Raw genomic sequence first — 576716 nt, 5'->3', positions numbered from 1 at the left:
TGCAAATATCTGGGTTAATTAATTGTGATGTGCATCCATTTAAGCCCCTAATCATAATACTGCACTCTAGCAGAGCAACAATGTGACCAGCTCATCTGAGATTAGATATGACAATATTACAATAAAATTAGCTCATCTGTGATTAGATAGTGTGATTGTGATTGTGTGCCTATGATTCATGGTGTTCCACAGGGATTGGTGCTGGAACCCTTGCTGTTTGCAATGTTTGTAAATGATTTGGATGTGAATGTAGAAGGTATGATCAGTAAGTTTGCAGATGACACAAAGATTAGTGGAATTGTTGATAGTGTGCCAGGTAGTCTTAGGCCAGAGGGTAATATTGATGTGCTGATGTAATTGGGCTGAGAAATGGCTGATGGAGTTTAATGCAGATAAGCGTGAGGTAGGAGTACTAAAGATGCTAGGACACACACCATGAATGGTAAGGTCCTTGGGAGCATTGTGTGAATGTCTACCTTGTGGTGCAAGTCTAAAGATCCTTTAAGGTGGTAACATAGGTAGATAATGGGATTTGGAAGGCATTTGGAATGCTGACTTCAACTGGATAGTGCAATGAATACAAGAACAGGGAAGTTATACTCCGACTTTAACATTGGTCGGATCTCAGCTGGAATGCTACGTGCAGTACTGGTTACCACACTATAGGGGAGTGCTGTCTGTACAGAGTTTGTACATTCTCTCTGTGACCACGTGGATTTTCTCCGGGTGCTCATTTTTCCTCCCACACTACAAAGACGTACAGGGTTGTAGGCTGACACAAAAAAGCTGGAGTAACTCAGCGGGACAGGCAGCATCACTGGAGAAAAGGTCGACAAAAAATGCTGGAGGAATTCAACAGGAATTCTGGAGGGTGAGGCTGCATCTATGGAGAGAAGAAATAGGCGACGTTTTGGGTCGAGAAGACCTTTCTTCAGTGATGATTGATACATAGGTCAATATGCACACAAGAACTCAAGTAATATCAGTCTGAAGAAGGGTCTCAACCCGAAACATCGCCTATTTCTTCTCTCCATAGATGCTGCCTCACCCGCTAAGTTCTTCCAGCATTTTTGTCTACCTTCGATTTTTCCAGCATCTGCAGTTCTTTCTTAAACATCTCTGATGAGCAGGTATGGGTGACATTTTGGGTCAAGACCCTTTTTCAGGTCTCCACCCGAAACATCACCCATTCCTTCTCTCCAGAGATGCTACCTGTCCCACTGAGTTACTCCAGCTCTTTGTGTCTACCTTCGGTTTAAACCAGCATCTGCAGTTCCTTCCTACAGGGTTGTAAGTTGATTGGCATTTGTAAATTGTAAATTGTCCCTAGCGTGTAGGATAGTGCTAGTGTACGGGACGTTTCCGCACAGTGTGCCAAAAGCCTAAAGGAGGTGCAAATGAACCTCTGCCTCACCTGGAAGGATTGCTGGGGTTCTTGGATGGAGGCGTGCAAGGACAATAGACAATAGGTGGAGGTGCCATTTGCCCCGTCGAGCCAGTGATCGTGGCTGATCATCCCCAATCAGTACCCCATTCCTGCCTTCTCCCCATATCCCCTGACTCCGCTATTTTTAAGAGCCCTATCTAGCTCTCTCTCAAAAGCATCCAGAGAACCTGCCTCCACCGCCCATCTGAGGCAGAGAATTCCACAGATTCACCACTCTCTGTGAGAAAAAGTGTTTCCTCGTCTCTGTTCTAAATGGCTTACTCCTTATTCTTAAACTGTGGCCCCTGGTTCTGGACTCCCCCAACATCGGGAACATGTTTTCTGCCTCTAGTGTGTCCAAGCCCTTAACAATCTTACATGTTTCAATGAGATCCCCTCTCATCCTTCTAAACTCTAGAGTGTACAAGCCCAGCTGCTCCATTCTCTCAGCATATGACAGTCCCGCCATCCCGGGAATTAACCTTGTAAACCTACGCTGCACTCCCTCAATAGCAAGAATGTTCTTCCTCAAATTAGGGGACCAAAACTGCACACAATACTCCAGGTGTGGTCTCACTAGGGCTCTGTACAACTACAGAAGGACGTCTTTGCTCCTATATTCGATTCCTCTTGTTATAAAGGCCAACATGCCATTCGCTTTCTTCACTGCCTGCTGTACCTGCATGTTTACTTTCATAGACTGATGTACAAGGACCCCCCAGATCCCGTTGTACTTCCCCTTTTCCCAACTTAACGCCATTTAGATAGTAATCTGCCTTCCTGTTTTCGCTACCAAAGTGGATAACCTCACATTTATCCGCAAGGTGGTATAGGGACAGGTGTTACATCTCCCATGGTTACCTGAGGAAGGGTTGGTTTGGGTGGGAAGAGGGAAGGAGCAGGGGGAGTGGTCTCGCCGGAAGGTGGAAAAGGGTAGCGGTGTGACTGATGGTGGGATCACGTTGGAGGTGACAGAAATGTCACAATGTATTGGATGCGGAAGCTGGTGGCGTGAAAGGTGAGAACTCTGTTTGTTCCATCTGTAAGGGGAACAAGACCACAACCACAGGACACAGAGGAGACATGTGTGAATGATCCATCTATGACAGAAGAGGGGAATCAACAAATACTAAAGAAAGAGGACATCTCAGATCTCAAATCAAAATATGATGCAGAACAGTTTAAAGCACAACCTCCTATGCCTCGTTCTTCCAAAGCTTTTATCACAGCAAAAAATTATAGGTAAACATATATGACCCAGAAATATTGCCATTAGAGGAAGGTGTCAGAAGAGATATGGAATAGATCTTAAACATAATGCAACCTGGCAGGTGGGAGAAAAATATAATTGAAATGAGTTCAATTATGGGTGTACAAATGAATCAACCAATGGGTAAATGGATATTGGTGCACATGTGGACTGTACACAATGTATGTACAAATAGGCAGCAGATTTTATTTACAGGTCAGGATACAGATAAAAACATCATGTAGTTGAAAACATCAATACATATTCAAATAGGTCCATGATGATTGATACACAAGTCAATATGCACACAAGAACTCATAATATCGAAATTTGAAGTAATATCGGTCTGAAGAAGGGTCTCAACCAGAAACGTCACCTATTCCTTTTCTCCAGAGATGCTGTCTGACCCACTGAGTTATCCCAGCTGTTTGGGTCTATCTTCGGTATAAACCAGCATCTGCAGTTCCTTCTGACACATCAAGTAATATCTAACTACCTGAGCTGCTTCTCCAATGCTTACATGTAGCTACAGATAGGTCAATTAATTATTCTGCATATGCTCTGCACCCCGTTCACCCCAGTCCCTCAACCCCACTCCCCATGCGTGTATTCATCTTCTGTTGTGTGGCTGTACATAGAATCATAAAGTCATACAGCACAGATACAGGCTGTTCGGTTCAAATTGCCCATGCCAACCAAGATGTCCCACCTGCACTCAACCTCAGATGGGTTCAGTCACACCAAAACAGTCTCTGCATCCTGCACCTGAAACACCACCTATCCATGTTCTCCAGAGTTGCCACATGACCCACTGAATTACCCCAGTACTTTTTTAATCTTTTTTGCTGGTTTGTTAATTAGCTGCAGTAAATGGGTCTTTTGTGGTTAATGGCAAAAATAATGGAGTTAATGCGAATCAAAGAAAAAATAAAGTTTAGAAGTATTTTTATTGATGCCAGAATGGCCTGGGCCAAAATCCCCCTTATTTCACATTCTAAAGATGTATTTATGCAAATGTTCTCCTGAATGGGCACTGAACCTTTCATACTTTGCCTATGGAATCATTGGACAAATCCCATAAATCAGTGGCTTTCAAAGGGTTTCTGTCAATATGAATTGTGGCAAATAATGGATCTCTCCACAATAACAAACTCCCATTGTGGTTTACTATGGATTATGCTTGGACTTTGTTCGAAATCCAACTCAGTCAGGTTAATTTTTCAAAGTGTTTCTTTTCAAAGTAGGTGTGAAGTGGAAAGCAGACAGACGGCTGCAAGGATTCTGTATGTCCAGGTTTAAAATGTATCTTTAATTGTATCCTCCACCATTTCTGCAGCTTGCACATTTGCCTTTTCTAATTTGGTAACATCCAGTTTGGCAGCCATTCTGTGAAAGTAACAGTTGGTTTTAGTTTCATGAAGCATAAGTTCATAAATTCTAAGAGCCGAATTAGGCCACTCGGCCCATCAGCCTACTCTGCCATTCAATAGTGGCCGATCTATCTTTCCCTCTCAACCCATTCTCCTGCCTTCTCTTGTCGTGGATCGTGGATCCATCACTGGCCCTAATTGCTGTTTGAAACTCATGCAGAGGATTGATTAAATGTGTGAGGAAGTTGACATTGTAGACTAACGTTAATGCTGAAAAAGCACTGGAAGTAAATCCTCCCAGGCATTTGCATTTGATCTGTGAATAGCCAACCCACACAACTGCTGAATCACGCAAACCTCGTTGTGATAATCTCATGCTCAGAATTGCTCTAGAAAAATAGGGGCAGTGGTAGAGTTGCTGCCATACAGTGCTCGCAGCAGACCTGGGTTTGATCCCGACTACGGGTGCTGTCTGCACGGAGTTTGTACATTCTCCTCGATCGCGTGGGTTTTCTCCAAGATATTCAGTTTCCTACCACACTCCAAAAACATACCATGGGTTAATTGGCTTGGTATAGTTATAAAATGTCCCTAGTGTGTGTAGGATAGTGTTCATGTGCAGGGATCGCTGGTCGGTGTGAACTTTGTCGGCCGAAGGGCCTGTTTGCGTGCTCTAAACTAAACTAAACTAAACAAAAGACTTCCTTACAGCTAGAAACTCTGAGGCTCCCTCAAATGTACCTGCCTCGGTTTGTGCAGATGATGGTTGGCGCTTGCCTGCTTCTCACTTAAACATTGGGCTGTTCAAGAGGCAGAAATCTGAAGAAACCAGGGAAAACATTGGAACTAAACAAAACGCTGGAGTGGATCAAGCAGCATCCCTGGAGAACAGGTTCACTCACTCCACCCAGGCCTATGAGAGCTCCTGATTCCTAACCATTTTAACTCCACTACCCATTTCAACGCTAACCTTTCTACCCTGGGCCTCCTCAATTGCCACAGTGAGGCCACAGGCAAATTGGATGAACAGCACTTTACTTCGTTGACTTGTTAAGAGATATTGGAATTGAAACAGGTCTTTCACCCCACCGAGTCTACGCCATTTAAGGAGCACCCGTTTATTAGTTCTATCCTGCAGACTAGGCGCATTTTACAGAAGCCAATTAACATACAATAGTTAATTGTAGATATACTAAGGTATATGTAATTGTAGGTATATATTTCAAGAAGGGCTACAGGGAAATTCCTGGGAACTATAGGCCGGTGAGCTTAACATCTGTAGTTGGTGAGTTACTGGAAAGTATTCTGAAAGATAGGATATACAGGCATTTAGATGGGCAAGGGCTGATTAGGGACAGTCAGCATGTTTCTTTTACGTGGGAGGTCATGTCTCACAAAACTGATTGATTTATTTGAAGACGTGCGCAAAAAGGCGTTCAACAAGGTTCTGCATGGTAGGCTGCTCTGGAAGGTTATATCTCATGGGATCCAAGGAGACATAGCCGAATGGATAGCAAATTGGCTCCATGGAAGGAAGCAGAGGGTAATGGTGGAAGGCTGCTTCTCAGAATAGAGGCCTGTGACAAGTGGTGTGCCTCAGGGTTCTGTGCTGGGCCCGTTACTGTTTGTCATCTACATCAATGATTTGGATGAGAACATGCAGGGCAAGATTAGCAAATTTGCTGATGATACAAAAGTTAGTGGTTTTGCAGATAGTGAAGATGGTTGTGAACGATTGCAGCAGGATCTGGATCGATTGGCCAGGTGGGCGGAGGAATGGTTGATGGAATTTAATACAGAGAAGTGTGAGGTGTTGCATTTTGGGACGTTGAACAAGGGCAGGACCTACACAATAAATGGTAGGCCTCTGGGTAGTGTTGTAGAGCAAAGGGATCTAGGAGTACAAGTGCATGGTTCCATGAAGATCGGGTAACAGGTAGATAAGGTGGTCAAAAAGGCTTTTGGCACTTTGGCCTTCATCAGTCAGAGTATTGAGTATAGACGTTGAGAGGTCTTGTCGCTGTTGTATAAGACATTGGTGAGACCGCATTTAGAATATTATGTTCAATTCTGGGCACCGTGTTATAGGAATGTCAAGCTTGAAAGGGTTCAGAAAAAATTTACGAGGATGTTGCCAGGACTAGAGTGTGTGAGCTATAGGGAGAGGTTTGGGAGGCTGGGTCTCTATTCCATGGAGTGCAGGAGGATGAGGGGAGATCTTATAGAGGTTTACGAAATCATGAGAGGAATAGATTGGGTAGATGCTAAGAGTCTTTTACCCAGAGTGGGGGTATTGATGACCAGAGGACATAGGTTCACGGTGAAGGGGAAAAGATATAATAGGAATCCAAGAGGTTATAAGAGGTTAAGAAACAATTGGTCAGATACATGGATAGGACATGTTTGGAGGGTTATGGACCAAGCGCAGGCAAGTGGGACTTGGGTAGCTGGGTCATTGTTGGCTGGTGTGGGCGATTTGGGCCGAAGGGCCTGTTTCCACAGTATTAATCTATGAACATATGTAAATATGCACTGTAAATGGCTCGGTTGATCATGTGTTGTATTTCTGCTGACTGGTTAGCACACAGCAAAAGCTTTTCACTGTACCTCAGTGGATGTAACAATAAACTGTGAGTGGAAATTGGAGCACCCGGAGAAAACTCACCCGATCACAGGGAGAACATACAAATTCAGTCAGTCAGCACCCGTAGTAAGGATCGAACCTGCGTCGCTATAAAACAGCAACTCTTTCGCTGCACCACTGTGCCCTGGTAGCTTATAAGCCAACAGTATGAACATTGAATTATCCAATTCCAGTTATCCTCTAACAACCACCCCTCCCCCTCCCCCATCACTGTCACACCCCTTTCTTCTTCCCCCATCCCCCCCATCCCCTCTCCCTCCCCTGTGCCCCACCTAGACTCACACCTATTTCTCCCTTCCACCTCCACCTACATTTCTTCCACTGGTTTCACAACTCTTCAATCTTTTTCCCCTTTTTTCTCACCTCTGGCCTTTGTCCAACCACCCCCCTCCCTAGTCTGTGTTTACCTTCTACTTTCCACGTTTTGTCCTGCCCCTCCTCTCTTCTAGCGTTCGACCCCCCCCCCTCTACAATCTGTCATGTTCTCAAGGGATGCTGCTCAACCCGCTGCGTTACTCCAGCACTTTGTATTCTGCTTGTAAAACAGCAACTGCAGGTCCTTGTTTGATAGAATGATTGATACTTTATTATCATATGTGACTTGTCACAGTGAAATTCTTTGTTTTGCATACCATATCCAAAGTATGGAAAGAATCACCATGTATAGAGCATTGACAAAGTTACAAAGCGTTCAATGTAGTCCCCAATGGCCCCTCTTTGTTGTCAATGGCACCCCCACTCCAGGTCCCTCTTTGTTCTCGGTGGCTCATCCTCGACCAACCTCTGGCACCCACCGCTGGCCCGTACCTTCCACATGGTGAATGTATGTTATTGTTTCATTGGATGTAAACCTTAAATTTTCTCTCCAGCTTTATACACTTTTTTGTTTTATTCCACTTTGCCTTAACCTTTGTCACTATCTCCACCCCGTCTGCCAGTCACCACCCCACACCCCTCACCTGTATCTATCTATCACGTGCCAGGCTTTACCCTACACCTTCCTCTCTTTGGCAGCTTTCTATCTCCCCCCCCCCCCCCCCCCCCCCCCCCCCCCCCCCCACCCCAGTCTGAAGAAGCGCCCTGATCCGTAGTTTTAATTAAATGTTCCTAAAGCCGAGTATCAATTTGGAGAATTGGAGGCAGATTGTGAAAATGGATCTTCATTGCTTTTGTGCATGATCTTTTTTGTGCTTCGATCCCACTCACAACCAGAATTAAGCTATGAAAAGGCAAGCACTTTACTAAATGATTTTGAAACCAAGTAGTTGGCTTCTTGAAACCATGCTAGCGACAGATTGCTGGCTTAAAACATGGAATGGGAAACCTTACTGAATTTCAAGAAAGAAGTGAACAGGTGATTAAGAAATTGGATTTGTAGCAAATAACAAGACACTGAGGAACTACTGTAGTCAGTTGGGTTTGCTAGACGGTAGAACATTATGATTATATCAGCGCTGATCTGCTGGAACATTGTGATTATATCAGCGAGGATCGCTGCTACTGATCACTAAATGTACTGGACATAATTTAAATGAAATTTTAAACAGTTCTTTTAGTCAGAAATTCCATTTTACAACAAGCACCAACAGGTTTTGTCTGGTTTTGATATTTTGATAGATTAGACAAGCCACAACAGATTGTGAAAGCAGACAGAAATAATCATGTACCTCCCCGTACAGGTTGGGTGGTTTGTAGCCTTTTACCGGGCTTGATTGCATTGTGATTATCACATTCTGGTCATATCTCACAGTTGGTTCGATTCTTCTCATCGCAAGTCAAGTTGACTTCATAGTTACATACACAAGTATGCCTAGGACCAGATACAATGAAAATCGTGTTTGCAATAGCATCACTGACACAAACACACACAAATCTAAATTATACATAAATTACACATCAAATTCAAAAGCAAAAAAAAAAAACTTTTCCTAAGTCTTGCGGTCCATTTAAATGAAATGCTTCTTTGCCCAGAATTGCTACCTGGCTCATTATCATCCCCGGCACACATGCGTTTTATTTTAATTTGTGAAAAGAGAAAGAAGAATTGCATTCCACTTGCAGCATTCAGAATCTCAAAATGTTCTAAAGTGCCTAATAGCAAATTAAGCAATGTTAGTATTGGTGTAAAGTAATGTTAGTATTGGTGGGGCTCGCTGGAGGGGAGCGCTCCGTTTCGCTGGCCCGCAGCAGCCTGCAGCCTGAAGTCGCGGTGTGCAGAGCTCCAGCTGGCGCGGCGTCTGCAGCCCGGGATCCCTCGTGGTGGACCCGGGAGAAGAAGAAGCCACCACCGCCGGCCCGCGGCCAACTTCTACCGCGGACCCGGCGTGGACTTACCATCACCCCTGGAGGTGAGCTTCGACTGCCGAGGAACTTTAAATCTTCGACCGCCGACCTGCGGCCTACACCAACCTAAAGCCGCTGTCTCCAGTGAGGAAGAGCCGGCGGATGGTTGAGGTCCAGACCACGGGGGAAATTGGAGGAGGACTGGCCAAATTTTGTACCTTCCACCACAGTGATGAATGCTATGGTGGATGTTTGTGCTAAATTTTTATTTTGTATTGTGTGTTCTTTATCATTGTACCGCTGCTGACAAATTAATTTCACTTGTGACGAATAAAACCATATTGTATTGTACTGTAAGTAGGAAGCAATGCGGATTGAGTAGACAATTTAACATATAATTCTTCTACCATTAAATTATTTCTACAGAAAGCTTGTCTAATTTATGTTGGTAGAATGGAGCAGCTGGGCTTGTTTTCTCTGGAATTTAGAAGGATGAGAGGCAATCTTCTTGAAACATATAAGATTATTAAGGGAAGAAGGGTTTCGGCCCGAAACATTGCCTATTTCCTTCGCTCCATAGATGCTGCTGCAACCGCTGAGTTTCTCCAGCTTTTTTGTGTACCTACGATTATTAAGGGTTTGGACACGCTGGAGGTAGGAAACATGTTCCCGATGTTGGGGGAGTTCAGAACAAGGGACCACAGTTTAAGAATAAGGGGTAAACTATTTAGAACGGAGATGAAGAAAATCTTTTTCACACAGAGGATTGTGAATCTGTGGAATTCTCTGCCTCTGAAGGCAGTGGAGGCCAATTCTCTGGATGCTTTCATGAAAGAGTTAATGGCCTCGTAATGAGTTAATGTTCCCACTTGGCCGTCATTCGCGCGCCCTTTACGCGACCTGCTAACGGGTGGGTAGCGTTTGGGTAGCACGGGACGGACACATGGAGTGGTGTGGAGGAGTGAGGAGTGGCGTGGAGGAGTGTGGATTTCATCCTGCACTAAATCTTCGCTCGACACTGGCCTGTCGCGTAACTGACGGCCAAAATAGGACAGGCCCAAGACCCTGGAGCTGGCAAACGTCTCACCTCTAACAGCAGCAGAAGCAGCCAAACGATCGCCGAGCTCGGCCTGGGGCTCACGGCCGTTGCGGATCCGGATCCACCCCCACTCCTACTCCCAGAGCGGTGCCAAGACGAGTGAAGATTGACACAAAAAGCAGGAGTAACTCAGCGGGACCAGCAGCATCTCTGGAGAGAAGGAATGGATGATGTTTCGGGTCGAGACTCTTCTTCAGCTGCTGGTCCCGCTGAGTTATTCCTGCATTTTGTGTCTATCTTCAAATGACGTCACGCGCTCCAGACGGCTGTGCGGATGCATGATGATGCACGTGACCGTCGCGCGTCAGTCACTACCGGCCTGTCGCGTAAATGATTGCGTAAGTGAGACAGGCCCTTTAGATAGAACTCTTAAAGATAGCGGAGTCAGGGGATATGGGGAGAAGGCAGGAACGGGGTACTGACTGTGGATGATCAGCCACGATCACAGTGAATGGCGGTGCTGGCTCGTACGGCTGAATGGCCTACTCCTGCACCTATTGTCTATTGTCTAAACGCTTGCCTCAAGCTATAATATTGTTGACATTCTTCATGATGTAGGATTTATGGTATAGGTAACTGGCGATGCAGGACTAGATCAGAACATTTTAGATCAAATATTTTCATATACATGAAACACAATCCCAGCATATGACCCAAGACACACAGTGTTGAAACAGGCAATTTGGCCCAACTTGGCCATGCCAACCAACATGCTCCATGTACACCAGTCACACCTTTCTGCATTTGGCCACCATTCCTCTAAACCTACCCTGTCTATGTACCTGTTTAAATGTTTTTTAAACAATACAACAGTCCCTGCATTTCACGATCATTCCTACTTTCCCATTGGAAGGTAATAACATAGAAACATAGAATAGTAAGATTAAACGAGTACTTACCAGTATGAAGTTTGATCTGTATTTTATGAGGAGTTACGGTGAGGGATTAAGTGAAGACCCCAGCGCAGTGCGCATGTGCGGCATACTTCGAAGCAGCGGTGTGAAATCACAGGATAGACACAATATTTGAAGTAAGATAGTAAAGATCATGAGACATCAGTTTATTAGTTTGATCTGTATATTGAGGGTGGGAGCGGCGGGCACTTAATCCCTCACCGTAACTCCTCATAAAATACAGATCAAACTTCATACTGGTAAGTACTCGTTTAATCTTACTATTTTACTTCGGAGTCACGTGAGTGATTCCGTGAAGACTTCAAAGGTCTGTGATTTCAAACCGTGTAACAGTTTTTATTTCACTCACTGCCGAAGTTTATGAGGGAGGAAGTGTTATCGTAATCAACCAGTGGATCTGCTTTCAAAAGAAACAGAAAGGTATTTGTTAACAATAACAACATAAAAGAGCTCCTCTGAGCTTGAATTAATATTGCAGTTTGTAATATTCTCCTGCAATTAAATCAGGTTTATCAACGGTTTATAATAAAAAATGTTCAGAACGTCGTTCCCTTGACCATCCTGCTGTATTGAAAATGTGGTCAACCGGGATATCCATTCGTTCAGCCGCTGATACCAATGCTGCCCTAGTGGAATGGGATTAAATGTATTATTATCTATTCCGGCAGCTTTCAGTACCTGTTTGAGCCACCTTGGAGTGGTTTGGCTCGTACCCCGTCTTGGGTTACTGTGGTTGACCCATAGGCTTTCCTCTCCCTCTAAGATTGTGTGTTGTGTCTATATATAGTAGTAGATGGGTCACCACACTCAACCTGGACTCTGGTGGGTAGGCCCGGAACCCCACCAGTGAATTGGGCGTTCCTGGTCCATATAGCCATATAACGACTACAGCACGGAAAACACAGGCGATCTCGACCCTACTAGTTCGTGCCGAACTCATAATCTCGCCTAGTCCCAAATACCTGCGAGTTAGATTTTACCAGACCTAAATATGAACGTGATGCGTCCGGGGTAATCACCATGTATCTAGTCTAGTTTATGGAGTGACCGGACTCTGTGAGCGTGTACGAGAGCCATAAGCATGAGCGTTTTTTAAAACATAAATTAAGCAAGCTGAGGGATCTGGCTGGTGCCATTCTCTGAGGTATGTCAATATCACACCAATATCCCATACATGGGTATATACCTGGGTATTTGGGCTTATATTATAGTTGCCCTTCATAAGTTTACCTTCAGTGGATGGGATCCCATGCTCCGCTGTCATGCTGTTTTAGATAAGCAGATAAGGCGCTTCATGCTGTATTTACGGCATTGTAACTCACCTTTTGGTCATGGTGTAGATGTTCCAGGAACTCCAATACGTCAGTGGTTGAATAATTCGGTATGTTGTCCCTGCATCGTGGCAGTATTTTACCTATGTTAGCTTTTAGTGACTGTTCGCAGGGATGCCGACATGGTGGTCCCTTGGATAATCCCAGTCCCTGGTAAGGTCTATTCAAACCCTGCACCCAGGAGTTTGATGTGGCATGGGTGGCTTGTGCCTGATACTGGGTTGAGTCAGCACCATGGTCCACTAGGGAAATCCATAGGTGACTCGCCCACCGTGTCGTGATGAACTGGGAACCATGGCTGTGTAGGCCGGTCGGGCACGTTCAATATCTCGGAGACTCCCATCTGTATTCCGAAGTGCCCGTCTGATGAGGCAGAAGGGAGGAAGGCAAAGCAGAAATTCCCCCTTCCAGCGTGTAGGCATCTATCGCTACTGCCTCTAATCTGGTTCCCAAGTCACATACATAGGTTACTGGTGATTCCTTCTTGTGCAACCAAATTGATATCTGGCTTTCAACTGCTTAATACCTTTAGCAGATATTTTGGGTTTAACATCTATTCAATGTAATCATAAATTTACCCCGTGACCTGGTGTCTCCCACTGTGTTCTAGCTTCCTAGGACATAGGCAGCTAATAGTTAAAATGTCTTTTGACACACCATTGCCAGATTTGTTTGACCAATTTGATGCACAACAATGATTATTATGCTCCCCATATGGTTGATATAAGCCACCACCATAGTATTATCAATCCGTAACCACATATGTACGTGCTGCATTTGAAATGCATATGTTTTTTAGCCCAATAGGCGCTCACCAATCCCAAGTAGTTGATGCCCGGTATGTGTAGTAACGATGTTTGTGAATTGTCCATCTGTTACCTGTGCTGGATATGGAGTTTAGTTGCTCCCCAGCCTAAAGTATTGGCATTGGTTTTTAATAACCAAATTGGGATTGGTGATGATAATAGGGCTGAAAACTATGCCTAATAGATGTCTACCCACCACCTTAGTTGTGATATAGCTTCAGTGGGTTCATTCATGATTTGATTATAGTGACCCAAACCTAGGCAAAGTAGCAGTCGTAGGGACGGAATTATTATTGAAGCCCAGATAATCCTTGGTAGTTAACGCTTCAATACTGGTTTATCTGGGCGTGGGATAAACCTCAGAGCTTAGGGAGCTGTTTCGTAGCTAGAACTGCTGCCACAGCTAATTCCTTTGTTTCCCCTAATATGAGGATATCATCCAATATATGCCATGATTATGCTTGTTTTCTTAATATTTTCATGGCCGTTTGATATTTATAATAGATTTAGGGCAGAAGTTAGACCATAGGGACTGCTCTATGCTCCCATGGTTGCCCTAACCGGGATATCCATTATCCAGGTAAAATTTTTAGGTATCATTGGGAGATCAGATGCCTGGCAGTGACAAAAACCCATCTCCATCTTAAAGTGTATATATACTCAACAGATTTATTTAGTGATATTAGATCAATGATGATGCTACATTCACCATCTTTTCGTTTAGTAATGAGCCTTTCTAGTTCAGCTTGACCTTCTCACTTCTCTTTTCTTAGAGGGAGAAAGTGCCCTTTGGGCGCATTGCTGAACTGGCGGTAATATGCCCAATTTGAATTCGTTTTTATCCTCTAATACTGTTGAGTATATTTTAGTTATTTGTGACAGCATCCCATGCTTTATTAACAAGTGTAAATGCCCCCCCCCCCCCCCCCCAGTTAGTTAGTAGAACACCCTTGTTTAGTGTAAACTGGGAGGAACCAGACTACCTACCTCCATGTTTGTTGTTTTTTCATGAAGGCGTAGTTTGCTGGTATGCTGGTGCTGTCGGTGGGGCGGCGCATCTTCCCACGGCTCCGCTCTGGGCCCCGTCTAAAAAGAACTTTGGGGGTAATGTGAAGCGGTCGCCAGGCTTTCACCAGTCCTTGTTTGATATCGCTGGTGGATGCCGAGGGGTGCTGCCAGCTGGGTGTTGGATGCGATGTCCTGCTCGTTCCATGGCCTGCCTTCATGAGGCGCACAGGTTTAGCTGCCTCTCTTCCCGCAGCAGCGGTTTGCATAGCCCCATATATTTGGGGTTGCGGGCAGGTCTTTTTGCACCATTGTTCAGTCGAGTATCCCAAATTTGGGAACATCTTAGGCGTCAGCACCCTGGTAGTGCAATGGGATAGTCTCATCCTGGGAGAGTATAATCCGTGGAAAAAACGAGCAAAGGCGGTAACATCTTGACCATTCTGTAGAATTCGCTGCTTGTCTGCGAGTCCGCTGACCCAGCTGCCTGCGGATTTGCCTCTGGAAAGGCCTGCTCCTGCAGGGCTTTGTTGGGAAGATGGTCGCGTGAAGGAGCCATGTAGTGGCCCACGACACCCAGTAGCTCTTCCTGATCCTGCTCCCCTGGCATACTGCTGTTCTCGTCCGCCTGCCCAGCGTTTAAGCCAGCCCAGCCCTGGCCTCCTTAGCTAGCCTCAAAAGAGGGAGCAAAAGGGTGTGCTATAAATTGGAGGAGGCATAGCTCAAACTCCGCTGTTGCATCAATCCCTCGACAAGGGAGATGGCTAGTGCAATAGCACTGGGGTAGGAGTCAGCTCCCTTGGCATTCAGCCAGTGCCCCTTTATTTCTGGAGGTGAACTCCATGACCTCCTCTGGCTTGGGGAGACAGACATACTTATTTTTGCTGTCTCCAACCTGTTCCAGTTTTGGAGGAAGTTGGCTCCTGTAGAACCTGTTGAATTTGGGAAGATTTTTCTCTTACCTGTATGTAGAGGCTGCCTGCCATTTTCCAGGCGGCATTGTGGCGGTTCCCGGGCGGCGATTCTCCTTGTCAGGAGTCTGCAGGGCTGCCGGTCGGGTTTTTAAAACTTCCCGCCGGTCCGCTGCTGTTACCAAACAGCTGTTCAGCGGACCGGCATTAGCGCAGCTCCTTGCAGCGGTCCGCAGCGTTTGCGGTCCGGGTAGCGCCTTTTCCCCGTCCACTGTCGGCTCCACGCTGGAGTCGAAACGGGGCCGCTCACCATGCCTCTCTACTTTGCTCCCCCTGGAGCAAAAACCACAAGGCCCGATTAAGGTAAGTACTTACCTCTCGTTCCTTGGATGCGGGAGCGCCCGACTCCCGCTGGCCGCGTTCTGCACAGCTGTGCGATTATGCCGCACATGCGCACTGCGCTGGGGTCTTCACGGAATCACTCACGTGACTCTGAAGTAAAATCATAGACAATAGGTGCAGGAGTAGGCCATTCGGCCCTTCGAGCCAGCACCACCATTCAATATGATCATGGCTGGTCATCCATAATCAGTACCCCGTTCCTGCTTTTCCCCCATATTTCTTGATTCCTTTAGCCCTAAGAGCTAAATCTTTTTCTTGAAAATATCCAGTGAATTGGCCTCCACTGCCTTCTGTGGCAGAGAATGCCACAGATTTACTACTCTGGTGAAAAAGTTTTTCCTCATCTCAGTTCTAAATGGCCTTACACCTTATTCTTAATCTGTAACCCCTGGTTCTGGACTCCTCCAACATCGGGAACATTTTTCCTGCATCGAGCCTGTCCAATCCTTAAGAATTATATGTTTCTATAAGATTCCCTCTCATCCTTCTTATTTTCAGTGGATACAAGCCCAGTCGACCCATTCTTTCATCATATGTCAGTCTCGCCATCCCGGGAATTAACCTTGTGAACCTATGCTGCATTCCCTCAATAGCAATAATGTCTTTCTTCAAATTATGGGACCAAAACTGCACACAATACTCCAGGTGCGGTTTCACCAGGGCCCTGTACAACTGCAGTACGACCTCCTTGCTCCTAAACTCAAATCCTTTCGCAATGAAGGCCAACATGCCATTAGCTTTCTTCACTGCCTGCTGTACCTGCATGCTTATTTTCAGTGAGTGAGGTACAAGCACACCCAGGTCTCATTGCACCTCCCCTCTTCTAATCTGACACCATTCAGATAATAATCTGCCACTGTTCCCCAAAGTGGATAACCCCACATTAAATTGCATCTGCCATGCATCTGCCCACTCACGCAACCTATCCAAGTCACCCTGCAGCCTCATAGCATCCTCCTCACAGCTCACACTGCCACCCAGCTTTGTGTCATACGCATCTTGGAGATGTTATATTTAATTCCCTCGTCTAAAATGCTAATATATATTGTAAATAACTGGGGCCCCAGCACTGAGCTTTGCGACACCCCACAAGTCACAGCCTGCCATTCTGAAAAGGACCCGTTAATTCCTACTCTTTGCTTCCTGTCTGCCAACCAGTTCACTATCCTTGTCAATACCCAACCCCCAATACCATGTGCTCTAATGTTGCACACTAAACTCTTGTGTGCTACCTTTCCAACTCTTGAGAAGGAGCCTCGTCACTATCTTCTCATGGGAATGAGGAAAATCTATGTAGTAAAAGTGCTCACACATTGCTCTGAGGTAGAGGAGGGATCTGGGATTTCTATCCCAATTTCGTCATCCTCAACTTTGTAAAGAAAAGTACAACCGTTTTAAACAGATCCGACATATAATTATTTTTGAACAAAAACGATTAAAATGATTACTTTTTCTATTGAAGTTGTTACAATTAATCACTGTGAACTCACTGACATGTTGAGCATGATTTATGCAGGCACAGCAAATCCTGGATCCCTTCACTGAACCCCAATAGAAGTAAATGCATCTCCTCCTTAGACTGTTCAACGATGGAAATTTTAGAAAGCAAATTGCTGAAATAGCCTGAATTTGCATAATGTAATTGGACATCTCACTTGTTATTTAGGAAAACAATAAACAAACCTGCTCTATATAAAGAAATAAGGAATTGCAGATGCTGGTAAACAGAAAGGGACACAAAGTAACTCAGCGGGTCAGGCAGCATCTCTGAGAACCTGAATAGGTGATGTTTAGAGTCTGAAGAAGGGTCCCTACATGAAACGTCACCTATTCATGTTCGCCAGCGATGCTAGACACAAAAAGCTGGAGTAACTCAGCAGGACAGGCAGCATTTCTGGAGAGAAAGAATGGGTGACATTTCGGGTCGAGATCCTTCTTCAGACTGGTTAGGGATAAGGGAAACGAGAGATATAGAAGGTGATGTGGAGAGATTAAGAACAATGAATGAAAGATATGCAAACAAGCAACGATGATAAAGGAAACAGGCCATTGTTAGCTGTTTGTTGGGTGAAAATGAGAAGCTGGTGCGACTTGGGTGGAGAGAGAGGGAATGAAGTGAGAGAAATCAATATTCATACCACTGGGCTGTAAGCTGCCCAAGCGAAATATGAGATGCTGTTCCTCCAATTTGCGTTTAGCCTCACTGTGACAATGGAGGACCGAAATGTCAGTGTAGGAATGGAAAGGAGAATTAAAGTGTCTGGCAACCGGGAGATCAGGTTGGTTGCGGCGGGCTGAGCAAAGGTGTTCCGCGAAACAAAGGCCCAGTCTGCGTTTGGTGTCGCCGATGTATAAGAGTCCACATCTTGAACAACGGATACAGTAGATGAGGTTGGAGGAGGTGCAAGTGAACCTCTGCCTAACCTGAAAGGACTGTCGGGGTCCCTGGACAGAGTTGAGGGAGGAGGTATAGTGACAGGTGTTGCATGTTCTGCGGTTGCAAGGGAAGGTACCTGGGGAGGGGGTGGTTTGGGTGGGAAGGCATGAGTTAACCAGGGAATTGCAGAGGGAACGCTCTCTGCGGAAGGCGGAAAGGGGGTGGAGATGGGAAAATGTGGCTAGTGGTGGAATCCCATTGGAGGCAGCTGGAATTTCGGAGGATTATGTGTTGTATGCGAGGGCTGATGGGGTGGAAGGAACTGACTAGTGGGACTCTGGCTCTGTTGTGATTAGGGGGAGGGGGAGCAAGGGCAGAGCTGCAGGGTAGCGAGGAGACACGTGTAAGGGCCTCATTTATGATGGGAGAGGGAATTAAGAAAGGGAAGTGATGTGTCGGAGATGGTCCAAGTAAATTTGAGTGCAGGATGAAAATTGATTGTGAAGTTGATGGTCCATGAGTTCTGCATGGGTGCAGGAGATAGCACCAATGTGGTCATCAATGTAACCAGATAGAGTTTGGGGATATGGCCATTCTACGCCTGGAACAGGAATTGTTCTCCAGAGATGCTGCCTGACTCGCTGAGTTACTCCAACACTTTGTGTCCTTCTGCTCTGTATGAATACAGATTGAAATCAGTCTAATATTCATTTGTCCTTTTATATAAAAACATGATGGCTGATGGCTTGAGATAAGACCTTTAGTAAACATCCCCATCTGTACTTCACTTCTTACATCAATGTAAAGTGATTTTGGATTTGTATCTGATGCACATGGGAAGGAACAAAAAAGCAGGAATTTGACCAAAGAAGATCAGCTCAGAAACACTAAACAATACAAACCGGAAACTTGGCAGAGAATGAGTGGAGAGATCAAGAAACCAAACTGCATTTTGGCAGCGATCATTGCTCATTTTTCCCCTCTTTCAGTTTCAATTAAGCCTTAACAATTGGCAAATTTGTTAACTTTCTGGAAATGATTGCACCCAAGAAAAGCAAAGTTGGTCTGTAAGTTTGGAATTATATTTTCATAAGTTGATGTTTTATTAAAACATATTGAAGGAAGACATGAAAAATAACACAAATGTGTTCGGTTCACATTCAAAGTGAAATCATTTTAAATTACTCAAGCCGGTGTTGTGATATGCTAATTCTGTCATTCAGCACATCGCAGTGGTATTTGAGCACATATATTGCTCATGGCACTGCCATTTATTGCAGACATCGGCAACAAAACCAAAAATGAACAGAAAGTTATTTGATTATCTTCAGTGTTTCTTAAAATGCTCATGTAAGCTGATGGAGATATTACTATATCCCATTCTCTGATAGTTTTTGGTTTTGAAAAATGTAAGAGGAATGCATTATCACCGCTCTTTCCATGTCTAAGAATTATGGAAGAGTACAGTGCAAAATAATGTCATTCTGAAGCTTATCTGATCTGTACCTATTTGATTGAGGAGCAATCCTGTTTTTGACTCATTTCTCATATCTGCAGTCCGTCCTGCAATTCAGTAATTTTCCCTATTTGTTCTCCTGCCCCCAACAGAAAGAAGAGCATCTATTCATCCACCTATTCATATCTGAAACATTTTTTCCACTCACTTGAAGTCCTTTTTGCGACAAGGGTACTTAAATATACAAATCCCTTTTGATCTTATGATCCCCAAGGAGACACAAAGAGATGAGTAGAAATCTATTAATTCAGAAGTTAGTGCATATTTTAATTTTTTTACCAAACAGGAAAGTGGAAGATACTGGTTTAGTTTAGTTTATAGATACGGCGTGGAAACAGGCCCTTCAGCCCACCAAGTCCGCATTGACTAACAATTAGTCGTACACTATTTCTGTGTTATCCAATTTTGCATCCTACACACTAGAGGCAATTTACAGAAGCCAATTAACCTACAAACCTTTGAAAAAATATCTTTGGATTGTGGGAATAAATCCACTGGATCACAGGGAGAATGGAGTAGGTCCATACAGACAGCAACTGTAGTCAGGATCGAACCAATGTCTCTGACACTGTGTGGCAGCAACTCTAGAGTCCATGGTATAATTTAAATTATAAGTAATTTGTGCAAAACATGGTTAATGCTGGAAAGTGACGTTAAAAAAAGAGCAATTATGCCATTGAATAGTGGAGCAAGCAAAGGATGCTGAATAGGCTGGTGCAGTTATATTTCTATTCAATGATGCTTTGACTACCTTCTGTTCCACTTAACTCCATAAATCAGGTTTAGTTTAGTTTACTTTAGTTTAGTTTAGTTTAGTTTAGCGATACAGCGTGCACCCAGGCTCTTTGGCCCACTGAGTCCGCGCCAACCAACAATCACCCCGTACACTAGTTCTATTCTACACTCTGGGGACAATTTGCAGAAGCCAATTGACCTGCACACCCACACATCTTTAGAATGTGGGAGGAAACCAGAGCACGCAGAGAAAACAAACGCGGTTTAAGGGAAAATGTGCATACTACACATAGACAGGTGTGGAAATAAATTACTGGTAGGATTATATCCAGGCCAAGCAGCAAAAATGTGAATTCAAGCAGGATCTGCATCTACACACCAACGATAGAGACACTGAAATCCAAATTCATAGCCAGACATTGACGCTCAAATGATATACATGCCCTCACCATGTTGCAAATGACCAACATACAAACAAGCCCGTGGGATGGATTTGCCAGCTGCCGTGAGGCTGCAGCCATCTCCTGCTGTATGGGACTTGGTCTGTGGCCATATCTGAATGGATGAGTTAAACGGCCTGGGTTAAATACACACCACCCTCCGTTGGCCCATATGTTTATTTAAATGAGATAGATATAAATTGCTGAAGTAACTCAGTGAGTCAGGCAGCATCTCTGGTGAAATTAAATATGACATTTCGGGTCAGAACCCTCCTTCAGCCCAACATCTGAAGTTCCGTCTTATTACATTATGTTTATTTAAGTATATTGCCGAGTGGTTGCATATCCAATTTGCAAAATGTTTGGATTAGTAACAATTCTCTGGAACATAATCCTGTCATTTCTGAGGGAGGATGTACAAAGGAATTTTACTCTAGAATATTGCTGATTAACATTCCTAAAATAATTTGCCTTGTTTTCTGGAAGGTAGGTTTAAAAAGCTCTCAGAAAATGAAAGGACTTAATTATTATTTTTTTTTCCAAACAATGTTTTACAATGGAGACTTAAATGTTAAATTGCAAACAAAATGACAAAAACAATGTAATTTAGTTTGCTATACAATGGACCTTACCAATTAACAGAAGGTATATAAAAATGCTGGATAAACTCAGCGGGTGAGGCAGCATCTATGGAGCGAAGGAAAAGATGATGATTTGGGTCAAGACACTTCTATAGGCCCAATTAATAGAAATTATTTTGGAAAGATTCTTTTGAAAGCATCAAACCTAAACCTATTTTGCACTTTTCATATGGTGTGCTGCTGGATTTTCTGGATGTGGAGATAAGCTGACTGTATGGTAGATAACATTGAAGTATTTGTTATGATGTTAGAGATTCTTGAATTGATGAAGCCAATGTTGATCATAGTGAGCTATCACATGGCCACTAAAGCATGCAAACTAAAGCATTGCCCACATTTGTAATGCATATACTTGGCGTAGTTCAGACCACCAAGTGGAGTGTTTGGGTGAGACTTCCAACTCTTGTCATTCATACTCTAAAGTACCTAGGAGCACATTTGTAGGGATGATCAACCAGGTGTCGATGAGTGTGACATATTAGTCTTGGATGCTATGTCTACAGCCTTACTCAGGATAATGGAAACAGGTAGTTCATTCACAGCTTGCCGCTTTTTGTACACATCACTTCTGAGCCTCATGCTGTGCTAACAGGCATGTCGATCAATGATTGTTGTATGATACAATAGGAGCCACTCAATTAGTTCTGTCTGTGGAATGTAGAGCTGAACTTTTGGAACCAGATTTTGCTGTTATTGCATTAGGGATACTGGGATTATTTTGACAATAATGTTACGGCACCATGCAGCCCACAGGTGCAATACGAATTAGCATCATAGGCACATACACTCGTAAACACACAAAAGCATAACATCAACATAAATGACACGGAAGATTCCTAAAACAAAAAACAGATCCAACATCATGCAGTCCATTGATCTGCAATGTTTCTCTGCCCACAATTGCTGCATGGCTAATTAGATATTCGCAGCACATATCAATTTTATTTTTTTTATGAAAAGAGAATGAGGAATTGCATTCCACTGGTAGCTTTCATACCCTCAGCAAATGCCTTGTAGCAAATGAAATACTTTTAATATTGTTGTAAAATAGGAAGCATTGCGAATTAAGTAAACAATATAGCATATCATTCCTCTGGCATTTAATAATCTCTACAGAAACTTGTCTAATTTACATTTGTTAATTTGTTTTTAGAAAATAGAATAGAATAGAATAGAATAGAATAGAATAGAATCTTTATTTGCCACGCAACCAGGGTTGGTGGTATTTGGGTTCGGTACATGATGGTACACTGCTTTAGTTACATACCACTAATAACACAGATCACCGTAATAAAGTGCATCCATACCACATCTCAAATCACAAATCTCACCAACAATACATAGTGCAAAAGAACAAACAAAGACCATAGACAAGACACTGTATACATCAAAAGTCATATTATTGTCTGATTATTGGACGGAATTGAGAGTTCTTATTGCTGAGGGGAAGAAACTGTTTTTAAAGCGGGTGGTTTTTGTAGCAAGTGACCTGAGGCGCCTCCCTGAAGGGAGAGACTGGAAAAGGTGATTTGCTGGATGGGAGCGGTCCGAGATGAATCTTTTTTGCCCGTTTTGAGGTACGTTGGAGATAAATGGAATGGATTGAGGGGAGGGGGGAGTTGATGATCCTGGAGGCCTTGGAGACAATGCTTTGTATTCTGTGTAGTGAGTGACTATCGGTGTTACCGTACCAGACTGTGATTGAGGAGGTGATGATGCTTTCAATGATTGATTGATAGAAATGGACCAGGAGGTGTTTATGGACTCTGAACTTTTTGAGCTGTCTGAGGAAATATAGGCGTTGTTGACCTTTCTTGATGACGTGGTCTGCATTGATGTGCCATTTTAGATTATTGGAGATAAATGAGTTTGTGGAGGTTATGGGGTGAGAGTTGACATGGACCGGGGGTTTGTGGTTTTGATTGCGTCTGAAATCTATGATAGTTTCTAAGGTTTTTGAAGTATTAAGCTGGAGGTTGTTGTCTGCGCACCATTTGACTGCGCTATCGACTGTTAGATGGTATTGTGATTCGTTGTTGGCTGAGATGAGGCCAATTATTGTTGTGTCGTCTGCATATTTAAAAATTTGTCTCCATCCATAATGTTGTTAACATGCTTCGTGATATAGGATTTATGCTACAGATAGCTGGCGTTGCATCGCTAGAACAATTTTAGATCAAACATTTTCACATACAGTACGTGAAGCACAAGGCCAGCATTCTCATAGAGCCATAGAATCTTACAGCGAGGAGACAGGCCCTTCAGCCCAACCTGCCCATGACAACCAACGTGCCCCATCTACACGTCCCACCTGCTGCGTTTGGTCAATATCCCTCTCAACCTATCCTATCCATGTTCCTGTCCAAAAACATTTAAAACATTTTGAGAGTACCTGCCTTTCATGGTCATTCCTACTTTCCCATGGGAAAGTAATAATGAGCCACCTTTCCAACTCGTGAGAAGGTGACATGGAATGAGAACAATCTGCGTGGTGTAGGTGCTCGCACATTGCTGTTAGGAATTTCAATCTGATCCAACCTCAAAATGATAATCCATTTTAAACAAATCCAACATGGAAATTTAAAATGATGAGAGGCAGAGATAGTGTGGGCAGTCTGAAATGTTTCCCCGAGATGGAAATATCAAATGTAGAAATATTATGAACATTGAATTCTCCAATTTTGGGTAAATCTCCCCATCCCCCCCTCCCATCCCACCTCTCTCCCTGTGCCCCATCAGGACTTGAACCTATTTCTCCCCACCTCCCCTCCTTCCAACTACATTCCTTCATCTAGCTTCACAACTTGCTGCTCTCTCAGGGAATGAAGGGATACGAGTTACGTCAGGCAGATAAGGATCAGTCTTTATGTTCAGCATTCAGAACATGGAACAAAGAATATCGAACAGTGCAGCACAGACATTGTTATCATAAGGACTTAATCTGTGCTGCACTGTTCTATATTCGTTGTTCCATGTTCTGAATAAAGGATGTAAAGCAGATGACCAAAGCAGTACAGAGGGGGAAAGAGGAAGAGGCCAGACTGCAAGCCATCAAACTCAGCTTCCTCAAATTCTTAGAAGAATCCCCAAAAATTGCACAATTTAAAAAAACATGTTATAAACGTTGCAGTTTACATCTCTGGAAATATACATTTAGTTCATTTTTTTTTACCATGGAGGACCCAGGGTGTGAAGTAGGCTCATTTAAAATGAAAACATTTAGCTTCCACTTCCCATTGTAGTTCAGCACCCTGGAAAAGACGAAAGCCAGATCAAAGGTTTGATGTTAGTTACCCTGTAGTCACTCCTTCTTATCCCAGAAGACATTTACTGTACTGCTATGTACAGTACTACAACATTTTATTTCAGTCATGCTTTTGTAACTAGCACCCAATTCAAATGCAAATAACTTCCATATTGGAAAATGTCTCTGAGTTTGAATCACTCACTTCCAATAAAGTCTTCCAGATATCTAATACCCTTAACATGAAGACTCACATAGAGTAAGAACCATAAATGACTTTTAACCAGGAAAAATAATGGTAATTGCCATAATGAATATGTGCAGTGAAGATGCATTTTCAACATACATCATTATATTACTAATAGTTCATATGTTATCAAAATGTTATTGAAATTTGGCATCTTAAATATTCTAATTAGTTGTTGTAACATTAAACAATTAAGAAAGTGTTCTGTACTTTTTTGAACAATCTACAGAATTATTGGAATGCACCATTTGACATCTGTTTCACACAGACTCTTTGCATCTTAAAAAACATTAAGTTATTACAGTTGTACCAATATGCACAAATCACAGGTAAGTATCTATTGTTCAGAAATGTGTTGTAACATTTAAGAATAAATCTATTATAATGTTCCCAATTATTATATGCGCAAACTGCTCATGAGATTATAAAGGAAACAGTATTAACAATTTTTCAGTATAATTCTCGAGGACTTTGAAAGAACTCTTGCAAATTATTGGTAGACAAAAATGCGGGAGAAACTCAGGTGGTGAGGCAGTATCTATGGAGCGAAGGAAATATTTCCTTCGCTCCATAGATGCAGCATCACCCGCTGAGTTTCTCCAGGATTTTTGTCTACCTTTGATCTGCAGTTCCTTCTTAAACATTTGTAAATTATTGTATCGGTTCAAAAATTATTTAACAGAATTAAAAGATTTGAAACAATTGACCAACCTGTATTATGAAGAATCTATTCACATGTAGAATGTGGTCAACAATGTGGACACGTATCCATTCAGCTAACGGGAAAGAGAATGAAGGAACGAGCACGTTTAAACTACCAGGGCAGGGGGATGGGACTCGATGCAAAGAGACAGAGGAACATAAAAGGAGGACAGAAGCAAAAGGTAGAAGGGAGAAAAGAAAAACTAACCTGAAAGCTTTGTGCCTTAATGTGAGGAGCATTCGGAATAAGGTGAACGAATTGAAGTTAGTAGTTAAAGAATGTGATATACCTGTAGTTGGAATTACGGAGACATGGCTCCAGGGTGATCAAGGCTGGGAGCTAAACATGCTGGGGTATTCGATATTCAGGAAAGATAGACAGAAAGGAAGAGCAGGTGGGTTGGCATTGCTGGTTAAAGAGGAGATTAATGCAATAGCAAGGAGAGACATTAGCTTGTTTGCTGTTGAATCGGTATGGGTAGAACTGCAAAATAGCCAAGGGCAGAAAACACTTGTTGGAGTTGTATACAGATCACTAAGCAGCAGTAGGGAGGTTGGGGATAGCATCAAGCAGGAAATTAGGGATGAATGTAGCAAAGGCTCAGCGGTGGTCATGGGTGGCTTTAATCTACATATAGATTGGGCCAACCAAATTGGTAGTAGTGCTGAGGAAGAGGATTTCCTGAATGTACACAGGATGGTTTTTAAGCCAATATGTAGAGGAACCAACTAGAGGGCAGACCATCCTAGACTGGGTATTGTGAAATGAGGAAGGAATAGTTAGTGATCTTGTTGGGCAAGGCCTCTTGGGCAACAGTGATCATAATATGGTGGACTTTTGCATTAGGATGGAGAGTGACACAGTTAATTCAGACACCAGGGTCCTGAACTTGAATAAAGGAGACTTTGAAGGTACGAGATGGGAATTGGCTATGATAGACTGGCAATGGAGATCCCTCACAGTCAGAGACAGGTGAATTTATAATGGGAAACAAGGAAATGGCAGAACAGTTAAACGAGAACTTTGGTTCTGTCTTCGCTAAGGAAGACACGAACAATCTCCCAGAAATACTAGGGGACCAAGGATCTAGTGGGAGGGAGGAACTGAAGGTAATCCACATTAGTCAGAAAATGGTGTTAGGTAAACTGTTGGGACTGAAGGCCGATAAATCCCCAGGGCCTGGTGGTCTGTATCCCAGAGTACTCAAGGAGATGGCCCTAGACATCATGGATGCATTGGTGATCATTTTCTATGACTCTGGATCAGTTCCTGTGGACTGGAGGGTAGCCAATGTAACTCCACAATTTAAGAAAGGAGGGAGAGAGAAAACAGGGAATTATAGACCAGTTAGCCTTACATCGGAAGTGGGGAAAATGCTGGAGTTGATTATTAAAGATTGTATAGCAGCGTATTTGGAAAGCAGTGACGGGATCGGTCAAAGTCAACATGGATTTATGAAGGGGAAATCATGCTTGACTAATCTTTTGGATTTTTTTGAGGATGTAACAAGTAGAATGGATAAGGAAGAGCCAGTGGATGCGGTGAATCTGGACTTTCAAAAAGCCTTTGACAAGGTCCCACACAAGAGATCGGTGTGCAAAATGAGAGCACATATATTGGGGGTTCAGTATTGATGTGGATAGAGAACTGGCTGGCAAACAGGAAGCAAAGAGTAGGAGTAAACGGGTTCTTTTCACAATGGCAGGCAGTGAGTAGTGGGGTACAGCAAGGCTCAGTGCTGGGACCCCAGCTATTTACAATATATATTAATGATTTGGACGAGGGAATTGAATGCGACATCTCCAAGTTTGCGGATGACACGAAGCTGGGGGGCAGTGTTAGTTGTGAGGAGGATGCTAGGAGGCTGCAAGGTGACTTGGATAGGTTGGGTGAGTGGGCAAATGCATGGCAGATGCAGTATAATGTGGATAAATGTGAGGTTATCCACTTTGGTGGCAAAAACAGGAAAGTAGACTATTATCTGAACGGTGGCCAATTAGGAAAAGGGGAGATGCAACGAGACCTGGGTGTCATGGTACACCAGTCATTGAAAGTAGGCAGGAGGTACACAAAAATGCTGGAGAAACTCAGCGGGTGCAGCAGCATCTATGGAGCGAAGGAAATAGGTGACGTTTCGGGCCGAAACCCTTCTTCAGATTGAAAGTAGGCATGCAGGTGCAGCAGGCAGTGAAGAAAGCGAATGGTATGTTAGCATTCATAGCAAAAGGATTAGGGAGGACCAAAGACTATAGCCTCAAACCTCCCTGTTCCAAGTATTGGAGCAGGGAGGTTCTACTGCAGTTGTACAGGGTCTTGGTGAGACAACACCTGGAGTATTGCGTACAGTTTTGGTCTCCTAATCTGAGAAACGACATTCTTGCCATAGAGGGAGTATACAGAAGGTTCACCAGACTGATTCCAGGGATGTCAGGACTTGCATATGAAGAAAGACTGGATAGACTCGGCTTGTACTCGCTAGAATTTAGAAGACTGAGGAGGGATCTTATAGAAACTTACAAAATTCTTAAGGGGTTGGACAGGCTAGATGCAGGAAGATTGTTCCCGATGTTGGGGAAGTCCAGAACAAGAGGTCACTGTTTAAGGATAAGGGGGAAATCATTTAGGACCGAGATGAGAAAAACATTTTTCACACAGAGAGTGGTGAATCTCTGGAATTCTCTGTCACAGAAGGTAGTTGAGGCCAGTTCAATGGCTATATTTAAGAGGGAGTTAAATGTGGCCATTGTGGCTAAAGGGATCAGGGGGTATGGAGAGAAGGCAGGTACAGGATACTGAGTTGGATGATCAGCCATGATCATATTGAATGGCAGTGCAGGCTCGAAATGCCGAATGGCCTACTCCTGCACCTAATTTCTATGTATCTATATTCTAAGAACTAATTATCCTTAACTGACTTACTTGTATTGTGTGGGATGAGGTTACACAGAGTAACATGTGCCCCATTTCTCCTCCCACCTAGAGCAAGCATGTGGAACACCAGCACTGCCGTCAGGGTGAGGCATCCAGCGTACATATCCTCGCTATTCATGGTTCATTTGAGATCGATCGAATTGGATTGAAAAACGTGAAGGCTTATGCCATACATTTAGTTCAAAAAATCATAAATTGTAAGAGCAGAATTAGCCCATCAAGTCTACTCTGCAATTCAATCGTGGCTGATCTATCTTTCCCTCAACCCCATTCTCCTGCCTTCTCCCCCCTGACACCCGTACTAATCAAGAATCTATCAATCTTACAACATCTTACAAAATTCTTAAGGGGTTGGACAGGCTAGATGCAGGAAGATTGTTCCCGATGTTGGGGAAGTCCAGGACAAGGGGTCACAGCTTAAGGATAAGGGGGAAATCCTTTAAAACCGAGATGAGGAGAACTTTTTTCACACAGAGAGTGGTGAATCTCTGGAACTCTCTGCAACAGAGGGTAGTTGAGGCCAGTTCATTGGCTATATTTAAGAGGGAGTTAGATGTGGCCCTTGTGGCCAAGGGGATCAGAGGGTATGGAGAGAAGGCCGGTACAGGATACTGAGTTGGATGATCACCCATGATCATATTGAATGGCGGTGCAGGCTCGAAGGGCCGAATGGCCTACTCCTGCACCTAATTTCTATGTTTCTATGTTTCTAATCTCCACCATAAAAATATCCATTGACTTGGCCTCCACAGCCTTTTGTGCAAATGAATGCCACAGATTCCCCACCCTCTAACTAAAGGAATTCCTCCTCATCTCCTTTCTAAACATACGTCCTTTTATTCTGAGGCTATAATCTTTGGTCCTAGACTCTCCCATTCTCCCGTTAAGTGGCTATCCATTATTTATTTCAGAAAATAGGATAATAGGAGATTTTAGCCCTCACTAATAGTTTTCTGAATGTCCAGCAGCTGACAGAGCTACCATTTTACAAAAAGGAACTTGCACGTATACGAGATGATTCATGCCAGTTTTATGTCTCATTTGCCTTTAGTTATCTTTATATGACTTTGCTTAGATCATATTTGCATACAATTCTGGTCACCTCATTCCAGGAAGGACGTGGAGGCTTTGGAGATGGTGCAGAAGAGGTTTACCAGAATACTGCCTGGATTAGATGGTATTAACTATAATGAGAGGTTGGAGAAACTTGGATTGTTTTTTTCTGAAGTGCCGGAGGCTCCAGGGAAACCTGAGAGAGCTACATTAAAATAGGAGTTTAGTTTAGAGATACAGCATGGAAACAGGTTATTTTGCTCAACAACCATTGCCGACCATTCACACGGGTTGTACATACTCTCACTCTCTCATCCACTCCCTGCACATTATTTTTTTTACGGAGGCCAATTAACCCGCATATTTTTGGGATGTGGGAGGAAATTGGAGCAATTTATGGTATTTTACAAGCTCGTCGATATTCTCAAATATTTGACAATACATTAACTAGCATACAATTGGTCAGCATGAATAATGAAACCCCATTGTTCAGAAACAGACAATCAATGGTGTCATTTCTACAGTTAGTTGCCTGGATGTAGATTAGCCTAGGTAAGTCAATTTGTTTGTTTGCCTGAGTTGATTCTCCAATTTTCTTATTAGTCAAAGATGATCATATTGATGGGCTGATATAACGTTCCATGGTGCTGGTGCACAATAATCCTGGGATTAAAGATTCAAGGAATTGTTTCCAATCTCTTTTAAACTAGGCTAAGAAGGCTGCCAATTACACAAGCAAAATAATTGTCACTGATTATAGGTAGCAATTAAGTCATTGATCATATCTAACAGGCAAGTTTCTGTTGCCACAACTATTTTCAGCAAAGCTTACCATACGATCTAGTAATGTTTTGTAACTTTGTTGGTGCCAGAAGCGTGTTGACTCTTGTGTACCGTCTAGGTGAGGTCAGCTGTATGATTTGACCAGGTTGTATGCAAAACAAAGCATTTCACTGTACCTAGTACATGTGACAATAAGTATCATTGACTCATTGAATTGGTGAACAATGTATTTAAGTAGTACAAGATTAAGATTGCTGCATCTTTATAGAAAGTTGCTGCCATTAAACATTATTGATTCTAAATATGATCCCATTGAGGCAACATACAAATAAATAATTAAGTTTCACACCTACGAATAATTTAAGAAGGAACAAATATAGAGAGTTCAGGCATTTTTGTTCTGTTCAATTGCTTCAATATGTTTTTTAGAAATACCAATGAAAAGAGAATGACTAACTTATTTATGACATCTGTAGTTATTATCTTATGTTACTCCCATCAAGATAACCAAACCTGTATTAAATAATTTAATATATCTAGATAAATTACATATCATTGTTTTTATCATAGCTACTTTAAAAAACATCCTTTTTTCAGTTCTGCAATTCAGCACAGATAGACAAGGCCTTCCAACATTTTGTGATGGTTGGCAGTGAAGTGGAAAACATCCCCAATAAGCAGGCAGCAAACTTCCCACAGTAGCTGCAGGTACTCACCAGTTGTAGGACTGAACACACTCTGCTTCTGGCTCATCTTCATTCCCAGCAGCCTCTGTTCCTTGGTGACCCTATGTGCTGACTGTACCAGCAATGACCAGTCTTCTCTAGACTGAGTGGCTGTGGACAAGTTTCCCCCAGCTGTTTGTGCGATGCTGAAAGGCTTGACACCTCGCTGGTCCTTTCCCTGCTTTCCTTTGAGTTACTGGTGGTGCTTGGATCGGCCTTTGGTCTCGGCCTTCAGGAACAATCTTTGGGCTTGTGCTCTACATGTCCCAGCCCAATCCTAAAGAAGATGATATTGAGACATTGCAAGAGACAGTCAATCTGCATTTTGTACATCCGCCACATAGGCCAGTTCCAGTCCTGGAGCTTCCTGTAACTCTCACCTCCCAACACAGAGCAGGAAGGTTTGCAAACTCATCCAAGTTAGCTGTCGAAGACAAGCTTTGAAGATTAGATCGATAAAAGTGATTGGCCTGGTGGCCAGTTTTAGTTCTGCAAACAGTAACAGTCTCTATTATAAGAAATGAAAACACTGGAAATAATGAGTAGGGCAGCATCTTTGGTGAGAGGAAGAGTTAGCATTTCAGATGCACATGCTCTCCAACTTTTCCTGTTCGATTTCTAGTTCTAGTGGTTTCAGTATTTTGTTTCTGGAACAGCCTCAGTAAAGGTGATAACTCTTGTATGAAGAAGGAAGACGGGAGTGGGGTATGTGTGCAGGAAGTGGGCGGACAGTGGGGAAGATGTACACCCATGTGTCGGAGGAAGCCTCGTAAATATTGGTTGATCATTATTATAAGGTCAGAAAATAAAAATAAACATAAAATGTTAAAATAAAATCTTCTAGGCTCTTGACTTGGAAGAATGAAACCACCCAGTTTGATCATTTATAGTCATAGAGTGATACAGAGTGGAAATAGGCCCTTCAGCCCAACTTGCCCACACTGGCCAATATGTCCCAGCTCCACTAGTCCCACCTGCCAGCATTTGGTCCACATCCCTCCAACCCTGTCCTATACATGTACCCGTATAACTGCTTCTTAACTCTCCAGGGGATGAAACAGCATTCCTTCTTCCCTTGTGGGATGTGCACTGGAGCTGGAACTGACTATCCCAGTTTTACCACTCATTGTTGGGGATGGGAGGTTGAAATAATGAGAGCTACCAAACAGAGGGAAACATATCATTCAGGTCTATATCTTATAACTTGACTTTATTCTCTCATTTACAGGAGAATCAGACCACTGTGATTCAAGTCTCCCGAAAGTGCTAAGCAGTAATGAAGATAAAAAATAACATTAAAATAAAACAGGAGCCATTTTGCTCCCAGTACTGCCTTAATAATGTACCTACCCATTCCTAGAACCATTCAAAGCATTTTCCTGAAGGGGCTAAGATACCAACATACTTCTAAACCATCATTCGATGAGTTATTATAAATGATCACAGGGTAGTTCTGTAAACATCTAATAGGCAATAAATTTAACAAGCAGTTCTAGTCAGTATAATACCAACAGCAAAGTATCAGTACATACATTTCCCATCTAGTTTCACTCCTTGCCTCACATCCAGGGACCCAGTCTGTTAGGTGAAGTAGTGGTTCACTTCCACCTCTTCTCATTAAGCATACTGTATTGGGTAGTCACTATGTGATCCCCTTTACATGGAAAAAACAAACACTTTGCAGATGCACAGTGACTGCCCTTGTTCACAAAACAATCCCGAGCTTCCAGCCATCTGTTACTTTGTTTATCAGTCCCACTCTCACCTTTGTCTTCATATTCCTCTGTTCTCTGACACTACCCGACATGAGCACAGTGAATAGCACCCTTCATCAGGGAACCTCTATGCAACTGGGAAGCAATACTGAACTCAATAATTTCAGGTAACACCTTTCCCACAGCTTTCCTTTTCTTCTCACTCTTTCCCCAATCTGGCTACATCTTTCTACTTCAATTTGCCTTATTTCTCTTTCTTGTTCTCGATGCCTTTTTTTAAAGCGATTCTTACCCTGACAACTCTGATCCCCACCCTAATGCAGACATTCCCTCTGTCCTCTCTACCCCACCCCCTTCACAGCTATTTCAATATCTATCTTCTTACTCTTCCGTTTTTGATGAATGATCCCTGATCTGAAACATCAATTCTGTTTCTCTTCCCCATTGATGCTGACTGCCCTGCAGAACACTTCCAGTGTTCTCTGTTTATTCATGACATCTCTTTATAGCCTAGTTACCCAACGTAACCTCGTGGATCCAGATTATATGTCGGCCTTAGATCAAATTAAAATTTATAATATTTTAAACATAAAATATAATAAAATTATATATGTTGTTGGGGCCTGGTTGAATTGGGCTGGCAGTGGGAAAATGTCTATAAATTCATGCGCAAAAGAAGTCTTCAGATGTTTCATTGTACTAAATCAAAGTTTGCAATTTAAATAAAGTGCGGTGGTTTGTTCACTCTTATTTTTCTGGTTCATGGTTGCTGAGGCAGTGCAGGGAGAGTTTGGCCCACGGGTACTCAGTCACCATGTAGGTGCTGTGTGGCTTTCTCTCAGGGTGAAGGATCACTGCATTTGGAGCATGTCAGGTATACACTGAGTGCCAGGGAAAGTTGTTGCTGAAATGATCAGGAAGTACATTACCAGCATGGAAGGATTCTGGGATGGAGATCTAGTGCGTCTGAGAGGAGAAGAAAAATGATGCACTCACATCTGAGGGTTTTCAATGGGGACTTGAATACAGGCATTCTATGGGATAAGTATGCCCAACTTATGAACACCCATATATATGTTCAAACTCTCACTTTGAATAATTTGGATAGGTGATACTCCATATCAGGACCCTTCTTCAGACTCAAAATCTGCAGAAGGTTCCAGAGCCGTAACGTCTCCTAACCATGTTCTCAAATATGCTGCCTGACCCGCTGAGTTACTCCAGCAGTTTGTGACCTTTTGTGTAAACCAGCATCTGCAGTTCCTTGTTTCTACACTTTCAATAACAGTTCTTTCCTATCAGTCTTTTCTACTTACGATGCCATATATTGTAAGACAGTGGAAATATGGTCACCATATTGAGTGATTTTGTGTATTGTCTGACATGGTCAAAATTTACTAATGGCCGTCTGTATCTGGGGGAAGTCTGTACACATCAGAAGCCTACACGTGGGAGTGGCAGTAAGCAGCAGTGGGACAGAGCTCCTGCTGATGGTTGGGTCAGGCCGGGTTTCAAGAACCATGTACAGTTCTCGGGTTCAGACAAGGTGTCAGGCTGACCATAGTGAAGTTGGGTATTAATATTGTCCCCTAAACAAATCTAAAAAAAAAGGAAAATTACCAGCATTCTGAGTTTCTTTTGCCCCTCCTCATCTGGTATCCCCAATAACATATTCCCAGGATTTTCTATTTTGATTTAAAAAATGCAATACATAGGCAGCTGTGACATGATGTAGGCCCTGCTGAATGGATATATTTAAATAAGCTAATTATTCTCTATGATTTTACTCCTCTCATGATCTCTGTAGTGGCAACGTGCTGCAATTTGGAATCAACAATTCAGATTATTGGCTTAATATAATAGGCATTAGTAGATGGCATCTGAACATAATTCTATTATGATGGGGTGGGAAAGGGGCAGAATGGTTTCAGAAATACTTCACAACATTAAAACCTCAGATTTTATCTCTTTCAGCCTTATCTCCAAGACTATTTTCTGTTTTAACAGTTATATTCATTCTCTATTAAATGAATGGCAAAATATTATAACATTTGAAAATATTGTCAAACGTGTTAGCTAAGTGAAAAAGTGAGTATAAATATGAGAGTAAAATTAGTTTAATGGGCAGATAGGAGCAAAATGGAAAATTAATTGAAAAAAATGGAAAGCATCAAAAACGAGTAAGCCTTCCCAGTCATAATACATTATCTGTAGCGGAGATTGGGCAGTACTGTGGAAATGTGGAGAACATATATCCAATAATATATTGAATGATATAAGAGCCCTTGCCTCGCAGCATTTGCAGTAATCGGGAAAAAATGAAAGTGTTTACATCTACATGCACATCACAAGGAGACGGTACTGTGAAAAGTGTGGGAGGATGAAGGATGAAGTGTAATGTTTTCAATGTCGATGGAGCACATAGCAGGTTGCCAGAAGAAACCATGTGGTGGAAGAATAGCAAATTCAAAGACATGAGGGTTGAAATCTAAGGAAGGTTAGATTTCCTTAGATTCTAACCTCATCTAAGGTCAGGATACAATGGTACAAGGTGACCACGTTCATTGTCAAAATCTTGATTTCTTCTTGGTTGTAGCAAGCGGTCATTTTCTGCATGAGAAACATAATTTCATTAAACACTGCCTGGGCAAAGGTCAAAGAATAAAAGGGTGATCGTGACATAAAACGTTGTTGAGGAACTGCATTCATCCTATGCTCACAGACCATTCAAAGAGTAAGAGAGCTAGAACACTGACTGGGAATTATCGCTCATGATTAATACACAGTGCATATTGTAGGAATGATAAGCAAATAAGTTCAGATAAAATAACAAAATGAAAATTTCTGATGCAGATACAAATGAGAGGTGGTGAAGAGAATACGATGCCAGCAATAAGAAAAGGTAGACACTAAATGCTGGAGTAACTCAGCAGGTCAGGCAGCATATCTGGAGAAAAGGAGTAGGTATCCTCTGGAGAAAAGGAATAGCTTTTCTACTGTAGGTCTGGAGAAAAGGAATACCTCTTCCTTTTCTACAGAGTTGCTGCCTGTGTTACTCCAGCATTTTGTGTGTATCTTCGATGTAAACCAGCATATGTAGTTCCTTCTTACATGAAAGGAGAGGTTGCTGGTTGAGAAGCCCCTGAACAGTGAGTGAGATTTTATACCATCAGGAGGGTTGATAGAACATATTGCAGTAAGTTATGGTAATTAGTTTCTAAATAATATGGATTATACAATAAAAAGTCTTACACAGAATTTTATGTTAATGTCAGGAGATTAAAGCTAGAAATTCATCACCTGCTACCAGATCCCAGATATTGGTATATTTGGTAGCCTTCACATCATATTAGCAAAGATTGAGAACAGGCCCAAACTAGTTAATGGGTGTGTAAAGTGATTAAGATGTATTCAGTAAAGGGGAAGTGTAATAAGGGAAGGTAATTTGATCATTTATCTCGTGTTGTTTAAATTGCACAAGTAATTTTCCATGCACATCCTTACCTTATGTGTTCCATCGTGTTTTACTCATTTTGACCACGTGATCGTTTTTCCTAAGCTCTTCGTTTGTAGTTGTAACCATTGACAAAAGAAGTTTAAAATGTCCATCATCAATGGGAACCGTCCACATTTCTGCTGCTTCGATACTATAAGGTCGACTAGAAAGTTGCCTTCCACCAACCAGAACCATAAGGTGCTCTTGATTTAGTTTAAATTGTAAAATAAACTGCAACTTAAGTAAGGACAAAATATTAAAAATGAAATGTAGTTAAATGGCTTTTCAAAGCCACCGTTGTATGAAGGAAATAAGTCTTACTGGCCCACATTGTGAGAATCTTGAGGGTTGTACTGGTGTTTCTGCACTGAACGTTGTGGTTCTTGAAATTGCAAATCACAAATTGAAAAACTCCTCTGCTTTGCATCTTACTAAAAACTTTAAAAAATCTATTTAAAGAAATGTTGCAGATAATATATATTGAACAAGCTTGTGAGAATTGAATATCTTGGCAGCAGAAGATCTGTGATTATGTGCATGCATGGGTGCTGGCAAAGAGGCAACATGTTTTCAATGGGAGAATCAGAAACAGAACAAAAGGACCAGTGTTTACTATGATAAGTTAGAGGCAACTTCATTTGTCCCTTTTGCTATCTCGTTTTCACACCTTACCCTTCTATATCTCTATGTCTTCCACTCCCGAGTCTCAGTCTGAAGGGTCTCGACCCGAAACGTCACCCATTCCTTTTCCCCAGAGATGCTGCCAGTCCCGCGGAGTTACTCCAGCATTTTGTGTCTATCTTCAGTGTAAACCAGCATCTTCATTTTTTTCCTACAGATTTCCTTTGCCTGCCACAGTATTACCAATTGTGAAACACAACAGTTTTGTTTTAGAGATACACGCAGAAACATGCCCTTCGGCCCACCGAGTCCACATCGACCAGCGATCCTCACACACTAACACTATCCTACGCACACTAGGGACAATTTTTACACTATACCAAGCCAATTAACCTAAAAGTCTGCACACCTTTGTAGTGTGGGAGGAAACGGAAGATCTCGGGAGAAAACCCACACGGTCATGGTTAGAATGTACAAACTCCGCACAGGCAGCACCCGTGGTTGGGATCGAACCTGGGTCCATGGTGTTGTAGGGCAGCAACTCTACCGCTGTGCCACCATGCCGCCCAGTTTCCTCAGTCACTTTTGTTCTGCTCTCTTAGAGTTCATAACGCTTTGTGGATTAACACAGATGAAATTACTTTTGTCACAACAATTTCTGGATTAGTCGATGGCTGGGGTGGGGTCCGGAGTGGACAAGGGTTGTGGTTTTGACCGGTAGATATGTAAGGACAGGGAGTCGACCACAGGGCTGGGGAACATTTGGCTTCTATTTCTGACATTGTGAGAGTTTGGGAATCCATATGTTTCAGTGGAGAAATGAAACATTCAAGGTTCCAAAAATTGTTTGGGATTAAGTCGTAAGAATTACAAAATATCTTTGGAATTACAGAAAATCTTTGGAATTCTCTACCCGGTTGTGTATGTTAAAGACAGAAATTGACAGATTTTTGGCTATTAAGGAAATCAAGACTATGGGATTTGTAGAGGACACTCAGATAAAAGATCAGTAGCAGGTCAGATGCAAGGATCTAAATGGTTTAGTCTTTTGCTGTGTTCTTCTCTTACCCATCCAAACAGTGTGCCTCTTCAAAGCTGTAGGCAGCTAACAAAAACTGTTTGAGCTTGAAAATTCAATTCATTTCATATATTCCAAATGGATGAGGTTGAAGGTAACACCTCTCGACCTATACTGGGACAATGGAGGAGGAAATTAATTCCTCTACCCTGCAAGTATTCGAGCAACAGTGTTTTAACTCACAAGCTATTCTCTGTTTTTTTGTTTCATTTTGTCCAATGATAATGACAATGATGAAAAAGAAAAAATCATGTATAATTGTGCTATATTTCTTAGCAAGCTTACAAATAATTATTTCATAAACTTCAGGCAAAGATGCATAGAAATCTTACTATTAGTTCTCGGTGTCTCTGAAATACTGACATTTGCGTCAAACGAGCCAAATGCATCACAGCAAGAGTGATGTAAGTTTGAATAAAAATAAATTCAAACCGCTTGGTTTTTTTTTCATAATTTTTATTACTGTTGCACCATTAATACAATCACGTATAATTTCAATGCATCCATTTTACAATTCTCATCATCTTCAATATGTGCTGAGGTGATGGAGGCATTAGTGACACTGAATGGAGGATAAGCTGGAATTGCAATGAACGCAGACTTGTTTGCCACTTACTGTTAAACAGAACTACAGGTGCACCCAACAACGGACATGCATTAACTGATCAAGAGAAATCTAGATAGGCTACGTACAATGGGAAGTGTATGTTAGTCGGAAATACTTCTGCATCAGGTGTGTTGTGGAAGAGGGAGAACAGTGACTTTTATCTGACGGATGTGGTACCTCATTGTGTAAAATCAGGCTGGAAAACAAACAAGATGTTATCTAAATATCAGAATGCAATGGCCCAACCCACGAACCCTCACTCGGCATAGTCACAACCTTTATCCTTTATGTTGGTTTTGATCCATAACATACTTGCGAGGTACATCGATTATAACTGTTCAGCTGTTTAATGTTCAATCCACTTAACTTTCTGACATCATGTTTAAGTCCAGGATTTTTTTCTTGGAATGTGGCTTGAAATTTCCTGACGGAATTTCACGGGATAGGGGCAGATGATGGGGAGGTGGGGTGGGGGGGGGGGGGGGGGGGGGGGTGGTTAGAATATCCTCTTGGGCGTTTTCAGGTAAAAGACAATCGGATCAAGTTTGTTAGTACATTTGAAATTAATGCAGGTCGTGAGTGGTTTTCGAATGGGGCCCATCCATTATTCTTGCACAGCTAATGTTTGATCAGTGACAGCTGAAGATCCCTCTGTGGTGTCTGCTGGGGTGGCATTGTCTGAGGCAGCAGGCCCAGCGGGGCCAGAGCTGGCAGCCTCTGCCGCTGCGGGTGCCTCCTTGGAAACGGCATCGCTGGTGCTTGTGGCAGAGTCCAAGTTCTGGGGCTGGGCATTTTTGCTTTGCTCTTGGCTGGCGGGGGCAGGCGACGCCTCAGTCTGTTTGGCTTCCCCTTCATCCTTGCCGGAGCTCTTGTCTTCCGCTTTACTTTCGGGAGCAGGAGCCACCGGGGTTTCGGACGGCTGAGTGGACGCCGCTTCGCTACTGGACTCAGCCGCTGCCGACGGCTTGTTCTCAGTGGAGCTGGCAGCAGCGGCCGCCTGGGGTGGCTCTGAAGGCTTCTCCGCAGCAGGCTCTGCAGACGGAGCCTCTGCTTTCACTTCAGTGGACGCCTGTGAATTTTCGGCTTCAGGCTTCTGGCTCTCCTCTTTGTTCACGGTTTCCTTATCTCCCTCTTTGGCTTCAGTCGTGGCCTTATCAGCTGGGCTATCCTTGTCCTGTGAGGCATTTCCTTCCGTGACCCCCTCCGTGGACTTGGCTTCTTCCTGGCTTTCCTTTTTGGCCTCTCCATCCTCCGCTGTTGTGCCTTCAGCCACTTTGTCTGCCTCTTTGTCACTGGGCAGTTTATAGTTCTTCTTCTTCTTCATCAGTGTGTTTCCCATTTTAAAGGCTCTGAAACAAATATGAAAGAAAAGAGTAAGAACAGCTTCTATAGACAACCACATTCATTAAATTTACTTCGTAATGTTTCTGATTGGACATTGCAAGATCAGCCGAGCAGCATCTATGATATAAGCAAAAGTAGGAAATAATAAATTAAATATTAAGGACCAAAAGAATATAAAATGCATTGATATAAAAGACTGCATCTGTTGTCCAATATTCCTTCATCCCTGACCTCATTCCTGTATCTTGCCTGTCTTAATATGTTTTGCAGATAATCTGGGAAATTGAGAACTATTTTGTTATTAACAATCTTGGCCAAAACTTTTCCAACATGCTCCTGGTTTACCCTTTCTTGGAGTCTATTCGAGCTAACAAAAGCAAACTTAATTTAGATCCTCCCTGTGCAGAAGTGACGAGGTTCTCTGATCTCTTTTCCCACCGTACAGGGAGAGTGCTACAAGAGGGGTGTGGTCAGGGGTAGGAACTTTTCTGAAGCCCTCCCCTTGGACCCAGCCGGTGTAAACTTGGTGGATGTTAGCTTGTCAGGAAAGATGTACTTCCCTTGTCACTGTTAGTTTTCAGGATCCGCAGGTGTTATTCTAAATTGTCCCCTACCTTCGGGTTTCAGGAGACACTGAGAACTTGTATCAGTGAAGGTCTTGTGGGAGCAAACAAAGCCAGCTTTTCAAATCTTGTTGGAACAGTGGGCCTTGGATGTTTTGCTAGTAATGTCAGAGCATTTAATCCAGATTCCCAAAGATTCTCAAGGCACAACAGTCAGGAGAATGGGTTTAAGAGGGAAAGATAGATCAGCCATGATTGAATGGCGTAGACTTTATGGTCCGAATAGGGTTGCCAACTTTCTCACTCCCAAATAAGGGACAAAAGGTCAAAATACGGGACAAATTCCCAACGGCAATTCGTTGACCGACTTGGCCGTGGGTGGGTGAATGATGAGTTAGCCTGGGTGCTGGACTGCACACAAAGCCCAGCCGGCAGACTAGCTGAGGCGTTTTGGCACGGGCGCCGGACCTTGCGCGCGACATCACACTCATGGGCTGCACTACGTCGGAACGGGTGAGGCGGGGCTGAACGAGGTGCTCTGACCCGACAGTCCCCTCGATCCGAGTAGTAGCAGTCAAATACAGGACAAGGGAGGTCCCCTATGGGACAAACTTATTTAGCCCAATATACAGGATGTCCCAGCTAATACTGCACAGTTGGCAACCCTAGGTCCGAATGGCCTAATACTGTTCCTAGAACGTATGAACATACCAAGCTGACAGTTTTCATGCATAAAGCCATGGTCACACCATTGCTTCCACTGAGTTCATCAGTTCTTTTTTCCAGCAAAACACTCAAAAACGTTCTGTAAGTTCCATGCCTAAAATGTCTTGATTTGATTAAATAAATAAATAATTGTGGCTCTGAACATTCAAAATAAAGAAATATAACAAAAGAAAGATGTTTTGCAGTAAGATTAGCAAATCAACAGAACTGTATTTGCATTTTTAAATTGCCCTATAACAATATTTTTAGAGAGCGCCAGCTTCTCCAAAATGACATAGCCTTGTGTGATACTCATATCCAAACAAATAATAATAAGCTGAAATTGGATTGTCTCAATTTTCCAGAAAACACTGTTATTTTTATCCAGCTGCCCATGTAATATTTTTTCTTTAGTTTCTTGCAGTTCCTTCTTGATTATGTTTTTGTTTTTAATTGGTTAAAGGCAATCTAGAACATGCACATATAAAGCTTTAATCAGATTAGGTTAACATGAGAAAAAACATGAAATATGTGCAATGTTTTCTGCAAAAAATCACTTCCTGCTAACATGACTGTCACATGTTTGTGTCAACTTTTATTTATTTTATATCACTATCTTGAAATTAATGAAAGAAACTGTTGAGGTATGACCATCCACCTTTAGTATGATCGGCTAAAGCCTTCTGCACCAAATTCTTGCCGGTCACTTCATTGCGGCAATGGAGGAATGCCACAGTGTCAAATGTATCAATCTAAGATCTATTTACTCTCTCACGAGGCATGAGGTATTTTAATAAAGAAAAACATTGACCATATTTAATTAAATCTGCTGAAGGAAATGCAACCAGAAGTAATATCCTTGCTGTCTCCATCTTTAAATACATTTCACATTTACACCACTCCGCTTCTATCCACAATCTATTTTACCAGGCAGTAACCAATTTCAATTATCTCCATTTCCTGGCATTAGTTATTAGCAGCATCATGAATGTGATTCCCAACAAATGAATAAGGATACTTAGAGAAGTTTCTCTGCTACTGTTAGTTTCTCTGCTACTCCTCTCCCCTGACTGCAGGACGCTCCCCGCCTGAAGCTGTCCTGTCCCCCGGCTACAGAATGCTCCCACCATTGCGTTGGGGGAAACAGGTGGGTGGTGGAATATTACATTGGGGAATGGGTTGCGTTGGGGGACCAGGCCTCCCATGTGACTGGGACACAACGGGTTCCACTTAGTCTAGTATATTAGTAAAAGTTGAAAGGTAACCTGCCATGACTCGACTTCTTCTTCTTTTGAAAGCTTATGGTGGTAACTGAGTATCCCAGACCTGAGAGGCACATCCATCATTACATAGTTACATTTGACTCCCATGGTGTAGCTGAAAGACCAATTCATTACTATTGCCTCCCAAAGTGAGAGAGAAATGTGTATTCCCAGTTTCACAAGAGAAGCAGCCTTTGCTATGTTCCTTGAAAAGTAGGAACAGCAAGAGCTTCCAGCAGGTCTTTGACCTCACCCTTCCAAATGGCTCTCTTGGCCCAACTATTTCTCCCTGAGCAAATCCCAGTCAATGATCTGCCATACATACATCTCCCCAGGTCCTAATCCCCGGCCAGTCTCACCCCTCCCAATTATATAGGAACATGGTAGCATAGGAAACAACACCAACAAATTCAGCTCCAGCATTCATCGCTGAGATTTCAGCTCGAATCCTTCCCCTTAATACCTAGTAACATACAATTTTCTGTCTTGAATGTACTTAACTATTAACCTCCAAAACTCTCTTGGGTAGGGAATTCCACAGATTCACTGTTCCTAGATAAACCAATGATTTCATAGTCATAGAGTCATACAGTATATAAGCAGGCCCTTTGGCCCAACCTGCCCACACTGACCAACATGTCCCATCTACACTAGTCCCACTGGCCTGTGTTTGGCCCATATCCCTCTAAACCTGTCCTATCCATGCACCAGTCATTTAGATTTCCTAGATTTTCAAGATTCAACTTGATCCCGAATGGCCAATCATTTATCTCAAAACTGTGATTCATCATCCTAGATATCTCAGTCAGAGGAAACATCACATCTGCTATACACTCCTTCGGAACCATGTATGTTTCAATGAAATCACCTCTCATTCTCCTAAACTATAGAGAGCATAGGCATAAGTGCTTATTCTCTCCTTAAACAACATATCTACCATCCCAGGATATCTTCACTATTGCAAGTATATCCTTCTTTCAGGAGAGAGACAAGACCGTTGCACAATGTTCCACATATGGTCTCACCAGGACTCTATGCCACGGAGCAAATCATCTTTACTCCTTCACTCTTGTAATTGCAACCTCGTTGCACTAATCATTAACATATTTTTAACTGCTGATAATGATCCACCAAAAATACAGTCTGAATTATAATCTTCTGTCCCTCCATCACCCCTCCCCCAATCATGTTATTAAGTCAGACACTTAGATACATCAGGACAGACACAGAAAACTGGTGTAACTCAATGGGTCAGGCAGCATCTCTGGAGAAAAGGAGTAGGTGTTTCGCGTCGAGACCCTTCTCCAGCTGTGTCTGTCTTCAGTTTAAACCAGCATCTGCAATTCTTCCCCACACATTAAATGTGAAGTCGGCCAACTCACAAAACTAGATGCAGTAAAAGGAGAGTGAGTGATATGGACACAGAACATTGGCATTTCTCCATACCCCTGCTGATTTGTGGCACCCCGACTGCAAAAAGACCACCAGCTTTCTCCCCTCTACTACATCAGTCTAGAGAAGGCTCTTCTTGAAATGGCCGTCACTCTCCATTTCCCTCCATGCCTGACCCGCAAGGTTCCTCCAGCAAATTGTTTTTGTTCAAGATTCCAGCTTTTGCATTCACTATGTCCACAAAAAACACAATTGGTCTGAAGAAGGATCCCGCCCCAAAACGTCACCTGTCCATGGTCTCTAAGGATGCAGCCTGACCCACTGATTTACTCCAGTGCTTTGTGTATCTTTTTTTGGGGATAAACCTGTGGTTTCTGTGAAAAGGAACTTTTTGCTTCAATGGCCACCAAGAGTCGATACACCTGTGTATGAGATGAAAATTCTCTCTCTTCCCTTCAAAAAGAGAACAGTCAACTAGAGAAGTATAAAAATCAATGAGAAATCTTGTTTAAAGTACACTTAGTGAATTTCTAAAAAAACAATATTCAGGAAATTGTAGCCTTTGCTCCAGGATAAACAAACGGGTGCATTTTTATACAGCACACAAGATGACACATGACAACTCAGGTGAAATTGCTTATCTGAATCACTCGAAATGAAAAAAACATAAAGATCAATACTTTATGTTGAAACCTTAAAGGTTAAAATTCAAAGTTCTCTGCGAAAGATTTGGACAGAAATCTCTCCTTAGTTCTGTGTTAGCTGAGTTTTGTAATAATGTTTTCTTGAGTACTCCACTTCCGAGACATGCTTCCATGAACTTCAGAGGAACCAGATTTTGGAAGTGGTCTACACCACATATTTTATTGTCCATTTTGTGCTTGTACTAATTGCAAGTTTCTCCCTGATGATTTAAATAATTAAAGCACTCATCCAGACGTCATTTATATCTGAATATTTTATCATTCCATGGGATGTGGTGAAGGATAATTGTGAAGGAGGCTCGGAGTTATTATCCAACTAATTCTCCTCCAGAAATTGGCATGGAGTTACGTTGTCCAACAGCTGCGGTGCATTCAATGAAGGTAGATGGTGGTATTAGTACTCCAGGACTTTTTGACAGGATGGGCCAGATCATTATGGGGCTATCCTGCTGCATAATATCTCCACTCAGAGCCTCCACATGTCCAGCGCCTACTTGGTCCAAGTAACAGAGGTTTATCTCACAAGCCCAAAGAACCCATTGCTCCAGAGGCATGGTCCAAGTGACTGCAGACAAACTGGCTGTGCAGTGATCTAGTCCCACCCCCAAAGCCCCCATGACAGCTCTGATCACCACCAAAGTCCCACCCATGGACTTACTGAAAGCCATGACTGAGATGGTTTAAAAATTCTCCTGAAGGTCTCTGATTTGCACTCAGTGCAAGTTTCAGACTGTAGTTACTTTGCATTGAAATGAACCGAAAGGCGTTGGCATCTTTTGTTCTGGCACAAGGAGATTTACTTGAGGCTTAAAATGAATAAATATTTCACTTCTTTAAACAGAGCTATCAGGGACATTTGTAATATTTGAAATAACATAAATAATTATTAAAATATTTTAATAATAATAAACAAAAGTTAGGTTATAACAACTTCTTACAAGATATTTATAAATAATTAAACTTTAAAGTAGAGAAACTTAGCTCAATTTAAAAAAGGGGAAACTTTTCTCCTTTGCTTCCTTATCTGTTGCCTAATATACTTTTCACTCTGACATACTGTATAGTATATATAAGCATTAAACAGCAACAGGCGCTTAGGAAAACCAAAGCTTACCTCAGGATTTCAAAGGTAGCACCTTACCCCGAATGCATTGATGTTTGGTAAACACAAAAACATAGGCAGTGTGCGGATGGGGTTCTTCCACACCCACAGTGTGGTAGAATCACGCTATTTCTCCTCAAAGGACTCCACCCATGCTGGCCCAATGCAATGGCTGCAGTCACATTGACTTTCTTTGTGTGACCAACAGCAAAAAGGAACTGTATCACCACCCACATCCTGCCACTGCTACAGATCTTTACAGAAACCAGCAGCCAAAAACGTGTTTACATACTTGAAGCTTGTCCGCATTACTGAATATTGTTGGTATCTAATCGGTTCAGTATCTAGGCTACCCAGAAATGCACAAAGAATGATTTGCAGATATGTGCGCGGTTAGAATGTTTCAAACTGTAGCTACTTTGCACTGAAATGAAGCAAAAGGCACTGGCAACATTAACTCCAGTCCAATTAGGCTTGCATGAGGCTTAAAGTGAAAAAAAGGTTCCACCACATCAAGGCTGTTTTCTTCTTAACAAAACTGACTTTGCTCTTGCTGCTTATCTTCCTCGCTCCTCAATATACACTGTGTTATTGATGGCTCCCTCTGGATGACTGAGTCCCACTTGGACACATCCATGAGCTAGGAACCCCTGCAATCCTGAAAATGTGTGGATATTGGAATCATGTCAGATTACATGCAGAACACGTAATGAGTAAAGAAAAATGGAATCAGCCAAGCTCAGGTTAGTTCAGAAAATTACACAACTTGTAAATTAACCTATTCATGTTTTGCATGGCACCAGTCTTTGATGCATCAGGACAGCCTTCAGTGATTGAACATAAGAGGATTTGAAGATCAAAATCTCAGACTTAACGCAAAGTCATGGTCTACTGGTTAGCAGCGATCCCCGCCTTATTATCTTTGATTCCAGACCTACTACCACAAATTGTATTTCTGCAAAATCTTCCATGTTCATTGCAAGAATAAGTCGTCTACCATAACAATATCCCAAACAGAGAAGCACTAGTTACTCTCAGCTGGCTAAGTTATATTGTATCATTCACACACAAATTGCTAAATATCTGAAAGAGACACTTTATTCATTTAACTGCAGTTATGGGAGAAGATTATCAGGCAGACAGAGAAAAAGATTCAAGGATGCGTTGAAAGCTTCCTTGAGGAAATTTGCCACTGGGATCTTCTGGTCAATGGCCAATCTAAATGGAAAAGGAGCTTGCAGGACAATATTAAGAACATGATGCCATGCATCAGGAGTATACAGAGGTCCTGTATAAGTAGTAGAACATAAAACAGTACAATACAGGAACAGGCCCTTCAGCCCATAATGTTAGTACAAGGGGTGCTATGCCTCACAGTACCACCCACTAACCCATCTGATCAGCCATCTCCTGTACTACCTGTGGATGGGTCTGCTGCTCCACTTTGGCCTCATGACCCACCTCTGAAAGCTGTGAATCTGGAGTAGAAGCAAGTTATCCCCAATCCCGAGTGACTGCCTAAGGATGAAAAGATGATTTCAGAGAATTGTGGACGCAGTCCAGATCGTCACACAAACCAACTTCCCTTCCATGACTCCAGTTATACCTCACGCTGCCTCGGCAAGGCCAGCAGCATAATCAAGGGCGAGTTGCACCCTGGCCACTCCCTCTTCTCCCCTCTCCCATCAGGCAAAAGGTACAGAAATGTGAAAACACACACCTCCAGATTCAGGTACAGTTTCTTCCCAGCTGTTATCAAGCAACTGAATCATCCTACCACAACCAGAGAGCGGTCCTGAACTACTCTCTACTTCATTGGAGACATTTGGACTACCTTTGATCAGAGTGTTCTGGCTTTATCTTGCACTAAACATCACTCACATTATTCTCTTTATCATGTATCTGGACACTGTGGATGGATCGATTGTAATCATGTACAGTCTTTCTGCTGCCTGGTTAGCACGCAACAACAACTTTTCACTGTAGCTCGATACATGTGACAATAAACTAAACTCAAACAAATGCATCTGAGCTGTTACACTCAGTTGAATACATTGGATGGATCTTCTCCTGAGTAGGATAGTCAAAACTTCCAGTAGCAGCCTCCTAGCACATTCTAACACATCGTCATTGGTAATAATTGTTGTGATTTTTTTACTAAAGGCTTTGCCAGTACCTTACAGTGAACTCAAAACCACAGGAGCGCAATTTTGCAAATGTAGTTTACTTGCCAGAAGCAACACATAACTGAACACTTCCTGTCAATTCTGTAAAATCCATCTACAACAGGAAGCTGAGCAAATGCGTCATATCTGTCAGTTCACAGGAATGAGATATAAGTTTTTATCAAAAAAGTGCCAATAAAAGTTGAACTGAAAAGATTGTTCAGAAAATTCAAAAGGTAAAATGAGGATGAGTTCATCTTCCCTGAATAGGGTTACGGTTAGTCAGAGTCATGGCAGTATTTCTACTGCAAAACAGCTTTCAGTCGGAACAATCTGCAAAACGAATTGTGCAACCTTTCAAGAAATAGTTTTGCAATTCATTCCCATGCACATTCAAATTATAGATATCTACAATGCCTTGTCCTGACGAAAGTTACAACTTGACTCATTTGGCAACATCGTAAGTTTCTCCATCATACAATTAAAATAGCATTCCCAATTTAATCCAATGGTTAAGTACATCATTATTGTAGAAGTTCAACAAGTAAAAATTAGCAAAAATAAGGAACTGCAGATCCTGGTTTATAACAAATTAGATACAAAGTGCTGGAGTAACTCAGCGGGTCATGCAGCATTTCTGGAGGAAAAGGATGGGTGATGTTTTGGGTCAGGACCTTTGAAGGGTCCCGACCCAAAATGTCACCTATCCTTTTTCTCCAGTGATGCTACCTAACCTGTTGAGCTACTCCAGCACTTTATGTCTATCATAAGTAAAAATTAGTCCTCTGTAGCTCCACACTGGCTGCATTACCTTATCTTAAGCTTTGTTGTTTTTAAGTGTTATTTCTCAAATTGAAACATCGTGCCAATGGCAATAAGGCAATAAGTCGTCCCTTCTCCTCCACAGATGTTGCTTAACCCGATGGGCTCTTAACAGGTCACTTTCTACACATATATTAAGCCAACAAGCTAGGGAGAAACATTTGGATTGTGGGTTGGGTAGTCAAAGTCAATAGAGCACTAGTGTTACATCATCATAATGGTAGCCAAATGCCAATCAGTTTGACATCCAGTGTACTATTTCAAAAACTTCCCATATGATTAAGACAAAAACATAGATTGATCATCAATTGAAAAGAGCAGCTCCTAGTTCACTGCTATTGTAGTACCACAAATAATTTGCCACAAACCCGTCAATCATCTGAATGAATGTGTTTTAACCGCTTGCGTACAATGAAAACACAGATTACACCATTTACTTAGCACTCATCTGTAATTTTTGGTATAATCTACTATTTGATGAAAATAATAAAATGATCTAGGGGTAGGGGTAATGAATTAGGGGTAATATGAGGGGGAACTTCTTTACGCAGAGAGTGGTGGCGGTGTGGAATGAGCTCCCAGTGGAAGTGGTGGAGGCAGGTTCATTGTATCATTTAAAAATAAATTGGATAGGCATATGGATGAGAAGGGAATGGAGGGTTATGGTACGAGTGCAGGCAGGTGGGACTAAGGGGAAAAAATTTGTTCGGCATGGACTTGTAGGGCCGAGATGGCCTGTTTCCGTGCTGTAATTGTTATATGGTTATATGGTTATCTGCCCTCATCAGAAAACACAAATAATTAAGGGGCTGTACCACTTGGGCGACCTAATTGGCGAGTTTAGAAGAGTTTTAAAAAATGACATGTTGAAGACCTTCTTCGACTATGTAGACCTCCTTCGACCTCCTTCGACTATGTTGAAGACCAGCTATGACTAACTTCGGGAAAATTGGACACCGAATAGTGAAGAGTGAAGACGACCTCCTTCGATCTCCCTTCCACTATGAAGAAGACTATCTACGACTACCTTCGACTACCCTCAATTACCTACGACCAACATGCCGACCTACTACGACCTACTACTAAACCTACGAGTAAAAAAAGTATCGTTTTTTCCCATGGCGACCTTTTTTTACTCGCGGGCATTTTTTAACATATTGAAAAAAACGCCGCAACCTAGCTGAGGCCTTGAGTACGCAGAGACTACTCTTGAGCATGAAGGAGAGTTACGAAGACCTCATGTCGACCATGCTGCGAGTATGAGTCGAGGACAAACTCGCCAGAACTCGCGGATTAGGTCGCCCAAGTGGGACAGGCCCTTTACAGTCTGCCATGCAACAGGTTCCTTGTCAAATAATCGACATGCCATTACCCCTCATTTCTTCCCACTTCTTTCGCACTGTCTGAGGACGAGCATGATTGTTCACAATCTTGGCATCCACTTAAACCTAAACCTCACCACCAAAACCAGCTGTCCTTATCTCTGTTATTGTCTGTGGCTACTACGCAACAAATAGCTTTCCATTGTACCTTAGTGCACGTGACAATAAACTAAACTGGACTGATGCTGATGAAATAGTCACACTTAGTTTTGTCATCTCTAAACTCAATCATTGTAATACACTCTAATACATTCTAATACACTCTGCCACATCCACACACCCCTCCCCCACCCTTGCTTTATGAACTGTAAACCTGAAATCATTGAACTCTTGATATGCCACATCCTTACTCTAACTATTAAAGTCCATTTATCAGAATAGTTCAGCACAGGAACCTGACTAGCACCCGGACTAAAGATTGGATGAAATGCTATACTCCGAAATGTACGAACATATCTCGAATGATGTTTTTAAACTCTAACAAATTTTTCCATTCTTCTTCAATTACCTCTTAAAGTAAAAAAAAAATTTAATAAAATAAAAAAAAATAAAATAAAAAAAAAATTCCATTTACCTATCCCTTATTGCAGTGCTGATTGGGCAGAACAATGGCCCAGCTAATAGAACCAATGCCTCACATTGCCAGAGACCCTTGTTCAATGCTGCCCTTGGGTTTGACTCAATAAAAAAAATTGAATAGCATTAACAGTGCCAGTGGGTGATTGGTGGTTGGTGTGGACATGGTGGGTTGAAGGACCTTGTTTTTGTGCTGCGTCTCTCTATAACTCTAATACCCAATAATGCAATAGACAATAGACAATAGGTGCAGGAGTAGGCCATTTGGCCCTTTGAGCCAGCACCACCATTCAATGTGATCATGGCTGATCATCCCCAATCAGTACCCCGTTCCTGCCTTCTCCCCATATCCCCTGACTCCACTATTTTTAAGAGCCCTATCTAGCTCTCTCTTGAAAGCATCCAGAGAACCGGCCTTCACCGCCCTCTGAGGCAGAGAATTCCACTCTCTGTGAGAAAAAGTGTTTCCTCATCTCCGTTCTAAATGGCTTACTCCTTATTCTTATATGCCACATCCTGTCTGCCAGTGCCTTAATGAACAAAATGTATTTCTTGTTTTCAAATCAATCCATGATTTAATAATCAGGCTCTGTGTCTCCTTCACCTCCTCCATCCAAACAATCTCCAAGAGTGTCATCATCCCACTATCATGACCATGCCTTCAGCTAGTTGGACCTCAAGCTCTGAAATCCCCCCTGAAACCCTACCCTCTCCTTTAAAATAGACCTTCTAACCAGTCTGAAGAAGGGTCCTGACCAGAAATGTTACCTATCCATGTCAGCCAAAGATGCTGTCTATGCAACCGCAAGAAATGCAACACCTGTCCCATCACCTCCCCCCTCGACTCCATTCAAGGACCCAAGCAGTCGTTCCAGGTGTGACAAAGGTTCACCTGTATCTCCTCCAACCTCATCTACTGCATCCGCTGCTCTAGATGTCAGCTCATCTACATCGGGGAGACTAAGCGGAGGTTGGGCAATCGTTTCGCCGAACACCTCCGCTCAGTCCGCAATAACCTACCTGAACTCCCGGTGGCTCAGTACTTCGACTCCCATTCCCAATCCGACCTCTCTGTCCTGGGTCTCCTCCATTGCCAGAGTGAGCAACACCGGAAATTGGAGGAACAGCATCTCATATTCCGCCTGGTTAGCTTGCGTCCTGATGGCATTAACGTTGAATTCTCCCAATTTTGCTAGCCCTTGCTGTCTCCTCCCCTTCCTTAACCCTCGAGCTGTCTCCTCCCATCCCCCCGCCCTCGGGCTCCTCCTCCTCCCTTTTTCCTTCCTTCCCCCCCCCCCCCCCCCATCAGTCTGAAGAAGGGTTTCGGCCCGAAACGTTGCCTATTTCCTTTGCTCCATACATGCTGCTGCACCCGCTGAGTTTCTCCAGCAATTTTGTGTACCTTCGATCTTCCAGCATCTGCAGTTCCTTCTTGAACAACATGCTGTCTGACCCGCTGAGTTACTCCAGCAAGTTGTGTCTTTTTTTCTTAAAAAACAGCTTTTTAAACCAAGATTGATAGTGCCTTGTGTATCCGGTGTACATTTTATTTGGATAATTGCTCCTATGAACTCACTTAAGACATTTTATTATGTTTTATATTAATGCAACTTGATATTATTATTAATTAGAGCCACGGGCCATTTCTTAGCTTTTATTAGTTGGATAATGGCCTGAATATTCTGGAGTGATGCCAGAGTTCCACTCAAGCGTAAATAATACATTTCACTACACTTGTTTTTGGAACATATTTTACCAATTGCCTAGTGGACACCTAATTCTAATTAATTGAATTTACTTTAAAACTTTGAAATAGTTTTCAAATGGGTTTAAGTATCTATTTATATGTTTTTTCCACTGTTATTGATATTTAGAATGTTTTAGTAATTCGTATTTTTCGGTAAATGTGAATGTCTGCAGCATTTTAAAACATTCATAGTCAGGAGCATGGACTTAGCTGGATGCCAACTATTTATTTATTATTTCCATGGGGAAAATTTGTCTGAACTCCACTCTGATGATTTGAATTCCAGACAACCATGGAAGGAAACACTCTCCAGGGAATCAATTGAAGGCAAGTACAGATTTAGTAGATGGTTGTGCAGAATCCAGGGCAGGCTGTCAATGGGCCAATGCAGTATTATATTACCTGCTATTATAAAACTGAATATCTGGGTGGAAGTGAAACTCCGAAGAAGATCCTGGAAATTGGATATTAAATTCAACGTAAGTTAACGAGTCAGTTAGCATCCATTGAAACACAGTCCAAACGGAATATTTCCGGTGCATCAGTGAGCGGCAGAGTAGCGCAGCAGTAGAGTTGCTACCTCACAGTGCCAGAGACCTGGGTTCAATCCTGACCACGGATACTGTCCGTATGGAGTTTGTACGTTCTCCCTGTGACCGTGTGGGTTTTCTCAGGGTGCTCCAGTTTCCTCCCACACTTCAAAGACGTACACGCCAGAGATTTGTAGGTTGATTGGCTTCGGTAAAATTGTAAATTGTCCCTACTGGAAGTATAGTGCTAGTATGTGGGGAGATCACTGGTCGGCGTGAACTCTGTGGGCCAAATGGCCTGGTTCTGCACTAAACCTCTAAACTGAACTAAACTAAATCTGATCCAGCTGGAGAGAATTACAGCCAAAGAACAATATGGTGATATAGTGCTGGTATGATGCTGGAGAGAATTAGTTGGGGTTATGGTGTTGGGGTTGATGCAGCAATGATACATTTTCTGTTAGGTTATTTGTGTATTCCATATAGGGTTGTCAACTTTCTCACTCCCAAATAAGGGACAAAAGGTCAAAATACGGGCCACCGATGGCAATTCGTTGACCAACTCGGCCATGGTTGGGTAAATGATGAGTTGGCCCGGGTGCTGGACTGCACACAAAGCCCAGCCGGTGAGCCGGCTGAGGAGTTTTGGCAAGCGCGACATCGCACGCAAAGTCTGGCACCCCATCATGAACCGATCATCGGCCAAGAGAAGGAGGGGTGGTGGTGTCGGCGGTAAGCGAAGGTCTGAAGATCAGACAGCTGGCCGGGCTGCCGACCGACGGGGCCACGGGCGAGGCGCTGCTGCTGCACTACGCCGGAACGTGTGAGGCGGGGCCAGATGCGGCGCTCCCACCCATCAGTCCCCTCGACCCCGGTAGTAGGGGACAACGGCCCTATACAGGGCAAACCAATTTAGCTAACTGGCTAATACGGGACAGTTGGCAACCCTAATTCCACATTGGCTACATGATATGCAAATACTCAATCTGCTGATGAAAATTCTGCTTTACTTGCTGTGTGTTTCCAGCATTTTCTGTTTTTATACAATCCGCTACTTGAGTTTAGACAGAAATAGAATGGAAAGAAATATGCTTCAATTGAATTCTGATAATTCAGAGTTTCTTTGTAGTAGATTACATCATCTATTTACTATTCAAAGATCTTTCTATTTCTGGAGCAATTTTGGCATTTTGTTCATGGCCTCAGCTCATCTTTATTAGGACCGACCGAGCTTCTACGCATTTATTTATTGTTTGTGATATTTAAACCAGAGGCAAACTAGAGGCGCAAGGCAACTTTTATTCACAGAGCAAAAATTGGAAGATATAAAATGAGAAGTCCCAGACAATGAAAAGCGGTATGAATATTGATTTCTCTCATTTCCAGTAACCCCTGCATTCCCTCTCTCACTGCCCCTTCCCCCACCCTAGTTATCCTGCCAGTGCATTCTACTGTTTACATCCATAACTTTGTCATCATTTCTTCCACAGCCAACAATGGACCATTGTGGGCTCCACCTCTCCTTGGTCATCGATGCTGACTCTGATTTGTTCTGAACCTTTTCATACCTCTATTTTCCCTCCCTCCTGAGTCTCAGACTGAAGAAGGGTTTCGATCCGAAACGTCACCTATTCCTTGTCTCCTCTGAATTACTCCAGCTTTTTGTGTCTATCTTTGGTGTAAACCAGCATCTGCAGTTCCTTCCGACACAAAAGATCCTGTTTGTTTCCCCCCCCTTTAATCCATTTATTAACAAATAGCAATTGTTCTTTATATTATGGTTCATCGGATCAAATTCCAATATGTATCCCACAAATTCAGCCCAGTGGAAATGATTCTGTGAACTAATCTAATAACTGCAAGAATTTGACGTTTTCTTTAATTTCTCTGCCCTTATCGTTTTCTGCAAGAAATGTGAGTGAATAGAGTTTGAAGCCTGAAGAGATTAGCTACAACAAGAATAGGGTTGCTTCTTCTAGAGCACGTAAAGATTTATTTCCCAATATTCTCAATCTGGCAGTAATTTATCAGCCTCCCTTTGAGGCTTCGGATTTAAAAGCTCCACTGTATGTGTGCCAGCAGTTCTGAATGACACCTACTGCTCTGTGGCAAAAGACAAGAAACCCAGCGTGAGATGACATTTCCAGCATTTGCAACTAATTATGATACATGTCTGGGCAAAGACATATTAAAGCCACCTGTCACTTCCAGCTGGAAGTCACCACAAACAGCCAACAGAATTTTACCCTGCCAGTTTCCCAACAATCCCTGATCCACCCAAATCCGAGCACAAAGAATTGCTTCCTTACTAATGTTTGCAAAATAAAAGATTTATATCAGTTGATCAGTCATAATCACATTGAATCGCAGTGCTGGCTCAAAGGGCCGAATGGCCTATTTCTGCACCTAATGTCTATTGTCTATATCTGCAGCATTATAATGTTTAGCAACAATTAGTACAATGAGCCAACTTTGTACATTGGGTTTGCGTGTGGTCACTGTGTTAGAAGAGGCTCTTGCAGAAGCAATCCAAAGTACAGGCAACTAAATCAAAAAACGTAAATTATTTTTCACAAAATGCGGATTGAATTGAACCTAACTAAGTTGCTTTAGAAATCAGAAGTGAAAATGCAGATAAAAATTGTCACCAAAAGGAATGGCTCCATTTTGAAAACCTACTTGATTCTGTAAACTGAGAAGACAATGTTGTCATAAAAACTAAACCTCCCAAATGAGGGAATTAAACATAGGACACAAAAATTAGGAACAATAGTGAATCGTGTGGCCTTTTGAGCCTACTATCGAGATCATGGCTGATTTTCTACCTCAGCGCCACTTTCCTGTATTATCCCCAGATCCCATGTCTTGTTCAATATCCAGAAATCCATCCATCTCTGTTTTGAAAGAAGACAAAGAGTAAGCCTCCAAAGCCCTTGGGCAGAGAATTCCAAAGATTCACCACTATCACCATAATTTCTGTGCTAAACAGCATACCTTTATTCTGAAAAAAAGTCATAAAGTGCTGGAGTAACTGCGGGTTAGGCAGCATCTCTGCAGAGCATGGAACATCCAGGGCTGCCTGACCTGCTGAGTTACTCCAACCCATTGTGTCTTTTTCTATAAACCAACATCTGCAGTTCCTTGTATACCTTTATTCTGAGACTGATCCCCAGTTCTAGGCTCCTCAGGGGAACATCTTCTCTGCACCAACCTTGATAGGAAGGGGCAGGGAAGATGTTCATTTTCATTGAAATCAAACTCAAAGTTTCCTCGTACAGAAAAATCTGCCAACCCAGTGGTCTTCGTTGCAAACCCCTGAAAAGCAAGTCTAAGTCATATGTTATTGAGGTTGGATTGAAAGGGGTAATGCTGAGAAATTAGGAGATACATAGGCAATAGGCGCAGGAGTAGGCCATTCGGCCCCCTCGAGCCAGCACCGCCATTCAATGTGATCATGGCTGATCATCCACAATCAATACCCCGTTCCTGCTTTCTTCCCGTATCCTCTGATTCCGCTATCTTTAAGAGCCCTATCTAGCTCTCTCTTCAAAGTATCCAGAGAACCTGCCTCCACCGCCCTGCTTTCTTCCCCTATCCCTTGATTCCGCTAGCCCTAAGAGCTCTATCTAACTCTCTTTTGAATGCATCCACTGAATCGGGCTTCAGTGCCTTTTGTGGCAGTGAATTCCACATATTCACAACTCATAATGTGAAAATGTTTTGCCTCATCTCAGTTCTAAATGACCCACCCCTTATTCTTAAACTGTGGCCCCTGGTTCTGGGCTCTCCCAACATAGAGAACATGTTTCCTACATTTACCCTGTCTAATCCCTTAATAATTTTATATGTTTCTATAAGATATCCTCTCATCCTTCTACATTCCAGTGAATACAAATCCAGTCGCTCCATTCTTTCATCATATGACAGTTCCGCCATCCCGGGAATTAACTTTGTGAACCTCAATAGCAAGAATGTCCTTCCTAAAATTAGGAGACCACGGGGTCTCACCAGGGCCCTGTACAACTGTAGAAGGACCTCTTTGCTCCCATACTTAATTCCTCTCGTTATGAAGGCCAACATGCCAACATGCCATTTGCTTTCTTCAGTGCTTGCTGTACCTGCATGCTTACTTTCATGTGACTGATGTACACCCAGGTCTCGTTGTACTTCCCCTTTTCCTAACCTGACACCATTCAGATAATAATCGGCGTTCCTGTCCTTGCTTGTGTGAATCTGTGTATATGTCACAGTATGTGCTCGTGAGTGTATGAACAATTTTTATTTGTCTCACTTTTTTTGCTGTTAATTTGTTGTTATTGTTTATCTACATTTGCGCTCCGCTCAGGCAGTGCGCCTGAATTTCGTTGTGTACACCACTACAATGCTACGTTTTGGGATTTTTAAGTCATACTAAACAATGACGAGAGGGGAATACAGCAAGCAAGATCCATTGAACAACAGTCGCAGATTTGGAAATACTGTAAACAACCGAACAATGTGTATGCACTGGGAGGTCAGTAAATTCACGGATGGAAAAACAACAACACGAGCAACAGACACGTGATGGTATGAGATGGAACGGAAATGTATAATGTTGCTACACTTCCTCTTCATCGTGTCAAAGGATATACCACTCAGCATTATTGCACACAGGGAGAGGGAAAACAGGGAATTATAGACCAGTTAGCCTGACATCGGTGGTGGGGAAGATGCTGGAGTCAATTGTAAAAGATGAAATAGCCGCACATTTGGATAACAGTAACAGGATCGGTCTGAGTCAGCATAGATTTACGAAGGGAAAATCATGCTCGACTAATCTTCTGTAATTTTTTGAGGATGTAACTATGAAAATGGACAAGGGAGAGCCAGTGGATGTAGTGTACCTGGACTTTCAAAAAGCATTTGATAAGGTCCCACATAGGAGATTAGTGGGCAAAATTAGGGCACATGGTATTGGGGGTAGAGTGCTGACATGGATAGAAAATTGGTTGGCAGACAGGAAACAAAGAGTAGGGATTAACGGGTCCCTTTCAGAATGGCAGGCAGTGACTAGTGGGGTACCGCAAGGCTCGGTGCTGGGGCTGCAGCTATTTACAATATACATCAATGATTTGGATGAAGGGATTCAAAGTAACATTAGCAAATGTGCAGATGACACAAAGCTGGATGGCAGTGTGAACTGTGAGGAGGATGCTATGAGAATGCAGGGTGACTTGGACAGGTTGGGGGAGTGGGCAGATGCATGGCAGATGAAGTTTAATGTGGATAAATGTGAGGTTATCCACTTTGGTATCAAAAACAGGAAGGCAGATTACTATCTAAATGGTGTCAAGTTGGGAAAAAGGGGAAGTACAAAGGGGTCTAGGGGTCCTTGAAAGTCTATGAAAGTAAGCATGCAGGTACAGCAGGCAGTGAAGAAAGCGAATGGCATGTTCGCCTTTATAACAAGGAGTCGAGTATATGAGCAAAGAGGTCCTTCTGCAGTTGTACAGGGCCCTAGTGAGACCACACCTGGAGCATTGTGTGCAGTTTTGGTCCCCTAATTTGAGGAAGGACATTTTTGCTATTGAGGGAGTGCAGCGTAGGTTTACAAGGTTAATTCCCGGGATGGCAGGACTGTCATATGCTGAGAGAATGGAGCAGCTGGGCTTGTACACTCTGGAGTTTAGAAGGATGAGAGGTGATCTTATTGAAACATATAAGATTGTTAAGGGTTTGGACATGCTAGAGGCAGAAAACATGTTCCCGATGTTGGGGGAGTCCAGAACCAGGGGCCATAGTTTAAGAATAAGGGGTAAGCCATTTAGAACGGAGATGAGGAAACACTTTTTCTCACATAGAGTTGTGAGTCTGTGGAATTCTCTGCCTCAATTCGGTTCTCTGGATACTTTGAAGAGAGAGCTAGATAGGGCTCTTAAAGATAGCGGAGTGAGGGGATATGGGGAGAAGGCAGGAAAGGGGTACTGATTGGGGATGATCAGCCACAATCACATTGAATAGCGGTGCTGGCTCGAAGGGCCGAATGGCCTACTGCACCTATTGTCTATTGTCTATTGTCAGATACTGTACATAACAGTTTTTACCACAAGAAGAATGTTTGAAGTTTACATTCGGGCAATTTCACCAATAGAAATACAATATTTGCAAATAGGTGGAGCTACATGCAAAATACAAGGCATGTTTCTCGAGATTCTTGGTTTAGTTTGGTTTAAATATACATCGTTTCAACAGGCCGTTCAACCCATCGAGTCCAATTAGTACTATCACTAGTTTTATCCTCCACGCAAGGGACAATTCATAGGGACAATTTACAGAAGCAAATTAACCTACAAACTTGCACGTCTTTGAAATGTGGGAGAAAACTGGAGCACCCGGAGAAAACCCACGCGGTCACAGGAAGAATGTACAAAGGACGTACTACACCCGTAATCAGGATCGAGCTCTGGTCTCTGGTGCTGTAAGGCAGCAACTCCACTGCTGTGCATTGTGTCATCCTGTGCTGAGATATCAAAATACTCTCAATATTTAATTGCTGGGGATATTGCAAAATCCTGGGGCTAGTTTTAAAGCCAAGTCTAAGGATCCTACAATCAGTAAGTAATCTGCTCAAGCTTTGCTTTATTTGTACAGGCATTCAATTTTTAGGACACTGTGATTTAAATGACATATCTTCAGGGACAAATTCACAACAAAGCCTTTAATCAAGTTTCTAAGAACAGATGGTGAATGAGCACCTTTTGTCTCCTGCAAGTGGCCAACGTTTCTACCAAGGCCGAGCACCCACTCAGTTCAAATACAGAGCAAGGTTAGCACAGCTACTTTGATGACACTTCCTCCCACTCTGCCTCTTGTGTGATTGCAGGGTGATTGCTTGTCAGCGCGGACTCAGTGTGCGGAAGGGCCTGTTTCCACGCTGTATCTCTAAAGTCAAATGTTTAACTCTTTGCGTGCTGGTCCAAGAAAAAGTATCTGCTATCAACCATTACAATCATTCCACTCTTTCTTGCAAGGATGCCATTCCTTAATTCCTCCATCTTTGCTGCTTTCCACTCTAGGATATCTGAGATGTCCTCTTTCTTCAGTAAACGTGGCTTGCCCTCTGCTGTTGTGGATGGAGCCCTCACACGTGAGTCCACTGTGTCCCACAGTTTTACAAACACTCACCCCTCCCCACCCCACCCCCGCCCCATGCACTCCCCATTCCTCCGTCCCAGATGGAACAACGATAGAGAAAAAATCCTGAAATGTTTGTGAGATAACAACTATATCATTCATTTTTATGCATTGGCGGAGATTGCATTGGCGGATTTTGTAAAATGCAAACTCTACAAAATTGAGGACAACAGGATCTTTCCCAACCATCTTAGAGCATGTAAAGGACGATCGATTGAATCCCGTGGCCTCATCAACAACACACCACTATTGCATCAATCTATATGTTTGTGCTTAATCCCTGAAGTGCGAGTGGAGCCTATTTGATTCCACAGAGATTAGAAACCGTTACACTGAGGCACAGCTGAAGCAGCAACGTTGTAAACAGATTGAATAACTTAGAGATAGATCATGGAGCCAATTATCCCACAAACTCGCACGTCTTTGGAATGTGGGAATAAACCAGAGCACCCGGAGAAAGCACAGATGGTCACAGGGAGCACATACAAACTCTGTACAGACAGTGTCCGAAGTCAGGATCAAACCTGGGTGTCTGGCACTGTGAAGCTTCTGCTCTACAGCTGCTCCACCATGCCACCCTTACCCGAGGAACTGCAGATGCTGGACTTTTGAATAAATAACTGAGTACTTGAGTAATTCAGCAAGTCAGGCAACATCTGTGGAGAGAATGTGTAGACGATGTTTTGGCTCGAGACCCTTCAGACATTTGTAACTACATTATAAAACCTGATCAAATAATACTTCAACTTGTTTTGAACTCATTTCTGATGTCAGTAAAATGTATATGCTCTAGAAAAAAATATTGTCTCTTCCCCCATTTGCTTTCTAGTTTGTCACTTGCTTAGTTTCAGTCTGCCTGTTTGAAACTATTTTTAGACAAGATACTTATTCCAGAGTCATTTCACTTCCCATAAATAAAACACACCTAAACAGTGGCCGAGAGAAGATCTACAGCTGATCCCAGCAGGGTAGAGCATTTGGGGAGAGAAATCGCTGATGTGGGATAAGGTAAGCCTCGATTTAGACAATAGGTGCAGGAGTAGGCCATTCGGCCCTTCGACCCAGCACCACCATTCAATGTGATCATGGCTGATCATCCCCAATCAGTACCCCGTTCCTGCCTTCTCCCCATTTCCCCTCACTTCTCTATCTTTAAGAGCCCTATCTAGCTCTCTCTTGAAAGTATCCAGAGAAACCCCTCCACCGCCCTCCAATGCATAGAATTCCACAGATTCACAACTCGCTGTGTGAAAAAGTGTTTCCTCATCTCAGTCCTAAATGGCTCACCCCTTATTCTTAAACTGTCGCCCCTGGTTCTGGACTACCCCAACATCAGGAACATGTTTCCTGCCTCTAGCGTGTCCAAACCCTTTATAATCTTATATGTTTCAATAAGATTCCCTCTCATCCTTCTAAATTCCAGAGTATACAAGCTTAGCCGCTCCATTCTCTCAGCATATGACAGTCCCGCCATCCCGGGAATTAACCTTGTAAACCTACGATGCACTCCCTCAATAGCAAGAATGTCGTTCCTCAAATTAGGCCACCAAAACGGCACACAATACTCCACGTGTCATCTCACTGTACAACTGCAGAAGGACCTCTTTGCTCCTATACTCAACTCCTCTTGTTATGAAGGCCAACATGCCATTCACTTTCTTCACTGCCTGCTGTACCTGCATGCTTACTTTCATAGACTGATGAACAAGGACCCCCAGATCCCGTTGTACTTCCCCTTTTCCCAACTTGACACCATTTAGATAATAATTTGCCTTCTTGTTTTTGCTACCAATGTGGATAACCTCACATTTATCCACATTAAACTGCATCTGCGCACTCACCCAACCTGTCCAAGTAACCCTGCATTCTCATAGTATCCTTCTCACAGTTCACACTGCCACCCAGCTTTGTGTCATCTGCAAATTTGCTACGGTTACTTTGAATCCCTTCATCTAAATCATTGATGTATGTTGTAAATAGCTGTGGTCCCAGCACCAAGCCTTGCGGTACCCCACTAGCCACTGCCTGCCATTCTGAAAGGGGCACGTTAATCTCTACTCTTTGAACGTCAATCTGAAGAAGGGCCCGTGTGAATCATCATCTCTCCATTCCCTCCCTGAATGCTGCCCGCTGAGTTCCTACAGCACATTGTTCTTTGCCCAAACTTTCAGCAACATGTGTGTCTCCACTACATCCACATCTATTCAGTTTCTATCGCATGCAAGATCCACTTCTCTGGAGTCAACCTAAGGAGAGCCGCAAGACAGCCTAAGGATTCCAGCAAATCTAGCAACTGTGTTTAACCCGTTTAAAGTCTCAACAATTACAAAGTCCAGCATAGTCATTAATCCTGTAGATCAGCCAAAGGGAAATCACCATTTTCTTCCAGAAGTCTGTCAGCTCAACAGAGCTTGTCTTTCCGCTGACTGGTTAGGACGCAACAAAAGCTTTTCACTGTACCTCGGTACACGTGACAATAAACTAAACTGAAACAGAATGTCACAGTTTACAACTGGGTACCATGTCGTCAGAACCTTTCTTTAGTCTGAAGAAAGACCCCAACCCAAAATGTCTAGGGTCCATTTCCCTCGCTGAAGCTGCCTCATGTGCTGAGTTCCTCCACCAGTGCGTTTTTTAAAGGCTGCTGTGTAACAGAAGCATTTTCTAATGCTGTGTAACAGAAGCATTTTAGTGCAAATTCTGAAGTGGGAATAAATCTCATTAGAACATTCCTGTTAATTTCCTGTTAAAATATTTTCATTTTGCAATTAAAATGAATACTGGAAAACACTTCCCATTTCAATGCTTGGTAGAATTAATGCTATAAAAATGATCTTCTTACCGCAACTACTGTACCTATTTCAATTAATCCCGATATATATCCCAAAAACGTTTTTCAAATAAGTCGACTCCATTGTTACAAGTTTTATCTGGGATTATAAGAATCATAGAATAAGTAAAAAACATTTATGTAAGTCAAAGATAAATGGAGGTTTGGCTTTGCCAAATTTCTTGTTTTATTTCTGGGCAGTCCATATTAAAAACATGAATTTCTGGCTGGAAGAAATGGATCAACAACCAGATTGGTTAAGGATGGAAAAGGAAGACTGTTTACCTTTTGAAATTGGACCGATCATATTTGCTACCACAAAACTGCACAAAAAAACCTATAGGGAAAACCCCATAATACATAGTGGAATACGAATTTGGAAACAATTAAAAAAAGTTTTTAAATTGAATAATATACCACTATGCCTTCCCATTGTAAATAATCCCTTATTCAAACCATCCTTTTTGGATAAGGGTTTCACACAATGGAAAAATTATGGAATTAAAAAGATTGGACATCTTTATGGGAAAGGTACTTTTCTTTCATTTCAGGAGTTACAACAGAATCATGGACTGCATTCAAATAATTTCTTCAGATATCTACAAATTAGAGATTATGTTAAATCTAACACACAAGTCTACAGGACTAGGGAACCAGAAATCCTTGATGATTGTTTGAACAAGCATCCTAACACCGAAAAATTAATAGCTTATATTTATAACACCCTCCTAAACAACGAGGTACTACCGACGGAACTATATAGACACACATGGGAAAATGAATTAGGTCATCCTATAACGAAAGATTTGTGGGACGAAAGTTTACAACATATACATCAATGTTCGTTAAATGCCAGACATGCTTTAATACTCTTTAAAGTCTTACATAGATTACACTACTCTAAAATAAAACTAAATAGAATCTTCCCACAAATCTCTCCTATTTAGGATAAATGTCTACATCTAGATGCTAATTTAACACATACATTTGCAAATTGTATAAAAATTAAACATTTCTGGACTGATATTTTTGAAATAATTTCAGAAGTTATTAATACAAAACTGGTTCCAAACTCAAAATTAATAATACTTGGAATATCAGAGCAAAGGTTAACACTCACAACAAGCCAAATAAATTTCCTCGACTACAGTATAATAACCAGGAAAAAATTAATATTAAAATTTTGGAAAGGCCCTACGACCCCCGCAATTAAAATGTGGATTGTGGAAATGTCGGAGACCCTATATCTAGAAAGAATTAGACTTGTCTTATATGGTTATGTGGTTATATGGTTATATGGTTATATGGTCTTAATGGACAAACAAGAACTTTTTGACAAAATATGGGCTCCATTCATTAATTATCTGACGGGATACATTGGTCCAGCACGAAAACCCAACTAAAACTTGAACTCAGGATTAGATGAAAAGTCATACTTTATAATCTACGAACCTATCTCCAATGACGTAATATAAATAATCCATTCCACCTTTTTTGTTTTTTTTTGACATTTGTAATCTTTTTTCTCTCTTTCTCTCTTTTTCTATATAAAAAAAACACTAGAAGCAGAAGTAATCGACAATTGAAACTTTTAATAATGTATGACTGATGTATATGAAAGTTTTTTTACTATAATATGTAACTATACTTTATAATATGTCTACTTCTAATAAAAATATTTAAATTAAAAAAAAAAATTTGAAATGAAATTTGTTGGAATGTGTAGGAGAGTTTTGCAGCGTCTTTTATTTTGCTTGCATGCCTTATTTCTTAGGATATAAATTGTAACATTTTATAAGTTTGAAGTCAGATTTTATAAGATTGAAGTTAGATTAAAATTAGAACTCAAATTCCTTGGAACATTCTGAAGTGAATTCTAATTCAAAATTCCATCCATTAACACAATACAATCCAGGAGAGGCTTCCTGATTGTAAAACCATTTTGTGCAATGCATCACCTGACAGGAAGGTATCATGCATCATTGCATCAATGCTCGTCATGGACAAATCACAAGATCTGAAAGATGATGAATTGAGGACCTAAAATACACAACTGAGGGTAGTGTGGAAATGCCTTTTAAGGGTCAGTCCCATTTAGGCGACTGCCCGGCGACTGTCATAGTCATAGCAGGTCACCAAAAAAACAGCGACTGGAGCCCCCTACGACAATGCCTATGACAAGCTACCACAATCTACCGCCTAGTCGACGTCAAGCTGCGGCAAGCTACCAACAACCGGCGACCCATTAGGATGTCCACCTACGACCACACCTACAAAAACCACACAGGTGACAAACTACGACAACCGAAGTTAACCTACGTCCACCCGTGACAAGCTACGACAAGTTTACAACCCCGTCGGCGACAACTGAAGTCAAGTCAGTCGCTGGTACCTGTCACCGGTTGATGTAGGTAGTCGTCAAAGGAATTCACCAAAGTCAGCACCGGCGACAACCTATGTCACCTGGCAACCAACCTACGACAGCAGCTACATCAGGAGCAGTCAAGCTACGCTCATTGGCATCAAGCCACTGTCGCTGAACATTTTTGAACATGTTGAAAATCCAGCGGTGACCAGAAAGACACTACATCTCTTTGGGCGACTGAGGAGACTTCTCACGACCATACAGGCGGCACCCCGGTGACTGTGGCAACAGCCTAGTCGCCTGTAGTCACCTAAAAAATAGCCTATGTGGGACAGGCCCTTTAAGAATTTAGTAACTGCAAAAACACACTGAATTATGATTTCCATTTGGAGTATTCGAATTTATTAGATTACATTCTGTGATATTTAATGAAAATTGATTTATGATAAATTTGTAGGTTAAGTTTTAGAGATACAGTGTGGAAATAGGCCCTTCAGCCCACCGAGTCCGCACCGACCAGCGATCCCCGCACACCAACACAAGCCTACACACATTAGGAACAATTTACACTTATGCCAAGTATACAAACGCAAGCCAATTAACCTACAAACCTTTACGACTTGAGTGTGGGAGGGATCCAAAGCTCTCGGGGAAAACCAGATGGTCACTGCGAGAACGTACAAACTCCATACAGACAGCATCCCTAGTCGCGATCGAACCGCCTCTCTGGTACTGCAAGCGCTGTAAGACAGCAATTCTACTACTGCGCTACCGTGATAATGAATAAGAATGCAACGTGCTAAAAAATATTATTGAATTGATCCAATTCTAAGATGGATTTAACTCTAAGATGGATTCACCTTTGGCATTGTTTGCTGAACAGTTTGGGAGAAATATGACCTGCAATTGGCTACAGGAAACCAGATCAAAGGGAGAGGTTAAAAATGAAAAGCTTAAGAAATGGTCTCATATTAATATACAGGTCCACCATCGATTTTGCAGGACCCAGTGGTCAAGCCCCCCTTTAATCCAGACAACGTCCTTCCTGGAAGACCCCATAAAATGTGGTGCCTAGGTCAGGTCAGGTGGCCAATCTCTACCTCATTGGGACTTCCGTGCTGATTGGCGGGTCAAATTTTCCCCCTGCGTCTAGGCCTCTGGAACTTCAGATGCGTTCCCATAGCCGAGCTCCATGGCCGCCTTTGCAGGCCAGTATCTCGACCCCCCAAGGCCATGACCTTTGTTGGTCTGGCAATACGGATAATTCAAAAAGGCTCTGGAACCAATGATGCCAGAAAATCAATGGTGGACTTGTAGATGGTGCATCTCCGCTCTGGAACAAATCGTGCCTGTTCTCTTCCTCTTCTAAGCCATATTAAAATAACTATAGTTTTTGCTGATGGTTGATTACTGAGAGGAAGGCTTCCTATACTAGTGAAGTACAGGAAGACGATAGAGAGCTTAGTAACATGGTGTTAAGACAGCAACCTCTCCCTCAATGTCAGCAAGGCAAAGGAACCAAATATTGACTGTAGGATACAATGTGGTGTACACTCCCAGTTAGCATTAATGGTGCCAAAGTGGAGATGGTCGAGTGCTTCGTTCCTATACATTAATATTAGTAATTATTTATCCTGAGACATCACATTGAAGCTATGAAGCTAATGAAGCATGAAACCTAAAATTTGCACCAAATTTGCAAGAAAAGTCACATTTCAATGTTACCATTCTAAAACAACATAGTTAAATATTTCCCCGGAGAACTAAAAATATGGGTATTGGAGGAAATTTTGGATTAAAGACAGAATGAGCCAATAAAAGAGCATTAGCTCACATAGCAAAACATTGCAATGAATTTAGACAGCTGAATAAGACACAAGTTTAGAGTTCAACTGCTGGAAGGTGATGGAGGAAACAATTGAACCGGAACCATTTTAATAGAGGATACAGCCTACAGCTCATGTGATCTCACTGTGTGAATCTATTTTGTAATAAAAGTTCCATGGTCAGAGCAAAAACAAAGTGGTGTCCAGCTTTACACTTCTTGATGTTGAAGGAGTCATTATCAATTTAGTTAAAAGTAATTATTTGCATTATTATGATAAGGTGAGTTCTCAGTGGCTAGCTGGGAGTTGATTTTGAGCCAAGTACCATACTGGCTGTTTAAGAATGAACTGCAGATGCTGGAAAATCGAAGGTACACAACAAAGCTGGAGAAACTCAGCGGGTGCAGCAGCATTTATGGAGCGAAGGAAATAGGCAATGTTTCGGGCTGAAGACCTGAAGAAGGGTTTCGGCCCGAAACGTTGCCTATTTCCTTCGCTCCATAAATGCTGCTGCACCCGTTGAGTTTCTCCAGCTTTTTTGAGTACCGTACTGGCTGTACTGACAGTGGATTGAAAATAAAGAACTGATTTTCCATGACAACCGTTTCATTGCTCAACAAGTATTGAGATCGCATTGTTAACAATTTTTCAGATAAAAATGCACTTACAATGGTTTTAGTTATCTTTAGAACTAAAGTATAATTCAGATTTAGTATTTTAAATGCGGAAAGACAAATGCTAAAAGTTAAAATCATGAATGCGTAAATTGCAGATTCAAGGTGACATTATATGACTAAGCCTGAAAAGTATATGAAGAGGAGGAAGCAAAGCTTTTCAACCATCAAAAGGTACAACCAAAGAGTGTCCTGTCTATACAGGACAAAAACAGTCGATTTGACCAGTACCCTGTCCACCATCTTAAACATTCTCCCACCATCAAAGACACTGACATCATGACATAGAGACACAGTGTGGAAACAGGCCCTTCAGCCCAACATACCCACACCGACCAACATGCCCCATCTACACTAGTCCCACCTGCCTGCGTTTGGGCCATATCCCTCTAAATCTATCCTATCCATATACCTGCCTACATGTTTCTCAAACGTTGCAATAGTACATTCCTCAACTACCTCCTCCAGCAGCTCATTCCATACACTCACCACCCTAGATCCTCTGGTTCTCAATTCCCCTACTCTGGGCAAGAGATTCTGTGCGAGACATGAGACGTGAACTCATTTAAAAGATATTTTTAAAAATAAAGAAGAAGTACTAAAGAAACTGCGTCACTCACTCAAAACTGGAAGTGTTTTTTTTATCCATGTACATGACATGTTTGTGCAAGCTCAAATGAAATAGTAATGTTTACTCTCTGATCTTTCAAATCCTTGAGCACAAAAGTTGTTCTAGAAGATCAGAGTACCATAAAGTTGAGCTTTTGGCTAAAAGATAGAGAAAGGGATAAATAAAAGATAATGGCTGACTGTCAATTTTAGACGTATACTGTAAATGATACAGAGCTGATTAAAGAGAACTAACAAGGGTGTGCAAAAGGCAAGCCCTGTCTTGAAGAATGCACTTTGATTACTAAAGGAGATAAGGATATGTTGTTACACAGGTTTATTTTTTCAAATAGCAGTGTCTGAATATTTTGCTCTTTTATAAAAATTAAGAAGGTATTAAGAAGGTGGCGGCCACATAAACAGGAAGCTGACCAAAGGACAAAATAGAGAAATCTGTAGATTATTTATCAGATAGGAACAATGCATATAACGGTTACTTCCGGGATCAGTGAGAAATTTGCTTACATTTGTAGAGATGATCTGGGCTTGGGTATAAAGGACACAATGACGACATGAAAAGAGCATGCATGAAGAGACCTGCAGATTAATTCGCGAAAACAAATTACAAAACAGAAAATGCTGGATACACTCAGAAAAGCCTGGCAAAAAAAGGCAAAATTTATGTTTCAGGTTGAAGACCCTTCATTAGAAAATTAATTATTCAACTTGAAACATTACTCGTTTCTCTTTTCACAGATGCTGTTGACCAGCTTAGTATATCCAACATTTTCTGTTTTCGATTCAGATTTCAAGCATCTGTTTTAAAAAAAAATTATTTCCTGATATGATGAGGAAGATAGATTAATTGTTGTCAATTAAACTTCTTGTTGAGAGAACAGTAAATCCTTGTTTACGAGCGGATGGTGTCTGTTTTTGCCAAATAACTGAGTAAAGGATTACCGAGTAATAGAGTATCATTGTATAAGTAGTAGAAACTGTGGATGCTGATTACAAAGTACTCAAGTAGCTCAGCAGGTTTGACAACATGTCTGAAGATCATGGATGGGTGACGTTTTGGGTTGAGAACCTTCTTCAGACTCTCTGGAACTGAGCCTGGAAACCAGGTGAGTTTGCAGCCTGGAGAGTGGCGAGGATTGGCGGAGTCGTTGGTCGTGGCCCGCGGGTGGCCGGAGTTCAGGTAGGGTCGGCAGTGGCAGCAGGCATGGCCTGGAAGTAGCTGAGAAAGCTGTGTGGGCGGTGGTGGCGGCGATAGGTCTAGCCTGGGAGCAGCCGGGGGTGGTGGTTCAAGCCAGGGGGGCATCAGGAACCTGGTCTGGATGTGGCTGGGGAGGGGTTTCAGGCCCAGGGTGGAGCTGGCCGCCCGGCCTAGTGGTGATGGTCGGTAGGTCAGTCCGTTAAAACCAAAATCTGTTATAAAGAGGTCTGTAATAGCAGACAGACCGTAGTAACACTTTGCATGACTGGCCGTTAGAAATATATATAAAACAGGATATTTCTTGCAGGAATAGGACAGCAGCTTTAGATTCACAAATCTTTAAAAGGTAGGTAGATAATGTATTAAAGCTATGAAACCATTGAGTTGGCGTACAAGAGCAGCGGGATAACTGAACAAGCCAGTGATTGAACTGAAGTTAGATTGTATTGACCAATATTTGGTTGTCCAACTTTGGGACGTGTGAAGAGAATGCAGGTCATTTCAAGTAACTATCAGAGCCTTTCGTTAGAAGCGCAAAGTTAATGGGGAACTTCCAAGCTTATAAACAGTTTTAGCTTGGAACCAGATATGCAAGCATTCCTCAAGTGCTGGAAGAAGGATTACCAGACTCTTCAGTTTATTATGACATGGCATATCCACACAGAAATAATAGTGAAAATAAATCCTGTAATGCCCCTGTCCCACTTAGGAGACCTAAACAGCAACCTCTGGTGACCTTGCCCACCACCCAAAAAAAACAAGGTCAAGGTGACCTGCAACCTTCTACCACCTCCCACGCATATGTTGAAAACCTTCCTCGACTATGTAGAAAACCGGCTTCTACTAGACCTGCGAGTAAAAAATTATCGATTTTTAAAACGGCAACCTATTTTTAGTCGAGGCCGGTTTTAATCATGATGAAAAATTAGCAGCAACCTAGATGAATCCTCGACCACGGGGAAACCACTTTCGACCATTAGGGAGATGACCAAAACCTCCGGTGACCTCATGGAAACCTTGGGTGGCAGGCAAGGCCACCAGAGGTTGCTGTTTAGGTCTCCTAAGTGGGACAGGGGCTTAATACCGTTAAATTAGAAAATGATTAATATTTAAATGGGAAAATATATAAGCATGCATGACAATTGCAGTGGAGTCCAATGGTTGGGCGCTCATTCAAAAAGAGCAGGTAGATGACTGGAAGATTTTGAAGTTCTACTCTAACTGAAACCTTTTAGCCAAATTTAATTAACAAACGGGGTCTAGTTAGGAAGGAATTCTGACACCTTTATCCAAGTGATATCAATCCACAACCCATGACTTTCTGACTCAATGCCGGGATTTCTAAACTGAACCAAGAATGACACACAATTGGCACAATAAACACACATGATATTTGCTCACTCAGCCAACTTGAAGCTGACCAAATGCAATTCATTCTGTATGCACAATCCTGTTGGGGTTTACAGAGAATAAAGTTGAGCAACAACTTGCAAACTTCCTATTTTTTCTGCTACATACTGCAGGGACTCGGGAGTTTCGAGCTAATAGTTCAAAGAAGAGATCAAACCTGCATCCTTCCATTCCATTTTAAAATCAGTACAGCAGAATTGTGCAGTGGCAAATTCTGATAAAAATGACTGTATAAGGGCTGCTATAGTTACAGAAAGCATTGGCAAACGCTTCTGATTTCACATGTTAACAATTGTTGAAGATTGTCATAAAATATGAGGAACCGCAGGCCACCTCCAGCTCGTCATTACAAAGTTGATGGGTGTGACGACAGGGTCTATTTTAGCGATTATTGCGCAGAAATTACATAGAAACATAGACAATAGGTGCAGGAGGAGGCCATTCAGCCCTTAGAGCCAGCATCACCATTCATTGTGATCATGGCTAATCATCCACAATCAGTAACCCGTGCCTGCCTTCTCCCCATATCCTTTGATTCTGCTTGCCCCTAGAGCTCTATCAAACTCTCTTTTAAATTCATCCAGTGAATAGGCCTCTACTGCCTTATGTGGTAGAGAATTCCACAAATTCACAACTCGCTGGGTGAAAAAGTTTTTTCTCATCTCAGTTTTAAATGGCCTTCCCTTTATTCTTAGACTGTAGCCCCTGTTTCTGGACTCCCCCAACATTTGGAACATTTTTCCTGCATCTAGCTTGTCCTGACCTTTTATAATTTTATATGTTTCTATAAGATTCCCCCTCATCCTTCTAAATTCCAGTGAATACAAGCCCAGACTTTCCAATCTTTCCTCATATGACAGTGCCCCTATACCAGGGATTAACCCACTGCCTCAATAGCAATGATGATCTTCCTCAAATTAAGCCCCAAATTAACTCCCATTAAAGCTGGTAGCTACATGTAACTAACTCCCATTAGAGCTGGGAGCTGCAAGCTCTAAGGACATGAGCTAAGGACAAGATCAAAGGTCATCGGCACCTCTGCCACCTTCCCTTCTGTCATTCAATCTCTCTCGCATTTTAACATAACACTGACTTTCGCTTTTTTGTTCTCTCTTCCTTCCTTACACCCATTTTAATCCCTTAATTTATCCTATTTCTAATTAAAGTTGATGGGCTGGAAAGATTAAGTGTTTTTCCTAACCCCAGGCACTGCCAGATCTGCTGAGCGTGCAGCATTTCCAGCACTTTCTACAGTTACACTAGTTTCCAGTGTCCGCATCAGTTTACTTCAACAACACTCCCGGAAAGTTAACATTTAAATCTTAACGAATGTTGACAAAAATGCTGGAGAAACTCAGCGGGTGAGGCAGCAACTATGGAGCGAAGGAAATAGGAAATGTTTTGGGCCAAAACGCATCTTCATACATTTCAGCCCGAAACGTTGCCTATTTCCTTCGCTCTATAGATGTCTCAGCCTCACCCGCTGAGTTTCTCCAGCATTTTTGTCTACCTTCGATTTTCCAGCTTCTGCAGTTCCTTCTTAAACATTTAAATCTTAACCATGAGGGAAACAGCATGGAGAATGAAGCATTGTACATGGATATGGTGAACAGGTGTACAGTGTGGATGGTTCAATTGTAATCGTGTATTGTCTTTCTGCTGACAGGTTATCACACGACAAAAGCGGTACACGTGACTATAAACTAAACTGAAACTCAAATATATTCGCAGCCCATTTCAAAGCTTTGCCTTTCCACATCTCAATGGCACACTTTAGCCCAAACATTAATCTTAAAATATCAAATGTGTGCTCACACTTTCCTAATTAATCATGATGGTTTTAATTTGCCAATTAGGTTAGTGTAAAAAATTCAATTTTAAACGTGTTCCTTTGTGTTTAGTTTCAATCTAGTTTGCATACCCGACTTAATCTATTGACAAGTAGCGTGAACTCAAATGGAACTGAAAACGAAACCAAAGGTAATTAAATGCAAAGAACAAGAATAAGAATTGATTAAAAATTAAATGAAATAATAGCTCGTTGTGGGGATATGACTAATTTGTAATTAAATATCTGACCACTAGAGACATATCCAATTGCAAATTAATACCTCATCACTACGCACAGCATAAAACTTACTCCAAACTATAAACCTACAAGCGTGGCAACCTGTATGGCAATCTGAACCAGTTTGCAAAATAACAAGGTTGACAATTAGTTGATTGCTTTCCGTTAAATTATGTAAAACAATGATTAGCTTATATTGTTACAATGCCTAATTTTATTCTTCAGAAGAAAAGGTTCCCAGAAAATGTATATAAAGCATCTCCCCACTTCAAAAGATTTGTTTAGTCATAAACTTAAAGCAGGGACAAGATGCCCAGTCTCCAAGAAGCCATATCTTTCCAATAGCAGGGGTGGGATGAGGTAGAGTGTGTGGGTGTACTTCAACAGTCCCAGTAGGGTTTCAGGGACATATTACTGGACTGTTTAGTGTAGTTTAGACACAGCATGGAAACCAGCCCTTCAGCACACCAAGTCCACACCAGCCGTTGATCACCTGCACATTAGTTCTATGTTATTCCACTTTCACATTCTATACCATAAGTGCAATTTACAGAAGCCAATTAACCTACAAACCTGTAATTCTTTGGAATGTGGGAGAAAACCGGAGCACCAGGAGAAAATCCATGCAGTCCCAGAAAAAATGTACAATAGACAGTACCTGTAGTCGGGATTGAACTCGTGTCTCCATTGCTGTGAGGCAGCAGCTCTACTGGGGCACCACTGTGCCATCCTTGCCACTCTTAAAGCACCGCAGCTCTCTGGCATGGTGGTAGCAGTCTCAGCTACTGCAGCACAACTCAGACTTGGTATTTGGTATTGGTATTGGTTTATTATGGCAACGCACCAAGATACAGTTTTGGATGCTATCTTGGCTGATTGCACAAGTCTAACAGATCGTGCAATAGATGTATATCTAGCTTGCAAAGAGTCGCCATTCTCTGGCACCACTATTGCTTGACTTCTGCTACAATGAGACCCGAGACATCAGGTGGTGGGTGGCAGCACATATCATTCATCCTATCTTGCGAGGTGAGATGTCGTTTTGGTTCCCACAGGAGACACAATGAAGCAGGGTGGAGTACAAACACCCAGTGTGTATCAATGATACTGAAGAGCAGATCACTGAGAGTTGCCAGTACCTAGGTTTAAATGTCACCAACAATTTGACCTGGTCCACATTGACATTATGGCCCAGAGAGCACATAAATGTGTCTGCTTCCTCAGAAGGTGAAAGAAGGTTGATCTGTCTCCGCTAAGTCTTATCAAATTCTATCGATGTACCATAGTCAGCATCCTATTGGGATGCTCCACACCCACACTGCCCAAGGCTGGAAGTAACTGCAGAGGGTTGCGAACATAGCCAGACCGTTCCGCCAATCAGCCTCTCCCACACTGAATCCATCCAATGGGAGAGCAGCTTATATAATCAAGGAGCACACACACACCCTTGGTCATTTTCACTTCTCCCCTCTCCTATAAGGCAGAAAATACAACAGCTTGAAAGCACATCCCTCCAGATTCAAGAACAGATTCTATCCCACAGTTATAGTCTTGAACTGACCTCAATTCCCAATGTACCAATGTATCTTGTTGCGATCTTTGAACTTGTATTTAATCAACAATTTATTTGTCGCTGTAACAACATACTGCTTTCTGTTTATTTTCTCGTTTTCACTGTTTGATGTACATATGTCCAAACTGATTTGCCTGGGTAGAATGCAAAGTTTTTCATGGTATTTCTGTACACCAGTATAATACTGTTTAAGAAGGAACTGCAGATGCTGGAAAATCAAAGGTAGACAAAAATGCTGGAGAAATTTAGCGGGTGCAGCAACATCTATGGAGCAAAGGAAATGGGCAACGTTTCGGGCCGATATCCTTCTTCAGACGGATTTGAATTATGATCAGTCTGAAGAACGGTTTTGGCCTGAAACGTTGCCTATTTCCTTTGCTCCATAGATGATGCTTTACCCGCTGAGTTTCTCCAGCATTTTTGACTACCTTTGATTTTCCAGCATCTGCAGTTCCTTCTTAAACAGTATTATACTGCAACTGGACATTTAATTTCTCTTGTGTAAAAAGGAACTGCAGGTGCTGGTAAAAACAAAAGATAGACACAAAAAGCTGGAGTAACTCAACGGGACAGGCAGCATCTCTGGAGAGAAGGAATGGGTGACGTTTCGGATCGAGCCGCTGCATAATTTCTCTTATTGTAGTCAGGAACATTCTCCTTTTGGCCATGCCTCAGGGGTGAGATGTCTACATAATTCATTGCAGATTTTTAAATACGTGCCAGCTGTCACAACATCCATTCAAAACCAAAATTAAATGACGCAAGAGTGCAATTGTGCTGTGGACAAAAGCAGAAGTACTCAAGATTGAGTACAATAGCCACTTCATTGAGTCATAGTCGTACAGCACAATGCCCCATCTACACTGCTCCCACCTACCCACATTTGGCTCATATCCTCCCAAACCTATCCTGTTCATGTACCTTGTCCAAATGTCTTTTAAATGTTGTTATAGTACCTGCCTCAACAACCTCTGCATGAAAATGTTGTCCTTCACATTCCTGTTAAATCTTTCCCCTACCACCTTAAACCTATGTCCTCTGGTTGTTGATTTCCCTGGATAAAAGACCCAGGTTGCAGGTTAGTTGGCCTCTGTACATTGCTCCTAGTGCAGGAAGTGGATAAGAAAGTGGGATAATATACAACGAGTGTGAACGGGTGATCGACAGTCAGCATGAAGGGTCTGTTTCTGTGCTGTTTCTTAAAACTATAACTCTTAAATCCATCCAGTGACTAGGCCTCCACTGCCCTCTGTGGCAGGGAATTCCATAAATTCACACTCTCTGGGTGAAAAAGTTTTTTCTCACCTCAGTCTTAAATGACCTCCCCTTTATTCTAAGACTGTGGCCCCTGGTTCTGGACTCACCCAACATTGGGAACATTTTTCCTGCATCTAGCTTGTCCAGTACTTTTATAATTTTATATGTTTCTATAAGATATCCCCTAATCCTTCAAAACTCCAGTGAATACAAGCCTAGTCTTGTCAATCTTTCCTCTTATGACAGTCCCGTCATCACAGGGATCAATCTCGTGAACCTACGCTGCACTGCCTCAATCACAAGGATGTCCTTCCTCAAATTAGGAGACCAAAACTGTACGCAATACTCCAGATGTGGTCTTACCAGAGCCCTATACAACTGCAGAAGAACCTCTCTACTCCTATACTGAAATTTCCTCTTGTTATGAAGGCCAACATTCCATTAGCTTTCTTCACTGCCTGCTGTACCTGCACGCCAACTTTCAGTGACCGGTGTACAAGGACGCCCAGGTCTCGCTGCACCTTCCCCTTACCTAACCTAACCTCATTGAGATAATAATCTGCCCCCTTGTTTTTGCCACCAAAGTGGATAACCGCACATTTATCTATATTATACTGCATCTACCACGCATCTGCCCACTCACTCAACCTGTCCAGGTCACCCTGCAACCTCCTAACATCCTCTTCACAGTTCACGCTGCCACCCAGCTTTGTGTCATCCGCAAACTTGCTAGTGTTGCTCCTAATTCCCTCTTCTAAATCATTAATATATATGGTAAACAGTTGCGGCCCCAATACCGAACCTTGCGGCAGTCCACTTGCCACTGCCTGCCATTCTGAAAAGGACCCGTTCACTCCCACTCTCTGCTCCCTGTCTGCCAACCAATTTTCTATCCACGTCAACACCCTACCCCCAATACCATGCACTCTAATTTTAGTCACCAGTCTCCCGTGCGGGATCTTATCAAAGGCTTTCTGAAAGTCTATATATACTACATCCACTGGCTCCCCTTCATCCATTTTACTTGTCACATCCTCAAAAAATTCCAGGATTAGTCAAGCATGATTTTCTTTTCATAAATCCATGCTGACTTGGACTAATCCTTTTACTGCTATCCAGATGCCCCATTATTACCTCTTTAATAATTGACCAGCATCTTTCCCACCACCGAAGTCAGGCTAACTGGTCTGTAATTCCCCGTTTTCTCTCTCACTCCTTTCTTGAAAAGTGGGATAACATTAGCTATCCTCCAATCCACAGGAACTGATCCTGAATCTATTGAACATTGGAAAATGATCACTAATGCGCCCACTATTTCTAGAGCCACCTCCCTGAGGACCCTGGGATGCAGACCATCAGGCCCAGGGGATTTATCAATCTTCAGTCCCATTAACCTACCCAATACTATTTCTCGCCTAATGAAAATTTATTTCAGTTCCTCGACCCCCTTAGATCCTCTGTCCTCCAGTACTTCTGGGAGATTGTTTGTATCTTCCTTAGTGAAGACCGATCCGAAGTACCTGTTCAACTCTTGGAGGATAAACTAGGATGACATAGAACTGTTGCAAGGTGATCGTTGGTCGGAGCGGGCTTGGTGGGCCAAAGGGCCTGTTTCAACGCTATATCTTTAGACTTTAGAGATACAGCACATACATGCCTTTCAGCCCACCGATATGCGCCAACCAACAATCACCCCATAAGCACTATCCTCCACACTAGGGACAATTTACAATTCTACCAAAGTCAGTAAACCTACAAACCTGTACGTCTCTTTAGTGTGGAAGGAAACCGGGGCATCTGGAGAAAACCAACATGGTAACAGGGAGAACCTACAAATTCTGTACAGACAGCACCCGCAGTGTGGATCGAACCCGGGTCTCTGGTGTTGTAAGGCAGCAACTCTATTACTGTGCCACTGTCCCACCCGTATCTCCAAACTCAAGTGTGAGAATCTTCCTCAGTGAGACCAGCAGAGCAACTTGGTCAGTAGAAACAAAGGACTAACTCATCACTAGCCATTCTCAGCCATATGTTACACTCCTGTGATACATCGCAAAATAATAAAAATGAACACATTATATATTCTCATGAAATATTTTCATGTCTGACTGCATAGGAAAGCTCATAGGAAAGCTGTTGTTTATAGACTACAGCTGGGCGTTTAATACCATCATCCCTTCCAAGCTGTTTACCAAGCCCACGGAACTGGGCCTCTGAGCATCCCTCTGCAATTGGATCCTCGAGTTCCTCATCCACAGACTGTTCGAATTGGAGGAACCACTTCATCCTCAGTAACAATTAGAACGGGAGCACCTGAAGGCTGCGTGCTCAGCCCCCTGCTTTACTCACTCTATACCATGACTGCGTAGCCGGTCATAGTGCGAACTCCTTCATCAAATTCGCCGATGACACCACTGTGGTTGGATGAATCACAGATGGGGACGAGTCAGAGTATAGAAGTGAGATCGACCAACTGACCAAATGGTGCCAACCTAACAACTTGGCTCTCAACATCAGTAAGACCAAGGAACTGATTGTGGACTTTAGTAGGGGAAGGATAAGGACCCACAATCCTGTTTATATCAACGGAACGATGGTGGAGAAGGTCAATAACTTCAAATTTCTGGGAGTGCATATATCAGAAGATCTTTCCTGGACCCAGCACACCGATGCAATTGTAAAGAAGGCACATCAGTGACTCAACTTCCTGAGAAGATTACGGAGATTCGGCATGTCAAAGAGGATTCTCCTAAACTTCTACAGGTGCACGGTAGAGAGCGTTCTGACTGGTTGTATCGTGACCTGGTTCGGCAACTTGAACGTCCAGGAGCGAAAAAGACAACAAAAAGTTGTGACCACTACCCAGTCCATCACCGGCTTTGACCTCCCCACCATCGAAGGGATCTATCGTAGTCGCTGCCTAAACAGGGCAGCGAAAATCATCAAAGACCCACACCATCCTGGCCACACACTTATCTCACCACTGCCATCGGGAAGAAGGTACAGGAGCCTGAAGACTGTAACGTCCAGGTCAGGAACAGCTTCTTCCCCACATCCAACAGGCCATTAAACACGACGAATAAACTATGAGCTCTGAACATCAAAAGACTATATTATTAATTGTTATTTGCACTATATTTGTTATTTATTGAGCTTTTTCTATTTTTTCCTGTTATATACAATGTTTACATATTCACATATTCTGTTGTGCTGCAGCAAGTAAAAATTTCATTGTCCCGTCCGGGACATATGACACTAAAACACTCTTGACCCTTGACTTGACTCTGGAAATACTGAGATCTGGGCATGGTTATCAGATCCTGCTCCCAATCCAGTTCTCTCCACCCAATGCAAGGGTGAAGATGTTCAAATTTGCACTTTTTTTTTCAAAATGGCAACTAGGTTCAGCGTTCAGGACGTTAATAATTCTATTAAAGCAAATGACAATTTTTGTAATTCTCTATCCCAGAGAACTGTGAACCTTGATTGCACATGTTCAAGATTTTTGTTTAGTTTAGTTTAAAGATACAGCGCGAAAACAGGCCCTTCGGCCCACCGAGTCCACACCGAACAATGATCCCCGCACATCAACACTACCCTACACACACTAGGGACAATTTTTTGCAGTTACGCCAAGTCAATTAACCTACAAACCTGTACTTCTTTGGAGTGTGGGAGGAAACCAAAGATCTCGGAGAAAACCCACGCAGGTCATGGGGGGAACATACAAACTCTGTACAGACAGCACCCGTAGGATTGAAACTGGGTCTCTGGCGCTGTAAGGCAGTAGCTCTATCACTGCACCACCATGCCACCAGTATTTTACAGAGAGATGTCAAGAGTTATAAAAAACTGGTAGAAGAGTGGAGATGAGGCCAAGATCAGATAACCTATTGGTTTATTTAATGACAGAACAGGCTCAACGTCCATGTTGCCAATTCCTGCTCGTATTTCGTATGTTATTATATTCTGTATACCCTGCATATGGACTGTATGGAGTTCTGTGAAGGTTTATAAAGAGATGTGAAAGGTTTGTCCTGTGTTTTCCACATTACTGCCACCCACCACACTGAGTAAAAATCTCATATTTTTCTTTCCAAAACATTATGCGTGGAAATCCGTACTCTGCTGTCGATTTTGGGTTCCAACGTCATTTCATCCCAGATACACCATTAGAATGTCCACATTGACATTTTTTTTTGCCTTTCATCACAGTGAGGAATGTGGAGTAGTCACTGTGGTGGATACTTATGTTAAAATGTATTTTGTGTGTTCCGTTGCTTTTTATTGTATGACTGACTTGGCAAATTAAATTCCTCGTATGTTATAATGTTATGATGTTGGATTGCAAAATCTATTGAACCATTCCATGCCGACAGTGTAGCACTAATAAAGGTGAATGGGTGTTGGGAGAGAGATACAGTTGATTTTCTTATTGGAAATCCGTTGAGAAAGAAGAATTGACCAAGTTTGCCACTGGAAGCACAAACATCATTTTTTATCGTGATTATTTTTTTCTGTTAAATAACAAGAGATTTCCCTTAAAAAAATGGTGTATTCCCCCTCATTTTGTCATCATCTACTGCTGAAATTGATGAAGCCTCGAAGTGCTTCCATAGCATTTCCTTGCCAAATAAACTCTTGTGGGTCACAGTGAAATCTCAGTGTGAGTACTTCAAATGCCTCAGAAAACAAGTGTTTTTGTTGTGTGATGCTAAAAATCATTGCAACTTCCACAAGGCGTTTCCCATTGATGTATTGCAAGTGTTTTCCCCAATTGTCACACTGCAAACAAAAGACGTGATCATTGTGCAGGAAGGAACTGCAGATGCTGGTTTAAACCGAAGATAGACACAAAAAGCTGGAGTAACCCAGGAGAGAAGGAGAGAAGGAATGGGTGACGTTTCGGGTCAAAACCCATCTTCAGACTAGTTGGGGAAAAGGGTAATGGGAGATATATATGGTGATGTAGAGAGATAAAGAACAATGAATGAAAGATATGCAAATAAGTAACGATGATAAAGGAAATAGGCCATTGTTAGCTGTTTGTTGGGTGGAAACGAGAAGCTGGTGCGACTTGGGTGGGGGAGGAATAGAGAGGAATGCCGGGGTTATTTGAAGATAGAGAAATCAATATATGAATATATCACCTGCCCAAGTGAAATATGAGATGCTGTTCCTCCAATTTGCATTTAACCTCACTCTGACAATGGAGGAGACCTAGGACAGAAAGGTAAGTGTGGGAATGGGAAGGAGAATTAAAGTGTTCAGGCAAATTGAGCGGAAGTGTTCAGCGAAAAGATCGCCCAGTCTACGTTTGGTCTCGCCAATGTATAATAGTCCGCGTCGAACAACAGGCAGCTCTTAAAAGTTCATCATAAATGGACGCAGCAAAGATGGGAAGGAGGTGTCAAGATTGAGATTACTGGTTACATATCAGCTCCTTTCAGGCACAACTAATATTTCTCATTCACAAAAGATGAACTAAAGCTATCATACACCAACGTTACCAACTAACTAAAAATGACAACTAAATCTAAAGGTTTTGTGAATATACCCATGGATGTGTGGGTAGGGTTAATTGGCCAGGGTAAAATGTCCTCAGTGTGGTGTTAATAAATAATTAAGGGGGGGGGGGGGGGATTGATGATAAGGAGGAGGGAATAAAAACGGGTTTCGTGTAAATAGTTGGTTGATGGTTGTCATGAATTCAGTTGGTCAAAGAACATGTTTCCATGCTGCATATTTCTAGTCTCCATTTATGGACTCATTATGGACATGAATGAACAAATATTGGCACTTCCAGCAAGTATGCATGTTCCTGTTAGAGTGAATAGCAAAGCAGTTGCGAATGAACCCTGGAATACAACCATGAGGAGAATAGATAGGTTCAATACTCATGGGCTTTTTCACAGGTAGGGGGATCTAGAAGTTTAAAGTGAGAGGGGAAAGATTGAATAGAAACTTGAGGGCCAATGTTTTCACACAAAGGGGGGCAGACAGATGGAATGAGCTGCCAGAAGAGGTATTTGAGGCAGATACTTAAGTCGCTTGGACAGATACATGGAAAGAAAAGGTTTAGAGGAATATTGACCAAACGCACGCGTGGGTCTAGCTAAAATGGGGTACTTTGGTCTGCATGGATGGGTTGGGCAGAATGGCCTGTTTCCATGCTGCATGATTCTATGACTTCAACTCTGTGCCTGTACTTAGCATCTTACCTGGGCTTTAGCACACAAAGGATAATATTACACAGCACAATTAACTTAACCAGTGTTCACTTAATCAGACCAACTCTTTACACTGCTAAAGATAGACACAAAATGTTGGAGTAATTCAGTGTGCCAGGCATCATCCCTGAAGAAAACGTAAAGGTGACGATTCGGGTCAGAACTAGCTAGTTTTAGTATCAAATTACTGTCAGTGCTGTGTTAAATCACTGGGATTACAAACTCCATTTATCACAAAACTGAAATAAAAAATTCCACAATTAAAATCAATAAGCGTTTGTAGGGCTGCATTATGTGGGTGAAGCTCAGATACTTTTCAGGTGCAGGATCCCACACAATGGTTCCCCAAGTATAAGATGAATAATTCTAATTATCTGTCAAAAAGTATTCAATTTTTTGGCTATGAAAAAAAATATTATGGGAACTGGAAAATATTCTCTCTCAATGTGTTGTTTCAACTCAAAATAGTAATATTGTTTATCAGAATTTTTGATAATCAACTCAGTTGAACTTATTTCACCCCTACAGACTATCTCTATTGCATTGTTTGGTTTTGACTGCATTGGCACATTTTGCTGTCAATGCATTTTCTCGAATCAATCCCGCTTATTGATTAGCTTCTGCAATAAAGAGCTGCCAATTCTCATTTTTTCTTCTTGTTTGACCTAAATTACTACTAAAGGGCCTGTCCCACTATACGAGTTTACCCAAGAGCTCGCCCGAATTTAAAAAAAAATCAAACTCGTGGTAAGTACGTAGAATGTACATAGCGGGTACGTCGGAGCTCAGGACGTCTCTTGGCGGCTCATAACGCTAACTCTCCTACTTCCTTTTGGAGATGAAAGACCCAACTTTCTTCCATTGTTTTTAACATGTTTGTAATCAGAAATCAACTCTGAGCCAAGGAGCCAAGGAGCCAAGGAGATGCCCATGGTTAAAGCGGGACAGAGATCTGGTGGTTTCATATCCTGCCTAAAATCTCTAACTCCTTGTCCAGTTTATGTCTCTGCTGATTTTAGGACTTTCACTCCAGCAGCTTCAAATTAAAAATTGAAAATTGATAAGCAGGCATCAGGAAACCACAAAATCATTACAATATAATTTAATAATTAAATTCCAGACATACAATTTACAGTTCTGAAAGGTAAAAAGTACGTTGTACCATGAGGCGCAATTGTCATCATTTGACAAATGATGAGATGATGTGATATGGTCATGGTCATCACCCCTTGACTAAGGCATCTCAGTAGTACTCTTGCTCAAATCAATTTGAAAGGTCATGAGGGTATGGTTTAAGTTCAAAATAGAGGAAATTAGTCACAAGAATGCAAATGTCAGAGGTAAATGGTTCCTGGTCAAATCCGGGTCGTCGTTGCCGTGGGGTGAGGGTCGCAGTAAGTTCCGCAGCGCAACTGGCCAGTGGGGCTGCGGGCGGCGCCGGTTGTAGACCCCGGCAACTCTACCCCTGGCTGCGAGGCGCTCCAAATCCAGCGCGGCCCGAGAATTGTTAGAAACATACTGCATCCATACCAGGTATTTACACTAACATTTTACTCTGATATGCTCCAGACTTTTCAAGCCGCCCGCGCTACTTAATCATTTTCATTTGTCACATGTACCAAGGTACAGTGAATTCATTTTTGTATACAGTTCAGTGCAAGTATCGATATACATAAGCACTTAAGACATTCTTTCAAAGGAATTCATACTAAATTGCCATTATGATAGATGAATACCTGAAGTAGAATTTTATTTTTTGTGCAGTCTATTAGAGGACATGCATTGAAAGCAATCTCTGAAAACTGGCTACTTTCAATAACAATGGAGCTGAATTTTGCTAGCAGAATGCAATACAATACAATTTGATGCAAGGCTACATTTTTCTTTTGTCTCTTCATGGCGAAAAGTTATTTATCAACATCAAAGTGAAGGAATTGTGAATATGGTCCAAAATTATCAGTTTATTCCTGGCTATATTTTCCAAATGGTTAATAATAGTTAATCACTGTTTAAAGAAATACAGAACGTTTTATGACAATCTTTCTGAAATTTTCCAACAGTAAATTTTGTTGATAAACAGAATGAAATCTTAATAGAAAATGACACACTGGGTTATCACAGCTGCTGGAACTGGGAGTACACAAGAGCATTCTTATAGTTCAAGGATATTCATTGCATGAAGTCGGGCATATTTCCAAAATGACAGCTATATCAGGTCAACTTTTGAGACATCCTGTTAATGAGTCTCCTCATTTTTTTCCTTGTGAATCAAGTAACCTTTGACATTAGAAAGCTTTCTGGTCCACTAAAATAAACTCAAAACGTTCTTCATGAACCAATCTTTTTCCATCAGCAAATTAACAGGGGCCGTGGAACTGGAATCCTCAAAACTACCAGAAGGAAGAGGAGTAATTCTCGCGGGTGCATGAGTACAACTTCAGTTGCCAATTTTCTACAGAAATGATAGAGTAGATAACATGGGCTGGAGCATGTACTGTATCCTTTTAGTCTCCAATTAGCTTTGTGATAGTTTGTGTCAATGTTTTCAGCAGTGAAGTTTCTGCAACATGGTAATTTAAGCCAAATGCATGTTGATTGCCTCAACTTTTTACATCCAATGGTTGCAGATATCAAATCACTATCTTGATAAAACATTCTGGTACCCATGAGAATTAACAAAACTATAGACTCAAGATGGGCCAAAACTAAATTGTGTCATGGATATAAACCTAATTATTTTGAGATGGCATATCAAATGCTTTGACAAAAATTGCAGGAAAATGTTTTTATTATAGGCTAAGAATTTGCAAGTGGTTTTGGCTTCTAATTGTGCATAGAGTCCTTTGGTATTTGGCGAAAGCAACTTCCTACCCAGTCAGATAGCAGTTAGATTTGAGTGGGGTAATTTGTGACTTTGAAAAGTGAAATAAGATTTTCAAATCCTTGTGATCTGTACACAAATATTTTTTTCAGGAAATTACAAGGTGGAGGCTTACTGATATCAACACAGACACAAATGTGCTGATAAGGCAGCATCTCTGGAGAACAAGAATAGGTGATGTGTCATGTCGGGACCCTTCTTCATTCTGCTATCAAACCTCCTTTGGATGATATAACATAACTTGGTTATAATTAATAGTTTGACTAGTGGGGTGCCTCGGGGATCTGTGTTGGGTCCACTGTTGTTTGTCATGTACATCAATGATCTGGATGATGGTGTGGTAAATTGGATTAGTAAGTATGCAGGTGATACTAAGATAGGTGGTGTTGTGGATAATGAAGTAGATTTCCAAAGTCTACAGAGAGATTCAGGCCATTTGGAAGAATGGGCTGAAAGATGGCAGATGGAGTTTAATGCTGATAAGTGTGAGGTGCTACATCTTGGCAGGACAAATCAAAATAGGACGTGCATTGCAAATGGTAATGAATTGAGGAATGCAGTTGAACAGAGGGATCTAGGAATAACTGTGCACAGTTCTCTGAAGGTAGAATCTCATGTAGATAGGGTGGTAAAGAAAGCTTTTGGTGTGCTGGCCTTTATAAATCAGAGCATTGAGTATAGAAGTTGGGATGTAATGTTAATATTGTACAAGGCATTGGTGAGACCAATTCTGGAGTATGGTGTACAATTTTCGTCGCCCAATTATAGGAAGGATGTCAACAAAATAGAGAGAGTACAGAGGAGATTTACTAGAATTTTGCCTGGGTTTCAGCAACTAAGTTACAGAGAAAGGTTGAACAAGTTAGGTCTTTATTCTTTGGAGCGCAGAAGGTTAAGGGGAGACATGATAGAGGTCTTTAAAATGATGAGAGGGATAGACAGAGTTGACATGGATAAGCTTTTCCCATTGAGAGTAGGGAAGATTCAAACAAGAGGACATGACCTGTGAATTAAGGGACAGAAGTTTAGGGGTAACATGAGGGGGAACTTCTTTACTCAGAGAGTGGTAGCTGTGTGGAATGAGTTTCCAGTGGAAGTGGTGGAGGCAGGTTCGATTTTATCATTTAAAAATAAATTGGATAGGTATATGGATGGGAAAGGAATGGAAGGTTATGGTCTGAGTGCAGGTATATGGGACTAGGGGAAAATAAAAATGTTCGGTACGGACTTGTAGGGCCGAGATGGGCTGTTTCCGTGCTGTAATTGTATATGGTTATATGGTTATATATTCTTAAGTGAGGCACAGCTCACAGGCATCAGATACAAATATTTATGATTACACAAATAATTGGGCTAAATACTGACCGGTTGTATCGATCGAGGAGTGAACAGCTTTATTAAGCTTGGGCAGCACAGAGGTACAGTTGCTGCTGCCTTACAGCACCAGGGACCCGGGTTTGATCCTGACTACAGATGCTTGTCAGTACGGAGTTTGTACGTTCACTCTGTGACCTGTGTGTGTTTTCTCCACGATCTCCGGTTTCCTCCCACACTCCAAACACGTACAGGTTTGTAATTTAATTGGTTTGGTATAATTGTAAATTGTGCCCAGTGTGAGTAGGATAGCAAAGGTGTGCGGGGATCACTGGTGGGTGTGGATTCGGTGGGCCGAAGGGCCTGTTTCCGCTCTGTATCTCTAAACTAAACCATTTTATTAATAGTGCATTCATATATCGTTTACTAACTTTTCTTCATCAAGAATATCTACTTCAAATTAAGTTTAATTCAGTTACATTTACTCTACTAAAATAGAATATTGTCTATGCCAGTGATAATGCTCCCTACCACCACAGTTCATTGGAGTCCAAGCTTCACTAGTTCCTTTTCTATCATCTGCTTATCCGGCTTCTCTTAAAGACATCCATCCTCTTTACCTCAATTACTCCTTGTTGTAGCAGATCCCAGGACTTGAGGGGCTGAGCTATAGGAGAGGTTGGGAAAACTAGGACTTTATTCCTTAGAGCGCAGGAAGATGAGGGGTGATCATATAGAGGTGCAGAAAATCATGCATTGAATAGATCTGGTGAAGATAATGGAATAGGCAGTCTTTTGCCCAGAGAAGGGCAATCAAAACCCACAGGTTTAAGGTGAGAGGAGCAATATTTAATAGAAACTTGAGGGATAACTTTCACTTATGGGTATATAGAACGAACTGCCAGCTGAGGTAATTGAGGCAGGTGCTAGAACAAAATTTAAAAGACACTTGGATAGGTACGTGGATAGGAAAGATTCAGAAGGATCTGGGCAAATGGAACCAGCTTAGATGGGGCATCTTGGTCAGCAAGAGCCAGTCTCCATGCTGCATGACTATGACTCTATGCCAACTTCTAGCAATTCTGACTGAAGACATACCGTCCTTTGGAATTATTGGCGGTAAATATCCACAGCCTAACCTCCATATAAACCTAATCAATCTACTACATGGTATTACCTTAAAAGATCTTAATCAATGTTTTACAGTACATTATCGCATTACAATTCTTTTCAATTCTATACACTTCAATGTTAACCCTAGATATGGGTTAGCATTTCTATGAATTTATTAACCTGTGCCACTATTTTTTTATTTTTGTGATTTGAGTACCTGTAATCTCAGATACCTTTACCCTGCTGTGACTCATATTTTCCAATCAGTGTATGGCCTCCGTTTACTAATCTAAGTGCCTCGCCTAGCACACATCCACAATGAAATTCATTGTGACCGGAGGACTGGTGACAAGATCTAGGGAGTGGGTAGGGCCAAAGATGTCCTGGTTGGGTTGCTCCTAGGCCTGGCCAAGCTGGACTCTGCGAGTCACGGCACCAGGCAGAACAGGGCTTTGCCCGAGCCAGATGTTTTCCCCTTTTCCGGGGTTATGTCTGCACCTGGGTGGTGTTAGAGAGGAACATAGTTATAATAGCAGTTAGTTAGTATATTTGTAAGGATTGTCACAGAGTTGTTTGAAAATTTAGTGTCTAGACAATTTGGTGGTTTTGTACTATGGTGATTGGTGTGTTACCACGGTTTTGTTTTGTATCATGATCGTAATTACATAAATTATATTTGATACAAAAAAAGTGAAATTCTGCATTTTAAGAGACTTGCAAAGTCATCACAATTTTCATGACAGCACAGTGCCTCAAATCAGTTTGCAAATTATTCAATGTTTTTGAATGTAGTATCTCTTACTATTTAAGAAACATAGTCGCCGATATGCATACAGCAATTCTCAGCATCAATATAATAACGGCCAAATAATCTTCATTTAGAAGTTGCTTGAATAACTGTTCTATTCTTTATTCTTTTATTCTTTATTCTAATAAGTGTTCCATCTGTCACCACTACTACAGTAATCCCTCGTTCTAACGGACCATAGGGAGGGGGAAAGGTATCCATTATTGCCGATTGTCAGCTATAGCCATGTACGGTATTGTCATTGTATGCAGTTGAAACAAGGAACTGCAGGTGATGGTCACTACACAAAAGGACACAAAGTGCTGGAGTAACTCAGCAGATCAGACAGCATCACCAGAGAACATTTGATAGATGAATTCAGGATCCTTTTTCAGACTAAAGGGCCTGTCCCACTTAATGCCTGTCTCGCTTAAAGACTATTTTTTAGGCGATTACAGGCGACTAGGTTGTCTCCACATGGCCGCCGAGGTGTCGCCTGTATAGTCGTGAGTCGCCTCCTCAGGCGCCCAAAGAATCGTAGTGTTTTTCTCGTCGCCGCTGGATTTTGAAATGTTTAAAAAAATTCGGAGACAGTTGGCGACAGTGGGTTTGACTCCAATGAACGTAGCTTGACTTCTCCTGACATAGGTGCTGTCATATCTGTCGCCAGGTTAACGTAGGTTGTCGCCAGTACTGACTTCAGTTTTTTTTTTGTTGTTAAAGTAATGATTCTATTTCAAATTTTATGTCGAAGGGGGATCCAGTCACCGGTTTTTCGGCAACCTGCTACAACTATGACAGTCGCCTAAAAATAGCCTAAGTGGGACAGACACTTAATTCAGTCTGCTGAGTTACTGTAGCACTTTGTGTCATTTCATCTTAAAAATTGATGGCCATGATGTTGGTCTGCACCAGCCAACCCTTCACCAGTGGCTGCTATTGCAGCTCACGGTGCAGCCTTTCTTCAGACCGCTGGAAGACACAAAATGCTGGAGTAACTCAGCGGGTGAGGCAGCAGCTATGGTGAGAAGGAATTGACGACGATTCGGAATTGACGACAATCACCAGCTGCCACTTCTTCCTTCGCTTTGTCCACTGCCCATTCCACTGCCGCCTCTTCCAAAGTTGAGTATGTCGGAGGAGGTGGCGGTGGAGAAGGGGGGTGGTGGAAGGCCGAGTGGACAAACGATGGATGATCGGAACAAGCAGCAGCTGGTGAGAGAGGAGGGAACCCCATGGTGACCGAGCACGTCCTGTTGGTGGCATGGGCCTGAAGAAAGCACTGTCCCCAGGGGCGACAACGTGAGCCCACACCAACGGCCCTGTCAACCAGAATGTGAGGTGGGTGAAGAAGGGCTCGCTGGTGCACCCAGTGAGTTGTGGGTGGTGTCGGAGCCCGGGCTCTAAGCGACGGGAGGCAGTGCAAGCTGGGGGTGGCATCAGCAGGTCCTTCCGCTGCATCCGAAAACCTCTATTAAGGGGTCCATTAAAATGAGGGTTTACAACTGTATTTGTACAGTTTGCAACAGTATGTCTTCATTTCCACCATATCACAGGCGTTACCTTCACCCTAACCAACCCTTCCTTAAACCATAATTAACATGTTCAATTTCTACTCTTTTCAAGTTCAGGTGAAAGGCAATTCAACGGAAACGTACTCCTCTCCACAGATGCTGCCTGACCCGCTGTCTTTTTAGCAGTCTTTTCTGTTTTGATCCCTAAGACTTACAGTACGTGCAATCTCATTACATACTCAACAAACTGTTGAAGCCAAGATGAAAACCAGATCCATGGAGGATAAAAAACAATCAGGAAAGTATGAACTGCCAAGTCCAGAGAGGCATTACCCATATATTTTAAAAGTGTAATTAGGAATGAGTAATGAAATGCGTAGGATGGAACTGCAGATGATGGCTTAAAACTAAGATAGACACAAGAAGGTGGAGTATCTCTGGAGAAAAGAAATAGGTGACATTTCGTGTTGAGACCCCTTTTGACGCAAAACGTCACCTATTCCTTTTCTGCAGAGATGCTGCCTGACCCGCTGAGTTGCTCCAGCTTCTTGTGTTATTCTTGTGAATAGTGAATGCTGGCTACATGTAGAAGCATGAGAAGCACAAATTATTTTCATTGCTTTGGATAAGGAAAGATGGAAGGAGATTCAGATGGAATACAAACTTTTAAGCAGGCATATGAACATACAGGGAATGGAGGATTACAGACTATAACACTATAGGCAGGCAGCTGTGCAGTGAAACTTGGCATCAGACTGTGTGGGTCAAAAGGCCTGTCCCTGTGCTGTACGGTTCTATGTTTTATGTGGATTTACAAGGATATTATCCATGTACAATAAAGATTTATTTATAGCTGAAAAGGACATGAAAATGTTATTCACTGCATTGAGACCAGCAATCATATTTGATCATATTTCCTTATGCTCACAATAAATCTTACAATTGCCGTTTACTTTTTTTTTGTATATACACAGACAACAAACTCTTTTCTGCCATTTAATGAAACATTTTAGATATTCATATGTTATTTTAATGCCACTTGTAGTATCATTCATCCAACCATTATTCAGTTCTCTAACATGTAGGTTAATCAACAGCAAAGAAGTATCTGTCCATTCTACAAGAGGAGCCTGAGTAATCTTGAAACTAGAAGACTTCAGAGGAAGGTACAAAAAATAAAGTTATTTTTTCCAAGTGGGACAGTTTACAGATTATATGGAGGTACTTTAAAATGAACACAACTTAATTGTTATGTTTTTATGCATTGTGATTAATTTTCCTGAAAACTAGCTCTGTTGAAAATGATTAAATATTCAGGAGCTCCAACAGGCCAAGTAATCAAGATCGGCTCTGCGGTTAATGACCAGTTCTGACAAGACGCCTCGTTAGATAAAAAAGGAAAAGCAGTGAAGTCTTGTCTTGTGTAACACCAAATACCAGTAACTAAGGTATGAGGTGAGCTGTGAATCGATCTCTGCATCTGATAAAGGGGTAATGGAATTATCATTAACAATATGCCTTAGATGACAAAGATCCCTTCTCCATTAAGTGAATGGCAATGGAAAAGAGTGCATTTTGCAGTAAAGTCAGATGTAATCCCTGTCAAACATATATGGGGTATTCAAGATAAATGTTTGGCAATGTGATCAGAACAAAACAAAGCAATTTTTTAAATTGGTTTTGAGCTCCAGTGCAGACTGCATTAAATTTGTGGTGATTTTTGTTTTCCCATCCTAGTGGATCAAGGATATTATACTGAAGTTTCACTGCATCTTAATGTCACAATAGAAGAATAAAATATAATGCTTGTTAAATATATTCATTGTTAAATATCTTAAAACTTAGAACAGAGTTGGAAGGAGCTACTACAATAACTTTTATTTATAGTGTGGCATCTCAAGATGTAAACTGAAGAAAATGTAGCATTAAAAAACCTTTTCTAATTATATTAAAAATCTTTATGGGTCAGATCATGCTTGAACCAAAGCACCATCCGCATGGGAACTCCAGACTATCCTGTGCCTGCACCTACCTGAGTGTGTCAGGAACAGCGAACAGGCATCCTGATGTTCGTTGACATTGAACATAGAACAGTACAGTACAAGATTAGGCCCTTCAGCCCACAAAGCCTATGCTAAACATGATGCCACTTGTCATTTATTTCCCGGCACAGAAACCATATATTTATTTCCCGGCACAGAAACCATATAATTCCCTGCATATCCAAAAGACTTTTAAATGTCGCTAACATATCTGCTTCAACCACACCACAAAGCAATGTGTTCATGGCTCACCACCCTCTGTGTAAACAAATTGCCCCGCACATCTCCTTTAAACTTTGCCCCTCCCACCTTTAAGCTATGCCCTCCTAGTATTTGATGTTTCCATCCTGGGAATATTGGAAAACAGTTTCAATTTATTTAAATAATTAAAAAAGAAAAACATTAATTACAAATATATTAAGATACTGTAAATGTATTACACCATATATAACGTTAAATTAAACAAAAGACTTAAACTCACCTTTTCGTGGATGTTGGCAATCCCATTTCAACGGAAGAAGCCACTGTTTGGAAATCATGGGCAACAGATGCGAACCATGCCTGGTCGCTCACTATGGAGACCAGCACAGATGGAGGTCACACATGGTGGCTTCTGACCTCAAACACATTTACTACTTCAGCGTTGAAGCACGCTGATGCGCAATGGAAGATGTGCTGAGTATTGGAGAGCCAATGGCCTGTACTTCCCTCTAGAACCAGTGCCTACATCTAAGCTTGCTCCACTTCAACAAGTTGCTGACTGTTACCTCAATCTAAGGTCCAATCAGTAGCAATCTTGAAGGCAAGAGTGTACGAAAGAACTACAGATGGTGGTTTACACCGTAGACACAAAATGCTGGAGTAACTCAGTGGATCAGTTAGCATCTCTGGAGCAAAGGAATAGGCGGTGTTTCGGGTCAAGACCTGAAACATCACCTATTCCTTTGCTCCAGAAATGCTGCCTGACCCACTGAGTTACTCCAGCTTTTTGTATCTATCTTGAAGGAAAGAAGTTGCATGAGATCATAAATTGACAAATCCAGAACTTAATAGGAAGGAACTGCAGACGATGGTTTACACCAAAGGTAGACACAAAATGCTGGAGTAACTCAATGGGACAGGCAGCATCTCTGGAGAGAAGGAATGGGTGAAGGTTTGGGTCGAGATGTTGCCAGTCCAGCTTGTGTCGAACCAGAAACTACTGTTAGCTTGCCATGTGCTTGTTGATAAACTGATATTACTGGTAAGCATGCTGTGTCTATAGTACATAATCTGTTTACCATGGTTATTTTATGCAATTTCATTCCTTTCCCCTGGACCTCCACAGACACACATCACATCCAGCCCAACATACAGGAAAGCTCCAAAGTCCCTGCCGAGCCACTATGCAAAAAGCCATTGGTAGATATTAATGAGAGCCTGCGATGATTTCCACTCCATTTATCTTTTTACTGATGACTAAGAATAGACAATGCAAAACTGATTGTAATTGGGAAAAAAGGTGAAAGATAATACAATGTGATTATAGGGGGGAAGAATGACTCAGAAAGCAGGAAGTGGTCATTGATAACACTCCTCCTGCACCTGATAGCTCCCTAATAGCTAATAGATGTAATTTTCTCACCAATTCACTCCTTTACAATAAAGGACCAAAGTTCCTCAACTTTGAGATAGGTAACTTCTGCTTTGCTCAAATTTTTTGTTTACTGTGTTCTACTCAGAACCAACCTGTTTTTACACCACAAGCCTGCAAAGCTGAGGCACGGAAGAAGTGGAAGGTTCACATCTTCCCAAAAGTGTGGAAGAAAGTCCCTGGTGAAAAACATTACTTCATATCTTCCTCCAAATCACACACGTCTTGCAAAACTTACTGTTTTGAACAACAGCCAGAATGAGATGGAGCTGGTTTGGTCCAATGACTGAGGTACCTTGTACCTTGTGGTCATCACTCCCGAAGAGTCCACCAGGGACTATACTGGAAGTTGACGAGAGTGGGTCTGGACTAGCGAGGGCTATGCAGTCTGTTGTCCTGGATGGAGATCTTGAAGGTTGCGTAGGTGGGCATGTCAACAGAGGAATGTGGGAGGGCATTCCAATTGCTTCAGGGGAAAATAACTGGATGTAGGGAGTTAAAGTGTGTGTTATTGAACTACAAATTGCTTGTTGTGGCTTCTTCTGGATCTTGTTGTTTTCTCTTTGACGTATGTCAGCACGAGGTCGATATCCTGGTTGATGATCTTGTGAAGGGTAGTTAGTCTGAGCATCTGGCGTCTGGTTACAAGGAACCATATAACCATATAACAATTACAGCACGGAAACAGGCCATCTCGGCCCACAAGTCCGTGCCGAACAATTATTTTCCCTTAGTCCCACCTGCCTGCACTCATACCATAACCCTCCATTCCCTTCTCATCCTTATGCCTATCCAATTTATTTTTAAATTATACCAATGAACCTGCCTCCACCACTTCCACTGGAAGCTCATTCCACACCGCTACCACTCTCTGTGTAAAGAAGTTCCCCCTCATTTTACCCCTAAACTTCTATCCCTTAATTCTGAAGTCATGTCCTCTCGTTTGAATCTTCCCTACTCTCAAAGGGAAAAGCTTGTCCACATCAACTCTGTCCATCCCTCTCATCATTTTAAAGACCTCTATCAAGTTCCCCCTTAACCTTCTGCGCTCCAGAGAATAAAGACCTAAGTAAAGACCCAGTTTATGTCGGGAGCATTTTGGTTAGACTGGATTGTCGTCTGAAGTCGCCGCACACAAACCGGGCTGCTCTTCGTTGAATATTTTGAAGAACATCTTTATTTTTTCTTGGTGCTGGGGTTCCAAGTGCATACTCCAAGTGCGGTTGGACTATGGTTTGGTACAAATATATTCATACAATCTGGGAGTTTGAGATTTATCGGAAATCAGGTGAAAATCTCATGAACAAATTACTGACAATTGACAAACTCTTGCTCCAATGGAGTTTAATAGCAATTTTCAAAACTATGGCTAACACCCTGATTGGGTCTGTGACACAGTAGTATCCTAATCCAGCCCGATGAATGCATAATGTAACTTCCTGAGCAACTTAACGGATACTTAAAAACCCTCTGAAATGGACTAAAGAGACAATCAAGCACAGCTAGGAATATATTAAAAAACTTAAAGCAACAACTTTGACACAAACTGAAGATCTGCAGAACAAAGCAGGTCTCTGGTGAATAAAACCACATCAGACAATCATGCTTAAAATAAAACTCATGATAAATTAAACTATGTATGAATTATCAATCATGAAGGATTGTAGTCTGCCAGATAATGGAATGATTTTCTTCTGTGCCCCTTAGCTCAATACAAACAACTAATGGGTTTGAGCTTAGATCTTCTAGTGGCACTGTTTCAATTACAGTCTCCCATCAAATACTGAACTGTGTCTACATGTTTCCCCAATGTTCTTCATCCATTTGAAGCAAATGAACAAAAATAATTTAGACTCCCATGTGCCTAATTTTCCTGCATTTTTCCTCTACATTCTCAGACAGAGCCATGACGATGAAATGGATCTTAAGCATTGGAGTGAAGTGGGGCAGAGAATTGACATCTCATTGTTCATATAGTACTTAATTGACTGACTTACTCAAATCTTTACAAGGACATGTAAAAGAGATTAGAGACCATACTCCACTATCACTTTTGCTGTATTATAGTTAGCTTGTTCATTTGTTACATATGTGGAGAAAATAAAAATGTTAGTCTTTAAAGAAATTTGCAGGATAAGATCGTTAAAGACAGTTGGCTCAAGAAACCATGAGACAGGAACTTGCAATTGTTGATTGGGAGAGGCTGTTAGCAGTTTAAAGAGATGTCTGGCAAGTGGTGGACTTTTCAAAATGAGATTGGGAAAGGTCAAGGTTAACACTCTTCCTGTCAGAGTGCTGGTGGAATTAGGGGCCGTGGCTGATGAGAGATATTGGTCAGGAAAGAGAGGCATATGTCAGATACAGCAGCTGGGATCAATCGAGTCTCTCGAGAACTATAAGGGACATAGAAGTACACTTACGAAGGAAATCAGAAGAGCTAAGAGAGGCCATGAGGCATCCTTGGCAGATAAGGTAAAGGAGAATCCCAAGAGATTCTACAAGTATATTCAAAGCAAAAGGGTGACTAGGGAAAGAACAGTTCCCATTAAGAATCAGACTGGTCTTCGATGTGTAATGTGGAGTTGTCAGTTCTTGTATGAACACTTCTCATCTGTATTCATGTACAGAAGATCACAGAAGCAGAGGAATTTAAAGAGAACAGTAAGGTCCAGAAACATCTAAGATGTATCTTAGTGTTTATGAATAGAGATACCTGCACAGAACTGTACACAAAAATGAATGTTCCTGTACTCCATACGTGATAAAGTACCGTTTAACAAAGTGCCATTGAATTGAATACAGTACATCAATATTGGACGGAGGAGGTGCTGGTGGATTTCAGACATCTTAAGGTGAATAGATTCCAAGTGCATGACCTAGTGTAAATTTGGACATCGTGGGAAGCAAGGGAAGAAATTGTTGGGTCCTGGCAGTCTTCTTTACCCACAGATGAGATACTGAAAGACTGGACGGTGGCTAATGGCATGTGTTTACTTAAGAAGAGCTGCAAGGACAAGCCAGGGAACTAAAGGTTGGTAAGTCTAAAATCAGTGGTGGGAACATTACTGGAGGTGATCCTGGAGTCCAAGGTCCATCTTCATTTAGAAAGGCAAGGACAGAGTAGGGATACTCAGCACAGGCTTTGAGCGTCTCATGAAATGGGTGATTTGAAGAGCTTTGAGAAGGACAGTGGGGAAAACTTCATCTCCATGGACTTTAGCAAGGTTTTTGACAAAGTCATGCATGATACACTGGTCGGGAAGGTAATAGTAGTGGAAGATATTAGCAGCTGATAACAGAGGGTGATAATAGCATTGTTTTTCTGTTTGGAGGCTTGCCATGAGTGGTGTGTCACAGGGATTTTGGTGCCGGGTCCCCTGTTGTCATATATATTAACTATTTTGGTTATAATGTTGGTGGGTTCATTAATACATTCTCGAATTATACCCAAATTGGTGGTGTAGTGGACTGTAAATAAGGCTGTCCATGGTTACAACAGGATATTGATCAAGAGAGAACTATGGGTACAAACATGTTCTAGTTTTATTTCAGGTTTCGAGTATCCATCTCATTTTAATTTTGGATTCAAGATTTTATGAAAATAATCTTCTGTATCTTTCAGCTTTCCCATTATAATGGATTTATTAATCAGATACTAAAGATTCCAAATAAAAGAAAAATGTGCAGGAGGAAAAGTATCAGAATTCCAGAAGTATCAAACATGAAAATTTAATCGCAAAATTATTTTTGTATTTAATAGGATTAGGAGAATATTAAATGAATCTCAGGATTACCTGGTATTTTATGCTACATGACAGTATAACACTGGACTGCAATCCAATTTATTATATGGTTATCTTTAGAGTGAACTTGGAATAAGCATTTACTTTGGAAAGCTAAGCTTGTGGCTATGATTTTCTGATACATTTATAATGTCTTGAATTTCCTAATTTCATTGACTTTCACTGTAGATATTATGGATATTTATAGCTGACAAAAAAATGTGGTGAGACCATAATTATAATGTTTGTGAAAATTAAATAAAACATTTTTTATGAACTTTGGTTCAAAAATGCTTGACCTCTTCACTGTGATGCTTTAAGTAAGCAACTTATACATTAAGTAATTTATTTTAATTAAAAAATAAGAAAGGATCTTACTGAATTAAAATTGTCCCAATTCCTTGTAGACATCTGGAAAGACTTGGAAGAATGAAACAGTTTCTAGCAGAGAAAAAGATCTGCACTAATTATTCATGGCAGGCTAATAAATGTAGTACACAATGTAATTATAATACCACAGATCATGACAAAGAATGTTTCTTTTGTGTAATCCTTGAACCTTTGGAATTTTATTTTTGCAAATCTTGCACAGCACAGAAAAGGTAATTCTTTTGAGACAGTAATTGTGATTTGGAGCAAAGCCATTTGGCCATGTTTTACATTTGTGGGTCAGAATATCTCAGAAGTTCTTATAAGTTTGTTTTGCTGGAAAGCTTTCGTCTAATTTCATCAGCATTTATTAAAATTGATACATGACAATCTGCTCGTAGAATACAACGTTACTCGCAGCTGAACTAATTTTTTTATTATCTTGTTAGCACGGAGGAATGAGTTAACTACAAAGAAAATTCCATATTAATCAAACTTAATGTGTTGATTTCAACCAATTGATGATTGTGTGATTCCTTAAATGTGAGTATTTTTGCTAATTCTTATGTGCATATTTTGCCTGTGAAATAGGTTAATTCAGAGCATAACTGGTCACTATCGAGAGAAGTTGTAATTCAAACGATCACAGTTAAAGGAGATCGGAGAAAAATAGTAACTTTCATGTTGGATTCCACACAAATCACAGGTGAGTACCTTTCTGACAAATCATCTGAAAATCATCTGAAAATGACAAGCGATCCATAGCTGCCAAATGGGCACTGTTTCTCTCTCCACCAATGCTGCATGATAGACTGATAGACTGTTCTGGCATGTTTTTTTTTTGGGGGGGGGTGGGGGGGGGGAAGAAAGGTTATTTCAGATTTCCAGCTTTTGTATCTGTTTAGTAAAGTGATTCATTTGTGAATTTTCAAAATTTACTTCCAGCTTTCTAGCATTTACATTTTTGTCTTCTATTACACCATGAAACTTGGAACTCCCTATGGAGATAAGATTTTTTTTAACCACTTGCCAAAGCTTCCCTATATTCTGAACAGAAAGAGGTCAATTAAACAAATGAGCTTATATATAACCATATAACCGTATAACAATTACAGCACGGAAACAGGCCATCTCGACCCTTCTAGTCCGTGCCGAACACGTATTCTCCCCTAGTCCCATATACCTGCGCTCAGACCATAACCCTCCATTCCTTTCCCGTCCATATAACTATCCAATTTATTTTTAAATGATAAAAACGAACCTGCCTCCACCACCTTCACTGGAAGCTGAGTAAAGAAGTTCCCCCTCATGTTACCCCTAAACTTCTGTCCCTTAATTCTCAAGTCATGTCCCCTTGTTTGAATCTTCCCTACTCTCAGTGGGAAAAGCTTATCCATGTCAACTTTGTCTATCCCCCTCATAATTTTAAAGACCTCTATCAAGTCCCCCCTTAACCTTCTGCACTCCAAAGAATAAAGCCCTAACTTGTTCAACCTTTCTCTGTAACTTAGTTGCTGAAACCCAGGCAACATTCCAGTAAATCTCCTCTGTACTCTCTCTCTATTTTGTTGACATCCTTCCTATAATTAGGCAACCAAAATTGTACACCATACTCCAGAATTGGCCTCACCAATGCCTTGTACAATTTTAACATTACATCCCAACTTCTATACTCAATGCTCTGATCTATAAAGGCCAGCACACCAAAAGCTTTCTTTACCACCCTATCTACATGAGATTCCACTTTCAGGGAATTCCTAGATCCCTCTGTTCACCTGCATTCTTCAATTCCCTACCATTTACCATGTACGTCCTATTTTGATTTGTCCTGCCAAGATGTAGCACCTCACACTTATCAGCATTAAACTCCATTTGCCATCTTTCAGCCCACTCTTCCAACTGGCATAAATCTCTCTGTAGACTTTGAAAATCTACTTCCTTATCCACAACCTCACCTATCTTAGTATCATCTGCATACTTACTAATCCAATTTACCACACCATCATCCAGATCATTGATGTACATGACAAACAACAGTGGACCCAACACAGATCCCTGTGGCACCCCACTAGTCACTGGCCTCCAACCTGACAAACAACCATCCACCATTACTATCTGGCATCTCTCATTCAGCCACTGTTGAATCCATCTTGCTACTCCACTATTAATACCCAACAATTGAACCTACTTAACCAACCTTCCGATAACCTATATTAAAAGACAGAGCTCCAGGTGAGTTCATAGTAAAGGAACTATCAAAACAGGAACAAACATTGTGTAAAGTTTGCTTCCAGTGTACATATTTGCAGGTGTTAAGGTACAGCTGCTCCCATGCCTGCCCATAATCTTCAAAAACTCATGTGACTCATTATTTTATACAGATACATGCATAGGAAATGTTTGAAGGGATATGGGCCGAACATGCAAATGGGACTAACTAGCTCTGCTACAAAACATGACCAAATTGGGCCAAGGGAAGTTTGTCCATGTTACATGACTCAATGACACCATGATTCTGCACTGCACCACAGTCTGTAGGGAGCACTAAGATCACAATAACATTTCTCCGTTGTTGTGACCAAATAAATTGATCTGAACAGACACTTTCCCAAACAGGTAAGCATAAACTCAACAGCAAGTTGCAAAGACTACCAAGGTATGAGCAGAAATTTGCGAACTGAAGGAATGCAGCCTATAATATGGCCTTCTCCGTCTGACCTGTGTGGAGCTACAGTGGATAGGCAAAGTCCTCAATTCGTATTTCTCCTCTGCTTTTACCGTGGAGAAAGACATGAAGACTGGGGAACTTGAGACAGTTAATGGAGATGTCTTGGGGACAGTCCGCATTATAATCGAGAAGGTGTTGGACGTCGTAAGATGTACGAAAGTAGGTAAATCTCCCATGCTTGATCAGATATATCCGAGGCCACGATGGGAAGCTAGATAAAAAATTGCAGGTGATCTGGCTGAGATATGCAATCATTATGAGACACAGGTGAGGTGCCAGAAGACTGCAGGGTGGCTAATGTTGTGCCTCCATTTAAGAAGGGCTGCAAGAAAAAGCCTGAGAACTATTGATCAGTGAGCCTATCATCTGTGGTAGGCAAGTTAATGGAGAGGGTTCTGAGGGATAAGATATGAGTACATTAGGATGGACAAGACTGAATAGGGATAGTCAGCATGATTTTTTATATGGAAGATTGTAAAATAACCAAAATGATGGATGAGGGCAAAGCCATAGACATTGCCTATTGGGACATCAGCAAGGCATGTGATAAGGTTCTGAAGGTAGGCTGCTCTGGAAGGTTGTTTATTGAATGGAGGCCTGTGACTAGGGGTGTGCCTCAGGGATTGGGGCAGGGCACATTGGTGTTTGTGGTTTAATTCATTGATTTAGAAGAGAATGTTGAAAGTATATTTAGCAAGTTTGCAAATAATATTAAAATTGGTAGTGACGTAGATAGCGAAGATGGTTATCAACAATTACAGCGGGATCTTGATTAGTTGGACAAGTGGGTTGAGGAATATTGAATGGATTTGCTGCACATAAATGAGAGGTGTGCATTTTGGGAAGTCAAAGCAGGGTAGGACTTTCACAGTGAATGTCAGGGCCCTGGGGGTTTTGTAGAGCCCAGGAATCTAGAAGTGCAGTTTCCTTGAAAATGGCATCATAGGTAGGTAGGGTGACCTAGAAAGCCTTTGGTATATTGGCTTAACTCAGTCAAGGTATTGAGTACAGAAGTTGGGATGTTGTGTTACAGTTGTATAAGGCATTGGTGAGGCTGCATTTGGAGTATTGTGTTCAGTTTTGGACACCCTTCTATGGGAAGGATGTTGTTAAGCTGGAACGAGTGCAGACACGGTTTACGAGGACGTTGCCAGGACTTGAGGGCCTGAGCTACTGGGAGGGATTTGGCAGGCTAGGATTTTATTCCATGCAGTGCAGGAGGCTATGGGGTGATCTTATATAGGTGTGCAGGATCATGAGGGGGAATAGATAGTCTATTACATTGTATTTTACCAAGAGAAGGTAAATCATGAACCAGGAGACACAGGCTTAAGGTGAGAGGAGAAAGATTTAATGGGAACCTGAGGGGTATTTTTTTCACAGAGGAGGTAGTTGAGGCAAGTACTGTAATAACATTTTAAAGAGATTTTGACAGGTAATGGAAAGGAAAGGTTCAGTGGGATTTGGACCAAACATGGGCAGGTGGGGCTAGTGTAGATAGGGCAAATTGGTCAGCATAGGCAAGTTGGGCTCAACGGCCTGTTTCTGTGTTGTATGACACTATGACCTTGTAACTCACTTCACAGATACAATTAATGCATATTATCAAAAATTCCTTCAAGGCTCAGCTAGTCTACAATGTTATTCCATTATACTATGGTCTATTATCATTTGCTGCCAATTTAATCTCATGTGCAGAGGTGGACATGGAAACATTTTACCATTGCAATCTGCTCCATCGTGTTCTGTGATGCTTCTACATTAGTTACTGCAAGCACAAGTGTTTGACAAAGGTCAACAAGCTTAGCACATTTTATTTTACCTAATTTATGGCAACTTCATAGCTATTGCTCAGAATACTATTCAATCAGTAGTCATACAGCTTTGTTTATTGGCAAATTAATTAATCTGCAAAGATTGCTGCTTTCTTCTTACTCACCTGTATGTCAACTTGAAAGACATGGTTATACATAACCATTGGCTCAGAACCTGGGGGTTCTATCTAACGAAGAATCCAAGGAATTTTAAATCCCATTACCATGGAATTCAATTAGTATATCTTGTTTGATGTAAAGCCATTTAAGAAGCCGAATTTGTAGCAGCCTGGGAAATGTTCTACAATGTTCTAAAGATTAAATAGCAAAGAACTAAAATCTATGCTGGCCATGTCACAATTAGCAGTGAGCTTCATTTCCGGCAATTGCCAAGAACTGTCCAATGTGAAAAATGATTGACAAACATAGCATGACATATTCTCTAAGGTGCAAAGGTGCAAATTCTTATTCTTCTTTGCATGAAATAAAAAGAAACGCTGCCCAGAATAGAGTAAAATTCTAAATGGATCATACTCGCCTTTTCTCCATATGTATTGAAATTCAACATAGAATGCAAAATAAACTCCTAAATATTGAAGTTTTCACGGGATGCGAAACCACAATGCTGAAAAGCCAGAATTGTCATGGAGGAACTGCATTGCTTCTTAAGAGAATGTAGGCAAGGAATTCAATTCCAGATATTCCTCTAATTTTGCAAGATTGTAGGTGGAAAAAAACAAAGATCGCACCAGGTGAATTACACTTGAACTTAATGAAAGTAGGACTGAATGCTTGAATTTTGGAAGAACGTTATTACAAAGATGTTTTTTCTGTTATATCAAATAATAGCAGTTTGCTTTGCAAAAAATACCATATCACCACTGAACCATAACACTGCAGATCATATTGAATATAGTCATTGTATTCACCTACTCTTTGCAAAGCACCAATGAATGCCAGTTAAACGAGAAGATTTGTTAAACAATAACGATTGTTTCCAGGGCATGAATCCGGAGGTAGAAAATTGTGTTGCCTTGCGTCTAGCCTCAAAATGATTTGAGATTAAATGATGAAATGCCTCTCCCTGACCAGCAACGGGCTAATGGCGAAGGAGAAGACGAAACACACAGAAGTGCAACTTTCCTTTTCCAGTGTTTTTTAGTCTAGCCATATAGGTGCTAAAATGTTGGGGGGGGGGGGGGGGGGGGGGGGGGGGGGGGGGGGGGGATTTTTTTGAAGCGAATAGGATTGCTTTAATATTATTTCCACATGTAGATCAAAAATAATACAGAAGCAAGTGTGCTTCAAAATGGTTTCAAACAATTGTTGCATTTGCAATATTCGTACAGCCAAACCTTTCCCTAAAGCACCCTGGAATTCATGGCTGGGACCAGATTACATATCCAGGCTTGCCTGTGTTCAACGTTTGTGGTCTAACATTGTTTTTCATTTTATTTTTGCTCATTAGAAGAAGTATAGACCACAATGAAATGTTTATAGAATATACGGGATAAAACGAAGAAACCACAAGCTTACCAAAATGTAGGTAAATTATGTATCATTTCATAGAGAGGTGGGAGTATGGTGTTCAATCAGGGAAGGATTCTCATTGTCCTGGTGACTGGACAGAATGATTTATGGAGATGTCTTCGTTCCCCACCCTATGGTGAAGCGCATGCGTCAGGGGAAACAAAGGAAGCAAATTGCCATATACGTTAAATCTACTGCAGTCCCTTCCGAGAACTGCACGCCCAAATCATGTTGAAAGCGTATTATAGTGCAATTGTACATTATGATGCAAAATCTTAACGCGGGGGCGGGGTGTGGGTGTTGATCTCTTTCCAAAAAAACCTTAACATTTGGACAATAATTCTGCATGTGCAGATTAATGGTATTACAAGATGCAGTTTCTCCAGAACAGATGATCCGTGCACTTTCTCCTGCGGGCTTCAAGCCAGTGCATCGGTACAACGATTCCAGATGTGTTCGACCTAAAAGATCCCAATCATTTACAGTAAATCCCTTCATAACAATGATAGCCAAAAGGTTTCATCAAAGCAATAAAGTAAATGCCCTCAACGGTGGTCCGTTTGCTTTGAGAGAAGATCGCCATTGCAACTACTATCTTTTATTCTGTCTGTATTCACAAATACAAAATTCCATTCACATGATTCTGAAATAAAGAGCTCTAAAATATTAATCGGTCCAGATGTCTGGAATCAACTTGGTAAATATGCCCATCAATGGTTTTCACTCCGTGAATTTACAACAAAAAAAAGATCTAATGCAGCTGCCGTCCTTTCGCCTCGAGATTGGCTTGACTAATAATAAAACATGTCCCTGATATAGGCGACAGGTTAGTCAGTGAAGACTTGTTGACTTACACCTTTGCAGATCATTTCACAAAGCGTTAGCAAAGCTTTACACAGAACAAAAAGAACATGGTCTATAAGAGGATTCTGTGGAATGAACTGACACATAATCCATTCACACATCGCAACCCGTGTTCCTATAAAACGTACCCACTTCCCTCTCAGCGCAGTGGCTTCAGTCCTTGGCTGCTACAAAGAATTCAAGCCGCCGTCTGCTTTGGATCGCCCGGTGGACCAAACCCTTTAAAATGTTTGGGACAGATGCACGCCGCGGTATATTTATGTGCAGAAAGACTGCACGTCAGTCTCTTACCGTTATTCCGATCGCCCTTTTTCCCTGCTGCCCGGTCCTAAAGTGGACTTCGCCTGCGCTGCCTGTGTCTGACTGTGAAATGGGGAGGAGTGGGGGATTTTACGCGACACTCCTCCGCTGCTGCTGCTGCTGCTGCTGCTGCATTTCGCCTGAGAGTGTAGGCAGGAGCGACTAAACCTTAGCCCATTTGTAAAATAATATCCGAGATGGCGCTGTGAGCACATTTGGGCACTGGGATAGGCATCACGTGTCCTTTATTCCAAATTTAAACTTAAAAGAAATAACCGGCTTTGAAATATTTTAATTAAAGATTGTGTACCTTTCAATAAACTCTTCATTTTTTTCATAAAGACGACAAAATTCCTGACATTTTGTACACAAAACTTCCATGTAATTAATTTTTGGAACGGAATCACATACGTGCATTATATATATATTATTATTTTTTAAATGTCTTATTTCAAGGGCATGTTTTTAAAACCATGTCTTTAACCCAATGATTGCGGATTTTATGTCGTGCGAGCATGGATGCAGAGGGATGGGGTGGAGTGGTGGTGGGGGTGGTTGGAGGCAAACCATCAATGGGTCCTCTCCCTAAACGATGCCCCCAATTCACTTGCAAAGTGTCTTTTGGGTGGGGCTATTACAACCAGGAATAATTCATGTTAAATACTGGAGACTGGTTAAGAGCGCTGCAAATATCACAGCGAGAGACAAAGCTGGCTGGCGCCCCCTGCGTGTTCTTTGCCGATGTAACACCGCGCTGTCAGTCTGCATCTCGCTGTACCCGGGGTGTAGAAGAGTCCAATCAGTTCTGACCAGTTTAAAAAGCAAGTGATCAGTCAAACCTCATTCACCTTCCACCAACATACTAGAGAAGACTTAAAATAATAACGCAACTTTCAATAAAAAGTAACGAACTTACCAGAATCCGACTGATCTCGGACAGTCAACAGCTAGTGAACTTGTTATATCAGTTTTACAATCGGATGGAAGTTTTTCCGCAGCTTTTAAGATCATATGATGTAAACGTGTCTGTTAGTTCCAGAGACTGGTTTTGCTGAATGTTCATTCTTTGCTCGCTGCTTTTCTGAGTGTCACTGAGTGCACGTCAGTGCAACACTGCCGTTTCTGCGGCTGATCGGGGATCCTGCCATGCTTCAATTGGAGAGATTGGACTGAGGAGAGAGATTGAACTGAAGCGGCTACCAAGCAACCAGTGTGTGTGAGCAGAATGTTGAGCGGCCCCCGTCTCCGGGGAAACACTACGCTTTCTCTAGTCAGCCTTACCCTGTCTGCAAAAACACGCAGTCTGCACATCCGCACTGAAAGTGTGCCCGTTAGATGCATTCGAAGGGGGAAAACAAGCTAATTCTGTAACCCACAGTTATTGAAGCATAGGATGTCACTGAGCTATGGTGAATATGTCTCTGTAGGTTTCTTTTATATATGTACTTCAAAAGATACCCGCAAGTCAAAAAGATGCCTGTCCCGCTGAGGTGCTCCAGCATTTTTGTGTCTACCCGCAAGTCAATAGACAATAGGTGCAGGAGTAGGCCATTCGGCCCTTCGAGCCAGCACCGCCATTCAATGTGATCATGGCTGATCATCCCCAATCAGTATTCAAGAAGGACCCTCAGTCTGAAGAAGGGTTTCGGCCCGAAACGTTACCTATTTCCTTCGTTCCATAGATGCTGCTGCACCCGCTGAGTTTCTCCAGCATTTTTGTGTACCATCCCCAATCAGTACCCCGTTCCTCCCCATATCCCCTGACTCCGCTATTTTTAAGAGCCCTATCTAGCTCTCTCTTGGTGGCCACTTTGTTTAACGCTGCCGCAAACAATTGAACCTTATAATAAATCATGTTAAGACAAAGCGCTGAGCAAAGATTTTAACATTTGTATTTTTTGGTTCCCTTGCAAATCTTCACATTCGTTTTTGTTTTCATAACAAGCATTGTTTTGCCAGCACATCCCAAGCTAATCTAACAGTCAAGATATCCGTTTTTTTTATAACGGGATATCAATCAGCTGCAGAAATGGGCGAAGAAATGGCAGATGGAGTTTAACCACAGCAATCGTGAGATATTGCATTGTGGGTGGTTGGAAGGAGAGAATATACAGTTAATGACAAGACTCGTAACAGCAATGATGTGCAGAGGGATCTTGGGGTCCAAGTAGTTCATAGCTCACTAAAGGTGGCACCACAAGTGGATAGGGTGGTAAAGAAGGTGTATGGTCAGTGCAAGGGGCATTGAATATAAGAGTCAGGAAATCATGATGCCACTCTATCGGACTTTGGTTAGGCTGGATTTAGAATATTGCATGCAGTTTTGGTCGCCCCATTACAGGAAAGATATAAAGGCTTTGGAGAGGGAGACTCTACAAACTCCGTACAGACAGCAACCATAGTCAGGATCAAACCTAGGTGGCTGACGCTGTAAAGGGCCTGTCCCACTTGGGCCATCACTTACGCGACAGACCGCTAGTGACAGTCGCGCGACAGTCCCGCGAGAGTCGCATGCGTCATCATGCGCCCGCACAGTCGTCTGGAGCGAGTGACGTAATTTGAAGATGGACATAAAATGCAGGAGTAACTCAGCGGGACCAGCAGCATCTCTGGAGAGAAGCAATGGATGATGTTTCGGGTCGAGACTCTTCTTCAGTCTCCAGAGATACTGCCGATCCCGCTGAGTTACTCCTGCATTTTGTGTCTATCTTTAATTTTCTTGGCCCCGCTCTGGGAGTAGGAGAGGGGGCGGATCCGGATCCGCAACGGCTGTGAGCCCCAGGCTGAGTTCGACGATCTGCTTCTGCTGCTGTTGGAGGTGAGACGTTGTGTCGTGCCAGGGTCTTGGGCCTGTCCCACTTTGGCCGTCAGTTACGCGACAGGCCGGTGGCGAGTGAAGATTTCGTGCAGGATGAAGTCCACACTCCTCCACGCCCCTCCACCCCACTCCATGCGCCCGTCCCCGCGCTACCCACACAGTAGCAGGTCGCGTAAATGTCGCACGAAAGACAGCAAAGTGGGACAGGCCCTTAAGGCAGCAACTCTGACGCTGTAAGGCAGCAACTCTACCGCTGCGCAACCTCTTTATACTATATTCAATGTACGCTCCCAGTCCTGATGCAAGTTCCCAGCCAAAAATGTTACCATCCCTTTGCCTCCACAGATACTGCCTGAACAACTGAATTCCTTCAGCAGACTGTTTATTTGTTAGAGATTCAAGAATCTGTAATATCTTGTGTCTCCTGAACATGATGGCCTGGGGTCGGCTGGTGCTTCCATTCAAAACCATATTTCAATCCCTCTTCCTTGCCATCATTTCTAGATTAATTAAAATACTTGAAGACTGGAATCAGACAGACTGACAGTGATAAAATAAAGTTTATTTTCTACCAGGTCAAGAGGCAGAGATGGGCACACATTGTATCTTTCAACTGAGTGAGTTGTTAGCAAGGAAGGTGAAGAGCAAACTAATTGTAAGCCAGTTCACATATGAATTTTCCATACAGAAATCAACAGCTACATTTCACACAATAATGATTATACTTTAGAAGTATTCCATGGCCGACAAGAGTTTTTTAATGTTCCTTGTTATCGGAGTCTCAGCACCTTAATAAAAAATACAAACATTGTGCTGGAAACATTGTTTGTCAACTAGAGTAATCGAGCAATATACGGAAACAGACCCTTTATCCAACTTGCCCATGCTGACCATGATGTACCATCTACTCTAGTCCCATCTGTCCGCATTTGACCCATATCCCTCTAAATCTTTCCTAAGGAATGAGCAAAAGAGTGGACCAAAGAACTGGCACATGCACAATGGGCCATTTTTCAATACGTCACTGGTACAATATCCTCTACTCTCTGAAAGCAGTGATGCTTTAGTGTCAGCTAGTTCCATGTACCCACTGCCCACTGTATGACAACACTGCTGTGGTATTTCCATTGAACAGAAGGAACATGTCTCTCCATATTGCATAGAGTCATAGCAGCGTGGAAACAGGCCCAACTTGCCCAAACTGACCAACATGCCCCAAGATGAGTCCCATTTTTTATTTCCTCCACATTCCAGCCAACCCCCCAGATACTCCTATTTTCCTACACACTAGGAACAAATTGCAGTGGCCATTTAACATATAACCCACTGCATTTGGGATATGGGGGGAAACCAGAGAACCAGGAGAAAACCCATTGTCACAGGGAGGACATACAAATCCCATACAGACAGGCCTGGGATAAGGATTAAATATGAGTCACAGGAACTATCAGGCAGCAGCTCCACAAGTTTTGCCACAGTGTCTCCCATCTCTTAGACGCTCTGCATATTAAAAACATCCTCATTCTTGGACGTTAAAAGGGTTAATTGAATCTTGCTTGTAGCCAGTCTAATGGAGAGGCTACTTTTCTTTTCATATTCCTCGTCATCCAAGGTGACATAATCTTAGCGTCTTTGCCCTGCACTCTAGCAGGAACATGCTGGCCCTGAACTCTCCATATCACGTTTGTGAAAGCCTTCCACTAGACAGACATCCCTTTGTATGAAATTCTGGTTCATGAAATGTGTGTCCGAGTGATTGCTTAGCTTTGTTTACATGTACTCTGCAATCTCATTAATACTTTGGACAGCAGGAATTCTTCACGCCAGCCCTCTTTAATCTGTCATAATCCTGATAGCTGTTAGATAATTTGGGCTGTGTTGATTTATCAGTAAGGAAGAATTAATGCTAACATAATCTTACTAAATTATACTTATCCTTGGTGTCACTTTTTAAACTATATGGTTAATTTCCCTTTTCTAAATATTGTTAGCAGCTCTTTGTTATCTACTCATTTTCTCTTGTGATTACTTCTGCTTCATAGTATCTTTCTATTATTGCCAAATGTCATTAATACTCAAGGGACTGGGTCCTGCCTGGGAAAAACATATAATTTATACCATCCTTGAATTCAGACCAGATCCTGGAAATGTTGAAAAAGATGAAGAAACATAGAAACATAGAAATTAGGTGCAGGAGTAAGCCATTTGGCCCTTCGAGCCTGCACCGCTCATTCATACTATGGACAGCAGGAATTCTTCCAACTCAGCCATCTTACCTGTCATAATTCCATAGCTGTTAGATCCCCTTAGGCTGTGTTGATTTATCAGTACTCCCTCTTAATGCTAACCATGAATCTGGCCTAAATTACCTTATCCTGTTCCAGAGATTCCTTCGCTAGTGTGAAAAAAAGTTTTCTCATCTCGGTTTGTCACTTTTTTCCCCCTTATGGTTAAGCTGTGACCCCTTGTCCTGGACTAAATATTGTTAACAATCTCTCCTGTTATCTACTCTGTTTCTCTTAAGAATTACTTCTGCTTCTATAAGATCTTTCTATCAATCTTCCAAATGTCATTAATACTCAAGGAACTGGGTCCTGCCTGGGAAAAACATATAATTTATATCATCCTTGAATTCAGAACAGATCCTGGAAATGTTGAAAAAGATGAAGAAGAAAGCAAAGATGGTCAGGTAAATTAAACAATGCTGATTTTTTTTTAACCATATGGTGTATGAATTCTGTTTACCTTTCATCACTTTGTAAATATCATTAACTTTTTATAATAGTACCGAGAATAAAGGACAGCTTCACCCGAATGGTCAGCCAACACCAAATGCAGTCAGATATTATCGACTGTGGAAATCGGAAATTAAAAAAAGGAAATACTCCATAGAAACATATAAAATAGGTGCAGGGGTATTAGGCCATTCGGCCCTTTGAGCGTGCACCACCATTCAATATGATCATGGCAGTTCATCCAACTCAGTATCCTGTACCTGCCTTCTCTCCACACCCCCTGATCCCTTTAGCCACAAGGGCCACATCTAACTCCCTCTTAAATATAGCCAATTAACTGGCCTCAACTACTTCCTGTGGCAGAGAATTCGACAGATTCACCACTCTCTGTGTGAAAAAAAAAATTCTCATCTCGGTCCTAAAAGACTTCCCCGTTATCCTTAAACTGTGACCCCTTGTTCTGGACTTCCCCAACATCGGGAACAATCTTCTTGAATCTAGCCTGTTCAACCCCTTAAGAATTTTGTAAGTTTTTATAAGATCCCCCCTCAATCTTCTAAATTCCAGCGAGTACAAGCCGAGTCTATCCAGTCTTTCTTCATATGAAAGTCCTGCTATCCCAGGAATCAGTCTGGTGAACCTTCTCTGTACTCCCTCTATGGCAAGAATGTATTTCCTCAGATTAAGAGATCAAAACTGTACGCAATACTCCTGGTGTGGTCTCACCAAGGCCCTGTACAATTGCAGTAGAACCTCCCTGCTCCTATACTCCAATCCTTTTGCTATGAATGCTAACATACCATCCGCTTTCTTCACTGCCTGCTGCACCTGCATGCCTACTTTCAATGACTGGTGTACCATGACACCCAGGTCTCGTTGCATCTCCCCTTTTTCTAATCGGCCACCATTCAGATAATAGTCTACTTTCCTGTTTTTGCCACCAAAGTGGATAACCTCACATTTATCCACATTATACTGCATCTGCCATGCATTTGCCCACTCACCCAGCCTATCCAAGTCACCTTGCAGCCTCCTAGCATCCTCCTCACAGCTAACACTGCCCCCCAGTTTGTTTCATCCGCAAACTTGGAGATGTTGCATTCAATTCCCTCGTCCAAATCACTAATCTATATTACTAAAAGTCTGTTCTTGACCGGTTTTGGCTTTCTGTGCTGCGATTTCCGAGAGTACGCCGCCACCTACGGCCGTCATTTTTGGCCACCTCGCTCAGAGCCCCCCTCCGCCGCATATGTGCCGAGGATTTTTCCCGTCGATGAAAATTGACAGAGATATTAATGTTTTTACAAAATTCTCCATTCTCTCTGAATGAATGAATGCGTGATTGAATGATGAATGAATGAATTACCTTTATTGTCATTCAGACCTTACGGTCTGAATGAAATTTCGTGCCTGCAGTCATACATACAATAATAAACAACAATAAACACAAATTAACATCCACCACAGTGAGTCCTCCAAGCACCTCCTCACTGTGGTGGAGGCAAAAATCTTCTTCTCCCTCTGCGCTGAGGCGATACCCCACTGGGCGATGGCACAAACACTCCCGCGGCTCACGGAACCCCGCAAACGGGCCGGCTCAAACAACGCGGCCCGGGGTGGTCGAAGCTGCCGCCCTCCAGTCCAGCGGACGCAGCCGCTGGCCCGCGGCTGAACCCCGGACTCAGGTCACCGCCGCCAGAACGCCGTCCCAGCCACCGGAGCACCGTTCCAGCCCCTAGCCGGATCGCCCTCACGTGAGTGCCGTACCTCCCTCGAGCTGGGCCGCCATTCCACCCTCGGGCTGGGCCGCCCCAACGGGAGCGCCACAGCCCCTCACGGGAGAGTCTCAGCCCCGCGCCAGGCCGACCTCACGGGAGCGTCATAGCCCCTCACGGGAGTGCCGTTCCAGCCCCGAGCCGGACCGTCCTGACTGGATATGCCTCCGGTGTCTCGAGGTCGCCAGCTCCGCCATTAGGCCTCAGCGCAGATGGAGGCAGAGAAGGCGAATACGACAAAAAAGTCGCATTCCCCCAAAGGAAGGAAGCAGACAGCAAGCCCCGTTTTCAACCCCCCCCCCCCCCCCCCCTTCCGGACATAAATAACAATTACCTAAAAAAAAATTCCCTTCCCATAACTAGACAAAATGAAAAAAAACAACCCAAAAAAAGTAAAAACGAACGGACTGCAGGCGAGCTGCAGCCGTTCACCAGTGCCGCCACTTCCGGATGCCCCTGCTGGAGGGAGGGGGAGGAACTATAAAACCAGGAAGTTTTAACAAGAACAAAACAAGAACCATAACTTTCAACACATCTTCACCCTGGTACACACTTGCACTTCGTAAACTGAAACAGACTGGTCGCCGACTTGAACGACTCACAAAGAAATCATCTCTCACAGTCCACCTTGAAGCTTACAAACTCCACCTCACTGACTACAAAGATGCCCTCATTGCTGCAAAATCTGCCTACCTCTCCTCCATATTCACTGATCCCTGCCTAAACCACAGAACCCTCTTCCCCACAGTAGGCAACCTCCTCAAGCCTCGAGCCAACACTCTCCCTACCTCTACTCCAGATCTCTGCAACTCATTCCTCCACTTTTTTGCTGATAAAATCAGCACCATCTATCAATCTTTATCCCCTGTACCCGACTCCCCAGCATCTATTCCACCACCTACCAAGGCTCCCCCCCTCCTTTCAACATCTCCACTGACCTCCTTACCCCTCCTCCACACTGCTTCCTCTCCCAGTTTGACCTGGTCACCCCTATTGAAATCTCCAAACTCATCAGCTCTTCCAAACCCACTACCTGCTCCCTCGACCCTCTCCCCACTCCCCTGCTGAAGTCCTGCCTCCCCGTTCTCTGCCCCTACCTCACTAATCTCTTCAACTCCTCATTGTCCCAAGGAATTGTCCCCTCCGCTTTCAAAACTGCTGCTGTCACACCAATCTTAAAGAAACCTGGTCTTGATCCCTCCTCTCTCATTAACTACCGCCCAATCTCAAACCTCCCCTTTCTTTCAAAAACCCAGGAGCGTATCGTTGCGTCGCAACTTCATTCCCACCTCCTTGCGTATAACCTACTTGAACCCCTCCAATCTGGCTTTCGCCCCCTCCATAGCACAGAAACTACTCTCCTCAAAGTCCTCAACGACCTCCTCACCTCTGCTGACACTGGTTCCCTCAACATCCTCATCCTCCTCGACCTGAGCGCAGCCTTCGAAACAGTGAACCACAACATCCTGCTCACCAGACTCAAAGACCTCGGCATTGAAGGCTCTGCACTCAGCTGGCTCCGTTCCTACCTTTCCAACAGATCCCACTTCGTCTCTCTCCACAACCACACCTCTGCTACAGCCACAGTCACTCAAGGAGAGTGGGAAAAGGGGATGTGAGGGGAGGGGGGGAGTGGAGAAGAGGGAGAAGAGTGGAGCGGGGAGGAGGAAGGGGAAGGGAAGAAGGGGTAGAGGGGAATGAGAAGGGTGGGGGGGTGGGGAGTGGAGATGGAGGGATGGGGCAGGAGGGGGGAAGAGGGGGGAGAGGGGAGTTCAGACTATACTCACTGAATCCATCCCTGTGAACAGTTAGAGATGGTGATTTGGATCTGGAAGCGTACCAATACAATATAAAACTGAATGATTCAGACATCTTTTCATTTGCAATTGATTTTGTTGTATTAATTTTATTACATTAATGTTTAAAATCCATGCATTGAAGGAAGACTATTTTGCAGCCCATCCGTGGTCCCTAACCCCAACCCTAACCGGGCGTCACCCACCGGACAGCATACGTCATCTGTTCTGCTACAGCCACAGTCACTCAAGGCGTTCCCCAAGGCTCCGTACTCGGCCCCCTCCTATTCATCATCTACATCTTCCCCCTTGGTCAGATACTCCGCCACTTCAACCTGGACTCCCACTGTTACGCCGATGACACCCAGATCTACCTCGGCACCTAATCCCCCCTCAACCCCCCCCTCTCCCATATCAACTCCTGTTTGTCAGCTATAAAAACCTGGATACAACATAACTTCCTCAAACTCAACAGCGATAAGACAGAATTCCTCCTCATAGACTCCAAAGCCACACTCAGTAAAAACAATAACCCCACTCTCACCATCGACGGCACCACTGTCTCCCCATCTCCGCAACCTTTGCGTGATCTTTGATTCCACCATCTCCCTTGAGCCTCACATCCGCCATGTCATTAAAACCTCCTTCTTTCATCGCAACATCGCCAAACTCAGACCCTCTCTCACACCTCCCGCTGCTGAAAGACTCATCCATGCCTTCATCTCCTCCTGACTGGACTATTGCAACTCACTTCTCCTTGGCATCAGCTCCACCTACATCAACCGACTACAACTGGTCCAGAACGCAGCAGCCGCCCGACTCATCACCCACACCAAATCCTGGCATCACATCACTGCAGTCCTCAAACAACTTCACTGGCTTCCCATCTCCCACCGGATCACCTACAAAAGTCCTGATCCTCACCTACAAAGCCCTCCACCATCTGTCCCCCCCCCCCCCCCATATCTCACTGACCTCCTCTCCCCCTACCAACCCTCACGGTCCCTCAGATCCACATCAGCCGGTCTCCTCTCCATCCACAAGTCCAACCTCCGCAGTTTTGGGGACAGAGCCTCCTCCAAGGCAGCTCCCAGGCTCTGGAACTCCCTCCCCCAACTGATCTGCAATTCCGTGTCCCTCACCATCTTCCAGTCCCGCCACAAGACCCATCTCTTCACCTCTGCCTATCCTTAGCCCCATGTCCCCCTCCCTTTTCATCTGTGCATTAATTGCCTCATATTGTGTTTTGAATTGTATTCTGTCTTTACTTTGTGTACTAGTCACGTCTCTACTATTTATTTCATTCCCCTTACATGTTTTTCCTCTGCCAGCTAAATTTTTGTAAGGTGTCCTTGAGACTCTTGAAAGGTGCCCATAAATAAAATTTATTATTATTATTATTATAGGAAGTGGTGTGCCTCAATCAGTCTCTGCAAGTGGTGTGTCTCAATCAGAGCTCTGAATGACACTGACAAATGTCTACAGCACTGCGAGTGCCCTTAATTTGGTTTGAAAATATGGTTAGAGGTAAAAAAAAAAAGCACTGCCTGCAAATGGTTGTTTGTGTTTGGGTTGAAGTAAAAAGGCACTCCCCTCCCCCCCCCCCCCCCTCTCCCTCTCCGCCTCCCCCCCTATATATATCTTCAATATTCTGTCCTCTCTCATCTCCCTCATGCTCAGTTCAAACCCCCCCCCCCCCCCCTCCCTCTCCTATCCCCCCCCTTGGGTCAGCGCGAACAAGGGATCAATTGAGGTTATTCGCACTGACATATGGAGTAAGCTCCACCGCCCGCTGTCCTATTACCCATCGTCCGCTGACCCGCTCTTGAGCTGGATGATCCCTGGCCGACCCCCTCCTTCTCAACCCTCCTGCCCTCCCCGCAACTTTACCCCTGGACAGACTATCCACATGCTCTGAAACAAACTCCCCCCCCACAGCAGCGCTGTCCTTTTACAGCTGCTTCCCACTTTAGTGCCGCAAGGTAATATCTTGCCCAAACTCAGTTGTATCTTTCTATCTCAATAAATATCACAAAATATGCCATTGTTTTAGCCACATAATGACAAAATATAGAATGTAAGTTATTTGTTATCAGTCACCCCATCCCAGACACAACAGTACTTAAAGAAGAACATTTGTTTTACTAATTTACAAGCATGTACCATACAGAGTCCGTTGATCCATATCCAGGAAAATGTTGTGACAATTGCATAAAAGGTATTATTGTCTAAGAGATTTGGTGTGGAATGATAATCCATCTCAGTACTCATTTAGGCAAGTGCCAAGTTGTAGATACTTTTCCCCCACCCCCAATCCCCCTCGCCTGATCTTCATTGAACCTACCATTTGACCAATCTTTTACTCAGCGGCTGTAACGTTTCCTTCCTATCAAAATCTCGGTGTAGATTCTCTGTCCCTATCTTCCAATTCTCACTTTGAAATAAAATACAACTTTCGACAAAAATTTCGCAGCAGGATCGCTATATAAATGCAAATATATGGTATTTAACCTACCATCCCCTTACCACCACACAAGAAGCGTAACTTGAAGCATTTGCATTTGGAGAATTTTGATACGGACCAGGAATGAAAATTAATAGCTATGAATCGATTAACAGCGAGCTACGAGGTGAGATTGAAACACCTGTCAGAGGGCAAAGAAACAATCCTGAGTTGACGGCGTATTGTTTTAAGTGAGCATTTTGCTGCGGTGCTGGGGCTTGCTGCACTGTTTGCGCGTGGACATGGTGGTCTGGCGGGGGATGTGAGACTGCCACACCCCCCCAGTGCCCGGTACTACTCCCGGGTCCAGACCAGAGTCAAAATGAGTCAAAACACGATTACAATTACTGAGGAATGTGGATCAGAGCATTGATGACCCATTGTATAACCACTTGTTAACTACTGGCTGTTAACAAGTGCTACAGTAGGAGTTTACACGTCGTTTGTGTCTGGCGAATGCTTTTTTAAAAATCTTTATTTAACAAAACGAATTTGTATTTCCATATGAAATACGGAAAATTAATGCGGGGCCCAATTTGGAAAAATCGGTCCAATCGGCCTAAGGCCGGCCCTGACTCCAATAGTTAGGCAACACATATGGAGGGAGGAATTATTTGCACAGGGAAATAAACGTAACATTTCAGGACAATTACTTTTGTCTGGAACTGCAAGAAGCAGGAGAAAACCTGACTAGTGAGCATAGGTTGAAAGAGAGGAGATGAATAAAAGAGTTACAGTCTTTGCCCTGCACTCTAACAGGAGCATGCTGGCACTGAACAACATGATAAGGTTGAATTGCAGTAGGCAAAAGATGCAACCTGCCTCTCTCTTCCTCATCATTCTCCCAAAACATTAACTGTTGGGAAATGATCCCAAGTGTCAGAAGAAAGCTTGCTCTGATCTGTGTAAAGCCATCAAGTATGCCAAGAGACAATACCAGGACAAACTTAAGCCCCAGTATAATCATTCAGACACCTGCAAACTGTGGCAAGCCCTGAATTCTATAAGTGGCTGCAAAGCAAAGTCAGGCAACATCGCTGGTGATAGTGCGGCCCTATTTGATGAACATAATGCTCACTTTGAGCAGAAGAAACACGATGACATCTGTCCCGTCAGTCTCGAGTGTGCCTTTTCCCAAGGTCACTGTTGCAGAAGTAAGATTGGCCTTTCTGAGACGGAAGGCATCACTGGCCGCGTCCTTAGGAACTGCGCAGACCAAATAGCGGGAGCGTTGACAGACATCTTTAATCTCTTCCCATTCTGTTCTAATGTACCCATCTGCTTCAAGAAGACTAATATCATCCCTAGTGCCAAAGAAAAGCATGCCTTAAAGGCAACCATCCAGTGGCTTTGTCATCCACCATCGTGAAGTGCTTTGAGAGGCTGCTAATGGAACACATTAAATCCAACCTACGAAGGAGCATGACATGGGTTTAAGGTACGAAGGGAAAGATTTAATAGAAACCTTATGGGCAACCTTCACACAGAAGGTGGTGGGCATTTGGAACAAACTGCCAAAGAAGGTAGTAGCGGCAGGTACCATGGCATTTAAAAGACATTTGGACTGGACATGAATAAGAAAGGTTTAGAGACATATGGGCGAAAGAGGGACAGGTGGGACTAGCCTAGATGGTGCATCTTGGTTGGCATGCAGAGTTTGGGCTGAAGGGCATGATTCGCTGCTCTATGACCAAGACTCTAAAATGATCTTTATTGTCAAATCTCAATAGCTCATAGGTTTCTATTTAATGTATTCAGTGCAGTGAAAAGGGCTTGAGTGAGATATTTACTTAAGAATTTGGAAAGGTTCAGAAAGCAAGGACACAAAAAGCTGGAGTTAATGCCCCTGTCCTACTTAGGAAACTTGAACGGAAACCTCTGGAGACTTTGCACCCCACCCAAGGTTTCCATGTGGTTCCCAGAGTTTTTTGTCAGTCTCCCTAATGGTCGAAAGTGGTTACTGCTTCTTCTACGATTATTTCCAAAAATTGAAAACCGGCCGTGACTAAAAATAGGTTGCCGTTTTAAAAATCGGTAATTTTTTAGTCGAACCCGGTTGCGATGCTAGTTGAAGGTGGTTGCCGGGAGGTTGCAGGTAGTGAAGGTACCTGCAACCTTCCACTACCTGCAACCCCCCCCCCCCCCCCCCCCCCCCCCCCGTCTCCCCTCCCTCTCCTCTCACCACTCTCTCTCTCCCCTTTGCCTCCCTGTCTCCTTCCCCTCTCTCTCTCCGCCTCCCTTTGAGAGTCTCTGTCCCTCTCACGGCAGCGGCACAAAACTTCCGACGTCTTTGACGGCCCGGGATTCATTAACTGCTCCATGACCGGAGCTGCAGTGTGCGACTCGCAGGCCCCACAAACACTCGCCAGCCGCGGCAAATACTCGCCAGCCCCAGCAAATACTCGCCAGCCCCGGCAAATACTCGCCAGCCCCGGCTCCCCACATCTGGCCCCGCCGCTGGTTCTGCTTCCACACATCCCTCAGCCCCGGCTCTCCAACACCCGCAGCCCATGAAGTTTATCTGAGTTCTGAAATTGTTGTTGATCACAGGAATTCTCATGACAGAGCGTGAGAGCGTATTTGTTCAAATGCGTGATTCTCATGCTCAAAGCGTGAGTGTTGCAGCCCTGTAATGGGATAGTGTAGGATTAGTGTAAATGAATGTTCATGCAGACTTAAGGGCCTGTCCCACGCATGGCGTGTGGTGAGGCGTGATGGCGTAGGCAGTGACGCACGGTCGCTCGCCGCACCCCAGGATTTTGGGATTCACAAAATCTTCACGCACCACCAGCGTGACCCGCAAATGACGCCCAAGTGGGACAGGCCCTTTACTGGACCAAAGGGCCTGTTCTGTTATGTAACTCTATGACATAACAGCAAAGAGAATGTAAAGAAAACAGAGATGACTAGCTAGGAGGGAAGCAAGAGCCCAATCTGATTTAAAAAAGCCTTTAACTTGAAATACTAATTCTGTTTTTCTTTCCGCAGATGCTGCCGGTTTCCAGCATTTTTGTTAATATTCAATATGAAGTTGTTTTGAACTCCAGTAGAGATTAAGCCTGTGGAGGGTGCTGTCCACTTGCAAGAGTCCCCGGCAAAGACTACCTCCCCTTTCCTGTCAGCTGAGGGCAACCAGAAGGGGAGAGGGAGAGGGAGAGGGAGAGGGGGAGAGGGAGAGGGGGAGGGAGAGGGAGAGGGGGGGAGAGGGAGAGAGGAGAGGGGGGAGGGGGAGAGAGAGAGAGAGAGAGAGAGAGGAGAGAGAGAGAGAGAGGGGGACACAGAAAGGGAGAGAGACACAGAGACAGAGAGAGAGAGAGAGAGATACAGAGGAGGTGGATATGGAATGAGCTGCCGAGGGGACATGCCTAAAGACACGTGGATTGGTACATGGATAGAAAAGATTTTGAGTTATTTGGGCCAAACCCAGGCTAATGGGACAACCTCGTGTGGACATTCTGGTTCGCACGGATAAGTTGGACTGTTTCTGTGCTGTAAATCTCTAATAAATAAATCTGAGATCTAGACCTTCCTGCATCTGGTGCCTACAAAGGCATGACTCTCACATGGAATGACACTGCTTCCCTTTTAGGATGTCCCGGCAATACAACCCCCCCCCCCCCCCCCCCACCCCACCCCTCTCTTCCCCCACCCAAGTCGCACCAAGTCATTTTCACCTAAACAGCTAACAATGGCCTTTACTTGATCATCGTTAATTTTTGCATATCTATCATTCATTTTTCTTTACCTCTCCACATCACCGCCTATATCTCTCATTTCCCTTAGCCCTAAACAGTCTGAAGAAGGGTCTTGACCCAAAATGTTACCCATTCCTTCTCTCCAGAGATGCTGCCTGTCCCGTTGAGTTACTCCAGCTTTTGGGACATTCAGTTGAGTAAACCTCTAGGTGCTAGGTGCTGCCCTTTTGAGACTGCACTAAAGACCACAAAATTAATGAGTAGTAAGAAGCATACCAAAGGATCAAGTGGTAGTTGGGAGGGGGCTAGGGATGGGAAATATGTCTGACATGCAAGCTTTAGACTTTCGACTTCAGAGGCACAGCATGGTAACAGGTCCTTCAGCCCAACGTGTCCGTGCCAACCAGCGATCACCCACACATTAGTTCTATGTTATTCCACTTTGGCATTCTATACTCAAGGGGCAATGTACAGAAGCCAATTAACCTACAAACCTGTATAATGTGGGAGGAAACTAGAGCACCCGGAGAAAACCTAGGCAGTCACAGGGAGAACATACAAAATCAGGCAGCACCCAGTCAGAATTGAACTCAGGTCTCTGGCGCTGCAAGGCAGCAACTCAAATGCTACGCCGCTGTGCCGACCCAGGCGCCACTGCGCTGCCGAAACATTTCACAATAGTTTGTGTTTTCATCTTGCTGATATTGATCTCCTGTAGATAGACACAGAATGCTGGCGTAACTCAGCGGATCAGGCAGTATCTCTGAAGAAAATGAATTGGTGACGTTTTGGGTCGAGACCCTTCTTCAGACTGATAGTCAGGGGAGATAAGTAAAGGTACAAAGATATGAGTAGAGATATGTAATGGTACAAAGAACAAATGAATGAAAGGTATGAAAAGAACAAATCAAAGTCAGCCAGATGCTCAAGGAAAGGTGGAGCCCACAATGGTCTATTGCTGGCTGTGGAGGTGATAACGAGCGGATGCAAACAGTGAAACTAAGTAGGACGCCAGTGACTAGGTAGGATGACTAGGGTGGGGGAGGGACGGAGAGAGAGGGAATGCAAGGGTCTCTTGATGTTAGAGAAATGAATATTCATACCGCTAGGTTGTAAAGGGCCTGTCCTACTTTCATGACCTAATTCACGACCTTGCCGAGTTTGCCCTTGACTCATACTCGCAGCATAGTCGTCACGAGGTCGTAGGAGGTCATAGGTAGGTCGTAGCAGGCCGTGATGCCAGTCGTAGGTACTCGTGACATCAAGTAGGTCGGGTAGTTTTCCTAGCATGATGAAAAATGTCCACGAGTAAAAAAGGTTGTGAATTAGGTTGTGAAAGTGGGACAGGCCCTTTACAACTGGCCAACAGCAAAATATGAAGTGCAGTTCCACCAATTTGCCTTTGGCTTCACTCTGACAACAAAGGAGGCCCAGGACAGAAAAGTCAGTAAGGGAATGGGAAGAGGTTAAAGTGTTTGGCAACCTTGTTCGGTAGAGTTACATGTTGTTCCTGTCTCTTTCAAGGTGAACAAATTGGAGATAATCAGTTATGCTTCAGATAGTCATGTTTTATCCATCTGTTGACAGGCAGAAAACAGTAGACATTTTATAGGAGAAGTTCTGCAAGGATAGTGTTGGTACTTGCACCTTAGGTTTAAGTTTATTATTGTCACATGCAATGAAAAGCTTTGTTCTACATGCTGTCGAAACAAATCAGATAATACTCTACATAAATACAATCAAGCCAAGTTTAAGAATAATCGGTAGAACAAAGGGAAAGATACAGAATGCAGAATATAGTTCTTAGCATGTGAACTCAGGTGAGAACTATCCTCTCTGCCATTGTTGAAAGTGGTCTGCGAATACCTTGTAAAATTGCATATCAGTAGCTACTGCTCCCCATCCAGGTTCAGTACCTCTGACCACCTTAAGTTCCAAAGTGTTATTTTCCCTGTCGTCTCTGTCCACTTGCACCACTCATGCCAACAACCCTGGTTACCGGGGAGGGAATACATCGAAGTCCCTCACCCTGAGCACAGGATCGCCCCAGGGTTGCGTCCTCAGCCCCCTATTGTACTCCCTGTACACACATGACTGTGGCTAGGTTCAGCTCCAACTCAATAATTAAGTTTGCTGATGACACTGTGGTGGTGAGCCTGATCTCAGACAACGACGAGAAGGCCTACCGGGAGGAGGTGGCTGGTCTAGCACTCTGGTGCCAGGATAACAGCCTCCTCTTGAACATCAAAAAAACGAAGGAGCTGATCATGGACTTTAGGGCACATCATCCGAGGACGTACACTCCATTGAGGATAAATGGGGATCCTGTGGATAGGGTGAACTGTATTAAATATCTGGGAGTCCACATCTCCGAGGATATGACATGGGCATCACACGCCTCAGCACTCGTGAGTAAGGCAAGGCAGCGCCTTTACCACCTCAGGTAATTGAGGCAATTCAGAGTGTCTCCGAGGATCCTCCAGTGCTTCTACGCAGCGGCGGTGGAAAGCATCTTGTCCGGGAACATTACCATCTGGTTTGGGAATTGCTCTGCCAAGGACAAGAAGGCTCTGCAGAGTAGTGCGTTCGGCCGAACGCACTATGGGAACTTCACTCACCCCCCTGCAGGAACTATACAACAGGAGGTGCAACTCCAGAACAAATAAAATCATGGGAGACCCCTTCCACCCCTGCAACGGACTGTTCCAGCTGCTACGGTCAAGCAAACGCCTCCGTTGCCATGCGATGAGAACGGAGAGGTTGAGAAGGAGTTTCTTCCCAGAGGCAATTCAGACTGTAAACGCCTATCTCACCAGGGACTAACTCTACTGAACATTTTTCCTTCCATTATTTATTATGTAAAAGAATATGGGTGTTATGATTGTGTTTATAATTTGTTTGGTTGTTTTGTTGTTTGTCTTTTGCACAGAAGTCCGTGAGCATTGCCACTTTCATTTCACTGCACATCTCGTATGTGTATGTGACAAATAAACTTGACTTGACTTGACTTGACTTTTCCCACTAAGCTACTTAAGAGTGTTTGTATCTGTGGTGTTTTGATCCTGGAAACAGCCCATGTCTCTCGCCAGATTTATCCTCAAGCAACATTGCTGCAGCCCTTGTTTTTCTCTGACTGTACCTTTATCTGGACCCCATCCAGAATATTATTTTGTCCTTACTTTCTTTAAACCTGCAGAACTGTGACCTCAAAACATCACACCCACTAATTCACATTGGAAACATCAACCCTGATTTGCCATTCCAATCGGCCTGCATTCCCGTACAATCAATATCTACTTATATCTTACACAACATTTCTATCTTGCTGATGGGCTTGATGAACAATTTTAAGGACAGGAACAATGCCGGCTCTGCCATAAACAGTGCATGACTGAATAACCGAGAGTAGATACGTTTCTTTCCAATCCTCGTTCAATTTGGAACCAAGCGGTGCAGTGGAGCAGCTGGTAGAGCTGCTGCCTCACAGCACCAGAGACCCAAGTTCGATCCTGCCCTTGGATGCTGGCTGTGTGAAATTTGCACGTTCTCCCTGTGACCTTGTGGATTTCCTCTGGGTACTCTGCCCAATGACATGGTCATCGGAAGGTAATTGGCTTCTGTAAACTGCCCCTAGTGTGTAGGGAGCGGGTGCGAAAGTTGGATAACTTAGAACTAGTGTGAACTGATGATCAATGGTCGGCATGGACTCTGTGGGCTGAAGGCCTGTTTCCATACTCTATCTCTAAATGTTCTGCAGATAATACAAGATTTTAATTCTCGCTTCTCTACTATTGGGATTGAAGAACTCTCCTTAAATCTGTCCCACTCACTATACATGAAGGTGAATGTATGGCAGGCACGTGCCGTCAGGCTAGGCAAGGTAGGCACTGCCTACCCTGACTAAAATTATGAAATGGCAATTATTAAATATAAAGAGTAAAGGCATGGGAGAATTATGCCTATCTAAGAGATCGATCTCGTAGGTAGGCATAATTCTGCTCTCCTCAAAGTCCTCAACGACCTCCTCACCTCTGCTGACAATGGTTCCCTCAACATCCTCATCCTCCTCGACCTGAGCGCAGCCTTCGATACAGTGAACCATAACATCCTGCTCACCAAACTCAAAGACCTCGGCATTGAAGGCTCTGCACTCAGCTGGCTCCGTTCCTACCTTTCCAACAGATCCCACTTCATCTCTCTCCACAACCACACCTCTGCTTCAGCCACAGTCACTCAAGGCGTTCCCCAAGGCTCCGTACTCGGCCCCCTCCTCTTCATCATCTACATCCTCCCCCTTGGTCAGATACTCCGCCACTTCAACCTGGACTTCCACTGTTACGCCGATGACACCCAGATCTACCTCGGCACCAAATCCCCCCACAACCCCCCCCCCTCTCCCATATCAACTCCTGTTTGTCAGCTATAAAAACCTGGATGCAACATAACTTCCTCAAAACTTAACAGCGATAAGACAGAATTCCTCCTCATAGGCTCCAAAGCCACACTCAGCAAAATTAATAACCCCACTCTCCCCATCTCCCCAGGCCCGCAACCTAGGTGTGATCTTTGATTCCACCCTCTCCTTTGAGCCTCACATCCGCCATGTCATTAAAACCTCCTTCTTTCATCTCCGCAACATCGCCAAACCCAGACCCTCTCTCACACCTCCCGCTGCTGAAAGACTCATCAATGCCTTCATCTCCTCCCGACTGGACTATTGCAACTCACTTCTCTTTGGCATCAGCTCCACCTACATCAACCGACTCCAACTGGTCCAGAACACAGCCGCCCGACTCATCGCCCACACCAAATCCTGGCATCACATCACTCCAGACCTCAAACAACTTCACTGGCTTCCCATCTCCCACTGGATCACCTACAAAATCCTGATCCTCAACTACAAAGCCCTCCACCATCTGCCCCCCCCCATATCTCACTGACCTCCTCTCCCCCTACCAACCCTCACGGTCCCTCAGATCCATATCAGCCGGTCTCCTCTCCATCCACAAGTCCAACCTCTGCAGTTTTGGGGACAGAGCCTTCTCCAGGGCAGCTCCCAGGCTCTGGAACTCCCTCCCCCAACTGATCCGCAATTCCGTGTCCCTCACCATCTTCCAGTCCTGCCTCAAGACCCATCTCTTCACCTCTGCCTATCCTTAGCCCCACGTCCCCCTCCCTTTTCATCTGTGCATTAATTGCCTCATATCGTGTTTTGAATTGTATTCTGTCTTTACTTTGTGTACTAGTTATGTCTCTACTATTTATTTCATTCCTCTTACATGTTTTTCCTCTACCTGCTAAATTTTTGTAAGGTGTCCTTGAGACTCTTGAAAGGCGCCTATAAATAAAATGTATTATTATTATTATTATAATTCCCCATGCCTTTCAACCGCAGCACTTGCAACACGTGCCGTCAGCACTGCTTCAAGCCGTCAATTTAAAGCGGGGCTGAAGCTGAAATTCTGCCTTTGCAGTACTGCACATGCGCAGCGCAAGTTTCTTGGTGGGTTTTTCAAATATGGATTGTCATTATTTTAAGAGTATCTTAGGAAACAGAGTGAAGAATGGAGTTTGTGTACCAATAACGTGGTAAGTACATTTCTTGGTGCTTTATGTTTTTAAATACTGTATTTCCCGGGGTGGAGGGGAGGCAGAACTCCTTTCACAGTGTTTGGGGAGTCTGGCCCAGGGTAAGGTTGCGGGGAGGGCAGGAGCGTTGTGAAGGAGGGGATCGGGGCCAGTAACCCACTTGCAACGCTCCAGGCACGGAGCCACTGCATTGTGGCCGGGGAGTGAATTAGCTCGGGTGGCTGCCGCAGCGCTCCGGGCACGAACAGGAGAACTGGCCGCCATTTCCGAGGAATGAAGCAGCTCGGGTGACTGCGAGCGGCCGCCGGGACCCGACAGCAGAACCGGCTGCCACTTTAGCCCCTTCTGCTGGTCCCCACTCACCTCTGGCAGTGCTCTCCATCTGACCACCTCTGTCCTGTGGCTCGCCAGCTGGCTTCCCACAAATCTTTAAATTCCAACAGCGCGCTCAAGGGACCAATTGATACTAGTCGGCTGTGGGAATTTAAGGATTAGCGGGAAGCGGCTGACATGAGTGAAGCCGGTGAGTGGCAGGTAAGAGGTGTTCAGACAGAGAGCACTGCCAGAGGTGAGTGGGCCGGTAGAAGGCGCTGAAGTGGCAGCCCGTTCTACTGTCGGGTCCTGACGGTCGCTCTCAGTCACACGACCCGCTTCCTTCCCCGGAAATGGCGGCCAGTTCTGCTGTCCATGCCTGCAGCGCTGCGGCAGCGGTGAGTGAGTCTGACATGATCTCCGACCCCCTCCTCCTCAACACTCCTGCCCTCCCCACATCTTTAACCCCTGGCACAGACTCCCCACACGCTGTGAAAGGAACCCTCCCTCCAATTGGACCCTTGAATTAGTATTGTCATTCAATAAGATGACAACTGATTCAACGTCCGGTGTGTTCCCGTTTTTCCCACCATCTCTCCACCTGCATTCATCCTCCATCCCCCACCCGTTCAGTAATTTAAAAATGAAGGAGATTTAGAAGCCTTGGGGACATTAAATTGTTCTCTCTGTAAAAAATAAAAATAAGTAACAATCTGCGCGTGTGCGGTTCAAGATTTTTAAAAAAAGCCGACTGACTGCCTACCTTGAGTAATTACTCACGGCATGTGCCTGATGTATGGATACATTCAATTGTCAGAAACACATCCTCTGCCATTTTAAGCTCCAGAATTTCAGCCAAGGCTACTGAAAGCAGCAAGTAGAAAAAACACACAGTGGAAAGGGGGATACTGAATAACGTGTTGATTAAATTTTCACCCAATATAATATTAAAATGTGAATATTCATATAAGTGACAACCTTTAAAGTTAAAGGAATATTTTAATCCAAGCTATTTGCATCGAACTGGGCAGAAGAATTGTACATAGGTTGGACTCAAAAGATTGTGAAGGAAGTTAGCATTGAAAAGGCTATTCTGCTTCTACCTATTTAAAGAATCAATGTGAAAAAATACTTAAAACAAATATTGATAATATTTAAAGATTCATTTTCTTCATAAAAGCCTTTTAGTTTAAATTTGCAAGGTACAAAAAAGACTATTTCCTATCAGTGAAGACTACAGGTTGCCAAAATCTGTCAAACATTAACTTCAAAGTAAAAAGAGAAGTTAAACAGGCTCCTCTTTGACTGTCACCAGTATTTTACTGCCATACAAAGGCAAAATGAATCGCATGGAAAGGTAAGCTTGTGGAATAGTCTACTGTTTGCAGAGTGGATGCACACAGCCATGAATCTATGAAGAAACCACGAGATACGATAAATAGGTAAAGACTAAATGACTGCAGGACTGCATAGCTCACCACAATCTATGTGGAAAAATTGCCCCTCTCATCCCGATTAAATCTTTCCCTTCTCACCTTAAAAGTATGCCCTCTAGTTTTAGACTACCCTGGGAAAGACATCATGACCATTCATTGTATGTATGTCCTTTGTGATTAAAGTCGAAGAGAGAGAGTTTGAACTGGCAAGTTTGGAAATCAAGCGGAAGAGATCATAAAATCAATGCTGTTGCCAAACTGCTTTTATGCTCTTTGATTTTCACCAAAGCTTAGTTTTACACAGCAGATGGTAAATTGTGCATCATTTGAACTCTGCCAAAGTTTAAAAAAAGTAATGACAAAATAATATTCTGGATGGGGGTTCTGATAAAGAAAAAATGAGCAATTCTCTCAAGAGCTTCTTTTTGTGAAGTGATTGGTTTTATACTCACTCTTATATTAAAAATAGATGGAAGCATGCAGTATTTTGTACTGTATGTTTTGCCAGCAGCAACAGTCAGCATCACTGGGATTAAAGAACTACAAAAAGAACCTAATTATATTAGAAATCCTTTTGATGTAGCATTGCAGAGGTCGAGCCAATCTCCGGACAGTTTCCATTGAAGGAATCGTATACTCACAACTTCCAACCAATGATTCCTGAACTCCAATGCTGCTTGTCCTCAATTTATAACCCACAACCATCTCAGTGCTTGCAAATCTTCTGTCTGTCAGTAAAAGAAAATCAATTCAAGCCACAGAGGTAGACTGAGGTTAAGACTGTTTTTGGTGTAACTTGTTGATTGCCAAACTGCAGCCCACTTTACATGTTGTCTTCTGTTCAAATCAATGTAAATAAAAGCAGTGAACAATATCAATGATCTTGCTGAATCCCCACCATTGTTCATTCTATTCAAAATCCAAAGTTCAGTCCAGCTGCACATTTGGCTGGTTTGGATTCTGCACCAGGATTTTTATCATCTAATCACTCCTGTCATCTGTTTTTTTGCAAACCTTCTCAATTGTTCTTTACATAGCTTCTGCCTTTGCCCTTTAAGTCCTGAAACTGCCGAGGGGTGTTCACAGGATTTACCAAGTGCGCTGAGGCAGGGATTGTCCCACATGGGGTCAAGGTAATATTAATTTTAAAAACATAATTTTTTTTACTTAATATGTTATTGCTTGATGTACCTTTCTGTGCATATAAGTGGCTGGTTTATTATTTTAGGTTGATTTTAATATTTCATAAGTTTATTTATTTTTAATTATACTGTCAAAAACATTCAGTTACATAACAATTTTGCAGCAAATTGAATTGTGGATGCTGGAGATGGGAGTGGGGACTGCTGTCAGAATTGGACAAGATTTTAGTTCCTGTTCGGCACCTCGATCCACGTGACAGGATCGTGGCTGAATGGGACAGCTGCTTTTCTGGGCCTCAAGCCATTCCAGATTGGTATTGGTTTAGTATTTTCATGTACACAGATACAGTGAAAACATATGCTTTGCCCGTTGTTCAGGCAAATAGAGTGATAGAATCATACTGCAAGTAAACAGGCCTTACCCCTACTCTGGGTAATAAAAACTCTGTGCATTCACCCTATACACCTCATCCAACTCATTCTCCTGTACTACAAGAAATAAACCACTAGCCTGCCCAATCTCTGCCTACAGCTCCGGCCGCTAATTCCTGGGAACATCCTCGTAAATCTCCTTTGCACTCTTTCCAGTTTAACATCTTTCTTAAAGCAGGGACCAAAACTGAACACAATACTAAAAATACAACCTCACAAACATCTTGTGCAACTGTAACATAACATCCCAACTTCTATGCTCAATACCCTGACTAATGAAGGTCAATGTACTGAAAGCCTTCTTGACCGCCCTATCTAACTTTGGCATTACTTTCAAGTAACTAAGTACCTGCCCTCTTAGATCCCTTTGCTCCACGGCTCTCCCCAGGACCCTGCCACTGAGAAGATTCTGCCCTGATTTGACTTCCTAAAAGGTGACTACTTGCACTTATGTGCATTAAACTCCATTAACCATTCCGCAGCCCACTTGGCCAACGGATCAAAATCCTGCTGTAATTTTTGGTAACCATCATCAGTAATACGATGCAACCCACTTTGGTGTCATCTGCAAACTTACTAATCATACCTCTATTCTCATCCATTTAATTGATTTTATCCACAAACAGCACCGACTCCTGTGGCACATCACTGGTCACAGGCCTCCAGTCCGGAAAACAGCCTTCCACCATCACCTCTGCTTCTCTATCCAGTCAGCTAGCTCACCCTGGAACCCATCTGATCTTACCTTCCAGAGCAGTCTACCATGCAGAACCTTATCAAATGCCGTGCTGAAGTTCATACATACACGTATGCAACTTTACCCTCATCAACCTTCCGGTTACTTCTTCAAAAAACTATCATAGACATAAGACACGATTTTCCATGTACAAAACAATGCTGACTATCCCTAATCTGCCCATCAATTAAAATGCAGGATTCTCTCCAGTAACTTGCCTACAACAGATGTTAGGCTCACTGGTGTATAGTTCCCAGGCTTTTGCTTGCAGCCCATCCCAAACAGAGGCACAATATGAGCTACCCTACAGTTTTCCAGCACCTCACCTGTGACTATTGATGTCTCAGCTATGTCTCCTGAAATATCTCAACTATGGCGCCTGAAATTTCTACTTCAGCTTCCTGCAGTGTCCTCGGTTATATCTGATCAGGCCAGGGAGATTTTCTACTTTCATATACCTTAGGACATTCAGCACCTCCTTGAACTTAATGCGGACTGTCCTCAAGATCCTCCAATAACTGTCCCAAGTTGCCCAGTTTTCATGTCTTTCTCCATGGTAAAACAGAGGAGAAATATTCATTGAGGATCTTGCTCATCTCCTACAGCTCAACAAAGAGATGGCTGCTTTGGTGCCTGAGGGGTCCTATTCTCAGTAATCCTCTTTCCCTTGATGTTCTGACAAAATCCCTTTAGGTTTCCTTAATATTATCTGCCAAGCTACACCCGGACCCTTTTTCCCCTGATTTCCTTCTTAAGATAGAAGTACCTGTATATAAAATCTCTGAGAGGCATAGATAGGGGAGACAGTCAGAGCCAACACTAGAGGGCATAACTATAAAGTGAGAGTAAAGTGAGAGGGAAAAGGTTTAATAGAGATGTGGGGTCTGTTTTTTACACAGAGAACGGTAGTGGAATTTAAGAGGCTTTTAGACAGGCATGAGGAGGTGCAAGGAATAGAGAAATATGGATAAAGTACAGGCAGACAAGATCAGTTCAGTTCAACTTGGTATCATGTTCAGCACAAACATTGTGGGGTGAAGGGCTCGTTCCTATACTGTACTATTCAATGTACTATGACAATTTACACCCTGGTCATCCCCTCCTCTCCCTTCAGGTGGAAGGCATAAAATCTTGAAAGCGTGTACCAGAATACTGAACAACAGCTTCTTTCCCACTATTATGAGATTACTGAATAGTCCTCATAAACTGAGGATGTAATCCCAATCCCCCAATCTATTTCATTGCAGCCCTTGAACATTCTTTATTTGCACTTTCTCTGTAGCTGCAATACTATAAGTTCACAATGCTGTTACACACATATTCTGCACTCTGGTAGTTTTCTCTTTGCACTATCTGTTATCGCCCCATCTAATCTAGTCCCATTTGCCCACATTTGCCCGATATCCCTCTAAACATTTCCTGCCCATGTGTTTTTTTAAATGCTGTATAGTACCTACCTCAACTACCTCCTCTGGCAGCTCATTACATATACACGTACCCACTGCCTCTGAGTGAAAATCTTGTCCCTCAGGTTCGTATTAAATCTTGCCACTCTCACTTTAAACATATGTCTTCGTGTCTTTGATTCCCCTACCCTGGGTAAAAGATTCTGTGCATTCAGCCTGTCTATTCCAGACTGCACATTCAGCCTTTCTATTTCTGAAATCATGAAAGTTCTGACAAATAAAAAGGAGAAGTTCTGTGGTTCATTTCTACTGTGTCTAAGCTGCGGTTCATTGTCTTACTCACGCATCTCTGGTCATGGGTTTATGTCATCTTCTAAAACCAGTCATTATCAACAAGAGATGAGAATGAAAACTCAACTTTTGCAGAGTTCCTTAAACCAATGCAACTGGCTGCAACAATGCATGTTCTGGTGACTGGGTGGTGCTGTGGAGCAATTACTCTCTAAATTATTTTGTAATTTAATCATCACAGGACAAAAGCAGAATGAAGCCAAAGCTGAAAATATGGAATAAAAACAAATAATTTTGCAAATATTCAGCAGAATGCGAAGAAAGAGAATCAAATTACACGTTTCAGTTTGAGAGATTTCAATGAATTGAATTGGCCAATGATTATTGTACATCAACCATTTTTTCTGTTAAAAAAATCAAGGTTTGCCCTGTTTTCCATCACCCATCATGGTAGGGACAGTAATAAATTGATAATGAGGCTGATAAATCTGGGGAAACTATGAGGAGGGTCTCGGGAAAACCCACGTGGTCACGGGGAGAACGTACAAACTCCTTACAGACAGCACCCATAATCAGAATCGAGTCCCCAGTTGTGGGGAGTTTAGTTTAGAGAAAAAGCGCGGAAACAGATCCTTCAGCTGATCGAGTCTGCGCCGACCAGCGATCCCTGCACATTAATGCTACCCTACACACACGAGGGACAATTTTTTACATTTACATTCCAAGCCTACAAACCTGTACGTCTTTGGAGTGTGGAAGGAGACCGAAGATCTCGGATCTCTGAGTTCATTGGTTTAAAATTACCAGTTTATACTTTAGACTTCTTTAGGCCTTAGAGATACAGCACAGAAACAGGCCCTTTGGCCCATCAAGTCCACGCCGACAAGCGATCGGACTTTTGATCGGATCTTTTGATCAGTCATTTGATTTTAGCCCAACAAACTATGTTTTCCTGTGAGTCTAACTCGAATACTATCTTGATTAGGAGGATCTTACAGGCAGATATGTTTTAGAGTTTCCTACTTAACACTACCAAGTGAGTACCATCACTAGAATGCACAACAGAATGCAATTGACCACCAACCTTTTGTCAATTCAAAAAAATATATATATATTTCTCAGTCTCAGACCTGAAAATTGGGATCTTGTTCTTTGGATAAGTCACTGAATAAAATGAAGCTCCATCTGCTCCAGGCATACAAACATTTTAATATATATATATATATCCAGTTAAAATATCTGTGGATTAAATATAAATTAGATTTTTCTTTATAAGACGCCCCGATTAATAGTGTTACATGTACTTAGTTGTATATATTAAGTAGATAATTTCCACACATTTGTTTCATTTGGTTAAGTCAGAATTTTTACCTTCTGATCTCCAGCAAACTATGAACATGATGTATTAACCCACTTAATTCATTGATAAAAATCAATTTCAACTGACGATTTTGTGATTTACTTTATTGATTGTTTCCATCCAAAATCAGATTTTGGAACAAAAGTGCAATATATGTTGTAATGTAAAAATACAAGTAGTTCTGCTACAACGTGTTTTTATAACATGAATTGGATATAATGTAATTGATGGATTAGGTATCTCTATTTGTAAAATGCAGGTTAAACTGGTTCAAACCCATTTTCTACCGGAAACTAGAGAACCATTCGAAGGTTACTTGGGAAATTTATGCTGAAAAAATGCTGCTTTCGAAAATACAGTCTAGGGTTCTTCCATTTAACCACCTTGCAGTGATCAGACATATTGTCTTTCAAGAACACAGTGTGTCAGTTTCACTGCGGGTGACTATTTGAAATTGACAAAAAATCGCTTTCCTTGACACTTGTGTATCATACTCCATTGTACAATGTAACATACAGCCTTTAGTATTTTTAGCTTGCAGTAACAAAAATAAACCTGCAGCTATCAAAAATACCTTTCTTTTTGAAAATCTTGTGGGAGAAATAATTTTGTTATTGTAAGTTTGAAACTCTGCAGCCCAAAACTCCTTTATAACCATATAACCATATAACTATATAACCTTTCTCCCCATTGGCACAATTGTTTTTATAACACGATTTTCTCTAACACCAGGTTTCTTAGAAATGCAACTGTCGCATTATAGCAGAACTAATTGTATCTGAATAACTGTCTATTAAAATTTGCATTATAACAAAGCTGGTATATTATAAACCCACAAACACACCCCATCTGTTTCAGGCATACAAACGTTTTCAAATATATATATATATATCCAGTTAAAATATCTGTGGATTAAATATAAATATGATTTTCCTTGTTAAGATGCCCCGATTTAGTGTTGCATGTTCTTAGTTGCATATATGAAGTAGATCATTTCCACACATTTTCTTCATTTGGTTACATTCTTCACCATCTGTTCTCCAGCATGAAAAAGATGTATTAAACACATACTCATTCCCAGCAACAAGATGTAATGCCGCCAATGTTACTTTCCTTACCAATGTCAGTTTATAACAGTATAACGAGTTATAGCTGAAATGTAGTCAAAATGGCAGCAGAACAAAAGCATCAACATAAATTGTTAGATCAACATTTGATTATAAAGGCAGTGCAACTATAATTTCTCGTATTAAGACAGGTGGCTCCCCTTTCCACTACCAAAATATTGCCTTCCTCTGATAGTCCAACTTTACATTATTTCGTATTGAAAAAGTATTTATTACTAAATATATTTTTTATTTAAAGCTTATTTGCATAGATTTCAACCCTTGGAAAATATTGCTCCATATTTGGATATACTTGAATAGTTTAAAAAGTGCAAATATTTCATGGTTCAGAAATATCGCTTCCATCATAGATAACGGGCTTTTCGACTGTTAAGCGATAAAACACCTTCTTTGATGTAAACCTAAAAGAAATAAATGACATTAGTTACTTGGATGTAATAATCCTTAATGAGATTTAATGGGAGAATACATTTGAAAAGAAATAATAATCAAAATTTACCCCAAATCTTTATTACAAAAAAGCCAACTTGGAGTTTAAATGTAATTTTTATTCAACCTTTTAAACATTGTGCAAATTTAAGGTTTCATTACTTGTCCCAACAGCACATCAAAAAAATACAAATGTGACAAGCAAAACCTGTTTTTTTTTTTTTGCAGCAACTCACATATGTTATAGGTGGACTTAGATTGATATATTTTATTTTAGTCAAGAGTCTTCATGAGGAAATAAAGCACTCATTAATGATCAGATGGCTCAGAAGCACCCTCATACTTTAGGGAGAATGGCACAGTAGATGTGTAATGGTATGTTAGCATGCATAGCAAAAGGATTTGAGTATAGGAGCGGTGAGGTTCTACTTCAGTTGTACAGGGCCTTGGTGAGACCACACCTGGAGTATTGTGTACAGTTTTGGACTCCTAATCTGAGGAAAGACATTCTTGCCATAGAGGGAGTACAGGGAAGGTTCACCAGACTGATTCCTGGGATGTTAGGACTTTCATATGAAGAAAGACTGGATAGACTCGGCTTGTACTCGCTAGAATTTAGAAGATTGAGGGGAGATCTTATAGAAACTTACAAAATTCTTAAGGGGTTGGACAGGCTAGATGCAGGAAGATTGTTCCCGATGTTGGGGAAGTCCAGAACAAGGGGTCACAGTTTAAGGATAAGGGGAAAGTCTTTTAGGACCGAGATGAGAAAAAAAACATTTTTCACTCAGATAGTGGTGAATCTGTGGAATTCTCTGCCACAGAAGGTAGTTGAGGCCAGTTCATTGGCTATATTTAAGAGGGAGTTAGATGTGCCCCTTGTGGCTAAAGGGATCAGGGGGTATGGAGAGAAGGTGGGTCTCTTGTGTGGGTTTCCTCCGGGTGCTCTGGTTTTCTCCCGCATCCCAAACTCATGCCAGTTTGTAGGTTAATTTGGCCTCTGTAAATTGCCCCTCATGTGCCAGGAGTGGATGAGAAAGTGGGATAACATAGAAATAGTATGGGCGGGCCAAGTTTCCATGCTGTAACCCTGAACTGAACAGAAATACCGTATCAAGTCATGATGCAAGAAATAAAGAATATTTGTAAAGAGAAAACTGGCAGTCAAATATAGGTAGCCAGTTGTAAAAATTATATTAATTTAGTACTTTATTGTCTGGATACAGGACCATTTACTGATGGACCTCCCACAACAATGTCCAATGTATTGTTCTGCCATTATGTCCCTTGAAGGTCAAAAGGAGGTCCTAGCACAGATCCCTGCAGAACTTCATTGGTCATAGACATCCAGCCAGAATATTGTCCTTCCACCACAACAGCAACATGCACTATGGATGCCATGGAGAACAGCAAGGTTGAGGGAAGGACAGATTTCAAGACACACATATTCACTTCTCTCATGGTGTATGCTGGCACACGTATGTTTGATTTTCCAAGGTTTATTTGTATAATATCATGGAATTTAGTAAGGCATTAGCTAAAGTCCCCCATGGTAGACTGATCCAGAAAATGAAGATGCAAGGGATTAACAGTTGCTTGATTGTATAGATTCAGAATTAGTTTACTGAGAAAGATAGAGGGTGTGGTGGAAGGACAATATTCTGGCTGAATGTCTGTGATCAATGAAGTCCCACAGGGATCTGTGCTAGAACCTCTGCCATTTGTGATATAAATGAGTTGGAATGAACGTAGACAAGTTAGTTCGTAAATTTGCAGATTCCACCAAATGGGGTCATGGGGTTGTGGACTGTGAGGGAAGGCAGTCAAAATACATATAGATCAGATACAGAAATGGGTGGAGAAGTGGCAGAAGGTGTTTAATCTGAGCAAGTGTGAGGTGTTGCACATTGGGAAGTCGAATGTAAGAGGAAAATATACAATTAGTGACGTGATCATTGTTGTACACAGGGATCTTGGAGTCCAAGTTCATAACTCCTTGAAAGTGGCAACACAGGTACAGAAGGTCTATGGATAGCTTGCCTTCATTGGGGTCTGTGCACTTAGTATAAGGAAGTCATGAAGCAGCTTTATATGACTTTCAGCCGCATTTTGTGTATTGCGTATAGTTCTGGTCACCTCATTATAGGAAGGATGTGGAAGTTTTAAAAACCAGGTAGAATACCAGAATTTTTGCTGTATTTGGGGATTTTAGCTACTGGGAGACTTTAGATACAGAATGGAAACAGACCCTTTAGCCCACTGAGTCTGTGTCGTCCAGCGATCACCCCTACACACCAGGGACAACTTGCAATTTTACTAGAGCCGATTAGCCTACAAACATGTTTAAGAAGGAACTGCAGATGCTGGAAAATCGAAGGTAGACAAAAATGCTGGAGAAACTCAGCGGGTGAGGCAGCATCTATGGAGCGAAGGAAATATTTCCTTCATTTCATAGATGATGCCTCACCTGCTGAGTTTCTCCAGCATTTTAACCTACACACGTGTACATCTTTGGAGTGCAGGAGGAAACCGGAGCACCTAGAGAAAACCCATGTGGTTACAGGGAGAATGTGCAAACATTGTAACTGGCAGCTTATTGTTCTCGGGTAGAAGTGCTACAGGAGAGATGGTGGTGGATGTAAAAGAGTATGTGGTGTTGCTTTAAGGATTAAAGAGTATGTTTTGGCTGTAGTCTGAGAGGATATTATTGATGGTTCATCCAGTGATGTTTTATGGGTGGAGCTGAGAAATAAAAAGTTGATCACCTTGTTGGGAGTGCACTGTAGGCCCCCAAATAGTAAACGGGAATTAGAAGAACAAACATACCAGGAGATTGCTGACAGCTGCAAGACTAATAAGGTTGTCATAGTAGGGGATTTTAACTTTCCCAACACAAACTGGGACTGTCACAGTTGCTAAAGGCATAGAGGTGGAATTTGTCAATTATCTTCAGGAGAGTTTTTCAGCTTGCACTTCATATTCCTTAGATTCTTCCTCTGATACAGGCTGCTAGGTTGTGCCAACTTCTGAACATAAAAATGAAGTCAAAGCAAACTGCAAGGTGCTTCTGGACACCAGAGTACCATTTTTGGAGGTCTGATGCTGTTTTACACAATAATTTGATACTGCTTTGCTCTCGTTGTAGCAGCATTTAGTGGCTGTGGTAAGACTGCAAGTTGGGGCCAGAAGCCAGGGAAGTAAAAGCCCTCCAAGCAATGCTAGCCCTGAAAATGTATTTCAGATTCCATAAGGATGAAAATATTATATGTGTTTCCCCGATGCAAACGATTTACCATCAGGAAAATATTCCAGTGATTGATAACCATTTGAACATTGCCAGAATAGGAATTTGTTTATTTGAAAGACGATCTTGCTGCATAGGAGTGCCCTCAACAACTGCCTCCATTTGTAGAAGGCAAGCAACACTTGTAAAATCCTTTGCCCAAAATGCCAATGGGTCATTATTGAAAATTGAGTATATGAACTGATCCATGAATTTAATTAGCCACTGCTCCAAAGATGCATTGTGCATTAAATCAAAAAAGTTTGCAGAGATCTGCTGTAGCCATTGAAAACATTCTGCTGGAAGAAAGTTTAAGACTGCTTAATTGTCATACAGCATCCTCCATAATGGTTGGGACAAAGACCCACCATTTATTTATTTCCCTCTGTACTCCATAATTTGAGATTTGTAATAGAAATAAATCACATGTGGTTAAAGTGCACATAGTCAGATTTTCAACATTTTGGTTTCACCATGCAGAAATTACTGCAATGTTTATACATAGTCCCCCCATTTCAGCAATGGAATGTAAATGAAAGTAGTCATGTTTAGTATTTTGCATATCCTTTGCATGCAATGACTGTTTGAAGTCTGCGATTCATGGACATCACCAGTTGCCGGGTGTCTTCTCTGGTGATGCTCTACCAGGCCTGTATTGCAGCCATCTTTAGCTTATGCTTGTTTTGGGGGCAAGTCCCTTTTAGTTTTCTCTTCAGCAAATAAAAGGCATGCTCAATTGGGTTCAGATCAGGTGATTGACTTGGCCACTCAAGAATTTACCATTTTTTAGCTTTGAAAAATCCCTATGTTGCTTTAGCAGTATGTTTGGGATCATTGGTTACACAAAAAAGCTGGAGAAACTCAGCGGGTGCAGCAGCATCTATGGAGCGAAGGAAATAGGCAACGTTTCGGGCCGAAACCCTTCTTCAGACTGATCGGGGGCGGGGGTGGGTGGGGACAAGAAAGGGAAAAGGAGGAGTAGCCAGAAGGCTGGGGGATGGGAGGAGACAGCAGGGGGGCTGAGGAAGGGGAGGAGACAGCAAGGACTAACAAAATTGGGAGAATTCGATGTTCATGCCCCCGGGGTGCAGACTCCCCAAACGGAATATGAGGTGCAGTTCCTCCAATTTCCGGTGCTGCTCGCTGTGGCCATGGAGGAGACCCAGGACAGAGAGGTCGGAGGCGGAGTGGGAGGGGGAGTTGAAGTGCTGAGCCACCGGGAGGTCAGCTTGGTTATTGCGGACCGAGCGGAGGTGTTCGGCGAAACGATCGCCCAACCTCCGCTTGGGATCATTGTCTTGCTGTAGAATGAACCACCATCCAATAAGTTTTGAGGCATTTGTTTGAACTTGAGCAGATAGGATGTGTCTATACACTTCAGAATTCATTATGCTGCTACCATCACCAGTTATATCATCAATGAAGATAAGTGAACCAGTAGCTTCAGCAGCCATACACGCCCAGGCCAAAATCACCACTGTGTTTTACAGACTTGGTGATATGCTTTGGATCTTGGGCAGTTCCATCTCTCCTCCATACTTTGCTCTTGCCATCACTCTGATACAAGTTAATCTACATCTCATCTGTCCACAAGACCTTTTTCCAGAATTGCAGTTGCTCTTTTAAGTACTTCTTGGGTAACTGTAACCTGGCCATCCTATTTTTGCAGCTAACCAGTGGTTTACATCTTGCAGTGTAGCCTCTATAGACCTGTTCATGAAGTCTTCAGCGGACAGTGGTCATTGACAAATCCACACTTGACTCCTGAAGAGTGTTTCCGCTCTGTCGGACAGGTGTTTGGGGATTTTTCTTTATTACAGAGATAATTCTTCTGTCATTAGCTGTGGAGATCTTCCTAGTCCCTTTGCGATTAGTAAGCACACCAGTGCTCTCTTTCTTCTTAATGATGTTCCAAACAGTTGATTTTGCAAGCCCAAGGTTTGGCTGATGTCTCTAACAGTTTTATTCTTGGTTCTCAGTCTCATAATGGCTTCTTTGACTTTCATTGGCACAACTTTGGTCCTCATGTTGATAAACAGCAATAAAGGTTTCCAAAGGTGATGGAAAGACTGGAGGAAAGACTAGGGGTTGAGAGCTCTCTTATACCTACATTAAGGAGGCAATTTAACACACCCGAGCAATTACAAACACCTGCAAAGCCATGTGTCCCAAACATTATGGTTCCCTGAAATGGGGGGGGGGGGGGGGGGGGGGGGACCTATGTATAAACACTGATGTAATTGCTACATGGTGAAAACAAAATGTATAAAAATGGCCTTTATTAATATCTGACAATGTGCACTTTAACCACATATGATTTTTTCTATTACAAATCTCAAATTGTGGAGTATAGAGGCAAATAAAACATTATAGAGGGCGCTGTATGTACCGTGACACGAACAATTAAATTCTAACTTGCTGCAGCTTTACTGGCACATTAAATGAACCAACCCAACAAATAAATAAACAATTAATTATCATATATTCTAGGTAAACCAGATCATGATAGTGCAAGCCAAAGTATGTAGTGCAACCTTAGTAGCGCAAAGGTTTATTGCTGAGGTAATGTCGTAGTTAGGGTTCAAGAGTCTGATGGTTGATGGGAAGAAGCTGGAGGTAATGGTTCTCGGACTCCTCCACCCTCTTCTCAATGGTAGCAGCAAGATGAGAGCTTGGCAATGTGGAAGTGTGTCTTTGATGATGTTAGCTGCCTTGCAGGTACAGCAGGCAGTGAAGAAAGAAAATGGCATGTTGGCTTTCATAGCGAGAGGATTGGAGTATAGGAACAAGGAGGCCCTACAGCAGTTGTACAGGGCCCTGGTGAGACCACACCTGGAGTATTGTGTGCAGTTTTGGTCTCCTAATTTGAGGAAGGGCATTCTTGCTATTGAGGGAATGCAGCATAGGTTTACCATGTTAATTCCCGGGATGGCGGATGATGACAGAATGGATCGACTGGCTTATATTCACTAGAATTTAGAAGAATGAGAGAGGATCTTATAGAAACATATAAAATTCTTAAGGGATTGGACAGGCTGGATGCAAGAAAAATGTTTCCGGTGTTGTGGGAGTCCATAACCAGGGGTCACAGTTTAGGAATGAGGGGTAGGCTATTTAGGACTGAGGTGAGGAAAAACTTTTTCACCCTGTGAGTTGCAAATCTGTGGAATTCTCTGCAGTGGAGGCCAATTCACTGGATGTTTTCAAGAGAGAGTTAGAAACTTTTAGGGCTAAATGAATCAAGGGATATGGGGAAAATGCAGGAATGGGGTACTGATTTTGGATGATCAGCCATGATCATATTGAATGGCGCTGCTGGCTGAAAGGGCTGAATGGCCTACTCTAGCACCTATTTTCTATGTTTCTATGTTTTCTAAGGCACACTTCTTGTGGATTCCTGCGATCGTGCGGAGGTCAATACCCATGATGGACTGGCAATAGTCACCACGTTATGCAGCCTCTTTTGTTCTTGAGCGTTTGAATGATGGATCCAGGCTGTGGTACAACCAGTCAGTATGCTCTGCACCATCGAAGTTCAAGAAGGTATTTATAGCGACATGCCAAATCTCCTCAAACTTTTGTGGAAGTAGAGGTGCTGATGAGGTTTCATTGTAATTGCATCATTGTGCTATGCTAAGGAGAAACCATCAGAGATAAGTATGCCCCAAAACTTATCTCTGACGTTCTAAGTATGCCCACGATTCTCTCTATTGCCGTCCTGCTGATGAAGGTGGGTGCATGGTCTCTCAGCTTTCCTTCCTGAAGTTGAAGTCAAAGCAACTGAATACATTGGAGAGAGCTGTCCAGTCATAAATCTACTATCTTCCATCAACATCTCACATAACCTAGGCTTATAAAAAACATGAATGTACAAATACATTATTCAGGTATTGTAGATATTGTCAGAGAGGTCCAGGTAGAAACATAGAAACATAGAAATTAGGTGCAGGAGTAGGCCACTCGGCCCTTCGAGCCTGCACCGCCATTCAATATGATCATGGCTGATCATCCAACTCAGTATCCCGTACCTGCCTTCTCTCCATACCCCCTGATCCCCTTAGCCACAAGGGCCACATCTAACTCCCTCTTAAATATAGCCAATGAACTGGCCTCAACTACCCTCTGTGGCAGAGATTCACCACTCTCTGCGTGAAAAAAGTTCTTCTCATCTCGGTTTTAAAGGATTTCCCCCTTATCCTTAAGCTGTGACCCCTTGTCCTGGACTTCCCTAACATCGGGAACAATCTTCCTGCATCTAGCCTGTCCAACCCCTTAAGAATTTTGTAAGTTTCTATAAGATCCCCTCTCAATCTTCTAAATTCTAGAGAGTATAAACCAAGTCTATCCAGTCTTTCCTCATAAGACAGTCCTGACATCCCAGGAATCAGTCTGGTGAACCGTCTCTGCAACTCCCTCTATGGCAATAATGTCCTTCCTCAGATTTGGAGACCAAAACTGTACGCAATACTCCAGGTGTGGTCTCACCAAGACCCTGTACAACTGCAGTAGAACCTCCCTGCTCCTATACTCAAATCCTTTTGCAATGAAAGCTAACATACCATTCGCTTTCTTTACTGCCTGCTGCACCTGCATGCCTACCTTCAATGACTGGTGTACCATGACACCCAGGTCTCGCTGCATCTCCCCCCTTTCCCAATCGGCCACCATTTAGATAATAGTCTGCTTTCCCGTTTTTGCCACCAAAATGGATAACCTCACATTTATCCACATTATACTGCATCTGCCAAACATTTGCCCACTCACCCAGCCTATCCAAGTCACCTTGCAGTCTCCTAGCATCCTCCTCACAGCTAACACTGCCCCCCAGCTTAGTGTCATCCGCAAACTTGGAGATATTGCCTTCAATTCCCTCATCCAGATCCTTAATATATATTGTAAATAGCTGGGGTCCCAGTACTGAGCCTTGGGGTACCCCACTAGTCACTGCCTGCCATTGTGAAAAGGACCCGTTTACTCCTACTCTTTGCTTCCTGTTTGCCAGCCACTTCTCTATCCACATCAATACTGAACCCCCAATGCCTTGTGCTTTAAGTTTGTATACTAATTTCTTATGTGGGACCTTGTCGAAAGCCTTCTGGAAGTCCAGATACACCACATCCACTGGTTCTCCCCTATCCACGCTATTAGTTACATCCTCGAAAAATTCTATAAGATTCGTCAGACATGATTTACCTTTCGTAAATCCATGCTGACTTTGTCCAATGATTTCACCACTTTCCAAATGTGCTGCTATCCCATCTTTAATAACTGACTCTAGCAGGACTCTAGGTAGCATGTGCTGTCTCTGAAAAATACATAAGAGTTGATTGTTTGCAGGTGAGTGCGCCTGTCTCCTGCCCAGACATACTTAATGTGCGAGTCATTGCCTTCCCAAAGCCTCTAATAATGTATTTCTGATAACCACAATGCCTTTCATTAGACAATAGACAATGGATGCATGAGTAGGCCATTCGGCCCTTCGAGCCAGCAACACCATTCACTGTGATCATGGCTGATCATCCACATTCAGTACCCTGTTCCTGCCTTCTCACCATATCCCCTGACTCCGCTATCTCAGCTACTAAATGATAAATTAGATATAATCTGCTGCAGCTGAAACTGTGGTTTGTGGAATGTGGGCAGTCAGTAGTAAAGTTGAGCAGCCGTGTTTCCTGATATCACTACATTATCCCTTTAAATGGGCGTTACAGCATGAGGTATTCTTAATTGTACTGTGAGAATTCTATGAAATTTGAAGGTAGCCCATGCAAGTTTCCATTTATGACAGTAGGTGGGTGGGCAACAATTTGCCAAATGGACTACAATGTCAAAGAATGAGAAATTGCTCATTTTGGTTGGCAAATATGCGAATTGAATTGATATTCAGATCAGCTGGGATCATATTGAATAGCGGAGCAGGCTGAAGGGGCTAGCGGCTATTCTTGCTTCTAATTCACATGCCTGAGCTCAGAGGAAACAGGAGATGTATTACTAATGATGCCATTAGGTGCAGAGCTTGTGTTACAAATCCATCAGAGGCGCAAAGCTAAATTGCATAAGGAAGTGCCCTGGCCGTCGTTGTCTAATCTTTGCACAAAAAGGATACTGATAAATCATGAGAAGATGGTTTCTCGTTGACAACATGCTGTTACTGAAAAGTTCAATTATCGGTGAAGGGCAAGTCCTTAAAAATAGAACATATTGAATTTAAGAATAACTGACAGAACTCACCTTGAAAATGAGTTATCAAATATCAACAAATACTGCCCTGGATTCCTGGCCTTCATTTGGCCTTGTATCGTTTCCTTATGAGAATTACAACGTGTTAAAGGAATTAAAACCTGTGTGAAAGCAAAACAATAAAACAAAAATGTCATAAAGAAAGACATTTGCCCTTTGGAAAACAATTTGACTCCTAAGAAATAGTTGTTACATCCCCAAATGTTTAAATGCTATTTATTTTTGTCATACAGAGTGCTTGTTGAGTAACAAACTGGGATAAAAATGACTTGCTTCATGGAGTGATATAACACAGAAACAAGTCCTTCAGTCCACCTTGCCCAGGCTTTCCATCACCCATAATTTTTCACTAATCCTAACCTGATGTTTTTTAATCTCCCCACATAAAGCTGAAGATACTGAAAAACTAACCACAAGCATAAGAAAGTTGCACCAAATGATTTCACAAACATGAATAAATATAATATTCTTATTTTGTCGGATATCATTCCCCCTCCATAATAATTGGTATATCTTAAATCATGTTTAACATATTGCCTGAAGTATTGTCCCGTTAGATGTATGTTTTTGGTTTTAATTTTTATTATTTTTTAGCTGTGTATATGTGGGGGGGGGTGGATGGGCAAAACCGTTTAATCTCTTCCCTGTACGGGGACCCGACTTTTTCCGTCGGGTCTCTGGTGTCGTTGGGCCTAACATCGTGGAGCCGGCGGCGACCTCCAATTGGAACCAATCTGAGGGCTCCAGTCGCGGAGCCTGCGGACTCGCCATCGCGGAGCTGGTCGACTTCGGAGCGGGGAGAGCTGTGGTGGCGCGCGGCTGCAACCCGACCGGAGCTTCAGAGGCTCCGGCCGCAGGCCCGGTGGACAGGAACATCGGGAGCTCGCAGGTCCCTGGTAGGAGACCGCTTTTCAGAGCTCCCGCAACGGCAACTTCTCCCGCCGGAATCGCAGGGTTTAAATGACTCGGAGCGGGGCCTAACATCGCCCGGCGCGGCTTAAACGGCCGCAGGACTTACCATCGCCCGCCAGGGGCTTTAACATCGTGAGCCCCAGTCGTCTCGACGCTGGACCGTGGGAGAAGAACAAAGGGAAGAGATAAGACTTTTCCCTTCCATCACAGTGAGGAGCTGTTGGAGATTCACTGTGATGGATGTTTGTGTAAATTGTGTTAAGTGTGTGTCTTGGTTTTTTTGTAATGTCATCACTGCAGGAATTAAATTTTGTTCAAACCTTGTCTGTTTGAATGACAATAAAAGGCATTCTATTCTATTCTATTCTATTCTATTCTATTCTATTCTATTCTATTCTATTGCTACAAGTATTTAAAAGGTTGCAGCTGCCATCCAAGTATATTCAAATTGCATAAAGCATCAGAGCAATCTTCAATAAAGGAGGAGTTCAGGTAACACTTTCTGGTAACACATTGAAGTTATGGCATGGTGCCGCGCCTTGTACTTAGGGGGCACTTCGTTGAATACAGTCATCCAAAGTACCATGCAGCAGATGTAAGGTGATTATAATTTGCTATGCACAGAGAGTGGCACTACGTATAGTTTAAGATGATGCTTTCTACCTATCCCTGGTAAATAATTCTCATCCCCTTTTTTTGCAAGGATCTATCTATCTCTGCCTTAAAAATTACAGACTCTGCTTACACCTCTCATTGAAGAAGAGGCACAGTGATGGAGATGCTGTGTCACAGCGCCAGGAACCAGGGTTTGATCCTGACCTCGAGTGCCGTCTGTGAGGAGTTTGCACGTTCATTAGTGAGAAATATTTAATAATCATCCAAACAAGAAAAGTAAGTTATGGTAGTCCATGGGAAACATCAACACAAGAAAAAGGTCAATGTGAGGATAAGCCATGCAGAATAATTCAGGGAAAGGGCAAATACTAAATAGAGCATAAGGATATTTTGGAGAGACCACTTTGAGAGGGGCTATCTGAGGAGGAAGTGCTGTTGATAGTTCTGATGGTGAAGACCATGAGCAGTAACAAGATAAAACAAGGTCATGTGTTTAAGGGTTACTTCTCCTTAAATCCACTGGATTTATTTTTAAAATGGAACATTAATGGCAGTCAGTGGAGTGGTATGTTCCTCCTTTCAGATGTGGGAAATCAGAGTAACAGTCAGTGTTCCTGACAACTATCTCTGCGGGAAGCATGTCCAGCTCCTCTCAGACGTCATGGATCAGTTAGAGTAGCAATAGGGCACACTGCAGAACAGACAGGAGGCAGTAAGGGTTGTAGACAGTAATTATAGAAAGGTGACCACATCATAGATTCAATCAGATAAATGGATGACTGCCAGGAGAAGCAGGCAGGTGGTGCAGGAGTTCTGTGGCTATTTCCCCCCAAACAACTATGTCGTTTTGAATACTTTGAATGAGGTGGTTATGGCCTCTCAGAGACTAATTGCAGTAGCAGACAAAATCGGCACATCACATGGACAGCAGGATAGGGTCAAGTGTAGGCAAGCAATTGTGATAGGGACTCTAGAGCTAGGGGAACAGACAGGTGTTTCTGTGGCCACATGCAAAACTCCAGGTTGGAGGGTTGCCTCCCTGATGCAGGAGTCAGGGATGTCTCTGAGTGGGCGCAGGACACTCTGAAAGGAGAGGGCGAGCAACTAGAGATTGTCCATATTGTTATAAATAGAACATAGAACAGTATAGCACAAAAACAGGCCCTTCAGCCAACAATTTCTGTGTCTATCATGATCCCAAGGCCATCCCTTATCTACTTGCACATAACCCATATCTCTTAATTCCTTGCAAATCCATTTGCCTATCCAGAAGTCCTTTCAATGACACTAACATATCTGCATCAACCACAAATCCCGGTAGTGCGTTCCAGTTTCTCACTACCATCTGTGTAAGAAAAACTTGCACAGCACATCTGCTTTAAAATTTGTCCCTCTCACATCAAGTTATGTCCTCTGGTATTTGATTTCTCCATCTTGTGAAAAGTATTCTGACTGTCAACCCTATCTATGCCGTCATAATTTTATATAGGTTGCCCCACAACTTCTGGTATTTTAGAGAAATGCTGATCATGTTGGGAGGAAGGGCAGTGAAATTCTACCAAGAGAATTTGGTGAGTTAAGTAGTGGGTTAAAAAACTAGACCTTTACAGTTGGAATCTCAAAATTACTTTGCCTTGCCATGAGCAAAAGAGACAACAAATAGAAAGATAGCGCAGTTCCATTTGTGGCTAAGGTATGGGTGCAGAAGGAAGGGCTTCAGATATTTGGATCACTGGGGTCACTTCCAGAGCAGATGCAACCTGTATAATGTTGCATCTGAACTGGAGGGAACCAATATCCACACAGGGACATTCACGAGTGCTACTCGAGAGGGTTTAAACTGGCAAGGGGATGGAAACCAGAGCAAGGAGTGCATGGAAGATTATGCAAGGGTGCAAGGAGGATTACGAGTAAGGTCGATGAATTTAAAACCTTAATCAGTGTTTAAGTGAATCAGTGAATGGAACTGCAGTGTTGTGGTTTGTACAGAGACTTGGTTGCAAGATGGATAGGCAGCTCAATGTTTCAAAGTTCCATGTTGTTGATGGAGGTAAAAGAGGTGGAGGAGTTGCATCACTAATCAGGGAGAATTTCATGGCTGAACTCAGACAGGACACACTGGTGAGGCAATATAGGTAGAGCTCAAATATAAGTAAAGTCCAATCACTCTGATGGGATTATACTATAGATATTCCAATAACCACGGGAGATAGGGGAACAAGGTATGGTAAGATGTCGAAGCAACAGGATTCTCGTACTGAATGTCTTTAACTGCCCTAATATGGCCTTGTGCTCCCGAGTGTAACAATGGATAAGAATTTGTTAGCTGTATCCAAAAGAAACAGTGAAGTGGATAGTTCAACTAGAGGAGGGATCATATTTGACCTTGTATTGGGAAACTAGTCTAGCCTCATGTTTTTGTGTGAAGCATTTGGGATCAGTGATCACAGCTCCTTAAATGTTAAGATAAATCGGGACTTTGGGAGAAAGTACTAAATTGAGGGAGGCAAATTACAATGTTATTAGGCAGGAGCTAGGGAGAGTAAATTGGGAACAGCAGCTATATCCAACATGTGGGAGACGCAAGGAACTGTAAATGCTGGTATTTTGAGCAAAACACAAGTTGCTGTAAGAACTCTGCGGGAGGCAGCTTCAATAGACAGAATGTACTAATGATGTTTCGGGCCGGGACCGTGCCTCAGGACAGTTCAGGCAGCCCAACAGTCCAGGGTTTTCAATGTTTCAGATATGATTGAGAGGGAGGTAAAAGCTGTGGAGGAGTTGTGTTACGTAAGGTGGAAGAATGGCACAACTACACTCAGAGAGGACATACTGGAGGATTTATCCACTGAGGTAATAGGGATAGAGATCAAAAATAAGAAAAATGTAATCACTCTGTTGGGATTTTACACAGCGTGAAACTTGCTCTTCGGCCCACCGCGTCCAAGCCGACCAGCAATCACCCATACACTAGTTCTATCTACAAACCCGCACATCTTTGGAATGTGGGAGGAAACCAAAGCACTCGGAGAAAACTCATGTGGTCACAGGGAGAACATACAAACTCCATACAGACAGCACCCATAGACAGGATTGAACCCGAGTTGCTGGAGCTGTAAGGCAGCAACTCTACCACTGCGCCACTGTGCCGCCCTAATTGCTAATGATGATTACAATATAAAATTAGGTCGATAAAATTATACTTGGCCAATAAACTTACTTACTACATTCTCAAGCTAAATTCAATCTTACAAACGTGCCTCAGATTTAGCAAAGTAACAATTTAAGAAACAATGCCTTGTAACAGTGCATATCCCTTACCTTGCATTGTTGGTATGACGTTTCTTCAGACTCTTGATACACAACGCTAAATGATATGCTTTTTGGATCAGAAGAAAAGACCCAGCTAATGGTCAAACCACATTCTTCAACTGTAATAGGGATAAGACTGTAGCAACTGGATTTAATAAAAAGCTCTCTAATATTATTTCCAAACTGCCGAATCGCATCCACTGTTAGGGGTATTTTGAGCCTGAAATAGAAAAGAAAACAAGTAAGGTTTGAACAACAGCTTGCATTTATGTAAACCTGCTGATGTAGTCAGGCATTGCCAGGTACTGAATTGAAGCATTAGTGCTGAGTTACGCAAGGAGATGTTAGGACAGATGTACTGAACTTTGATCAGAAGCACAGTCATACAATACGGAATCACACCTTTGGCCCAGCGTGCAGTCAGACGCCCCATGAGAAGATGTCCCATGTAAGCTACATTTGGCCCATATCCCTCGAAACCTTTCCTATCTATGAACCTGTCTGAATGTCTTTTAAATGCTATCATAGGACCTACCTCAACCACTGTACCTCCTCTGGCAGGTCGTTCCACATGCCCACCACCTTCTGCATGAAAAGGTTGCCCCTATTAAGTCTTATCCTTCTCACCTTAAACCTATGCCCTCTGGTTCTTGATTCACCCACGTTGGGTAAAAGACTGTGCATTCAACCTATCTATTCCCCTCATGATTTTATACACCTCTACAGGATCACCCTTCATCCTCCTAGTCAATAGTCAATTGATAATAGACAATAGGTGCAGAAGCAGGCCATTTGGCCCTTCGAACCAGCACCGCCATTTAATGTGATAATGGCTGATCAACCCCAATCAGTACCCCGTTCCTGCCTATCCCCTGACTCCGCTATTTTTAAGAGCCCTATCTAGCTCTCTCTTGAAAGCATCCAGAGTACCTGCCTCCACTGCCCTCTGAGGCAGAGAATTCCACAGACATAGTCCTAGCCTGCCCAACCTTTCTCTATAGCTCAGTTCCTTGTGTACTGGAAACGTCCTCGTAAATCTTCTCTGAACTCCTTCCTGCTTAATGACATCCTTCCTAGAGCTGGGTGACAAAAACTAATACTCCAAATACAACCTCACCAATGTCTTGTAGAGTTGTAATGCAATGTCCCAAATCTTATACTCGATAACCTGACTGATGAAGGCCAATGTACCACAAGCCTTCCATATCACACTACCTACATGTAAGGTACTTTTAGTACTATGTCTGCCAAAATGCGATACCTCGCACCTATCTGCATTAAACTTCATTAGACATTCCTCAGCCCATTTGCCCAGCTGAACTTTTAACTGTCTACGATACCACCTAATTTTAGTGTCATCTGCAAACTTCCTAATCATGCCATGTCCAGTTCATCCACATAAAGGTCAGAGTGCTGGTGTTACTCGGCGGGTCAGACAACATCCCTGGAGAACATGGATAGGTCACGTTTCGGGTTGACAACCTTCTTCAGGGTGATTAGTGGGGGAGGAAGCCTGACAGCTAATGCAGATAGAGTCATAGAGTGAGTGTGGAAATAGGCCCTTCGACTCAACTTGTCCACACCGGCCAACATGTCCCAGCTACACCAGTCCCACCTGCCCGCTTTTGGTCTATATCCATCCAAACCTGTCCTATCCATGTCTAACTGTTTCTTAAATGTTGGGATAGTCCCTGCCTCAATTACCTCCTGTGGCAGCGTGTTTCATACACCCACCACCCTTTGTGTGAAAAAGTAACCCCTCGGATTCCTATTAAATCTTTTCCCCTTCACCTTAAACCTATGGGATCGATTCTCCTACCCTGGAGATGGTGCATCTTCCTGATCCATTCCTCTCATGATTTTATACATCTCAATAAGATCACCCCTTATTTGTTTTGGTCTCCAAATTTGAGAAAGGACATTCTTGCTATTGACGGAGTGTAGCGTAGGTTAGCAAGGTTAATTCCCTGGATGGTGGGACTGTCATATGTTGATAGAATGGAGCGGCTGGGCTTATATACTCTGGAATTTAGAAGGATGAGAGGGCATCTTATTGAAACATATAAGATTATTAAGGGTTTGGACATGCTAGAGGCATGAAACATGTTCCTGATGTTGGGGGAGTCCAGAACCAGGGGCCACAGTTTAAGAATAAGGGGTAAGCCATTTAGAACGGAGATGAGGAAATACTTTTTCACACAGTTGTAAGTCTGTGGAATTCTCTGCCTCAGTGGGCGGTGGAGGCCGATTCTCTAGATGCTTTCAAGAGAGAGTTAGATAGAGCTATTAAAGATAGTGAAGGGATATAGGGAGAAGGCAGGATCGGGGTACTGATTGTGAATGATCAGCCATGATCACATTGAATGGCGGTGCTGGCTCGAGGGGCCGAATAGCTTACTCCTGCACCTATTGTCTAAAAGTGAAACTAAAGAGAATGTTGGTGGAAGGGGAGGGGGAGGGGAGAAAAGGTGTACGTTCAGGTGAAGCACCTATTGTCTATCCTCCTGTGCACCTATTGTCTATTGTCTATCCTCCTGTGCTCCAACGAATAGAGTCCCAGCCTACTCAACCTCTCCCTATAGTTCAGACGCTCTAGCCCTGGCAACATCTTTATAAATCTTCTCTTTATCTTCCAGCTTGACATCTTTCCGATAACAGTGCCCAGAACTGAACACAATACTCTCAATGCAGCCTCACCAATGTCTTATACAACTGCAACATGACCTCCCAATGTCTATACCCAATATTCTGACTGATGAAGGCCAATGTGCCAAAATCCTTTTTGACCATCCTATCTACCTGCGACTCCACCTTCAAGGGACCATGCACCTGCACTACTAGATCCCTCTGCGTGAGAACACTCCCCAGAGCCCTACCATTCACTGTGTAGGTCCTGCCCAGGTTAGACTTCCCAAAATGCAACACTCTCAGAGCATGGGTAGGTGAGATAGAGGTGGTGGTTGAGGGGGGAAGAGGAGGTTGCTTTATTGATTAAGGAGAACATCAAGGCAGTAGTTTGAGATGGGATTGCTGAAGGATCGTCCAGTGAAGCTATATGGGTTGAGCTGAGAAATGAAAAGGGGATGATCACCCTCATGGCATTGTACTATATATAGGCCTTCAAATAATCAACGGTAAGTAGAGGAGCAAATATATCTGGAGAATGCAGATAGCTGCAAGAACTGCAAGTGTCATGGTAGGGGATTTTAACTTGATAGAAACATAGAAAATAGGTGCAGGAGTAGGCCATTCGGCCCTTTGAGCCTGCACCGCCATTCGATATGATCATGGCTGATCATCCAGCTCAGTATCCCGTATCCCTGCCTTCTCTCCATACCCCCTGATCCCTTTAGCCACAAGGGCCACATCTAACTCCCTCTTAAATATAGCCAATGAACTGGCCTCAACTACCTTCTGTGGCAGAGAATTCCACAGATTCACCACTCTCTGGTGAGGAAAAAGATTTTCTGGGGGAAGGAAGGGGTGGGGTATCCTTAAACTGTGGGGAGGGAGTTAGGGGGAGTTCCCCAACATCGGGAATAATCTTCCTGCATCTAGCCTGTCCAACCCCTTAAGAATTTTGTAAGTTTCTATAAAATCCCCCCTCAATCTTCTAAATTCTAGCGTGTACAAGCCGAGTCTATCCAGTCTTTCTTCATATGAAAGTCCTGCCATCCCAGGAATGATATTGGTTAATTATTGTCATGTAGACCAAAATGCAGTGAAAAGCTTTTATTTGTGTGCTATCCAACCAAATCAGATACTGTACATGAATACAATAAAACCATACAGAAGTACAACAGGTAGAGAAAAATACCAGATTGCAGAATATAGTTCTTTAGCATCGTAGCGTAACAGTTCTAGATAAAAAGACTGAGGTAGGTTGGAAGATTGGGACTATATCCTATGTTGAAGGACCATTTAGAAGATAACAGTGGGGATGAAGCTGTTCTAGATCTGGTGGTACATCTTTTCAAGTTTTTGTATCTTATGCTAGATGGTAGCAGGGAGAATACAAAATATATTTCTGAATATAGAATGAGTCTGTCCTCGTACAAAGGGCTTAGATGGAGTGAAATTTATCATCCCATCTAAGAGTGTTCAGGAAAGTTTCCTCAGGCAATATGTAAGGCCCGACAAGGACACAAAGCTTGACCTACTCTTAGTGAATTGGACTGGGAAAGTGACTGAGTTTTAGTGGCTGAACCTTTGGATACGATACGATAAACATTATTCATCCCCGATACGTCACAACACACAAGGTACACAAAAACTTGAAATTAAAAGTGAAAACGAAAATAAAAAGACAAGTGACTGTTGGCTGGCTGCTGTATGCACAACACCTTCACTGGAACAAATGAACAGACAAACACAGATTTATCCCCTGGACAGGGGATTCTAAACTAGAGACCAGCGATCTGAGTTATATTAGATTTAGAATAGTTATGGATAAGGACAGGGTTGGTCTACAAGTTAAAGTTCTAATTCTGGTGTGGAATGTCATGTTACAGTTGTAAAAGACACTAGACCAAGTGCAGACCCGTTGGGTCTGTTTCCCCAATGGCGTTTGTGGGGGGTTGGGTGGGGCTGCAGCATCACACTCACATTAACCACCCCCCGAGCACACAGGTGGGGGGAGGGGGGTGAGAAGAGGGGAGGGAGGGGAGAGGAGGAGGAGGAAAACGGGACAGATTGCAGTGAATCAAAGGAAGAAAGGAGAGTGGGGTAGGGGGTGGGAGAGGGGGATGGGGTAGAGAGAAGTGTGGGGGAGGGGAGGGGGGGGTGTGGGGGAGTGAGGAAGTGAGGAGAGGAGAGGTGGGCGTGGAGAGGGGGGGGGGTGTGGCGAGAGAGGGGAAAGAGTGGGGAGGGAGATTGGAGGGAGAAGGGGAGAGGTGGAAGTGTGGGGAGGGAGGAGGAGAGGGGTAGGGGGAGTGTTGGAAGAGGGACAGAGGGGTAGGAGGAAGGGGGAAATTAAGTGCAGGAGAGAGGGATTCGGGTGGCGTAGAGAGGGAACCACCATTGGGGGATTAGAGGGATGGGTCATCCAAGGGTATCCTGGGTGCCTTCTCTCCATACAACATATCCCTTTAGAAAAAAGGGCCACATCTGGAGTAGGCCATTCGGAACTACTCAACTACCTTCTGTGGCAGAGAATTCCAGAGATTCATCACTCTCTGTGTGAAAAATGATTTTCTCATCTCTGTCCTAAAGGATTTCCCCCTTATCTTTAAACAGTTCTGGACTTCCCCAACATCTGGAACAATCTTCCTGCATCTAGCCTGTCCAACCCCTTAAGAATGTTGTACGTTTCTATAAGATCCGCCCTCAATCTTCTAAATTCTAGCGTGTACAAGCCGCGTCTATCCAGTCTTTCTTCATATGAAAGTCCTGACATCCCAGGAACCAGTCTGGTGAACCTTCTCTGTACTCCCTCTATGGCAACAATGTCTTTGAGCATTGGGCATTGTGACATCACACAATGGAACGTTCACCAGGTGCTGGGGCTCCTGCAAAGGCATATGTAAATGATCCATTCCGATTGGGCATATATAAACATTGGGCATTGTGACATCACACGATGGAAACTAATCAAAAGGAAGAAAGGCAGCCGGACGGACGGCAGGCGGCAGCCACAGATTTTTATATAATAACTAGACCAAGTGCAGACCCGTTGGGTCTGCTCCCCCAATGGTGTGATCCCCCAACCCAATATTCCACCATGCACCCGTCTCCTCCAATGGAACTGAAGCCGTTCTCAAAAGTAAGATTCCAGCACTGCCCTGCCTCTTTAAAAAAAACCCTGCCTGCTGCAGCAGTGAAAAGTTCAGGGTTCCTGTCTTGCAACATTGTTTCGAAGTGTGTTGGAAGCTGAGGAAGGAGCAGCCGTCAACGAATCGAAAGGCAGGAAGGGATCCGTATTGCAGGCGGACTGATTTGAGTTTTATAGATAGATAGATAGATACGATAGATAGATAGATAGATAGATAGATAGATAGATAGATAGATAGATAGATAGATAGATAGATAGATAGATAGATAGATAGATAGATAGATAGATAGATAGATAGATAGAGAGATAGATTGGAGTATGGCATTCAGTTTTGGTTGTCCTTCCATAGGAAGGATGTTGTTAAGGTGGAAAGAGTGTAGAGAAGATTTACAATGATGTTGCCGGGGCTTGAGGGCCTGAGCTTTAGGAAGAGGTTGGACAGGCTCTAACTACTCCTTGGTGTGCAGGAGGATGAGGAGTGATCTTAAAAAGGTGTAATAGGTAGGTTGAATGCACAGAGTCTTTTACCCAGAGTAGGGGAATTAAGAAGCATAGGTTTCAGATGAGGCATCGGTCCCAGTGCTGGATAGTTCTATGACGATGACTCTATTGACAATTGTCAAAGAGACGTCAAATATTCTTCATCTTCAGACAGAAGGGTCTCAACCCAAAACGCCACCCATTCCTTCTCTGCTGGGATGCAGCCAGTACCGCTGAGTTACTCCAGCATTTTGTGTCTATCTAATCCAACATCTGTAGTTCTTTCCTACATATCAAATATTATTTTCAGGTTATTAATAGATGTAATTTGTTAATAGGTGCAAAACATTAATTCTGCTTTGTACATTTTCAGACTGTCGTAGGATACGGAATCAAGAATTAAAGGTTATAGGTTTAAGGTGAGTTGGGAAAGATTTAATAGAAACCTGCGGGGCATTTTTTTTCACACAGGTGGGTATATGGAATGAGCTGCCAGACAAACTAATTGAGGCAGGTACTATAACAGCTCTGGACAGTTGGACAGGTACATGGGTAGGAAAAGTTTAGAGGGATGATGACTAAATGAGGGCTAATGGGGCTGGCATAGATGGGTGATCTCGGTCGGCATGGACGCATTATGCCCATTTCAGTGCCGTATGACTTCATTTATAGAATGCCAGCATCATGCACTTCCTGGGATGTTGATCTGCTATTTACAGTTAAGTGTATCTATATCCAGTTATTCACATTCGCACCAAGATTTGTGAGGGCTTAAGAAAAGATGGGCTCCTCAACCACGTATTCATCTGAACTATCTTTCTGTGTAATGAGAAACTGCAGATGTTGGTTTAGTTTAGTTTTTTTTTTAGTTTAGAGATATAGCGCGGAAACAGGCCCTTCGGCCCACCGGGTCTGCGCCGACCAGCGATCCCCGCACACTAACACTATCCTACACCCACTAGGGACAATTTTTACATTTACCAAGCCAATTGACCTATCAACCTGTACGTCTTTGGAGTGTGGGAGGAAACTGAAGATCTCACAGAAAACCCATGGGGTGAACGTACAAATTCCGTACAGACAGCACCTGTAGTCGGGATCGAACCCGGGTCTGTGGTGCTACATTCGCTGTAAAAGCCCTGCCTCACTTTTCCTGAGTTACCCTTGACTCGAACTTGGAGAATTACCGTAATAGCCGTTACACCGAAGATATACAAAAATGCTGGAGTAACTCAGCGGGTCAGGCAGCAGCTCTGGAGAAAAGGAGCAGGTGACCTTTTGGGTCAGAACCCTTTCTCAGAATAACCTTCTATTCCTTTCCTCACTAGCATGTGGCACTGGGATTAATAGTAAGAGTAAACGAGAACTTAACAGTTTGAAGTTTGATCTGTATTTTATGAGGAGTTGCGATGAGGGATTACGTGAAGAAGCCCGCCAGGACGCATGCGTGTCATTCTTCAAAGCAGCGGTGTGAAATCACAGATAACTGTAATGACTAAACATAGTAAGATTAGAGAAGAGATACCAGTTGAGTATATGATCAAGGGTGGGAGCGGAGGGCACGTAATCCCTCATCGTAACTCCTCATAAAATACAGATCAAACTTCAAACTGGTAAGTTCTCGTTTAATCTTACTATTTTACTTCGGAGTCATGTGAGTGACTACATGAAGATTTTAAAGCTCTGTGATTTCATGCCGTGGAAACGAGTCCATGCATCACGTCTGCCTTGATGACTGTAGGAGGAATTGTGTCAACATCCATTCGGTGTTTTCATTAAATTTGCGTGACCTGGTGCCTGCCACTAAATTTAGTCTTCCTGGTAGGTAAGTGGCTGATATCCAAATATCTCTCTGGATACACCATTGCCAAATTGTATTAGCCAGATTGTCACATGATGTCGATTTGTTTCCACCCATGTGGTTAATGTATGCTACCACGGTGGTATTGTCTATCTGTAGTCTAACATGCTGATGATATGACCCAGTACAATATGACTTTAGGCCATGGAATGCACCCAACATTTCCAGGAAGTTTATGCCCAGTGTGAGTAATAATGATGCCTCCTGAGCATTCCATCTACCTCCACAGCTGGTGATGGTATTGGTGGCTCCCCACCCAAGTGCACTGGCATCAGTTTGCAGTACCATGGAAGGGTTACTGACAATGATTGGATTTGAACAAGCCAGATGTTATCTATCCACCATTTTAGTTCCATTTTAGCTTTGATTGGTAGTTTCATAGGTCTGTCAATGTGATCTGCATTGATTTTGAGTGCTTGTATTTTTGCTCTCTGTAAGTTTTGGTATATGGGACTAGGGGAGATTATGTGTTCGGCATGGACTAGAAGGGTCGAGATGGCCTGTTACCGTGCTGTAATTGTTATATGGTTATATGGTTATAATGTAGAGGTCCAAATTGTGTGGCTGGAAAGGCAGCCACCATTTTGCCAATTACTTTTGCTACCAATCTGATGGATGGTTTGCCGATGTCAATGAGGTTATTGCGAGCCTCGATTAAATCTCTAGCCTTTCCCTTAGGCAGAGTCACCAACATGTGAACTGAGTCAATGGTGAACCCCAAATAGCCCATAGTAGTGGAAGGCGTTAGTTTAGATTTAACTGGATGGATAATTTTTGCCCACAACGAGTATGTCATCTAAATATGCCATGACCATATGTTTTCGTTTCCGTAGAAACGCTAGGGCTGGTTTAAAAATTTTTGTGAACAGCCTGGGGGCTGATGATAACCCATTTGGCAGTGCTTTATATTGCCATTGTTGTCCCATCCAGTTGAATTTTAAGTAACATCTATGGTCACCTCGTATAGGCACTGAATAGTAAGCATCTTTTAAATCGATGCTGGCCATGAAGTAACCTTTGGAAATTAATTGTTTAGCAGTAACAAAGGTTTCCATTTTGAAGTGAATATATTGTACAAATGTATTCAATTTTGTCAGATCTATGATGATGCGACAACCACCATCTTTTTTGTTTTTTGGTAAATATATTGGACACGAATTCTAATGGTTCGTGTTGAGTTTGCTCAATTACACCTTTTACGTAAAGCCGCTCTGGTTCAGCTTGCGCTTCTGATTTTTTTTTATCAGAAAGCACGAACATTCGGTTCAGTATATGTTGAACTGGAGGGCTGTACTTGTGTATAAACTCTATTGTATATCCCTGGATACTGCTTAAGATGTAAGTATCGGTTGTTAACATGCTCCATGCATTCAGAAAAGAGTGTAATCTCCCACCAACCTCCATGCTCCCTGTATTTTGTAGGGAACCAGACCCACCTACTTCCATAGTTACCAGTGGCAGGTTTACTTCTTTTTGTAGGTTCTTCGCTGCTGTTGTTGCGCTGGTGTCTGGATTTGTGGTTTGGTTGGCGTTGGAGGTCCGTGCATCTTCCAGGAAGGCTGGCCTGGGCCATGGCCTAAAAAAGACATGTTTTGAGTACCGGGCCTTCGAGCTTTCACCAGTCATTCTTGTTCTGCTGGTGGGTCCATAGGGGTGCTGTCTTTGGCTGTAGTGGGTTTTTGATGGAGTCCCTTTTATTAGTCCCAGGGTTTTTGCTTCCTCATCGAGCTGCTTGACTTGCTTCGATAGGTTGCCTCCAAATAATAGTATTGGTGGTTTTGTGGTCCCAGGTTTGCACAGTCCCGCGAATTTTGGGTTTAGTGTGGGTTGAATGGCACTCTTCCTGATGTTGTTTATCTCATGTTGAGTGTTGCAGAGTAGTGCCAGTGCATCTTGTTGGTCCTGGGACATGTCCTTGTCATCCACTGTGTGGGCAAATGCTGTTATCCCGGCTGTTAGGAGTTTCAATACTTTTTGTAATTTGACGTCCATACTTCTGACTCCTATTCCAATGTGTTTCCATATACAGGTGTTTACTATTGGAACATTCAGGGATATGCAGTTGCCCGGTGCCAGGTGTCTTGATGTGGTGTCCAATACAGCCTGTTCTTGTAACTGGTTTAGAGACATATAGTCTATACTGGCAGCTAGCTTTGGCTCCAGATTTTGACCGGTCTGGTCTGGCTGTATGAAATTGGACACCATGTCCAGTAGGTTCTCTCGTTCCTGCACCCCTTGCACACATGTCTTTCCTTCTGTGGACCCCTCTTCCAGGTCAGCCCAGAACTGACCCGCAGTGCTCCCCTCTGATGAGGTAGAAGCACTGTGCAGCCCTTCAAGAGGTACTGCTGTGGGTTTATCATAGGGCCCACTGTGACCCGACTCCATCTCCCGGAGTCTGTCACGTTGGAGCAAATGCTCCACACACCGCTCCATCCGGCTCCAGCGCTCACGGTCGCTGGCCGCCCGCGGTTGTTCAAAGTCGGACTCCTCTGAGTCCACGACCTTGTTTGTTTTTTGTCTAGCCTTACCGCCCGGCCGCATGGATCTGGCCAGTGCGGAGGCGACATCGGGCACAGCTGATCCCACTACGGGTGATCCAAGTGCCGCTGGCTGCTGCTGGCTGCCCGCTGCCCGCTGCTCCGCGGTCCTCCCTCACCAGCTTTGTCGCAGACCTTGTCTTCTTTGTTTTGTCCATGTTCCCACCTGTAGTTGGAAATGGAAACAAAAAAGACCGCAGAGTAAACTCTTACCTGCAAGTTGCGGCTTTTAAACTGCCACTGCGGGAGAACGTTGTTCCACTGCGTTTGACGTTTTGCAATGCGTGTAGTGATATGGCACGCATGTGTCCTGGCGAACTTCTTCACGTAGTCACTCACGTGACTCCGAAGTAAAATCCAGAGATTATCGCACATTAGGTCCTGCTTTTTAACCCTATAAAAACTCCCTATATTAATTACAAGATACAAGATACAAGATAAATTTAATTGTCACGTGTGCCAGATGGCAGTGAAATGAATTCCCATACAGCCATACAATAAAAATAAACAGGACTCCACACACTATAGAATTCAACACAAAACATCCCCACACAGCAGAATCAAAGTTTCCCACTGTGTGAGAAGGCACCAAAGTCAGTCTTCTTCCTCCACTGTTCCCCATGGTCAGGGTCTCCCCAAGCCCGCCGCAGTTGCAGCTACGGGCGGCCCGATGTCCAGGACCGCTCGCCGGGATGATACCAGTCCGACGTCGGGGCTGCGGGACGTGCTCAGCGGCGTGGACACCAGAGTCGGCCCCCTCCTACCGGAGTCGGCGGCTTCCAAAGTCCGCAGGCCGCGCCGGGTGGAGACTGCTGCTGTAGGCCCTCTGCAAGGCGCCCCAGGTCTCCTCGGTGTTGTTCAGCGCCGCCCGCGTTGGAAGCTCTCTGCACCAGAGCTCCACGATGTTGGAGCAACAGCCCAACGCTCCGGAGCTCCAAGCGGTGATCCAGGTAGGCATCGCCCGCTCCGTGTTGACTCCAGCGCTGCGCCGCCGCTGTAGCAGCCCTTGTCCGGATCCCGGTCCCCGGAAGGAAAGGCCGCTCCGATCCAGCTGGTAGGCCGCGAGGTGGGGGGCGAGGACGCGACTCGGAGAAATAGTCGCGTCCCCGCCAGTTAGAGACTTGGAGACGGTTTCCCCCTTACCCTGCCCCCCTCCCCCACATAGAAAAGTTAAAGTTTCCCCCTAAAACAGACTTTAGACTAACTAAAAATAATAAAAAAGATAGAAATGACATACAGGCTGTAGGTAGAGGCTGCTGCCAGTGCAGCGCCCCTAGTGGATGGAGTATCAATTGATCTTAATTTCAGAGGACCTTGTTCTTCTTCCTACCTATGTCATTGGTACCAATGTGCACAATTACCTCTGGCTACTCAACCTCCCCTTTGAGAATGTTCTGTAACCACTCTGAGACAGTCTAGACTCTGGCACCAGGGAGGCACACATCATCTTATGTGTGAAAATGTCATCATAGATGGCAAGAATCTGCTATTCCAGATTTACAAACTTGCAAACTTGTACCTGGTCATTTCGAAATATATAATGAAGAAAGCCAAAACTAAATGTGCACCCACAAACATTTACTGTAATATTAATGAACCTCATGAAGCCTTACGCAATATCATAGATTAAATTCTAATAGATGCTATAATTGATGGGGATAGTTTTGAAGGAAATTGATTTCAGTGAAATTCCACAAACCCAAGAAACCTTTTACAATATTAATAAGGTTTATCATATCAGAAGATCAATTGTTAAGAGAATTATCAAATAGATATTGGGCTGCGGTTATGCAGCACATCTCACCTTTCACTCTATTATTCCACTCACCATGTACTGACCCAGGAGGCTAGTCTACTTCTTATATCTGGTCCCTTATATGGCAAAGCCCCAACTATCATTAAAACAATAACTTTAGCTACATTTTTTTGATTTTATATGTCTTTAATCATTGGAGATCAAGCCTCCGCTTTGAGCCTGCTAATTTCATAGGATAGTCTTGGAATTGAGGCCTCACGATCCTTGGGAGATGCAAAAAATGGCAAGTGCAGATCTAATGCAAAGGGAAGCTTTTCAAGGCCAATTTATACATTGTACTTCAACAGTTTAGGAACTGAAAGACTTTGAGGTTGGAACAATTAGTAGGATGGGGAGATATCATTGAGAATCACATTGATAAGTCAGTAAAACAAACTGAATACCAAGGCTGGGTAGATTATGTAAAAGTATAAATGCAACAAATGGAATAAGCACTGTTGAGGATCCAGAGAGGAAGCTATAACTGAAGTACAAGGTTAATTAACGTACATTTGTGCAGTTTCTTGTGTCTTCCTACATTAAATTATGTTTGCAATTTTGTTCATTTTCCCTGCTCTCTATGTGGTCTCTTCTACATTAAGGGAACTTAGCAGAGATTGGATGAGGAGTTTGAGAAATACTTTATTTTAAACATCAAGCATTATCTCATGCTTCTTACTGTATTTTATTTCAATTCTTCACCCACCACTGCCATGTTGACCTCTCTGTCTTCAGCCCATTCCTACAAATCTCAATGTCAATTTGAAGAATAATCTAGATTTTTAGATTTTCAACAATTAATCAAATGGTTTCAGAAACATTTATCAGTACTTACACTTCATGGTTTCAGTATTCAGCTTTTTCTTTCTGGTAATTTAAGATAATCGATCTGGTTTCCCATTTATACTTCCTCCAAACTGACCTTTTCTTATTCACTGATCCCTCTACCACCTTTTCTTTTCCTTGTGGGGTCACTTAATTTGCCATTTAATCTCTCTTACCTTCAGCCGTATTGCAAAATACAATTGTGTTCTCACACTAACGCTTATAATTGATAAATCAGAATTAATTCTTTTAGCATTAAAAAAAAAATCCCAATTCTGACCTCTACTCATCATGAACCAAGGAGTGGAAAGGTTTGTTGACAGTATCAGAAGATTTATATGGAAATTAAGCTGACTAAGAGAAAAAAAAGATTTGGGTTCTACATTGCTTTTTCAGGTAGGAGCTCCAATGTGTGTGGCACTAATATTTTCCAAACTGGGACTTCAAATTTACCTAGAAAGCTTTGATATGATACTCACGTTAGTTCACCACTTTTTAACAAATTAATCTCTGCGTCTTGCATAGGTTGATTGGATTCATCTTCCGTTGGCATTCTTGGACTCTCTACTGATGGTGCATCACAAGCTGAACTTCTGAAAATGTGAATTCATATCTTTAGATGTACAATATCTTTAGTCATGTGAATATATATATGTTTCAAAATGCAATTATGTATAAACACTAACGCTAATAATTGATAAATCAGAGTTCTTTCTTTTATGCATTATGATTGTTGCCACAATTCTGACCTCTACTCATATGAAACAATTGGAAACGTTTGTTTGGTTACAAAACCTTACCATGGAAATTAAGTGCACGATGCATCAAAAAGTGTTCTACTTGCTGCAAACACTCCAATTTAGTGTGGCACTAATAGTGCCAAACTGGGGACATCAAATGGAAAAAGGCAAAAATAAACAACAGCTCAATCACCAAATTGATCAATGGTTATTATATATATTCTTGGAGCTTTATCAATAAGTCAACCAAATTTTCAGTCACAAGTTGTTCTGAGTTTGGAGTAGGTCCTTCAAGGTACATAAACAAAATCCTGGACACAGGGTTAATTATAACATGCAATTCAAGTCTCCCCATATCCCTTGATTCCGCTAGTCCTAAGAGTTCTAACTCTCATTTGAATTCATCCAGTGAATCGGCCTCCACTGCCTTCTGTGGCAGAGAATTCCACAAATTCACCACTCTCTGTGTGAAAGGCTTTTCCTCATCTCAGTTCTAAATGGCCTACCCCTTATTCTTAAACTGTGGCCCCTGGTTCTGGACTCCCCCAACATCGGGAACATGTTTCCTGCAAACATTTGACGTTCAATTTTAGGTCCATTATACTCGCTACCACAGATGTATTCCGCACCCTTAAAATAGACAGCTATATCCAAAGAAGTGGTCCTGAGAGCTGTCTCTGAGTGATAGTTTTTAATGACAAGAATAAATGTACTCATTCCTTTGTTGAAATAATTTTCTGTAAATTCAACCATGTAAATTCAGTAAATTCTGACATCAGAAGCACCACCAAAATTTTAAAAATAAATTACATATACAACTTTCACACTACTTGTGGAGATATATATTTTAACATTCCCTTTCTGAAACCCCGTCTCAGCTGTTTTCCACTCCACAGTTGCTCTGTTGCCCTGTATCTATTTTAGTCTATATTCAGTTTCTGTTTCTCTCATATTTTGTATTTTCACTCTTGCTGCTAGATACCATCAATAAGTATGTATATACCACCATATACACACACCTCTCTTCCAATTAGTTTATGTGGCACATACATTCAGGGATATCTCAATTGCTGCAAGTGTGTGCGTGTGAGTGATTTGGGGAGTATAGATGGAAATTAGCTGTTTGACTGGCTGTGGGGTATATTTCAGTTCAGAGAAAGTTGAAGAAAGCTGTATAAGATCTGAGGCCAAAGAAGATTATGTGATCTGGGCAGGATGAGGGTTTGAGATAAATAAAAATACTACTCTGGTGTGGCAGCACTCAATATTAGGGGAGGTAAAGTCTTGAGTTTGGCACAATATGTTAGGTCACTCTGTAAACTGAGGCTCACAGAGCCATAGAGAACTCAGCACCATTCTGGGAGACATTTGGCAGCAGTTGTGGGGAGCTAAAAAGTGAGCAGTGGTCTGTGGGGGGGGGGGGGGGAGAGGGGGGGGAGAGGGAGAGAGAGAGAGGGGAGGGGGAGAGAGAGAGGGGGGGAGGAGGGGAGGGGGGAGAGAGGGGGGGGGGGGGGGAGGGGGAGGGGGAGGGGGAGAGGGAGGGGAGAAAGAGGAGGGGGAGAGAGGGAGAGGGAGAGAGAGGGGGGGGAGGGGGAGGGAGGAGGAGAGGAGGGGGGGTGGCAGCTCGGGGGGGAGGGGGGCCAGGCATGAGGGGGGGGGCGGCTGCTCGCGGAGGGGGGGGGGGGGGTCGCGCCAGCTTGCAGGGGGGGAGCGGCTGCTCGCGGAGGTTCTCGGGAAACCCATTGCCCGCATTCTCGGGCAACGTGCGTCCAAAGCTCTCGGCAGCTCTCGGGAGTCTCGGGAAACCCGAGCCAAGGCGCGAGTATGTGTCGACCAAAGCTCTCGGGAGTTCGACAGGACAACTTTTGAACAACGGGGGGAGGAGGGAGGGGTGGGAGGTGACGTTAGTCGCAGCGCGAGCAGACGGCAGGCAGATCCATTGTCACATCATCAGCGAAAACTCCCCCCCAAAATAAACAGCCATTTTGAATTGAAAGTTGGATCGGATTTGTGAACATTTTTTTTGATAACTCAAGAAATAAAGCACAACATTTTTAGGGAAGCCAATTCTTGACTCCAGGGGGGTAAATCTCTACCGGAATATGTAAAAATTTCACGTTAGCGCGTCGTTTCTTCGAGTAGATGTCATCACACACAAACAAATAAATAGGCGCACACACACATCCACGTCCAAGATCAGAGTCTTATAGTTATGAGGATATTTATATATATATATACACATGCACAAAAAATAAACAATTGTAGTGTCAGAGCTTATTTGAGATTGTATTTGAGTGTGTGTCCAGGATGGTGTGGGTCTCTGATGATGCTGGCTGCCATTTTGAGGCAGCTACTCCCATAAATCCCTTTCGATGAATGGGAGGTCAGAGGCGGTGATGGACTGGACAGTGTTTACAATTTTTTGCAGTCTTTTCCCTTCTGTACGGTCAAGTTGCTGAACCAAGCCATGATGCAACCAGTCAATATGATCTCTACTGTACACCTGTAGAAGTTCAAAATCCTCTTTGGCATACCGAATCTCTGTAATCTTCTCAGAAAGTAGAGGCATTGATGTGCTTTATTTATAATTGCATCTGTGTGATAGGTCCAGGAAAGATCTTCGGAAATATGCACGCCCAGGAATTTGAAGTTTTTGACTCTCTTCACTACTGATATAAACAGGATGGTGGGTCTTCATCCTTCCTCTTCCAAAGTGCACAATCAATTCATTGGTTTTACTTACATTAGGCAGCAACTCTACGGCTGTGCCACTGTGCCAAACCCCTTATTTCCCAAAGCAGAGACCAATATATGGGCATCCTGTTGTGACAGCACAATATGTACACAGCTATTGTAAACAAAGCTAATACAATGTGGAGTAGGCAGACGTTAATGCTGATTTGACATTAAAGGTGTCATTTTTTTAGCTCAAAGCTCTGCTAATGGCCACTTTAAACTTATATAGCTGAATCTGCTCTCTATTTCAATGGTACTGAATACATCCATGGTAGACAGTATAATGGGCCTAAAATTGGATGGCAAATCTCCTTTCTTTGAGTACAAAATGATTAATTAATTCTCCTACAATATACAGAAAGTAAAAAACTTATGAGCCAAAAGTAAAACAATAGGTCATTTATATGTTAAATAATACCTGTTTGATGCCTTGAGATGTAAATTTTGTTTGCCCCTAAATGTAGTGGCACTGACCTAACTGTGATTCAGCTACTCAGAATAAAGTGTAATGCAGTCACATTTGACACGCTAAGTGCTCTAAGTATTGTTACCTGAAGGTGGAGTACTGTCCCAGGCTTCAAATTCAAATCATGCAGGCTGCTCTGGCCACATTTATTACAAATACCCACACCCAATCTCAACCAGCATCCTTTGTAATGAGAATTTTTCTAGTGCATGTACACCACTCACAACATACCTAGACCAACTCCCTCTGCCACTCCCACTACCAATTGCTGTGCCCTGTAGCCCTTCAACCAACATGGAGCTATTTCCAGACATAGAAACAAAGAACTGCAGATGCCAGTTCACAAAAAAAGGATGGAATACCTCAACAAGTCAGGCAGCATCCATGGGAAACATGGATAGGTGACATTTTGGGTAGTAACCTTGCTTCAGACTGATCTTTTTTGTCTGCCCTTTTTTTGCAACCTATTTCCCTTAATTCACTTTAAACACATATTGTTTTGTGGACTGCTCCTCCAATGCAGTGACTACTGTTCATTCATTTCTGCTATTCTCAGTTTAATACTGATGTCCTGAGGCCGACCAACAAGGTGATGCCCCCAAACACAGATGCATCTAAAGGCCCTGTCCCACTTACGTGTCCTTGGCACGCAAATTACGCGACCTCGTCGTCACATCGAGGCGCACGGGCATCGTGTGGCTGCGCGGGGCCGGTCCCACTGAGAAGCGCGGAGGGATGTGGAGTTGTGCGCGGTATCGCGCGGCGCTCCGAAATTTTGTAGCGAACGAAATCTTCGAGCGCCACCGGCCTGTCGCGTAACTGACGGCCACAGTGAGACAGGCCCAAGACCCTGGTGCAATGCAACGTCTCACCTCCAACAGCAGCAGAAACAGGCATACGATCGTCGAACTCAGCCTGGGGCTCACGGCTGTTGCGGTCCGGATCCGCCCCCACTTCTACTCCCAGAGCGGGGCCTAAAAAATTGAAGATAGACACAAAATGCTGAAGTAACTCAGCGGGACCGGCAGCATCTCTGGAAAGAAGGAATGGATGACCTTGTGGGTCAAGACCCTTCTTTCAGACTGAACAAGAGTCTCGACCCGAAACATCATCCATTGCTTCTCTCCAGAGATGCTGCCAGTCCCACTGAGTTACTCCTGCATTTTGTGTCCATCTTCAAATGACGTCTGTGCGGGCGCATGAAGTCACACGCGACCTTCGCGCCTCAAAGCGACCATGAGGTTGCGTAATTAGCATGCCAAGGACACGTAAGTGGGACTGGGGCTTAACTATGAGAAGCCTACCAAGGGTGAGCAACAAGGACTAATTCTCCTTGGTACATGTTCAATAATTAGGGGGCACAGGACCATTTTTTTTAATGGAATCAACGATGCTGGGTTGGAAACTTACTGCCTGAATGAGTGCTTCAGGCAGAAACCTTATCACACTGAAGAACCCCAATGAGCGGTCTTAAAGCTAGCAGGGTAGAGGGATTAACTTTAATCATATTTTCCCATGGGGAGAATGCCATCTTCTGTGTTATAAACTTTTATAATTAACCATTTCCACTCACAAATTAATTTTTGGGTGGCGCAGTGACGCACGCAGCAGTAACGTTGCTGCCTTACAGTGCCAGAGACCCGGGTTCGATCATGACCATGGGTGCTGTCTGTATGTTCTCCCTGTGACTGCGTGGGTTTTGTTTGGGTGCCTCCCACATTCCGAAGACATTTAGGTTTGAAGTTTAATTATCTCCTATTAATTGTCCCTAGTGTGTAGAATACGGGTGATCGTGGTCTGCGAGATCTTGGTGGGCCGGAGGGTCTGTTTACACATTGTCCCTCTAAACTAAACTCAACTAGAATCACTGTATTCTGTACTTAAATAGCAGAATAGATTTAAAAATGCACTATTTTAATGTACAAATGGACATTTTTATGAGGATGTAACATATGCAATAATTTCAGAGAAATTAACGGCATGCAATTAGGTGGAGAAAGTTTAAACAGATTAACTTTTAATCTTTTAGTTATATGTTTAAAATTTCTCCACCCAACTGAGTGACTAGAAATAAGATCTTTCAGTGCCAAGAATATTTTTCTTCGTCTCAAACTATGTTATTTACCATATGTCAGCATTTAACTGAGAACAGAGGAATATTACTTCCTTTTTCCAGATGCGACAATGATTTCTGTTTCACAACCAAGTACATGCTCAGAAAGCAGGTTGTGGTGACGGTGCAGTGAGAACATAAGTCAATTATTGCAAAAACACTCTATACCTTCAAAAAGATGACACAGGTAAAAACTCTCTTCAGTATGTAAACCATACCTTCTGTTTTTGTTGAAGTATCATGTTTGCTTTGCAAGTATTAATTGTAGCACAGCTACAATTGTAAATACCAGATGCAAGGTTTAAAATCATGTTTAATTTATTTTACTTAAAATCTACTCTTTATTAATTATCAGTTGTTTTATTTTTAGTTACCCATTATGGAGACTTCAGTCACCACCAATGATAGTTGGGATTTTGCCTTCCTGGATCCTTCACTTTTTTCAACAGCCTGTGAAACATCGGGTGTCAGAAACTTTGGTAGGCTTTTCATGCCCAGTTTATATGCAGTAATATTTGTGACAGGGCTTCTGGGCAATTTGTTGGTCATTGTGACATATGTCCTTTATGTGAAGCAGAAGACCATGACAGATGTCTACGTGATGAATCTAGCGATCGCTGATTTAATCTTCCTTTGCACCCTGCCATTCTGGGCAATCGATGCATATAATGAATGGATATTTGGAACTTCTATGTGCAAAATTATGAATGGTGTGTACACTGTCAATTTCTACAGCTGTATGTTAACTCTTGCATGTGTAAGTGTCAACAGGTACAATTTGATTGTTCAGTCAACAAAAATGCTTAAGAGTAAAATGAAAATATTTCATAGTAAGATAGTTTGTGCAGGCGTTTGGGGGCTTGCAATCATGCTGGCCCTTCCAGAATTTATATTAAGTGAAGCATTTGATATGCCTGACAAAGTTATTTGTACTATGGTATACCCTCCTAATTCAGATATCATCATGGTAGGAGTCCATGTATTGCAGATGGTTGTGGGATTTTTGATCCCCTGTGTGACAATAATTATTTGCTATTCAATCATTGCAAAAACTCTACTCAAAGCTAAGGGCTTTCAGAAGAATAAATCATTAAAGATTATAGTTGCAGTTGTCATTGTATTTATGATTTGTGAACTGCCATTTAACATTATACTCTTAATGCAAACTCTATCGATCATAAGTAATGAAAGCATGAGTTGTGAATACAAGCTAAATAGAAACTATGCAATTATCATAACAGAGAGCATTGCCTATGTACACTGCAGCCTCAATCCTATTTTATATGTATTTCTTGGAGTAAAGTTTAGAAACAACCTCTTAAAGATTTTAAAAGATGCTGGATGTATAAGTCAAAGACTATTGGTGGGGTGTCAGAAAACTGAATGCGAGACATCACAACAAAAATCAGGAATCTCTGAAACAACAAGTTTTCACCCTTTATAGAAAATACATGGTGCATCGGGATATTTACATGTACATCAAAGGAAACAGCATCAGAATTGTACGTGATTTCTTAATCTTCTGCTGTAAATTCAAATTAAATTAAAGAATAAGTGAATGTCATACAGCATCAAATTCTATTCTGTATCTACAAGCATACACATTTTCAAGTATAAAATATGTTTAAATATATGCATAAATTGTATCATTAAATATTTGACAATATTGTTCAATATTCATGTTGTCTTCTTTTTGATTAATTGGTACAAATGCAGATCTTGAAAGAAGGGAAGAATAAAAAACAATTGTGTAGGAAAGAACTGCAGATGCTGGTTTAAAACAAAGATAGACACAAAATGCTGGAGTGACTCAGCGGGACAGGCAGCATTTCTAACCAATAAAAAGCTATTGATTGAGTATGTGATTTGAGAATGTGCAAAATCGCGCAATGTGCGCAATCTATGAAGGTGCTTCTGATACAGTGAAGCTATCAATCACCTTTGAACCTAGCAACATGGTGCACTGACAACCTGGCCCTTAACTCCAAGAAGACAAAGGAGCTCATTGTAGACTTCAGGAACCCCCATCCACATTAACAGGACAGAGGTGGAACGTGTTTCCAGCTTCAGGTTCCCGGGGGTCAACATCTCCGATGACCTCTCTTGGACCCACAATATCTCAACTCTGGTCAAGAAGGCTCACCAGCATCTCTTCTTCCTGAGGAGACTGGAGAAGGTCCATCTATCTCTTCAGATTCTGGTGAACTTCTACTGCTGCACCATCGAGAGCATCCTTACCAACTGTATCACAGTATGGTATGGCAACTGCTCCGTCTACGACTGGAAAGCACTGCAGAGGGTGGTGAAAATTGCCCAACGCATCACCGGTTCCTTGCTCCCCTCCATTGAGTCTGTCCATAGCAAGCGTTGTCTGCAAAGGGCGCTCAGCATCACCAAGGACTGCTCTCACCCCAACCATAGACTGTTTACCCTCCTACCATCCGGGAGGCGCTACAGGTCTCTCCGTTGCCGAACAGCTTCTTCCCTGCGGCTGTTACACTACTCATAATGTAGCTCGGTGACTGCCAATCACCCCCCCCCCCCCCCCCCCCGGATACTCCTCCCACCAGGAAAAACACTATGACTGTATGCATGTAAATAGATTTATTTATTGCTAATATTCTATGTCGCTCTTCCGGGGAGATGCTAACTGCATTTCATTGTCTCTGTACTGTACACTGCACAATTAAAGTTGAATCTGAATCTGAATCTGAACTAACTGGTTTATTTTTTATGAACATTGATTGGTTTACTATGCTTATCTTTTTTATGCAGAAACTAATGGAACTGAAAAAATCTTAAACCACGCATGCAGATTGTTCTCCTCTCCGTAAAAATAAAAAATAAAAATAAATAACAATTCAATATGCCCAAGGCTTCCAAATCTCCTTCATTTTTTAATTACTGAATGGGTGGGGGATGGACGATGAAGGCAGGTGGAGAGATGGTGGGAAAAATGGGAACACACCGGAACAAGTTGTCATCAGTTGTCATCTTATTGAATGACAATACTAGTTCAAGGGACCAATTGGGGGGGAAGAGTTCCTTCCACACCGTGTGGAGAGTCTGGCCAGGGGTTAAAGTTGCGGGGTGGGCAGGAGTGTTGAGATGGAGGGGGTCGGGATCATGTCAGTAATTAACTCACTTACCGCTGCCGCGGCGCTCCGAGCACGAACAGCAGAACTGGCCGCCACTTCCAGGGAGGGAAGCAGATCGGGTGGCTGCAAGCAGCCGCCGGGTCCGGACAGCAGAACTGGCTGCCACTTCAGCGCCTTCTACCGGCCCGTTCACCTCTGGCAGTGCTCTCCGTCTGAACATCTCTCACCTTCGCTCATGTCAGACGCTTCCCTCAAATCCTTAAATTCCCACAGCCGAGTAACCTCAATAGGTCCCTTGAACGCGCTGTTGGAATTTAAGGATTTGCGGGAAGCGGCTGACATGAGTGAGGCTGGCGAGCGACAGGAGAGAGGTTTTCAGACGGAGAGCACTGCCAGAGGTGAGCGGGGCCTGGGAGAAGGGGCGGTCCAGTCCTGGCGGCCGCTCGCAGCCACCCGAGCTAATTCACTCCCCGGCCACAATGCGGTGGCTCCGTGCCTGGAGCATCACAAGTGGGTTACTGGCATGAGCCCCGACCCCCTCCTTCTCAACACTTCTGCCGTTCCCGCAACTTTACCCCGGGCCAGACTATGCAAACACTGTGAAAGGAGCTCTCCCTCCACCCCGGGAAATACAGTATTTAAAAACATATAGCATCAAGAAATTTACCTACCACATTATTGGTACACAAACTCCATTCTTCTCTCTTTGTTTCCTAAGATACATTTAAAATAATGACAATCCATATTTGAAAAAGCCAAGAAATTTGTGCAGTACTGCAAAGGCAGAATTTCTGCTGCCTTCAGCCCCGCTTGTCATTGACGGCTTGAAGCAGCGCCGACGGCACGTGGGCTGCACAGACCTTCGCGTGTTGCAAGTACTGCGGTGGAAAGGCATGGAGAATTATGCCTACCTAAGAGATCGATCTCTTAGATAAGCATAATTCTCCCATGCCTTTAATATTTATATTTAATAATTACCATTTCATAATTTTAGTCATCTCAGCTAGGTTTGGCATCTCAGCTAGGTCCTAGGAAGGGCCAGTAGTGTTACTGGCTTATCCAATGAATAAGATGTCATAAATAATATAAACATCAGACACTGAATATCTCCTCACCCAAGAAAAGAAAGTAATGGAATTATCCATGCCATCAATGTGCAGCTGGTCTATGACATGTTTAGGCAGTCCTTCATGTCCACAAGGCAGACTTTACTCTGAACTGCTGTAGATTTGGGAGCAACAGCAGCAGGAGATTAGCAAGAGATACTGATTGGCTCTAGCCCGAGTGGGAGGAGAGAAGTGAGTCAGAGGGGTGAAAACAGTTGAAAAGTAGAAGCCAAGCACAGGCAGACTTTACTCAGAACTGCTGTAGATTTGGGAGCAACAGCAGCAGGAGATTAGCAAGAGATACGACTGATTGGCTCCAGCCCAAGTGGGAGGAGAGAAGTGAGTCAGTGCCGGGAAAACAGTTGAAAACTGAGGAATTTGGTTTGTAAATTGGTAAATCAGGCAATTTATCAGTCAATTTAAGCAAGACGGCTCTTAGCGAGCGGCAGTGAGTGAGCGGCCTTGTGAGGGAAGTGTGAGTCTTTGGCTCGAGAGTCTTAGGAGAGGAGACTACGCTTGAGAGGTAGAGATGAAAGAAGGAGATGTCAGGCAAGCTGATTCAGTGCGATGCTTGCAGTATGTGGGGGGTCAAGGACACCGCTGGTGCCTCTGGCTGCTACAAATGCGAGAAGTGCATCCAGGTAGAGCTCCTGAAGGGCCGTGTTGGGGAACTGGAGAAGCAAGTGGATGACCTCCGGTTCGTCCGAGAAACGGAGTCGTTCCTCGACAAGTCCTACAGTACGATTGTTACACCTAAGGTACTGGAAGAGAGAAGGTGGGAGACAGTGAGAAAGGGAGGGAAGCATGGAATGCCAACGTGCCCGGGTGTTGTACCTCTTGTGAACAGGTTCACCCGCTTAGAAGCTGTTGGGACAGAAGACGTGTTTACACTGAGCGGCGGACTGGCTTGCGATGCGAATAGGGCTGTTGAGCCAAAAAGGCCTAAGGCAGGCAACGCCATTGTAGTAGGAGACTCCATTGTGAGAGGTACGGACAGGGGTTTCTGCGGCAACAGACGGGATGCGAGGATGGTGTGCTGCCTTCCCGGTGCCAGGATCCAGGATGTCACGGACAGAGTGCAGAAAATCCTCAAGGGCAAAGGTGAACATCCGGAAGTGGTAGTGCATGTCGGCACAAACGATGTCGGAAAGAAGGGGATGAATATTCTGCAGAGTGACTTTAGAGAGCTCGGAAAAATGCTGAAAAGCAGGGACCTCCAGGGTTGTTATCTCCGGTTTGCTTCCAGTTCCCCGTGCTGGCGAGAGCAGGAACAGGGAGATACGGGACCTGAACGTGTGGCTGAGGAACTGGTGCACGGGGCAGGGATTTAGATTCTTAGATCACTGGGATCTGTTTTGGGGTAAGGGGGAACTGTACAAAAGGGACGGATTGCATCTTAACAGGTGTGGGACCAGCATTCTGGCAGGCAGGTATGCCACTGCTACACGGGTGGTTTTAAACTGAATAAGGGGGGTGGGGTGTCGAATGGGATAGTGGAGGATGGAGTTAAAGGGAAAGGGTTTCTTAAATGTGTGAGCGTAGAGACAGAGGGGTGTAAAATGAGGGTAGAAGCAATAGGTAGCAAGGTGAAAAGTAAAAGTGGCAGGCAGACAAAACCAGGGCAAAAATCAAAAAGGGCCACTTTTCAACATAATTGTATAAGGGGTAAGAGTGTTGTAAAAACAAGCCTGAAGGCTTTGTGTCTCAATGCAAGGAGCATTCGTAATAAGGTGGATGAGTTGATTGTGCAGATAGCTATTAATGACTATGATATAGTTGGGATCACGGAGACATGGCTCCAGGTTGACCAAGGCTGGGAGCTGAACATCCAGGGATATTCAATATTCAGGAGGGATAGAGAGAAAGGAAAAGGAGGTGGGGTAGCGTTGCTGATTAGAGAGGAGATTAACGCAATGGAAAGGAAGGACATTAGTTTGGAGGATGTGGAATCGGTATGGGTAGAGCTGCGAAACACTAAGGGGCAGAAAACGCTAGTGGGTGTTGTGTACAGGCCACCTAACAGTAGTAGTGGAGTTGGGGATGGCATCAAACAGGAAATTAGAAATGCGTGCGACAAAGGCAAAACAGTTATAATGGGTGACTTCAATCTACATATAGATTGGGTGAATCAAATTGGCAGGGGTGCTGAGGAGGAGGATTTCTTGGAATGTATGCGGGATAGTTTTCTAAATCAACATGTAGAGGAACCAACGAGAGAGCAGGCTATTTTAGACTGGGTATTGAGTAATGAGGAAGGGTTAGTTAGCAGTCTTGTTGTACGTGCCCCCTTGGACAAGAGTGACCATAATATGGTTGAGTTCTTCATTAGGATGGAGAGTGACATTGTTAATTCAGAAACAATGGTTCTGAACTTAAAGAAAGGTAACTTTGAGGGTATGAGACGTGAATTGTAAGGTCTGAATGACAATAAAGGAATTCAATTCAATTCAATTCAATTGGCCAAGATTGACTGGCAATTCATTCTAAAAGGGTTGACCGTGGATATGCAATGGAAGACATTTAAAGACTGCATGGATGAACTACAAAAATTGTTCATCCCAGTTTGACAAAAGAATAAATCAGGGAAGGTAGTGCATCCGTGGATAACAAGGGAAATCAGGGATAGTATCAAAGCGAAGGATGATGCGTACAAATTAGCCAGAAAAAGCAGCATACTGGGAGAAATTCAGAGACCAGCAGAGGAGGACAAAGGGCTTAATTAGGAAAGGAAAAATAGATTATGAAAGAAAACTGGCAGGGTACATAAAAACTGACTGTAAAAGGTTTTATAGATATGTGAAAAGAAAGAGATTAGTTAAAACAAATGTAGGTCCCTTGCAGTCAGAAACAGGTGAGTTGATCATGGGGAACAAGGATATGGCGGACCAATTGAATAACTACTTTGGTTCCGTCTTCACTAAGGAAGACATAAATAATCTGCCGGAAATTGCAGGGGACCGCGGGTCAAAGGAGTTGGAGGAATTGAGTGAAATCCAGGTTAGTCGAGAAATGGTGTTGGGTAAATTGAATGGATTAATGGCCGATAAATCCCCAGGGCCAGATAGGCTGCATCCCAGAGTACTTAAGGAAGTAGCTCCAGAAATAGTGGATGCATTAGTAATAATCTTTCAAAATTCTTTAGATTCTGGAGTAGTTCCTGAGGATTGGAGGGTAGCAAACGTAACCCCACTTTTTAAGAAGGGAGGGAGGGAGAGAGAAAACGGGGAATTACAGACCAGTTAGTCTAACATCGGTAGTGGGGAAACTGCTAGAGTCAGTTATTAAAGATGGGATAGCAGCACATTTGGAAAGTGATGAAATCATTGGACTAAGTCAGCATGGATTTACGAAAGGTAAATCATGTCTGACGAATCTTAAAGAATTTTTCGAGGATGTAACTAGTAGCGTGGATAGGGGAGAACCAGTGGATGTGGTGTATCTGGACTTCCAGAAGGCTTTTGACAAGGTCCCACATAAGAGATTATTATACAAACTTAAAGCACACGGCATTGGGGGTTCTGTATTGATGTGGATAGAGAACTGCCTGGCAAACAGGAAGCAAAGAGTAGGAGTAAACGGGTCCTTTTCACAATGGCAGGCAGTGACTAGTGGGGTACCGGAAGGCTCAGTGCTGGGACCCCAGCTATTTAAAATATATATTAATGATCTGGATGAGGGAATTGAAGGCAATATCTCCAAGTTAGCGGATGACACTAAGCTGGGGGGCAGTGTTAGCTGTGAGGAGGATGCTAGGAGACTGCAAGGTGACTTGGATAGGCTGGGTGAGTGGGCAAATGTTTGGCAGATGCAGTATAATGTGGATAAATGTGAGGTTATCCATTTTGGTGGCAAAAAAAAACAGGAAAGCAGACTATTATCTAAATGGTGGCCGACTAGGAAAAGGGGAGATGCAGCGAGACCTGAGTGTCATGGTACACCAGTCATTGAAAGTAGGCATGCAGGTGCAGCAGGCAGTGAAGAAAGTGAATGGTATGTTAGCTTTCATAGCAAAATGATTTGAGTATAGGAGCAGGGAGGTTCTACTGCAGTTGTACAGGATCTTGGTGAGACCACGCCTGGAGTATTGCGTACAGTTTTGGTCTCCAAATCTGAGGAAGGACATTATTGCCATAGAGGGAGTGCAGAGAAGGTTCACCAGACTGATTCCTGGGATGTCAGGATTGTCTTATGAAGAAAGACTGGATAGACTTGGTTTATACTCTCTAGAATTTAAGAGATTGAGAGGGGATCTTATAGAAACTTACAAAATTCTTAAGGGGTTGGACAGGCTAGATGCAGGAAGATTGCTCCCGATGTTGGGGAAGTCCAGGACAAGGGGTCACAGCTTAAAGATAAGGAGGAAATCCTTTAAAACCGAGATGAGAAGAACTGTTTTCACACAGAGAGTTGTGAATCTCTGGAACTCTCTGCCACAGAGGGTAGTCGAGGCCAGTTCATTGGTATATTTAAGAGGGAGTTAGATGTGGCCCTTGTGGCTAAAGGGATCAGAGGGTATGGAGAGAAGGCAGGTACGGGATACTGAGTTGGATGATCAGCCATGATCATATTGAATGGCGGTGCAGGCTCGAAGGGCCGAATGGCCTACTCCTGCACCTAATTTCTATGTTTCTATGTTTTATCCTTTCATTCTGCAGCATCCAGACCTCTTTGATAGTTTCATGGATATAAACCATATAAACAGCATTTCATATTTTCATACTACAAAAAAGCCAGCCTGGAGATCAGACTAGTGGTTTAGATAAACATTAGAATTTTGACAACACACCTTTGAGAGTGAGCCAGGTAGAGAATCCAGAATCAATGGAAGATCCTCTGCTTTAAGTGGGTAAGCAGATGCTGATTCTGTTGGTTCTTGAATTTTAGGAAGCACAACAAGTCCTTGAGAAACTCAGCGGGTGAGGCAGCATCTATGGAGAGAAGGAATAGGCGACCTTTCGGTTCGAGACCCTTCTTCAGACTGATATCGGGGGAAGGGGGGAAAGAAAAGAAGATGCGGAGGCAGTAGGCTTGTGAGAGAGCTGAGAAGGGGGAGGGGAAGGAGGGAGAAAGCAAGGACTATCTGAAAATAGAGAAGTCGATGTTTATACTGCTGGGGTGTAAACTACCCAAGCGAAATATGAGGTGCTGTTCCTCCAATTTGCGCTGGGCCTCACTCTGACAATGGAGGTGGCCCAGGACAGAAAAGTCAGATTCGTAATGGGAGGGGGAGTTGATGGGCTGAGCCACTGGAAGATCAGTTTGGTTAGTGCAAACTGACTGGAGGTGTTCGGCGAAGTGATTGCCAAGCCTGCGCTTGGTCTCGCCGATGTAGAGAAGTTGACACCTGGAACAGCAGATGCAGTAGAAGAGGTTGGAGGAGGTGCAGGTGAGTGAATCTCTGCCACACCTGGAAAGACTGCTTGGATCCTTGGATGGCGTCGAGGGAGGAGGTCAAGCAACAAGTGTAGCATTTCCTGCAGCTGCAAGGGAAAGTACCCGGGGAGCGGGTGGTTTGGGTCGGAAGGGACAAATTGACCAGGGAGTTACCGGGGGAATGTTCTCTGCGGAAAGCAGAAAGGGGAGGAGATGGGAAGATGTGGCCAGTGGTGGGATCCCGTTGAAGGTGGTGAAAATGTTGGAGGTTTATATGTTGTATGCGACGGCTGATGGGGTGGAAGGTGAGGACAAGGGGGACTCTCTCTCCGTGTTATGAGTAGGGGGGGATGGGGAATTAGAGCATAGCTGCGGGATATAGAGGATTCCCCCGCCCCCCCGACATCAGTCTGAAGAAGGATCTCGACCCGAAACGTCGCCTATTCCTTCTGTCTATGGATGCTGCCTCACCAGCAGAGTTTCTCCAGCATTTTTGCCTACCTTCGATTTTTCCAGCATCTGCAGTTCTTTCTTAAACAAAACAAGTCCTTGTTCAGTACTGCAAAGACTGTTAGAGAACAGATACTTTGTCATTTTCTGTACACGGTTCATATAGGCACATCTTTTCGATTGCGTACAAAAAATGTATTCTTCAAACCAAAACCCAACAGCAAACGAGAACAACTATCCTGCAATACCATTACTAATAACCATGGCAGGGCTCGAAATTAACGGTTGTCCGTTTGCCAATGCCACCTAAAGTCCTGCCGGTCAACCTAAAAGCCGTGTCATTTTGCCCGGCTTGGCAAGCGAAGGAAAGCTTGGGTGATGTGGACAGCAGACGGCCTGATGCAAACTGTGCCGGCATTTCTCAGAGAGCTCCTGCCTTATCCTCGTTCCCTGCCTTGCCCTGTGGAATTGCTGCTTGTTTGTGAACCAGCAGCTCGGGCAGCGGATTGGCGCTCGACAGTTGCTACAAATTGTTCTGTTGTTGGTGTTCCCTTAAAGGGCCTGTCCCACTTTGCGATTTATCGGCGACTGCGGAGTGTCAGTGATGGTTTTAAAGGGCGTGAGTCACTGACTCACGCCCTTCCGCAGTCGCCGAAAAAAATCGCAAAGTGGGACAGGCCCTTTAAGGGAACAACAGCAACAGAACAATTTGCAGCGGTGTCGAACGCCTGAGCCGCTTCTTCCCTTCCCTCCTCTTCCTCCCTTCTCCCCTCTTCCTCCCCGCTCCACTCTTCTTCCACTTCTCCACTCCCCCCCCCCCACTCCCCGCACATCTCCTTCTCCCCTGCTACTTCCCGTCTCCAGCCCCCCCCTCCCTTTCCCCCGACGCCGCACCATTTGTGGACCCAGCCTGCGAACAGCAATCCCCTGCACACTATCCCACACACGCCAGGGACAATTTATACAAACCTTTGGAGTGCGGGAGGTAACCCTATCCCTAACTCTAGGTTGATAGGCTTGATATTGTCCCTAGCGTGTGTGATAGTGTGCGGGGGATCGCTGGTCGGTGCGGACTCGGTGGGCCGAAGGGCACTGTACCTCTGAACTAAATGTGACACGGGCCCCAGGGGTTGGACTCGAACCCCCAATATTCTGCACTAAACTGTTGGTCACGAGTTGTCCCAGAAGCAGATCTCTCTTCCAATGGTCTCTCCAAACCCCCAGAGGCAGCGAGCTTTTCAACTGGGTGCAGGCAATGTTGTCAATGTACCAGTGCCACCCACCTGCTCCGGCACCGAGTCTAAATACCCACGACCCAGTTTGAAGCAGGGGGGAGGAGGTGGGGAGTATTGTTGGCAAAGTCTGCATTGATCCCATAGCCAATGTTACTAAAACAGATGATGTGGAGTAGAAGATACACAAAAAAGCTGGAGAAACTCAGCGGGTGCAGCAGCATCTATGGAGCGATGGAAAAAGGCAACGTTTCGGGCCGAAACCCTTCTGCAGACGTGGAGTAGACTTTGTGCAGTACTATTAGTGGGATCTAGCTGTCACAGGCTGGGTCCTCAAATGGGGGGTGTCGGGGAAAGTGGGAGAAGGGGATGTGAGGGGAGGGGGGGAGTGGAGAAGAGGGAGAAGAGTGGAGCGGGGAGGAGGAAGGGGTAGAGGGGAATGAGAAGGGAGAAGGGTGGGGGTGGGGAGTGGAGAAGGAGGGATGGGGCAGGAAGGGGGAAGAGGAGGGAGAGGGGAGTTCAGACTATACTCACTGAATCCATCCCTGTGAACAGTTAGAGATGGTGATTTGGATCTGGAAGCGTACCAATACAATATAAAACTGAACGATTCAGACATCTTTTCATTTGCAATTGATTTTGTTGTATTAATTTTATTATATTAATGTTTAAAATCCATGCATTGAAGGAAGACTATTTTACAGCCCATCCGTGGTCCCTAACCCCAACCCTAACCGGGCGTCACCCACCGGACAGCATACGTCATCTGTTCTGCTACAGCCACAGTCACTCAAGGCGTTCCCCAAGGCTCCGTACTCGGCCCCCTCCTCTTCATCATCTACATCTTCCCCCTTGGTCAGATACTCCGCCACTTCAACCTGGACTCCCACTGTTACGCCGATGACACCCAGATCTACCTCGGCACCTAATCCCCCCTCAACCCGCCCCCTCTCCCATATCAACTCCTGTTTGTCAGCTATAAAAACCTGGATGCAACATAACTTCCTCAAACTCAACAGCGATAAAACAGAATTCCTCCTCATAGGCTCCAAATCCACACTCAGCAAAATCAATAACCCCACTCTCACCATCGATGGCACCACTGTCTCGCCATCTCCCCAGGCCCGCAACCTTGGCGTGATCTTTGATTCCACCCCCTCACTTGAGCCTCACATCCGCCATGTCATTAAAACCTCCTTCTTTCACCTCCGCAACATCGCCAAAATCAGACCCTCTCTCACACCTGCCGCTGCTGAAAGACTCATCCATACCTTCATCTCCTCCCGACTGGACTACTGCAACTCACTTCTCCTTGGCATCAGCTCCACCTACATCAACCGACTACAACTGGTCCAGAACGCAGCCGCCCGACTCATCACCCACACCAAATCCTGGCATCACATCACTCCAGTCCTCAAACAACTTCACTGGCTTCCCAACTTCACTGGCTTCCCGTCTTTAATTTGTGTACTAGTCATGTCTCTACTATTTATTTCATTCCGCTTACATGTTTTTCCTCTACTTGCTAAATGTTTGTAAGGTGTCCTTGAGACTCTTGAAAGACGCCCATAAATAAAATTTATTATTATTATTATTATTATCGTGTGACAGGGCGCACGACATGATGAGATACCCAAATGTCGCCCCTGGATTTTGAACATTCCAAAATCCTGGGGCGACAGGGAAACACCGCGCGTCACTGCATGCATCACGACCCGACCACGACGTGACAACCTCTTTTCAGGCTGTCACCGAAAATGCCGCCCGTGGAACAGTCCCTTAAATCCCACACCCCACGGGAGGGGGAGAGAAACTGCAAAGCCACCTGCTGTTTGGTCTATATCCCTCCAAATCTATCCATGTACCTGTCTTTCTATCTGTGTCTTTCTCTCTCTGTCTCTGACTCCATCTCTGTCTATCTCTGTCTCTGCTCTTTCTGTCTCTCGCTTACCAGTCCTCCCCCACTTTTTCATCAGAAACTCACCCCGAAATTTGGGCATTGCAGTTCCCCCTAATGCTCCAGTGTAGTGCCAAGTAACAGCCATGGTGCTGAAAGGGTTGTTGTGACACAGCATGGTGTTCCTGAAGTCTTACACCAGAAGAGCTACCCAACATCTGCACTCTCCTTGACCTCGTCCTTACCATACCGGCACCTTCAGCTGAGGCTGAGCGAGGCTTCAGCCGGCTGAAGCAGCTGAAGACCACCATCTGAAGTTCCCTCTAGGACGACCAGGTGACCGTCCAGCTCCTCATCATGCTGCATGCCAGTAACATCAACGACTTTGCTCCCCGGCCAGCCATCAGCTTGTGGCATGCAGGAGAGACGAGGACAAGGAGGCCTGACACGGGAGACGACCTAGCTGCAGCACCTGCCTTGGGACCTCACCAACAGTGACAAGTCTGATGAGGAGGATGCTCTGCTCGATAGCGACTCAGATGACAATTACAGTGACTTTAGATGTATTTGAACAGCTCTGTCTTTACTTTGCTTTTCAGGAGATGGTTTAAATATCAAGCAGAAAAGTTACACAAGTTCTCACAAATATAATGTTTCTGTTCATTTAAAATTGATATCCCCCCACCCCAAAAAAATAATAATAAATACCCACTTCAGCCATTTTTATTGCCCTTCTGGGCAATCACACTTGCCAAGTTCCATGACAGATTCAATATAGTCACCTACTTCCATGACTCATCTTCTTAGTGGGCACAGAGTAAAAGAGGTACTATGTACATTCAAAAGTATGGTCAGGTTTAGTTTGTGACTTTATTTGAAGCAGAAATAATATGTGAATGCTTCATTGAGCATAATTGAGCATAATATCTACTGGTAATTACGCACTTCCTCCGAGCACATTATCGACGCGTCATGCAAGCCGTCTTAAATGAGCACCTAAATTCGGCAACGTAAAAAGCTGCCTAGGTTGCCCAGCTGGCAACAGTGAAAAAAGGTTAAGGGAGAGCCCTGCATGGTCTAAATTTTTTAATGAGATCTAAATATATCCAACTTTTCAAGTATGACTAGAATGTCTTTGAGTCTAAAGTCAAAAGTAAACGGAAATAACACAGCACATACTCTTATTTAATACTTGCAAAAGTAGTCAAGTCACCTTCCTTAACACCGACGGCATAAAATCTATTTTTGTGTCATTCTTATCTCAGATTTCAGACTTTTTAAAATGTATTGGGCAGACGGAACGGTGGAAGATTCAGTCCAATGCGTCTTATGGCCTTTTTCATATCAGCTAGTGAGTGAGTGATGGATGCTCTTGGGTATCCTCATTTTATTTCACGTTTTAATGGCTTTGTGCATTGAGAAAAACCTGGCACATGTTTAATTTAGTTTAGATTATTATTGTCATGTGTACCGAGGTACAGTGAAGAACTTTATTTGTGTGTTATCCTGCCAAAGAAAATACTTTACATGATTAGAATAAAGCTGTCGACAGTGCACAGATAAAGGATAAAGACAATACAATACAATACGGTTTTATTCGTCACATTGCACATAAAGTGCAAGTGAAATTAATTAGCCAGCAGCGGTACAATGATCAAGAACACACAATACACAATGAAAATTTAACACAAACATCCATCAGAGCATTCATCACTATGGTGGAAGGCACAAAAATTGGCCAGTCCTCCTCCATTTTCCCCCAATCCGTCTCTAAATACAACATTTAGAGATTGATTGATTAAAGATAGTTCAAAAGTCTCCAATGAGGTGGATGGGAGGTCAGAAATGCACTCTAACACGTGAGAGGAGTGTTCAGTTGCCCGATAACAGCTGGGAAGAAACGGTCCCTGAATCTGGAGGTGTGCAAGTCTCCAATAACTCTCACCAACTTAGAATGCTGTAGAAAGCATTTTATCGGGATGCATCACAGCATGGTTTGGGAACAATTCTATCCAAGATCTCAAGAAATTGCAGAGAATTGTGGATGCAGCCCAGACCATCACAAAAAACAACCTCCCTTCCACTGACTCCATTTACACCTCACATTGCCTCAGCAAGGCCAGCAGCATAATCAAGGATGAGTCTCACCCTGTCTGAAAAAGGGTCTTGACCTGAAATGTCACCTATTCCTTTTCTCCAGAGATGCTGTCTGACCCGCTGAGTTACTCCAGCTTTTTGTGTTTATCTTTGGTTTAAACCAGCATCTGCAGTTCCTTCTTACACGTGAGTCTCACCCTGATCACTCCCTCTTCTCCCCTGTCCCATCTGGCAAGAGCTATTGAAGTGCAAAAACGCACACATTCAGATTCAAGAACAGTCCCTTCCCAGCTGTTATCAGGCAATTGAACATCCCATTAACAACTAGAGCACTATCTACCTCTTTGGAGACTCTTGGACTATCTTTATTTGGACTTTACTGGACTTTATCTTGCACTAAACGTTATTCCCTTCATCGTGTATTTGGAAACTGTGGATGGCACGATTGTAACCATGTATTTTCTTTCTGCAGACAGGTTAGCACGCAACAAATGCTTGTAACTGTATCTCGGTACACGTGGCAATAAACTAAATTAAACGTGCACAAATATGCATATAAACAAGATTATCTCAGAACATGAATGTCACTCCCTCTGCTGGTCACTGGCAGCCATAATCTATATTACTAAATCTCTGTTCTTGACCGCTTTTGGCCTTCTGTGCTGCGATTTCCGAGAGAACGGCGCCACCTACGGACGTCATTTTTGGCCACCTCACTCAGAGCCCCCCTCGGCCACATGTGTGCCGAGAATTTTTCCCGTTGATGAATAATGACAGAGACATTAATGTTTTTACAAAATTCCCCATTCTCTCTGCTGCCCCCACTGGCGACAGGGGGGAGGGAGGGACTATAAAACCAGGAAGTGGTGTGCCTCAATTAATCTCTGCAAGATGGAGCTCTGTGAATTAGTCTCAGTCACTCTGAGCTCTGAATGACACTGAACAAATGTCTACAGCACTGTGAGTATCCTTAATTTGGTTTGAAAATGAAAATATGGTTAGAGGTAAAAAAAAGCACTGCCTGCAAATGGTTGTTTGGGTTTGGGTTGAAATAAAAAGGCACTCTCTCTCTCTCTCTATCCCCTCCCCTCTCTCCCCACCTCTCTCTCTCTCTCTCCCTATCCCTATCCCTCTCTCTTTCTCTCTCTCTCCCCCCTCTCCTCTCCCCCCTCTCCTCCCCCCCCCCCTCCCCCCCTCTCCCCCCCTCCCCTCTCCCTCCCCTCTCCCTCCCCCTCTCCTCCTCTCCCTCTCCCCTCTCCTCCTCTCCCCTCCTCTCTCTCTCCTCCCTCTCTTCTCCCCCCCTCTCCTCTCTCCCCCCCCTCTCTCCCCCCCCCCTCCTCTCCTCTCTCCCCCCCCTCCTCCTCCCCCTCTCCCCCTCCCTCTCCTCCCCCCTCTCCTCTCCCCCCCCTCCTCTTCCTCCCCTCTCTGCCCTTCTCTCTCTGCCCTCACTCTCTACCCCCGCCCCACCCCCTCTCTAGATGTGACTGCAAGTCGGGGGCTATGCATCAGTAGAGAGAGTGGTTATGGGGTAAAAGGAGCAAATTAATAATATCAAGGGGGGTAATTAGCGTGAGTGCGGGGGGGGGAGGGGTAGTTAGTGTATGACGCTGCATGCCGCCTCCCCCCCCACAACCGCACGTCGGGGCCCAACTGCCTCAGTTTCCTTCTTTTTTATTTCTACATACATAGCCACCCCGTGCTTGTATTGCTCCCTCAATGTTATCCGAGTATCAAGAGTTCAAGAGAGTTTATTGTCATGTGTCCCTGATAGGACAATGAAATTCTTGCTTTGCTTTAGCACACCAGAACATAGTAGCCATGAATACAGAACAGATCAGCGTGTCCATATACCATTATATAAATATATACACACATGAATAAATAAACTGATGAAGTGCAAATAAACAGATAATGGGCAATTAATGTTCAGAGTTTTGCCCGAGCTGAGTTTAATAGCCTGATGGCTGTGGGGAAGTGGCTATTCCTGAACCTGGTCGTTGCAGTCTTCAGGCTCCTGTACCTTCTGCCTGAAGGTAGCGGGGAGATGAGTGCGTGGCCAGGATGATGTGGGTCCTTGATGATGCTGCCAGTCTTTTTGAGGCAGCGACTGTGATAGATCCCCTCGACGGAAGGTAAGTCAGAGCCGATGATGGACTGGGCATTGTTACTTTTTGTAGTCTTTTCTGCTCCAGGGCGCTCAAATTGCCGAACCAAGCCACGATGCCACCGGTCAGCATGCTGTCTACTGTGCACCTGTAGAAGTTAGAGAGAGTCCTCCTTGACAAACCGACTCTCCGTAATTTTCTCAGGAAGTAGAGGCGCTGGTGTGTTTTTTTATATAATTGCCTCAGTGTTCTCCGACCAGAAAAGATCTTCAGAGATGTGCACGCCCAGGAATTTGAAGCTCTTGACCCTTTCCACCATCGACCCATTGATATAAACGGGACTGTGGGTCCCCATCCTACCCCTTCCAAAGTCCACAATCAGTTCCTTGGTTTTGCTGGTGTTGAGGGTCAGGTTATTGTGCTGGCACCATTTGGTCAGTCGGTCGATCTCTCTTCTATACTCTGACTCATCCCCATCAGTGATACGTCCCACAACAGTGGTGGTGTCAGCGAACTTGATGATGCAGTTCGCACTATGACCGGCTACATGAGTACAGCAGGGGGCTGAGCACACAGTCTTGAGGTGCTCACATACTGTTTGTTATCGAGGCTGACACATTTCCACCAATTGTTATATGGTTATACGACAGTCTGTGGTCTGTGAATGAGGAAGTCGAGGATCCAATTGCAGAGGGATGCGCAGAGACCCAGTTCTGCGAGTTTGGTAACGAGCTTGGAGGGGATGATTGTATTTAATGCCGAGCTGCAATCAATGAATAACAGCCTGACATATGAATTTTTGTTGTCCAAGTGGTCCAGAGTGGAGTGGAGGGCCAGCAAGATCGCATCCACCGTTGATCTGTTGTGGCGGTACGCGAACTGCAGTGGGTTCGGTTTTTTTGTCGAGGTAGGAGTTGATTTGCGCCATGATCAACCTCTCAAAGCACTTCATCACCACAGGCGTTAATGCCACTGGTCGATAGTCACCTTGCTCTTCCTGGGCACCAGTATAATTGATGCCCTTTTAAAGCAGGTGGGAACCTCGGACCTCAGAATTGAGAGGTTGAAAATGCCCGTAAAAACTCCAGCCAGTTGGTCTGCACAGGATTTTAGAACACGACCGGGTATACCATCAGGTCCAGGCGCTTTTCAAGGGTTCACCCCTCTGAAGGATTTTCTGATGTCGGCCTCTGACTGTGACTGAAATACCATCACAGCAAATGGGGGCTCGAGAAAGCACATCAGTGTTCTCCCTATCAAAGCGTGCGTTGAAAGCATTGAGCTCGTCAGGGAGTGATGCTACGCCGACATTCGAGCTACCTCCTGATTTTGCCTTGTAGGAGGTGATTGCAGCTGCCGAACATCTGTCTCATCTTCCAGTTTGGAGCAGATCCCTTTTGGCCTTTTTGATGGGTTTACCAAGGTCATATTTGGACTTCTTGTAGACCACTGTAACATCAGACATGAATGCCCGGTGTCTGGTCTTCAGAAGAGTGCGGATCTCAAAGTTCATCCAAGGCTTCTGCTTGGGAAACACTTGGAAGGTTTTTGTTTGGATGCAGTCATCAACAATTTTCTTTATGAAGTCTGTAACGACTGTAGCATATTCGTTCAGGTCCGCTGCCGAGTCCCTCAACATTGCCCTGTATATAGACTCCCCACCCCCCGACCAGCTCTGTACAGTCCTCACCTCCGGGGGTGCGCTCTTCAGTTGCTGCCTGTAGGTATGGTCGGATTTACCAAAGTGAGGGCGAGGAATAGAGCGATAGGCATCCTTGATGGTGGTGTAGCAGTGGTCGAGGGTGTTTGGTCCTCTGGTGCAGCAGGAAATATGTTGATGGAAGTTTGGGAGCGATTTCTTGAGGTTTTCTTTATTGAAGTCCCCGGCTATGGTGGTAAATGCCTCGGTGTAAGACGTCTGGTGTTTGTTGACCACGGCGTGCAGCTCCTCCAGTGCCAGACGGACGTCTGCCTGGGGTGGGATGTAGACCGCGGTCAGGATAATGGAGGTGAATTCCCTTGGGAGATGGCACTTCACCCCCACATGTTCGAGGTGTGGAGAGCAGGACTTGGACAGGACTGCCACGTCTGAGCACCACGCAGAGTTGACCATGAGGCAGACGCCCCCTTCTCTCCCTTTCCCAGATGCCTTCGTACAGTCCATATGGTGGATGGAGAACCCCTCAGGCTGGACTGCTGAGTATGGTGTCATAATTAAGAAAGCTGACAGAATATTATGGATTTCAACTCTAAACTTTCAACAATTTATTTTCCCACAGATGATGCCCGAACAGTGAAAACTTCCAGCAGATAGTTTGTTGTTTCAGCACACTATTCTCTTGGGGAATTCAATACACAAGTAGAGAGGTTAACCTTCAATTGTATAGGTATAGATAACTCTTCCAGTCCTGAGTAGATATATCCAAGGACACTGTAAGTAGCTTGAGAGAAAATTGCAGTACCCTAGATGAAATATATCAATTTTCATTAAATGTGGATGAGGTGACGGAAGACTGGAGGGTGGCTACTGCTGTGCCTCTATTCAAGAAGGTCTGCAAGGAAAAACCTGGGATCTATAGACCAGTGAGCATAACATTTGTTTTAGGTAGGTTAAAGGGGAGGATTCTGAGGGATAAGATATTTCTGCATTTATATAGATAGGGGCTGATTAGAGAAAGTCAGCATAGTTTTGTGCATGGGAGATTTGTCGTCCGAATCTGATTTGAAGTTACCGAAAAGATCAATGAGGACAAAGCTGTAAACGTTGTCTATATGGACCAGCAAGACATTTGATAAGGCTCCGCATGGTAGGCTGCTCTGGAAGGTTAGATCTCATAGCATCCAGGGACAGCTACTGTAGGTGGCTGGATAGAGATCGGTTCATGGAAGGAAGCAGAGAGTGAAAGAACATGAACATGGAACAGTGCAGCGTAGAAATAGTCCCTTCTGTGCCAAGTTAAACTGATCTCATCTGTCTGTACATAATTTCTTTCTCTCCATTCCTTGCACTTCCATATGCCTATCTAAAAGCCTCTTAAGTGCCACTATTGTAGTGTAGTACCTCCGCTACCACCATGGCAATGCACTCCAAGTCTCCACCACTATGTAAAAAAAACTTGCCCTCCATATCTCCATTAAACTTTCCGCCTCTCACCACATGGAAGTGCAGGGAAAGGAGAGATATGGAGCATGTACAGGCAGATGAGGTCAGTTTAACTCTCTTGTAGAGTTCTCACAATATTTATGGTGGATCGTAACCAGTGTTTTAGAAAGATTTAGGATTCTTGCTTTTGTATTTTACATTCCCATTTGTTAAGCCAAGAATCCTATTTGACGTTTCAACATAAGATATGGGAGCATAGGTATACCATCACGTCCTTCTGCCTGTTTCACATTCATCAAGATTATATATACATAATTCTCTGCCTCAGAATCATTCAACAGAGCAAATGCAAACATAATTCAATCATCAGAGCAAATTGAAACAAAAAAATTATATCCTCTCACATCTTTGTATTTTTACATCCTCTTTAAAACTTTAAAAGTTAATTTATACTACATCCATAGACACAATTTATTTTGGTGACTTGTGTCTGCCCATTTCACAGGTCTGTCATATCCATCCTGTTGTTTAAAAGCTTCCAATAGACATAGACAATAAGTGCAGGAGTAGGCCATTCGGCCCTTCGAATCAGGACTGCCATTCACTGTGATCATTTCCAAATTTCACTTCATTCCCTATGTCTGCAACCCCAGAATAAAATCAAATGAATTTTCAAACTGGTTATTTTGTCACTTAACATATCAAGTATGGTCATAGATATTTTTGTTGGGGTGTTTGTGTATCCAAAGAGCTATCCTTCTTAAAATGGTGGTAATGTGGCAGGCCGAGCTACTTTGATCTCGAACCGTTGTTCGTTGAGCTCGAGCGTGGACCTGGCATGATCTGGGCCGACCAATCATCGCCGCTCTGAGTGAACAGCTGACGGGGTGCAGCAGACGACGGAGCTACTTCGCCTCACAGTCAACACATTAACACACCTGAAGATGGGTTTTGGCCCGAAATGTTGCCTATTTCCTTCGCTCCGTAGATGCTGCTGCACCCAGTATTCTCCAATATTTTTGTGTACCTTCGATTTTCCAGCATCTGCAGTTCCTTCTTAATCACACATTGCTCTTTTGTACTAATTGTAGATCTGTATTGTTTAAATATTAAACTGAGTGTTTATACAACACGTGAAACTCTTCAGTAAATTGGTTTGTTTTGGATGGGTGGACTTTGGCCTTGGAAGCTTTTCGAGTATTGACCCATAGAATCACAAGGTATAAAAACAAGCCCTTTGGCCCAACACCATCAAGAAGCCATCTCCTTCTATGCATTGACGATTCAAGTGCTTGTCTTGATATTTCTTAAATGTTGTGAGAGTACCTGACTCCACCTCACTCAGGGTTCTGAACCAATCAGTCTCTCTACATTTGCAGAGTATCAACAGGGCTATGAAAGATTGAAGCCACTTCATGCAGTCTTGCCGATTTCTGGAATAATTCTGTCTCCCTGCTAGCAGATTAAACTAAATCCATTGGCTTGTCACATTTGTAATATTTGACCCAATCTGAACTGTGGATGACATTGGTGACACTACTGAAATTTCAAAATATTATTATTCAGTTCCACCCTGACTTTCATCAACTTAGGGTCCAAGTCCATAACTCCCTAAAAATGGCAACACAAGTAAAGAAAGCATATGATATGCTTGATCTCACAGGTCAGGGCATTGAGAAGATTCAGATTCAGATTCAGATTCAATTTTAATTGTCATTGTCAGTGTATAGTACAGAGACAACGAAATGCATTTAGCATCTCCCTTGAAGAGCGACATAGCAAACGATTTGAATAAAAAAATAATAATAAGTGTCCGGTGGGGGGTGGTGATTGGCAGTCACCGAGGTATGTTGTTGAGTAGAGTGACAGCCGCCGGAAAGAAGCTGTTCCTCGACCTGCTGGTTCGGCAAAGGAGAGACCTGTAGCGCCTCCCGGATGGTAGGAGGGTAAACAGTCCATGGTTGGGGTGAGAGCAGTCCTTGGCGATGCTGAGCGCCCTCCGCAGACAGCGCTTGCTTTGGACAGACTCAATGGAGGGGAGCGTGGAACCGGTGATGCGTTGGGCAATTTTCACCACCCTCTGTAATGCCTTCCGGTCGGAGACAGAGCAGTTGCCATACCATACTGTGATGCAGTTGGTAAGGATGCTCTCGATGGTGCAGCGGTAGAAGTTCACCAGGATCTGAGAAGACAGATGGACCTTCTTCAGTCTCCTCAGGAAGAAGAGACGCTGATGAGCCTTCTTGATCAGAGTAGAGGTATTGTGGGTCCAAGAGAGGTCATCGGAGATGTTGACTCCCAGGAACCTGAAGCTAGAAACACGTTCCACCTCCGTCCCGTTAATGTGGATGGGGGTGTGCGTGCCGCCTCTGGACTTCCTGAAGTCTACAATGAGCTCCTTGGTCTTCTTGGAGTTAAGGGCCAGGTTGTTGTCAGCGCACCATGCTGCTAACTGCTGGACCTCCTCCCTGTAGGCCAGCTCATCGTTGTTGCTGATGAGGCCAATCACCATTATATCATCTGCATACTTGATGATGGTGTTAGTACCATGTATAGGTGTGCAGTCATAGGTGAAGAGGGAGTAGAGGAGGGGGCTCAGCACACAGCCCTGTGCATCACGAGAACAAGAGTCAGGAAGTCATGATGCAGCTTTATAAGACATTGGTTAGGCCGCATTTGGAGGATTGCATGCAGTTCTGATCGTCCCATTACAGGATGGATGTGAAGGCTTTCAGAAATGATACAGAGAAAACCTACCAGAACTATGTCTGGATGAGGGGGGTATTAGGTACAGGAAGAGTTTGGACTGACTTGGATTGCTTTCTCTGGGATGCCAGGGGTTGTGGAGAGACCTGATAGAAGTATATAAAATTATAAGAGGCATAGATCAGGTAGACAGTCAGAATCATTTTCCCAGGATGAAAAATCAAAGCAGTTTGTGTTTTGGGAGATTCTTCCACCAGTTACTTTCCGTGTGTTTGCTTGTGCTGTATAAAGAACTGCTACATCTACCACTCTGGAGTCCAAGTACAAGTGCCCTCCATAATGTTTGGGACAAAAACCCATCATTTATTTATTTGCCTCTGTACCCCACAATTTGAGATTTGTAATAGAAAAAAAATCACCTGGTTAAAGTGCACATTGTCAGATTTTAATAAAGGCCATTTTTATACATTTTGGCTTCACCATGTAGAAATTACAGAGTAGTGCTTATACATAGTCTCCCCCATTCCAGGGCACCATAATGTTTGGGACACAGCAATGTCATGTCAATGAAAGTAGTTATGTTTTGTATTTTGTTGCATATCCTTTGCATGCAATGCCTGCTTGAAGTCTGCGATTCATGGACATCGCCACTTTTTGTGTGTCTTCTCTGGTGATGCTCTGCCAGCCCTGTATTGCTGCCATCTTTAGCTTATGCTTGTTTTGGGGGCTAGTCCCCTTCAGTTTTCTCTTCAGCAGAAAAAAAAAGCATGCTCAATATGGGTTCAGATCAGGTGATTGACTTGGCCACACAAGAATTGACCTTTTTTAGCTTTGAAAACCTCCTTTGTAGCTTTAGCAGTATGTTTGGGATTATTGTTTTACTGTAGAATGAACTGCCGGCCAATGAGTTTTGAGGCATTTGTTTAAACGTGAGCAGAATTCATTATGCTACTACCATCAGCAGTTGCATCATCAATGATGATAATTGAGCCAGTACCTTCAGCAGCCATACATGCCAGGCCATAACACCCCCACTACTCTCTGATATGTTAATCTTCATCTCATCTGTGCACAATTCCTTTTTCCAGAACTGTGGTTGCTCTTTTAAGTACTTCTTAGCAAACTGTAACCTGGCCATCCTATTTTTACAGCTAACCAGTGGTTTGCATCTTGCAGTGTAGCCTCTGTATTACTGTTCATGAAGTCTTCTGCCGACAGTGGACATTGGCAAATCCACACCTGAAGAGTGTTTCTGATCTGTCGGACAGGTGCTTGGGGATTTTTCTTTATTATAGAGAGAATTCTTCTGTCATCAGCTGTGGAAGTCTTCCTTGACCTGTCAGTCCCTTTGGGATTAGTAAGCTCACCAATGCTCTATTTCTTCTTAATGATGTTCCAAACAGTTGATTTTGGTAAGCTTAAGGTTTGGCTGATGTCTCTAACAGTTTTATTCTTGTTTCTCAGTCTCATAATGGCTTATTTGCCTTTCATTGGTTTGGTCCTCATGTTGATAAACAACAATAAACATTTTCAAAGGTGATATAAAGACAGGAGGAAATATGAGGTGCTGAGAGCCCTCTTATACCTGCATTAAGGAGGCAATTAAACACACCTGAGCAATTACAAACACCCGTGAAGCCATGTGTCCCAAACATTATGGTGCCCTGAAATGGGGAGACTATGTATAAACATAGCTGTAATTTCTACAAGGTGAAACCAAAATACCCTTTAAAAAGATCTGACAATGTGCACTTTAACCAGGTAATTTTTTCTATTACAAATCTCAAATTGTGACGAGGCAAATAAATAATTGATGGGTCATTGCCCCGAACATTATGGAGGGCACTTTAGCTCTTCCAACCGCAATTGTACATCATAGGCAACATGCATTGTAAAATATCATCTAGCCTAAGAATCATCTGTGATATTATTAGCGCCTTATTCAATCCCAAATTGAAGCTTTGCTTTGCCGGTTTGCGCCAAGACTTAACACTACAATTTTTTTCTTACATCCTTTTTCTTCCCAAGATGCTCCTTAAAACCTGTTTCTGAGACTAAATATTCAGTAATGTGTCAAATAGTTCTATTTTTGTTTGAAATTGTTTCTTGGGTACTTTTGTTGCTTAAAGGCATTATAGAAGTGGACCAATTGCAATTGATGCTTATTTACCACATAAGCATTACATAATGATGAGCACTTCTTATCTTCATGCCCTTCATTATTTAGTTTAGAGATAAAGCGTGGAAACAGGCCCTTCGGTCCACCAAGTCCATGCAACCAATGATCACCATTACACTAGTTCTATGTTAACTCATTTTTTTCATCCTACACACTCATGGTAATTTACAGAAGCCAATTACCCAACAAATCGCACGTCTTTAGAATGTGGGAGGAAATCGGGAGCAAACCAACATGGTCAGCGGGAGAATGTATATACAGGTGCACAACCTTTTATCCGGTGTTCCAGAAACCGAAAAACTCCGAAAACCGGCCATTTCCCCCCAGGATGTCGTCTGCACACCAAAGCTCGCGTTTGGCGCCAAACTTTACCCGAAACGACCACGGTCAACCCAGGTCTGTACTACTGTCGCGGCTGCCTCCTCCCCGGAGACCGGGGAGACACTTAAACATCTGTAAATCATTGCTTAAATGTTAGTCAGTTTGGAGGGCTTTTATGTGTGAAGGGAGGGAGGGTGGGGGGGGGGGGGGGGGGGTAAAGGGGTAAACTTTAATTTTACTTCGGAGTCACGTGAGTGACTACGTGAAGAGCCCTGTCCAGTGCGCAGGTGCGCCATTATCGCCCAGCTGTGCACACGCGGCCCAGCGGGAGTCGGCGCTCCCGCAAACTAAGGAACGTTAGGTAAGTACCTACCTTAATCGGGCCTTGTGTTTTTTGCTCCAGGGGGAGCAAAGCAGCAGAGGAAGCGGCCCCCGTTCGACTCCAACGAAGGAGCCGACAGTGGAGGGGGATAGGCGCAAACGGGACCGCACACGCTGTGGACCGCTGACAGGGAGCTGCGCTGATGCCGATCCGCTGAACAGCTGTTCGGTTAACAGCAGCAGACTGGAGGGAAATTTAAAAACCCGACCGGCAGCCCTGCAGACTCCTGACAAGGAGAATCGCCGCCCGGGAACCGCTACAATGCCGCCTAAAAAACGGCAGGCAGCCTCTAACTACAGGTAAGACAAAACCTTACCAAAAATACAGGTTCTACAGGAATCAACTTCCTCCAACACTGGAACAGGTTGGAGACAGCAAAAACAAGTATGTCTGCCTCCCCAAGCCAGAGGAGGTCATGGAGTTACAAAACCTCCAGGAAAACGAGGGGTCACTGGCTGAATGGCAAGGGAGCTGACACTCCTACCCCAGTGCTATTGCACTAGCCATCTCCCTTGTCGAGGGATTGATGCGACAACGGAGTTTGAGCTATGCCTCCTCCAATTTATAGCACACCCTTTTGCTCCCTCTTTTGAGGCTAGCTAAGGAGGCCAGGGCTGGGCTGGCTTAAACGCTTGGCAGGCGGACGAGAACAGCAGTATGCCAGGGGAGCAGGATCAGGAAGAGCTGCTGGGTGTCGTGGGCCACTACATGGCTCCTCCACGCGGACATCTTCCCAACAAAGCCCTGCAGGAGAAGGCCTTTCTAGAGGTAAATCTGCAGGCAGCTGGGTCAACAGACTCGCAGTCAAGAGCTAAAAGCAGTGAATTCTGAAGCTCCTAACACCGAAAATCACCGCCTTTGCTCGTTTCCACGGATCATACTCACCTGGCAGGCGAGACGCCATGATCACCAAGGTGGTTCTCCCAGGATGAGGCTATCCCTTTGCACTTCGAGTGTGCTGACGCCTAAGATGTTCCCAAATTCGGGATACTCGACTGACATTTGTGCATATAAGACCTGCCCTCAACCCCAAATATACGGGGCTATGCAAACCGCTGCAGCGGGAAGAGAGGCAGCTAAACCTGTGCGCCTCATGAGGGCAGGCCCTGGAACGAGCAGGACATCGCATCCAACACCCAGCTGGCAGCACCCCTCGGCATCCACCAGCAAATATCGAACGAGGACTGGTGAAAGCCTGGCGACCGCTTCACATTACCCCCAAAGTTCTTTTTAGACAGGGGCCCAGAGCGGAGCCGTGGAAAAATGCGCCGCCCCACCGACAGCACCAGCATACCAGCAAACTGAGCCTTCATGAAAAAAACAATGAACATGGAGGTAGGTAGTCTGGTTCCTCCCAGTTTACACAAAATAGGGGTGCTTTACTAACTGCGGGGGGGGGGGGGGGGGGGGGGGGGGGGGGGGAGGGCTGTCATTTACACTTTCAACATTTACACTTGTTGAAAAAAGCATGGGGTGCTGTCACAAATAATTAATATATACTCAACAGTATTAGTGGATAAAAACTTGAATTCAAATTGGGCATATTACCGCCAGTTCAGCAATGCGCCCAAAGGGCATTTTTTCCCTCTAAGAAAGAGAAGCGAGAAGGTCAAGCTGAACTAGAAAGGCTCATTACAAAAGGGATCATGGGAGCAAACATGAACCATTGGAATTTGTATCGAATATATTCACCAAAACTACAAAAGATGGTGAATGTAGCATCATCATTGACCTAATATCACTAAATAAATCTGTTGAGTATATACACTTTAAGATGGAGACGTTTTGTCACTGCCAGACATCCGATCTCCAAAGGATACCTTATGGCAAGCATTGATATGGAAGATGCATACTATCCTATACCCATACACAAGGATCATAGTAGATAACTAAAAATTTATCTGGATTGGGCAACTATGGGAGTATAGAGCATGCCCAATGGTCTAACCTCAGCCCTAAACTAATTACAAAAATATTAAAAATAGCCATGAAAATATTAAGAAAATAAGCATAATCATGGCATATATTGGATGATATCCTCATATTAGGGAAAACAAAGGAATTAGCTTTGGCAGCAGTTCTAGCTACGAAACAGCTCCTTAAAGCACTGAGGTTCATCCTACACCCAGATAAACCAAAAATTGAAGCCATTAACCACCATGGATTATCTGGGCTTCAATATCAATTCTATCCATATGACTGTTACTTTGCCAAGGTGCTCGGGTCACTATAATCAAATCATGAATGTACCCACTGAAGCTATATCACAATTACAGTGGTGGGCAGAAAATGTTTGGCATAGTTTTCAGCCCTATTATTATCACCAATCCTAACTTGGTTATTAAAAACCGATGCCAGTGCTTTAGGCTGGGGAGCAACTAACTCCATATCCAGCACAGGTAACAGATGGACCAATTCAGAATCATCGTTACTACACACACCGGGCATCAACTATTTGGGATTGGTGGTCGCCTATTGGGTTAAAAGCATATGCATTTCAAATGCAGCACGTACATATACGGTTACGGATTGATAATACTATGGTGGTGGCTTATATCAACCATATGGGGAGCATAAAATCATTATCGTGCAACAAATTGGTCAAACAGATCTGGCAATGGTGTGTCAAAAGACATTTTAACTATCAGCTGCCTATCTCCTAGGAAGCTAGAACACAGTGGGAGACACCACGTCACGGGGGAAAATTTATGATAACATTGAATAGATGTCAAACCCAAAATATCTGCTAAAGGTATTAAGCAATTTGAACGCCAGATATCAATTTGGTTGCACAAGACGGAATCACCAGTAACCTATGTATGTGACTTAGGAACCAGATCAGAGGCAGCAGCGGTAGATGCCTACACGCTGGAAGGGGGAATTTCTGCTTTGCCTTCCTCCCTTCTGCCTCATCAGTCGGGCACTTCGCAATACAGATGGAATCTGTCTCCGGGATATTGAAGGTGCCCGACCGGCCTACATAGCCATGGTTCCCAGTTCATCACGACATGGTGGGCGAGTCACCTATGGATTTCCCTAGTGGACCATGGTTGCTGACTCACCCAGTATCAGGCATAAGCCACCCATGCCATAAAAACATCAAACTCCTGGGTGTAGGTTTTGAATAGACCTTACCAGGGACTGGGATTATCCAAATGAACCATTACCACCATGTCGGCATCCCTGCGAACAGTCACCAAGAGCAAACATGGGAAAAATATTGCCACGACGCAGGGACAACATACCAAACTATTCAACCACTGACGTATTGGAGTTCCTGGACCATCTACACCATGATGAAAAGGTGAGTTACAGTGCCGTAAATACAGCATGAAGCGCCTTGTCTGCTTATCTAAAAACAGCAGTACAGCAGAGCATGGGATCCCATCCACTGAAGATAAACTTATGAAGGGCAATTATAATAATAAGCCCCAAAAACCCAGGTATACACATGTATGGGATATCGGTGTGATATTGACATATCTCAGAGAATGGCACCAGCCAGATCCCTCAGTCTTGCACAATCTATGTTAAAAACGCTCATGCTTATGGCTTTCGTATACGCTCACAGAGTCCAGTCACTCCATAAAACTAGACTGGATAACATGGTGATTACCCCAGACCGCATCACGTTCATCATTCTAGGTCTGGTAAAAACCTAACTCGCAGGTATATGGGACTAGGGGAGACTATGTGTTCGGCACGGACTAGAAGGGTCGAGATGGCCTGTTTTCCGTGCTGTAATTGTTATATGGTTATATGGTTATATGGACCAGGAACGCCCAATTCACTGGTGGGATTCCGGGCCTACCCACCAGAGTCCAGGTTGAGTGTGGTGACCCATCTACAACAATATATAGACACAACCCACAATCTTAGAGGGAGAGGAAAGCCTATGGGTCAACCACAGAAACCCCAAGACGGGGTAACGAGCCAAACCACTTCAAGGTGGCTCAAACAGGTACTGAAAGCTGCCGGAATAGATAATAATACATTTAAATCCCATTCCACTAGGGCAGCATTGATATCAGCGGCTGAACGAATGGACATCCCGGTTGACCACATTCTCAATACGGCAGGATGGTCAAGGGAAACGACGTTCAGAACATTTTTTATTGTAAACCGTTGATAAGCCTGATTTAATTGCAGATAGAATATTACAAACTGCAAATATTTAATTTAAGCTCAGGGGAGCTATTTATGTTGTTATTGTTACCAAATACCTTTCTGTTTCTTGAGAAAGCAGATCCATTGGTTGATTACGATAACACTTCCTCCCTCAAGAACTTTGGCAGTGAGTGAAATAAAAACTGTTACACGGTTTGAAATCACAGACCTTTGAAATCTTCACGTAGTCACTCACGTGACTCCGAAGTAAAATAGTAAGATTAAACGAGTACTTACCAGTATGAAGTTTGATCTGTATTTTATGAGGAGTTACGATGAGGGATTACGTGCCCTCCGCTCCCCACCCTCATTATATAGATCAAACTAATAAACTGATGTCTCACTGATCTTTACTATGTTACTTCAAATATTGTGTCTATCCTGTGATTCCACACCGCTGCTTCGAAGTATGCCGCACCTGCGCACTGGACAGGGCTCTTCACGTAATCCCTCATCGTAACTCCTCATAAAATACAGATCAAACTTCATACTGGTAAGTACTCGTTTAATCTTACTATTCTTAGTCCCCTACCTGGTCGGAGAGGCGGGGAGTGGTCAATGCCTTACCGGGTCGCCGTGCAGTAAGCTCCACAGCGCTGTGGCCGCCAACTCCCAGCTGGGGCTGCGGGCGGCGCTGGTTGTAGCTCCGACCCCGGCAACTCTACCCCTGGCTGCACAGCGCTCCAAATCCACCGCCGCCCGCGGCCGGACGCCCGCAGCCCCAGCTCCGCGAATGTTGGGAGTCGGCGGCGTCGCAGCGCTGGGATACCAGCTAGGAGCGGGCAATGCCTTACCGGGTCGCCGTGCGGTAAGCTCCGGAGCGCTGTGGCTGCCGACTCCCAACATTCGCGGAGCTGGGGCTGCGGGCGTCCGGCTGCCGGCGGCGCTGAATTTGGAGCGCCTCGCAGCCAGGGGTAGAGTTGCCGGGGTCAAGCTCCAACCGGCGCCGCCCGCGGCCGGACGGAGCCCCCAGCTCCGCGATGTTGGGAGTCGCCGACCAGGTAGGGGACTAAGAATTAAAGTTTCCCCCTTCACACCCCACCACCACCGCATAAAATCCCTCCAAACTAACTGACTAACATTTATGCAATGATTTACAATGATTCCCCGGTCTCCGGGGAGGAGGCAGCCGCTCCAGACTTTTCAGGCCGCCCCCGCTACGTACCTAATCTACGGTAAAAATCTTCCTTTCGGAAATCCGAAAATGTCCGAAATCCGACGAGTGTCTGGTCCCAAGGCTTTCGGATAAAAGGTTGTGCACCTGTACTCTGTACAGACAACACCCAAATTCAGGATCAAACCAGGGTCTCTGGCGCAGCAACTCTATTGCTGCGCCACTTTGTTGTCCTCTAAAGGCATAACCTTGCTGATAATTCCACCACTCTTCAGCCAAAGACCAAAGTCAAACAACCTGTTCAGATCATCAGGATAAAAAAAAACTATCATCGACCCACCCACCCTGATCCGGCTCACAATATTTGCATGGAAGAGTGTGTGAGACAGACACAAGATTAATGTGTTCTTCCTATCTTCATGACCCAATTCCTCAAATGCAACCACTATTCATGCTGTAATTTTTTTCAAGGAAACATTTTCACTATTACAATAATCCTTGGGTGCCAGTTGCAAGTTGGTATCTCATGCCTTTGGTACACAGGGCCAAATCATTGACATAGATGACAAACAGCATTGGGTCCAGCATTGAACCCTGTGGCACACCACTAGTCATAGCCCTCCAATCTGAAAAACAACCTACCATCACCCTCTGCTTCCTTCCATGAAGCCAATTTTCTATCCAGTTGGTTATCTCTCCTTGGATCCCATGCGATCTAACCTTCAAGAACAGCTCACCACGCGGAAACTTGTCAAAGTCCTTGCTGAAATCTCTACAACGTCTACATATTTGACCTCTTCCACCTTTTTGGTGACACCTTCATAAAACAGCGACATTTTTTCAAAGTGTCAACATCACCAAACCTTTGTGGAATTTAAACGCCAGCAGAAGTCAGTCAGCACTTGATGATCTCTTTAAATCACTATCGAGGACCTACGTTTTAAAGGTTAAGAAGAGGCAACAGTTGGGAAAGATGAAAACCAAAGTGGCATTACTAGCACCAGGCCTTGACCACTTGCATAGTTCAACCGTTCTGTAATTATCCTCCTGCAATAGACCTCAAATCAGAATCAATTTGGAAAAGTTGCATCCAAAAGTAAATATGCATTGAGCCAAATTGTTGCCTCTATGGCCCCATAGCAGAAGCGTCCATGTCGCGAGGCTGGAAACTGGTAGTATCCGAGCTAATTCTGCTACCACTATCATCTATTGAGACAAGTGATGGCTTCCACTGATTGTCACCGAAAGCTTGCGTCCTTTTCAGGACAGACAATGACAGCGAGGTCAACATTTGTAACAAAATGGACACGAAAAGAAGAAGTTATCTTTATAATCATTCATTCACAGAGTTTTATCTTTTAACTTCCTCCTTTTGGGAAGGTGTATTTGAATTATTTCGTAAGCCCCCCTCAGTAATGACTGACCATGGGTGATGCATCCTAGTTGTTGGCTGCTTGCTCCAAACCTCGGCTAGAGCAGTGTCGCTTGTGGCTGAAGAGACTAATGCGGGGGTGACAGTCTCTGTCGCAAAGGTCATATTGTGTGTGGCCTCTGGTTTGTTGAAGTTGCTGCGCTCCTTTCTGCGTGCCCACGTGTCTGCCGCTGCGTGCATCAGTTTCTCTTCCCGTGTTTTGAGATATTGGTCCAGGGTACCTCTCCACCTCGTGCGGTCAGCTGCAAGGCTCTCCCAGGACTCCACATCGATGTCGAGCGCCTTCATATCTCTCTTGCAGACATCCTTGTAATGTAGCTGGGGGCAGCCGATAGTTCTCCTCCCAGATGTTTTAATAATCTCCCATTGCTTATTTACCATTTTATCGAACCATTTTTCGTTCCTAAATCTCTTTTCAACTCGTGATATTTTCATGCCTCCACTACTATAATTGTTACTTCTCTTCTTTCATCAAATGGCTCCCTTATGATCATTCAACTGCTATCATTTTGCAAAATGATTACAGTATTTTTCATTAATACAGCATACCTTCTCTGTTTATCCCCAGCTTATCTTCTAATTTCCAATTTACTCAATGTGAAGCGGCAATTCCTCAGTCATGAGTATTGTATTAAAGACATTGCGCAAAATCGAATATGCATGAAAACAGAAATATTTGACAATCATTCTTTCCTTACAGTCCAGTTGGATACACAACTACTCCACTTTAATTTCTTTGCACCAATATCCAATGAAGTGTCTGCCAAAGGAAAGCTATCAAGCCTGAGTAGGTCCAATAAATCTTCGAGTCATCACATCAGTCATACAGCACAGAAAAGACACATGACTCAACCCGTCCATTGAAGATGACAAAACCAGCATTGGGTCCAGCATTGAACCCTGTGGCACACCACTAGTCATAGGCCTCCAATCTGAAAAACAACCTACCATCACCCTCTGCTTCCTTCCATGAAGCCAATTTTCTATCCAGTTGGTTATCTCTCCTTGGATCCCATGCGATCTAACCTTCAAGAACAGCTCACCACGCGGAAACTTGTCAAAGTCCTTGCTGAAATCTCTACAACGTCTATATATTTGACCTCTTCCACCTTTTTGGTCACACCTTCATAAAACAGCGACATTTTTTCAAAGTGTCAACATCACCAAACCTTTGTGGAATTTAAACGCCAGCAGAAGTCAGTCAGCACTTGATGATCTCTTTAAATCACTATGGAGGACCTACGTTTTAAAGGTTAAGAAGAGGCAACAGTTGGGAAAGATGAAAACCAAAGTGGCATTACTAGCACCAGGCCTTGACCACTTGTATACTTCAACCGTTCTGTAATTATCCTCCTGCAATAGACCTCAAATCAGAATCAATTTGGAAAAGTTGCATCCAAAAGTAAATATGCATTGAGCCAAATTGTTGCCTCTATGGCCCCATAGCAGAAGCGTCCACGTCGCGAGGCTGGAAACTGGTAGTATCCGAGCTAATTCTGCTACCACTATCATCTATTGGGACAAGTGGTGGCTTCCACTGATTGTCGCCGACAGCTTGCGTCCTTTTCAGGACAGACAATGACAGCGAGGTCAACATTTGTAACAAAATGGACACGAAAAGAAGAAGTTGTCTTTATAATCATTCATTCACAGAGTTTTATCTTTTGACTTCCTCCTTTTGGGAAGGTGTGTTTGAATTATTTCGTAAGCCCCCCTCAGTCATGACTGACCATGGGTGATGCATGTTGGCTGCTTGCTCCAAACCTCGGCTAGAGCAGTGTCGCTTGTGGCTGAAGAGACTAATGCGGGGTGACAGTCTCTGTCGCAAAGGTCATATTGTGTGTGGCCTCTGGTCTGTTGAAGTTGCTGCGCTCCTTTCTGCGTGCCCACGTGTCTGCCGCTGCGTGCATCAGTTTCTCTTCCCGCGTTTTGAGATATTGGTCCAGGGTACCTCTCCACCTCGTGCGGTCAACTGCAAGGCTCTCCCAGGACTCCACATCGATGTCGAGCGCCTTCATATCTCTCTTGCAGACATCCTTGTAATGTAGCTGGGGGCAGCCGATAGTTCTCCTCCCAGATGTTTTAATAATCTCCCATTGCTTATTTACCATTTTATCGAACCATTTTTCGTTCCTAAATCTCTTTTCAACTCATGATATTTTCCTGCCTCCAGTATATAATTGTTACTTCTTCTTTCATCAAATGGCTCCTTATGATCATTCAACTGCTTCATCATTTTGCAAAATGATTACAGTATTTTTCATTAATACAGCATACCTTCTCTGTTTATCCCCAGCTTATCTTCTAATTTCCAATTTACTCAAAGAATGTGAAGCGACAATCCCATTCAGTCATGAGTATTGTATTAAAGACATTGCGGAAAATCGAATATGCATGAAAACAGAAATATGATCATCATTCTTTCCTTACAGTCCAGTTGGATACACAACTACTCCATTTAATTTCTTTGCACCAATATCCAATGAAGTGTCTGCCAAAGGAAAGCTATCAAGCCTGAGTAGGTCCAATAAATCTTCGAGTCATCACATCAGTCATACAGCACAGAAACAGTTCCTTCGGCCCAACCCGTCCATGCCAACTGAGATTCTAGTCAAACCAGCCACATTGGCCCTAAAATGGTGAGCAACTGGGAAATCCAGCAGGTGGACTGTGTGCAAGTGCTCAACTTGGGTAGCTTACAATGGTATGAACATTGAATTCTCCAATTCTAGGTAACTAACCTACAATCAATACACACACCCTTTTTCTTCCTCTATTTCTTGTGCCCCAGCTGGTTTTGACCCCATTTCTCCCCACCTCCCTTTATACATTGGCTTGCAAAGGTTTTCATACCCATTTAACTTTTCCACATTTTGTCACGTTACAACCACAAACGTAAATGTATTTTATTGGGATTTTATGTGATAGATCAACACAAAGTGGTGCATAATTGTGAAGTGGAAGGAAAATGATACATGGTTTTCAAATTATTTTACAAATAAAAAACTGAAAAGTGTGGCGTGCAAAAGTATTCAGCCACCCCGAGTCAATAATTTGTAGAACCACCTTTCGCTGCAATTACAGCTGCAAGTCTTTTGGGGTATGTCTCTACCAGCTTAGCACATCTAGAGACAGAAATTTTTGCCCATTCTTCTTTGCAAAATAGCTCAAGCTCAGTCAGATTGGATGGAGAGCGTCTGTGAACAGCAATTTTCAAGTCTTGCCAGAGATTCTCAATTGGATTTAGATCTGGACTTTGACTGGGCCATTCTAACACATGAATATGCTTTGATCTAAACCATTCCATTGTAGCTCTGGCTGTATGTTTAGGGTTGTTGTCCTGCTGGAAGGTGAACCTCCGCCCCAGTCTCAAGTCTTTTGCAGACTCTAACAGGTTTTCTTCCAAGATTGCCCTGTATTTGGCTCCATCCATCTTCCCATCAACTCTGACCAGCTTCCCTGTCCCTGCTGAAGAAAAGCATCCCCACCGCATGATGCTGTCACCACCATGTTTCACAGTGGGGATGGTGCGTTCAGTGTGATGTGCAGTGTTAGTTTTCCACCACACATAGCGTTTTGCATTTAGGCCAAAAACATCAATTTTGGTCTCATCTGACCAGAGCACCTTCCTCCACATGTTTGCTGTGTCCCCCACATGGCTTGTGGCAAACTGCAAACGGGACTTCTTATGGCTTTTTTTCAACAATGGCTTTCTTCTTGCCACTCTTCCATAAAGGACCGATTTGTGGAGTGCACGACTAATAGTTGTCCTGTGGACAGATTCTCCCACCTGAGCTGTGGATCTCTGCAGTTCCTCCAGAGTTGCCATCGGCCTCTTGGCTGCTTCTCTGATCAATGCTCTCCTTGCCCGGCCTGTCAGTTTAGGTGGACGGCCATGTCTTGGTAGGTTTGCAGTTGTGCCATACTCTTTCCATTTTCGGATGATGGATTGAACAGTGCTCCGTGAGATGTTCAAAGCTTGGGATATTTATTTATAACCTAACCCTGCTTTAAACTTCCCCACAACTTTATCCCTGACCTGTCTGGTGTGTTCCTTGGGCTTCATGATGCTGTTTGTTCACTAATGTTCTCTAACAAACCTCTGAGGCCTTCACAGAACAGCTGTATTAATACTGAGATTAGATTACACGCAAGTGGACTCTATTTACGAATTAGGTGACTTCTGAAGGCAATTGGTTGCACTGGATTTCATTTAGGGGTATCAGAGTAAAGGGGACTGAATACTTTTGCACGCCACACTTTTCAGTTTTTTATTTGTAAACAATTTGAAAACCATGTATCATTTTCCTTCCACTTCAGAATTATGCGCCACTTTGTGTTGGTCTATAACATAAAATCCAAATAAAATACATTTACGTTTGTGGTTGTAACGTGACAAAATGTGGAAAAGTTCAAGGGGTATGAAAACCTTTGCAAGCCACTGTAACAATATTCGTTCCTTTGGCTTCACAAAAGACTACAAAAGTTGTGAACATTACCCAGTAACAGATTATGACATCCCCACCATCGAAGGGATGTACCGGAGTCCCATACCAGGGCATCAGAGATGTCCTCATTCGTTGACAGAAATATGTCAAATGTCATTAGAAACGGGAATAGTGCCGGAGGATTGGCGAACTGCACATGTTATTCCATTGTTTAAAAAGGGTTCTAAGAGTAAACCTAGCAATTATAGACCTGTTAGTTTGACGTCAGTGGTGGGCAAATTAATGGAAAGGATACTTAGAGATAATATATATAAGCATCTGGATAAACAGGGTCTGATTAGGAACATGGATTTGCGCCTGGAAGGTCATGTTTGACTAATCTTCTTGAATTTTTTGAAGAGGTTACTCGGGAAATTGATGAGGGTAAAGCAGTGGATGTTGTATATATGGACCAGTAAGGCCTTTGACAAGGTTCCTCACGGAAGGATGGTTAAGAAGGTTCAATTGTTGGGTATTAATGGTGGAGTAGCAAGATGGATTCAACAGTGGCTGAATGGGAGATGCCAGAGAGTAATGGTGGATGGCTGTTGTCAGGTTGGAGGCTAGTGACTAGTGGGGTGCCACAGGGATCTGTGTTGGGTCCACTGTTGTTTATCATGTACATCAATGATCTGGATGATGGTGTGGTAAATTGGATTAGTAAGTATGCAGATGATACTAAGATAGGTGGGGTTGTGGATAATGAAGTAGATTTTCAAAGTCTACAGAGAGATTTATGCCAGTTGGAAGAGTGGGCTGAAAGATGGCAGATGGGAGTTTAATGCTGATAAGTGTGAGGTGCTACATCTTGGCAGGACAAATCAAAATAGAACGTACATGGTAAATGGTAGTGAATTGAGGAATGCAGTTGAACAGAGGGATCTAGGAATAACTGTGCACAGTTCCCTGAAGGTGGAATCTCATATAGATAGGGTGGTAAAGAAAGCTTTTGGTGGGCTGGCCTTTATAAATCAGAGCATTGAGTATAGAAGTTGGGATGTAATGTTAAAATTGTACAAGGCATTGGTGAGGCCAATTCTGGAGTTTGGTGTACAATTTTGGTCGCCTAATTATAGGAAGGATGTCAACAAAATAGAGAGGGTACAGAGGAGATTTACTAGAATGTTGCCTGGGTTTCAGCAACTAAGTTACAGAGAAAGGTTGAACAAGTTAGGTCTTTATTCTTTGGAGCGCAGAAGGTTAAGGGGGGACTTGATAGAGGTCTTTAAAATGATGAGAGGGATAGAAAGAGTTGACGTGGATAAGCTTTTCCCACTGAGAGTAGGGAAGATTCAAACAAGGGGACATGACTTGAGAATTAAGGGACAGAAGTTTAGGGGTAACTTGAGGGGGAACTTCTTTACTCAGAGAGTGGTGGCTGTGTGGAATGAGCTTCCAGTGGAGGCAGGTTCGTTTTTATCATTTTAAAATAAATTGGATAGTTATATGGACGGGAAAGGAATGGAGGGTTATGGTCTGAGTGCAGGTATATGGGACTAGGGGAGAATACGTGTTCGGCACGAACTAGAAGGGCCGAGATGGCCTGTTGCCGTGCTGTAATTGTTATATGGTTATACTCTCCCCTGCAACCACAGGAGTTCAAGTTCGTTCAAGTTCAAGTTCAAGTGAGTTTATTGTCATGTGTCCCTGTATAGGACAATGAAATTCTTGCTTTGCTTAAACACACAGAACATTGTAGGCATTTACTACAAAACAGATAAGTGTGTCCATATACCATAATATAAATATATACACGCATGAATAAATAAACTGATAAAGTGCAAATAACAGAAAATGGGTTACTAATAATCAGAGTTTTGTCCGAGCCAGTTTTAATAGCCTGATGGCTGTGGGGATGCAACACCTAGTAAGTAAGTAAGTAAGTAAGTAAGTAAGTAAGTTTTATTTATATAGCACGTTTTAAGTCAACTCTCATTGACACCAAAGTGCTTTACATAAAATAGCTAATAAGTTTCCATACCATAGAAAAAGGTTAACGCAAAAATATAGCAAATGGACACAACATATTATAGAGTTCAACACAAACATCCCCCCACAGCAGAATCAAAATTTTCCACTGTGGGGAAAGGCACCAGAAAGTTAAGTCCTCTTCCTCTGAAACACCCAAGGTCGGGGCACATTTGTGACCTTGCAGCCAGTCTGATGATTTTCAGGGCCCTCTTGCCGTGAAAGATGGAACTCCGGCGTCGGGTGAAACAATTCCTCAAGCGCCTGTCCCTTTACCTCCCCCCTTAACTCCATCCAAGGACCCCGACAGTCCTTTCAGGCGAGGCAGAGGTTCATTTGCACCTCCCCCGTTGTTCCAGGTGTCAACTCCTGAACATTGGCGAGACCAAGTGCAGGCTCGGCGATCGTTTCGCTGAGCACCTCCGATCAGTCCGCCTTAACCTATCTGATCTCCCAGTTGCTCAGCACTTTAACTCCCTCTCCCATTCCCAATCTGACCTTTCTGTCCTGGGCCTCCTCCATTGTCAGTGAGGCCCAGCGCAAATTGGAAGAACAGCACCTCATATTTCACATGGGTAGCTTACACCCCAGTGGTATGAACATTGGCTTCTCTAACTTCAAGTAGCCATTGCTTTTCCTCTCTCTCCATCCACTCCCCCTGTCTAATTCTCACACCAGTCTTACTGTCTCCGACTACATTCTATCTCTGCCCCGCATACTTTCCTGACATCTGTCTGAAGAAGGGTCTCGATCCAAAACATCACCCATTCCTTCTCTCCAGAGATGCTGCCTGTCCTGCTGAGTTACTCCAGCATTTTGTGTCTACCAGAGTCACTGCTTCAAAAAGGCAGCAGCATCATCAGAGATCTATACCACCCTGCCCACACAATCATTTCACCCCTACCATCGGGAAAAAGGTACAGGAGCCTGAAAACTGCAACGGCCAGGTTCAGAACAGCTTCTTCCCTACAGCCATTAGGCTATTAAACACTACAACCTGCAAATCTCTGAACTACATAGACTATTATTGCACTGTTAATGTTTGTTTGTTTTCTATGTGTGTGTGTGCGTGCGTGCATGTGTGTAAACATACACACACTGAATTTTTTGCTCTGTCTTGTTTATTATATTGTTTACGGTGTATTAAGTTGACATATTCTGTTGTGCTTGGCTGCAGGTACAAATTTAATTGCTCTACCAGACATATGACAATAATACACTCTTGACAATTAACACATCTTCTATCCATATGTCACACTATTTGTCTTTTCATCTCTGGTGTTTGTTCAACCCTCGCTCACCTGGATCGAAGAAGAAGAAAATTTTGTATGGCTATGGAGAAGATGCAGTGGAATAAACAATTGCATTGGGTCATGTTACGAAGAAAACTTTTAGATGAAAAAGTGCATTGAAAAAAACTGTGCTGCAAGTGCAACCCCCTCCGGAAACAACTTCACAGTAAAAACACAAGTATGCTTCCTCCCACAACATATTATTATCAAGCAAAATCATTGATGAATGTTGAAAATCACCTTAGCATGCAGCGTTGAGATATTTATGATTCAAAGCAAGGGGCACGCATCTACTGTTACCCAAGCTGTGCAATTTTCCATAATTGCGGTAAGTTTCAATATAAGCTGCTTTCAATGTTTATTTTTAAAAGATGCATTTAAAATATTCATTAGAATATGCATTTTAAACTGCATTAATTAAATTAAAATGAAATAATAAATTAAAATGAAATAAATGACATTAGGAATGATAAAGTACTTTGTGTTCACACAAAGTGTGAATAACATTTTACAATAAAAATGTTAGCATAAGTACTTATCATGTCACAGTACATAAAACGTCTCTGTGCTCTGTGCTTTATTTCAGGTCTATTCTGCTGATCCCGTTCTGGTGTCTAATTATGGATTATATTTATTTTGATGATTTTAATGAAACCAGCACATTTTCTGATAATGTTTTCACGTTCTGTGATAATTCTGAAGTTAAAGATTTTGAGAGAGTTTACGTTCCCAGTTTATATGCAATCATATTTCTGGCAGGGCTTCTGGGCAATTCTTTGGTCATCGTGACTAAGGTCCTTTATGAGAAGCTGAAGACCATGACAGATATCTACATGATGAATCTAGCAATTGCTGATTTGATCTTTCTTTGCACCTTGCCACTATGGGCAGTTGCTGCATATAATGAATGGACTTTTGGAACTGTTATGTGCAATGTTGTGACTGGTGTGTACACTGTCAACTTATATAGCTGTATGCTTATACTTACCTGTGTGACCGTAAACAGGTATCATGCCATTGTTCAAGCAACAAAAATGCCTAAAAATAAAAGAACGCATGGTATGTTCATTTGTGCAGCAGTTTGGGTGTTTGCAATCATCCTGGCCCTTCCAGAATTTATATTAAGTGAAACAATTTCTGATGAATCTGGAAAAACCAAGTGCACTATGAACTATCCGCCTAATTCACACAACAGCATTGAAATAGGAGTTCGTTTTACACAGATGGCAGTGGGATTTTTGATACCATTTGTGACAATGATCATTTGCTACACAATCATCACAATAACTCTGCTCAAAGCTAAGGGCTTTCAAAAACATAAATCGTTGAAGATTATTGTTGCAGTTGTAATTGTATTCACGATCTGTGAGCTCCCATACAATATTGCACTCTTGCTGATAACTTTGCAGATCACCAGTAAAGAACACACGAATTGTGAATACAATGCATATATAGGCTATGCAATTATTGTAACAGAGAGCATTGCCTATATCCACTGCTGCCTCAATCCTATTCTGTATGTATTTCTTGGAGTGAAGTTTAGAAACAATTTTTTGAAGATTTTAAAAGATGTTGGGTGTGTTAGTCAAAAACAATTGCATGGGTATCTGAAAACTGAGTGTGAAACATCACAGCAGAGAACATGTGTAAGTGAAACTACTATGTATCCTTTGTAAAGTATTCTGTATATATCAGTACAGGTGCACAACCTTTTATCCGAAAGCCTTGGGACCAGACACTTGTCGGATTTCGGACATTTTCGGATTTCCGAATGGAAGATTTTTAGCGTAGATTAAGTAGGTAGCGCGGGCGGCTTGAAAAGTCTGGAGCAGCAGCCTCCTCCCCGGAGACCGGGAGAATCATTGCATAAATGTTAGTCAGTTAGTTTGGAGGGATTTTATGTGGTGGTGGTGGAGTAGGGGTGAAGGAGAAAACTTTAATTCTTAGTCCCCTACCTGGTCAGCGACTCCCAACCTCGCGGAGCTGGGGGCTCCGTCCGGACGCGGGCGGCGCCGGTTGGAGCTCCAACCCCGGCAACTCTACCCCTGGCTGCGCGGCTCCAAATTTAGCGACGCTCCGCGAATGTTGGGAGTCGGCGGCCAAAGCGCTCCGGAGCTTGCCGCACGGCGACACGGTAAGGCATTGCCCGCTCCCCGCTGGTATCCCAGCGCTGCGACGCCGCCGACTCCCAACATTCGCCGAGCTGGGGCGTCCGGCCGCGGGCCGCGCTAGATTTGGAGCGCCTCCTGTTGCCGGGGTCATACAATAACCGGCCACAGCGAAGCTTACTGCACGGCGATTAAGGGCATTGACCGCTCCCCGCCTCTCCGACCAGGTAGGGGACTAAGAATTAAAGTTTACCCCTTCACATAAAAGCCCTCTAAACTAACTGACTAACATTTAAGCAATGATTTACAGATGTTTAAGCGTCTCCAGGGAGGAGGCAGCCGCTACAGTAGTACAGACCTGGGTTGACCGTGGGTCGTTTTGGGTCAGGTTTGGCGCCAAACGCGAGCTTTGGTGCGCAGACGACATCTGGAAAAAAATGGCCCTGTGGCCACGTGGGGTTTTCTTCCTTAAGAATGCTAGTTTCCCGGAATTTCTAATCTCATCCCCTTTTTCTCTTTCACTTAAGACATTATTTTAAGCAGGGCACATTGTTGGCTAATTGACAAGAGACTCTGTTTCAAACCTCCCTGTGGCCACTTTTCTCCAGGTGCTCCGGTAGGGTCACATACCAAAGACATGCAGGATTGTTGGCTAATTGACCTCTGTAAATTGTCCCTAGACTGTAGGGTAGAACTAATGTACGGGGTCATCGCTGGTCGGCACAGACTCAGTGGGCCAAAGGGCCTGTTTCCATGCTGTGTCTCTAAACCAGCGTTACTCATCCGGGGCTCCCTGAAACGCATGGGTTTTGTGAGAGGTCGCTAGGGGTTCCGAAAGAAATAGTGATAAATAGGTTTAAGAAAGAACTGCAGACGCTGGAAAAATCGAAGGTAGACATAAATGCTGGAGAAACTCAGCGGGTGAGGCAGCAACTATGGAGCGAAGGAATAAGTGACGTTTCGGGTCGAGATCTTTCTTCAGATAAATATGTTAATCATATGTAAATGTATTTTTGGTAGACAAAAATTCTGGAGAAACTCAGCGGGTGAGGCAGCATCGATGGAGCGAAGGAAATAGGCGACGTTTCTTCCTTCGCTCCATAGATGCTGCCTCACCCGCTGAGTTTCTCCAGTATCTTTGTCTACCTTCGATTTTCCAGCATCTGCAGTTCCTACTTAAATGTATTTTTGAGTCATTTTTGTGCTATACACATATGGCATATTCTTGGAAATTTATTGGGTATTATAATAAAGTCTTCAACCTGTTATATCATTTAAAATATAATAATCATAGGGAATATATTTAGCGACGTCTATATGGCGCCAGTGTGAAACGGCCTTGAGTGGTCAGTGGACAGGAGCTGTACGTGGCGGATTTGTGTATCATCAAGTTACTCACTCGAGTACAGACACATGCACGGTCTCCATCAATCCTGTCTGTGCTTTCCTGACATGCATGTACAGTCCCTCATTCACCCAAGTTATTTAGTAATTTTTACCCATCATTTTGGGATGTTATATACATTTTTTTAAATGTAAGCATGTTCATGTTTATTTTTGTTAGTTTATCAAAAATGTATTTCTGTATGCTTTGTTAGTTTATGAAAAGTTTGTGTGTTGATTTTCCCTCTCTCTCTCTCCTCCAAGGTTAGTTCTGTTTGCCTTTATTTGCTGAAATTTGAACAAGCAGTTTGATTTCGGAATTTGATTGCATTGTCAATAAACTTGAGAAAAATTTGTTATTTTTTGTTTAAACCTGTTATCAGAAAAATATATTATGTTTGCCTTATGAACTTTAGGTTTATGAAAGAGATAGAGATTAATAAATATATATTATGATTTTTATGTAGGGGTTCCCTGAGACATGAAAATTATTTCAAGATTCCGCAAGGGTAAAATGGTTTTGAAACGCTGCTTTAAACAGTGTAAAAAATTGCTTACCAATTGCTTATCAGTGGGAAGCACATACATGAAATGTTTCCTTGGAATATAAACAAAATTAAAAATGTTTTTCAAGAAAATGACCTACTTCTCAGAGGGAGAATATTGGACTTTATTACCTTCCGTCACATGGAATGCAGGGAGCCGCTGTTGGATGTTTATGTTAAATTTTATTTCATGTGGCTGTGTGTCTTGTTGCTTTTCACTTAGTATGGCAACTCAAATTCCACTGTGCCTTAATTGGTACATGACAATAAACTGAAACCCTGAAACCTTGAACTAAATTTTACATTGAACTCAAAATACTTCCTGAACACCTAGTGTTTTCTTCACACCATCTCTCTACAAATAAACAAGAACAAATGGCTGGTTGGTTTTGGGAGATTACAATCTAAAGAAGCAATAACAATCAGAAAAACTATTAACCAGCCTTCATCAGTAAATAATCAGATAAAACTATTAACCAGTCTTCAAGAACTGTTTCAAAATGTAATCTGCAAACAGTAATCAATTTTGAAATTTCAGCTGTCAAGAAACTAGCATCATTACTTACAGAGAGAGCAAGCTGCCAGCTCACAGCAGGAAACCACCAAAGAACACCAGTGTGGAACTTGCCATGACTATTGGACTGCGGTTTTATGTTCAGAAACGTTTAGACTCTGTGTCCCAATACAGATGTTTGAATATGAAGAGGGGCTCGTCAATCGAGATGTACTCCCATTTTATACATGTAATTACACTGGTTATCTAGAAATAAAATGTGGAATTATAACTGCTGAAAACACCTTCAATCATCTGCTGTTATGTTTGTTCTTAAAAAGTATTAAAACCCAATGCACTTTGAGTTCAGAGTAATTCTCCTGGGAGATGCTTCGGCCAAGGCTCCTCCTGAAAGTCAGCTTCTACCAAAATGATTTTTTACATGTACAGCTCCAGTCTCCATATGGCATAATGGTCCACATTATCAAGGAAAGTTCAGGGCAACTTCTGGCAAACATCAAAATATGTATGGATTGTAAGTACATTTCTGCCACTTCGAGCACCAAAAGGAGTCGTAAAGCATTCACCAGTATAGATCTGAAGGCCATTTCACAAATAAATAGATGAGAACCCCATCATGTGATTTGATAAAGCTTCCTTGAAACATGTTAAAACAAATTGAATGCGTTACCATGTGCAGTTTTGAATAAGCAGATAAGTAGGATGGAAGTGCCAATTTTAGGGATATTTAACTTAAAGAGGATTGTGATTGTCAAAGGAACCACGGATAAGATTGATTACCCATACACATGGGCCAAAAGAAGTCATGAGAAAGGGCCAGAAGGGGCCACGAAGAAGGAGGCAAAAGGGCCACAGAATAGTTTGGCGAGTCAGATTAAAGAAAATACCAAAGCTTTTTTAAACTATTTTAAAAACAAGAATATAAAAAGAGAGAAGAAAGGACCATTCAAGGATAACAAAGGGAATTTGTGCTTGGAATCTCGGAATGTAGGCAAGGTACTTTGCATCTGTTTTCACCAAGGAGAAGGACAGTGAGGTCAGTGTGGAGAATACTAATACTAATATTAATACTAATACTAATAATAATACTAATACTAATATAATATGCAAGGGTAGTTTGTAATTGAGGAGGTGGTGTCGGTGCTCTTGAAGAGAATTAAGATGGATACATCCCCAGGTTGTATTCCAGGTTATTGAGAGGGGTTCGAGAGAAGATTGGGCAAGCCTTGACGGAGATCTTTCCTTCCTCTCTAGCCACAGGAGTGGGCCCAAAATAATGGAGAGTCAGCCAATGTTACCCTTTATTTAAGAAGAGAGAGAGAATCCAGGAAATTATAGGCCAGTGAGCCTCATGTCAGTGGTAGGGAAGCTATTGGAGAGGATTCTTTGGTATAGGATTTGCTCGTGCTTGGAAGAGAATCAGTTAATTACAGTCAGCATGGCTTTGTACATGGCAGGCCGCGTCTTATTAACTTTATCAAGTGTTTTTGAGGAGATGACAAAGGTGATCAACGAGGGAGGGCGGTGGATGTTTCCTACATGGATTTTAGAAAGGAATTTGATAAAGTCTCCCATGGGCAGCAGATGCCGAAGATTAAGCTGCACAGAATTACCAGTGACTTGGGTGTGTGGATTCAGAACAGGCTTAACTAATACTCTACTTCCTTACAAGGCTTAGGAAGTTTGGCATGTCCCCCACAACTCTCGCCAACTTCTACAGATGCACCACAGAAAGCATTTTAATGCTGCATCCATCCAAGCTCCGTCCAAGACCACAGAAAATTGCAGCGAATTGTGGACGCAGCACAGACCATCACACAAACCAACCTCCCTTCTATTGACTCCATTTATACCTCACGTTGCCACGGCAAGGCCAGCAGCATAATCAAGGATGATTTTCCCCCAGGCCACTCCCTCTGCTCCCATCAGGCAAAAGGAATAAAAGTGTGAAAACGCACACCTCCAGATTCAGGGACAGTTTCTTCCCAGCTGGCAACTGAATCATCCTACAACAATACACTTCTTCCCACCCTGCTTCCTGTAAGGATTCCATCCCCTACTCCCAATTCCTCCGTCTACGCCGCATCTGCTCCCAGGATGAGGCGTTCCACACCAGGGCATCTGAAATGTCCTCGCTCTTCAGGGAACGGGGGTTCCCCTCCTCCACCATAGATGAGGCTCGCACCAGGGTCTCTTCCATACCCCGCAACACTGCTCTCTCTCTCCCCATCCCCCCCACTCGCAACAAGGGCAGAGACCCCTAGTCCTCACCTTTCACCCCACCAGCCGTCACATACAACAAATAATCTTCCGTCATTTTCGCCACCTCCAACGTGACCCCACCACTCGCCACATCTTCCCATCTCCCCCCATGTCTGCCTTCCGCAAAGACCGCTCCCTCCACAACTCCCTTGTCAATTCTTCCCTTCCCTCCCGTAACACCCCCTCCCCGGGCACTTTCCGTTGCAACCGCAAGAAATGCAACACCTGTCCCTTTACCTCCCCCCTCGACTCCATTCAAGGACCCAAGCAATCGTTCCAGGTGAGACAGAGGTTCACCTGTATCTCCTCAAACATCTACTGCATCCGCTGCTCTAGATGTCAGCTGATCTACATCGGTGAAACTATGCGGATGTTGGGCGATCGTTTCGCCGAACACATCCGCTCGCTCCGCAAGAACCTACCTGACCTTCTGGTGGCTCAGCACTTCAACTCCCCCGTCCGACCTCTCTGTCCTGGGTCTCCTCCATGGCCAGAGTGAGCAACACCGGAAATTGGAGGAACAGCACCTCATATTCCGCGTGGGGAGTCTGCATCCTGCGGGCATGATCATTGAATTCTCCCAATTTTGTTAGCCCTTGCTGTCTCCTCCCCTTCCTCAGCCCTCGGGCTGTCTCCTCCCATCCCTCAGCCCTCGGGCTCCTCCTCCTCCTTTTTCCTTCCTTCTCCCCGCCACCCCCTATCAGTCTGAAGAAGGGTTTTGGCCTGAAACGTTGCCTATTTCCTTCGCTCCATAGATGCTGCTGCACCCGCTGAGTTTTTCCAGCATTTTTGTGTACATCCTACAACAACCACAGAGTAGTGATGAACTACTAACTATCTCATTGGTGACCTTCGGACTACCATTGATCAGATTTTGCTTGCTTTACTTTGCACTTTATTCCTTTATTATGTATCTATGTAAATGGCCCAATTGTAATCATGTTTTGTCTTTCTGCTGACTGGTTAGCATGCAACAAAAGCTTTTCACTGTACCTCGGTACACGTGACAATAAACTATACTAAACTAAAACTAAACTAATAGAAGACAGATGGTTGTGGTGGAAGGACAATGGTCAGGCTGGACGGCTGCAGAGTTTCACAGGGATCCATGCTGGAACTGCTGCTGTTCGTGATATACATATAAATGACTTAAACATAAACGTATAGGAAAGAACTGCAGATGCTGGTTTAAATCGATGGTATACACAAATGCTGAAGTAACTCAGCGGACAGGCAGCATCTCTGGTGAGAAGGAATGGGTGAGGTTTCAGGTTGAGTTTGAAGAAGGGTCTTGACCTGAAACATCACCCATTCCTTCTCTCCAAAGATGTTGCCTGTCCCGCTGAGTTACTCCAGCATTTTGTGTCTACCTAAACATAAACGTAAATGGGTTGGTGAGTAAACTTGCAGGTGACACTCAGATTGTTGGGGTTATGGACTGTGAGAATGGCTGTCAAAATGTACAGCCGGAGATAGATCAGCTACAGAAATGGCAGATAGAGTGTAATCCAAGCAAGTATGAGGTGTTGCACTTTGGGAGGTCAAATGGAAGGGGAAAATATACAATGAATGGCATGATGTACAGAGGGATCTCAAGGTCCTTCCATAACTCCCTGGAAGTAGCAAAACAATTAGAGTGATAAAGAAGGCATAGGTCATAGAAGGTACACAAAAAAGCTGGAGAAACTCAGCGGGTGCAGCAGCATCTATGGAGCGAAGGAAATAGGCAACGTTTCGGGCCGAAACCCTACATCAGTCTGAAGAAGGGTTTTGGCCCAAAACGTTGCCTATTTCCTTCGCTCCATAGATGCTGCTGCACCCGCTGAGTTTCTCCAGCTTTTTTGTGTACCTTCGTTTTCCAGCATCTGCAGTTCCTTCTTAAACACATAGGTCATAGAGTCAGGCTTGTGTTCATAGGTCAGGGCAGTGGGTTTAAGAGTCAAGTCAAGTCAAGAACGTTTATTGTAAGGTGGATGGCTGTTTGTCAGGTTGGAGGCCAGTGACTAGTGGGGTGCCACAGGGATCTGTGTTGGGTCCACTGTTGTTTGTTATGTACATCAATGATCTGGATGATGGTGTGGTAAATTGGATCAGTAAGTCTGCAGATGATACTTAAATAGGTGGTGTTGTGGATAATGAAGTAGATTTTCAAAGTCTACAGAGAGATTTATGCCAGTTGGAAGAGTGGGCTGAAAGATGGCAGATGGAGTTTAATGCTGATAAGTGTGAGGTGCTACATCTTGGCAGGACAAATCAAAATAGGACGTACATGGTAAATGGTAGCGAATTGAGGAATGCAGTTGAACAGAGGGATCTAGGAATAACTATCCACAGTTCCCTGAAGGTGGAATCTGATGTAGATTGGGTGGTAAAGAAAGCTTTTGGTGTGCTGGCCTTTATAAATCAGAGCATTGAGTATAGAAGTTGGGATGTAATGTTAAAATTGTACAAGGCATTGGTGAGGCCAATTCTGTAGTATGGTGTACAATTTTGGTCGCCTAATTATAGGAAGGATGTCAACAAAATAGAGAGAGTACAGAGGAGATTTACTAGAATGTTGCCTGGGTTTCAGCAACTTAGTTGCAGAGAAACGTTGAACAAGTTAGGATCTTTATTCTTTGGAGCGCAGAAGGTTAAGGGGGGACTTGATAGAGGTCTTTAAAATGATGAGAGGGATAGACAGAGTTAACGTGGATAAGCTTTTCCCACTGAGAGTAGGGAAGATTCAAACAAGAGGACATGACTTGAGAATTAAGGGACAGAAGTTTAGGGGTAACATGAGGGGGAACATCTTTCCTCAGAGAGTGGTAGCTGTGTGGAATGAGCTTCCAGTGAAGGTGGTGGAGGCAGGTTCGATTTTATCATTTAAAAATAAATTGGATAGTTATATGGACGGGAAAGGAATGGAGGGTTATGGTCTGAGTGCAGGTAGATGGGACTAGGGGAGAATACGTGTTTGGCACGGACTAGAAGGGCCGAGATGGCCTGTTTCCGTGCTGTAATTGTTATATGGTTATATTGTCATGTGTCCCAGATAGGACAATGAAATTCGTGGTTGCTGCAGCACAACGGAATATCGTAAGCATAAATACAAAACAGTTCAGTGTGTCTATATAGCATAGACCACACATATACACATAAATAAACAGATAAAGTGCAAAAGGTTGTTACAGTTCAGATTGTTTGATGGCGAGTTTAATAGCCTGATGGCTCTGGGGAAGCAGCTGTTCCTGAACCTGGATGTAGATTTCAGGCTCCTGTACCTTCTACCCGATGGTAGCAGAGAGATGAGTGCATGGCCAGGATGGTGTGGTTCTTTGATGATGTTGGCAGCCTTTTTGAGGCAGCGACTGCGATAGATCCCTTCGATGGTGGGGAGGTCAGAGCCGATGATGGACTGGGCAGTGGTCACAACTTTCTGCATTCTTTTCCGCTCCTGGACGCTCAAGTTGCCGAACCAAACCACGATGCAACCAGTCAGCTGGCTCTCTACTGTGCACCTGTAGAAGTTCGAGAAAGTCCTCTTTGACATACCGACTCTCCGTAATCTTCTCAGGAAGTAGAGGCGTTGATGTGCTTTCTTTATAATTGTGCTGGGACCAGGAAAGATCTTCGGAAATGCGTACGCCCAGGAATTTGAAGTTCTTGACTCTTTCCACCATCATCCCGTTGATATAAACGGGATTGTGGGTCCCTATCCTACCCCTTCCAAATTCCACAATCAGTTCCTTATTTTTGCTGGTGTTGAGAGCCGGCTGGCACCATTTGGTTAATCGATCGATCTCACTTCTACACTCTGACTCGTCCCCATCAGTGATTTGTCCCACAACAGTAGTGTTGTCGGTGAACTTGATGATGGAGTTCGCACTATGTCTGGCTACACAGTCATGAGTATAGAGTGAGTACAGCAGAGGGCTGAGCACGCAGCCTTGAGGTGCTCCCATGCTGATTGTTATTGAGGATGATACATTTCCACCAATACGGACACTGTGCTCTGTGCTCTCCAATCCAATTACAGAGGGATGATTGTATTTAATGCCGAGCTGTAGTCAATGATTAACAGCCTGACATATGAGTTTTTGTTGTCCAAGTGGTCCAGAACGGAGTGGAGGGCCAGTGAGATCACATGCACCGTTGATCTGTTGTGGCACTAAGCGAACTGCAGTGGGTCGAGGTTCTTGTCGAGGTAAGAGTTGATATGCGCCCTAATCAACCTCTCAAAGCACTTCATCACCACAGTGCCACTGGTCGATGGTCATTGAGGCACGTCACTTTACTCTTCTTGGGCACCGGTATTATTGATGCCCTTTTAAAGCAAGTGGGAACCTCAGACCTCAGAAGTTAGAGGTGGAAAATGTCTGTAAAAACTCCAGCCAGTTGGTCCGCACAGGTTTTCAGAACACGACCGGGTATGCCATCAGGTCCAGGCGCTTTTCGGGGGTTCTTGAAGGATCTTCTGACGTCGGCCACTGTGACTGAAATACCATCACGGTGAATGGGGGCTCAGGAAGGCACATCAGTGTTCTCCCTATCAAAGCGTGTGTAAAACGCACTGAGCTCGTCAGCTTCGCTGACAATTGAGCTGCCTCCTGATTTCGCATTGTAGGAGGTAGGATGGCATTCAAGCCCCGCCACAGTTGCCGAACATCCGTCTCATTCTCCAGCTTGGAGCAGAAGTCTCTTTTGGCCTTTTTAATGGCCTTACCAAGGTCGTATCTGGACTTCTTGTAGACCTCTGTATCTCCCGACCTGAATGCCTGGGATCTAACTTCAAAAGAGTGCGGTTCTCATGGTTCATCCAAGGCTTCTGGTTAGGAAACATTTGCAAGGTTTTTGCTGGGATGCAGTCCTCCACACATTTCTTAATGAAGTCTGTGACGACTGGGGCGTATTCATTCAGGTCCGTTGCCGAGTCCCTGAGTATTGCGCGGTCTACAGACTCCAGTCCTGTAGTTGTTCCTCTGCCCCTCCCAACCAGCTCTGTACAGTCCTCACCTCTGGGGGGTGCGTTCTTCATTTGCTGTCTGTAGGCAGGAAGAAGCAGCACCACAGTATGGTCGGATTTACCGAAGAGAGAGCGAGGGTAGAGCGATAGGCGTCTTTGATGGTCATATAGCAGTGGTCGAGGGTGTTTGATCCTCTGGTGCTGCAGGAGACATCTTGGTAGAAGTTAGGAAGCGATTTCTTCAGGATGGCTTTGTTGAAGTCCCCAGCTAATGTGGTAAATGCCTCTGGGTAAGCTGTCTGCTGCTTGTTGACCACAGCGTGCAGCTTCCCCACTGCCAGATGGACATCAGCCTGGGGTGGGATGTAGACCACGGTCAGGATGATGGAGGTGAATTCCCTCGGTGGGTAGAATGGATGGCACTTCACCAGCAGCTGTTCCAGGTATGGAGAGCAGGAATTGAATAGGACGGCCACTTCAGAGCGACATGCAGAGTTGACCATGAGGCAGATGCCCCTCCTCTCCCTTTCAGCTCCCTTACGCTGTGTGGCCCTTGTGGCTAAAGTGATCAGGGGGTATGGAGAGAAGGCAGGTACAGGATACTGAGTTGGATGATCAGCCATGATCATATTGAATGGCGGTGCAAGCTCGAACGGCCGAATGGTCTACTCCTGCACCTATTTTCTATGTTTCTTTGTCTCCCAAATGCCACTGTACGGTCCATGCAATGGACGGAGAAACCTTCAGGCTGGACTGATGATGGAAGTCATGTTGCAACTTTATGGGACGTTAGTTCAGGGTCATTTGGAGTAACATGCGCAGTGCTGGTAGCCCAATGACAGAAAGGATGTGGTGGCTTTGGAAAGTGTACAGAACAAGTTTACCAGAATGATGCTTAGATTAGGGGAAGAGGTTGGACAGACTTGGATTGTTTTCTCTGGAAAGCCAGGGGTTGTAGGGAGACCTGATGGAATTATATAAAATTACGAGAGGCATAGATCGGGTAGACATTCAAAATACTAGAGGGCATGGCTTTAAGGTGATAGTAGCAAAATTTAAAGGAGATGTGTGAGGTAAGTATTTTTACACAGTGGGTGGTGTGTCTGGAATGCACTGTCGGGGGTGGTGATTGAAGCAAATACGCTAGTGGCATTTAAAAGACTTTTGGATAGGCATATGGATATTAGGGAATGGAGAGATGTGAGTTATATGCAGGTAGATAACAGAAAGTCTTGGAATAATGCTCGACACAGACATTGTTGGTCAAAGGGCCTGCACTTTGTCAATATTGATCATGATATATAATAATTATTATGCTAGTACAACATGTTTATATGCAAAGAAAAATCATAATCTCAATTGTAATCTCACACACTTGTTCGTTGCTCCGATTCATAGAAACATAGACATAGAAAACATAGAAAATAAGTGCAGGAGTAGGCCATTCGGCCCTTCGAGCCTGCACCGCCATTCAATATGATCATGGCTGATCATCCAACTCAGTATCCTGTTCCTGCCTTCTCTCCACACCCCCTGATCCCTTTAGCCACAAGGGCCATATCTAACTCCCTCTTAAATATAGCCAATAAACTGGCCTCAACTACCTTCTGCGGCAGAGAATTCCAGAGATTCACCACTCTCTGTGTGAAAAAAGTTTTCCTCATCTCGGTCCTAAAAGATTTCCCCTTTATCCTTAAAGTGTGACCCCTTGTTCTGGACTTCCCCAACATCGGGAACAATCTTCCTGCATCTAGCCTGTCCAACCCCTTAAGAATTATGTACGTTTCTATAAGATCCCCCCTCAACCTTCTAAATTCTAGCGAGTATAAACCGAGTCTATCTAGTCTTTCTTCATATGAAAGTCCTAACATCCCAGGAATCAATCTGGTGAACCTTCTCTGTACTCCCTCTATGACAAGAATGTCTTTCCTCAGATTAGGAGACCAAAACTGTACGCAATACTCCAGGTGTGGTCTCACCAAGACCCTGTACTACTGCAGTAGAACCTCCCTGCTCCTTCAATTTTAAATGTAACATTGTAGGTTTTACAGGTTATTTTAGATGCCTTTTTCTACTCAATTTGCTATTTACAGCAGCTATCTACACTCTTCCAACCTTTCATTTTAAAAAATGCTTCCACCACATTACTTAACAAGACAAGCATCTATTTGGTCTTCTCGTAAAGGTAGAACGATTCTAAGGTGAATAAGAGGCGACCGTGGCTGACAAGGGAAGATGTGTAACAAGGCAAAGATGAGCAGGAAGCCAGAGGATTGGGTAACATTTAAAGAACAACAGAAGGTAACTAAAAAGGCAATACGGGGAGAAGGTAAGCTAGCCAAGAATATAAAGGAGGATAGTAAAAGCTTCTTTAGGTATGCGAAATGGAAAAGATTAATTAAGACAAATGTGGGTCCTTTGAAGACAGAAACAGGTGAATTCATTATGGGGAATAAGGAAATGGCGGAGAGTTGAACAGGTACTTTGGTTCTGTCTTCACTAAGGAAGACACAAACAATCTCCCAGAAGTACTAGGGGCCAGAGGATCTAGCGTGACGGAGGAACTGAAGGAAATTCACATTAGTCAGGAAATGGTGTTGGGTAGACTGATGGGACTGAAGGCTGGTAAAACCCCAGGGCCTGATGGTCTGCATCCCAGGGCATTCAAGGAGGTGGCTCCAGAAATTGTGGACGCATTGGTGATCATTTTCCAATGTTCTATAGATTCTGGGTCAGTTCCTGTGGATTGGAGGATAGCTAATGTAACTCCACTTTTTAAGAAAGGAGAGAGAGAGACAACAGGGAATTATAGACCAGTTAGCCTCACATCGGTGGTGGGGAAGATGCTGGTCAAATATTAAAGATGGCGGCGCGCACGTTCGCAGCGGCTCACGGCTCCCGGACTCGGTGCTCTTTTTTGTTGTTTGTGTACGTTGTGTTGTCCGTGTACGTCTTTGCAGTCAGTTCTGCGAACACCCGCTACACCCGCTACTCCCGACAGAACCTCGTGGATATCGGGGATATCGGTGACCAACGTCAGTCTGCGGTTTCGGGTGTCTTCCATCGCAAGTATAACATCCCGGGCGACATAGCAAGACCACCGGGGTCCCCGTGGATTGTTGTTGGATCTAGGAGGCGGCGCAGACGGAGGAGGGAGAGGAAGCAGAAGCGAGGCCGCAGGTCCGGTGCTTTGCTAAGGCTAAGGAATCGACCACACAAGCCACCTCTACCGAGCCTGTATCTCTCCAACGCCAGATCCCTGGTTCACAAAATGGATGACCTGGAAGTACAACTCGCCGGAAATCGATATGTCCGCGACTGCTGTGTTATGATCATCACCGAAACCTGGCTTCACCCGGGGATACCTGATGCTAGCATGCAGCTAGCAGGTCGCTTTCTGCTCCGCGGGGACAGGACTATGGACTCCGGTAAGAGCAGGGGAGGGGGCCTCTGTATATACGTGCATGAGAATTGGTGCAACAACGGGACAATCATAGCCAATCATTGTTCCCCTGACCTCGAGCACATGTCTGTAAGATGCCGGCCTTTTTTTCTACCGAGAGAACTAACAGTCGTGATTGTCACAGCTGTGTATATTCCACCTGACGCCAATGTAAACAAGGCGCTCTCTCTCCTGCTGAACACCATTAACGAACAGCAGCGGGATCACCCCGAAGGTGTTCACATAATCGCAGGGGACTTTAATAAGGCCAACTTGAAGACTGTACTGCCGAAATTCTACCAACATGTCAAGTGTTCTACTAGAGGGGTGAACACGCTGGATCATGTCTACACCAATATCAAGCACGCGTATAGAGCCATCCCCCTCCCCCAACTCGGCCAGTCAGATCATCTCTCCCTCCTGCTCTCTCCAGCCTACACCCCCCTCAGACGCAGTGCCAGGCCCACCATAAGATCTGTTACAACCTGGCCTGAAAATGCACTCTCCAATCTACAGGACTGCTTTACACAGACAAACTGGGACATATTCGAACACCAGGATCTGGAAACTCTCACAGAATCGGTGCTGGACTATATCAAGTTCTGCATCGGAAATGTGACTGTAGACAAAAACATATGGGTTTTCCCAAACCAGAAACCCTGGATGTCCAGCCAGGTCCGCACACTCCTCAGATCCCGCGATGCTGCCTTCAGGTCAGGTGACAGAGCTCTGTACAGGGCTGCTCGAGCCGATCTGAAAAGTGGTATTAAAAAAGCCAAGGCGGACCATAAGAGGAGCATAGAGTCCCACTTGTCCAGCAATAATACACGGGAGGTATGGCGGGGCATACAAGACATTACCAACTACAGAGGCTGTGCCACAAAGTCAGAAGACCTGAGTGCGCCGCTGGCAGAAAAGCTAAATTGCTTCTTCTCCCGCTTTGAAACATCACAACAGCAGCACTCACCTGCTACAGCCCTGTTCCCACCCTCACCTGGCTCCTGTACTACTCCACTCACTGTCAGGGAACACGATGTCAGACGGGTGCTCCTGGCAGTGAACCCCAAGAAGGCTACCGGCCCAGATGGAGTCCCTGGTAAGGTGCTCAAAGCGTGCGCCCACCAGCTCACTGCCATCTTCACCAGAATTTTCAACCTCTCCCTGGCCCAGGCAGTTATTCCGTCCTGCCTAAAATCAGCCACAATCGTCCCTGTGCCGAAGAAGTCTACCATCACCAGCCTTAATGACTACCGTCCTGTGGCCCTCACTCCGGTAATCACGAAGTGCTTCGAGAGGTTGGTCCTCCAGCACATCAAGGACTATCTACCACCAGACCTCGACCCCCACCAATTCGTCTATCGCCAAAACAGATCCACAGAAGACGCCATCACCGTAGCTCTCCACTCTGTGCTGAGCCATCTGGAGCAGGGGCAGAGCTACGTCCGGATGCTCTTTGTGGATTTTAGTTCAGCCTTTAATACAATCATTCCGGACATTCTCATTGGTAAACTGGTCACTCTCGGCCTCCCCACTGTCACATGTGCCTGGATAAAGGATTTCCTCACCAACCGGCCCCAGACTGTGAGACTCGGCCCCCACCTCTCCTCCACTCGCAGGTTGAGTACCGGTTCCCCACAGGGCTGTGTGCTAAGCCCCCTCTTATACTGTCTCTACACCTACGACTGTAGTCCGGCCCACAACAACAACCGCATCGTCAAATTTGCTGACGACACTACTGTGGTCGGACTTATTTCGAAGGGAGACGAGGCAGCCTACAGAGAGGAAGTCCTGAAGTTGACAACCTGGTGCTCAGAAAACAATCTGGCTCTGAACACCAGGAAAACAAAAGAGCTCATTGTCGACTTCAGGAGGCACATCACCGACTTAGCCCCCCTACACATCAACGGCGAGTGTGTGGAGAGGGTCAACACCTTCCGGTTTCTCGGCGTCCATATCGCTGCTGACATCTCCTGGACGGACAACACGACAGCGGTCATCAAGAAGGCTCAGCAGCGGCTGCACTTCCTGAGGGTCCTCAGGAAGCACAACCTGGACTCTAGCCTGCTGCTGACCTTCAACCGCTCGTCCATCGAGAGCCTGCTGACATAATGCATTACAGCATGGTATGGCAGCTGCACCATGGCAGACAGGGAGAGGCTTCAGAGGGTAACCAGGACAGCGCAGAGGATCATTGGCTGCCCTCTCCCCTCCCTGATGGACATCTACACCTCCCGCTGCCTTAGCAGGGCAAAGAAGATCATCAAAGACAGCTCCCATCCTGCGTTTGGACTGTTCGACCTGCTGCCCTCTGGAAGGCGCTATAGGTGCATCAAATCCAGGACAAACAGACTCAGGAATAGTTGCTTTCCGAGAATTATATCTACTATAAATTCAAATTCACACATGCACTGACTACACCGCCCAACACGGACTTCCATCTGTATATATGTATATATGTATGTAGCGCCGCAGAATTTGTGCACCTATTCCCCCCCCCCATCTCCCTTCTGTTTTTTGTTTTTTCTGTTTCTTGTTTTTTGTGCTAAATTGTATGTATGCACTGAGTACGAGCAGCTTTCAGTTTCACTGTACATGTATAGTGACAATAAATGGCATATCTATATCATATCGATAGCGGCACATTTGGATAGCAGTAACAGGATCGGTCCAAGTCCGCATGGATTTATGAAGGGGAAATCTTGTTTGACTAATCTTTTGGAATTTTTTAAGGATGTAACAAGTAAAATGGATAAGGGAGAGCCAGTGGATGTCGTGTATCTGGACTTTCAGAAAGCCTTTGATAAGGTCCCACACAGGGCAAAATTAGAGCACATGGTATTGGGGGTAGGATATTGACATGGATAGAAAATTGGTTGGCAGACAGGAAACAAAGAGTAGGAATTAATGGGTCCCTTTCAGAATGGCAGGCTAGTGGGTTGCCGCAAGGCTGTGCTGAGACTGCAGTTATTTGCAATTTATATTAATGATTTAGATGAAGGAATTAAAAGTAACATTAGCAAATTTGCAGATGACACAAAGCTGGGTGGCTGGGTGAACTATGAAGAGAATGCTATGAGGATGCAGGATGACTTGGGTAGGTTGGGTGAGTGGGCAGATGCAGTATAATGTGGATAAATGTGAGGTTATTTACTTTGGTGGAAATAACAAGAAGGCAGATTATTATCTGAATGGTGTCAGATTAGGACAAGGGGAAGTACAACGAGACATGGGTGTCCTTGTACATTAGTCACTGAAAGGAGGCCTACATACAATGAAGAAAGCTAATGGCATGTTGGCATTCACAATGAGAGGATTTGAGCATAGGAGCAAAGACGTCCTTCTGTAGTTGTTCAGGGCCCTGGTGAGACCACGCCTGGAGTATTGTGTGCAGTTTTGGTCTCCTAATTTGAGGAAGGAGATTTTTACTGTTGAGGGAGTGCTGCATAGGTTCACGTGGTTAATTCCCAGGATAGAGGGACTGTCATATGATGAAAGAATGGAACGACTGGGCTTGTATTCACTGGAATTTAGAAGGATGAGAGGATATCTTATAGAAACATATAACATTATTTAGGGATTGGACACGCTAGATGCAGGAAACATGTACCCGGTGTTGGGAGAATCCAGAATTGATGTCCACAGTTATAGAATAAGGGGTAGGCTATTTAGAACTGAGATAAGGGAAAGAAAATTCATCCAGAGAGTTGTGAATTTGTGGAATTCTCTGCCTCAGAAGGCAGTGGAGGCCAATTCACTGGAAGCATTCAAAAGAGAGTTAGATAGAGCTCTTAGGGCTAGCGGAATCAAGGGATATGGGGAGAAGACCATTGTGGATGATCAGCCATGATCAGACTGAATGGCGGTGCTGGCTCGAAGGGCCGAATGACCTACTCCTGCACCTATTTTCGATGTTTATATTTTACCATCTTTGAAGCCTCAATATTCTATCTACATTGTGGAATCTAAAACCGCTAATATTGCATACATTATTCGCTCAAAATGTTACATCAGTAGGGGAAAAAAATAGGAGCATGTACTTTCTTTATTCTAAAAATAAATAAAAAGTGCTGGAGTAACTCAGCGGGTTCAGTCGCCACCTCTGGATCTCAAAAGAATAGGTGACATTTTAGTAAAACTTTTCACGTTGAAGGTTCCCGACCTAAAACTATCCTTTTTCTCCAGAGATGCTGCCTGATCCGCTGAGTTACCCCAGCACTTTGTGTTTATCTTTGGCATAAACCAGCATCCGCAGTTCTTTGGTTCTACTACATTCTCTATTCAGATGTATTTTATAATTCCAGCAAGTCAAAATGCAAAAACACCACTTTTGAGTTTCAAGAATATGCCATTTATAACTTTAAATTGCTCATATTTAAATGCCAAAGTATGAACTAATAATTGGAGCAACCGGAGGATAGAAGATGACTAAGAAAAAGATTCAACAACAGATAAAAGGACTTAACACCTACTAAAGTAGGACCTACGCATATCACAAAACCACAACATTTGACAGAACTACAAACCTCGTTAGAGCAGAGATGGTTAGTCCTCTTTAGAGCAGAGATGGTTAAGGGGAAATGTCAGGACCATGATAAGTATTTATGCAAAGAAGTACAAAATAGAAATTCTTCTTAGTGAGAAGAGCAACGATAGCCAGAGGACACAAGATGAATTTGCAAGGGAATTAGGGAGAAGGTGCAAAATCATTGAGCAGAGAATAGAGAGGAAATGGATGTCATCAAATTCAATTTCATGCCACATGCACATTTGCAAAGTATTTTCTAAGGAGCAAATAAGTGATTCATTTACAATATGATGATGGCACAGATATCATGAATTAGAAATGTATCCCTTTGGGTCATTTTTGTTTGCTGAGCAGTCAACCAAACAAACAGTATTCCATACCGAAATGCATTCACACTAGAAGAGCCTGACACAGTCTTACAAGAGGGAATATCACAGCAACCCAACAACAATCTAAATCAGTAATATTTGTTGCTTTTTAGAGCACCTCGCGCACATTTATACTGAATCACAAAGTGCTAAATGGCTGGATTGCCCAAGCAAGGAATCAAGGGATATGGGGAAAAAGCAGGAACAGGGTACTGATTTTTGATGATCAGCCATGATCATATTGAATGGCTGTGCTGGCTAGAAGGGCCAAATGGCCTACTTCTGCACTTATCTTTCTATGTAGCTAATAAGGGGTAGGCCATGTAGGACTGAAATGAGGAACTACTTTTTCACCCAGAGAGTTGTGAATCTGTGGAATTCTCTGCCATAGAAGGCAGTGGAGGCCAATTCACTGGATGTTTTCAAGAGAGTTAGATATAGCTCTTAGGGCAAACTGAATCAAGGGATATGAGGAGAAAGCACGAACGGGGTACTGATTTTGGATGATCAGCCATGATCATATTGGGCTTAGGTACACAAAAAAGCTGGAGAAACTCAGCGGGTGCAGCAGCATCTATGGAGCATCTATGCTGCACCCGCTGAGTTTCTCCGGCTCTTTTGTGTACCTTCGATTTTCCAGCATCTGCAGTTCCTTCTTAAACATCATATTGGGCTTAATGTTCTGCTGTACATATTTTCTATGTTTCTACTTAAAACCAAAGACCTGGCAATGAGCGACGTTCAAAGTTTTTTCATTTTCGACTGGTACTTCATTTCTAATTTGTTTTATCGCATGTAACAGCACACTGAAAAAAAATCATTATTTACTGAGACATTTTGTTGATCTTGTATGTATTGTCTGACTGCATTCCATGAACTAGATACCAGCCAGCAGTAAAAAATAAACCGCAAATCATGCCATGTTCGAAAAATATGATTATTCAGACTTTTGCCTTTATAACAGGTAACTTACGTGTAGGAAGGAACTGCAGATGCTTGTTTAAACCGAAGATAAGCACAAGAAACTGGAGTGAATCAGCATCTCTGAAGAAAAGGATTAGGTGAATCTTCAGGTCGAGACCATTCTTCAGACTTCTGTATTTCAGTATTTGTTCTGAGTGAAACCAGACACCAGGTGCTGGAGTAACTCAGTGGGCCAGGCAGCATCTCTGCAGAGCATGGAAAGGCAACATTTTGGGGTTGGGCCCCTCAGTCAGACTAATGGGAGACGGGGGGGAGTTGCTGGAGCCCCGGGCATGCGGGCTGTCGAGTCGAGGAGTGTTGGTGGAGGCACTGGTCTGGAGACAGGCAAGCTTGTGATCCTTTGTAAAATCCAGGTAGGCGAGGAAGCGTTGAGGGCGTGGATCTGGTGTCAAATTAAGTACAGTTGGGGTCCATTGCAGGTCTGGGTGAGTGAGGCCCAGAGAGTCAGAGCGAGGATCTGCTGGTGCAGGCGCATCGCAGCCAGTGTAGAACGCAGGGCACAGAAGGGGAACTGTTGTGAAAAGTGGCAGATCGACTGTCGGAACCTGTAATCTGGGTTGGGTCCAAACTGGTAGGTCTGGAACACGAGCTGGAATCCACGAGGTAGAAGATGGAAGTGCAGGCAAGCACCGAGAAAACAAACGTGGTCGTAGAGCCGGAGAGCAGGAGTAATCACAGAGGGGGACTACTCTGACTACATCTCTGTTTGCTTTGTTATTAACTTCTCCCAGCTAACAATGATCTATTCTATATTTTCCTTAATCTGCATTCTTTTTTCACACAGAGAGTGGTGAATCTCTGGAACTCTCTGCCACAGAGGGTAGTTGAGGCCAGTTCATTGGCTATATTTAAGAGGGAGTTAGATGTGGCCCTTGTGGCTAAGGGGATCAGGGGGTATGGAGAGAAGGCAGGTACGGGATACTGAGTTGGATGATCCGCCATGATCATATTGAATGGCGGTGCAGGCTCGAAGGGCCAAATGGCCTACTCCTGCACCTAATTTCTGTTTCTATGTTTGTCCTGTTTTCACACCTTATACTTCCTTATCTATGCGATCCCTCTCCCCTTACATCAACACCACCCATTCCTTGTCTCCAGAGATGCAGTCTGTCCCTTCAGGTTTAGTTTAGTTTAGAGATACAGCGTGGAAACAGGCCCTTCAGGTCCACGCCGATCAGTGATCCCCACACATTAACACCATTCGGACAATTTACATTTATACCAAGCCAATTAACCTACAAACCTGCACGTCTTTGGAATGTGGGAGGAAACCAAAGGTCTCGGAGAAAACCCACGCAAGTCACGGGAAGAACGTAAAAACTCCGTACAGACAGCACCCGTAGTCAGGATCGAACCCGGGTCTCCGGCGCTGCAAGTGCAGTAAAGTGCAGAACCATGGCTTTTGACCACCAATTGGGAATATGCAAGCATGCACAAGAATCTCAGAAATAAAAAAAGTAAAAATGCATAAAATAGGAATCAGGTTGTATATTACGTGAGCTTTTTTTATTGAACATGTGAGGCATGAATGAACACTGCAGGCAAATCAGAGCACGACCTTCAGTGAATTGAAGGGCCCGAGGCATTTAATTGGGGAACACTCGGTTGGTTTTCATGGGAACACTCTCCACCACGCATTTTCTTATGAAGTCGGTAACAACCGTAACGTATTCATTCAGGCCCATTGCCGAGTCCTTGAAGTCTACTGACTTCAAGCAGTCCCGGACAATAGTCACATTATATTCAATTTCATTTGCAGCTCCTCAACAATCCATGCATATAGTAACACCTGATAAGTGGCAAATAGCATTCACACCACAAGTGTCAGGTAATGTCCATCTCCATCAAGATAGGAACTAATCATCTACCCATTATATTAAATAGTATTTTCATCACTATGTCCCCCATCTCTAATCTAAACACCTTCAAGATTAACAGCATCTTGATGACAAATCCAGGACAATGCAGCTTGTTTGTTAAATTTAGTTCTTAGGGCTAAGGGAATCAAGGGATATGTGGAAAAAGCCAGAACGGGGTACTGATTTTGGAAGATCAGCCATGATCATATTGAATGGGTTGGCTTGAAGGACCGAATGGCCTTCCACTGCACCTATTTTCTATGTTTCTATGCTTGATCAATACCCCAAATGTTACACTAAAATATTCCCTCCACTACTGGCTCATAGCATCTGAACCATGTACAAATGCTCTAAATATTGGCAACTCTAACAGCACCTCCCAAAGCAACAACTACCACCAAGTAGGACAATTACTTTAGGCACATGTAAACATTTTAAGAAGGGCAGAGATGATAAGCCAGGGAACAACAGGTGGATGAGCCCGATGTCAGTGGTGTGAAAGTTATTGGAGGGGATTCTAAGGGACAGAATTTACCAACATTTGGATAGGTTAGACACAAAAAACTGGAGTAACTCAGCAGGACAGGCAGCATCTCTGGAGAGAAGGAATGGGTGATGTTTTGGGTCGAGACCCTTCACTGATTATGGATAATCAGCATGGGTTTGTGGGCATAGGAAATTTTAGAGAGATTTTTGAAGCAGTCACCAAGAGGATTGATGAGAGCAGGGCAGTGGATGTGGTCCATAAGGAATTTAACAAGGTTGTTGACAGCAGGCTGGTCTGGAAGTTTAGATCAAAGGAATCAAAGGTGAACTGACCTACTGGATTCGAAATTGGCTTGGAAGAAGGAGTCAAAAGGTAGTGTGGAGGGTTGTCCTGATAGGAGGCCTGTGAGGCAATCTTTCCAAACGCTTTCTTCACCACACTGTCCACCTAACTCACCACTTTCAGGGACCATGCACCTGTATCCTATGTTTTGCAACACTCCCCAGGGCCCTATGACATACTGGAAATCTTGACTTGGTTTGATATACCAAAGCACAACACTTCATACTTGGCAGAGTTAAATTGCAATTGCTATTCTTTTGCCTACCTTCCCAACTGACCTAGATCCTGATGTTAAATTAATATCCTTCCTCACTATCAATTTTGGTACCATTTGCAAATTTACAAACAATGTTAACTACTTTTGTCATCCAATTGTTAACGTGGATAACAAACAACAGTCTGCAACACACCACTGGTTACAGTAATTCTGTAAAACTTGGAATATGCAAAAGGCTGCAGATCAGAAACAGATATCTGAGTTTTTGAACATAAATCGCAATATTCTTTTGTTATGTTTATTATCCAGGCTTATTGACAATTACAAATATCTAATTTGAGTAACTGAGTAATTTCCGTTTATCTCATAAACGTTTACTTCTTGTAAAGGTGTTATATCTCCATGACCCATATTTCTATAGAAAACAGCTCCGATTATCAAAACTACACTAATAACTACTTTATATTTTGTTTTCATTATGATTGCAAAATATTTAAACTACTTTATCCCTTTCTTTAAACTTATTTTTTAGAATGTCGATTTTCTATTATTCCACAACAATAGGAGCTGCAGTTTAGTTTTTAGTTTACAGATATAGCTTGGAAACATGCCCTTCGGCCCACCTAGTCCACGCTGACTGGCGATCACCGGTACACTCGATCTATCCTACACACTAGGGACAATTTGCAGAAGCCAATTAACCTACAAACCTGCATGTCTTCGAATGGAAACCGGTGCACCCGGAGAAATCCCGCGCGGTCATAGGGAAAACATACAGATAGCACCTGTAGTCAGGATTGAACCCGGGTCTCAGGCGCTGTAAAGCAGCAACTCTACTGCTGCCCCACTGTGCTGCCCTGAATTAGTCAAACATTATATATTAGACTCAAAGGCTTTTTAAAATATTTATTTATACATATTTGTTCTAAATACCTATCGTCTTTACTTGCTCTTTGTACTATGTGCTGATTGTTTCCCTTACTGCTACCTTAAATCTATTTTGTTCATTTCATATTTCAACCAAAGGAAAACCTGACAGGACTAGTTTGGAAAGGATAAGGTGAATGCACAGTCTTTTCCCCAGATTGGGTGATCAAGAACGAAAGAGCATAGGTTTAAGGTGAGTGGGAAAAGATTTCCCCTATCGGTCAACTGTTTCAGAGGGTGGTGGGTATATGGAACAAGCTGTCAGAGGAAGTAGTTGAGCTGTGTACAACAACAACATTTAAAAGGCTTTTGGAAATAGATAAGAAAGGTTTAATGGTATGGGGAGCAAACACAGGTAAACGGGACTAGTTTAAATAATAATAATAATAATGCCATTTTATTGTCACTATACACATGTACAATGAGATTAAAAGCAGTGTTTAAGAGGGAACTGCAGATGCTGGAGAATCGAAGGTTACACAGAAAAGCTGGAGAAACTCAGCGGGTGCAGCAGCATCTATGGAGCGAAGGAAATAGGCAACGTTTCGGGCCGAAACCCTTCTTCAGACTGATCGGGGGTGGGGGTGGGTGGGGACAAGAAAGGGAAAAGGAGGAGTAGCCAGAAGGCTGGAGGGTGGGAGGAGATAGTAGGGGAGCTGAGGAAGGGGAGGAGACAGCAAGGACTAACAGAATTGGGAGAATTCGATGTTCATGCCCCGGGGGTGTAGACTCCCCAAACGGAATATGAGGTGCTGTTCCTCCAATTTCCGGTGCTGCTCGCTGTGGCCATGGAGGAGACCCAGGACAGAGAGGTCGGAGGCGGAGTGGGGGGGGGAGTTGAAGTGCTGAGCCACCGGGAGGTCAGCTTGGTTATTGCGGACCGAGCGGAGGTGTTCGGCGAAACGATCGCCCAACCTCCGCTTGGTCTCACCGATATAGATCTGCTGGCATCTAGAGCAGCGGACGCAATAGATGAGGTTGGAAGAGATGCAGGTAAACCTCTGTCGCACCTGGAACGACTGCTTGGGTCCTTGAACGGAGTCGAGGGGGGAGGCAAAGGGACAAGTGTTGCATCTCCTGCGGCCGCAAGGGAAAGTGCCCGGGGAGGGGGTGGACCGAGAGGGAAGGGAAGAATTGACAAGGGAGTTATGGAGGGAGCGGTCTTTGCGGAAGGCAGATATGGGGGGAGATGGGAAGATGTGGCGAGTAGTGGGTCACGTTGGAGGTGGCGAAACTGACGGAGGATTATTTTTTGTATGTGACGGCTGGTGGGGTGAAAGGTGAGGACTAGGGGGACTCGGCCCTTGTTGCGAGTGCGGGGATGGGGAGAGAGAGCAGTGTTGCGGGGTATGGAAGAGACCCTGGTGCGAGCCTCATTTATGGTGGAGGAGGGGAACCCCCGTTCCCTGAATAGTGAGGACATTTCCGATGTCCTGGTGTGGAACGCCTCATCCGTGGAGCAGATGCGGCGTAGACGGAGGAATTGGGAGTAGGGGATGGAGTCCTTACAGGAAGCAGGGTGGGAAGAAGTGTAGTCCAGATAGCCATGGGAGTCAGTGGGTTTATAGTGTATGTCGGTTAGAAGTCTATCACCTGCAATGGAGATAGTGAGGTCAAGGAATGGTAGGGAAGTGTCGGAAATGGTCCAGGTGTATTTCAGTGCCGGATGGAAATTAGTGGTGAAGTGGATGAAGTCAGTCAGTTGTGTGCGGGTGCAGGAGGTGGCACCAAAGCAGTCGTCGATGTAGCGGAGGTAGAGGTTGGGGATGGGGCCCTGGTATGTATTGAACAAGGATTGCTCGACGTAACCTACAAATAGGCAGGCATAGCTGGGGCCCATGCGTGTGCCCATAGCTACGCCTTGTATTTGGAGGAAGTGGGAGGAGTCGAACGCGAAGTTATTGAGGGTAAGGACCAGCTCCGCTAGGCGGAGGAGAGTGTCAGTGGCTGGGTATGGGTTGCTTCTCTGGTCGAGGAAGAACCGGAGGGCTGTGAGACCATCGTGGTGGGGGATGGAGGTGTATAGTGATTGGACGTCCATGATGAAGATGAGGGGGTGAGGGCCTAGAGAATTGAATGCGCGGAGACGACAGAGAGTGTCTGAGGTGTCTTGGACATAGGTAGGGAGGGATTTAACCAAGGGTGATAGGATGGAGTCAAGGTATTTGGAAATGAGTTCGGTGGGGCACGAACAGGCGGAGACAATGGGTCTTCCGGGATTAAAAGCAGCTCTTACTCAGTGCAGACATGTAATTAATCAAAAACAAAGACAAAAACAAAGGGGGGGGGGGAGGGATAAGGTACACAGTTCTGCGGCGCTATATACATATCTATAAAAAGACAATGAATGAATAGAGTGAATAAATAGGATTCCTATATGCAATTACAGTACAAATTACAGTAGGTGGATAGATGGAAGTTCGGGAGTTTGGCTGTGAAGTCAATACATGTATGAGTTCAGGGAGGTTATGGCTTTTGGAAAGCAACAGTTTTTGAATCTGTTTGTCCTTGTTCTGATGTAATATAACGCCTCCCTGAGGGCAGCAGGTCGAACAGGCCAAATGCAGGATGGGAGCTGTCCTTGATGATGTTCTTCGCCCTGCTGAGGCAGCCGGAGGCGTATATGTCCATCAGAGAGGGGAGAGGGCAGCCAGTGATCTTCTGTGCTGCCCTAACTACCCTCTGAAGCCTCTCCCTGTCTGCCATGGTGCAGCTACCATACCATGCTGTAATGCAGTATGTCAGCAGGCTCTCAATGGACGAGCGGTAGAAGGTCAGCAGCAGGTTGGAGTCCAGGTTGTGCTTCCTGAGGACCCTCAGGAAGTGCAGCCGCTGCTGAGTTTTCTTGATAACCGCTGTGATGTTGTCTGTCCAGGAGATGTCAGCGGAGATGAGGAAGCCAAGAAACCGGAAGGTGTAGACCCTCTCCACACACTCGCCGTTGATGTATAGGGGGGCTAAGTCGGTGCTGTGCCTCCTGAAGTCGACAATGAGCTCTTTTGTTTTCTTGGTGTTCAGAGCCAGGTTGTTTTCTGAGCACCAGGCTGTCGACCTCAGGACTTCCTCTCTGTAGGCTGCCTCGTCTCCCCTTGAGATGAGTCCGACTACTGTAGTGTCGTCAGCAAACTTGACGATGCGGTTGTTGTTGTGGACCGGACTACAGTCGTGGGTGTAGAGACAGTATAGGAGGGGGCTTAGCACACAGCCCTGTGGGGAGCCGGTACTCAACATGCGAGTGGAGGAGAGGTGGGGGCCGAGTCTCACAGTCTGGAGCCGGTTGGTGAGAAGGTCCTTTATCCAGGCACATGTGAGAGTGGGGAGGCCAAGAGTGACCAGTTTGTCGATGAGAATGTCCGGAATGATAGTATTGAAAGCCGAGCTGTAATCCACAATGAGCATCCGGACGTAGCTCTGCCCCTGCTCCAGGTGGCTCAGCACAGAGTGGAGAGCTACGGTGATGGCGTCTTCTGTGGATCTGTTTGTGCGATAGGCGAATTGGTGAGGGTCGAAGTCTGGAGCGAGATTGTCCTTGATGTGCTGGAGGACCAATCTCTCAAAGCACTTCATGATTACCGGAGTGAGGGCCACGGGACGGTAGTCATTTAGGCTGGTGATGGGAGACTTCTTCGGCACTGGGATGATTGTGGCTGATTTTAGGCAGGACGGGATAACTGCCTGGTCCAGGGGGAGGTTGAAGATCCTGGTAAAGATGACGGTGAGCTGGTGGGCACACGCTTTGAGCACCTTACCAGGTACTCCGTCTGGGCCGGAAGCCTTCTTGGGGTTCACTGCCAGGAGCACCCGTCTGACATCGTGCTTCTTGGGGCTTCTTGGTCAGCATTGACAAGATGAGGTGAAGGGTTAAATTCCGTGCTGTATGACTTTATGACTGAAGGACAAAATCAAAGATGCTGCAAAACGTTGAATGATAAAGCAAAGGTGGCAAATATAAAAGCACAAGGAGGAAATTAAAGGTCACACAGTTCTAGTGAGAACAAAAATGTACATCCTGTCTATCATGCAAACATGCTAAGTGACATTACTGATCAACATGGACATTTTTCAATTGTCAGCATTTATATATTTAATAGCAGACCATCTTTTACGGAATAAATCAAATCACGTCGAGTTTATTGTCATATACACAAGTTTAGTGACAGATCACAGATACTTAGATTCAGTCAACACAAAAGATAAATTGTACACAAATTACACACAATTTCCACAAGACAATAAGAAAAGGAAATGGTCAACATTTCGGGTTGAGACCTGAATCATGTAGAAGATAAAAGCCGCAGCCAAACCACATTTTCGAGCACAGCAGAAAGACCTTGGCACTCATCTGTTGTGTAACCAGCTAAATACTTTTGTGCTTTCCCCACCCTATTGGTCAAATGGCAGAAATAAATTTACGCGGCAATCCTTTCGCAGATTTTTCAATTTCTTATTACTCTTGATGCATGGGTGACATTGGCAAGATTACAATTATTACCCATTCCAGTTATATAATTAGCCTGGCAATAATCACAACAGGCTCTATGATGCAGATAATGTTAGATGGAAGACTCTGCAAAATCTTAATGCAGTAACAAACAAGGAAGAGCATATTGAGCGGTATGTGTTTGAAACAAAATCTGGATGTGATACTGCCTTTCAGAAGATTACAGCATCTTAAAAATTGCTGCTGCTACCCTTCTTCAGCATCATACTGTAACCAGAACTGCAGAAAAAGGGTTTACCCTCACCAATGCATAAACCCACCTGAGGTCTCAACAACAATCTGCAAACCAGTGTTGGACACATCAAAAAACTGGAGGATTTCCACATGAACCATCCCCCACTCCCCATTAGATCTCTTGGATGTTTGAGAACCACTGGTGCACATCAGAGCTTTTCTAAACAACGACCCAGAGTTCACTACAAGGATCCAAGATAACTGATATTTCATTAAGTGCAAGGCTCAAGGATAAATCTGAAGAGACCCCGGATATGGTGACACATCACCCAAAGGAATTTACAGTGCACACAGCTTTAGACTCATAGTCTTTCCACTGCTTTCCCATGGATTTTAATGTTACATGATTAACTAATAAGATGAACCAAACCTCACAATTATTTGTGTGCATTAGCAAACACTGCTTGCTTAACCACAAACCACACGTAGCATTTCTCATAGTTATAACTTATTTTTAGCTAAACATTAGATCACCTCATTGAGTCTGAACCACCTTCGTACGAACAGCAATAGATGGGCTTGTCAGCTATGAACAATACAGAGAATGCTTTTGTTAAAAAATAATCCTTTAACAAAAAAGCTGGAAATTAATTCATCCACATAGTTCAGATATAATGTTCCTATTTGAGGCAAGAAAATGAAAACTCAGCAGGTCAGGCAGCATTTGTAGAGGGGAATTAGCAGTTTACATTTTTTGTCCGGACCTTACATCTGGACTGAAAGTGTAGAAGTGTAGAAAGTGAAGGACGGCATGGTGGCACAGCAGTAGAGTTGCTGCCTTACAGCGCTTGCAGCGCCAGAGACCCGGGTTCAATCCTGACTACGGCTGCTGTCTGTATGGAGTTTGTACGTTCTCCCCGTGACCGTGGGGGTTTTCTCCGAGATCATTGGTTTCCTCCCACTCTCAGAAGACGTACAGGTTTGTAGGTTAATTGGCTTGGTACTGTATGTGTAATTGTCCCTAGTATGTGTCGGTGCAGATTCGGTGCGCCGAAAAAGGCCTGTTTCCACGCTGTATCTCTAAACTAAACTAAAAGGTGGAGATAGCTAATATAAAGAGGTGAGGGGGGAACTGGTGGGGCTAGAGCTAGCAAGTGATAGGAGGATCCAGACGAGGAAAGGTTGATTGGTAGAGGGAGTCAGGTGGCGGTGAGAAAGATGTGAATAGCGACAGTGGCTGAGGTGTGTTTGGTGAAGGCAACAAAGGCTGCGGATGATGAAATCTTATCAGAAAGGAAAGTGAAACATGGAAAGGGAGGTTGGGTAGGCAGATTGGAAAAGTGCGGGAAGGGAACCCAGTTGGATGAGGTGATGGACAACAGCAGTCGGTGGGGAGGGGTATCAAACTGAGTTGCAGGGGGCTGGGGCGATTTGAAAATAAATGTGTTGCTGAAAGGACCCGAGTAGATCAGAGGGAAAGAGAAAGGATGGAGATCAGAATATCTGAAAGACTCCAAATATCTACCCTATGTCATAAGTTTATATACTTCTATCTGGTCACACCTCATGCTCTGATGGTCCAGAGAAACAATCCAAGTTTGTTCAAACTCTCCTTTATCGCAAATACTCTCTCCTCACAGTAATGTGATGGTGTTGTTCTGGTCTATGTCTTGACAGATCAGTGTTAAGTTGTATTTGTCTGCCCACTTTAATCTATTTTTAAGCATATATATTACACCACCATACATAAAGGTTATGGTGGTGTGTTCCTGGAGACAACATTGATGGGGTTGTACAAGTCTCTCACTTTATATTACACTCCTGGCTTTATACTTGTCTGTCCCTCTACAGTGAGTTTCTAGTTGTCAAGATACAAGATATTTCTTGCATTTGCATGTTCCCATGCATTACTTTTTATGGGGAAATGCTTTAGTTTGTCCTTTCCATTTCATACTGGGTTTTTGTAATGGTCTGTGCCTTGTATACACTCCTATTTTAGTTCTGCATTAAACACCATTGTGCCAGAGCTACTACACTCCAAACTTTCCGAGTTGACTGTGCCTGAACCCCTCTGTCAGTGGATCACCAACTTTCCTGACAGACAGGAAGCAGCAATGTGAGGCTGGGAAAGCACATCTCGGAACCGCAAACGCTCAGCATTGGAGCACCGCAAGGCTGCGTACTCTCTCCTATCCTCTCTCTACACCAACGACTGCACCTCCACAGCCACCTCTGTCAAGCTTCTCAAGTTTGCGGACGACACAACCCTGATTGGACTGATCCAGGGTGGGGAGGAATCTGCCTACCGACAGGAAGTGTCGCAGCTGGCGTCCTGGTGCCATAGCAACAACCTAGAGCTCAATGTTCTGATGACAGTGGAATTGATTGTATACTTTAGGAGAGCTTCCCCTCCCCTTACCCCACTCACCATCAACAACACCACAGTCACATCTGTGGAGTCTTTTAAGTTCCTGGGAACCATCATCTCCAAGGGCCTTAAGTGGGGGCTACCATTGACTCCACAGTCAAAAAGGCACAACAGAGGATGTACTTCCAGCGGCAGCTGAGGAAGCACAATCTGCCACAGGCAATGATGGTCCAATTCTACACGGCCATCGTAGAGTCTGTTCTCACCTTCTCCATCATGGTCTGGTTTGGCTCAGCCACCAAGCACGACACCTGGAGGCTGCAGCGAATCGTCCGATCAGCAGAGAAGATTATTGGCTGCAACCTTCCCTCCATTGATGAACGGGCCAGGAAGCGAGCAGGCAAGATCATCTCTGACCCCTCTCACCCTGGACACAAACTCTTCGAATCACTTGCCTCTGGAAGGCGACTCCGAATTGTCAAAGCTGCCACAGCCAGACATAAAAACGAGTAGTTGCTCTACTCAACAGCCAAAAATCTGTAGCCTCCCTTTGATCTGGTATTTTGTTGGTTCACATGCTTGATCAATGGTGTTTTATCATTAATGTTTTATTATTATTAATGTTTAGAGTTTTCTGAGTCATTCGTAAGTCAATGTATGTCATGTTGTTACTTGTGGGCGGAGCTCCGAGGCAAATTTTTTGTATGTGAATACTTGGCCAATAAACTTACTTACTTACTTATATTTTGTACTGGTTTATATTCTTCTGCTTCAAGAAGGGGATGTTCGGGTCGGTAACATTGCTGGGACTTTGTACGTTCTCATTACATTGGGACAGATACTGCCCTTTATCCTTACAGTTTAATAAAAGGATTTATGGTCTGTAGCCTGAGTACTGGAAGTTGTACAGAAAAAGATTCTGTCAGTCACTCTGTACTGACAGTCACCTGACTCTGCGGCTTGGCACGGACACATTAATAACTGGCACTGGCCACTTTAATAACTGGCACTGGCCACTCAAATCAGCTGCCCCAGACATTTTTATGATTGGTTTTACTGTATTTTAACGTTGTTGTTTTACCTGCTTTTAACTATTTATACTGTTCCATCAGGGACTGGATTGTTTTTAGTGTTATTACTAGACTAAGTGGGACCCATTGGGTCCCAGCAACACACAGGAGGGCTGGTCATCCAACGCAATATTGCACCTCTCCACCAATTCTAATATTGGTGGCCAGTTGGGGGGGGGGGGGCTTTCCGGAGCGCTAGTATGGGTGTTGTGGGCTGAAGGGACTGGTTTCCAGAGGGCTAGTATGCAAATTGTGCGCCAAATGGATTCTTGGGCTGGCATCTCAGTCAATCAAGCCTGTTGTGCTGGCAACTCACTCATTCCCGGCTGGTGGGCTGGTAGTTGACTCACGGCTAATCCTTGAAATTCTATTTCAAGCAGGGTAGAAGGCCACCAAATTCAAGTGCAGTTTCTTATCACTTCTAATAATAATAATAATAATTCTAGCAGGGTGCAAGGCCACCAAATTCAAGTGCAGTTTCATACCATTTGAAGTAGGGTGCAAAGCCACTAAAGACAGCGAGTCGTGACCTCTCCCTCCTCCATCTTGCAGAGACTGAGCCACACCCACCTTTCCGGGATTTATAACCCCTCCCCCGGAAAAGGTGTGGCTTTCATGGAGTGATTGACAGGAGAGAGATTCTCAACAATTTAAAAAAAACTAATAACACTTTTATTTTTCATTGATGGGAAGAATTCTGTGCACCTGCTCAGCGGAGGGGGACTGAGTAAGATGGCCAAAAATCACAGCCATAAGTGGTAGCGTTTTATCTAAAATCAATATACAGTGCAAACAGGAAGTAAGTGCATTTACAGTAGTGCCTTTTAACTTCAAGCCAAAGCACCCAAGCCACCATTTGCAGTAAGTAGTGCCTTTCAGCTTCAAGCCAATGCACCCACGCCACCATTTACAGTAAGTAATGCCTTTTAACTTCAAGCCATTGCATCCAAGCCACCATTTGCAGTAAGTTGTGCCTTTCAACTTCAAACCACACCCAAGCCACCATTAGCAGTAAGAGGTGTCTTTCAACTTCAAGTCAAAGTTCCCAAGCCACCATTTGCAGTAAGTAGTGCCTTTCAACTTCAAGCCAACGCACCCAAGCCACCATTTGCAGTAAGTAGTGCCTTTCAACTTCAAACCAAAGCTCCCAAGCCACCACTTGCAGTAAGTAGTGCCTTTCAACTTCATGCCACCATTTGCAGTGCCTTTCAACTTAATGCCAAAGCACCCAAGCTACAATTTGCAGTAAGTAGTGCCTTTCAACTTCATGCCACCATTTGCAGTAAGTGGTGTCTTTCAACTTCAAGCCACACCCAAGCCACCATTTGCAGTAAGTAGTGCCTTTCAACTTCAAGCCAAAGCAACCAAGCCACCATTTGCAGTAACCAAGCCACCATTTGCAGAAATAGTGCCTTTCAACTTCAAGCCAATGCACCCACACCCATCATTTGCAGTAAGTAGTGCCTTTCAACTTCAAGCCACACCCAAGCCATAATTTGCAGGAAGTAGTGCCTTTCAACTTCAAGCCACAATTTCCAGTAAGTAGTGCCTTTCAACTTCAAGTCAAAGCTCTCTAGCCACCATTTGCAGTAATAGTGCCTTTCAACTACAAGCCAAAGCAACCAAGCCACCATTTGCAGTAATAGAAACATAGAAAATAGGTGCAGTAGGCCATTCGGCCCTTCGAGCCTGCACCGCCATTCAATATGATCATGGCTGATCATCCAACTCAGTATCCTGTTCCTGCCTTCTCTCCATACCCCCTGATCCCTTTAGCCACAAGGGCCACATCTAACTCCCTCTTAAATATAGCCAATGAACTGGCCTCAACTACCTTCTGCGGCAGAGAATTCCAGAGATTCATCACTCTCTGTGTAAAAAAAGTTTTCCTCATCTCGGTCCTAAAAGATTTCCCCTTTGTCCTTAAACTATGACCCCGTGTTCTGGACTTCCCCAACATCGGGAACAATCTTCCTGCATCTAGCCTGTCCAACCCCTTAAGAATTTTGTAAGTTTCTATAAGATCCCCCCTTAATCTTCTAAATTCTAGCGAGTACAAACCGAGTTTATCCAGTCTTTCTTCATATGAAAGTCCTGACATCCCAGGAATCAGTCTGGTGAGCCTTCTCGGTACTCCCTCTAATAGTGCCTTTCAACTTCAAGCCAAAGCAACCAAGCCACCATTTACAGTAAGTAGTGCCTTTCAACTTCATGCCGCCATTTGCAATAAGTAGTGCCTTTCAATTTCAAGGCACACCCAAGCCAACCAGGGGAGAGGAGAGGAAAGGGGAGGGGAGGCGCTTTCTGGAATGCTAGTATGAACCATTTTAGAACCAATAGACATTTTCTTTGCAAGCTTTAGAACCAATAGACATATTTTTGCAAGCTTTAGAATCAATAGACATTTTTTGCAAGCTTTAGAACCAATAGACATTGTTTTGCAAGCTTTAGAACCAATAGACATTGTTTTGCAAGCTTTAGAACCAATAGACATTTTTTGCAAGCTTTAGAACCAATAGACATTGTTTTGCAAGCTTTAGAACCAACTAGACACTTTTTGCAAGCTTTAGAACCAATAGACACCAAGCTTTAGAACCAACAGACATTTTTTTGCAAGCTTTAGAACCAATAGACATTTTTTTGCAAGCTTTAGAACCAATAGACATTTTTTTTTGCAAGCTTTAGAACCAATAGACATTTTTTGCAAGCTTTACAACCAATAGAGACACTTTTTGTAAGCTTTAGAACCAATAGACATTTTTTGCAAGCTTTAGAACCAATAGACACATTCTGCAAGCATTTTAGAACCACTAAGGGCACTTACATTTGAGTAGACATGTGTTCAGTGTTATTCACAGCTCAGAGAAAAGTGACACTCTGCCTTCCTCCAGCTTGCAGACACTGATTGAGGCACACCACTTCCTGGTTTTATAGTCCCTCCCCCTGCCGCCAGCGGGGGCAGCAGAGAGAATGGGGAATTTTGTAAAAACATTAATATCTCTGTCATTTTTAATCGACGGGAAACATCCTCGGCACACATGCGGCGGAGGGGGGCTCTGAGCAAGGTGGCCAAAAGTGACAGCCGTAGGTGGCGGCGTTCCCTCGGAAATCGCAGCACAGATGGTCAAAACCGGCCAAGAACAGACTTTTAGTAATATAGATATATAGATATATATATATAGAGAGAGAGATATATAGAGATATATATAGATATAGATATAGATATATAGAGATATATAGAGATATATATAGATAGATATAGATATAGAGATATAGATATAGAGATACAGATATAGAGATATAGATAGAGATATATATATACACACACACCAGGATAATATTAATCTTCTGAAGCAGACTGAGGCAAAAGTAAACAACTGAAATATCAGAATTATAAAATGTAATAAAAAGGAACAGCAGAAGCTGGTATGCTGTTCCTTTTTATTACATTTTATAATTCTGATATTTCAGTTGTTTACTTTTGCCTCAGTCTGCTTCGGAAGATAATATTAAAGTCCTGTGAATCTGAATTCATATGCCACATTTTTCCTAATCCACTATATAAACAATATAGCCATGAGGTGTCCTTGGGCCTTTTGAATGATATACTCCAATTTTCACAGGAAAAAAAACAAATTTCAGAATAAAACCTTGAAATGAAACCAATTTCCAACTTCCAGAGATTTCCAGTAATTCTTTGCATCGGGCTTACAAAATAACTTAAACTGGACTTTAAAAAGATCATAATCATTGCTAGAATTGTCCGTACCATATCTACTACTTACTGGTCTCTTTTATGTCTTCCATAAAATCAACACAAGAACCCTCCTCTAAATCTTCTTCCTAGTGGCTATGGAACTTATCCCAGAGTTTCAATGCAGATTCCCTCCATCAAGAGGTAGGAATGTTAATGATCTTCACTGCGTAACAAACTCAGAAAAAATATAGCAAGTAGCATCAAGCACTATTTGCTCCCATTATTCAAATAATAAAAACATTCAATCAAGATTTTAAAGAATTCTTCTCAAATATAGCTGTCCGTAGATATATTCAATGTCTGCTGCATTATGACTTTCAAGAAACAATTCCACAGACCCATCCCTAGTGCAAAATGTAGTGAAGCAAGGCTGTGTCATCACTCCAACCTAAACCCTAATCTTTCTCCCTGCAATACTCTGCACCTTATCTCCACCGTTCACATTGGAACCAAGATACAAGATGAACAGGAAACTGTTCAATTGTTATTTTGTCCATTCCACAACCAACTTCAGTCATCGATTTACTTTGTGCATAAATTGTTCGTGCATGTACTCATTCAGACACTAATCTCCAAGTCATCATTCATCCTTTCACCATGGCATATTAATACATATTCTTTCCACTCAACCTAAAGACAAGGCTCCTCTGCCAACCTGTCTAGGAAGAAACTGCAGATGCTGGTTTAAACCGAAGATATGCACAAAATGCTGGAGTAACTCAGCAGGACAGTGAGCATATCTGGAGAGAAGGAATTGGTGACGTTTCAGGTCAAGTCTGAAGAAGGGTCGCGACCCGAAAAATCACCCATTCCTTTTCTCCAGAGATGCTGCCTGTCCTGCTGAGTTACTCCAGCAATTTGTGTCGATCCTCTACCAACCTGCTCCCTTTCAATAACATTGCCCATCCACAATGTTTACATGAATATGAAAATACAACTTTCTGTGATTCATCCTACCTCCATAAGCTTTGCTATTCATAACCTCTTCAACAAAATGAAGATCATATGCATTCATGAAGACTTTATTCTTGAATGAGAATAGCCATAAAAAAACTCTCAAAATGGAATGTTTCATTTCACAAGATCTGTGGTTTTTATTGTCAAATACAGACCTGTGAAAATAAACTCTCCATCCTTAAATAATATATTTAATCATATACCATTTCTCCTATTTTGAAGGTTAATTTTTTTTAGCAATGTTTATTGGATATTTGATTTTCATGGAAGGAATCCCCACAACTGATGCTGCTAGCAACTGATGTTCCAGAAGTTCTCACCACAAAGATCACCAAATCTCCTGAAAAACTAACACTAAGGTCATGGCACGTACTATTGACTTCCCACGGATTGCAAGTTCCGGACCAATTACAACATAATATTGCCACAATATTGTTTCGCTTTACAGGAATGGTGATTTACTCACAGAGATGAAGCATCTTGAAGTTCTGACTCCGGCAGATTAGAGCTGGACTGATTTGTGGATTCCAAAGAACAATCATTGTCTTCAATTTCATTGAGCTCTTCATCCGTAATGATATCAAAGGTGGCATCATCTGGTTTGGTGAAACTATCTGCAAGAGACAAAATTGGAATTATTCTTAAATTAAATGCAGAAAAAAATTGCATGTTAAAAACTGAAAGATGTGATGAGGAACCAAAAATAGCCATTAAACCAATTTATTTCACAGGCAAACATGCACTTTGAGACATGTCTTTACTATGCTTTAGTTTAGTTTAACAGACCCTTCGCACCAACCTGTGACCTCCGCACATTAACACTATCCTACACACACTAGGGCCAATTTTATATTTATACAAAGCCAATTAACCTACATACCTGTATGTAGTGACAGATTTTTATATTGTTTCAAGGAATCTTTCCTTTAGTCACTATGAATGAAGACAGGGGATCAGGAGATAATCGAAACTAGCTCGCCACGAGACATTCAATGCTGTCGAAAGATAAATCTTTCAAACACAGTGTCTTGATTAATAGTTTCTGTATTGTAGTAGTAAAAACAGTAAGATATTCAGCCAAACTTCTTCTTGTATAAGTACACTTTGATCTTACTCGTGGTCAAACTTGTAGAAACATAGAAATTAGGTGCAGGAGTAGGCCATTCGGCCCTTCGAGCCTGCACCGCCATTCAATATGATCATGGCTGATCATCCAACTCAGTATCCCGTACCTGCCTTCTCTCCATACCCTCTGATCCCCTTGGCCACAAGGGCCACATCTAACTCCCTCTTAAATATAGCCAATGAACTGGCCTCAACTACCCTCTGTGGCAGAGAGTTCCAGAGATTCACCACACGACCATTGTGCATGGTCGAAAGCTGTCACCTCTCCCCCATGCTTCTTCAAACTAAACTAAAACTACTAGCAAGTCTGCGTGAGAATCCCAGCCGCAAACACGCCCCAGACTACGTATAAATCCCACCCACATAATTACACGCAGATAAAATTTAACGGGAACTGGTTATACAGGTGCACAACCTTTTATCCGAAAGCCTTGGGACCAGACACTTGTCGGATTTCGGACATTTTCGGATTTCAGAATGGAAGATTTTTAGCGTAGATTAGGTAGGTAGCGCGGGCGGCTTGAAAAGTCTGGAGCAGCTGCCTCCTCCCCGGAGACCGGGAGAATCATTGCATAAATGTTAGTCAGTTAGTTTGGAGGGATTTTATGTGGTGGTGGTGGTGTAGGGGTGAAGGGGGAAACTTTAATTCTTAGTCCCCTACCTACCTGGTCGGCGACTCCCAACCTCGCGGAGCTGGGGGCTCCGTCCGGCCGCGGGCGGCGCCGGTTGTAGCTCCGACCCCGGCAACTCTACCCCTGGCTGCGAGGCGCTCCAAATCCAGCGCGGCCCGCGGCCGGACGTCCCAGCTCCGAGAATGTCGGGAGTCGGCGGCATCGCAGCGCTGGGATACCAGCGGGGAGCGAGCAATGCCTTACCGGGTCGCCGTGCGGCAAGCTCCGGAGCGCTGTGGCCGCCTTCTTCCAACATTCGCGGAGCGTCGCTGGATTTGGAGCCGCGGAGCTGGGGGCTCCGTCCGGCCGCGGGCGGCGCCGGTTGGAGCTCCGACCCCGGCAACTCTACCCCTGGCTGCGCGGCTCCAAATCCAGCGACGCTCCGCGATGTTGTGTGTCGGCGGCCACAGCGCTCCGGAGCTTGCCGCACGGCGACCCGGTAAGGCATTGCCCGCACCCCGCTGGTATCCCAGCGCTGCGATGCCGCCGACTCCCGACATTCGCGGAGCTGGGGCGTCCGGCCGCGGGCCGCGCTGGATTTGGAGCGCCTCGCAGGCAGGGGTAGAGTTGCCGGGGTCGGAGCTACAACCGGCGCCGCCCGCTGCCCCACCGGCCACAGCGCTGCAGAGCTTACTGCACGGCGACCCGGTAAGGCATTGACCGCTCCCCGCCTCTCCGACCAGGTAGGGGACTAAGAATTAAAGTTTACCCCTTCACCCCCCTTCACATAAAAGCCCTCCAAACTAACTGACTAACATTTAAGCAATGATTTACAGATGTTTAAGCGTCTCCCGGTCTCCAGGGAGGAGGCAGCCGCTACAGTAGTACAGACCTGGGTTGACCGTGGGTCGTTTTGGGTCAAGTTTGGCGCCAAACGCGAGCTTTGGTGCGCAGACGACATCTGGAAAAAATGGCCGGTTTTCGGAGCTTTTCGGTTTCTGGAACTCCGGATAAAAGGTTGTGCACCTGTAGTTATAACGTACTGAGTTAAGCGTAATGTCTCCTATGGTGCAAGCCTTTGGAGTGCGGGAGGAAACCAAAGATCTCTGAGAAAATCCAGGTGGTCACAGGGAGAAAGTACAAACTCTGTACAGACAGCACCTGCAGTCGGGATCGAACCTGGGTCTCTTGCGCGTAAAGTTCAGTAAGGCAATAACTCTACTGCTGCGCCACTGCGCCGCCCTATGCTACTGGAACAAAATTGACTACTCCCTGGAATTCCAAATATTCATTACACTTAGGGTGAAGGACTTTTTTTATTATCATTCTCACTCTCTTCATTCTCATTCTTGGACCTTGATCCTTTCAGTTCAGACCTAAAGGGAAAAAAATATTCTATCACTGATGAGGTTTTGAGCTGTTGATAAGGAATTTAGAGTCCGCATTGATGAAGAAAAGATGTATATTTCCAAATCAGAATGATGTACAACTTAATGGGCAATTTGATGGCGACAAAGTTCCCATGTACTCAGTGGCGGACTGGGTCTAAAAATATTGGTTGCCAGGAGACAAAGGGGGCCCACTTCATCAGGGGCCCACTTGATATAGGGGACCCACTTGCCATCGGGCAAGCTGACACCCTGGCCAGTCCACTACTGCATGCACTGGTATCCCTGACTTCTTCGTGATAAAGGCAGCGGGTTTGGGATTTGCTGCCGGAGTAGCTGAGGTGCGTAATTGTAGCTTTCTGTAGGTTGGATGCACCGTGGCCGCGATGCTCAGCAATTACATACCCTGCTTACGCTGACAGGGAATGAATGGCAGATGATTTGAATATCAAGTTGCCTGCTTTGTCCTGAGTGACATTAAGCTTTGTGAGAGTTGATGAAACCACATCAAGCACTCCTAATGTATACGTAGTAGGTGAAAGGGTTTGGGGCAAAGATCATAGAGCGGAGCAAGATACTCCACTCCTGCGTAATCCAATGCACTGAGGTGTAGTACGTAACGTGCGTAATGGCCACCATCTTGGAATGCTCAACCCGATTTCATTAACATACTACTTGCCAATGGAAAAGTAACAACCCGGTGAAATTGACTTAAGTTGTTGCTGCTTAAAAAATGCAAGCATATAAAAAGTCATACTGTACCTCTAAAAATTATAGCAGATTAAATTTACTAATATTTTAAATTTCAAGATCTGGATGATTATTTTTGTAAGCGTTGATCCACCACGGTGCTTGGGGTAATAGGCTGGAATCTCTCTATATCTCTCTCGTTCTTTCTCGCTCTCTCTCTCTCTCTCTCTCTCTCTCTCTCTCTCTCTCTCTCTCTCTCTCTCTCTCTCTCTCTCTCTCTCTTTCTCTTTCTCTCTCTCTCTCTCTCTCTCTCTCTCTCTCTCTCTCTCTCGCTCTCTCTCTCTCTCTTTCTTTCTCTCTCTCACCCACTCCCCATCTCTTCCCTCTCTCTCTCTCCCACCCTCATCTCGCTCTCGCTTTCAATCTCTCACCCTCTCTACTCGGCATTCCCAGAATCATTTGGCGTTTTGCAAAGACAACTGCATCTGCAGTTCCTTCCTATTGAAGAAGAACCCTGGCCCGAAACAACTCCTAATCCATTCCCTTCACGGATGCCGCCTAGCCCGCTGAGTTACTCCAGCACTCTGTGTATTTTAACTCTGAAATTGAAGATAAACACAAAAAGCTGGAGTAACTCAGCAGGACAGGCAGCATCTCTGGAGAGAAGGAGTGGGTGACGTTTCGGGTAGAGACCCTTCTTCAGACAATCACAAGTACTCTCAACGACGAGAGTTCAGTTTGAAGAAGGGTCTCGACCCGAAACGTCACGCATTCCTTCTCTCCAGAGTCGCTACCTGTCCAGCTAAGTTACTCTAGCATTTTGTGTCTATTCACAAGTACTCCTTGTATCTCTGTGGAATATAGATCCCGTGGAGGCGTTGTATAGAATTATATAACATGATCACAGGGAGAACGTACAAACTCCGTACAAACAGCAAACCTAGTCAGGATAGAACCCAAGTCTTGGTGCTGTACGGCAGCAACTCTCCCGTTGCACCACCCGTGAACCCCAAACAATATGCCAAACTTTAAAGTGCTGAAATAGTTGCTGAAACAAGTTGCTATACATCTATGTGTAGGAAGGAAATGCAGATGCTGGTTTAAACTGAATATAGACACATAAATCTGGAGTAACTCAGCGGGATAGATTGCATCTCCGCAGAGAAGGCCTCGACCAGAAATGTCACCACATCCTTTTCTCCAGAGACGCTGTCTGATCCGCTGAGTTACTCCAGCCTTTTTTGTGTCTATCTTTGGTATGAATCTATTTAGTTTCCTTCGGTTTAAGCACTGTATTGGAGAATACTTTTATTTATATGTAAATCTTCCGAACCAATTTTTTCAAAGGGATATAAATGGTCAATAATCATTTATACTCTATTAATGCTTGTAATTTTCTGATCCAAAATAATCCAAAGATGTATGGCTTTGTACGGCTTGTTTAAAAAACTGCACCTGATGTGTAGGAAGTGTTTGAGAAAGTGGGAAAACTTGGAACTAGTGTGAACGGTTGTTTGATGGTTGGCATGGACTCAGTGGGCCTGGTTCCATGCTGTATCTTTAAATAAAACTATATATAACTTAATAACTCTGTATAATTTAAAATGGTCATGCAAACTTGCAATGAAGCATGACTTAAGTCTCCAGAAGATTAGAAAAAGCATCTTAAAAGACTCCCCCTTATAACCATATCAGAAATAAATAATCCTATCCATACAATGACAAAAAATGCCTAAACCAATTCAGCTCTAAACTGTGAAATTCAATAACCAATTGTGATTAGGTGAATAAAAATATTCTTTACTCAGAGAGTGGTAGCTGTGTGGAATGAGCTTCCAGTGAAGGTGGTCGAGGCAGATTCGTTTTTATCATTTAAAAATAAATTGGATAGTTATATGGATGGGAAGGGAATGGAGGGTTATGGTCTGAGCGCAGGTATATGGGACTAGGGGAGATTATGTGTTCGGCACGGACTAGAAGGGTCGAGATGGCCTGTTTCCGTGCTGTAAATTGTTATATGGTTATATGGTTATATTATTTTGAGATATCTTACAAGAACAACATGATAGTTGTGTTTCCACCTTTATTTGTTCTTAGGTTGGATTAAAAATAAATAGGACTGAGCTTATGAATTATATTTCCATTCCTATATACATTATACTATATACATTACAATTTACATTTGTGACTAGCTTCTAATTAATATTAGCAATCTATTGTAGTAGTTGTTGTAGACTCATAATTTCCCATAAAACTAAGAAATATTGTACCCGTGTAGTCTTCTCTGGATGAGTATGTACATAAATTGATGTAAAACGGCAAAATTATTTTGTTCTCCTTCGGCGTGGCGCTGCGCTCTGAGAACTCCGCTCTATGATCTTTGCTGAAAAAAGCTGGCGATGCATTGTTTCTCTTTTACAATATGTATGATGCACATATTTAAGTCCTGGTTTTCAATCATTGATGTGACATCTGGTCGGAGTTGGAAACAGTAGCTATTGAAAACACACACCCATAAACACTATGGATAATTGTAAACCACATGTGCGCCGCCGCATTTACGAAGTACAATAAAGCTGATATAGGGTACATAGGGTGGGTATCGATTAATTCTAGACAACATGTTAAAAAAATAACCTAACCTCATTAATTCACTCAGGGTGCATTATGATATGCTCTACTGTATGAAGTGTACACCAAAACTTGCATTTCCAGAGTGGTCTATCGTATAGTTTCTTTAGCGGACCACAAATTTATTTTAAGAGCAAAACATAAAGTGTTGGAGAACTCAGCAGGTCAGGCTGGATCTATGGAGGGTCCGAAGAAGGGTCTCGACCCAAAATGTTACCTATTCTTTAACTCCAGAGATTCTGCCTGACCCACTGAGCTACTCCAGCATTTTGTGTCTATCTATGGAGAGAATGGCTAGGCGTCCTTTAAGGTCGGGCCCCTTTTTCAGACATTTTTTAAGGGTTTGGGAAAGATTGAAAATGTCACTTGTATTTAAATATGTCGTTACGAATATAACTAGTAATGTGGGAGAAAATTCCATGAGTCATAATTGCCACATACATACCCAAAAGCAGAAATGTAGAAAGTTACAGTGTGTAAAAAAAAGATATTACGAGCTTTGTCGTTTCTTTGTACCAATCAAACGCCAAATTCAAAATTCTATGTTTTGAAAATGGGCGAAGCAAAAAGTAACATGTTCTCTAGAAAGGCTTATCCTAAAATAATTAATCAGAAGGGTGTGATTTTCAGTCAGGACGACTGTATTATTCAGTCAGTGAGCTGTAGATGTAGATGTGGATACCATGACGGTAATCGCGAGCATATCAAGATGGCACGAAAAATTACCCATGACGTACTACTGCTTTATCGCCGAGTGGAGTATCTTATTCCGCTCTATGATCTTTGGTTTGGAGTGTCAAGAGGCGCACAAGACTTAGATGAGGCAGTATCTGTGAGGTGTATCAAAAAGGATTTCATGAAACACTGCATGGATAGTCCAGCCCGAGAAGGGAACATACTGGACCTTGACTTGGGAAATGAACCAAGCCAGATGACTGGCATTTTAGTGGAAGAGTATTTTGGGGATAGTGAGCACAACTCCATAGGTTTTAAGATTTTTTGAATAAGGAGAAGGGTGGAAAGGTACTAAAAATGAGCAAGTGAAAAAGGGACTCAACCCGAAACGTCACCCATTCCTTGTGTCTAGAGATGCTGCCTGTTCTGCTGAGTTATTCCAGCATTTTGAGTCTCTCTTCGGTGTAAACCAGCATCTGCAGTTCCTTCCAACACATGGTGAACTACAATATTATTAGGCAAAACCTCAAGAGGGTACACTATGAACAGTTGTTGTCGGGTAAGTCCACATCTGACACATCAGATTCATTTAAAGACCAGGTGATCAAAGGCCATGATTGGCGTATTCCAGTAAGGTGGAAGGATATGAATGGCAAAGTGAGAGAATGTTGGATGGCCAAAGTGGTCGTAAATTTGGTTAAAAAAAAGGATGATTAGAAGGGCCCAATGCGGCCACAAAATGGATTTGACAAATCGGATTAAATAAACACCCAATACTTTTTAATCCTGCATTAAAAACAAGGGGGTAAACGGGAAGAATGTGGGACCACTCAAGGGTAAAGGAGGGAATTTGGAGTCAAGGAATGTAGATGAGCACTATGTATCTATTTCATCAAGGAGAAGGACGTGGAGGACAGTGAGATCAGTGTAGAGAATAGTGCTATGCAAAGGCAGTTTGAGTTTATGAAGGTGGCGTTGAGGCACTTGTAGAGCATTAAGGTGGATAATCAAATCAAATCAAATGTATTTATAAAGCACATTTAAAAACAGCCCAAGTTGACCAATGTGCTGTACAGACCAGAGCAGGTAGTTAAAATCACAAAAAGAAACAGACATACACAGGAATGCACACAGCATAGGTAATCAGCTCAAAGACACAAAACAAAGATCAGCCACATCAGGGGGATTCAAGCGCCAGTGAATAAAAATAAATTTTGAGCCTGGACTTAAAAGAGTCGATGAAGGGGGCAGATCTGATAGGGAGGGGGATGCTGTTCCGTAGTCTAGGGGCCGCAACAGTAAAGGCACGATCACCCCCAAGCTTAAGTTTAGATCGCGGGACAGCCAGGAGCCCCAAGTCAGCCGACCTGCGGGACCTGGAGGTAGAGTAAGGGGTAAGGTGGTCTGTGATATAGGGGGGAGCAAGCCCGTTTAGGGCTTTATAGACAAACAGGAGAACCTTACAATCAACTCCGAACCATACACGCAACCAGTGGAGAGAAGCCAGAATGGGGGTAATATGGTCCCGCTTCCGGGTACCTGTCAGGAGCCTGGCTGCGGCGTTCTAGACCAGTTGCAGGCAGGACAGGGATGACTGACTGATCTAACTGACTAAGGTGGTTTTTGATTCTCCTACCTTGGATAAAAGATTGTGCATTCACAATATCTATGTCCCTCATGATTTGATACACTTTTATAAGAGCACCCCACAGCTTCTTGTATGTTACAAAACCTACCTGAATTGTGTCTGAGCATCTGCCCTAACCCCGTATGCGCGATTTTGGCGCTGTTTAGAGGGGGCGGGTTTAAAACGCGATTTTTACTAGGCTGTTCCAATCGAAAATGTTCAGCCTAGTAAATCATTAACGGAAAATCGCTGAAAGACCCCGTCGCAAAAGGTATTATTAGTTTTTATGGCCTTGTATAATATTTATAGTAGTTTAAAAACCACTCTCTCACCGCAACCTCTCACAGCCCCAGGGTTTTATAAAGCAAACAATTAAAGGTATGTACCTTATTTTTACATTAAATGGGGCTTGTTATATAACCCTGTATATAAAGTTTTCTATAGCGAGTAGTTCATTTTGGGCTCTTTATATCCCGCAGTATTTTTCTGGGCACTTGAGGGCACAAATCCAGCGCAATGTGAACGTTCTAAACCAGCGCGTTCACAGGAACCCACTAGAAAGCCAATTTAAATTGACTTTAATTTACAGCAAATGAACACTAAATTCCTTCCATTTGGCCTATAAATTGATGTAAATGAGATTTAAAAATCATGTTTTATTGTGAATTATTTGTGAATATTATTTGGACACTTAGGCTATTTAAAAATGTTAATCATTTATTAAGAAATGGATAGATGTTTAGATCTAGTAAATGAAGTTTGAAATTAGCTACAATTGGGTAACTAACTAATTTTACTTCGGAGTCACGTGAGTGACTACGTGAAGAACCCACCCAGCGCGCAGGCGCGGCATTACGTCAGCAGTGCAACAGCGGCAGCAGCTGGAGCCAGGCTCTCCAGCTGCAGCATAAAGACGAGACCTCAGGTAAGTGCCTTTTTTGTTACAGAGTCGCGCTAGAGAGAATAATGGCCTCTCGCAAGCGACCAGCCAGGAGGACTGCCTGCCCTACTCCACCCGAGGACGGGTCCATAGCGGGACGGCAGCCTCTCGCAGCGGAGGAGCTTTTTCAACGCTCCCGCTCACCCGACACCGAGCCGCCCCCAGTGCTGCAGATCTCAACGCCCCGCACAGGGAGGAAGGCGACACAGAAAACCGACCGGCCGGTGTCCTCCGATGAATCGGAGGAACGGGAACACTCTCCCCCACCGAAAAGGGGAGACGCTCGGATAAGCTGCATGAGGCAGCTCCTCGAGCGCATGATTAATGAGGAGATGCGGCATCTCCCAGGAGGACGGGCTTTGGCCTCCTCCTCTCCACACCCTTCTGTACCCTCTATGTTCGAGGGCAGTAAGGGAGGCCAGGACTGGGCTGGCCTATCCCAAGGGCAGGCGGAGGATATCGTCAGCATGCCGGGCGTGCCGGAAGAAGAGCTACTGGGTGTAGTGGGCCGATATGCGGCACCACCAACAACTGGGATGGTGTTGCCACCCAGAATGGCGGCAACTATAAACAGGCTGTCCAACAACCCGCTGCAGGACAAGGCTGTCCAGCAGGCCCTTGACAACTACATCGCGCCCGAAAATTGCGAGGCGCTGAGGGTCAAGACGGTAAATGGGCAGATCTGGAACCAGCTGGGGCAGCACATAAGGGCTCAGGAGGTAAAAATGCAGCGAGTCCTGAAGCTCCACTCAGCAGCCGTCACCGCCTTTGCTCGGTCCGTTGGGGATGAAGACCTGACCATACCCCAGCAGGATGCCCTCGCACTGATGTGCAGCACCACGTATGAGCTAAACAACCTACGGCGGGACAACATCAGGCCTGCCCTCAACCCAACATATGCCGGCCTCTGTAAAGCTCCAGCGCCCGAACGACAGGCGCTGCTATTTGGTGCGGATCTGGCCAAAAGGCTCAAGGAGTTGGAAGAGGCGGCAAAACCAGTAGGCCTCATGAGGGCAGGGCCAGGACCGAGCAGGGCGAAGACACCCAGTTGGCCGCACGCCTCGGCAGCCACCAGCAGATACCGAGCTGGTGAAAGCCTGGTGACCGCCTCCCACTACCCCCAGTGCTCTTTTTTAGAGCGGGGCCCAGGGCGGAGCCGTGGGAAGATGCGCCGCCCCACCGCAGCACCAACACGGACAACCTTGGGCCAGACCCACCGGAAACGACCCCACAAGTGAACATGGAGGTAGGTGGGTCTGGTTCCTGTCAACATACACAGACAAAGGGTGTAGTATTAACAGGGGGACGTTTGAGGTTCTTCAAGCATGTTTGGTGCTCCCTTACTAACAATCAGTTTATACTCAACAGTATTAGTGGATACAAGATTGAGTTCAAACCAGGCGTAGAACCGCCAGTTCAGCACATGCCCCAAAGGGTGTTCCTTCCCTCGGCAGTTGAGAAGGTAGAAGGACAAGCTGAACTTGATCGGCTCGTGGCTAAAGGCATCATAGAAATGACCACACACGAGCCGCAAGAATTTGTATCAAATATTTTTCTCAAAACCAAAAAAGATGGTGGATGTCGCATTATTATTGATCTGACATCACTCAATCAGTCTGTTGAGTATCAACATTTCAAAATGGAGACATTTGTCACTGCCAGACAACTGATCTCCAAGGGATACTACATGGCAAGCATAGATATCAAAGATGCTTACTATTTGGTACCCATTCATAAAGATTACTTTAAATATCTGAAATTTATCTGGAGGGGCCAGCTATGGCAGTACCGAGCTTTGCCCAATGGTTTAACGACAGCTCCCAGACTATTTACGAAAATTCTTAAAGTGGCCATGAAGAAATTGAGAGAACTAAAACATTTAGTAGTGGCCTATCTGGACGATGTTCTCATATTAGGAAGAACACGGGAACAAGCTGTCGCAGGAGTGTTAGCCACTAAACAAGTCCTTGAAACTTTGGGTTTTATCCTTCACCCAGATAAATCAATATTGGAGCCTACTACTAACATGGATTACTTAGGCTTCACTATTGACACGATTCACATGACTGTCACTCTGCCCAGAAACAAAACAGTTTCACTCATTGAAGCTTGTAGCCATTTAATTGCTACACCGCAACCTAGAATACGGCATGTAGCCAGAGTTATTGGCTCTATAGTAGCAGCATTTCCGGCTGCCCAACATGGGCCCTTGCATTATCAAAATCTACAAAGAGCAAGGACTCATGCATTACGCCTTCATAGGGGGCATTATGATCGCAAAATGGATTTACCCGCTGAAGCCAAATCAGAACTTCAGTGGTGGGTTGACAATATTTGGCACAGTCACAGTCCTATCACCGTAACCAATCCTAACATAACCATTGCAACGGATGCCAGTGCTTTAGGCTGGGGAGCTACTAACTCCATAGACAGCACAGGTGGCAGATGGACTAACTCAGAGGCATCGCTACTACAATCACTGGGCATTAACTTTTTGGAAATGCTCGCCGCCTTTTATGGGCTAAAAGCATATGCATCTGGTATGCGGCACGTGCATGTTAGAATTATGATCGACAACACTACGGCAGTATCTTATATCCAGCACATGGGTGGCATTAAATCAGTATCATGCGACAAATTAACTGCTATAATCTGGCAATGGTGTGTCGAGAGACATATTTGGCTATCAGCTGCCTATTTACCAGGCAAGCTAAATTTAGTGGCGGACACCAGGTCACGAAAATTCAACGACAACATCGAATGGATGTTGGACCCAAAAACATTTGCTAAAATTATCAAGCAATATGGTACGCCAGATATAGATTTGTTTGCGTCTAGGTTAAATCACCAACTACCCATGTATGTGGCTTGGGAACCAGACCCAGAGGCAGCAGCGGTAGATGCCTTCACGCTGGACTGGGGAAATTTCTTTTTCTATGCTTTCCCTCCCTTCTGCCTCATCAGTCGGGTACTCCAGAAAATTCAGGCAGACTCAGCCTCTGGCATTCTGGTCGTGCCCGACTGGCCTACCCAACCATGGTTCCCAATGTTCCACGACATGGTGGTAGAGACACCAATGGTCCTTCAACACCACCCCCAATTATTGACTCACCCGGTAACTGGCATTAGCCATCCATGCCACCAAAAATTGAAACTCCTGGTTTCCAGATTTTGAACAGGCCTTACCGGGGATTGGGGTTATCAGACAGAACAATCACCACCATGTCGGCATCCCTGCGAGTTTCCACCAAGAAACAGTACCTGACCTTCATCAGGAAATGGGAACAGTACTGTCTGGACGCAGGGACATCCTACAAGACGACTTCGATCTCGGATGTGCTGGAGTTCCTGGCCCACCTGCACCATGATCTCAAGATGAGCTACAGTGCCATCAATACGGCTCGGAGCGCACTGTCCGCATACCTCATGCCGATAGAACAGCATAGTGTGGGATCTCACCCTCTAGTCATCAGACTCCTTAAGGGGATCTTTAATACCAAACCCCCTACACCTAGATACACTCACATGTGGGATGTGAGTGTAGTTCTCACACACCTTCGAGGTTGGCCTCCGGTGGGATCCCTGAGCCTGGAACAGGCCACTTACAAAACCCTCATGCTCATGGCGCTTGTCTCAGCTCAAAGGGTTCAGTCGCTCCATCAGCTAAATCTGAACTACATGGTGACCACCCCAGATACCATTACTTTCACCATGCCGGGGTTGGTAAAACAAAGTAGACCAGGTACATCAAACTCCCCGTTGATCTTCCGGACTTACCCTCCAGAACCTAGGCTGTGTGTGGTGACCCACCTTCACCATTATCTAGACACAACCCAAACGCTAAGAGGGAGAGAGAAAGCCTTATGGGTTAGCCACAGAAAGCCTTTTGGACGGGTAACCAGCCAAACATTATCCAGATGGTTGAAACAGGTCCTCAGCATGGCAGGGATTAACACAAATGTTTTTAAATCCCATTCAACCAGGGCAGCGTCCACCTCAGCGGCGGATAGGATGCAGGTTCCCCTCGACCACATCCTCAGAGCAGCGGGATGGTCAAGGGAATCGACATTCCAACGATTTTACAACAAACCGCTGATGGAACAGGACGTCTTTGCGGATACCGTTTTAAAAACCGCAAAGTTATGATTTAAAGCCCATGGGAGCTATTTTGTTTTTTGTTATAGTTAATAAATATTTCTTTTATAACTAAACAAACTTGTTGGTCTCTAGCTACCACTTCCTCCCTCGATGATCTTTCGGCAGTGAGTGATATAACTGTTACACGGTTTGAAATCACAGACCTTTGAAGTCTTCACGTAGTCACTCACGTGACTCCGAAGTAAAATAGTAAGATTAAACGAGTACTTACCAGTACGAAGTTTGATCTGTATTTTATGAGGAGTTACGATGAGGGATTACGTGCCCTCCGCTCCCACCCTCATTATATAGATCAAATTCGGACTAATGTCTCGTTGGTCTTCACTATCTTTACTTCAACTAGTGTCTATCTGTGATTCCACACCGCTGCTTGGAAGTATGCCGCGCCTGCGCGCTGGGTGGGTTCTTCACGTAATCCCTCATCGTAACTCCTCATAAAATACAGATCAAACTTCGTACTGGTAAGTACTCGTTTAATCTTACTATTATATGCTTTAATTTCAGGTCATCCAAGTAAGATTATTTTATATTTGTTTCAGAATGCTTCAATCTATGATAACTGAAAATTTCATTCAGTTCTCTTAATTTTTAAGAAGGTTATGGGCTTTTGACTGTCCACGATCACAGCTTTTTTGTTATGTCCATAGAAAATCAATAGGGAACAAGATGCTAATTTCCGAGTATGAAAATGGCCATAACTTTTTTATTACTTGAGATATGAAAGTGAATTAGGTGTCAAATTAAACTTATTGTTATGCTTTATCTGATTGGATAAATTGCAGACTTGATTTTTTAAATCTCAAAATTTTGTAACATTGCTACTTCTTGGGCTCTGAGGAATATAGTCCTAGCCTTCCGAACCTCTCCCTATAGCTTCACCCCTCTTCTCTTGGCAACATCCATGTAAATATTCTCTGCACTCTTTCCAGTTTAATGATGTTCTTCCTATGGCAGTATGGCCAAAACGAATCACAATGTTCCAGACGTGGTCTCACCAACATCTTGTACAAATGTAACATAATGTCCCAACTTCTATATTCAGTACTCTGACCGATAAAGGCCAATATACCAAAAGCATTCATTACCCTCCTGTCTACCTGTGATGTAACTTTCAGAGAATACAAACTACAAAACCTTGCACTTATCTGCATTAAACTCCATTAGCCAATTCCTCAGTCCTCTTGCCTAACTGATCAAGAGCCTGCTGTAATTTTTATGACCACCTTCACTGTCTATGATATCATCTACTTTAGTGACATCTTCAAACTTACTAATCTTGCCTTAATAAAAATCCATACCCAAATTGTTGATATAAACCACAAGCAACAATTATCCCTGAGGTACACCACTCGTCACATGCCTCCAGTCTGACAAATACCTTTCCACCACTGCGTCCTTCCATGAAGCCAATTCTGTATCCAATTAGCTGGCTCTCCCAAGATCCCTTCCCATCTCACCTTCCAGAGCAGCCTTATGCAGAACCTTATCAAAGGGCTTGCTCGGATTAGATCTTGTCTAACATTTCTCTGCCCATTTCTTCAATTGACCTATATCCCGCTATGTACTTTGACAGCCTCCCTTACTGTCTGCAACTCCACTAATTTTGAAGTTGTCTCCAAACTTACTAATCAAACCATCGACAGTTATGTCCAGGTTGTTCATACATATCACAAACAACAGAGGTCACCAGCGTAAATTTCTGAAGAACACCTGCTAGTCACAGACCTCCAGGCTTCTGATCACAACCCTCTCAGGGTTATGATGAAACCGTACTCTTACGAGTAAGACAGTTCTGAATTCAAATGACAAAGTCATCATGGATGCCATGCATTTTCATTTTCTGAATCAGCCTACCAAGAGAGACTATATTAAACGCCTTACTAAAATCCATGTTGGCTTTATATATTCAATTCCTTGACTGATGAAGGCCAGTGTGCCAAAACTCAATTTCATTTTTGGTGTGACTGTTACAGAAATAATTGGTAATTGTTATTTATTGGAATATGCATCAATGAAACAAACAATTATACTTGACAACATAAAATTATCAATAAATATTACCTGGGTTACTGACAATTTGTGTTTCAGAGACGGATCGTGAAGGAGATTCATCAGGGCTGTTTGTTGCATCTGATCCAGGATCATTAAACCGTTGAACAACAGCACTGTGCTCTGAATAGCAAGCTCTGCAGCAGCGCTCTCGTTTACCGCAGTGTTTTGTCATTACAAAATTATTACTGCAGTAGTAGCAGAAGATACGTCCACAAAGTCTGAAAAAGGCACAAAGCAGAATGAATGATTTGCAGATATCAACCAACTGCAATTTGAAAATCAATTTTGATCTCGTTGACAATTGTCAATAGTCAGTCACAGTTATCCAGCACAGAAATAAACCCTTTGACCCAACAAGTCCACGCCAACTAAGATGCCCCACTAAGCGGTCAATATATCCCTCTAAACCTTTCCTTTCCATGTGCCTGTCCAAATAACTTTCAAATGGCATAATTTCACCTAGCTCAACTATTTCCTTTGACATCTCGTTCCATCCACCTACCAAGTTCCTATTAATTTTTTGTACTCTCACCTTAAACCTATGCCTATAGTTCTTGATTCTCCTACCTTACGAAAAAGACTCCATGAATTCACCCTTTTTCCCTAATGATTTTATACCTTTCCAAGATCATCGCTCAGCCTCCTGCACTTCAATGAATAAAGTCCTAGCCTCTCCCTGCAGCTCAGTCATAGTCTTTTGAGTCTTGGGAACATCCTCGTAAATCTTCTCTGCACAATTTCCAGCTTAATGCCATCTTGCCTGTAGCAGGGTAACCATTGGGGAACACAATACTCCAAGTGCAGCCTCATCAACATCCCGACTTATAATACTCAATTCCCTAACTGATGGAGGCCAACATACAAAAAGCCTTCTTCACTATCCTATCTGCCCTTTTTTTTACCACTTTCAGGAAACTATGTACTTTTACTTCTTGATATCTCTGCTTCACAACACTCCCTGGGGTTATCGTTCACTGTGAAAGTACTGTCCTGGTTCGACTTCCCAAAAATGCAACATCTCATACTTATCTGAATTAAACTTAATTTGCCATTCCTCGGCCCACTTTTCCAGCTGATCAATATCCCGCTGTAATTCTCAATTACCAGCTTCACTGTCTATGATACCATCTCTTTTGGATCAGCTGCAAACTTACTAATCATTCCCATCCCATGTACATTCCCATCTAAATCATGACAAACAACAATGGAAAAAAAATCTGAAGAAGTGCCCCGACCCAAAATGTCACCCTTTCAGGTCCTCCGATGCTCCTAAACCACTGAGTTACTCCAAAACCTGCTGTTCCTTATGCCAGCAAAGAGCACGGCACTGATCCTTGAGGCAGACTAGTCACAGGCTTCCAATCGTAAAACAACCTTACACCCACCCTCTCCTTCCTACCATGAAGCCAATTCTAATCCAGTTAGCCAGCTCTCCCTGGATCCCATGCGATCTAACCTTTCAGAGCAGTCTTCCACACAGAACCTTAAGAATGGCCTTGCTGAGGTCCACATAGATTGTCTCTACGACCCTGCCCTCATCAGTGGTTGGTTCTCCCTTCTTGGTTACGTCTTCAAAAACTCAATCAAATTCAAGACAAATTTCCACACACAAAACCATGCCGACTATTCCTAATCAATCCAATCCAACCGCCCACCCCTTCCCCCATCCTTATCCCCCTCTCTTCCCTGTGTCTAACATGGATGCGCACACATTTCTCCCTTCCCTCCACCCCATCGGATGTCCCTATTCTGGCTTCATATTTTGTGCCTCTTCATATTTTGTGCCTAAACAAGAGATATAGACGATGATGTAGAGATATAGACCAAATTAAAGAAAGATATGGATAAAAGTGATTATGATAAAAGAAACAGGTCATTGCTAGCTGTAGCGAGGTAAGAATGAAAAGCTGGTGTGACTTGGGTGGGGGAGGGATGGAGAGAGAAGGAATGCAGGGGTTGCATGGTTAGAGAAATCAATATTCATACCACTGAGTTATAAGCTGTCCAAGTGAAATATTAGATGCTGTTCCTCCAATTTGCATTTAGCCTCACTCTGACAATGGAGGAGGCCTAGGACAGAAAGGTAAGTGTGGGAATGGAAAGGGGAATTAGTGTTTAGCAGCCGGGAGATCAGGTAGGTCCAGGTGGACTGAGCGAAGGTATTCAGCAAAATGATCGCCCAGTCTACGTTTGATCTCGCCGATTTTTTAGTCCACATCTTGAACAACAGATACAGTAGATGAGGTTGGAGGAGGTGCAAGTGAACCTCTGCCTAACGTGAAATGACTGTTGGGGTCCCTGGACAGATTTGAGGGAGGAGGTATAGGGACAGGTGTCGCACCTCCTGCAGGAGAAGGTACCTGGTTTCGGTGGGAAAGGATTCGTTTTTTTTTAATTAATTAATTTATTTTTTAAATTATTTTTATTAGAAGCAATTGTACAAGAATAAAACAGTTGGCATGCAAAATTATACAATTATTGTACAGCTTCAATTTTGACCTTTTAACCTGAAAATGAGGGAAAGAACAAGAGAAGGAAAAAGTGACAAGATAGGACTACCAAAAGTAGATAGGACTACCCTAGACTACCAAAGTAGTGTGGCCAAAGAGTGAATAAAGATATAAGAAAGGAAAAGGAAAAAAAAATGGAAAAAAAATGAGGAGATATACCTGCCCCTCGCCCCCAGCCCACCTCACCCAACCCATAGTTGGATTAAATCCAAATTTGTGTTGCTCCATACTATCCTTGTAACAATTCGGTAAAGGGTGTTCATGTCTTGAAAAATTGATCTGGTTTTTCTGCCAAGACAAGCCTAATATTTTCCAAATGTAGTGTCTCGGGCATATTTGTAATCCACATCTTTACAGCAGGGACTGATGTGCGTTTCCAAAATGTAAGTATTCATTTTTTCACCGTTAATCGGCCATAATTAAGGAAACGTCTTTGAAATAATGTTAGCTCAGAACAGGTTTCTGACGTACCTAGAGTAATCAATTCTGTGTCGGGATCCTATTTTATTTTAAGTATTTTAGAAAAAATTTCAAAAATTCCCCTCCAGAAATTATGTAACTTTATACAGGAGGCAAAATAATGAGTTATGGTTGCTTCCTGAGGAGATATTTATCACAAATAGGGGAAACATTTGGGAAGATCTTATTCAGTTTAGACTTTGAATAATAAAGTCTATGTAGTATTTTATTCAATTGTATTAACGAATGCCTAACGTTAAGAGAACAGTTGTGTATATATAGAAGGCTTTTCTCCCATCTATCTTTTAAAATTGGTAAGCCCAATTCATCTTCCCAAGCTCGCCTGATTATTTTCGACGATGGGATTTGTATATTTAAAAGGGTATTATAAAGGTACGATATTAACTTATTTGAATCCGAGTTTCTTTTTTTTTGTGTTTATTTTATTAGACATTAATACAGTACAAAACAGTACAGTGGAACCTGATTTTAGGTGCCAACTATGTCATACCGTAATCCATTCTATGTACAACCTCGAGTTTTATGTTTTGAGAAGGAAGTAAGCAAGACAAGAAAAAGAAAACAATAGAAAGGGGAAAACTAGGCAAAATAGATGGTAGAGAATAGAAAAACGTGAAGTGTGTATATATAAAAAAAGAAAAAGTGGAAAGTAGAAATAGGGGAGAAGGCCCCTTAAAAGAGAAATTTTCAAATCTTTATTCGGAGATGTAGATCTATCCACGGCATCAACTGAAATCAGCAATCTTTACGGTACCGCTGCATCACATGATTCCAAAAAGTCGATGAAAGGAGACCAACTCCTTAAGAATTGGTCATATTTATCTATTAGTCGGAGTCTCATTTCTTCAAGGCGTGCTATGTCCATCATATTCCTAATCCACATTTTAACAGTTGGTATGGTTGTATTTTTCCAAAATTTAAGTATCAATTTCTTTCCAATTATTAATCCATAATTAAAAGAAACGTTTAGGTCTTTATTTAAATTGATATCTTCTACTATTATTCCAAATATAATCCATTCCGGTTTAGGTTCTATTCTGGACTTGAAAAGCTTTGTAAATATATCATATAGCTCCAAAATTTATTCAACTTTGTACATCCTCCAAATGAATGTGTTATATTAGCGTTTTGAAACAAAAATTTATCGCATCTGGGAGAGACGTTTGAAAAAAATGTATTCAACCTCGTTTTTGAATAATATAGTCTATGTAATAATTTGAATTGGATTAAATTATGTCTTGCATTAATAGAACAATTATGTGTGTTCATCAGATACTTTTCCCATCTATCTTTCGAGATCTTTATCATTAGCTCATGTTCCCAATCTTCTCTTAGTGCTTCTGTTGAGGGTAATTCTCTATTTAATATATTATTATAAAAGTATGATATTAGTTTTTGTGAATCAGCCTTAATATTCATTGCTTCTTCTAAAGGGTCTAAAAATATAGTTTGAAATCTATGTATATATTTCTTCATAAAGTCACATATCTGTATATATTTAAAATATTGATTATCCTTCAGTTTAAATTTTAATTTTAAATGTTGAAATGATAACAGTTTGCCCAATTCATACATATCCCCTACTTTCCTAATCCCCAGTCTATCCCATTGTTGATATGGTTTGTCGATGAGAGATGGTTTGAATGCGGGGTTGTTCACTAGTGGGGTTAGTACTGATAGATTATTTAATTTCAAGGATACTTTTATTTGTTTCCAAATTCTTATTGTATTGTGAATAATTGGGTTCTTCTTATATATTATACTATTCAATTTTATCGGTGAGAGCAGGATCGTTACTATATTGTGCGGATAGCATTCCTCTTTCTCCATTCTTACCCACTCCAACTGCTGAGTGGAACTATCCAACCAGTACATTATGTTCTTAATATGCATTGCCCAGTAGTAATACATAAAGTTAGGTAATGATAAACACCCAACTTCTTTAGGTTTACACAAATGTTTTCGGTGAATTCTGTGTGCTCTGTAATCCCATATAAAATTAGTGATAGTAGAATCTAGTTTTTTGAAAAAGTATTTTGGAATATATATTGGGATCGCTTGAAACAAATATATTAATTGTGGTAAGAAAGTCATTTTTATAGCGTTAATTCTACCTATCAATGAGAGCGGGAGCATTTTCCAAAATTTAATCATATCATTCAGTTTATTTAATTGTGGCATAAAATTGGCACTAAATAATTATTTGTGTCTTCTCGTAATTTGAATACCCAGATACTTGAATTTTTCTGTTGCAATTTTAAAGGGGAATTTTAGTAAGTCTCGAATCCTGTGGTTTTAAAGACATAATTTCGCTTTTATTCCAATTTATTCTATATCCTGAAAAAGAGCCGAATTCCTCAATTAATGTTAATAATGTGGGTATACTCGTTTGTGTATTAGTAATATATAAAAGGATATCATCAGCGTACAATGAAATTTTATTCTTTGAGTCCTTAGTGTTATATCCGTGAATATTCGGGTGATTTCTAATCCTTTCGGCCAGCGGTTTTATCATAAGGGCAAATAGCAATGGTGATAAGGCACAACCTTGCCTATTACGCCTTGATAAGTAACATTTTGGAGATAGCATATTGTTAGTTAATATTCTTGCCGTAGGTCTATCGTAAAGTAGTTTAACCCATCTAATAAAATTCTCTCCCATATTAAATTTTTGGAGTACCTTGTATAAATACTGCCATTCTACCTGATCAAATGCCTTCTCTGCATCCAGTGTAACAACTGAAATATCTTCATTGTCCTCATTGTGAGAGTACATTATATTGAAAAGCCTTCTCAAATTATTAAATGATTGTCTTTTGGGTATAAATCCCGTTTGATCCGTGTTTATTAAATTGTTAATATAATTATTTAGTCTTCTAGCTAGAATCTTTGCTAAAATTTCTATTCTATTCTATTCATTTTATACTTCAATAAAGTTATCTTATTATGTTTATCTATGGTTGGGTCAGTTGCATTGTCCAGTTCTAGTAATTTTATTTCCTGTTCTATCCGCTGAAGTTCTCTTTTATTTTCCTTATTTTGAAAACTTTGGTAAGAGATTATGACGCCGCGAATATATGCCTTGAAGGTTTCCCATAATAGCGGTGCAGAAATACCCGGCGTGTCATTTATTTCGAAATAAAATTTTGTTTGTTCTTTTATATACTCATAGCCCTGCGGGTTATTTAATATGTGTGCGTTGAATCTCCAAAAAGGTTTTATACCCGGCATTCCCTCAATTTTAAGTATAAAAGTCAATGGTGAATGATCAGAAATAATACTATTATGATATGATGGTTTATTCGTATACGGGATTAATTTTGTGTCCAATAAGAAATAGTCAATTCGTGAATAAGTTTTATGAAGAATCCGAGTTTCTAATCATGCATTCATCTAGTATGTCTGGAACCATATATTGACAGTCTTGGGTATGTGATTTCAGATAGTCTTGTATTTGAAAATATCTAAAGTTTGGCTAGCTTTCAGATGATATTTCAACTGTAATTCTTGAAATGAGAGGAGAGTCCCCATCATAAAGATCTCCCAGTTTTTTAATTCCTAATCTTTCCCAATGTGTGAACATCTTGTCTAAAATAGTCGGCTTAGATGAGGGATTGTTGGCGATTGGTGAGAGAAGAGATACATTTCACAATTTAAGGGTTGACTTCTCTTGTTTCCAGATTCATAAGGTACTATGAATAATCGGGTTTTTCTCATATACTGAATTCTTCAGATTTATTGGAGAGAGAAGAATCGCGCCTATATTAAAAGGCGAACAATCTTCTCTCTCCATTGTTAGCCAGTTTACCTGTTGGCATTGTAGTGGTCATTTGGCCTGTTTTGCATGTCATTGATGATGGCGTGTGCCTTTAAATTTTAGACTGCCCGTTATATTGTGGGTGGGATTTATGGCATGTTTGGAGCTTAGATGCTTGCGCAGCGTTTAGTTTTTAGTTTAGTTTGGAGTGACAAGGGGGAAAGGTTAACCCTTCTACCATGCGGGCCACATGCGGGATCATGCCCGTGTTACAGGAACACGCGGAGTTTTCTAATGTCTAAAGTGATAAGCTGGAGTTCAAAGAAGATTGTAGTAACGAGTCGGAAGAAATTTGGATGTATCTCACTGTTTTCTATCAACAATAAAGCACTTATTCATCAAAAGACTGTGTTTAGAAGCCATATCTGAGGGGAAGCTCTGAAGGTCTCTGTGAGTGAGCTCGCATGCGTTTAGAAGACACCCTTCAACCATTCTCATCCAAATAGCGGCTAAGGTGCTAATTACCTGAAAGATATGAAAATCTCCCGCTACAGGCATGTGTTGTCCATCCAATAGATTAAGTTTTTAATATTCGTTGCCCAGTAATAGTACAAAAAATTAGGGAGAGCCAGTCCGGATTCTGGGTGTTTTATAATAATCCCAAATAAAGTTTGTGATCACAGAATCGAGTTTAAAAAAAGAAAATTGTAGGGAGAAAAATCGGTAATGATTGAAACAGGTATAGGATTAGTGGAAGGAAGATCATCTTTATGGAATTCATTCTACCTATGAGGAAAATTGGAAGCGTTTTCCAAAATTGAATGAGGGCATTTAGTTTGTTAATTAATGGTGGAATGTTTGCTTGAAATAAAGTGTGTTTTCTAGTTACGTAAACTCCAAAATATTTAACTTATGTTTCGGATATTGAGGTTTTATTGACATCATTTATTTTTCCAATGTATTCTATATCCTGAAAAGGGACCAAATTCGTCTATGAGATTTAGTATGTTTGGAATACTAACTTGGGAATTGGTGATATATAGTAGTACGTCATCTGCATACAACAATATTTTATTATTAGAATATTTAGTATTATAGCCATGAATATTCAGATGTACTCTTATGTTTTCTGCTAAAGGTTCAATCGCAAGGGCAAATAACAGAGGTGATAATGCACAATATTGCCTCTGGATACTGAAATTTAGGTGAGAGTATTTGATTAGTCAGTATTCTGGCAGTCGGCTTGTCATATAACAACTTTATCCATGAAATAAAGTTTTCTCCTAATTGAAATTTTTGCAATACTGTAAAAATATATTTCCATTTTACTTGGTCAAATGATTTTACTGCATCTACTGAAATAATTGATGTCTTTTATCGTTCTATATGAGTACATTATATTAAATAGGCGTCTCAAGTTGGTGAACGAGTGTCTCTTGGGTATAAACCCAGTTTGATCAGGGTGTATTAATTTACTAATGTATTTGCTTAGTCTTCTTGCCAGGGTTTTAGCAAGAAGACTAAGCATTTTCTGATCTGTATTTAGCAGAGCTATTGCTCTATATGATCCCAGCTCTTCGAGATCTTTATCTTTTTTGGGTATCATTGTAAAAGTTGATTCGGCTAGTTTGTGGTAGTGTATGTTCTATAAATGCGTGTATATAAAGCACTTGTAAACGCGGGGAGATTAAATCATAATTTTTTTAATAAAATTCTTTACGAAACCCGTCTGGGCCTGGCGTTTTACCATTATTCAGTGAATTAATACTCTTCAATTTCTTTTATTGTGATTCTTTTAAGGATGAGTTAACCAGGGAGTTGCAGAGGGAACAGTCTCTGCGGAAGGCAGAATGGGAAGATGTGACTAGTGTTGGGATCTCGTTGGAGGTGGCGAAAATGTCGGAGAATTACGTTTTGTATGCAACAGTGGATGGGGTGAAAGGTGCGGACTAGGGGGACTCTGTCCCTGTTGCAACTAGGGGGAGGGGGAGCAAGGGCAGAGCTGCGGGGTACAGACGAGACAGTTGTGAGAGCCTCATCTGTGATGCAAGAGGGGAACCCCCGTTCCCTAAAGTATGAGGACATCTCTGATGCCCTGGTATGGAACACCTCATTTTGGGCACAGATGTGGCATAGACGGAGGAATTGGGAGTAGGGGACAGAGTCTTTGCAGGAAGCAGGGTGGGAAGAAGTGTAGTCAAGATAGTTGTGGGAGTCAGTGGATTTGTTATAGTCGAGAAGTTGGCATATCTCATCTAGTCAATTTATTCTCTATCATACTAATTATCACCTACATAGTGGAAGGTTGAATAGGACCACTCAGCAATTCTGCATACATTTCTTCCTTCTCCCACCATGGAGGGCCGATTCACGAACAATAACAAGACGGAAGGAAATACAGAACTTAGTGATATGGTGCCATTTGACACACTGGGCCTGATGAGAGATGAGAGGGTTACCTCACTGAAACTTACTGAATAGTGAAAGACCTGGACAGAGTGGATGTGGAGAGGATGTTCCCACTGGGAACGTGTAGGTCCAGTGACCATAGCTTCACAATAAAAGGGCATGCCTTTGGAAAGGAGATGTAGAATTTCTTCAGTTGGAGGATGGTGAATCATGTGCCGAAGCCTTCTTGACCACCCAATTATCTGTGATGCGACTTTCAAGTAACTATGTAGCTGCAATCCAAGATCCCTCTGGTCTAAAACACTCTCTAGAGCCCTGCCATTCACTGTGAAGGCCCTGCCCTGGTTTGACTTTCAAAGCAACTCGTCTCACATCTGCATTAAACTCCATTAACCATTCCTCAGCTCAGCTGCTGAAGATCCTGCTGCAATTCTTGATAACCATCTTCGATATAAACAGTGCCACCCACTTTCGAGTCATCTGCAACCTTATCGATGCATACATTCTCATCCAAATAGTTGATATAAACCACAAACAGCAATGAACCCAGCACCATTCCCTGACACACACCATTAGTCATAGGCCACCAGTCGGAAAAACAACCTTCCACCATTACCCTTAGATTCCTTTCATGAATGCAATTCCAGCATCTGCAATTCCTTCCTACACAATTCTCCATCCAGTTGGCTAGCTCTCCCTGGATCCTAATGGAAGTACCAGTGTAAACCGTGCAGTCTCAGGGGGAACATATGAAAACTACAATGAATGCAATCAATGTCAGGAATGTCTTTCTCAGGGTTGGGGAACTAGAGGGCATAGCTTTAGGATGAGAAGGGAAAGATTTAATAAGAATTTAATGGACAACCTCTTCGTAGGGTGTAGAGAATAAAATGCCAGATGAAGTTGTTGAAACAGGTACAATAACCACATTTAAAAGACATTTGGACAGGTACATGAATAGAAAAAGTTTATAAGGATATGGCCATACACAGGCAAATGGAACTAGGTGGTTGGGGTATCTTAATTGGTATGGACGAGTTGAGCCAAAGGACCAGATTCTGTGCTGTTTGACACCATGACTAACTAATGTCAACATTTAACCTAGTGATGTCTGAAACTGGCTACAGTTGGCTGTCTTCTCACAGCTCCAGCAAGGTGCATTCTCTGTGGGTTTGTATGTTCTCCTAGGGACCGCATGGATTTCCATCTGATACTTTACTTTCCTCTTCCTACATCACAAAAATAAGTTAGAAGATGAATTAACTACTGCAAATGGCCCATTGTTATCGGTAATATGGAAACAATGAAGGAGAGTATATGCACACATACAAGAGAATTAATTGCAGGGTTGCAGGGAAATAAAGGGAATGAGACTGATAATATTGTGCTATTGAGAGCTAGCATGGACCAGAATGATTGAATGGCCTTTATGATAAACAATATATATGCTAAAGCCGGTACCGACTACATTTGCAGCCCTGCCCTCATCAGCCTTATTCATAAAACTCAATTAAAATAGTGAGACAATCTCCCACGCACATAAGAATGCTGGATTTATTTTGTATGATTTACCTTGTTGATAAATGTCTAGAATGCCTATAATATCACCATTCAGCCTCCTGCACTCCAAGTCCAGCCTGCCCAACCTCTCCCTATAGCTCAGGCCCTCCAAACTTTGCAACGTCCTCATAAATCTTCTCTGTCTCTTTCCAACTTCACTTTAGATTCCAGAGATACTCAAAGTATGACCTCATCAACATCTTGTATAACTATAATGTAACATCCCAATTTCTATACTCAATTCCCTGGCTGATCAACAGCATTCAAAAAGCCTTCTTCATCACTCTATTTAACTATGATGTCACTTTCAGGAAACTACGTACTTGTACTCCTTGATTTCTCGGTTCCACAACACTCATTCACTGTGAATGTCCTGCTCTGGTTTGACTTCCCATTTCACATTTATTTGGATTATTTCACAACCCGCCCAGCTGATCACGATCCGACTGTGATTCTTGATAACCAGCTTCATTGTGTACAATACCGCCTCTAGTGTCATCAGCATTCTTATTGATCATGCCTTGTACATTCACATTCACATCGGTGATAAAGGTGACAAAAAACAATGGGCACAACACCTCTCCTTGTAGCACACCGTAAGCCATAGGCCTCCAGTCCCAAAATCAAACATTTCACCACCATCCTGTTTCCTACCATTAAGCCAATTCTGTACCCAGTTAGCTTGCTCTCCCTCAATCCTATGCGATCTAACCTCCCAGAACAGACTACTATGTGGAATCTTAAGAAAGGACTTGCTAAATTGACTACATCTGCAGCATTGTCTTCATCAGCCTTCATGATTACTTCTTCATAGAACTCCGTTAGCCTCCTTTCTAAGCTCATCTCCCATTTCCATCCCTATTTCCCTTTTATTTCCCCCTCCTGCCCTTTCTCTGTCTCCTTATATACACCAGTCTGTATTTACACATCACACCTCGTCCCTCCTTATCTCATGTTCTGTCTTCATTTCACCTCCAACCTTTGTCACTTACTTCATCCATCTGCCAATCATAAACCCCCTCACCCGTATCCACTTATCACCTGCCAGGCTTTGTCCCATTCCCACCTTCGTTTTCTAACTTTCCCCCCCCCTTCCTTTCCCCCCCCCCCCCCATTATGATCTTTCTGAAGAGTCCCAACCCAAAATGCCATTTGTCCATTTTCTTCAACGATGTAGTCTGACGAGTTCCTCCAGCATCTTGTGTTTTGTGGAAGATACGAGTGGCTTGTTTCCATATACAACATCGTTCTGAAATCTAAACCTTCTCATAGCCTTCCTTAAAGATAGAAGCATGTCCAAACAACCCTTCCTATAGTACATGCTGTGGAGTACTGTCATTGCCTTGCAAGGCAAAGAACCTCCCCCCAATGCAAGTTTATCTATTCCAGTCAATATCTTCCAAATAATACAGGCCTGTTTCCTTTCACATTGACCAGTCAAGGTCCAAATGCCTCTGTACGTCAATAGAAATGGAATCTCTTGCAGAACCGAAATGTTGTCTGGTTTCTATGACAGTGAAAGTGCTATGGCTGCAGTAGTCACTTCTCCAGTTTCCCTTTTTATAGGTGCTCTTGCACAAGTGATACAGATGCTCTGGTGTGCAGCTCCATGATCATTGATTTTCCTCCCAGGTCAATACAGTTATATTCCATCCGTATCCCTGAGTTGTACAAACAGCTAACTACCCAAATTACTTTTCTTCATGGTCTGTATCCTCTTTATTGTCCATCAAATATTTTTCATGAATGATGTGTATATCCTCCGAGTGACCTGTTCTTCGACAATTATGGTATCTTTCCCAATAAATCCAGAGAGCGGGGGGGGGGGGGGGGGGAAGAGAGGGGGAGAGGGGGGGGGAGAGGGGGGGGGAGAGAGAGAGGGAGGGGGGGAGAGAGAGAGAGAGAGAGAGGGGGGGGGAGAGGGAGAGGGAGAGGGAGAGGGAGAGAGGAGAGCAAAGAGCAATAGGATAGACAGGAGAAAGAGGGGGGGGGAAAGGGAGCAAGGAGGAAGAGCAAGGCTCAGCCTCCCCACTTTCAAAAACGCTCCGCGGTCCCTGGTTCAGACGGAGAACAGTGCCAGATGTGAGCGGGGTACTGAGGCCAGTTGTCCGTGAAGTCTAGATCCCAATGCTCAGCGCTTTATGTTTCGGAGTTGGCTAATGTTATTGATTTGTAATTAGCCTGGTGTAATTAGTTGACAAAACCTTAATTTATTAATCCAGAATATCCAGGGGGATGGGATAAGTGTAATATTAAAATGACATGCAAGGTGCCAGGTTGTCTGTCACAACATACAGCCCTGATAACCCATTATTTCTTTCAGTTGGGAAGATAGCATTATTGTCTTTTTCCACTCAATTATTATATTTGTTTACCTCACTGACTATTTCTAAATCCCTCCCCCCCCCCCCCCCCCCCCCAATTCCTTTGACAGGTTGAATAGAAATGTCCCTAATCTCGTTGTTTTATTAATTGAACACGTAGATGAACATCCTCAGAGGAAACTGATTCAGATGCAATATTTAAGAGCTTGTTCAAAGAAAGGGCATATTTTAAAGGAGTGACAGAGATACTTGCAGGGGAATGTGTGAGGAGATTATTATTTGTCTTTAGTTTTAGATTGAACCAGGACATCTGAAGATTCAAAGTTTAATATAGTAATTGTGCTGATACTGACCCCAACCAACCACGTAATGAATATCATCCATTCCGGAGGTTTTACTTTTATGATGCCATTTAAACTTCACTTGGATTTCAATCACTTCAATGTAAAAGTAATTGGGAATGGGAAGCATTGGAACAAAAATTTGCCTTCTGTCCATATTAACTGTAATGTAATAATGTATGCATGTTGGTAGGTGCAATCAAAACAAAGGTCTTTTCATCATTCTTGAGTTATGAATACCACAAAAAATATTATGTACTCTCAAGATCACATTTAATAGAATAATATTGCTTAAATATAGTTATTGGACTTTGCATTTTGGAAAAGTCCCAGCTGAGAGGAAGACAGCAAAACACTGAAAATATTGGGGGTGAAAATGACTTCAGGACAGTTTGTTACGAAAACGAAAGAAATGGTAACAGGATACTTATACAGCTGAATGAGTATAATTTTATGGATGAGAAATTGTGTTCAACCAATTGATGACTTCTTTGACAAAGTAACTAGCATGTTAGATAACAAGGAAGCAAATGAATGTAGCAAATTTTGTTATCCATAATTTGGTCTGTGAAGTGCCCCACAAAGGATTACTGCATTAGATAAGCACCTGTGGACTTGAACGTAATAGGGGGTCAGATGTGGGCCAGATATATTGTCAGTGCAAAGGGGCTAGGAGCAAGGCCAAGTGTGCATCCAGAGTCAAGGTCTGGAATAGTACTAGGTGTGCTGTCAAAGCTGGGACCAGGGGAGTGTTCAGCACTGGGAACCTAAGCACGTAAGCAGCTATGATCAGGGTAGAATAGGGGGCCAGGGGTAAGGCTGGACTCAGGGACAAGAATGAGAGAAGGTATGCAACTGGAGTCAGGGCCAGGAGTAGTGCCAGGTGTGCAGTCAGACCCAGGTTGGTCAACATTGGCCAAGTGTTTGATTACAACCTGATTTCCATACATTAATACACTAAGATCATTCATGTGCTGCACATGTTGATCAGAGCCTGACTTTACTGTGGAATTTAATTAGGAATGTAATTTAGTCTAACCTTATTTATACTAATCTAATTTAAAGCATATATATTGCATTCAAGTGTGTTAAAAGACTCGATACGGTATGCACCATATTGCACAATTTAAAGCTGAAAAAGTTCCTTACCAATGGGAGGGTGAATACCCTCCTCCAACAACCCCCCCCTTTGGCGCAACCAGAATTTTTAAAATGTACAATATCTGTGGGATCCAAAAGAGCAAAGAATATATTTGCTCTTTTTATCTGGAATATAGTTTGCTACTAAAAATTATTTCAAACCGTTCAAAATAAGGAACCAAGTCTTCTTTTAAACCTTCAGATTGCACCAACCAAATTTTGTTACCCTAGTTTCCCCCCCATCCTTAAATTTTAATTGCCAAAACAAAATCTTGCTGATTAGTCACACACTACAAAACAACATTTAGATGCATGCCATATCCAGTTTATGTACCAAGAGAAAGCACGGTGTTTATCTGTGTGATCTTCGATTTCCTTACTGATCCCCCCTACTGGTTTACTGCCAGTACTACAGCATCCCAAGACAAACAAACCCACAAATCATACACAAGAAGCAGTACCTCTAGTGTTCAAGAAGGAACTGCAGATGCTGGAAAATCGAAGGTACACAGAAATGCTGGAGAAACTCAGCGGGTGCAGCAGCATCTATGGAGCGAAGGAAATAAGCAACGTTTCAGGCCGAAACCCTTCTTCAGACTGGGGTCTGTCAGTCTGAGGGAGGGTTTCGGCCCGAAACGTGGCTCATTTCCTTCGCTCCATAGATGCTGCTGCACCTGCTGAGTTTCTCCAGCATTTTTGTGTACCAAGCAGTACCTCTAGCCAGGCGGCCCAGTATAGTTACAAAACTGCTGGTACTCCATCCAACATGGCAGAAAAAATGACGAATTGATAGAGTAACTCAGTGGGTCAGGTAGGGTCTCTTGCCAACATTATTAGAACACCAATCCATGTTCTCCAGACATGCCACCTGACACACTGAGTTACTCCAGAACTCTGTCTTTTTCTGTAAACTAGCATCCGCAGTTCCTGGTGACATCAATGTAGAATATTGCCCAAGCATGTCATATTTACAAAAAGTAGAACACATCCAATTCAACTAATTAGCACAGCAGTAGAGTTGCTGCCTTATAACGCCAGTAGACACGGATTCGATCCTGACCACAGGTGCTGTCTGTACGGAGTTTATACGTTCTCCCCGTGACCATGTGGGTTTTCTCTGAGATCTTCAGTTTCCTCCCAAATTCTAAAGACGTACAGGTTTGTAGGTTAATTGGCTTGGTACAAGTGTAAATTGACCCTAGTGTGTGTGGGATAGTATTAATGCGCGGGGATCGCTGGTCGGTGCGGACTCGTTGGGCTGATGGGCCTGTTTCCGTGCTGTATCTCTAAACTAAACTACGATGAAGCAGCATTTACTCATCAAAATCTGGCATAGGCTCAAGTAAACTGCCCATAGTTCAAATGCTGTACAAAGTGAACTCTTGATATGCAAAAGCATTTCCATTTCTACAAGGTCCAAGTCAGTAGTGAGGGAATTCTCATCCATTTTCTGGATTTATGCTGCTCCAACAAACTGAAATGTGTAGGAAGGAACTGCAGGTGCTGGTTTAAACCGAAGATAGACACAGAAACCTGGAGTAACTCAGCGGGTCAGACACCATCTCTGGAGAAAAGGAAGAGGTGACGTTTCTGGTTAAGACTCTTCTTCAGACTCGACCCGAAACGTCACCTCTTCCTTTTCTCCAGTGATGCTGTCTGACCCGCTGAGCTACTCGGTTTTCTGTATCTAACAGCACAACCCTGGACAAAGCAGCCTGCTTGATTGGCACCCATCGAACAATCCAAATCTTCATTCTCTTCACCACCAACTCACAATGGCTGGGTAGTGCATCTTCTACAAAATACACCAGTTATTCACCCAAAGTAATCTGCTAATGCCTCTCAAATCTGCAACCTCTACGAATGCAGAGAACAAGGGCAGTCGTTGCAATGGGAATACCACCACCAGCTGCAAAATCCCCTCCAAGCAGTTTGACTTGGAAATGAGTCACTGTTCCTTCATCGTAATTACATCAAAACAATAGTCAAGAATGTTTTGTTGTCATATGCACCGGGAATGGAACAATGAAATTCTCCCTTGCTGTAGCTTTACCGGCACATTAACGCAACAAGACAGCAAATAGTATATAATAATCAACAATACACTAAATTATCAGTAATGCAAGGAAACCTGACCCAAATAGTGCAAACAAAAGAATGGTGCAACCTAAACAAAGCCTACAGTAGAATGTTGTTGACGTAGGGTTGTGGTTGGGGTTGTGCAGTGTGGTTTAAGAGCCTGATGGTTGATGAGAGGAAGCTACTCTTGAATTTGTAGGTCATGGTTCCTGAAGGTGGTAGCGAGATGAGAGCATGGCCCAGATGCTGTGGGTTTTGATGATATTAGCTGCCTAACTGAGTTGCAACAGTCCTTGCGATGTGGGTATACCCACAATGTGGTTAGGCAAAGAATTACAGCATTTTGACCCAGCAAAGGCAAATGAATAGTGACATCTTTCCAAATCAGGATGGTGTGTGACTTAGAGGGCAACTTCCAGGTGCTGATGGAAGAGGCCTAGGTAGTTTGCAATATATGCATGGACTCAAAAATACACAGTAGTTCAAGAAGGCAGCTCATCATCATCTTCTGAGGGGTAATGCGCAAAGTATAAGAAATAAAGTAGATGAGGAAGCTCAGTCAGAAATTGGCAAGTATGATGTTGTGGAAATTACAGAGACATGGCTGCAAGAGGACCAGGGCTGGGAACTGAATATTCAAGGGTATACGTCTTATCAAAAAGAGACAGGCAAAGGGGGTGGGGTAGCTCAGTTGGTGAGGAATGAAATTCACGCCCTTGCAAGGCGTGACATAAAATCAATAGATGTAGAGTCAGTATGGATAGAACTGAGTAATTGTAAAGATAAAAAGATCCTAATGGGAGTTATCTACAGCCCCCCAAACAGTAGCCTGGATACAGGGCGCACGTTGAATCAAGAGTTAAAATTGGCATGTCGCAAAGGTAATGCTACGGTTGTTATGGGAGATTTCAACATGCAGGTAGACTGGGAAAATCAGGTTGGTACTGGACCCCAAGAAAGGGAGTTTGTGGAGTGCCTCGGTCATGGATTCTTAGAGCAGCTTATACTGGAGCCTACCAGGGAGAAGGCAATTCTGGATTTAGTGTTGTGTAATGAACCTGATTTGATAAGGGAACTCGAGGTAAAGGAGCCATTAGGAGGCAGTGACCATAACATGGTCAGGTTTAATCTACAATTGGAGTGGGAGAAGGGTAGATCGGAGTTGTCAGTGTTACAATTGAACAAAGGGGACTATGGAACCACGAGGGAGGAACTGGCCAAAGTTGACTGGAAAGATACCCTAGCAGGGATGACAATGGACAACAATGGCAGGTATTTCTGGGAATAATTCAGAAGGTGCAGGCAGGATCAGTTCATTCCAAAGAGGAAGAAAGATTCCAAGTGGAGTAAGGGGCGACCGTGGCTGACAAGGGAAGTCAGGGACAGTATAAAAATAAAAGAGAAGAAGTATAACATAGCAAAGATGAGTGGGAAGCCAGAGGATTGGGAAACTTTTAAAGAGCAAAAGAAGATAACTAAATGGACAATACGGGGAGAAAAGATGAGGTACGAAGGTAAGCTAGCCAAGAATATAAAGGAGATTAGTAAAAGCTTCTTAGGTATGTGAAGAGAAAAAAATTAGTTGTCCAAAATTGGACTAGAACACAGAAGCACTGAATTTATTATGGAGAACAAGGAAATGGCAGACGAATTGAACAGGTACTTTGAATTTGTCTTCCCTAAGGAAGACACAAACAATCTCTCTGATGTACTAGTGGCCAGAGGATCTAGGGTGATGGAGGAACTGAATGAAATTCACATTAGGCAGGAAATTGTGTTGGGTTGACTGATGGTACTGAAGGCTGATAAATCTCCAGGGCCTGATGGTCTGCATCTTAGGGTACTTAAGTGGCTCTAGAAATCGTGGATACATTGGTGATCATTTTCCAACGTTCTATAGATTCAGGATCAGTTCCTGTGGATTGGAGGGAAGCTAATGTTATCCCACTTTTTAAGAATGGCAGAACAGAGAAAACAAGGATTTATGGACCAGTTAGCCTGACATCAGTGGTGGGGAAGATGCACGAGTCAATTATAAAAGATGAAATAGCAGCACATTTAGATAGCAGTGACAGGATCGGCCCGAGTCAGCATGGGTTTTCCAAGGGGAACTCATGCTTGACTAATCTTCTAGAGTTTTTAGAGGATGTAACTTGGAAAATGGATAGGAGAGAGTCAGTGGATGTGGTGTACCCTAGACTTTCAGAAAGCATTTGATAAGGTCCCACATAGGAGATTAGTGAGCCAAATTAGAGCACATGGTATTGGGGTTAGGGTATGGATAGAAAATTGGTTGGCAGACAGGAAACAAAGAGCAGGGATTAATGGGTCCCTTTCAGAATGGCAAGCAGCGACTAGTGGGGTACTGCAAGGCTCGGTGCTGGGGCCACAGCTATTTACAATATACATTATGGTTTAAATGAAGGGATTCAAAGTAACATTTGCAAATTTGCAGATGACACAAAGCTGGGTGGCAGTGTGAACTGTGAGGAGGATGCTATGAGGGTGCAGGGTGACGGACAGGTTTGGTGAGTGGGCAGATGCAAGGCAGGTGCAGTTTAATGTGGATAAATGTGAGGTTATCCACTGGTGGCAAAAACAGGAAAGCAGATTATTATCTGAATGGTGTCAAGTTGGGAAAAGGGGAAGTACAACGAGATCTGTGGGTCCTTGTTCACTAGTCACTGAAAGTAAGCATGCAGGTACAGCAGGCAATGAAGAAAGCAAATGGCATGTTGGCCTTCATAACAAGAGGAGTGGAGTATAGGAGCAAAGAGGTCCTGCAGTTGCACAGGGCCCTAGTGAGACCACACCTGGAGTATTATGTGCAGTTTTTGTTTCCAAAATTGAGGAAAGACATTCTTGCTATTGAGAGAGTGCAGCATAGGTTCACAAGGTTAATTCCTGGGATGGCGGGACTGTCATATGTTGATAAAATGGAGTGGCTGGGCTTTTATACACTGGAATTTAGAATGATGAGAGGATATCTTATTGAAACATAAGATTAAGGGATTGGACACGCTGGAGGCAGGAAACATGTTTCCGATGTTAGGGGAATCCAGAACCATGGGCCACAGTTTAAGAATAAGGGGCAGGCCATTAAGAACGGAGATGAGGAAAAACGTTTTCACCCAGAGTTGTGAATCTGTGGAACTCTCTGCCTCAGTAGGCAGTGGAGGCCAATTCTCTGGATGCTTTCAAGAGAGAGTAAGATAGAGCTCTTAAAGATAGTGGAATCAAGGGAAATGGCGAGAAGGCAGGAACGGGGTACTGATTGTGAATGATCAGCCATGATCATATTGAATAGCGGTGCTGGCTCGAAGGGCCAAATGGCCTACTCCTGCACCGATTGCAATAAATGCTGGAATTGCCAATCATGCGCAGATCCCAAGAATTGAATAAATAAAACGATGCACGCCTTGTTGCCATAGAAGGAAAGAAGGACAACAGTCAATCCTGCAACGCCTATAGTAATAAGAACGTTTCCAGATTATTATTGGTAAACTTGGTTGTTACTAAATGACAATTTGTTTGGTTGTTGTTTTTGTCTTTGACAAAAGTAGTAGCATTGCCACATTCTTTAAACAGCACATCTAACAAATAAACAACTTGACTTGACTTGAAACATAAGACCTCATCGCTGGAACATAATCATAATGCCGAGGCCTTCCAGAACATGGGCCACAGTTTAAGAATAAGGTAGGCCATGCACATTAAAAAAAAAACGTTTTCACCCAAAATCTGTGGAATTCTGCAAGCTTTGATGCTTTCAAGAAAGTAAGCATCTGGTCATATCAAGATTGCAGAAGGCAGGAAAACCCTATCATTGTATCCCCATTAAAACAAGATGGGGGCCGATGTACAATTAAGGTATGAATATTACCAGGATATCAGGGATAAAACATAGATCATTTGAAAGAGTGCCATGGTATATTTTATATCCACGTGAAACCAGGTAGATTGTATCTTTCATCTCTGATGTCATAAGGCAGGATCTAAAATGGTGCTATAAGCCTTGTATTGAGACATGACAGTTTAAACATTGTCCAAAAATAACCCTATTTGATGGAAAGGCATCTGGTCATATGATTGCACTTATTATTTAAATCGTTAAATACTTTTTTTTTTTTTTTTTTAAATACAAGTTTGTACAAATGACTTCTTTTAAAATATCCGAGAGTAGATAAAAACAGCAGTCTGTATTGCAAATGATAGATTATTTCATTTTTTTTCTCCTTCCATTTGCAAGAGAGAACTGCATAAAATACATCCGAGTCCCCAGAAGGTAACGGGAGCTAAACATTATGAATAATTTACAGACATACCTGCAGTGATGTCGACGTAACAACCATGTAAATTGACTGTGACAATCCAGACAATAATTAACCTCCCTGTCGCCAATCCATCGAGCTTCGGTGCGGAGCTTCTGTTCAAATTCCAATGCATCAGATTTCTGCCACAGAGCATCCTTATCTCTGAAATAATTAAAAACAAATAAATAGTGGAAACATTATGAAGGAAATATGGGTATTGGCAATATGGACAGAGCATTCTCTTGAAATTGTAACAATGTATAAATTGTACATTACTTATTACATGCATTACTAAGTGATGTAAAGTGTCAAATGAGAAACCATTGGGGATCATAATTTGGAAATCACAAATATAGAACAGAAGCATAGTACGCATAGTCAGGTAATTCAGTGATCTGGATGAAAGATGATGAGATGCATATTTAAATCTCACCTTCACAGCTGGGCAATTTAAATTCAGTTATTTAAATGGCTATTATAAATACTGGCCTTCACAAAATGTTTGGTTTATACAGACCACAAAATTATGAAACATTTTAAAAGATCAAATAGAGTTTGGATGAGCAAAACTAGTGATCAGCAATATCAGATAGAAACAAATAAATCCAAAAAACCAATACAGAAGAAACTTTGTTACACCAAGAGGTGAGGATTTTGACTCATCACCACGGGTGTATTTAGGAGGAAAGACACAAAATGCTGGAGAAACGGCGAGTCAGGCAGCATCTCCAGAAAACATGGGTAGGTGACATTTCGGATCAGGACTCGTCTTCAAAACGTCACCTATCCATGTTCTCCAGAGGTGCTGACTGATCTGCTGAGTTTGGAGTAATTGAGCATTGAGTTTGGAGCATTGCGTGTCTTTCTTTGGTATAAACCAGCAACTGCAGTTCCTTGTTATTGTATTTAGGGGAACGTTGGACAAGTAACGAGGGAGATGAAGCATCGGGCTATGCTGTTACATATACACAAGCAAAAAGTGGAGTAGAAGGATCAAGTGGAATAAATGGACTGGTTTTGCCAAATGACCTGTTCTGTGGTGTTTATGAAATGTAATCCAATCCAAGACCAAGAACTGAAACATTTGTAATGCTCAAAGTAGAAAGTTCAGCCAGCTAGATGGGGCGTAACCTAGGGAGGAGTGGAAATTGTCTCGGCTGTGGCCAGAATCTTCGACTACATCGTAATTCTAGAAGCAATCTCAGCAGATTGCACTAATCTTCAAAAAAGCAGGATAAACTCAACCGTTATTAGTCAGCCTTGTACCAGAAAAACTCTGAGACAACATTTACTTGACATTGGAAATTAATGTATATTAACAAATATCAAGCAGATCAAATTTGATATAATCAAAAACTGGAGTCGAAGTCGAAGGATAATGTAGAAGATAAATGCTGGCATGGACCGGTTGTGCCAAAAGGCCTGTTCTGTGCATATCTAAATTGAGGTCTTTGAAGAAGTAAGCAAGAGAGTGTTGCTGTAGGAAATACAATTTGGTAAGTATTTTCAGCAGTCCTTTCACAGAACAGAACAATACAGCACAGGAACAGGTCCTTTGGTCCACAATGTTTATGCCAAACATGATGCCAAGATCAACTCTTACCTGCACTTCACATAATCCACCACCCGACACTTACAGTTGAGTGAACTCACGTGATATATTTTACTTAGTGACATGAAAGTCCTGGACTGCATGACAACACTGTCGTTCGCCGTCAGAGTGCATGTGCGATGATGCTGGTAATCCCAGGCTTGTCTCAGCTGCTTAGTCCTGGTCTTCGAAGGAGGAGGCATGACGATCTCAGGCTTTTCCCTGCAGTTCACCCATGGCCCTAGAAAAGGTGTTGATACCCGAGGGTTTCTTCCTGGTGTCTCAGCTTTGGGCTATAAGAGACAACGCTGGTGGTCTCTGGTTTATCGCCGCGACCAGTCTTTACCTCAATGTGTGTGCGCAAGTAGTCCTTCGTTGTCTGTGGGCAGGAAGAGATTCTGGCATCTCAGGCTTGCCCCACCTGCTCATTCATAGTCTCAGGTAGAGGCATTGGCTGTTTAAGGCTTCATTCCCAGCAGTCCAGTCCAGTGACCACACAGTGGCGCAAGTGGTCTCGCGTTTGACCCAGTGGCTCAGTCTTCATCAAATCTGTGACAGGAGAACAAAGCTAGCAAGGAGGTGCCCCACTTTGTCTCCCTTTCTCACTCTCTTCTTTTTCCTCCTTCTCTCCTGCTTCTTCTCTCATCCTCTACCTTCTCCCCTCTGGCTAAAATTCCTCAGTTTTATAAGGAGAAGTTCAAGTGACAAACTAATATCAACTAATTGGACCCAGTTGTTACCAATGATGCTGAAGATTGGCCTCTCCTGGACTGTCAAACAGATAGCTTGACAGGCTGTCTGTCAGATAACATATGCCTTCATTATCATCGTCCCTCTTTGATATCATGCCAGGTGAAAAATGTTTGCAAGATCTAAGCCCTTGGAAATGGAGAACCAGGACATGCACAAATATGAAATTGGCCAGGAAAAAGCAAGAAATAACGATAAATAGCTGCATTATAATGTATCTGGAGAGAGAGAATACATTATAATCTTTCCTACCATCAGAATTAAGACCACTGCTGCTTTGTTTTTCCATATACCTGGATACAATTTCAAAATTTAAAGCTAACATTGTGCAGTGAGTAATGAAGTAAAATACATGGAACGATTAAGTAAAGAAAAAAAGCAGGCACATGGAGGACAACATTTAAAGCAGAGATGAATGGCACAGTGGCATAGCAGTAGAACTACTGCCTTACAGCGCCAGAGACCCGGGTTCAATCCTGACTATGGATGCTTGTCTGTATGGAGTTTGTACGTTCTCCTGATGACCTGCCTGGGTTTTCTCCGAGATCTTCAATTTCCTCCCACATGTCAAAGACGAACAGGTTTGTAGGTTAATTGGCTTGATGTAAATGTAAACACGGAGGTGTTAATGTGCGAGGATTGCTGGTCAGGAAGAACTCGGTAGGCCAATGGGATTGTTTCCATACTGTATTTCTAAATTAAACTAAATTATATATTTTTTTTAAGGTAGAACATGGAGTGGCAATGTAAATTAAATAGTAAAACTTCAAGGGGAATGCGGGAACAAAGAGATTTTGTAGTATATGTAAATAAACATTTCAAAGGTGCCAGACAAGTCAAGAAATAGACAATTATTATGGAGGCATAGAATATAAAGGAAATTGAACTAAAATGTTATTGAAGACAAGCTAACCCCTTGGGAAATATTAAAACAAATTCTAGACATCACATACTAAAGAACTAGATTCTTTAAATCCAGCAGGTGCAGAAGAGATCTATTAGAAAGGTATTGGAAGGAACTGCAGATCCTGGTTTAAACCAAAGACACAAAAAGCTGGAGTAAATGTGGGTCAGACACTATTAAAAGCGGGAGTTATGCCCCTGTCCCACTTAGGAAACCTGAACGGAAACCTCTGGAGACTTTGCGCCCCACCCAAGGTTTCCGTGTGGTTCCCGGAGGTTCAGGTGGTTGCCGGAGGTTGCAGGTAGTGGAAGCAGATAGGGAGACTGACAATGAAATTCTTACTTGCTGCAGCACAACAGAATATGTGAATATGTAAACATTGTATATAACAGGAAGTTCAATAAATAACAAATATTCTGCAAATAACAAAGAATAATATAGTCTTTTGCTGTTCAGAGCTCATAGTTTATGTGTTGTGTTTAATAGCCTGATGGCTGTGGGAAAGAAGCTGTTCCTGAACCTGGACGTTACAGTCTTCAGGCTCCTGTACCTTCTTCCTGATGGCAGTGGTGAGATAAGTGTGTGGCCAGGATGATTTTTGCTGCCTTTTTGAGGTACCGACTACGATAGATCCCTTCGACGGTGGGGAGGTTAAAGCCGGTGATGGACTGGGCGGTGGTCACAACTTTTTGTAGTCTTTTTCGCTCCTGGACGCTCCAGTTGTTGAACCAGGCCATGATGCAACCAATCCGAATGCTCTCTACCGTGCACCTGTAGAAGTTTAGGAGAATATCCTTCGGCATGCCGAATCTCCGTCATCTTCTCAGGAAGTAGAGTTGCTGATGTGCCTTCTTTACAATTGCATCAGTGTGCTGGGTCCAGGAAAGATCGTCTGATATATGCACGCTCAGGTATTTGAAGTTATTGACCCTTTCCACCATATAAACAGGATTGTGGGTCCTTCTCCTACTAAAGTCCACAATCAGTTCCTTGGCCTTACTGATGTTGAGAGCAAGGTTGTTGTGCTGGCACCATTTGTTCAGTTGGTCGATCTCACTTCTATTATCGTCCCCATCTGTGATTCGTCCAACAACAGTGGTGTCGTCGGCGAACTTGATGATGGAGTTTGCACTATGCCCGGCTACGCAGTCATGGGTATAGAGTGAGTAAAGCAGGGGGCTGAGCACGCAGCCTTGAGGTGCTCCCATACTAATTGGTACTGAGGATGAAGTGATTCCTCCAATTCGAACAGACTGTGGTCTGTGGATGAGGAAGTCGAGGATCCAATTGCAGAGGGATGCGCAGCGGCCCAGTTCCGTGAGCTTGGTAATCAGCTCGGAAGGGATGATGGTATTAAACGGCGAGCTGTAGTCTATAAACAACAGCCTGATGTAGGTGTTTTTGTTGTCCAAGTCGTCCAGTGCAGTGGAGAGCCAGTGAAATTGCATCTACCGTTGACCTGTCGTGGCGGTATGCGAACTGTAGTTGGTCGAGGTTCTTGTCGAGGTAGGAGTTGATGTGCACCCTAACCAACCTCTCAAAGCAGGAGGATGAGACGGATGTTTGGCAACTGTGGCAGGGCTTGAATGCCATCACCTCCTACAAGGCAAAATCAGGAGGCGGCTCAAACGACAGCGAAGCATCACTCCCTGATGACCTCAATGCGTTCTACGCACGGTTCGATAGGGTGAACACTGATGTGCCTTCCCAAGCCCCTATTCGCTCTGAAGATGTTACAGTCATAGTCACAGAGGCCGGCGTCAGAAGATCCTTCAGGGGGATGAACCATCGGAAAGCGCCTGGACGTGATGGTTTACCCTTGGAAAACAGTCCAATGATGGTCAATAAATCTGATAGTGGCAAGGGAAGTGCTGGTGGAGAATATGTAATGTAGGGGTGAGACATGGGGCATCACACCTATGTGGTCTCAGAGCGGTTTACTGGATTGGAGAGGGCACTCTTTTACATGGTCTAAAAATAGTGCGATAAAATTAATGGGAGAATGTGGTTTCTTTGCAAGACCTTGCATGTTATAACCACAAAGCACCTGCTTTTAGGTGTGAAAGTTCTACTTATATTCCTGGAGCCTACACTATAATAAAATCTTAAAAGTTGTAAAACACCAGTGGTATTTAGAGCGGCACAGTGGCACAATGGTAGAGCTTCCGCCTCACAGCGCCAGAGACCTGGGTTCGATTCTGACTACGGGTGCTGTCTGCATGGGTTTTCTCCACGTCCTCCGGTTTCCTTCCCACATTCCAAAGACTGTGCCGGTTTGTCGGTTAATTGGCTTCTGTAAATTGCCCCTTGTATGTAGGATGCGAAGAAGGGAAAACAAGGAACTAGTGTATGGGTGATCAATGGTCAGCGTGCAGCCGAAAGGCCTGTGTCCACTCTAAATTAAATTAATCATTAATTATTAAGCATCTTATTCAATAGATACTTAACTGATAACTAACTATGTCTTAATAAAAAATCTATTGAGTGTTGCATCATACTTAATAAGTTCAATTAGGCGCTCTTCCAAAAATTCCCTAGTTCGATTCAAGTCATCTACTTCAGCAAGAAGTTTCAATTCATTTCTCTTCATTTCCACTTGATTCTCCTCCTGGTGTTGCTTATACTCTTCTTGCTCCTTTTTTACAACTTCCAGCTCTTGCTGGGTACTGTTGAAAAATAAATATCAATAGTGAATTCTATGAAGTAACATACAAAATAGGTGCAGGAGGAGGCCATTCGGCCCTTCGAGCCAGCACCACCATTCATTGTGATCATGGCTGATTGTCCCCAATCAATATCCCGTGCCTGCCTTCTCCCCATATCCCTTGATTCCACTAGCTCCTAAAGCTCTATCTAACTTTCTCTTAAATCCATCCAGTGATTTGGCCTCCACTGCCCTCTGTGGCAGGGAAATCCACAAATTCACAACTCTCTGGGTGAAAAAGTTTTTTCTCACCTCAGTCTTAAATGGCCTCCCCTTTATTCTAAGACAGTGGCCCCTGGTTCTGGACTCGCCCAAAATTGGGAACATTTTTCCTGCCTCTAGCTTGTCCAGTCCGTTTATAATTGTATATGTTTCTATAAGATCCCCCATCATCCTTCTAAACTCCAGTGAATACAAGCCTAGTCTTTTCAATCTTTCCTCATATCCCACCATCCCAGGGATCAATCTCGTGAACCTAAGCTGCACTGTCTCAATCACAAGGATGTCCTTCCTCAAATTAGGAGACCAAAACTGTACACAATACTCCAGATATGGTCTCACCAGAGTCCTATACAACTGCAGAAGAAGTATTCTGTAGTCAAGGGCTTGTATTAACATGCTGTCTGTAAAGAGTTTATACATTCTCCCTGTGACCGTGTGGGCTTTTTCTGGCTGCTCTAGTTTCCTCCCACATTTCAAAGACACACAGGTTTGTAGGTTAATTAGCTTCTGTAAATTGCCCCTAACAGGAAAACTGGGATTACATAGAACTGGTCTACGGGTGAATGACACAAAATGCTGGAGTAACTCAACGGGACCGGCAGTATCTCTGGATAGAAGAAATGGGTGATGTGTCAGGTCAAGACACTTGTTCAAACTGTGAGTCAAGGGAGAGGGAGACACAGAGATATGGAGGGGTAAGGTGTGAAAAAGAAACATCAAAGGGGATAAAGCAAGGAAAATGTAGAATAGATCATTGTTAGCTTGGGAAAGGTGACAACGAAGCATACAATGATAACATTTAATGAGCAGTCAGACTGGTTGGAGAGCAATTATGGGGGAGGGATGGAGAAACAGGGAAAGCAAGGGTTCCTTGAAGTTGGAGAAGTCAATACAGCTGGGTAGTAAACTGCCCAAGCAAAATAGGAGCCAGAACTGTTTCCATGCTATATCTCTAAATTAACCTAAATTAAAACTAAACATAAATTCTGTGGAATATAGAGCAGGTCAGGAGATGGACACACATGTGTGCAGCTACAGTGCCCTCCATAATGTTTGGGACAAAGACCCATCATTATTTATTTGCCTCTGTACTCCACAATTTGAGATTTGTAATAGAAAAAAAATCAAGTGGCTGAAGTGCATATTGTCAGATTTTAATAAAGGCCATTTTTATACATTTTGGTTTCACTACGTAGAAATGACAGCAGTGTTTATACATGGTCTCACCATTTCAGGGCACCATAATGTTTGGGACACAGCCATGTCATGTAAATGAAAGTAGCCTTGTTTAGTATTTTGTTGCATATCCTTTGCATGCAATGACTGCTTGAAGTCTGCGATTCATGGACATCACCAGTTACTGGTTGTCTTCTCTGGTGATGTTCTGCCAGGCCTGTATTGTAGCCATCTTTAGCTTATGCTTGTTTTGGGGGCTAGTCCCCTTCAGTTTTCTCTTCAGCATATAAAAGGCATGCTCAATTCGGTTCTGATCAGGCAATTGACATGGCCACTCAAGAATTGACTATTTTTTAGCTTTGAAAAACTCCTTTGTTGCTTTAGCAGTATGTTTGGGATCATTGTCTTGCTGTAGAATGAACCACCAGCCAATGAGTTTTGAAGCATTTGTTTGAACTTGAGCAGATAGGATGTGTCTACACACTTCAGATGTTGGGGGAGTTCAGAACCAGGGTCCACAGTTCAAGAATAAGGGGTAAGCCATTTAAAACAGAGACAAGGAAACACGTTTTCACACACACAGTTGTGAGTCTATGGAATTCTCTGCCTCAGAGGGCAGTGGAGGCCGATTCTCTGGATACTTTCAAGAGAGAGCTAGAGCTCTTAAAGATAGCGGAGTCAGGGGATATTGGGAGAAGGCAGGAACGGGGTACTGATTGGGGATGATCAGCCATGTTCACATTGAATGGCGGTGCTGGCTCGATGGGCCAAATGGCCTACTACTGCACCTATTGTCTATTGTCTAATTCATTATGCTATTCCCATCAACAGTTTTATCATCAATGAAGATAAGTGAGCCAGTACCTTCAGTAGCCACACATGCCCAGGCCATAACACCCCCTTCACAGATGAGGTGGTATGCTTTGGATCTTGGGCAGTTCCTTCTCTCCTCCATACTTTGCTCTTGCCATCACTCTGATATCAGTTAATCTTCATCTCATATGTCCACAAGATCTTTTTCCAGAACTGTGGTTGCTCTTTTAAGTACTTCTTGGCAAACTGCAACCTGGCCATCCTATTTTTGCAACTAACCAGTGGTTTGCATCTTACAGTGTAGCCTCTGTATTTCTGTTCATGAAGTCTTCTGTGGACAGTGACCATTGACAAATCCACACCTGACTCTTCAAGAATATTTCTGATCTGTCAGACAGGGGATTTTTCTTTATTGTAGAAAGAATTCTGCTGTCATCAGCTGCAGAGGTCTGCCTTGGCCTGCCAGTCCCTTTGTAATTAGTAAGCTCACCAGTGCTGTCTTTCTTCTTAATGATGTTCCAAACAGTTGATTTTGGTAAGCCGAACGTTTGGCTGATGTCTCTATCAGTTTTATTCTTGGTTCTCAGTCTCATAATGGCTTCTTTGACTTTCATTGGCACAACTTCAGTCTTCATGTTGATAGACAGCAATAAAAATTTCCAAAGGTGATGGAAAGACTGGAGGAAAGACTAGGTGCTGAGAGTTCTCTTATACCTGCATTTAGGAGGCTATTAAACACACCTGAGCAATTAAAAACGTCTGTGAAGCCATGTGCCCCAAATATTATGGTGCCCTGAAATGGGGGGACTATGTATAAGCACAGCTGTAAGTTCTTCATGATGAAACCAAAATGTATAAAAATGGCCTTTAATAAAATCTGATAATGTGCACTTTAACCACATGTGATATTTTTTCTATTACAAATCTAAAATTGTGGAGTAGACGCAAATAAATAAATGATGGGTATTTGTCCCAAACATTATCGAGGGCACTGTAAAAGTTGAAAATTCCAAAGCCGATTCAACTCAGTCCAAAATACATCCATTTGCAACTTACAAGCAAAAAATTAGCCTTCCATTTAGCGTTAAACAGTCATACCTGATGAAGTTTTCTGAAAGGGACTTCAGTTTTTCCTGCTCTTTGTTTCTCAATAATTCCGAATCTACAATTATTTGTGCTTTCTCTTGCAACTGCCCCTTTAATTTATTGCTGAGGTCCTTATAAATAAACATATCATTAAACAATTACAAATGGTAAAGGTGATATGCAATTACATTTTTGACAATATGCTTCTGAGTAACAGTTAGTGCATAGTTGATCCAATTCTTAAAGGTTCACAGACTTACTTGAAGGTTAGCAAGTTGTTTATCCATTGAAGCTATTTGACTTTGACCCTCATTAAGATCCTTTTTCACAGCCTCCAATTCTTCACTGACAGTCTGTCAACAGAAAGCATCATCAATAAAACTTTGTATTAGCTTCATACTACCTCCAAATTAATACAATACATCTTGGTCAATATCAGCACTCAACAGTTAAAAACGCATCCTCAATAAGCAATGAAAATGATGTTAAAACAAGATGAAATTTCTCAATTTTCTAATTTAGAAATAGAATCTATTTCTGGACCAAGAAAATCTCGTGGGAGTTCGCTTCTGAGAAAAATATTCCCCAATGTTAGGCTTGATAAATCTACTAAACAGAAAAATGCACAACTCCAAATAGATAAACAGCAAATTCATAGATACTGTAAATCATGGGGCATATACAGTGTTAAAGGGGCATTTTGGTCAGCATGGATGAGTTGGGCAGAAGGGCCTGGTTACCATGCTTTATGACTGTTTCTGAACAGTACAGCACATGAGCAGGCCCTCAGCCCAAGATGGTTGTGCCAAATTAAATTAATCCTTGCAGCCTGCATGTGATCCAACCCCCTCCATATTCATGTGCCAATCTAAAAGTCTCTTTAATAACACCAATACATCTGCTTCCAACACCACGCCTGACGGCACATTTTAGGTACTACCACTCTCAGTGTAAAAAGCTTGCCCCATACTTCTCATTTAAACCTTTCCTCTCGAAGCTTAAAGTTATGCCATCTAGTATTTGATATTTCCACTGTGGAAGAGGCTCTAACTGTCTATGCTATGCCTTTCACAATTTTATAAACATCTAACAAGTCTCACCTCTGCTTCCAATGCTCCAGCGAAAACAATCAAGGTTGGTCCAATCACTCCTTAGAGCTAATACCAACTAATACGGACATAATCCTGGTAAATCTCTTCTGCGCTTCTCCAAAGCCTCAGCGCCCATCCTGTAGTGGCCATTACACCCAAATGCAGCTTAACAAAAAAAACATTTTAAGCTATGGACTTGGACCGTACATTAATGCTGTTAAGTCTTGCCATTCGCTGTATACTTTCCACCTATTTATGATATCCCAAAGTGCCACTTTGCACACTGGTCCAGATTAAACTGGTATGCCTCTACAAACCACATCTGCCATTTCTCAGCCCATATCTGTAACTGATCTATATCCTGCTGTATATTTTGACAACCTTCTTCCCTGTCTGCAACTCCACTGTTTTTTCTGTCATCTGCAAATTTATTAACCAACCCATTTACATTTACTTCCAAGTCATTCATATACATCAGAAACAGCAGAGGTCCCAGTACTGATCTCTGTAGAACACCACTGGTCACTGATCATCTTTCCATCACTATCCTCAGTTTTCAGTGGGTGAGCCAGTTCTGAATCCAAGCTACCAAATCACCAGAGATCCCATTCATCTTAATCTGCTGGTTCAGCCTACTGTGCAGGATATTGTTAAATGGACATTAAAGTTCATGAGTATAACATCCACTGCTTGACTGTTATCAGTCAATACCACCTCTAAACATTCAGTCAAGTATGTAAGACATAACCGGCTCCACACAAAGCAATGCTGACAGCCCATGATTAGCCTATTTTCTTTCAAATGTAAACAGATCATATTCCAAAGAATCTGTTCCAATAGGTTCCCTACCATTTCTGTAAGGCTCACTGGCGCATAATTTCCTGGTCAGAGATACAATACTGAACAGGCATATTGGCCCACTGAGCCACATTGGCCATTAAATACTCATTGTCCCCACTAATCCAACCCTAGGCTATTTTGTTCTCTGTGTATTTATCCACTCTCCCATTCATCTATGAATTAGACACTATAAATGAGTTTGGTGTCGAAGTGAGATCGACCAACTGACCAAATGACAGCACAACAACCTGGCTCTCAATATCAGTAAGACCAAGAAACTGATTGTGGACTTTGGTAGGGGAAAGACGAGGACCCACATCCTATTCACATCAATGGGACGATGGTGGAGAGGGTAAAAAACGTCAAATTCCTGGGAGTGCATATTTCTGAAGATCTTTCCTGGACCCAGCACACCGATTCAATTATAAAGAAGGCACATCAGTGACTCAACTTCCTGAGAAGATTACGGAGATTCGGCATTTCTAAGAGGATTCTAAACTTCTACAGGTGCACGGTAGAGAGCATACAGACTGGTTGCATCGTGGCCTGGTTCGGCAACTTGAACGTCCAGGAGCGAAAAAGACAACAAAAAGTTGTGACCACTGCCCAGTCCATCACCGGCTTTGACCTCCCCACCGTCGAAGGGATCTATCATAGTCATTGCCTCAAAAAGGCAGTCAAAATCATCAAAGACCCACACCATCCTGGCCACACACTCATTTCACCATTGCCATCAGGAAGGAGCCTGAAAACTGTAGCGTCCAGGTTCAGGAACAGCTTCTTTGCTACAGCCATCAGGCTATTAAACACAACAACGAATAAACTCTGAGCTCTGAACTGCAAAAGACTATATTATTATTGCACTATATTTGTTATTTATTCAACTTTTTCTTCTCTTTCCCCCGTTATGTACTATGTTTACATATTCTGTTGTGCTGCAGCAAGTAAGAATTTCATTGTCCCATCCGGGACATATGACAATAAAACACACTTGACTCTTGACAACTGCGCATGCCCAGGCCATGGGTCATTCGGGATAAATATTCTCGCCAGCTGAGCTACTGTGTGTGTACGGACCTGCGTATTAATTTCAATGAGAATTATAAATAAATGTATCCGTCAAATATGTCACAGTCGGCCACAGCGCAGGCTGCACAAATCCACAATTGTATCTATTTAAATTATTGACTCAATACAGCACCGCCCTTGAAAATGCAAATGGAATGAACCTGTCAATTATCAAATCCCTGGCATTAGCCTGGGTCACAGCCATTCAAATTTGATATTGATTAACACAAATTACAAGTTGTGTGGTCAACCAATTTGAGACAGTCCTTACATTCCTATCTAAACAACCTTCCTGGATTAAAGGAAACGAGGCGATTGTGCCGTGTGGGGGTAGGTTGGAAATTTCAGATTGGATTCGAACAGGCTGGTCAAACGTTCGAAGTGGGTTGGCTTAAATAAAGTTGCTGTCGCTTTAACCTCTGGGGTTGGTTCCAGTCTGTCAGGGCACACAGTTGGGTGACCGGGCGGTGATAATTATGAGAATTTGCAGCCATTTGAACTGCAGCCAAATAGTGTCTTCACTCAGGAGTGGTTCTGAGCTCCACAGCTGACGGGACCTGTTTTCGCTCACTTGAAGGAGGCGCTGCCCACCCCAGTGAGTGTCAAATGTGGAGCCAACCCATAATATGAGTGCGAGCATTTTCTCAGTCAGACTTTGTCAACAGTTGGGGTGGGGGATCTGGGGGAGAGAGAGCTGGTGATGCCACACAGATGGAACAGTTTAATAACGAACCATTAAAATCCGCCCTTCGGCCACTCGGTAACCTGGGCTGATCTGATCTGACAGTCCTCTCGCTAGCTCGCTGCGTGCCCGATCCTAACGCAGAACCTGCTCCAAACCATTGGGCTTTGGGTAACACCTGCCCAAAAAGCCTCTGCTAACAAGGCCGAACCTTTAGAAAGGAGATGAAGAATTTTTTTAGCCAGAGGGTGGTGAAGAAAACCTAGATAGCATGGATGTGGAGAGGATGGTTCCATTAGCGAATCTAAGACCAGAGGGCATAGCTGCATAAAAAAAGAATATACCTTTAGAAAGAAGATGAGAAGGAATTCCTTTAGCTAGAATGTGGCAAATCTGTGGAATTCCTTGCCACAGACGGCTGTGGATGCCAAGACTTTGAGTATTTTTAAAGCAGACATTGATAGGTTCTTGAGGGTAGACACAAAATGCTGGAGTAACTCAGCGGGTGAGGCAGCATCTCTGGAAAGAAGGAATGGGCGAAGTCTCAGGTCGAGATCCTTCTTCAGACTAATAGTTCTTGATTAGTAAGGGTGTCAAAGTTGTGGGGAAAAGGCAGGAGAATGGGGTTGAGAGGGAAAGATAGGTCAGCCATGAACGAATGGTGGAGCAGACTTGATGAGCTGAATGGCCTAATTCCGTTCCTATGTCTAATCAACTTATATCCTTTGATAAACAAATAACATTGAATACCCTCCACTTCTGCGAGACCTCGCCAGTGACTAGAGAGGATACTAAATTCTTCATCAAGGGCCCTGCAATCTCCCATCTTGCCTCTTTCAATAACCTGGAATAGATTACATCAGACCCTGGGGATTTATCCACCATTAGTGCCCTTCAAATGACCCAACACCTCCTTCTTGAGCTCAAACTGCTCTAACATATTAGTATATCCTGTGCTGATCTCACTTTCCTCCATGTTCTTCTCCTTGGTGAAAACTAATGCAAAGCCTACCACTGCAATTAACAAACACCGGTTAACAGCAAAAAAAAAAAAATCACCTTTAATTTATCCTGGTAATCCATCACCTCTCCACTCATCTGAAATTTGGTTGCAGCCACCTCTTCCTTTGCAGTCTCTTGAAAACTCTCTGCTTGATGTTGTGTTTTCACTAGCTTTCTCTGCAGCTCTTTTACAGTTTTTGCTAAATCTTCTGATCTCCTCAACTCCTCTTGGAGTTGTTCATTCTCATTCTTGAGTGTAGAAACATTAACATTTAGTTGGTTTTGTTCCAATCTCATCTCCTCAAAAAATGCTGTTTGCTGTTGACAAATATCATGACATTGCTGCTCAATGGCATTTTTTTCTGCACTTAGTGTACAAATCTGAATGCCAAATTCTGCCATTTCAGTGTTTGCCCGATTAAGCAGATCTTTGGTCTCAACATTCTCAGACTTTAATTTTTCATTGTGCTCTTTTTGTTGAGATGATTCTTCTTTAAAAATCACAAGCTGTTTTTCGAGTTCAATGACGTGTTGTGCTAGATTGCCTCTCTCTTTTTTAAGATAATCTCCTTTCTCCTTTAACAGCAACAGTTTCTCAGCGTGATCCCTGTTAATTGACTCTATCTGTTCTTTCAGATTATGAACCAGGGTTCTGTATTCCTCTTTGGAGCATACTGCAAGATTTAGATTACTGTGTATACTCTCTTTTTCCTCAATGACATATTTAAGCTTTGACTTTAGTTCTTCAACCTCTTCTTCCAACCTGGACACTTCATTATGCTCGACTTCAAACCGATCTTTAGTAGTAACTATTCCCACATTTATTTTCTCCATTTCCTTCTCATTTAGGTCTCTCTCTGTTGGCTGTGTATTCAATAATTCATTTTTCTCAGCTACTAGATTCTCTGTCAGCCAAGTCTGTTGCTGAAAGTTGTTCTCAAGAGTTAACTTTTCTTCTTCTAGGCTTTCCATTTTTGCCTGATATTTTTCAATGCTCTCTAATAACTGCTTTTGCAAATTAACTTCTATTTCAGCTGCAAGAGCAATAGGAGAAGTTTCATTCTGCTGTGACTTTAACACCTCATTCTGCAGGTCTGAAATCACTTCTTCCTTGATGTGCAGATCTCTTTGGAGATATAGTAAGCAGACATTCAACTTAATTTCTCCTTGTTTCAGCTCATCAAATCCAGACTGACTTTCTTTCAGTTTTGCCTCTGCTTTTTTAAACTGCTGGAGAGCATTTTGTAGTTTCTCATTCAATTGTTTATTTTCTTCCAGCAGCTTTTTCTCGTTCCCATCCCCTGGAACCATGGCATCAGCTATCTGGTCTTGCAACTGTTTCTCGGATGATTTTAGTCTATCTATCTCAGCTTCAAGGGATAAACAAGTTTTCTCCACTTCTGTCTCTCTTTCAGCATTTCCCCCCACAATATCTTGAAGTTTCTTCTTCTCAATTTCAAGTTTTTGATGCTCAACAATATCTTCTGCTCTACTTTGACCATCAGCTAAAGGTTCTTCTAAATCATGCAATTTTTTCCTTAGATCATTGTTCTCACAGAAAAGCTTATTTCTATCCTCCTGATGATTTTTTGCCGCATTATTTGCAGCAGCCAGCTCGAATTCCTTTGTCATAAGCTGGCTAGAAAGAGTTTTTATTTGTTCATCTAAGACTTTACATTTTATTTGTGTTTCATCTTTCTCATTTTTTAATTCCTGAATGACCTTCTCCATTGATTCAAGTTCAGTTGTATCACTGTTATGTATACTCTTTATTTCTCTACATTTAATGAGATAAGATTCCAGCTCTTCATCTTTCCTTATAAGCATAATACTCGTTTCCTCTAATTTCAAAGTTGTCTCTTTCAACTTCAACTCAAGCTCATCTATTACTGAGCCTTTTAATTTCAAATCATTTGTTAATGTTACCAGCTGCAGTTGCTGCATACTATTTAACCACTGTATCCCAATTTTTTCTCTCTCAACATCATTGAATTTGTCAATAGGTTCATGGATTTTCTGTGCCGAATCATAGTGGGTTGCTGTCAGTTGTTTCTTCCCAGTAAAAATATTTTCTACCCTTTGTACCAGCTCTATGTTCTTCTGTTCTGCTGTGATTAGCTTGGTTTGAAGTTCAGCAAAATCAGTATCCGTTGTACCTTCTGATGACTTGATCCTTTCTATTTCTTGTGTTAATGACTGCAGCAGTACTGTGTAGTGTTTACTACATGTCTCTAACTCTGTAACTTTTGCCTGAAGTGTCTCACGTTTTTCGACTTCTAACATTTGCAGAGATTTTGCAAGTTTTTCCACATTGCCTTGAGGAAGGTTTTCACACTGCCGACTCAACTCTTCCATCGTCTTTTTTAGCATGAGGTTCTCCTCCATTGTATCAGCTGATAATTTCCTCGTATCTTCTATTGCTTGCTCATGTAACATTATTGCCTTCTGTAATTCTTCCTTATCCAGTTCAATCTGTTGAATCTTTTCTTGCATCTCTTTTTGTTTTACATCAGAATGATCTAGTTCATTGCGTAGCTCATCAAGTGTTTCCAGTTCCTCGGCTGTTAATGAACTGTTTATTTCTATATTTGTTAGACTTTCAGGGGCCTGTAAAATAATACAAAGCATATATGAATATATACAATAGCTACAGGAAGGCCATCAGCATTCATAAAGTCTCCTCACACCCTTGGAATAGTCTGTTCGAATTTCTACCATCCAGCAGATGTTTCAAGGCTTTCTACACCCGCACCTCCAGACTTAGGAACAGCTTCATCCCCAGAGCTTTAGCTGCTCTGAACCAGCCCTGCTGAGTGCCCCCCCGCCCCCCATGAACTGTCTCCCTCGAATGGTCACATCGCACATCGACCCGGCACAGACCTATTTGCATTTTATACTGCTTTAACTTTTTTTAATCTTGTTACTCTGGGTGTCTAAATTTTTAGCTAATTAAGTTATTACGTCGGCTGGAAGCTGCATACCAAATCTCGTTGTACCTCTGTGCAATGACAATAAAATATATTATTATTATTATTATATGCCAGCATGTGGAGATGGAGACTCTGCCAGAGCCCAGCCTGTAAATGTGGAGCAGAACAACAGACAGCCAACCATGTCATCTATAGGTGCCCGATCTACCACCCACCAAATGGAGCTCAGGGCCTGGCAGACATTGCTGCAGAGACAACAACCTAGCTGCTCAACAGCTGGCTTGAGATCTAACTATTCCTTTGGTTAATGTTTCATTCGCAAGAAGAAGAAGAGGAGGAAGATAGCTACAAAAGCTCCAACCTTTTATTTTACTCTTCCTACTGCAAGACGAGGTCTATACAGCTAAGGTTGTCCAACAGACATTCACAACAAGTTTTTAAATAGTCCTGTAGTTATCACTACTTGCGACTTAATTGATACGACCTGTGAAGAGCACAGACATCAATGCATAGTTTTGGTACTCACTTGTGCATAGTTGCTGACCAAACTGCTTATACTGGAGCATCTACTTGGTGGTTTCCAAAGATGAGATGGAGAATAAGACATGCCAAAAGACCGCCTTGGGGAAAAAAAACCCAACAGTTTTATACTTACTAGCTTAAATTACATAAAATAAAATAATTATCTACTGAACCTGCTGCTTAAAGCAAAACCAGACATCTTAAATACTGCTAAATGTCTATGATGGCATGGAATGCTAAGGCATAAATTTGCAGGCGTTTTCCAGAAACCTTTATCAATGTTCACAGATCAGTATAATTCCCAATTTGCATACGAGCAACAAGTACTTAATCTACAGGAACATGCTTAGATTGTGATTTCCAATACATCCTGCAGGTCTGGTTGAAGGTTAGATGCTTTGATATTGCTCCTATTATTTATAACAGTTCAAAACTTATCTGCTTTATTTGTAGGTTCAACCCCAACTTCCATCATCAGGTTTCAGTGCATCTTATCAGGCATATTGCCACTAAACTTATTCTAGGTCCCATTAGGTAACCTATCATTCTTGCTTTTAACCTCAAAATATTACTGAATAAGAGTAAATTTCAAACAAAAGACACAGCAACTGAGGTCTGATGCTAAATCAAAGTTATTAGACTAAAGGGCCTGTCCCACTTGGCCGTCATTTACGCAACCTGCTAGCGTGTGGGTAGTGCAGGCCAGGCGCATGGAGTGGTGTGGAGGAGTGTGGATTTCGTCCTGCACTAAATCTTCACGCGCCACCGGCCTGTCGCGTAACTAACGGCCAAAGTGGGACAGGCCCAAGACCCTAACACGGCGCAACGTCTCACCTCAAACAGCAGCAGGAGCAGGCAAATGATCGCCGAGCTCGGCCTGGGGCTCACAGCCGTTGTGGATCCGGGTCCTCCCCCACTCCTACTCCCAGAGCCGGGCCAAGATGATTGGAGATAGGCACAAAATGCAGGAGTAACTCAGCGGGACCGGCAGCATCTCTGGAGAGAAGCAATGGGTGAAGTTTCGGGTCGAGACCCTTCTTCAGACTGAAGAAGTCTCGACCCGAAACATCATCCATTCCTTCTCTCCAGAGATGCTGCCTGTCCCGCTGAGCTAATCCTGCATTTTGTGTCTATCTTCAAATGACGTCATGCGCTCCAGACAGCTGTGCGGACGCAAGATGACGCGCGTGACAGTCACACGTCAGTCACTACCGGCCTGTCGCATAAATGACAGCCAAGTAGGATAGGCCCTTAACTTGGAGTGGGACCAAATAATTGAAATGTTCCCATGCTAAAGAAATTAGGACTCTGAATTTTATAATGAATATTATACAAGATCATGAGAGGAATAGATCGGACAGACACATCTCTTGCCCAGAGTAGGGGAATCAAGAACCAGAGGACATATGTTTAAGGTGAGGGGGGAATGGTTTAATAGGAACATAAGGGGTAACTTTTAGACACAAAGCGTAATGGGTATATGGAATGAGCTGCTGGAGGAGGTAATTGAGGCAGGTAGTTTAAGAAACATTTAGACAGCACAGGAATGGGCCCTTCAGTCCACAATATGTTGTGCCGCACATGATGCCCAGCTGAACTGATCTCATCTTCCTGTACATCATCCATATCGCTCTATTGCATAATACTGATCCAATCCAATCGCTGATCCAAATGCCACTATCATATCTGGCTCCACCACCACCACTGGCAATGCATTCCAAGCCCCCATCACCCTCTACGTAAAAAACTGTCCCTTACATCTCCATTGAACTTTCCCCCTCTCACCTTATGCACTCTAGTGTTGGGCACTTCCACCTGGGAAAAAGGTTCTGAATGTCTACCCTATCTATGCCTCTCATAATTTTAGTATATACTAGATTAAGTGGGACCCGCTGGGTCCCAGCATCACACGGGAGGGCTGGTCCCCCAACGCAATATTCTACCTCTTCACCAATTCCAATATTGGTGGCCAGTGGGGGGGGGGGGCTTTCTGGAGCTTTAGCACTTTCAAAACCAAAGGCAAGGCAGCTCACTTTAGCACTTTCAAAACCAAATCCAAGGCAGACTCGCCATCGTAGAGTCTATTCTCACCTTCTCCATCATGGTCTGGTTTGGCTCAGCCACCAAGCACGACACCTGGAGGCTGCAGCGAATCGTCCGATCAGCAACCTTCCCTCCATTGATGAACTGTACACTGCAAGAGCCAGGAAGCGAGCGGGCAAGATCACCTCTGACCACTCTCACCCTAGCCACAAACTCTTTGAATCACTTCCCTCTGGAAGGCGACTCCGGACTGTCAAAGCTATACATAAAAACCGTTTTTATCCACGAGTAGTTGCTCTACTCAACAGTCAAAAATCATAGCCTCCCTTAGATCTGGTATTTTGTTGGTTCACATGCTTGATCAATGGTGTTTTATCATTAATGTTTTATTATTATTAATGTTTATAGTGTTTTCTGAGTCATTCGTAACTGTCACTGTATGTCATGTTGTTACTTGTGGGCAGAGTACCAAGGCAAATTCCTTGTATGTGAATACTTGGCCAATAAACTTACTTACTTACTTAAGCACTTTTAAAACCAAAGACAAGGCAACTCACTTTAGCACTTTCAAAACCAAAGGCAACACAGCTTACTTTCAAAACCAAAGGCAATGCAGCTAGCTTTAGCACTATCAAAACCAAAGGCAACGCAGCTTTAGCACTTTTGCATTTTCAAACTACATTTTCAAACCAGATTAAGGGCACCGACAGGTCAGTAAAACCACTCAGTTTAGTAGACATGTGTTCAGTGTTATTCACAGCTCAGACTGAGAATTGCGACCTCTCGCTCCCCCATCTTGCAGAGAACAGAGGCACCTCTACACTTCCGGTTTTTATAGTCCCTCCGGAAGGGGCGTGGCCTTCAGGAGAGAGAATCTCAACAGGAGAGAGAATCTCAACAAACACAGCTTTAGCATTTCCAAACCAAAGGCAACACAGCTTTAGCATTTACAAACCATAGGCAACACAGCTTTAGCATTTCCAAACCAAAGGCAACACAGCTTTAGCATTTCCAAACTATATTTTCAAACCACATTAAGGGCACTGACAGGTCAGAAAAAACACTCACAGTTTAGTAGACATATGTTCAGTGTTATTCACAGCTCAGACTGAGAGACATGACCCTCTCGCTTCCCCAACTTGCAGAGACTGACTGAGGCACTCAACACTTCTGGGTTTTATAGTCCCTCCGGGAGGGGCGTGGCCTTCAGGAGAGAGAATCTCAACATTTTTTAATTTTTTTAATTTTTATTGCATTAGAAGTAAGTACGATAATGTGGTACCTTGTAGATACCTAATATATATTGACATGTTACATTTTATGTACAACTGAATTTTTTTGTTAGCAGTAAAAGAAAGAAAAGAAAGAGAATAGTAGATAAATAGAGAAGTGCGTGATACCGAATAGTGAGAAGGAAAGAAGAAAAGAGAGAAAATAGAGAGAAGAGATAGAAAACAGGAGATTGAAGGAGAAATAGCTATTTCTTATTCTTGACCACCCTTTACCCGATCCTGAAACAGTTAATTTCTAGAGTTATGTTGCACCATATGCTTGTAAGAAGTCGATAAATGGAGACCAAATCATTAAGAATTGGTCTGCTTTGTCTGTTAAGAGGAGTCGCATTTCTTCAAGATGTGAGGTTTCCGACATGTTTGAAATCCACATTTTCAACGTTGGTATGGATGTATTTTTCCAAAATTTAAGTATGTTTTTTTGTCAAAGATTTTGCTCCAAAATTTATGAAGTTTTATGCAAGAGACAAAAGAGTGTGTTATAGTGGCGTTTTGAGATAAGCATTTGCCACAAATGGGGGAAGTATTTGGATAGAATTTATTCAATCTAGTTTTCGAGTAATATAATCTATGTAGAATTTTAAATTGAATTAAGTTATGTCTTACGTTAATCGAACATTTATGTATATATATCAAATGTTTTTCCCATAATTCTTTCGGGATTTTTATCAGTAGTTCTCGTTCCCAATCTTCTCTAAGTGCCCCTGTCGATGGTAATTCTATATTTAAAATGCTATTATATAAAGATGATATTAATTTCCTTGAGTCAGCCTTAATGTTCATTGCTTCTTCCAATTAATCTAGGGTTAAAGTTTGGTATCCTTGTATATATTTTTTTCAGGAAGTCACGGATCTGAAGGTATTTTAAATATTGGTTATTTTTCAGCTTGTATTTTAATTGTAATTGTTGAAATTATAACAGGTTTCCCATTTCATACTTTGGTGCCACCTCCTGCACCCGCACCCGCACACAACTGACTGACTTCATCCACTTCACCACTAACTTCCATCCGGCACTCAAATGCACCTGGCCCATTTCCGACACTTCCTTACCATTCCTTGACCTCACTATCTCCATTGCAGGTGATAGACTTCTGACCGACATCCACTATAAACCTACTGACTCCCATGGCTATCTGGACTACACTTCTTCCCACCCTGCATCCTGCAAGGACTCCATCCCCTACTCCCAATTCCTCCGTCTACACCGCATCTGCTCCCAGGATGAGGTGTTCCACACCAGGGCATCTGAAATGTCCTCATTCTTCAGGGAACAGGGGTTCCCCTTCTCCACCATAGATGAGGCTCGCACCAGGGTCTCTTCCATACCCCGCAACACTGCTCTCTCTCCCCATCCCCCCCACTCGCAACAAGGGCAGAGTCCCCCTAGTCCTCACCTTTCACCCCACCAGCCATCACATACAACAAGTAATCCTCCGTCAGTTTCGCCACCTCCAACGTGACCCTACCACTCGCCACATCTTCCCATCTCCCCCCATATCTGCCTTCCGCAAAGACCATAACTCCCTTGTCAATTCTTCCCTTCCTTCCTGTACCACCCCCTCCCCGGGCACTTTCCCTTGCAACTGCAAGAAATGCAACACTTGTCCCTTTACCTCCCCCCTCGACTCCATTCAAGGACCCAAGCAGTCGTTCCAGGTGCGACAGAAGTTTACCTGCATCTCCTCCAACCTCATCTATTGCATCCGCTGCTCTAGATGTCAGCAGATCTATATCGGTGAGACCAAGCGGAGGTTGGGCAATCGTTTCACCGAACACCTCCGCTCGGACCGCAGGAACCTACCTGACCTCCCGGTGGCTCAGCACTTCAACTCCCCCTCCCACTCCATATCCGACCTCTCTGTCCTGGGTCTCCTCCATGGCCAGAGCGACCAACACCGGAAATTGGAGGAACAGCACCTCATATTCCGCTTGGGGAGTCTGCATCCTGGGGGCATGAACATTGAATTCTCCCAATTTTGTTAGTCCTTGCTGTCTCCTCCACTTCCTCAGCCCTCCTGCTGTCTCCTCCCATCACCCAGCCTTCGGGCTCCTCCTCCTTTTTCCTTTCTTCTCCCTGCCCCCCCACCCCCAATGAGTCTGAAGAAGGGTTTCGGCCCAAAACGTTGCCTTTTTCCTTCGCTCCATAGATGCTGCTGCACCCGCTGAGTTTCTCCAGCTTTTTTGTGTGCCACCCATTTCATACATATCGCCGATCCTTTTAATTCCTATTCTTTCCCAATGGCTATATGTTTTGTCAGTGATAGATGGTTTAAATGAGGGGTTATTAACTATCGGAGCTAAAAGTGAAGAGTTTCTTAATTTTAAAGTTAATTTTATTTGTTTCTAAATTTTTATTGTATTATGGTTAATTGGATTCTTCTTATATTGTGTTGTTCAATTTTATCGGGGAGAAGAGGATCGCTCCTATATTAAAAGGAGAACAGTCCTCTTTCTCCATTCTTATTCAACATTTTTTAAACATTAATAACTTTTTTATTTTTCATGATGAGAAAAATTCTCGTCCTGTGCAGTGGAGCGGGACTCTGATTAAGATGGCCAAAAATCACAGCCAAAAGTGGCAGCGTTTATTCCAAAATCAATATTCAGAACAATAGGAAGTGGTCAAGATCAGACTTTTAGTAATATAGATAGCCTCTGACCTGTTCTTATTGTACAGTATTTATGAGGTTGGTCTGGTTGAGACTTTGAACTGTGGTGGTGCAAAGAATATTGATGGTTACGCCATGGCAATTGAGTGTCATAGGTAGTTGATCAGTTTTGCTCTTTTCGAATCATTGTCTGGCACTTTTGGAGCTGATATTAATTGCCACTTTTCAACCTAAGAATTTCAGTTGTCCTAGACGTGCTGAATACATGCGAACTGCTTCATTATGCGAAGAACTATGAATAGAACTTAATGGTTGACAAAAGTGCTGGAGAAACTCAGTGGATGCAGCAGCATCCATGGAGCGAAGGAGATAGGCAACGTTTCGGGCCAAAACCCTTTTGCAACCAAGTGATTATTTTCTAATCTTATACTGAAGCCTATGTGATGGATGAAGCAGAAGTTGGTTGGACTTTAGACAATGCCTTGTGGACTTCTGCACTATATTGGAACCCGAGATAAATATCAATAAACTTTAATAATTTTTCATTGAGCTGGTTTGCACTCCAACCAGTGAGGAGCTCCCCTCCCTTCCAAAGCCCGGATTCTCAATTACTTTAAAGTTTTCTTGTCCACCTGGATGCCACTATATTCTTTCAATCTCTTTCCCACAAATCTTTTTTTTAAATTTAGCTTTTGCCCATACCCAAACCATACAAGGAAATTAGTTTTTCTAAGTCTGTTTTGCAACTGTCAGTCTCTAAATATCCCTTTATAGAATACGCAGACCAGAATTGTGATTATGGTGAACAAAGTGCAGAGGCGTTTCGCCAGCATGTTGCCGACACGACTTTGATTACGGAGAAATTAGACAAGATGGCCTTAGGAGAAAAGGAGGCTAAAGGGTGACCTGATAGTAGTACATTAGATTATGAGAAGCACAGATGGGGTAGTTAAAATTATCTCACATGGTCGGGGTATAGGTTTAAGGTGGAAAGAAGGAGCTTTAAGGGCAATCTGAAGAGTGCTTTCATTTTTATGTAGAGTGGTTGATATGTGGAATGCATTCCCAAAGAAGGTGGTGGAGTCACATACAATGAGTACAATTAGGTGGCAATTAAGTGGCATTTAAACAGCCACAAGTAAGCAACATAGAAGGATACAGTCATAACGTGGGTTAGTCAGTATAGATGGCCAACAACGTCAGCATGGATGTGGTGAGCCATGTTGTTCGAGTATATGAATGTAATAATCTTAACTGTGGTCTAATCAATATTCAACATATATCTAAACAAACTATGCTTTTCTGTATGACTGTAAATCAAACCCCAGTCGTGGTCTTATTAACCTCTCATATCTAATGATGAGAATTTACAGTCAGTCTGAAACCAAATTAAAAACACAGATTCCATCCCCAAGTAAACCACATACACCCACACACACACAATATCTTATAATTAAGGGCCTGTCCCACGCGTGTCCTTGGCACGCACATTATGCGAATACATTTTTTGTATGTATTATGTATGTTTATCCATTTTCTACAGACATTTGCTACATACATAGTCATAGAGTGATAGTGTGGAAACAGACCCTTCAACCCAACTCGCCCACACCGGCCAACAATGTCCCAGCTGCCTGCGCTTGGTCCATACCTCTCCAAACCTGTCCTATCCATGTACCTGTCTAATTGTTTCTTAAACGATGGGATAATCCCAGCCTCAACTACCCCCTCTGGCAGCTCTTTCCATACACCCACCACCCTCTGTGTGAAAAAGTTATCCCTCGGATTCCTATTAAATCTTTTCCCCTTCACCTTGAACCTATGTCTTGTGGTCCGCGATTCCCCAACTCTGGGCAAAAGTATACCCGATCTACTCCTCTCATGATTTTGTATACCTCTATAAGATCTCCTTTCATCCTCCTGCACTCCATAGAATAGAGACCCATCCTACTCAACCTCTCCCTATAGCTCACACCCTCTAGTCCTGGCAACAACCTCGTAAATCTTTTCTGAACCCTTTCATGCTTGACAATAGCTTTCCTATAACATGGGGCCCAGAACTGAACACAATATTCTAAATGCAGTCTCACCAACATCTTATACAACTGCAACATGACCTCCCAACTCTGACTGATGAAGGCCAAAGTGTCAAAAGCCTTTTTGACCACCTTATCTACCTGCGACTCGACCTTCAAAGAACCATGCACCTGTACTCCTAGATCCCTCTGCTATACAACACAACCCAGAGGCCTACCATTTATAGTGTAAGTCCAGCCCTTGTTCAACGTCCCAAAATGCAACACCTCACACTTCACTGTATTAAATTCCATCAACCATCCTTCCGCCCATTTGTTGAATCAATTTATTTGCTTTAAAAATGAAAGACTCAGAAATGTAATTCATTTATTTTTTCAGTTTAAAGTTCCACTTTCAAAATTACTTAAGATTGCTTCCCCATTCAGCAAAAAACTTGAATTAATGGGAAGGACATATGAAATCACTTCCACAAAGTAGTATCTAGTGCGCAACAATTTCAGCAAAATGTACGCAGATACAAAAAGCAGCTGAGAAAACATTTCTGAAATTGTGCCTTGTCACAAGCGTTGAGCATAAGTAGAACAAATAGCCTGCTCTGCCACTCAACAAGATCGCGGCTGATCTGATTGTTGGTCTCATCTTCACCTTACTGAATGATCCTCGATTCTCTTGTCCTCTCAAAAACTCTTAGCTTTCACAACTCTCGAGGGTAGAAAATTAAGAATTTAAAATTTGTTGAGTAACTAAAAATGTCCTCATCTCATAACTAAATGGCTTTGCTTTATTCTGAAACTATACTCGCTGATTCCCGCTTGTCCTACAAGTGGAAAATCCTCATTGCATTTATGTTTTGGACCTCACTTGTTATGCATTTATAGCTTTAAGAAAATTATCTTCAGAGCTAGTATGAAATATCCTATCCATGTTGCCTTAGTTTAAAATTTTCAACATTTCTTTTGCGACCATTTTACTCCATAAATTCTGACGAATGGGAGGGGGAGTTGAAGTGCTGGTATATCCCTTTTATTAATCAAGGTGAAGAATTACTTTTTTTTCCCTTTAGCCCTCCTTGATCAAATACATCAATATTGGAAGTGTGGAGATCCGAGCACATTGCCGAATTGTGAGCAATGCACTATGAAAGATGCCAAATATCTGCTGACTCTTATACTCAACAAAATCAAACAATCTCTCTTTTCAGAAGTTCATGGCCAAACATCCACAAACTTTCAGGAAGTTAGTTCCAATGTTCTACTAGCTTTTGTGTGAGGAGGTGTATCTTGATCTTACACTGATTTTAATGTAACATAATTCTAGTAATAAGAATATTTTCTGGATTTACTCGCTGAAATAAATAGATTTTCGCAAATAAAAACATCGAAACATAGACAACAGATGCAGGAGTAGGCCGTTCGGTCCTTCGAGCCAGTACCGCCATTCAATGCTGATCATCAAGAATCAGTACCACGTTCCTACTTTCTCCCCATATTCCTTGCTTTCGTCAGCCCAAAGAGCTAAATCTAACTCTCTTGAAAACATCCAGTGAATTGGCCTCAACTGTCTTCTCCGGCAGAGAATTCCACAAATTCGCAACTCTCTGGGTGAAAACGTAATTTCCCCATCTCAGTCCTAAATGGCCTACCCCTTATTCTTAAACTGTGACTCCTGGTTCTGGACTCCCCCAACATCAGGAACATCAACAAGTAGCCAAGTGTCCCGAAACCTGAAATGTTGCCCACATTTTTCCCCAGCACGTTGTGCCTATCTTTGGCAGACACAAGGAACTGCAGATGCTGGTTCATACACAAAAAGACACAGTGCGCTGGCGTAACATAGCAGGTCAAGCAACATATCTGGTCAATGTGGATAGGTGACGTTTCAGGTCTGCAGAAGGGTCATGATGTCCCCTTTCCATGCTCTATTCAAATTAATTCCGATGTCAATTCACACAAATTGACTGGAGCACCTCTCAACTTTCTGAGATCACCCTTTGAAAGTCTAGTAGTTAGTTAATAATTATCGTTCATGTTACTAAGACATAGAAGCAGAAATAGGCCATTTGGCCCATTGAATCTGCTCCACCATTCAATCATAGTAATCTATCTTTTCCTCTCAACCCCATTCTCCTGCCTTTGCTCTGCAACATTTGATTTCCTTAATAATCAAGAACCTATCATCACTGCTTTAAAATACCTAAACACTTGGACACTGCAACCATCTGTGGAAATTAATTCCACAAATTCACCACCTTCTGGCTAAAGAAATTCCTCCTCACCTCCTTTCTAAAGATACATCCTTTAATACTGAGGCTCTGCCCTCTAGTCCTAGACGCTCCAACTAGTGGAAACATCTTCTCCACATCTACTCTATCTCGGCCTTTCATTACAAGTTCATGAGTTCATAAGACATTGGAGCAGAATTAAGCTCTGGGCCCATCGAGTCTACTCTGCCATTCAATCATGGCTGATCCACCTTTCCCTCTCACGCCCATTCTCCTGCCTTCTCCCCCTTCTTAACTTCGGTAAGTTTCAACGAGATCCCCTTCATTGACACACATCCAATCTGTAATCCGTACAATGAAAAATATTTCTACATAGTTGGAATTATTAAATTAATAATAATGCTTAATTTAATAACTTTCTAAATAATGGACTAATGCATTTTACGGTATGTAAGCATTTCATTTATTGCTGCATTTCAATTACAGTTAATAAATCTTCAAATAACCAAATCAATACAAACAAATGTATATTACCGTGCAAATGATGGCCAAGTAGCATCCAAATCATGCCCTCTAGAAGCCAAGTCAAATTGCACTTCATTCAGTTCATACAGATGAATAACAATATCAGAGACGAGATGAGATTTCAGCAATGGACTTCGAGCATAATACCAGTCACTTTAAAATTTGAAAGAAAGGTAAAAATAAAATCACAAATGCAAAATGAAGCAACAATGCTTAACAGATTAACAAACACTTCACAGTTCTCTGGGATACTGAGACACGCACTACTCTCACAAATGAATAAAACAAAAAAGTGACAATGAACGCTTGTCATTCTGTCGCCATATCTAAGTACAGGTTTATTACATTAATATCTGAAATTAATATTGAAAGAACAGATCCATATACTTACACTCTCTCTCTCTCCCCCGCCCACCCCCTCCCCCATGCAGTAAATGTTGGTTAACCAGGCCAAGGTTTGCAACAATGGTCCCCTCTTGGGATCACACTATCCCTAGCCAACAATTGGCCTATCAGGGAACCAAATATAGACATAAAGTGCTGGAGTGACTCAGTGGGTCAGGCAGCATCTCTGGAGGAAAGGGTTAGGCGACATTTCGGGTCGGGACCCCTCTTCAAAATACCCTGCTGAGGTCATCTGTTGTTGGCCCTGATTTGTCCTGGTCTTTTCTTGCTTCCAGTTCCCCCCTACAATCATCCCGAAGAAGGGTCCCGACCAAAAATGGAATCTATTCCTTTTCTCCAGAGATGCTGCTTGGCCCGCTGAGTTACTCCAGCATTTTGTATCTAACTTGCTGATTCAGACAGTTTTTGATTATCAAGGATTCTGCGCTGACTCTTTACAAGTACCACAGATCCCCACATTTATAAATTTCTATCTGGCAGTGTTTTCTGTCTCAGGAATTTCAGCCCTTTGTCTGTAGTTACTGTCATCAAATATAGACAAAGGGCTGAAATTCCTGACAGAAAACACTGCCAGATAGAAATTTATAAAGGTGGGGATCTGTGGTACTTCTGAAACACACGTTGGAAATTTAAACTTGGGTGCAACTAACATCGGCTAAGTAATGTGGCATCTTCCTGCAGTAAAGTCACAGCATTAGTACAGGCATGTCTCCAACTGAGCCAATTCAACCAAGGGAGGATATTTATAGTGTGTGAAAAAAAAAGTGACATCATTTGTGCCACGCGACACTTCATAGTTCACAATGTTCATTCAAGATTTAACGGGAAAGCTCCGGAGACGGACAAGTCACTCGCACAAATAACAGAAATGCCGAGAACTCTTTGTCTACCCCCCTGTTATATCGTGTGATATCGTGCTAGACCACGACCACTTCACTGTGGTTACATCTTGCGTCAAGTCGCCCCGTGAGAAAGCGCTTTTATAGTTGGGGATGGCATAGACGGGAGAATAATCACAATTCCCTGTCGCAAGGATCGAGAGACTCATTGGCCCTACAGAGGAAATTGAAATTGGGTGGGGAAAGATCCAGTTGTCATGGTCCATGTATCCCACGTGCTCCAAAATGATGTAGGGAAAACAAGGAAAGAAGTTCTGCTGAGGAAACTTGAGCAGCTTGGAGCCAAACTGAAAAGCAAAATCAAAAAGCTAATAATCTCTGTGTAAGAAAGAACTGCAGGTGCTGGTTTCAACTGGTTTCAACTCCAACTCAAAAAGCAGGAGTAACTCAGCGGGCCAGGCAGCATTTTTGGAGAGAAAGAATGGGTGAAGTTTTGGGTCGAGACCCTTCTTCAGACTGGTTGGGGATAAGGGAAACGGGAGATAGAGATGGTGATGTGGAGAGATAAAGAACAATGAATGAAAGGTGCACAAAAAGGTAATGATGATAAAGGTAACAGGCCAGTGTAATCTGTTTGTAAGGTGACAATGAGAAGCTAGTGCGAATTGGGTGGGTGAGGGATAGCGAGAGAAGGAATGCCGGGACTACCAGAAGTGAGAAAAATCTATATTCATGCCACTGGGCTGTGAGCTGCCCAAGAGAAATATGAGATGCCTATCCTCCAATTTGCGTTTAGCCTCTAACAACGGAGGAGAACGAGGACAGAAAGGTCTGTGTAGGAATGGGAAGGAGAATTAAAGTGTCCAGAAACCAAGAGACTAGGTGGGTTCAAGCAGACTGAGCAAAGTGTTCTGCAAAAAAACAATTCCGCCGATGTATAAGAGTCCATATCTTGAACAACAGATACAGTAGATGAGGTTGGAGGAGGTGCAAGTAAACCTCTGCCTAACCTGAAAGGACCGTCGGGGTCCCTGGACAGAGTCGAGCGAGGAGGTATAGCGACAAGTGTTGAATCTTCAATGGAAGCAGGGGAAGGTACCTGGGGAGGGGGTGGTTTGGTGGGAAGGGATTAGTTAACCAGGGAGTTGCAGAGGGAACGGTCTCTGCGGAAGACGGAAAGGGGTGTAGATGGGAAGATGTGGCTAATGGTGGGATCCCGTTGGAGATGGCGGAAATTTTGGAGGATTATGTATTGTATGCAACGGTGAATGGGGTGGGAGATGAGGACCAGGGGACCGTCTTAGTTGTGACTAGGAGAGGGAGAGCAAGGGCAGAGCTACAGGGTGCTGAGGAGACATGGGTGAGGGCCTCATCTATGATGGGAGAGGGGAATCCCGTTCCCTAAAGAATGAGGAAATCTTGGATGTTCTAGCATGGAACACCTTATCTTGTGCGCAGATGTGGCATAGGCAGAGGAATTGGGAGTATGGGATAGAGTCTTTAAATGTCAGTCAATAGTCTTTCCTGTGATGGAGACTGAGATCAATAAAGCGGTGGGAGGTGTCGGGGATGGTCCAAGTAAATTTGAGCGCAGGATGAAAATTGGTGGTGAAGTTGATGGTCCATGAGTTCTGCATGGCTACAGGAGGTAGCATCAATGTTCAATGTAACAGAGATAGAGTTCGGGGATAGGGCCAGTGTACGCCTGGAGCAGGGATTGTTCAACATACCCCACAAAGGGGTGGGCATAGCTGGGGTCCATGCGGGTGTCTATAGCTACGCCGTGGACTTGGAGGAAGTAGGAGGAGTCAGAAAAGAAGTTGTTGAGTGTGAGGACTAGCTCTGCTAGGCGGAATAGAGTGTTAATAGAGAGAAATTGGACGGTTCTGCGGCCGAGGAAGAAACAGAGGGCGTTAAGGCCTTCCTGGTGGGGGGTGGAGGTGTAGAGTGACATAGTCCATAGTAAAGATGAGGGAGTGGGGGCTCAGAGTCATTAAATACATGTGAGGTATCTCGGACATGCACTGCCCTCGATAATGTTTGGGACAAAGACCCATCATTTATTTATTTGCCTCTGTACTCCACAATTTGAGATTTGCGATTTAAAAAAAAATCACATGTGGTTAAAGTGCACATTGTCAGATTTTAATAAAGGCCATTTTTATATATTTTGGTTTCAATATGTAGAAATTACAGCAGTGTTTATGCATAGTCCCCCCCTTTCAGGGCACCATAATGTTTGGGACACAGCAATGTCATGTAAATGAAAGTAGTCATGTTTAGTATTTTGTTGCATATCCTTTGCATGCAATAGCTGCTTGAAGTCTGCGATTCATGGACATCACCAGTAGCTGGGTCTCTTCTTTGGTGATGCTCTGCCAGGCCTGTATTGCAGCCATCTTTAGCTTTTGCTTGTTTTGGGGGCCAGTCCCAAAGTTTTCTCTTCAGCAAATAAAAGGCATGCTCAACTGGGTTCAGTTCGGGTGATTGACTTGGCCACTCAAAAATGTACCATTTTTTAGTTTTGAAAAACTCCTTTGGTGCTACCTCCGCTACATTGACAATTACAATTACAATTACAATTACAATTGACGACTGCATTGGTGCTGTCACCCATGCAAAACTCACTGACTTCATCCATTACACCACTAATTTCCAGCCAGTACTCAAATTCACCTGGACCATATCCGACATCTCCCTACCGTTCCTAGATCTCACTATCTCCATCGCGGGCAACAGACTACTGGCCGACATCTACTACAAACCCACTGACTCCCATAGCTATCTGGACTCCACTTCGTCCCACCCTGCTTCCTGCAAGGACTCTGTCCCCTACTCCCAATTCCTCCGTCTACTCCACATCTTCACCCAGGATGAGGTGTTCCAAACCATGGCATCAGAGAAGTCCTCATTCTTTCGGGAACAGGGGTTCCCTTCTTCTATTATAGATAAGACTCTCACCAGGGTCTCCTCTATATCCCGCAGCTCCGCTCTTACTCCCCATCCCCCTATTCGTAACAAGGACAGAGTCCCCCTTGTCCTCACCTTCCACCCCATCAGCCATTGCATACAACATATAATCCTCTGACATTTTCACCACCTCCAACGGGATCGTACCACTGGCCACATCTTCCCATCTCCTCCCCTTTCTGCTTTCTGCAGACAGTTCCCTCCGTAACTCCCAGGTCAATTCGTCCCTTCCTACCCAAACCACCCCCTGCCCGGGTACTTTCCCTAGCAACCGCAGGAAATGCTACACTTGTCGCTTTAACTCCCCCCTCAACTCCATCCAAGGACCCAAGCAGCCTTTCCAGGTGAGGCAGAGGTTCACCCGCACCTCCTCCAGCCTTATCTACTGCATCCGCTGTTCCAGGTGTCAACTTATCTACATCGGCGAGACCAAGTGCAGGCTCAGCGATCGCTTCGCCCAACACCTCCGCTTAGTTTGCACTACCCAGCCTGATCTCCCGATGGCTCAGCACTTCAACTCCCCCTCACATTCCAAATCTGACCTTTCTGGCCTGGGCCTCCTCCATTGCCAGAGTGAGGCCCAGCGCAAATTGGAGAATCAGCACCTCATATTTTGCTTGGGTAGTTTACAGCCCAGTGGTATGAACATTGATTACTATAATTTCAGATAGTCCTTGCTTTCCCCCTCCTTCCCCTCCCCTTCCCTGCTCTCCCATAAGCCCACTGTCTCCGTCGCTTCCTTTCTTTTTCCTGCCCCTCCCCAGACATCAGTCTGAAGAAGGGTCTCGATCCGAAACGTCACCTATTGCTTCTCTCCATAGATGCTGCCTCACCCGCTGAGTTCCTCCAGCATTTTTGTCTACCTTTGTTGCTTTAGCAGTATGTTTGGGATCATTGTCTAGCTGTAGAATGAACCGCCGGCCAATGAGTTTTGAGGCATTTGTTTGAACTTGAGCAGATAGGATATGTCTATATACTTCAGAATTAATTATGTTACAGGTGCACAACCTTTTATCCGGAGTTCCGGAAACCGAAAAGCTCCGAAAACCGGACATTTTTTCCAGGATGTCGTCTGCACACCAAAGCTCGCGTTTGGCGCCAAACTTGACCCGAAACGACCCACGGTCAACCCAGGTCTGTACTACAGTAGCGGCTGCCTCCTCTCCAGGGAGACACTTAAACATCTGTAAATCATTGCTTAAATGTTAGTCAGTTAGTTTGGAGGGCTTTTATGTGAGGGGGGAAACTTTAATTCTTAGTCCCCTGCCTGGTCGGAGAGGCGGGGAGCGGGCAATGCCTTACCGGGTCGCCGTGCAGTAAGCTCCGGAGCGCTGTGGCCGCCGACTCCCAACATCGCGGAGCTGGGGCTGCGGGCGTCCGGCCGCGGGCGGCGCTGGATTTGGAGCGCCGCGCAGCCAGGGGTAGAGTTCGCTGGGGTCGGAGCTACAACCGGCGCCACCCGCGGCCGGATGCCCGCAGCCTCAGTTCCGCGATGTTGGGAGTCGGCGGCCACAGCGCTCCGGAGCTTACTGCACGGTGACCCGGTAAGGCATTGCCCGCTCCCCGGTAGGGGACTAAGAATTAAAGTTTCCCCCTTCACCCCCCCCACCACATAAAATCCCTCCAAACTAACTGACTAACATTTAAGCAATGATTTACAATGATTCCCCGGTCTCCGGGGAGGAGGCAGCCGCTCCAGACTTTTCAAGCCGCCCGCGCTACCTACCTAATCTACGCTAAAAATCTTCCATTTCGAAATCCGAAAAATTCTGAAATCCGAGAAGTGTCTGGTCCCAAGGCTTTCAGATAAAAGGTTGTGCACCTGTACTACCATCAGCAGTTGTATTATCAATAAAAGTAAGTATGCCGGTACCTTCAGCAGCCATACATGCCCAGGCCATAACACCCCCACCACTGTGTTTCACAGATGAGGTGGCATACTTTGGATCTTGGGCAGTTCCTTCTCTCCTCCATACTTTGCTCTTGCCATCACTCTGATACAAGTTAATCTTCGTCTCATCTGTCCACAAGATCTTTTTCCAGAACTGTGGTTGCTCTTTTAAGTACAGGTGCACAACCTTTTATCCGAAAGCCTTGGGACCAGACACTTGTCGGATTTCGGACATTTTCGGATTTCCGAATGGAAGATTTTTAGCGTAGATTAGGTAAGTAGCGCGGGCGGCTTGAAAAGTCTGGAGCAGCTGCCTCCTCCCCGGAGACCAGGAGAATCATTGCATAAATGTTAGTCAGTTAGTTTGGAGGGATTTTATGTGGTGGTGGTGGTGGAGTAGGGGTGAAGGGGGAAACTTTAATTCTTAGTCCCCTACCTGGTCGGCGACTCCCAACCTCGCGGAGCTGGGGGCTTCGTCCGGCCGCGGGCGGCGCCGGTTGGAGCTCCGACCCCGGCAACTCTACCCCTGGCTGCGCGGCTCCAAATCCAGCGACGCTCCGCGAACGTTGGGTCGGCGGCCACAGCGCTCCGGAGCTTGCCGCACGGCGACCCGGTAAGGCATTGCCCGCTCCCCGCTGGTATCCCAGCGCTGCGACGCTGCCGACTCCCGACATTCGCGGAGCTGGGGCGTCCGGCCTCGGGCCGTGCTGGATTTGGAGCGCCTCGCAGCCAGGGGTAGAGTTGCCGGGGTCGGAGCTACAACTGGCGACGCCCGCTGCCCCACCGGCCACAGCGCTGCGGAGCTTACTGCACGGCGACCCGGTAAGGCATTGACCGCTCCCCGCCTCTCCGACCAGGTAGGGGACTAAGAATTAAAGTTTACCCCTTCACATAAAAGCCCTCCAAACTAACTGACTAACATTTAAGCAATGATTTACAGATGTTTAAGCGTCTCCCGGTCTCCGGGGAGGAGGCAGCCGCTACAGTAGTACAGACCTGGGTTGACCGTGGGTCGTTTCGGGTCAAGTTTGGCGCCAAACGCGAGCTTTGGTGCGCAGACCACATCTGAAAAAATGGCCGGTTTTTGGAGTTTTTCGGTTTCCGGAACACCGGATAAAAGGTTGTGCACCTGTACCTCTTAGCAAACTGTAACCAGGCCATCCTAATTTTGCAGAGAACCAGTAGTTTGCATCGTGCAGTGTAGCCGCTGTATTTCTGTTCATGAAGTCTTCTGCATACAGTGGTCATTGACAAATTCACACCTGAAGAATGTTTCTGACCTGTCGGACAGCTGTTTGGGGATTTTGCTTTATTATAGAGAGAATTATTCTGCCATCAGCTGTGGAGGTCTTCCTTGGCCTGCCAGTCCCTTTGCGATTAGTAAGCTCAACAGTGCTCTCTTTCTTCTTAATGATGTTCCAAACAGTTGATTTTGGTAAGCCTAAGGTTTGGCTGATGTCTCTAACTGTTTCATTCTTGGTTTTCAGTCTCATAATGGCTTCTTTGACTTTAATTGGCACAACTTTGGTCCTCATGTTGTTAAACAGCAATAAACGTTTCCAAAGGTGATGGAAAGACGAGGAAAGACTATGTGCTGAGAGCTCTCTGATACCTGCATTAAGAAGGCATTTAAACACACCTGAGCAATTACAAACACCTATGAAGCCATGTGTCCCAAACATTATGGTGCCCTGAAATGGGGACTCTGTATAAACAGAGCTGTAGTTTCTACATGGTGAAATCAAAATGTATAAAAATATTCTTTAATAAAATCTGACAATGTGCACTTTAACCACATGCGATTTTTTTCTATTACAAATCTCAAATTGTGGAGTACAGAGGAAAATAAATAAATGATGGGTCTTTGTCCCAAACATTAAGGAGGGCACTGTAGGTCGGCAGAGAGTGGACCAAAGGTTTCAAAGGTGGGGATAGGATGTAGTCAATGTACGTGGAAATCATTTCCGTGGGACAGGAGTAGGCTGAAACAATGGGTCTGCCGGGGCAGTTGTGTTTCTGGATTTTGGAGAGAAGATAAAAATGGGCTGTGAGGGGCTGGGAAACCATAAGGTTGGAGGCCATGGAAGGCAGACAGCTGGAAGTGGTGAAATCAGTATTGGTGTTTGAGATTAAGGTCTCATGCTAATCTGTAGGATCACGGTATAAGTAGGAGGAGGGGTCTGAGAGTTGTCACCTGGCATCCGCCCGGTAGAGGACATCCCGCCAGACTATCACGGCATCTCCCTTGTCGACGATAGACACAAAAGGGAGTAACTCAGCAGGACAGGCAGCATCTCTGGAGAGAAGGAATGTGTAATCATCTCTGGATTGCTACCTGAGCCATGAGCATATTGGCATGGATAAACAGGCACATGGGTATGCAGAAAATGCCCAATACCCAGGATCACATACAGGCAGTGCAGATTGACATTGGATCAATAAGATTAGAGAGTTAAATGGATGGCTCAAAGAATGGTGAAAGAGAAGAGGGTTTAAATTGGTGGGATAATGGCATCAGTATTGGTGAAGGAAGGAGATATTCCAATAGGTTGGACTCCACTTAACCTTGATGGGCCGAGGGACCTGGCCTGGCATAACTGGGGCAGTAGATAAGGCTTCAACCTAAATTGTGGGGGAGGGCGGAATGGTGGTGGTCAACAGATTCAAAATGTATTGATAAAATTAAAGGGAAGGAGAGCACAGGAGTGGTTACAGTAGTCTCCAGAATAAGAAATAGGACAGAAAGTTTAGAAATGTATAAAGGACCTGTTCCATCCAAGGATTCACATCCTATTGAAATGACAAGCAGATGGGCAGAGGGCATAGGGTGGTTCTGTTGCTAAGAAATGAAATCCAATCCTTTGCAATAAAAGACATGGGTTCAGACGATGCAGAATCCTTGTGGGTAAAGTTAAGAAACTGCAAGGAGCAGTTCTTGCAAAAAGACCTTGATGGGAGTTATGTCCAGGCCTCTAAATAGTAGCCCAGGATGTAAGGTATAAATTCCATCAGGAAATAGAAAAGGCATGTAAGAAAGCCAGTGGTCATGTGGGAGATTTCATTATTCAATTCAATTCAATTCAATTCAACTTTATTGTCATTGCACAGATACAAGTATAGGTACAACGAAATGCAGTTTAGCGTCTGGTCATAGTCATAGTGCAAGATAGGAATTTAAAAAAAAAAATACAGAACAAGCATACATTAGAGTAAGAAGAGTACTGGTTAACAATGTGGATGGAGAGACCAAAGATATCTAGCGACGGGATTCCGAGTTCAACAATGTAAGTGTGTTGTTGAAAAAGCTGTTCCTCATCCTGCTAGTTCGAGACCTGAAGCTCCTGTACCGCCTCCCTGATGGGAGGAGGGCAAACAGTCCATGGTTAGGGTGAGAGGGGTCCTTGATGATCTTCCTGGCCCGTCTCAGACACCGATGAGGCCAATCACCGTTGTATCATCTGCATACTTGATGATGGTGTTATTACCATGTACAGGTGTGCAGTCGTAGGTGAAGAGGGAGTAGAGGATAGGGCTCAGCACACAGCCCTGTGGAACGCCGGTGTTCAGGGTGAGGGTTGAAGAGGTTGAAGAGGTGTGGTTGTCTAACCTAACAGACTGGGGTCGTTGGTAAGAAAGTCCAGTATCTAGTTGCAGAGGGAGGGGTCGATGCCCAGGTCGATGAGTTTAGTGATCAGTTTAGAGGGAATAACGGTGTTAAATGCTGAGCTATAGTCGATGAACAGCATTCTCACGTAGGTGTCTCTGTTGTCGAGGTGGGAGAGGGCGGAGTGAAGTGCCGTGGAGATGGCATCCTCCGTACTCCTGTTCTTGCGGTAGGCGAACTGATAGGGGTCCAGTGTGGGAGGTAGGCAGCCTTTGAGGTGTGCCAGGACCAGCCTGTCGAAGCACTTGGTGATGATGGGAGTAAGTGCAACTGGGCGGAAGTCGTTGAGGCTCGCCGCAGTGGAGTGTTTTGGCACCGGCACGATGGAGGTGGTTTTAAGGCACGTGGGGACAGCTGCTTGGGCAAGTGACAGGTTGAAGATGTCAGTCCAGAAGTCTGTCAGCTGCGCAGCACAGGCCCTGAGGACGCGCCCGGGGATGCCGTCAGGGCCAGCAGCCTTACGTGCATTAGTCCTGCTCAGTGCCGCATACACGTCGATGGGGGTGAGTGTGAGGGGCTGGTGATCGGCAGGGAGCACAGCCTTGATGGCCATCTCTAGATTGTCCCTGTCAAAGCGGCCATAAAAGTGGTTAAGCTCCTCAAGGAAGGAGGCGTCGCTGGATGTGGGGGTGGTGTTGGTGGGTTTATAGGCCGTGATGGCCTGGATGCCTTGCCACATGGCGTCGGGGGTCGGAGTTGTTCTTGAAGTGCTCCTCGATCCTTAGCTTGTGGCTATGCTTGGCCTTCTTGATGCCCCTCTTCAGGTTAGCCCTGGATGAACTGTAGGCTCAAGCATCGCCTGACCTGAAAGCGGTGTCACGTGCCTTCAGCAGTAGCCTGACCTCGCTGTTCATCCATGGCTTTTGATTCGGGAATGTGGTAATCCATTTGAGGGAGATGACACTGTTAATGGTGGTTGATAAAAGACCAAAACGGAGGAGGTATAAGGTCAATGTCCGTGTGGGAGTCAAGGGTGGCCTGAGCTGCAAACATTGCAGTCAGTGTTTCCAAAACACTGGTGAAGTGTGGAGTCCGCTCTCTCTGACCAAACTGTAACTGTCCTCACTGTGGGTTTAACACATCTGATGAGTGGAGAGTAATTTGGGAGCAGGAACAATGAGAGGTGATCAGGCTGTCCAAGGTGGGGGAGGGGGACGGCTTTGTAAGCTTCAGCCATGTTTATGTAGACTTTGTCCAGTACTTGTCTGCTCTAGTGGCGAAGGAGACATGTTGGTGGAATTTGGAGAGTACAGTCTTCAAGTTGGAGTGATTGAAGTCACCCGCAACAATGAAGGCTGCCTCGGGGTTGTGCGTCTGTTGTTTGCTAATGGCAGTATGCAGTTCTTTCATTGCAAGCTTAGCATTAGCATCCGGAGGAGTATAGGCTGCAGTCACAACAGTGGAAGTAAACTCTCTGGGAAGAAAGAATGGTCTGCATTTAACCATGAGAAACTCTAGGTTAGCTGAGCAGTGACTCTCGATGATGGTAGTGTCCGTGCACCAAGCTTTATTTACATAAATGCACAGACCCCCACCTCTGGTCTTATGTTTACATATTCTGTTGTGCTACAGCAAGCAAGAATTTCATTGTCCCATCTGGGACACATGACAATAAAACTCTCTTGGCTATTGACTCTAATCGATGCTTAGTTCAAGTTTCCAGTACATTACATTCATCATATGTTCTCGAATTGTAATAAGCTTTTGTGTTCCACCTTTCAAAGTCCATCTGAATGTCCATGTACACATCAACAAATGCTTCTACCCAGTCTATTCTGCTAGCAACAACCTCAAGAAAAACAGGTTTGTCAAACATGATTTGACTTTCATAAATCCATGTTAACTCTGGCCAGTCCAACTATTATTATTTTTGTGCATGGTTATCGCTTCTTATATTTTCACTACTATTGACGGCAGCTAAGTGTTCTGTGATTTCCTGTTTATATCCTCCCAACTTCCTTAAAAAGTGGACTTCCACAGCTGATCAAGTGCCTCCTGTGGCCAGGGCTCTGGACGTCCGGCCTGGCGGTCAGTTTCCATAGTCAAATTCAGAGGCCAACGTTCTTGGCCAGTATCGCAGCCCCCTGGCGGCCTTGGCGGACCGTTCTTGTACCACTGGATTCTTCTCGGATGCTTGCGTAGGACGGCGGGTACGCCTGCCCTACTGCAATTTTGGAAGATTCTGAAAATCTCAGGAGTCAGCCGGTTAGTCCTGCCTAGAAAGCAGCGCCTATGCCTCAGGGATGGCCTCTGATCCAAACCTCATGGAGTCTTCCAAGCGCAACTTATTCACTGGTGCTGAGGCAGCCCGTGCAAGAAATGCAAGTTTAACTGTAAAATTAATTTTAATTAATTACGTAACCTCTGTTGGGCTGGCAAAACAGACAGTATGACAAGGCTCTGGAACTAAGAGTGCCGGAAAATCGGTGGTAGACCTCTACTTATAAATGAGAGGAATAAGATTGATAAACTGAACTGTTTTGTGCTGACGCTGAGAACCCAACCCATAAGCAATAATGAATAGATAAAAATGATAAATGAAAACAATATTCACAACAAGAAAATTATTTGATTTGTAAATAAATAAATAATTTCAAGACAACAGTGTAGGAAACAAGCTCAAACAACACATTGCAATTCTCAGGTTTTTCACGAGCCACAGAAAGTAGTTTCTTTGGTATGAACAAAATGGTCAGCTCATTTAGAGGGTGCATTGGCATGCACAACTTTAATACAAGTGCTGGCAAACATCTACAGAGTAGAAAAGAAGTAAACATTAAACAGCAATGTTTAGTTTAGTTTAGAGAAACAAGCCCTTCGGCCCACGAGTCCATGCCGAACAACAAACGTACACTAGTTTTATCCTAGACACTGGGGATAATTTGCAGATGCCAATTAACCTACAGATCTGCATGTCTTTGGAATATGGAAAACATTAGAAAAATCAAGATTTTGTTATACATTATAAGCAATTCAAATGTCAGTCTCTTACCTGGTGACTTTAGTGTTCATCAAGCATTGCTGAATAGTATCAGCCAGGCGCTGGTGGACTAACGAATAGCGGATAAATGCTCGTCCTTTACCAAGAGGGGTTTTTAGCTTCAAAAAGAAATTCAAAATGTATCACATACAGATACAAATTATTGTACGCTTTAATAATAATCACCATACATTCGCTGATTTTATATCCTGTAGCTGTTATGATTAGTTCCGAGTAGAATTAGTTCTAGTAGAAATTCTCAGCTGCCTGGTGAACTTAGTAACTGACAATTCAGGAGTCCAGAAAGTCAAGAGATGAAGTGACATGAGACAATGAAATTCTCACTTGCTATAATTTAACAGGATCGTAAACATTATAACACACCAAGAGATTTATGATAATCAATAATAAACTAGATTAATAACTGTATCACTAGATAATCATAATACAGGTGCACAACCTTTTATCCGACGATCCAAATAACGAAAACCTCCGAATAGCGACATTTTTTCGGTCCTTGAAGAAAGGTCCTTGAAAACGTTCACCGAGGGCGGCCCGCAGAGGTGACAGCGGAACCTCCGGTCGGTCCTCGAAGAAAGGGGAACTAAATCCCCATTCATAAAAGAGAAGATGAGGGTATATTGCGCGGGAGGGTTAATAATTGACAATATGCTGCTACCTGCCAGCTGCGTTAAAAAGTTCCCACGGTAGACTCACGATACACAGTGTATCGTGAGTCTTGCGTGGTAACTTTTAAACTCAGCGTGCAGGCAGCAGTAGATTGTCGCTCCCTTCAGTTTCACCCCACCTACACCCCTCTGCTTCCCGGCCATGTGTGTGACCCCTCCCCTCCCCTCTCCAGCTCCCCGCTCATTGCACCGGCGCGGGGGCTTTGTACTGTCTTCACGTCGCGATGCTAGCAGCATAGTGCAGTCACCGGAGACGTCAGGACCAACGGAACACCGACCCCCAGGCCCACTGCAAGCACGGAGATCCCAGATCAGCAACTCCAGCCCAGCCCCATTCCAACTCCAGAAGAACACGCTCCCCGTATGGGCAGAAGCTGATGGTGTGCAAGGGGTACGTCTTGTTCTTGGGTCGCGCAGCTCGGGCTGTGGGCGAACTGCCACTTGTCGCCGTAGCGGCCCATCGGGGAGCGGATTCCTCTGGAGTTGGAGGGGGGTATTGTGCTGTTTGATCGCCCCCTACTATTCCAGGGACAAGGAGACAGGACGTTCACCGAGGGCGGCCCGCAGAGGTGACAGTGGAACCTCCGGTCGGTCCTCGAAGAAAGGGGAACTAAATCCCCATTCATAAAAGAGAAGGTGAGGGTATATTGCGCGGGAGGGTTAATAATTGACAATATGCTGCTGTCTGCCCGCTGTTAAAAAGTTCCCACGGTAGACACGATACACAGTGTAGGCAGCAGCAGACTGTCGCTCCCTTCAGTTTCACCCCACCTACACCCCTCTGCTTCCCGGCCATGTGTGTGACCCCTTCCCTCCCCTCTCCAGCTCCCCGCTCATTGCACCGGCGCGGGGGCTTTGCACTGTCTTCAAGTCGGCGATGGCTGCAGGTCAGTGCAGTCACCGGAGACGTCAGGACCATTTGGACGTCGACCACCCGGCCCACCGCAAGCACGGAGATCCCAGAGACCCACAGCCAACAGCAGCCCAGCCCAGCCCCGCTCCAACTACAGGGGAACCTGGGTTGCGGATGACGGGGCGCAGCTCGGGGCGTCGTAGATGCCCATCGGGGAGCAGGTTCCTGTTGGTCCTGACGTCTCCGGCCACCTGCTATCCTCCGGGAACTGTACCGCCCTTGCAGGAGAGTGGGGTTGTTTGCAGTTGCAGAGGGAGGGGGCAAGGGCGGTACAGTTCCCAGTCTCAGCTCCAGTCCAGGGGGGTGGCCGGAGACGTCAGGACCAACGGGACAGCGACCCCCAGGCCCACTGCAAGCACGGAGATCCCAGAGACCCACAACCAGCAGCAACTCCAGCCCAGCCCCGCTCCAACTCCAGAGGAAAACGTAGGGGCAGAAGCTGATGGTGTGCAAGGTGTTCTTGGGGTGGCGCAGCTCGGGCTGTGGGCAAACTGCCACTTGTCGCCGTAGCGGCCCATCAGGGAGCGAATTCCTCTGGAGTTGGAGGGGGAGGGGAGTATTGTGCTGTTTGATCGCCCCCTGCTATCCCATGGACAGGGAGACACAGCGGCTTTTTAGACTGGTGGGCAATCACTTCCAAAGTTCTGCCCACACAGTCAGTACACCTCTCCTACACTGCATTTCATACAAACATTTATTTATTCTGCAAAAAAAAAACACATTGAAGACTCAAGCTCGCGACCGAGTAACTGCCGGGATCAAGGCGCAAACTCGCGACCTTGCGGATATGAGCCGAACACTCTACCACTGAGCCAGCCATTAAAATCTACGCAAAAAAATTTCCATTCCGAAGACCGACAAATTCTGAATTACGAAAAGTGTCTGGTCCCAAGGCTTTCGGATAAAAGGTTGTGCACCTGTAGTGCAAAATTGAAGTCCGTAGTGCAACCAAAGACAGTACATAAAAGATCATGGTACTGTGTAGTGTTCAAAAACTGGAAAGAACATGGTAATCAAGGATTTCAGGCTCCAGTACATTCCTCCCGAAGGATTGTCACATTACGTTACTTTAGACTTAGTGAGGGACTGATGTTATTTTTACTTTTTCAAAATTTGTATTAATTTTACTTTAATCACATTTGACGAAAGCAGGTTAATTTGGTTACTGAAACATGTTAATCAAAAGAGCCAATTTGAAATCAGTCGATTTAACACCTGCATTCAAACTCACGTCAGGATTAGATTAATTTAATTCTTCGATTGGTTCCTATAGTAAAACACTGCATATTTTTTCATGAGTCTGCAGACATTGATGCTTTATCTTTATGCTCATTTGTGACATCAATCTGAGCGAGAATACTTCATATTTGCACAGAAGACAGACACTGTCAATTGGTTTAAAAAATGTTGGCCAATTCTAGCCTCGAGGTAAATTTTCGCTTTGAGGACTTTTTTTCTTTTCACTCATGTACAATTTACGTGTAACATATTTATAATTCAATTTTGTATGTTGTCTGAATCTATATGCTTGTGATGTTACTACAAGCAAAATCGTCATTGTACCTGAACCTCATATTGCGTATATGACAATAAACTCAACGATATGACCTGACCAATCAATACACTCAAACTGTAATAACCACATCTGCAGAAACTAGAGTGAGCATGTATTCCCTGAGAAGACTCTGCACCATCTCTTGATTATTTCATGCGTCAGTTAAAGATTAAACTATAATTGCATAAACTCTTGGTAAATTGCTCTTTCAAGAACGTGGACAAAAGCTAATCTCTTGTCTGAAATTTCAACATCTCATCTAAGCACCTTCTTGTTGTCTGCCATGAGAAAAAATTGAAAGGAAAAATTATTTAGACGATGCTTCAAGTTTTTTTATATGCTCCCAATTATTTATTTGTCTGGATGGGAGCGGCACTGGCAAGGCTATCTTTTATTGTCCATCGCCAATTGTCCTTGATGTGTGGGTGGTGGTGTCAATGTATACAACTACAGTCCTTCTGTTGAATGTAGTCCAACAGTATTATTGGAGATTACACAAAAAAAAGCTGGAGAAACTCAGCGGGTGCAGCAGCATCTATGGAGCGAAGGAGATAGGCAACGTTTCGGGCCGAAACCCTTCTTCAGACTGATCGGGGGCGGGGGGGGGTGGGGACAAGAAAGGGAAAAGGAGGAGTAGCCAGAAGGCTGGGGGATGGGAGGAGACAGCAGGGGGGCTAAGGAAGGGGAGGAGACAGCAAGGACTAACAAAATTGGGAGAATTCGATGTTCATGCCCCCGGGGTGCAGACTCCCCAAACGGAATATGAGGTGCTGTTCCTCCAATTTCCGGTGCTGCTCGCTGTGGCCATGGAGGAGACCCAGGACAGAGAGGTCGGAGGCGGAGTGGGAGGGGGAGTTGAAGTGCTGAGCCACCGGGAGGTCAGCTTGGTTATTGCGGACCGAGCGGAGGTGTTCGGCGAAACGATCGCTCAACCTCCGCTTGGTCTCACCGATATAGATCTGCTGACATCTAGAGCAGCGGACGCAATAGATGAGGTTGGAAGAGATGCAGGTAAACCTCTGTCGCACCTGGAACGATTGCTTGGGTCCTTGAATGGAGTCGAGGGGGGAGGTAAAGGGACAAGTGTTGCATCTCTTGCGGTTGCAAGGGAAAGTGCCCGGGGAGGGGGTGGACCGAGAGGGAAGGGAAGAATTGACAAGGGAGTTATGGAGGGAGCGGTCTTTGCGGAAGGCAGATATGGGGGGAGATGGGAAGATGTGGCGAGTTGTGGGGTCACGTTGGAGGTGGCGAAACTGACGGAGGATTACTTTTTGTATGTGACGGCTGGTGGGGTGAAAGGTGAGGACTAGGGGGACTCGGCCCTTGTTGCGAGTGCGGGGATGGGGAGAGAGAGCAGTGTTGCGGGGTATGGAAGAGACCCTGGTGCAAGCCTCATTTATGGTGGAGGAGGGGAACCCCCGTTCCCTGAATAGTGAGGACATTTCAGATGTCCTGGTGTGGAACGCCTCATCCGTGGAGCAGATGTGGCGTAGACGGAGGAATTGGAGAGGCAGATCTGCTCTGCCACTCTGCTGCCCCTGCTGAAGGGAGTGGGAGGGACTATAAAACCAGGAAGTGGTGTGCCTCACTCAGTCTCTGCAAGATAGATGAAGCCAATCGTCACGTCTCTCTGGTATTATTGGAGAGGCAGATCCAGGATTTAAATCCAGCGAACGTGAAAGATTGGCAATATGTAAGTTTATAAATTATGAGACCATCCAGCCCATCAAGTCTACTCCGCCATTCAATCATGGCTGATCTATTTTTCCCTCTCAACCCCATTCTCCTGCCTTCTCCCCATAACCGTTGACACCCATACTAATCATCGTACTATCTATATTACTAAAACTCTGAGCTTTTGGCCCACTGTGCTGCGATTTCCGACAGAACGCCGCCACCTACGGCCGTCATTTTTGGCCACCTCGGTCAGAGCCCCTCTCCGCCTTACAGGTGCGGAGGATTTTTCCCATCGATGACAAATCTGAGATATATTAATGTTTTAAACAATTCGCCATTCTCTCTGCTGCCCCTGCTGAAGGGAGGGGGAGGGACTATAAAACCAGGAAGTGGTGTGCCTCACTCAGTCTCTGCAAGATAGATGAAGCCAATCGTCACGTCTCTCTGAGCTCTGAATAACACTGAACAAATGTCTACACAACTGTGAGTCCCCTTAATGTGGTTTGAAAATGAAAATATGATTTGTTTGAAATAAAAAGGCACTGCCTGCAAATGGTTGTTTTGGGTGCTTTGCCTTGAAGTCAAAAGGCACAACTTACTGCAAATGGTGGCATGGGTGCTTTGACTTGTAGTTGAAAGGCACTACTTACTGGAAATGGTGGCATGAAGTTGAAAGGCACTACTTACTGCAAATGGTGGCTTGGGTACTTTGGCTTGAAGTTGAAAGGCACTACTTACTGCAAATGGTGGCTTGGGTGCTTTGCTTGAAGATGAAAGGCACTACATGCTGCAAATGGTGGCTTGGGTGCTTTGGCTTAAAGTTGAAAGGCACTACTTACTGCAAATGGTGGCTTGGGTGCTTTGGCTTGAAGTTGAAAGGCACTACTTACTGCAAATGGCAGCTTGAGTGCTTTGGCTTGAAGTTAAAAGGCACTACTGCAAATGCACTTACTTCCTGTTTGCACTGTATATTGATTTTAGAGAAAACACTACCACTTACGGCTGTGATTTTTGACCATCTTACTCAGTCCCCCTCCGCTGAGCAGGTGCAGAGAATTCTTCCAATCAATGAAAAATAAAAGTGTTATTAGTGTTAAAAAATGGTGAGAATCTCTCTCCTGTCAATCACGCCATAAAAGCCACACCTTTTCCGGTGGGAGGGGGAGGGGTTATAAAACCCGGAAGTGTGGGTGTGGCTCAGTCTCTGCATGATAGGGGAGGGAGAGGTCACGACTCTGTCTGAGCTGTGAATCAACTGAACACACTGAATGTCTACTGAACTGTGAGTTTGGTTTGTTTTGTGTGGTTTTATGGTGGTTTCACACTGCATGAAATGGTATGAAGCTGCATTTGAATTTGGTGGCCTTGCACCCTGCTTGAAGTGGAATGAAACTGCACTTGAATCTGGTGGCCTTGGATCCAGCTTGAAGTGGTATGAAACTGCCTGAATTTGGTGGCCTTGCACCCTGCTCAAAGTGGGATGAAACTGCACTTGAATCTGGTGGCCTTGGATCCAGCTTGAAGTAGTATGAAACTGCACGAATTCGGTGGCCTTGCACCCTGCTAGAAGTGGTAGGAAACTGCATTTGAATTCAGTGGCCTTGCACCATGCTTGAAGTGGTAGGAAACTGCACTTGAATTTGGTGGCCTTGCACCCTGCTTGAAATGGTAGGAACGTGGATTTGAATTTGGTGGCCTTGCACCCTGTTTGAAATGGAATTTCAAGGAATAGTCATGAGTCAACTGCCAGCCCACTAGCCGTGAGTGAGCTGCCAGCAGATCAGGCTTGAGGGACTGAGCTGCCACCCCAATAACCCATACCAGCACTCCAGAAAGCCCTCCCACAGCCACCAATATTAGAATTGGTGGAGAGGTGGAATATTGCGTCGGGGGACCAGCCCTCCAGTGACCCAACGGGTCCCACTTAATCTAGTACTTACTATATTTTCCCAGTCAGGACAGAAAGGGTGGTGTACTAACCATGTGCCCATTGCATCTGTCCATTTAGATGGTAGAGTGTACAACTGTAACATACAGTCGCAACTTCTATACTCAATTGCCCTGACTGATGAAGGCCAGCATGCCAAAAGCCACCTTTACCATCCTATCCATTCCTTTACTTGTACTCTTAGATCCCTCTGTTCAACAACACTCTCCAGGCATCTACCTTTCTTTGTAAAGGTCCTGTTTTGGTTTGACTTTCCAAAATGCAACTCCACACACTTATCTGAATTAAACTCCATTTGCAATTCCTCAGCCCCTTGCCCCATTGATCAAATTCTGCTGTAAGTGGGCAGGCTGAGTTAAAAGCGTGGCTGTGATACTTTCCATTCTAGTCTTGTTTTTAGTAAACATGGTTGATGAAGCACGTGTCTCTATGGCTGCTTCCTCATCTCCATCAGGGACCCCAGCAATCCTTTCAGGTGAGACTGAGGTTCACATGCATTTCCTCTAACATGCATTTCCACTCACATGCATTTCCACTCACATGCATTTCCACTGCATTAGGTGTACCCGAGGTGGTCTCCTTTACATCAGCGAGACCAAGCATAGACTTGGCGACCGTTTTACCGGACACTTTTGCTCGGTCCACCAAGGACTGGATCCACTGATTGCTAATCATTTTAACTCCCTTTCCCAATCCCATTCCCATACTGACCTTTCTGTCCTGGGCCTCCTTCTTTGCCACTCGGTGGCCTACTAGATCTCCCGGTTGCTAACCATTTTCACTCCTCTTCCCATTCTGACCTTTTTATCCCCGGTCTCCTCCGTTGCCAGAGTGAGGCCACACACAAACTAGAGGAGCAGCACCTCATATTCCACTTGGGTAGCCTACAACCCAAGTGATGGTCAAAACGGACGCCGAGTCTCTGCTTGGTCAGGCCTTTGTACAGGAGGCCACATCGGGAATACCGGATGCAATAGATAAAGTTTAGGGGAAGTGCACGTGAACCTCTGTCTCACCTGGAAGGATTGCTGGGGTCCCTGAGGGAGCAGGCATGGAGACGCGTGTTCCATCTCCTGCAGTTGCAGGTGAAAGTACCAGAAGAAGGGGTGGTTTGAGTGGGAAGTTGCGGAGGGAACAGTCTGTCTGGAAGGCAGAAAGGGATGGGGATGGGAAGTTGTAACTGGTGGCCGGATCATGTTAGAGGGGACAGAAATGTCAGAGGATGACGTGTTGGATGCGGAGGCTGGTGGACTGAAAGGCGAGGAGAGCGGGCACAATATCCATGCTCCAATGTGGGGCACAGGGAGCAACGGCAGATCTACAGGACAAAGGGGAAACACAGGCAAGGGATTTCCATTTACTACAAATGGAGGACATCACAGATGTCCTGCATTGGAAAACCTCATCGTGGATGCCGATGCAGCGGAGACAATGAAATTGAGAGTAGGGAATAGCATCTTTGCAAGAGGGAGTCACAGTTACCCTCCCCCTCCTCCTCTTTCCTCATGCTCCATCCACCTGGACACACCTGTTTCTCCCATTTTTCCTCCCCTTTCACCCATATTGCTTCCTTTGTCTTCACAATTTGCATATTTTCTATTCCTATCTTACGTCTTTTTGTCTTTTCACCTCTGGTCTTTGTCTGAACTCTGCCTATCAAAACCCCCTTCAACTGTGTACACCTATCACTCACCAGTCTTTCAAGAAGGAACTGCAGATGCTGGAAAATCGAAGGTACACAAAAATGCTGAAGAAGGGTTTCGGCCCGAAACGTTACCTATTTCCTTCGCTCCATAGATGCTGCTGCATCCGCTGAGTTTCTCCAGCATTTTTGTGTACTCACCAGTCTTTGTCCTGCCTTTCCTCTCTTCCAGTTTTCTCCCCACCGCAATTAGTCTGAAAAAGGGTACTAAGCCAAAACGTTACCATGTCCTCCAGAAATACTGCCCGATCTGCTGAGTTACTCTAGCACTTAGGGGTGTTTAAAAAAAATAATAAAACCTTCTTTTGTGTATTACTCCAACTCTATTTAGAATGTGGAACACTATAGCATAGGAACGGGCCCTTCAGCCCACAGTGTTTGTGCCAAACATGATACCTAGCTGAAATGGTCACAACTGCTGGTACATGATCCGTATCCCTCTATCCCCTGCATTTCCATGTGCCTATCCTAAAGCTTCACTTAAACACCACTATCGTATCTATTGTATATTTAATTCTCATTGACCAGTTTTACCAGGGTTCTTTGATATCCCTCTCAATCAAATCCTGCCTTAAGTTTCAAGGGCAGTCATTCTCACGTTATCATAATTTTTTTGTTCATGTTTGGAGATGAAATACGGAATCCAGTTTTCTGGGCAAAACCGAATCTGATCGTCAATCAGTATGTTTAAGAAGGAACTGCAGACGCTAGAAAAATCGATAAAAAAGCTGGAGAAACTCAGCGGGTGAGGCAGCATCTATGGAGCGAAGGAATAGGTGACGTTTCGGTTTCAGAAGAAGGGTCTCGACCCGAAACGTCACCTATTCCATCAATCAGTATGTTATCTGTTAGCAAGTGCCATCTGATAAACAATGTTATTAACACTTCAATCACATTGCTGGTGATTGAGATTTGACTGATTGAGTAGCAATTAGCCAGATTTGTTCTCTGTTTTGCAAGTTAGGCATAGTTTATTTTGGTTCAGATTAGTTTGGGGACAAAGCAGGGAAACAGGTCCTTCAGCCCACCAAATCCACAATGAGCATTGATCACCCGTTCACAGAACAGCTCTCACATTTTCCCATCCACTTACTACCTGCAGATTAGGTGTGATTTTACAGAGGCCAAACAGCCTACAAACCTGCATGTCTTTAAAGATGTGGGAGGAAATCAGAGCACCTGGATGAAGCCCATGCAATCACAGGGATAATGTGCAAAATCTACACAGACATCACCCAAGGTAAGGATCAAACCCGGGTCTCTGGCACTGTGATGCAGCAGCTCTACCAGCTGCACCACAAGGTGGATGAAATACTGACACAGCTGAACCTGAGGCATGGTAGGTTCTTAGTACTAAAACAAGGATGGAGTGAATTGAATAGTTGAAGATTGGGTACTGTGATTGAGGAGAAATCCCAGAAACATAGAAACATATAAATTAGGTGAAGGAGTAGGCCATTCGGCCCTTCGAGCCTGCACCGCCATTCAATATGATCATGGCTGATCATCCAACTCAGTATCCTGTACCTGCCTTCTCTCCATACCCCCTGATCCCTTTAGCCACAAGGGCCACATCTAACTACCTCTTAAATATAGCCAATGAACTGGCCTTAACTACCTTCTGTGGCAGAGAATTCCAGAGATTCACCACTCTCTGTGTGAAAAGGATCATCAACTTTGCACTTCTAACTGAACATAGTTGTAAATGATTTTGCCTTGTTCTTTGCAATCGCATGCAACCTAATCAAGTTTAGGATGAGGTTGTTCTTGGAACTTCATATGCTTGTTAAATGATAATTTGTTACACCTATTCATGATGAAATACAAGGACGTAGGACTTGGAGCTGATCTAGGATTATTTAGCTTAGTTTAGTTGGCACCTCCAGTTTGAAGTAAAGCAGCTGGATGCTGCCAGCATCCTCTACTCCAATGATAATCCCGACGCTTGAATAGTTGGGATTAAGCAACCACATTTTTAATAGTATCAAAAATCTTCTCTGATTTTTGTTTTGTGCGATTTCAATTCTCATTCCAAACATGGCATAAATCTGATGAAAATGTGATACATTATTGATAAAGAAGGGTCTCAACCTGAAACGTCACCCATTCCTTCTCTCCAGAGATGCAGCCTGTCCCACTGAGTTACTCCAACATTTTGTGTCTACCTTCGATTTAAACCAGCATCTGCAATTCTTTCCTACACATCCTATGCATAATTGATTGTTTAATTAAAACTTTCCATGACAAATATGAGATGGGGAAAATGTACACTCAAATCATTTAGAACCAGGTTCTTTGTTCTGAAGCTGTTTTGTTGAACTCGCAGACAACGTCAGTGAAAGAAAACCAACAAGAAAATCTAATCAATAGGATTACATTCAATGCTGAGCCCATTTCAGAACCGGTTATGAAGCTGTAACTTTTGCTTACATGAATATCAGCAAAAGCATGAACAAGAAAGTCCACTAACTCTTTAAAAGAAACAGTATTAAGGTCAGCCTTCATCACTGTCTAACAACTGGCAGATGACCTGCATAGATATCCCAATAACATCAGGTTAACGAGATTTCAGATGATGGAACGGCATCACAAGGTAGCATGCATCAAGTTTACCTTGTCCATATCAGTTTCCACATGAAGCACTATGCTTAGAGGTTTGCAATATTTTATTGACCATCATACACATTAACCTCCCTCCACTCCCAGAACATTTTTTCCACTTTAAATGAGCTGTTTCAGGATGTATCGCCACCAAAAACAATTAACAATTAACAATCAATCCTTTATTTTGATATACAATATTTGCCATTCCCCATTCATGTGTTAAGGCTAAATGGACAAACATTGGAACTTCTCTAAACATCAGTAACATCAACTGTAAAGGTTGGATCTTCTCATTGAAAGTGGCTCCATGCAAGTAAAACCTCCCAGATTCCTTGAGTCTGCCTCAGAACTTTGGGTTACAAGTTAGATATAAATCCTGGGTTTATAATAATACTAGACTAATAGGTTGTAGGCCGAACATCAAAAATGTGTCTAGAAATGGGATTTCGTGACCCAAGTCACCAAACTACATGAAATTTTCATAGTGTGTAAAGAAAATTATATAAATTACCCCTGAAACTCGATATGAAGAAGACTTGCACATTTTTATTAAATTAGAGAAAAACCGGAAACATTTTGGGTAATTTTTAGTCCAATCAAAGCACGTTTAACATTGAGTTGTCTGCCAGTTGGCCAATCACGCGCTTTGCTTCAGGCGAGCACACAAAATGGCTGAGGGGGCTTCACAGATGCCTGTTTTACTGGAGATTCCGATTTGTTGTTCTGTGGAATAAATGTCTTGGAAACTTGCAGCAGGTAATTGTATTTAGTGGGAAAAGCATTAAAAAGACTGAAGAAAGTGCTGCAAAGTGGATTAAAGTGCAAGAAAGCCTTGAAAGCAAAGTCCCTGCTGAGGTCCTGGAACACAAAGATTTAAACAGCCAGGGACCAACTCTAACTAAAAGGTACGATCTAAAGTCTGAATTTATGAAAACCTATCTGTATGGACTAAAAAATTCCCGAAATTTTTCCGTTTTTTCTCTAATTTAATAAAAATGTGCAAGTCTTCTTCATATCGAGTTTCAGGGGTGATTTATATATATTTTTTTTTACACAATATGTGAAAATTTCATGTAGTTTGGTGACTTGGGTCACGAAACTGCAGAATAAAGCTCCTCGGCCCGCAGCCTATAAGTGGGCCCTGTTGGGTCCCAGTCACACGGGAGGCCTGGTCCCCCAACGTAACCCATTCCCCAACGCAATATTCCACCACTCACCCATAGCCCCTAACTGTGCAGGCAGGATGACTTACACAAGTTGGGTGAGTGGGCAGATGCATGGCAGATGCAGTTTAATGTGGATAAATGTGAGGTTATCCACTTTGGTGACAAAAACACAAAGGCAGATTATTATTAGCTAAATGGTGTCAAGTTGCAAAAAGGGGAAGTACAACAGGATCTGGGGGTCCTTGTTCATCAGTCAATGAAAGTAAGCATGCAGGTACAGCAGGCAGTGAAGAACACGAATGGCATGTTGGCCTTCATAACAAGAGGCGTTGAGTGTAGGAGCAAAGAGGTCCTTCTGCAGTTGTGCAGGGCCGTAGTGAGCACATCCGGAGTATTGTGTGCAGTTTTGGTCCACTAATTTGAGAAAGGACATTCTTGCTATTGTGGGAGTGCAGCATAGGTTAATTCCCGGGATGGCGGGACTGTCATATGCTGAGAGAATGGAGGGGCTGGGCTTGTATAGAAGGATGAGAGGGTATCTTATTGAAACATATAAGATTATTAAGGGTTTGGACACGCTAGAGGCAGGAAACATGTTCCCGATTTGGGGATGACCAGAACCAGGGGCCACAGTTTAAGAATAAGGGGTAAGCCATTTAGAACAGAGATAAGGAAACACCTTTTCACACAGAGAGTAGTGAATCTGTGGAATTCTCGGCCTCAGAGGGCAGTGGAGGCCAGTTCTCTGGTTACTTTCAAGAGAGAGCTAGATAGGGCTCTTAAAGATAGCGGAGTCGGTGATTATGGGGAGAAGGCAGGAACGGGGTACTGATTGTGGATGATCAGCCATGATCATATTGAAAGGCGGTGCTGGTTCGACGGGCTGAATTGCCTACTCCTACACCTATTGTCTATTGCCATTTTTATACATTTTGTTTTCAGCATGTAGAAATTGCAACAGTGTTTATACAGTCCCCCCCATTTCAGGGCACCATAATGTTTGGGACACATGCCTTCACAGGCATTTATAATTGCTCAGGTGTGTTTAATTGCCTCCTTAATGCAGGTATAAGAGAGCTCTCAGCACCTAGTCTTTCCTCCAGTCTTTCCATCACCTTTGGAAACTTTTATTGCTGTTTATCAACATGAAGACTAAAGTTGTGCCAATGAAAGTCAAATAAGTCATTATGAGACTGAGACACGAGAATAAAACTATTAGAGACATCAGCCAAGCCTTAGGCTTACCAAAATCAGCTCTTTAGAACATCATTAAGAAGAAAGAGAGCACTGGTGAGCTTTCTAATCGCAAAGGGACTGGCAGGCCAAGGAAGACCTCCGCAGCTGATGACAGAAGAATTCTCTCTATAATAAAGGAAATCTATAATATCAGAAACACTCTTCAGGAGTCAGGTGTGGATTTGTCAATGACCACTGTCCACAGAAGACTTCATGAATAGGAATACAGAGGCTACACTGCAAGAGGCAAACTACTACTAGCCACAAAAATAGGATGGTCAGGTTACAGTTTGCCAAGAAGTACTTAAAAGAGCAACCACAGTTCTAGAAAAAGTTCTTGTGGACAGATGAGATGAAGATTAACATATCAGAGTGACAGCAAGAGCAAAGTATGGAGGAGAGAAGGAACTGCCCAAGATCCAAAGCATAACACCATCTGTGAAACACTGTGGTGGGGATGTTATGGCCTGGGCATGTATGGCTGTTGAAGGTATTGGCTCACATATCCTCATTGATGATACAACTGCTGACGGTAGTAGCATAATGAATTCTAAAGTGTATAGACACATCCTATCTGCTCAAGTTCAAACAAATGCCTCAAAACCCATTGGCCGGCGGTTCATTCTACAGCAAGACAATGATCCCAAACATACTGCTGCAGCAACAAAAGGGGTTTTCAAAGCTAAAAAATGATAAATTCTTGAGTGGCCAAGTCAATCACCGAATCTGAACACCAATCTGAACCCAATTGAGCCTGCCTTTTATATGCTGAAGTGAAAACTGAAGGGAACTAGCCCCCAAAACAAGCATAAGCTAAAGATGGCTGCAATACAGGCCTGGCAGAGCATCACCAGAGAAGACACCCAGCAACTGGTGATGTCCATGAATCGCAGACTTCAAGCAGTCATTGCATGCAAAGGATATGCAACAAAATACTAAACATGGCTATTTTCATTTACATGACAATGCTGCGTCCCAAACATTAGGGTGCCCTGAAATAAGAGGACTATGTATATACACTGTGGTAATTTCTACATGGTGAACCCAAAATGTACAAAAATACCCTTTATTAAAATCTGACAAAGTGATTTTTTATCTATTACAAATCTCAAATCTCATTTGTTGGATGTACAAAGTTGAATAAATTTTGGAGTGATATATTTGATATATTTACAAAGATTTTCAAGTCAAGAATAGAACCCAAAACGGAATGGATTATATTTGGAATAATAGGAGAAGATACCAATTTAAATAAAGATCAAAATGTTTTTTTTAATTATGGGTTAATAATTGGAAAGAAATTGATACTTAAATTTTGGAAAAATACAACCACACCAACTGTTAAAATGTGGATTAGGAATATGATGGACATAGCACGCCTTGAAGAAATGAGACTCCGACTAATAGATAAATACGACCAATTCTTAAAGAGTTGGTCTCCTTTCATCGACTTTTTGGAATCATGTGATGCAGCGGTGCCGTAAGGATTGCTGATTTCAGTTCATGACGCGGATAGAGCTACATCTCCGAATACAGATTTGAAAAATTCTCTTTTAAGGGGCCTTCTCTTCTATTTCTACTTTCCTCTTTCTCTCTTCCTTTTTTTTATTTTTTATATACACACTTCACGTTTTTCTACTCTCTACCATCTATTTTTCCACTTTTTCCCCTTTCTATTGCTTTCTTTTTCTTGTTCTGCTTACTTCTTATAACATAAAACTAGAGGTTGTACATAGAATGGATTACGGTATTACATAGTTGGCACCTAAAATTAGGTGCCACTGTACTGTTTTGTGCTGTATTAACTTCTAATAAAATAAACAAAAAAAAAAAAAAAAAAAAATCTCAAAGTACAGAGGCAAAGAAATAAACGATGGGTCTTTGTCTCAATCATTATGGAGCGCACGGTATCATAAATAAGCACAGTACTGATGAGTGATTGGATGTTCTTTTTAGACATTCTTACCTCCAGGATAGTCCTCACAAAACGAATTCCATCATTTGCTCCTTTCACCTTAGCTAAGCAACTGCAGAAAAAATCCCAGTAGTCTCTCTTGGTGCCAAGAAATGAAGTTTTTTCCTTCTGGTCAAACTTTTAATGCAAAATATGAACAAAAAAACTGTTGGAACAAACTTTGCAATTGCACATAAACCACAGAAAATACAATTTAAAATACAGTTTAAAAGGTAGCAAACACAAGAGTATCAAATATAGCCATTTATCTAGCCATGACATGTTAGCAATCATGGCCACAACCCACCCCCTATTCCAGATTTATGATTTAATCATAATCATACCCATCTATCAAAATCATACCCATCTATTTAACCTGTCCAGTTTTTGTTTTCAATTTAAGTAACGTTCACATTTAATTAGACTGTAATTTAGTTTAACTTCCAATGTGTGAAATACCTTTCACTTACTTTTTACCTATCTTGCCCAGAGCTTCCAGGTCTACTAGCACAATTTGGAACATTGACTGCTTCATTAAGGCATGTAAATTATTGCAAAACTCTGATAATCAGGTATCTAACTGTTTGGAAATTCCAACAGTTCATAATTTTAGTCAGTGTTCTATTTCCCTAGATCCCTTTAAACTCACCGAGGTCACGTTTCCGTGCCACTTTTAAGTTTGGAAAATCGGTATTAGTTATTATTATCACATAAATCAAGATTAGGTGTTATCCAGGTAAATTATCCATGCAAGACTACAATCAAGCCTTGCAGAATATACCATTATAACTACAGAGGAAGTGCAGATCAAAGAAAGAGTGCAAGGGCTGCATCAAGATAGATTGGGGGATTGGGAATATATCCTTGTAAGAGGTCCGTTCAAGAGTGATGACAGTGGACAAGAAGCTGTCCTTGAATCTGGTAGTACATGCATTCAAGCTATTGTATCTTCTGCCCCACAGGAGTGAAGAGGGATTAACCTTCAGCCCAACATATCCGTGCCATCCAAAGTGCCTACATGCAATAGTCCCATTTGTCCAACTTTTAGTCCAAATTGCTCTCTATCTTTCCAACCCCTTTAAACCGTCCCTGTCCACATACCTTCCCAATTTAAATCATTCTCCTTTCACCTTAAATCTTTGTTTCTACTTTAAGACTTTCCTGATTTACCTTATCTATACCCCTGATCATTTTATGAGCTCTTTAAGGGGCACGAGAGTGATGCAGCTAGTAGAGCTGCTGCCTCCGTGCCAGAAACCCTGCTATGATCCTGACATTGTCTGCTGTCTGTGTGAAGCTAGCATAGGTTTGAATTTCTGGAAGTGACATAAAATGACCCAGAAATGGCCATTATCACATTTAATCCAGACGAGAAAAAAAAGATTTTCAATTGCATTATGCTGAAATAAACAGTATTATACAATTGCATTTCTTAGCAACTTTTTTCATTATTTCATCATTTTTCAATACTACATCATTCATTGGAGCTAAATTTTAGTTTAGTTCAATTCAAATCTATTACCACACTGTCCATTTAACATATCCACCAAAGGATATAAATAAATTCCTGTAAACCTCTGATTTCCCGTTTTTGCTTTTAATTTCATTTATGCAGTGGCTCTGACTATCCAAACTCTTAACCACAAAATATTTTCAGACATCTCTTTATTACAAAAATTTTTACCCGATGTACCTTTTCTCAAAAATTATAAAAAAACTGAATAACCAGTTTACCTTGAATAAGCAGCAATGTGAAATTAGTTAAATAGAAAACTTTTGCAAAAACTTAATATACACTTCATTCCTGGATGATAGGTTGATGTCAACCAACCCTATAACCATGATGTGGATCATAGTTGTACAGCATGGAAACAGGCCCTTCAGTCAACATACCCAAAAACCAACATGTCACATCTACACTAGTCTCACCCGCCTGTGTTTGGCCCATATCCTTCGAAACCTATCCTATCCACATACCAGCCCAAATGTTTATTAAACATTGTGATAGTATCTGCCTCAACTACCTCATCTGGCAGCTCGTTCCATATACCCACTTCATTTTGTGTAAAATAAAAGTTACCCCTCAAGTTTCTATTAAATCTTTCCCCCCACCCCTCACCTTAAACCCTATCTTCTAGTTCTTGTTTCCCCTGTTCTGGGTAAAAGGCTGTGCATGGGATTATCTAGTGCACTGGAAGCCGAGAAAATAAAATAATTACTGATATAATTACTATAACTTCACCTGCTGATGGAAAATTTGTTTTTTAGGGTCCTCTTACCTGAAGGAGATATTCCAGTTTTAAGCAGCATTTATGCAGATTTGTGCTATCATCAGATATTGGCTCGCCATTTTCCTTATACTCTCGATTCAGTTCTGCTATTGCATCTACAAAAGTAATATTACACATGATCTCAATTTTTCATACATGAAAATACTCATATTAGTGAAGTGAGCAGAATTCATCATTCCATCAATTATAATCATAATAACTTACCCATGGCTGTCTTCATTTTTATTTGCATTATATCCTTTCCACCAAATGCAAAATCCCTTCTTGTCTTCTGGAGAGTGCCTCATTTCTATCACCAAAGGTCAATTGGTGTCCCATTTGAAGATAACCAATATTTCACAAGGTTTTTTGTCATGAATGTATACTAGTCTGGTACAACTTAGGACTGAATGCTCTGAAGTGGTTTGCATGTTAATTTCATCGATCAATTTATTTGCATATTGGTGTTCAACATTTTGCAGATTTCCTTCAACACCAGAGGCCATACAGCCTTCAAGTCTACAAAGACTTGTTCGCAAAGTTACCCCAATAATCCCATTCCTCCAATTATTTCCTCGTAACCTATCCTTTCACACATGTTCATTATCAGCTCACTATTTTTCCTATCATCCACCTACACCATAGCCAATTTACAGCAGACAATTAGTTTAATAAGCAGCTCGCCTTTAGGATCCACAAAGTCAGAGAACATGCAAATTCCACATATGCAATGCTGGAGGTCAGGATTAAACTCATCATCCGTTTTGAGCGAGCTGTAATACATGTAGTGTCACATTTGGAAACAGAGCTAAAGTGCTGAGAAGCCTAAACATTCATGTACTGCTTTGACATCCACGCAGGACACTTGTGAAACTATGTAAAACAGAAGCTTCCATTTCCTACTCTGTTGTTACAACCTCAAGGGAGTAATGATTTGCTACTGCCTTGTATGCTACTGTTCTTGATAGCACAAGAAGAGCAGCAAAGGAACTGGGAATGTAGAGAGGTTGTAGCAAGGTGGTGACAGGTGGAGAAAGAGATTGAAGGTTACCATTCATCAAATTTCCTTGCAGCTCATGAGCTACACACTGGGTAAATGTATCCAGTTTTCCACAAAACGGCAATCGGAAACAAATAGAAAAGTACAGAGCTGGGACAGGACTGACTGGCCTCAAATTCTGTGCCGAGTATGATGCCACGATAAACTAATCTCTGCCTGCATATGACCCATATCCCTAAATTAATTGCATAGACATGTGCCTAACTAAAAGCCTCAAACACCGTTATTGTATCTGCCCCTTCACCAGCTCTGGCAACGAGTTCCAGACACTAAGCATCCTCTGTATAAAAAACTTTTAAAAGTGCTCTAGTATAAAAAAGTGCTTGCCCTGCACGTCTACCTTTAAACTTTGTCCCCTTTACCTTAAAACTAAGTGCTCTAGTCTTCTACATTTCCACCCTGGGTAAAAGGTTCTAACCAACTAGATGCATGTTAGAAGCATCATCTATGTCTCATAATTTTATAGAGGCATAGATAGAGGCAGAGGCAGAAGACCCACCAATAGCTCCAAGGAAACGGAACACCTCTCTTTTCATACAATATCACCAACATAATTGAAAATGTCTGAAGATTAGGCTGAAGAGTCCCAACATGAAATGTCATCTATCTATGTTCTCCAGAAATGCTGCCTATTCCACTGAGTTATTTCAGCACCATCTTTGTAAGACAGCAGCTGCAGGTCCTTTCATCCCTTTTAATTGCAAATGTGTTGCTGTAGTCCTATTTGTTGACCATGTGTAGGAAGAATATAAGAAGAGCAAAATTAGAAATTCTAACCTTTTAGGTCTCGGATTATTCTCTGGATCTGATTTTCTCCGACAGATACGGCCATTGATGCGAATTCTGCTCAAATATGAGCTGCAAATTGGAAACACTTCATTCACTGCAATTTTTTTAAGTACTTCTGTATCACCTGGGTAAAAGAAATGAACATCATGACTTCCACTGCAACTTGACTTGGCTTGACTTGGATTTTATAAAAGTGTATTACATCAATAACATTGGCCTTGTTTCCTGCCAATTGCTTTATTTACTATGACGATTTCTCTAGGTACATTCTTGAATCAGCTCATAGCATAATTCTTGAGTCGCCTGATTTATGTTAGCATTTAGAAAATGAGAAATTGCTTGCATTTCGTATGGTTGAATGGAAAGCCAATGGGCGCATGTGCTGAGGACCATGACATTGTGAGGGTTTCTGCAGGAGTAGCCAGCAGATAGCAGATATGTATGTACATGATGTGCAGTTTTGAGAGGTGGCATCCAGCTGCAAAATCTTGTACATTTTAGACCATGCAACTTCATTATTTTCCATTATATTTTACAGAAAACAGAATCACATGGTGCAGAAATAAAGGCACAACCTATCAATTTTCAGATATTCCTTTGAACTCGCATCACAATAACTCACTCACAAAATACTAATTCTGTTTGGAACAGAAACAATTTTGCAAAGATAATAAGGAAGTGCAGTAAACCCTCGTTATAATGGACCATAGAAGGGAATGGTGTCTGTTATTGCTGATTGTCCACTATAACTGTAAGTAACTATATGTAAGTACAGGTGTACAACCTTTTATCCGAAGATCCAAAGAACGAAAAGCTCTGAATAGCGGACATTTTTTCAGTCCTTGAAGAAAGGTCCTTGAAGACGTTCACCGAGGGCGGCCCGCCGAGGTGACAGGGGAACCTCCGGTCGGTCCTCGAAGAAAGGGGAACTAAATCCCCATTCATAAAAGAGAAGGCGAGGGTATATTGCGCGGGAGGGTTAATAATTGACAATATGCTGCTACCTGCCCGCTGAGTTAAAAAGTTCCCACGGTAGACTCACGATACACAGTGTATCGTGAGTCTTGCGTGGGAACGTTTTAACGGGCAGGCAGTAGCAGATTGTCGCTCCCTTCAGTTTCACCCCACCTACACCCCTCTGCTTCCCGGCCATGTGTGTGACCCCTTCCCTCCCCTCTCCAGTTCCCCGCCCATTGCACCGGCGCGGGGGCTTTGCACTGTCTTCACGTCGGCGGTGCCAGCCAGCAGGTCAGTACCAGTCACCGGAGACATCAGGACCAACAGGACACCGACCCCCAGGCCCACTGCAAGCACGGAGATCCCAGAGACCCACAGCCAGCAGCAGCCCAGCCCTGTTCCAACTCCAGAGGAGCACGCTTCCCGTAGGGACAGAAGCTGATGGTGTGCAAGGTACGTCTTTTCTTGGGGTTGCGGATGAGGGGGCGCAGCTCGGGCTGTGACGTCTCCGGCCACCCCCCTGTACAGGAGCTGAGACTGGGAACTGTACCGCCCTTGCAGGAGAGTGGGGTTGTTTGCAGTTGCAGAGGGAGGGGGCAAGGGCGGTAGAGTTCACAGTCTCAGCTCCTGTCCAGGGGGGTGGCCGGAGACGTCAGGACCAACGGGACACCGACTGCAAGCACGGAGATCCCAGAGACTCACAGCCAGCAGCAACTCTAGCCCAGCCCCGTTCCAACTCCAGAGGAACCCGGGTTGCGGATGAGGGGGCACAGCTCGGGCTGTGGGCGAACTGCCACTTGTCGCTGTAGCGGCGCATGGGGGAGTGGGTTCCTGTTGGTCCTGACGTCTCCGACCACCCCCCTGGACAGGAGCTGAGAGACGTCACGACCACCAGAAGCCGATAAGTGGCAGTTTGCCCACAGCCCGAGCTGCGCCCCCTCATCGGGACACCGACCTCCAGCCCCACTGCAAGCACGGAGATCCCAGATCAGCAGCTCCAGCCTAGCCCCGCTCCAACTCCAGAGGAACACGCTCCCCGTAGGGGCAGAAGTGATGGTGTGCAAGGTACGTCTTGTTCTTCGGGTGGCGCAGCTTTGGCTGTGGGCGAACTGCCACTTGTCGCCGTAGCGGCCCATCGGGGAGCGGATTCCTCTGGAGTTGGAGGGACAGGGAGACACAGCGGCTTTTGAGAATGGTGGGCAATCACTTCAAAAGTTCTGCCCACACAGTCAGTACACCTCTCCTATACTTGTCTCCCGCACTAAGATTATCTCGCAGAGAATGATCCCAGCCTATCCCTCCCTATTCTCTCCTATTCTGCAAGAAAAAACTACATTGAAGACTCAAACTCGCGATCGAGTAACTGCCGGGATCGAGGCGCAAATTTGCGACCTTGCGGATATGAGCCGAGCACTCTACCACTGAGCCAGCAGTTAAAATCTACGCTAAAAATCTTCCAATCCGAAAGCTGAAAAATTCCGAATTACGAAAAGTGTCTGGTCCCAAGGCTTTTGGATACAAGGTTGTGCACCTGTAGTAGAAACAAACAACCCCAGGTGCCGGTTACTACACAGGGCACAACATGCTGGTGCAACTCAGCAGGATTGGCAGCATTTCTGGAGAACATGGATAGGCGACATTTTGGGTCGAGACCCTTCTTCACATTCTCAGTCCAAAACTGAGCTTGGAATCCAGGTGAGTTAACAGCCCAGCCTGCTAGTGGCCAAGCGAGAGGCAACGATCGGCAGAGTCATTGGTTGCAGCCCGAGGGCGGCAGGAGTGCAGGTAAAGGGCGGCACGGTGTGCAGCGGTAGATTTGCTGCCTTACAGCGAACGCAGTGCCAGAGTTCCGGGTTCGATCCTGACTACGGGTGCTGTCTGTACAGAGTTTGTACGTTCGCCCTGTGACCTGCGTGGGTTTTCTCCGAGATTTGCGGTTTCCTCCCACGTTCCAAAGACATACAGGTATGCACGTTAATTGGCTTGGTAAATGTAAAAATTGTCGCTAGTAGGTATAGGATAGTGTTAATGTGCAGGGATCGCTGGTCGGCGTGGACCCGGTGAACCGAAAGGGCCTGTTTCCACGCTGTATCTCTAAACCAAACTAAAGTGACCACTAAATCTGTGAGAGCTGGCTTGGAAGCAGGCGGGGTGATATCGCCAGCCTGTCCTGGAAGCGGCGGGCAGGCAGTGGCAACGGCAGCCTGGCGGCAGCCGGGGAGGCAGTGGCAGCAGCGGTGGCAAGCGCCGCCTAGAGACGATGCTTGCCAGAGTTAGCGTCAGCAGTTCAGCCTGGAAGCGTCGAGGAGGTGGCGAGGGCTGGGGTTAGCATTGGCAGCCCAGCCTTACAATGAGGGTCGATAACTTTTCCCACTATAGCCAAATTCCATTGTAAATAGGTCCATTAAAACGATGGTTTACTGTCTTGATATTAGTGGATTATAAATAATATTTGAAGGTGTGACACAACCATACTAAATGCAAACAATTTCTCATTTTGTAAATGCTGACATAAATCAGGTGATTCAAGAACTATGCTATGATCCAACTCAAGAATATACCTAGAAAAATAGTCATAGTAAATAAAGCAATTGGCAGGAAACAAGGCTAATGTTATTGGATTTTGTAAAAGAGTTCAAAATTGCAGACATATGATCAGAACATACGGAACCTGAAAACAAGTAAAACAATATTTAGGAGGTACACAAAAATGCTGGAGAAACTCAGCGGGTTCAGCAGCGTCTATGGAGCGAAGGAAATCGGCAACGTTTTTTCGTGCCAAAACCCTTCTTCAGTCTGAAGAAGGGTTTCGGCCCGAAACGTTGCCTATTTCCTTCGCTCCATAGATGCTGCTGCACCCGCTGAGTTTCTCCAGCATTTTTGTGTACCTTCGATTTTCCAGCATCTGCAGTTCCTTCTTAAACACAATATTTAGGAAACTAGTTACAAAACATTTGAATCCTTTCAAATTGGTGGAATTTGGAAAGTTCCACAAGGATCAGTACAGGGAATATTTTGTTAGCGTTTACATAAAGGAGGATGTGACATGCATAAAAAATTATAAAATAACAGCCGATTTACAAAAGAGTCAGTGCTGAGTTAGACCGTACAAAGTACAAGAAATTTATACTAAACCTGAAAAATGTTTACAAATAAATATCAAAATAAACAAGAGTGATGATGTAAACTACAAGTAAACATGGAAGCCAGTCCAGAATACACTCGCAATCATATAACAATTTAAGTCTACAAGGCTATACGAGTGCAAAACATTTTTTTTTCCCCCCAGAGATACAGCAGTACAAAATAATACAAAATAGGAAACGTATATTAAACTCCACTTCAGTTGTAACACACTTGGAGTACAATACATATTTATGGTCATATTTCAAAAAGCATATTATCAAGCCACAAAAATGTTGCTGAAAGAATTTACAAAATTTATCAGAACCGAGATGATGAACTCCAAAATTACTGAACAAACCAAGTTGTTTTTTGCTGATAAACAGAAAAACTGAGAAATAAACCGGCACAGGTTTTTGAAAACTAAGGAGAGCTTGGCAGGATAAGTAGAGGCCTTTCCACTTGTGGGAAAGCTAAAATGTTGGGTTCATAATTGCAAAATAGTCTCCAAGCAAAACCTCTTTATTCTAGCGGGTGTTTGGAAAGTGGAACTTGCAACCGCAAGTTAATGGAGCAAATAGCATAAAAGAGGAAGTCTTTTTTCTAGTTGAACAGAAAAGGTTTAGATATAGCACAGTAGGTGATGGCTTGAGTGGTGCATAAATAATAGCAAGGATGGAGTGAGGTAAATTTCTGTTGTATAAACTTTGAATTGTATTTGAGAAATGTTCACGCCAACATGTAGATGGACGGATGCGAGTGCTTTTATTATTTGACACTGCTTTTGGATCTTTTATTGAATGTGAAATATATAGATATAACTGCAATTGTTAGGAAGAGTCAAGAAAGATTCAAAATAATCTAAATTGAAAACGATGAAATATTTTCGAGCAGTTCAAGGTAAGTTTACTATCCAGAAAGATTAAAAACTGGGATACTGCTCCAAAATAATCAACATGAGAAAAAAAGTCTTGCACAAGTAAAATTATAAACCAGTCGAACCAGATTTAAATGGTAACTTTTCAAACCAAACTGGATACATTCTTGATGTTTAAGAAGGGACGAAAGATGTTGGAAAATCGAAGGTAGACAGAAATGTTGGAGAAACTCAGCGGGTGAGGCAGCATCTATGGTCTACCTTGAATACATTCTTGAAATGTTTCAAAAAAACAATACAAGGCTATGGGAAGTGGGGAGATGAATGGCTCCAACTATACGGATCAAGAGCCAACACTTGCACCATGACATCCTCCTGTGCTACTATGATCCCAGTCGTCAGGATCCCAGAGGGTGATTAATGTGTCTGAGATCATGGCCTTGGCCTTCACTCTGGGAGCTGCCCTCACTCCTTGATGATGATACTAGCCCACGGCCTGGAGGAAGGAGATTGGAACCCACTGAACATTTTTAGCCATGTCTCGCCCATGAAGCGATGTGTGTGCGTGCAACCAGCCCCCACTCACTCACTCACTCACTCACCGCCGTGTGTCCACACCGGGTTGGGCTGGGCTGGGCTAGGCCGCACACCCACCAACCTCAGCCACCTTGAGGGGCAGCTGACGCAGCCAATCGGCGCATCCGGCCGCTGAACACCAATGAGCGTGGCCCAGGGGGGCGGGACTCCGCGGCGCGATGTCAACAATGGCCCGTCACGTGACCGGCCCGGGGAGCCGCTCTCGGTGGCAGCGACGCGACCCGACCCGGCCCGACCCGACCCGACCCGACCCGACCCGACCCGACCCGCCGAGGGTCAAGGCCAAGGATGTTTGTGCTTGACAACACAGGACAAGACATGGCAACCCGGCATGGGATAGGGCAGGGCAGGACAACACAACCCGGTCTGAGGGGGACAGGACAACAACCCCGGCATGGGATAGGGCAGGGCAGGACAACACAACCCAGTCTGAGGGGGACAGGATAGCACAAACCGACCTGACGGTGATAAGGCAGAGCAACCCGGCCTGATCCTTACCGGATCATTCTGGAGTGAGGGGGATAGGGCAACCCGACCTAGTGTGGACAGGACAGGGCACACCCAGGCCTGGAGGGGACAGGACAGGGCAACCCAGGCCTGGGGGGGACAGGACAGGACAGGGCAACCCAGGCCTGGGGGGGGACAGGACAGGGCACACCCAGGCCTGGAGGGGACAGGACAGGGCAACCCAGGCCTAGTGTGGACAGGACAGGGCAGGGCAACCCAGGCCTGGGGGGGGACAGGACAGGACAGGGCAGCCCAGGCCTGGGGGGGACAGGACAGGGCAACCCAGGCCTGGGGGGGACAGGACGACCTGGCCTGAGGGGGACAGGGCAGGGCAGGGTAACCCGGCCAGACGCTGACAGGAGACTAGGGTCACCCCAGCACGATGGTTACCGGATTGCAAGGGTCAAACTGTCACTCGGCCTGATGATTACGTGACAACAAGAGTTGCCCTGCCTAGAATGTGATAGGACAGTAAGGGCCACCCCAGCTTGATGGTTATTGGGCCACCCCAGTTTGATGCTTACCAGACTGTAAGGGATTACTCCAGTCTGATGTTAAGAGGGCTGATGTGCCATGCCAGGCTCGCCCCAGCCTGATGGTTACAGGACTGCAAGGGTCACCTCATCCTGATGGTCACAGAGTCATCCAGCCTGATGGTTGCAATTGACAATAGACAATAGGTACAGGAGTAGGCCATTCGCCCCTTCGAGCCAGCACCGCCATTCAATGTGATCATGGCTGATCATCCCCAATCAGTACCCCGTTCCTGCCTTCTCCCCATATCCCCTGACTGCTATTTTTAAGAGCCCTATCTAGCTCTCACTTGAAAGCATCCAGAGAATCTGCCTCCACCGCCCTCTGAGGCAGAGAATTCCACAGACTTACCACTCTCTGTGAGAAAAAGTGTTTCCTTGTCTCCGTTCTAATTGGCTTACTCCTTATTCTTAAACTGCGGCCCCTGGTTCTGGACTCCCCCAACATCGGGAACATGTTTCCTGCCTCTAGTGTGCCCAAGCCCTTAACAATCTTATATGTTTCAATGAGATTTTCCCTCATCCTTCTAAATTCCAGAGTGTACAAGCCCAACTGCTCCATTCTCTCAGCATATGACAGTCCTGCCACCCCAGGAATTAAGCTTGTAAACCTACGTTGCACTCCCTCAAGACTGATGTACAAGGACCCCCAGATCCCGTTGTACTTCCGAATTGGAAAAGGACCCCCAGATCCCGTTGTACTTTTGCCAAATTGACGCCACTTAGATAGTAATCTGCCTTCCTGTTTTTGCGACCAAAGTGGATAACCTCTCATTTATCCGCATTAAACTTAATCTGCCATGCATCTGCCCACTCTCCCAACCTGTCCAAGTCACCCTGCACTCTCATAGCATCCTCCTCACAGTTCACACTGCCACCCAGCTTTGTGTCATCTGCAAATTTGCTAATGTTACTTTGAATCCCTTCATCCAAATCATTGATGAATATTGTAAATAACTGCGGTCCCAGCACGGAGCCTTGCGGTACCGCACTAGTCACTTCCTGCCATTCTGAAAGGGACCCGTTAATTCCTACTCTTTGTTTCCTGGCTGCCAACCACTTCACTATCCATGTCAGCACACTACCCCCAATACCATGTGCCCTAATTTTGCCCACTAATCTCCTATGTGGGACCTTATCAAATGCTTTCTGAAAGTCCAGGTACACTACATCCACTGGCTCTCCCGTGTCCATTTTCCTAGTTACATCTTCAAAAAATTCCAGAAGATTAGTCAAGCATGATTTCCCCTTCGTAAATCCATGCTGACTCGGACCGATCCTGTTACTGCTCACCAAATGTTCAGCTATCTCATCTTTTATAATTGACTCCAGCATCTTCCCCACCACCGATGTCAGGATAACTGGTTTATAATTCCCTATTTTCTCTATCCCGCCTTTCTTTTACACATGACAACAAGAGTCATGTTAGCCTGACGATTAGAGGACTGTAAGGACTGCCCCATGGGATAGTAACAGGGCAGCCTAGCCTCATACTGACACAGCAGTAAGAGTCTAACCTGATAGTTCTAGGGCTGCAAAAGTCACTCTAACCTGGTGATAAAGGGATAGCAAGGATCACCCTAACCTGATGATTATACAACTGCAAGGTCACCCAGACATATGTTTACCCAACCCCTATGGGCAACCCAATCTGATGGTTATATGACACCAAGGGACACCCCCGTCCCTTGAGGGTCGAAGATGACTGGCTTCCATCCAATTCTATGGGTTTTGGGCTGGCTGATCAGACCCAGATTGGATCTATTGATGATACTAGAAGTGAGGCAGAATGTGCTTGACAGGGTAAAGGAGTGTGTGGGTAATTTATTTTACAAATGTTGTTTTGCATTTGTGCATGTCTCCCATAAAGAGACATAGATTCTCACTCCTTTCTTAGATATTCCTTCTACATTTTTCATCATTACTGTCCAGAGGTTCTCATGAGTCCATGAAGATGTGACATTCTTTCACGGAGGCTTTGACAACATTTTCTTGAAGTATTTCCTCCGTCCTTCAGGTGTCTTCTAGCTGTGATTGAGTACACTGCACTCTTTTCCAGAAGATAGTCACAAAAAGCTGGAGTAACTCAGTGGGACAGATAGCATCTCTGGAGAAAAGGAATGGGTGATGTTTTGGGCCGAGACGTCACCTATTCCTTTTTTCCAGAGATGCTGTCTGAATTGCTGTTACTCCAGTTTTGTTGTGTCTATCTTTGGTTTAAATCAGAATCTGCAGCTCCTTCCTACTCTTTTTCAGAGGTTTGGCCTCTGTATTCAAATTATGTGGCTTACCTATTGATCAATCACATTTAGCTTAGTCTAAGTAGTAAAGAGGTAAAACAATAGCTAGGAATGTTATCACATTGCTAAAATTTCTATAATCTTTATGTACTTCCTATTTTTTGACCTACTGGTGCATTAATCTTGCAAACAAAATTTCAAGGCTTACATCTGAGACTGCAATTGATGTGGAACCCATTCATGAAGCAATGGAAATTAGAATACATGAATTAAAAGGACACAGTGTTCTTGGAGGATTGCAGAAATGGGTGGTGGCAAAATTATAGGATGTGCATTGGAAGGAGGTCCAGTTCAAGCACTAAATGGGTGCTAGGTTTGGCATGGTTTTGTTTCTGTTCAGAAAGAGGCCAAAAGAAGGTGAAATCTGAGATAGGGAACAAATCGTCTGGCAATGACCTCACTTCCCCTAATAGTTTGTAGACCTTTGTAGACACCAATGATGAGGGCAGCAGGCACATGGCAACACCAACACCTGCAGCTATGGCCTTACCGCATCGTTCCATGCTGTAAATGCTGGAACTAATACATGGTGACACTTGGGCCATGATTGTATGTAGAACACTTGGACTGCCTAAATTGTATGCAGAACAAAGCATTTCATTATACCTTGGTACACGTGGGTAGCTATCTATCCTTCCTCACAAAATTGGAGCAAGTGTAATGGTTCAAGATGCAGCTCATGACCACCTTCCCAAAGGCAAATAGAGTTGGGATATAAATGGCAGTCTTGAATGCATGAATGATTGAATGTATGTATGAATGAATGAATGAATGATTGATTGAACAAGTTTATTGGCCAAGTATTCACAGACAAGGAATTTGCCTTGGTGACAAAGAAGGTCACGTCCTGCAAATGATAAGAAATGTACGTATAAAGCCCTTATCTGCTCAGGCTTAAAGGCTTCTACATTCTAATGTACCTAGATTTGAGTCTACTTTAAGATGCTTGGGTTACATCTAAAGGAATAGCTACTGTTTGTTGAAATGTAAGCTGTTGCTCAGTTTGTCAGCTTTTTTTTCCCTGACCACATCTGGGCCTAGTACACATCCAGAGGCTTGTACATAAAGATCCATGTAAACAATCCAGTATCATACAATACTGCTACAATGATGGAAATGTTTTCTTTCAGTTGAGATATTAACATGAAGTTTTGTCTGCACTCTTGTGAATATAAAAATGACATGTCATTGCATTGAAAAAGTTATCCTTCAAGAGTCAAGAGTGTTTAATTGTTATCTGTATGAACAATTATATATCAGACTTGCTGCAGCTTAACTGGCGTGTAAACGCAATCATAGAGCGATACATTGTGGAAACATAGTCATAGAGTGATACAGTGTGGAAACAGGCCCTTCGGCCCAACTTGCCCACACCGGTCAACATGTCCCAGCTACACTAGATCAACCTGCCTGTGCTTGGTCCATATCCCTCCAAACCAGTCCTATCTATGTACCTGTCCAACTGTTTCTTAAATGTTGGGATAGTCCCAGCCTCAACTACCTCATCTGGCAGTTTGTTCCATACACCCACCACCCTTTGTGTGAAAATGTTACCACTCAGATTCCTATTAAATCTTTCCCCTTCACCTTGAACCTATGTCCTCTGGTCCCCGATTCCCCTAATCTGGGCAAGAGACTCTGTGCATCTACCTGATCTATTCATGATACTGAGTTAAATATATAATCATCAAAATATAATCATAATGTTGCAAAAACCAAAATCCATAAATCAGCCGAAGGCACAGTCCATGGAAGTTTACAATTGCTGAGATTAATGTGTAATGTTTCACTTAAATTATTTACAAACAGGAGCTTTCATTCTTGCTGTAGTTCCCCTTTTGCTGCTCTACCATTTCCGCAAATTTGAAGAAGTGTTGAAGGGAAGCCATGGTTGAAGTGAAAAGACAACATATGAGAACCGCAAGCAAGAGAAGACATCTCAGAACTGAGATGGAGAAATTGGAATAATGGAGTGTAGAACTTACAGGAATTAGGGTAGGTGGAATCGAGTGCATTAAGATACATGTGAAAGTCCACAGGCTTGTAATCCTGGTACCCAATCCAACTGAAATAGAGAGAGAAATCAAGGGAAGAAAACGTCAAATGTGAAATGCAAGCCGATGTAAAATGGCATAAAAAAGGTGATGATATTTTTCGGTTCTATTCCAGATCAGGAGACAGCACCAATACAATGAAATGAGGGAGGAAGTTTGAGTAGGACTGAAACAAGGACTGTTCCAAGTATCCAACACAAAAATAGGCTCAATCTAAAACTGATGATTCCTACATATAACTTGGCCGAAATTAATGGATTTCAAAGAAAAATTATTCAGTGTGATATAAAAATAGAAAGTGTTGTAAATACACATTGTGGGATCTGTGGAGAGATAATAAAGTTGCAGCTGAATAAAAGTTTGGTTAGGCCATATTTGGAATGCAGCTGTATTAAACTTTGGTTAGGTACAATTCTCATTACTCTCTTACAAAAATAATGTGGAGATTTTTAAGACGGTGCAGAAGTTCACCAGGATGTCACCTGGATTATTGAATTGAATTTTGAATTTCCTTTATTGTCATTCAGACCTTACGGTCTGAACGAAATTTTGTGCCTGCAGTCATACATACAATGATACAATAATAATAACAACAATAAACACAAATTAACATCCACCACAGTGAGTCCTCCAAACACCTCCTCACTGTGGTGGAGGCAAAAATCTTAGGGTTGCAGTCTCTCCCTCTGCTCCCTCTGCGCTGAGGCGATTCCCCACCGGGCGATGGTATAAACAGTCCCGCAGCTCACCGAACCCCGAGAACGGGCCGGTTCAAACACTGCGGCCCGGGGTGGTCGAAGCCGCCGCACCTCCAGTCCAGCACACGCAGCCGCCGGCCCGCGGCTGAACCCAGGACTCTGGACACCGCCACCAGAACGTCGTCCCAGCCACCGGAGCACCGTCCCAGCCCCCGGACCGGATCGCCCTCACGTGAGTACCGTTCCACCCTCGGGCTGGGCCACTCCGACGGGAGTGCCATTCCTCCCTCGGGCTGGGCCACTCCGACGGGAGTGCCGTTCCTCCCTCGGGCTGGGCCACTCCGACGGGAGTGCCGTTCCTCCCTCGGGCTGGGCCACTCCAACGGGAGTGCCGTTCCTCCCTCGGGCTGGGTCACTCCGACGGGAGTGCCGTTCCTCCCTCGGGCTGGGCCACTCCAACGGGAGTGCCGTTCCTCCCTCGGGCTGGGCCACTCCAGCGGGAGTGCCGTTCCTCCCTCGGGCTGGGCCACTCCAGCCCCTCACCATGCCGCTCTCACGGGAGCACCGTTCCATCCCGGGCTGGGCCGGGAGCGAGCCCAGGACGAGTCCTGTCAGCTGCCTCCAGAGTCCCGAGGTCGCCGGCTCCACTAGGCCTCAGCGTAGACGGAGGCAAAGAAGGGGGATACGACAAAAAGGTCGTATTCCCCCGAAGGGAGTGACAGCAGCCCCCGTTTCACCCCCCACCCCCCTCCCCACATAAACACAGCCTAAAAACCAAAAACATAACTAGACAAAAACGAAAAAAAACAATACAAAAAGTAAAAACCAACGGACTGCAGGCGAGCCGCTGCTGCCAGGGCAGCGCCGCCACTTCCGGATTAGATAGTATTGGCTATGAGGAGAGGTTGGGCAAACTTAGATTTTTTTCTGTAGCGTTAGAATCTGAGAGGCGACCCGATAGAAGAACAAAACATGATGCTTTCAAGAGAGAGCTAGATAGGGCTCTTACAAATAGCGGAGTCAGGGGATATGGGAAGAAGGCAGGAACGGGGTACTGATTGGGGATGATCAGCCATGATCACATTGAATGGCGGTGCTGGTTCGAAGGGCCGAATGGCCTACTCCTGCACCTTTTGTCTATTGTCTAAGAACATAAAGTTATGAGAAGCATAGATAGGGTAGATAGTCTTTTTTCCACGGTAAAAAATGTCAAATACTAGAGGGCATAGCTTTATGGTGAAAGCATGAAAATTTAGAAGGAAGATGTGTATGACAATTTTTATACACTGAAAGTGGTAGATGTTTGGAAGGTGGTGAAAACAGATACAATAGTGATATTTAGAGGCATTTAGAGGGTTATGGATCATGTGCAGGCAAATGGGATTATTTTAAATTGGGCATCTTGACAGCATAGACATCGAGGCATCGAAAGGTTTGTTCCTCCACTGTATTGCACCATGTTCTCAAGTTAACATTTCGGGTCAATAATCTCTCACGAGAACTGGGAAAAGTGACCAATTAATGTATGGGCAAGCTTTGCAAGTGAAGGAAGATGGACATGGAGGGAAATCAGTGGTAATAGGATGAAGAAGCAGATGATGTGACCCTGATGTTCTCCTTTTCCCTTCCATTTTATTTATTAACCTGAACAGAGCAGGCAGACCCCTTCTCTCACATATGTAGGAATAAGCTTCATTGTGTACTAATTGCAATTCGAACTCTGGTCAAAGAGGAGAACTTCTGCTTGCTGACCAATAAGGACAGGCAGAAAAAGATTCTGATCCAGAAGGGAACATTTATTTTGTTTAGGATGGAACTACAGATGATGGTTTACACTGAAGATAGACACAAAATGCTGGAACTATGCAGCCGGTCAGACAGCATCTCTGGGGAAAAGGAATAGGTGATGTTTCAGGTCGAGGCCCTCCTTCAGACCCATATTTCTTTATTTTATCTCCTTGCAGTACCTTCTTAGACAGTGAATCCTCTTGAGTGAAAATCAATGATATCCTGCAAAACAAACTCCCCTTGAGCTATTATTAAGCAACCAGTCTCATATGTTTATCCAGTTATCCCACTAGTCTTACCAACACCAACCGTCCAAGTTCACACTCAGTTACAGTTCCTCAGTCAGAGTTAATAACATCAAACTAAATGAGAGCAAATAATTCTAATTCCAAAACCAGTTTTGAGTCAGCTGCCCTTTTCAGAAGTGAGTGGAAAGTGCACCATCTATTGTGCGTTTAGTGGTTAAAAAAAGGACAAGTGAATCCACAGGTGAAACTATATAGAATGAAAAGAGTTCCCTTTTGAAATGTTTGTAGTTCTGCTCAAAGGAATGCCATAGAAGAGGTAACGTTGAGGCTCTTTCCTTAACAATTGTAATTACGTATATTTACTGTATAACTTTCAAATGAGTCCTTGCTAATTTGTAAATATTTGCAATGTATTTGTAATGTTCATAAATAGTAGTTGCTTGTTGACCTAAGCAGATTAAAATATGGTTTTGTTTATTCACTGCCATAGGTGTTTCTGGAGTGTGTGTATAGAGTTTATCCACAAATCTGGTTATGATGTAAAACGTTATCGCTTAATATTCAATCTGGAAGCACAGTAAAATGTGTCGTGTATGGCAGTGTATGTGATTGGTCAATTGAGGTAATTAAAAATAAGTTTTGCATGAATATTGCCATCTGTACCAGCATCTGCCCTAACCTCAGTCATTTCCTCCATAAATCTTGTGGCTTTGTACTTTTAAGATACTCCTTAAAACCCATTGCTTTCACTAAATGCTTGTCCACCTGTCCTAATATCTCTTTATGTAGCGAACGTTCAACTTCCTGGGGATGTTCAACTCCCTGGCGGTAGGTAAAAGAATGCTTTGGATAATTTAAATCAAACTCATTGTCACAGGTTGCCTCAAAACGTTATAATTGGAGAACTTTTTGTAGAATTGTAACATGGGGAAATCATTCCTCTACTACCTCCTGTGTCATGATGAGGAGAAATCATATTTAAAATAGTGTTATTTCTTGATGACAGTAACATCAGTGTTTATGCCTCTTGTTTGAAGTGGCTGGTCAGATGCTTTGTGTATTTCCCAATACTGTCTGCATCTAAAATCTTTTCAATTCTCATCTGCCTGTGGCTTTTTCAGCTTCTTTGTGATCAGGATTGGCTTTGAGACAGGTTTAAATAGTTTACTGTGGATTGGAGTTGAGGGCATTCACATTGAGGACAGAGTCATTGTTGAGAATTTTTTTAAGTGTTATCTCCGGCATGCATTGACTTTGGGACTTGGTTGGCCTTGACAGAGCAGAAGCATTCATAAAGAGCAGGATTACCAGAAAACTGCTGGGTCTTATGCATTAGAACATAGAAAATAGGTGCAGGAGGAGGCCATTCAGCCCTTTGAGCCAGCACCGCCATTCATTGTGATCGTGGCTGATTGTCCCCAATCAATAACCCGTGCCTGCCTTCTCCCCATCTTGAATTCATCCAGTGACTTGGCCTCCACTGCCCTCTGTGGCAGGGAATTCCACAAATTCACAACTCTCTGGGTGAAAAAGTTTTTTCTCACCTCAGTCTTAAATGGTTTCTCCTTTATTCTAAGACTGTGGCCCCTGGTTCTGGACTTGCCCAATATTGGGAACATTTTTCCTGCATCTAGCTTGTCCAGTCCATTTATAATTTTATATGTTTCTATAATATATCCCCTCATCCTTCTAAACTCCAGTGAATACAAGCCTAGTCTTTTCAATCTTTTCTCATATGACAGTCCCGCCATCCCAGGGATCAATCTCGTGAACCTACGCTGCACTGCCTCAACAAGGATGTCCTTCCTCAAATTAGGAGACCAAAACTGGACACAATACTCTAGATGTGGTCTCACCAGAGCCCTATACAACTGCACAACTGCATTATTACATTGAATTTTTTGTTCTTAATGTTATAGATACTCTTGGACCTCTCATTGCGAATGCCGGTACAGGTATTCTTTTTAGATAGGCGGTTGGATTTGCAGATAATGGAGGGATATGGAGCACATGCAGGCAGAAGGAACTGGTTTCATTAGGCACCATGTCCGACACAGACATTGTAGGACACAGGGTCTGTTTCTGTGCTGTACTGTTCTATTTTATGTCAAAATCATGTCAGATCAAGTTTATACATACAATGTTTAATGTAACAAATATTACAATGCCCCCGCGCAATAATGGACCACGGGGGGGGGGGGGGGGGGGGGGGGGGGGGGGGAGAGATAGTATCCATTATTGCTGATGTCTGCTGTAACCGATTGAGGAGGTAAAGTTTAACCCAAGGCTAGGGGGGAAGAAAAGCGAAAGCGCTGTTGAGAGGAGGAGGAGGGGGTTAAACAAGCAGGAATTCACAGACCGGGGAGCTACAGAGCCCCCGTCCCCACACGTGGTGTGCCAGGGATGGGCCCAGTATTCATACGACCTTCGTGCTGCTCACTCTCTCCACTTCCGCAACCAGAAATACATCACATGGTGCCAGCTCATTGGATAACTGGCAGAGTGGGAGGGGTGTAGAGTGGGGGGGGTGGGGGGTCGGTGCAACGGGAACCTCAGTCCGCTTTAACCAAAATCCGTGACATAGAGGTCCACTATTGCAAGATTTTACTGTATTGTCATATGTGAGACTACAGTGAGATACAAGTACAATGAAAATCTTCCTTGCTTGAAAGTCTGCTAAAAAACACAAAACATTAGTGAAATACACAATTCAAAAACAAGTGAATGGTAGTGCAGGAGATGGTCCGTAATGTTTTGGTGCCAAGGTAGGATTACGGTTGTGCCAGTTGGTCAGGAACCTGATGATTGTAGAAAAACTGTAACAATATTGAAATCATCCTAAGATTGACGAAAAATGCTGGAGTAACTCAACGGAACAGGCAGCATTTCTGGAGAGAAGGAATGCGTAACATTTCAGCTCGAGACCTTTCTTCCGATTATGAGTTAGGGGAGAAGGAGACTAGAGATGTGAAATGTAAAGTGTGAAAACGTCTTCCTGAAATATACTGTACAAAAGAAAAATCATCATCAGGGTTCTTCTCAACTGCTTCCCATACTGCAACATATTAAATGGCGGTGCTGGCTCGAAGGGCTGACTGGTCTACTCCTGCACCTATTTTCTATGTTTCTATGATTCTGTTCACCCAGAAACATATTGGACAATTGTGTGCCTACTCCACAGAAATAAAGTGCACATCATCAACCTCCATTGTGATCATAGTTGACCTCAGAGCATTCTTTGACTTGCTCATTTGAGAGGAACTGTAGAATTAATCATTCAAAATTTATTTCCATCTTATAATTATAATTAGTCCCCAACAGTTGCAATTTTACTTCAGAGTCACGTGAGTGATTCCGTGAAGAAGAACCCCGCCAGTCCGCATGCGTGTCATTATGTCTGACGCATGGCGCAGCGACCGGCTGGGAGGAGCATCGCTCCTCCAGCAGTAAGTTTTAAAAACCCTCAGGTAAGTGTAAAACTTAGTCGGAGGTCGTTTTCTGCTCTTGGTAATTCTTGTTTCAGGAGCAAGAGTCGGAGAAAGCATCGAGGGTGAAGTCAAGGTGAGCCGCTGGGAGATTATCCATAGAAGACAGCGGGAGTGTGGGTAGCGGGCGGCCGCCTAGCTCACCTACCGAGTCGCTAGCGGTACGCCCAGCGACTGCAGACTTGGTGTCTGAGAGCACCGTGGCTGCACCATTGGGGCGGAAAGCCACTAAAAAGTCTGCACGGCCCATTGACTTGGACGAGTCGGGCTGGGAGGGTTCCCCTCCGGTAATGGATAACGTCTTTAGACGGTTGTTCAGGATGGAGCTCCTAATGGAGAGGATGCTCCACCAAGATACATTCCAACAGGAGGAGTTGTGTCAGCTCCGGCCTCTTCATGAGCCCGCGCCAGTGGCACCTGATTCAAGGCTGTTTAATGTCTCCCTCTTGGAGGAGGAGAGCGTACCGGGTCAGTTTGATTTTGACGCCGAGTCTGTGGGTGTTGCTGTGGAGCATACCCCAAGGGATGAAGGGCACGAGCCAGAGGTACCATTCCTGGCAGCAAGATTTGCCATCCCAATAGAGTCAGGAGAGCCGCTGGGTGAAGAGTTGGCCACAAGTATAAACTGCCTGGCTTCACACCAGCTTCAAGAGCTTACTATGGATGAAACATCCAAAATGTATGAAACCCCAGCTAACTGTGTGCCACTCAAAGTGCTGGCAGTGAACCACGCCATCTGGGGTCATATGGGCGTAGGCATCAGAGCTCAAGAAATGAGGCTTCAGAGGGTTCTGAAGCTGCTCGCTTCGGGCATTACAGCGTTCGCCAGGTCGGTGGATGGAGGGCACCTGTCTGATGTACAGCAGGATGCCCTGGCCCTCATGCGCAATGCACATTTCGAGATTAATTGTCTGAGGAAAAGTTCCATCCGCCCTACCATCAACCCTAAGTTCGCAGCTCTGTGCAAACCCAGCAATATCCAGCCACCAAATCTGCTGTTCGGGGAAGACCTCGCAAAAAGAGTCAACGAGGCAAGAACGGTCGGACTCATCAAAGCACCGATGACCAGCAGAACGCTTCAGCGGCAGTATCCCTACAAACAGATTCAGATTCAGACTCATATTTAAACTTTATTGTCATTGTGCAGTGTACAGTACAGAGACAACAAGATGCTGTTAGCATCTCCCCAGAAGAGCGAACATAGAATATGAGCAATAAATATATATACGTACATACAGTCGTAGTAGTGCAATTTTTCTGGGGGAAGGAGTGTCCGGGGGGGGTGACTGGCAATCACCGAGGTACAGAGTTAAGTAATGTAACAGCCGCAGGGAAGAAGCTGTTCCTGGACCTGCTGCGCCGGCAACGGAGAGACCTGTGGCGCCTCCCGGATGGTAGGAGGGTAAACAGTCTGTGGTTGGGGTGAGAGCAGTCCTTGACGATGCTGAGCGCCCTTCGCAGACATCGCTTGCTTTGGACAGACTCAATGGAGGGGAGCGAGGAACTGGTGATGCGTTGGCCAATTTTCACCACCCTCTGCAGTGCTTTTCGGTCAGAGACAGAGCAGTTGCCATACCATACTGTGATACAGTTGGTAAGGATGCTCTCGATGGTGCAGCGGTAGAAGTTCACCAGAATCTGAGGAGACAGATGGACCTTCTTTAGTCTCCTCAGGAAGAAGAGACGCTGGTGAGCCTTCTTGACCAGAGTTGAGGTATTGTGGGTCCAAGAGAGGTCATCAGAGATGTTGACCCCCAGAAACCTGAAGCTGGAAACACGTTCCACCTCCGTCCCGTTAATATGGATGGGGGTGTGTGCCGCCCCTAGACCTTCTGAAGTCTACCATGAGCTCCTTGGTCTTCTTGGAGTTAAGGGCCAGGTTGTTGTCAGCGCACCATGCTGCTAGGAGCTGGACCTCCTCCCTATAGGCCGACTCATCGTTGTTGCTGATGAGGCCAATCACCGTTGCATCGTTTGCTGAAACCGTGTCCGGCCAAGGACCAAGCCGGCCATTCACAAATATGCGCAGCTGGCGCGCTCCAACAGGGGCACGGGCGAACATGTCCTTCCCCACCAGAAACCAGGGGCAGAAAATTCCACCGGTAACCATGGAGGTAGGTGGGTCTGGTTCTTGTAGGAACATATTAAATGAGAATCACCTACAAGTTGGGGGGAGATTACACTTGTTTCTGAAGGAATGGTATGGGATAACATCAGATTTGTTTATACTGTGTAGTACATAAGGGTTTCGAATTGAATTCCTTCCCAATTTGCGTCCTCCCACTCAGCATACACCAAGCCGGGCACTAATTTTCTCACAAAAAGAGAATTTGGAGGCTGAAAATGAAAAATTGAGAATGCGGTTCACCAACCTCAGCAATTTTCCAAGGTCAAAGAAGGAAGGAGGATGTTGAATCTTCCATGACTTGACGAGCGTTAACCCCTTTGTGCAGTATAACCATTTCAAAATGGACATTTTTGTTATTGCCAAACAACTGATTTCCAGAGGATGTTATATGGCATGTATAGATCTTAAAAATGCATATTACTCAGTGCCTGTTCATAAGGATCATCGGAGATATTTGAAATTTAGCTGGATGAGGCAAATGGCAATTTTAAGCACTGCCTAATGGTTTAACCTCGGCTCCTAGATTATTTACAAAGCTGTTAAAACCCGTGCTGGGGCTACTCCGGGCCCAGGGTCATATTGTAATGGCTTATTTGGATGATATCTTAATCATAGGAAAGACTCTGGAAGCAGCTGAATTATCTGTTTCGGTTGTTAAACTCATGTTTGAGAGTTTGGGGTTTCTAATTCATCCAGTTAAATCCAAATTGACACCAGTTAGAGTTATTGATTATTGGGATTCACTATTAACATACCTGGGGCTTGGACTATCCGATTGTACCATGGATGTGATCACTGCAGCCTGGAGGGATAGTACCAAAACACAGTACATCTCTCATGTCAGTGAATGGGAGGTGTTCTGCTTACGGGGGAACATTACATATCACAGAGCATGCATCTCAGATGTGCTAGAATTTCTGCCAATGCTATATTTTGATGAAGGGTTGAGCTATTGTGTCATCAATAATGCCAGGAGTGCCCTGTCATCATACTTGTGGCTGGGGTTGGAAAAACATTCCGTTGGATCTCACCCTTTAATATCCCGGTTTATGAAGGGTATTTTTAATTCCAATCCCCCCAGGCCCAGGTACTCTGAAATCTGGGATGTGAGCGAAGTACTCACGTTACTTCGCCAGTGGGCTCCAGCCACATCCCTGTCGTTGTCCAAAATCACCCTTAAGGTGGTCATACTCATAGTGCTGGTCTCAGCGCAACGGGTTCAGATATTGCAGAAGCTACGACTGGACAGGATGGTCTCATCTGGAAATAACATTACATTGTATATTTATGATTTAACTAGACTAAGTGGGACCCATTGGGTCCCAGCGTCACACGGAAGGGCTGGTCACCAACGCAATATTCCACCTCTCCTCCAATTCCAATATTGCACGCCTGTGGGGGGGGGGGGCTCTCTGTTGCTCTAGTATGGGTGTTGCAGGCCGAAGGTACTGGTTTCCAGATGGCTAGTATAGACATTGTGGGCCGAATGGATCTTGGGCTGGCAGCCAACTGTTGCAACGATTTTAAAAGGCGAGGCAAACAATTGGGCAGCAGTCACCCGACGACCAAAATTCATTTTGTGAATAGAAACTTGTTAAAATGGCAAGGCAAACCATTGGGCAGCAGCCACCTTCCAGCTGCATAGAGGACACTCACCGTGAAGTAGACGTGCGTTCAGTGTTATTCACAGCTCAGAGAGCCGTGACCCTCTCGCTTCCTGGGTCTGGCAGAGACTGAGTGAGGGACTACACTTCCGGTTTTATGGTCCTGCCCCCCTGCCGCCAGCGGGTGCAGCAGAGCGAATGGGGAATTTTTTTTAAACATTAATATCTCTCTGATTTTTCATCGATGGGAAACATCCTCGGGTCCCGGAAGGCAGAGGGGAGCTCTGAGCGAGGTGGCCAAAAATGATGGCCGTAGGTAGCGGCGTTCTCTCTGAAATCACACCACAGCGAGCCAAAAGCGGTCAAGATCAGACTTTTTTGTAATATAGATTAAGCAGAGCAGACCAGGGGTGTCAGGGTTCAAGCTTATATTTTTGGCATACCCCACGGATTTACGACTGTGTGTAGTGTCGCACTGGCAATATTATATCAAGGTCACCAAGAGCCTCAGAGGTTCAGAATCAGCATTATTTATTAGCCACAAAAATCCGCATATGAAAGTGTTGGTGCAGACCATTTCAAGGTGGCTGAAACAGGTTCTGGTTTGTGCAGGAGTAGACACTGACAATTTTAAATCTCACTCCACCTATATAACAAACCGCTTACCGAACTGGGGGTATTCGCCCATTCCATTCTAAGTTCTGTTTCAAAGCTTCCCCCTGGGAGAGAGGGGTCGCTATTGTTTTCTTTGTTAAATAAACCATTAACATATTCAAATCAATGCCATGATTCAATGAATTGTTTATTATTCACTCATCCTGAGTCAATTGATGCAGTGAGACACCTGGATTCGTATCTACGGCATGAAATCATAGAGCTTTGAAATCTTCACGGAATCACACGTGACTCCGAAGTAAAATAGTAAGATTAAACGAGAACTTACCAGTTTGAAGTTTGATCTTTATTTTATGAGGAGTTACGATGAGCAATCACGTGCTCACCGCTCCCAACCCTCATATCACAAAGGTCACCTGGTAGTTCTAGGTTTCTAATCTTACTATGTTACTTCAATTACTGTTATCTGTGATTTCACACCGCTGCTTTGAAGATTGACACGCATGTGGACTGGCGGGGTTCTTCTTCACATAATCGCTCATTGTAACTCCTCATAAAATCAAACTTCAAACTGGTAAGTTCTCGGTTAATCTTACTATTTCAATGCACACTGGTTTAACCAAGGCTGCAAAGTCTCCCAATATTTTCCACAGTCCTTCTTACCATATTGCGGTGCCATATTACACACATTGCATCCAATTTAAGTCTGTAAACTGTGGTGCACAAATGGATCTTGTATGTATGTACATTCTAAGGCTGTGTTTCAAATTATCATCTTTTTAATTGAAGAACATTAAAGTACGGACCTTCCTGTAAACAAATTTGCTCAGTAAAAGTCCTCTGTCTATCTGGCCCTTTGTAGAATACCATTCTCTGATAACAAAGAAACATGAATTTTCCATTTGTGGATTATGTCTCCAGATCCACTTTTCGATGAAGTCAGACTTCAATGATGAATTTCACCCCATTGCATTCAGGGAGCAAGTTAAATCTGCAACCATCTGAGGAAAAGAGTGCTTGAAACATCAAATAAAACACAGTTAAAAATCTCCAGAGCAGCAGCGATCCTTGTATTTTTTGGTAAGTACAACAAAGCACTGGTGAGTTACTACACATACTACTCAGCTGTTTTTATGTCTGGCTATGGCAGCTTTGACAGTCTGGAGTCGCCATGCAGAGGGAAGTGAGGTCAACATTGGGCCCCTAATTGCAATCAGTCAGCTCTGATAGGTAGCCACGTCATTTACTATTTCAAACTATATTGTGGCAAAAGGTTATGAGATGAAAAGAGAAAAATACTAATTTGCCCACATTAGCCAACATGTCCCAGCTACACTAGTCCCACCTGACTGCATTTGGTCCATATCCCCCCAAACCTATCCTATCCATGTATTTGTCTAACTATTTCTTAAACATTGGGATAACCCCAGCCTCAACTACCTCCTCTAGCAGCTTGTTTCATACACCCACCATCCTTAGTGTGAAATGAGACATGTGTCACTCGTTCTCACAAAAACAGTAGATGATCTGATTTTAAATATATGTACACAGTTCATTTTATTCCAATGATCATAATCCCATGATTTATGCAACTAGTAACATAGTTTTATTTTTTTCTAAATAGGTTTGTTGTTTGTCCCCATTACTGTAAGAGGAGGACCTTCTGCTTAGGTATGTATATCATAAATTTTGTTTTGTAGTCTATTTAGAAAGTTTTCTAAAAATATCAGAAGCTTGTTTAAATTAATATTGTGAATAGGTTTCAGATGTAAAGGGGAATCTTGGGGTCACAATGTTTTAATGCTGACACAAAACTTCAGGTGTGAAGACTGCAGGTCAAACACTCCTTATTCCCACTGTTCCTCCTTTATCCGTACAAAAATTCCAAATGGTCACATTCTCCATTGAAGTTTCCAAATACTATTTTAAGAAAATACGGACACACGGAGATGGCATATGCTGGAATCTTGAGCAAAAGGCAGTGCTGGAGTAACTCAGTGGGTCAGGCAGGATCTATGAGAGAATTGTCTGATGATGCTTTGGATCAGGGCCTTTCTTCAGACATGGTGTGTGGGTCAGGGGTACCAAAAACAAGGGGGGAGGGGTAAAGCCCAGGAACATTGTAATATCACTCTACCCCCTCTCTATCTCCACCCCCTACCATAAAGCACACACATTTTTCCCACCATATCCCACTACCCAAGTCACCCTGCTCTTTTTCCATCCATACACTTATCTTCCCGAATCCTCCATTCCACTCTCATCCCCCCTTTTTATCCCCTTTCTTGTCCCGTTCCATCTATATTCCTCCCTCTGGCTTTACATTTCAGTCCTCTCCGTATCTGACATACATTTGTCTCTTCCACTTCTGTCACTTGTCCACCCATATACCAGTCACCACTCTTCAGGCAGCATCTCTGGAGAGAAGGAATGGGTGATGTTTCGGATCGAGACCCTTCTTCACACTGATGTCAGGGGACTGGTCGGTGCAGAGATAAAATGTAGTCGGAGACAGTAAGACTGATTGGAGAAATAGGAAGGGGGAGGGGATGGAGAGAGAGGGAAAGCAATGGCTACTTGAAGTTAGAGAAGTCAATGTTCACACCTACATCTCAGCGGTATGAACATTGACTTCTGCAACTTCAAATAGCCTTTGCTTTCTCTCTGTCAGCATCCGCTTCCCCTTCCCAGTTCTCCAACCAGTCCTACAGTCTCTGACTACATTTTTACTCTGCACTGCCCGCTCTCCTGACATCAGTCTGAAGAAAGGTCTCGATCTGAAACGTCACCCATTCCTTCCCTCCAGAGATGCTGCCTGTCCCGCTGAGTTACTCCAGCATTTTGTGTCTATCTTTGATTTAAACGCGCATCTACAGTTCTTTCCTACAAATTTAATCTGAAGAAGGGTCTGGACCTGAAATATCATCTGTCCATTCCCTCCATAGATGTTGCCTGACTCACTGAGTATCTCCAGCACATTGTTTTTGATTGGTGCAAATATTGGTGTTACTGTATGTCGGTTCATATAAATCTTCTGAACATTCTGAATGATGGCCTACATGCCTGCACCTCCGTTCTGATCCTCATCAAAATCCTTCTTTTCAGTACGTGACCCATGTTGATTTAGCCCAATCCTCCTCTATGACGCATGAGTAACTCTGCAGATTTTCAGGTGAATTGTCTTCGATGTCTTCACACTCTCCACTCCCTAGGGCCCATTGTGTGTTGAGAAGATCCATTTTCCAATTCCTTATCTGCAGCAGGTGTATAGTCGGTCAGCTGGTAGAGCTTCTTCACAACTACAGGGATCTGGATTCAATCCTGATACTGGCTGTGGAGAGTTTGCATGTTCCCTTTGTGTCCATGTGGGATTTCTTCAATTGCTCCAGTTTTGTCCACATCCCAAACCAATGCAACTTGGTAGGTTCATTGTATGTTGCCACTATAGTCCAATGAGAACATTGGGGCAACATACAATAGAATCTGGAGAGAGTTTATAGGAATGTAGGGAGAACAAAAAAAAAGGATAAAGAGTATTAGTGTGAATGATAGTTATCGAGAGGCGTGGACTCCTGGGCTGAGGCCCTTTTGCTATAGCCTTCAACAACAAATGTTGTAAACATTGGCATTTCAGCATTGATTTCTGCGGTATTCCCTTGTCACTGATCGCCAACCTGAAAATAATCATCTTATCCTTACTGCATCCTGAAGAAGGGTCCCGATCTGAAACGTCATCTTTCCATTACATCCAGATGCTGCCTGACCAGCTGAGTACTTCTAGTAGCAATGTTACAAAATTTTGAGATTAAAAAAATCAAGTCTGCAATTTATCCCATCAGATAAAGCATAAAAATAAGTTTAATTTGACACCTAATTCACTTTCATATCTCAAGTAATAAAAAAGTTATGGCCATTTTCATACTTGGAAATTGGCATCTTGTTCCCTATTGATTTTCTATGGACATAACAAAAAAGCTGTGATCATGGACAGTCAAAAGCCCATAACCTTCTTAAAAATTAAGAGAACTGAATGAAATTTTCAGTTATCATAGATTGAACCATTCTGAAACAAATATAAAATAATCTTACTTGGATGACCTGAAATTAAAGCATACAATTAGTTAGTTACCCAATTGTAGCTAATTTCAAACTTCAATTACTAGATCTAAACATCTATCCATTTCTTAATAAATGGTTAACATTTTTAAATAGCCTAAGTGTCCAAATAATATTCACAAATAATTCACTATAAAACATGATTTTAAAATCTCATTTACATCAATTTATAGGCCAAATGGAAGGAATTTAGTGTTCAATTGCTGTAAATTAAAGTCAATTTAAATCGGCTTTCTAGTGGGTTCCTGTGAACGCGCTGGTTTAGAACGTTCACATTGTGCTGGATATGTGCCCTCAAATGCCCAGAAAAATACTGCGGGATATAAAGAGCCCAAAATGAGCTACTCGATATAGAAAACTTTATATACAGGGTTCTTAAGAAGCCCCTTTTAATGGAAAAATAAGGTACATACCTTTAATTGTTTGCTTTATAAAACCCTGGAGCTGCGAGAGGTTGCGGGTTGAGAGAGTGATTTTTAAACTACTATAACTATTATACAAGGTCATAAAAACTAATAATACCTTTTGCGACAGGGTCTTTCAGCGATTTTTCGTTAATGATTTACTAGGCTGAACATTTTCGATTGCAACAGCCTAGTAAAAATCGCGTTTTAAACCCGCCCCCTATAAACAGCACCAAAATCACACACACGGCCTGGGGCAGATTCTTAATGACGATTCAGGTAGGTTTTGTAACATACCTACTTCTAGCACGTTGTAGATTGCTGTGTAGATTGCAGTTTATGATATCCCTACTTGCTACTTCATGTCTGTTACCAATAATCTTTTCATGCCAACATGATTTCTCCAATATAATGGCTGGAAAGTGGATTTGAAGAATGTCAGAGCAGCCATGATCTTATTGAATTATTAATTGGGCTAGAAGAGCGTCAGCTTTCTCATAGAGTCACTGAGTTATACAGCACGGAAACATGGCCCAACTGTCCCATGCCAACCAAGATGCCCCATATGCCAAACAAGATCTCCCAGAAGGGTTTTGGCACAAAACATTGCCTATCTCCTTCGCTCCATAGATGCTGCTGCACCCGGGTTTCTCCAGCATTTTTGTGTACCTCCCATAACTTATGTTCACACTGTTTGTGGTCTATGGTGGTTTGAACTCCCTCATTGTCATTTTTTTTTCTTCCCCTTATTTTCTTCCTTTTTTGGTTATAAATTATCATCAGAAGAAAAGAAAACAAACAACAAATATAAAAGCCTAGAAAAAATAACTTAATAGAGAGGCAATAACATTCATGGTATTTCTCTTTGTGATTGTACGATTGTAAATGAGAGCACTGCTTAGACCCATTCATGCACAGTTGGGACTGGTGTACTGACTTCTTCTTCTATACCCAAGGCACAGAAAGCTCATGAAATTAGTAACCATGATCATCAAGAGAAAAGTAGCAGTCTTTTCAAAAGCCACCCGTTCCATGACAAAATGGCAAATCACTGTTGAAAAGGTTTTAATGATCTTACAGCAAAAATAAAGAGAAGAAAATATGTAATTTTCTCTCTCATTTTGAACTTTCTGAGGTCAATATACTGATCACTCTCCCTTTGTAAATGACATTGGAATTACATTGGAATCCATTAATTCCTAATAGGATCCGAAACCCAGTGGCCTGGTTTTACGGGTCGTTTTTCAACAAATATGAATAAATATGGCAAGTTTCCAAAGGTTATCTCCTTAAGATGATTAATGATTAAAAAGGCACTCAAAGAATGGCTTAACAAAAACTGGATTTGGAAGTATTCAAATGGAAATGGAAAACAGAAAACTTCGAGAACATTGTTGAATTGTGTACCTTGAATGGCTCACATTTATTTTACCAAGTGCCGATTATCAGCATATTGACCATCTGACAAAATCATCTCATAAGTAAAGTGGAAATGAAGAAGTAAATTTGGCAAGTCTCTTACATTAACTGTCTTCACCATGTCATTCAAACCTTTGTCACACTGATATGCCATTCTATTGTGAGAGTGGTGGCAATTCACAGCACTGCTGCCTATATCCTCACAATTTCAGTTAATTTTTTCTCTGACCACAGCATAGTCATTCATTTCAGAATTTTGAGGTATGCCTGTCAAATTGTTCATGCAATTTGATCCTAAGAGTGTCTGGAACTGGTCTGAGACAGCTATGATCTCATACTGCCATGGAGTGCACCCTGTACTAAGAAGTACGTGAGAGTGTGCATTCTGAGTGCTTGATGCAAAATTCATTGCAGTTTCAAATGTAACCAATAGATGGAGCTAGAAGTGCCTGGATTCAAACATGAAGGGCTTGAGCAGGTCAGGCAGCATCCCTAATGGACATGGATAAACAATGTGATCTGCAACATTTCCTATCCATCTTCTCCAGAGATGTTACCTGACCCACTGAGTTACTCCAGCACTTTGTGTTTTACTCAAGATTCCAGCATCTGCAATTCCTTGTGTGTTCAGTATCAGGGTTAACTTTGCTTGAGAACAGCTGCTGCCTGAAGGTCATGAGGTTTTAACACTGTGTTCTAGGATTTCTGCCACACTATTATTTATTTTCATGTTACACTGCAGAGGAGGCTGTGGGCTGCAAACCAATATTCAAATTAATTGGCCTATCACATTCTGAAATGATGAATGACAAAATTACCCAGTGCTTGAAAGTTGTTTCCTGCCACAACTCTAATTTGCCCATGAATACTCATGAACAACACGTTTATTAACATATATACACTTCCCAAGGTAAGTGTGATCAACTTTAGGAGATGGGAAATATACATTGCAGGTTAGTTCTTGGCTTCTTGCCACCATTTTTGTCCCCAGGAAAATGACTTTCAGCTCTGTATCATCACTTGTTGATGATAGTTTTATTCTGGTTCTACCTATAGCAACATTATCATTGTCATTATAATTTTCAAGTCCAGCAAGCTAAAAGGCTGTGAGGTATTTTCCATATGTTTCAAAATTACAGCACAATCTCAACGCAATTAAACAGAATGTTATTATGAGGACTAGCTGAAGCAAATCACATATTTCAGAGGAAGCTAGAAAAGTGAAAAATATTAATGAAAAGGAGTGTTAGTTCATTATTAAGGGCCGTTTTTGTGCTATAGATTTATGCAATCCTTCTTTACCTTCTCGCCTCAATCTCACCAGCTTGTGCAGCCTAACCTGCAGCCTCTTACTGTGTCTCATTCTGACGAAGTTGGTTCACAGGATCTTGCATTTTGACAGATTCCATTAGTACCACAGTTGAATGTCTCACCATAAAACATATTTAGAGGGAAAAAGGAAAGAGCAATGAGAGCTGATGAATGGTGTGAACCATGGGTTCATATTTTTTGACATTCTGTTTGCCACCTGTCAATCTAAGAGCAACAACTGGAATTCATACCTTTTGGCAAATTCTCAGCAACCTTGCAAATCTCCATATGAAGTCCGAAGTACCTTCCTCCAGCAAGTCATATGCTAATACTGGATATCTTCAGTAAGCATTGGAGATCATATAGATGATCCTTAGGCATACACTGTTGATAGTCTGATATCTGAGTCATGATATTTGAGTTTAGATTAAGGAAATAAAAATATACCAGGATCAAACAAAAGTTTATTTTATTTTGTTGGGATTTTGGAAACTGGATCAAATCAAATCACATTACAAAATAGATTAAGGAATTTAATTTTTTGTCCAATCATTAATAAGTAACAACACACTGCCTCTTTCAAAATCATAGAATGCAGAAATACACATCGCTAAGCAAATTATTACTAAATCTACAGATTTAAAACCCTACCCAATATTACCACAAATTTAATTTTACTCCACATGCCTTTGGCTGTGTTTTCTGAATAATGATATGAATCAACAGGATGAAGCAAGCATTGCGACCATAGAGTTAGGTACAAGTGTTTTTGCTCTTCCTGGCTTTAGCACAAAGGATTTTATTTTGAAATTTAATGAACACAACCCTTTTGCTGGGTAATTTATACAAATTTTGAATGGGACCCCTACTATTTGACAGTGTCTTGTAAGGCAGTTATTCATCAAATCATTCTGGTTGTGGTACCTTGGGATGAGGAATCCTGGGCTTCAGCATCCTGAGGTGATTGATGAGGCCAAATTGAGACCCTTCCACACTTGATGCAGGACGTGACTGATGCAACATGCAGGTGAGTAGTTCATGTGGTTGGACACTCCTGTGGTTGCTAATGTGAGTGCTCTGTGCTTTTGATGCAGGTCTTTGATGTTTCAATTCCATTTGAAATGCTTCGATTCCATTTGAATCGCTTTTCATTTCTGCACTTTCAGCGGGTACAGGGCATGGGTTTTGTAGTGAGATTGGGGATGGTGTCATTTTTCAAGGAGCCCTTGTGCTTTCCCTCAGTTAATATTTGATAATTGAACATCTTTTTAGCTACCATTTTTGTAAACAGGCCCCATGAATGAGTCCTGTTGAAATTACCAGTGGACGAAATGCATATGTAGAACAAGTTTCATGCAATAAAACATGATTGTGCTGTGACAAGATTGTTCAAGGGACAGCTACAATGCATACAATTTTCAGGTGGAGGGCACTGATAATTACAGCAGAATAAATGGTTCTTTCAATTAAACATTTTCATGCTTCTGATTCAGTATGTTGTACAGTTCAGTTCAGTATCAGAAAAGTTGTATTTCCAGGATCCTAAAACTTTTCTCCATAATACACTTATCTCCTCTCTGACCTGCATTTCAACACTGTAGCTTACATGGTCTTCTGGAATCTGGAATTGTTCCTTTAATTACTAATTCCTGGTCTAGGGAGTCTGTCCAAAGTCTGACCCTTGATTATCATTTGCCTTTTAAAATACATTTTGTGAAGATTTAATCAGGTGAAAATGGCAGAGGAAGCATTTCATGAAAACAACACATTGTAAAAAAACTAAAGATCAATGCATGCATAAATTACTTCAACAACATATTTTTCAAAAACAGATTCCTTTTGATCTGCCAATGATGGACGCCACAACGGCATATGGTGACTACGAATATCCCTGTGATAAGGGCAACTTCAACGAATTTGGATCAATTTTGATGCCTATCTTTTATTCCCTAGTGCTATTGCTTAGTTTACTTGGAAATGGACTTGTTTTAGTCATACTGGTAAAATATGAATATCTAAAATCAATAACAAATATATTCATTCTTAATCTTGCCATTTCAGATTTACTCTCTGCTATTAGCCTTCCCTTCTGGGCAGTGCACCATTCACAGGGATGGATCTTTGGAAATGTGATGTGCAAAATAATGAGTGGCATATTTTATGTTGGCTTTTACAGTGGTATAATGTTCCTGACATTGATGACAATTGATCGGTATCTTGCAGTTGTTCATGCAGTAACTGCTGTGAGGTCCAGAAAAGTTCGCTATGCCACAATAACAAGCATTGGTGTCTGGCTAGTTAGTATAATAGCAACCATTCCTGATTTTTACTTTTCCAAACAAGGATCAGATGATAATGATCGCTATATTTGTGATAATATTTACCCGATAAATAATATAGCTTCATGGAAACTGTTAAAGAATTGTCAACAAAATGTGCTGTTTTTTACCCTTCCATTGATTATCATAGTGTACTGCTATTTTAGGATAATTCAAACAATATTAAAGTGTAGAACAGTGCAGAAGCACAGGACTCTGAGAGTGATATTCACCATTGTGGTGGTGTTTTTTTTTAGTTGGGCACCATACAATATTGTAATTTTTTTGAGATCTTTGGAGGAATTCCAAATCTTGGATGGTCAGGATTGTGACTATGACAAACAAATGGATTATGCGGACCTTATCTCTCACAGCCTAGCTTATTTCCATTGCTGCCTTAATCCTATTTTTTATGCTTTCGTGGGCGAAAAATTTAGAAGGCACCTCATTTATTTCTGTGGCCACCATTTGCCACATAATCCAATTTGCCACAAGCAGATGCATGTCAGCAAGAATACCCATGTAGAATTTTCGGATGGTGACGATACAACAAATAACTGGTAAAAACATGGAACATTGAAGAGTGCAGCAGAGGATCAGATAGATCCTTTGGCCCACCAAGTCTGTGTTGATCACCATCCCAATGTAAACTAATCCAATCTGACTGAATATGTTCCATATCACTTCATTCTTGCCCATTTATGTATCCGTTCAAATACATCTTAAACATTGCTATCATATTCAATTACCTATTACAATAGACAATAGGTGCAGGAGTAGGCCAGCACCGCCATTCAATGTGATCATGGCTGATCATCCCAAATCAGTACCCCGTTCCTGCCTTCTCCCCATATCCCCTGACTCTGCTATTTTTAAGAGCCCTATCTAGCTCTCTCTTTCAAGCATCCAGAGAACCTGCCTCCACCGCCCTCTGAGGCAGAGAATTCCACACTCATTCAACAGAATTACATTCTCTATTACTGCATTACAGGCACCTACCACTCGCTGTGTAAAAAAAACTGTCCTTTAAACTTCACTCCTCTCACCATAAACATATGCCTTCTAGTATCTGACATTTCCACCCTGAAAAAAAACTCTGCATACCTACCCTATCTCTGCCACTTATAGCTTTATAGAAACATAGAAACATAGAAAATAGGTGCAGAAGTAGGCCTTTCGGCCCTTCGAGCCTGCTCCGCCATTCAATATGATCATGGCTGATCATCCAACTCAGTATCCTGTACCTGCCTTCTCTCCATACCCCCCCTGATCCCTTTAGCCACAAGGGCCACATCTAACTCCTTCTTAAATATAGCCAATGAACTGGCCTCAACTACCTTCTGTGGCAGAGAATTCCACAGATTCACCACTCTCTGTGTGAAAAATGTTTTTCTCATCTCGGTCCTAAAATATTTCCCCCTTATCCTTAAACTGTGACCCGTTGCTCTGGACTTCCCCAACATCGGGAACAATCTTCGTGCATCTAACCTGTCCAACCCCTTAAGAATTTTGTAAGTTTCTATAAGATCCCCTCTCAATCTTCTAAATTCTAACGAGTACAAGCCGAGTCTATCCACTCTTTCTTCATATGAAAGTCCTGACATCCCAGGAATCAGTCCGGTGAACCTTCTCTGTACTCCCTATATGGCAATAATGTCCTTCCTCAGATTAGGAGACCAAAACTGTACGCAATACTCTAGGTGTGGTCTCACCAAGACCCTGTACAACTGCAGTAGAACCTCCCTGCTCCTATACTCAAATCCTTTTGCTATGAATGCTAACATACCATTCGCTTTCTTCACTGCCTGCTGCACCTGCATGCCTACTTTCAATGACTGGTGTACCATGACACCCAGGTCTCGTTGCATCTCCCCTTTTCCTAATCGGCCACCATTCAGATAATAGTCTACTTTCCTGTTTTTTGCCACCAAAGTCGATAACATCACATTTATCCACATTATACTGCATCTGCCAAGCATTTGCCCACTCACCCAGCCTATCAAGTCACCTTGCAGCCTCCTAGCATCCTCCTCATAGCTAACACTGCCCCCCAGCGTCGTGTCATCCGCAAACTTGGAGATGTTGCATTCAATTCCCTCATCCAAATCATTAATATATATTGTAAATAGCTGGGGTCCCAGCACTGAGTCTTGCGGTACCCCACTAGTCACTGCCTGCCATTCTGAAAAGGACCCGTTTACTCCTACAGTTTGCTTCCTGTCTGCCAGCCAGTTCTCTATCCACATCAATACTGAACCTCCGATACCGTGTGCTTTAAGTTTGTATACTAATCTCTTACGTGGGACCTTGTCAAAAGCCTTCTGAAAGTCCAGATGTAACACATCCACTGGTTCTCCCTTATCCATTCTACTAGTTACATCCTCGAAAAATTCTATAAGATTCGTCAGACATGATTTACCCTTTCATAAATCCATGCTGAGTTTGTCCAATGATTTCACCACTTTCCAAATGTGCTGCTATCCCATCTTTAATAACTGACTCTAGCACTACCGATGTCAGACTAACTGGTCTGTATTTCCCTGTTTGCTCTCTCCCTCCCTTCTTAAAAAGTGGGGGTGCATTAGCTACCCTCCAATCCTCAGGGACTACTCTAGAATCTAAAGAGTTTTGAAAAATTATCACTAATGCATCCACTATTTCTGCGGCTACTTCTTTGAGTACTCTGGGTTGCAGCCTAACTGGCCCTGGGGATTTATCGGCCTTTAATCCATTCAATTTACCTAACACCACTTTCCGGCTAACCTGGATTTCACTCAGTTCCACCATATCATTTGACCCCCGGTCCCCTGCTATTTCCGGCAGATTATTTATGTCTTCCTTAGTGAAGACAGAACCAAAGTAGTTATTTAATTGGTCTGCCATGTCCTTGTTCCCCATGATCAATTCACCTGTTTCTGACTGCAAGGGACCTACATTTGTTTTAACTAATCTTTTTCTCTTCACATATCTATAAAAACTTTTGCAGTCAGTTTTTATGTTCCCTGCCAGTTTTCTTTCATAATTAAGCCCTTTGTCCTCCTCTGTTGGACTCTGAATTTCTCCCAGTCCTCTGGTATGCTGCTTTTTCTGGCTAATTTGTATGCTTCATCTTTTGTTGTGATACCCCATCCCTTGTTATCCACGGATGCACTACCTTCCCTGATTTATTCTTTTGCCAAACTTTGATGAACAATTTGTGTAGTTCATCCATGCAATCTATAAATGCCTTCCATTGCCTATCCATCATCAACCCTTTAAGAATCAATTGCCAGTCTATCTTGGCCAATTCACGCCTCATACCCTCAAAGTTACCTTTCTTTAAGTTCAGAACCCTTGTTTCTGAATTAATTACAACACTCTCCATCCTAATGAAGAACTCAACCATATTATGGTCACTCTTGCCCAAGGGGCCATGCACAACAAGACTATTAACTAACCCTTCCTCATTACTCAATACCCAGTCTAGAATAGCCTGCTCTCTCGTTGGTTCCTCTTCATGTTGGTTTAGAAAACTATCCCGCATACATTCCAAGAAATCCTCTTCCTCAGCACCCCTGCCAATTTGATTTACCCAATCTATATGTAGATTGAAGTCACCAATTATAACCGTTTTACCTTTGTTGCAAGCATTTCTAATTTCCTGTTTGATGCCATCCCCAACCCCACTACTACTGTTATATAACTACTGTTATATAATTTTTATCAGGTCACTATTCAGCCTTCAATGCTCAAGAGAAAAAAACCCAAATATGTTCTGTAACTACACTCATGACACTCAAACGCAGGCAATATCCTGATAAATCTCTTCTCCCCCCAGAGCATTCCTATTGTGTGGTGCCCAGAACTGCACATAATATTCCAAACGTGGCCTTACTAAAGTTTTGCAAAAGTGCAACATGATTTCCCAACTTTCATATTCTTTGCCCTGACCAATGAAAGCAAGAATGCTGTATACCTTCTCTATCACCCTGTCCTGTCATGTGGCCACATTCAACAAATTATGGATTTGCACCCCAAGATCCCTCTGCATGTTAATGCTCTGAATACTTCCCTCCTGCATTTAGCCTCCCAAGATGCATTATTTTAGCACACTTAAAAGGATTAATCTCCATCTGCCATTTATCCACATGAATTTCAAATTGATCTATATCCTGCTTTATTATTTGTCAACTTTAGTTTGGTGATAGAGATACAGCGTGGAAACAGACCCGTTTTCCCTCAGAGTCCATGTCCATTCACCATTTCACAATTTCTATGTCATCCCACTTTTGCATCCTACACACTAGGGGGAATTTACTGAAGCCAATTAACCTACAAACCTGCACGTCTTTGGGATGAGGGCGGAAACTGGACCACCCGGAGAAAACCCACATGGTTGCAGGGGAACTTACAAGCTGGACTAGAGGGAGCCCAGGTCTCCGGTGCTGTGAGGCAGCAGATCTACCACTGCGCCACCTAATTTTCCTTACTATACACAACTTTAATTTTCATGTTGTCTATCACTTTGTAATTAGACCAGCTACATTTTCATCCAATCATTAATACAGGTGCACAACCTTTTATCCGAAAGCCTTGGGACCAGACACTTGTCGGATTTCGGACATTTTCGGATTTCCGAATGGAAGATTTTTAGCGTAGATTAGGTAGGTAGCGCGGGCGGCTTGAAAAGTCTGGAGCGGCTGCCTCCTCCCCGGAGACCGGGGAATCATTGTAAATCATTGCATAAATGTTAGTCAGTTAGTTTGGAGGGATTTTATGGGGTGGGTGGGTGAAGGGGGAAACTTTAATTCTTAGTCCCCTACCTGGTCGGCGACTCCCAACATCGCGGAGCTGGGGGCTCCGTCCGGCCGCGGCGCCGGTTGGAGCTCCGACCCCGGCAACTCGACCCCTGGCTGCGAGGCGCTCCAAATCCAGCGCCGCCCGCAGCCCCAGCAGCGCTGGGATACCAGCGGGAAGCGGGCAATGCCTTACCGGGTCGCTGTGCGGTAAGCTCCAGGGCGCTGAGGCCGCCTTCTCCCAACGTTCGCGGAGCTGGGGCTGCGGGCGGCGCTGGATTTGGAGCGCCTCGCAGCCAGGGGTAGAGTTGCCGGGGTCGGAGCTACAACCGGCGGCGGCCGCAGCTCCAGCTGGGAGTTGGCGGCCACAGCGCTGTGGAGCTTACTGCACGCGACCCGGTAAGGCATTGACCGCTCCCCGCCTCTCCGACCAGGTAGGGGACTAAGAATTAAAGTTTACCCCTTCAACCCCCCCCCCCCCCCCTTCACATAAAAGTCCTCCAAACTAACATTTAAGCAATGATTTACAGATGTTTAAGTGTCTCCCCGGTCTCCGGGGAGGAGGCAGCCGCTGCAGTAGTACAGACCTGGGTTGACCGTGGGTCGTTTTGGGTCAAGTTTGGCGCCAAACGCGAGCTTTGGTGCGCAGACGACATCCTGGAAAAAATGGCCGGTTTTCGGAGTTTTTCGGTTTCCGGAACACCGGATAAAAGGTTGTGCACCTGTATATATATTACAAACAACACAGACCCGGGCACTTTTCATGCACTGTAATGTTATTTGTTCTATGTTATATGTTTAAAGTCATGCTGACTATTGTTAAGACATCCATGTTTTTCCAAATAAGAGTAAATCCTGTCCATAATATTTTTTTCCAATAACTTCACTCCCACTGATGTAAGTCTTGCTAGCTTTTAAATTTCCTGGTTTGTCCCTATTGCTCCACATAAACAAAGGGACAACGTTGACTCTAATCCATTTTTATGATAACTCATCCTTGGCTAAACAAGGTACAAAGATCTCTGTCCTTTGCCCAACAATCATCTTCCTGTTTCACTCAGTATGCTAGTATAGATTCCATCAGCTCCAGGGGACTTGTCCACCTTTCAAGACACCAAACTCCTCTTCCTTGTTGATATCAGCATTCCCTTGAATATCAACTATCTAATCTTACCATTCATGCTCTTCTCCTTCATGAATAATGATGCAAAGGACTTATTTAGGACGTTGCACAGATCCCCTGCCTCCATGTGTAAATTACTGCCTTATTTCTTGAGCTAACCTACCCTGACCCAAGTCACTCACTTGCATAGATGCCTGAGAATGGTTTTAAATATTTTCTTAAAATACCATATTTGAAGGCCTGTGTAATTTGTGATGCAATGCTTAATGAATGTGATGACAAGTTTTGAAGTAAAATCATTGAGATAATTTAAGCAATTCATCAGAAAGGTTTGAAATACACGTAGTTCTGCTGCAAGGTATGTTTCCATATTGATCAGTCTGAAGAAGGGCCTTGACCTGAAACGTCATCCATTCCTTCTCTCCAGAGATGCTGCCTGTCCCGCTGAGTTACTCCAGCATCGTGTGTCCACTTTCCATTATGCAAAGTGGAAGTAACACAATTGACAAATTCGGGAACACTATTTGTAGTTAACAGTTCTAATGTAATTTTGATAGAGCACTAATGAACCACTAAAAGCGATGTAAAAAGCTGCATTGGAAAAAAATGTCTTGGGGTGAAATAATTTCTATATAGTCTTCCCACAGTGATCAGACATCATTGTGTCTTAACACGTCTGTCAGTTTGACTGAGTGTGGCCATTGAAACTGACAATAATTGCTTCTATTTGCACTTGTGCAACTTGTGCAACCAATATAATATGCAGCTTTCAGTATTTTTAAGGTAACAAAAAATAACATAGCAATTAAAAAAGTTTTTTTAAAGAACTCCCTTTCCCCAATGACCCCATTGTTTTTATAAGCGATTGTCTATTATGCAACATTTCTTGGAAATGCAACTATTGTGTTATAGTAGAACTACCCAGGAACTTACTTATTTTTCATCTTCAGACTGGCTTCTCAGCATAAATGTAGCTTATGTTTCATGCATGATTTATATTGATAATTTTGTGTACAAAATGACTTCTTAAACCTATGTAAAATGTTCTTGACTGCATGTGCTAGGATTGAGAATTTATGTTACTAATTATCAAATATACTCGAGGAACTCTTTGCTAATTATTGCCAAACCTGACAATGTTTAAGGTTATTGGACCAGCACATGAACAAAAAATAAAATAGACATTTCTTTCTTGCACAGCTTACTTTGCATTTTAATAAAATTTGATATTGAAACAATCTTCAAGGAAAAGGATCAGTATATTATCATTTGGAAAAGAGGAATGATTCATGGTTTGGGTTTTTCTTGTAATATTCCATAACTCACTTATATTCAGTTATAACACTGTAACTCAGTTATAGTTAACTCTGTAATAAGGCTTCTTAAGAAAACAGAACCCTGCGCCGGAAAGTGTTAATTACAGACAACTCATGTTTTATACATGAGACACAAAACAATTGGGCTAAAATGGTTGATTTAATAGTCTTTATTCGTAAAGAGAAACTTAAAAAAAATGTAAACTGTTTATACACTATATTCAGAATTAAAAATACTTGCAAAATGATAAAATGCAAAAGACTCTTCATACATTCTCTATACATTCAATAGTGTCATACTCAATAGTGTTCACGCCTAGGTTGAAAGGAACAAAACACATCCCCTCTCATGTGGCCCAGGGGGTGATATCCCTTCTTATTGTTTGAGGGGTGTCCCCAAGGACTCAACCTGTCAATGTCCAGCAAGAGAAACAAATATTCCCTTGGACACCCTCTGGGCAGAATCTCCCAAACTGTAAGTATATCAAGTGTATATACATTATAAACACAAAGACGGCAATAAGCGATTAATTACAGTTTAAATGGGACACAAATACACCAATTCAATGATTAACTACAGTTTTGTTGGCTGTAAATATCTACTCAGCTTTAACATTTGTAACTGCCAAGACACCTGTGAATATCCACCACCTTTGCTGGGACAAAGTAATTCATATGGATATCCAAAAGGCTCTGAGACAGAGAACCTGGACACCCAACATTACTTCCTCAGCAAACATTTGGTTCACTCATCCATTCCCACCCAAACCATCCCGTCCCTGGGTATTTTCCCCGCAACCGCCGGAGATGTAACACCTTATAGAGTCATACTGCATCCTTCGGCCCAACCCACCAACATTGACCAACATGCACCCTCTACACTAGTCCTGTAAACAGTTCATTCTAAGCTCCCCCACAGTCTAGTTTCAGTCGAAAATCACTGAGTCAAGCACTTGCATAACTAATCTTTATTTTGACAAAACACAATTACTCACTACTTGCAACATTATTTATATTATTTACAATGCTTTTGCAGCGATCCAATCGAAATGATGCATTTATGGTTTGTTTGCAAAACTGCTATACATGTTATCAATTTAAGAGAATCAAGGAGAACACCTGGACCCCTCACTATCCTGCATACCATGTAACCATATAACAACTGCAGCACAGAAACAGGCCATCTCGGCCCTACAAGTCCGTGCCGAACAACTTTTTTCCCTTAGTCCCACCTGCCTGCAGTCATACCATAACCCTCCATTCCCTTCTCATCCATATGCCGATCCAATTTATTTTAAAATGATACCAACGAACCTGCCTCCACCACTTCCACTGGAAGCTCATTCCACACCGCTACCACTCTCTGAGTAAAGAAGTTCCCCCTCATGTTACCCCTAAACTTCTGTCCCTTAATTCTGAAGTCAGTCTGAGCCTTGACTGGCTGGTGCCATTCAAAGCATGTGAATAACAGCTGACACGGGTTAAGCAATTCTAACAAGTGCAGGGATCCTCAGCTTTATGGTGTCTTTAATTTGGCCAATATTAACAGTCCCATCTGCTTTTGTTTGGCCAATAGCCCTCCAAGCCTTTCCTATCCAAGTACCTGTCCAAATGTTTCTTAAATGTTGTGATAGTGCCTGCCTCACCCAACTCCTGGTGTAAAAAGGTTGCCCCTCAGGTTCTTATAAAGCCTCCCCCCCCCCCCCCCCCCCCCCCCCCCCCCCCCCCCCCCCCCCCCCCCCCCCCCCCCCACCCCCCCCCCCCCCCCCCCCCCACCCCCCCCCCCCCCCATATGATCACTTGATTTGAATGCTGTAGACTTGGATTTCACCTGAGAGTGGATCACACATCTCATCCATGGTTTCTGTTTGGGGAACACTCTTAGTGCCTTCTTTGGATGCATTCTTTAGACTTTAATCTTTTAGGCTTTAGAGGTACAGCATGGAAACAGGCCCTTCGGTAAATACGCTGACGCACTTTTTTGATCACAGGATCAATGTGAAGGGACCAAGTTATGTTGCTGGTGATATGGATGCTTAGCAATTTGAAGCTGGTGACCATCTCCAAAGCAGCTCCATTGATGAGGACAGGGTTGTGTTCACCTTCTTGTTTCTTTAGGCCAACACTTTTGGCTTGCTGACATGAATGGTAGATTATTTTTAACGAAAAGTAAGCTTACTTTTAACAAGTAAAAAGGTTCCTGATCTATTTCATATACTTTGTCTCTTGTTTGATCAGTCCAAAAACAGCAGATTCATTGGCAAACTTTAAGATCGAGTTGATGTTCTACTTGGCCACACAGTCATGGGTGTGAAGGGAGTGGAGCAAGGGAATGAACACATAACCCTGAGGGGCAACAGGGTTAAGGATCAGGGTAGAGGAAATGTTATGTTATGTGCAATTCAGTCTCAAAGCCCTGATGACTTCGTTTCTAAGGAAGGAGAAAAGTAGCATTTTCAAATATAATTTTATTCATCAAAAATCACGAGTGAATCACAATATAAGGCAATACCATTCTAAAACACTTATACGAGAGGTTTCACCATTATGCACTAATAAATCATCATAACAAGATTTTAAAAGCAGAAATAAGTGCATGAGTTACGGAAATAGAAGTGCAATATTACTACCTAATTGGCGACCTCTGCCGAGTTTGCCCTTGACATACTCGCAACATGGTCGCCACGAGGTCGTAGGAGGTCGTAGGAGGTCTTCATAACTCTTCCCCATGCTCGTGAGTGGTCTCCGCGTACTTGTGGCCTCAAATAGGTTGCGGCGTATTTTTCAGCCTGATAAAAAATGTCCACGAGTAAAAAAAAGGTTGGCATGGAAAAAATTGATACTTTTTCTCGTATGTAGGTCGTATGTAGGTCGTAGTAGGTCGTCATGGTAGTTGTAGATAGTCATAGGCAGTCGTAGGTTGGTAACTGGCCCGAGAAAAAAATGCAAACATGACATAATTTTATCATGTGATCATTTTCCACTCAATGGTCTTAGGTGTGGAAAACTGAGATTGAGGGGGACGTAGGAGGTCTTTTACTTCGGCGAATCAACACGATCGTGACAATTTTTTCAACTCATCTCGGGTCTTCTAAACTCGTGGATTAGATCGTCCAAGTGGGACAGGCACTTTAGTAATGATGTAGAGAAGTTTCCAGCAGAGCTTTTCAAGGGAATTTGGGACATGATAAATCACCTTGGGCTATTCTGGGAACAGTAGGAGATGGTTTACATGCACAAGATTGTTTTGCTGTTCAATAACATCAAAGTTGACCCGTAACTTCACTCCGTATGCTGTCTTTGTGACATACTCCATAATATATCAACAGTTAACAAAATTAAACAGCAATCACAGATTTACAAAATAACAATACTGCCAAATCCAGTTTACAAAAGAATTTTCTAAAATGTTACTACCCTGCAGAAGTCATTGAGACATAGAAAAGAACTGAGAACTGAGTCAAAAGAACAGAGTCAACAACCCCTAACTGGTAAAATATGCTTTTCAGATTTCAATGACACCAGGATATTTACAGACTAATCTATTTCTTTCTTAATTATAGTTTGTTTGAAATTGGAGACAACATGTAAAGAAGGCTTGATGATGCTGGTGATGAGCTACAATTGTACTCAGGGGGCACTAAAATTCTGAAATGAGTCAGGAAAACACCTAAGAAACATTAATCAAGAAAGATAAGAGGGTAAATCTTCAGGTTCACTCTCAATATTGACAATATGACCACTCCAGACTTCTATTCTCCAAAGCAAGTTAATGCTGTAATTCGTTCCTATTTTAATAGGTATCAACTTTGGTTAATCTTATCAAAATGATAATTGCATTTATCTGTTTCTCAGCCTCTTGTGTTCCCTTAAATTCCCCCCACAGAACGAAAATCATGGCCTGACTACGTTTATCCCTATCTATATTACTAAAGCTCTGATCTTGACTGCTTTTGGCCCATTGTGCTGCGATTTAAGACAGAACGCCGCCACCTACAGCCATCATTTTTAGCCACCTCGCTCAGAGCCACCCTCCTACTTACGGGTACGGAGGATTTTCCCCATCGATGAAAAATCAGAGAGATATTATTGTGTTTTTTTAAATCACCATTCTCTCTGCTGTCCCTGCTGGAGGGAGGGGGAGGGACTATAAAACCAGGAAGTGGTGTGCCTCACTCAGTCTCTGCAAGATGGATGAAGCCAAGGGCCACGTCTCTCTGAGTTCTAAATAACACTGAACAAATGTCTACACAACTGTGAGTCCCCTTCATGTGGTTTGAAAATGAAAATATGGTTTGTTTGAAGTAAAAATGCACTACTTACTGCAAATGGTGGCTTGGGAGCTTTGGCTTGAAGTTGAAAGGCACTACTTACTGTAAATGGTGGCGGGTGCTTTGGCTTGAAGTTGAAAGGCATTACTTACTGCAAATGGTGACGTGAGCTTTGGCTTGAAATTGAAAGGCACTACTTTCTGCAAATGGTGACTTGGATGCTTTGGCTTGAGGTTCAAAGGCACTACTTACTGCAAATGGTGGCGGGTGCTTTGCTTGAAGTTGAAAGGCACTACTTGCTGCAAATGGTGGCTTGGGTGCTTTGGTTTGAAGTTGAAAGGCACTACTGACTGCCAATGGTGGCATGGAGTTGAAAGGCACTACTTACTGCAAATGCTGGCTTGGATGCTTTGGCTTGAGGTTGAAAGGCACAACACTGCAAATGGTGGCTTGGGTGCTTTGCTTGATGTTGAAAGGCGCTACTTACTGCAAATGGTGGCTTGGAAGCTTTGGATTGAAGTTGAAAGGCACTACTTACTGCAAATGGTGGCTTAGGTGCTTTGGCTTGATGTTGAAAGGCACTATTTACTGCAAATGGTGGCATGAAGTTGAAAGGCACTACTTACTGCAAATTGTGGCTTGGGTGCTTTGGCTTGAGGTTGAAAGGCACTACTTGCTGCAAATGGTGGCATGAGGTTGAAAGGTACTACTTACTTTAATTGGTGGCTTGGGAGCTTTCGCTTGAAGTTGTAAGGCACTACTTGCTGCAAATGGTGGCTTGGGTGCTTTGGCTTGAATTTGAAAGGCACTACTTACTACAAATGGTGGCTTGGGATCTATGGTTTGAAGTTGAAAGGCACTAATTGCAAATGGTGGCATGGAGTTGAAAGGCACTACTTACTGCAATTGGTGGCTTGGGTGCTTCGGCTTGAATTTGAAAGGCACTACTTACTGCAAATGGTGGCTTGGGAGCTTTGGTTTGAAGTTGAAAGACACTACTTACTGCAAATGGTGGCTTGGAAGTTTTGGCTTGAAGTTGAAAGGCACTACACTGCAAATTGTGGCTTGGAAGCTTTGGTTTGAAGTTGAAAGGCACTACTTACTGCAAATGGTGATATGAAGTTGAAAGGCACTGCTTACTGCAAATGGTGGCTTGGGTGCTTTGGCTTGATGTTGAAAAGCACTACTTACTGCAAATGGTGGCATGAAGTTGAAAGGCACTACTTACTGCAAATGGTGGCTTGGGTGCTTTGGCTTGAAATTGATAGGCACTACTTACTGCAAATGGTGGCATGAAGTTGAAAGTCACTGCTTACTGCAAATGGTGGCTTGGGTGCTTTGGCTTGAAGTTGATAGGCACTACTTACTGCAAATGGTGGCTTGTGTGCTTTGTCTTTAAGTTCAAAGGCACTGCAAATGGTGGCATGAGTGCTTTGGCTTGAAGTTAAAAGGCACTACTTACTGAAAATGGTGGCTTGGGTGCTTTGCTTGAAGTTGAAAGGCACTACACAGCAAATGGTGGCTTGGGTGCTTTGGCTTGAAGTTAAAAGGCACTACTGCAAATGCACTTACTTCCTGTTTGCACTGTATATTGATTTTAGATAAAACGCTACCACTTACGGCTGTGATTTTTGGCCATCTTACTCAGTCCCCCTCCACTGAGCAGGTGCAGAGAATTCTTCCCATCAATGACAAATTAAAGTATTATTAGTGTTTAAAAAATGGTGAGAATCTCTCTCCTGTCAATCAGGCCATGAAAGCCTCACCTTTTCTGGCAGGAGGGGGAGGGGTTATAAAACCCAGAAGTGTGGGTGTGGCTCAGTCTCTGCATGATGGGGGAGGGAGAGGTCACGACTCTGTCTGAGCTGTGAATCAACTGAACACACTAAATGTCTACTGATCTGTGAGTTTGGTGTTTTGGGTGGTTTTATGGTGGTTTCACCCTGCATGAAATGGTATCAAGCTGCATTTGAATTTGGTGGCCTTGCACCCTGCTTGAAATTGAATGAAACTGCACTTGAATTTGGTGGCCTTGCACCCTGCTTGAAGTGGAATGAAACTGCACTGAATTTGGTGGCCTTGCACCCTGCTGAAAGTGGTATGAAACTGCACTTGAATTTGGTGGCCTTGGATCCAGCTTGAAGTGGTATGAAACTGCACTTGAATTCGGTGGCCTTGCACCCTGCTTGAAATGGTTGGAAACTGCACTTGAATTCGGTGGCCTTGCACCCTGCTTGAAGTGGTAGGAAACTGCACTTGAATTTGGTGGCCTTGCACCTTGCTTGAAAAGGAATTTCAAGGAATAGCCGTGAGTCAACTGCTAGCCCACCAGCCGTGAGTGAGCTGCCAGCAGGTCAGGCTTGAGGGACTGAGCTGCCACCCCAAGAACCCATACCAGCACTCCAGAAAGCTTCCCCACTGGAAACCAATATTGGAATTGGTGGAGAGGTGGAATATTACGTTGGGGGACCATCCCTCCCGTGTGAACATGGGACCCATAAATCTTCAATCATCTAGCTCCATTTCCATGACAGTGGACAACGCCTCTATTTTATCCACAGCTGCTCTTTTCAGTTGTCTGATTTAGGTCACTTTCAATTCTGAAAACTTTTGAAATCCTTTTTCTTTGATTTGGTTTCAATGATATCTCCTCTTCTATTGTGACTTGGTTCTCAAATTAAAGTTAAAAGGAGGAAGAGAGAGTTTCAGTTCGTACTGCCTCATGTTTCTTGGAATTAATCAAATAACTGCCACTGACGAACATCTGCAGAGTTCCAACATTTCATTGCAACTGAAAAAAATGGGTATTTCCACCATCACACTTCAAAATGAAAAGGTCCTCCAGCATGTTAAGGTTGGAGCTTGTGTCTGGGTTTCTGATTCGGAGACATATCGGGTTTATATGCAAAATGGTAATGTGCCGTCAGCCATGATCATATTGAATGGCGGTGCAGGCTCGAAGAGCCAAATGGCCTACTCTTGCACCTATTTTCTATGTTTCTATGTACTGGGCTAATAAACACCAATGATTCTGAAGAATTAATTTAAATCAAAGCTCCGCAAGTGAAGTTCAATAAATTCTGAAATGAAAACTTAATGTTGGTAATGGAGAAATATGGAGCTGTCAGTGTGCCATTAAATATCTACTTGGCTCACCATTCTCCTCTACTGAAAGGTTCAGTGTGGCATAGTTCACTTCTTGTCATCATATGTAATAGCAATGGCGGCTCTGAACCGGCCCTGCTGAGTGCCCCCCCCCCCCCCTCCCTGGACTGTCTCCCTCGGATGGCCATGACACACAGCTTATTTATTTATTTTACTTTTATTTTTCATCGGTTGGAACTGCATACTAAATCTCGTTGCACTGACGTGCAATGACAATAAAAGATATTATTATTATTATTATTATATCACCCATTCGCCAGAAACTTTCTGTAAAGTAAGTGGAAGAAAATTACAAAAGATATTATTCTTTCTCTAATGTCACACAAAATTTAATAAAGTGATGTCATCATTTCTAGCCACCATTGCAAAATCTATTCACAATCCACTGACTCATCACACTTCCTGAAAAAAACAATGAGCATGTCAGTCTTGCCTCACCTCATCAGCTTCAAAACCCCCCACCCATGTATTTGTTAACACTAGATTAGGCTATCTGAAGGGACATGCCTGATCTCCCAGTTGCTGGACACTTTAATCTCCTTCCCATTCCTACACCGTCCTTTCTGTCCTCGGTCTCCTCCATTGTCAGAGTGAGGCTAAACGCAAATTGGAGGAACAGCATCTAATATTTTGCTTGGGCAGCTTGGGCAGTGGTATGAATATTGACTTATCTCACTTCACGTAGCCCTGGCATTCCCTCTCTCTCTATCCCTCCTCCACCCGTCGAACTAGCTTCTCATTTTCACCCTACAAACAACTAACAAAGGCCTGTTTCCTTTGTCATCGATACTTTTTTGCATATCTTTCATTCATTGGTCTTTATCTCCCCATATCACCGTCCATATCTCTCGTTTCCCTTATCCCTAACCAGTCTGAAGAAGGGTCTCGACCCGAAATGTTACCCATTCCTTCTCTCCAGAGATGCTGCCTGTCCCGGAGTTACTCCAGCTTTTTGTGTCTATCTTCTATCTGAAGGGACATCTCACTAGATTCCTTTATTCCTCTCTCCATCAAGGCTATTGCCTGTATCTAAATTGGCATCTACACTTTCACACATCACTCTATTTCAATAACCTACTTTGGCTCCTGATGATCCTCTGCCTTGATTTTAAAAATGTTCACCGTTCTTTCAAATCCCTGCAGAGACTGGTCTCTATATACAAGAAATTTGTATATATGTGTGAGATACTAGGAACTGCAGATGCTGGGATCTTGAGTAAAACATAGTCCTGGAGGAACCCAATAGGTTAGGCAGTATTTGTGGAGGAGATGGATAGGCAACATTTCAGATAGGGATCCTTCTTCAGAATGATATCTCCATATATCTCTATAACTTCTTCTGGCCATTCAACTCTACAAGGTAGGTATATTCCCCTAATTCATTATTTGCTCCACTTGTTTGCTCAACACTACTACAGTTGGCAGCCATGCATCAATTTGCCAAGGTTTCAAATCCAGGAACTTTGAATTACTAAGCATCTGCTATTTCCAAAATGCACCCTTAAAATCCATGTCCGTGCCAAAATTTTTCGTCTTCTGTCACATGTTTTCCTTATGTAACCAGGGGGGGTTTAAACTAGAGAGACGGAGGGGTGGGAACCAGAGTACTAGGTAATAAATTGGAAGGAATGATGGGAAGGTAGAGGTTAGGACCAGTCAGGAAGACAAGGAGAGGTGAAGGAATATGGTGACACTAATGGGCTGAACTGCAAGGAGTAATGTGGAGAAAGCAGATAAACAGAGCCTGGATCAATGCTTGTGACTATCATGTTGCGGCCACTGCTGAAATGTGATTGTGAGATTGAAACAACTGGCAGCTCAATGTTCCAGGATTTCGATGTTTCAGAAATTGTTATTGGGTAAACCCATACCTGACATATGGGCATCGTATAAAGGCCAGTTGATTGAAGTTCAGAACAGGAGAGGTCACAGTAAGGAGGAGGGATATGGCAAAGTAAGGGAACTTTGGATAACCAAAGAGGTTGTAAATCTGGTCAAAAAGTGAAAAGAAGTGCATGCAAAGTTTAAGATGGAACCAGACAAGATCAAGGAAGAATATAAAGAAAGGAGGAATGAATTCAACCGGGCTATTAGACGGGCCAAAAGTGGTCACAAAATGACTTTGGCAAGTCGGATTAACAATATTCCCGACATTTTTTATACCTATATTAAGAACGAGAGGGTAACCAGGGAGAAGGTAGGGCTGCTCAAGGAAGGAGGGAATTTGTGCTTGAAGTCTGGGAATGGAGGAGAGGTACTAAATTAGAACTTTTCTTCTTTTTTCGCCAAGAAGAAGGACGTGGTTCACTGTGGAGAATACTAATATGCAAGGGCAGTTTGAGATCAAGAAGGAGGAGTTATCGAGCTTTTGAAGAGCATTAAGATGGATAAATCCCCAGAACCTGATAGGATCTATCCCAGGTTATTAAGAGAGGCAAGAGAGGAGATTGTGCGAGTCTTAACAAATCTTTGGAGAGGATTCTTTGGGATAGGATCTATTCCCATTTAGAAGAAAATGGCTAATTAGAGACAGACAGCATTGTGAACAGCAGGTTACGTCTCGCTAACCTGATTGACTTTTCTGAGGAGGTCACGGAGATAATGAAGAGGATAGTGCGGTTGACGTTGTCTACTGACAGTAAGGCATTTCATAAAGTCCCCCATGGTAGGCGGACATGATCCAGAAGAATAGGATTCATGGGATTAACAGTGACTTGATCATTTGAATTCAAAACTGGCTTACTGATAGAAGACAGAGGGTAATCATTGAAGGACAATATTCTGGCTAGAGGACTTTGACCAGTGGAGTTCCATGGGGATGTGTAATGGAACCTCTGCTGTTTGCGATATCTATAAATGACTTGGTCATAGACGGGTTGGTTTGCAGTCTGCAGATGACCCCAACATGGCAGGGGTCGTGGACCGCGAGGAAGGCTGGAAAGGTAGACAGCCAGGTCCACTGCACCTCTTATGAAATGTGTAAGAAGGAACTGCAGGTGTCTAAATGGAAGATGGTCTGAAGAAGGGTCTCGACCCAAAACATCACCCATTCCTTCTCCCCAGAGATGCTGCCTGTCCCGCTGAGTTACTTCATCTTTTTGTGCCTCTCTTTGATCTTATTAAATGACAGACCTCTCTTGAGGAACAGAGTGGCCAACAGTTGTTCCCAAATAATCTGTTCATATGTTTGTGATCCAATGCAAAGGAACAGAGATTGGGATTCTGTCAGTGGAACAATGAAAATAACAAGGGGTTGACACGGCCTTCATATATGAGATTGAGAGAAACAAATGTTCTCCGCTATTTGTTTAGTTTTGTGATACAGCTTGGAAACAGGTCCTTTGGCCCACCGAGTCCACACTGACCAGTGATCTCGGCACACCAACACTATCCTACACACACTAGGGACAATTTTACAATTATACCAAGCCAATTAACCTACAAACCTGTACATCTTTGGAGTGTGGGGGGAAATCAGAACACCCAGAGAAAACCCACGCAAGTCATGGGGAGAACATACAAACTCCATCCAGACAACACCCGTAGTCAGGATTGAACCCAGGTTTAAATCTGGCGCTGTAAGGCAGCAACTCTACTGCAGCCCAAGGCCCGATGCAAGAAGTCTTGTAGATGGAACATTTTAGTGAGGATGAAGAATATTAATGAGATAGTCATAGAGTCATAGGGTGCTACAGTGTTGAAACAGGTCCTTCGGCCCAACTTGCCTACACCGGCTAACATGTCCCATCTACACTGGTCCCACCTGCCTGCGCCTGGTCCATATCCCTCCAAACTTGTCCTATCCATGTACCTGTCCAACTGCTTCTTAAACGATGGGATAGTCCCAGCCTCAAATACATCCTCTGGCAGCTTGTTCGATACTCACACCACCCTCTGTGTGAAGACGTTACACCTCAGATTCCTACTAAATCTTTTCCCCTTCACCTTGAACTTGTGTCCTCTGGTCCTTGATTCCCCTACTCTGGGCAAAAGATTCTGTGCATCTACCCGATCTATTCCTCGTGATTTTGTACACCTCTATAAGATCATCCCTCATCCTCTTGCGCTCCATGGAGTAGAGACCCAGCCTATTCAACCTCTCCCTATAGCTCATGAGCTCTAGTCCTGGCAACACCCTCGTAAGGGCTAGGCCATTTAGAATTGAAACGAGGAAAAACGTTTTCATCCAGAGAGTTGTGAATTTGTGGAATTCTCTGCCTCCAAAGGCAGTGGAGGTTGACTCACTGGATGCATTTAAAAGAGAGTTAGATAGAGCTCTTAGGGCTAGGGGAATCAAGGAATATGGGGAGAAAACTTGAACGGGGTACTGATTGTGGTTGATTAGCCATGATCATATTCAATGGCAGTGCTGGCTCGAAGGGCCAAATGGCCTACTCCTGCACCTATTTTGTATTCATCTATGTAAATCTTATCTGAACCCTTTCAAGCTTGACAATATCTTTCCAATAACATGATGCCCAGAATTGAACACAATATTCTAAATGCGGTCTCACCAACGTCTTATACAACTGCAACATGACCTCCCAACTTCTATACTCAATACTGACTGATGAAGGCCAAAATACCAAAAGCCTTTTTGACCACCTTATCTACCTGTGACTCTATCTTCAAGGAACCATGCACCTGTACTCCCAGATCCCTCTGCTCTACAACATTACCCAGAGGCCTACCATTTACTGTGAAGGCCCTGCCCTTGTTCGACATTGCAAAATGCAACACCTCACACTGCTCTGTTTTAAATTCCATTAACCATTCCTCTGCCCACCTGGCCAATCAATCAAGATCCTGCTGCAATCTTTCACAACCATCTTCACTATTTGCAAAACCACTCATTTTTGTATCATCAGCAAACTTGCTAATCTTTCCCTATATGCTCTCATCCAAATCATTGATGTAGATGACAAACAGTAACGGGCCCAGCACCGAACCCTAAGGCACACCACTAGAAGTTCCCCCTCATGTTACCCCTAAACTTCTGTCCCTTAATTCTGAAGTCATGTCCTCTTGTTTGAATCTTCCCTATTCTCAAAGGGAAAAGCTGGTCCACATCACCTCTGTCTATCCCTCTCATCATTTTAAAGACCTCTATCAAGTCCCCCCTTAACCTTCTGCGCTCCAGAGAATAAAGACCTAACTTATTCAACCTTTCTCTGTAACTTAGTTGTTGAAACCCAGGCAACATTCTAGTAAATCTCCTCTGTACTCTCTCTATTTTGTTGACATCCTTCCTATAATTGGGCGACCAAAATTGTACACCATACTCCAGATTTGGTCTCACCAATGCCTTGTACAATTTTAACATTACATCCCAGCTTCTATACTCAATGCTCTGATTTATAAAGGCTAGCATACCAAAAGCTTTCTTTACCACCCTATCTATATGAGATTCCACCTTCAAGGAACTATGCACGGTTATTCCCAGATCCCTCTGTTCAACTGTATTCTTCAATTCCCTAATTCTCCAATTCCCGCAATTTCTTCTCTAGTTTCCCCGTAATGTCCTCTCTAGTTTCCTGCAATGTCCGGCTAGATGACAGAGTAGAACACAAAACACTGAAATGCAGCGATCCACCAGAAACGAAGACTATATTGTGGATGTGCCATTATATGGGGTGGAGCATTAGTGACTCTGCTCCTCCAATTTGCAGTGGGACTCACTCTGGCCATGGAGGAGGCCCAGGACAGTCATTCTCAAAGGAATAGCAGGCAGTGACGCTGATGGGCTGAAAGTTTGTTTATTTCAACACAGGGAGTATCACGGTTAAAGCAGATGCTTGGGACTATGCTATGGTCATTGCAGAAACGTGGTTACGAGTGGTGCATTACCAGCAGCTTAATGTTCCAGGGTTTCGATGCTTCAGATGTGATGGAGGGGGAGGTAAAAGAGGTGGAGGAGTTGCTCTACTAATCAGGGAGAATATCACGGGGCACTCAGAGAGAGCATACAGGAGGGATCATCTGCTGGGGCATTAAGGGTGGAGCTCAAAAATAAGAAATGTGCAATCAGTCCAATGGTATTGTATTATAGGTCCCCCAATAGCCTGTGGGAGAGAGAGAGAGGGAGAGGAACAGAATGTAGACAGATTACTGAAAAATGCAAAAGTGACAGTATTGTCATCGTGTTTAAGAAAGAACTGCAGATGTTGGAAAAATCGAAGGTAGACTAAAATGCCGGAGAAACTCAGCGGGTGAGGCAGCATCTATGTAGAGAAGGAAATAGGCAACGTTTCGGACCAAGACCCTCCTTCAGTGATGTGGGGGTGGGGGAACAGGAAGAGGAAAGGTAGAGATGGGGACAGCAAGCTGTGGGAGAGCTGGGAAAGGTAGGAGAAGGAGGGAGAAAGCAAAGACTACCTGAAATTGGATAAGTCAATGTTCATAGCGCTGGGGTGAAAACGACACCAAGCGGAATATGAGGTGCTGCTCCTCCAATTTGCGGTGGGACTCACTCTGGCCATGGAGGAAGCCCAGGACAGAAAGGTTGGATTCGGAACAGGAGGAGGAGTTGAAGCGCTGAGATTGGTTATTGCAAACTGAGCGGAGGTGTTGGGCGAAGCAAACGCCAAGCCTACGCTCGGTCTCACCGATGTAGAGCAGTTGACACCTAGAACAGCGGATGCAATAGATGAGGTTGCAGGAGGTGCAGGTAAACCTCTGCCTCACCTGGAAAGACTGCTGAGGTCCTTGAATGGAGTTGAGGGGGGAGGTCAAGTGACAAGTGTAGCATTTCCTGCGGTTGCAAGGGAAAGTAACAGGAGAGGGGGTGGTTTGGGTGGGAAGGGACAAAGTGACCAGGGAGTTACGGAGGGAGCAGTCTCTGCGGAAAGCTGAAAGGGGAGGAGATGAGAAGATGTGGCCAGTGGTGGGATCCCGTTGGAGGTGGCGAAAATGTCGGAGGATTATCTGTTGTATGTGATGGCTGGTAGGGTGGAAGGTGAGGACAAGGGGGACTCTGCCCTTGTTGCGAGTGGGTGGATGGAGAGTGAGAGCGGAGCTGCGGGATATAGAGTAGACCCTGGTGAGAGCCTCATCTATAGTCGAAGAGGGGAACCCCCGTTCCCTAAAGAATGAGTACATCTCCGATGCCTTAGTTTGGAACACCTCATCCTGGGTGCAGATGCAGCATAGGCAGAGGAATTGGGAGTAGGGGATAAAGCCCAAACAGGAAGCAGGGTGGGAAGAAATGTAGTCCAGATAGCCATGGGAGTCAATGGGTTTGTAGTAGATGTCGGTCAGTAGTCTGTTACCTACGATGGAGATAGTGAAGTCTAGAAAATGTAGGGAGATGTCGGAAATGGTCCAGGTGAATTTGAGTGCCGGATGGAAGTTAGTGGTGAAATGGATGAAGTCAGTGAGTTTTGCATGGGTGCAGGAGGTAGCACCAATGCAGTCGTCAATGTAACGGAGGTGGGGTTCATAGATAGGGCCACGGTACGCATGGAACAGGGATTGTTTGACGTACCCTACAAAGAGGCAGGCATAGCTGGGGCCCATGCACGTGCCCATAACTACATCTTGGATTTGGAGAAAATGGGAGGAGTTAAAGGAAAAGTTGTTGAGGGTAAGGACCAGTTCCGCTAGGTGGAAGAGAGTATTGGTAGATGGGGATTGGTTGGTTCTGTGGTCGAGGAAGAAACGGAGGGCTTTAAGAGCCTCCTGGAGGAGGGTGGAGGTGTAGAGTGACTGGACATCCATGGTGAAGATGAGGGAAAACAGAAGTCATGGAGGGGATGAAGAGCGTGTGCGGTGTCTTGGACATAGATAGGGAGGGATTTGAACAGGGGGGGATAGGATGGAGTCGAGGTATGTGGAAATAAGTTAGGTGCGACAAGAACAAACACATTTTCATAGTGAGTGACTTTAACTTATATAACCATATAACCATATAACAATTACAGCACGGAAACAGGCCATCTCGGCCTTACAAGTCCATGCCGAACAAATTTTTTTCCCCTTAGTCCCACCTGCCTGCACTCGTACCATAACCCTCCATTCCCTTCTCATCCATATGCCTATCCAATTTATTTTTAAATGATACCAATGAACCTGCCGACACCACTTCCACTGGAAGCTCATTCCATACCGCTACCACTCTCTGAGTAAAGAAGTTCCCCCTCATATTGCCCCTAAACTTCTGTCCGTTAATTCTGAAGTCATGTCCTCTTGTTTGAATCTTCCCTATTCTCAAAGGGAAAAGCTTGTCCACATCAACTCTGTCTATCCCTCTCATCATTTCCCCAACTTCCCCAATATTGACAGGGACCTTCTTAGTACAAAGGCATAGATAGCACAGAATTAGTTAGGTGTATCCAAGAGGATTTCCTCAAACAGTATGTGGATAGTCCAACTCAAGGAGGGATCATACTGGACCTTGTACAGGGAAACAAGCCTGACCAGGTAACTGGTGTTTCAGTGCAAGAGCACTTTGGGGATAATGATCACAACTCCATGCGTTTAATGAGTGTTTTGAATAGGGATAAGTCTGGACCTTGGGGTAGGTACTAAGTTGGAGTAAGGCAGATTACTACTTTGTTATACAAGAGAAAAGGAGAGTAAATTGCATGTGATCTGGACCTGGATATTGAAAATCTGACAGCTTGCTTGGCTTGCCAACATTGCTGAACACAGTTATCACAGATCTGGTGCAAATACAGGTGGCTGCAATGGGTGTGTATTAAAATGGAAAATGTTTTTCTTCCTGTGTAGGAAGGAACTGCAGATGCTGGTTTAAATCAAAGGTGTGAGTCTGAAGAAGGTGTGAGTCTCGACCCAAAACGTCACCCATTCCTTCGCTCCAGAGATGCTGCCTGTCCCGCTGAGTTACTCCAGCAGTTTGTGTCTACGATATTTTTCTTCCTGTTGTCTTCCATTTAGTTTTGTGATACAGCGTGGGAACAGGCCCTTTGGCCCACCGAGTTTGCACAGACTAGTGATCCCTACACTTTAACACTATCCGACACACACTAGAGACAATTTACACTTATACCAAGACAATTAACCTACAAACCTTTACGTCTTTGGAGGGTGGGAGGAAACCAAAGGTCTTGCAGAAAAACCACGCATGAGAACGTACAAACCCGTAGTCAGGATCGAACCCGGGTCTCCGGTGCTGCAAGCACTGTAATGCCCCGTCCTACTTAGGAAACCTGAATGGAAACCTCTGGAGACTTTGCGCCCCAACTAAGGTATCCGTGCGGTTCCCGGAGGTTCCCGGAGGTTTTTGTGAGTCTCCCTAATGGTCGAAAGTGGTTTCGGCTTCTTCGATGCTCCGGCGATTATATCAAAAAATTCAAAACCGGTCGCTACTAAAAATAGGTTGCCGTTTTAAAAATCGGTAATTTTTTGGTTGAAGCCCGTTGCGATGCTAGTTGAAGGTGGTTGCCGGAGGTTGCAGGTGGTGGAAAGTCTTACCTTCCACTACCTGCAACCTCCGGCAACCACCTGCAACCTCCGGCAACAGCAGGCAGTGAAGAAAGCAAATGGCATGTTGGCCTTTATAACAAAAGGAATTGAATATAAAAGCAAACATGTTTTTCTGCAGTTGTACAGAGCCCTTGTGAGACCACACCTGGAGTATTGTGTGCAGTTTTGGTCCCCTAATTTGAGGAAGGACATTCTCGCTATTGAGGGAGTGCAGCGTAGGTTTACAAGGCTAAATCCCAGGATGGCGGGACTGTCATATGCTGAGAGAATGGAGTAGCTGGGCTTGTACACTCTGGAGGTTAGAAGGATGAGAGGATATCTCATTGAAATATATACAGTTTAAGAATAAGGAGTAAGCCATTTAGAACGGAGACGAGGAAACACTTTTTCTCACAGAGAGTGGTGAGTCAGTGGAATTCTCTGCCTCAGAGGGTGGTGGAGGCAGGTTATCTAGATGCTTTCAAGAGAGAGCTAGGTAGGGCTCTTAAAAATAATGGAGTCAGGGGATATGGGGAGGAGGCAGGAATGGGGTACTGATTGGGGATGATCAGCCATGATCACGTTGAATGGCGATGCTGGCTCGAAGGGGCAAATGGCCTACTCCTGCGCCTATTGCCTATTGTCTATTGTCTATTGTCACCCAGCTTTGTGTCATCTGAAAATTTGCTAATGTTACTTTGAATCCCTTCATCCAAATCATTGATGTATATTGTAAATAGCTGCAGTCCCAGCACCGAGCCTTGCGATACCCCACTAGTCACTGCCTGCCATTCTGAAAGGGACCCGTTAATCCCTACTCTTTGTTTCCTGTCTACCAACCACTTCTCTAACCAAGTCAGCACTCTACCCCCCCAATACCATGTGCCCTAATTTTGCCCAATAATCTCCTATGTTGGATCTTATCAAATGCTTTCTGAAAGTTCTGGAATACTACATCCACTGGCTCTCCCGTGTCCATTTTGCTAGTTACATCTTCAAAACATTCCAGAAGATTAGTCAAACATGATTTCCCCCTCGTAACTCCATGCTGACTCGGACCGATCCTGTTACTGCTATCCAAATAGTGCGTCTATATCATCTTTTATAACTGACTCCAGCATCTTCCCCACCACCGATGTCAAGCTAACTGGTCTATAATTCCATGTTTTCTCTCTCCCGCCTTTCTTAAAAAGTGGGATAACATTAGCTACCCTCAAATCCACAGGAACTGATCCTGAGTCTATAGAACATTGGAAAATTATCACCAATGCATCCACAATTTCTAGAGCCACTTCCTTAAGTACCCTGGGATGCAGACCATCAGGCCCTGGGGATTTATCAGCCTTCAGTCCCATCAGTCTATCCAACACCATTTCCTGCCTAATGTGGATTTCCTTCAGTTCCTCCGTCACTCCAGATCCTCTGGCCACCACTATATCAGGAAGATTGTTTGTGTCCTCCTTAGTGAAGGGATCCAAAGTACCTGTTCAACTCATCTGCCATTTCCTTGTTCCCAATAATAAATTCACCTTTTCCAGTCTTCAAGGATCCAACTTTGGTCTTAACTAATTTTTTCCTCTTCACATATCTAAAGAAGCTTTTACTATCCTGCTTTATATTCTTGGCTAGCTTACTTTCGTACCTCATCTTTTCTTCCCGTATTGTCTTTTTGGTTATCTTCTGTTGTTCTTTAAACATTACCCAATCCTCTTGCTTCCCGCTCATCTTTCTCCTCCGATCCTGGTGAACTTCTACTGCTGCACCATCGAGAGCATCCTTACCAACTGTATCACAGTATGGTATGGCAACTGCTCTGTCTTCGACCGGAAAGCACTGCAGAGGGTGGTGAAAATTGCCCAACGCATCACCGGTTCCTCGCTCCCCTCCATTGAGTCTGTCCAAAGCAAGCGTTGTCTGCGGAGGGCGCTCAGCATCGCCAAGAACTGCTGTCACCCCAACCATGGACTGTTTACCCTCCTACCATCCGGGAGGCGCTACAGGTCTCTCCGTTGCCAGACCAGCAGGTCCAGGAACAGCTTCTTCCCTGCGGCTGTCACACTACTCAACATTGTACCTCGGTGACTGCCAATCACCCCCCCCCCACCCCCCGGAGCCACTCCTCCCACAGGAAAACACACTATGTCTGTGTACATGTAAATAGATTTATTTATTGAAACCATATTCTATATCGCTCTTCCAGGGAGATGCTAACTGCATTTTGTTGTCTCTGTATTGTACACTGGCAATGACAATTAAAGTTGAATCTGAATCTGAATCTGAATCTTTGCTACATTGTGCTTCTTCCCTTTAAATTTTATACTGTCCCTGATGTCCCTTGTCAACCATGGTCATCCCTTTCTCCCCTTGGAATCTTTCTTCCTCCCAGGAATGAACTGATCCTGCACCTTCTGTATTATTCCTAAAAATACCTGTCATTTTTGTTCCACTGTCGTCCCTGCTAGTATATCTTTCCAGTCAACTTTGGCCATCTCCTCCCTTGTGGCCCCATAGTCCCTTTTATTCTACTGCAACACTGACACCTCTGATCTACCCTACTCCCTCTCCAATTGTAGGTTAAACCTGACCATGTTATGGTCACTGCCTCCTAATGGCTCATTAACCTCAAGGTCCTTTATCAAATCCGGTTCATTACATAACACTAAATCCAGAATTGCCTTCTCCCTGGTAGGCTGCAATACAAGCTGTTCTAAGAATCCATCACAAAGGCACTCTACAAAGTCCCTTTCTTGGGGTCCAGTACCAACCTGATTTTCCCAGTCTACCTGCATGTTGAAATCTCCCATAACAACCACAGCATTACTTTTGCTACATGCCAATTTTAACTCCTGATTCAACTTGTGCCCTATGTCCAGGCTACGGTTTGGGGGCCTGTAGATAAGTCCCATTAGAGTATTTTTACCCTTACAATTCCTTAGTTCTATCCATACTGACTCCACATCCCCTGTTTCAATGTCACCCCTTGCAAGGGACTGAATTTCATTCCTCACCAACAGGGCAACCCCGCCCCCTCTGCCCACCGGTCTGTCTTTTCGATAGGAGGTATACCCTTGAATATTCAGTTCCCAGCCCTGGCCCTCTTGCAGCCATGTCTCTGTAATTCCCACAACATCATACTTGCCAGTTTCTAACTAAGCCTCAAGCTCGTCCACTTTATTCCTTATACTTCGCGTATTCATATACAACACTTTGACCTCTGTATTCACTTTTTCACTCGCACCGCTCGCAATTGGCCCTGACCTTACTCTGTTGTCCATTCTCGAGCTTTCCTTCCCATTAATTCAAGAATCTTTTGTAATTTTTTCCTGGAGTCACTTCCCCTTCATCTTTATACTCCCAATTTGTCAATCCCTCCCCCCCACTATTTAGTTTAAACCCACACATGTAGCCCTAGCAAACCTGCCTGCCAGAATGTCAGTCTCCCTCCAGTTAAGGTGTAACCCGTCCCTTTCGTACAGGTCACCCCTACCCCAGAAGAGATCCCAGTGGTCTATAAATCTAAATCCTTGCTCCCTGCACCAGCCCTCATATACACATTCAGATCCCCTATCTCCCTGTTCCTGTCCTCACTAGCACGAGGTACTGGAAGCAATCCAGAGATAACCACCCCAGAAGTCCGGCATTTCAGTCCTCTTCCCAACTCTCTGAAGTCATGTTGGAGAACCTCCATCCGCTTCTTCCCGATGTCGTTTGTGCCCACGTGCACCACTACTGCCGGCGGTTCACCTTCTCTCTCTCGAGGACTCTCTCTCCTGGACTTGTCTCGATTTGCCTGCATTCGAGTCCTCTCCATTCCTGAGCCCTCTGACATATTATGACATTTCCCTCTTGGTAAAGAAGATCTTTATCTCCATGGTGCTAAAAAGAAACAGTTCTACATGGACAAATGATCAAACTTTTGTCTTTTATTAGATCAATTAACAAATTTTCACGATGTAGAACTTGCCTGCGTATTCTAGCAGATTTCTTGCCTCCCCCGTGGTCTTTGAATAAGGCTTTCCTCATATTTTTGTGAACTTTTATTTCAATATTATCGTACAATATGGAATTAATATTCATATAATGATGTTGTTGCTTTTCACTTTGACTGATATGGCTTTTTAGAAAAATGAATTACATTGATAAAGGGGGGGGGGGGGGGGGGGGGGGGGGGGGGGGGAGAAGTTACCTACAATCGGAGAATTCAATGGCCATTCTGTTGGGTTGTAAGCTACCCAAGTGGAATATGAGGTGCTATTCTCCCAGTTTGCATGTGTTCTCTCTCTGACAATGGAGAAGGCCCAGGACAGAAAGATCAGTTTGGGAATGGGAAGGGTAGTTAAAATGGTTAGCAAACAGGAAATCCAGGAGGCCTTGGTGGATCAAGCGCAAGTCTTTGATAAAACGGTTGCGAGTCTACGCTTGGTCTCAGCAAAGTACAAGAGGCTACATCAGGAACATTGGATGCAGTAGATGACGTTAGAGGCAGTGAATGTGAACCGCTGTCGCACCTGGAAGGGCTGCTGGAGTCCCTGGATGGAAGTGAGGGATGAGGTATAGAGACAGGTGGTACATCTGCAGTTACACGTAAAGTAATTGGGGTGAGGGTTCTTTGGATGGGATGTGGTGAATGAAGCAAGGAGTTGTGGAGGGAGTGATGAATGCAAACGGCAGAATTGGGTGGAGATGGGAAGATGTGACTGGTAGTCGGATCACGTTGGAGGTGACGGAAATGTTGGAGGATGATGTATTTAAAGACCCAGCTTTTAGAGAGGTTGCAGGTTGCAGCCACCTTCTTGCCTCCATCATTACCCTTGCTCATACCTGGGGTGCAGAAAAACGGGCTTGAGGAAACATCCTCCTCAGCCTTTTAAAAGCATTTTTTTTAATTTTCAGTTCAGGAAGGAACTGCAAATGTTGGTTTAAACCGAAGATAGACACAAAAAACTGGAGTAACTCAGCGGGACAGGCAGCATCTCTGGAGAGAAGGAATGGGTGGCGTTTCGGGTTGAGACCCTTCTTCAGACTGAAGGTCACGGGAAAGGGAAACGAGAGATATAGACAATGTAGAGATATAAAGAACAACGAATGAAAGATATGCAAAAAAGTAACGATGATAAAGGAAACAGGCCATTGGTAGCTCTTTGTTGTGTGAAGTTTAGTTCTGTTTAGAGATACAGTGTGGAAACGGGCCCTTCGGTCCACACTGACTAGTCATTACCCCCGTACACTAGTTCTATCTTACACACTCAAGACAATTTACAGAAGCCAATTAACCTACAAACATGCACATTTTTGAAATGTGTGAGGAAACCAGAGCACCTGGAGACAACCCACATGGTCATAGAGAGAATGTACAAACTCAATACAGACAATAGCATTAGTCAGGATCAAACCCGGGTCTCTGGCACTGCAAGGCAGCAACTCTGCCCCTGCAACACTGTGCCGTCCTAAATTCCAGATCCTTGTAAGGCCAAATCTTTGATTATGGATTATATCACAGCAGTCAAGCCCCACTTCTTCTTTTGGTCTGGGGAGATTGGACTGGCGTCAGCAGTCGTATCGGGGCCAGCAACCTCCTTAACACATGAAGGTTCAAGGCAACTGGGTTCCAGCATTCACTGTCTGGCCTTGATAAATCTGATACAGTGGGTCCCTAAAAGTCACTGTCCAACGTTGCCTGCAGCTACGACAGAAGCCTTCTGAGGTAGCATGGACTCCTTGGCCGAGGTTTCAAATACTGTTTGAACATGAAGTTCAATATTCGAATAATAATGGGAGCTGAGCTGTTTGCTGCTGCTGGTGTCAATTTCTTTACAAACGTTCAAATAGGGGAACCATTTACTTGCAATACCAATTAGATGCTCTCGGAACTTGGTACCCACAAAAACATAAAATAAGGGATTTAGACAGCAGTGGAAATAAGCAATGGTCCGACAAATTAAATATGCAAGAGTCATCTGATTCTCTACAGTGCAACGTGAAAAGAATGGGACCTGAAGATCAGTCAAGGAAAATAGGAAGATAATTACATTGTAAGGTGCCCAACACAAAAAGAACACAACCACAATGCAAAATATAACTTTAACTGTTTTGTGCTTCTTCCTTGCCTTACATTTAACAACAGTGTTGAATATTTTATAATACGATAACACAATTATAATGAAAGGTGTTAAAAAGAACAGGATATTTTGCTGATAGCATCCTAACAGTTGCCACATTAGCGCATTGTCCTTTGGATAGTTGCTGATACACAAAAGGTTTTGTTCTGCGACAACATCGGCAAAGATAATTTCAGGAACTGCAGCTAAGATACTAATGCACCAAACTACCAAACAGGCCACCAGAACATAGCGGAACTTCCTGAATCTCACTGCAGTCAGAGCATGAACCACTGCAAAGTATCTGTCCACAGTCATCAATGTCAGTAGCATGATCCCACTGTAGTAGCCAATAAAGAAGAACATACTAATTATCTTGCACATGGCCTTGCCGAAGATCCATCCGTATGCATGATCCACAGCCCAGAATGGAAGCGAGCAGGCAAAAAGCAGATCAGAGATGACCAGATTCAAAATAAAGATGTCGGTCATGGTTTTCAACTTCTCATATCTTATCAGGATCCACAAAACTAAAATATTCCCAATCAGGCTGATAATAAAAATAAGGCTGTACACAGCTGGTGTAAGTTTTGCTCCAAATGAATTAAGATGAACATTCTCACACAGTGATACAAACTCTACTGAGTCATTCAAATAATCATCTTCATTATAAAATGTGTAGTTTTCTTCCATTCTTTGTGGGTGCTTGTCTGCAATCGCCGTCCAAGAGTGATGAATTTCCAACTGGTAGTAATTTTGTCTCCAATGTAGACTGCAGAGAAGAATAAATAACAAGATTCAGTGTGCATTTGGTAAAACAGTACAAGAAAAAATTCAGTTAGAGTCATATAATCATACAGCACGGAAACAGGCCCTTCAGCCCAACTTGCACTTGCCCACCAAGATGCACCATATATGCTAGTCCCACCTGACCATGCTTGATTAATGTTCCTCAAAACCTTTTCTATCAACGTACCTGTCTAAATGTCTTTTAAAGATTGGTACCTACCTCACCTACCTCTTCTGGCAGCTGGTTCCATATATCGACCATTCTCTACGACGTGATAAAGTTGCCCCTCAGGTTCCAATAAGGGGCGGCACCGAGGCGCAGCACTAAAGTTGCTGCATCACCCGGGTTTGATCCTGAACACCGGTGCTGTCAGTATGAAGTTTGCACGTTCTTCTTGTGCCCCTCCGATGTGGATTTAAAAGTAGGATAACATAGAACTAGTGTGAACAGGTGATTGATAGTCGGCATGGACTCGATGGTCCAAAGGGCTTGTTTCCTTTCTGGATCTCTTAACTAAAACTTAAGAGACCAGACATCAGTCTGAAGAAAGGGTCTCGGCCTGAAACGTCACCTATTCCTTCTCTCCATAGATAGGGGTCACAGCTTAAGGATAAGTGGGAAATCCTTTAAAACCGAGATGAGAAGAACTTTTTTCACACAGAGAGTGGTGAATCTCTGGAACTCTCTGCCACAGAGGGTAGTCAAGGCCAGTTCATTGGCTATATTTAAGAGGGAGTTAGATGTGGCCCTTGTGGCTAAGAGGATCAGGGGGTATGGAGAGAAGGCAGGTACGGGATACTGAGTTGGATGATCAGCCATGATCATATTGAATGGCGGTGCAGGCTCGAAGGGCGGAATGGCCTACTCCTGCACCTAATTTTTATGTTTCTATGTTTCTATGTTTCTATGCTGCCTCACCTGCTGAGTTTCTCCAGCATTTTTGTCTACCTTTAAAACTAATCTAAGCTAAACCTTTCCCCTGGTCCTCTGGTTTTTGATTCCACTACTCTGCATAGAAGACTCACCCAATCCATTCCCATCACAAATGTATTCATCTCTATAAGCTCACCCTCGGCCTCCTGTGCTCCAAGGAATAAAGTCCGAGCCTGCCTAACCTCTCCCAATAGCTCAGGCCCTCAAGTCCTGGCAACATCCTTGTAAATCGTCTCTGCATTCTTTTTAGCTTAACAACATCCTTCCTGTAGCAGGGTGCCCAAAACAATACACCAAATGTGGCCTCACCTACTTGTTGTACAACTGTAACAAAACATTCCAACTTCTGAACCCAATATCCTGACTGATGGCCAATATACCGAAAGCCTTCTCGACTTCCCTATGCCACTTTCAGAGAATTATGTACCTGACTCCTCAATCCCTCTGCTCTACAACACTTCTCAGAGCCTGTCATACAGGGTTTGACTTCCCAAAATGCAACACCTTACACTCATGTGCATTAACTCCATTAGCCATTCCTCAGCAAACTTGCCCAACTGATCAAGTACTGCTGTTATTTTTAATATCATCTTTGCTATCTACAATACCACTTACCTTAGCATTATCAACAGTTATTAATCATGCTTTGTACTTTCTCACCTAAATCATTGCTATAAACCACAAAAGCAATGAGTCTAGCACCGATCCCTGAGGCTTACCACTAGTCACAGGCCTCCAGTCTAGAAACAAGCTTCCTTCATCATACTCTGCCATCTTCCATGAAGATAATCCTCTATAGTCAGCTAGCTCTTGCTCAATTCCATGTGCATGGAAGAATGCACGGAAGATGTGACCGTCATCAAAAGCATCACCACGAGGCCCAACAACAAACCGTGGTTCACCAGGGCAGTACGTGAGCTCCTGAGACCAGGAATGCTGCTTTCAAGTCCGGGGACAAAGACGCCCTTAGTACTGCTAGGGCCAACTTAAACCAGGGCGTGAGAACAGCCAAGCGTGCCTATGGACAGAAAATTCAGGCACACTTCACAGACACTAAGGACCCCAAGCGCCTGTGGCAAGGCATCCAGTCTGTCACCGGCTACAGGCCAACACCCCCACCGTGTGAGGACAACACAGACTTCCTCAACACACTTAGCACCTTCTTCAACCGGTTTGAGGAGGACAACACCACCACACCAACAAAAGCCCCTCCCTGCCCAGACCATGAAACACTTCACCTGAACCCAGCTGATGTGCGGAGGACCCTACTCAAGGTGAACCCCAGAAAAGCTGCAGGTCCTGACAACATACCGGGGCGTGTGCTCAGAGACTGTGCTGACCAACTCACAGAGGTTCTCACGGACATCTACAACACCTCTCTGAGCCAAGCCATCATACCAGCATGCTTCAAAGCCACCACCATCATACCGTTACCCAAGAAATCCCCAGCCTCAACACTGAACGACTACCGGCCCATAGCACTCACGTTCATCATGATGAAGTGCTTTGAAAGGTTGGTCAAGGCCCACATAACATCCAGTCTCCCCTCTACACTTGACCCATTCCAGTTTGTGTACCGTCCCAACCGTTCCACTGATGATGCCATAGCAACAGCACTCCACCTAAGCCTGGCTCATCTGGAAACCAAAAACAGTTACGTGCGGATGCTGTTTATCGACCAGCTCCGCCTTCAATACAGTCATCCCCCAACATCTGGTGAATAATCTCGGCAAAATAGGTATCAGCACCCCACTATGCAACTGGTTACTGGACTTCCTCACTGACGGACCACAGACAGTAAGAGTTGGCAAAAACTCATCAGAGTCCACCATCATGAACACCGGGATCCCACAGGGATGTGTGCTGAGCCCTCTGTTGTTCACACTGATGACACATGACTGTGCCAAACATAATTCGAACCACATCATCAAGTTCGCAGATGACACTACAGTGGTGGGCCTCATCAGCCACGATGACGATTCAGCCTACAGAGAGGAGGTACAACAACTCATCAACTGGTGTGATATTAATAACCTTCAACTCAATGTCAATAAAACAAAATAAATAACTGTGGACTTCAGGAAGAAACAGACAACACACACCCCACTCACCATCAATGGCAGTGCAGTGGAGTCTGTGAAAAGCACCAAGTTCCTGGGAGTGCACATCACAGATGATCAGACATGGTCCACCAACACCATCTCCCTAGTTAAGAAGGCACAGCAACGCCTCCACTTCCTTCGACGGATGAGGAGAGCTGACCTCCCCCCTTCTGCCCTCACGACCTTTTACAGGGGTGCCATTGAGAGCATTCTTACCAGCAGTCTCTCAGTCTGGTATGGCAGTTGCTCTGCTGCTGACCAGAAGGCCCTACAGAGAGTGGTGAGGACAGCGGAGAAGATCACCAGATCACCCCAACCAGCAATCCAGGACCTATACCCATCTCGCTGTCGCAAGAGAGCAAGCAATATCATCAAAGACACCACCCACCCAGCACACAAACTGTTCACCCTCCTACCTTCCGGTAAGCGCTACCGCAGCATGCGGAGCAAAACCACCAGATTCAAAAACAGCTTTTTCCCTCAGGCCATCAGACTACTCAACACACTTAAGAAAATTCCATGAACAGTACCCAAACAAAGACAAACAAACTGTGAAAATAACTTTGGCTCAATGTCTCCAGTACGAAATTTGCACTTTTTCTATATTGCACCTTTCATTGTTGCACCCTTTTTAAAATACCTCAAAGTTTTTGCTACATTTTGGCACACTGTGAATATTTTAATATTTTAAATAATGTAATGTCTATTGTCTATTTTTATTGGTATGTTGTCTGTCTGTGTTTTTAATATTACTTGCACATTTGGAGTATGGGGAAACGTAATTTCAATCCTCTGTGTAACTACTGAAGTTTGAACTTTGATCTAATCTTCCCGAGCAGCCTACCATGCGAGCATTATTAAATGCCTTGCTGAAGTCCATGTAGACCATATCTATGGCATTGCCCTCATCAAACCTTATGGTTACTTCTTTAAAAATCTCAATCAGATTCATGTCCCGATCTCCCATGTACAAAACCATGCTGAGCATCCCTAATCAGTCCCTGTTTATCCAATCTGGGAATTATATTCTGCACTCTGTTTCTTTCCTTTTGCTCTGTCTATCTGTTTGGATAGCATGCAAAACTCAGGTTGTCATTGTACCTTGCTGATGTGACAATAATAAATCTAAATCTAAACCTAAAATGCATGTTTATTGATACTCAGAATCCTCAGCCATGTTGCCTATCACAGATGTTAGGCTCACTGATCTAGAGTTGAAATACGTTTCCTTGCAGCCGTTCCTAAATACACAGTTCATGTCGCAACAGGAAATTGCAGATGTTCGTTTACAAAAAGAGACACAAAGTTCTTTCACAATCTATGTTCCCCAGAGGTGTTGTCTGACCTGTTGAATTATTCTCCACTTTTTTAGTTTAAACTTGCCTGGGGAGCACATGCTAATCTACATGTTAGGATAGACATCCTATTTTGACTGTTTTGACTGTTTTACTGTTTTAATGTTCTTTTTACAAACCATTTTCTCGGGGTATCTAAATCTAAATTTTATTATCTTTAAGTTATGACATCGGATGGAAGCTGCATACCAAATCTCATTGCACTTATGTGCAATGACAATAAAATATATTATTATATTATTAGACACAAAATGCCGTGAGACAGGCAGCTTCTCTGGAGAGAAGGAATGGGTGGCATTTCAGGTCAAGACCCTTTTTCAGACAGAGAAACAGGGGAGTGGGCTACATAGAGATATGGACGGGTGAGGTGTGAAAGCAAAAGATCAAAGGGGATGTGGATCAAAGAAAATGTAGAATGGATCATTGTTGGCTGCATGCCAGGATATTGGTTACCCTCCAGTTCAGGTGCAATCCACCTCTTTTTTACAAGTCACTTCTGGCCCAAAGGAATCCCAATAATCGAAAATTCTGAATCCACGTACCCTACATCAACTTCTCAGCCATCCATTCATCTTCTTCATTCCCACCTTTCTTCCTCATTCCCACCCTCACTAGTCCATGGCACGGGGAGTATGCTGGAGATCACTACCTTGGAGATCCTGCTTTTTAACCATTTCCCTAACTCCCTACACTCATTACACAGGACATCCTTTTTCCTAACCATGTCATTTGTGCCATTGTGCACAACGACTTCTGGTGTTTCACCCTCCCCTTTGGGAATGTCATTCAGCCACTCGGAGACATCCTAGATCCTGGCACCAGGGAGGCAATGCACCATCCTGGAATCCCGATTGCTGCACAGAATCTCCTCTCCCCCTAATGAGTCTTCTGACTGCAACTCACCCTTGGCAGGTAAATCCCCCCAACAGTATCTAAAAGAGTATGCCTGTTGTGAAGGGAATGGTCACAGGGGTCTCCTGCACTCTCTTCCTCCTATCATTCCTCATGATTACCCATCTCTTTCCCTGTACCTTAGGTGTGCCCACCTCGCTCTAACTCCAATCTATTGAAATTTAAGACACTTATATTCCCAGTTCTTTACACCATGTCAATCATCCACCCAGACAAATGTTTCTCTGTGCTGCCCGGACTTCCTCCAATGAGTTCTTCCTCTTACAGAGTAGATCCCCTCTTTCCCCAGCCACCCCCGACTCCTCAACTGTCCCCTTCTACTCCTCCCCAGATGAATTTTCAGAGCCAGAGTGGGAGGAAAAAGGAGCAAAAAGTAAGCGACATGATAAAGGATAATCTGGCAGCACTGAAAATAGATAAAGAAATTGCATTCAATCCAGTAAAATTAACTGACCTTAGATGATTCTTCTTCAAACAATAATGTTCAAATCCTTGGCTGTGTGTTAGGATCAGTTGATTGCCTTCCTCATCTCCGAGAATCTTTTCAAGATAGCTCGGAACTCAATGACGTGTTGTGCAAACAGACTAGTCAGCGAATTTGGAATCACATTCTGCAACTGCGGTTTAATTTGGAAATTACAAAAGAAGAAGTGTATTGAGGCATGTTATATTTTAGAGAAACAAGAGAAACGAAGAACTGCAGATGCCAGAATCTTGTACAAAAGTCAAATTGCTGGAGTAACTCAATGGGTCAGGCAGCATCTCTGGAGGCCATGGGTAGGCAATGTTTCAGGTTGGGAACCTTCTTCATACTCTGGTGAGTGTTATATATCGGAAGATTTATTTCTGGAGCCAGAGTGTTTATGAAGTCCCAAACAAAAAATTATTGTGGAGTTAGCATTCTCCTCCAAATTTTACTTCGGAGTCACGTGAGTGACTACGTGAAGAACCCCGCTAGGACGCGTGCATGTCATATCGCTACACGCATTGCAACGAGTCACAGCAGGGGGAGGACGTCCCCCATCAGCGGGAGATGAAAAAGCCGTCAAAACTACTGCGTTTTCCCAACTTGTTTTACAGGGAAAAATGGACAGAGTAACGAGGAAGAGAGCTGCAAAGAAACTGCAGGGGCAGAACCGTGGAGTAGCGGCCAACCAGCAGCAACAGCAGCAGTCGAGGGCACAGGAACTTCCCGTAGAGGAATCAGCTGTGCCCGACAACACTCCCGCATCGGCAAAATCCACTCCTCGGCCGGGCGGGAAAGTGAAGGAAAAGACGCATCACATCCTAGACTCTGATGAGTCGGACTTAGAACACGGGTAGCGGCCAGTACCCGTGAGTACCGGGGCCGGTTTGAGTGGCTGCAGGGAAACGAGCAGCCAGGAGCGGCCAGTGCCACAGAGCATGGGAGCCGGTTTGACTGGCAGCAGGACGAAGAACAACCGCGAGCGACCAGTGCCCGTGAGCACTGGGGTCGGTTGGAGCGGTTGCGAGTTATTGAGCAGCCGGGAGCGGCAAGTGCCCCTATGCATTGGGGCTGGTTTGACTGGCTGCAGGACGAAGAACAACCGCGAGCGACCAGTGCCCGTGAGCACCGGGGTCGGTTGGAGCGGTTGCAGTATAAGGAGCAGCCGGGAGCGGCCAGTGCCTGAGAGCACGGGAGCCGGTTTGACCGGCTGCAGGAATGGGAGCAGCCGCGAGCGGCCGGTGCCCGTGAGCACCGAGGCCGGTTGGAGCGGCTGCTGGAGGATATCCTCCAAAGTGGCAGGCTTCGGGAGGTGGAGACAAGCCACAGTGGGCAATCCATAAGTCCCACAGCGGTACCCCGTGTGGAGCTGCACTATGCCTCTTGCTCCTCGGAGGAGAGCGCGGAGGGCCAAAGCTGGGCCCCCCCTGATCACGGCAGAGAACCTCATACCCCCAGTAAACTTGGGGAAAAAGAAAAATTACTGGACATGGTTGCCCAGTTTTTTCAGCCGGAACAAACAGGGGCAGACCTTGAGCCCAGGATGGCGGCCAGCATAGATTACATGTCTGCTCATCAACTGCAGACACAGGCCCTCGCAGACACATTGGCACGTCACTTACCACCTGGTAATTGCAATTCACTACACGTGCCAAGTGTGAACCGGTGCATCTGGAAGCATGTGGGGGCAGGCATTCGAACCCAGGATTTAAAAATACAAAAAGCCCTAAAAGGGTTAACGGCGGGCATAACAGCTTTTGCCCGTACGCTGCAGGAGACAGAAATGACCAAAGATCACCAGGACGCACTGGCTCTATTTTGCAGTGAACAGTATGAGCTAAATAACATCCGTAAAAGTGCCATACAGCCAGCGCTGGACCCCAAATTTGCTGGACTTTGTAAACAGGGAACCTCCAAACCGCCGACACTCTTGTTTGGAGGAGATTTACCCAAACGAGTAAAGGAACTTGAAGAAGAGGCAAAAACGCTGGGGCTAATAAAAGGAGCCTCCAAAACTTACTTTGGGAGAAGACATCAGCCTTACGGACCTCCCAGTCGAGGAAAATACGGCGCAAAAACCAGCGGCTTCCAACAACAGCCTTTTTTAGGATATGGCCCAGGACGACCGTCCTGGAAAATGCACAAGCCTCAACCTCAACAACAGAAAACAACAGAGCCTCAACATCTAAAAAAGCCCACAAGGAAATAACTCAACCACCACCGGTAACCATGGAGGTAGGTGGGTCTGGTTCTCTCAAAATGAAGGGGAGCATGGAAATTGGAGGGAGATTACAATATCACTTGGATGCATGGAATAAGATAACTTTAGACACTTACATCCTAAGCAGTATCCAGGGTTATACGATAGAATTTATATTAAAACATAACCCTCCAGTACAGCATACATCAGTCAGGACGTTCATACTCACAAACATAGAACAATCTAAAGCATATACAGAACTACTACGTCTATATGAACAAGGAGTAATTGAGCGTACACAACACGAACCACAGGAATTCGTTTATAATATATTCATAAAAAACAAAAAAGACGGAGGGTGCCGTATCATCATCGATCTATCAACTTTAAATACATTTGTTCAATACATTCACTTCAAAATGGATACCTTTGTTACTGCTAAAGAATTAGTTTCAGCAGGCCACTATATGGCAAGTATCGATCTAAAAGATGCTTACTATACAGTACCCATCAGAGGTGAACACAGGTGTTATTTAAAATTCAACTGGATGGGACAGCTCTGGCAATACAGGGCACTACCGAATGGGCTTACTTCAGCCCCCAGATTATTCACGAAAATTCTGAAACCAGCCTTGGTGTTACTACGAATACAAAAACATATGGTTATGGCATATCTGGATGACATATTTATTGTTGGCAAAACTTACGAATTGGCCAGTCAAGCAGTAACTGCCACAAAACAACTGTTCGAAGAGCTGGGGTTCAGCATCCATCCAGTTAAATCGAACTTAACGCCTTCAACAAATATGGTTTACTTGGGGTTCACCATAAACACAGTTAATATGTCAGTGACTTTGCCGACAGGGAAAGCTACAGCCTTACAAGAGGCTTGCAGCGATATTATTAACACCACCAAACCCTCCATTAGACGGGTAGCCAGGATAATTGGGAAGATAGTGGCCGCGTTTCCTGCCACTCAATTCGGACCTTTACATTATCAAAATTTACAGAGAGCAAAAATTAGAGCACTCAAAATTAACAGGGGCCATTTTGATAGGCCAATGGAGCTACCTACAGAAGCCGTTATAGAACTAAAATGGTGGGAACACAATATTAAATATTGTTCCAACCCGCTAATTATCAGCAACCCGTCTATGGTGTTACAACCAGATGCCAGCGCACTTGGTTGGGGAGCCACCAATTCCATCTCGAACTGTGGGGGGAGATGGAATGCACAGGAGACACCATTATTGAACACACTAGGTATAAATTACCTAGAGATGTTAAGTGCATTCCATGGCCTTAGGTCATATTGCAAGGGGATAAGTCACCAGCATGTTAGGTTACAAATTGATAACACCACTGCGGTGGCATATATCAACCATGGGTGGAAATATATCGACATCTTGTGACAAATTGGCCAACTCAATTTGGCAATGGTGCATCCAAAGGAATATTTGGATATCAGCTACATATTTACCAGGTAAACTAAATTCAGTGGCAGACACCAGGTCACGCAAATTTTAAAAAAAAACACGGAATGGATGTTGGATAAAAACGTGTTTGCTGAAATTACAGCACGGTATGGAACACCAGATATCGATCTTTTTGCATCCAGGCTCAATCACCAATTACCAAGATATGTATCATGGGAACCAGACCTTGGGGCAGTAGCTACAAATGCATTTTCGCTGCATTGGGGGAAACTGTTCATTTATGCATTCCCTCCCTTCTACCTCATCAATCGGGTACTAAAGAAAATTCAACAGGTTTCGGCATCTGGGATTCTTATAGTACCCGATTGGCCCACCCAACCATGGTACCCGGTGATACAGGACATGGCGTTAGAACCATGTATCACTATACAGCATAGACTTAATTTGCTGGTCCATCTAGTAACTCAGGAAAGTCACCCATGACATAAGTTTACCAACTTATTAATTTGTAGAGTCTGAAAGAACCGCTACTAGACATGGGACTGATGAACAGAACTATGGACATGATTGTATCAGCCCAAAGACTCCACCAAGAAACAGTACTTAGGGCATATCAAGAAATGGGGAAAGTACTGCCACGATAACAACCTCGATCATAGATCCAATCATATTCCGTCTGTTTTGGAATTTCTAGCCAGCCTCCCTTCACTATGAAGAGGGGTTAAGCTACAGTACCATCATCAGTGCCAGGAGTGCCCTGTCTAACTACCTTTGGTAACAAACAGAGCGGCATTCAGTGAGGACTCACCCCCTGGTAATCAAACTGATGAAGGGCATTTTTAATACCAATCCACCTAGATCAAGGTATACTCGAATTTGGGACGTGAGTATTGTCTTGACCATGTTAAGGAACTGGTCCCCACTCACAGCGCTGTCCCTGGAGAAACTTATTAAGAAGGTGGTTATGCTGATGGCTTTGGTCACGGCACAAAGGGTCCAGTCGTTACAAAAACTAAGACTGGACCACTTGACCATTTCAGCTGGGAAGCTGACGTTTATTATACATGACTTTATAAAACAAAACAGACGGGGACACCTGGACAAACAATAGAATTTAGGGCTTACCCGACCGATGAACGACTCTGTATAGTAACACATCTACTGCTATACATTGAACATACCAGAATCATCCGAGGGAAAGAAGTGGCTCTGTTAATTAGCCACAAACAGCCACACAAAAGAGTAACAACCCAGACCATCTCGCGATGGCTAAAACAAGTCTTAATGAAGGCGGGAGTAGACACTAACATTTTTAAATCTCACTCCACCAGGGCTGCAGCTACATCGGCAGCACAACAACTGGATGTGCCTATGGACCAAATCCTCAGGACTGCAGAATGGTCAACAGAACAAACATTCCAACGTTATTATCATAAACCGGTCATAGAACCAGGAACATTTTCAGAAACAGTTTTAAGTTCAGTAGTATGATTTACCCACATCAAGGGCTATGGTTTGGATTTAATAAATTCCTTTTTCGTTCCATCAAGTTTGTATTGATGTCTATTACTATTAACATTATTCTCCCCACAATCAAGGCAGACGTGAAGCATGGACTCGTTCCTCGGCATGAGATCACAGAGCTTTAAAATCTTCACGTAGTCACTCACGTGACTCCGAAGTAAAATAGTAAGATTAAACGAGAACTTACTAGTTTGAAGTTTGATCTTTATTTTATGAGGAGGAACGTTGAGGGAATACGTGCCCTCCGCTCCCACCCTCTGGTCAGATCTGAAACTGGTATCTCTTTCCTAATCTTGCTATGTTTAGTCATTATAGTTATCTGTAAATCTCACACCGCTGCTTTGAAGAATGACACGCATGCGTCCTAGCAGGGTTCTTCACGTATTCCCTCAACGTTCCTCCTCATAAAATAAAGATCAAACTTCAAACTGGTAAGTTCTCGTTTAATCTTACTCTTCTGGTCCAATGTCCTGAAGTTACACTTTCAAAATTAATCTGAAATTACCCAACATGCTGAAAGCTAACTTCCTCCATCTGTAAGGCAATAATATGTGATATTACTATTACTAAAGTACTTCTTCCTCCCTTACATGATGTCTGCATCTTAACATTTTGCTCAAGCATTTGGTATTGAGATTAGTGTCCTCAGAGTCTTTTAAAGGATACTGCTGAAAATTAAAAATATACAATATTAGAAATGTTCTTGTAGTTTCATTGGATAAGGTACACAAAGGATTCTCCTTGCAAATCAATCATTCCAGTGTGTTGGTTTACACCTCGTCCTCAGACCATTCTGTTGTCAGGCATTGCCCAGTGTCATGGCCCCTCATGGCCATGATTCAGATCTGTATATATTTCTCCGTGGATTGGCACCTTGTCGTGGTGGTGAAGCTTATGTGGACCTGAGATCCTGAGAGCAATGCTGCCTGGAGCTATGCTCTGGTAGGGCCACCCATGGCAGTAAGGTAGAGGGGGTGGTCTCTGACAAAGAGCAATCCAACCAAGACATCAGCGGTGGAACAGGCGGAGGACGATGGCTGACCTTAGTGGAGCGTCACATCGGCTGGGAAGGCAGATGAAGGCTGCAGCAGAAAAGGGTCTCCGGTCGTCTTGGACTCCATGCTACTGGATCCTGACCCAGATGTGTCAAGGACTGTGGGGCGGCTGTCTGTGCACCAGTCTCCCCACGTTAAATAAAGTCATGCACAGGTGTCCTCGATATAGGGAATAGCACCCTGGAGACACCCATGGTCAGCCACGACCGAAGGGGGCCTAAGATATATTTTCCAAGATGTTTTCATTCTGCGTTTATCAACCTTCCCCAAGTTCTAGACAACACATCATTTGCTTTACATTTAGCTGCATTTCATCCAGGTTTGAGTCCATTTTCCCAGCACCAGTCACAGATCCTAGATCCTGTGACACTCCTCTGTGCCTCCATTATTCCAATCAACCTGCTAGGAGGGTCTGTCAGGTGAAACTAGTGTCCATTTTGGGGTAGCAGTTCTTTGAGAATTCTGCTGTAGGATGGAGGTCAGCCAATGCTATTTTTATCATTTAATTTCAAAGCTAACTGAACTTCCATGACCATGCAGTGAGCTGCAAAACCTGCCTGGCAAGTTTAAATGTTAGCAATTGGCCATAAGCTCCATCCTATGATGGAGCTGACCACGGAATAGCCTCTAGACAAGTGTTGTCTTCAGAAACTTTCAAAATGAGCTCCGTCACCTTCTTTGAAACAGCCTGGAAGCTCTCCGATAGACTCTCGGTTTTGCTCAGTATTTTATTGCAGAAACTTATCAGTCTTCTTACATAGCCTGGGTCCTCAAAGCAAGCATTTGAGATTTTGACATTGGAACAGGCACATCTAGCAGCTGTAATAGCCCATCCTTCATTCCCATGCCATCACCTCCGAGGTTATCCTGTACCACTGCCTCAGGTCAAAGCAGACTATTTGCAAAATTGCCATCCTGTTTGCTTGTGAGCTCAGTTTATTATCTATGTCCACTCAATCACAAGTTGATTGCCCATCTTTACCTCTGAAACATTGCCTTCCTCCATATTTGTCTTTGTCTTATGCTGTGCAAACCCAAGCAAATACTTTTGTTACCTTTGGACTTGTCAATTCCAAGCAATATAAACCTATGATCATTCTAATTTGAGTTTTCCCCATTCCAATTTGTCAAAAGAAAATGCTAATCTGACATGTTAACTCAAAGCGTACAACCTGACTGTATTCAGGACCATCAGTGCCTTACCTTAAAAATACTTATCTTCGTGTTAACATTGTGGCATCTTGCCAATCTCGTTTTCTGTAATCTTCTGCAGCATTATACTGATCGAGAAGATTAAGATGTACGGGATTCATGATGACTTGATTGTATGGATTCAGATAATGGCTTATTCATAGAAGACAGTCGGTTGATGGAAAGTAGCCTCTGACCAGTTAAGGGTCTGGCCCAATTAGGCAACTTTTTAGGTGAGTGCAGGAGACTCTGCAGTCGCCATATGGTCGCCACATGTTCGCTGGTGGTCTCTGGTGAGTCTCCTTCATGGTCATGAGAAGTTCCCGCATTCTGGGAGCTAGTCGCGGCCTCAGTATGGTTGCAGCAAATTTTTCAACATGTTGAAAAATGTTCTGCGACCAAAAATTGGTTGCCATGGAGAAAATCGATAACCCTGTAGTCATAGGTGCAGGTGTAGTGGGGTCGCCATGTAGTTATATGTAGTTGAGGTAGTCGTAGGCAGTTTTAGTTAATCGCCTTTGTTGATCGGTCATTTTCATTGGCTTATTGGGGGGAAAAAACGTAAGCACGAGTTTTCAGAACCAAGGATAATCGACCGGTAATGTTAAATGCCCACCGAACTTCACAGCTGTGTATCTCTGGCTTATTAAAAGTTGGCTGGCTTCTAAAAGGTATCTCCACTGCTTCTCCACTCCTTCTTCCCACTTCTCTCCCCTCCTCTCCCCTTCGCTCCTACCCCGTCTTTTAAAGGACTTACCATACACTGTGCTAGCCATCTTAACCTTCCTGTTCATCGCGGTGTGTGTCTGTATCAGCTTGGTTTTGCACTGAGTGAATTTTAGACAGCGCTCCCCCGCTTGCCCTGGCCCCCGCCTTTGCGATGTGTTTGTGTGTGTGTGTGTGTGTGTGTGTGTGTGTGTGTGTGTGTGTGTGTGTGTGTGTGTGTGTGTGTGTGTGTGTGTGTGTGTGTGTGTGTGTGTGTGTGTGTGTGTGTGTGTGTGTGTGTGTGTGTGTGTGTGTGTGTGTGTGTGTTTCACTCTGCCAGTCGTTGTTCCAATTCCCAGTTTTTCAGGCGAGTGCCGGCAACTTCCCAGTCGCCTGCAGTCCACTAAAAAATTGCCTAAGTGGGACAGGCCCTTTACAGTAAGTTCCATAGGATCTGTGCTGGGATCTCTGCTGTTTGTGATATATATACAAATGACCTGGACGTAAATGTAAAGTCGACAAAAATGCTGGAGAAACTCAGCGGGTGAGGCAGCATCTATGGAGAGAATGAATAGGCGACGTTTTGGGTCGAGACCCTTCTTCAGACTATACTGACCCTGGATGTAAATGTAGATGGGTTGGTGAGTAAGTTTGCTAATGACACCAACAGTGGAGGAGTTGCAGACAGTGAGGAAGGCTGTCAGAAGGTCCGATGGAATATAAATCAGCTGCAGAAATGTGCAGAGAAACAGCAGATGGAGTTAAACCCGAGCAAGTGTGAGGTGCTGCAATTTGTGAGGTTGAATGTAAGGGGAAAGTATACAGTTTAGGGCGAGACACTGAACAACATTGAAGTGCAGAGGGATCTTGAAGTTCAAAGCTATCTGAAGGTGGTAGCACAACTTGATGGGCAGTAAAGCATTTGTATGGTATACTTGTCTACATTGCTAGGGATGGTAAATACAACAGTCAGGGAGTCATGATGAATCTGTATAGGACTGATTCGGCTGCATTTGGAGTATTGCATACAGTTCTGGTTGCCCCATTACAGTAGGGTGTATGGGAGGTTTATCAAAAGCTGCCTGAATTAGAGGGTTTCAGATACGGGGAGAGGTTGTATAACCTTGAATTGTTTTCTCTGAAACATCAGAGGTTGAGGAGACTTGACATTAGTATGTAAAATTATGAGCAGCACAGATAGAGTAGACACTCAAAACCTTTTTCCCAGGGTGGAAATGCCCAACACTGGAAGGCATAGCTATAAGGTGAGAGGGGGAAAGTTTAATGGAGATGCGTGGGGCATGTTTTTTAGAGTAGTGGTGGCCTTGAACACTTTGCCAGGTGTGGAGGTGGAGGCTGATACAATAGTGGTGTTTAAGAGGCTATTAGATAGGCACATGGAAGTGCAGGGAATAGAGGGAAATGGATCATGTACAGGCAGATGAAATCAGTTTAACTTGGCATTATTTTGGACACAAATACTGTAGCTGAAGGGATGTTCCTCTGCTGTACTGTCCTACTGTATGTTCTATGTTCTACTACAAATATATATATATATATATATTTCAAACATTGAATTGTAGGTATAGTAGGAACTCTACGTTATACCATCTTTATCGGTAAGAAATGTAATTTTCTTCCTTAACTTCTCCATCTCTATTTCTCTCCTTAAAAATATTGTTTGCGACATTGCTCTTTGACCAAGCTTTAGACACCTGAGCTGATTTTGGCTTTAATATTTATCTAATCACATTTCTTTGAAGTAACTTATATTTTATGGATCAATGATGCATATGTGTCTTATGACTATCGTTAATGAAATTATATTAAGATAATGAAATAATTAATATATGATGTCATGGAGTATGGTTGACTGAGGTAAGATGCAGGTAGAGGAGTAATATGTAATTAATTGTATATTTTACCATGTTTAAAACATGTTAAAGATGTATTTCAATTTAATGAAATAACACACTTAAAAAAAAATACGTACAATCGTAAAACTTTCAATGTAATGAAACTTTCAATTTTAATGACAAATTATAATTGATAATGTACATTTTAATAAAAATATGCAGAAAATGAGATATGGTGCAGTTGATCCAGCAAGATGCTTCATTGCACATGACAATAAACTTGCAGTCACAGAAACAGTACATTAAATGACAGTGAATGGTTAACACCATTCAATCAATAAAAATACTAAAGTAACAACATACAGCAATAAAACAACAAAAGGTTGATTTCAGTTTAGTGAGATAAAAGAAAACTTTAATGAGATAAAATTGCTACATTCCTTTGGTACAGCGCTTAGCAAGAACATTGATTATATTCTTAAATCTCTAGCTTGGACATTGAAATGCCTATATTTTAACACCATTTGTATCTTGATGTGTTATAATTAAACTGATTCTGCTGAAGAAAAGTTATCTTTCAAAACGTTAATTTAAATGACAGCATATCTAGAATTTATAGATTAACTTTCAGGAAGGCTAACTGAACCAGTGTGTTTTGACATTAAAAGATAATTTAACCATTGAGTTGTAAATCTTTGTATTCAAATTCAACAGAAATCTTTAACATGTTAGAGCGCTAAATTTGACATTTGAGTAGACTGGGCCAGAGTCTCAAACACTTCAGTTATTCTCTAACACTCTAACACTGTCATTTTAAGTAAATTGTGAAAGCAGCTGACTAAGAAGTGAAAGTTCAACCAGGCTAGAATGCAAGGAGTAATTCTGCTTACATAGAATTAAATAGGATAAATAGTGCAGAAGCAAGCCATCTGACACAAACCACGTTAGTTTTTATGGTTCACTCAAGCCTCCTTCTGCTTTTACTCATTTAAATCGATCAGCTTTGCCCTCCACTCCCTTCCCCCTTGAGCACATTGTCCAGCTTCCAGTTAAGGAAGAATTCTTGATCTTTCAATCTCATTGCATCCCTTACTTTTTTGTAAATTTGCACTTTGGTCTGGAACTATAACACTATCTTTATTTTTTGCACTCTATATTTTCTCTTTTGCTGATGTACTCATGTATGATATGATTTACCTGGTAGACAATAAAACAATGGTTTTTTTCTGTAAAACAACACCAATATATTTTCCATGCTGAAAGACTGTAACTCAATGAGTCAGTGACTCTCCCAGGCTTGTATTTTGATTGCATTCTTCAAGAAACGGGTGCGTCTCAAAGCATTTTATGCTCAGTCATATGCTGTAGTAATAAAGGAAAAACCTGGCAGCTAAACTAACTCAGCAGTGTAACAAAAAACAATGTGGCGCATACACATACTGTATATAATCAGTTTTGATCATGTTTGAAGAATAAGCATTGTTTCGCCACTTGTTCAAAGATTTTGCTGTTTGAGATGACTGATGGACTTAGATTGCCATCTCTGCAGGGACTGACCTCTCTCACAGTGAAGCATTCCACCTCACTACACTGCAGCATTGTACTGAGAATCAACCTCACTTACATGTTTATATCTGGAGCGCATTAGAGCTCTTGACCATCTAACTCAGAAACTATTATACTGCTGCTAAGCTTGACCTGTCCAAGAATTCCCTGTGGCCAGACTAAATATGTAAGTGGGTGATCAATAGTTGGCATAGACCCGATGGGCTGAGAGGCCTGTTTCCATGCTGTATCTCTAAACTACGCTAACAGTGGGTGTGACTGTATTCACAATATGAAGGATTGGAGTAGACAGTAGAGTCTGAAGAAGGGTTTCGGACCGAAACGTCGCCTATTTTCTTCGCTCCATAGATGTTGCTGCACCCGCTGAGTTTCTCCAGCAATTTTGTGTACCTATGAAGGATTGGATGTTTCTTGAAAAGTCATTGATTGACTATAAATTGCCATAGTGAATGAAAATCACAGTATGAATGATTACATTAGATATTCCTTACTTTAATCAATTCAGATAGATTCTGTGCACCGTAAATTGGTGCTTTTGAAATTATTTTGCTGTGATTGGTGAGATTAGATCCACCTTGCTCTAAGTGGTTTAATTGGATCCATCTGGCTGTAAAGTGCCATACAAAGTATAATTCTGTAATTGACCAATTCAATCTTTAACTGGTTTCTTAACCAGTTACAAATAGATTCCGTTAAAGCCAGAAGAATTGGAATAGTCATGTGAACTACTCAGGTGACGACCTCTGTGCCTGTACTTTGAATGCTTACTGACATTGTGGTAAGGGAGAGACATGCTTATTATTTTCTTTAAATGTTTCCTGAATTTCGTTCCCACTAAAGCATAAAAGAAGGGATTTAGGCAACAGTGGAAATAAGCAAGGTTCCGACAAATGAAAAACGCAAGATCTAGATGGTTCCCCATCCCGCAGGACTCAACAATTAAGACTTTGAGGTCATACAAAGACAGCAGGAAAATTACTACATTGTAGGGAGCCCAACAAACAAAAAACACTGCCACAATACAGAAGATAACCTTCACAGCTTTGAATTTCTTTCGAGCTCTGCATTTAACAACAGTGTTGAAAATCCTATAGTAGCAATACACAATAATAACAAAGGGGATCAAGAAGAACAAAATATTTTGTTCAGAACATTGCACCAGTCGCCATATTTCCTCATGCTCCTTTGGATAGACACTTCCACAGGTAAACCTTTGGTTCACAATAATATCAGAAAAGATCATATCTGGGATTGTGGCTAAGATACTAATGCACCAAACTAACAAACAGGCCACTACACTGTAACTGATCGTTCTGATTCTCACAGCAGACAGAGGGTGGACCACCACTAAGTATCTGTCAATGGTCATCAATGTTAGTAGCATGATCCCACTGTAGTAGCTGACAAAGAAAATCAAACTCAATATCTTGCACATGGCCTTGCCGAAGATCCATCCGTGTGTATGATCCACAATCCAGAATGGAAGTGAGCAAGCAAAAAGCAGATCAGAGATGACAAGATTCAAAATGAAGATGTTGGTTACACTTTTCAGCTTCTCATATTTCACAAGGATCCAGAAAACTAAAATATTCCCAATCAGGCAGAAAATAAAGATGAGGCTGTACAAGACTTGTGTAAAGATGTCTCCAAATGAGATGCTTTCCTGATTGTCACAGAAGGGAACAAAATCCTCATCAGTATAATTATAACTCTCATAATCGTAGGAAGATACCGTTGATGACATCTTTGATCTCTTCAAACACAGTCCTGAATGATCGTTCCTGAATGGAAATGGAAAACACATTGTGAACATCTTCAAAATAAATGTGCAATATTGGCAATAGAAACTCAAAATATATTTCTAACATGTAACTTTGTAATGATTCTTCCTGCATCTCTTCACATAAAAGCTAGACAAAAACAAAAGCAAGTATCTTCCCTTCAAAAGAATGGTGAAAAAACAGAACAAGCATCAAATACAAATTTCCTGTGTTCTGACGATTAGGAATAAACTTAATTAATCACTTTTCCTCATAAATATAAATGCAAATATTGCATGGAATCTTTTCTCTTGCAATGTAATGCCAAACTGATACTGTAAATATCCTTATGACCTACAGTGCATTCAGAAAGTATTCAGACCCCTTCACTTTTTCCACATTTTGTTACATTTAATTCCATTCCATTTAAGAATGACGGAGGCCACTGTGTTCTTTGGGACCTGCAATGCTGCAGAAATTGTTTTATACCCTTCCCCAGATCTGTGTCTCGACACAATTCTGTCTCAGAGGTCTACGAACTATTCCTACGTCTTCATGGCTTGGTTTTTGTTCCGACATGCACTGTTAACTGCGGGACCTTATATAGACAGGTGTGTGCCTTTCCAAAACATGTACAATCAATTTAATTTACCACTGGTGGACTCCAATCAAGTGACCATATAACCATATAACCATATAACAATTACAGCACGGAAACAGGCCATCTCGGCCCTACAAGTCCATGCCGAACAACCTTTTCCCCTTAGTCCCCTTTACCTGCCTGCACTCATACCATAATCCTCCATTCCCTTCTCATCAATATGCCTATCCAATTTATTTTTAAATGATACCAACGAACCTGCCTCCACCACTTCCACTGGAAGCTCATTCCACACCGCTACCACTCTCTGAGTAAAGAAGTTCCCCCTCATGTTACCCCTAAACTTCTGTCCCTTAATTCTGAAGTCATGACCTCTTGTTTGAATCTACCCTATTCTCAAAGGGAAAAGCTGATCCACATCAACTCTGTCTATCCCTCTCATCATTTTAAAGACCTCTATCAAGTCCCCCCTTAACCTTCTGCGCTCCAGAGAATAAAGATCTAACTTATTCAACCTTTCTCTGTAACTTAGTTGTTTAAACCCAGGCAAGATTCTAGAAACATTTCAAGGATAATCAATGGATACAGGATGCACCAAGACTCAATTTTGAGTGTCATAGCAAAGGGTCTGATTACTTATGTAAATGTGATATTTCAGTTATTTCTTTTTAATTACTTTGCCAAAATTTCTTAACACCTGTTTTCCCTTTTTTTTTATTGAGCCATTGTGTGTAGATTGATGGTAAAAACAAATTAATTTAATCCATTTTAGAATATGGCTGTAACGTAACAAAAGGTGGAAAAGTGAAGGGGTCTGAATACTTTCTGAATGCACTGTAGATCCTCTCTTACAAATTATAAGCTTCAACAAATAACATTTCTTGTCATAGCCTTCTTTCTATTTCAACGTATTTGCCAGGAATGATTAAAAAGGGCATTCAGATACAAGGCCAGATATTTCAAAAACAATTATTTGTATGTTTTTATCTTGGCAAGACTTGAATATGTCCATTTACAAATAAATATTTTGAAAATCACTTTAAAGAACAGATCAAATGGCAACCTGAGATATTTTGCTCCCAATTGTTTTGCTCCCAAAAGAAATAATTATTATTACCAATTACCAAAGTTAAATAATGATGTCTAAAAATTCCATCAATTTCTTGATGAAACCCCGCAGCCTTGAATTGTGAGATTTATGAGATCCTTGTCTATTCCAGTTGTAATCTCTAGCTGCGAGGGATTATCCCTTCGGGGTATTCATGGACAAGTCTGCAACCAGAGAAGAACGGCAAAAATAACTCCCATACGCAAAAGAAATACAGGTTTGTAGGTTAATTGGCTCCATAAAAATGTAAATTGTCCCTAGTATGTAGGATGACGTTAGTTGGTCGGCGTGGAGTCGGTGGGCCAAGGCCTTGTGTCCATGCTGTATCTCTAAAGACTAAAGAAAAGCCTAAAGGGTCGTTACTTTCCAATCTATTTTTGAATCCATAATATTTACATGGCTGATCAATAGTAACGTCTGGTAACAGAGAGACAAAGGAAACAGCAGATTTTGGAATCCTAAGCAAAACTCAAAGTGCTGAAGGAACTCAATAGGTCAGACAGCATCTTGGGAGGGAATAGATAGATGATATTTAATCCATTCTGAAGTCTGAAGAAGGGTTTCGACCCGAAACGTCGCCTATTTCCTTCGTTCCATAGATGCTGCCTCACCCGCTGAGTTTCTCCAGCATTTTTGTCTACCTTCAGATGGTATTTCAGGCTGGGACCCTTCTACAGACTTCTGGGATGTTGGTAGTAGGGATTTTGTGATGGTAATGTCCCTGCATTTCAAGGACAGGTGTTCTTTCTATTTAGACAGACATTATCTGACATTTCTGTGGTGCAAATGGTACTTGACACTTATGCCTGACTCTGGCTCTTGCTGCATGTCTGGCTGCATTATTTGCTGAAGAGCTGCAAATGGAATTGACCATTGTGTAATTGTCAGCAATCATTCCAACTTCTGACTTTATAATGGAAGGAAGGAAAATCTGTGCTGAAACAACTAAAAATAATAGAGCCTTGGACACTTCTTTGAGGAACTTGGGCAGCACAGTGGCACAGCTAGGAGAGCTGCTACCCCATGGTGTTAGAGAACCTTCGGGATCCCAACTCTAAACGTCACTGTAGATGGTTTATGCATGCAACCTATAATGTAGCTACCTCAATGCCACTAACCACGCCCAGTCATTTCAGTATGACTGTGGTGTCTTTCCTTTGCTCCTCCCTTGGTTCCAGTTTGCCTGAAGACTATGTGCAGTCAGTACTGGAACGTGTTTAACATGCTTTGTAATAAAGAGTTAGTAAAGATCACAGTATGTCAGACATGGTGTCAGTAAGTAAAAGGCACGCCTCCTGTTTATCGGGTTTTATTTGCCCCTAGTTCCTCAGTGACTACTCCCCGTTTACCATGGCATTCTCGTGCCGCAAGCCCTCTCCCTTTGTCTTCGATGCTGACATCGCGGAGCGATGGGCTATTTTCGTGTTGGACTACAACCACTTTATCAACATCGCTCACCGAAATGACCCTGATGTGGTCAAAGCCTCCCTCCCGCTGAACCTTGCCGGTCCTGATGCTATGAAACGTGCTCAGACCTTCACCTACAATCCAGCGGTCCTGGATGACAACGACAAAGTTGTCGAACCAACAGACCCGGTATGTCTTTTACGCAAGTTTGCGGAGATTTGTGACTTGCCCTCCAACCGTATATTGGAGCGGGCTAGATTTTTTACAAGAAAATAGCAGCCTGATGAACCTGTTGAATGTTTTATCGCTGACCTGCGCTATCTTGCTCAGCGCTGCCGTTTTGAGAATATGCGGGATCAGCTCACCAGAGACATTTTGGTCACCGGCATGCTCGACCAGAAGCTACGCGCAGAGCTGCTGCGCAGACCAGATCTTACCCTAACTGAGGCTATGCATGCATGTCGTATAGCTGAGGTGGTGGAACCGCCACATGGGCAGAGGGGATCTGATAATCGGACTGTTAATCTAACTGGTGTTGCTATGCCTCGTCACAAACAAAACAAGGCTCGCCCTGAACCGCGGTTGACATATGCCGCTCGGGTTCCGTTGGTCAGGAAGTGCCCCAACTGCAATTATATACACTCGATGCAGTCGCAATGCCCTGCATTTGGGAAAGCTTGCAATTTCTGCAAAAAGATGAACCATTTTTCAGCTGCTTGTCGCTCCCATGGGAACGTTCCCCCAGCTCCGAGACAAATTTTAAACAACCTTCAACAAGCTGATAACGAATTTGATTCACAGCCTTCTGTCGACACTGCTATTGACTCTGAATCCAGCATTTCCATGGGAGATGCCAGTGTTTACACTCTCCTCCATAACCAATCTCGCCTCACCGATCCTTCTGTGCTTGTTACTGTCAACAACAAATCCTTTACGGCCAAGCTAGATACTGGTGCCAAGGTCAATGTTATGTCAACATCCTTGTTCAGGAAGATAAGAAATAATGAGCTGTTAACTGCTGATCCCTCCATTTTACGTGCTTATGGGGGAGAAGAGCTAAAACCTGTGGGGAGGGCCACCTTCCACTGTGTGCTGAAGAAATCTTCACGTGACCTATCTTTCTTCATCCTTGACTGTGACTGTGTGACTCTGCTGAGCAATCAGGCATGTCAAGATCTCGGGCTGGTGTCCTTTGACCGTACTGTTCATGAAGTGCGGGCGATGCTGGATCCACTCCCTGACCTATTCAACGATGAACTGGGCAAGCTGCCCCTGGTATACAAGATCGCAACTGACCCGTCGGTCACACCTGTGATCCGGCCTCCACACAGGGTGTCGTTTGCCATGAAAGGCAAGGTCGAAGCCATGCTAAAGAAAATGGTTGACATGGGCGTGCTTGCAGCTGTTAGCGACCCCACCGAGTGGGTCTCCACCATGGTCGCCACCATGAAGAAGGGTAAGAGCGAGATACGGGTGTGCATCAACTCCAAAGACTTAAATCTGGCAATAAAACGTCCTCACTACCCTATGAGGACTGTAGAAGATGTGGCTGCCCAGGTCAGTCAGGCCACGGTGTTCTCCATCCTCGATGCCAGGAGCTCATTCTGGCAAATACCTCTAGACAAACGCTCCTCGGACTTAACTACTTTTGTCACCCCCTTCGGAAGATTCAGATTTTTGCGGATGCCGTTCAGCATCAACTCTGCTAGCGAGGTGTTTCAGCGCTCCATGGAGAAACTGTTTGCCGGTCTGCCGTGTGCCATTATTGTGGATGACATCCTGGTCTACGGTAAGGATGCTGCTGAGCACGACCGCAACCTCCGACGGATTCTAGACCGCGCTCGCCAGATCAACTTAAAACTTAACCCGTCAAAGTGCAAGTTCCGTGTAGCTGAAGTACCCTATGTTGGCCACATCTTCACGGCCCACGGGCTGAAACCTGATCCGCAGAAAACCAACGCTATCACCGAGATGCCTGCCCCTACCGGCGTGACCAGCCTGCAGCGTTTCCTGGGCATGGTCAACTACCTGGGGAAGTTCATCCCTGACCTCAGCGAACTGAGCGCGCCCCTGAGGCAACTGACAAAAAAGGACATTGCCTGGTCCTGGTTCCCTGAACACCAGCAGGCATTCGACCTTCTCACAACAAAACTGATTAGCACACCGACTCTCAGGTTTTTCGGTCTGCAACGTCCCATTGTGGTTACGTGTGATGCCTCTCGTTTCGGACTCAGAGCAGCCTGCCTGCAACTCCATGATGACGGCTCACTACAGCCCGTTTCTTATGCCTCGCATACCATGACAGACACTGAGCAGCGCTATGTACAGATTGAGAAGGAGCTTCTTGCGGTTGTATTCGGACTTAACTACTGTTCCAAGTTCAAGGACTTCCTTTTCGGTACCAGGTTCACCATTGAGACAGATCATCAGCCCTTGGTGACCATCCTCAATAAGCCTATCCACATCGCTCCTGCAAGACTCCAGCGCATGATGTTACAGCTCCAGCGGTTCGACTTTCTGATCGTGTACAAGAGGGGCACCGAGATGCATGTGGCCGACGCGCTGTCCCGGGCCCCCCGCTCCTCCTGTGACAGGCACCCCTACGAGCAGGAGGATCTGCAGGTACTCAATGTCAACTTTGTTCCCTCTAAGCCACTGCAGTGCCTGGTTGAGCACACCGCCAACGACCCCGACCTGCAACAGCTCGCAGCTGTCATCCAGCGGGGGTGGCCCAGCAGACGCACCTCACTGCCTGCGGGTGCCCACCCCTTCTTTCTGGTCCGCGATGAGCTTGTGCTCCGGGACTGCATCATCATCAAGGGTCACAAAGTGGTCGTCCCTGCCTCCCTATATGATTCGTACTACAAAGCTGCCCACATGGGGCATCCCGGAGCTGATGCCACCATCTCACATGCCCAGGAACAATACTACTGGCCCGGCATGGCCAAGTACATTCAAGCCCGGGTAGCTTCCTGTCCTGAGTGCAACACCCTGGCCCCACACCAGCTACGCCAGCCACTTCTGCAGCAGCCTGCGCCTGCCATGCCCTGGTCCTCGCTAGCTGCCGACCTATTTGAATGGCGAGGCAAGCATTACCTGGTGTTGATTACTCTGAAATGGTTATCAGTAAGCTGCGCAGACACTTTGCTACCTTTGGTTCCCCGGTCCGCTTGCAGACCGACAACGGCTGACAATTCACCAGTGCCGAATTCCAGGCTTTCGCGGTGAAGTGGAACTTCACTCACTATACCAGCAGCCCCGATTACCCGCAGAGCAACGGCCTGGCCGAGCGCGCTGTCCGCAGTGCCAAGAATTTGCTCGAGCAGTCTCGTCTCTCCAATGGTGATTTCTACCAAAGTCTACTAAACCTTTGCAACATCTCACGGGACCCTACCATGCGATCCCCTGCCCAGCGTCTGATGTCCCGCATGCTTCGCCCACCGATGCTGATCGCCCAACAGTCCCTGGTGCCCAAGGTCCTCCAGCCTGCCGCCGTCCAGCAACGGATTGTTCACAAGCATGAGGTACAGCGCCACTCACATGACAAGTCCTGCCGCCCGCTCTCACCACTACTGCCTGGCCAGATCGTCCGCGTGCAGACAGCCACCGGATTCTCCCGGCTCGCAACCGTTGTTGGTGTGGACGATTCCCCACCATCTTACCTGGTGGACTTTGATGGGACTGTCTACTGCCGCAGCCGCCAGCACCTGCTGGCCGTCAACGAGCCTCAGCCTCCTTCTGCGGATCCCTACGCTCCTCCGTTGCGTTTCGAGCCTGTCATCTCTCCTTACCCCGCGGATAACTGCTGGCCCCGGTCGGTTTGTTTGCCGCGTTCTCCTCCCACTGCTCTTCCTGGTTCCAGGTGACTTATCTCATCCCCTGCACGTTCTCCTTAAACTCCTTCTTCCCCGTCTCCTCCTCCTGTCTCACCCGCCCCGCTTGGGTCACCTCCTGCTATCCCGGTTGCGTCTCCACTGACTTTCTCCTTCCCGGCTGCTGCTGCTCCGCCTCCTCTTTTATCCGGTGGGGAGGGTGATGGTGCTGTACGCACACGCTCGGGTCGGGTTGTCAAACCTCCTGTTCGCTACGGTGATTTTGATTAAATTCGCATGTGTTGTATAATCACACTGCCACTGTTATAATTTCATTTTTTTAATTTCTAAGGGAAAGGATGTAGATGGTTTATGCATGCAACCTATAATGTAGCTACCTCAATGCCACTAACCATGTCCAGTCATTCCAGTATAACTGAGGTGTCTTCCCTTTGCTCCTCCCTTGGTTCCAGTATGCCTGAAGACTATGTGCAGTCAGTACTGGAACGTGTTTAACATGCTTTGTAATAAAGAGTTAGTAAAGATCACAGTATGTCAGACTGGCTCCTTTACAGTCACCCATCCTTTTTCTCCAGAGATGCTGCCTGACCTGCCGAGTTACTCCAGCACTTTGTGCCTATCTTTGGTTATGCTCATAGCCTGACAAGTGATAGGTGGATACAGGTAAAGGAAGGGGGGGGGGGGTGCAGTGATAGACTTGATAGGCTGATAGTTGCACAAAGACCAGAAATGAAGTCAAAAAGTGTGAGATAAGGATAGAATATGCTCAAATTGTGAACCAGAGGAAAGAATATAGGTGGAAGGGGAGGGGGAGAAGAGATATGAGTGCAACTCCAGGTGTGGCACAGGGAAGAGAGGGGGAAGAATAAACTAAGGGGGTGGTGTTGTTTGTAGGTTAGTTACCTGAAATTGCCAAATTCAATGTCCGTACTGATAGGTTGTAAGCTAGCCTAGAGGAATATGAGGTGTTGCTCCTCCAGTTTGCATGTGGCATTACTCTGGCAATGGAGGAGGCCCAGGACAGAAAGGTTAGTGTGGGAATGGGAAGTAGAGTTAACAACTGGGAGATCCAGTGTGAACTGCAAAGAGGATGATAGGAGGCCGCAGGGTTTCTTGGACAGGTTGAGTGAGTGGGCAGATGCATGGCAGATGCAGTATAATGTAGATAAAAGTGAGTTTATCCACTTTGGCAGCAAGAACAAAGAGGCAGATTATTATCTCAATGGTATCAGATCAGGAAAAATGGATATGCAACGAGACTTGGGTGTCCTTGAACACCAGTCACTGAAAATAAACATGCAGGTACAGCAGGCAGTGATGAAAGCTAATGGCATGTTGGCCTTCATAACGAGAAGATTTGAGTGTAGGAGTAAAGAGGTCCTTGCAGTTGTATGGGGCCCTGGTGAGACCACAACTGGAGTATTGTGTGCAGATTTGGTCTCCTAATTTGAGAAAGGACATCTTTGCTATTGAGGGACTTAGCGTAGGTTCACAAGGTTAATCCCCGGGATGGCAATAGACAATAGACAATAGGTGCAGGAGTAGGTCATTCGGCTCTTTGAGGCCATTCGGCTCTTCGAGCCAGCACTGCCCTTCAATGTGATCATGGCTGATCATCCACAATCAGTACCCCGTTCCTGCCTGTGAGGGCAGTGTGAACTGTGAGGGGGATGCTGAGAATGCAAGGTGACTTGGACAGGTTGGGGGAGTGGGCAGATGCATGGCAGATGAAGTTTAATCCGGATAAATGTGTGGTTAGCCACTTTGGTAGCAAAAACAGGAAGGCAGATTATTATCTAAATGGCGTCAAGTTGGGAAACGTGGAAGTACAACGGGATCTGGGGGTCCTTGTACATCTGTCTATGAAAGTGAGCATGCAGGTACAGCAGGCAGTGAAGAAAACGAATGGCATGTTGGCCTTTATAACAAGAGGAATCGAATATAGGAGCAAAGAGGTCCTTCTGCAGTTGTACAGAGCCCTAGTGCGGAGGCTGGTGGGTTGGTAGGTGAGAACCAGGTGAACTCTCCCCTTGTACAGTCTGGAGGGAAGGTGAGGAAGAGCAGAGCTACAGAGGAAAAGTAAGTGAGAGATCTTTCAATGATAGCAGGGGGAAACAATATGTACTAAAGAGTAAAGTGTAAAGAGGGTTTTAATGTCATATGTCCCAGATAGAACAATCTTCTTCTTCTTCTTCTTCTTCTTCTTCTTCTTCTTCTTGCATATGACGTGCACAGCCTAAAGTTGTAGGACAACTTGTTCTATTTGATCTTATTTGATTGTGAATGCCGGGTTGATTGCATTCGTCGAAACAAGGCGGCCCACGTGACCGTTACAATCTTCCACCCCAAGATAGAACAATGAAAAAAACATTTCTTTTTGTCAATTATCATATTGTTTACAGAATACTATGTTACACATTCTCAGTTATGCTACTGGAAGTAAGAATTTCAGATAGAACAATGAAATCCTTACTTGGAGCAACATAACAGAGAATGCGTAAAGATAGTACTTCATAAACAATATGATAAATGACAAAAAAAGTATATATGTAAAAACAAACAAACAGTAATAGTGCAAAGAGAGAAAACCAATGCCCCCAATCTATGTAGTTCAGATAGTTCATCTTGGATGTCCTACAATGGCACGCCTCATCTTGTGAGAAGATGTGGCGGATACAGAGAAATTGAGAATAAGAAATCGCATCCTTGCAAGAGGCAAGGTGTAAATAATGTAGGTGTAGGTATAAAAAATAGTGGGAGTCAATGGGTTTGCAATAGATGTCATTCGATAGTTTTTACCCTGCGATGGAGATAGAGAGAGCAAGAAAGGGTGAGAGAGATGTCAAAGATGGTCCAAGTGAATTTGAGGGCCAGGGGTAAAATTAATGATATCAACAAGTTCCTCACTGGTGCAGTAGGCAGCTCCAATGCAGTCATCGATGTAGCAGAGAAAGAGGTGCGGGATGGTGCCAGTGTTCGTTTGGAACAGGGATTGTTCGACGTAGGCAACAAAAAGGCAGGCATGGCTGGGGCCTAGGCATGTGCTCATGGCTACATCTCTAACTTGAAGAAAGTGAAAGAATCAAAAGTGTTGTTGAGATGGAGGGCAAGTTCTGTCATGTGGAGGAGAGTGTTGTTAGAGGGAACTATACAGTAGTATAATAATTTATCCAGTGAATTTAAAAGGGGCATTGACACACATCCTTGTTAGGTTTAAAGAGCTCCAGAAATAGACTCAGCAAGCCAGATGCTGAATTGTTGGGATTTCCAGACAGTTGGGTACCTGATTATTTGAGATTTACGGTAATTTACTTGCCCTCATCACATAGTCAATGCTCCAAATGATGCCTGTATGCCTTTTTTAATCTGCATTTGTAGCTGTAACACTCTGTTCTGCACTTTTACATTATCTGCTTTACTTATGTATGGCATGCAAGACTAAGTGTTCCTCAGTGCAAGTGACAAAAATATTAAATCAAATTAAACCAAACCAAACCAAACTAGTGTTTTAGTGTAGTTGTTGCCATGTTTCTTCTGTTGTTAAGCACAAATCTTGAGATATCGTTTTGAAAGTAAAGTACATGGACCAATGTTATCCATCATCATCCCAGTACCGGTGAAAAGCAAGACCTCATGCCTAAATGACGACTGTCCAATGGCCTTGACATCCACCATCATGAAATGTTTTGAGAGACTAGTTATGAAAATCATTAAATCCAGTCTAGGCAGCAACCTTGACCCACTGCAGTTTGCCTACCACCACAACAGGTCCAGGGACAATGCCATCGCCCTAGCCCTACACTCATCCCTAGAACACCTGGATAAGGAAGACACCTACGTCAGACTCCTATTCCGAGACTGCAACTCTGCCTTTAATATCATTATGCCATCCAAGCTTATCACAAAATACTTGTGACTTTGTGTCAGCACTCATTTCTGCAAATGGATCCTCGAGTTCCTGACCAACAAACAACCCCAACCAGTGAGGAGAGGGGACAAATCATCCTCTACGATAATCCTCAACACTGGTGCTCTGCAAAGATGCATCCTCAGCCCTCTTCTGTACTCCTTGTACACCAAAGGTAGACAAAAGTGCTGGAGAAACTCAGCGGGTGAGACAGCATCTATGGAGCGAAGGAAATAGGTGACGTTTCGGGTCGAGACCCATCTTCAGACTGACCCTTGTACTCCCACGGCTGTGCAGCCATGTACAAATTGTATTCAATTTTTTAATTCACAGACGACACCACCATTGTGGGCTGGATAACAAATAATGATGAGGCGGAATACAGGAAGGGGATTGAGAACCTCGTGTCCTGGTGCTGAGACAACAATCTGTCTCTCAGTGTCAGCAAGACAAAGGAGATAGTGATCGACTTCAGGAAGCAAAGCGGTACACATACCCCAGTTTGCATTGGCGGTGCAGAAGTAGAGATATTTGAAAAATTCAAATTCCTAGGAGTCAATATCACCAACATCTTCTCCTGGACCACCCTCATTGAAGCAATGACCAAGAAAGCACACCAATGCCTCAACTTCCTTAGAAGGCTTAGGAAGTTTGTCATGTTCCATACAACTATCACCAACTTCTACAGATGCACCGTAGAGAGCATTTTACCAGGATGCATCACAGCTTGGTTTGGGAACAGCTCCATCCAAGACCACAAGAAATTGCAGCGAATTGTCGACGCAGCCCAGACCATCACACAAACAAACCTCCCTTCTATTGACTCAATTTATACCTCACGCAGCCCCGGTAAGGCCAGCAGCATAATCAAGGATGAGTCACACCCTGGCCACTCCCTCTACTCCCCTCTCCCTTTGGAATAGGAATAGGGATAGGAATAATTTATTGTCACATGAGACTAGGCACAGTGAGATTTGTTGCTTGCATACACAATGTATACAAATTGCAACCACATACAGTACTGACAAAGTTACAAACCACGCTGGCCCCCCTTTTTTGTCCCACCCCCCCTCCCAGCTGATCCCCCACGCCGGGTCCGCTAATGTTCTTCCCCCCCTCACGTTGGTCCTCCATACTGTCATCGACCCGTCGACCCACGAGGCATCAACACCACCGAGGCTCCATCATCGCAAGGTTTCACCGCTGCCACCGCTTCACCACCGCTGAGGTCTCACCGCTGCTGGTGCCCCATTTCTGTGATGCCGACCAAGGTCCCAGCTGCGGGCTCCGCCGGCTGCTCCACCGACCCAGACTCTGACCCGGGCCTCTACACGGCGATCCAGGAGGTATCGAAACCGCGGCACCTCGATAAAGGCCACTGGCCGCGTTCCCAGTCCACAGTCACGGCCGATCGGGAAGCCTTCACTTTCTCGGCAGCCATGCGTTTGCGGGGGGCCCTTGATCGCTAGCTTCTTCGCCCTTTTCTGAGTGGCAAGCTTGGCAACTGTTGCTCTCCTCGGTCTGACCTTCCAGGCACAAATGCTTTTCACTGTACAACTAAACAGAACTGATCTGAACTGACCTACAAATTCTAACATGCCAGTGCAGAGCAAGCCCTTGAGAAAGTTCATTTACAAACTTTGTAAAATATAAATCATTCATAATTGCGCATAATGATTTAGCCAAGTATTGAAACATGATTTTCTTTTCTTTTTACAGTTCTTTTGATAAATTTCAGAAGGTAACTTATTTTATATTGACAGATGTAAATGCAAAGAAATTCTAACATACCCTGCCAGCTAAGTTAAATCATTTTGCCAATTAGGTCTAAAATGCAGAGCGTAGACATATATCTTTCCTTCAAAGATCTACATGCAAACCATATCCAGCATTTCCCATTATAGAATGCAGATTTAAACTCTGTCAAACATATATGTAGCATTGGCCAGCTTTGACACTACCATTTCCAGCTATTGGATTTCTGAAAATCCTTCAGGCAAACAAACAACCATCCATTCTAAGGCATACACAGATATTTTTTCCAATTCCTTGCACTGCATGGAAGATATTGCAAGTATGTGGTTCATTTGTATTAAAAAGAATACCATTTATGAATAAGATACATTACATATTTAATCATTCTTACAACCTTGATGAGCATTGCAGTAACTGTTCTGAAATTAGTCTTATATATCTCTTCTCTACAATATGTTCTCTACAATACGTTCCTATCACTTTTCTTTTCAGTGTACATGCAAACATCATCAAATTACATTAATATAATCACTTTCAAAATAAGTTATACACAGAAACAGTTAAGAACCATATATACTCAAAATGCTTGTTATATTTCTTGTTAAATTTCCTGCTAAAGAATGCATCGAGAGCTTCCCTTCCAAAGTATAAAGACGCCAAGAGCTAGGTATTTTCCCTTCTAAACTATACAGACAACTCTTGCTAGATATTTTTCTATTCAACTTACATGTATAAACATCCAGTTCTTGTCAAATACTATGAACTTTAAAGTAAGCATTCAAATTGAGCCTTCCCAAATACAAACCTTGCCAGTAACTTATTTTCTTCAATATGGTAAAATTAGTGCACTTTCAATATGTATCATTTAAGCCTTCCTATTTTCATTAGCTCAGCAGGTTGAGTCCGATCATAATGGAATCAGGAAATGACCAACTTTTTTTCAAGTAAATATGAGGTCAAGAGAAAAACTTTTGCTCAAAGCAAGAAATAAATCTGAGGCTGGAAATCCTTAAGAGATTACACAACATATTGAAAGGTCATCAACCTGCAATGTTTGGTAGGTACACAAAAAAACGGGAGAAACTCAGCGGGTGCAGCAGCATCTATGGAGCGAAGGAAATAGGCAACGTTTCGGGCCGAAACCCTTCTTCAGACCTGCAATGTTTATTCTGTTTCTCTCTCCACAAGTGTGAACTGATCTGTTGAGTATTTTCAGCTTTTTTGGTATCAATTAAAATCTTTTGCATCAAATACAATCAAATACAATCAAATACAATTTATTTGTTGTCATCTGAACCTCATTGAGGTTCAAACGAAATTTGCAGATGCAGCATAAAAAAAGCATACTGTCAGGTTGCATAACAGCTTGGTTTGGTGACAGCTCTACGCAAGACGGCAAAAAATTGCAGAGTTGTAAATGTAGCCCAGTCCATCACATAGACCAGACCTCTCAACATTGGCACATCTACACTTAACATCGCCTCGAGAAACCAGCCAACATAATCAAAGACATGTCCCATCCTAACTATTCCATCTCCTTACTCCCATCCATTAGAATGTACAGAAGTTTGAAAGCACGCACCACTAGACTCAGGAATAGCTTATTCCTCTCTGTCATCAGGCATCTGAATGGTCCTTTTATAAACTAGGGTTCTCTGTGACTCACCACTACCCTACTGCAGACATTAGACTTTGTCTTTGGAACTAATGATCTACAATGAAGAAGGGTCACGACCCGAAACGTCACCCATTCCTTCTCTCCAGAGATGCTGCCTGTCCCGCTGAGTTACTCCAGCTTTTTGTGTCTATCTAATGATCTACAATGTTGAGAACTATATTCTGCACTCTGTATCTTCCCCTTTGTTCCATCTAATGTACTTGAGCTTGACATGATTGCATTTATATATTGTATTATCTGATCTGTTTAGATAATAAAGCTTTTCATTGTACTTTCATAGTATGGAAAGGCCGGGAACATATGACAATAATAAAGCTATACATAAACCTAAACTTCAAAATGTACCCATTGGTAGAACAAAATTAAACGCAGTTTTACTTTCCCTTGTTTTATTTCTGCTTAAATTACTCCATTAATGCTTATACATTGAAAGGAGTACAGTCTTTTTTATAACTTTGTGCATAAAATTATAGCCAAGTATTCCTTACATAAAACATAGTCTTTAAAAAATATCCCTACTTTTCTTAGAATTTGTACATTGCAGCCGTAAGTTGTGTTCTCGACTCACAGAACACAGACACGTGTGGAGTGCTGACCCCCAAGTTCCATGTGTTTGGAGATGAGCTTGGATGGGATAATGGTATTGAAAGCAGAGCTATAGTCGACAAATAGAGGTTAGATGTAGGTGTCCTTCTTATCTAGGTGTTCTAGGGGTGAGTGTAGGGCCAGGGAGATGGCAACAGCCAAGGACCTGCTTGTAGTGTCAGTAGATGAACTGCAGTGGATCAACGTTGCTTAGTAGTCTGGATTTAATGCTTTCCATAACCAGCCTCTCGAAAAACTTTATGATGGTTGATGTCAATGCCATTTGATGGCACTCATTAAGGCATAAGATGTTGTTTTTCTTTGGCATCGGGATGATAGTGGTGTTGTTCAAGCAGTGGGGGTTTCAGAACAAAGTAGGGAGAGGATACAAAATGTCTGCAAATACTCCCGTTAGTTGGTACATGTAAGCTTCTTCAGGTCATGGCCAGTGACTCCATCTGTGTCGGTTGGTTTATGTGGGTTCATCCTCAGGAAGGCAGATCTTACTTCTGCAACATTGACCATGGGAACAGGCGCACTCGAGACTGTCAGGTCATCACTCTGTGGCTTCTACTCAAAGTGAGCATAGAATGCATTCACTTCATCAGAGAGGGACACACTATCACCACGATTACTTCAAAAGACGGTGAAGTGTTGTTCTGTGTACAGACCATCCAGATTATGGCCTACCTGTAAATACGATGGAACTCCCAGAATATTATTACATTCAAAATTCTGACAAAAATACATATGTTCGTTCCGACGAACAGCAGAACTAGATTCCTCTCTCTGTCTCCACTCTTAATATTTCTTCTTTCAAATCAGTCTCCTGTCTTCTGTCTTTTTGATGCCATTTATTACAATGCCATGGAGATTCCAATACCATATCAAATGATTGTTGTGTATTTTCTGATTTATGGAGCAAATCAACAAGGATTTCTGTAAAAAAGAAAGTTTATTAACCAGAGAAATGCTGTAATGATCTAAGATGGGGTATGGAGGGGGTATGGAGAGAAGGCAGGTACGGGATACTGAGTTGGATGATCAGCCATGATCATATTGAATGGCGGTGTAGGCTCGAAGGGCCGAATGGCCTACTCCTGCACCTAATTTCTATGTTTCTATGTTCTAAGATGGATGCCGGTTTTCACTGGAGATTTATTTGTTGGTGAGGAGTGAAAGAGTTAAGGTACTATTGCAGAAGTAGATTTACTGGAGCTTTACGACTCAGATGGTCCAATTGAGCACGCATTTGATAATGTCCCATATTCTAAAGTAAAGTAAAGTAGCCTTTATTGTCATTCAGACCTTGCCGTCTGAACAACATTTCATTGCCTTGCAGTCCTACATATAGTAAAAATGACAAAAAAACACAATAAACACAAATTAACATTCACCACAGTGAGTTCACCAGGCACCTCCTCACTGTGATGGAAGGCATAAGTCTTTGTCTCTCCCTTCTTATTCTCCTAATGCCCTTCAAATTCTTTAGGATGGTTACTACTTAGGGCAACTTTGTCATAATCAAGCTGCTTGGTAATGATGTCTTACTGCATGCAGATCTCAGTAGGTGTTGTGCCCTGGTGTGGATGCTTCCTGACCTGTCCCGCTGAGTTACTCCAGCATTTTGTGTCTATCTACAATGTAAATCAAGTTTGTATTGTCAACACAATTAAACATTGCCTGCAGTAAAATCAATTCAAGATTTCACAACTTAAACAAGAGGGAACAGAGAAATTACAATTCCAGATGTGAGCTGGTCATCGGTTCATTGCTGATTACGTTCTTTCCTGTCAAGCTGTTGCAACCATGGCTCCGTGTCAAAACACCATGAACGTAGTCATCGTATCGTCATGAGCTTTTCGATTCTCATCATAGAGTGATGTGTAATGATTAGCTCTAACCTTGACTCAGTGTTCACCGCTTACAAATATCATTCACAAAGTCAATGGCACAAGGCTAGAGTTGCAAGCGTGGAATTCTAGGCTGATGCTCAAGTTTAAATCTGAGGAGAAAACCCACATGGTCACAGCGAGAACGTACAAACTCTGTACACACAGCACCTGTAGTCAGGATCGATCTGTGGTCTCTGTCACTGTAAGGCAGCACTGTACCACCGTGCCGCCCCATGTTCCACAGGGATGAGGGATGAGGGCTGGGACCTCTGCTGTTTGTTAGATATGTTAATGCCTGGATTCAGAACCGCTCCCAGTGCAGTTCCGAATAAATTTCAAGATCCTGCTTTATGTCTACAAAGCCCTTAACGGGCTTGCCCCCACCTACATCAAAAGTCTGCTTACCCACCACACCACCTCCAGGTCCCTCAGATCGGCCGACTTGGGGTTACTGAACATCCCGTGGTCTAGGCATAAGCTCAGGGGCGACTGGGCCTTTGCGGTTGCAGCTCCTAGACTGTGGAACAGCATCCCTCTTCCCATCAGAACTGCCCCCTCCATCGACCACTTTAAGTCGAGACTTAAAACTCATCTTTACTCTCAAGCCTTTCTTGACGTCCTCTGAGGGAGGGCTATATGTATGTATTTACGTATGTACTTAATTTATGAACCAATGTTGTACAGGGTATAACGTTAGTACTTCCACCAATGTAAAGCACTTTGGCCAACGAGAGTTGGGTTTTTTTAAATAGAAATAAAAGTAATTTGACTTGACTTGACTTGACTTGGATGTAAATGTAAATGTAGATGGGTTGGTAAGTATGTCTGCTGATGACACCAACATTGGAGGAGCAGTAGACAATGAAAACGGATGTTAAAAGATCAGCTGCAGAAATGGGCAGAGAATTGGCAGATGGAAGCTAACCCCAGTAAGTGTAAGGTAATGCACTTTGGGAGGTTGAATGTAAGGGGTATGTATACAGTTAATGGCAAGACCATTAACAGTTGATGTGCAGAGGGATCTTGGAGTCCACGTTCATAGCTCACTGAATGTGGCAGCACAAATAGAGTGGTAAAGAAGGCGTATGGAATGCTTGTCTTCATTGCTAGGGGCATTGAATATATGAACCAGGAAGTCATGAACTAGCTCTATGGGACTTTGCTTGGGCTGCATTTGGAATATTGTGTGCAGCTCTGGTTGTCCCATTACAGGGAAGATGTGGAGGTCTGGGTGAGGGTGCAGAAGAGGTTTACCAGATTGCTGCCTAGATTCGAAAGTTTCAACTAAAGGGACAGGTTGGATAAACTTGGATTGCTTTCTCTGGAATGTCAGAGATTGAGGGGAGATAATAGAAGTTTCTAAAATTATGTGAGGCATAAATAGTGTCGACAGTCAGAATCATTTTCCCAGCGTGGAAATGTTCAACATTAGAGGGCGTAGCTAGTGGTAATGAGGGCCTGGGACGCATTGCCAAGGGTGGTGGTGGAGGCAGATATGAGAGTGGTGTTCAAGAGGCTTTTAGATAGGCACTCAGATGAATAGAGGGATATGGATCATGCAGAGGCAGATGCGATCAGTTTAACTTGGCATCCTGGTCAGCAGAAACATTGTGGGCTGAATGGCCTATTCCTGTGCTGTGCTGTTCTATGTTCTGTGTATGGACTGATGAGGTGCCATAAAGTGAAGAAGTTCTTGACACTATTTTGTAATGAGCTTCTCAGTTATTTCCATCAACATGGTGATTAGATTATTTTTGTTATATAATAATAATAATAATAATAATAATAATAATAAAAATAATAATAATAATAATAATAATGCATTTTATTTGCTGGCGCCTTTCTGGACACCCAAGGACACCTTACAAAAGTTAACAGAAGAGAAAAAAAAACATATAGTCGGAGAAAAATAAATAATAAGGACATCATCAATACACAAATTAAAGATAGAAATCGTTCCAAAGACACAAAATCAAAAAATCAAAAAACACAATGTGAAAAGAGAGCAGCGGCAGCTAAAGCGCGCCAGCGTCCACTCTCCCTTCCGACAGCCATCTTCGACACAGACTAACATGTTAACTTACACACAGAAAAATCATCCCCCCACAATGGTTACCATTGTGGGGGAAGGCACAAAGTCCAGTCCCCATCCCAAGTTCACCCAAAGTCAGGCCTATTGAGGCCACCGCTATTGCCTCTACGGAGGCCCGATGTTCCTGGCCGTTCTGGCCGGGTGGTGTTGCCCCAGCGTCGGGAGAGTCTTCTCAGCGGCTGGGCCACCTGAAACAGCCGCTTCCTAGCAGGGGATTGTCGGCTTCCGAAGCCGACAGGGCCGCGCCGGGTTGGAGCTCCCAGGCTCTCGATGTTAAGGTTGGCGCCGCTCGCTCCGCTCCGCAGACCCGCAGCCTGGAGGTGTTGATCTCGGCGGTCACATCTCACCGGAGCTCCAGCGCGTCGATCCAGCGCGGCGACCCAGGCAGGGCATCATCGCCCGCTCCGCTCTGCGATATAAGGCTCTGGCTTCTATTCAAGACATCCCAGTCTCTAAATGATAAGATCCAGTTATAATTTTGAGAAAAATACACAAATATAAACAATAGACAATAGGTGCAGGAGTAGGCCATTTGGCCCTTCGAGCCCGCACCGCCATTCAATGTGCTCTTGGCTGATCATCCACAATCAGTACCCTGTTCCTGACTTCTCCCCATATCCCCTGACTCTACTGTCTTTAAGAGCCCCTATCTAGCTCTCTCTTGAAAGTATTCTTTAAGTTCTCTTTAAATTAATTTGCAGGATAAAGGACTCTAAAATTGTGATTATTGTGGCCTTGTCAAACATAAGGGTTAGCACTACACACTCCGAATCCTAGCTGTGGAGACACTGGTATTGTCTCGCTGTAGGACATTGACATTCTTTTAATCTGGATTTCTAACTCATGGATTGTGTTATTTTAATATATAATTTATGATGCTTTTATGTGATATACTAAGATTTTATATGTACTTTATGATATTGTTTAATATGCAATGCATTTTTATGTAATGTCGCCCCTTGTCTAGATCTTAAGTCCACAATAAAGTTTATTATTATCCAGAGAAACATAGAAACATAGAAATTAGGTGCAGGAGTAGGCCATTCGGCCCTTCGAGCCTGCACCGCCATTCAATATGATCATGGCTGATCATCCAACTCAGTATCCCGTACCTGCCTTCCCTCCATACCCTCTGATCCCCTTAGCCACAAGGGCCACATCTAACTCCCTCTTAAATATAGTCAATGGACTGGCCTCAACTACCCTCTGTGGCAGAGAGTTCCAGAGATTCAACACTCTGTGTGTGAAAAAAGTTCTTCTCATCTCAGTTTTAAAGGATTTCCCCCTTATCCTTAAGCTGTGACCCCTTGTCCTGGACTTTCCCAACATCGGGAGCAATCTTCCTGCATCTAGTCTGTCCAACCCTTTAAGAATTTTGTAAGTTTCTATAAGATCCCCCCTCAATCTCCTAAATTCTAGAGAGTATAAACCAAGTCTATCCAGTCTTTCTTCATAAGACAGTCCTGACATCCCAGGAATCAGTCTGGTGAACCTTCTCTGCACTCCCTCTATGGCAATAATGTCCTTCCTCAGATTTGGAGACCAAAACTGTACGCAATACTCCAGGTGTGGTCTCACCAAGACCCTGTACAACTGCAGTAGAACCTCCCTGCTCCTATACTCAAATCCTTTTGCTATGAAAGCTAACATACCATTCGCTTTCTTCACTGCCTGCTGCACCTGCATGCCTACTTTCAATGACTGGTGTACCATGACACCCAGGTCTTGCTGCATCTCCCCTTTTCCTAGTCGGCCACCATTTAGATAATAGTCTGCTTTCCTGTTTTTGCCACCAAAATGGATAACCTCACAGTTATCCACATATGGAGAACCGGCCTCCAGATAACCGGTTATTATCCAGAGAATTCCACAGACACACCACTCTCTGTGTGAAAAAGTGTTTCCTCTTCTCCGTTCTAAATGGCTTGCCCCTTATTCTTAAACTGTGGCCCCTGGTTCTGGACTCCCCCAACATCGGGAACATGTTGATACAGAGACATGATTACCCATGAACAAAGCCATGGTGATTATCCTAAGGAGGCCTTGCCTTTCCAAACACATGTAGATCCCTGTCTCTCAGAGCCCTCTCCAATAACTTGCCCACTATTGATGATAGTGGTGTACTGATCAAAACTGCACTTTGTTGAATGGTGATAAGCTTCATGGGTGTTGTTGTATTAATCTGTGTACTCAGTGAATATTTAATTTCACATGACTTCAGTGTGGTTTGAGGAGTCACAAGGTTAGTAATTGTCGTTATAGTGTTGGTGTTTTCAGTTTCCAATCAAGGAACTCAGCAGCAGTGGGTTATTTGATGGCCAGCATTTGCTCCTTTTGTTGGAAATGATCGGTGCTGATCATGAAAGGCCCATGATGACAATATTATCTCTTTAAAACAGCTGTCCAATTAATCATACCTCTGATTTTCATATAAACTGAAGTAATTTTTCTTCTGTATTTTCACCTAAGCTTCTTTCGCAGAATATTCTGGAACCTGCTTCGGCCATTCGTTCATTCTTTGGATTGCAGAACAAATACCTTTTTCTGTGCAGGTTCACCACCGATTTTCCGGGACTGGCAGCCCGGTACCTCTTTTAACCCGAACAAAATCATGAGAGTGCACTCTAAACCCCCCCCCCCCCCCCCCCCCCCCCCCCCCCCACCCCCCCCCCCTCCCCCCCCCCCCCCACCCCCCCCTCCGGAGCCTCCACCAACTATGTGGGGCCAAGGCTGGGTGAGGCAGCCAATCTCAATCTCATCAGTGATCAGCGGGTCGAATATGCCGGGGCTCTGGAACTCCAGCCCAGCCGGAGCGGTGCGATCTGCTCCCATAGCCAGTTTCTGTGGCCAAATTTGCCGGCCGGTATCAAAGCCCCCCCCCCCCCCCCAAGGCTGTCAGTCTGGCAAAACAGATAATACGGCAAAGCTTTGGAACCAAGAGTGCCAGACAATTAGTGGTGGACCTGTATTATGGTGATGACGTGACATCTTCGTAGTCACATTCTCATCCTTGTTCTTACACCTGAGAAAGGATGGGTTTGTAGCTTGTTGTAATGTTGTGTCCGGAGGTCCATTCATCTATTTCAGCAATTTCACAATCTCGCTTGTTTTAACGCCTAACATGGAAATGAAAAATTAGTAGGCGAAACCACACCTCTGCATGAGGAACAGCACCTCATATTCCGCCTGGGGACCTTGCGTCCGGATGGCATTAACATTGAATTCTCCCAATTTTGCTAGCCCTTGCTGTCTCCTCCCCTTCCTTAACCCTCTAGCTGTCTCCTCCCACCCTCCTATCCGCCCGCCCTCTGGCTCCTCCTCCTCCCCTTTTCCTTCCTTCTCCCCCCCCACCCCCCATCAGTCTGAAGAAGGGTTTCGGCCCGAAATGTCGCCTATTTCCTTCGCTCCATAGATGCTGCTGCACCCGTGAGTTTTTCCAGCAATTTTGTGTACCTTCAATCTTCCAGCATCTGCAGTTCCTTCTTGAACCCTCTGCATTCTGGTTGTTCTGTCTCCACGTGTTCTCCAGATATTGTCATTTGACAATAGACAATACACAATAGACAATAAGTGCAGGAGTAGGCCATTCGGCCCTTCGAGCCAGCACTGCCATTCAATGTGATCATGGCTGATCATCCCCAATCAGTACCCCGTTCCTGCCTTCTCCCCATATCCCCTGACTCCGCTATTTTTAAGAGCCCTACCTAGCTCCCTCTTGAAAGCATCCAGAGAACCTGCCTCCACCGCTCTCTGAGGCAGAGAATTCCACAGACTCACCACTGTGAGAAAAAGTGTTTCCTTGTCTCCATTCTAAATGGCTTACTCCTTATTCTTAAACTGTGGCCCCTGGTTCTGGACTCCCCCAACATCGGGAACATGTTTCCTGCCTCTAGCATGTCCAAATCCTTAACAATCTTATATGTTTCAATGAGATCACCTCTCATCCTTCTAAACTCCAGAGTGTACAAGCCCAGCTGCTCCATTCTCTCAGCATATGACAGTCCCGCCATCCCGGGAATTAACCTTGTAAACCTACGCTGCACTCCCTCAATAGCAAGGATGTCCTTCCTCAAATTAAGGGACAAAAACTCAAGAGTTCAAGAGTTCAAGAGAGTTATATTGTCATGCGTCCCTGATAGGACAATGAAATTCTTGCTTTGCTTTAGCGCACCAAAACATAGTGGGCAAGAATACTGAACAGATCAGCGTGTCCATATACCATTATATAAATATATACACACATGAATAATTAAACTGATAAAAATAGATTATTGGCTATTAATGTTCACAGTCTTGTCCGAGCCAAGATTAATAGCCTGATGGCTGTGGGGAAGTAACTGTTCCTGAACCTGGTCGTTGCAGTCTTCAGGCTCCTGTACCTACCTGAAGGTAGTGGGGAGATGAGTGTGTGGGTCCTTGATGATACTGCCAGCCTTTTTGAGGCAGCGACTGTGATAGATCCCCTCGATGGACGGGAGGTCAGAGCCGATGATGGGCTGGGCAGTGTTTACCACTTTTTGTAGTCTTTTTCGCTCCAGGGCGCTCAAGTTGCCGAACCAAGCCGGGATGCAACCGGTCAGCATGCTCTCCACTGTACACCTGTAGAAGTTAGAGAGTGTCCTCCTTGACATACCGACTCTCCGTAATCTTCTCAGGAAGTAGAGGCGCTGATGTGCTTTCTTTATGATTGCATCAGTGTTCTCGGACCAGGAAAGATCTTCAGAGATATGCACGCCCAGGAATTTGAAGGTCTTGACCCTTTCCACCATCGACCCGTTGATATAAACGGGACAGTGCGTCCCCATCCTCCCCCTTCCAAAGTCCACAATCAGTTCCTTGGTTTTGCTGGTGTTGAGGGCCAGGTTATTGCGCTGGCACCATTTGGTCAGTCGGTCGATCTCTCTTCTGTATTCTGACTCATGCCCATCAGTGATACGTCCCACAACAGTGGTATTGTCAGCGAACTTGATGATGGTGTTCGCACTGTGACTAGCTACGCAGTCATGAGTATAGAGTGAGTACAGCAGGGGGCTGAGCACGCAGCCTTGAGGTGCTCCCGTGCTGATTGTTATCGAGGCTGACACATTTCCACCAATACGAACTGACTGTGATCTGTGAATGAGGAAGTCGAGGATCCAATTGCAGAGGGATGCGCAGAGACCCAGTTCGGCGAGTTTGGTAACCAGTTTGGAGGGGATGATTGTGTTAAATGCGAGCTGTAATCAATGAATAACAGCCAGACATATGAGTTTTTGTTGTCCAAGTGGTCCAGTGCGGAGTGGAGGACCAGCGAGATCGCATCCACCGTTGATTTGTTGTGGCGGTAAGCGAACTGCAGTGGGTCCAGGTTTTTGTCGAGGTAGGAGTTGATTTGTGCCATGATCAACCTCTCAAAGCACTTCATCACCACGGACGTTAATGCCACTCGTCGATAATCATTGAGGCACGTCACCTTACTCTTCTTGGTATAATTGATACCCTTTTAAAGCAGGTGGGAACCTCAGGCCTCAGAAGTGAGAGGTTGAAAATGTCCATAAAAACTACAGCCAGTTGGTCCACACAGGTTTTTAGCACATGACCGGGTACAAAATACTCCAGGCGTAGTCCCACTAGGGCTCTGTACAACCGCAGAAAGACCTCTTTGCTCCTATATTCGATTCCCCTTGTAATAAAGGCCAACATTCCATTTGCTTTCTTCACTGCCTGCTGTACCTGCATGCTTACTTTCATAGACTGATGTATACGGACCCCCGATCCTGTTGTACTTCCCCTTTTCCCAACCTGATGCCATTCAGATAGTAATCTGCCTTACTCTTTTTGCTACAAAAGTGGATAACCTCACATTTATCCACATTAAACTTCATCTGCCATGCATCTGCCCACTCCCCCAACCTGTTAGTCACCCTGCATTCTCATAGCATCCTCCTCACAGTTCACATTGCCACCCAGCTTTGTGTCATCTGAAAATTTGCAAATATTACTTTGAATCCCTTCATCCAAATCATTGCTGTATATTGTAAATAGCTGCGGTCCTTGCACCGAGCCTTGTGGTACCCCACTAGTCACTGCCTGCCATTCTGAAAGGAACCCGTTAATCCCTACTCTTTGTTTCCTGTCTGCCAACCACTTCTCTATCCATCAGCACTCTACCCCCAATAGCATGTGCCCTAATTTGGCCCAAGTGGGACCTTATCAAATGCTTTCTGAAAGTCCAGGTACACTTCATCAACTGGCTCTCCTTGTCTATTTTCCTATTTACATCTTCAAAAACATCCAGAAGATTAGTCAAGCATGATTTCCCCTTCATAAGTCCATGCTGACTCGGACCGATCCTGTTACTGCTATCTAAATGTTCAGCTATCTCATTTTTTATAATTGACTCCAGCATCTTCCCCACCACCGATGTCAGGCTAACTGGTCTATAATTTCCTGTTTTCTCTCTCCCACCTTTCTTAAAAAGTGAGATAACACTAGCAACCTTCCAATCCACAGGAACTGACCCTGGGTCTATAGAACATTGGAAAATTATCACCATGGCTCATTAACCTTGAGGTCCTTTATCAAATCTGGTTCATTACATAACACTAAATCCAGAATTGCCTTCTCCCTGGTAGGCTGCAATACAAGCTGTTCTAAGAATCCATCACGAAGGCACTCTGCAAAGTCCCTTTCTTGGGGTCCAGTACCAACCTGATTTTCCCAGTCTACCTGCATGTTGAAATCTCCCATAACAACCACAGCATTACCTTTGCTACATGCCAATTTTACCTCCTGATTCACCTTGCATCCTATGTCCAGGCTACTGTTTGGGAGCCTGTAGATTGGTCCCATTTGGGTCTTTTTACCCTTACAATTCCTTAGTTCCATCCATCCATACTGACTCCACATCTCCTGTGTCAATGTCACCCCTTGCAAGGGACTGAATTTCATTCCTCACCAACAGAGCAACCCCACCCCCTCTGCTCACCTGTCTGTCTTTTTGATAGGAGGTATACCCTTGAATATTCAGTTCCCAGCCCTGGCCCTCTTGCAGCCATGCCTCAGTAATTCCCACAACATCATATTTGCCAGTTTCTAACTGAGCCTCAAGCTCGTCCACCTTATTCCTTATACTTCACGCATTCATATACAGCTCTTTGACCTCCGTATTCACTTCCCCCCTCGCACCGCTCACCATTGGCCCTGACCTTACTCTGTTGTCCATTCTCGAGCTTTCCTTCCCATTAATTTGAGAATCTTTTGTAATTTATCCTGTAGTCACTTCCCCTTCAACTCCATCTTTATACTCCCAATTTGTCAATCCCTCGCCCGCACTATTTAGTTTAAACCCACACGTGTAGCCCTAGCAAACCTGCCTGCCAGAATTTGCACATAACGTTAATACCTATTTCTGCACTGTAGCTGAAGCCCTCTCAGAGATTCAACAAACACCTTTCAGTGGGTAGTGATATGTAAAAATTGCATCGTTTGGACCATCAATTCTTCGTAAAATTTCAATACTTTGTTGACAATAATTAAAATGAGCCTATCCATGAGTATTGTTGCTCTGCTTTGGAATGAGACTTTGATTATTAACCAGCCTGTTCCTCATCTCCATTCTCCATATTGTATGGGAAAAACAACATACTGTAAGACCATCACAGGACAGTGGCTTTGCTGCATCATCATGAATGAGAAGTCGTGAACTTGTGAATTCAGCAATAACTGCTGTGACTGCCAAAATATAGCTGTGTGTGTCTTTTCCAGTTCCATGTTGCTTTGTGAGTATGCAACTCACGTAAAAGCTCCAAGCAGTGTTCAAAAATTGGAGGAAATGTCCACTGTGGCTGAACATTTTGTAGGCTTTCAAACTGTTTGGATGAAGTGTATTCTTAAGAACAAGAAGGCAGATTATTATCTGAATGGTGTCAGATTAGGAAAAGGGAAGTTGCAACGAGACCTGGGTGTCCTGTGAGGTCCTACTGCAGTTGTACAGGGCCCTGGTGAGACTGCACCTCCAGTATTGTGTGCAGTTTTGGTCTCCTAGTTTGACGAAGGACATTCTTGCTATTGAGGGAGTGCAGCATAGGTTCACCAGGTTACTTCCCTGGGATGGCGGGACTGACATATAATGAAAGAATGGGTCGACTGGGCTTATATTCACTGGAATTTAGAAGGATGAGATGGGATTTTATAGAAACATGTAAAATTATTACGGGATTGGACAGGCTAGATGCAAGAAAAATGTTCCTGATGTTGGGGGAATCCAGAACCAGGGATCACATTTTAAGAATAAGGGGTAGACCATTTAGGACTGAGATGAGGAAAAAACTTTTTCACCCAGAGATTGTGAATCCTTGGAATTCTCTGCCACAGAAGGCAGTGGAGGCCAATTCACTGGATGTGTGCAAGAGAGAAGCTTTAGATTTAGCCCTTAGGGCTAACAGAATCAAGGGATATGGGGGGAAAGCAGGAATGGGATACTGATTCTGGATGATCAACCAGATAATCTTGAATGGCGGTGCTGGCTTGAAGAGCCGAATGGCCTACTCCTGCACCTATTTTCTATGTTTCACTATTCTTGTCTGTCTTCAACCTTGTCTCAAATGGATGGAGTCCCTCAGTGTCTGCGACATGACTAAAGTTAATTACTCCTGATGCAATAAAATTATGCATGTTTTCCAACTGTTCTGCTGTGTTTAGCTTGTTGAAGTACACCATCTAGATTTTCCTTGTGTTTAGTTTAGTTTAGTTTATCGTCATATGTAGAAAGGTGCAGTATGCTCTGGGAAATATTGGAATTGATTTCATTCCAGATGATGGTCCAAGATGTGTTTTATTCTTCATTACTCTTTTATGCATCTGTCTAACGTGATCTGCAGGTAAGCTTGGGGCTTGTTAAGGATTGGAGAGATATGTCATCCTCCTATCTGATCAAGAAAAAAATCAATTAGAAGTAAGATAAATCTGCCTACCATTGCGTCTCTTTTGATCACGACCTTATAACCTAATGGCATCACCTGATTTCACATGGAATGAATGGAACATACGTTCATAGGTTATAGGAGCAGAATTAGGCCATTCGGTTCATCAAGTCTACTCCACCATTCAATGATTGCTGATCTATCTTTCCCCCTCAACCCCATACTCCTGCCTTCTCGCCATAACCCCTGACACCCGTACTAATTAAGTAGCCCAGCCCTATCAGAGAACTCAGCCAGTTCAATAGAAGCTTCCCCCTCTAGTACCTTTAGCTCTTTTTCAACCATTTCCTTTTTTCTGTAACATAAAGGTCAGGCTTTGGGGAACCACTCGCCTTCATGTCAATCTGACCGTTATGACTTTGAATGCTCTCAAATACATCAGGAAACAACTCAGATGCTGGTCAAGAAAGCTGGCACAAATGGACTTGCTCTTCCCCAATTCAACTTCATGTTTCATCACCTTTTCAGATTATAACTCTGATTCAATCCCTAAGTTAACCAGAAGAGGGAGGGTTACTTCACTTTCACAATTTCTCATTCTACTTTCACACTTATATCGCTTTAACCCCTTTCCCAATGTGCTTCACATTTCCCCTCCCTCACATAAATATTAATTTGAATTAAATTATGAAGTTAATTCTTAATTAAGGTTGAATTAATAGTAAAATACTAAAAGTAGTATTCAATTTAATTAATTAATTGTTATTAATTTAATAACAATAGACAATAGGTGCAGGAGTAGGCCATTCGGCCCTTCGAGCCAGCACCGCCATTCAATTTTATCGTGGCTGATCATCCCCAATCAGTACCCCGTTCCTGCCTTCTCCCCATATCCACTAACTCTGCTATCTTTAAGAGCCCTATCAAGCTCTATCTTGAAAGTATCCAGAGAACCGGCCTCCACCGCCCTATGAGGCAAAGAATCCCATACTCACATCTCTCTGTGTGAAAAAGTGTTTCTTCATCTCCATTCTAAATGGCTTACCCCTTATTCTAAAACTGTGGCCCCTGGATCTGGACTCCCCCAACATCGAGAACATGATTCCTGCCTCTAGCGTGTCCAAACCCTTAATAATCTTATATGTTTCAATAAAATTCCCTCTCATCCTAAACTCCAGAGTATACAAGCCCAGCAGCTCTATTCTCTCCGCATATGACAACCCCGCTATCCAGGGAATTAACCTTGTAAACCTACGCTGCACTCACTCAATAGCAAGAATGTCTTTCCTCAAATTTGGAGACCAAAACTGCTCACAATACTACCGGTGTGGTCTCACTAGGGCCCTGCACAACTACAGAAGGACCTCTTTGCTCATATACTCAACTCCTCTTGTTATGAAGGCCAACATGCCATTCGCTTTCTTCACTGCCTGCTGAATCTGCATGTTTACTTTCATTGTTTTTAAGAAGGAACTGCAGATGCTGGAATTTTAAGAAGGAACTGCAGATGCTGGAATTGGCTGCAGAAGGGTTTCGGCCCGAAACGTTGCCTATTTCCTTCGCTCCATAGATGCTGCTGCACCCGCTGAGTTTCTCCAGCACTTTTGTTTACCTGCTTACTTTCATTGACTGATGAACAGGGACCCCCAGATCCCATTGTACTTCCCCTTTTCCCAACTTGGCACCATTTAGATAATAATCTGCCTTCCTGTTTTTGCTACCAAAGTGGATAACTTCACATTTATCCACTTTAAACTGCATCTGCCATGCATCTGCCCACTCACCCCTGTCCATGTCACCCTGCATTCTCATAGCATCCTCCTCATAGTTCACACGACCACCCAGTATTAATTAATTAATTAATTAATTAGCCGTCTAATTTATTTGCAAAAAGTATTAAAGAATGTGAATTTGACTTCCTGCTCAACAAGGCAGTGGGGGAATCAAAGTGTTGAATTGCCCCACACAGGTCCCAAACTGGCTGCCCAAGGTCAGCCATTGATTGTGCCTCAGCCGATCTATTGGCAGCAATTCTTCCACACAATAACTTTTTGTTCACCAAGAATGTTGTCACTGTGATATGCTCCTGCCTGCATGCACAACTCACATCTCAATCAGGGTGGATTGTACTGCCTGGGACTCTTTTCAGGGAACACACACTGATACACCAACTGAAGAAGTCTTCAATTGGAAGAATACATACATCTTCAATCCTATTGATAGAAAGAAGCAAAACAAAAGTGCACAGTGTCTCATCGCCATGGCAGTCTTCTGCTTCCAACCTGCCATCTTTATTAGTGGGAAGACAACCCATTCCCACCTACAGCTGTGAATTGTACACATCTGTGCTCATTATCCTGCAAGAAATGAAGACATCCTATGCTAGCCGTTTACTTCAAAACCGTTTCTGGATATGGCGTTACAAGCAAGGTCAACACTTGTGGCCCATCCTTGTTAACCCCGAGAAAATGGCACTGTGGCATCTGCTTGAACCATTTTTGTTTATGTTGATAAGAGCATGGTTCTCTTGAGGAGGGAGGTATCGGTCAGAGGCGGAAGTAGGGGGTTGGGACTGAGGATAGAGCGCGGTGATTGGAGGAGCAAAGGGGAACTTGAATCGGCCCGTTCGTGGGGCTTTTCATTGCCCGGCCCGACGCAGCTTAAAATCGGCCGCGGGATCTTCCACCGCCCCGCTGCGTCGAGGCGATCGAGGTTCCCGATGTTGAAGCCCCCGTGGGGCGATGAAAGTGCCCTCCGACCATGGGTGGAAATCCTGGGAGGGGGGGGGCAGGGTGCAGGGGGCTCGTCCCCTCCATGCTTGAGAGGTGGGGGACAATCCCCCCCCATGTTTTGTAATCCAGACTTTATCAGACGCTTTCTAAGGGCTGAATCGGCCCGATCGCTGGGCCTATCAGCGCCCGGCGCAGTTTAAAATCAAACTGCTGCATCGAGGCTCCCGATGTTGAAGCCCCCTCCGGCCAATGAAGGACCCCACAAACGGGCCGATTGAAGCCCCACGATTCTGGGCGGACTAAACTGCTGTTGCTGGAGTTCGGAGTCGGTCACCAACCGGGTCATTGGTTGGAAGATTCCTGATGGTGGGGGAGTCCAAAACCAGGGGCCACAGTTTAAGAAAAAGGGGTAGGCCATTTAGGACATAAATGTGGAAAAGCTTTTCAGAGAGTTGTGAGTCTGTGGAATTCTCTGCCACAGAAGGCAGTGGAGGCCAATTCACTGAATGTTTTCAAGGGAGAGTTAGATATAGCTCTTAGGACTAATGGAATCAATGGATATGGGGAAAACGCAGGAACGGAGTACTGATTTTGGATGATGAGCCATGGTCATATTGAATGGTGGAGCTGGCTCGAAGGGCCAATTGGTCCAATCCTGAACCTACTTTCTATGTTTCCATTCTTTAGCTGCTATTGTGATTCTATTGTGATTCTATAGCATTCTATTGTGATTCCAGGATGGTGTGTTGGCTCCCTAGTGCTAGACTCCTGGATTACCTTTGAGCAGCTGCAGAACATTCACAAGGGGGAAGTAGAGTGAGCAGTCAGAATTGTTGTGCAGGTCGGTACCAAAGACATAAGTAGGAAAAGGTATGATGTCCTGCAGAGTAAACATAGTGGGTAAGGGAAGAGGTTAAAAAATAGGATCTTGATGATGGTAATCTCTGGATTACTCCCAGTGTTACGTACTGGTGAAGGCAGGAATTGAAGGATAGGCCAGACAAATGCATGGCTGTGCAGCTGCTGCAGGGAGCAGCTTCGGTTTGAAGATGTCACCAAGAGGATTGATGAGGGCAAGGCAGAGAAGGTTGTCTATACGGTAGGCCAGTTAGATTACAGGGAATCCAAGGTGAGGTAGGAAATTGGATTTAAAATGTGCTTGTATGAAGAAGTCAAAGGGTGGTTGTGGAGGGGTTGTTAGTCTGATAGGAGGCCTGTGACCAATGGAGTGCTGCAGGGATCGGTTATCATTGTTAATACATTTGTAGGTGACACCAATAGGGGGGGGACAAGGAATAACAAATATAACTCTGGTAAGCGTCAGGTGTTGCCATATCAAACCTGGGCAGGACTTGCACAGTAAATGGCAGATCCCTGGTGAGTGTCGCTGAACAGAGAGATCGGGAATACAGGTGGACGGTTTCCTGAGACACATCAGGTGGACAGCATAATGCATGAATGAATGAATACTTTTATTGGCCAAGTATACACATACAAGGAATTTGCCTTGGTGCTCCGCCTGCAAGTGGCAACATGACACGCAGTGACGGTTAGGAATGACACATAAAACATTAAACGTTAATAATAAAACATTATCGATTAAACATGTGAATTAAATAGAATACCAGAGCAAAAGGAGGTTACAGATTTTTGGTGCAGAAGGCAATGCTTGCCTTCATTGAGAAGAGTATAGAGTACTCTATCTGTACAGCTCATGGGTGACTACTATGTGCAGTTCTGGAGTCCCAGCTGTAGGAAAAATGACATTACCTTGGAAAGGCTGCAGAAGAGATTCAGCATATTGTTGCCTGGTCTTGCGGTCTTGCGTTATTGGGAGCGGTTGGATAAGTTGGGACTTTTCTTCTTTGGAGCATAGGAGGCTGAGAGGTGCGCACAGTCAGATTCGGAATAGCTTTTTTCTCTCCATTATCAGGCTTCTGAACGGGCCTTCCATAAGCTGGGGTACTGTTCAATTCACCTCTGTCCTATTGAGATTGTCTAAGGAACTGATGTGCTACAATCTACTACAATGCTGAGAACTAAATCCTGCTCTCTGTATCGTCCCCGTTGTTCTATCTGTCGTACTTGAGTTCGAATTAAATGTATCGATGAATGGAATACGTGATCTGTTTGGATAGCATGCAAAACAAAGCTTTTCACTGTACCTCGGTGCATGTGCCAATAGCAAACCCTAACCTAAACTAACCTAACCTTATTGAGGTGTACCAGATCATGAGGGCATGGATAAAGTCTTTTTCTCATAGTATAGGATTCATAAACTCAAGGGCATAGGCTTCAGATTCAGATTCAGATTCAGATTCAATTTTAATTGTCATTGTCAGTGTACAGTACAGAGACAATGAAATGCATTAAACAACGAAATGCATTATTAGAGTGAGAATAGAGATATTTACCAGGAATTTAAACAGTAGGGGAATTGAGAACGAGCTCATAGATATAAGGGGTGTGGCGGAAGATTTGATAGGAACCTGTAACTTATTTACACAATAGGTGGTGGATATATGGAATGAGTTGCTGGAGCAGGTAGTTGAGGTAGGTACCATCATAACTTTTAAGAGACATTTGTACCAGTACATGGATATGATAGCAAAGGCTTAGATGGTTATGGGCCAACTGTGGACAGGTGGGACTAGTATAGATGGGGCATGTTGGTCGGTGTGAACAAGTTGAGTCGAAGGGCCTGTTTCCATGCTGTATGACTTTATGACTTTAATTTAGGGTCAACCATTTTACTCAAAGGGCAGTCGATATCTGGAATGAGCTTCTGAAGGAAGCTACAGAAATGGATACTGTTGTGACTTTTAGAAGACAGGTGGACCGATATATGGAAGGGGAGGGTTTAGAGGGCGACAGGCCAAATGCAGGCATATGGGACAAACACAGTGTGCCAAATTAATCAGCATGGACAAGGTGGGCTGAAGGACTTGTTATTGTGCTGTACAGCTCCATCACACTGTGCCTCTATGAGGTGATCTTGGACACAGCAGAAATCTCTGTGAGTGAGACTTGGGAAGCTCACACTGATGTCTGAAATATATATATTTGTGGCAGTGCAAACTCTTTGCAAATCTTTGAAAAAATTCCCATAAAAATGTCAAGAAAATTCAGTAGAAGTTGTGGGGATGGGAGTGGGAGGTGGGATGAAATCAGTGAAATGTACAATATAAAAGGTATAAAACAGAGGTGCATATTAGAATTAAAAAAACAGACAAAGTGCTGGAGTAAATCTGCAGGTCAGGAAGCATCTCTGGAGAACAGGGATAGGTGACGTTTCGGGTTGTGACCCTTCTTCAGACTAACACTGCTTGGCCACACTAGAATGTTTTAGCAGCAAATCATGATTCACCTGTTCAATGGTTACCCAGCCTGGTTAAGTAAAAGTTTTAAGATGTGGTTGGCTGATGGGTGTAATACAATTTTCATTCGTGAGAAGTAAAACTGCACCCCTGATGAGCGTTTCTGAAATTAAAGCTTTGAGTCGCAAACAAGTGACAGGAAACGCTGCATTTCCTCATTCATACTTTAGAGTCTATCATTCCTTCCAACAAACATCTTGAGCGCGGGTCAGTCATTTTGCTGGATAACAAAGGAACAACAATTTTTTGATTGTCTGTAAGAAAAGTAAGTTCTATTTGCTAGTAGTGATTCTGCATTTAAATAGACAAACTTAAATATATCATTAATACAGATTATTAACATGAATGTGAGAGAAATGATTCTTCATTTTGTGCATTGGTCCCAATGACTGGAATACGCTGTGGGTATCATTTATATTTAATAATGTTTCTGGCTAAAATAAATTAATTTTGTGCCCAGTGAAAATAACTTGCATCAATGAGATAATTCTGATGTAAGAGAGACTGACAGATGTCGGTTTGTTTCTAGTTTACTGAAAACTGAGTGAAACAATGAGTACAACGGAGATGCCGACTGACCACAGCGATTACGATTACAACTACGATACCAATGCTCCCTGTGCCATGGGATCTGCAAGGAACTCCGGTGAACTCCTCTTGCCAGTGCTCTACTCACTGGTGTTTTTGTTCGGGCTCCCAGGAAACGCTCTAGTGTTATGGATTTTCGGAAGATACCGACGGCCAAGGACCATGACAGACATTTGCCTTCTCAATTTGGCAATATCGGATTTACTTTTTGTAATATCCCTTCCTTTCTGGGCATATTTTGTTGTAAATCAATTGGATTTTTGGAGATGCCTTCTGTAAGATTATTAATGCCTTTTATATGCTGGGCTATTACGGCAGCATAATGTTCATATCCCTGATAAGTGTGGACCGTTACTTGGCAATTGTTCATGCTGTGTTTTCCATCAGGAGAAGGAATATTGTACATGGTCTTATTTCAAGCTTAGTCATGTGGTGTTTTGCTCTTCTAGCATCACTTCCCTCTCTGATATTTACCCACGTTATCTCCATGGAAGGAAGATATGTTTGCCATTTCTTTGCTCCAAATGATAAATGGAGACTTTTTACCATTTTCAGAGACAATGCTTTGGGTTTTTTAGTGCCGTTGGTTATAATATTTTTCTGTTACATAAATATAGTTATAACCCTGCTTAAGAACAGAAGTAAAAAGAAGCACAGGGCTATAAAAGTTATATTTATTGTAGTGATTTCTTTTTTTGTATGCTGGACACCACATAATATAGTGATGTTACTAATGTCTTTGAAAAATCTGCATGTTATAAGTGGCTGTGATATCAACGTGAGGCTGTCTATTGCTCAGCAGATAACTGAATCTTTCACATTTGTACACTGCTGTTTGAACCCAATCATCTATGCATTTGTGGGTCAAAATTTCAGGTCAGATATCCGCAGACTGTTTCATTTACTTTCAACATGTGGACTTAAAGCATATAACAAAGATCAGTTCACTTCTCGTGAGGTTATTTCCAGTGACAATAAATCGGCCTCTGTAATGTAGTCCAGTGTTCATATGTTTTTTTACAATCAATGTACATATGCTCTTTTTTAATGCTAATTTTTTAATTTGTACAAAACATAAACTGTGTCTAAATATAAAGCCATCTGCACATCCAGCTCAGGATTTGTGACTTTTTTTTTTCTTTGTGATTACTCAAGTCAAATTAAACCAGTCCTAAGGCTGCTATCGTCAGTGGGATTCTTTCCGTGCTGCACCTGTCCTATGTTGCTCTGAGTACTGATGACAAGGTTAATGTTCTTACACGATGGTTATACATTTACATGGGAACCAAGAGCCATAAATGGAGGACAGGAACTAATAAATGTACCGGGATTTCAAGAGAAACTCATTTTAATTTTAGAACGAAGATAGACACAAAAAGCGGGAGTAACTCAATGGGTCAGACAGCATCTCTGGAGAAAAGGAATAGGTGACGATTAAGGTTGGCCCCTTCTTCAGACTGAGAGTCAGGGGCTTTCTGTTTAAATTAGTTTAGTTTATTGTCATGTGTACCGAGGTACAGTGAAACGTTTTTGTTGCGTGCTAACCAGTCAGCAGAAAGACAATACATGATTACACACGAGCCATTCAGTGTACAGATACAAGATAAGAGAATAAAGTTTTGTGCAAGATAAAATCAGTAAAGTCCAATCAAAGATAGTCCGAGGGTCAGGACTGCTCTCTAGTTGTGGTAGGATGGTTCATTTATCAGCTTGTGGTGGTAATCGGAGCCTGACAGTTGAAACAAATGGCATGAATGTATTTAGGGGAAAGTCAGACAAGGGAGAAAGGAATAGAGGAATATGCTGAAAATTATAGATTTACAGTATGGTTGGTCGGGTTGTGACTAATTTAACGTGAAACAGTTGTGCACTTACCAGACTGAATAACTAGTTTCGGCACTGTAAATACATACTCTGCAATTGTTGTAGCAATTACACATTTTACAAGGTCATCTTTATGATCAAGATCCATAAATATATGCTGCTATTTCATAAATCCATGACTAAGTGACAGCTGAATAAGGGAATTACACTCAGAGCAAGTATGAGACAAAACCAAGTTCTGCACAAGGTCTCGATTCCAATGTTAATTTAGACCACACTTGTCCCTACTACAATACTGCAACATAGATTAATCTCTATTCAATCAGATGCTTGCGTGGAACTGAGTTGCCTACTGTCTCACCGTATGACTACAGCCTGGTAAGTAAACTTACTTTGTGTTCCACCATATTCATTCAGTTACTTTCCTACACTCCATTTCTCTTTTGATTTTGCTTTTTTGATTTCAATTTTAGATTTCGACTCCTCTTGTCATGAGATTTCTCTGCCACTGTTTCTGTCCTGAGGGATATAATAGAATAGTAATTAAGTGACTAGAAAAGCAACCAAGACATTAGTTTAAATTCTATCATGCACTTGATGAATTCAAATTCTAGTTGCTCTGCTAGTTTCTTAAGGATCTCCATCTTTTACCACTGTTCTTGCTCGGACTCATATCCTGATTTCCAATTTGATTTCCACTGAACATCAGATCCTCATTCCTAACATGAAGTAGTCACTGTGCCCTGATCTTCTACTCCTCAGGATTATCACTCTGCTTGCAAATGTGCCATGATCATTTCCAGTTCATCTTGTTGTATTTTGTTTCGGATATATAGGACTGATATCGGCACGCTCTGCTTATAGTATACAGTATGTCTTACAGGATCTTTCAAACTTCTGACCGCTCTACAATCTCTACAATTCAGTCTTCACGTCACTCATCCATTGAGGTCACAGCTTGGTTACACAGAAAAGCTGGAGAAACTCAGCGGGTGCAGCAGCATCTATGGAGCGAAGGAAATAGGCAACGTTTCGGGCCGAAACCCTTCTTCAGACCCCGTCTGAAGAAGGGTTTCGGCCCGAAACGTTGCCTATTTCCTTCGCTCCATAGATGCTGCTGCACCCGCTGAGTTTCTCCAGCTTTTCTGTGTAACCTTCGATTCTCCAGCATCTGCAGTTCCCTCTTAAACAACGAGATCACAGCTTGATTCAGTCCATTTAATCACTCTGTTAACATCCAATGCTTTGGAAATGCAAGACCTTCTCCACATCTTGATCTAGCCTCACCTCCTGCAGAAATAAGATCTGTATCAGAAAAAACATCCAACGCTCAAAATCTCAAATAAAACTACAGTCGGCATTTGTGGATGGAGAAATATCATAGTTTTGCATCAGAAGCAGAAACAGTAAGAAATCAATCATATCTCAAGTTGCAGACAAGGGGGAGAAATTGAAAGGACAAGGCGAATGAATGTCTGTCATTTAAATTATTACACGGCAGCACCCTTTGCTGAAGCTTTTGATCGTGTACCTGTCGTTTCCTGTAATGGTACATCATCTTGAAACTTCCTTGAATCCGACTTTCTCACATTTCCCAAACAAATTAATTAGTTGCTCCACAGGATTGCAAATATTCCAGTTTCAAAGAAAATGCTACACTCAATCTCTCGCTGAAAGTCACCACTCATGCACTCATAATGAACAGTCTTTCACTCTGGGACATTTAGTCCCTGGTCTAATTCTCTGACTTGCGTGCCACCTTTCTATGCAGGCTCATGTCGCAACATGTGATGACCTCTTGTGAAACTCCAGTAATGAACAGCTTCTTCCCTATTGTTCCACTGGCATCATAAAGCAATATCTAGTTTGCGTGCTACCCTCAACAAGTAGGCAAGTGCCTATATCTTGCTGGTCCTCACTGCAAATCCCTCACATTTTCTGAAAGTTATTAATGTCACTGAGGTACATTCTTTATTGATATTACCAATTTGGAATATAATTTAGACGTAGAATAGAAATTGGACATCACCTCGGCCATACTGTAGGTGTACAATTCCATAACATGGCTCAACCTCAAGGAAATGAAGGTCTTTGGCGATTGCACATCAGGTAGCATTCGGATGGCAGCATCAAATCTGCTGATCAGAAGGCTGGGTTTTTCCTCAAACATTCTTTCCTTTCTGAGACACTTTTAAAAGCTGCATTCAGTGAAGTATAAATATTGTTGCCAATCCAGTGGAAGGAAAGCAGAGTCGAAGACCCTTCCTTTCCACTTTCCACAAAGGGTAGTGTGAGTTGCTGAAAGTTTCCAGAATTCACTGGTATTTAGCTGGATTGGATTTTCCCTGCGTTTTGTGGATAAGATATACCTGGGTAACTTACCATATTCTTTAGTAAATATAAGTCTTCTAATTGCACTGGGAAAGGTTGAGTAGAAATGTTCCTAATTCTGATGGCAAGCCTTCAGTGCTACAATTAGAAAGTAACCTTTGCTGTATCCAACACCATTAGTCATTCCTTGATTTCATGTGGATTGAATTGAATTGGCTGGAAACTGGTTTCTGGAGGTAGGAATTTCAGATGGAACCCAAAACAAATCATCTAGACAACATTTTTGGCTGATTCTGGTTCTGAATGGTTCATCCATGTATTCAGCACTCATATCTTCAGCCCCAACATTATTGAGAATGGGAGTATTATTGGAGTCTCCTTTTCTAATTAGCTGTCTAATAATCCACCATTATTCATGTCCAGATATTCAATGGTCCAATGCTGCTTTTATTGTCACACGCGCAAAGTGCAAACACACAGTGAAATTCTTACAAACGGTCAAGTCGAGTATTGCCATAAGCACATCCCCGATTAGCAAATTATACAGAAATAGTCGTCTGAGCCCGCATGCAAGAGGCACCATGTGTTGGCGCCATCTTCAAAGCCCAGTCCGTGCTCTCCTTCTTTGGATGTATGGACCGAACCAACGTCCTCTCCTTGCCCATCCACCTTTGTTCCCTCATGGAGCCTCCCGCAGCCGACCTGAAGAGTGTGGTAAGGCAGGTTCCAGTTTCCTCTCCTCTCTCCTCACCCATCATGTCCATCATTGTCACTGGCTCCATCCACTCGGTGGGACGGGCAGGGGCTGGTTCGGTGGGTTTACCCTGCCAGGTCGCAGTCTGCCTGGTCCTACGAGCAGGGGACCAGCCACCCCCTGCAGGCGATGGTTTGCTGGGTCTTGCGGTTGGCCGGGGGGGGGGACTGGCTCGGTGGCTACCCCCTGTAGGCCGCGGTTGGTCAAGTCTTGCATTTGGCTGCGGGCGACTGGCTCTATAGTTCCCCCTGTAGGCCACGACACTCTATGAGCTTCAGCCACGCTTGGTAGGTGTGGTGAGATTGCAGAGCTTTTAGCTGAGATCTAATGTATGCCGTTTTGGCTGTTTAGCCTACACATCTTTCTGTGTTACAGCCTCACTATGTAAGCATTACATTATTTGTAGGTATGTCTGGTAGTGTCCTGGTATGTATTTCAACACCTCTCAATGACCTGGGGTTGATCTCCTGGCTTGGTTATAATGGTAGAGTGAGGGACATGCCAGGCCGTGAGCTGATAAGATCGTGGAAGTGTGCGTGTACCATTGCTGCTAACTGTACAAAACACCTCAAAGACACCCAATTTGAACTGCCAGATCAGTTCTAAATCTACCACATTTAGTACAATCTTAGCACCATATAACACAATGTATGTTTAGTTTAAAGAGCTGTTTTGTTGCGTTTGAAGTGAACTCAGGTTTAGAAGTGAACTCAGTGTGAAGATGGAACACCACCAGAAGTGTGCAACTGGCACTTCTACCGATACTATCACAGATAATCCGAGTTACCTTTGTGTGCATGCGCTTGAATAGGTCAATCCCTCATGTTGGATTACTCATGGTCGAACTCAGACAATGTCTGGCAGCTCTCTCCAGTGCTACTCTTTATGACGAATGTGAAAATCCCCCACCCATTGTACATTCTGTGCTCTTGGCTTTTCAGTGTTTCTTCCAAGTATTGTTAAACATGGAAGGGATTAAACATGATTCATCAGCTGATAGAGGACAGTGTGTGATGGTCAGGAGGGGGTTTCCATGCCCATATTTGTAGTAATACTTCATCATGTTTGCAGCCAATGCTGGGGAATACTGCTTTCTGCCTGTGTAGCCCTGTGTAGCCCTTCTAATGAGTCTGTCCTGACATTGGGACAGGGTTTCTGGCACATTATCTGTAACATATGATTCTATGTATTTGTGGTGCCGAAAAGTAATTATGCAACTGAGTCATAATTGTGGTGGTTACATAGAGATCTAGTAAAGATGGCAGATATCCTCTGCCCCAACTCCCCAGAGGGCATCGGTCATATAACCATATAACAATTACAGCACGGAAACAGGCCATCTCGGCCCTACAAGTCCGTGCCGAACAATTATTTTCCCTTAATCCCACCTGCCTGCACTCATACCATAACCCTCCATTCCCTTCTCATCTATATGCTTATCCAATTTATTTTTAAATGATACCAACGAACCTGCCTCCATCACTTCCACTGGAAGCTCATTCCACACCGCTACCACTCTCTGAGTAAAGAAGTTCCCCCTCATGTTACCCCTAAACTTCTGTCCCTTAATTCTGAAGTCATGTCCTCTTGTTTGAATCTTCCCTATTCTCAAAGGGAAAAGCTGATCCACATCAACTCTGTCTATCCCTCTAATCATTTTAAAGACCTCTATCAAGTCCCCCCTTAACCTTCTGCGCTCCAGAGAATAAAGACCTAGCTTATTCAACCTATCTCTGTAACTTAGTTGTTGAAACCCAGGCAACATTCTAGTAAATCTCCTCTGTACTCTCTCTATTTTGTTCACATCCTTCCTATAATTGGGCGACCAAAATTGTACACCATACTCCAGATTTGGTCTCACCAATGTCTTGTACAATTTTAACATTACATCCCAGCTTCTATACTCAATGCTCTGATTTATAAAGGCTAGCATACCAAAAGCTTTCTTTACCACCCTATCTATATGAGGTTCCACCTTCAAGGAACTATGCACGGTTATTCCCAGATCCCTCTGTTCAACTGTATTCTTCAATTCCCTACCATTTACCATGTACGTCCTATTTTGATTTGTCCTGCCAAGGTGTAGCACCTCACATTTATCAGCATTAAACTCCATCCGCCATCTTTCAGCCCATTCGTCCAAATGGCCTAAATCACTCTGTAGCTTATCTCCGTGGCTTATAACATCAGCTGCTATAAAAATTGTTTTCGTGGCTGTTGTTGCCAATGACGAGCCAGTGTTTCAATTCCAGATTATTAACTGCTCAAATTTCACAACTACCATGGTGGGATTCTTAATTCAGGTGTCTAGATTATAAATCCAGACAATATTACTAAAGAGTAGTATCATATCTCTAGTTTATCTCTCCCCTGACTCTGAAGGAGGATCTCGACCTGAAATGTCACCTATTTCTTTTCTCCAGAGATGTTGCCTGACCCGCTGAGTTCTTCCAGCATTTTTGTCTATCCTCAATATTACTAGCAGAGTCGGGGGGTGTGGGGAAAAAGCAGGAACGGGATACTGATTGGGGATGATCAGCCGTGATCACATTGAATGGCGCTGCTGGCTCGAAGGGCCGAATGGCCTTCTCCTGCACCTATTGTCTATACTCGATTGAATCAATTGATTAGCCACTGCCGTATTCCTATATGAAAAAACATTAGAATTGTACTGAGTGAATCATCAAACTACATTTTTTGCAGAAATACAGCTCAAGAAAGCTAACAATTCTGAAATCGTATTTATTAAATCTCACACCAGCAAACACTGTCAAACAGGTCCCGAAAATCAGGAAAGAGAAACATAGGAAATATGGCCATGAGATCTAGGGCATGTCCGCTTGTTTCATTCTAACATAAGTAGGTTTACAGGTGACCGTCTTTAGCACATGTTGAAAACAGAAAACAACCTAAAGTAACTTCAGCAGGTCCAGCGTTAATCAAGAATTCCTGACAACCCATAGGCATGTGCGGATTTAGAATCAGAGCTGTACAGCATGGAAATAGACACTTCAACTCCCCTGATCCAAGTCGGCAGTTTGGGCTAGTCCCGCTTCCTTGCATTTGGGCCATATCCCTCTTAAGCCTTTCCATCCAAATATCTGTCAAGTCTTTTAAAAGATGCTTGCGTATCGCTTCAAAAGTTTTCTCTGAGAGCTCAGTACAAATATGGACTATTCTCTGAGTGAAAAGGCTATCCTGAGATCTCTCTTAAATCTCTCCTCTCTCACCTTAAGCCTATGGCCTCCAGTTTTGGAATCCTCCACCCCAGGAAAATGACTGTGAACATTCACCTTATCCATGCCTCTAAGATCATGTACACCCCAACAAGGTCACCCCTCATCCTCTATTGCCGAAAAGAAAAATATCCCAGCCTCTCCAACTTCTCTGTATAACATAAAGGGCCTGTCCCACTTAGGTGATTTTTTAGGTGACTACAGGTGACTAGGCTGTTGCCACATGGTCGTCGGGGTGTCGCCTGTATGGTCATGAGTAGTCTCCTCAGTCGCCCAATGTAGCGTCTTTCTGGCCGCCGCTGGATTTTCAACATTTTTGGAGACAGTTGGCGACAGTGGGTTTGACGTCAATGAGCATAGCTTGACTTCTCCTGACATGAGTGCTGTCGTAGTTGTCGCCAGGTTAACGTAGGTTGTCTCCAGGTGACGTACGTTGTCGCTGGTGCTGACTTTGGGTTTTTTGTTGTTGTTAAAGTAATGATTCTATTTCAAATTTTATGTCGAAAGGGGGGGTCCAGTCGCCAGTTTTTCGGCAACCTGCTATGACTATGACGTCATCGGCAGTCGCCTAAAAATAACTTGTGGGCCAGGTATTGCAGCCATCTTTAGCTTATACTTGCTTAGGGGGCTAGTCCCCTTCTGTTTCATTTAACATCCTGGTGCTTCTCTTCTCCACTCATTCCAATTTAATGACATATGCCCAATAGCTGCATGAACTGCACACAGTACACCAAGTGTGATCTTACCAAGCTGCATCATGATGTCCCAACTTTTGTTCTCAATACCTTCCCCAATAAAGGCAAGCATGTCAAACACCTTCAAAATCTCACTATCCACCTGGCATGTTACATTTAGGGAACCATGCACCTGTAATCCCAGATCTCTCTGTTCTGAAACACTCTCCACGCCTCTACGATTTACTGTATAAGCCCTGCTTTTTCACACAGATGTGCAACATCTCACACTTGTCAAATTAAAATTCCTTTTGCTATTCCTTGGCCCACCTACCCAACTGATCTAATTGTTATCAACTTAGATAACACTGTCTACTACACCACATATATTGGTGTGATCTTCAAAATTACTACATTGTCAATCAAATTATTAATGTATATAACAGATTACCATGTGGAACCTTGCCAAAGGCCTTATTAAAATGCATATAAACAATGTCCACACTGCCCTGCCTTCGTCAATCCTATTTGTGACCTCTTCAACAAACTCTATCTGATTTGTGAAACCTTCTTCAACTCAGAATAGTTGGCCGATAATACTAGAGATAAAATTGGTTTCAGGCACAGCTAATAACATAATTAGCTTTTCTTTCCCTGCATTTGTTTGACCCTTCCTTCTAATTGTCTCTAATATTGTGACATATCCACTAAGCCTCTATTGATGTAGCTGCAGAATAGCTATAAAGCTACAGCGTACTCACAATAGGCTTTATTAGCGGCAGTCTTTCAAGCCACTTGAGCCACTGCCTCACGTTCTCTTTTTCAGTGTTTCACTTGGGTGTCCCTAGTTTCCACCTACATCTTAAAGATATGCAGGTCAGTCAGTGAATTGGCCACTGGAAACTGCCCATAGTGTGAAGGAGAGTGATAGATTTTATAGGAGTTGATGAGATTGTGTGGAGCGTGAATGGTTGATTGGTGGTTGTACTTGGTGCACAGAAGGAGCTGTTTCCATGTTGCATTTCTTTGACGTTCCATTCAGTCGTTATTCCATTGCAACAAAAAACACCATCAAAACCGAAATGTTCACGCAGATAAAAATGTCAAGAGTGCACAAACATCGAAACCACATTTCTATTCTGTTTATCAGGTGCTATATCTGTGCTGTTCTGGCAGCATAAAATATGTTGCTGTTGATAATGAGAGGATTTAGTCAAAGAAATTATGTGTCGAGAGTGGGCAGATTACGTTTTGTGACGATCATTAGTGAATCTGGCAGTGCCCTCCATAATGTCAAGTCAAGTTTATTTGTCACATACACATACGAGATGTGCAGTGAAATGAAAGTGGCAATGCTCGCGGACATATGTGCAAAAGACAAACAACAAAACAACCAAACAAATTATAAACACAATCATTACACACATATTCTTTTACATAATAAATAATGGAAGGAAAAACGTTCAGTAAAGTTAGTCCCTGGTGAGATAGGCGTTTACAGTCCGAATTGCCTCTGGGAAGAAACTCCTTCTCAACCTCTCCGTTCTCACCGCATGGCAACGGAGGCATTTGCCTGACCGTAGCAGCTGGAACAGTCCGTTGCAGGGGTGGAAGGGGTCTCCCATGATTTTATTTGCTCTGGAGTTGCACCTCCTGTTGTATAGTTCCTGCAGGGGGGCGAGTGAAGTTCCCATAGTGCGTTCAGCCGAACGCACTACTCTCTGCAGAGCCTTCTTGTCCTTGTCCTTGGCATGTTTGAGACAAAGACCCATCATTTATTTATTTGCCACTGTACTCCACAATTTGAGATTTGTAATTTTAAAAAAATCACATGTGGTTAAAGTGCACATTGTCAGATTTTAATAAAGGCCATTTTTATACATTTTGGTTTCACCATGTAGAAATTACAGCAGTGTTTATGCATAGTCCCCCCCCATTTCAGAGCATCATAATGTTTGGGACACAGCAAGGCCATGTGAATTCAAGTAGTCATGTTTAGTATTTTGTTGCATATCCTTTGCATGCAATGCCTGCTTGAAGTCTGCGATTCATGGACATCACCAGTTGCTGGGTGTCTTCTCTGGCTATGCTCTGCCAGGCCTCTATTGCAGCCATCTTTAGCTTATGCTTGTTTTGGGGGCTAGTCCCCTTCAGTTTTCTCTTCAGCATATAAAAGGCATGTCCAATTGGGTTCAGATCAGGTGATTAACTTGGCCACTCAAAAATTAACCATTTTTTACTTTGAAAAACTCATTTGTTTCTTTAGCAGTATGTTTGGGATCATTGTCTTGCTGAAAAATGAACCGCCGGCCAATGAGGCATTTTGTTTGAACTTGAGCAGATAGGATGTGTCTATACATTTCAGAATTCGTTATGATACTACCATTAGCAGTTGTATCATCAATGAAGATAAGTGAGCCAGTACCTTCAACTGCCATACATGCTCAGGCCATAGCACCCCCACCACCGTGTTTCACAGATGAGGTGGTGTGCTTTGGATCTTGGACAGTTCCTTCCCTCCTCCATACTTTGCTCTTGCCATCACTCTGATATGTTAATCTTCATCTCATCTGTCCACAAGACTATTTTCCAGAACTGAGGTTGCTCTTTTAAGTACTTCTTGGCAAACTGCAACCCGGCCATCCTATTTTTGCGACTATACAGTAGTTTGCATCTTGCTGTGTAGCCTCTGTATTTCTGTTCATGAAGTCTTCTGCAGACAGTGGTCATTGACAAATCCACACCGGACTCCTGAAGAGTGTTTCTGATCTGTCAGACAGGTGTTTGGGGATTTTTCATTATTATAGAGGGAATTCTTCTGTCTTCAGCTATGGTCTTTCTTGACCTGCCAGTTCTTTTGCGATTAGTAAGTTCACCAGTGCTCTTTTTCTTCTTAATGATGTTCAAAACAGTTGTTTTTTGTAAGCCTAAGGTTTGGCTGATGTCTCTAACAGTTTTATTCTTGTTTCTCAGTCTCACAATGGCTTATTTGACTTTCATTGGCACAATGTCAGTCCTCATGTTGATAAAAGTTTCCAAAGGTGATGGAAAGACTGGAGAAAAGACTAGGTGCTGAGAGCTGCCTTATACCTGCATTAAGGAGGCGTGTAAACACACCTGAGCAATTACAAATGCCTGTGAAGCCATGTCCCAAACATTATGGTGCCCTGAAATGGGGGTCTATGTATAAACACAGCTGTAATTTGTGTTTCGTTGTCTCTGTACTGTACACTGACAATGACAATTAAATTGAATCTGAATCTGAGTCTTAATGCATTACGTTGTCTCTGTACTGTACACTGACAATGACAATTAAATTGAATCTGAATCTGAATCTGTAATTTCTACATGGTGAAACCAAAATGTATAAAAATGGCCTTTAATAAAATCTGACAATGTGCACTTTGACCACTTGTGGTTTTATATTTTATAAATCTCAAATTGTGTACAGAGGCAAATAAATAAATGATGGGAATTTGTCCCAAATATTATGGAGGGGTCTGTACAATATGTTGATAGTTTTCATGCCTACCATTGCTGCCATTTTTTATTACAGATTTATGTAAGTGAATTAAAAATTTTAGTCTGCTGTTATGTTTGTTCAATCCAGTTATTAGTTAAGTAGATTAACCACAAAAATACCTTCTCATTGATACACTCATTGATTGAATGCAAGTCTTGGAATGATCAACTGAATGGCATCTTAACTGAAATATTTTAATTTTTTTTAAATCCAAAGTTCTGGTATATTTTATGTTTTAGTAAGTTTTCTGGTTTCACTCCTAAACATTCTGTTCTCATTTCAGAGACAATATTCTTGTATTCCCCCAGTCAAATATTTTTGCTTTCTTTGTAATTGCTTCTGTCTGTTTAAAGATGAACAATTCCACTTCCCCTTGCAATCGTGCAAATCTTTTCCTCTGGCTGAATACTGTACCTTTCTTCATTAATGACAATGACAAATTAGCTGTACAATGTAGTCTTTGAGATTAATGCATAACCTTCAATCAAGTTGTTATTGAATTCTCATTGTAGTTCATGTATTGGTTCATCCATTAACATTTTGGTCAGTGACTAATTAATTTCTTACCACATTAAACTTTTCTTTTTTTTAACTTTGCATTTTTTAAATTTCAAGCAATAGCTTGTTTTTTACCTTCTTTCCTTGAAACCTAAAATTAAATTCGATCGTGTTACCTTTACTATTTGCATAATGATCTCATATCATGAGATAGTTGACTAATTTTGGTTTATTGTTTACCACTAAATGCAGAACTATGTACCCATCAGATCTCAAGAATACATTCTAGGAAACAATTAGAATTGAGTCAGTTCTGCTTAAAGTGCTTTCCAGTGTCCGACCATCCACAATTCCCCACAGTACTTGTTTGTATTATCAATACAGTTCATCCATTCTCCATCCATTATTCTGACCTTCTTAAAGAAATGGTTGGGTTTCAATCATGCACAAGTGGTGTGACATTTTTCTCCACCAGCTGAGCAGGATAGTATTAAATATAAGGTACACAAAAATGCTGGAGAAACTCAGCGGGTGCAGCAGCATCTATGGAGCGAAGGAAGTAGGCAACATTTCAGGCCGAAACCCTTCTTCAGAATAATAGTATTAAATATAATAGCATTAAATATAATTGTTTTTAAATACTAAGATCAAGAAAAATTATACAAATCAGGTTTAGTTTAGTTTAGAAATACAGCAAGGAAACAGACCCTTCGGCCCACGGATTCCATGCCGATCAGCAATCCTGACTATGGGTGCTGTCTGTATGGAGTATGCACGTACTCCCTGTGACCTACATGGGGTTTCTCCAGGAGCACTGGTTTCCTCCTAGATTCCAAAGACCGGCAGGTTTGTGGGTTCGTGTGTGTTGGATAGTGTTCCTCTATTCTTACTGCTTTGGCTTTACATATCTTCTTCTTCTTCTTCTTGCGTATGACGGGCACAGCCTAAAGTTGTAAACAACTTGGTCTGTTTGATCTTTTGTTTGTGCACGGCAGGTTGATTGCATTCGTTGAAACAGGGTGGACCACATGAAGGTTGCAATCTCCCACCCCCGCTTTACACAAAAATGAACAACTTCCTCAAAGTTGCCTCTTCCACTTTTTCTCAGTACAAAGGAAGAGTGAATTTGGGAAATCCATTTCACCAATTAAAATTTTAATTATCCCAATTCATTCCAACTGGCAAGAGAAATCTGGAGCAGCAACAAGCAAATGTTGATTCCAAACAAACCTATTTCAACATAAATGACGGTGTAGTCACTGCTGGGCTGGCCAATAAATAATGATGACTGTCTCACAAAGTAAGCTTATCATTCATGTTGAGATATTCTATACAGAAGCAATGTCAATTTCAGTCAGGTTTTCTTAATTTGGGGGAGAGGGGGTCAATCTTTTGCAGTGCAAGGGGCAAAACATATTGCAGGGCTTCAGCATCTACTGTTGTCACCATGTGTGCCTGTGTTACAGGCAGGTACAGGATACTGAGTTGGATGATCAGCCATGATCATATTGAATGGTGGTGCAGGCTCGAAGGGTCAAATGGCCTATTCCTGCACCTATTTTCTATGTTTCTATTTTTCTATGTTAATCCTGGCCAAATTGAAGAGGCTAGGACCCTAAAATTGAGTAAAGGCTTCTGGGCTGCTAGGCAATTTGGTCAATTTAAATGTACTTTGTGTAGAAAAGGGACAAGCTGCAGAATGGTGCCAGTTTGTCTAGAGCCTAGATCAGAGCTGCAGGAAGAGAATGGGAACATCTGCAGACCCTGACAAATAGGTGCAAAATGCATAGAATGGATTGGATGAATGCAAACCAGACATACACATTGTAAATAATGTAGCAAAGCTTTACTGTTCTGTTGATTGGATTAAGCATTGAGCCTTGTCTGGTTTTCTTGTATATCAGGGCACATGTTGTGATGTTACAGTACATGTATTAGCTACTGTATTATTGGGTTAGGGAAACATCTGTCATGTATGGGGTTAATCGATATCCGTAATTGGATTGTAAAGAGACCACCCCCATGTGGTTCGGCCCCTCGAAGTCCAGGAACCGATAAAAAGTCTGTTGCCACGAGGTTCTGCGTCGATCTTCTGGGAGAGCACTTAGGACAGCGTGACCTTTTGGAGTGTCTCTGATCAGGCAGATACAAGGATCAAACCCGCGGTGGTTAGGTATAATCATTGGAACAGTAATTGTGTTTTGTCAAAATAAAGTTTAGATGCACAAGTGCTTGATTCAGTGATTTTTGACTAGACTGGAGGAAGCTTAGAACGAACTATTTACACCCGTGCTGCCTGATCAGTGGCCATGAGATACAAATGTGGCTATGGTGTGGTACCCCGATCTATTATCACCATTTATACAAATACAAATCAACCTGCAGGATTGTAGGTTAATTGGTCTTTATAAATTGCCTCTAGTATCTAGGGAAAGGATAATATAGAAATAGTGTGAACAGGTTCACGGGTTCATGGTTGGTGTGGATTGGGTGGCCAAAGCACGTTTCAATGCTAAATCTCTAAACATAGAAACATAGAAATTAGGTGCAGGAGTAGGCCATTCGGCCCTTCGAGCCTGCACCGCCATTCAATATGATCATGGCTGATCATCCAACTCAGTATCCCGTACCTGCCTTCTCTCCATACCCCCTGGCCCCTTTAGCCACAAGGGCCACATCTAACTCCCTCTTAAATATAGCCAATGAACTGGCCTCAACTACCCACTGTGGCAGAGAGTTCCAGAGATTCACCACTCTCTGTGTGAAAAAAGTTCTTCTCATCTCGGTTTTAAAGGATTTCCCCCTTATCCTTAAGCTGTGACCCCTTGTCCTGGACTTCCCCAACATCGGGAACAATCTTCCTGCATCTAGCCTGTCCAACCCCTTAAGAATTTTGTAAGTTTCTATAAGATCCCCTCTCAAACTCCTAAATTCTAGAGAGTATAAACCAAGTCTATCCAGTCTTTCTTCATAAGACAGTCCTGACATCCCAGGAATCAGTCTGGTGAACCTTCTCTGCACTCCCTCTATGGCAATAATGTCCTTCCTCAGATTTGGAGACCAAAACTGTACGCAATACTCCTTCCTCAGATTTGGAGACCAAAACTGTACGCAATACATTTATTGCAAACAGTTTTAAGAGCTTTCCAGTGTTATATTACAATGCCTCCCTCTTTGAACAGTCATAATATAGTTGCCTCTGAAGAAGGGTCCCGACCCGAAATGTCACCTATCTGTGTTCTCCAGAGATGCAGCCTGACCCGTTACTCCAGCATTTTGTGGGGGTTTTTATGATTACATAGTTTCATATTACTAATCTGGTGCTATAGCTGAGTGGTTCCCTGAGGCAGAAAAGGGAAGAACATAAGTTGTGTTGCTGTCTCCCTGGAGAATGCACATCAGTTGGTTTTATCTCACGGTTTCAGTTCGTTCACCATTTTCAACCTGCTCATAGACATTTTTCTGCAGTTAAGCGGAAAGATTGCAGGTGATAAATGAGGAAGCTTCTGGAAAGAGATGCCATCTACAATTAATCTATTCTTCAGTTGGACATTCAAAATAAGCTAATCAATAAACAGAGACGATTGAAGTGAATCAGTATAGTTATCCATAAAACATACGATTGATCATATTTTATTTTCCATTTACAGTACAATCATCAATAAAGATGTAAGCACACCCTGATTTTCTCCAAAGTCTGTATTAAATCAAAGATCAGTCTTAATGATGAAGAACCAGTAATAACTGGTGTCTGGAATCACCCCAAAGCAAGTTTCCTTTCTCCCCCAGAATTATCTTAATGGCTGTCACGGGTTCTTTGGTACCGTCACCAATTTCGGGCAAAAAGGGAAAGATTTTTGCCTGTGCGTGCAATTCATTTCTTAATCTTTAAAAAAAAAATCTTTATTTATTTCACCAAGATGGCTTGCGTTTGCAATGCTTATTATTTACCATCAACTTGAATTTGCAAAGCAAGAAGCAAAAAGAGTAGTAGCTTCTGTTGAAAAGCTTAATTTTCAGCATTTCTCCCCACACACTGGCCCATCACATTAGAAGAAACATATTAAACTTTTAGTTCAATTATGCTAAGAATATTTTCTGAAAAGGTAGTTGTGCATGTTGGTAAGAGCATTGGTAGCATTTAGGATAGGCGTGTCGACAAATTCCACAGCACATGCCATACTTAGCTCTCCTATGCATGGTGCCTTTTCCAGCTCCAACACTGTGATGTTGTTAACTGCAGAGGTACTGAGAATATGAGCAGGAACATACAGAGTGATTTGGGGACCTTTAACTGGCCAATAACGACCCAGGTTGAAGCCATTAATCCACACTTGACCCTGCAGACAGAGGGAAGAATTATTGCAAACTTCATAATTAGTGACCTCATTAACAATGAACAGAAGATTCTTGGTATATTTTCCTCCAACTATTTAATAAGGACTGTCCATCATGTCCCTGTTAACAATGACACTGCTACAACGTTACAGAAGTACATCTTCTTTATAAGTACATCTGCTACGTTTATCATATTTTCGACATATCATTTGTAAAAACTCCAAGCTTCCCAGTTAACACTATTTACATGAGTGTTCAGTAATAAGTGACATTCTCGCCTCAAGCCAGAAGCTCATACGTCATAGGAGCAGAATTAGGCCATTCGGCTCCTCGTCGTCTACGCCATTCATTCATTGCTGATCTGTCTTTCCCTCTCAACCCCATTCTTCTACCTTCTCCCCATAACCCCTTACACCCAAGTAATGGGCTCAAGCCGCTCTTGGACCTAAGGGTCCAGTACTACAATCAGTGCTGAAAGAACATATCCGTTTTGTAGGTGTCATTATTCTGACATAACAGCATCCTTCTGCTCACTTTGATGAACGAAATATAGCACTTTGTGAATGTAAGCAGCTCAGCTCTCCCACCACCTTTGTTCACATCTGTCTTCTTTAACACAACACATTATCAGATTTTTTAATCCTGGAGTAATGGCGAGAATACTCAATACTGTATTTGGCAACACTTCAACAATGATTAGACTTTCTTATTTCATTGCAATCATGGAAAGAGTACATTAATATGAATCTTTTGTATGTTTACATTGGTCAGGGCATTGGGTATAAGAGTCAGCCATGTAGAAATGTTGTCAGGCCACATTTGGAGTACTGTGTAGTTTTGGTTGCAACGTTACAGGAAGGCCTTGTTTCTAGGGTGGAAATGTCATATACTAGCGGGATAGCTGTAAGGTGAAAGGGAGAAAGGTTACAGGAGATTTATGATTCTAGTTTTTTTTACACCAAAGTGGCCTATCAATGCGCTATCAATGTGGAATGTGCTATAAAGGGAAGTGATGGAAGCAGATTCAATAAGAATGCTTCACAGGCATTTAGACCAATACATAAACAGGCAGGGAATGGAGGGATATAAACAGGCAGATACAAAGTTTAAATTAGCTTCATGATCAGGACAGACCTCGTGGGTCAAAGGGCCTGCTCCTGTGCTGCAATGTTCTATGTTGGCGTTTCCTGTGGTGCAACAGTGGGGTGGAAACAAAACGTTGCTTATTTTGACCTGTTACTACAGGCGTGCTTCAACCTGAACTTTTGGATGACATTAAGTTTACAGGGATTAAGCTGGACCAAGCCCAATGTCATCAGCAGTTAATCAGGTCAGAAGAGAACTGGGCATTACTCTAGTGATGCAAACAGGCAGAGACATGACATTAGTTGCTCACCACGGGGTCAAATATGACAGCATGTTTGCAAACATCTGAGAGGTACCATCTCAGACCCATCCATGAACAGGCACAGTGAATGGTCGCTGGGAAATTTGATTTTTGTAAGGGACCAAAGATTGATATAGCACACAAAGTACTGGAGTGTATGCCCCTGTCCCACTTAGGAAACCTGAACGGAAACCTCTGGAGACTTTGCGCCCCACCCAAGGTTTCCGTGCGGTTCCCGGAGGTTGCAGGTGCTGGCCGGAGGTTGCAGGTAGTGAAAGCAGGTCGGGAGACTGACAAAAACCTCCGGGAACCGCACGGAAACCTTGGGTGGGGCGCAAAGTCTCCAGAGGTTTCCGTTCAGGTTTCCTAAGTGGGACAGGGGCATAACTCAATGGGTCAGGTAACATCTCTGGAGGATATGGATAGGTGACGTTTCGGGTAGGGACATTTCTCCAGCTCCTTGTGTAACATTGCAGCATCAGCTGCTTCTTGTGCCCTCATTCTTGCTGATATTTTTATTGGAGGGAATTTGTTACTCATACAACACTGGATACCAGACAAGCAATGAGACAATTTGAAGACGGTGAAGATGTTGAGAGGAGTGGGTGCGGGAACAGAGCAGGTCCATTAGTTTGTTGCCTAGATTAGAAAGTATTAGTTATAAGGAAAGGTTTTACAAACTTACTGATTGTTTTCTCTTGAGCATACATAGAAACAGTGTTTTTGGATGATGTCAGCATACAAATGAGAAGAATGATGGATGAAGGATGAAGAATAGACAATAAAAGAGTCAATGAGGGAAGAGGAAGTAGAGAATCCTTTGCCGATGTCCCACTTGGTATAACTGGAAAGATAAGGATGAAACTGGACAAAGATGGAATTGGAAGAGGATAGCGTGGTTGACCACAATAACTACACAGGGAAAGTGACAGTTCACCATACCTCAACCACAAAAGGACACTGAGAGCCAAGATGGCAGGGGAAGAACTTCAAACACAGACGCTCAGAAAAGTCTGGCACCATTTGAGTATTGAAGCTTCTGCCAAGATTAACTGAAGGATCCCTATCAGTCACTTGTATTGAACATCTTCAATAGTATCTTCTACGTCAGGTCTGCTATGAAACATTACTAGGTTAAAAATTCTACCCACGCTTTTGGCACATTTAACTCATCCACATAAAAGGAACAAAAAAATCCCCCTTGAGTGACTATTTTGACTGAAGCTCAACATATGCAAATGTGTAATCTGTGCCGTGACCTATTCTAAAATCTTTCTATGTATTTATCATGATAAAGGCAATCTTACTCGGATATGGTCTGTGCACAAAAGCTGATATTAGGCAAGCGTCCTTCCCTAATAGAAGCAATTAGAATACATAGAAATAAACTTCCCCTTTTATTCATCTGAAAAAAATCTTTTAAGAAACCACCTGTGCTCCAGTGACTGGATCACTCTCCGGCTATTTTTCAGTTCTCATGTTTTTCTTTTCCTGATCCAGATTTAATGTAAGTGAGCCATATTCAGACAGTAATTGTGACGATGACAAGGGCTCTCTACTGTCAATCTGTTGTCAATGGTTCTTTATTCCCAATGACACAATGTTCCCATTTATTTTAATGCTGAGGTGGTCATTACCATATCCACTCAAATTCTGTGCAGAACTCTCATGGAAACTATTCACTTTTCACATTTTCTGTACAAATACTGGTGTCTACTTTAGATTATTTGCCACTGCTGGGCTTCAAATTTCAAATAACCTGATCTTACTCTACACAAATGATTGCCTTAAATTACATTGGTGACTCTAGCCCCAAAATTACAGACCACTTGTCCTGGGAGTGGTACTTGTTTAGACATGAACGGTAAAAATGTTAAGGCATGAGTAATCACCTCAAAGAAATCACAATGAGTGCAAACATTTTATTATTGCAGGTTTAAAGGTTGCATCACATCCTGTTCGCCTAGATTCTTAGCCTGGCTGGCTTTTGCTACAAATATATCTGAAACACTGGGAGGGGGGAGAGGGAGGGGGGAGGGGGAGGGGGAGGGGGAGGGGGGAGGGGGAGGGGAGGGGGGGAGGAGGGGGGAGAGGGAGGGGGAGGGGGAGGGGGGAGGGGGAGGGGGAGGGGGAGGGGGAGGGGGAGGGGGAGGGGAGAGAGAGAGAGAGAGAGAGAGAGAGAGGCAGGGCTGCTAACTCCCATGCATTGAGTGTGAGAATCACGCATTTCACCAAATTCTCACGCTGATCACAAATTTCTCTCGCTCTGTTGTGAGAAGTTCTGTGATCAACAAAAATTTCAAAACTCACATCAACTGCATAGGCCGCAGGTGTTGGAAGCAGAAGCAGCGGCGGGGACAGATATGGACGGGGAGCGGGGCTGGAGAGTGTTTCCGGGCTGGCGAGTCGCTCACTGCAGCTCCGGCCATGGAGCAGTCTCAGTGCAAGAGTCCCAGGCCGTCGGAGGCATCGAAGTGTTGCGCCGCTGCCGTGAGAGTCTCTGTGCCGAATTCGCCCAGGTGACCGGCATGGATCAAGCTGCAGCTCGGTGCATCCTGGAGGACAACCAGTGGCTGCTGGAAGTAAGTACCAAGCACTGGGTAGAAACAGTGGAAGAAAGTGCACCTCAAATGGGTTGCTGAAAGCATCCTGCTTGCCTGCTAGATTTTCACTTACTGTAACTGCAGGAAAAATGTTCCCATGTTCAGAACCATGGGTCACAGTTTAAGAATAAAGGTGGGGGGGGGTCAGTTAGGACTGAGATGAGAACAAACTTTCTTCATGCAGAGAGTTGTGAATCTGTGGAATTCTCTGCCACAGAAGGCAGTGCAGGCCAATTAACTGGATGTTTTCAAGAGAGAGTTACATTTAGTTCTTGGGGCTCAAGACATCAAAGGATATGGGGAAAAAACAGGAGAGGTATTGATTTTAGATGAATAGCCATGATTATATTGAATGGCAATGCCGGCTCGAAGGGCCGATGGCCTATTCCTGCACCTATTTTCTATGTTTCTATGCTTGAGTACATGGCAATAAAACTCGCACTTGATTTTGAAGCATCCATCCATGGTGGAGGTATAATGTACTCATACAGTGTGAAAACAGGCCCTTCGGCACAACTTGCCCACACCCGCCAACATGTCACAGCTACACTACCTGCATTTGGTCCATACCTCCAAACCTGTCCAATCCATGTATCAGTCTAGCTTTTTCTTAAATGTTGGGATGGTCGCTGCTCCTCTGGCAGCTTGTTCCATACACCCATCACCTTTGTGTGGATAAGGTTACCCCTTAAAATGTTACCTCTTAAAAATACTTCATACAAAAAACATTGAAATCATACTTCTACAGTGCACTAAAACATGATTTTAATATCAAATTTCAAAAAGTTCCTACCCTGGGAGGGGGGACATCTGCTTCCACACCCTCTCCCCACTCGGTTGCTCCACTCCCTCACTGGGTACCCCCAAGGCCAGTGATCAGTGATCGCACAGCCTCTCCCCTTTCAAAAATGCTCCAATCCAATTTAATGCATATATATTGCATTCAAGTGTAAGTTAAAAGACTTGCTACAATATGCACCATATTGCACAATTTCAAGCTGAAAAATGCAAATGGTCCGTACCAATGGGAGGGGGACACCCTCTTCCCACCCCCCCACCCCCCCCACTATACTCCCTCAAGCTATGTCTCTCACAATTTCTCATTCCCAACTCTCACCCAATGTTGGCAGTCCTGAAGAAGAGAACATTTCATAAGGTAGATGGAATGATTTTTATAGTTCTGTTAAATTCCAACCATAGGTCTGGCTTGTCACAAGTTGGAAGCGCCAGGTAAGTGGCAACAAAAGACTGCTAATTTTAGCATATTCCAGACAGTTTTAGAGATGCCCCAATCTACCAGGTTCCAAAAATGGAGTCAGCAGCAGGGCCATCCTGAACCAGAAATTCCTGGATCCTTGCCCCAGTTCAGAGTCGGTCTAAGTTTAGAGGCTGGAATACTGAGAGATAAGAATTATTGTACAACACCAGAGCAAAGTTTGTGCTGAATATAATGCCAAGATAAACCAATCTTATCTGCCTGCACATGATCTATATCTCTCTCCTCCCTGCATGTTTTTCTGAAAGGTCAAGAAGGTGCATAAATTACCAGGTGTGACCCTGGATAGGAATAGGGCTCGTGTCCCAAGAAATTGGTTCATTTTCAATAAACAAAGGAATGGAATTTATATCTTCATTGTGCAGACAAACTCTGGAGTTGTGTCGTGACACTGCAGCCTTGGTCAATGGTGTACTGCCTCAGCCCTCTCAATCTCTGGCGGAATCAGCAATGGTGGACACCAACCCTTAAAGAAATTACTGGGACAACATAAGCTGTTTACGCAGCATCGCCCAAACTTGCAACCTTTATGCCCAGAAGAACAACAACAATTGTGCAGAATGCCTCTGCCTACATCTTACATTATTTCAATGAACAAAAGCATCATTATTCCTTCACCGTTGTTGGTCTAAGGACTAGCATTTATTACCCAGAGGCAATGTAGGAGAGCCGTCAACACATGTACTAAAATGGACTCAACACTATTTCCTTAAAGATAGGCACAAAATGCTGAAGTAACTCAGCAACTCAGCTGGCCATCGACCCCTCCCTCTGCAACTGGATACTGGACTTTCTAACCAACAGACCCCAGTCTGTGAGGTTAGACAAGCACACCTCTTCAACCCTCACCCTGAACACCGGCGTTCCTCAGGGCTGTGTGCTGAGCCCCCTCCTCTACTCCCTCTTCACCTATGACTGCACACCTGTACATGGTACTAACACCATCATCAAGTATGCAGATGATACAACGGTGATTGGCCTCATCAGCAACAACGATGAGCTGGCCTACAGGGAGGAGGTCCAGCACTTAGCAGCATGGTGCGCTGACAACAACCTGGCCCTTAACTCCAAGAAGACCAAGGAGCTCATTGTAGACTTCAGGAAGTCCAGAGGCGGCACGCACACCCCCATCCACATTAACGGGACGGAGGTGGAACGTGTTTCTAGCTTCAGGTTCCTGGGAGTCAACATCTCCGATGACCTCTCTTGGACCCACAATACCTCTACTCTGATCAAGAAGGCTCATCAGCGTCTCTTCTTCCTGAGGAGACTGAAGAAGGTCCATCTGTCTCCTCAGATCCTGGTGAACTTCTACCGCTGCACCATCGAGAGCATCCTTACCAACTGCATCACAGTATGGTATGGCAATTGCTCTGTCTCCGACCGGAAGGCATTGCAGAGGGTGGTGAAAATTGCCCAACGCATCACCGGTTCCACGCTCCCCTCCATTGAGTCTGTCCAAAGCAAGCGCTGTCTGCGGAGGGCGCTCAGCATCGCCAAGGACTGCTCTCACCCCAACCATGGACTGTTTACCCTCCTACCATCCGGGAGGCGCTACAGGTCTCTCCGTTGCCGAACCAGCAGGTCGAGGAACAGCTTCTTTCCGGCGGCTGTCACTCTATTCAACAACGTACCTCGGTGACTGCCAATCACCACCCCCCCCCCCGGACACTTATTATTATTTATTCAAATCGTTTGCTATGTCGCTCTTCAAGGGAGATGCTAAATGCATTTCGTTGTCTCTGTACTGTACACTGACAATGACAATTAAAATTGAATCTGAATCTGAATCCGAAGTCAGGCAGTATCTCTGGAGAAAAGGAATAGGTGACATTTCTTTAGACTGAAGAAGGGTCTCAACTCAAAGTGTCACCTATGCCAACTGAGTTACTCCCGCAATTTGTGTCTATCTTTGGTGTAAACCAGCATCTGTAGTTTCTTCCTACACTATTTCCTTAAAGAAAGTTAAGGATGATAGACAATAAATGAAGTGAAGTCCATATCCTATCCAATAATTAATTTAACAATAGCTTGCATTTTTCGCCATTTCTAAATTAGATGTTAAGTTTGAACATATGGGACGAAAGCAATTCCAAAACGCAAACGTCACTAGGCATAAAAATACAAAGAACATTCATGCACGGAATTTGTCTTTGCTGGATAATACCTAGGGGACCTTGATTGTTAATCAAACGACACGTTAAGATTCCAGTAAGATTCCATGCAATTAATCAAATAAAAGTAGATAAAAAATCCAGCATCAGTAAGAATTATCATCAAACATTGATGAACATTATCATCAAACATTAGTGAACTGGATTTGTGAATCCAGTTCACAATCCTGACCCAATTTGGCTTTGCACCCACTTGGCTTGGCTTGGCTTTGATCCTTAACTGGTATCTGAAATGACCCAGCAGGTCACTTTGTTCTGAGGTAGTTATGGGTAAACAAGAAATGTTTGCTCACCAGCTATGTTCACATTTCATCAACAAACATTAAAACAATTCACAGATCAATTGCACCACTGCATTAAAGCGAGTTCTCCAGATCTCATTCCACTAACATTTTCCCGTACACTTTATGGAAGGTTCTCAAATATTTATCATCTTTCTTTGAAAAGTTAATACTCCATCTGCGTTTGGATGTTTTAACAATTTACTGTGTAAAATATATTTCTAATCTTGGCACTTACTCTTTTGGTTACTTTACATTTATGTTCTCCCAAGTACTGGTTCAATGGCGATTCTTTATCTTAATGGAAATTCTCTATCTTTTAATGAATTTGCTGCACAGAAACACTTCACAATTCTGAAGTTCATAAACTATTTTTAACCTTCTTCTTCATGCAAAAAAGGCCTTAGTTTCTCTGAAATCTCAACAGACTGTATGCCCTCACTTTGGACAAAATGAATCATCCACCTCAAGAGCCAACAAGGTCGAGAGCTAAAACCTTCCCTTAATGTTCAAAATTATGGTCTGCTGATAGCTCAGCAAAAGCAAAACTACTGCTACAATCAGAATATATATTTTCAACCTGATACTGTTCTATGTCAACTTGGACTTGTCATACCTCCTTCAAGTATTGGGCCCACCTTTAAAAACATCAAACTCTCTGTGGGAATATCTGATTGCCATTTTGTTGCAACTTGGGCATATGATAATAAACTCAAAATTTGATGCAAAGCGCTGGAGTAAGTCAGCGGTTCAGGCAGCATCTCTGGAAAACATGGATAGGCTATGTTTCAGAGGTCTGAAGAAGAGCCCCAAAACAAACATTGCTTATCCATATTCTCCAGAGATCCCGCTTCACCCCCTGAGTTACTCCAACGCTTTGTGTCTTTTTTTTCTAAACCAGCATCTGCAGTTTCTTGATAATAAACCGAACTTGAGCATGAAGTACCTTTTTTCAGTGAATGACAGTTTGGCTAATCAGGGGCAATGAACGGCCATTGGTTTTAAACAGAACAAGTCATTAAATTATATATAACAGTGAATTAAAGAGAATATATATAAGTGCCCTTTATGGGAAAATGATTGTATTCATTCAAGAGAAAGGGACATTGTTGGCAAAATTTAAATGAGCTATCACTGGTTTCCAACTCTTCAGTGAGAGGAAATAGACTTGACCTTACTGAACATGGCAGAGCCATTTGGAATTTTAAAATACTCATGTTAACTCACCTCTCCATTGCAATCCAATGTGATTATCTTCGCAAATCAGACCCAAACTACTACTGTGCTAAATCATCTCCTCAGGCATTTAACAGGGTCTGATTCACATATATGTCAGACATAGTTAGGATGAAAGATGTCCAGTTCAAAGATGAATGGAAGTAACACTTTTTTCCAGATTTATTAGTTTTGATTGAATTTTAGATCCAGATGACGATTAATCTATGGAGAATGGCTTAAATGGATAATTACATGCTTTCAGAGGACACTATATGAACAATGACAGAAAAATATATAAATGTCAACATTTAATCTTCTTTGTTCCTAAATTGCTAAGATAAAATTGCAAGTCAACCTAAACAAACCAATATTCATGGAAACCAGAGCGATTATAATTTACGAAGTTCGTTTGCTGACTAGTTCTGCATTTAGTTCATGTGTTAGATGATTAGTAATTACTAAATTAAAACTTAGGAAACATCATCTTGTACCATGAATGTTCTTTTATGGTATTACTTTGCAAGAGCTGAAGCAAAAAAATTGAAAGTGTTGCTTTGCAGAGATATGTGCAAACCTAACATTCTGAGGCTATGGCGGGTCAGACAGTGTCAAATTTATTTCCAAGCATAAGAAAAAAAAAACACAATCCTTCCTTTAAAATAACATAATTTGAATCATGCATTTACATATGGTCTAGACTGTGGGCACTTTTCCAACAACAGGTTACAGGGTATAGCTTACTTAATCGGAAACAACGGCGTTTGGGAAATAAGGTGAGTTTTACATAAGATATTCAAAAGCAGTGAGAGTTGAATTACACCAGTTAACAGCGCAGGAAGATGGCTTTGCTCACCAAGTATGTTGGCATTTTTAGCATTTCATGAGTAACACTGCTATTACACATAGCTCAGCATCATGTTTCACTTCTAACATTAATACATTTATTCCTCAAAAGATTCAGTAATGTTTGCCTCAAGCATTCTCTGTAGCACACTATTCTAACCTCCAACTGCTGTCTGCAACACTTTAAACTGAGATTGCTCATACTCGAGGGCAATTTTAGATTCATTATGGCTTGTTACTGACAATGAAAGGGACATCAAAACATATTCACAAGAGCAAAGCTACTTCCCATTTTTAAAACCAAATATAAATATATATATAATATATATTCTGAAAATATATAAATACATTCATAAATGGCTTGAATGTAAATGTAGATGAGTTGGTGAAAAAGTTTGTTGATGACATCAAAACTGGAGGAGTTGCTGACAACGAGGAAGGCTGCCAGAAGATACAGTGGGATATTGATCAACTGCAGAAATAGGCGGAGAAATGACAGATGGAATTTAATCCGAGCAAGTGTGAAGTGTTGCACTTTGGAAGGTTGAATGTAAGGGGAGAGTATACAGTTTATGGCAAGACCCTTGACAGTATGGATGTGCAGAGGGATCTTGGAGTCCAAGTTCAAAGCATACCGAAGGTGGCAATGAAATATATAGGGTGGTACAGAAGGCATATGGTATCCTTTGGACATTGAGTATAAGAGTCAGGAAGTCATGATGCAGTTCTATAAGACTTTGGTTCGGCCTCATTTGAAGTATTGCGTACAGTTCTGGTTGCGCCATGTAGAGGCTTTAGAGAAGGTGCAGAGGAGGCTTACCAGAATGCTACCCCGATTAGAGTGGGTTTCTCCTATTCAACTTGGATTGTTTTCTTTGGAATATCTGAGGTTTAGGGAGGCGTTAAATGAATAAAAAATTATGAGAGCCATAGAAGGGGGCGATAGTTGGATTCTTTTCCCCAGGGAGGAAATAACCAACACTAGAGGGCATAGTTATAAGGTGAGAGGGGATGCTTTAATGGTGACGTGCAAGGCATGTTTTTCCCCCACACAGAGTGGTGGGGACCTGGAAGGCATTGTCAGTGATGGTGTTGGAGGAAGATACAAAAGTGGAATTTGGGAGACTTCTAGATAGGCACATGCAAGTGCAAGGAATAGTGGGATATAGATTATGTATAGGCAGATGAGATCAGCTTAACTTGGCATCATGTTCGCACAAACATTGTGGGCTTAAGGGCCCATTCCTGTGCTTTCCTTTTCTATGCTGTACGTAATGTTAAATCTCTGCTCCAGTGCAGGTGTTTCCTGGTCATGGTTTTGCTGCTTCATTTATTAACCTTCATCCTCCGATACCATCCATGCACGAGGTGAAGAAGAACATGGCTTTCAAGTCACTTCACATGGAATTTTAAAAACCTAGATTGCCACTTCAGTACCATTTGGGGGAACATTGAACTAACTTTTTTACATTCTTTAAAATGAGACATTAAACAAAGGCCCTTACTTAAAAAGTCCAGAGAAAGACATGCATTTCATTTTGCAGAGCAGATGGGATGTTCTGGCTAATATTAAATTCTCAAGTCAGCGGCACGGTGGCACAGGGGTAGTTGCTGCCTTACAGTGCCAGTAAACCCGGGTTCGATCCTGACAACGGGTGCTGTCTGTACACAGTTTGTACGTTCTCCCCGTGACCCTTTGCTTTTTCTCTGAAATATTCGTTGTCCTCCCACATTCCATGGACGTATGGGTTTGTAGGTTAATTGGCTTGGTATAAGTGTAACTTGGCCCTAGTGTGTTTCGGATAGTGTTAATGTGCCAAGATCGCTGGTCTGTGCAGACTCATTGGCCCGAAGAGCCTGCTTCTGCGCTGTATCTCTAAACTAAACTAAAGTCAAGAATGCTGAAGTAAAACAATCTATCTAATCGTTGCTATCAACATTTTGACTGGTACCTTCCAACAACAATGCTTAGCAAGTAATGTTTCATGTCCACAAATCAACGTGGGACTCTTTGAGTTTGGGGAAAGTCAGTATCCATGTAAGTCTCTGTTATTCTTTTGCAGCACTGAAATAAAACGCATTGAAAACACATCTCAAACTTATTGGGAAGTCTACTTCTCCAAAGCCCAATCCATCCATAATTGCCATCTGGGGAAGAAACTAAGGCAAGATCTGGAATTACGGATTTTACTTCTGGCCCAAGCCAAATAAAGTTGCACCGGCACCCTTCTACCTCCTGTTTTCTGCAAAGCACAGCTCTGCTATTTACCATCCGTCCCTCCTCTTTGCCAAGTAAGTTCAAGTTCATTGTCATATGCACAAGCAGAGGTACAGAAAAAAACCTTGCTTGCACAGGCACACAGACTCACACAAAAACCAAATTATACAAAAATAACGCAAACAATTCTAAAAAAGAAAAAAGACTGTACAATACACAAGACATTGGTGCAAAGACATAATTTAAAAAAATAATTAAATGGAAATACTTTAATCCTCCGACCACACTCCATTGGTACCTTGAAACGATATAATGTTTAAATTTAAAAAAAATTAGGAGTGACCTTGTTGAACCCTTGGTTAAATTTGATAGGACTTGGGGAAGCTTTATTGAACATTTTCACATGATATAAATTGTCCCCTCTCCAACTGTTATAATAATTATTTTACCTTTATACGGTGGAACGGACTTGACGACAAACAGGGACTTAAATTGTTGAAATTCTTTGTAGCCCAGATTCCGTTTTGCTTCTTTTTTTTCTTCTAGTTTTGGTTTTCTCTATTTCCTCTTTTTTTCTTTTTTTTTCTTTTTATCGTTTTGTTTTTATATATACACAAGTTCTTTTTTAAACACTTAACTATATTTACATAAAGACCGGGAGGTCTATACTCAATGTGTATTTTGACACCGACTCATATTAGGTTATACCTGTTATTAATGTAATCCTGATCCCTATGTATCAATATCATTGTTATGTTTATCATTATTATTTTTTGTTGTTCTTTTGTTTTTGTTTTTGAAAAAAAACTAATAAAAAGATTTTAAAAGAAAGAAAGAAAAATATAAGCTATTTCACATTAATGCAAGGGATGGTTCGTAGTGTTCAGATGTCGAAGTCGATTTTGGGTTGTGTAATCTGGTTCAAGACCTGATAGTTGTAGGATAGTTGTTCCTGATCCTGATGCAGTGGGGCTCCAGACCTCTGCACCTCCCTAATGGTAAGAGTGAGAACAGGGCATTGTCTGGATGATAGATAACTGCTTTCTTGAGGCAATACCTCATGCAGATGCTTTTGTTGGCGGGGAATGCTGATTCCACCTCTCTGCAGCCTCTTGTGATCCGGGCGTGTTGGAATTGCCATAACGGAACAAGTCAGGATACCTTCTACAGTATATCTGTGAAAGTTTGTTGGAGTATTCGGAGACATGCTGAATCTCATGAAACATCTAACAAAGTAGAGATGTAACAACAAGGAACTGCACGTGCTGGTTTCCCAAGGAAAGATAAAAAATGCTGAAGTAACTCAGCGGGTCAGCCAGCATTCCTTGAGAAGATGGATAGGTGATGTTCCAGGGCATGACCCTCTTCAGACACCTTCTTCATAATTGCACAATGTGCTAGGTCAAGGACTGGTCACTGAAGAAGTTAACGCTCAGGAATTTGAAGCTGTTAACAATCTCCACCACAACACGTCAACAAAACTGACTAGTGGTCTACTGACTTCTCCTTTCAGATATCAACAATCTGTTCCTTAATGTTGTTGACGTCGAATGAGAGGTTGTTGGTGTTATAGAGTCATAGCACATGGAGACAGGCCGACCAAGATGCCCACCTAAGCTTGTTGCATTTGGCCACGTTTAGCCCAGATTCCTCTGAACCTTTCCTATCCATATGCCCGTACTAATGCCAGAGTCATACAGCATGGAGACAGGCCCTTCAGCCAAACTTCCCCTTGCCGACCAAAATGCCTCATCTACCTCCAAATCTTTCCTCTCCATGTACCGATCCAAATGTATTTTAAAAGTTGTTATAGTACCTGCCTCAACTACCTCCCCTGGCAGCTCGTACCGTATACCCACCACCCTCTGTGTGTAAATGTTGTCCCTCAAGTTCCAATTAAGTATTTCCCCTCTCAACTTCAACCGATGTTGAAAAGGACACAAAGTGATGGAATAACTCAGCAAGTCAGGCAGCATCTCTGGAGAACATAGTTAGGTTCCGCGACATGTCCCTTCTTCAGAATAATCGTAGGGCGGAGAAGGCGGCTAGAAATGTGGAGATAAGCGCAAAATGCCGGAGTAGCTCAATGGGTCAGGCACCACCTCTGGAGAAAAGGACGTTTCGGGTCGAGACCCTTCATCAGCTTTTCACCAGATGGGGCACAGGGGAAGGGTTTGGGGGATGGAAGGGGAAGGGTTTGGGGGATGGAAGGGGATGGGTTTGGGGATGGAAGGGGAGGTGTGGGAGAGAAAGGACGGAGGGGTTTAGGGGTAGGGTTAGTCGGAAGCTACCTAAAAATTGGGAATTCAATGTTCATACCATTGGGTTGCAAGTTACCCAACCAGAATACGAGGCGCTGATCCTCTAGTTTGGGTGTGGTCACACACTGGCAAGGGAGACAGTCCAGGTCGTGAAGGTTAGTAAGAGAATGGGAAGGGAGAACTAAATAGTTATTAACCGGAAGATCCAGCAGGCCATGATGGACTGAGCCTAAATGTTCAGCAAAATGACACACACTTGGTCTTGCCTTTGTACAGGAGGCTACATTGGTAACACCAGATGCAGTAGGTGAGATAAGAGGAGGTGCGCGAGAACCTCGGTCTCACCTGGGAAGAGTCCTGAGGTCCCGAGATGGAGGCAAAACAAGAGGTACAGACACAGGTGTTGCATCCCCTGCGGTTGTAGCGGAAAGTATCCAGGGAGGGGCTGATTTTGATGGGAAAGGATGAGTGAACTAAGGAGTTGCAGAGAGAGCCGTCTCTGCAGAAAGCTGAGCGGTGGAGATGGGAAGATGGGATCACGTTGGAGGTGACGGGAATGTTATGAGTATGAATGGTTGGATGCGAAGACTGGTGGGGTGAGGATCATAGAACTCTATCCGTGTTCCATCCGGGAAGAGGGGAAGCAAGTACAAACCTTCGGGACACAGAGGAGACAAGGGTGGAGGGATCCATCTATGAAACCACGTCACTAAGAAAGAGGATATCTTGGATTTTCTATCAACTGATCATTTACTATAAACCTGCCAACACCCATAGTTACCTGGACTACATTTCCTCCAACCCGACCTCTTGTACCGGGAAGGGGGGAAGGGGGGAAGGACTGGACGCACGAAAAAAAAGACTTTTGAATGGCATCTATTATAAACCTAGCAACTCACACAGTTATCATGACGGCACTTCCTCCCACCCCTGCCTCTAGTAAAGACGCAACCGCTACTCTCAATTCCTCTGACTCCACCACATCTGCTCCCAAGATGAGGCTTTTTCATATGAGGACTTCCGAGATGTCCACATTTTTTAGTGTACGTGGTGTCCTCGTGCTGTCGTCCCCCACTGACATTTCTTCTTTCTCAGACTTCTGCTCTCGCTCCCTTTCTCCCCAGACACAACATTTCAACCCTCTAGTCTCCACAATCAGCACATATCCGACAACATTACATAGAAACATAGAAATTAGGTGCAGGAGTAGGCCATTCGGCCTTTCGAGCCTGCACCGCCATTCAATATGATCATGGCTGATCATCCAACTCAGTATCCCGTACCTGCCTTCTCTCCATACCCTCTGATCCCCTTAGCCACAAGGGCCACATCTAACTCCCTCTTAAATATAGCCAATGAACTGGCCTTGACTACCCTCTGTGGCAGAGAGTTCCAGAGATTCACCACTCTCTGTGTGAAAAAAGTTCTTCTCATCTCGGTTTTAAAGGATTTCCCCCTTATCCTTAAGCTGTGACCCCTTGTCCTGGACTTCCCCAACATCGGGAGCAATCTTCCTGCATCTAGCCTGTCCAACCCCTTAAGAATTTTGTAAGTTTCTATAAGATCCCCTCTCAATCTCCTAAATTCTAGAGAGTATAAACCAAGTCTATCCAGTCTTTCTTCATAAGACGGTCCTGACATCCCAGGAATCAGTCTAGTTATTACCGTCACTTCCAACGTGATCCCTCCACCAGTTCCATCTTCCCAACTCCAGCCCTTTCTGCCTTTTGCAAAGACCGCTCCCTTAGTTCACTCATCTCTTCCCACCAAGCCACCATATCCCCAGGTACATTCCCCTGCAACTGCAGAAGATATAACATCTGTCCTAATATCTCTTCCCTCATCTCAATCCAGGGACTCCGACAGTCCTTCCAAGTGAGGCAGAGATTCACATGCACGTCCTCTAACCTCATCTACTGCATCCGATGTTCCCCATGTGGGCTCCTGTACACTGGCAAAACAAAGCGTATACCCGGCGACTGTTTCATTGAACCCTTGCGTTCAGGGCTGTATAGGGCTCTGGTGAGACCACATCCGGAGTATTGTGTCCAGTTTTGGTCTCCTAATTTGAGGAAGGACATCCTTGTGATTGAGGCAGTGCATCGTGGGTTCACGAGATTGATCCCTGGGATGGCGGGACTGTCATATGAGGAAAGATTGAAAAGACTAGGCTTGTATTCACTGGAGTTTAGAAGGATGAGGGGGATCTTATAGAAACATATAAAATTATAAAAGGACTGGACAAGCTAGATGCAGGAAAAATGTTCCCAATGTTGGGCGAGTCCAGAACCAGGGGCCACAGTCTTAGAATAAAGGGTAGGTCATTTAAGACTGCGGTGAGAAAAAACGTTTTTCACCCAGAGAGTTGTGAATTTATGGAATTCCCTGCCACAGAGGGCAGTGGAGGCCAAATCACTGGATGGATTTAAGAGAGAGTTAGATAGAACTCTAGGGGCTAGTGGAGTCAAGGGATATGGGGAGAAGGCAGGCACGGGTTATTGATAGGGGATGATCAGCCATGATCACAATGAATGGCGATGCTGGCTTGAAGGGCCGAATGGCCTCCTCCCGCACCTATTTTCTATGTTTCTAGTCCACCACTGGATCTCCTGATTGATGATATGTTTGAGCAGTGAAGGAACTCAACAGATTGGGTACATAACTTTGCTGAAAGGTGTGTGACACAAAGAGCATGCAGCACTGTAGTCAGCAATTATTCACATTTGGATCAACACTTCCTCATTCCAATGAGGAACAATTCATTTGTGCAATGGATTAGCTGTGCAAATCCCAATGATTTTTGCAGAGTGGACAGCATATGAATACTCTCAGGCCAATTTTGTGATGGAAACAAGGGATTTGGACTCAAAATGCATTCCCTGTGCAAAGCTGTGACTGCTTCCCCTAAGAACAGGTTGGCCTTCACCAGGCAGGTCGTGTCACTGCTGGCCCTTCCATTTTGGGGTGTAATGTTCCCATGCAATGTCAACAAAGATGTCACACAAGTTGCACAGCCTCAGAAGCTGTGTAACAATTAGGTATTACTGTACAGTTAGGAATTTGGCTGATCTGTGGACACGGGAGCAAAACAAATAAGTAAAGATTCAACTTTGTGATCACTCTACTGTGATCAGAGCTGCAGGTGACATCCGAAGGTTGGTATTCTGAGGCTAAAACAGTACTGCCCAACTTCCTGTCTTCACAAGGTTGCAGGCGCTGATGCATATATACAACTCGTGATTTTTTATGCTGTTAGATTTAGTTGAGAACAGTGATGGGTCAATATTTTATTTCTCCCCTTAGCTTGAATGTTCTTCGTGGCACTGACCAAGGCAGACACTTACTGATTATGAAGATTGTTGTTGGTCGGTGAGTGTACCAACATGCACCAATGAAGCATCAATCTTTGCAAAGCATGAAATACCACAAAACCTTACTAGGGAATGAAAATAAATTAAAAACTCTGTCACGATGACTCTATTATTAAATCTTGTTTCAAGTTGACAGCATTCGTTGAAAAAGTACAGCAAATAGAGTGCGACTCCCCAAAGAATATTTCCCACCTATTACAGACACAACTGAACTTTATAAGAATCATAAAGTATAAAGAAAAATGGGAAAAAATGACACACAAATACTGGGAAGTTTTGTCTAGCCTGCGTGATCACATCCCAATGCAACGGAACCCAAGGAATGATATTCCTGTTTGTTATTTGGAATACGGGCAGCACAATGGCACAGCGGTAGAGTTGCATCCAGGTTCGATCCTGACTACGGGTGCTGTCTGTACGGAATTTGTACGTTCTCCCCGTGATCGTGAGGGTTTTCTCCAAGATCTTTGGTTTCCTTCCACACTCCTAAGACGTGCAGGTTTGTTGGTTAATTGGCTTGGGTTCGTATACTTGGTACAAGTGTAAATTGTTCCTAGTGTGTGCCGGCTTGTGTTAATGTGCCTTATGTTGATCGCTGGTCGGTGCGGGACTCGCTGGGCCGAAGGGCCTGTTTCTGTGCTGGATCTAAACTAAACTATATGCAGAGAGGGAAGTCAGATTGAGTCATACTGCATGGCAACAGGCCCTTCGGCCCAACTTGCCCAGCATATGGTTCAAGAACCTGGAGGCCAGGTGGCAACGCCACAAAACGATCAACATTCCCCCTCTCCAAACAGGGCAACATCAAAGCCACACCATCATCCCTCTCAGATGGACATGGTAACTAACTATACTAACGATAATACCTGAGATTGGTGGATTAATTCTTGTAAATCGAGGAGTTAAGGACTTAAAAGGCTCTGCCTGCAGTCATATGTGGCAATTCAGAGAAAAATACGCCCACTGGAAGGGTTTTAATGATAAAGCCTTGATATTATCTTATACTGTTCAATGAATTTACCCAAACACAGCAGAACTAAAAGAGCTTTATCAAATCAAATCTGTCTCACCGTTTGACAGCAATGACTCTGATAACATCTGTAGGTTCACAGACTTCTGTAAAAGGTGTTAAAATTATTCATTTTGCATTAACTTCTATCAGGTAAGATTTTGTTGCTTTCAGTCAAAGTTTACTGCTCATTGCATTTACAGTTAAGAGGAATCTCACATACCCACCAACTAACAAAATACCTTGCTATCCATCTTGTATAAGATAGGTTTTACAAATTCTAGAGAATTTGTAATTAGAAGAAGCTTTTGTAAAAAAAATAGCACATTTTTAAAAAAAGAAAAGAGGATTAGACAAAGTCAACAGAAGAAATCAACTGGATTTTGCTGAGGACATAACTGGTAGATTCTAAAAAAGAGAACCAGTTGATGTGGTGTACCAGGATTTTTATAAAGCTTTTGGAAAGTCCCACAAAAGAAGTCAGTGTACAAAATGAAAGCACATGGCATTGGGAGTAATGCACTGGCTAGGATTGAAAATGATTTGTGTAAACAGGAAACAAAGTCAGAATAAAGGGCAAAAACACAACTTGCTGGAGTAACTCAATGTATCAGGCACATACATCTCTGGAGGACACGGATAGCTGACGATTCGGGTCGAGATTCTTCTTCAGATTGATGTTAGTTGTGGGGTGGGGGGCAAAGAACGGTTGAATATGAGGTCGAGGTGGGATGAAGCCACGCAAATGACAGGTCAGTGTAGGCGACGAGTGCTTTGATTGCCAGACGGACAAAGGCAAGAGTTGAAAAGGAGACAAAGGGGTGTAAGATAGGGAGAGAAGATGAATGAAATGTGAAGCCAGAGGAAGGGATATAGGTAGAAGGGGATGTATGTAAGGGGAAAAGGATGAAGTTAGTGGAAGTGCATGTGAACCTCTGTCTCATCTGGAATGGCTGCTGGGGTCCGTGGCTGAATATGAGGGAGTGGATGTGTGGAGATGTTGGGACCGGGAGGGGTTGATTTGGATGGAGGGATGAATAAAATTGATTGTTTCTGGTTGTCCAGCATTGACCAGTGAGGTTTTGCAGGGATTGGTGATTGCCCATAACTGTTCAGATTTTATGAAAAACTAGACCAAGTGCAGACCCGTTGGGTCTGTTCCCCCAACGTGCGGTTGTGTGGGGGGGGGGAGGTGGCACGCAGCGTCGCACACACTACCTATCCCCCGCACTCACGCTAATTACCCCCCTTGATATTATTAATTTGCTCCATTTACCCCATAACCACCCTATCTACTGACGCATAGCCCCCAACTTGCAGTCATATCTGGGGAGGGGGGGTAGAGAGTGAGGGCAGAGAGAGAAGGGGCAGAGACACAGAGAGAGGGGCAAGAGGGAGAGGGGGTGGCGAGGAGGAGAAGAGGGAGGGTGGGTGAGAGGGGAAAGGTGGGGGTGGAGGGGAGGAGAAAGAGAGGGTGAGAGTGAGGGGGAGAGAAGAGGGGGAGGGTGAGGAGCAGGGAGGGTGGAGGGAAGGGGGTAGGGGTGGGGGGAGGGGAGGGGAGTTTTAGGGGAGGGATGGTGGGGGAGGGGATGGAGGGGAGGAGTGGGAGAAAAAGAGGGGAGAAAGATAGAGGGGGAGAGGACGGGGAGAGGATAGGGGGGAGAGGAGAGGGGGGTAGGAGGGGGGTGGAGAGGGGGGGGGAGAGGAGAGGGAGAGGGGGGAGAGAGGGGGGGGGAGGAGGGGGAGAGGGGAGGAGGGGGAGAGGAGAGAGGAGGGGGAGAGAAGGGGGGAGAGAGAGGGGAGAAGGGGGGAGGGGAGGGAGGAGGGGAGATCAGAGGAGAGGGGAGGAGAAAGAGGGAGAGGGGAGGAGGAGGAGAGAGGGAGGGAGGGGGGGGAGAGGGGGGGGAGGAGGGGAGAGGGGGGGGGGGGGGGAGGGAAGGAGAGAGGAGGAGAGAGGGGGGGGAGGGAGACCCCCTTTTAATTTCAACCCAAGCAGTGCTTTTTTACCTTAACCATATTTTCATTTTCAAACCACATTAAGGGTTAACCAAAACCAGTCAAGAACAGAGTTTTAGTAATATAGATTTGTTTTTTAATTTAATGATTTGGTCAAATGTAATACTTCAAAGTTTCCCAATATCACGAAACTGTATGGAATTATGAATTGGGAGGAGACCATAAAGAGGCTTCAAGGCAATTTAGACAGGCTCAGCCAATTGACAAAACATGGCAGATGGGGTATTATGTGATGAATGTAGGAAAAATATGAAAGCAGTATATTATTTCATGTTAGATTGGGAGGTACAATGTACACAGAGGCTTGCGTGTCTATGCACACCAGTTATTCTAAGTAAGGATGCAGCTGTAGTTATGGATTGATACAGTTAGGTGTGTGGCGAGAGTTAGGGACTGGTGTGGTTAGATCAAATTTATTTAGGTCATTGGTGATATTGCTTACTGATTTGATTGTCTTACCAAAGAACGGATATACTTTGCTATAAGATTCACTAGACTTATTCCTGGGATGGTGGGATAGCCTTGCAAGGAAAGATTAAGTTGTTTAGTTTTGTATTCACCACAGTTTGGAAGAATGATAGGGGATCTAATTGAAGTGAACAACATTCTGACAGAGCAAAAATGAATGGACAAGGTCGCTCCTGTCTAGGCTGTCCAGAACACTCAGTCTCAGTTAGACATTTAGGAGAGAAATTAGATATGTTTTCACACAGGGTGTTTTCACTACAGAAAGAGCTGGTTGCTCAAGCCAAATCACTGAAAATATTTGACAAAAAGGTAGATTCCTGTTCCACGTAGATAACAGGAATTTGATATTTAGGAGAGCACATTGATGTTATGTGTTTCTGTTTTCAATATTTCTGTTACAATTGATCAATTACAGAAAACAGAGAATAAATGCACACTATCAATGCAAATCATACTGATAGAATATAAGAATTGAGGGGAAACCCATAGACCATATAGATCCTCATCTTTGCTCCTAAACGCATGACTAAACTTCTGCTGCACAGATGCATTACATTTATTCCTGGTATGAAGAGGAAAGTTCTGAGAAAAGTTGAGTAAAACAAGCCCCATTTTGTGGAATTAAGACGAATGAACGATGTTTGGTTTGGGGCAACATATTCCGACTGAGATTGATCGGATTGATGCCGAGATGACTGAAACAGTCCTATTTCCCACCTAAACCCCGGGACTTCAGTTTTACACAACAACCCTTCAAAGAATGTATACTGTACCTGCTATCAATTTTAAGAATATGTACTGCGCTAATTCTAAGAAAAGGATCAGAGACGCATCCTGGGAAGCGGGGACAAAACTGCACAAAACACTTCAAATGACATCTCACTGAAACCTTTATAATCTCAACAGGACTTCCTTACTTTCACTTTCAAAACCTTTTTACATTAAAATCAACATATCCTGTGCTCCAATTGCTGTAGTTCCTGCAAGTTTACTGACTGTCACACAAAGGGGTTCGGCAAGACACAACTTCACACCAAATGTTGCTAGTCTCCACCACTGTAAAACTATTCTTCATATGTATAACCTCACATTCTCCCACATTATACTCCATCTCCCACCTCCTTAACTTATCTATATGCCTTTGTGCACTATATATACCCTCCTCACTGCTATCTCTCATTCTCCAAGCTTTGAGTCAGCAATGAACAGATCTATTACATCCTGTATTTTCAGCTGAACAATATCTGTGAATAATGGTTATCTAAGTGGATGGATTGATAAATGGGACAAATGTTGCAATACTTAAAAATACATATTCTACATATTGTGTTTTTCATTCACTATTGCTTAAAGCAAGGGTTCCTGATCATTTTCGTCCTGGCAACCTTAATAGTACATAACAATGTTATTCCACTTATTTATGAACAACTAATGAATGACTGATATCGATATACCAGAACCAAACAGTCAGTCAATGAGGAAAAAATATGTACAAATCCAGAATCAACAAATTTACCCCCTGGGTAGGCAAAATTTACCCCAGGTTGGGAACCCTTGGCTTAAAGCCTACCGCATTCTACCTGTTTGCAATCATTATTAATTAAAGCACACTCTAGGCTAAATTATTTTGCGAAATTTAATTCAAATCTTGCACTCACCTTGGTCCATCCTGAAAATTTAAGGTATGTATCTTGAGGTAGGTCAGGAATTCCACTCGGAATCACAAAGGAGCCCAAGTAAAAGGATGGCACATTCACTTTGGTCGTAGCAGTGAGGCCTGGAAGTTTCTGGAGCTTATTTAACAGGCCATTTGATATGGCTTCATCGATATTTAATGAGTAGATAGTCCAGTTAGTTAGGGTTTGTGAACCCAGCGTAAGATTGGTTACCAGACCCTGTAGGGAAGAAAGAAAATGACATCTCTTTGCTGTGCCATCTGTCGTGGCAACAAATGAAGACAAAATATATCAGTGGAAATACCATATTAGAACTAATGTATTTAACAATATCACTAAGAGAACATAATGGACACAAATTGCCAGAGTAACTCTGCAGGTCAGACAACATCTCTGGAGAACATGAACAGGTGACATTTCTGGCTGTACAGGTGGGAAAGAATATTTAAGAAGGAACTGCAGATGCTGAAAAATCGAAGGTAGACAAAAATGCTGGAGAAACTCAGCGGGTGAGGCAGCATCTATGGAGCGAAGGAAAAATGCAACGTTTCAGGCCAAAACCCTTCTTCCGACTGATGTAGGGTGGGGGGGGGGGGGGGGGGGGGGAAAGAGGCAGGACATTGCGTGGCGGGTATTAAGTCGACACAGGCAAGGGGGATTGTTTGACCCCCTATCAGTCTGAAGAAGGGTTTCGGCCCGAAACGTTACCTATTTCCTTTGCTCCATAGATGCTGCTGCACCCGCTGAGTTTCTCCAGCATTTTTGTGTACCTGGGATTGTTTGATAGGCTGATGGTTGGAACAAAAGTGAGAGATAAGAAGAGTCAGTGTGAGACAGATTTGAAGAGTTGCAGTTTGTGTATGTAGCCAGAGTGAGGAAAGTAGCGGGAGGAGGAGGAGGGTGGGCTGAAGGGGAGTCCATGTGGGGCCCAGGGGAAGGAAGGGGGGGGAGGGTGGGCTGAAGGGGAGTCCATGTGGGGCCCAGGGGAAGGAAGGGGGGGGGGGGAGGGGGTTGGGGAGAAAAGGAGAGGAAGGAGGGGGGGGGGTGAAGGGGAGTGTTAGAGAATAACTAAAGTTGGAGAATTGATACCATTTGATTGGAACTGTAGATAAGCACATCACCAGGATCTAATTGATACTATACTGAAAGTGGTCAGGAAACTGCAGATGCTTTGGTCCCAATCTTCCAAATTCAGGAATTGTCCCCCCTGGAATTGAAAATTGGTTGCTTCACAATATAGATAATGAAGGCTGGAAAAAGACACTAGGAAATGAGGCCAAATTTTGTCATGAAGTTAATAGAATCCACCATTTGAGGACGATAAGCGAGGACATGGAGATTAATGGACTATTGGAAAAAGTCTCCACTTACAATGCTTGATGCCTGATCAGGGAGAGTCAGAATGAATTATGAAGAGCCAGTCAAGTGGAAAGAAGGGAGAACTGCTAGAGGGACACAGTGGGTCAGGCAGCAACAGAGAGGGAAATGGACAGTCAACATTCCATCAACATCAACTATCCACTTTCTTCCACAGATAATGCCTGATCTGCAGGATTCTTCTGGAACATTTTCATAGTTCTAGATTCCAGCATCTGTGGCCACTTGTGCCTCAAAGTCTTATTGATTTATTTATATAATCAATGTAAATGAACACTGATATTGAATACTGATGTTGAATTTCATAGGTCATTCAATAAGATTTTCACACAACAAGCATTAAGAAATGTTTACAATTGAAGGCAACTTATTGAGATGCACATGAAATTGATAAATGTTTTATTATTAATGTTTAATGTTTTATGTGTCATTCCTATGTATGTCATCTTGTCACTTGCGGCGGAGCACCAAGGCAAATTCCTTGTATGTGAATATACTTGGCCAATAAACTTATTCATTCAAATTGATCAGGAGATTGGAGTCAAAGAATAGGGATGAAGGAACTGCTACCAGGAACTGCTAGCTAGGACGATCAACACAAGCGGCATATATCCATGTTGGTAATTACTCTTGCAAGAAGTCGGGTAGAGAGCAGAAAGTTGCAACGTGGCATTTGTTGGCTAAGAGAGTAATCAAAGCTGTGGCAGAATGAATTAAGTGTGGGGGAAAGCACAAGGTCATCTTTGGATCTTAAATATTTATTTTCTGAGTGGTGAGGTTCACAATTGTGAAAGAACATGGATATTCCCGTGCTGAAGAAGGATCTTACTCTGAAACATTGATAATTCCTTTCCCGATGTAGCCTGCTCTACATACTGGTGTTTTTGCAATATCATGGTCTAGTTTAATTAGAATTATTGATAGGTTATTGCAAATGTATTTTCATTGTAGTTACGTTCAATGTATCTAATGTCCTGTGAAGCTGTGGCAAGGATGAATTTTATTACTCTGGTTCATATCTAGAACAATGAAATTCTTACAAAGGATTAGTATGGGTGTCCAGGGTTATGGGGAGAAAGCAGGAAAATGGGGTAAAGAGGGAATGAATTGCGGAATAGACTTGATAGGATGAATGGCCTAATTCTGCAAGGATCCAGCAAAATAAACTTACATTTAGTCATTTACATGGTTTCAAATGGAGCTGTAATAATCATTAAGTATCTTCTTCACAAAAATTCAGCATAACTGGTTAATATATACCGAGACCATGTGTACATCTGACATTTCTGCTTTTAAAATGGAGATTTTGGAGATCATTGCATCCAAATAGAGATTGTGTTGTTAATAGCACATGCATTGCAGGTCTTCTGAACTCAATGGTATACACTTGAATTTTAAGGAAAATAAACCAGACTGGTGTTTAAGAGTGCCATAACTAATACATCCCAGGAAAAGAATAATATGCCTTGATTTCCAGTACAGGAAGATGATATCAATAAAATCAAAACTGCAAATCTTTTCTTAAAATTATTAAACCATGATATGATTTGTTGAAGTATATTTCCACACATTTCTATAGAAACATAGAAACATAGAAATTAGGTGCAGGAGTAGGCCATTCGGCCCTTCGAGCCTGCACCGCCATTCTATATGATCATGGCTGATCATCCAACTCAGTATCCTGTACCTGCCTTCTCTCCATACCCTCTGATCCCCTTGGCCACAAGGGCCACATCTAACTCCCTCTTAAATATAGCCAATGAAATGGCCTCAACTACCCTCTGTGGCAGAGAGTTCCAGAGATTCACCACTCTCTGTGTGAAAAAAGTTCTCCTCATCTCGGTTTTAAAGGATTTCCCCCTTATCCTTAAGCTGGTCCTGGATAACATCGGGAACTCTTCCTGCATCTAGCCTGTCCAACCCCTTAAGAATTTTGTAAGTTTCTATAAGATCCCCTCTCAATCTCCTAAAGCCAAGTCTATCCAGTCTTTCTTCGTAAGAAAGTCCTGACATCCCGGAGATCAGTCTGGTGAACCTACTCTGTACTCCTTCTATGGCAATAATGTCCTTCCTCAGATTTGGAGACCAAAAACTGCACGCAGGCTGGTCTCACCAAGACCCTGTACAACTGCAGTAGAACCTCCCTGCTCCTATACTCAAATCCTCTTGCTATGAAAGCCAACATACCATTCGCTTTCTTTACTGCCTGCTGCACCTGCATGCCTACCTTCAATGACTGGTGTACCATGACACCATAGGACCATCAACAATATCTGGCCATTCTAAAATTGTCCTTCCAATCAGTGCATACCACAGAATTATTAAAATAAGGCTCGTCGGTCGGAGGGTCCGATACCTCACCCGAAGCCTCGTCGATGGTAGGGGCCCATCTGAAAACTCGGCAGGATCGAAAACTCGCCTGAAGGCTCATTGTGACCAGGAACCGGCCCGAAAGCTCGGCGGACGGGGTAATCAGGAGGTAGCTGGAAATGTCACAGGTGAGGAGCAAGGACCAGTAGGATAGTGAACCAGGGTAATGTCTCCAACGTCTTCAAGGTAGGCTGAAGGAGGTGCCTCCGGAAGACAAAGATGGCCGGATGAAGAGAGGGATGTTGGATCACGGGAACTGTTCAAGGACTCCGGGCTTTGAACTTTAAAGAATGGTGTCAAAAATGGGAGTGGCTGCATGTGTAATAATTGCAAACAGAATTTCACAGTTGCATATGCGATAAATAAACACCATTGAACCACCAATGAAATAAAGCATATTTCATATACCTTTGGGTCATGGATGCCTTTGCCATAATTTATTCTGCCCATGTTTTCAACTAAAATATCAAGTTGTGATCCAGCTTGACCAGTGATGTGTATCCAGATTCTTTTATTTCTTTCGAGAATACCTTGAAATACCTAATGAACAAACATGGGATAAAAAAAGAGGCATTATTACACGATCTCAACCTCTTTTACAGAATTTTCAGCCACCGCTCCCAATATCTCAGTCATTGACAAAGCGCTGGAGGCACTCAGCAGATCAGGCAGAATCTGTTGTGGGAATGATCAGATGATGTTTCCGGTAGGGACCCTTCTTCAGACTAATGTAGGGGAGAGATAGCTTGAAAAGTGAGGCGGGGCAAAGCCTGGCCAGTAATAGGTGGAATAGAAAAACATAGAAAATAGGTGCAGGAGTAGGCCATTCGGCCCTTCGAGCCTGCACCGCCATTCAATATGATCATGGCTGATCATCCAACTCAGTATCCTGTACCTGCCTTCTCTCCATACCCCCTGATCCCTTTAGCCACAAGGGCCCCATCTAACTCCCTCTTAAATATAGCCAATGAACTGGCCTCAACTACCTTCTATGGCAGAGAGTTCTGTGGCACCACTGTGTGAAAAATGTTTTTCTCATCTCGGTCCTAAAAGATGTCCTCTTTATCCTTAAACTGTGACCCCTTGTTCTGGACTTCCCCAACATCGGGAACAATCTTCCTGCATCTAGCCTGTCCAACCCCTTAAGAATTTTGTAAGTTTCTACAAGACCCCCCTCAATCTTCTAAATTCTAGCGAGTACAAGCCAAATCTATCCAGTCTTTCTTCATATGAAAGTCCTGACATCCCAGGAATCAGTCTGATGAACCTTCTCTGCACTCCCTCCATGGCAAGAATGACTTTCCTCAGATTAGGAGACCAAAACTGTACACAATACTCCAGGTGTGGTCTCACCAAGACACTGTACAACTGCAGTAGAACCTCCCTGCTCCTATACTCAAATCCTTTTGCTATGAATGCTAACATACCATTCGCTTTCTTCACTGCCTGCCGCACCTGCATGCCTACTTTCAATGACGTGTACAATGACACCCAGGTCTTGTTGCATCTCCCCTTTTCCTAATCGGCCAATCGACGATAGGATCAAAATGCTGGAGAAACTCAGCAGGCCAGGCAGCATTCCTGGAGAGAAGGAATGGGTCGAGACCCTTCTTCAGACTTTGGTCCACTCTAGTCCACAACCACTCTACGCTACATGTGTGGGCTTAAACTAAATGGTGTGGGGGAGGGATTGACAAATTGAGAGTATAAAGTTGGAGTTGAAGAGGAAGTGACTACAGGAAAAATTACAAAAGATTCTCGAATTAATGGGAAGGAAAGTTCGAGAAGGGGTAAAAGAGCAAAGTCAGGGCCAATTGCAAGTGGTGCGAGGGGGATGTGAATACGGAGGTCAAAGTGTTGTATATGAATGAGCGAAGTATAAGAAATAAAGTGGACGAGCTTGAGGCTCAGTTAGAAACTGGCAAGTATGATGTTGTGGGAGATACATGGCTGCAAGAGGGCCAGGGCTGGGAACTGAATATTCAAGAGTATACCTCCTATCAAAAAGACAGACAGATGAGCTGAGGGGGTGGGGTTGCTCTGTTGGTGAGGAATGAAATTCAGTCCCTTGCAAGGGATGACATTGAAACAGGAGATGTGGTCAGTATGGATAGAACTAAGGAATTGTAAGGGTAAAAAGACCCTAATGGGACTTATCTACAGGCCCCCAAACAGTAACCTGGATATAAGGTGCAAGTTGAATCCGGAGATAAAATTGGCATGTAGCAAAAGTAATGCTGTGGTTGTTATGGGAGATTTCAACATGCAGGTAGACTGGGAAAATCAGGTTGGTGCTGGACCCCAAGAAAGGGTGGAGTGACTTTGTGATGGATTCTTAGAGCAACTTGTATTGGAGCCTACCAGGGAGAAGGCAATTCTGGATTTAGTGTTATGTAATGAACCGGATTTGATAAAGGACCTTGAGGTTAATGAGCCATTAGGAAGTAGTGACCATAACCTGGTCAGGTTTAATCTACAATTTGAGAGGGAGAAGAGTAGATCGGAGGTGTCAGTGTTACAGTTGAATAAAGGGGACTATGGGGCCATGAGGGAGGAGCTGGCCAAAGTTGACTGGAAAGATACACTAGCAGGGATGACAGTGGAACAAAATGGCAGGTGTTTCTAGGAATAATACAGAAGGTGCAGGATCAGTTTATTCATGGGAGGAAGAAAGATTCCAAGGGGAGTAAGGGGCGGCCATGGCTGACAAGGGACGTCAGGGACAGTATAAAAATTAAAAAGAAGAAGTACAACGTAGCAAAGATTAGCGGGAAGCAAGAGGATTGGGTAATGTTTAAAGAGCAACAGAAGATAACTAAAAAGACAATACGGGGAGAAAAGATGAGGTACGAAGGTAAGCTAGCCAAGAATATAAAGCAGGATAGTAAAAGCTTCTGTAGGTATGTGAAGAGAAAAAAATTAGTTAAGACCAAAGTTGGACCCTTGAAGACCGAAAAATGTTAATTTATTATGGGGAACAAGGAAATGGCAGATGCGTTGAACAGGTACTTTGGATCCGTCTTCACTAAGGAGGACACAAACAATCTTCCTGATATAGTAACGGCCAGACGATCTGGGGTGACGGAGGAACTGAAGGACATCCACATTAGGCAGGAAATGGTGTTGGATGGACTGATGGGACTGAAGGTTGATAAATCCCCAGGGCCTGATGGTCTGCATCACAGGGTACTTAATGAAGTGGCTCTAGAAATCGTGGATGCATTGGTGATAATGTGCCTGTGGATTGCAGGGTAGCTAATGTCATCCCACTTTTTAAGAAAACGGGGAATTATAGACCAGTTAACCGGACATCGGTGGTGGGAAGATGCTGGAGTCAATTATAAAAGGTGAAATAGCCGAACAATTGGATAGCAGTAACAGGATCGGTCCGAGTCAGCATGGATTTACGATGGGGAAATCATGCTTGACTAATCTTCTGGAATTTTCCGAAGGTGTAACGAGGAAAATGGACAAGGGAGAGCCAGTGGATGTAGTGTATCTGGACTTGCAGAAAGCATTTGATAAGGTCCCTCATAGGAGATTAGTGGGCAAAATTAGGGCACATGGTATTGGGGGTAGAGTGCTGACATGGATAGAAAATTGGTTGGCAGACAGGAAACAAAGAGTGGGGATTAACGGGTCCCTTTCAGAATGGCAGGCAGTGACTAGTGTGGTACCGCAAGGCTCGGTGCTGGGACCGCAGCTATTTACAATATACAATTTACATGGATGAAGGGATTCAAAGTAACATTAGCAAATTTACAGATGACACAAAGCTGTGTGGCAGTGTGAACTGTGTGGAGGATGCTTTGAGAATGCAGGGTGACTTGGACAGGTTGGGGGAGTGTGCGGATGCATGGCAGTTGACGTTTAATGTGGAGAAATGTGAGGTTATCCACTTTGGTAGCAAAAACAGTTAGGCTGATTACTATCTAAATGGCGCCAAGTTGGGAAAAGGGGATTTGGGGGTCCTTGTTCATCAGTCTATGAAAGTAAGCATGCAGGTACAGCAGGCAGTGAAGAAAGCGAATGGCATGTTGGCCTTTATAACAAGAGGAGTCGAGTATAGGAACAAAGAGGTCCTTCTGCAGTTGTACAGTGCCCTAGTGAGACCACACCTGGAGTATTGTGTGCAGTTTTGGTCCCCTAATTTGAGGAAGGACATTCTTGCTATTATGGGAGTGCAGCGTAGGTTTACAAGGTTAAATCCCGGGATGGCGGGACTGTCATATGCTGAGAGAATGGAGCAGCTGGGCTTGTACACTCAGGAGTTTAGAAGGATGAGAGGATATCTCATTGAAACATATAAGATTGTTAAGGGCTTGGATACTTAGAGGCAGGAAACATGTTCCCGATATTGGGGGAGTCCAGAACCAGGGGCCACAGTTTAAGAATAAGGAGTAAGCCATTTAGAAAGGAGACAAGGAAACACTTTTTCTCACAGAGAGTGGTGAGTCTGTGGAATTCTCTGCCTCTGAGGGCAGTGGAGGCAGGTTCTCTGGATGTTTTCAAGAGAGAGCTGGATGGGGCTCTTAAAGATAGCAGAGTCAGAGGATATGGGGAAAAGGCAGGAACAGGGTACTGATTGGGGATGATCAGCCATGATCACATTGAATGGCGGTGTTGGCTCGAAGGGCCAAATAGAAACATAGAAACATAGAAATTAGGTGCAGGAGTAGGCCATTCGGCCCTTCGAGCCTGCACCGCCATTCAATATGATCATGGCTGATCATCCAACTCAGTATCCCACACCTGCCTTCTCTCCATACCCCCTGATCCCCCTAGCCACAAGGGTCACATCTAACTCCCTCTTAAATATAGCCAATGAACTGGCCTCAACTACCCTCTGTGGCAGAGAGTTCCAGAGATTCACCACTCTTGCATGGCCTACTCCTGCACATGTTATTTATTGGCTATTGTCACTCTAGTCTGAAGAAGACCCAAAACATCACCCATTCCTTCTCACCGGAGATGCTGCCTGTCCTGCTGAATTACACCAGCATTTTGTGTCTATCTTTGGTTTAAACCAGCATCTGCAGTTCATTCCTACACAGTAATAGGTGGATAGAGGTGAGGGGGGATTAATTGGCAGATACGTGGTGTAAATGACAAAGTAAGCATTTTTTCCTCCTTTAAAGGAGGAAAAAATGATGGTAGATGTAGAAAGAGGAGTGAAATCAGAGGGAGAGATATGGATATGGATTGAAGGCGGCAGGGAGGAAGAGAAAAAGGTATAAAAGGGAAAAATGCAACTCGGGGATGGGAGATGAGTGTGTGGAAGAGGGGAAAGGAACAGGGTGACTGGGAGGGGAGTGGGGGGGAAGTATGAGCATTGGCATGGAGGGGGGGGGGGGTGTGTAATGGGGGGGCACATCACTGAAACCGGAGCATTCATTGGTCATACTGTTGGGTTGCAAGCTATCCAAGCACAATATGAGATGTTCCTCAAGGTTGTGTGTGGCTATCTTCTGGCAATGCAGGAGACCACAAGGATAGAAAGGTATGGGAATAGGAAGAGAAGTGAAAAGTGTTTTGCCCCTGTCCCACTTAGGAAACCTGAACGGAAAGCTCTGGAGACTTTGGTTTCCGTGCGGTTCCCGGAAGTTGCAGGTGGTTGCCAGAGGTTGCAGGTAGTGGAAGCAGGTAGGGAGACTGACAAAAACCTCCAGGAACTGCACGGAAACCTTGGGTGGGGCACAAAGTCTTCAGATGTTTCCATTCAGGTTTCCTAAGTGGGATAGGGGCATTAGCAACTGAGAGATTCAGCAGGCAGAACGCAAGTGGTTGGTGAAATAGTCGCCTACTCTACACTTCAACTTTTCAATGTAAGGTTACTTTCACTATTCTTCTTATCTGACACCATTTTGTTTCCATCTTCTCACCCGTTTCCTTTTTACTTACTCCACCCATCCACCACTCAAAACCCCCTCATCGCCATCCACCTAGCACTTGCCAGGCTTTGCCCCGCTCACTTCTTTTTCCAGCTATCCCCGCCCTACTCCATCAGTCTGAAGAAGGATTCCAACCCAAAACGTATAGATCCATAGATACTGCCTGTCCTCCAGCACTTTGTGTTTTGCGAAATACCAATTACCGTTATTTAACTCAACTCCAAACAGTATTGTTTTTTTTTTAAAATCAAGGTTAATTTTAGTGCTGCTCAGTATTTGAACCTTTATTTATCTTTCTCTTATTTTGAGCATAAGAAATAAACAGAACTTATTCTGACATACGGAGGAAGTGGTCGGTCAATTTTGGAGAAGCAGCCAAGTGTTAAGTAAATACTCAAATCAAAATATCAGAAGAAAGCATTGGCACAATGGAATGCAATGTTTCAGATATTAAGTATGTAGATACACCAATGAATTTTGCTTTTGAAGCAATTAATTTTACTGACAGTCTACATATTTACATAGATTTGATTGCCATTCATTAGTTGAATGAATTTGGGCAAAACTAGCTTGATGCTTACTTTCAATCAGTCCAAAAGGTACACAACATGCCCTCATGTACCAAACACTATCATCAGGATGTGGCATTGGTGCAATTTTCTTTATCTATTTATTCTCCAACCACCCCCCCCCCCACCCACCCCCCTACTCAACGCATAATTTTTTGTGTTTGGAAATGCATCCAAAAAACGCATTCAGATAAAGATTTTAACAACAATTAAAATTAAGCTTTTTGTTTAAACAAACTGAGATCATTGAACAAAACAGCATTGAAACAGGCCCTTTGGCCCACAATGTTCATTGCGAATATAATGCCAAAATAAACTAATCTCCAGAACTATTGTAAATAAGAAAATGGTACAAACCTGATCTAAAAGCTAGAGAGGCAAATGCATAACGTTACTTTGAGAAAACCCAGTTGAGATTTCATCTCAGACAGCAATTGAGGGGCAAGAGTACAGGGTGATTAGTTACAATTGGATTAATGCTTAGGTTTAGATAGATGGCACATGGGAAGAGTTCATAATCGGGAACATTGGCTAGCTACAGAGGTGTGGATAAGAGCAAAAAACTGCTCCAATTGAGAATTAATAAGGATATAGGACTAAAAGTTAAGGGTTACAGTCATATAGTTATGCAGCAGGGAAACAGGCCCTTCGGCATTCTGGCCAAGTTGCCCAGCAGAGCTAGCCCCAGTTAATGCTGGCTCCTGGCCCATATCGCTCGCAAAAATGTTCCTATCCACGTCTCTCCCACTTCCTCTGGCAGCTTGTTCCATATATGCACCACCCTTTGTCCCTCCAATCTCTTTTAAATCTTTCCCATCTCACCTTAAATTATGCCTTCTAGTTTCACTCTCCTACCCCGAGAAAAGACTGTGCCTTATCTATTTCCCTCAAGATTTACTGTATATATATCTCCCTTCAAACTCCTAAGATAGAAACCTATCCAGCTTTTTCTTATCTCCAGAATCAGTCACACCCTTGTCAATAACGTTTGCACTCTTTCCTGTTTAATAACATCCTTCCTATAGCAGGGAGGCCAGAATGACAAGTGTGGCTGAGAGCAGTGGATAGGGAAGTTGTAGAAAAGAGTTTGTCAAGTCAAATTAAGTGGAGTTTATTGCCAGAAAATGATACAGACAGCAGCATCACAGGCACATACACTCAGATGACACACAATAATATAAATGATACATCAATTTTACAAGACAGCGAAAAGAGAAAGACTATTCAGAAAAAGTGGATGCATTCGTGATAATTTTCCAAAACTCTTTAGATTCTGGAGTAGATCTTGGGGATTGGAGTGTAGCTAATGTTATCCCATTTTTTAAAAAGGGAGGGAGAGAGAAAACGGGGAATTACAGACCAGTTAGTCTAACATCGGTAGTGGGGAAACTGCTAGTCAGTTATTAAAGATGGAATAGCAGCACATTTGGAAAGAGGTGAAATCATTGGACAAAGTCAGCATGGATTTATGAAAGGTAAATCATGTCTGACGAATCTTATAGAATTTTTAAGGGAATTAGATAAGGGAGAATGGATGTGGATGTGTTATATCTGGACTTTCAGAAGGCTTTCGACAAGGTCCCACATAAGAGATTAGTATGCAAACTTAAAGCACACGGTATTGGGGGTTCAGTATTGATGTGGATAGAGAACTGGCTGGCAGACAGGAAGCAAAGAGTAGGAGTAAACTGTTCCTTTTCAGAATGGCAGGCAGTGACTAGTGGGGTACCGCAAGGCTCGGTGTTGGGACCCCAGCTATTTACAATATATATTAATGATTTGGAAGAGGGAATTGAATGCAACATCTCCAAGTTTGCGGATGACACAAAGCTGGGGGGCAGTGTTAGCTGTGAGGAGGATGCTAGGAGGCTGCAAGGAACCTTCGATAGGTTGGGTGAGTGGGCAAATGCATGGCTGATGCAGTATAATGTGGATAAATGTGAGGTTATCCACTTTGGTGGCAAAAACAGGAAAGTAGACTAATATCTGAATGGTGGCCGATTAGGAAAAGGGGAGATGCAACAAGACCTGGGTGTCATGGTACACCAGTCATTGAAAGTAGGCATGCAGGTGCAGCAGGCAGTGAAGAAAGCGAATGATATGTTAGCATTCATAGCAAAAGGATTTGAGTATAGGAGCAGGGAGTTTCTACTGCAGTTGTACAGGGTCTTGGTGAGACCACACCTGGAGTATTGCGTACAGTTTTGGTCTCCTAATCTGAGGAAAGACATTCTTGCCATAGAGGAAGTACAGAAAAGGTTCACCAGACTGATTCCTGGGATGTCAGGACTTTCATATGAAGAAAGACTGGATAGACTCGGCTTGTACTTGCTAGAATTTAGAAGATTGAGGGGGGATCTTATAAAAACTTACAAAGTTTTTAAGGGGTTGGACAGGCTAAATGCAGGAAGATTGTTCCCGATGTTGGGAAAGTCCAGAACAAGGGGTCACAGTTTAAGGATAAGGGGAAATATTTTAGGACCGAGAAGAGAAAAACATTTTTCACACAGAAGGCTCGAAGGGCCGAATGGCCTACTCCTGCACCTATTTTCTATGTTTCTATGTAAAAACATTAAAAAAAAAAAAAAAACAGCTTAACCGGGCAAATAAAAGGATCAAAAAGGTGTGTGAAACATCATTGGCAAATTGGATTTAATAAAATCCCAAGGCCTTTTATAGATATATTAAAAATAAGGATAACTATAAAGAAGGAAGAACCACTCAAGGTTAAAGGTGGAAATTTAAGCTTGGAGCGACTAGATGTACTATGCATTTGTATTTACCAAGTTGATTGCATTGCATCTCTTGAAACGCATTAAAGTGGATAAGTCCCAAGGGCCCTATGGGATTTATTCCAGATTATTGAGAGAAGCAAGAGAGGATAATGCAGGGGCATTTACAAATATCTTTGTATCCTCTATTTACACAGGCGAGTCCCGGGGGACTAAAGAGAGTCTAATATTGTTCATTGTTTAAAAAAGGAAGTTACCAAAGGATAATCCAGAAAATTATAGGCCAGTGAAGCTCATGTCAGTGGTAGAGAACTTATTGGAGAGGATTCTTTAGGATCGGATTTACTCGCATTTGGAATAGGATATTAAATGACAATCAGCATTGACTTGTCCCCAGCAATCATATCATAAACTTGACTGATTTTGTTGTGGAAGTGGCAAAGCTGATTGATGAAATTAGAGCAGTGGATGTGGTCGGAAAAAATTTAATAAGGCATTGAGCAAGTCCCTTGTGGGAGGCAGATCCACAAGATCAAGAGGAATGAGATCCACAGTGAGTTGGTAGTTTGGATTCACAACTCATAGAAGTCCGAGAGTAGTGGTGGAAGAATGTTATTCTGACTGGAGGTCTGGGACCAATGGTGTTCAGCAGGGATCTATGCTGAAACCTCTGTTTGCGATATATCTTAGACATTAACATGGATGGTGTGATTAATAAGTTTGCAGATGACACCAAAATTGGTGGAGTTGCAGACAGAGAGGTGGCTGTGGGATACAGTGGGATGTAGATCAATTACAGATATGGACACAAAAAAAAATGGTAGATGAGGCTTAAGCTGAACAAGTGTCAGATATTGCTCTTTAGGAGATTGAAGTACAAAGTTAATGGCAAGACCTGTAACAGAAGGATCGTTGGGTTCCAGGTCCATTGCTCCCTGAAAGTGGCAATGCAAATAGATGTAATGGGCCTGTTCCACTTAGGCGATTTTTCTGGCGACTGTCAAGTTGCCACACACACACAGCCACAGGCTCATAAAAGTCAGGAAGTCTTGTGGCAGCTTTATAAATCTTTGATTAGGCAATATTTGGTGTATTATGTGCATTTCAGATAGCCACATTTCAGGAAGGATGTGGAGACCTTGGAGAAGGCACAGAAGAGGTTTACTAGAGTACTGACGCAAGGAACTGCGTATGATGGCTAACAAAAAAAATGACACAAAGTTATGCTGCAGCTCAGCAGGTCAGGCAGTATCTCTGAAGAACATAGGCAGGCGATGTTTCATGTCAGGGCCTCACTTCAGATTTGTAGTGGGAGAGGAGAGAAAGCTGGAAGAGATGTGGGGGCGGGACAATATGGCAGCCCCCCTCAACTGTATTCACCTATCACTTGCCAGACTTTGACCCACATCCCCACCTCTCTCCCAGCTTTCTCCCCTCCTATTACAATCAGGTTTCCTACCCAAAATGCAACCTGTCCATGTTCTCCAGAGATGTTGCCCGCACCACTGAGTTCCTCCAGCTCTGTCTTATCATTTTTTTAAACCAGAATCCTGCTTGGATTAGAGGGCATTAGCTGCAAGGAGAAATTAGACACATTTTGATCATTTTCTCTAGATTGTTGGAGGTTGAGAGGAGAACTGATAGAAGTAATTAACATTATGAGAGGCATGGATAGAGTTGAGAATCAGAAACTTTTTCCCTGGGTGGAAATACTAGGAACGGCATAGGTTAAAGTTAAAATTGGGAAAAATCTAAGGAGATGTGTAGAGCAAGTTTTTTTACATAGAAGATAGTGGGTGCCTGGAGGATGATGTCAGGGGTGGTAGTTGAAGCAGATAGGCCAGTAACATTTAAGAGGCTTATAGATAGGTACATGGAGATGCAGGAAATGGAGGGATATGGATCATGTGCACGCAGAGATGAGTTTAAATTGGCTTCTTGTTTGGTACATTGTGAGGCAAAGGGCATGTTCCTGTGCTGTAGTGTGCTATATAGTTGCTGTGCTGTAGTGTGCTATATGTTGAGGCATTATTGAAAATAAAAGTGAGAAAATAATTTAATGCTTGAGGGGGGTCTGTAGACTTCCATTGCTGAGGTTGTATTAGGATCGTGTAGGTTGGTTCAAGAGTTTCAGATACATACAGCCAAAGTTCAGAGCACAAATGATCAATTGCCTGTTTTCTTTATCTCATACATTTCTCATCGGTTTTCTTATCAGGGGACCTCAATCAGTGTAAATTGGAACAACACTTCCTCCTCGCCCATTGTCACCTCTCTAGACTGTGTGCTCAGCTCCCCTGTTCTTCACAGTCAATATGCACGACTATGTAGCCAGACATAGCTCCAATGCTATCTTGAAATTCGCTGATGACACCACCACCGTTGAACGAATAACAGATAACTATGTGTCAGACTACTTGGAACACAGTACAGTACAGCAGCGGAGTGGCCCTTCGGCTCACGATGTTTGTGCCGAACATGATGCCAGGTTTAACTGATCTTATCTGCCTGGACATGATCCATATCACTCTATTCCTTGCTTCTTCTGCACCCTCCCCAAAACCTTCCCATGCTTCCTGTAATGGGGTAACCAGAACTGCATGCTATACTTCAAATGTGGCCAAACCACATTTAAAAAAACTGCATCATGACTTCCTGACTTTTATACTGAATGCCCCAACCAATTAAGGCAAGCATACCTTATGCCTTCTATCTACTGTGTTGCCACTTTCAGGGGGGGGGGGGGTTGGGCATGGATCCCAAGATCCCTCAGTGCATCAATGGGTTAAGGATCTTGCCTTCAACCTTCCCCTTCAGATTTGACATCCCATAGTGCAAGACCTCAGACCTCAATTCTGATGTGATCATTGTGGACAGATTGGTCTGAGATAGAGACTCAAAGTATTTGTTTGTGGCTTTCTACTGATATCTCTAAGTTTCTGACTTTGTTAAGTGGGAGAGTCTGCACCAATATATATCCATCTAGATTTGACTACACAGAGGTGTTTATCAATATCATGTTTTCTTCATGAACTATGCAGTGGCACTGTGCATCTGAGCTAACAGTAGTTCAGATTTGAATCTTCTGTTTTGCTTCCAAAACAGTCCCCCTCCACTTCAGATGCAACTCATCCACCTTGTTCAGTTCACCTCTGCCCCAGAAGAGATCCCAAACGTGAAAACAAATCTGAAACACTACCCCGTGCATAAACTCCCGAGCCATGCACTCGTTTTTCCTATCTTCCTATTTCTACCCTTGCTAGCTAGTGGCACTGGGAGTAATCCAGAGATGGCTACCCTTGGGGTCCTGCTTTTTAATCTTCTGCCATAACTCCCTAAACATCTTTGTGCATTCACTTTGCAGAAGGTCAACCCTTTGCCTACCCATGTCATTTGTCCCAACATGCACGTAATCTTCAGGTTGCTCACTCTCTGCCTTGAGAATGTTCTGCAACTGCTTGAAGACATCCTGGACCCCAACACCAGGGAGACAACACACTACCCTGAATCTCATTTACTGGTACAGAGTCTCCTGTCTGTGCCCCTAACTAACAAGTGATCTATAATAATGGCTCTGTCTGACTTTTCCGTTCCCCGCTGTGCATCTGAGCCAGGCCCGACACCATGGGCGAGACTGCTGCAGATCCTGCTCTCCCCAACCTGTCATCTGCCAAAACAATGTCCAAAGGAGCAGACCTGTTGTGGAGGAGAACGGCTACAGGGCATTCCTGCACTCTCGGCCAACTCCCTTTCCTGGGGGTCACCCATCTACTTCCTGCCTGTACCTTAGGCATGACCACCTTACTGTAACTCTTATCTGTGGAACTCTCACACCCCCAGATAATCCCAATGTCATCTGGCTGCAGCTCCAGTTCCTTAACGCGGACCTTAAGGAGCTGCAAATGAATGCACTTACGCCTACTCCCATTTTCCTGTTTCTAATCTGCAAATTGCAGGGAAAAAAACCTTAATTTTCTTGAGCCAAAATGCAACCTGGTTCAACAGAGGCTTCTCCAATGCCTGCCTGGCACAAGATAAATATCAATTTCTGCCTTTTGTCTGCAGTTCCAAGCATCCACTGCCCGCAATCATCTGTAGCTCCTTCAGCTCTTGCCATATGTCTGTTCAACTCACCAGGACCATTCAGGACCAAATACTCCACTGCTTTAGAATTGTTGTTAATATTCCATAGTGGTCCAAAACTCTACAATGTTATATTTCTCCCAGTGATATAATATATTGACTGTGGAAATTAATGCCACAGTTTAGTTAGTAAACAGGACACCTTACCCCATTCACCATGACGTAGGCTCTGTCATGAACCCCATTCAAGGGCGATGCCAGCATCATACCCTGCGTGCAATTTACTGGGAGGGTATTTCTGTAAAGCATGTATCCAAAATACTGAGGAGAAATGAACAATACATTCTGATTAGCAAATGAGATAGGTAAAAGTTGGACCAAGTGTAATAAGTCAAACAAAGGAAATAGCAATAAACGCTGAACACAAGCTCAAAGGCTCTTTGGAACAGTTACCAAGGGAAGTGCAATATCAAATGCAATAACCACATTAACAGCTGGGCATCAGCAGGCAGCTAAACTGGCATCACACTTATCCAATTGAGGAAGGCAAATCAGTTGCAGACTTCACCCTACAGCAAAATCATTTCAATAACTTTGGATCTGACGCAGACCAAGGAAAGCCTTACTGATGCATTTCAAGAACAGAGCCACAGAATAAATTGATATATCAAGGGAAAAAATATACTTTTAAACATTTAAGATTAAAATTCCCTTAATCTATAAAGAAGATCAGATTGAGAAATACAAAATGGGTTAAAGCTGCACTCGGAGGATCAATTTAGTGAATGTTTATTTATTTAGAAAATGATTGGGTGGCGGTTCTGAACACTAAAAATAGTTGTGTTAATATTTGAAATAAAACTAAGTACAAAGTGTGATAGCAAACTTGGTACATCCACAGCTCAGCTACAAATTATGGCGTGATAAAGTGCAGAATATTCAAAGGACAGTATAGGACTATAGGAAGAGCACTGTCAGTTTCAAGTTGTGAGGCTAAACAAGATTGGAGATGAGAATGATTAAGATACAAAGGGATCTGAAAATAAAGAATAGAATATTTTCTATGTTTCTATGAAACTAACCAACAGAGCAGCACATTAGCGCAAGGACAGCACAGTAGCACGACTGGTAGAGCTGCTGCCTGGTAAGGGTTGGGGGAGGAAGAATTAGCTACATTTTGAATTGAGACTTTGTAGCAGTTTGTTATTTGCTCACTTTCCGCAGGTGCTGTCTGACTAGCTCGGTGTTTCAGCACATTCTGTGTTTATTTTTGATTTTCCAGTATCTGTAGTTTTGTTTAAAATGGTCACTTTAAAGGACTAAGGCAGAATTGCAGAAGGATTTAGGTAGGAAATTCCAGAGTTTTGGATCTACTCAACTAAGGGCATGGTCAAAATCTGACGAAAATTTCTGATCAATCAACACCAATCAGGCTTTGTGAGCCGAAGGGCCTGTTCCTGTTCTGTGCTCTTCTATATCTGGAGAAGAAGCAAGGTCTTAATGCTGTGGCTGCTGATGAAAAAAAAAGATTAAAATGCCATATATGGGTGGGTAATATTTGTGCAGTAGCGTTGTGTACTCTTGTTCACGGGCGCTGGATATTATTTGTGTGTGGGGCGGATGTTTATGCCAAGGTGTGATGTTTCTGTGACGGGAACAATGTCTATATAGAGGAAGTTCTGGTTGTGGGGCGTGGTAGGAGATGTGTGTACAGTAGCCATTCCTTATTTGAAGTTATGATTTTAACAAATATCAGTGTTCAGTATGTCATAGCTAAAAAATCTGCTAATACTACACAGTCTATCTAGTCTGTGTGGTTGGGTGCGGTAACTTCTGTATTTGCATATTTTTATCTTATTGAATCGTGCTTTGATCAGAAGTGATTTAAACAGTACGAATGTTCCGTGAATTTATGAACTCATAAATTTCTTACACGTTGAAATATTTTTTGGAATCTTGACCCACTATAGCAAATCAAAATTTATAAGTTGTATGAAAAGATGCTTTTTTCCCCTCTGTACTTCATGACTTGGAGGAAATTTAGTAGTAAATATTTAAGGTCAAAGCTTTAAATCCAAGCATAGGCATTGTTTTTATAAAGGTACTGGCTGCCGATAGTGAAGCACTAAGAGATTTTAGGTGCAAGTCTAAAGTCTAAATGATTAATTTGGAGTATCTGACTTTAATATAATTAGGTGTACAGCAAGAAGTGGTTCTTGTTGCTTAATTTTCTCATGTGTTTAATTTTATCTCAGGAAATCAAAAGGTGACTAAAGAAACAACATGTTGAATTTGTTTATAAGCCCCTACTCTTTATCTCTGTGATTATCTTTCTTTCGGGGTCAAGGAAAGAGCATTCACGTCGCGGCCCTGTTTCCACCAATCTTTCCACCACCACACACAAGAAGCAACAAGACACCATTGAATGCAGATGCCGCGAAGTGTGTTCAGCTCTGGCTGAACAACTTCTAATCTTGTGAGTGGACTCAATAAGATCTTTCTTTCTATCATGTCTTGTTTTACTGATATAATAAATACTGTTGAGATGGTGCCAGAAGAACAAAGATACCACTATCGTACACTATAATTCTAGATAATGTTGTGAATTATGGGAGAATCTTGTGGGAGGTGTAGAGAGGGGAGGAGGGAAGTGGAAAGGATGGCAGGGAAAACTGAACTTGGCACAGCAGGGTGCTGAGTAATTTGATTTTTCATTTTGGGAAATTTGTGATGATTTTGTTCAACACTCTGATTTTTGATTTAACAAAAGAAAGTGGTTTGGAAATGACAAAGGATGACTAATTCACTACGGTATCAACATAATCCCTTGAACTTCTAAGCAGAGCCACAATGGATTCATTCGTTTTGAGAAAGAAACAATATCATTTTGAAACCAGACGGTGCACAATTAATGTTACATTTGAGAGAATCTGAGAAATTATCTGCAGACTTCAAATGAAACAGCACTGTGACAGAGCTTGTGACTTTCCCTTCAACAACCTAATGCGCTCCTTCCCAATTTCTGGGAGCAGCCAGGAAGTGGGCTGCAAAGGATTGAAACTGTGCCGTGAGGGGGCCAAAAGCTTTAAAAAAAAAAAGGAAAATTTCAGCGATAGTTGTTGAAACGATTGGCACGCAACCTTGCAGCCGTTGTGCAGGTTTCAGCCCACAAGGTGCAGGCAAGTAGACTAATAATAATAATAATAATAAATTTATTTATGGGCGCCTTTCAAGAGTCTCAAGGACACCTTACAAACATTTAGCAAGTAGAGGAAAAACATGTAAGCGGAATGAAATAAATAGTAGAGACATGACTAGTACACAAATTAAAGACAGAAATTCAGTTCAAAACACAATATGAGGCAATTCAAGCACAGATTAAAAGGGAGGGGGACGTGGGGCTAAGGATAGGCAGAGGTGAAGAGATGGGTCGAGGCGGGACTGGAAGATGGTGAGGGACACGGAATTGCGGATCAGTTGGGGGAGGGAGTTCCAGAGCCTGGGAGCTGCCCTGGAGAAGGCTCTGTCCCCAAAACTGCAGAGGTTGGACTTGTGGATGGAGTGGAGACCGGCTGATGTGGATCTGAGGGACCGTGAGGGTTGGTAGGGCGAGAGGAGGTCAGTGAGATATGGGGGGGGGGGGGGGGGGGGGGCAGATGATGGAGGGCTTTGTAGGTGAGGACCAGGATTTTGTAAGTGATCCGGTGGGAGATGGGAAGCCAGTGAAGTTGTTTGAGGTCTGGAGTGATGTGATGCCAGGATTGGGTGTGGGTGATGAGTCGGGCGGCTGCGTTCTGGACCAGTTGGAGTCGGTTGATGCAGGTGGAGCTGATGCCAAGGAGAAGTGAGTTGCAGTGGTATTCAATGTCATCACAATATACATTATGTGTTTTTCATTTTGTGTTTTAATTTTGTTTAGAATCATTGCAATTCATTTTTAATTAATGTTTTAATTTTTTGATTAATAAACAAAAATATATATTTTTGAAAACACAAGTAATTTTGACAGATTTATCAATTGAATAAAAAATGTAGGAAGCCATTGACCGAGAGCATAATATATTCATGTCTGTTTGATATTTTGTTTATATTCCACTAAGAGCTGGAAAGCGTGCAGAAGAGATTTGCTAGGATGTTGCCAGACTTCAAGGATCTGAGCTAAAGGGAGAGGTTGAGCAGGCTGGGACTTTATTACTTGGACGAGGGAGATCTTATTGAAGTGTATAAGATCATAAGGGGAATAGGTAGGGTGATTGCACAGAGTATTATACACAGCGTAGAAACAGAGGACATAGTTTTAACGTGAGAGAGAAAATATTTAATAGGAACCTGAGAAGCAACATTTTCAATCACAGGATGGTGAGCTGCCAGAAAAGGGAATTGAGGGAGGTAAATTAACAACATTTAAAAGACACTTGGACGGGTACATGAATATGAAAGGTTCAGTCAGGTAGGGATTAAATGTGGGCAAATGGGACTACCTTAGATGGAGCATCGTGGTCGGCATGGACGAGTTGGGCTGAAGGGCCTGTTTCTGAGATATATGACTCTATGGTTCTAAGGGACTGGAGTTGAAATTTGCTGGATACCGCCAAAATGTAGAGACTCTCTGCGTGCTTCCCAGAAGAGGATCTGCATACATTTGTCTCACACATTTACTTGTGTTTGATTATAGTCTGTTTAGTATGATTTGACTAGATAGCACAGAAATTAAACTTTTCACTGTATCTTGGTAGACGTGACAGTACAAAACTAAACTGAACTAAAATAATCAACCAGTGATTAGTTATTTAAAAAGGCAGTCAGCGGTTTACAACATGTATAGGAATATAGTTTTAACTGGTTAAATAATACTGAATGGAGATAAAACTGTTAGTCCAATCATTTTTAGATCTGAGACTTTGAAATGAAATAAATGAATTACTATATAATCATATGATACGAATATAACATCTTACAGAACATAGAACAGTACAGCACAATAACGGGGCATTCTTCCCACAATGTTAGTGCCGAGCAGGATGCCAACCTAGAAACAAAATGCAGGAATAACTTCACAGGTCAGGCAGCATCTCTGGAGAAAAGGAATAGGTAACGTTTCGGGTCAGAAGAAGGGTTTTCTCCAAAGGCGCTGCCTGACCCTGCAGAGTTATTCCAGCGTTTTGTGTCTATCTTTGGTATAAATCAGCATCTACAGTTCCTTCCTACATATGATGGGATTAACGGGTCCCTTTCAGAATGGCAGGCAGTGACTAGTGGGGTACCACAAGGCTCGGTGCTGGGACCACAGCTATTTACATTATATAAATGATTTAGATGAAGGGATTACAAGTAACATTAGCAAATTTGCAGATGACACAAGGCTGGGTGGCAGTGTGAACTGTGAGTAGGATGCTATGAAAATGCAGGGTGGCTTGGACAGGTTGGGTGAGTGGGCAGATGCATGGCAGATGCAGTTTAATGTGGATAAATGTGACATTATCCACTTTGGTGGCAAAAACAGGAAGGCAGATTATTATCTAAATGGTGTCAAGTTGGGAAAAGGGGAAGTACAATAGGATCTGGGGATCCATGTTCATCAGTCAATGAAAATAAGCATGCAGGTACAGCAGGCAGTGAAGAATGTGAATGGCATGTTGGCCTTCATAACAAGAGGAGTATAGAAGCTAAGAGGTCCTTCTGCAGTTGTACAGGGTCCTCGTGACACCACACCTGGAGTATTGTGTGCAGTTTTGGTCTCCAAATTTGAGGAAGGACATTCTTGCAATTGAGGGAGTGCAGAGTAGGTTCACAAGGTTAATTCCTGGGATGGCGGGACTGTCATATGCTGAGAGAATGAAGCGGCTGGGCTTGTATACTCTGAAATTTAGAAGGATGAGAGGATATCTTATCGAAACATATAAGATTATTAATGAGAGATATGCTTCTGAAGAAGGGTTTCGGTCCGAAACGTTGCCTATTTCCTTCGCTCCATAGATGCTGCTGCACCCGCTGAGTTTCTCCAGCATTTTTGTGTACCTAAGATTATTAACGGTTTGGACATGCTAGAGGCAGGAAACATGTTCATGATGTTGGGGGAGTCCAGAACCAAGGGCCACAGTTTAAGAATAAGGGATTAGCCATTTAGAACGGAGATGAGAAAACACTTTTTTACACAGAGTTGTGAGTCTGTGGAATTCTCTGCCTCAGAGGACGGTGGAGACCAGTTCTCTGGATACTTTCAAGAGAGAGCTAGATAGGGCTCTTGAAGATAGCGGTCAGGGGATATGGGGAGAAGGCAGGAACGGGGTATTGATTGTGGATGATCAGCCATGATCACATTGAATGACGGTGCTGACTCAAAGGGCCAACTCCTGCACCTATTGTCTATTGATGCCGTTCAACTGATTTCATCTGCCAGTAGATGACCCATGTCCCTCTATTCCCTGCACCTCCATTGCCCATCTAACAGCTTCTTAAACATCACTATTGTATCTGTTTTCACCACCACCCCCGGCAATGCATTCCAGGCCCACACAACTCTCCTTGCAAAAAACCTTCCCTGCATATCTCAATTAAACTCACACCGTATAGCTATGCCCTCTAGTGTTAAGACATTACCTGTCATCTACCCTATCTTAGCCTCTCATTATTTTATATACTTCTATCAAGTCTCACCGTAACTTTCAAACAATCCAAGTCTATCCACCATCTCCGTGTGGCTGAAACCCTCTAATCCAGGCAACATTCTGGTAAATCTCCACTGCACCCTCTCCAATGTTTCCACATCTCTCATGTAATCGGATGACCAGAACTGCATGCAATACTCCAAATGTGGCCTAATCAAAGTCCTACAGAGCTGCATCATGACTTCCTGACTCTTATTGAAGCAAATATGAAGGAGATGGCAGTTAGAAGAATGGAATTTAGTCCTTACAGCAGACCATGTATGTGAGGCAGTATAGTCAATATCTTTGTTTAAGAAGGAACTGCAGATGCTGGAAAAGCGAAGGTACACAAAAAAGCTGGAGAAACTCAGTGGGTGCAGCAGCATCTATGGAGCGAAGGAAATTGGCAACGTTTCGGGCCGAAACCCTTCTTCAGATATCAATATCTTTACTTGAGTCATTGGGTAACACTTGAAAGGTTGCAAACCACTGCAAAATTCCCCAGTTTTGTAGCTTAATTGTGGCCTGTGGCCTAATGTGTAGGGGGTAGATGCAAAAGTGTGAACGGGTGATATATAGTCTGCGTATACTTCATGGGCTGAAGGGACTGTTTCCATGCTGTATGTCTAAACTAAAACTATTAAACATGCAATAATAATTAAATTTTAAAAGCACATATTTTAGACTTGAAATGGGAAAGTCAACATTTAAAATGCTCAAATAATTGAAATTATTGCTAAAAATGTTATAAAAACTTGCAGCTTAATATTTCTCACAACAGCAGTCCTCATACAAACGAATGGGTATTAGATGTTGTGGCAGTTCTAATGTGGCACAAGGTCGAGAAGCAGACTCTAGGTTGAAAATACAAGGAATTCACGCATGCTTCTTGCCCATTACTGGACCCCATTCAAAGTACATTCACAGGGGAGTCCCAAGCTACGAACACCAACACAAAACAATTCCAGCACTTCTTCACAAGACTGCCAGAAAAGATTGCTCCATTAATTTTTTACTGCTGCCATGAAGGCGCTTGTTGGTTGGAAGATCTCCAAGGTGTGAGTTAAATTTGAGGAAATACTTGATTTTTTTACCCCCTATATTTTTGATAATTAAAACAATATTGGTGTAGCATGAGTCCGGGGTTCGGCCGCGGGCCAGCGGCTGCGTCTGCAGGACTGGTGGGCGGCAGCTTCGACCACCCCGGGCCGCGGTGTTTGAGCCGCGGGACTGATTTATAACATCGCCCGGTGGGGTATCGCCTCAGCGCAGAGGGAGAAGAGGAGGGAAGAGACTGCAGCCCTAAGACTATTGCCTCCATCACAGTGAGGAGATGTTGGGTGGACTCACTGTGGTGGATGTTAATATGTGTTTATTGTTGTTTTATTGTATTATATGTATGACTGCTGCAATTTCGTTCAGACTTCGGTCTGAATGACAATAAAGGCTATCTATCTATCTACCTATCAATGAAGCAATAGAGAAAGGTTCATGTGCCCCATCTGTAGAAAGATGACCACAGTGATACTCAAAGGAGCAAACAATAAAGATACAGCCTCCCCCTCCCCCCTCCAACTCCCCATCAGAAACACAAAGTCTTCCTTCTGCTACATTTAAAATAAATACTAGTTATTTTATATCCAGAGAACAAAAGGGTGTGAAAATCAATTTAAACTCAATCACATATCAATTTGACCTTACAATAACTGTAAATCTCACCTGTCTCCCGTATCTTGTATTTTGGTACAGGTGCACAACCTTTTATCCGAAAGCCTAGGGACCAGACACTTGTCGGATTTTGGACATTTTCGGATTTTCGAATGGAAGATTTTTAGCGTAGATTAGGTAGGTAGCGCGGGCGGCTTGAAAAGTCTAGAGCGACTGCCTCCTCCCCGGAGACCGGGGAATCATTGTAAATCATTGCATAAATGTTAGTCAGTTAGTTTGGAGGGATTTTATGTGGTGGTGGTGGAGTAGGTGTGAAGGTGGAAACTTTAATTCTTAGTCCCCTACCTGGTCGGCGACTCCCAACCTCGCGGAGCTGGGGGCTCCGTCCGGCCGCGGGCGGCGCCGGTTGGAGCTCCGACCCCGGCAACTCTACCCCTGGCTGCGCGGCTCCAAATCCAGCGACGCTCCGTGAACGTTGGGAGTCGGCGGCCACAGCGCTCCGGAGCTTGCCGCACGGCGACCCGGTAAGGCATTGCCCGCTCCCCGCTGGTATCCCAGCGCTGCGACACCGCCGACTCCCGACATTCGCGGAGCTGGGGCCGCCCGGCCGCGGGCCGCGCTGGATTTGTAGCGCCTCGCAGCCAGGGGTAGAGTTGCCGGGGTTGGAGCTACAACTGGCGCCGCCCGCAGCCCCACCGGCCACAGCGCTGCGGAGCTTACTGCACGGCGACCCGGTAAGGCATTGACCGCTCCCCGCCTCTCCGACCAGGTAGGGGACTAAGAATTAAAGTTTACCCCTTCACCCCCCCTTCACATAAAAGCCCTCCAAACTAACTGACTAACATTTAAGCAATGATTTACAGATGTTTAAGCGTCTCCCGGTCTCCGGGGAGGAGGCAGCCGCTACAGTAGTACAGACCTGGGTTGACCGTGGGTTGTTTCGGGTCAAGTTTGGCGCCAAACACGAGCTTTGGTGTGCAGACGACATCTGGAAAAGATGGCCGGTTTTCGGAGTTTTTCGGTTTCCGGAACACCGGATAAAAGGTTGTGCACCTGTATTAGGGAATATAGCTAACAGGATCCAGGCAATCAGTAAGAGACGTGCTAGCTGTAACTATTCATTATTGAATGCACAATGTCCTTATAAATCAAGTTTCCAACAATCTTTCCACCATCACACACAAGAAGCACCAAGACAGACACAATTGTATGCAGATGCCAAGAAGTGTTTCAGCTCTGGTTGAACAACTAATCTTGTGTGTGTGGACTCGATAAGAAGAAGTAAAAATAATTAAAGGATGGCCTATTCCACAATTTATGTGATCAATGGGCTGAGGAAAATGTACGCCTTCAATGAACACATAATAATCAAATAGGATTTTATGTGGCCTTAGAATAGAATAGAATAGAATAGAATAGAATAGTTTCTTTATTGTCATTGTAACATGAACCATGTATAACGAAATTTAAAATGTCAGCCAGTCAGTGCAGCATTCAAACATTTCTAAAAGCTAACGATACATACAAGGTAAAATATTAAAGATAAACAACTAAATAAATATCACGGACAAAGCACGCATACACACCCAACCCTCCATCCTTCTGTCGATTCCACAGTTACCACAGTCCCTTAGTCTGTATCGCCCCTGCGTTCCTTGGCGGCTACATTTAGTGCTTTTATAGCAGTGGGGTAAAAACTGTTTTTTAGTCTATTTGTCCTTGTCCTCGTAGATCTGTACCGTCTGCCTGACGGCAACAGTTCAAACAGGGAGTGTCCGGGGTGGGAAATGTCCTTTATGATATTCTGGGATTTTTTGGTGCAGCGGGAACTGTGTAAGTCCTCCAAGGTAAGGAGAGGGCAGCCGACAATCCTCTGGGCGTTGTCAATGGCCCTCTGGAGCGCTTTCCTCTGAGCCGCTGTGCAGCTGGTGTACCACACGCATACACAGTATGTTAGTATGCTCTCAATGGAGCACCGATAAAAGGACAGCAGCAGTCTCTGAGTGATGTTATTCTTCCTGAGCACCCTCAGGAAGTGCAGTCTCTGCTGGACCTTTTTCAGCAGCGCAGTGGTGTTCACGCTCCACGTCAGGTCCTCCTCAATATGGATTCCCAGGAAGCGGAAATCCGCCACCCTCTCTACACAGTCCCCTCTGATAGTCAATGGTACCATGTCCGTTTTGTTCTTCCTGAAGTCTATTATTACTTCCTTTGTCTTTAAGGTGTTGAGGAGCAGGTTATTTTCTTCACACCACACTGTCAGCTGCTCCACCTCATCCCGGTAGGCGTACTCGTCCCCCCCGGAGATGAGTCCCACCACCGTAGTGTCATCCGCAAATTTGACAATGGTGTTGCTGTGGTGGGCAGGGGTGCAGTCATGTGTGTAGATGGTGTAGAGCAGGGGGCTCAGTACGCAGCCCTGTGGAGAGCCGGTACTGAGGCTGAGGGCCGTGGATGTATGATGGCCCACTCTGACTCTCTGGCTGCGACCCAACAGGAAGCTATTTATCCACGTACAGGTGGAGTGTGGAAGTCCCAAGTCCCCCAGTTTGTCCACCAGTTTGTGGGGAAGGATGGTATTAAAAGCAGAGCTGTAGTCCACAAAGAGCATCCGCACGTAGCTCCCCCGCTGCTCCAGGTGAGACAGTGCAGCATGGAGAGCTGTGGCTACAGCGTCCTCTGTAGATCTATTTGCTCTGTACGCAAACTGGTGGGGGTCAAAGCTTCGGGGCAGGAGTGATGTGATATGACCCCGCACCAGTTTTTCAAAACACTTCATCACCACTGGTGTGAGTGCGACTGGCCGGTAGTCGTTGAGGCTGGAGATGTTGGTTTTTTTGGGCAAGGGGACTATGGTGGAGGACTTCAGACAGGGTGGAACAGTGGACTGTGCCAGAGACTGGTTAAAAATCCTCGTCCAGACTCCAGCCAGCTGGTCTGCGCAGTCCTTCAACACGCGTCCAGAGACGCCGTCAGGTCCAGTAGCCTTCCTTGGATTTATGGCCCGCAGCGTGCGTCTCACCTCATGCTCCTTTATCTTGAGGGTTAGGCTGCTGTGGACCATGTGCTGTGATGTGGCTGTCTCGGGTGGCTCCACTTCAAAGCGAGCAAAGAAGTGGTTCAGCTCCTCTGCCAGCGAGGCATCACCTTCAACAGCTCCAAGGTTGGTCTTATAGTTGGTGAGATACTGGACCCCCTGCCACACCTGCCTGCTGTTGTTACTGTCTAGGTGGTCCTCGATCTTCCTCCTGTAGTTTGATTTGGCCTCTCTGATGCCTCTCTTCAGGTTAGCTCGGGCCGTGCTGTATAAAGCCCTGTCGCCAGACCTAAAAGCGGTGTTCCTCTCTTTCAACAGCCGCTGGACCTCCCGGGTCATCCAGGGCTTCTGGTTGGGGTAGACCCGGATGCGTTTGTCCACTGTGACCGTGTCCATGCAGTTTTTAATGTAACACAGTACACTGTCTGTGAACACCTCCAGGTCCCGGTGTTCAAGTGTTAGATTAAGAGCCTGTATGTTTAATCTGAACAATCGTATTTAATGCAGCAACGACTCACATTTAATGCAACATGTCTGAATGCAAAAACTTGACAGATCTCACCTGGTCCATTTCAACAAAGGTCAATGGATATTCTGATGTGACAGGTGCAGAAAATGAAAGGTAGCTGACCAATTCCACAACACTCTGTAACTGAATAATGGAATTATTGATCACAAGTTTGAACGTCAAAATAGATCTAAATATTATTTTCATAAAATATGAAAATTAATTTCTGAACAAATATTTGATGCTGTTCAAGATTAACTACATCTTTAAAATTGGCAAACTTAATATCTGATAACGAATATTCCTTTTGACCTATCGACTTTATCAGGCACTTATGTGAAGGAAAATAATGATTGGCCAATTTTGCCAATTAGGCAAAAAACCTACGCACTCAGCCAATATTACTGCACCAAAGTCCAAATCCATTGTGTTAGCAGAATATCGGTGGTTTCCATGAGAAATGTGTTTTTTTTGTTTTTAAAGTCTCACCCATGTTGACCAGCTGCTTGCTAAACTAAAGAGGAACTAAGCAGGTTCTCAGCAAATTCCTAGGCCCTGCGTCTATGGAGCACAGCTGTTTCCCCTACACTCACATTCATGGAATCTGTTGAAATATAATCTGTTTTATCATCAGCAATGCAGTTGCCAGGAACCTGCAGACATCCCTGCATCATGTTATGCCATGGCAAGTAACGGCTGGATATGATTTCCTATTTTGAAGACTAAAGAGCCTGTCCCACGAGCATGCGACTCCATGCTGCAAGCGCGACCTAAAAGGGCCCGTCCCACGAGCATGCGACTGCATGCGGCAAGCGCGAGCAAACCAGAAGCGGGGGCCGCGCGGAGGTCGAGTGAGTGACATGAAGTTCGAGCGAAGTCCGCGGGAAGTTCGTGCGCGATGTACGGTGTCAAGGCGGTGCGTACGGCGTCGAGGCGGCTGCGGGCCGGAAGGCAGTTGCCGCGCGGAATTTTTTAACACGGTCAGTTTTTCGGAGCCCCGCGCGATGTCGGGACCAGCTCCGCACAACTCCATACGGCTCCGGCGATCGAAGTCGGACTGGCCCCGCGAGGCCGTACGGCTCAAGCGGCCACGTTAGGTCGCGCTTGCGCATGGAGTTGCATGCTCGTGGGACAGGCCCTTAAGAGGGGCATTGATCTAACACTGCATAATCACAATATTGCACTGAAACATTAGCCCAAATAGTGGGTTCAGATCCATGCTCAATTTTTCCAATGTTTTCTCATGACCACCCAAGGATGCTTGTCTATATAATATATGAATTAAACTATTCCAAATACTTTTCAATTAATTTATTTATAAATATTATCAATGTTGCAATGTAGAATGGCAGGGAATTTAACCGCGCACAGCTTTAGAGTAGCATATTACCTTTTTAACTCCAATGATCCCATATGCAAATTTTGGAGTTGCTGGAAGAACTGGACCGATGGGTAACTTGTTAAACTAAAGAAAGAGAAAAAAACATCATTACACTGTTTTTAATCTCCTCAGTAAGTGAGTTACAAGTATATTTATTGTCACCTTCATCCTATTGAGACAGGTATCTGTAGGTCAAAACTATGTTGAGGACAGGGACAAGTTTTAAAGTGAGATTATCTATACTCATGCTTCAATTTTCAGATATCAGAGCAGTGACCAACTGAGAACACCAGAGCAATTCTGCATTATTGAGTACATTTGGGCCAGACACTAGTGCAAGTAGCTGAAGTATAATTAGCCGATCCTTATGAACCCTAAATCAGTCTAATTTTGAATAAATCTGATGTTCGAGTTAAAACCAGAAAATTGTTATGACTGCTTTTCGCAATGCATTCTCAAGAGGTCTGTCCTCTGCTGGTCAGCATGGTTTTACGAAGAGGAGATTTTGCCTGACAAATTTCTACACATTTGTTAGGCAAGAGTTATTTGAAGAGGTAACAGCAGGTTAGACAAAGGAGAGTCAGTGGATGTTGTTTATCTGGATTTACGGAAGGCCTTTGATGAGGTGCTGCAAGTGAGGCTACTAAAGAAGATGAGACCCAATGGTAGCAGGGGGAATATACTAGCATGGATAGAAGGCTGGCTGAAGAGCAGAAGGCAAAGATTGGGTGTAAAGGGAGCTTTTTCTGCCAGTGACTAGTGGTGTTCCGCAGGGATCAGTGCTGGGGCCGTTATTTTTTATATTGTATATCAATGATTTGGATGAGGGAATTGACGGCTTTCTGGCCAAGTTTGCGGATGATTTAAGGATAGGTGGAAGGACAGGTGGTATAGAGACACTGCAGAAGGACTTGGACAGGCTGGGAGAGTGGACAAAGAAGTGGGAGAAGGAATACAGAATAGCAAAGTGTGCAATCATCATTTTGGTTGTAGGAAAAAAAGTGTAGACTGTTTTCTAATTGGGGAGAGGATTCAAAAATTGGAGCTTCAAAGGGACTTGGGAATGTTGGTGCAGGATTTCAAAAGGTTAATTTGCAAGTTGAATTACTGTCAGGAAGGTAAATGCAACATTTGTATTTATTTCAAGAGGACTAGAAAAGAAAAACAGGGATGTAATGCTGAGGCTTCATAAGTCACTGATCAGACCGCATTTGGAATATTGTGAGCAGTTTCAGGCCCCGTATCCTGAGGCATTGGAGAGGATCCAGAGGTTTACGAGAATGATCCCAGGGATGACTGGGTTAAGATATGATGAGATTTGATGGCACAGGGTCTGTAGTCGCTGGAGTTTAGAAGGATGACGGGAGACTTTATTGAAACTCACCAAATAGTGAAAGGCCTGGATAGAGTGGATGTGGAAAAGTCTAGGATCAGAGGGCATAGCCCCAGAATAAAAGGGCATACCTTTAGAAAGGAGATGAGAAGGAATTTCTTTCATCATAGCGTGGTAAATCTGTGGAATTCATTGCCAGACGGCTGTGGACGCCATGTCATTAAGTATTTTTAAAGTGAACATTGGCAGATACTTGATTGGTAAGTGTATCAAAGGTTATGGGGAGAAGGCTGTAGAATGGGTTGAGAGGGAAAAAATAGATCAGCCATGATTGACTCAATGGATACTCCAAATGCAGCCTCACCAACGTCTAATATAATGTCCCAACTTATACTGTATACCCTGATACTTGAAGGCACTCGGTGTGACTTGCAGTGAAGTTAATTAACCTACCAGCACTTCTCTAGGACATTGGAGAAAAGTGGAGCACTGGAAAACAACCCTTGTGGTCATGGAGTGACCAATATAACAATTACAGCACGGAAACAGGCCATCTCGGCCCTACAAGTCCGTGCCGAACACTTATTTTCCCCTTATATATACTCTTCTCAGACAGCATCTGAGATCAGGGTACAACGCAGTCCATGGAACTACGAGACAAAATTGGCAAGGTTGGAAATGTGTTGTTTAAAGAACAATTTAACCAAATGATGGTTGACATTGTCTGAACAGAGGAGGTTTTGGAAATATTTAAAGCAAAATCTATTGATAACAACCCTAGATATGACCTATTAGCAGAAAGGAGATGAAGATGATAATCATGTATATTTAGAGAGAGTTGAGGAATTATTTTCCATCTAGAAGCCCTGACCATGTTGAAGAGGTTCCTGGATGAGCACTTGATGTGCTAATGTCCTACATTGTTTTGGATAAAGAACTGAATTAGTATGAATGGATCTTTATCAGATATCAGGAGCATGGTAGCCTTCTGTTCAATAAATATCTGATTTCATGATAATCATATAAAATTTCAGATTTCTTCAAGATAGTAAGTACTGTGGGATATTTGAGTACCACACTTACACTTTCTAAAATAGTCAAAATTGGCATCAGAAGTTTGTTTATATCTTTATAATTAAAAGTCTCATCTTGACCACTTCCTGTTTGCACTGTGCTTTGATTTTAGGAAAAAACGCTACCACATATGGCTGTGATCTTTGGCCATCTTACTCAGAGTCCTCCTCTGCTGCGCAGGCCCTGAGGATTTTTCCCATCGATTAAAAATAAAAGGCTTATTAGTGTTTAAAAAATTCTTGAGATTCTCTCTCCTGTCAATCACTGCCATGAAGGGCACACCCCTTCCGGTGGGAGAGGAGAGGGGCTATAGAACTCAGAAGTGTGGGCGTGGCTCAGTCTGTCTTCAAGTTGGCAAGGGAGAGGTCACGACTCTCGGTCTGTGCTGGGAAACTACAGAACACCGAGTATGCAATGTACTTGAATAAATGATTTGTTAGGCCTTAATAAAATTGAAATGAGTTGTTTGGTCTACCCTGTGCTTGAAACTATAATAGCAATGGAAATTAAGTGAAAATGCAATGAGCTGTTTGGCTTGAGCCTGCCCTGTGCTTGAAAATGCAATGGAAATGAAATGAAAATGCAATCAGCTGTTTGGCTTGAGCCTGCCCTGTGCTTGAAACTGCAATGGCAATGGAAATGTAGTGAAAATGTAATGAGCTGTTAGTCTTGAGCCTGCCCTGTGCTTGAAAATGAAATGGCAATGGAAGTGAAATGAAAATGCAATGAGCTAATTGGCCTGCCCTGTGCTTGAAACTGCAATGCAATTGGAAATGAAATGAAATTAGTACTTTGGCCTGCCTGAAACCACTAATTTCGGCCCACAAGGCCCCTATTTAAGCCGAGAAACCAGTCCCTTTTGCCCAAAATGCCCGTATTAGCCCAGGAGGAGCATTTTGGCCCAATAGGCCCCTGCAATTCCAGGAAAAGTTCAGAAAAAGTGCCTTTCACTGAGATTTCACCCAGATCTTTTTTAAATAGCCCCTTCGGCCCATCAGGCCTGTACTAGACCAGGTCCTTTCAGACCATCAGTAAGTATTCCCCCTGCAAGTATTAAACCTCACCCTAGTATTTTTCTCCCTCCCTTCATTTGCTCCCTGTGAGATCCAGGCCAGGATAGTCTTTCCTCCTTCATTGCTGTGATCTGCAGAAAAAGCTGAACATTTTCTAAAATTTATTCTCAACCCTCTCCCCTTCTCTCTCACACAGAGTCTCTCGCCTGTTTTAGGCAGAATTTCTAGCAGTTTCTGAGCTGCCAGCCCACCAGGCCTGAGTGATTGAGTTGCCAGCCCACAAATCCATTCTGCCCACAATTTCCATACTAGCCCTCTGGAAACCAGTCCCTTTGGCCCAGACCCATACTAGTGCTGCAGAAAGCACATCCCCCCCCCCCCCCCCCCCCCCCCCCCCCCCCCCCCCCCCAGCAATATTGGAATTGGTGGAGAGGTGAAATATTGCATTGGGGGACCAGCCCTCCCACTTCCGGCGGGTCCCACTTAGTCTAGTTGTTTTTTTAAATGCCTTGGGAACTACTTGTTTTTCATCTTTTATTTTTAAAAAATGATTTACAAATGTGACAATTATAAAGCTGCAGCTAGTTGCATAAGATACAGAGGAGCGGGCTGGATGCGGCCTTCAGCGGCACTGAGCGGTGGTGTAGTACTGGAGGACACCACCAGCTTTGCCTGGCCAGCTGAACATATAACCATATAACAATTACAGCATGGAAACAGGCCATCTCGACCCTTCTGGTCCGTGCCGAACACATATTCTCCCCTAGTCCAATCTACCTGCGCTCAGACCATAACCCTCCATTCCTTTCCCGTCCATATAACTATCCAATTTATTTTTAAATGATAAAAACGAACCTGCCTCCACCACCTTCACTGGAAGCTCATTCCACACGGCCACCACTCTCTGAGTAAAGAAGTTCTCCCTCATGTTACCCCTAAACTTCTGTCCCTTAATTCTCAAGCCATGTCCCCTTGTTTGAATCTTCCCCACTCTCAGTGGGAAAAGCTTATCCACGTCAACTCTGTCTATCCCTCTCATCATTTTAAAAACCTCTATCAAGTCCCCCCTTAACCTTCTGCGCTACAAAGAAGAAAGCCCTAATTTGTTCAACCTTTCTCTGTAACTTAGTTGCTGAAACCCAGGCAACATTCTAGTAAATCTCCTCTGTACTCTCTCTATTTTGTTGACATCCTCCCTATAATTAGGCGACCAAAATTGTACACCATACTCCACAATTGGCCTCACCAATGCCTTGTACAATTTTAACATTACATCCCAACTTCTATACTCAATGCTCTGATTTATAAAGGCCAGCACACCAAAAGTTTTCTTTACCACCCTATCTACATGAGATTCCACTTTCAGGGAACTGTGCAGTTATTCCCAGATCCCTCTGTTCACCTGCATTCTTCAATTCCCTACCATTTACCATGTACGTCCTATTTTGATTTGTCCTGCCAAGATGTAGCACCTCACACTTATCAGCATTAAACTCCATCTGCCATCTTTCAGCCAACTCTTCCAACTGGCATAAATCTCTCTGTAGACTTTGAAAATCTACTTCATTATCCACAACCCCACCTATCTTAGTATCATCTGCATACTTACTAATCCAATTTACCACACCATTATCCAGATCATTGATGTACATGACAAACAACAGTGGACCCAACGCAGATCCCTGTGGCACCCCACTAGTCACTGGCCTTCAACCTGACAAACAACCATCCAGCATTACTCTCTGGCATCTCCCATTCAGCCACTGTTGAATCCATCTTGCTACTCCACCATTAATACCCAACAATTGAACCTTCTTAACCAACCTTCCGTGAGGAACCTTGTCAAAGGCCTTACTGAAGTCAATATATACAACATCCACTGCTTTACCCTCATCAATTTCCCGAGTAACCTCTTCAAAAAATTCAAGAAGATTAGTCAAACATGACCTTCCAGGCACAAATCCATGTTGACTGTTCCTAATCAGGCCCTGTTTATCCAGATGCTTATATACATTATCTCTAAGTATCCTTTCCATTAATTTGCCCACCACTGACGTCAAACTAACAGGTCTATAATTGCTAGGTTTACTCTTAGACCCCTTTTTAAACAATGGAACAACATGAGCAGCATGCCAATCCTCCGGCACTATTCCCGTTTCTAATGACATTTGAAATATTTCTGTCATAGCCCCTGCTATTTCTACACTAACTTCCCTCAATGTCCTAATGTCCTAGGGAATATCCTGTCCGGACCTGGAGACTTATCCACTTTTATATTTCTCAAAAGTGTCAGTACTTCCTCTTCTTTGAATCTCATAGTTTCCATAGCTACTCTACTTGTTTCCCTTACCTCACATAATTCAATATCCTTCTCCTTGGTGAAGAAAATAAATTGTTCAATATCTCCCCCATCTCTTTTGGCTCTGCAGATAGCTGTCCACTCTGACTAATGGACCAATTTTATCCCTCGTTATCCTTTTGCTATTAATATAGCTGTAGAAACCCTTTGGATTTACTTTCACCTTACTTGCCAAAGCAACCTCATATCTTCTTTTAGCTTTTCTAATTTCTTTCTTAAGATTCTTTTTACATTCTTTATACTCCTCAAGCACCTCATTTACTCCATGCTGCCTATAATTATTGTAGATCTCTCTCTTTTTCCGAACCGTCCAATTTCCCTTGAAAACCATGGCTCTTTCCAATTTTTACTATTTCCTTTCAACCGAACAGGGACATAAAGATTCTGTACTCTTAAAATTTCACCTTTAAATGTCCTCCATTTCTCTTCCACATCTTTCCCATAAAACAAACTGTCCCAATTTACTCCTTTTAAATCCTTTCGCATCTCCTCAAAGTTAGCCTTTCTCCAATCAAAAATCTCAACCCTAGGTCCAGTTCTGACCCTCTCCATAATTATATTGAAACTAATGGTATTGTGATCACTGGTCCCGAACTGTTCCCCAACGCATACCTCTGCCACCTGGCCCGTCTCATTTCCTAACAGGAGGTCCAGCACCGCCCCTTCTCTAGGAGGTACTTCTATGTATTGCTGCAAAAAACTATCCTGCACACATTTTATAAACTCCAACCCATCCAGCCCATTTACAGAATGTGTTTCCCAGTCTATGTGTGGAAAATTGAAATCTCCCACAATCACTACCTTGTGCTTACTACTAATATCTGCTATCTCCTTACATATTTTCTCTTCCAATTCTCGCTCCCCATTTTGCGGTGTTGCTACCCCTTAAGTGTTGCTACCCCTTTCCCATTTCTCAGTTCCACCCAAATAGCCTCCCTAGACGAGCCCTTTAATCTATGCTGCCAAAGTACTGCTGTAATATCTTCCCTGATAAGCAATGCAACACCTCCACCTCTTGCCCCTCCAATTCTATCACACCTGAAGCAACGAAATCCTGGAATATTTAGTTTCCAATCACAGCCCTCCTGCAACCATGTTTCACTGATCGCCACAACATCATACTTCCAGGTGTCAATCCAGGCTCCAAGTTCATCCATCTTTCTTACAATGCTCCTAGCATTAAAATATGCACATTTAAGAAACACACCCTCTCTTATTCTCTGTTTATTGTCTTTTTCTTCTCTCTCCCCTACATTTTGGGTCAGAGTGCTACCATTCTCTGCCTCCTGCATCACACACTGAACGTTCACATAGAACTTTGATTTTATAAATGGCAATTTTTTGTATATTGTGTCAGTGGACTATTACTATACACTTTATACTTAGTCTAAAATTGTGCTTATGTACAGTAATACTTTACTGAACTGTATGAAAATAAAGAATGTCACTGTACCTAGGTGTATATGGCAATAAAGAGCAATTGGACCACTGAATTACAGATCTTAGTGCGACAATTTTTCACATTAGAAAATTAAATAAATGTAGTCAATATGACTTCTTGCAAAGCAATCTTGATCAACACCAGTATATCGCTCGTACCTATAAACTAATAATACCCAAAAATATAAGTGTGTAGTCCTGGATGTCACAGATCACAACACACAATCTTGTTTGAAAAGGTAAAGCTTCTACCTACCTTGCCAATAACCTGCCTGATGGTAAAGTATTTTTCTGTTGGGTCTCCTGCTTCTGACAGAGGAGCATCATAGTCATAGCTTGTTGGCTGTGGCGAATATGGCGAGTTCGCTCCTGCAACAAGAACGAATTCCACACTCCAATTTTAGAACCACAGGAAAATCTTGTATGCAGGAACTCATTGATAGGTCAAACCTGCCCCACACATCCCCATTAAACTTTCTGCCTGGGAAGAAGGTTCTGACTAACGACTCTATCTATGATCATAACTTTTTAACTCTTCCATCAAGTCTTCCTTCAACTCCGCTGACGTTCCAGAGAAAACAATCCAAGTCTATCCAACCTCTCCCTATAGCTGAAACACTCTATTCCAGGCAGCATTCTGGTAAATATTTAAGAAGGAACTGCAATGCTGGAACATCGAAGAGTTTCTCGAGCATTTTTGTCAGCATTCTGGTAAATAATGGCTTTGCAACATTCTTTTCTGGTTTCTGTGAGACTTCAATTGAATTCAGCAGTGAGTCTTGAGAACCCACTTGGGGAATTGATCCTAACAATTAGCAATCCCACTACTGGGATAGAATATGAGATAGATCCTCACCATTCCAATAGCCAAAATTAGTTCCACCTTCAAACATGTACCTAGAGACAAAATAAAAATCAGATTTCAAAAAGAAACTGCACCGTTTAGTTTTGGAACATCTTTAAAACATTAGTAAATACAAATATACTACTTACATGTTAACATTAGCTCCAAGGGCAAGCATTTCATCCAATGATTGAGCAATAATCTCCTTACTGACCACAGAATGTTTTTGGCCCCAGTGATCCAACCATCCTGTATAAAACTCAGAGTTTACCTGAAAAGAAAGGAAATAATAAAGTATTTAGCAGGTGGAGCAATCTTTCAGATCTTCTTAATCATGTTTATTGAATTGGAGTTGATGGGTTGATGACATTATTTCCTATCAGCAACACATTCGTGGATGTCAGCATTCATAACGGTGTGGCAACCAACTGCATGCTCTCCACACACCTGTGTGCTCAGCTGATCATATATGTATCCAATTTTACCTTAAAAGGGCCCATTACTTCAACACTAAACACTTCCTTTGACAAGATAATTCACACTCCAATAACTCTTCACGTTAAATACACGTCTCAAAGTAACAATTTTAGAAACATAGAAAATAGGTGCAGGAGTGGGCCATTCGGCCCTTCGAGCCTGCACCGCCATTCAATATGATCATGGCTGATCATCCAACTCAGTATCCTGTACCTGCCTTCTCTCCATACCCCCTGATCCCTTTAGCCACAAGGGCCACATCTAACTCCCTCTTAAATATAGCCAATGAACTGGCCTCAACTACATTCTGTGGCAGAGAATTCCAGAGATTCACCACTCGCTGTGTGAAAAATGTTTTTCTCATCTCGATCCTAAAAGATTTCCCCCTTATCCTTAAACTGTGACCCCTTGTTCTGGACTTCCCCCACATCTGGAACAATCTTCCTGCATCTAGCCTGTCCAACCCCTTAAGAATTTTGTAAATTTCTATAAGATCCCCCCTCAATCTTCTAAATTCTAGCGAGTTTATTTTACATTAGTCATAGAGTTATACAGTGTGGAAAAGGCCCTTCATCCCAATTTGCCCACAACGGCCAACATGTCCCAGCTATGCTAATCCCACCTGCTCACATTTGGTCGATTTCCCTCCAAACCTGTTCTATCCATGTACCTGTCTAACTGTTTTTTAAACGTTGGGATTGTCCCTGCCTCAACTACCTCCTCTAGCAGCTTGTTCCGTCCACCTACCACCGTCTGTGTGAAAAGGTTACACCTCAGATTCCTATTAAATTTATGAAGTTTGCCAGTTACTCTTCGGAAGAGAACAATCTCCCTTATCCACTATTAATGTCCTTCATAATAAAACAAGTAGAAAAATGTAGATATGTATTAAAACACATATTAACATTTTTTAAATAACTTTTTGCTACGTAGGAATTATAATTAAAATACTCAATGCAAACATTTCAGAAAGCATTTTAAGCACATGGTGTTTTCTGCAGGGGCCCAAAGACATCATTCTGCACCCTAAGGTAAGCACTCAAATTTCTATGCAAATAGGAGAAATATATATTTTTCCCCAGATATTCCTCTCATTAATGAAAACTAAAATAAGTAATAGAAGTTTGAAAAGAAAACTGATACAATAGGAAAACTGAATTTGCATTTAAATTTGGGCTGAGGGCCGAAGAAATCTTGCACATCCGCAAGATGCAAAAGGGAGGTTCATTCCAAATTTAAATGACTAAACTAAAAACTGTAAAAGGAGAGTTAACAAAAAAAAATTCTCATTATTGATTAAAATTATGGAAGAAATAACTGGCATTGAATATAATACATACTAATTCATCATAGCAAAAGCAAAGGGAATTAAAACAAATTGTCTCAACGACATCAAAGATTCATTCATTTATGTGATATATAAGTAAATGCGTAAAGATGAATTTGGTCACAAAGGATAGATCAGGTTTTGTAAAGATATGACTGATGAACTGAATGTGTGCTTTAGTGCAAGTTTCCTTTCTGAAGACATTTGTCATTGTAAAATTGTTTCAATACGACAATAGCTATTGACACTCTTAGCAAGGGTTTAAAAGTGTAAAGCTAAGCATCTTGCAGCACTGACATCAATGTGCTAAAGAAAATGCAAAGTGAATATTGCTTCATACACAAAATGGCTCACCAATGTCTTGCTGAAACACATAAACTGGGGAAATGTGAACATAGGGTACAGAATTAAATCTCTGCAAATATGAGCTTGGTGCCTATTGCAATGAAACTATTTAATATGAAACAATTTATCATCCTTGGAAGGTTTGGTGACTATTACTGATTTCTAACATAGTTTAAAACACAAACATACTGCTTCCATGGTCTGATTATATTAGATGAGCAAACAATAAGCATGGTGGGGAGTATGCGCGCATTTCCAGCAGGATTTAACAATGTTGGAACAAATTAATCAGAAGAAGAATAGGAATAATACATGGATAACCAAATGAGATACTAAGAGCTGGGCTGACACAGCAGGAAGGGTTCACAGTTTAACCTTTGTGAAAGAAGTTCTGTAAACATTTATGATGAAACAGTAGCTGTTCATCACTTTAGTGATTAAATAAAGGTATAAATGGAACCATGCATAAAATATCTTGCACCAGCAGCAATGAAGAAATCAAGATATATTTCTAGTCAAATATATTAATTTCTCGTAGCACCTCATAAATCTTTTTGAAGATTAATTTACAGGAATTTACAGGAAATTGGGACCAGCTAGATTGGGCATCTTGGTTGGCATGGATGTGTTGGGCCAATGGGCATGACTCTATGAAGTGTTGGGTTGAACTCTCTGTTTGATTGCTTCTACGTTTTGTAATTGTTGGACAAGCTAATTAAGCCAAAGAAAGGTGTTCTATCTCATGCAGTATAATATGATTTGCTGAAAGTATGCTTGTTAGTTGGTTGATGCTTACCAGTGGTCCATGGGGTTCTGCATATCGTTGAATGTTTAACTTTGTTGTCATGTTTCCACCTGTTGAGAGAATAAGGCATTGCACAATGTGAGGCTGGCAACACTTGGACTTGGAATCGCATGTGTACTGGACCAGGGTCACCATAAGGCAGCTGTGTTGTCTGCGAATAGGCATTTTGGTTATAGGTCCATTGGAGCAAACTGTCTAATGCTTGGGCAGCAGTGGATGCTTGTTACGTATTTTCCAATCCATACCGCAGAGAGCAGATAGCAAAATATATCTGAATGTATTGAGATTAGTTCTGGAAGGATGGGGGATGCTGGTGAAGAGGGTGGTCCGTGTCTTAACTCTGAGCAGTGGGTGTGTCAGCCATCAAAGGACTGATCAGTGAGGGTGGGAAAGTGCAAATATTTGGTTTATTTGGGGCTCATCAATGGGGTAAGGGGGTCATTCCACTGATGTTGTGAGGACTGGGGTTGAGAGAGAAACATGGTGGAAAGAAATTGTGGAATAACATGTCAATGATCAGGATGGAGATCATGGGGCTTGGGATATCTATATCATTTTGGGAATGCCTGAAGGAGAAACGTTACGTAGTAGGATTTATGGAGGTATGAAAGTCTAGTGGCCAGGAGGTGCTCGATAATGTGGCCAGCCATGTTCAGACTGTAGCGTTGCGGAGGGGCAATGTATGGAAAGCATGATCAACATGGAAATTGTTCAAGACTTTCAACGGAGACACACATGTTAGATGCAGGAAGATTGTTCCCGATGTTGGGGATGTCCAGAACAAGGGGTCACAGTTGAAGGATAAGAGGAAATTTAGGACCGAGATGAGAAAAACATTTTTCACACAGAGAGTGGTGAATCTCTGGAATTCTCTGCAACAGAAGGTAGCTGAGGCCAGTTCATTGGCTATATTTAAGAGGGAGTTAGATGTGGCCCTTGTGGCTGAAGCTAAAGGGGGTTTGGAGAGAAGGCAGGTACAGGATACCGAGTTGGATGATCAACCATGATCATATTGAATGGCGGTGCAGGCTCGAAGGGCCGAATGGCCTACTCCTCCACCTATTTTCTGTTTCTATGTTAGAACCCAGGTCAACGTTACAGAGTCATTATTGTAACTTACCAGGGAAAAGTCCATTTGCATTCAAAAAACACAACAGCACTAAATCAAATTCCAATGCTTTGATGTATGATGACTGCAGATGGCTCAATACTTCAAAAGTATAAACATAACTTGCATCGATTGTAATCGTGTATTGTCTTTCTGCTGATTGGTCAGCGCACAACAAAAGCTTTTCACTGTACACGCGACAATACACTAAACTGAACTTTTTAAACCAGCATCTGAAGTACCTTCCTACACATAAACTGATCTTTTACAGCTTGAAGCAGGGTCTTACTGTATGTAAACCATGCGTAAGTAGATCAAGGATAGTACTGGCTCTCTTTGAGTTCTAAACATATTTTGATCAGTTAAAATCACTTTCCTTTCTCCACATCTACGTTATTAAAACAACTTCATGGATAATATCCTAAGAGGTATGTAAAGTGACAATATAAATGTAAAAGGTAGACAAAAATGCTTGAGAAACTCAGCGGGTGAGGCAGCGTCTATGAAGCGAAAGAAATAGGCAACGTTTCAGATCGCCACCCTTCTTCAGACTGATGTGGGGGTGGGGGGGGCGGGAAGAAGAAAGGAAGAGGCGGAGACAGTGGACGGAGACAATGGGCTGAGAAGGGGAGGAGAAAGCAAGGACTACCTGAAATTGGAGAAGTCAATGTTCATACCGCTGGGGTGTAAACTGCCCAAGCGAAATATGAGGTGCTGCTCCTCCAATTTACGGTGGGCCTCACTCTGGCCAGGACAGAAAGATCGGATTCTGAATGAGAGGGGGAGTTGAAGTGCTGAGCCACCAGGAGATCAGGTTGGTTATTGTGAACCGAGCTAAGGTGTTGGGCGAAACGATCGCCAAGCCTACGCCTGGTCTCACCGGTGTAGAGCAGCTGACATGCAATCAGAGCAGCGGATGCAATAGATGAGGTTGGAGGAGGTGCAGGTGAACCTCTGCCGCACCTGGAAAGGCTGCTTGGGTCCTTGAATGGAGCCAAAGGGGGAGGTAAAGCGACAAGTGTAGCATTTCCTGCGGTTACAAGGGAAAGTGCCAGGAATGGGGGTGGTTTGGGTGGGAATTGACCAGGGAGCTACAGAGCGGAAAGCAGAAAGCAGACAGGGGAGGAGATGGGAAGATGTGGCCAGTGGTGGGATCCCGTTGGAGGTGACGAAAATGTCGGAGGATTATTTGTTGTATGTGATGGCTGGTAGGATGGAAGGCGAGGACAAGGGGGACTCTGCCCTTATGAGTGGGGGGAATGGGGAGTGAGAGCAGAGTTACGGGGTATAGAAGAGACCCCGGTGATACTACTCTACTATCTGTCTACTACTCATCTATAGTAGAAGAGGGGAGTCCCTGTATTAATGCAATTTTTTTTTTTGGAAGCCAGCTGTGGAACAAAATTAATCAAGACAGATCATTGGAGCAGCGGAATTCACCACAGAGTTCTTTGTCCTTGCATCCAAATGATTTCAGATATTCCAAGAAAAAGAGAAAGATTTTTACCTGGAGAAAAGTCAATGGTTGCATACAGTCCTTGCAAAGAGCCACACTTGAGGTATGCTTCACCATCGCCATCCGTTGTAAACAGAATAACCTCATCTCCCAGGAAATATCGAAAGAGTTTTGATAGATGGCGCAAATAATCATAGTCACAGGCAAAGTAGCTGCCATATTCATTCTCCACCTGGAACAGCACAAGAATTTTAACCCACTTGTCACTTTTAGTCATGTAAAAAATCCACCCTCACAGTTATTGATTACAGTTCTTTTGTAATTCATTTATCGGGCATGATGGTGGCGGTAGAGGCATTTAAGAGGCTTTTAGTTAAGCACATGGTTATGCAGGGAATAGAAGTATATGGATTACATCAAGGCAATGAGATTAAGTTAACCTGGCACCACAGTCAGTGTGGACCTTTTGAGTCAAATAACCTGTTCCTCTGCTGCACAGTTCTCTGTTCTGTGAATGGTGATGGCAAATCTAGCATTCGTTTCTCATCCCCGGTTGCCCACAGGAGTCTGATAGTGTGCAGCTTTGTTGAATTGCTGTAGTTTGTGTGTTGACGGTGCTCATGAGTGCTGAATCATTACGATTCAGGACAATGACTAAGTGACATTGATGAAGCAGGGCCAAAGGGCCTGTTTCAGTGCCTCACAACTGCATGACCTCTATAAAATCACTACTCAGCTGCCTACGTTCCAAGGAGAATAGCCCTGGACTGCCCAACCTTTCCCTAAAGCTCAGACCCTCGATTCATGGCAACATACTTGTAAATCTTCTCTGCATTCTTTCCAGTTTAATGGCATCTTTCCTAAAGCAGGCGTGACTACAGCCAAACAGAATACTCCAAGTGCAGCCTCACCAATGTCTTGTAGGACAATAACATAACGTCCAAACTTCTATACTCAATTCCCTGGCCCTTGTTGGCCAAGGTGCCAGAAACGTTCTTCACCATCTATCTACTTGTGATGCCACATTCAGGGAACTATGTACTTGTACTCTTACATCCCTCTGCTCAACCACATTTCCTAGGATCCCAGCATTCACTGTGAAGTCCAGAACCGGTAGGACTTTCAAAAATGCAACACTCTACATAGAAACATAGAAAATAGGTGCAGGAGTAGGCCATTCGGCCCTTCGAGCCTGCACTGCCATTCAATATGATCATGGCTGATCATCCAACTCAGTATCCTGTACCTGCTTTCTCTCCATACCCCCTGATCCCTTTAGACACAAGGGCCACATCTAACTCCCTCTTAAATATAGCTGCACATGTATTTGATATAAACCACATTAGCTATTCCTCAGCGCACTTTCCCAACCAATCTGGATCCCAATGTAACTTTAGTTAATCATCTACATTGTCTACAATACCACCTACTTTAGTATCATCTTCAAACTTAGTAATCATTTGTTTCCAGCAGTTTTAGCTTTTATTTCATATTTCTAATCACAATGGTGAATGACTTGGAAAAGAACCTGCAACCCCAATCCTTTAATGCTTTAGAGGTCCATATAACAACATATAACAATTACAGCACGGAAACAGGCCATCTCGGCCCTACAAGTCCGTGCCGAACAAATTTTTTTTTCCCCTTAGTCCCACCTGCCTGCACTCATACCATAACCCTCCATTCCTTCTCATCCATATGCCTATCCAATTTATTTTTAAATGATACCAATGAACCTTCCACCACTTCCACTGGAAGCTCATTCCACACCGCTACCACTCTCTGAGTAAAGAAGTTCCCCCTCATATTACCCCTAAACTTCTGTCCCTTAATTCTGAAGTCATGTCCTCTTGTTTGAATCTTCCCTATTCTCAAAGGGAAAAGCTTGTCCACATCAACTCTGTCTATCCCTCTCATCATTTTAAAGACCTCTATCAGGTCCCCCCTTAACCTTCTGCGCTCCAGAGAATAAAGACCTAACTTATTAGGTCACAGGCCAATAGGTTAATGCTGCACAAAACCTAGCCTCTAATGTGTCATCACTGCAGTATCTAGATAGCCAGTCAAGTAGAGTTCTGATGACATGTCTCACAGAACAAAGAACAGTACAGCACAAGAATAGGCCCTTTGGCTCACAATGTCTGTGCCAAACATGATGCCAATACCATAATCCATATCCCTCCATTTGCTGCATTTCCAAATCTGTCTCCAAAAGTCTTTTAAATGCTAATAATGTATTTGCTTCAAGCACCACCCCGGGCAGCACATTCCAGGCACTCACCACTCTCTGTGCAAAAAACATGTACACAGATCTTCTTTGTCTACCATATCGATGCCTCTCATAATTTTACACACTTCCTCTACCTCCCGCTTGCTACTGGGAAGGCCTATCATGCAATACCATTAGTGTGTTTGCACATATCATATTTCTAAACTCCATCCACACCACCTCTGCAGACAATCCTCTGGAATGTCCTCTCTGAGTGTTGCCGCGATGATCTCCATGATCAGTCGCACAACTCCTCCACCTCTTTTGCCTCCCTCTCGATCATGTCTGAAACATTGATACCCGGGAACATTGAGTTGCCAGTCAAGTACATCCTGCAACCACGTTTTCCACAACATTATAGTTCCAACCATCAATCCAGGCTCTACCTTCACCTGCTTTCTCCACAATACTACCTGCATTGAAATAAACACACTTCAGTCCATCAGCATCATCATTTTCCTTCACCTCTACCCGCCTGTCCTTCCTTTCAGATTTATTGGTCCTGACCCCTATCTTCCAATCACTCCTTCCAATTTCTGACCTACTACTCTGGTTCGTTCCCCCCCCCCCCCCCCCCCCCCCCTCTCGACTTTAAACCCCACCCGAGTAGCACCAGCAAGCCTCCCTACAGGGATACTGGTCCTCTATAGTTCAAATGGTCCCTCTTGTCCATGTCACCTCTGCTCTCGAAGAGATCCCAATGGTCTAAAAATCTGAATCACTGTCCCTGCACCAACTCCTGAGCCACACATTTATCTGTTCTAGCTTCTTATTCCTACCGTCACTAGCACGTGGCACCAGTAGTAATCCACAGATTCACTATCCCTTTTCCTACCTATATAGTTTGTGCCAACGTGCACAACTACTTCCTAAAACGTTGACTCTGTTTCTCTTCCCACAGATTCAACCCGACTTGTATTTCCCATATTTCCAGCATTTTCGGTTTTTATTTTATCTTTCCGGCATCTACCTTTTAAAAATGATCTCTTGTTCAAGCTAAGTTCCGAGTCAAGAATGGTCTCCTATAACACTACTGACTGTCAAGGGGTGGTGTCTGAACACCCCCTGCTGGACACTGTTATTATCTGACAGGAACGTCATTTGCCACTTCTCAGCCAAATCAGAATGTTGTCCCGATCTTGCACCATGCAAATATTGTTGGAAAGACATTGATCTCATTGATACAACATTTCTCACTGAGTTTTGGCGTGGGAAACATAAATACATGCGATTAATCAAAAAATGGTTGGCGGACTCAGGGTTGAAGGGCCAATTTCCAAGCTGTAGCTCTAAATTAAACTAATGTTTATTAAGATGAGAACAGTTTCATCATCTACATACAGTGACTTGCAAAAGTATTCATACCCCTTGAATTTTTCCACATTTTGTCACGTTACAACCACAAATGTAAATGTATTTTATTGGGATTTTATGTGATAGACCAACACAAAGTGGCGCATAATTGTGAAGTGGAAGGAAAAGGATATATGGTTTTCAAATTTTTTTACAAATAAAAAACTGAAAAGTGTGGCGTGCAAAAGTATTCAGCCCCCCTGAGTCAATACTTTGTAGAACCACCTTTCGCTGCAATTACAGCTGCAAGTCTTTTGGAGTATGTCTCTACCAGCTTTGCACATCTAGAGACTGACATTTTTGCCCATTCTTCTTTGCAAAATAGCTCAAGCTCAGTCAGATTGGATGCAGAGCGTCTGTGAACAGCAATTTTCAAGTCTTGCCAGAGATTCTCAATTGGATTTAGGTCTGGACTTTGACTGGGCCATCCGAACACATGAATATGCTTTGATCTAAACCATTCCATTGTAGCTCTGGCTGTATGTTTAGGGTCATTGTCCTGCTGGAAGGTGAACCTCCACCCCAGTCTCAAGTCTTTTGCCAACTCTAACAGGTTTTCTTCCAAGATTGCCCTGTATTTGGCTCCATCCATCTTCCCATCAACTCTGACCAGCTTCCCTGTCCCTGCTGAAGAAAAGCATCCCCACAGCATGATGCTTGTAGGGCCGAGGTGGCCTGTTTCCGTGCTGTAATTGTTATATGGTTATACGGTTATATGCTGCCACCACCATGTTTCACAGTGGGGATGGTGTGTTCAGGGTGATGTGCAGTGTTAGTTTTCCGCCATACATAGCGTTTTGCATTTAGGCCAAAAACTTCAATTTTGGACTCATCTGACCAGAGCACCTTCCTCCACATGTTTGCTGTGTCCCCCACATGGCTTGTGGCAAACTGCAAACAGGACTTCTTATGGCTTTTTTTCAACAATGGCTTTCTTCTTGCCACTCTTCCATAAAGGCCCGATTTGTGGAGTGCACGACTAATAGTTGTCCTGTGGACAGATTCTCCCACCTGAGCTGTGAATCTCTGCAGCTCATCCAGAGTTACCATGGGCCTTTTGGCTGCTTCTCTGATCAATGCTCTCCTTGCCCGGCCTGTCAGTTTAGGTGGATGGCCATGTCTTGGTAGGTTTGCAGTTGTGCCATACTCTTTCCATTTTCAGATGATGGATTGAACAGTGCTCCGTGAGATGTTCAAAGCTTGGGATATTTTTTTATAACCTAACCCTGCTTTAAACTTCTCCACAACTTTATCCCTGACCTGTCTGGTGTGTCCCTTGGGCTTCATGATGCTGTTTGTTCACTAATGTTCTCTAACAAACCTCTGAGGCCTTCATAGAACAGCTGTATTAATACTGAGATTAGATTACACACAAGTGGACTCTATTTACTAATTAGGTGACTTCTGAAGGCAATTGGTTGCACTGGATTGTATTTAGGGGCATCAGAGTAAAGGGGCTGAATACATTTGCACGCCACACTTTTCAGTTTTTTTATTTGTAAAGTTTTTCATTTCCCTTCCACTTCACAATTATGTGCCACTTTGTGTTGGTCTATCACATAAAATCCCAATAAAACAAAGAGTTACTTTGTGATCTAGTGGAAGATAGAGTACAGCAGCACTATATTATTGCCATTTTTTTTAAATGTTAATAATAAGAGCCATCTTGGAAATTGGAAAAGCTTGTAAAATAGGAAGCATCCGAAAGGAATATTGGACATGGGCTTAACCAGATGGTTAAGAACAAAGAAAGAAGCAGTGGTCAATGCCACAACCTGGTTTCAAATAACTTGGGAATCATGAGAGTGTATTCCTTTTATCTTGTTTTATCGTGTTGCTTTCTCATGGGTCTCTGTCACACTCTCTCCAACCTCCTTCCTTTTGTTGTTGTCACATTTACTTCCTCCTCAGTACATTGCATCCTCAACTCTGAAACACTGTCTGTCTTTAATCACATTATTCCCACTGCTGACTGAAATTTACTGTTGATATTGCGTAAGTCACCCCTTCCATTCAAATAGTATGCAGTATTCCATTTTTCTTTTGGGGACTGTCCAAACTTTTCTCTCTTGGTTCATCTGTCAAAATGTTTGAAAGATACAGCATCAAAACAGGCCCTTCAGCCAACCAAGTCTGACCAGACATTGATCACCCATTCACACATTCTGTTATCCCACTTGCACATCCACTCCCAACACGCTAATCATCATTTCATGATTTCTCCATAGCATTGAGAAACGTGCATATTAGCACTGTGCAAGCACTGTTTCTATTAAAGTATTTCTTCATAACTCACCTCTAACAAAAAGAGATCATAGCCACAACAACAACATTTCCTCAAAATGCAGCCTGGTCAGAGTATATAGCACCAACTCTTTCAGGTCATCTGACTGATCTCAGTAATCCTTTTGCTTTGTTGATTACTGTTTTGCAAATATAGTATACGGCTGGTACTGAAATTTTCACTGATGGAATCTTTCTACTGTATTCATAAAATCTTAACACACAGGAGCCCATTCTCCTGTTTTCTCCCCATAACCTTTGACGCCCTTACTATTCAAGAGCCTATTGTCCTTCTATTCTGAACCTGTGGCCTCTAGACTTAGAATCTCCCACTAATGGAAACACCCTCTCCACATCCACTCTATCCATTGTGAGAGGTACGGACAGGGGTTTCTGCGGCAACAGATGGGATGCAAGGATGGTGTGCTGCCTTCCCGGTGCCAGGATCCAGGATGTCACGGACAGAGTGCAGAAAATCCTCAAGGGCGAAGGTGAACATCCGGAAATGGTAGTGCATGTCGGCACAAACGATGTTGGAAAGAACGGGATGAATATTCTGCAGCGTGACTTTAGAGAGCTTGGAAAAATGTTGAAAAGCAGGACCTCCACGGTTGTTATCTCCGGTTTGCTTCCAGTTCCCCGTGCTGGCGAGAGCAGGAACAGGGAGATACGGGACCTGAACGTGTGGCTGAGGAACTGGTGCACGGGGCAGGGATTTAGATTCTTAGTCACTGGGATCTGTTTTGGGGTAAGGGGGAACTGTACAAAAGGGACGGATGGAATCTTAACAGGTGTGGGACCAGCATTCTGGCAGGCAGGTTTGCCACTGCTGCACGGGTGGCTTTAAACTCAATAAGGGGGGTGGGGTGTCGAATGGGATAGTGGAGTTAAAGGGAAAGGGTTTCTTAAATGTGTGAGCGTAGAGACCGAGGGGTGTAAAATGAGGGTAGAAGCAATAGGTAGCAAGGTGAAAAGTAAAAGTGGCAGGCAGACAAAACCAGGGCAAAAATCAAAAAGGGCCACTTTTCAACATAATTGTATAAGGGGTAAGAGTGTTGTAAAAACAAGCCTGAAGGCTTTGTGTCTCAATGCAAGGAGCATTCGTAATAAGGTGGATGAGTTGAATGTGCAGATAGCTATTAATGACTATGATGTAGTTGAGATCACGGAGACATGGCTCCAGGGTGACCAAGGCTGGGAGCTGAACATCCAGGGATATTCAATATTCAGGAGGGATAGAGAGAAAGGAAAAGGAGGTGGGGTAGTGTTACTGATTAGAGAGGAAATTAATGCAATGGAAAGGAAGGACATTAGTTTGGAGGATGTGGAATCGGTATGGGTAGAGCTGCGAAACACTAGGGGCAGAAAACACTGGTGGGTGTTGTGTACAGGCCACCTAACAGTAGTAGTGAAGTTGGAGATGGTATCAAACAGGAAATTAGAAATGCGTGCGACAAAGGCAAAACAGTTATAATGGGCGACTTCAATCTACATATAGATTGGGTGAACTAAATTGGCAGGGGTGCTGTGGAAGAGGATTTCTTGGAATGTATGTGGGATAGTTATCTAAATCAACATGTAGAGGAACCAACGAGAGAGCAGGCTATTTTAGACTGGGTATTGAGTAATGAGGAAGGGTGAGTTGGCAATCTTGTTGTACGTGCCGCCTTGGGCAAGAGTGACCATAATATGGTTGAGTTCTTCATTAGGATGGAGTGTGACATTGTTAATTCAGAAACAATGGTTCTGAACTTAAAGAAAGGTAACTTTGAGGGTATGAGACGTGAATTGGCCAAGATTGACTGGCAATTAATTCTAAAAGGGTTGACGGTGGATACGCAATGGAAGACATTTAAAGACTGCATGGATGAACTACAAAAATTGTTCATCCCAGTTTGGCAAAAGAATAAATCAGGGAAGGTAGTACATCCGTGGATAACAAGGGAAATCAGGGATAGTATCAAAGCGAAGGATGATGCGTACAAATTAGCCAGAAAAAGCAGCATACCAGAGGACTGGGAGAAATTCAGAGACCAGCAGAGGAGGACAAAGGGCTTAATTAGGAAAGGAAAAATAGATTATGAAAGAAAACTGGCAGGGAACATAAGAACTGACTGCAAAAGTTTTTATAGATATGTGAAAAGAAAGAGATTAGTTAAAACAAATGTAGGTCCCTTGCAGTCAGAAACAGGTGAGTTGATCATGGGGAACAAGGACATGGCGGACCAATTGAATAACTACTTTGGTTCCGTCTTCAATAAGGAAGACATAAATAATTTGCCGGAAATAGCAGGGGACCGCGGGTCAAAGGAGTTGGAGGAATTGAGTGAAATCCAGGTTAGCCGGGAAGTGGTGTTGGGTAAATTGAATGGATTAAAGGCCGATAAATCCCCAGGGCCAGATAGGCTGCATCCCAGAGTACTTAAGGAAGTAGCTCCAGAAATAGTGGATGCATTAGTAATAATCTTTCAAAACTCTTTAGATTCTGGAGTAGTTCCTGAGGATTGGCGGGTAGCAAACGTAACCCCACTTTTTAAGAAGGGAGGGAGAGAGAAAACGGGGAATTACAGACCAGTTAGTCTAACATCGGTAGTGGGGAAACTGCTAGAGTCAGTTATTAAAGATGGGATAACAGCACATTTGTTAAGTGGTGAAATCATTGGACAAAGTCAGCATGGATTTACGAAAGGTAAATCATGTCTGACGAATCTTATAGAATTTTTCGAGGATGTAACTAGTATCGTGGATAGGGGAGAACCAGTGGATGTGGTGTATCTGGACTTCCAGAAGGCTTTCGACAAGGTCCCACATAAGAGATTAGTATACAAACTTAAAGTACACGGCATTGGGGGTTCAGTATTGATGTGGATAGAGAACTGGCTGGCAAACAGGAAGCAAAGAGTAGGAGTAAACGGGTCCTTTTCACAATGGCAGGCAGTGACTAGTGGGGTACCGCAAGGCTCAGTGCTGGGACCCCAGCTATTTACAATATATATTAATGATCTGGATGAGGGAATTGAAGGCAATATCTCCAAGTTTGCGGATGACACTAAGCTGGGGGGCAGTGTTAGCTGTGAGGAGGATGCTAGGAGACTGCAAGATGACTTGGATAGGCTGGGTGAGTGGGCAAATGTTTGGCAGATGCAGTATAATGTGGATAAATGTGAGGTTATCCATTTTGGTGGCAAAAACAGGAAAGCAGACTATTATCTAAATGGTGGCCGACTAGGAAAAGGGGCGATGCAGTGAGACCTGGGTGTCATGGTACACCAGACATTGAAAGTAGGCATGCAGGTGCAGCAGGCAGTGAAGAAAGCGAATGGTATGTTAGCTTTCATAGCAAAAGGATTTGAGTATAGGAGCAGGGAGGTTCTACTGCAGTTGTACAGGGTCTTGGTGAGACCACACCTGGAGTATTGCGTACAGTTTTGGTCTCCAAATCTGAGGAAGGACATTATTACCATAGAGGGAGAGCAGAGAAGGTTCACCAGACTGATTCCTGGGATGTCAGGACTGTCTTATGAAGAAAGACTGGATAGACTTGGTTTATACTCTCTAGAATTTAGGAGATTGAGAGGGGATCTTATAGAAACTTACAAACTTCTTAAGGGGTTGGACAGGCTAGATGCAGGAAGATTGCTCCCGATGTTGGGAAAGTCCAGGACAAGGGGTCACAGCTTAAGGATAAGGGGGAAATCCTTCAAAACCGAGATGAGAAGAACTTTTTTCACACAGAGAGTGGTGAATCTCTGGAACTCTCTGCCGCAGAGGGTAGTTGAGGCCAGTTCATTGGCTACATTTAAGAGGGAGTTAGATGTGGCCCTTGTGGCTAAGGGGATCAGAGGGTATGGAGAGAAGGCAGGTACGGGATACTGAGTTGGATGATCAGCCATGATCATATTGAATGGCGGTGCAGGCTCGAAGGGCCGAATGGCCTACTCCTGCACCTAATATCTATGTTTCTATGTTTCTATCATTGCCTTTCATTATTCGGTAAGTTTAAATGAAATCCACATCATCCTTTTAAGTTCCACCGGGTATGGGTCTAATGGGTCCAGAGCCAGCAAATACATTACCCAATCATCCCCAGGATCACTGCCGCAAACAGGCGTTCCTCTTACATTAACCCAATCATCTCCACAATCATTATCGCCAATCAAAGGAACTAAGTGATAGTCAAAATGTAGTGCTTGATAAGTTATTGATGTTGTAAATTGATAAATCTCGGGGACCTGGTGATTTTCATCCAAGAGTTTTGAAAGTGTTGACGTTAGAGACACGTGCACGTGCAAAGGTGAGAATCATTATGTTTTGTTTCAACTGAAGATAGACACAGAAAGCTGAAGAGATTCAGACAGTACATCTGGAGAAAAGGAATAGGTTACAATTTGGTTCAAGCCCCTTCTTTAGAGCTTTGTTAGGAATAGGATTGCAGAGAGCCAAGAGGGTCTAATGAAAGTAGAATTACATCTATTGGCAGCATCATGGTACAGCACGTAGAGTTGTTGCTTCACAGTTACAGCAACATAAGACTCATTCCTGACCTCTGGTCCTATCTGTGGGGGGTTTGCTCATTTGCTGTGACCACATGGATATCTCCCAGGTGCTCTGATTTGCTCCCAGATTGCAAAGATTAGTTTATTTGTGAGAGATTTTGCCACTATAAATTGTCCCCAACGAGTAGCTGAGCAGTAGAATCCATAAAGGTTGATGGAATTACAGAGAAAATCAAATGGGATTAATGTAAATTGTGTACGTGTTATTCAGCATGGTCTCATTGGGGAAATGGCCTATTTCAATGCTGTTTCAATCTATGATTCCAATATGTTGGAATTTATTGAAGACGTGATCAGTAATATAAACAAGGAGAAACCAGTGAATGTGATATTTGAATATTTTGGAGGGGTCAGATACGGTCCCACAGATTTTGACTAACAAGATTATAGCATGTGGAATTGGGGTAATATACTGACATGTATTGAGAATTGGTTATCAAACAGAAATCAAAGAATCAGAAAAAGAGTAAAAATAATTGTTTGGTGGGGAGGCTATAACAGGGGTACTGCAGAGTGCAATGCTTAGGGCCCAGTTTTTCTGCCTGCTGCCACCCCGTTGGAGTTATCTCCAAATACCTTGAATCTATCTCATACCCCCTTATCCCCGACCAACATCCAAGATACCTTACAAGGTCTTCAACACTTCAATAACTTTTATTTCCTAGATACTCATTGCCTCATCTCCACCATGAACACCCACCTCCATTCCCCACCAAGAAATGGGTTAAACAGGATTACCCTAGCAACCTTTATCTAGTCTGTTGAACAGTTTAGTCATGCTTTTAAGTTAAACATAAATCCATACCTGTACAGCAATAATCGGTCCATTATTGTGATACAGGAATTGTTTGATCTTGGGCAAGAGAACATGCATCCATTTGTCAACATAATTGAGATAATCTAAAATGAGAAAAAAAAGGTTGATAACCTTCACCTGCCTATTTGTTTAAATCAGTCCACGTTGTGCTATTCACGTGCTATACAAGCATAGAATGCAGCATGGTCCAGATTTTATTTGTACAGTCGAGACATTTGTTACATCGAGACAAATGACAAATAGAAGGCAGTTTTAGTTACACAAAGATACTTGAAAATACAAGGACGAGTCAGGTTTCGATGAGTGTGCATTGTGCACAGTAAGCTGAGGTGTGCGGTGTGCTGGGCCTGGTTGTGAAAACAACTTTACTCTGATTGTGCCTTTACTTTGTTTCTGAATCATAATGGCTGGTTCTTTGATGTGAGTAAGGACAATTTTTCACTGTCATACGAGGTCAAAAAATAAAACAAGGGAACAAGAAAATCTAACCTCTAAATAAGTCGATAATGTTGCTACCCATATACAGAAACATTCACAAAATTGACTAACTGTGTGATAACATGGGACTCAATTTGGAGTTACATACTTTAGTTTCTAGGCCAGGCTTCCCCATACACTGCTGACACAGTTTTACCCGACCAACACGTCGCTTATTTGTCATTAAATTGTCAGATTGCTTCCCAACGTCGGATATGGGATAAGCACAAAATAGTTATTGTCTTTGGATCTATTGACAAATTCCATTCCCAAACCACCCAAAACATTTCTCTTCCCAGCAACTGATTGAGAATGAATTAGAACAGTTAAAACCTTGGTATTATATTTGACTCTTCCATATTTGAGTTTGGTCAACATGGATTTGGTGGCCAGAGGGCTTGTTTCCATACTGAATTACTTTATGAAAATTGTGTGACTAACAATGGCAAAGGCTGAGGGTGGGTCAATGCTATACTTTTGTCGCAATCACTTTGGACGCCATTTGTGATTTGGATGAAAAGTGTTTTGAAATACTAGCAGAGGTACATATGTCAGAAATAAAAACTGTTGCAAAAAAAGGGCACACATTTCAACGCCCATGTGTTGAAGGATTTAGACATTTCAAGTTGAAGACTGGTAATTTGAATGATGAAGAGGCTCAAGGCTTGGTGACTGGGGGATACCACGACTATAGTGTGGCAGCAGAAAGAGAAGCCATGAAACTCTGCTTATGACTGAATAAGGAAGTGCCAAGCGAATACCTGACAAAGATGAAGACCATTGGAGGTCAATCACATTATTTGTGATGTACCTGTCTTACCTGGATCTGAAGATCGGAGAACAACTGAATCTTTCCGCAGCAGCCAGGCAGGAAGGCCACCCTATAAAAGTGAAAACCCATCACATTTGGCAAACTTCTTTTCACATTCAAATGGTGATTTCTTAATTGAAATTAACTGCGCTCACCATGTCCCATTCGGCACAAATAAAGGGGCCAGCTCGTAAGATGACCAACAAGCCAATGTCATTGGCCAACTTTATAAATGCTTCTAAATCTCGGTCTCCAGCGAAGTCATATTTTCCCGGTGCAGTTTCATGAAAATTCCATGGCACATATCTACATAATGGGATTATTTAAAATGTCATTCCAATGTCAGCATGCTTACAGCTGGAGAAGATTAGCTCCAAAGAACATTAATTTATTAATTATGCACAAAGTTCCACATTCTGCACATTCTGTACTTTGGAAGGAGTAGGAGGGGGACCCACAGTCCCATTTATATAAATGGGTCGATGGTTGAAAGGGTCATGAGCTTCAAATTCCTGGGCGTGCACATCTCTGAAGATCTTTCCTGGTCCGAGAACACTGATGCAAGTATTATGAAAGCACATCAGCGCCTCTACTTCCTGAGAAGATTACGGAGAGTTAGATTGTCAAGGAGGACTCTCACTAACTTCTACAGGTGCGCTGTAGAGAGCATGCTGACCGGCTGCATCATGGCTTGGTTCAGCAACTTAAGCGCACTGGAGAGGAAAAGACTACAAAAAGTAGTAAACACTGCCTAGTTCATCATCGGCGCTGACCTCCCTTCCATCGAGGGGATTTATCGCAGTCGCTGCCTCAAAAAGGCTGCCAGCATCATCAAGGACCCACACCATCCTGGCCATACACTCATCTCCCCCTACCTTCAGGTAGAAGGTACAGGAGCCTGAAGATTGCAACGACCAGGTTCGGGAATAGCTACTTCCCCACAGCCATCAGGTTATTAAACTTGGCTCGGACAAAACTCTGAACTTAGTGTGGACTTTGGAAGGAGTAGGATGGGAACCCACAGTCCCATTTATATAAATGGGTCGATGGTTGAAAGGGTCATGAGCTTCAAATTCCTGGGCGTGCACATCTCTGAAGATCTGTCCTGGTCCGAGAACACTGATGCAAGTATTAAGAAAGCTACTTTCAACAACTGAGTTACAGAGAAAGGTTGAATAAGTTAGGTCTTTATTCTCTGGAGCGCAGAAGGTTAAGGGGGGACTTGATAGAGGTCTTTAAAATGATGAGAGGGATAGACAGATTTGATGTGGACAAGAATAGGGATAATTCAAACAAGAGGACATGACTTCAGAATTAAGGGACAGAAGTTTAGGGTAACATGAGGGGGAACTTCTTTACTCAGAGAATGGTAGCGGTGTGGTATGAGCTTCCAGTGCAAGTGGTGGAGGCAGGTTCGATGGTATCATTTAAAAATAAATTGGATAAGCATATGGATGAGAAGGGAATGGAGGGTTATGGTATGAGTGCAGGCAGGTGGAACTAAGGGAAAAAAATTGTTCGGCACGGACTTGTAGGGCCGAGATGGCCTGTTTCCGTGCTGTAATTGTTATATGTAATTGTTATATGGTTATATGTTCTTTGATCTTTATTGTAGGAATAGAAGTTAGCAACATGAAGATTCAACTGGGCCACTGGCCAAGAGGTTGAAGCAGCTGAACAAAAGGAACTATCCCATCGCCCAGATATTATCCCATATAATTGTTCATTCTATGAAACCAGCAGCAAAGAGAAGATTTCAAAATAATGAATTTGGAAAAAATACATAGCACGAGTGGAAGAATACCAAGGCGCAGGAAAGAAATGCCATTTCTCTTTGGACTGCACTCAAATAACAAAGGTCATATTTACAATGGTAACTGAATGTCCTGAACTGTCCAAAAAATCCCAAGTAGTTGAGGACAGAGAAGATCAGGGCAGGAGGAAAGGTTAAAAGGTATAAAGAACTGCAATGATATAGTGATTCCAACAATCGCAAAATACCCGATATATTAAAAAAGTTTTTTCCTCACGTTTGAATAGCATTCAATCCTGCCATATACATTTTCATCAGACGGTCCTTCCAGTAGTATCGAGGTACACGAGAGTAGTGGATACTTCCCGAGATATAACGGAAAGGTTTACCATCCTTAAGGAAACTGTCATTGTCATAATCGATCTGAAAGCTCCTTGATGAACTCTGCAACCAAAAGAGACCAGATTAATCCCCCTGAGCCTATACATCAAGGTCACATTTTATGCACAGTAAAATTAAGGAAAAGCTTAATATCAAGGAAATCATGCTTGCTCCACTAGGCCAGCTCCCAAACCAAGGGAACATCTATGACGGTTACCATACAATTCTCTAATGAAATGCAAGTTTCGAAATAGAAAATACGCTCCAGAACATGTGTAAAAATTCTTGCATTGGGGCTGATTTGTAAGATCCATACCAATGTTTTTTTGCATCAGGGCAGCTGATGTAACTGTTAGTTTCAACTGATTCTGTGTTACTTGTATTTTCTGTTTTTGTTTCAGGCAGCAAAGGTTTATACCTCAAAAGTATAATGGGAATGAACAAATACTGCTGCTGAAAATCTGACACCCATTGATAAAACACCGGAGAACCAGTGGGCATAGGTTTAAGGTGTGGGGGAAAGATTTAATAGGAACTCGAGGGGCAAATTCTTTTAGACAAAGGATGGGAGGAATATGGAACGAGCTGCCCGAGGAGATAGTTGAGGCAGGTACTTACACAATGTTTAAAAAACATTTAGACAGGTACATGAATAAGATTGGTTTGGAGGGATATGGCCCATACGCAGGCAGGTGGGACAAGTGTAGATTGCACATGTTGTTCAATGTGGGCAAGTTGGACCGAAGGGCCTGTTTCCATGCTGTATGGCTCTGACTGGAAATAGCAACACCCGTGATACCTCAATGAACTACCTTCAGAACTGGAGGCGTTTAGGAGGTGAAAAAGACCCTAAACATATATTCACAGTCATGCTTACAAACCGAAGTGAGGCATCCTGAAAAGTGACTACCTATTTGTGTTAGATCTCGCCAATGTTTAGGAATGCAAGGTATGACATGTGAATGCTGTACACAAGGCAAGAAATATAAGTGAGGGACTGCATTTGTGAAAATGATGGAACAGTGCTCAATAGGAAAGAAGAGATGAATGCCCCATTCCATTGAACTGACTGAAGTAGGAGGGAGAAAGTTGGAAAAGAATAGCAGAAGTGGGGCAATGCCTGGCAAATGATAGGTTGATAAAGAATAAGTATTTATCCTCACTGGATCTACATTGTTTCCTCTGTGAGTTTCATGTGAACACGGAATTTCATTGCACTCTGATGTATATGAAAATAACCTAATCTGAAGTTGACCACATATCACACACATCACAACGAGACCCAACTGCTGAGAGCAGATAATAAGAATGAAGAAGAGGAAGTCTACACCATGGAGGGGAAACAAACTGCTGCAATACAAAATTGAACATTTTCACATATCAGCAATTTTATTCACATTAGCAGCATTTACTCAACCTTGTTTTGGTTATTTCCCAGATGTTGCCAGGACTTAAGGGGGCTGAGCAGAGGGAGAGGTGAGCAGGCTAGGACCACAGGAGACTGAGGGGCAATCATATAGAGGTGTATAAAATCATCAAAGTTAGATAGTATAAATGCAGTCTTTTACCCCGACCAAGAGAACCAGATGGCATATGTTTAAGGTGAGAGGGGAATGATTCAATATGGAGCTGAGGGGCAACGCTTTTACTCGGAGGGTAGTGGGTGTGTGGAACATGCTGCCAGAGGAGATAGTTGAGGCAGATGCCTTCAAATACCTGGGCATACATATCTCTAGATATATCTAAAGATCTGTCCTGGACCCAGCATATTGATGCAATCATAAAGAAAGCCCATCAACACCTATACTTCCTTAGAAGCTTGAGGATATTCAGTACACCAATTAATGCTCTCTTGAACATCTGCAGGTGTGCGGTAGAGAGTATATTGACTCGTTTCAACACAGCCTTGTTTTGGCAATTTGACCGCCCAGGAATGAAGGGTGCAAAAAGTGGTGAACACTACCAAGTTCGTCATAGGTACTGACCTCCCCAGCATCAAAGGGATCTACAGGAATCATCCCTCAAAAAACCAGCCAGCATCGTCGGAGACCTACTCCACCCTGGCCACACTATCATTTCACTCCTGTCATCAGGAAGAAGGTTTAGGAGCCTGAAAACTGTTATGTCCATGTTCAGGAACTGTTTCTCCCCAACAACCATTAGGCTATTAAACACTACAACCTCCAAATAAGCTCTGAACAACTTAGACAGAGTACTGTTTTTGTCTTTGGACTATTGTTTGTTTACTGTTTTTGGTGTTTATAATAGTGTTCACAGAGAACTATGTTTACTTATCTGTTGTGTAGCTACAAGTACGAATTTCATTGTTCAGTTTTGGGACATGTGGCAATAAAACACTCTTGACTACTATAACAGCATTTAAAAGATATATGGACAGGTACCTTGATAGGACAGGTTTAAAGGTATATGGGCCAAACGCAGGCAAATTGGACAAGCTCAGATGGAGCATCTTGGTTGACATGAACAAGTTGGGCCAAAGGACCCGTTTCGATGATGCATTACTCTAATAACTCTGCTTCCTCCGTTTGCATTTCCAGTTGTATCTTCACCACCTTTAATCACCTTGCAAGATCATTCCATTTATTGTGCTTTCATTCCTCACTGACCTTCCTTCCTTTTATTCCCTCTACAGACAGCCTCTTAGCTGGATATAAAAATCCGTATTATCCCAAAACATTTCTACTTCTGATGAAAGTTCATCTCAGAAACTTAACCCTATAACTCTTTCAGCATTCTCTGCCCTAGCAAAAGAGTCCAAGCAGTCGCCGATTTTACTCAAAACAAACCTGAAGCCTCCCACTGGCAGCGGGGGAGCTTGGAGCGCACTGAAGGCTTTATTGGGGGGAATGGGTGCCTAAAGCCCTGAACAACGTTTCCAGCATCTGCAGTTCCTTCTTGAAAACAACGTAACCGGGGACCCGGGACCCGGTTTACAAAGGTGGGCAATCGGGTGCCAGATGCACAGAGAGAGGGAACTCGCTGCGGGGTGTACAGAGCTGCTGTCTCTCTGGCGGGTCGGGTGATTTGCTTCCTGATTACTAAATTGGCGAAATCCTATCCAATGCACAGTGAGCCTACCGCAGGGAAGAAGGGGGATTGCTGACCGGCACAGAGATATAACTTGCTAGCCAGTTTCCGAAGGTGAGGGGGCTTGCTGTAGAACGGGTTCATTTATTGTCTCTTGCAGTGGGCTGCATGAACTCGCTTCCCTTAAGTGACTGCAAAGGAAGTATTCCCTTTGCAGATCTGAGGACATTTCATTGTCCGATTCGAACAGCCCATTGAATGTAATACTGAATGCAAAATAAAAAGGGCACTTACTGGCGTGTACAGATAGAAGAAGTTAATCGCCACCAGAAGCCCCACACTCGGTCTCATGTTCCTTCTTCAATCAGCTGGTCGCAAATGGCAATGATCATCACATGACTGAGGAAGTGTGATACTATTCGCTGTTTGTATCGCGCACACTGTCACACCCACAGTAAGTGGCGGCCAGTTCTTTCCAATATCTTTGCATCCAGGCGGGTTTTTTGGTTTGGTGCTTCCGTGCGTCATAGTCTGTGAGCATCTCACACTTCACTCTTTTGCTGAAAGAGATCCATGTGGAGCTACAAATCGACTTCTTTTCCCAACAATCCTCAATTCAATATTTGTAAAACTCAAATATTCCACTCACAACCAAGTTTGCAATTTTCTTCTTTCCACTTGTAATAATTGGCCTTTTTTTAACGCTCAAATTGAAACTGCATGGCGTAATATTGGTTTCCCATCCAGAATTAAGAGATCCATTTGAATTATCAATGTCTAGAATTGATGGCACATCAGTTGATCCAAAATTTCTGTCAATAGATTCTCAGATACATTTCCTGGAATCGTCCTATGAACGGTTGCCACTGTGAATACATTACCAAATTTGGAAGATGCCCCTTGCGTATCAGTCCAGTGCTGGTTTGGTCCATCTCAATAGAACGTGTTTTATGATACATCCTGGCTAATTAGGCAGATGACATAGAATCTGTAAATACTGTAAATTTCCCTTAGTGTGTATGGAGTGGATGAGAAAGAACTAGTATGAACGGGACATCAATAGCCAGCATGGATCACTGGGCTGAAGGGCCTGTTTCCATGCTACATCTCTAAATTAAACTAAACTAAACAAAATAGGCAAGCAAGCCATTTACTTCCTATGCCACCCTATCTACTTCTGTTGCCACTTTCAGAGGAGTCCGGACTTGGACCGCCATAGACTAATATCTAAGATACATCAATGCTTATAATGCTCCTGCCATTGATTGTACACCTTTCTTTTGCATTTATCTACCCAAACACCTCACACTTTTCCAAAAATTAAGCTTATGGTTGTTTGGAAACACAGGGACTGACTGCAGAGGCTGGTTTACAAAAAGAATACAATGTGCTGGAGTAACTCAGCGGGTTAGGCAAAGATTTCAAACAAAGATTTCAATAAATGTAGAAAAATGTTGAAACAAAGGCAATTATAATTGTCTAGATTCTTGACATATACAGTAAAAGAATTGTAATTGTTTTTAAAGTACTCTTCCTGGTTCTCACTTGACTGTCTAAAACATTATCCAACCCCCAAAATGCAGAGCTGCAGCCAAGCTGTAATGCAGTGACAATCTTTTTAACTGCCTTGAACTGTAAAACTGATGCTGCCCTGCTTCCCTGGTATTTCCCTGTATGAGATAATTCCAGCCTTTTCAATAAATGTAAAGAAGATAAAAATGTTGAAACACCAGAAGGCAATTATAATTGTCTAGATTCTTGACATATACAGTAGAAGAATTGTAATTTTTTTTAAAGTACTCTTCCTGGTTTGTCACTTGACTGTGCAAATTATTATCCAACCCCTCACTACACCTGTATGCAGAGCTGCAGCCAAGCTGGCTAATGAAGTGATCATTAATCTCATTTTAACTGCTGCACTCCCACCTCTAAAACTGATGCTGCACCTGCTTCCTGGTATTTCCCTGTATGAGTCTAATGCTCTCCAGCCTTTTCCTAGATTAGCTCATAAATGAAAACACTGAGCATTGTCGACTGTTATGAGTTTTTTTCTACGATCTTATGGCTGTTCTCTCTGTCACAAAGAAGATTGTACCATGATTTAGGATCTTGCTACTGCAGAATTCAATTTCTCTGGTTCGTTTGACTGAAATCCATTGCGTTGTTAGCTACCAGAAATTGACTATTGAGTGAAATTCCATTTGCTCCCGTGTTGACCTATCAAAGTTATTTTCTTACGACTTCTGGATAAGCGAGTTCGGTATTCTGCAAAAAGCAAGGAATCATGGGATTTGTCAAAGGTCAAACGCTATAAATAAAAATCTAACGAAGCGCTGTAGATTCAGTGAGTATAGCTTTTTCAAGTTTGTACGTGTCAGAGGGCAGCGGGGAGAGACCAGGAGACGGGGAGTGAGGGGGAGAGGGAGAGACCAGGAGATGGGGAGTTTTTCAAGAGGGGGAGTTTATTGTCATGTGGGATAGGACAATGAAATTCGGCTTTGCTTCAGACAACAAGTAGGGGGTGTGTGGAGAGACAGCATAAATAAGAGATGTCCGGATCACATTTTTGATGGTTGACATCGCCTGCTGTGGGGAAGAGGCTGTTCCCAGGCCTCCTGTACCGCCAAGGCGCGAGGAGAAGAAGTGTGTGGCCAGGATGCCCAGATCACCAGCCTTTTTGAGGCAGCGACTCTCCCTCTTGCAGAGCCAATTATGGGCCAACAACTTTTTTGCACTTTTCCGCCCTGGACCAACGACTGACCAAGCCACGGTATAACCGATCAGCTCTACTGTGCACATCGAAACATAGAATCATAGAAAATAGGTGCAGGAGTAGGTCATTCGGCCCTTCGAGCCTGCACAGCCATTCAATATGATCATGGTTCAGTATCCCGTACCTGCCTTCTCTCCATACTGTCTGATCCCCTTAGCCACAAGGGCCACATCTAACTCCCTCTTAAACATAGCCAATGAACTGGCCTCAACTACGTTCTGTGGCAGAGAATTCCAGAGATTCTCTGCCACAGCCTGTAGAAGTTCGAGAGAGTCCTCCTCGCCATACCGACTCTCCGTAATCTTCTCAGGAAGTAGAGGCGCTGATGTGCTTTCTTTATAATTGCATCAGTGTTCTAAGACCAGGAGATATCTTCAGAAATATGCATGCCCAGGAATTTGAAGCTCTTGACCCTTTCCACCATCGACCCATTGATATAAACGGGACTGTGGGTCCCCATCCTACCCCTTCCAAAGGCCACGATTAGTTCCTTGGTTTTGCTCGTGTTGAGAGCCAGGTTATTGTGCTGGCACCATTTGGTCAGTCGGTGGATCTCACGTTTATACTCTGACTCGTATCCATCAGTGATACGTTCCACAACAGTGGTGTCATCAGCGAACTTGATGATGGAGTTTGCATTTTGTCTGGCTACGCAGTCATGAGTATAGAGTGTATAGAGTATAGGATTGAAACATCCCATTTTCCTACTCATTACAAACTGAAATTGAATTATGTTACGGGCATTATCTTTTACCAAATCTTGAAGCACTTGATCCACATTATTATCTAAAACCAGATCCAGCAATGCCTCCTTCCTCAATGCGACAGAAACATACCACTCTGGAAAATTATCCTGAATAGATCTGGAAACTCTTCATACACCCTATCGTTTAAACAAACCACTTTATAACAGTTTGGTTGTAGCAGACTAACCTCGGGGTTATCGGGATAATGGGGAGAAGGCAGGAGAACGGGGTTAGGAGGGAGAGATAGATCAGCCATGATTGAATGGCGGATCCCCGTCTACATATACTCTACTCTGCCTAGCGGAGCTGGTCCTTACCCTTAATGACTTCTCGTTTGACTCCTCCCATTTCCTCCAAATACAAGGCGTAGCTATGGGTTCGTGCATGGGCCCCACCTATGCCTGCCTCCTTGTTCGAGATGTACCAGGGCCCCATCCCCGACCTCTACCTCTGCTAGATGGCTGCATTGGTGCTACCTCCTGCACCCACACACAACTCATTAACTTCATCCGCTTCACCACTAACTTCCAACTGGTACTCAAATACACCTGGACCATTTCCGACACTTCCCTACCATTTCTTGACCTCACTATCTCCATCGCAGGTGATAGACTACTGACCGACATCCACTATAAACCCACTGATTCCCATGGCCATCTAAACTACTCCTTCCCACCCTGCTTCCTGTAAGGACTCCATCCCCTACTAATTCCTCCGTCTACACCGCATCTACTCCCTGGATGAGGCGTCCACACCAGGGCAACGGAAATGTCCTCATTCTTCAGGGAACGGGGGTTCCCCTCCACTACAGTAGATGAGGATCTCACCAGGGTCTCTTCTATACCACGTAACACTGCTCTCTCTCCCCATCCCCCCACTCGTAACATAGGCAGAGTCCCCCTAGTCCTCACCTTCCACCCCACTAGCCGTTACATATAACAAATAGTCCTCCGTCATTTTCGCCACCTCCAACGTGACCCCACCACTCGCCACATCTTACCATCTCCCCCCCTGTCTGCTTTCCGCAAAGACCGCTCCCTCCGTAACTCCCTTGGCAATTCTTCCCTTCCCTCCCGCACCACCCCCTCCCCGGGCACTTTCCCTTGCAACCGCAAGAAATGCTACACTTGTCGCTTTGCCTCCCCCCTCGACTCCATTCAAGGGCGCAAACAACTGGTGCAACATGAACAATCTGATCCTGAATGTTGACAAAACAAAGGAGGTCACCGTGACTTCAGGAGAAACCGGCACAGTCATACACCACTACACATTAATGACATCGATGTGGAGTTGGTCAGTAGCACTAAGTTCCTGGGGGTGAAGATCACAAACAGTCTGACCTGGTGACAAAACATCGCAACAATAGTTAAGAGAGCGCAGCAGCATTTGCACTTTCTGTGCCGGATGAGAAGAGCACACCTCCCCCATCCCGCCCTCACCACTTTCTACAGGGACACCAGAGAGAGCAATTTGACCAGCTGCATCTCTGTCTGATTTGGGGACTGCAAAGCCTCCAACTGGATGTCCGTGCAGAGAGTGGTGAGGACGGCTGAAAAAATCATCAGGGCTTCTCTTCATTCAATCCGGGACATTGCGTGCAACAGCCAACAAACAGCATTATAAAAGACCCCACACATATCCATCATGGACTGTTCACTCTGCTGCCCTCGGGCAAAAAGTATCACAGTATAAAGGGCCTGTCCCACTTACATGTCCTTGACATGCAAATTACGCGACCTCGTGGTCGCGTTGAGGCGCACGGGCATCATGTGGCCAGCGGGGCCGGTCCCACTGAGAAGCGCGGAGGGGTATGTAGTTGTACGCGACATCGCGCGGGCCTCCGAAATTTTTGTAGCGAACAAAATCTTTGCGCGCCAACGGCCAGTCGCGTAACTGACAGCCAAAGCGGGACAGGCCCAAGACCCTGGCGCAACGCAACGTCTCACCTCCAACAGCAGCAGAAGCAGGCAAACAATCGCTGAGCTCGGCCTGGGGCTCATGGCCGTTGCGGTCCTTCGCGAGACCGTCGCGCCTCAACGCGACCACGAGTTCACATAATTAGCGTGCCAAGGACATGTAAGTGGGACAGGGGCTTAAGTAGCAGAACGGCCAGGTTCTGCAACAGCTTCTTCCCCCGAGCCATCAGACTCTTGAATTCCATATAATGTGCCGCCAGTATTATCTATTTATTTTATCTTTTTATCTATTTTATCTTTTTATATATTTTATCCTTTTGTTATTTTATGTTGTACGGTGTGTCAGATGCAATAAAATTTCGTTCAGATTTGCATTTGTTGGTGTATTTTTGAATGACAATAAAGTCTTGCGAGCACTTTCCCTTGCAACCGCAAGAGATGTTACACTTGCCGCTTTACCTCCCCCCTCGACTTCATTCAAGGTCCCAAGCAGTCGTTCCAGGTGTGACAGAGGTTCACCTGCATCTCCTCCAACCTCATCTATTGCATCCACTGCTCTAGATGTCAGCTGATCTACCCTCGGAATGAGATCAAGCGTAGGCTTTACGCGATCGTTCTTGCCGAAAAGTCAAAGCCTCCGGCTGGCGATGGCGATCCCACGCATTAAAGCCAACGCCGGGTGAGGTCGCACACCGGGTCCCCCCCGGTGGCTCAAAGCCCGCACTTCAAGCCCCGCTCCCTCCTCGACCATTCCGAAAGTCCCGTTGCACCTCTCCCTCCAGGGAGCCGCGGGCTCCCGGCGCCCCGTCCGGGCCAGCAGCCCCCGACTCCTCCATGACCGGCAACGCTCCTCCACCGAGTCCGGAGCTCCGCGACGGTGACGGCGAGTCCCCGGCTTCTTCCTGTTGGAGGCCGCTTCTCGTTGCGGCCCCAACGACAGCTGAGACCCGACGAGAACAGATCGGGTCTCCAGTGCCGGGAGAGATTCAAAAGTTTCATATTCCGACAGAAAATAATAAAAACGGGGACAGTTTGCAGAGGCCCTGCTGAGCGAGCGCGCCGCCTAAACCTGACTCCCCTGTGGCTCAGCACTTCAACTTTCCGGAATAGCCTGGGCCTCCTGCCAGAGTGAGTACTCCGGAAATTGGAGAGAGAAGCCCTCATATTCCGCTTGGGAAGTTTGCACCCTAGCGGCATAAACATAGACTTCTCCAATTTCCGGTAGCCCTTGCTGTCTCCTCCCCTTCTCAGCCCCTCTCCCCTCCCCCCCAGCCCTCCTCCTCCCTTCCCCCCTCCATTCTTCTCCCCCCCCCCCCCCCCCCCCCCCCCCCCCCCCCCCCCCCGAGACATAACCTACCCTTGGCCGCAACTTGCAGTGCTGGCCACACCCAGCTCATGCCAGTCGCCCATGCCTTCTCTCCTGCCAAAACGCCGTCGACGCAGCCACGAGACCCACTATGCGGCTGCCGCCGCCGCCATCACCTTCACTCTGGCTGCATCAAATTACCAATTTCTAACTGAGCTATAGGCTCACCCACCTTGTTCCGTACATTATATGCATTCAAATATAACATCTTTAGTTCAGTATTCACCAACCCTCTTCACAAACCTCAGTAACCTTCCCTGCCCTCTCCTTACCTTTAACTTCATCCATACATTTCCAATTTGTTAAACCCACCCACTATTCAATTTAAAGCACTATCTACGGGCCTAGTTATACAGATTACCAGTACCATGGTCCCAGCAGGGTTCAGGTGGGTCTGTCCCATTGGAACAACTCCCTCCTTCCCCAATACTGATGCCAATGTCCCACGAATTCAAACCCCCTTCTCCCACCACTAATCTTTCAGCCACACTTTCAGCTCTTTAATCTTCTGCCTATTTTCTCATGGCTCAGTCAATTCAGATATTATTACCTTTTAGGTTCTGCTTTTTAATTAGCCCCTAGTTGCTCAAATTCCCTCAGTAGTACCTCTTTCCTTGTTCTACCTATGCCATTGGTAACCACAGTGTTCGAGACTCTTGATCTTTGCGACAGAGAATCATATCTATTTACGAGGCCACAGTTGGAATATTGTGTTTAGTTTTTGGTCACCCTGATGTAGGAAAGATGTTGTTAAGCTGGAAAGAGTGCAGGGAAAATTTACAAGGACTTTGACCTCAGGACTTGAGGCCCCAGGGAATAGGGAGATGTCAGGCAGGCTAGGACTATATTCTTTGGGACAGGGTGAGAGATGATCTTACAGAGGTATATAAAGATCATGAGGGGAATAGATAGGGTAGATACACAGTCTTTTACCCAGAGTAGAGAAATCGAAAAGCAGAGGAATAGGTTTAAAGTGAGAGGGGAAAGATTTAATGGGAATCTGTGTGGCAAGTGGGTATATGGAATGAGATGGTAGAGAGAGAGGCAAAAGCTTCAAATTCCTGGGTGTGCATATTTCTGAAGATCTTTCCTGGATCCAGCACACTGATGCAATTATAAAGAAAGCACATCAATGCCTCTACTTCCTGAGAAGATAATAGGGATTTGGTGTGCCAGAGAGGATTATCTTGAACTTCTACAGTTGTACAGTAGAGAGCATATTGACTGGTTGCATCAAGGCCTTGTTCGACAACTTGAATGCACAGGAGTGAAGACTGCACAAAGTTGTGAACACTGCCCAATCCATCATGGGCTCTGACCTCACCATCAAAGGGATTTACTAGAATTACTGCCTCAAAAAGGCAGCCAGCATCATGAGAAACCCCCACCACCCTGGCCACACACTCATTTAACCCTTGCCATCGGGAAGAAGGTACAGGAGCCTGAAAACACTAACATCCAGGTTTAGGAACAGCTTCTTCCCTACAGCCATTAGGCTATTAAACACTACAACCTCAAATAAGGTCTGAACTACATAGACTATTATTGTTATTATTGCACTGTTACTGATTGTTTTTTACGTGTATGTGTGCTTGTGTATATAACATTTTTTTCTCATTTATTATATTAACAGTGTACTGTGCTTACATATTATGTTCTGCTGCTGCAAGTAAGAATTTAATTGTTCTATCTGAGACATATGACAATAAACCACTCTTGACTCTCTTGACGATATTTGAGGAGGTAGTTGAGGCAGAAACTATTGTAGCGGCAGATTTTTATATCGTTCAAGAGATTACTCCTTCTAGCCACTTAGGAGACTACATAGGAGAATAGGAGAATGTCGTAATACGTATGTGAGCTCTCCATGAGACCTTCAGAGCTTCTTCATAGATAAATCTTCATAACAGTCTTTTGATTAATAGTTTCTTTATTGTTGAAGAAAAACAATAAGATATGCATCCGACCTTCTTCTCCGACTCGTACACTTTAATCTTGTTCAAACTCCGGCATATCGCTTTAAATGTTAGAAAACTCCTTGTGTCTCGGTTACACTTCACATGGTAGAAGGGTATACCTTCCCCAAGTAACTCCAAAACTAAACTAAAATCTAGACTTCTGCACAAGAAACCCGGCGCCAAACATAGAAACATAGAAATTAGGTGCAGGAGTAGGCCATTCGGCCCTTCGAGCCTGCACCGCCATTCAATATGATCATGGCTGATCATCCAACTCAGTATCCCGTACCTGCCTTCTCTCCATACCCCCTGATCCCCTTAGCCACAAGGGTCACATCTAACTCCCTCTTAAATATAGCCAATGAACTGGCCTCGACTACCCTCTGTGGCAGAGAGTTCCAGAGATTCACCACTCTCTGTGTGAAAAAAGTTCTTCTCATTTCGGTTTTAAAGGATTTCCCCCTTATCCTTAAGCTGTGACCCCTTGTCCTGGACTTCCCCAATATCGGGAGCAATCTTCCTGCATCTAGCCTGTCCAACCCCTTAAGAATTTTGTAAGTTTCTATAAGATCCCCTCTCAATCTCCTAAATTCTAGAGAGTATAAACCAAGTCTATCCAGTCTTTCTTCATAAGACAGTCCTGACATCCCAGGAATCAGTCTGGTGAACCTTCTCTGCACTCTATGGCAATAATGTCCTTCCTCAGATTTGGAGACCAAAACTGTACGCAATATTCCAGGTGTGGTCTCACCAAGACCCTGTACAACTGCAGTAGACCCTCCCTGCTCCTATACTCAAATCCTTTTGCTATGAAAGCTAACATACCATTCGCTTTCTTCACTGCCTGCTGCACCTGCATGCCTACTTTCAATGACTGGTGTACCATGACACCAAGGTCTCGCTGCATCTCCCCTTTATAAATCCCACCCACATAATTGCAGGCAGTCTAAAATGTAAAGACAAATGCCATAATTAATGACATACAAAATAAGCCAAATGGCCACTACATACCGGCCCCGAATTGTTCCGAGTATATAACGAGGGAATTATTAATAAACATCAAAAAAGTAGCCATGAAGGCTTAACATATATCAAAAGCAAAAAATAGCACTATATATCCGCAATCAGAATTCTTCATCGACTCTTCCATCTTCTCCTTGGCTTTCTAGAAGAAGCATAACTTATTATTGGTCTTATTAAAACACTGTTTTTAGTTTGAAGCCGTACCATACAGACCAAACCCTTATCATCAGGCATGAAACCCAGTATATCGTCCAAAACATAAAAGTCCAAAATTTTGATAGCATGAAACTACTTACTACATGTCCGATCAACTCATGGATGTGTTGTAACAATAATGTTGAAGTGTGAAAATCTTACGAGAGAATAACAGGATTTTTAGCAATAACGTTCACCGTTAGGTTTGATTTAATTTCAGGATCATTAGCAGAGATTTCAAATCCCAGCTCAAGCTTTGGCCATTCTCTGTCTGGCTTACAGAGAGACTTTAGTTCATTGATCCATCTCTTATCGCTAAAGAAGTGGTTCGCTGTCAGTTCTCTAGAAACTTCATCCGCAGGATTTTCTTTTGTGTTAACATAGAAACATATAACATAGAAAATAGGTGCAGGAGTAGGCCATTCGGCCCTTCGAGCCTGCACCGCCATTCAATATGATCATGGCTGATCATCCAACTCAGTATCCTGTACCTGCCTTCTCTCCATACCCCCTGATCCCTTTAGCCACAAGGGCCACAACAAACTCCCTCTTAAATATAGCCAATGAACTGGCCTCAACTACATTCTGTGGCAAAGAATTCCAGAGATTCACCATTCTCTGTGTAAAAAATGTTTTTCTCATCTCAGTCCTAAAAGATTTCCCCTTTATCCTTAAACTGTGACCCCTTGTGTGACTTCCCCAACATCGGGAACATATTTCATTTCATTAACATATTTCAATTGTGCAACATTATTAACTGCCAATGCTCTTTCCATTGGTAAATTGTCTTTGTCCAAATCCAACTCTCTGGTTTCTTTGGCTCTATCATCTAGTGGAATGCTTTCACAATTATCGCTGATACGCTTGGAAAGTGTGAATCCTCCCTTATTGCAAAGGGAAGTCAGATGTTTTACCATTTGAATTGCTTCCTGCTCAGTAGACATGAATTTTACGCAATCATCCTTGTAGAAATAATTCCTCAAAGAGAATATTACTTCATGAAATTTAGTATTCTCGGCAAACTTGCGTTTCAAATTCTGGGTGTGTTGCTCTGCCATACGACGATTATTCGGCAGATTAACATATTCTTGTTGGAAAGGTAAGTCCAGACAATAGTGTCCATCAATCTTTACTGAGTAGTTCATAATATCCACAAACTTTAACTCTTCTATGGACATTTCTTCAGATTCCTTATTGGTACTTTCATTGAAGTCATGATTGTATTGCTTCATCATCTAATTTATCAGTAGATATTTGATTAACAGTAATGGCAGGGTAGTTCTTCTGACTCCCATTTTTGTTATTCCTTCTCAAGGAGCCATAGATAACCCAACCAAGTCGGGTTTTCGCATCACCTTGGCTCCTCACAATCTGTATAGGTTCCAATGCTTTCAAAACATTTGTTCCGATAGGTAGGTCAACACTAGAATTTATTTTAGATAATTTTACATCTTTCAGGTAAGGCCATTGTTTCGTCTTCATGTCTGGTTATATTTTGATGACCAGCAGACATGGTTTCATGTGTAAACACTTCAGATATTGGTATAAAATTATCTTAATCCAAATTGGATATCTCCATGCTTGTAATATAATCACTCATGCTCTCTTTATCTTTATCCATGGTACGCAATCAAATCTTAGTCTCTTCTGTGATGTTCAGACTTCTCACCAGGTTTTCTGTGCAAAAGGTAGTCGAACATCCATGATCCAAAAATGCATACGTTTGCAACACTGTATTCGTTTTGTCAATCCATACCTGTACTGGTAAGATAGAAAAGATACAGGCTTCAACCCCAGCCCCAATATGAGCAGTTAGTTGAGGCCAGGTGACAGCATCACTAGTGGTTGGCTTCTCCTTCTGTTCCGTTTGCTTCGGCTCCTTCTCCTCTATTTGCTCTGGTAGCTTTTCTTCTATTTGTTCCGGATCCTCCTCTTCCATTTGCTCTGGTGGCTTTTTTACAGTGTAGTGCTTCAGGATGATATTGCTTGCACTTATAACAAATTATACGACTCCTACAGTCTCTCACCATGTGTCCTTTTTTCAAACATCCAAAACAGATTCCCTTCTCTTTCAAGAAATCCACCATTTCTTCATATTCTTTCTTCTTGAATCTTCAACACCATCTTATGGTGTGACCAACTACATCACATAACAAACAAAATCCTATTTGCTTGCTAGTAGGTACATCTCCTTTCATTCCGTCTGTCGTTTCCACAGGTATTATAGTGGTAGCAAAACTACTTTTCTTAGATTCTGATCTTTCTTCAGTTTTGGTAAAGGTAGAACCTTTGTTAGTTGCAATTGGTTTATGATCTTCTATAATCCCGTGGTGTGGCTCTAACATGTACTGTACTTCCTTGTCCAAGAAATTCACCAGGTCTGGTAGCCTGGCTACTTGCTTCCTCTCATCCAATATTCTGCCTGCTTCATCTCTCCACCTTTCTCTCAGTCTTCTGGGCAGCTTACTAATGATGACTATAGTATTACAGGTGCACAACCTTTTATCCGACGATCCAAATAACGAAAACCTCCGAATAGCGAAAAAAAATTCGGTCCTTGAAGAAAGGTCCTTGAAAACGTTCACCGAGGGCGGCCCGCAGAGGTGACAGCGGAACCTCCGGTCGGTCCCGGTCCTCGAAGAAAGGGGAACTAAATCCCCATTCATAAAATAAAAGGTGAGGGTATATTGCGCGGGAGGGTTAATAATTGACAATATGCTGCTGCCTGTCCGAGATCCCAGAGACCCACAGCCAGCAGCAGCCCAGCCCCGTTCCAACTACAGAGGAAAACTGCAAACTGGCCGGAGACGTCAGGACCACCAGAAGCCGCTCCCCGAGCTGCGCCCCCTCATCGGGACACCGACCCCCAGGCCCACTGCAAGCACGGAGATCCCAGATCAGCAACTCCAGCCCAGCCCCGCTCCAACTCCAGAGGAACACGCTCCCCGTATGGACAGAAGCTGATGGTGTGCAAGGGCCGTCGTGTTTTTGGGGTCGCGCAGCTCGGGCTGTGGGCGAACTGCCACTTGTCGCCGTAGCGGCCCATCGGGGAGCGGATTCCTCTGGAGTTGGAGGGGGAGTGGGGTATTGTGCTGTTTGATGGCCCCCTGCTATCCCAGGGACAGGGAGACAGGACGTTCACCGAGGGCGGCCCGCAGAGGTGACAGCGGAACCTCCGGTCGGTCCTCAAAGAAAGGGGAACTAAATCCCCATTCATAAAAGAGAAGCCGAGGGTACATTGCGTGGGAGAGTAGGAATCCAAAGACAAAGTTGAATTAGCGTTCACCGAGGGCGGCCTGCAGAGGTGACAGCGGAACCTCCGATCGGTCCTCGAAAAAAGGGGAACTAAATCCCCTTCATAAAAGAGAAGTGGAGGGTATATTGCCCGGGAGGGTATATCGCCTACCTGGAAGAAACCGGACACTTTTTCCAGGATGTCGTCTGCACACCAAAGCTCACCAGTTTATGTTTAAAGTTTTACTTAACGTTTATCTCGTCTTTATTATTTATTCGGGGGATTCAAGAATCCCCGAGCTAGGCCGCCTATGTATCGTGAGTCTACCGTGGGAACTCTTTAACTCAGGGAGGCAGCAGCAGATTGTCGCTCCCTTCAGTTTCCCAGCGACAGTCACCTGCCACGGGAGAGAGATCATGCACTGTTGTAGGTCTCCTTTGCACGTCGGTGTTTCTGTCTTTCTCCACTCATTGTTGGCCCCATCTGTCACCACCCCCATCTACACCCCTCTGCTTCCCGGCCATGTGTGTGACCCCTTCCCTCCCCTCTCCAGCTCCCCGCTCATTGCACCGGCGCGGGGGCTTTGTACTGTCTTCACGTCGGCGATGGCAGCAGATCGGTGCGAGTCACCGGAGACGTCAGGACCAATTGGACGTCGAGCACCAGGCCCACCGCAAGCACGGAGAACCCAGAGACCCACAGCCAACAGCAGCCCAGCCTCGCTCCAACTACTTAGGAACCTGGGTTGCGGATGACGGGGCGCAGCTCGGGGCGTCGTAGGGGCCCATCGGGGAGCGGGTTCCTGTTGGTCCTGACGTCTCCGGCCACCTGCCATCCTCCGGGAACTGTACCGCCCTTGCAGGAGAGTGGGGTTGTTTGCAGTTGCAGAGGGAGGGGGCAAGGGCGGTACAGTTCCCAGTCTCAGCTCCAGTCCAGGGGGTGGCCGGAGACGTCAGGACCAACGGGACAGCGACCCCCAGGCCCACTGAAAGCACGGAGATCCCAGAGACCCACAGCCTGCAGCAACTCCTGCCCAGCCCCGCTCCAACTCCAGAGGAACACGTAGGGGCAGAACCTGATGGTGTGCAAGGTACGTCTTGGGGTGGCGGATGAGGAGGCGCAGCTCGGGCTGTGGGCAAACTGCCACTTGGCGCCGTAGCGGCCCATCGGGGAGCGGATTCCTCTGAAGTTGGAGAGGGAGGGGGGTATTGTGCTGTTTGATCGCCCCCTGCTATCCCAGGCACAGGGAGACACAGCGGCTTTTTAGACTGGTGGGCAATCACTTCCAAAGTTCTGCCCACACAGTCAGTACACCTCTCCTACACTACATTTCATACAAACATTTATTCTGCAAGAAAAAACTACATTGAAGACTCAAACTCGCGACCGAGTAACTGCCGGGATCAAGACGCAAACTCGCGACCTTAGATCGCCTAAGGGCATGTAGCCCCGCTAGGGTGACATGAGTGCGGGAGGTGATTCAATGCTGCGGGCACATTTACAAATTGAGGAATTCATTCAACACACTGCATTTCATACAAACATTTATTCTGCAAAAAAAAACCTACATTGAAGACTCAAACTCGCGACCGAGTAACTGCCGGGATCGAGGCGCAAACTCGCGACCTTGCGGATATGAGCCGAGCACTCTACCACTGAGCCAGCCATTAAAAGATACGCTAAAAAAATTCCATTCCGAAGACCGACAAATTCTGAATTACGAAAAGTGTCTGGTCCCAAGGCTGTCGGATAAAAGGTTGTGCACCTGTACTTACAAGATTCATTTCCTCCATGTGGACGAGATTTTTCATCGAGCTGCAACAACCTCAAAGAAATATTGCATAATCACTCCATGCCTCCCCATCTTCTGGCTTGATTTCTTTCCAAGCATGGGCCTTCTCCATGTATGCGTTAGCAATCCTCTATTCATTACCAAAACGTTCTTTTAGTAACCTTCTTGCCTCTTTATAGCCTTGTCTGCCAGGCTCATTTTAACAACTTTCTACAAGTACCTGAACATCTCTGTTTGTGTATTTCACCAGAAATCGTAAGCGCTCCTTTTCATCCGTAATTTTCCTTTCTAATACTTCTTCTAATGCCCTTACAAAAGCTTCATACTGCAAAGGATCTCCATCATATGTAGGAATTTCTGCTGGTGGTAGAGTGAGAGAGGTATTTTGTCGAGCTATGATCTGGTTGAATTCAGCTCGCCTATTCGCCAATGCCAATAATCCATCCTGATAACCTTGGCTTGGCACCAACGGAAGATAGGCAGGCCTCTGTGACTCATACGGGCTTGCTGGAGCCTGTGCATCAGGCCTCGGAAAAGTGGACTCAGCTGTTGGTTTGTCCCGAGCCTCTCCAGTGGCTCCATAAGTAGTTTGTTTCGATCTAGCACCCATTTGCTGAGATTAAGTTTTACCCATGTTCTTCTGTTCCAATGGGTGTTCAAAGCTGTGAAATCCAGTGGACCTTGATTGTGGAATTGATCCAACTGCTAACTCAGTTGGAGCAGTTTTTTCTCTTGGTCTAGAGTTCATCGACTTCGTTGCTCTAGAGCTGCATCTTGAACCCTCACTTTCCAATATCTCCTTGCTTGATTTGACCACCACCATCTTTGTGCCTAGTTCCAGCTGTTCTTTTCGTCGCCTGATCTGCTCCTTTACCCGTTCTTCTAGTTGTCTTATCCATTTTTCTTGTTCAATATCATATAACCATATAATATAACCATATAACAATTACAGCACGGAAACAGGCCATCTTGACCCTTCTAGTCCGTGCCGAACACGTATTCTCCCCTAGTCCCATATACCTACGCTCAGACCATAACCCTCCATTCCTTTCCCGTCCATATAACTATCTAATTTATTTTTAAATGATAAAAACAAACCTGCCTCCACCACCTTCACTGGAAACTCATTCCACACAGCCACCACTCTCTGAGTAAAGAGGTTCCCCCTCATGTTACCCCTACACTTCTGTCCCTTAATTCTCAAGTCATGTCCCCTTGTTTGAATCTTCCCTACTCTCAGTGGAAAAAGCTTATCCACGTCAACTCTGTCTATCCCTCTCA

At 43.4% G+C, this 576716-nt stretch overlaps 9 protein-coding genes and 1 pseudogene across 14 annotated transcripts; 5 read left to right on the top strand and 5 right to left on the bottom strand.

The window, feature by feature from the left end:
• Nucleotides 1–38159: 38159 nt before the first annotated feature.
• Nucleotides 38160–105739, bottom strand: LOC129710917 (brain acid soluble protein 1 homolog). 2 transcript variants are annotated; one of them, XM_055658234.1, is made up of 2 exons: nt 105465–105739; nt 38160–39701 (listed from the first exon to the last, which is right to left on the bottom strand). In XM_055658234.1, exon 2 carries the CDS (start codon nt 39689–39691, stop codon nt 38957–38959), a length of 735 nt encoding a protein of 244 aa, XP_055514209.1. In that variant the 5' UTR covers nt 39692–39701; nt 105465–105739; the 3' UTR covers nt 38160–38956. The 2 variants fall into 2 exon arrangements, with proteins under 2 accessions (XP_055514209.1, XP_055514201.1); XM_055658226.1 differs by lacking the exon at nt 105465–105739 and adding an exon at nt 104540–104723 and having other exon boundaries at nt 38161–39701.
• Nucleotides 105740–132661: 26922 nt separating this feature from the next.
• On the bottom strand, nt 132662–348965 carry fyco1a (FYVE and coiled-coil domain autophagy adaptor 1a). Of its 4 annotated transcripts, none has more exons than XM_055658169.1 (19): nt 348855–348965; nt 343284–343419; nt 341456–341562; nt 339189–339314; nt 323745–323851; nt 310993–311136; nt 300258–300351; nt 296859–299408; nt 292379–292471; nt 292131–292249; nt 288616–288783; nt 282885–283034; nt 261969–262177; nt 246529–246676; nt 162243–162356; nt 148502–148712; nt 143645–143754; nt 133254–134102; nt 132662–133220 (listed from the first exon to the last, which is right to left on the bottom strand). In XM_055658169.1, the coding sequence occupies exons 2-18, from the start codon at nt 343336–343338 to the stop codon at nt 134021–134023; spliced, it is 4587 nt and encodes a 1528-aa protein (XP_055514144.1). In that variant the 5' UTR covers nt 343339–343419; nt 348855–348965; the 3' UTR covers nt 132662–133220; nt 133254–134020. The 4 variants fall into 4 exon arrangements, with proteins under 4 accessions (XP_055514144.1, XP_055514153.1, XP_055514163.1 ...); XM_055658178.1 differs by having other exon boundaries at nt 348847–348916; XM_055658188.1 differs by lacking the exons at nt 132662–133220; nt 133254–134102; nt 143645–143754; nt 148502–148712; nt 162243–162356 and adding exons at nt 208210–208336; nt 209316–209365.
• Nucleotides 166857–169310, top strand: LOC129710890 (C-C chemokine receptor type 7-like). 2 transcript variants are annotated; one of them, XM_055658209.1, is made up of 2 exons: nt 166857–168005; nt 168189–169310. In XM_055658209.1, the coding sequence occupies exons 1-2, from the start codon at nt 167997–167999 to the stop codon at nt 169260–169262; spliced, it is 1083 nt and encodes a 360-aa protein (XP_055514184.1). In that variant the 5' UTR covers nt 166857–167996; the 3' UTR covers nt 169263–169310. The 2 variants fall into 2 exon arrangements, with proteins under 2 accessions (XP_055514184.1, XP_055514193.1); XM_055658218.1 differs by having other exon boundaries at nt 166857–168021.
• On the top strand, nt 194745–194888 carry LOC129716508 (U1 spliceosomal RNA; annotated as a pseudogene).
• On the top strand, nt 208321–210194 carry LOC129710901 (C-C chemokine receptor type 9-like). Its single transcript, XM_055658221.1, has 2 exons — nt 208321–208655; nt 208914–210194. The coding sequence occupies exon 2, from the start codon at nt 208948–208950 to the stop codon at nt 210001–210003; it is 1056 nt and encodes a 351-aa protein (XP_055514196.1). The 5' UTR covers nt 208321–208655; nt 208914–208947; the 3' UTR covers nt 210004–210194.
• A 7232-nt stretch (nt 348966–356197) lies between the features above and the next one.
• On the top strand, nt 356198–379132 carry LOC129710867 (C-C chemokine receptor type 4-like). The gene is made up of 4 exons (XM_055658158.1): nt 356198–357293; nt 365731–365889; nt 366434–366480; nt 373892–379132. The coding sequence occupies exon 4, from the start codon at nt 373910–373912 to the stop codon at nt 374939–374941; it is 1032 nt and encodes a 343-aa protein (XP_055514133.1). The 5' UTR covers nt 356198–357293; nt 365731–365889; nt 366434–366480; nt 373892–373909; the 3' UTR covers nt 374942–379132.
• Nucleotides 379133–402614: 23482 nt separating this feature from the next.
• Nucleotides 402615–411246, bottom strand: LOC129710858 (chemokine XC receptor 1-like). The gene is made up of 2 exons (XM_055658147.1): nt 411095–411246; nt 402615–405320 (listed from the first exon to the last, which is right to left on the bottom strand). The coding sequence occupies exon 2, from the start codon at nt 405239–405241 to the stop codon at nt 404111–404113; it is 1131 nt and encodes a 376-aa protein (XP_055514122.1). The 5' UTR covers nt 405242–405320; nt 411095–411246; the 3' UTR covers nt 402615–404110.
• A 10003-nt stretch (nt 411247–421249) lies between these two features.
• Nucleotides 421250–424416, bottom strand: LOC129710850 (chemokine XC receptor 1-like). Its single transcript, XM_055658134.1, has one exon. The coding sequence runs from the start codon at nt 424381–424383 to the stop codon at nt 423316–423318; it is 1068 nt and encodes a 355-aa protein (XP_055514109.1). The 5' UTR covers nt 424384–424416; the 3' UTR covers nt 421250–423315.
• Nucleotides 424417–458508: 34092 nt separating this feature from the next.
• Nucleotides 458509–459965, top strand: LOC129710841 (C-C chemokine receptor type 4-like). The gene is given in 2 exon segments (XM_055658121.1): nt 458509–459112; nt 459114–459965. Coding segments are annotated over 2 exon segments (1032 nt in total). The 5' UTR covers nt 458509–458824; the 3' UTR covers nt 459858–459965.
• Nucleotides 459966–475303: 15338 nt separating this feature from the next.
• On the bottom strand, nt 475304–560881 carry LOC129710798 (beta-galactosidase-like). The gene is made up of 16 exons (XM_055658053.1): nt 560726–560881; nt 557280–557446; nt 555405–555555; nt 555259–555319; nt 553950–554044; nt 542735–542915; nt 540111–540169; nt 537315–537436; nt 537178–537218; nt 536578–536690; nt 529112–529186; nt 527776–527865; nt 516069–516182; nt 502995–503126; nt 498822–499058; nt 475304–476040 (listed from the first exon to the last, which is right to left on the bottom strand). The coding sequence occupies exons 1-16, from the start codon at nt 560780–560782 to the stop codon at nt 475786–475788; spliced, it is 1950 nt and encodes a 649-aa protein (XP_055514028.1). The 5' UTR covers nt 560783–560881; the 3' UTR covers nt 475304–475785.
• Between the last annotated feature and the right edge of the window lie 15835 nt (nt 560882–576716).

This window comes from Leucoraja erinacea, chromosome 2 (genome assembly GCF_028641065.1).
Source record: "Leucoraja erinacea ecotype New England chromosome 2, Leri_hhj_1, whole genome shotgun sequence".
Taxonomy (NCBI): Eukaryota; Metazoa; Chordata; class Chondrichthyes; order Rajiformes; family Rajidae; genus Leucoraja; species Leucoraja erinaceus.
Note: the sequence above shows the minus strand (reverse complement) of the source record. Positions and strands in the feature narration are given on the sequence as shown.

Excerpts from the sequence above, each read along its gene's own strand:
- LOC129710858 (XM_055658147.1), bottom strand. The coding sequence starts at position 405,241 with ATGGAAGAAAACTACACATTTTATAATGAAGATGATTATTTGAATGAC.
- fyco1a (XM_055658169.1), bottom strand. The coding sequence starts at position 343,338 with ATGGCCGTATCTGTCGGAGAAAATCAGATCCAGAGAATAATCCGAGAC. Across the intron at positions 323,852-339,188 it reads TTGTGAGGACTATCCTGGAG|CTAAAAACCCCTCTTGGTAA; the intron begins GTAAGAATGTCT and ends TTCTTTTTGAAG. Across the intron at positions 134,103-143,644 it reads TTTGATAACTCATTTTCAAG|GTTTACATCAAAGAAGGTGT; the intron begins GTGAGTTCTGTC and ends TATTTCTTTTAG.
- LOC129710917 (XM_055658234.1), bottom strand. The coding sequence starts at position 39,691 with ATGGGAAACACACTGATGAAGAAGAAGAAGAACTATAAACTGCCCAGT.
- LOC129710867 (XM_055658158.1), top strand. The coding sequence starts at position 373,910 with ATGATGGACGCCACAACGGCATATGGTGACTACGAATATCCCTGTGAT.
- LOC129710850 (XM_055658134.1), bottom strand. The coding sequence starts at position 424,383 with ATGTCATCAACGGTATCTTCCTACGATTATGAGAGTTATAATTATACT.
- LOC129710901 (XM_055658221.1), top strand. The coding sequence starts at position 208,948 with ATGGATTATATTTATTTTGATGATTTTAATGAAACCAGCACATTTTCT.
- LOC129710798 (XM_055658053.1), bottom strand. The coding sequence starts at position 560,782 with ATGAGACCGAGTGTGGGGCTTCTGGTGGCGATTAACTTCTTCTATCTG. Across the intron at positions 536,691-537,177 it reads TAATTTTGGCTATTGGAATG|GAGCGAACTCGCCATATTCG; the intron begins GTGAGGATCTAT and ends TTCTTGTTGCAG. Across the intron at positions 499,059-502,994 it reads AAGGCATCCATGACCCAAAG|GGTCTGGTAACCAATCTTAC; the intron begins GTATATGAAATA and ends TCTTCCCTACAG.